This window comes from Podarcis melisellensis (genome assembly GCF_964234715.1).
Source record: "Podarcis melisellensis genome assembly, chromosome: 1".
Classification (NCBI taxonomy): Eukaryota; Metazoa; Chordata; class Lepidosauria; order Squamata; family Lacertidae; genus Podarcis; species Podarcis melisellensis.
The window spans coordinates 83,043,971-83,493,044 of NC_138528.1; the positions used below are offsets into that span (position 1 = coordinate 83,043,971).

Consider the following 449,074-nt stretch of genomic DNA (forward strand, 5'->3'; position numbering starts at 1 on the left):
AAAAATGAAGGTGGTTAACTTTGTGCTCTTCTTCTGAAAACCTACTATCTTATTCCCAGTTTTCCCCACCCCTGCTTTTAATTACCTTTCTCCCACACATTGTTTGAGTGTTAGTTTAAGTGGAGTTTCCTGGAGCAATTGCAGTGCTTCAGCCAGAGCTGTTGCCTGCTGATGAGTTTCACAGAGTTTGGCTAATAGACATTCACTGCCAGATGTTAATTAAGCAAAAACAAGTCAAGCAAATAAAAATGCTGAGATTTTAGGCTTCCAAATGCTTGGGTTTGAGGTTGGTTGGTCACAGTAGTTATTTCTTAGGGGCAATTCTATCCTGTAGCTCACATTAAATTATTTTGATAATTATGTAGTAGCTCATTTGTTTTCCTGAAGGATTTGCTATCTATGAGTGAATAATGCAGAAAGTGACATGATAGAACAGAACAAGGCAGTCTAACATTCCCATCAGCACTGGGGCCCAGTTGTCAGATGTGCAACATATTGTGGACTAATCTGGTGGACATAGGCTCTCTGCACGTCACCTAAATTTTGAGGATTTTATCTTCCATATCCACACCTCTTAAAATGGAAGGATGCACTAATGCTAATCCATTTCAAGTTGTGAACTGGTCCCAAAACTGTGAGGATGGGGGGGGGGGCAGGGAGAGATGGCAAGACACTCTAGATTTCTGCAGTTAGATCTTGAATGCATGGATTCATGTTCTCATTCAAGTTAAATCAAAATATATGGATTTAATGTGATCTTGTTTGATTTAAATTAACACAGATATGGTTAGAATGACATGCCATGACAACAGGCCTGTTTCTTCAAACTCAAAGGTTAATGGTAAGCTATTTATTAATATGACAATAAATAAAAGCATCAGAAATTAAAGAGTAGGATCACAGCTAGAAGTACAAAAAAATTAATTACAGGAAATAAAAATAACTATTTCCCAAGCACATACCCACACTCAGAATCCTGGGAATTGTAGTTTACCCTTCACAGAGCTACACTTCCCAGCAACTACAGGGCCCAAGATTATTTGGAGGTGGGGGAAGAGAAAGTGCTTTAAAGGTATGGTGCATATGTAGCCCTAAAATAAACCAATTTAAGTCAGTGGGACTTGCTGGAGAAAACGTTTGAGGATAGCCTCTTGACTGACTTTAATATTGCCATATAAATCTGTTTAAATCAACATTGTTTCATTTAACTTCACTGTGCATTGAGGGACGCGGGTCGCGTTGTGGGTTAAACCACAGAGCCTAGGGCTTCCCAATCAGAAGGTTGGTGGTTCGAATCCCCGCAACGGGGTGAGCTCCCATTGCTTGGTCCCTGCTCCTGCCAACCTAGCAGTTTGAAAGCATGAAGTACAAGTAGATAAATAGGTACCGCTGCTCTGGTTCGCCAGAAGCGACTTCGTCATGCTGGCCCCATGACCTGGAAGCTGTATGCTGGTTCCCTCGGCCAATAAACCAAGATGAGCGCCACCACCCCAGTCTCGTCGGCGAGTGGACCTAATGGTCAGGGGCCCCTTTATCTTTAAGGTTGCAATCTTAATCCCATTTACCTGGAAGTAAACCCAATTGAATTAAGTCCTACTTACTTCTTCTGAAGAGACATGATTCAGATTGCCATTATTGTTTAATGAGACTTATCTCAAAGTAAGAGTGCACAGAACTGTAGCCCTCTTTTCATTATAAAAGTGAAAGAAGTTTTGACAAAGTATACCCTTCCCATTCTGTCCATTATTTAATTGAAAATGTTTGTGCTTCCTTAGGGCTCGGCAAATTGTTTTTGAGTCATTCTGTGGTGCTGTTCTGAAATATATCTTCAAGAAAAAAAGCTATACTAAATGTCATATTTGAAGCATTTCTGACATTTTGTGCTTTTGACTCCAGGCTATATAGAAGAGGACAGAGACATCAATATTAGTAAATAGCCTGTTTCCACCCCTTGTTACTGTGCAGCAGCAAATCATAAGTCATACAAGTTATATGTTTAAATTGATTAAAAACATCTGGAGCAGCCTCTCAGCTCACTACAGCTCCCATAACTCCTTCAGTTTACAGAGCAGCCAGAAGTACAATATAATCAGCTCCTTTGACAAAGTAAGGACAGAGTACAAATATTATAACTAACTTAAGTAAGTGTTACAAACTATCTCCAGCCTTACCATATTTTGTTACCTTCAACCATCTGCTCTGGCTATTAACAAAAATAAGTTCTACCTGAGAGCAAGTGCAGCTGTGCAACGGTTTGGGTTTTTTTACTCTAAAGGAAAAAATGTGTGAGTCTAATAGTGCAAGCCTATCATGTCTACTCAGAATTAAGCCCCCTACTAAGTTTAGTGGGGTTAACTTCCAGTTAATGGAGTCCAGGATTGCACCCAAAGGGTCAAACCATCTTCCAACAAGTGGATCAACTGCCCTGGGAATTTGCTTGAAGGGGAGGAGGATATGCCTGTAATAACACATAAAACAACCATAGATTTTGCTTCTCCTAATAAATAGGAACACCCCCCCAATTAAACACCAGGTGTAAATGGCTGCCCCATTATGAAGGTCCTTGCTATTGTTATGAGAAAAAACACTGCTCCTTTTCCCTTTCCCAAGAGCCCATATAGAGTCCTTCTGTAGGAGAAAATAACATTGAGACCAACCAGAGAATATTGAGAAGCAAAACAGCTAGTAAGACTGATCTTTATTAACCGTTGCAACAGGGTGCCCCCCAACATGCAGGAGAGAGGAGGAGGATCCTGAGCCATGCGCGCAAGTCCTTATATAGACATTTTAAATTGCTTGCCCTGGAGTCCAGGACCACCCCAGAAACATCTTACATACATCACAGAAGGGGTGTAGCCCAAGACCACCCCACAGGTACATTATACCTACATCACAGAAAAGGCGGTCTACAACAGAAATTTGAATGTTGTTGTTTTTCCTGTCTGCCAGGTTATCTGATAATGCCTTATCTGATTGCCTTTTCTGGTAGTCTGGCCATTCCTTTGAGATGGTAATTACTTAAACATTTGGTCAGTTTGGGAGTTAAAATGGTTTCAGGATTGTCTTCCTGTGCTGCTTCAGACATGTGGTTTATATATTTATGTACGTGTTTGCTTGGTACATTTATGAACATTTATTATACAGTATATCTAAGACCTTAAAATTCTTATAACACTATACTGGAGTGGGTGTCATTCACCAAATAGCTCACACAGTTCTACAGGTCTGAAATAGCTAGCTAGCTAATGAAAGCTCTTGCCACTATTTATCCCAGGGCATACTAAGTGGGCTGCAAGAGTACTTTGATGCGGAACCCACCCACGGGCCACACACTGCCTTGTCACATGGTGAGGCTAAAAATGGACACCCCCACATCAGCCATAGAACTGCCTTCCCAAAGTCAGCTAAGCCAGCCAGGCACCAGGCTTGGGGAAGGAGGCACAAGGCTCTGGCAGGGTTCTAGAGCCCTCATAAAGGTAAAGGGACCCCTGACCATTAGGTCCAGTAGTGACCGACTCTGGGGTTGCGGCGCTCATCTCGCTTTATTGGCTGAGGGAGCTGTCGTACAGCTTCCAGGTCATGACTAAGCCACTTCGGGCGAACCAGAGCAGCGCTTGGAAACGCTGTTTACCTTCCCGCCGGAGCGGTACTTATTTATCTACTTGCATTTTGACGTGCTTTCGAACTGCTAGATTGGCAGGAGCAGGGACCAAGCAATGGGAGCTCACCCCGTCACGGGGATTCGAACCGCCAACCTTCTGATCGACAAGTCCTAGGCTCTGTGGTTTAGGCTTTGGGAAGGAGGAGAGAGGACTCTGGGACCCTGTCAGAGGCCTCATACCTCCTTCCCAAAGCCCAGAGCCTCACTTAACCAGCTTTCGTAACGCAGCCCAAGGGCATCAAGTGTTGACAGAGTACTGCCAAAAAAGGTCTTGGGGGGTGCATGCATTGAACCGCCCTGATTTATCCTATCCACAAGCTTATTTGTCCATGATTTTGTATGTTTTCAATTCTATAATGGTAATAAAGGTAGCACTGGGTTTAGAATCAGTGCCTATAGACCACAACTACAAATATTCTGAAGAGGAGTATCTAATCATAGTTCAAACAAACAAACAAATAAATTGACCAGTAGCACCTTAGAGACCAACTAAGTTTGTTCTGGGTATAAGGTGCTACTTGACAATTTTTTAATTTATTTTGATGGTGTCAGACCAACATGGCTACCTACTTCAATCTATTAATAGTTCCTTATCAATAACTATTGTCTACGTATTGCAAATATATAGTGTATGACTTTTTTGCCTCAATCACACTGTTGTACTAATCTGAAAGAAAATATTTTGGTGTTATGAGATTGCTGGTTGCTAGATAAAGATGTGCCTCCTCTTGATTGATCTTGTGGGGCAAGGTACTCACACAGTCCACAAGCTCATGCCCTGGACACTGGTGTAGATAGGAACACAGATGGGACTACTTTGGCTGCAGGATACTAAGATGCTGCCTATATGATCTTGACCAGTGGTGGCTGACTCTAGTCTTGGGAAGTCTATTTAAGGTCCTATAAAACTAAGAATGGAAGGACGGACAGTCATCTGTGAATGGATGATTCTCTATGATACGAGATAATCCTGCATTAAGATAGAGCAAATAGACAGTGTAACAAACAAAAAATGAGACATTAGTAGAAATGAGACAAGTTTAAATCTGAATTGGGGCAATATGAGCACTGTACACTTTTTTCTTTTTTATGACCTAAATGACTGAAGCAAAGAAAATGCTGCATAGGATTTAATGAGGAAATTATGGAGTGATTACAAATAGTGTTAATGGATTGAAGCTTGAGCTAAATGATCTCCTGGGGTTTCCCTTTCAACTCCATGGTTCTGTCATTGTAAGACTTTTAAACTGATGAAACCAGGCAGACTGCTGGAGATTGTGTTAATGACCCAGGCAAGTAACTCTTTTGTTATAAAGATGGCTGGTCAATAGCCCTAGCCTGTTCTGAGTCTGGAAAGAAGGAAGCCTCTTTTCCACTTCACCCATGGGGATGGGGTGTGATTGAATCATAGAATTATAGAGTTGGAAGAGACCACAAAGGCCATCGAGTCCAACCCCCTGGCAAGCAGGAAACACCATCAGAGCACTCCTGACATATGGTTGTCAAGCCTCTGCTTAAAGACCTCCAAAGAAGGAGACTCCACCACACTCCTTGGCAGCAAATTCCACTGTCGAACAGCTCTTACTGTCAGGAAGTTCTTCCTAATGTTTAGGTGGAATCTTCTTTCTTGTAGTTTGGAACCATTGCTCCGTGTCCGCTTCTCTGGAGCAGCAGAAATTGGTGTAAGCAAGGGGCAGGGTGGACAATAGATTTGGAGAGACAGAGGGCTAAAGAGCTAGATTGGAGCTGCATAAGTTTTTGAAGTGCATGTTGTGTTCTTAAGATGTCAATCTTGACCTATGCTCAGACTATATTGTATATTTGTAAATGCCTGTAAGTTGCCAGTGACCTAATTCCAAAGCCCCCCATAGCAGCTTATCTACAATAAATTAGAAACTGATTCAGATTTTTCTTGCTCCTGGGCAACTATTTCAGTCAGAAATAGAATGTTTCACTAAATGTGATCAGGCTGGGGCATTACTTTTTTGTAATAATTTTAAAATAGCTATTATTATTATACCCTAAAATTGGTTTAATTCACCTACAAAATGCAGAGGGAATGCAGAGAATGTTTTGAGGTCTAAAACAGTGCTTCTGTTGGATTCCCATGCTGCTCAAGACCCAGGAGTATAATAACCTTACATTGGGAGTGACAAAGAGGCAGTGTAGTGACTCCTATGAATTTTTGTCCAGAGAAGGCATCAGGAGGAGACATCACCAACCCCTTCCCTTTAAAAGGAGTTTAGACAAATTAATGGTGGACACGGCCATAAATGATTACTAGGCGTTTTTGTGGGGACACAAGGAAGGGCCTTCTTGGTGGCTGCTCCCAGATTGTGGAACCCCTTCTCTTAAAAAATTTGACTGGCTCCCTCCTTGTTGTCCTTCCACTGGCAGGTGAAGACCTCATTGCTCCAATGAGATTTAGGAAATTGACTGCTTTTAATGAAAGGGCTAGTGTTGTGCTGTTTTTGTCATAATTATTTGTATGTTTTGAACATATTTTATATATGTATATAGTTTTAATTCTGTTAATGTTTAATTGTTTATACTTTTTTTTTTTTAGCAACTCTTGTTTTTTTCTGTAAGACATCTTGAGTTCTGCTCAATAATAAATAATATTATTATTATTTGCTTCCAGAATCTGAGGTTGTATCCTTCCGATTACCAATTGCTGGTAATTGCAAATTGGGGGGGGGGGGTTGCTGTTGTGCTCATGGCCTGTTTCCAGGCTTCCCATAAGCACCAGAAAAGCAGCTGTGGAAAAAAAAATGGGACTTTAGCCTGATCCAGGAGGGCTTTTCTTATGTTCTTAAGAAGATATGTTCTAGACCACCAGCAGGCAGACTTCAGCCTTGACAATATCTTTGCACTGGAGCCAAGTGCAAAATAGTATTGAGTGTGGGACAACATACCCTTAGGATTGAAGAACAGGACACATCTGAGTAAATCCTAAAACCCCTGTAAAAACCTAGTTCTTGTACCCCATCTCCAAGCTTTCTTCATATTAGTAGCCTAATTTAGATGAGAGCAAGGGAGATTTTTTTTGCTTGTGTTATTTATTCTTAAACAACTGGGAGTCAGAATCCTTGCTGATCCTCTACAAATCACTCAGAGTTCTGGTAGATCCCCGTCTATCTTCAGCCCACTCCTTCTAGACTTTTCCTCTGCTTGTTGGTCCTGAATAGGCGTCAAGATGCCCCAGTGGTTTCCATTTAAAATATTCCAGTATTTCTGTTATGCACATAAATTCCTTAATTTTTGTTTATTACTTTTTAAAAACGTCTAAAGCTATCAAGAACGTTAATTCCTGCATGCAAAACCTCCTCTAAGCATGTCTTAGCGACAGGACATTAATGGGAGCAAACCATGTTTGTGTCAATGGTGACCGTCTGCCACACAAGCAACTTTCTTTTGGCGAACGGGATTTGTTGACTTGGGAGAAGCAGGAGTTTGCATTGCAACAATCCTGCTGCAGCCGGGACCTGAAAAGCGGATTCAGCCTTCGTCCGATGCCCGCGAGCGTCTCTGCAGCTCTTACGAGGTGTGAGTCAATCGCCTCCCTCCGCTTGCATAAATTCTTGTCTCGCGTGTTGCGTCTGTAAGGAGCGTTTCAGTCCTCGGCGTGCCTTTCCCCGGTAGTTTCGCCGCGCAGAAAAATGCTGCTGCGGCCGTGGTACAGCAGCAGGGGCCGTTGGGGATCCAGCTCTTGCTTCCTCTATTGCCTGCCGCGCTTTGGTTCTGATGCGGAACAGATTGTTGAGGGCAGCAGAGCTAGCAATCTGAAGCGCAGCTTGATCGATCGCCGTGACTTGGGATTTCTGCTGCAAGTGAAGGAAGGAAGAAGCTCCTCTCGAGAAAACTTGCTTGGTGGGCAGCACGAAAACGCACACAAAAGCCCACGGGGGCGCGCGAGGGGCTTGGAACCTGCAAACTTCCCATTTTCCACTCGCTGAGGGGAAAAAGCGGGAAGCAGAGATAGAGCCGCGCGGGCGGGGCGCGTGTGCGTGAGGAAAACTGCCAATTATTTTTAACCAGTGAGGCTGTTTTTCTGGCATACGGCCACCCAGCAGCCAGCCAGCGCCCTAGCTGGCCTTTTAGCCGCGCGTGGTGGGGCAGGCAAAAGGGGGAGCCAATACACCGCGACGTTTTCCCGTCAGTCGCCTAACGGAGCGGCGCGGGTTTTTGCAAGAGGCGGGAGGAGCCAAGGCCGGCTTCCCTCCCTCCCTTCCAGTCATTTGCCCGGGGTATCCCAGGCGACTCCCGCCTCGACGGAGCAGCACGCTGCCAGCCTGCCTGTGGCAGATCTCTCTCGCAGCTTGGCGTTCATGCTCGCGCCTCGAGAAAGAGAGAGAGAGGAGATTCTGGCGCCTTTTCCCACTTGTGCCCCCCCCAGCCCCTTTCTGCCTTTGCTTGTGGCTCCTGCGGTCTGGAGCGCGCGCGGCGCTTTCCCTGCTCCTCCTTCTCCCTGGAGCGCCTCGTGCAAGGGCTGCTGTGCCTGAGGAGAAAGCGACCTCACACACTCTCGCCTTGCACCGGGCGCCGCCCGCCTTAGGGGAGCGGGTGAGGGTGGGGGGTTGTTTTGGGGAGGAACGGAGAAGGACTCCCTCTCAGCCTCTGGGCAACAGCAGCAAGAGGCAGGTACCAGCGGCGGCGGCGGCGGCTGCTGTGCTGGGCATCGCCAGGTGCCGCTGCTGGCGCTGGCCTGGGGGGGCCGCTGTGCTGCATTGCAGGGCAGGCGCCTCCTCCCCCGCCCGCCCGCCTCCCCCCCCTCTGTTCCCTCCCCGGAGGGAGCAGGGCTATCTGGGCCGGGCAGCAGAGCTGTCCCTGGGCAGGAATGTCCCTGCTCAACCAGATAATGTTATTTATATCGCCGGCTGGCAGGGCGGCTCCGCTCAGCGCTCCCAGGACCACCCGGGCCCCCGCGGGTCTCTGTCTCGCCGCCGCCCCGCGCTCTGTGCTGCTGGTGCCCCAGGCAGGTGAGTCTGACCAGGGAGAGACGCCGCTTGGCACCTGGAGCGCACGGCGAGGGATGGAGTCGGGCAGGTGGTACCAGGCTCGGGCTGCTGGAGAAGGAGGAGGTGGGGAGGGGGAGGTGGCGATGTCGCAGGCATCAGCCACCCCAAGCAGGCGGGGTTCTTATAAGAGCGAACGGATGTTGTGGCGGTGAGGAACACCGAGGGGGGGAATTAAGAGAGGGGAAGGCTTGCAGTTCCTTATTGCCGGCGCCCCCCACCTTCTCCGAGGCTGACAGCCAGGGGGTTGGCGTTGGCCCACTGAGAAGTTAAGATTCTCGGCTGCCCCCTAGATCCGAGCCAAGGTTGCTGACGGGAAAGGCGCGGGAGCGATGGGGCTGAGGAGAAGGCAAAGTTAGGAGTTTGCGTGTGCGTGTGAATCTGCCTCTTACAAGATTTTGGAACTGTCCCATTCCCAGCAGCGCACCTGGAAGTGGAATCTCGAAAGGGAGCCTTTGTGGTGGGTAACCTTTCCCAGACACCTAACCATGTCTCCTTCTCCCACACGCTGTTATGTTAGGGGTGTCGATGTCAGGACTTGCGAGACAGCATGCCTGCTTGAATTCAACTGTGCTCCTACCGTTCCCCCCTGCAAGGTGTCTTGTAGCGCCTTCAAGACAATAAATGTCTTGTGCTACAAGGCTTTGTTGCTTTTGCTGCGTACAGTAGAATAAGAGGTCCGCCCCCTCCCGGATTTGCCTCTTGCACACTTGCCCCCTGGAACCTGTTTGGACGTGTGATTTATAGCTTGCTCGTGCTTCCTTTTGTATAAATGTATGCCCCAAACCTGGAAAAGAGCACTAGGTGATGCAATATTATATTGTCCCACACATTTGTAATACTCAGTTCATGGGATTCAGCATTGGAGCATCTCTGTTTTGGGGAGATCCTATGATAGAGGAGATGTGTGGGTCGCATGGGCTGATGTAAGCAAGTTGTAGTAGCTTTGTATCATTCGTTGGGTGCAGGCAAGACATTGTTTTATGTTGTAAATATGGCTTTTTTCAGTCATTCAATTTTAGAAAAAGTGTGTTTGTGTTTACAGGAGTAAAGACAAGGTAAGGACAGAGCCTTCTGAGCTGATGTTACATAAAACCAGTAACGATTAACCTGTATTTTTTTTTTTGCACAGGGCAGGACTCTCCATTTAACTTCTTACCTAAATAGCGAGCTAGCATTTCATGTGCTGGATTTTTTTAGCCCCATAATTTGTTTGTCCTCACAATAAGCATGTATAAGCAAACTGAAGTTGCAAGTTATCTCCCTCCGCATTCTACAGAAATCATTCTATAGCTCATACATTCTGTCAGAAGGGCATAGCAAAGATGTCACGAACCAAATCTGATTTTAAAGTTTTTGCCATTTTTCTAGATTTTTTAAAAATGCACTTTGTTTATGTCACTGCTTTGTAGAAAAACCTCCATCAAGTGGTATATAAATATTATGAGAGAAATAAATAAAGAGATGCATAATGATGCAAGAGGCTGAAGCCTTAAACGTCATCTTGTGATCTGCATTGTTTATGTGGGTTAATGTGGTTGCTGTACCTACCTATCTATATAGATGTGAGCTTGTTTGTTCTGAACAGCTTTAGGCTTCAGTTTGGCACCTTCGGTGTTCAGAACAGCAGAGGCTTGAAACTGACAAATAATGGACGAAGAGTATTTTACTTGCTTGGCCTGCAGGGGAACCTTGGGCTGCAACTTTTGTCTGCTCATATTTATTGGTGTGACAAATACAGTTAGTGTAGACTATAAGACTGTATCAGTTTAGATGCCAAGCAGTTCTCAGTCTGCAAATGGTATGGTTTTGCAATTCCTATTTCTTAATATAGTCACCTTTCACCCTAGGATTGCCTTCCTTCTTTCTTTTAAGTAAAGGTAATTAGAAAATAATAATAATAACTATTGATATTTATAACCACAGGTATACCATTATTTATAATGTCTGCAAAACTTTGAATATGAGAGAATTGTGTGATACGCTTTGTGGATGTCTCAGGGATTTCACTCTGCACATTTACTTTGAAGTAATTGCAGGGAACAAGTTTAGGATTGCAGCCTTGGACTGTGATGTCATAGGGGAAATCATCAGTGACATTGAGGAGGACTTGTTCCCATCTAAATGTGATTGGGGAGAAGAGTTTGGGCATACACCATTTAATGCATTGTGTTAATTGAGCTTCTGCCTGTTATTTCTGTGGTGTGTGTGTATACAATTCATAACCACATACAAAATAATCTGTAAAAGCAGGGATGAACAAAGTCTTTCTTTCTGGCTGCCTGCCTATTAGCATTAACTCTCAATTTTATGGCTGCATTATATAGGTATCCTTTTCCAACACACACACACATTTTTCATACCTATTCATTATCTGTGGTCAGAGTCATAAATTATTGTTATCACAAAAGTTATAAAATAAATACCTTGTTTGGGACTTAGTCAAATATCTATACTGAAAAGGGCAATGTAAGCGTTTCTCTCCCAGTCTCCAAAAACATGTTTCTTCTATTGAGGGAGGAAAGTTCCAGTAGCAAGGCTGTTGCTATTTTCCCCCTATCTGTATTGATAAAGAAAAAGGTTTGTGTGATATTCCGTGCCTGATTTATGTATAATCTACACTATCCATCTGTAGAAAAGACAACTGTTATTGTTTGGTAATACGTTAAAAACCCCCGATTTGACTCCTTGCTATCTCTGCAAATTGTGCATCTTCTCCGATGTGTTAGAAATATAGAGAAGGGGTAGAAATATAGAGACAAAAGATATGGGACTTACAAAAAAATACCCTTGCTTTTCTTAGCCTAAATATCTGTTAACCATTGCGGGCTGTGCTATTATTAGCTTTCTCTCTCTCTCTCTCTCTTGTACCAACCAATTGTGTATAATGTGCCTAAAAACATCCTATTCTTAGTTCTTATGCTTTGTTCTTCATGCAGTCTCTCTACAAACCATTTGCAGTGCCCAGATCAACCTCCTTCGCCAGCCCATCTTGCGCTCCCTCCACAGTAAGCATCAAATCTGCCTGTGATCCCATCTGTCTTGTGGCACTGCCTAAATAGGCTACCTCAAAATTAGCCTGGGATTTTTTCATCCATATCTTCTGCTTTTCTATTTGTGCCACCATTGTTTGTGTATAATCTAAAGGACCGACACACAACTGCCCTGTGCCAGACATGGTGTTGTGCTGACGCTGTCCATGGCCCTTTGCAAATGGCAGGCGCATCAGGAGTTGAGCAATCACACTGCCTTGCTTCTTCCAGTGGTGCTGCTGGGATGTGGAGCAATTTTGACAAATTCTGTGGCATTCTTTCCCTGACTGGTGGCTGTTGTGATTGGAGGGAGTTATTGGTATTAGAAGATTGAGATGGGACTAAGGTCTATTTCGTATGTGACTTACCTTCTACTCAGGAGAAAATGTTCCATATAAAGTATCCTTAAATAAGAAAGTACTCAGGTATGTAGGTTAGGGTTGGTCAGCAGCATCACATTCTCAAATAAGATAGGGAGCTGTTTTATATCAGGGCAGACTATTTGTCCATCTGGTTCAGCATAGGCTGCAGTGGCTCTCCAGGGCTTCAGGCAGACTCTGCCACCTGAGGTTTCTTAACAGAAAATTTCAGGGATTGTCTGGAGATCATCTGCAGGCAAAGCATGTGTCCTTCCCATTGAGTTGTGGTTCCTCCCCTTCCTTTAGGAAGCTCAGTGCAATGCATATAGTTTACTACCATATCAGTCTAAACCCATATTGGTTAGATACCAACTCATATCAGCTTTTTGAGGGGAGGAGTCAGCTTGCTTTTTTATTTTTTATTTTGTACTGAACATGTTGAAACTCTTGTAAGGCCTGTCTAGTCTAGTCTCATATTTTAGCCTTGAGGTGCATTGCAACCATCTATCAAGGAACTATTTCCCCTAAGTTGGAGATGACTGGCATGCTAATATAATAGTATGTTTCATACAAGTAGATGTGATTTGTGTCTGTTCTGTTTTATGTCATCTTGGCAAATATTTCCTGAACTGGGACATGAAAGGATATACTTATGGCTTTCCTTTGATTTTGTTATGAATTAAGTTTGTATGTAATTGATGGTGGTAGCGGTGGGGAAATCACATTTGCTGCTATAATAGTACTCAATAAATACATTATTTTCCTGAAATATTCTGAATACTGTTTTTCATAAGTTAGTGAACAATCTAGATTAAATAATTAGAAGTTACTATGCAGTTTGATTCCCAGGCTAGCCCTGAAAAGCAATGAAGGAACTGAACTTGAATTTGACAGACTATGTCACAGTTTCCCCAGCTGGATGTTCTTGCTAGTGGGTGTTCTTTTCATATGGAATGCATCAACTTGTGAAATGTTGTTAACGCGGGGGGGGGGGGGACCTGGAGGAAATGCGTTTTCAGACCAAATACAGGTCCTAGCCAAAATGTTTTATACTGAAATTAGAGCTGAGAATATGCCAACTCCGGTTGAAAAGTCTCATCTGGATATGGCTTGGTCTGCTCAGGTTGTCTCCTGATCTTAGGGTTCAGGAGACTGGCCCTAAAACCTTAAGTTTCCATACTGATCCATGTGCTGGAGCCTATTGTCTAAGCTGGAACTCCTTCACAGATGCTACAGTGTGAACTTTAACTGAAACTGTGAAATGGCTGGGCAAATAATATGTTTTACCTTTTCTTCTGCTTTCAACGAAGAATTGTACAAAAGGATTGTGAGGCTATATTGTGTGAAATTTTGAATTCTTAGTGAGTTGATACAGGTGGTCTGAACCCAGTCCAACATATTTAGTGTGATAAAGCAAGAAGCCCTTCATTATTGGCTCACTGTTGTACAGTATTTGGTTCTTAAAGTTGCCCAGTCTGATGCTAGCCAACACATCCATTCCTTTAAGTGCTGTGTGCTTTTTCTTACTGGAGAATCCACACCTGATGCACTCTGTCCATTGTAGAGCTGTTTTGGCATACAGTGGTATGTGAAATAATAATAATCTTAAAAGCAGGGGAGCCCTTTCCAGCATGGGCCAAACTCTATGTAATGAGTTCTCTCCTTTAATAATAATAATAAAAATACAGTTAGATTATTATCAGAGCAATAAACATATTCTACAACAAACTTGGGGTACCCCATCCGAACACAGGAAGCTTCCTTATGCCAAGTCAGACTATTACTCCATATAGCTCATTACTGTCTACACTGATTGGAAGCGGCTGACCAAGATTTCAGACACTCCAAACCTTAACTGGAGATTTAACATGGGACCATCTGTGTGCAAAGTGTTCCCTCTGAGCTGGAGCCTTTCCCTGAGTCATCAACATGGTTGGAACTCTCTCCTTTTTTTTCTTGAAAAGAAAAGGAGTTTTTGTGGTTGTAACAAAAGGGGAGAAGGCTAGGAAGAACTGCTGGCAACCTTCCTTGCGCAACTGCTGCATAACAGCCAATTGTCTCTTAATTTCCCAATAGTTGCTGCCCCCACTGCTCTATTTCAGACTTACAGCTCCACATGGGAAGGGAACCTGGGGTGCTCAAAGAAGTATTGGTGCCTGCTGTCCTGAGACAAGCACCCTGTATTTCCGAGCCAGTTCCCTCTGTTAGCATCCACATCCAACTGCCTCTCCATGAAACCCACTCTTCTTCCCTAGTAGCACATGTGGGAAATTACCAGAATCACTGTGTTTGGCAAAACCACACTTCAAACCCCAGCAGCCAAATTATATTAGACTTTTTATTAAGAATAAACAAGAGAAGGTAAGAAGACAATTGGACAAAACAGAATGAAAACAAATGGAGCTGGGTGACTCAAGCCTGTCTGCTTCTATGTGAATTACTCACAACAAGGTGTTTTCATCTTCTCAAGAGTAAAGCTGTAAGGAAAGTCTGTTGCACGTTTTCCAGGGGTCACTGGGGGATCAAATGTACCCCTGATCTGGAAGGGATGCCTCATGTATTGTATTCAGTGGCACCTGCTCCTTTTGATTAATCAGCACCCATGTGATATTTGGAAGGTATCTAGTGTGACACCTTTGTATGTGTGTGTGTGTGGGGGGGTTGTTGGTAGACATTGGGGCAGGCATAGATGGCTATCTCTTGGTGGAAATCTGTCCTGAGCTTTTCCAAATTTCTTGCCAGACCATGCTTTTCAAGAGGTTGGTGGATTGAGGAGCTAACAGTATACGTGCTGGCCTTACTTGAGGAAAATGGAGGGGAGAATGACCAGTGGCAAGATTAGGACTTCAGTTTGTGTGTGTGCTGCAGCCCCAATCTAAATTTCCCTCTGAAAGTGCTGTTGGGTGCAAAGAGGAAGCCTTAACAAGTACACAGTGTTCATATGTTTCCCTCTTTATAGTCAACAGCATTCTTGGGAAGAGATTAGGATAAATACATGTTCAAATAGTTAGATCCCTTCCCCCCTACCACACCCCAAATCCAAATTGCCCCACACCCTGTGACTACTTTTTAAGAAATTGAGAGGGGGGGGGTGAGGGAAACTCCAGCCACAGAACCCTCATGTATCATAATATACATACCATTTTAACTGCTAGCTTTCATGAGCCTCGTGTAAGATTTCTAAACTGTAAGCACTAGATGTCGCTTCCCTTGGTAGAACTTGAGTACAGAAAACACACATTAACCTCATCAATGGGCTGAGCTTCCTAATGGAGCCCAGCACAACTTGTGTTCCATAAAGTCAAACACAGCCCACCAGCCTTGAATTGTGTCCTGCCAAATGATTGGCAACACTCCTCTTCCACATCCCCAGACAGGCTGCAAAAACAGGTGGTTTACTGCTTCCGGTAGGATGGCATACATAGATATTGAACTGTGTCAGTGTGTGGTTTGATGGGTCATAGATTAATCCAATTTACTATATATATATAAGAGAGAAAAGTGGTTTTGCACTGGACAGGCAAAATAAAGTTGTTGTTTTTTCATTTGCTGTTGTCAGACTTAATTATTGTAGCGCCTCTTCTGTAATCTCTCCAGTTTTCCAGTTTCTTTTAAATGTGGAACACAGAACTCTGTGCAATATTATAGAAGGAATCTTGCCACTGCTGTAAACAATTAAAAGGGGTAAATTGTTTTATGTTCTCATTACTCGATGTTAATACAACCAGAGACCACATTAGTCTCTTTGGCTATACCACAGCATTGGAAACTTGCATTAAATTGCTTGTCCACTGTAAAATCATTTGAAGAATTACCTCTGGTGTTGAAAATTCCCAGATGCTACCCTTCCTTAATTAATCATCTTTGTGGATCTTATTGATGATTTGCTGCAACACAACTATGTCGTTTTGCAGGTTTTTGTTTGTGCGTATGTGTGCACACATGATTCTCTTAACTGTTATGTCTAGCCTAATAAAGAGACAAATGGAAAGGTAAATCTTGAGTTCTTAATCTTCAGTCATGCCTCATAGGGCGAATTTGGTGTAGCATTTTCGATCTTGAAACAGGTTTTGAATTCATGGGAATCAAAATTTATTATTTTTAAATGCAGCTCCTCTGGTTAAGGATTGTTTTGGGCATTACTTAGCAATATCCCCAAAGGGTTCACAATATGGAGCTTCTGTTCTCTTCATGGGTTCCTCTCATAGAGTGATTTTTTAAAGCTGCGTTTCTGTCAGCGTTACCTAGCTGTTCTCATACCACACATGAATGTGAATTTGAAGGTCTTTTCTGAAAGCAGAAGCACACTTTCTAGCCTTAATGAAGAACATGGCATGAGATCAGAAGTCTGTGTGACTTTGCACAAGCTCTTTCTTCAAACATTGTTACGGCTCACTGTAGAGTTTACATCCTGTATTCTTCACCATGTTGTTCATACTGTAACAGAACCCTCAATACATTGCGGCCCTACACCGTGAGGAGTCTGCTAGCACTTGTTAAAGAGCTTTCAGAACACCACTATCAATATTTTCTCCTTCTGCTCATGGTTCTTTGGACCCAAAGTATATGTTTCTTTCAAAGACAAATCCAGGAGCAATTTTTGAAATATTCAGTTTCAAATTAAATTCTGCAGCAGAGTTGCAAGTTAAAAGTTTTATAAGTCATATTAGTTTGCATAATTTATTTTGAACATAGAAGTTTAATTCCTTTACAGAATCGAGATACGTTGTTATGTATGTTGAGTATTCATCCTGAATCATTTATGGGAGGTTAAATTACATTGCATCAAAGCAAGTGTAATACCACATGCTGTGAAGTTAGGGATTTTTAAATAATAAAAATCCTTCTATTAAATTGTAGCTCACCTCATGCCAAAGGTTCACGGCAGGTAGCAATATATAAACGTAAAAATAGGTTTATAAAACCATCCAATTAAATCAAGTAACTACCTTCGCTGACTAGTCTAACCCTTGACTATCTCAAATGAGCTGATACTAAGAACGAAAGAAAAACACTATTCTTGAAAGAACCAGACTTGGATTTTTTTTTTCAGAAGAAGTTGAAGAGCAGCCACCCAAAATGCCTCTTGATGTGCTCTTGCAATTCTAGCTTAGTATACAGGTGGTAAACCTAGGAGGTGTGTTTGACTGAGTTTAAAAATCATAGTGAGACATCGGGGTGGAGTTTTTGAGCATACTGACACTGGCCTAGGTCTCACCAGTTGTTCGTATCATTCTGTGCTATGGAATCTGTTGACCTTGATGCATGTGGACCCTAAATTAAAAGAAGACAGGCACACTTGACTCCAGGAATGGAATTCTACTAGCCTCTCCGAAAGAGATTTGGACATGTAATATAAATTATGAGAGACGGCAGCACTGAAATTTGTGAGACGGTTGTGTGTGTAAGGGGAAATTTCCAAGGCATTTTGTGTATGTGTGTGAGAGATGCTGTTTTGTTTTATGTAACACATCTATTTTTAGTGTAAGATATATGCGGAGCATTTGTGTTTGTTCCACGCTGTTGCAGATTAATTGACACAGGACACTCCAGTCGGTGTGCCTTTTTGGAATGTACTGTATGTAGGTTAGAATTACAATATCCGCTTTGCAGTTTGTTTGCTCCTGAGAAACTGTTTTGTGTATTAACAGGTCTTAGCCCATTGCTTCCTTTGCTCACTACTCCTGCAGCCCAAGAGGGATTATTTGCTAAATTACTGCTCCCCTTGGCTTTACTTTGCAGTAGGGCAGTGTCACTGCCATGATGGATGAGTTAATATAGTCAGGAAAAATTAACTGATTTTTAATAGGACAGGGGAGAGCTTAGTAATTCAGAGGAGTTTTGAGACTACCTTTGTTTCATCCAACCCTTCACCATGGATTAATTGCTTTATCTATGTTCCTGCTTGCCCTGTCTGACCAAGCTGTGTGTCTGTTAATTAATTTGTTTGTTTCATTTGTAACCTTTCCTTCCTCCAAGGAGCTCTGAGTGGCATTTTTAAAACTTTGAACTGCCTGCTGATTTTGGTTGAAAGAGACTTGCCCAAGGCCACCTAGGGAGCTTGATAGCTGAGCAGAGATGAGAATAATACTCTATTCACTTTTCTGCACTTCCTTTTGGCTGAAAGGAGAGGGAGCCCTGTAGTCCAGAGGAGATGATGGTCTAATAGTGCATTTATATTGATGTAGTAAATGTAGCATGTGGCTTTGATATGAAACTACACAAGTGCAAAGAGGGAGAGATGGCAGCACCAAACAGCATGACAACACTTCTAGACCAGCGCCTGCCAAATTTAAAGACACAAGCTCTGCAGGACGACATAGTCTTAATTAATTCCCAGCTTAATTTTGTTCAATAAAACTTTTAATTCCAGATGGGAGTCAAATGTGCCCCTTGGGGTGTAAGTGCCTGTAGTATAGCCTGTGGTGCTATGGAATTCTGTTGCACATGCACACAGAAACTCTGCTACAATGAGCTTTCTGCCCAGCACGATCCCAGAAGCTATAAATCGCTGTGAATGACAATAACGCACAGTGCAATCCTATGCAGAAATCCTATACAGTCAGAAATAAGCTCCATTCAGTGAAGCAGGCCATACTCCCAGGTAAATAGGTATACAGTGCAAATCCTATACTATTCAGAAACTCTGTGGGACTTTCTTCCAGATAATTGTGTAGGATTTCAGGCACACTTCCTTGCTTTGTTCATCTTTAAGTATTTTTCAGTATTCTCACCTAAAAATGGAGTGTCCTTGTTATACAATTCAAAGGCTGCTTCCAAGACTGGTATGATTGGAGTTAGCTAGTAATTCTCTTCCATTTGTGCAAGGAAAGTGCAGAAGCAAGAGCTACATAACATCATTGGACAATTATAAGACAGTCGCAAAGATCGGGAAAAGGGTTGCACTTTACAGCTGAACTGAATCATCTTATCACAGTGAGCACAAAAGGTGCTTGGAATTCAGTTTTTTTTTCTTTTTAATGAGTCCATATACTAAACCCCATAAAATAAAGTCATTGTATACAGGTTGCATTTTCTATCTGAGCCTGTCTGAAGCTGCTTTTTTTAAAAAATTCTTTTGTAGAAAAGGAACGTTTTTCAGACCTTTGAGCTCAAATGTATTAAAAGTGGCACCACTTAAATTTAGCCAGGGTTTCCCTCTCAGAAAGACCAAAACTTTAATGTCTCTTTGGAGAAGCAGGTCCATAAACTGCTTTCATGCAATAGAAAAAGTGTGACACATGTATGAACCAATCTTCCAAACCCCATTTTTCTTTCATTGTGAGAGCTACTCTTTATAGTGGTACAAACAGGCTGTACCAGCACACAATGACAATCAGTTAGTGTGGTTGAGATCCTGTTTAGCCATTTTGTAGCTCTTGAGCCCAATCAGTTATTAAAAGATTTGTCTTAAAAAATAAAAAAGTAAAAAAAACCCCACTCTCCAGCCAAAACTGATTACCAGGGCAGCTTCCAGATCACTATAAACAAGGCTGTTTATACCCTTATGTGTAGAGCCTAAAATGGCACAAAGTGAAAATGGATTGTGTGGGAAGAGGAAATAATCAAACACTGGTGAAAGTTCTTAGTTACAAGTTCTTCTAATGACCCACTGGGTTGGAAAGGTTTCAAATCTTAAAATGCACACAAACAAAAATTGCAAAAACAAAAATAAGGCCTCCATCTGGAAGCCAGGGCCTATGAAGAACCTAAAATCCTTTCTGGCTTAAGCCTCCTTGGACTCATCAGCTGCTCAGATAAGCCCAAATATCAGTGTGGTGTAATGGTTAAGAGCGGTGGACTCGTAATCTGGTGAACCGGGTTCGTGTCTCCGCTCCTCCACATGCAGCTGCTGGGTGACCTTGGGCCAGTCACACTTCTCTGAAGTCTCTCAGCCCCACTCACCTCACAGAGTGTTTGTTATGGGGGAGGAAGGGAAAGGAGAATGTTAGCCGTTTTGAGACTCCTTCGGGTAGTGATAAAACGGAATATCAAATCCAAACTCTTCTCTTCTTCTAAAGCATGAACCAATTTATAAGACAATTCTTAAGAAGGTGGCAGAAATCTATTGAATCCCAACTCTCAATAAAATACATTTTAAAATATACAAGCATTCATTCATTTTAAAGCAAAACAAATGAGTATTTGCACTAAGTGGTAAAGAAAACAAAAGAATGAATGCAATGCACCATCACTAGCCATCCTAGGGCAATTTAACATGCGCAGCTCAAATGATTTACGCTTTCATAATGAAATTAATAATTTTGTATTTCAGTGTTAACAACAAACATATGTTTGAATAATGAGATCCAGCCAAGTGTTGTTGCTCCAGATCTGGAAGTCTGGATCTGCTTTTGCACCAATGAAGTAGCTCGGCCTTGAAATTTATGTAGGAGCTGGAGGCTCACCCTTTCCAGGCTCTTAGGCCATGATCCATGCAGGTGCTTCCATGTAATGTCTCAAGCAATTATATGGGCACTTTGGCAGCAGTATTTCTGAAGTTCCTGCCTAGCTCACCATCTTCTCTGTTCCTGTGGACCTTGGGGGAGATGGCGGGTGAGTCTGAGAGCTGTGTAGTAATCCAGGCAGTGTTGTGGGGAGGACATCCAGTCAGGGATGTCCAGCTTCAGTGGCTCCCCAGAATCATCAGTATTGTAGAGATCTGCTCCCCAGCTGAAGAGACCTTCATATGAGCTCTGGTCAGAGTTGAACCCTGACACTGCATTAAGAAAATCAGGTGCCTGTTGTGATATAAGAAAAGACACAAAGCTTGCGTCTTGCAGATTTTGTTCTATTTTACTCTTTCCTCAGATTTTGACATTCTACTCAGGTTATTGTTCGGAAATGATTTTGAAATAGTTTTGTGATTTGCATAATCACTTAAGTCGACTTCATTATTATTATTTTTACCTAAAAGACTTTAACCCACTTTCTTAGGTTATGATTTCTAAAGAACCTCAAGATTGGCATAATAACTTGTATCTGTTTTTTTATTTTTATTTAATAGATTTTGACTCCACCTGCTACAGTATCTACCCTCATTTAAATCTATTAAATAAATAAAAAGCCTGGGAACGTACAGATACTCTGTCTACTTATGTCTAGCTCCTGTAAACATAATATGATAATGTAAAAATGTGGGGAAGAGAATGCCCTTCATAGAGAGCAATAGACGCTTCATATGTTGCTGGCTATTCAAAGAAACAGCTGTCTTGTATCAGAAAGTTAGTTTCTATACACAAGGCATTTCTCAAGGACAAGAATGTGTGGACTAGAATTGTTGTCATGCCAAACGGTAAAGCCAACACTTCTCTGTGTGTCTGTTTTTTTGCATGGATTCTAGTCCATGGTCTGGACTCTAAACAATGAAAGGATTTGTGAGCTTCGCACACATCAAATTGGCATGCCTGACACCTGCAAGGGTTGTGCCAGTTACCATGCTGTTTACTGCTAGCCCAAATATACTAAAAGAATCTTAAGCAATTATTAAGTAGGGAGGCATTATCAAAAGGTAAACTAGTACAGTGGTACCTTGGGTTAAGAAATTAATTTGTTCCGGAGGTCCGATCTTAACCTGAAACTGTTCTTAACTTGAAGCACCACTTTAGCTAATGGGGGCCTCCCACTGCTGCTGCGCCGCTGGAGCACAATTATTGTTCTCATCCTGAAGCAAAGTTCTTAACCCGAGGTACTATTTCTGGGTTATCGGAGTCTGTAACCTGAAGCGTATGTAACCTGAGGTACCACTGTATCTTGGTTATTGGGCATATTTATTAATTAATTGTAAGGATACCTTCAAGTTGGCATCTGTGATATATAAGAATATATACCATATTTACTCAAATGTAATGCACACTTTTTTTGCTAAATGACATTGTGAAAATTAGGGTGCACGTTAGATTTGATGCCGCATTTGCATTTGCCAGCAAATACTTTATTGGTTTCATGAGGTGTGCATTAGATCCAAGGGCACATTAGATTCGCTTTAAAACGGTATTTCTTAACATACAGGGAAGCACTGGGATATGCATCTTAGCATACTTGGCTATTGAGACTAATTTTCCATGGGCGGAATAAGAAATGGCAGACGGTGGTATGTTCAGGGAGAAGGTTTATGCTGCCTCAGTACTACTAGCTTTGACTGCACTGGGAGGAAACATACATTGTATTATTAAGCTGAAGTTAGCACAGTTTAAATATTTGGAGAAATTATACAATAATTATGTTAACGCAATTCAGGAAACAATAACAACACTCACTGCACCCACAGAAAAATACTGAGTTGTGACCCACTTCTTAGTCATGAAGAAAAAGAATGGGTATCATTCATATTCCTGGCCAGGAGTCAAAAGCAAGGCAAACTGCTGAGGGTTTACTATGACCACATTGTATTTAATCATTATTCAAGGTATTTTTAATCTATTTTTTGAGGTACATGTGTCACAAAACAAATCACAGCATATCTGAAAATGCTAATCCAAATATAACTGCAGCTCCAATCCAAATAGTCATAGCTGGGTAGAGGAATCCCAGGAGCGGCTGAGGGGGGGGGGCACAGCACAGTGGGCATTCTGCTGCAGCTGTACTAGTGGAAGGGAGAGGGTGCATTAGGACAAGGACAATAATGCAAAATAAAAACTATAATATTGCTACAGCATAACACTAACAATTGAACAGTTAACAATTCATTTAAAACACAAGTAAATGAAATTAATTGAGCCTAAAGCACACCAATAGGTCAGTAAATAATATTCCGTATTATCTCCAAAGTTAGTACCTAGCAATTTCCCATTTATACCAAGGCCCCAAAGGCTAGAAACTCCTTCTCTCTGCAGAACCCTAGCTCCAATGGGCAGGAAGGTGGAATAATGGCAGGTGGAAGTTGCCACCCTGCAGTAGTTTGCTTTCCGTTTTCTACTGTGTTTGTGAGAGAGATGATGATGAGACAGAGGGAGCGTAGCAAACACTTTATTCCAGGCAGCTTTCACATCCGCTCATCTTGATTTCTTGCTGCCTTCCTGTGTGCTGCCACATATCTATTGTTGAGGCTTTCTGCCTCTAGAATTATGGAATGTAGAGATTTCTCAGGGAGGTGAAGGGGTGGGGACATCTTGCTGAAGTGGCAATATTAACTTCTTTGTCAGGGGTAATTTGCTGGCTAAGGCTTTCTCAGAGTCTAGGACACAAGCTGAAGCTGCCAACCCAACCTTGTCCCCTCCTCCAAAAATAAAGAGAACCAGCTGTCATTGAGCCAAAATGCATTTATTGTTCCCAAGGCCAAACCTGCTGTTAGTCCTCAGAGAATTGCTGACAAAAGTTAACCTGAATAATGATCTGAAGTATTTCAGAAACTAGATAGGGACATGTTTCTAGATGTTGATTCAAAAGGCCACAAGGGGATATTACAGCAGTTCTCTGCTCCCTGCTCCTGCCTAAAAACAAACCTCTGAGGTTGTATACTGTACATACACCCTTTATAACAGGACTGGCCTTGCATCAAGCATTATTGATGCAATCAAATGATAGCCGTGTAGCATGATGGTAGAGTGGCAAAAGAGAAAGTGGAGCTGTGGTAGAAACCTTGAGATGGTGCAGACACAGTATCCAGGCATGTGTCATAAGTGGGGAAGAGATCAAAGGGAATGTTGCATGTCAGAACTGCTACCTCTTCCAAAAGGAGCAAAGCCTCTATGGTTGCTCATTTGCACAAGCCAATTTAAACATACATTTGAAAACTGCCTGTTATTTTGTAGAGTCTGTCTCTCAGGCTGTAACTCTGAGAATGTCCAAAAAATCGGCACTTTTACGGGCTTTAACTTTCTGGTGCTTTGCCAAGATTGGTGTTTTATATTTGCTCTGGTATTATCAAACCACTTAGTCTATCCCTTGCATGCTGTGGAGGCCTGGGTCAGAGCTGGTTGCTATTTATGGAATTGCATGCTGTCTGAAGATTCTGCATGAGAAACACTTAGGAACTCTGCATCAGAGAATGAGGGAAAGGGAGCCAGATGAAAGTGTTTGCATTTGTGGGCAAAAGGGAGCTGCTTCTCAGTACTTAAAACCAATACAGTATATATTGTGGCCGATTCCAAAGTCTAGTAACTCCTGAATCCAGGTGAGGTTATTTGGAATATTCCCAGTTGGATTGAACTAGAGCAGAGAGAGGCAGCACGATGCCCTCCGGAAGTTGTTGGACTCCAACTCCCATCAGCTACAGCCAGGGATGATGGGAGTTGTAGTTCAGCAACATGTGGAGGGCACCATTTTGGCTGCTCCTGATCTGGAGCTTGCTTGTCACTCTATGATTTTATGCATGTCATAAAAGGGTCACAGTTTGAGGAATTACTTGCACAGCTACCTATTTTCCAGGACATGGGTATAAGAACACTATTCTCCCTCAGTTCCCCTCCCCCATTTAAAAAGAAATATGAATGTTAATTTGAATTCACATTCCAGTATTTTATGAATGGGAGTCTTGCTTCTTATCTGTGAAACAATTAGTTGCAAATGTACAAGAGCCATAAAATATTTTGTACTTCTGTTATATCAAATAAATTTCTTTGCTGCCCTGAAACAGGAGATAAGGCAGCAGGTTTTCAGTGCTTTGCTAATATGATTTTACTGCAATTTATAAATTTTGTAAGAACATATCCATATGAATGCTGTCTTCTTAAAGATGAGGACATACTTATAGTTGGATGAAGCGTCCCTTTGTGCAACATGCATTAGCAAGTAAAGTGCTCTGGGATGAAAGGATGCAGTGGAGATTAAAGCATATTGTCAGGTTACTGCATGATGCCAGGGTTCTAAATCTACACTTTCTTCTGTAAACAAGTGAGAGATGACAGGCTTTGGTACGGGAATTGCTCTGTGAGTTTGCCCTATGAGATTCCTAGGCTATATGTTGTGCATAATACCAGAGTATGGTTATTGTTCTCTTTGTATGCACTACTATAATATTTCACAGGTGAGAATAATTTATCTGGCTTTAAGACTGAGCTGTTTCTGCATGCTTAGGTCCATTACTACTGTGAGAAAGTTTCATATTGTATTTAAGTTTAGAGAAATGTGTGAGATCCTTCTGAAAGCTATTCATTTATGCATATGAAGAACCAAGTGGATTAAAATGGTTCAAATTAGTCCCTGACCTTATCTATATTTCAACTAACAGCTTATGCAACTTTCCATTAACTACCATAAACTACCCTTTAATTTACAGTGTGTGTTTCACATTCTCAACACAGAGCATGCAGTAGCAAATTTTTTTTAAAGCATTCATATTAAAAATCATGTTCAAATTTTAAAAAAACCAAGTAAGATAAATTGCAGTTTATCTTACAGTGTTGTACTGTTCCATAAATTAAAAACTGGGCATTTGAATCTTCATACATAATGAAAGCAACTAGTAAATTACAATATGTGTGTTGTCATAATAATGTTGCATTTAAAATCCCTGTTTTAATTTTATTTTGATCATAAATTAAATCTAATGAGTTGAAGGAGTTGCATGAGAAGAATTTTACTCCATGTCCCAATACTTTTTGTCTATTTTATTGTTTGACCACCCCATTTTTCTTGTGCTAAAGAATGTTTTCCTTTTTTGCTCTGTGGGAAACCCAAGCTATATTAAATGGAAATGCTGCATTGAAGATTCTCAGAGAACTGTCAGGTACAAAGAAACTCACTCCTCTCAGTCCCTGTCAAGCTCTATGAGAAGTATACTAATAATAGGAAAAACATTTTCAAAGAGAATCCTTAATTGAACAGAATTGGTTTGAAAAGCAAAGTGGAGAGAGGAACAGGCCTGTTTGACTTGCATAGTTTTCCAGCAGAGAGCTACTTAAGGGCCAAACTAAATGAGACACCATTCATGCAATTAGCAACTGAGTGAAGGACTTAAAAATAAACAACAAGTGACAGGAAACCCCTGGCATATGGGTAGCTTTAGCTGTTTACTCTTCATAGTCCCTATGTTGCAGTCGTTATCACAGGGGGTGTGCATTGGGTGCATCAGAATAACAGCTATTATGCAAATGGAAGATCCCACCAATGAAAATAGCAGATACAGGGAGCCAGCGCTAGATCAGGATCTCAGCTGGGGATGGGGTGTAGCAAAGCGAGACCCACTATTCCCCGTGCTAGGTGCTCAATCCATATTGTGCCCTCACATCAGCTATTCACTTTAAAACACCATTCACATTATTACTAATTGCATAAACGATGTCTTTCTCTTCTCTACGTAGTTTGGTTCCAATTCTCTCACCAGTATGAGCTATCTAATGATTTCCATCAAAATTGAATGTGCAGTTTTTAAAAAAACACAAACCCTTTGTGGGCCAGTTTGGGATCACCACAAACCATTTTGTATCATGATGGGAATAACCCACAGCAAGCCTTGGTCTTGCACTCTATTGTAGTTTTCCTTCTCTAGCACAGATGTAAGGAGGATTCAGGAAGCTTTTGCTAGCTTTAGATTCACCATAGCTTGTCATTTCATCCAAAACGAAATTGTGTTTAATCTTAACTATCATTTGTTTGTAGCAAGCCTTCAAACTATGAATAATGGAGCTGGTTTGTTGCAACAAACCATAATTAAGATCAGGCATAGGCAAACTCAGCCCTCCAGATGTTTTGGGACCACAATTCCCATCATCCCTGACCACTGGTCCTGTTAGCTAGGGATCATGGGAGTCGTAGGCCAGAAACATCTGGAGGGCCTAGTTTGCCTATGCCTGATTAAGATTAACTGCAGATTACAGTTTGGATGCAATGCTGCACTGCGGTTAACCAAAACTGAAAGCCACAGAGGAGATGGAAGGGGGAAAGTACAAACCTGAGTCTTGCTGCAGCTCATTCCAATTGCAATAAACCATGGTTTATCTTGACCTACGAACCACCTTGGTGTGTTTCAGAAAAAGCTTCATGCAGGTTTATTAAAAAGAGTTAGAGTACAAGTCCCTAGTAAGACTATAAAACACAGGTCTGTAAAAGGCTTTCTCTAACCCAAGGAAGAAAGAGGTAGGCTCTGAAATTGGATTCTATTCAAGGAGATGGTATGCATATATAGCACAGCTGCAACCTATTCTCTTGGCATCTCTTATGCAATCTTATTACTCAAATAAACTAAGGCACAATCCCCTCCCCATTGAAAAACAACTGAGGAGAAGCTGCTCTTGCCTTTTTTTCCTTGGGCAAGGAGAATAGGATGAGTCCTACCCACGTTGAACCAAAAGTAAGACTAACAAAATTTAGACATTAACTTTGCAGATTTTGCCTCTGCTTATATAAAATATAGGGATGCGGGTGGTGCTGTGGGTTAAACCACAGAGCCTAGGACTTGCTGATCAGAAGGTTTGCGGTTCGAATCCCCCAACGGGGTGAGCTCCTGTTGCTTGGTCCCTGCTCCTGCCAATTTAGCTGTTCGAAAGCACGTCAAAGTGCAAGTAGATAAATAGGTACCACTCCGGCAGGAAGGAAAATGGTGTTTCCGTGCACTGCTCTGGTTTGCCAGAAGAGGCTTAGTCATGCTGCCCACATGACCTGGAAGCTGTATGCCGGCTCCCTCGGCCAATAAAGCGAGTTGAGCGCTGCAACCCCAGAGTCGGTCATGACTGGACCTAATGGTCAGCGGTCCCTTTACCTTTTTATATAAAATATAAGTATTTGATAAAATTATTTTAGACAGTTCAGGCTTTTGCAATGGCCAGCCCTACATCAGCAGTCCTACAACAGGTATTGATTCATCCTCAGGAAGCTTACTCTCTATACTCTTTGTCATTTGTGTGTTGCTCTATTACAGGCATAAGCAAACTCAGCACTCCAGATGTTTTGGGACGGACTACAACTCTCATCATCCCTAGCTAACAGGACCAGTGGTCAGGGATGATGGGAGTTGTAGTCCCAAAACATCTGAAGGGCTGAGTTTGCTTATGCCTGCTCTATTACAATACTGACACATTTACTTGCAATCTTGCCTCCCTCTGTGTATCCAGACTGTCACTATTTTGGGTGGAATTCAATTACATACCAACATATTTGGGTTGCATAATTAAAGTTGATTTGGCATCCTTGCACAATAAACCTGTACACACACACACACACACACACACACACACACACACACACACCTCTTTGCAATAAGGAAAGTGATGGGAAACTGCACTGGAAAATATGGAATAACACATGCTAGGTGCGATGTCATTTAACCTCCCTGCAAACAAATCAGAATGAATGCTGGAAAAAAATAACTGTCATAGAAGAATCCCACAAATGCACAAATCAGGACTGATGCTAAATGAACAGGCAGTCTGGAATTAACAATAGTTTGTCACTACTACTAATCTGTGCCATTGACTAAACCCCTTCAAAAATATTTGAGGAAGGAAGAGTTTAGTCCATCTTGAGGTGCCACAGTGTTCTTGTATTGGCCCTGTTAATTTGGGGATCCAACCAAAGCTAGTGCGTACCATGCCAAGTCTTAGCCAAAGTGCCAACAGTACTTGGATCCTGTTAGAATTTGCTTGGCAGCAGCCCAGTAAAACAAAAAAATAAAGCACAACCAATGATAACCACAAACTCAAGATTGTGACAGAAATGAAAAGACTTCATCTGGTCATAAGCATTTAATCTCAGTTTGCAGCATGCCAAGGCTGTGGAATTTTGCTGTGTATAACTTTTTAAAGGAAGGTATCAGTTCATGATTTGCCATGCAATCCTATATGGTGTAGCCATTTACACTTCATGAAAATGACAACTAAAGAAGACAGATTTGCATAAAATGTGCATATGCTGATTCAGGTGCTCACTGTTGATGGGTTACTCCTGCTGCCCCTTCTTATCTTTAAACCCCACTTGGACTGCTCAACCCTTGAAATGGTGGGCTGACCTCTGTAGAATGACTATGGTGAGCATCTCCTTGTTTGAATTAACCTCTATTACTGATAATTAATATTTTATGTTGAAACTAAATTTGTCTAACCTGCTGCCAGCCAGTGGTTCTTAATTCCTGGAATTATACAAATGAAAAATGCAGTCTTCTAAAACTACTCATAGTATTTTCACATTCACATTCTTATTAATTAATATGTAAGTATGCAAAAAGTGCTTTATAGGCTTTTTCTTGTGCTGACTTTCAACAATCCTGTAAGGGAAGGGTTTTGCTGCTCGCATGTTCCAACCTGGCAGAACTGAAGGGGCAAAATAGAGCTTCCTCAAAATGTGCAGGTACCTTCTGAATGATGCTATAATTTCTAAACAATTTTTGTAAAATGAGAGTGGTGTGCTACTTTGTATGTATTTCCTGGAATTGGGAATGCTCCCTGTCATTATTTGATAGCAACAATCTCTCTCTCTCTTTCTCTCTCTGTGTGTGTGTGTGTGTGTGTGTGTGTGGGAGAGAGTGAGAGAGAGTGTCTCCAAAAGACCAGTGGGACATAGCTGACTTCCAATGGTAAGCATATGGTTGTCTCTCTAATTTTGTGTTCTGTCACGCTCCCCTTGGCAGCCATTTTGTGTTATGCTACACACACATACACCCCACATGGAAGCCATCTTGTGAATAGCGCCCGAGCACTCTCTCAAAATTTGAAATGTGCCCACTAGTCCCTAGTCCAAAAAGGTTGCTGACCCCTAATTTATGGCTTATTGAAATTTATTGGAATTGTTTCAAAGCAATATCTGGCTTACAAGCTATAGCTATCTCCAACTTTAAAAATACAATGTTTTTAAACGGCTGGAAGTGGTTGAGAGAGACATCACTTTCCTTGGTACATAGATTCGCAGAACTGTAGAGTTGGAAGAAGCCACAAGGGTCATCTAGTCCAATCCCCCTGCAATGTTCGTCCAATGTGGGGCTCGAAATGCATTTATTTTGTTCCCTGTAACTTCTGGAATGCTTACAAAAACAATGCAAAACCTATTTACTAGAAGCAAAAAGTAGAATTAGCATCTTCACCAGGAGCAATGACCCTTCTTTCAGAATGCCTTCAGCTCTCTGATAAAACTATTCTCTATCTCCAGCCTTTGTTACATTTCATTAACCTCGTAAACAGTTACTGTCCTTGATGATGCTATGGGATTGGCTTAAGATGTAGCTGCATAGCAGCCTTGGTGATTTATGCTGCTGTTACTGCTGGTCTTGTGGCTGAATTATTCCATTAACTTGAGAAATGGCTTTCGTGGATCAAAAAAGTTCACAGGGTGCCATGTAAAGGGACATTATTGTTGCCTTTTCCACTGTTGCACTTCAGCTTTTGAATGCTACACCTGTGCTGCACAGGATCTGGGAAGGAAGTGCTGGTTCTAGGTCTCTCCCACTGGAAGCTATGTACTGTTGCCTTGGCCCACACATGATGTTCTAGCTCTGGTTCATTAAATATATTCATTTTTGAAGGGAGGAAGAGAAAACAACAGATATATTTAAATCAAGGGAGGCTGATCGTACTGTGCAGGTAGTATACTCTGCTGCCTTTTTTTTAAGATTCAAAATTAATACATACCAGTCTTTCTAGGGACTTAAGCATTTTTGGCTGTTTGTTTTGTTTTGCTCAATCTTCATTAAGGGCTGACAATTGTAAAACTGCAATGTGCAGCTTTGCAGAATAATGTTTTTTTTATTGTTATTGAAAGCGGAATAAATTTGAACACGGATTTTAGATGAGCCAGCACAAATTGTAGAGTGCTTAATGGTATCTGTCTGCATTCAGAAAAGCATTGAGCTAGGAGAGAGGATTCACGTGCCAACATGGAAAAGCCTTCATGCTAATGGGATTGTGCTGAGGGTTGTCAGGAGGTGTGGAGGGAGTTTAATGTCCAAGAGTGGCTGACAACTGTTTAAAATATCAACTGTGAGCTCTTATGCTCCAGGGATGTTGAGCCCAAAGCAGTTCACAAGTTTTATTGAATATCTGTCAAAACAGAAATAGGACACAAAAATGTTTGTACTTGCCTGGTGTTTTCCTGGCATTAATGTGATTATATAAAAGCAAAGTAATAATGCTGCTCAACTGATACAAATGCACAAGTTTCATTGGAAATCAGTAGGGTTAGCTTGTTGGTAACTGTGTGCAGGATTGTGGCCGAGAAGAGAAAACAGCCTTCCACATTCTTATGCATAGGATGTAGCGCCTCCCAGTCAGCCTGCGATGGAAAATGATGTGCATTCCCACTTCTTCAAGCAGAGTGAATGCAAACCTTGGCTTTTGTTCTCATTAACTGCTCTGAAATAGCTGACATAGCTACCACTTAAATTTTGTATGAAAATTTGTTCAGTGCAGTTCAGAAAATGATGCCTGCGGTACTTGACATGGAATTAACCCATGAACATGTTGCCATGAATGGAACAATGTGTGAAGGCTGCTGCTATTTGCATGTACATAAGAGGGATTATATTTGCCAGAGTTCTGCAATGTGGTGCTTCGTGCTTTCTACCCATTCAGCAGGCAGATGGAAGTTATTTGGTTTAGGCTCTGTCCCCAAGCAGCCATAACTGGTATAATCCGTTGGAGTGATTTACATCACCTGGCAGGAAATGAGGTCTCTTCTACAGAAAAGGCAATTAATTTCCTGGAAATATGTTTCTTCCACATTTTGTGAAATAGGCATGTTTTCCTCCACCTCACTTAGCTCTAGGAATCTCAGCTAGGGAGATTTGCACATGTAGGGCCCCTATTCTGACTGGGGACATGCTATTCAGATACTACACTTGATCTTAGCCAAAAGGCTATTCAGGATGGGCAAAGTGAGTCACTTCTGTCCACATTTTGGAGTCCCCTGAGAGCCAGTGTGCTGTAGTGGTTAAGAACGGTGGACTCGTAATCTGGGGAACCGGGTTCGCGTCTCCGCTCCTCCACATGCAGCTGCTGGGTGACCTTGGGCCAGTCACACTTCTCTGAAGTCTCTCAGCCTCACTCACCTCACAGAGTGTTTGTTGTGGGGGAGGAAGGGAAAGGAGAATGTTAGCCGCTTTGAGACTCCTTAAAGGGAGTGAAAGGCGGGATATCAAATCCAAACTCTTCTTCTTCTTCTGCCTCGCCCATCTAATTGTGTTGGCATGGTGTGCATTTTCCCAGTTTACAGTCTGGTATTGTGCAGACATTTTGCGTGCTGTAATTATGGCACAGATAACGAAAAAGGTGTTACATTGGCATCTGGGTCCCCGTCCCCCCCGACAGCTGAGAGTGGTGGTGAAAAGCTGGCTTTCTTTAACAAAATTTGCTACAAACATAGCCTTGAACTTTTCTCATACAGCAGTAGTAAAGTGAATACTAGGGTAACAGTAACCACTGGCTGCAAGAACCCTTGGCAGGAGCTACAAACACAACGCAGAAGAGGAACTGCAGAATTTTCCTCTCCCGTGAATTAGAATCTATTTAATAGATACAGTAGTCTGAAGGGAGGGAATAGGCAACTTCTTTGCTGAATAGAAGAAATTAAAATGTTGGACTAACACTCCTGAGACTCCACTGCCCTTTTTCCCAACTTTGGCGTCTATATTTCTGGTTCTTTCTTTCCAAAAGTTGAACCCAGGGGTGAGGAACCTGTAGCCCTCCAGATGTGTTGGACTCCAACTTCCATCAGCTTCATATTAGCATAGTTATGGATGATGGAAGCATTATGTTAGCAATACCCACTCTTTAATGTGTTTCCATTCAGTTTTATTTATCTCAAGCTTTATCTCCAAAATGGCAGATCATCCTTATTATGATGTTTCTGGCAACCTATTCTTCCTGTTGTTGCTACGCTTCTTAACTCAAATTTGGTGAAGTGGGTGGAGAGTTGGAATTTGAGTGTAAGGAGATCAAAGTGCAAATTACCACTGAGTCACTAAGCTTGCCTTGGGCAAGTTGCTGTGTTGCAGTCTAACCCACCTCAATGGATTATTTTCAGGATAGACATGGCAGTTGTACAAGACTTCACATGCTGAAAGATGCTGTATAAACTAACAGTGTCTTTGTTGCTGCTCATACTCCACAGATACATGCTGGGGCTGCAGGAGAAAACCTGATCCTCTTAGAGCTGTTCTGAACTAACAGCTGCTTGCAGACAATTTTAGATATATGTGCACACACTTGCTATCTATATCTTTCAAATGACCTGCACTGGCATGCACATACTTCCCCCACCCTCTCTATCGTGCCAGCCTGGAGAGACAGAGAAAGAGAAAGAGAGGGAGAGAGACTTGACAGTTGTCATTCATTGTTGCTGCCTTTACCCAAGTATACGGAGCTGAGAACTGTTTGCAAGAGGCATACCGCAAACTTCTTTAACTAATTCTGGGCTGAAAGAGAGCTTGAGGTAAGAAGCCTTTCTGTGTAGTTCATTTTGTGTGCTTGTGCGACTGTAGTCCACCAACAGCAGCTGATTGGAGTGATGTAACACTTATCTTCTTCAGTAAATGTTACCGGCCTTGCATGTACCTTGGAATTACCGTACTTCGCTTTAGGCAGCGGTATTTGATGCGTTCAGCGTGGTGTCCAACACTTAAAATCCTGACACGCTTGAAAGGAACAGGAGCATGATAGACTAGGTGATCTTGGCTAGAGTTTTCCTCTTTAAATGCATTGGAAAGTGTGGATATCATTGTTCATTTTTGACAACAAAGCTGCCTTTGAAGGCAAATGGCTGGCATGATTCACCTCTGGTTTGGTAATGAAAATATGGTTCTGAATAAAGAGAAGTTGCAGACAGGCTGCCTTCAAAGGAGACCGGTAGTAAAAAGTAGAGCGTTGTATAGTTGGAATCCGTAGGGTGGGAGTACCGATGCCGGTCTGCCTCACTGTATGCCCAGTGTGTAATGGGAGTGAAACAGCTGCCTTTCACGGATCCTGCATGTCGGTGATGTAGCATAGATGCATTCCACTGAAAGTATGGGTTGGGGCCTGCCAAGAACATGTGCACCACCCAAAAGTACTGAGAAAGATGTCCAAAAGAGAATAGGTGGAGGCTGCTTTTCTCCAAAATATCATTTGATTTGAATTTTCTTAAGGGGAACAATGGATTGTGAGAACCCAGCAGACTGAATTACATATTGGAAATTCATAAATTTAGATGGGAAAATCATTTGCATGCTGTTTCTTTAAACTTAAAGAGCTATGAAACCCTGGTCTGACCTGACAGGGAATAAAGAACTTTGCTGGGTTCCAGGACAGAATGCAATACTCTTCTGAAGATTGTATTTTGATTTTGTGTTCTCAAGTCTCAATTCTAGTAAATCTGGATCAGGAAGAGTTCCTTCTTTGCTAGTCCTGGGCACTCTTGGATTCTTCCCACCACTGGCCCTGTGGTGCCTAGCTCCCCTGCCTTTGTACCCCTCTACCTTCCATGATGATAAACAGTAAAGATTCCACTGCCACCCCTAAAATAAAATAAAGTGAAGTATATGGATGTTGGAGACACCATTGATGCAAGGAGGAAAAGGGGGCAGTTTTGAATACAAAGTTATTCACTTGGGATCTAGTGCCTCTTGGCTCCATTTGCTCACCCAGCAAAAGGAGCCAAGAGACACTGGATCTTGAATGGAGATCTGTGTACTTAGTGGAGCATTTTTTTAAAAAAATACCCCATTTAATTAGCACTAGTTAATTAGTTTAATTTAATGGTGCAGGAAGCATTCCCAGTACACATTACTTATACTTCTGTACATTGCCTGTGACAACAGCAAGTCACAAAGTGCTACTATCAATGCCTGCACATGGATGTACATGGGTGGGGTTAGAGGAGAGGCTAGACCAGGCATAAAAACCCAGATAACACTGCTGGGTTAAGTTGCAGGGAGTTATGCCTTAAGTGGGTGTGGCTCAGTTCTTCAACTGACTTTTTGGATTCTTGAGAAACTTTCCTTTCTACTGGATAGGTTTCTCAAAGAAGCGAAAGTAAGAGAGGGACTAATGTTCAACCCATTTTTACTTCTGGTAAACAGGTTTTGCAGCGTTTTATATTCTTTCAAAAACCTGATTGACCATAGGTAACAATGGGACAAAGTAAATAATGCCTCTCTCAAGGCATCCAGTTTTCTCTAAAACTACTGCCTCAGACCCTCCAAGTGTCCCTATTTTCCAGGGACATCCCTGTCCTGGTTTCTGATTTGATCCCGGAATGTCCTGATTTTTCTTAGGATATCCCTATTTTCATTGGAGAAATGTTTGAGGGTATGGAGATATCCAACCCCCGAGCCATCTGAAGGCAATCCTGTATAGGAAAGATTTTTTAAAAAATGTTTAATGTTTTATTATGTTTTTATATATGTTGGAAGTTGCCCAGAGTGCTGGGGCAAACCAATAAGATGTGTGGGGTATAAATAGTAAAATTATTATGGAATGGGACGTCCCTATTTTCATTGGAGAAATGTTCAAGGTATGTGTGCCTGGCTCCTACTTGAGAATTGGAATATTCATGTATTCATACATAAACATGTTCTATACTTCCTGCAAAAAATTAAAATCTTTTAAAACTAATTCAAAACTTTCTCTACATGGGAAAGTGATTTTTCCACTGTCCAATAGTTTCCCATGATATTCACATAAGCGGGGAGCAACCACTTGGAAGGGGTAGACAAAGAAGGGCCTCCCTGGGATGATGAATACAGGGTCTGGGCTGGTTCATGAGAAGAGATGAAGTTTCCAAGGTTTTGGGACCCTGAGCCACATAAGGCTTTATAGGTTAAGCCAGCACCTTTAATTAAGTCCAGAGATAATTGGAAGCCAGTGCAGTTGTGCCAGAATTGGTGTTATATGTTCAGACCTTCTTGCGTTGGTCAACAATCTAGCTGCCGAATTCTACATCAGGTGCATTTACTGATCCATTTTCTTAGGCGAAATTATATAATTCATTTTTGCTTGGGGGCGGCGGGCATCTTCACATGTCTTCCTTTAGCCATTTGTTCATCCCACACTTTTCAACGCATTTCTCATCACTTTCCAAACTGCAAAAAGTCAGGTTCTTTTTAAAAAAGTGAATTAGTTGCACCAGGATGACAGAGCCCTTTAATCCACTTTAAATGCATTCCCCCCCCAAATAGTGACCATATGGAGGCACCTTTGCTCTACTTCAGGTAGAGGATGCCCATTTGACTCACAAGGTCATTTCTGCTAAACCAAGCCCAGCCCATCTGCCCTACACCTGATGTCATATGTGACAGTAGATGTGGGACTATTAATGATCTAGCTTAGCCAAAAGGGACTTTGTAGGCACTTCAGCTGAATGGCAGTGCCCACAAAGCCCTGTTAACAGTGCTCCACAAGCCCCAACTGTCAACTGATGATTGGGTATTGCACAGAGCATCACAAGGGTCTAGTGAAATTCTTTGCGATGTACTCCACCATACCTGTGTGGGCAAAAAACCAAAGTGGTCCCTTTTGGCTAAGCTAGATCATTAGTTATCAGGTCAAATATGGGTGGGTGACCCTCCCCACCTGTCAGACTTGGCCCACAAGGGATGGGGGAGATAACTATCTGGCTTGCTGGCCAGATCCAGCTCCCCACCCCTACTTTACTTTTATAAGTAGATCTTGTAGCCCAGCCTTCCATCTTAATATGGAATTACGGTATAATGCTGGCCTGAGGATTGTTATTTGGCTCAACATCCCCGGATAGTACTAAGTGCCTAGCAGCTTGCAGCATATTGAATTCCCTCCCCTGGCTTCTTTCTTTCCTTCCTTCCTGAAGTTGAGGCCCTGAAAATCACTCCTCGTAGGGCTCTGATAAATTGCTATGGAGACAGCAAACTTTTCCTCTTCCTTACTGCACAGGTGGCTGTTTTGTCCTACATTCCATCCTAGTTCACTTCCTGTTGAGGGCTGTTCTAGGCTCCTGTTTCAGTGATCATAGAAGCAGTTCCAGTACACAGAAATATCTGAACACTCGGGTATCCTCTGATGACAGGAATGTTGGAGCTGGGATGGTATTATTAGAATAGTGTTTGGCAAGGAAGTCAGAGCAGGGAGCATGTTTACTAGAGAGCTTTGTGCCCAGGCCAAAGGCATTAAAATGCTTGAAGATCTGCAAACAGATAAGAGAGAGTGGAGAGAAAGTACTTAAGATGGCAGAAAAGGTGGCTATAAAAATAATCTCTATCTGGTGGGAATTTTTTGGTTCGTTTCATAAGACAGAAAAATCTCCACTTCAGGGGACATGGCCTAGAAAAGTTTTTACTGGTACAATTGAACAGGAAGACACAGCTCAACAGCAGGGAACAGCTGCCTACACATAACTGCTGACCAGACAGAGAGAATCTTGCAAAAATAACTTACCTATCTGCACAATTTTCCATATTTATACATCTGTCTGTGTGTCCACCTTTTCCTCCTGGACTCACTTTGCTGACGTGGGAAGTGATGGAGAATGTAAAAAGCGGCTTAGTCATCAACTTGAGACAATAGTTTATAAGCTGGCATGAATGCCTTCGTGACAACCTCAGCCATCTCCTCCTCCATTGCACACCTGTTCATATGTTTACAATTCTGCTGCCATCAAGTGACATGGAACTGCTGAGGTATTCCAAACTGCTGTGGCTCTCACCTCAGACTGTGTGTTCAAAGGAGTTCTGGTCAAAAGGAAATGCCTGTCATGCATAACAAAAGCCAAGGAGCAATTATAATTATAAGTGTAATAGGTTCAGGCTATCACAGGTCCAGTCTCTTATTCCTTTCTCCCAAACATAATCACAGGACAAGTTGAAGCAAATTGTATGTGCCACTGTATAGGGTTAGAGCAGCTTACCTGTATGCTTTATTATGCTGCCTTTGAGGTCTGGCTGAGGGAAATACACAGAGTGACTGTCAGACAAATTTTATACCTGCCACTTAAAGTGCTTTTGAGCTTCTTTCCATCTGTTGGTGTGAATGTGTGAAATGCAAAAATGCTGTTTTAAATTGATTGTATCGGGGGGGGGGGGGTTAATTGATTGATGACTAATGAAGGAAGGTGGATTTATAACCTCTGTGTGTTTTTATGTCACCTGTGAAAAGACACATTCTTTCTGCTTTTTAGTACTCCACCCATCATTTTCCTCATCTCACTATATGTATTTGGGATTCCCCCCCCACACACACATTTTAACCTTGGGGAAGGCCTCCTTATGTCATAGTTAACAGGCATAGCTCTCTTGCCCAGTTCCCTCTCCTTCCCCAGGGCTGTCTGCTTCATACCATCCCCTTTGGTATTTCTCCCCTCCGCCTGGTCTGGGTGAAACTTGACAATCTGGGGTCAAACTCTGCCAGTTGTGCTAGCATTTGTTTCCTCCAGGATGCTTTGCAAATGCCCAGAAGGCTTTTTCAGACTGTGTTCATCTCAGGGATGACCAGAGAGTGGTGAGAGTTGTAGGAATTCTCATGGGTGAAATCGGTTGTTTTCCTCTCAGTCTTGTTAGTTACACCGGAGGGGCAGAGAAAAGGTGAAGGAAACTGCATTGTGGAACAGGTAATAATGAAAGAAATGGTGGCAAGACGGGGAGGAGAACGGGGCAGGCAATGAAGAAGGGGCAGTACACAGTGTTCAGCTCTGGCAACTACAATAAGCGATAGGATTATATTGGAGTCTGGTCATAGGGAAGTATGGACCAGCATCTGAGAGAGGCAAGTAAGGTGAACATCTTTTGCTTGAGCAGCTAGACATTTAAAGTAGGAGACCCATGATTTCTAAGTGGTGATAATGTACACTCACTGAAACAAAGGAAGATTCCCAAGTGCACTGTGATATGCCTGTGCTAGATTATGCCAGTGCGATTTCAACCTAAGTATGTGTGTCAGGGGTGAGGAAACTATTGCCTTCAAGCTGTTGTTGAGCCAGCACAGAGATGTTGAGGGCCATATGTCCTCAATCCCTGGAATATGGGCCATGGAGTATGTCTGTGCATGTGCATGTACAGATTAATATGTGCATATATAGACTAGATAAATAGAAGCTGTGGAGAGCAACCATGGGGTGCTCGAACCAGAGTGGGAGAAGAGAGCAGTAGATGTGAGAGAACAAGGTGGTTATCCACAGTGCAGCTGTGAGCAGACTTTGAGAAATATTGTCCCAGAGGAAGAGGTAAATATGAAAATAAAGATAAGCATTATTCGTGGAGTCTCCCACCCTTACATGTTCCCACTGTTTGCTGGGAATCTGGCTAGTAAACAGATAAAATGGGGGAGAACATCCTCTCATAGGCTAGCTGAAAGATAACTTTTCCTTCAGTCTGATACATTGGGAATGTGGGTCTTGTCTGGTAAATATTGAAGAACACTAACACACCAGCAGAATTTTTGAGTCTTTTGGCCATACTCTCAGCAATCATGGATCACATGAGCACTTACTAAATTGTGTGAGACATTAAATCCTTATTAGCAGCTTAAACATAGCCTCTTAGCCATAATTTCACATTTAGGTTTGCTGGGCCAATTTCTCCACTTAAGAAGATCCGATCAATTAAATGTGTGTTACTTGTGTTCTGCAAAGCCCCTGGCTTGAAGCATCATGCAGAAAAAAAGATACAGTTAAGAGAAAGTGAAACACACTTTAAGTCTCACTGAAATAAAAAATAAAATAACACTGTGCTTAGATCATGCTGATTTCAGTGGATTGTATTAGTTGGGATTGTAAAGAACTATGAGTTGAACTTGGATAGAAATTAATTAGCCACATTAGTTTAGTTTTCTTAAATTTTTCCATCACTTACCATGACCAAAGGAAATCCCAAAGAAACTGAGCAGAAAAAGGGGGGAAAATGAATTCTGATAAACTATGCAGTATAACAGTATATAATGCAGTTTCTGTGCCCTATCTTCCCTCAGTTTATCACAGGTGTTACAAGAAACAGTAGTGCCAAGGGAGAGAAGCAAATCTTCAATAACAGGTAGCTGTGCTGTTATTTTAGCATTAGTGGCATGTTTTGGTTTGGTTTTGTTTTGAAATCCTAAAAGAGCATATTTGGTCCAGGACTGCAGTCTTTACAAATGTTTCAGGAAAGAGGAAGTTTGGAGTATGTCCATTCTCTTGTAGAAGGCCTTGTAAAGATTGTAATGCTATAAGGACAGTTTATCTGTAACACTGTAGACAGCTGGGGATGCAGGGATTTCTTGAGCTGCCCTGCTTTCACTATAATGTCAGCAGCTATAAATTAGGGATTTAAAGGCTCAAAAAATTGCATCCCCTCTCCAAAATTTTCAATTTGATTTGGCAATGCATAATCAGAAGCATCTAGTCCACCTTGACGGATTAGAGCTACTAGAGCAGGTGTTTTGGTTTCATTTTTTCAGAAAGTCGGAGGTGGTTTTGTTTTTATTCTTTTGGAGGGGGAATGTAGTGCCAACACCCTGAAAGGAAATGGTGATCTGATTCCTGGAGAAAAGGGGGTAGGAATCCAATTTGGAATTGAGTGAGTGTAACTGTTTCCTGTTATTGAACATGCCTTTTTTATGCAACATATTTTAGCGTATTGTGGCATCTCTACTCCGTGTATTTCTGGATTAAACTGATTTTTAAGATCCTTTCTGGACTGGTTTTATGCCTGCTTTTGGAATCAAAACTTTTGGTTGCATTAGTGCATAAGTAGCCAAGGCAATGCCTTCAAAGTGTTGTTATACTACAACTCCCATTATCCCTGACCATGTTGGCTGGGGCTGATGGGTGTTGCAGCCCAACAACAATTTGAGAACATCAGGATGGCTCCCCCTGTGTTAGTGGGTAACCCATATCAGTAAATGGACATAATAAGTGTGACCTTGTTGATTGTCCTGGGCCTCTCACATAACTTGCAGTGCAATTTACTATGCTATCTTTCTGGGTACCTTGTGGTAGTAGGATTAGGGAACACAGTCTTGCAGTGGTTCTGATCATTGTGGAGGATTGATCCTAGAAGGTGGTGCTGGGAGATTATAGACTTTCTAGCCTTTGGCATTCAGGGTGCCACAAGTTTTCATCTTGTCCCCATTGCTTTTTAATATCTGTATGCAATTACTGAGAATGGTCATCCAGAAGTTTAGGCTGAAGTGTCACCATACACTGATGAAATGCAGCTCTACCTCTCAATATAAGCAACAAACCTGAGGAATTAATGTGGGTGAACAAATTCAGTGCAGATAAGACAGAGGTGCTGTTGACTCAGTGCAGATAAGACAGAGGCTCTGTTCCTCTGCGTGACTATAGTCAAATCTGTTTGGGACGTGGTTATCCTTCCTTGTATCCTTACCCTTTCCTTCCTGGATTTGCTGGTTGTAGCTTTTTTCCTGTTGCTTCATGGTGAATGGAACAAAGTTTTCTCCATTCACTTGTAAGGAGCAGGGAAAGGGGGCTGAAGCAGGAAAATCCCTTTTGCGGGAAAACAATCCCTAGCCTTGCATACAATAAGATATGGCAGATTGTATAGGGTGAAAATCAAGTTTTAAATTTTGCCTAGGATTGCAAAAGAGCTTGCACTTGTGTGCATTATCTGAGCTTTTCTTTCTGCTCTTTTAGAAGGTTGAAGAAGGCATCAGGATTCATGTTACGTCTTTCCTCCCAAAAAAGGACAGAAAATGTGGATTGTGAGAAAGAGAGAGGACCAGTCCTTCTAGCCCCTTCCTGTGTTCTTCCCAGTGTGAATTCATTTCCCCCTTTTGGAGAATATAGTGTCTACAACTCCATTTCTGTGTCATGCCAAGCCCACTAGTAGCCCACCCACCCTGTTCCAGAAACAGGAGTTCCATTTTAGGCATGCACACAGGCATTTGTTTACCTGTCCATTGCCATTTTTTAAATAAAACAACAACAATGAACTATGTTTTCTAGTATAACAGACTTGCACAAAACAGTAGGTTAAAAAATAAGAAAGTGTGTGTGTTGTGCCTAGATGCACAAACAGTCCACCAATGGAAGTAGAGAGAATAGCCCCCACCCACATTGAAAGAACCCACACAATGTGCTTCAGTATGTCCACAGTTGGGTAACATGAAAAACATGTTCGCCCCCCCCCCCGAAAATCTCAGTTAAAGTTGGGAGGATGGAGAACAATGCCAGCACAGGCTGCCACTTGAATGAGGACAGTTTCATGTGGACAACCTGAAAAATATACACACATGGGATGCATCGATTCCACTTCAAAGTAAATCCTGAGACTAGCAGAATGTTTTTCTGAAAGCTCCACACAAAGGCAGGCTGTGCTATGCGAAATGCAATCTTCCTGTAAGTTATATCCCCACCTACTGGGCACAGTTAACTCTGATGCATTCAAATACCCTGCTGGTGGCTGCTGCAATATTTCATAACGTGCAGAAGCCAGGAGTTAGAAAAATATGTAAACGGCAGTTGTGGCTTGCAGCTTCCTTGAATTATCTTGAGGTGTCTTGTTTTGCTTTTAGATATATGTGTGTGTGTGTATGTGTGTGTTTTGGTGGCAGTGGGAGAATAAGAACATGTTTTCCTGGGAGAGGTAACACTTTGCTTTGCTTCCCTTCAGGGGCCTTTTCATGCTAACTAAAACAAGAACAGCAGCCAAACGCCCAGAACTATGACATCGGCCACTGATTTTGATCACTTGGAGATTCAGCAGCAGTACAGTCGGATCAACGCTCGCTGGGACGCATCTGACGATGAGCTGGACAATGACAACAGTTCTGCTAGGCTTTTCGAGAGATCTCGGATCAAAGCTCTGGCAGGTACACACGACATTGCCTCATGGAGACATTTCTTTATATGCTGATCCCTAACTTTTCCTCTCCTCACTGAGTAGTAGCACATGTTGGTAGGATCTGTTTTTGCTGCTATTCCTTCATTTTTCAAAGAGCCCTCTTAAGAGCTCTGCACAACCTGCAGGCCGTCAGCCCAATTACCAAGCACCAGTCTGCCAAGTTCTTGATGGCTTCTCTGTTTTTGTATTCCCAGGCAGGCAGGCAGGAAAAAACAAGAGCTTTCTTAAGACTCTGGCAGCCTAATGTATGTAGCTGGTAGGTTGCATTTGGCTTGGCTTGGTCAGGTTGTCTGGGATTGCCTTAGAGCCTAATATTATGTTAGGTGGTGCTTATATGATTCTTCACCATAGGCTAGTGTCAGAGCATCTTGGAGGCTTTAATGTAGCTTTGCAGATAAATACTGAGGCCATATATCACCTGCTGTGGCCATCTGTCCCTCTCTCATCCATCACTCTCTTTTGCTACCATCATATCAAGGACAGTCTCTCAAAAAGAAGGGGAGAGAGCTCACACACTTAAGTAGCTATATAGCAGGCTGCGGTTTCCCCACAGCTGGGGAAATGCTGTATGGCTACAAGACCCTGCAAGCACATACTCACATACACACATGCACTTGGAAGGAAAACAAGAGACAAGGTGTATGCAGCAAACATATTGCTGTATTGTGTTTCCTTTGTGGCCAATAATGAGGTGCAGAGAGGTCTGAGTAGGCAGGTGGCAGTGGGAAAGGTGGACAGACAAGGGGATTTGTCAAGTCAGGCACCCACTAAAAGCTTTGTCTTCCAACTAGAAAGCCAGTGCTTGCAGAACAAGACTGTTAAGTGTTTTTAACAGGCTTCTTTGCGCTTGGGAGAAAGAGAGATGGCATATACATTACCTACTGAACCGCATAACTTTGGGCACAACACAGCCGTGTGGAATGAATGAAAAGCTGAGTGTAGACAGATGAAAGTGGTAGGAATTTATGTTTAGGCCAAGGAAAGGCCTTCCAGTTCACTGAGAGAGGAGGCAGAAATAGTGGGAGATTCTATTTGTGAATCTACAGGGGTTCTTTGTTTAAAGGGATATTGCTGTATATTACAGGCCAGATTGCAAGGGCAGAAGAGTGGCCACCTAACTTGGTAGCCTTCTGGATGAAAGCAAGAAACTCTCCCCATGTCATTCCTATATCTGGCCTGAAATCTCTAATTTTTAGCAGAAAAAAACACATTTCAGCCTTGATACAAAATGCTAATTTCAAACCAATACAAATCTAAACAAGCTTCAGACTTGTTTAATTATTGCAGCTTCCAGCCTAAGATGTTTAAGGTTTGTAGATCTTGGAAGTGGCAATGAAGCTTTAACAAATGATCCTCAAAACAGCTCACATTTGCAGTGTAGAAACATAGTACAAGAATTCCATATAATGAACCACCTGCTATATCTTCATGTGAATTGTTCAGTTAATAACTGGGGTGCAGGATGATAGTTCTCAGCCGGTGTTTTAATGCTTTATGTGCAGCCTTGGTCCTCTAATGAAGACTTGAATCCGACATGTGCCTCAAGTCACGACTCTTAACAAAATCTGAATTAGCTGAACAATAAACTGAGATCATATTGTCTAAATATTACTCACTCCCCAGTTCACTTTTGTATTTGAACCCATCAGTTTGGCTAAATAGAATTTTAAGCCCTTGGGAGCCTGGAGCTCATCCAATTAAGTCGGGTGGGTGGGAGGAAGAATCTAATGCAATTAGAGGGGTCAAATGCACTTTCTCCCTGCAGGGGAAACGTGCAATAAACAGGCAGTAATGTTTCTTAGCAAAATATATTGGGGAATAGGGGAAGTGAATTCTGCGTTGGAGGATTCTGGGGGAAATGGGAGAATGAAGCAATGATAGTTTACTGCAGGTACGCTCCTCAAGAATTTGGAATTGCCTGCAAGCTTCCTGTTGACAATACACCATGTGGCAAACCCAGTTGCCTGGGTCCTAAGAAACATGTTTTCTTTAAGCATGCCTTCCGTGTGGCTTCACAGCAAGTTCAAATGATGTGGGTTAATTATTTCTGAACCAACATTGGGTGCTTCCGGATGGCCTGTTTTATTGAACATTTATCCTGATTTCTTCTTATGGAGATTAGATAATGTTGGCTATCTGATGAACAGCCATTCCAGTTTGTTTGCAGGGAGGTTAGATGATGTGTCAAACCATTATCCTGCACTTTCCAATATATTTCCTCATCACTTTCCTTAGCACAACCTCCCCACCCTTCTCCCCATCTTTTAGGGAAGTGAGTTTGTTGCACAAGACCTCCCAATCAACTGCAATTTCACAATCTGAATTTGCCAGTATGTGATTGGATCCAACCAGAAGATAGTGACAGCCTGGAAGTCACCATGATGTACCATGACTGTGAGGACAAAAGAGTGGTGAAAGGGATGGATTTTTCTTTGAGTAGCAGGCAGGTGTGCCTTGTGTTTGTCAGAATGCTTGAAGGCCAATGAAGTGCCTGAGGGCTTATCCACACTCACCTTTCCTCCACTGTTTCTAGGCATGGTCCATGATTTAAAACATTGTGTCCAAGCACCCCACCCCCCACTTTTTCTTTTTTTTCCTTTTTTGCTCTGGCGTTTTCTCTGCAAAAACCTGCTCTTTAAAGTTCAAAAAGAGCAGGGCAAAGAGCAGGAAAGAGCAAGGCAAAAGGTACCGGTAAGTGTGGATAAGCCCTGCATATTACTGTGCCCCAAAGCACAGTTTGTCCCTTCTTCAGATTGGTTCAAACAGTACCCTGCTGTTATCAGTGATTCTGGTAACTGCCATAGCTATTTTAGTCACTCTGACACATGACTTGAGAATTATGTTTTGGAAATTCCGGTCTTGGATTCCTGACACATCGCAAGCCCTGTACCCAGTAGCTAGCTTTCTAAAAGCTGCCTGATTTTAAAATGGGAGTGCACCTTAGCTTCTTTCTCTTTCATGGCTGGTTCTTGACTTCCATTCCTCGCTTTACACAAAGGAGGGGGGGGCAGAGTGAGAGGAAAGGCTTAGGATAGTTTAAATTAAATTACAGTGATGATGCAATTAGATGAGCTGTGTATTGTTCATTTCGTTTTCTGGTCCTGGGAAATGTAATTAGCATCAGAGTAAGTGTCAAATTGTGCACATGCTGCACCTAATAAAAAGTTCTCAGAACAAATTCAGACTCTCTCTTTAATTGATCTGTGTAACTGAGCTTCAAGAAGTCTATAAAAGTATAATAGTGAAGAAGCCAAGTTCAGGAACATATCTTAAACAGCTCTTGTTCTTACTGCAATGTCTTTTTAAGCTTCAAAGATCATTAGTGTGAAGGGCAGGAGGCAAAAAATACTGTACTATTGATCAAGCAAGGACCAAAGTTCAGTATCCTAATACTGAAATCCTAATATTCAAATCAGGCCTGGCCAATCCAGAGCTTCATACTGCCTGAAAGTCACATTTGCCAGTTTTTCAGAGCCTTGTTCTCTACTGTGCCTTAAGGTGGTTCTGATTCGTCAGCAGATGTAGTCTTGATTGGCTCAGCCTCAGCCAATGTGATCTCCAGTTCAAGGCTTTATGTCCCTGTGACAGAGTGGGCCCTTGAGGGTCACATGCACCACACAAACTCCCAGGGCAGCCATACTGCTTTGTTTCCAATAAGTGCATGCCCAGTAGCTGCCTGCTGAAATGTTGTAACTCCAGAATGGTATTCTGGAGAGTAGTGGCAGCTGGGCTTTGGAACTTGAGTGCTAGAGAATAATAGTTATAGGGGAGGTACAAGGAACTGTGCAGGGCACTAAATTCTGACCTTTACAAAGCTCCTGTCTGGCTTTGGGGATCTTACCAAATACTGTCCAAACATTTAAACTTTCCTTGGATGCTATAAGCCTAGAAGCTGACTAGTTTTAAAACAAAAACAAATCATTGAGATTTTCAGAATACAAAATTTCCCACCACATACCAGAGTTTGCACCTGTGCAGCAGCTTTACAGAATTTCATGTGGGTGTGCATTTTTATTATGAGTGTTTGAGTTCAGTGACTAAGATAGTCTTCTCTTGTTTTCAGATGAGCGGGAAGCCGTGCAGAAGAAAACCTTCACCAAATGGGTGAATTCCCACCTGGCACGTGTGACCTGTCGCATTTCTGATCTCTACATGGACCTCAGAGATGGAAGGATGTTAATCAAACTGCTGGAGGTTCTTTCTGGAGAGCTGCTGGTAGAATTCCCTCTTACTTTCGCTCTTCTATGGAACTAACAGTGCATAAGATACATGAATTCTTGCCCTAAGGAAAATAATCATGTTCTTCCTAAGTATACTTCTCAGATTACAAAATTCTTCTTCTGCATAGAAAACAAGGTGCAAATTGTGTGTAGAGCATCAGGAGTAATGATTGTGGATACAGATTTTTCACAGCATATATTGGTACCGGAAAGCCATTTTGTGTTTCCGATTTTGGAATTAGTTTAACCTGTAAAGTTACTCTAATGCAGGCTGTTTTTCAACAGCCACCCCTTGCGTGCTGTCCTTCATCTTCTCCTTTCAACACATGGCACATTGTAATCTAGATGAGATAAGATGACCATTGGAGAACAAGATAAATGAAAGATTGTGCTTTGGTGTTGTGGACTGGGTCTCACAAAAGTGAGCTTTGTTCTGGTTCCATGGTTGTATGATATCAGATTTCATATACACATACTATGTTTTGCATTTTTTGCTTTTGAGAACAAAAAGTAGGCTGCACGTTTAAGTAGGTGAGAAGAATTAGTAGGCAATTTTGTAATATGTAGCTGAAATGTATGTATGTTCTACGTATTTGGAAACCTACCATTTGTCATAATTTTAGCAAAGGTTTAGAGTCTGCGCTATTGAGCAGATCCCCTTTTGCTATTGCAAGAATTAGAATTTGTTTCTTAAAAGAGAGTAGATGCAATGTGGGTGTTCTCCCTTCAGGGAATTAGGTGATAGCCGAAAACTCTTAGAAGTCTAAATACCACCTTTTCCTCACTTCATAGCCCAAACCCACCAAGGGGCGCATGCGGATCCACTGCCTGGAGAATGTGGACAAGGCCCTGCAGTTTCTCAAGGAGCAACGGGTACACCTGGAGAACATGGGCTCTCACGACATTGTTGATGGCAATCACCGCCTGGTGCTGGGCCTTATCTGGACAATCATCCTGCGCTTCCAGGTGAGTGCTAGGCCAGATTCCCACAAAAAGACAAAGAGGAGGTTATCAGTAGGATATCATGTTGTGACAGCGGCTATAAACTAGGGTTTATACATGTTGGCAGATTACTATTTGGGGTTTTCATATCCACACTCTTGCTTGTCTAGGGTTGCAATATTTCAGAAAGTGAAAATCTGGACAGAAACGTTTTTTTTAGTTTTGCCCAAAGTTGATGAACTTTTTTTTGCAAAATCAGTAAAAAAATGAAACAAATGATGTTTCTGAGCTATTTTTAAGGGAAATCGGCAAAAACAACACTGCTGACATTGGTTGCCATACGTTCGGATTTCCCCGGACTGTATTCTAGGAATGTCCAGGAAATTCCAGACATATGCCAACCCTATGCTTGTCATATGCTGAGAAGTAATTCTTCCAGGCTGGAGCAAGTTGCCAGCGTAAAGTTTTTATAGAATGGATGAAGCCATGTTTTTTATTGTATGTTAATAAATGTTGCTCCATTGAATTGTAGCCATTAGCACTTGACTTTTCACGCCGCTAAAGGACACAAAGAAAGCAGAGAAAGAAGCAGGGAGATCTTGCCACCCAGGGATGGGAAAGTCTGCTATGAGGCTTGGAGGAAGAAAGAGCAAGCAAGCATACTCCTGAACTCTTGAGCTCCCAAAGCATGAAATTCCTCCCTCTCTCTTTCTTTAAAAGCAGCATCCCCATCACTGTCAAAAGCCCTGTTTATGGTTTCCCCCAGCTCCACTGGAAGGTTTCAGTGACAATTTCTTCAAGGATGAAATGTTGCTTCCATAGTATTGTAACTTCTGCTGCATCGACCATTGTGCCAGAGATAAGGCTGTCCCATAATCTGAGTATGTGTGCTAGAATTGCTCTCAGGTGTCATTTTAGGCTGGATCATGTCTATTTCTTCTGGGGCTTGTGCAAACAAGTTACACATACAACTGCTTCTGTGGGCAGCAGCTAATCCCTTTTTGGTTGTACTAATCTGACCCATTGTGATATGAAAGGATGCTGGTGGTTTTCAAAGCAGTTCAAGTGTAAGCCTTTTTGGAGCAAGACTGCCTTTCTGCACTGTCCAGCACAAAAGCCGACATGCGGCAGTTTATACTTAGCAATGTTAATAATACCCTAGCTGAGAATCCATCTTCTTTTTTAACGCTGCAAATAAGATGTCAGGAGAAGAATGAAATGTTTGGTATGTTTGCAACTCGTTCAGTGCAAACCTATGCATGTTTACTCAGAAGTAAGTCTCACTGTGTTTATTGGGGCTACATAGGATTGCAGCCTGAATCACTGGGAGACCAGTGACTGAGGGTAGGGTGGGTTTTTTCTTCTTACCAGAAATAGGCCCCCTGAAGTGTGTCTGTCTTACAGTTTTACATTGTATTATAACATTTACATTGGATTTTCAACTTTACGTTATAAATAATTTTGAGAATTTAACTTTAGTGTGCGGTGGTGGATAATCTAACCACTCTTATGTGATGCGTCAGATGTGCAGAAACAGCCAGATCCTGAACTTCCCCTTGCCATCCTGTCAGGCATGGTCCCTTGGAGTCTTTTTAGTGGGAGGTGATCTCTAAATGGCCAGCGGTAGACAGCATGGTGGTTAGATCCTTATGAATAAGGGTAGGGTCTAGATCAGTGTCTTAATGACAGAAGGGCCAAAGCTGGGCTTGGATTCAGAGGTTGACTAATAATTTTGGAAATGACATCAGAAATATTTTGTCAAGAAGCTTGTCACACTCCCACCCTAAATGTATAAAGTTCCCTCTCTTGTTGCAGCCCCACCAACATTGGGATGAAGTCGCAAAGGTGATGCGAGAGAGCTTGACCAGAGTCCAGTGCCAGCAGAGCGCTACCTTCAGCATTGCCTCCTGGACTTTGGCCAAAATGGTCTTTATAGGAGGCTTTGCCCATATTTTACTCCGGGGGTCTTCATATAGTGTTGAGCCTGGGTCGTATTCTCATGCCTAGTGCAATCCATCTGCATTTCCCATCTTGCAGTCAATCAGCAGTTTATAAATAAAAGAAACAGAACCCTTTGAGTACGAAGCAGAATGTTCAAAAACCCCGTTGAAGCACAGACTAGTCACTTCCTTGAATAACCTTTTAAGGAACGTCCTAATCTGCAACAACTTAAGCCAGGAGTGTTTAACACCCTGAAACTTGTCATGTAAGACATTCCTTGTATAGGTCTCCCTCTAGTCATTAAATCTCTAATTTTGTACAACCCTTTTTCCTTCCACCCCTGATATGGAGCATATGTATCTTGAAAGTGGAAAGCAGGGTGATTAAGAAAAGGTAATAAGGGGGAGTCCCTGGAACAAATAATAGTGTTCAAGGTGGAGTGGAAATGGTGCTGTGCAAAGTACACTTTGGAATGGCAATATTGTTCAATAGAAGAGGCATCATAATCCATTTACAGTGCAAATTCAGCAGATTCCCCCTTCCCCATGTTGTAATGATGTGAAACGACTGTTACCTTTGCTAAGTTGTGTGTGCCTGAGATGCACATGCTAATACACAAAGCATCTGTAGTGATAGGCCTTTAGAGTGGAATATTTTTTATTTCAATTTAGATCCAGGACATCATTGTTCAGACTCAAGAAGGCCGGGAAACCCGTTCCGCGAAGGATGCATTGTTACTCTGGTGTCAAATGAAAACTGCTGGGTATGATGACTGCTAATATTTCCAACTCAGTGAATGCACGGTAAACCAGTTGGCTTAAGCCTGCAGAACCAGCTAGGGAAACCTGGATGGGACCATGATGTTGGGCCATGTTCCTACTCAGTTCTTACCAGTGATATAACTAAAACTCTCCATCAAAGTATACCACAAAGGACAGAGATCTTTCAGGGCTGTGTCATAAGGTTGTTTTAAAATGGGACATATGACTGTTTTTATAATTGTCCTCATAATATTCTCCTTTGTGCCACAACGGCCCCGTTCTCTGTAAAGAATCCAAGCACAACTTCTCTCCCCTCCACCACCATTACCTTGGTATCTTTCACTTTTCATGAATTGTAATTGTAATTCCCTATATTGTAATTGATTCCCTATATTTTTGAAGGAATCTCTTTTGGATTGTCCTATGTTTGGGACAAGGTGAAAATATTTAAAGTGTCTTCCAACATTGCACTTTGGTGGGTATACAAATGCTCGCAGTGGAGGGGAGCAAGAATCCCAGGCAGGGCATCTCTGGGGGCCTGTTCTTCCAGCTCTATCTGCAATGTAGCCACTGCACATGCTGACGTCTTGTTTCAAGTGCCATGAACTGAGTCATTTGTGGGTAGACTGATAATGCACGGAGAACTCTCTAGAGGGCTTTTTCATTTATCACTTTATATGCTTGAAAATCTACTTCAGGAGGGTGCAAAAAGCCCAAGCATCCCATGATATGTTAACCTTGACATGACTATCTCAGCGCAGATGAAACTAGGAGCCAGAACATTTCCGTTTTCACAGTGAGGAGAATCAATTGCAGGAGTAGCCCCTCTGATCCTCATCATTATTATATTGTTTTAAAATGGGAAATCTGCTTCCAATATGATTAACGGAGCATATATCTTTGTGTATTTTTGGAGTGCATAGAAGGAAGTAGCTAGAAAGGATGGAAACAGCCTGTGGGCCACAGTCAGCATTCCCCCAACCCGGTGCTCTTCAGATATTCTGAGCTACAACTCCTGTTATCCCTAGCTTATGTTGGTTGGGGCTAATGGGAGTTACAGTCCAAAGCAAGTAGAAGGCACCAGGTTAAGGAAGGCTGAGCTTGTCCATCCCATGGAATGCTAATTGGTCTTTGCTGGTCTTAGAGCAGAATTCAGGAGCTACCAACATGGTGCCTTCCAGAAGTTGTTGGACTACAACTCCCATTATACCTGACCATTGGCCATGCTAACTGGTGCTGATGGGAACTGGAGTCCAACAACACCCGAAGGTAACCATGTTGGCTACCCCAAACCTGGATGACCAGAATTGTCCATCCAGACCAAACATCCTTCTTTTTATGGAGCAGCACCTGCACTTTGAAATGCAAACTGTGCCTGCTAGCATTTCCCACATCTGCCTTTTAATTAAAAGTTAATTCTTTTTGTTTTCCAAAGTACAAGATGTGGCTCGAAAATGTAACTTGTGCCAATCGAATTGTGCATCGGTTGTTTTCTCTTTTAGAGAAAAGCTTTTCCTCATATAAAATAAGGTCTGTAATTGGATTACCGTTTTGTAATCTCTTGGACTGAATTATAAATCCTTTTGTCTTCCCTGTTATTTCCCTTTGTAACGCAGCTATCCCCATGTTAACGTCACCAATTTTACATCCAGCTGGAAGGATGGCTTGGCATTCAATGCCCTTATTCACAAGCACAGGTAAGGTCTGGGGACAAGCCCTTCAGAGAACTTAAGTGCAGTGGGTTGATGGACACCTGAATGTTTTGCTGGTGTTCCTGAGCTAGCCTAGTAATGATGAGTGTATGTGCACACATTTGGCCTCATCTTTCCTCCATGAACTCTGCCTCATTCCCTCCACTAGTCTGCTATAAGTCTCAGTTATCATTCTTGCTATTTGGAGGTGAGTGCCATTTCTTATGTGTCCAAAACGTCATGATCCATGAACACAAAAGAACGAGGCCAATGAGGACTGAGCATGCCCAGCAGTCGTGGAATGCTGAAATAGACTTGCATTCAACCAACTTTTTACTCAGAGTACATCCATTGAAATGAAAAGTCCTAGGTTATACATGGCCATGAATTCCCATGGGTCTATTCTGAATAAAAGTTAGTTGAATATAACTCTGAATGTTGGGGAGGAGGGAGATATTGTGTGTGAGGAGGAACAGAATGGAGTATCTCACTGACAGAGACACCGAAGAGGAGAAGACCACACTGCAGCATTTTGTTGCAAGCCTCACTTGTAAACTTAGCTTTCACTTCCTTTTGCATGGTCAAGTTGGCCTACCATACTGCGTGCTTTAACTTTCCCACTGTCCTCTTAATTTTTAGGCCTGACTTGATTGACTTTGAAAAGCTGAAGCACTCGAACGCCAGGCACAACTTGGAGCATGCTTTCATTGTGGCGGAACGGCAACTTGGCATCACCCAGCTTCTTGACCCAGAAGGTGAGTTTGTTTGGCTCTGTGCCTGCCCTTTTTAAATTGAGAATTGAGCTGACGAAGCAGATGAGAATTATACAGAAGAAGTGTCCGTAAGTGCTGAGGAAATGGTGGCTCACCTGAGGAAGCCTCTGAATTGGCTGCAGAATGTCTGACTATAGAATATCATGAAGTTATGTATACATAAAGGTGGATGCAAAGCTCTGAGGTTTTTTTGCAGCTGTAAGCTCTCTCACAGCACAATCCACCAGAAAGCTCTTCTGTTGCTGCATTGCTCTGAAATGAAAGGGAGTTACAGGGAGAGCTCAGTCAGCAGAGCATGGGACTCCTCATCTCAGTGTCGTGGGTTCATGTCCCATGTTGGGCCAAAGATTCCTGCCTTGCAGACAAGTGAACTAAACAACCCTCATGGTCCCTCCCAACTCCACGATTCCTTGATTCTAAATCTTTCTGTATTCTTGTGCGTGCATTTTTTAATCAGAGCCTTTGATGCTGTATTTTTAGTCTGCTGTTCCTGATCATGGGTTTTATTATGATGTGTTATGTGTGTTTTGTTGTTCAGATTGTTGTCTTTCTTTCTATATTTTTATTTATGAGCCACATTCAGTCTGATTTTTTTTTTATAATAGAAAGGAAAGCTATAAAGTCCAAAATTTAAGCACTGCACATAGACACAAATCAGCCATGCTGCATGCAGTATGAAAAAAAGTTCTTTGTGGAAGTCATTCTTCCAGTTGTGCTCCATGAATGTTTTTCTGTAAAGCCAGCATAGCTAATGGTTAGGAGTGATGGGAGTTGTAGTCCCAACAGCAGAGAGGGCCACAGATTCCTCCTGGTTTGACAGCTGTGGAGTGCATTAAAAAAAAACATCCCCTTATCACTAGTCACAACTTTGGCGGTTTAGGCCTTGGGCGGAATCCTATAGTCTTCATCCAGTTGGGTGGTGGTGAAGTAGTTCTCTGCAGCGGCTATAACAGGGTACCCCGTTAGAGGGGTCTAGAAGAAAGTCTCTGTCCAAAGAGCCAGTTGCATAGGGCCAGTGGGCCATAAAGCTTCCCTTGGCATTGGAGGACCATCCACGTAAACCTGCATTTTGCAATGGATCCATCCCCCGAATAGACTCTGTCATGCCTCAGTTTCCCAGCGTGGGAGCTGGGAGGGATACACACCCAATGCCTATGCCAAGGCTTCCTATGTCTGAATTCAACAAAGTTCCATCCATATTAAATCCCAGACCGTTGTTGTGTCCATTCATTTCCCCTCCTTAGCAGTTAGGTGTGTCGGATGGGTGGACTCTGCGCCAGGCACGCAATGCAAAATTCTTCCACAATAAGTTTCTCCTACAAGGATGGGCAGTGTTGTTGTTGTTTTTGTTGTGTGTGTTTTAAAAAAAGAATTACTTTGTAATAAAGAATTGGGGAAAATGCCCCCCCCCCCGTGTAGCCAGGAGATGGGTGTGTGGGTGGGAAGGGGAAGAAGTGAAGATCTTCCTGGGACTGGTCCAGGCGGTCTATCAAGTGACAGAAGTGGAATGGGAGCAATGAAGCTGAGTGTCAGCTCAGTTGCAATCTGAGTAGGCTGTGGAGTTCTCTTGCTGTGAAGAGCGAGGTGTGTGTATCTGAGTGTGCTGTGTTGCTTTCAAGGGGTGGAGGGTGGCAGTGCACACCAGCTCTGCTCTGCTCCGTCCACTTGCTGTGTCCTGGGCTGTAATGACATGGCAGATGCTACAGTGATTCTCAGGTATTGGTCATCACCTGAATGCACAGGAGGCACTGGATCGGGTTGCTCTCACTTCTTTCTAGAGTTCTCCCAATACTGGTGGTGCATGAAATCTTTTCCTCCTCCCCCCCTTTTTTTTACACCAGCAACTTCTTGTGGGTGATAAAAATTGCTTGCAGGGCCTATAGTTCACCATGCCTGGTTAGGTGAGAGGGAGTTTGTGCCCAGCAGTAAGTCAGCTAATTAATTACCAAGCAGGGCTTTCTTGAAGTCAGAATGCAGTGGTGCTGAACCCCATGATCCAGTTTAGATGACACACCTACCCCTAGAAATTGTGGGAAGTGTTCCTGCTCCTCAGTAAGTTGCCGTACTGTTAGAAGGCACATACCTTTTTCCTTTTGACATATCGCATATCCTCCCCATGGAATTCAGTACAGTTGTGGTTGTAATTATTTTGCTTTTGTTTGTTTATTAGAGAGTCAGGGCTGCTACATGCATTATTCCAGTTAGGAAAAGAAGTTCTTATGCCTCTAATCTTTGCTCCCATGCATTCCATTGTTTTTATATCTGAGGCTGGCTGGGCGGTGAGGTGGCTCATTCTGCTACATTGTGGTGTTCTGCTACAAATTGGAAAACAAAGCTCTTGGGCACAGTGCAGAGCTCTCTTGGCATTCTGTTTTCTATTCAGATGTCTTCACGGAGAACCCGGATGAGAAATCCATCATCACCTACGTAGTTGCTTTCTACCACTACTTCTCCAAGATGAAGGTGCTTGCTGTGGAGGGGAAGAGAGTTGGAAAGGTAAGGGCATGGTCACATAATACCACCGTAGAGCAGGCAAGTCCCCTTTCTGCCCACAGAAAACAGTTTCTTTACTAATTCCTTACTAACCCATAATGACCAATATGGCCAGTAATTTGCTGCAATGGCAGCCCTGTCGCCTCTCAACCTCCTCTTCTGCTATGCTGGCTTTCTTCACATATAGGCTAGTCCATTTAATAGCTCTTCTTTGCAGCTATTCTAGTTTGAACTTGTTATTACTGAATACGAACAATATTGTATTATTGTTTATTTGACATAGCCACCCCTTTCCACAAAAAATGCCTCTAAACTACTTAAAAATCCATTAAATACATAAAAACATTACAATAATTTAAAAACAAATGTATAGAGAATACCCCATTCCGCTTTACTCTTTGATTCCCAGAATGCAGCTGATTTACTCAAGCCACTGAGAACTGAGGTAGCCCCTATCATCATATATAGACCCAGCTTGGTTCTGTTAGTATCTTGGTTAGGCCCTAACTGCCAGAGGTTGTGGAAACTTCTGACAGAAAAATAACTGTGAGGGGTGAGAGACTCTCTGTTAACTACCAGGGAGTGGCTTTTCCCATGTGCCTTGCCCCGCCCTCAAACCCTAGGAGTCTTCATAAGGGAGTAGTATAAGATACATAAGTTTGTGTGTGATAACTCAGTTTTAGTTCCTCTGCCTTAACATTTGGTGTCATCTTGCTATTCTCACACTTCCTTTTACAGCTGGACAGGTGGTTCTTGTTAATCTTCCCTGACAGGCCTGAGACTTCCAGCCTGCCATGCAGCCCAGCATTTCTAACGTCAGACTTGTTGACAGTGCAGAAGATTCCCATATGTAGGATCTGTAGGTTGACAACGGGCTTGACATATTTCCTCGAGCAGCAGGTGCCAGGGGAGCAACACTTTGTTTATTCCTTTCCTCAGGTAATGGACCATGCGATGGAGACTGAGAAAATGATCGATAAGTACAGTGGACTGGCTTCAGACCTGCTGACGTGGATAGAACAGACCATTACCATTCTCAACAGCCGCAAGTTTGCTAATTCTCTGGCAGGCGTGCAGCAGCAACTCCAGTCCTTCAGTACATACCGCACAGTGGAAAAACCGCCCAAGTAAGCACCTGTCAACTGGAAGGAGGATGTGCCCCCCCCGCTTTTTGCTGATGTTTACCACCCCCCCACCCCCCCGTAGCTTAAACTGTGCCCATCTGCATTGTGACTCATTTGGTTGTGATCCGAGGCTTTCTGTGCAGATTGGGACATCGTGATGATGATAATGATACTGTAACAAATAACAGCGAGGAGCCAAGCTGAAGGGGAACAAGGCAGTTGATGTACCCTGAATTGCATTTTGTTACAATGCCAAAATAAAATGCAGTTTCAGTGGGTTCTTTTGGTGCAGTTCTGCTGCCTTCCTTCTTCTTTCAAACAGGAGGAATTTGGCAAATGTTGCTTTGTGAGTGCCTAGCGATCCCCTGACCTTGAGTTTCAAAGAGAGGAAAAGGAAAAATGCCTTCCTCTCTATAACTGTTAACCAAGGGTTTCTAAACATAAAGAGGACAACATGATGGTAGCTTGAAAAAGATACCACGTAGTGCTGGTGTTATGTTTTAGAGGCTACAATCCCAAATAAGCTATTGCATATGTGTAGGTTTGAATCAACCCCAAATAGCTATAAGGTGTGTGTGTTCCAGTTTCTTAAAAGAACTTTTGTCACCATCATTCTTTTTAATTTATTTTAATTTATTATTTATCTGCATGCAAATTGCAATAACTGCCCTAAACGCTGATAAGTTAGACTTCTGGATAGATGATTAGTTTATTTCACTGCTTTTTACCATTAAGCTTCTATGGCCTGAGCTCAGAACACACTGTATTTCAGTGACTCTAGTAGACATTGCTTGTGTTGCTCATTGTGTCTTCTTCACCTAAAAGTATGTTTTCTCATTTTTGCTGTGTTCTTTGGCAGGTTTCAGGAGAAGGGGAACCTGGAAGTCCTGCTGTTTACCATCCAGTCAAGAATGCGAGCCAATAATCAGAAAGTGTATACGCCTCACGAAGGAAAATTAGTGTCTGACATCAACAGGGTACCTAATGCAGTCCCTTAAAATGGTTAACAGAAATGTGATAGATTGAGAATTTCAGTGTTAGGACTTTTCTTCTAGAACTTTTTAAAATTCTTGTTTAATTAATTTAGCTGGTTGGGGAAAAGGGCCTTAGGTTAGTAACAGGGCACATAATTTGGACTCATAACATCCATGGTTCAATCCCTACTACTGCATGGCAAAAAAATGATACAGCAAGATTGGAGAGGTGATCAGCAGCTAAAGTGGAAACCAAGGAGGAAGCCACAGGGACAGCTGGATGTGATCCCACACCACAAGCTGAATATGTTTCCCTTCAAGTACCTTAGATCTGCTTTGTACAATACTTTTCCTATTCATTCTAGCAACACTGAATATAAATGCTCACATGGACAATCACATGGACAATTTTCACATATATAGTCTGCAGCACTTTCCATGAGTGTAGTTTTTTTTTGGGGGGGTGTTTGCTGGGACCATACGAGTTGTTACCAACTAGGATGCGTTATTGTTCAGTTTGCCACACTGTGTGTGTGTGTGTGTGTGTGTTCACATGAGCAGGTGCCTGGAAAAAAACAGGGCTACTTGCATATACAAGAAAAGTGTTGTGAGAACAATCCCTTAGAGAAAAATACAAGGAGGAACAATAGCTCTTTATCTGGCCAAGCAACATTTTGCTGATGTGAGGTTGGTTAGCGCAGCCCGTATAAGAATGGAAAGCTTTGTAGAATGTGCCACGCGGCATTACATAGGAATTGCTGCGGCCTCTTGGTTGTATATTCTGTACCTGCATACTGAATTCTCGTTCTCCTGTGTGCACACATTTGCACAGGCCTGGGAGAAGCTGGAGAAGGCGGAGCATGAACGGGAGCTGGCGCTGAGAAACGAGCTTATTAGGCAGGAGAAGCTGGAGCAGCTCGCCCGGCGCTTTGATCGCAAGGCAGCAATGCGGGAGACGTGGCTTAATGAAAACCAGCGCCTTGTTGCACAGGTAATGTGTGGCTTCAGGGATTGTGCTGGCTCCAGTCTCTGATCTACCTGGTGGCATCAGAAACAGCAAGGGATGTTGGGGGGACACAAGCACTCTGTTGGCACCAGCTTAAAATGGTACCCAGATCCCTTCTGGGGAATTTGGCACACCCACCCTCCGTCACCCTCTGTTCTATAGCATGCACAAGAAAAGGCAACGTGTTGCCACACAGTTGCTAACCCAAGGCGAATTTAATTTGGGCAGGATAACTTTGGAAATGACTTGCCAGCTGTGGAGGCAGCAAAGAAGAAGCATGAAGCCATTGAAACCGATACAGCAGCCTACAAGGAACGGGTCCAGGCCATAGAGGAGGTGGCCAAGGAACTGGAGATGGAGAATTACCACGACATCAAGCGCATCAATGCTCGCAAGGACAACATCCTGCGGCTCTGGGAGTACCTGCTGGAGTTGCTGCAGGCCCGGCGGCGGCGGCTGGAGATGAACCTTAAGCTGCAGCAGCTGTTCCAAGACATGCTGCACAGTATTGACTGGATAGATGAGATGAAAGTAAGGAAGGGCTTGGGTGGAATACTGCAGGTTGATAGAAAGAAGCCATCAAATTGAGGTGGAGGCTCATCCTGTGCTCCCATTGCCTGCCATTTTCCCAAGACAGATCATCTTTCCAAGTGACTTCCCCCTGCACGCCCCCCCCCCACCCCGGTTCAAAATGCAGCATTATAAACCCTAGGGAGGCAATTTGGTAATTTGGAATGAAGAACTGGCAGGCAGGAAAAGGATTAAGCTTTATTTCTGCTACTTTTCTGCTCAAAATCAATTCATTCAGAAGCTGCTTTTCTTAAAATAACAATCGCCATCAGGCTTCACTACATGTGGTTGTACATAATGTGTAGCCTGCCCCTGGCAGAGGCAGAGAAAAGGGTACATTCTTCCTTTGTGCTTCTATAGGCTAAGCTCCTGTCTCCTGAATTTGGGAAGCACCTGTTGGAAGTGGAATACCTTCTTCAGAAGCATAAACTGATGGAGGCGGACATGGTCATCCAGGCTGAGAAGGTTCGTGATGTCAGTGCCGCTGCCCTTAGATTTGCCAACGGAGATGGTAGGTGTTTTCCAAGAAGAAATTTATGACTTCCGTGAGTGAGTGAGTGAGTGAATGAATGAGTTGAGAAACCCTAAGTATAAAAGGGGAAGGAGTGAGGGGAGACCAGCTTTATCCTTGCCTCTTCCTTTTAAAAAATGGTTTAAGGAAAATGCCTCTGTCCACTTAGAATCAGAGAGTTGGAAGGGACCCTGAGGGTTGTCTTGTCCAACCCCCTCCAATGCAGGAGTCTTTTGCCCAACATGGGGCTCAAACCTGTGGCCCTGAGATTATGAGTCTCATGTTCTGCCAATGGGGCTATCCAAGTCATCTCCTGTTCCACCTTAAATTGACTGAATTTATAGTAAAACGGGTCCAAGGTGCACTAATTAATTCATAAGTAGGGCCTTTAAGTTCAGCTAGAATCTATAGCACTTGTTGCCTTTAAAACTGCTGGGTCCTGGGGTTTCAGGCGGCTACCTCTTGGGCCTAGCTGGTGCGATAGTAGAAAGAAGGATTGGGAGGTGGAGTCTGGATGATATTGGAGGCTTTTCCAGATAATGATTTTCAGTGCAAGAATTGCACAGTTGTTGCTTATTTGTTGTACTGCTTCCCATTGTCTTCCCTCAAAAGATGTGCTTCTCTTTAGGGAATATTACGTTTACTCAGGATGTGAATGTCAATGCATTGTGTGTGGCAGAAATGCAATTCTCACCTCTACTGGTTGACTAGTGTGGGTGGGAGTGCTGACTGAAATGTGGGTATGTGCCAGTACCCCAGCAGTATTTGATACAAATACAAATAGTATTTGTGACTGGGGATGGGGAAGAAAATGGATTCAGTTCATGTTTAAAGGTGAACCTACAGAATTCATACTATAGGTAAGCTGAAGCGTAGCCATCCTTTAGAATTCTAACTTTTCCCAATTTTGCAAGGCAGTTCTTCAGCCAAGTACCTAGTAAAAAAAAGGGGTTTTGTTTTTTTAAAAAAATGCATGCACTAGGGCAAAACGTGCATGAAAATGCATGTATTGGTGAAAATAACAAACAAAAATGCATTTTATTAGGGAACATGGCTTTGTAAATATGTGCACAATAAGCAAATATGTTATCTGCTAGGAGAAATTCACACTAAAATGCTGATGAGTTTTTCGCAAAGTGTTTGGAAATTTGTAGAACTGAACTTAGAAGGGAGAAAAATGAAAAACTGAGAGAAACCAAAACTGATAAATTCATCTGTCTCTGTTTGTTGAGTGCCACTAAGGAAGAATGACATAGTTCCTACACTCTAGGTCTATGTGCCATTTTTTAAAAGTCCACTTTAAACTATTTAGAGTCTGTCCACTGTGCATCTAAAGCTTGCAAGCACTCATGTAACCTTTTAAAATAAATTTCAGTAGCAAGTTCCATCAGAGCCACTTTCTCCACTCAGACCTGTACTCCACCATTTCAAGCAACAATTCCTTTTTCTGTTTCCTTTTTATTTTTGGGATGGTGTCCATTGTCCTTCTGAAGCTCTGCAAAGCACATATCTCTGCTTTTGCTTTTTTGTCAGAATCAATGAACAAATGGAAAGCACAACTACAGTTATTCCCCCATAGCTGTCTGTCTTCATGTCACAGCTACTTAACCACCTGTTAGGTGGGTTGGTCCCTAGCATTTTTTAAAAACCACCTGAAAGTGCCCTATCGATGTTGTGCCTTTTCCCTTTCTGACTTAAAGGAAAATGCACCGTGCATGTCTGCTGATAGTAGCTTTCTGTCCACACATGCTTGTGCAGGTTATCGGCCTTGTGACCCAAAGGTGATACAGGATCGGGTGAACCACCTGCAGCTGTGTCATCGAGAGCTGATGGCTTTGGCTGCGGAAAGGAAAGCTCGCCTGGAGCAGTCCAAGCGCCTTTGGAAATTCTTTTGGGAACTGGATGAAGCTGAAAGCTGGATCAAAGAGAAAGATCAGATCTATTCCTCCCTGGATTATGGGAAAGACCTGACCAGCGTTCTCATCTTGCAGAGGAAACACAAGGCTTTCGAGGATGAGCTGCGCGTTCAGGAAACCCACCTGCAGCACACCATCAAAGAGGGAGAAGCTATGATTGCTCAAAATCATTTTGGTGCGCTTAAAATCCGCAGAAGGATTGAGGAAGTGAAAGCCCTCTGGGCCCAGCTGCAGGAACTGGCAGCTTTCCACAAGAAAAACTTGCAGGATGCTGAGAGCTTCTTCCAGTTCCAGGTTGATGCGGATGACTTGATGGCCTGGCTGCAAGATGCCCATCGTCTGGTGTCGAGTGAGGATGTGGGGCACGATGAATATTCCACTCTAGCCCTTGTTAAAAAGCACAGGGACCTTTTAGATGATGTAGCAGACAACAAGAGAGTCATGTACAACCTGAACAGGCAAGCACAGAACTTCCCCACGGAGTTCCGGGATGACCCAGGATTTGAGAACAGACTGAAGGCCATCCAGGCAATGTACAATGAAGTTGTGTCCCTAGCAGATCTGCGTAGGCAGAAGCTGCAGGATGCCTTGGATCTCTACAAAGTTTTCAGTGAGACAGATGCATGTGAGCTTTGGATGAGTGAGAAGGAGAAGTGGTTGGAACAAATGGAGATTCCTGATACCTTGGAGGACCTGGATGTTGTGCAACACAGGTAAATGTCTGAGATTGTTCCCTGGGCAGTGTATGTTCCATGTTCGGAACATTTGTCTCAAACTAAACAAGTTAAGGGTGTGGAGGGAGTGCTTCATACATTAACTGGGACAATTAAGGAGCAACTGCAGGATCTACAGTAATTGTGGAACACGTTTTTGTGGGTTACAGTCCACTTTGTAAAGAACTACACATTACCCTGGCAAAAATGATTTCTTATGCATGAAATGACCTCAAAAATATAGCACTAAAGTGCAGATGAAGGGCTTAATTCAAGGTTCAGTGTGTCAGGCCTAGTCCTTAGCAGCCTGAACCTCCTCCATTGTCTTCCTGTATTGCAATACTGTACTATATGAAGATAGACTGGAAGCAAAATTACCATGTATGCAAGACTCAGGGCCACAAGGGCATGGGGAAAGGCTTTTTACTCTGGATTTCCTTTCCCCTGGTGACCTACCAATACCTGAGTTTAGGTGTTTTTTGAATGTGGCATGAGACCTTATAATTCAAATTGGGTTTTGGAGGAATAGGACAAAGACAACACATTCAAAGTAGGACTTTAGAAGTTATCCACTGTGCATCTTGAGTTTTCAATTAATTAACTGATCTTGATTTCAGGTTTGATATTCTGGAGCAAGAAATGAACAACCTGGCTTCTCAGATTGAAGGGGTCAATCAAGCTGCCTTTGGACTAATAGAAAGTGGGCATCCACGCAGTGTGAGTGTGAGGCAGTGTCAGCAGCGTCTGAATGCCAGGTAAGTTCCCCTTAGAAGGACCAAAACAGATGCATGAAAAAGAAGGACCTAAAGAAAAGATCTCTGCTGCATTCAATGCAATGATTCTTTCATTCATTCATTCATTCATTTTGCTCTGCTTCTTTTAGATGGAAAGTCTTCCAGGAGATGGTAGCTCAGAGGCGGAAAGCTGTGGACTTTGCCCTTAGCCTCCACAATTACTGTGTGGATTGCGAGGAGACAAGGAAATGGATCCTGGAAAAAACCAGTGTCATCGAATCTACGCAGGACCTTGGCAAAAACCTGGCAGGCATGATTGCCATGCAGAGGAAGTTATATGGCATTGAGCGTGACCTAGCAGCTATCCAAGCCCGGCTTGCATCCCTGCAGCAGGAAGCACACCGGTTAGCCGAAGAGCACCCTGACCTAGCTGACGACATCTACAGTCGACTGACAGCTGTCACTGGAGTCTGGCTGGACCTGCAGAATACGTTGCAGAGCCAGGAGGCCTCTCTCGGAGAAGCCAGCAAGCTGCACAAATTCTTGCAGGACTTAGATGACTTCCAGGCATGGCTCTTCAAGGCCCAAAAAGCTGTTGCTTCAGAAGAGGTGCCCAACTCACTGGTAGAAGCTGAGCACCTCCTGCAGCAGCATGCTGCCATTAAGGAAGAAATTGATCAACACAAGGATGATTACCACAGTGTCAAGGAGATAGGAGGCAGAGTGACCCAAGGACAGACAGATGTTGAGTATCAGCAGCTAGAGCAGCGGCTTCAGGGCATGGATACAGGCTGGAATGCCTTATGTAAAATGTGGGATAGCAGGGAGAAATTCCTCAACAAGTGTCTTGGCTTCCAGGAATTTCTTAAAGATGCAAAGCAAGTGGAAATCATTCTTACTAATCAGGTATGGCTGCAGGGAACATGCATCTTATAACTTTTATGTATGTTACATCAGTGTCTCAAGATTGCATCCTGGTGCTTGAGTGTCGTAAGTGTTGCGCTCTACAGAGAAGCAGTAGTGGAATTTGCCATCTGAGCACTTGCATGTCTTACGAAGCTTGTCAGCTGGCATGTGGCAGCCACAGAAAAATCCTGCCCATGCTGTGCACCCTCTCCTGTACAGGAGCTGCATTTCAGCACATATTGAAAAATATTGGAGAAACAAGTCTTCCTGATGCATGCTGAAAGCGGAATCCTGTGCTTAGCAGCAAGTTGATAGAAGCAGTTTGCAAAAGCTGGGCTCTATTTTATGCAGGCATTTCAAGTGCTTTCTCTTTAGCTGACATGCATATGATGGCTGCAGTGTGCCATACTAACATGCAGACTGTTGTAGACTAGAATTGGCTTTAGGCTTTGCAGAAGAGAGTTGTTTTTTAACGTCCTGTGCTGTTTCTCTGAGTAATTGACTTGTTTTCTTCCACAATAACTGCTTTAGGAATACACTCTGGCTCACATCGAGCCCCCGGACACCTTGGAAGCATCAGTGGCTGCTATCCGAAAATTTGAAGATTTCCTTGCTACTATGGAAGCAAACGAGGAAAAAATTACAGGGCTGGTGGCCAGTGGGAACCAGCTGGTGGCTGAAGGAAATATTTACTCTGATAAAATCAAGGAGAAAGTGCAGCTGATTCAAGAGAGGTAATTTCCGTGGAAGAGTTTCAATGGGACAGCTCAGTGCTCACATTACAAGATACAAAAAAATAAAAAAATTGTCCAGTAGCACCTTAGAGACCAACACCTTAGAGATGTTCTTGGTATAACCTTTTGTGTGCATGCACACTTCTTTAGATACACTGAAAAGTTGCTGAATTACAACTTATCACTAAACTGAAAGTTATGGAGAAAAATGGTCTTAATAGAGATATTGGATTCCTGTCTCATTACATATGCTAATCATCTGCATACTATCCCTTGCTTTTTCCTGTAGGACCAATTGCAGTCGTTAACAGTCATCAACAGGTTTACCATACCCATTGAGTCAATCACCCATCTCCTACTACCCTCCTGAGAAAAACTCCACCCTCCCACCATATATAAGGGTCTGGTGACTTCTGTTTCAGTGCATCTGAAGAAGTGTGCATGTACACAAAAGCTTATACCAAGAACAAACTTAGTTGGTCCCTAAGGTGCTACTGGACATTTTTTAAATTATTATATATATATGAACAGCACTCTGGAAAAGGTGTGTGGAAGGGGGGTGGGGAGAGAGAAAGGGAGAGATTTGGTTATCTCTTCAAACAGAGGAAAACCATCACCCAGATTTTTGTTCTGAGGCAATAATAGCCCAAAACAAGAGATGCATATGAGGAGATCTGGGGAGGCCTTTTCTGAGCTGCAAACCCATCCCTCCCCTATTAAAAAGGAAAATTCATACATATTTAACCAGGATAATAAAAGACAAGCGTGACAACAGTCTGAGCTTGCAGCTCCAAACTGAAAGCTGCCATTTGAGGAGGAGCAAAAATGTAGTTAAGGCAGGGATGGAGAAGTCAGTTTACTTGCTTTCACTATTGTGCTGTGCCTTGTTTACCTTGCAGTGATTACTGTATAGAATCATAGAATTGAAGAGTTGGAAAGGGACCCCAAGGGTCATCTAGTCCAACCCCTGGGAATGCAGGAATCTTTTGCTCAATGTGGGGCTCAAACCCACGACCCTGAGATTAAGTGTCTCATGCTCTGTCGACCGAGCTGTCCCATTTCTAGCCTACATAGCAGCATTCTGTTTTTGACCACATACAAGGCTTGAGCCCCATTGATGTGTGATTCTTATTTTCTGCCTCTGTGCTTGAGATATGGAATGATTCAGGAGTTTAGGAAGCAGCTCATCTAGCTCAGTTTTGACTATGCTGACTGGCAGTGGCTCTCCAGGGCTGCAGGCAGGGAGTCTCTCCCAGCCCTACCTGGGGAGATGTCAGGGGTTACACCTGAGACCTTTTGCATTCAAAGTAGCTGGTTCTACCACTGAGCTACAGCCCTTCCCTAAAGGGCTGTCATTGGAAATCTACAGTGCGCAGCTGCTTTACACGCATACAGACAAGTGTAGCAGGGTTCTCTGGGTTGCTGGGACCAGTGTGTTATGATACTAGCTAAGCCAGTGGTTTTCACTGTGGCACCCTGGGGTGCCTTGAATGATGGTCAGGGATGCCACGGGCAACATTGGCCTCTGCCCCTCTTTCCTTCCCTCCCTCCTCTGATGCCCTCTTGCGTCTCTGCCTACCAATGGTTGCAACAGCCCTGGGTATAAGCTCCGCAGGTGAATGGCGCCTCTGGGAGGCACCTCCATTTGGGGTGGGGACTCAGAGACCAGGGAAGGCAGCAGCAGCTGCCCAGAGGACTACCAAGGAGATGGAGAGGAGGTTGAGGGAACACTCCACAAGGGAGGGAGTTCGAAAGAGGGAGAGAGGCTGCCAGCTCTGCAGAGAAGGGGTGACATAACTGGGCTCCTGAGCCCCACAAGGTGGCAGCAGAAAGAATGTAGTTGGTTAAGAGAGCCGTGCACTCAAAAAGGTTGAAAACCTCTGAGCTAAGCTATTAGACAATTGGGAGGAAGGGCAGGATATAAATTGAATAAATAATAGCCATTTAAGAATGGCGCTATTGTTGTTTCTAGGTACAATAGAAACATTGCAAAATCTCAAGAGGCCTTGGTGCTGCTGAAGGACAATCATGAGCTGCGGAACTTCCTACAGAATTGCCAGGAGGTAAGGATGCCAGGCCTACTACTCCTGCTACCACCAATCTAAGGTGCATCTGCATTTATCCTTCTTCTCCAAATGGTGGTTATAACTTTGGATTATGCCAGCAGTAAATACTTCTCACTGCACCTTTCAGTTCCTAGAATCATAGAATTGTAGCGTTGGAAGGGACCCTGAGGGACATCTAGTCCAGCCTCCCACAATGCAGGAATCTCAACTAAATCATACATGACAGATGGCCATCCAACCTCTGCTTGAAAACCTCCAGTGAAGGAGAGTCCACCACCTCTCATGGGAGTCCATTCCATTGTCAAACAGCTCTTACTGTCAAAAAGTTATTCCTGATATTTAGTCGGAAACTCTTTTCTTGTAACTTGAATCCATTGGTACGGGTCCTACCCACTGGAGCAGGAAAAATAAATTCCGCATCTCAGCCCTATGATTCCAAGTACTTCAGAGAAGCACAATCAGTCATTAAAAAGTGGCTGAAATAAAGTGGGTGGGTGGGGAGAGAATTAAGTAAGAATATGAACAAAATAGTCTTGAGTTTGTTTAGCTAATTATTTTACCCACATTTATCACTTAGCTTCAAGTACTAGCAAAATGTTAAGGGAGTTTGGCAAAAGTCTATAACCTTCCTTTGCAGTAATTAACTTCCTTTGTTTGCAGCTTACTATCTGGATTGATGAGAAGATGCTCACAGCGCAAGACATATCCTACGATGAAGCCCGGAACCTGCACAGCAAATGGTTGAAGCACCAGTCTTTCATGGCAGAACTTGCTTCTAACCAAGGATGGCTAGAGAATGTAGATGAGGTAAGTTCTTGCAAGACCTGGAGTAGTGTGACATCTCTCCCAGCTCTTTTCTCCCATTGTCTCTATACCTTAGTGACTCCTGATATTTCGGAGCATTATCCTGCCCTCATCCAGCCACCAGCTAATGTTGTGTTGCCTGCAACCACTTGGAGCACTGCATGTAGTTGACTACAAAGACCCATCTCCTGCCAACCCTGTATTTCTTACTCTGTATTTTCTTGATGAGAAATAGATGGCCTTCCTCTTAGCCAGTCCTTTGCTCTGACAAGTGCTTCCATGTCTTCCCCCCATCCCCTCTCTCTTTTCTCCAGGAAGGGCAGAAGCTAGCAAAGCAGAAGCCCCAGTATGAACACATTGTTTGCCAGAGGCTAGAGGAGCTGCACCAGCTTTGGGACAAGCTGCAAGCAACCACAGATGAGAAGGCTCAGCACCTGTTTGATGCCAACCGCTCTGACCTTTATGCACAGAGTTGTGCTGACCTTGATGCATGGATTAGTGAGATGGAGGAGCAGCTGAAATCTGATGCCCAAGGGAAAGATCTCACCAGTGTCAACATCCTACTGAAGAACCTGAAAGTAAGTCACAGGGGGTGGCATTCGCCGATTAACGAACATGACTAAATTAGGTACATTATTTTCAGTGGGTCTAGTCTGATAAAAACTTAGTCAAATACCACTTCCAGGGTGGAGGGAGGAGTCGATGCAGATACCCATTGCCGGGGGGGGGGAGAAATCTGGAAAGTCAGTTCAAAGCCCTGCTGCCAGGCGGCATGGGTGGGGGTGGTTATCTGTTAACAATCCCCCTGCCCGCACTAGGGGGTGTGGCAGGGCTGTGTCCAGCTTTTGAACTGCCCCCTTTTTTTGCTCCAGAACTTTCCTTGTTAAAACACCTCTTTAAAGTTCATTTGGAGCAAACAGCAATCCACGAAAGCCTGACTTGACATTTGTTCCAATTGAGTGCTACAGAGTGGGTTTTTGTGGGGTAAGCTCCAGGGCAAAAAAACACACCAAACCAACCAGCACTCAGACACAGAGCTTAGGTCGTGTGCCTGGAAAGACCTTAGATACTGCAATAATCCATTTTCACCCTGATTCCAGTGTATTCTTTCACCTTTGCCATCAGAACAGGGGCTCTCCATTTTTTGCTGAGACCACCATTTTCTTACCCCTCACAAAGAAAGGCCCAACCCTCCTCAATTACTTTTTCCATGATGGTTCTCTTCAAGTCTCTCCAGTCTCAGGTGTGAATAAAAAGGGTGTCCTTGTTTTTCTAGGAAATGAAATGGGAAAGTCAGGCTGGAAATTTGTAAATATGTCACCAAGCCCAAAGCCTATGCCCCCCAAAATATAAATTTTGACAAGATGGCTGAGTTAATAGAGGCTTTCTAATTTCAGCGACTAGATGAGCAAGTAAGTGTGAGGAAGAAAGAGATGGAAGACTTGCTGTCTCACGCCCCTTCAACCAGAGGAGACCTGCATGAAGCAGATGGCAAGCATGAGATCATTGAGAGAAGGTTCCAGGATCTTCTGCAGCCATTGGATAAGAGGAGGAAGGAGCTGGAGACAACCAAGGCTCGATACCAGTTGGACCGGGATCTGGAAGATGAACTGGTGAGCTATCATCTGAATGTGCCATTAGGAAGGACTTCTAGTCAACCTTATTACTTTAATTTAGAGGGCAGGGGGCGCTGTTACAGTACAGCTGGTCCCCATGAGACACATAGGCAGTCTGTGTTAGATAAACAGAGTAATGCAGTTGTACCTTGGAAGTCGAATGGAATCTGTTCTGGAAGTCCATTCAACTTCCAAAACGTTCAAAAACCAAACTGAGGCTTCTGATTGGCTGCAGGAAGCTCCTGCAGCCAATCAGAAGATGTGAAAGCCCCATTCAGGTTCCAGAAGAAAGCTCACAAACCAGAACCATCACTTCCGGGTTGCGGTGTTCAGGAGCCAAAACGTCTGAGTTCCAGGATGTTCAGGATCCAATATACAAGTGTTACTTCATCCCCCACCCACCCCACTTGTGTACACATATATAGCCTGACTTTTCTGTACCTGCACTTTAGTAATTCTTCTGTATTCCAGCTTTGGGTACAAGAGCGATTGCCCCTTGCTCAGTCCACTGACCATGGCACAAACCTCCTGTCAGTACAGATGCTTACGAAGAAAATGCAGGTGAGTCTGTCCACCATCTCTGAGTTTTGTCGTCCTGTCCCCCCCTGCCAATTTAATTTAATTGCATTTTGGAATGAACACAGGCTGGCTGGGTGGATTTTGGCTGTGGCTGCAAACATTCAAACGTTCAGTGGTGTCTGTATAATAGCTGTTAGCAAATGGAGTGGGAGGATTTCTCAAATATGCATGTACCAGCAGCTCTCCAGCTTTGCCTACTCACCACTCTCTGCCAGATGCCTCATCCCCTTGCCAAGCCTCCTCCCTTTACAGCTTGATTTGAGATTGATGTTGTATGGACGATGCTGCATAAATGGGGACACAGGCAGACCCTAGCCCATGCTGAACTCTGGTGTGTACAAGCCCTGAGTCAAAGGAGTTCCCTGGGGGTGGGTGAGGATGCAGGTAGATGCCAAAGTGCTTCCCTTTGCAGCAGCCTGCAAGACCTGAATATTGCCATCATGTTAGACATTGTTGTCAGTAGCCCCTATTAATGACTACTCAGTAAATGGGAAGAGCTCCCTTCAAAGAGGTGTCTGATCTTAACCAAACCTCCTTAAAAGTGCCTCTGTCCCTTGCTAGACGCTGCAGAAAGAAATTGCTGGCCATGCCCCACGCATTGAGGACGTCCTTTTCAGAGGGGAGGCCATGCTGGCTGGAGCAGAGGGGGATGGAGACTTCCGGGATACCGAAGAGCGCCTGAATCAGCTGAGGGATTCCTGGAGCACTTTGCAAGAGGAAACGTCAAAGAGGTTGCAGCGCCTGGAAGAAGCAAGTGAGGCTCAGCGATATTACTTGGATGCTGGTGAAGCAGAGGCCTGGATAAGTGAGCAGGAGCTCTATATGGGGACTGATGAGAAGCCAAAGGTAAAGGTGCTAATATTGCCGGAAGCTGCTGCCACATCCCCAGGTCGGGGTGGGGTGGCAGTGATGGGGCAGCACAGTGAAATGGGATGCTCCACTCCTGGGTTGGCTCCACTCCGGGGCAGGATAAGATGCCATCAGTAACTGGAGGAGTTTTCTTTTCCTAGGATGAAGAGAGTGGCATTGTGATGCTGAAGAGACTCCTTCGCCAGCAGCGGTCCATAGAAGAGTACGGCAAAAACATCAAGCAGCTGGCTAGCTGGGCTCAGAAGCTGCTCTCTGCTGGACACCCGGAAGGGTAAGTATGTTTGGCTGCTGTTTCCCAGTCTCTCAAAGCTTTGGAAGAGAACAGCAGGGAGATTTTTTTTAAGTTCTGTGGAGCGTGGTATCAACTGACCCATCATAGATCCCATATCTTGTCATTTGGCTCTCCGGAAACGCAGCCCACTGCATATCTGCTGGATTGTGTCTTTCTTCCTTTGGCGGGTGATATGGCTCAAGCACGTCCTCCTTTGGTGTTTTTCAGGGAGGAGATAATCCGGCTGCAGGGGCAAGTAGACAAGCAGTATGCAGGCTTGAAAGACCAGTCTGAGGAGCGCAGGCGTAAGCTGGAGCACATGTGCCACTTCTTCAAGCTGAAGCGAGAAGTTGATGACCTGGAGCAGTGGATCGCAGAGAGAGATGTAGTGGCATCATCCCCAGAGATGGGCCAAGACCTCGACCATGTCACTGTGAGCAAGCACTGTCAGAATGTGCATTAGGCAGCCCATTGTGGCCAGGTGTCTTAGTCCCCCATCTCTCTTGAGATGCCAGTTCCACTTTAGGTGTATAAGTACCATGTGAATGAGGACAATGGGTGGTGAGTGGTGTTATTTGACTGCACACTGTCATGTGGTGGCCAGATGAAACATTGCTGCTAGGTGGTACAGGGTGTGTTAAAATTCAATTGCATTTAACATACAGGGAACCCCCGATGTATAGAGGGTACAACCACTGCACGTTTACAATGGGAAGTTATCATTTATTCTTATGCTGGAAGAGTGGCTTGTTAGGGTATGGGAATCAGCCCACATGGCAAAGTTAACTAATGTTATAAGTTGGCATAAAGGCACAAACAAACAAGTACCGTATTTTTCGCTCTATAACACGCACCCGACCATAACACGCACGTAGGTTTTAGAGGAGGAAAATCTGTAGGCATGGCACCCGTAGGCATTTCCTCCATAACACGCACAGACATTTCCCCTTACTTTCGAGGAGGAAAAAAGTGAGTGTTATGGTGCAAAAAATACGGTAATTGTTTTTTAAGTGGAATAATCTTGCCATGTACTGGTGCAATAAGGCACAAGAAAATAAGTAACCGCATATGCTGTTGCAAACTATTTAGTAATTTAAAGGATAATTTAATTTTCGTATTTTGTCCTCTTGATTACATATATATTTACATATTCACATTTTTTTCTTTTTTCTCTTTTACCTGTTAAAATTATCCTGGGTTTAATATATCTTTTTGTGTTTACATGTTTAGGCACTATCTTTTTTTTATAACAAACGACATGCAGCCTGGAGTGCAGAAATCACTATAGTTTTCTTCAAATATTAGGAAAGTAAAAGTGTGTTGGAGACATGGCGCTGTGTCTGACAACCTTGCCACCTCTACTCCTGACTTTACCCCATTCAGCAGCAAGGTCACAATTGGGCTCCCAAATGTGTTCCCTTGAACATGCTTACCAGCCTCCCTGTCCTTGGGATCATTCAGGCTTCCCAGCCACAGGGGGGACTTGTAAAGCACACTCAAGCAAACTTGCTTAGGAGCCCCCTTCAGACCATGTTGCTGTGTCTAGTCAGGGACAGGCTGGAGCGCATGGTGCTGTCACTCCAATATACCTGCACGTGGCTAATGTCTGAAGAGAGCTTGTGTCATGACAAGAGTGGCTGTTGTAAGCTGTTTTCAGAAAATCAGCCACATTAGTGTGCTGCAGAAAAAACAAGAAAGAACATTGTGGTACCTTAAAGGCTAACAAATGTCTTATGGCATAAGCTTTCATATGTTGGTAGGCTTTTTCAATGTTGGGTGACAGCCTGCAACTGAAAACAACAACACTCTTTTACATCACTATGCAAAATAAAAGAGGCCTACGCTCCTTTGCATATGGTTATCCTAGAGAGAAAAAGGAGAAAATTGGCAGATATTCTCTCTCTCTCTCTCTCTCTCTCTCTCTCTCTCTCTCTCTCTCTGTGTGTGTGTGTGTGTGTGTGTGTGTTTCCAAGTAAGTCTCATGTTGTAATTTGGGACTGAACATGGGTTCTGGATCTACAGAAAGTGACATTGCATCCATTGTTGAATGAGATTAGACCTCTTAGAATGCTCATGTTCTCTCTGGTTTGTTTCTTGGCTAGCTACTGCGAGATAAGTTCCGTGACTTCACCCGGGAAACAGGAAACATCGGGCAGGAGCGGGTGGACGGTGTCAATCTCATAATTGAGCAGCTGATTGATGCTGGCCACCCGGAAGCTGCCACGATTGCGGAGTTGAAAGACAGTCTGAATGAGAGCTGGGCTGACTTGTTAGAGTTGATTGATACCAGGATACAGCTGCTGGCTGCCTCCTATGAACTGCACAAGTTCTTCTATGATGGTGGTGAGATCCTGGTTCTCATTGAGGAGAAGCACAAGGAACTGCCAGAGGAGTTGGGCCGGGACGTCAACACAGCAGAGTCTTTCCACAGGATGCACACAGCGTTTGAGCGAGACATCCACTTGTTGGGACAGCAGGTAACCACATAACTTACAAGTCTATAGCTCACTACTGGACAACATGGGGAACTGTATTGGTATAATCCCTGGTATAGATCAGAAATATATGTGTTTAAGCACTCCAGGGATGCTCGGCCTTGACCGTCCACATTTTTCTGTCATCTGTGTGTCTTGGCTAAAGGGAAATTGAACAGGTTTATGTGGCGTTTTCCAGATCTGATTGAAGTTAGCATCCTCCCTTGAAAGACTTTGGAACATAAGGAAAACAGTCTCTTCTGGCTTAACTGGCATTCTTGATTTATTGCGCTACGGAGCCCAAACCAGATTCTCAATGTTTTCGTTTCCCTATGAAACTGGTCCTTCGTGCTTCCATTTTAAAATTAGGAAACCATGTCTGGAAGAGACTTGCATAGCCAGCATGCTTCCATACTACCCGTATTTTTGAGCAGGCTTCTGTCGCGTCTAACAAATTCAGGCTGCAAAACAGACGTTTGATGTGGACATCCGAAACAAATTTCCCCCAAAACCGAGACTTTTTGCAGTAGGGAAAGTGTTGGATAATGATGCAACATTGTCTAATCTCCCCACAGACAGGCTGAATGCCCATTAAACAGGGTTCCTGGAAGTGACTCTGGTCTTAGGTGCGAAGTGTACGTTCTTGGGTTGCAGTATAAAGTTCCCTCTTCTCTGGCAGGTTCAGCATTTCCAGGAGGTGGCGGTACGCCTGCAGGCAGCCTATGCTGGGGAAAGGGCCGTCGCTATTCAGAAGCAAGAGCAGGAGGTGGTGAAGGCCTGGAAGGCCCTGCTGACTGCCTGTGAGGGGCGGCGGGCTCAGCTGGTTGACACGGCGGAGAAGTTCCGCTTCTTCAGCATGGTCCGGGACCTCATATCTTGGATGGAGAGTGTGATCCGGCAGATTGAAACACAGGAGAAGCCCAGGTAACAAGATGGAATGGGAATGGACTCCCACCCCCCCTTTTTCTTTTCCCACCCAGATGCTAGAGAAACCATTTGTAGTTCCTGGCATGCTGATGCAACCCTCAAGAGCTGCTTACCAAGTTCATAATCCCCCCCCCCTTCTTTTAAATCAGCCCTGTGAGCTGTAACATTCTGGGAAGCAGCCTGGCTGGAAGCCAGTTGCACATCACATTTCCTGATTCAGGCTTTGCATGCCTTTGAGACCGGTTTTCAAGAGATCTCCTACAACTTGAGAAAAAGTCCTTGGGCTGAGGACCGCTTGGGTGTTAGTAACGTTCTGCTGCTTGTTTATTCTTCCATTATTTTCCCCCTTTAAAGGGATGTTTCGTCTGTGGAGCTTCTGATGAAACACCACCAGGGCATAAAGTCCGAGATAGACACCAGGCAGAAAAGCTTCACCACTTGCTTTGATCTTGGCAAAGCCCTGCTGCAGCGCAGGCACCATGCTGCAGACGAGGTGAGGGCTTCCCAGCACAAGCTTTGTTGTGACAGATGACTAATATATAGTAAGCATTAAGCATGGCTGCTCCCCACCTTAGGTTCCTGCGGGTGTAGATGGAGGCACTGGCTTTCTGGAACGAAGGTGCCTCCTCCTTCAGCCATGAGTCCAGGTGGCATTTATGACAGAGCAGCCCCTCTCCCCCTCTGACATTTTCAGCAACCCATTCAGAATTCTATTTAGGGGAAGGAGAGCCTTTTTCACTCTGGGGAATTCTCATGAACACCTGTGACAGATGAGCGGGACAGCCTGCCTGACAATCATTATGTCATCATATGAGTGACCGGTAGTTTGTCCCATCTACCTGTTAAAATCCCTTATGTGAGTTTCCCAAGCGCCTGAGAGCCAGATAGGAACCATAGCACACGGGGCATTGCCAGCCCTATGCTTGGCACTTCGGAAAGGGATGAGCATAGGCTGGCAAAGCACTTCTTTCTCCTGCCCGTCAGCTGACGGGGAGAGTGGAAGGGGGTTCTCCATTGCACAGTGCATGTCTGCAACCTCACGGTGCGGGTGGGGTATGTGCATTGCTCCAAGAGGGGGGAGAGGATCTGTGGAGGTTGCAAAAATTATGAATAGGTAGGACAGTTCAGTGCCTACCACAAACATGGAGCAAACTCTCATTTAAAGACGGGGTCTGCTGCCATGGCATAAAACATGGGCCTGAGCTGCTCCCTATTTTGCCTGTGTTTTTTTGCTCATGCACAATAGTTTTAATTGTCCCAAGAAACTACAGAATGAAAAATCCCCACACTTCATCTATATTATGTGAATATCTAAGAGGTATTCCATGCCTTCTGCCCACAACCCAGCACAGAGGGAAATGTAAGGCACTTAGGTGTGCTTAGCTTTGAGCATCATTGTTGTGTGCGTGCACTGTCTTAGGGTTTTTCTGGTAAGAAAGAAAAGCGGGATTCGTCTAAGCATTATACATAGTTAAAGCAGGAAACTCTGTGCACTTAACCTAACTGCCATGAAACCTGTGGCAGGGAGGGAGAGAGAAAACTTTCCTCCCTCTCCTTTTAGATAAAAGAAAAACTGATGCAGCTGGCAGAGAAGAGGAGGGAGATGGTGGAGAAGTGGGACAGGCGTTGGGACTGGCTTCGCTTGTGTAAGTATCCCGCGAGGTGTTTCCTAGGTGGGCTGACTGGAATGAGGCTTTTCCATGTAGGCCATGTAGGAGTCTTTTCCAAGTGGGCACTTTTCCATGTAGGGCAAGGCCCAGCCATCAATGTGTGTGCATCCTACATCCTGAGTCATGACCCTCTCTCTGGTTTCCCTTCTCCTCTTCACACACCAGTGCTTGAGGTGTGCCAGTTTTCCAGGGATGCCTCAGTGGCCGAGGCGTGGCTCATTGCCCAGGAGCCCTATCTCTCCAGCGGTGATTACGGGCAAACTGTGGATGCTGTGGAGAAGCTACTGAAAAGACACGAAGCCTTTGAGAAATCCACAGCCACGTGGGAAGAACGTTTTGCTGCCTTGGAGCGTCTGACCACAGTAAGTAGACCACAGAAGGAAGAGCCTGCCAGCACTTTGTATGGTTAACAATAATGGAAACCTACTAACCAAGCGGGTTGGGAATATGGGGATCCAACTGTTGCTTCTTATTACTACAGTGGTACCTCGGTTGTTGAACATAATCTGTTCCGGAAGACTGACTTCCGAAATGTTCGACAACCAAGGCGCAAAGGGCGGTTGGCAAAGTCAATGGAGAAAAAAGGGGGGGAAATGCAGGAGAAGCCGTTTGACTTCTGAGGTGCATTCGAAAATGGAAGCAATTAGTTTTCGGTGTTTGGGTTCCAAAATGTTTGGCTTCCGAGATGCTCAAAAATTGAGGTACGACATTAGAAAGCCTAATTTGTGTTTCATTTTATTTTAATGTGAAGCTTTTCAAAAACGCTTTCTTGAATATTCCTGCAGAGAGTATTGGGCTGAAGAAAATAATAATTCGAAGATGAATATACGTATATTTGTCAGGAAAAAAATATTGGCCGAAGCATTGCTTTCAATGCCTGTTATAGCACCCTAATGCATGCTAATACCTTTCTCAGTAAAACCAGTGCTAGACCCTAGAGCAGTGATACGGCAACATAAAAGGCAAATAGCACAGTGAAGTGCAATATGGGGGAAATGTGTAGGTGTAGGAATGGCAAAACTGACCCCTGAAGGGATGGGGTAGATGAAAATGAGGTCACAGGTGCAACAGGGAACGGGGAGTGGCCTCTTTCACATCTGCCTATACAAAAAAACCCCACCCTGTGTGTTCTTTAATATCCCCCCAAAAATATTCTTTTCCAGCTTGAATTACTAAGGAATAGAACGATTCCAGAAGACCTTTCGCAGCACAAAGTGGCTAGGACCACAGACCTGGAGTTTGACTTTGAGACAGAGCCAGAAACTGAGATGGGGTAGGTTACATGTATGTAAGTTGCCCTTTGGGCTGTTTCTTCCCCGAGTGTCAGCAGAACTCCATCAAGAACAGGCCAAATCCTCAATTCCCAGACACAAGAACCACCCACCAACAGTATCTCCATTTTGTTAGGATTCAGTTTCAGTTTGTTGGCTCTCATCCAGTCCATTACTGCCTCCAGACACTGATCCAGAGATCATGTAGCTTGTTGGACCTCTTCAACACTGCCTTATCCACATCTTTGGGTCACAATAAGCGAAACTCCTCTCATAACGCTGAAGAAGATGGTGCTTTCAAGATGAACAGTATCAATTGATGTCCCAGGGGTGTAATTCCACAATTAGGATTAACATTTCTGTCCTCTGCTGGAGTGCAACCTGAGACTATTTTTTGAGTCTGGTGTACAGTGGTACCTCGGGTTACATACGCTTCAGGTTACAGACTCTGCTAACCCAGAAATATTACCTCGGGTTAAGAACTTTGCTTCAGGATGAGAACAGAAATTGTGCAGCAGCGGCAGCAGGATGCCCCATTAGCTAAAGTGGTGCTTCAGGTTAAGAACAGTTTCAGGTTAAGAACAGACCTCCAGAACGAATTAAGTTCTTAACCCGAGTTACCACTGTATTGGCAGAGGCAACAGCTATCTCATGAAGGTAGAGTTGATCTTTGTGGAGTTGGAAAGAAAAAAAAGGACTGAGATGCTGCCCTCTTGTGGTTGTGAAAACTATCCTACTTAACCTAGGGCTGAAATTCCTAGTCTCTGCACCGGTGCAATTATATGGTTTTCTTTGTATAGACACAATAGATAGATAGATAGATGATAGATGATAGATAGATGATAGATAGATGATAGATAGAGATAGATGATAGATAGATAGATAGATAGATAGATAGATAGATAGATAGATAGATGATAGATAGATAGATATAGATGTGTGTGTGTGTGTGTGTGTATAGCTTTTTCTTCTTTAAAAACACACACAAACTTCAGCAGTAGGCTGTATCTAATTGGTGATGTTGCACAGGCAAAGGGGCTTTTGATCCAGCAGGAGGCATTCACTAATGGAAGAGGGTAGGCAATTTTTGCTAATTTCTGGCAGCTCCTCCCTCCCCAATCTGTTCTGGAAGGTCCCTCGTCAGCTATTAGTGGACATCTCTGCTCAAGCAATAGCACAGGGAGGATGACTTATTCTGCTCCATGTTGTTTCCATTTTATATACTGGACTATGTTCTTCTGTGTTTACTGTAGGCCTGAAGAAGAGAGGGAGAAGAAGGAGGAGTTAAGTTTAGAAGATGCCATTTCTCCTGATGCAGAAGACTCATCACTGGTCAGTTATCAGTTTTAGTTCCTCCTGCCTGGAAACCTCCACAGCTTAATTCAGTTATCCAGTTTTGTTGCATCTTTGTAAAAATACACAAAATGTATTTTTCTGGCAAAAGAAAAAAAAAGAATTCTTATGTTCAGTTATTTAGAACTTTAACTTGCAGTACTCTTCACAGTCTTCTACTTTGATAAATATAATAAACACCAGGAAATTTGGAGCCAATATGTATATCTGCAAAATGGATCTGTTAAATATAGATTAATGTTACTATTTTAATATGTAGTTTCTCAACCTGGTGCTCTTGAGATGTTGCTGGACTGCGGCTCCCATCCTCCCTGGTCATTGGCCATGCTGGGTGGAGTTGATAGTTAGTTGGAGTCCAGCAGCATCTGGGAACCAAGGTTGGGAAAGGCTGCTCTGCGGTTCCCTCTAAATTATATTTTTGCTGTAACAGATCCTTCATAGACTCAATTGTGTATATGTTTTGAACTGGAGAGCTGCTGTATTCTCATTGAAGGAGCTACTGTATCTGATGCTGTCTAATGCTTATAGCATGGTGCACAGTTTTGACCGTACATGATTAGTCTGTTAGCTACACACATTTCTCAGTTAGGATCCTGGCAACAGCACACAAGCCTAGCAGTGTGCTTTTTGGAATAGTTTCTGTATCAGAAACCTTAAACCCAGGGTATCGTAAGTAGTGTGACTAAATGGGAAAGAAGACAAGACTTCTGGTCATTTAATAGTGGTCTAGAGTAAGGCATTTGTGCAGAATAATGTTGGGTTTAGAGCTCTAGGTGGAGGTACAGTATCTGATAGTTCTTGTAGAAAAAGTGTGAAGCCAGGTGGAGAGAAGAGTACAAACACTCTTAGCTTAATCGGTGACCCACCTTCTCTGGAGTGATTCCTGAGGCACTTTCCTCTTTACAGGCCTGATCCTGATCTCTTTATAAAGCCAAAGAAGCTCCTGGCTTCCAAGTGATTTTAATTAGTCCAGCCGCATCAAATGAATGAATGTTTCAAAGATACTCACCACCTGATCTCCCTGCTGTTCCTGTGGAGTCTTTCCTGTTCCCTACCCACAGCTTCGAATGCTGTCTGGATCAAGGAGTCAAATGTTTATTCGAAACCCAACTGTACCCAGAAGAGAGGGTTGTTCTATATATATTTTATTTTTCAGGCATTTGGGAAACCCTTTTGAAGAAAAGATCTGATCTGTCTGGCCACTTTGTATCCAACTTGGCCAACATATTTTTTGTACATTGTTTTTAATAAGCATTTGCTTTCTTCTTTATTCCCCTCTACCCTTTTAAGGAATGAAGATAGGCCTTGTTGTACTCATGGTGAAAAGAAAGTGATGAGCAAAATTCCAGCATGGGCTACTCAGGCCCACATCCCAGGTTGCTCTATCGTCTAAGGATCCAAGTTTCATTCTCTTGCAAAGGAAGAATGTGTCAGGTGTATTGATGCATAAGTCAATACATTTTCACGTGGTGCAATGCAGTGGCCTGGTGAGAAGAAGAGTGGAGTGATTGAGCCTACAGAAATGCATAAAATACACCCTATAGTTAGTGAAGAGAAATCACAAGATGGAATTCATGTCTGCATTGCTGTCTTTGTTAGCAATTTATAGAGTGACCTTGCCCTTCCTGGAAAAGTGGGTTGCTTTTTGTGCTTGTAAAACGGAAGATCATGGGCAACGAATGGACGATGATGAAGGTGCTGTGATCATGACCTTTCTTAAAAGCAACTGAGAAAGAACCATACCTAAAAGATTTCTTCCAATGTAGCTGTGATACTATTAATCTTACAGGTGCTTCCAGAAACATCAAAATGAATTGTTAGGACAATCCCTGCTATACCAGAGGCACCCAAACTCATGGAAACTCTTAATTCTTTTTTTTAAAAAAAGTTGGGCTTACTTTATGACGCAGGGTGCTCCCTGACACACAGGTACAAAGGAAGACCTGTGGCACTGCACCTCAGTATAACATGCCAACAAGAAGCAGTTCTGTGGTTGCTTTTCACTTTTGCTGTAAACCAGGTCTAAAGAACCTATGGCACTCAGATGTTGCTAAACCACATCTCCTATCAAACTGACCCATTGGCCAGCGACATCTAGAGTTCCACAGGTTCCCCATCCCTTTTGTAAATGGAGGTTTGTTACTGCAGATAGATGTGGTAGTAGCTCTCCTTCCACATGTACCTCTCGACGTGATTCGGAGGCACCGTGGCTTCACAGAATAAGCCCAAAACATGCAGTTAAAGTTTCCCTAAGCAACAGAAGCACAATGCAGCCAATAAATGTTCTATTTTGTTCTAAAAAGGCTCATTTGTTGGAGTGTGAAGACACAGCATTAAGACACAGTAATCTCAGTCCTGCACACTCACCCACAAGTGTGCATCCACATCCATTTTCATTTTGTATTTATCCAAGGCAGTTGTGTATCTGAACATCTAAAAACTCCACAAGTATTTACACTGGGAAGCACAAGCCATCATTCCAAGAGGATCGGTCTTCGCCACATACACTCATCAGGTCTTTCCTCCTACATGATGATTGATAGGTGCTTCCTCATTAACAGTGCAAGACATGCAGCTCATCAGATAATCTGCAGGCAGGCCCTTCTTGCTGCCAGCTTTTTTCCACTGCTCTTACTCATCCCCGTACTGTCCAGCAAAATATCCACAACTCTGCCAACACTTTTGTTGCTTTCTGTAAGCCTTTGCGCTTCTCTGTGCCATTGTTTCTCTCAGCCTTCTTTCACTTTTCCCCTTCTTCTTAGTCTTACAGCTCTCTCCCCCCCCCCCCTTAAGCAGCTTGCTTACAATATCTTGAAAATTTTCTTTGTGTCCTGTTGCCGCCAGCTTAATATCTGAAGACAGACTTTCAATGTGCCTTTAATGGACAAGTCATCCAAAGTACTCCCTGGGAGTATGGTTATTATTATTATTATTATTATTATTATTATTATTATTATTATTTATTATGACTACTCCCTGGCTCAATCTGTGCCTGTCGTCCCCTCTTGTGTTCTTCCCATGCATCCTTGCCTCTTTCTTCCCAGAATATATGAGCCTCCTTCCATTCTTGCCCCGCAGGCTTTGGGCCATACTTGAGAGTGGGGTGCCAAGCAGCACTGACGTCTTCTCTGAACCTTTGTTCAGATCAGTTGGTGCCAAGGCTCCACCTCTGCAGTAAGTGCCTGTCTGAAACAGCCTCTCCAGTGCTCAAGCCATTTGGCATGACCAGATGAATGATTGGTCACATGTAAGCCTGGCAATAGAATGGGACCTTGGAGCAATCCCTCGCAGGTTCGCTGTTAAGGATAAATCCTGGAGGTCTGGAGTAGTGTTTTGAAGGAGGCCATCCTGCCCAAAAAAAAGAGAAGGGAATCTCTGCTGCTGTTGCTGCTTTTCTCTCATATCTGCTTCCATCCAGCCTTTTCTACTAACTTGGTAACAATTACTGGCCTTGACATTTGTGGCAATTGGGTATGCATGCTACACACTGCAAAGTAAGTTGTGGCTAATCACAAAAGAAGGCAGCAACTTGAAGCCGCTGTTTTCTCAGTACACACGCTTGCAACAAACCCTCACTTGTAAGCATTTTGTTTCGCAGGCAATTCAAAAGCCATTTTTCTTAAGTCCCCTGGGGACTGACTGTTCTGTAATATCAGTTTTCTTCTGGGACTGGTTTATTGTGACCATCTACTCTCTGCAGGTATTTAAGGTCTTGGAGCTTTGCTGCTCTCTGTGGAATAGCTGATCACTGTCACAGTAGCAAAAGCCAAGTGTCTGGATAAGGTGCCCTGCAAAAGAGTCCTTGTGAGAAAACAAGTCTTTGTGGAGCTGTTCACAAAGTTGAGTTTCTATGGATTCCTGCAGGCATTGGGACAGCTCGTTCCATACTTTGTCTTGTTCACTGTGATGCACCAAGAAGGCCTGTTGCAATGAGATAAGGAGGGCAGAGGGCACCAGGAAAAGGAAGCACAGCTGTAGTTTTTATAGTCAAAACGGTTTAGATTTTTCAGGTGTTTCTGGCACAGCACTGAAAAATAACTGCACTCGGGAATCCCAGCCAGCCAGCAGATGCCAGCACGAAAGGACAAGGCATTGGACCTAAGATTGGGGCAGGGACGATTAAGACTGAGGAACACTTTGCTAGGGGCTACCTTTGGCCAAATTATTTATTCCACTAATTTAGATTTTTAACACCCTCCGCCTCTTCCAGAGACTCAGTTGTTGAGCTGTGGTGTCTAGGTGTATTTTGCCATGTGCCTCAAATCAATAAGAGTTGCGCAAGGTTTTTTGGGAATTACATTCAAAACTGTAGAAGCAAGAAGCGCTTTGCTAAAAAGATTCCTCAGAAGTCATACATGGAGTTGCCTCAGGTAGCCTATTTATTTGTCCCTGGAGCTCTTTTCAGGCTAGGAGTTCTGTGGCCATCCAAATGTTGCTGGGCTACAACATCTGAAGGACCACAGGGTCTCCACCACAGCCATAAAGCCATAAAGGCCAGGTCACAGCTGATGAAATGCATGTATCATTCCTATAACTTGCCATGTTATGACAAAGCTGCTTTCGCTGTTGTTGTGCTCATGGCAGGAAGCCTTGATTAGCAGGGGTTTCCTACAGCATGCTTACGTGGTGAAATAGGCACCTGTGCTCTTTTATCACAAAATTTATTCACACAACAAATGGTGAGGAAAATACTCCCCCCCCCCCAAGCAGGCAAGCTTTTGACGTTTTGAAAAGTATACCATGGAGTTATTGAAGATCTCAGCAAAATAAGTTCTGGCCTTAGCACTGCTCCATTAGAAGTCAGCATTGGTAAGAAGACCAGAAGAATAGAATCCTACCTTTGGCATCAGGCCCAGTAATTTCTCTGACCTGGCGCAAGCACAGATCTACTGGTGTGCTTTACATTCAATGTGTGATGCCAATGCAGAATTAGCCAGTATAACCTAAAGAGCCTTTGGCCAAACTGGTACCCGCCAGATGTTTTGGACTACAACTCCCATCAACCCCAGCCAGTGGGCACCAAGTTGGCAAAGGCTGACCTTCACTACTCTGCACAGCTAGTTGGATGCATGCTGGGGTAGTTACATTGTGTGGTCCAGGTACAGGTGTCTTAGGCTGCACTCCTGGCCACACCTGGCAATGTTCTATTGAAGTTAATAGAACTTAGACATGCATAAGATAGAGCTGTTGATATTTTCCTGGCACCTAAGCGTGCTGTTGGCTCTTGAGTCTCGTTTTTAGAGCCATTGCTTACCCTGGGGTTCGTTCCAGCTTTGTGGTTCTATGATTACATTCTGCACTTAGACCCACAATCACACAATGTACAGTACTTGCAGTTCTCAATTTTGCAAACACAAAGTGAATGCAGTTGATATGGAAATTCTTCTACCAGTTATTCAAAGGTAAGTCCACTAGGCCTCAATGGGGCTTATATACTTGCAAACAACAGGAGCATCATAAACATATTCTGTGTTAACAAAAGCAAATCTTAACCAAAAGAGTTTTAATTATCTTTCTGAAGGCTGGGAAGGGAGTCTGTGACCCTGGGCAGCACAACCACGAAGTTATTCATTAAGCAACCTCAAATGATAGTAGGGTGAACAGCAGAGCATCCCAGAGGATCTTAAAAGGAGGACAGAATCAAGAGTGGGGAGCAGATAGCCCTTCAGATTTCCCAGACCTAAACTATATGTGGCTTTAGAGGTTATAGCCAGGGATGAATTGGGTTTGGACACATGCTGCAAGCCAGTGCAAAAAGCAATACAGTCAAATTCTCCAAATAAAGATCTCTAGTAATTGCCTGGTATTCTGAGCCAGCTATAGTTACTGAACAGTTTTCAAAGGCAGCCTCACTCTAGAGTGGTCCAAAGTATGTGTGGTAGTGGCCGGATTCCCCCTTTTCTGGAAGGGACTGCATCTGGCACACTAAGTGAAGCTCCTGGCCATGGCCAAACCATGCCCCTCCAAGCACTAGCAAACTGAATAATCACTCTCAGGTTAGCTTTCCAGCTGACCATATGAACTCTGTCTCACCTGGTTTAATTTTTATGTAAAACTGGGAGCAATGTTGCAGTCAGATATTACAAACCAGTTTACAGGTTGCCTTCATGAGCTCAGATTACGTCCACCATAGATTTGTGATAAATAGTTTCACACAAGTGCAGTTTCCACAGGTATGAAACAACTGCGTAAATTGGTCCTTGGATGTGACCAAGGACCCTTTCCAACATCCTCTATTCAGGCTTTCAACATTGCAGCTATGTTGGTGACTTGTGTGGTGCTGGAAGTGTGTTGGGCAGTAACGACACTGAGACTCACCCTGCATATCTGTGCTACACCTTTGTAGCAGTATTATATCAGTTTAACGGTCATGGCTTCCCCCCAAAGAATCCTGGGAATTGTGGTTGCTGCTGAGAATTAGCTATTAAGAGATCCCTAGCCACTGCCCACCCCCCCAAACAAAACCTCAGTTCAGTGGAGAGGTGGGATGACAACTGAAGCCAGGTGACCAACTATATATTGCAGAGAATACCTGGATGTCAAGGACACCTCCCTGCCAACATACAACTCCCAGTATTGTTTGTTAAAAGAAAAGTGATGTCAGTATTTCTCTGCCCTTACTTAGACTTTCACTTGTAGAGAGCAGGTATACGCAGAAGAACACATTGGCATCATCTCATATGTTCTTTACCAAATATTACCAGGAAGGTGAGGCAAGAATGAGATGGGTCAGCAACATCTACCTGTCCCCTGTAATATTTAGTTGGACCTTAACATTGTGATGTAGGTCTACAATGCCCTGCATGGAATTATCACTTCTAGGCAGTACCAGGCTGAGCAGATTTGCCGTCAACTTGTTTCTAAAGTGACTTTGGGCAGGGTGCTTATCTCTGCATTCCCTGCCAGCTATTGCTCTTCTCTGGGATCACACATGCCTAACAGAGACATTACAATATGCTCTCTCTTCTTAGCTGTGCTGTGGACTATTGACCTCAGTTCCTTTTGCTTCCTCTGACCCACTGAATTGGAGGCAGTATGAGATGCAAATATAAGCCTCAAGAAGTGCCTAATGTTGCTGGCTTTATATGCTCCTACCGACACAAAGCACTTCTCTGTCCCTCTTGCCCTGTAGCAGCTGATCCATTTAGGCAGCTTGGAATCGTAAGAACATAAGTGGAGCCTGCTGAATCAGGTCAAACGCCCATCTGGATGCTCTCACAGTGGCCACCCAGACACCTTTGGGAAGCCCAAAAGCAGGACCTCCCCACTTGTGATGTCCAGCAATTGGTATTCAAGAGACACACTGCCTCTGACAGAGAAGGTAGAACATGGCCATCGATAGCCTGATCCTATAGGAATTTATCCAATCCTCTTAAGGTTATCCAAGTTGGCCACACTACATCTTGTGGAACATCTAAAACGCCAGCTCCAGCCACTGTACAGCCTATGATGGTTCCAAGCTAGGATCATCAGTTGTGTGGACCACTGCAAACCAAAGCATCCTTGTGCATCTGGAATGAGGGGCCTTTCAAGTAAATGCCAATCTACGCATTCAGAAAAATCACATGACACAGTCTGTAAGGCACTATAATACTGGTGTGGAAATTCCACAATGGAGTGTTCCCTTGTGGCAGAAACACTGCTTACACAAAGAGTGCTATTGTGTTAGGAAGACAGGATCTAAACCTGTGTGGCATGCTGGTTAGCTAGACATGCCCCAGAGATTTTGTATGTCAGGGAAATACTTAAAACATGCAAACTCCACTGGTGCCCTGACGTATGATATCAGGGAGGCTGCACTATATTGTTTCCCCAGGCATGTACCAGTAGTTTGGTACTGAAAAACTGGACAATAGGATATGAGGGAGCTGCCCAGAGTGGCTAGGGAAACTCAGCCAAATGGACAGGGTATAAATAATAAACATTATTATTATTATTGGAGAGCTGAGCCCACCGGTTTCTGCAGGATTAATGTTTGAGTTGTGCCCATTCATCCTTTTCATTAGGGATTCCCACTTAGCTCAGGTAAATTACTGAAATGTACTGCTTGTGCATGATGGTTGGAGGATTTGTCTGTGAATTGATAATGTGCCTGGCTGATGTTATTGTTGATGGAAAAGAGAGGGCACTAGGATTTGTCCTAGGCTCAGTCCTTTGGTTTGTGGTTGACTGCTGGTCATGAGTAGGGATTGCATGAGTAGCTGTCCAGCTTCCCAGCAATCTATCACCCAAAGGTTGTCTCCTGCCCTGTATGCTCAGAACTGACTCCCATAACATGGTGACACCTCTCTTATTTGAAATCCCTCACCAGAAGTAATATTTTCTGCCCACAGTCTTTAGCACAAACATATTATTTCCTATGTATTCCACCTAGTGGTGCAGCAATAAAACTGCTAGCACATTTGCAAAGCTCAGCGGGGTCTAGTATGCTTTCAAGTTGGATGGGTGACCGTGTGTTGAGATTCCAGCATTGCAGGGGGATGGACTTAGATGGCCTTTGCGGTCCCTTCCAACTCTACGATTCTATGATTATAAGTCATAATGTAGTCTGTTGGCTAATTAAGCCTAACGGTATGTATTTGAAACAACCATATATTCCTTCTCTGCTAACTTCTGCAGCTTTTCCTTTCATATTCTCTAAAGTACCATGCACACTATTGGGGCTACATAAATCAATGCATGAAATATATTGCTGTCTGTAGACTATTATAAACTTAACCTTCTTTGAAATAATGGTCATTTCCCAGGAGTAGTTGTAGATCCTCTAAGACGGCTTCCCCGAACCTCATACTTTCCAGATGTTTTGGACTAGAGCTCCCATTAGCCCCAGGCAGCACAGTCCAGCTGGCTCAGGCTGATAGGATTTGCGTTGCAAAACATCTGGAGGGCACGAGGTTGGGAAAGGCTGCTTTGGGATGCGTCAGCAGGATTTTAGGGTTCATCCATACTTACCTTTGCTTTGCATTTGTAGGCACAGGTTCAAGCTTTCCAGATCCAGATCTGAACTCTGTTTTTTGCCCCACGCTTTCCCTGCAAAACCCTCTCTTTCCCATTGAACTGGAGCAAACAGCAATCCACTGAAAACCCAAATTGCCATTTGCACCTATTTGTTGTCAAAGAGTGGATTTTCCTGGGTGAAGCACTCAGACATGGACTGGAAAAGTGTGTGGGGGGGGGGAGATGGGATGGGATGGGTGAGTTTCAAACCACTGAATCTCTGTGACTTTAGTGTTGCTATTTAAAGCTCAGTGTTCAGGTTATCCACTGAGATCACTGCATCTACAATCAGATTTTAGGTGTTGGTTTTAAAAATAAAGCAATAATATAGTATTGGCAGTGTTGGCTGCCACCCCCCTACACACACACACACACACACACACACACACACAGGCAGGCTTCTCCATGTACCCAAATAGTACAGGAAGGAACTTGGTTGCAGTGGCATCTCTTTTTTACAAACATAATTTGAGTAAAAGCCTTGAGATGATAAGCGTGGTAGAATTTTGCAAGTGAGGGGTTATATTTTGATTCCTACCCCTCTGAAAAAGCTCCCTGCATGTAGTAAGGGAGAGGGCTATACAAAGCAATCCCCACTGCTGTGCCAGGGGAACCTGTGAAGTGATGGGCATTTCAATATATGCTTCCCTCCAGCCCTCTGAAATGGTATGGTACAGCATTTGTTCACTACAGTCAACTGCCTCAGTCTACATAATATGAAGAAAGACTCTCACTTCCTTCCATGGAATGGAGCAAAAGTCAGAAACACACACACACGCCATCTTGAATGGTTCTGTTTTTGGTTAAACAAGTTGTCCCTCTCGTGCAGATGCAAGAAAATGAGAAACCACATCACGAATTGGTTTCAGAAGAGCTGCCCGAGGAAAAACTGCCTGAGATGGAGATCAGAGTGGTTGGTGAGGAAACTTCCACAAAGGAATCCCTTTTCAAAGTGGTCCAGACCCCTGTGAGCGAGATCGATGAGACAGCCACCCTTCCTGCACAGCTGGATAGATCTCACAGCGTACAACTTGAGGGCTACCTAGGACGGAAGCACGATATAGAGGCACCTAACAAGAGGGCTTCCAACAGGTACAGTTGAATGTTTGCATGGCTTCTGGTCTGGTCTCTTGTATGAAGAATTGGCAACAGCTTCCCTAATTAACATACACAGCAGCCATTGCCTACCTGGTGCCTTCTGGTTGTTTGGAACTACAACTCCCATGATCCATGACCATTGGCTAGGCTGATGGGAATTGTAGTACAAAATTTCTGGAGGGTACCACATCGACAAAGGCTGCTTTACAGAGTTGCTATTGCTGGGGGCCACCGGCAGGTAGGTCTCCACTGCAGGACAAATGAAATGAAGTCAAATCCTATGAGTTCACAACAGTTCGAGGCAAACGATGAAGGTGATATAGGTGGCGGGAACAGTATTGTCGCCCCTGCTTGTGTGAAAGGTTCTTGGCACGTTGGGCTTTATGGAAAGGAGAGGTGAAAAGCTTTCCTGCAGTGTAAGGCCCATGCTGGCAAAGTCTTTGTGCTCGAGAGGGGATTGGGGCCGAAGCAAGTGTGGTTGTTGTGAGACTTTTCTTAGCATGACTGCAGCATTTGTGGCATACAAATGCAGGAGCATAGCACTGCAGTGGCCCAGTGAGGTCAGCTCAAAAAGGCAATATCCTTAATTTAAATTCAAGAACAAGGTGTGGTCCACAGTGTCTGTAAGTCAGGGGTCGGCAAGGTTTACCTCATCTGGGCCGGTTCGCTCCCGCGGAGATCGCTCTGTGGGCTGGATCACATCTGCGCAGACGCGTTTTTTGGCATCTGAGCATGTGCACACACAATTTCTGGTGCCATGGAAGTGAGTCCCCACTCTGCACTGCGCTGGTTTAGCGTAGAGCGCTCGGACTCGCCGAGCAGGCGGCTCGGTTTGGGAATGGCTCATGAGCCATTTAAACGACCCCGTGGGCCTCTTGGGACCCATGGGCCGCAGGCTGCTGAGCCCTGCTGTAAGTCCTTACAAGTATCCTGAACTATTTTAGCCCAAACAGGTGGAATCTGATACTTATTGGCTGGTTGTGCCACTGTCTCATAGTTGGTATATGCTCTGGAGGTTATCACCTTCCTCAAACGCTGAAACCATTGCATACCAAACATTGGATTTTAGGCTTTCAAGAAAAACTCCTAGTCATTCATTTTAAGCACCATAGAGTTTATTTTGTTAAATTCTCTGACCACTTACAGTGATCAAAAAGATGGCCAAACTCACAATCTTCTCTCTAGGATATTTTTATTAGACACAGAAACGTCCATCTGGTCTTGGCATGTTCTGTTTCATTTCATTTTGTTCTCTTAATAGACACTCCTGAACAAAGATCCTTTTAGGAATAAGGCCCTTTTGCTTTTCTTTCTCTGAAAGATCTTTTGTTTTGCCTACTACAAAAAAAAATCATTTAAAAAAAAATATATCTTCAGGTATAGCTTTTGCCCCTCCTGGGGAATACAATAATAATAATGTTTTTCTGACACCAAAAGTTAAATCTGAGATTTAAAAAAAACTAGTGTTACTAAAGACACTAATAGCAAATTCTATTTAAGAGATCAAAATCAAGCCCTGTTTTTCTGATTCTAGAAAGTGAGCTAGGAATGAACAAAACAAATCTTTTGAGTCTGATGGGCGGTGGGGCGGGAGTCACACAACACAATCCTATAAACATTTACTCGGAAGTGAGTCCTGTTGTGTTCAATGGGCTGTGTTTCGGAGTGTGGCATGCAGCCTCAGAAGAGTTTGTGTCCCCTAATGTAAGCCGTGTTTCTTCTTGGCAGGTCCTGGAATACGTTATACTGTGTGCTCAGAAACAGTGAGCTGACTTTCTTTAAGGATGCCAAAAGTTTGGCTTTGGGTGTGCCTTACCATGGAGAGGAGCCTTTCCGGCTGAAGAATGCCTTCTGTGAAGTAGCTGCTGGTTACAAGAAGAAAAAACACGTCTTCAAGTTGAGGTAAGGCCCCCAACAGCTTTCCAAAACTTTGTTCCAGTGTGAGCCAGTTTGGGTCAAACTCTAAGGCAGACAGTCTCTGGCCATACGATTGCTGCAGATCCTTTAGCAAGATAAGCTTTCTGGGTATAGGCAATCTTCCGTCTGAACAACCAAGAGGTTATCTGGGGAAATGGTGCCTTTCAAGGTGTGACTCAGAGTGGAACGCACATTTTCAGTTCATGATTTTTAGAAAATGTTTATGCAGTCCAAAGTGATGAACACATAAGAGAACTCTTCATTGCATCAAACCACAGGCCCATCCAGCCCAACATCCTGTTTCCCATAATGCAACCAAGATGCCTATGGGGAGCCCACAAACAAGGCATGAACACAATAGCTAATCCCTGCCTCTGATCCTGGAGGCAGCATACAGCCAGTGTGCCTTATCCCCTGTGCATTTGTCTAATTCACATCAAAAATTAGGTTGATAGCCACCAACAACTCTTGTAGCTGTGAGTTCCATAGTTTAACTATGCATTGTGTGAAGAAGTGCTTCCTTTTGTCTGTCCTATATCTACCACCATCCAGTTTCACTGAATGATCCTGGGTTTCGAGTATAATGAGGGGGGGACGACACACTTCTCTTTGTCTTTTATACACTATCCCAAATATGGGTGTAGCTAGGATTTTTGTTGGCGGGGCAGAACTGACGTGATTGGTCAGTTAGTTAAGTATTTCTATTGTTTTACTTGATCTAGGGTGGGGCAGCTACCCCACCCTGGCTACGTCCAAGACCCCAAATGTTGTAACCTTTCCTTCTAGGGGAGTCCCTCCAGCCCCCTGATAATTTTGAATCCCCTTTCCTGCAGCTTTCCCAGCTTGAGTTACTGAGATGCTCTTTAGTTACGGTAATCCATCTCAGCCTGTTACACAAGAAAGCCCCCCAGACACCAGCATTTTTCCTTTTTATTAATTGTGTGCTTCTCTTGTTGCCTCAGATCTTTTGAGCGCACTTTGGTACATTAATTAAAACACTTATTTGCCAGAGTCACCTCAAACTGTTTGTTTGCTTATGATGACCTTTATAACCTGCCCTTCCTCCCAAACGAGCCCAGGGCAGAATTAGTTCATTGAGCAGTTTTGTATGCACTGCACTTACTCTTCACAAGTTGCACATACTGTACAGGATTGTGAGGCAGGGCAAGGGAGTTAAACAAGGTGATGTTTTGGTATCTTCCAACTCTGTAATGATTTGGTTCTTAAAGCATGCAGTAGCACATATTTGCACTTCTCACTGTATTCGGAGAAGGATGACAAAGATGTTGAGGGGCCATCTTTGTAGAAAGGTTAAAGGAGTTTAGCCTGGAGAAAAGATGATTGAGAAGTGAAATGATAGCCATCTTCAGATGTTTGAGGGGGCTATCACATAAAGGATAGAGTAGATCCCCCCTCCCCTGTTAACTCCTGTGGAATAGGATCTGAACCAATGATTCATTAAATGAATTTTTGACTAAACCTTAGGAAGAAACTTCCAGACAGTACAAGTTGAAACAATGGCATGGACTAGCTTGGAAGGTGTGGACTCTCCTTCATTAAATGTTTTTAAGCAGAAGCTAGATAGCCACCTGTCAAGGATGCTATAGCAGTGGATTTTCTGCAATGTCAGGTTACACTAGATTACTTTTTGGAGTCCCTTCCAACTCTCTGTGTGGACCTCCTGACAAGAAGTCACCCTTAGAGCCAGGTAACTTTTTTTTAAAGTGTATTATATAATGATTTTTGTACTTTGCAGACTCAGCAATGGGAGTGAATGGCTCTTCCATGGCAAAGATGAGGTAGGTGTTGTCATGAATTCTGGGCTTAAGAAATGAACCGTGTGTCACTGTTTCCATGTACTGAAGTAAATGGTACCACTTTGCATCATACTGTTTTGCTAATCAAAGCTTTGGCATGGCTAGGCCACTAACCATGACTGCTCATTGAATCAGCAGTCAATTACAGCTAGGGTCACACCCACTTGATGGAGTGGGAAGGAGCTGGAATATATTTAGGTTTTCATAGGGTAGGAGAAAAGGTGTTTGTGTTTCATCAAATAACTATTTTAAGTTACTAGAGCTGGCTAGCAAAGTGTCACCTTGGGGCTTGCTGTTGCTTTTTGAGGCCCGAGTGTATTAAGACTAGTAGCACCTGTGTGTCTGCTTGCATCTCAACTGCTCTATGTATATATTTGAATTACCAGATATTAGAGGGGAAACTCCTCAAGTGTCCTGTATTCTCATAAGGGATATTGCCTTTAAATGACTGTTCCTGGAACTTTGGGGAAGTCAGGAAAGCTCAGCATTCTATTCAGAGCCAACTGAATGGCTGCAGCCATATGTAGAAATACTGGCATTAGATTGAAATGCCATGTGGAAAGCAACTAACATTGATTTCTAACAGAAAAGGAAGCAAAATAAAATGGGTCTCTAGGTAGGGTTCCGTGAGTAGAATTAATGTGCAACCTTTTTTTAATAAGAAGATTGAGGCTGCAATCCTATGCCCACTTACTTGGGAGTAAGCACCAGTGAACTTAACAGGGCTCACTTCTAAGTAGACACATATAGGCAGTGCTTTTTTCTGGGGCTACACAGTGGTACACATACCCCTAAACATTTTGTGAATCTAAGTTTGGCCTCATTGAGGGGCAGTATTTCAATATGAGTAGGAAAATGAGAGTACCCCTAAACATTTTTTTTAAAAGAAAAAAAGCACTGCAGCTGAGTATACATGTCTACTCAGACGTATAAATCTCTGTGTGAACTGATCATTCTCTTGGTAATTGAATTTATTGGCTTCTTAATCTATTTTGAATTATTCTGCTTTAACATGTTTTCCTTCCTTAGTTCAATGTGTTCCTGCCCCTCAGCTTTTCTCTGGGGGAGCTAGCCACAATCAGCCAATATTTTGGATGTTTTTGAAGAAACATTTAAAAATGTAGAAAGTACATAGTCAAGACTGCTGAAATGTCTTTTTGTCTTTTCTTTTGGTAACATTGCTTTGGGTAGCAATTGGCAACTGAACTTTGTGTAAACCGGATTTTGTTGTTGGCAGGATGATATGCACACCTGGCTTCAGGGCTTCAGCACAGCAATAATCGAATCCCAAAGCATTAAAACCAAGGCCCAAAGCCTGCCTCTGCCTTCCATCACTACCATGGACGTGAGTCTGACCAAGAAAGACAAAGAGAAGAGATTCAGCTTCTTTCCCAAAAAGAAATAGCTAGACAGGTGGCTTGGTCCAGCCAGATGCCTATGTTCTAATGTGCATAACGGGGGGAAACCTGCATGTCTGAGTGTCCCTGGGCACTCCTGGCACCACTCAAAACACTGTTCTCATCTCCACAACACAGCCCTGCTTCTCATTTCCCACCACATCCCCATCTCTCCCCCCCACACAACCCAGGGCATCAAGCCAGTGTTTCAGAGCTGCGAGGTGTGTGTCCTTGGTTGGTTCATTGGGAATGCAGAGTTCAGCAAGGCTGACCTTGTGCGTGATCATGCTTTGCACACCTCTCTGTGAACAAAGAACTACTTCAGGGAAGAAGACAGTGTGTCGATTTCAGGGGCTTTTTATGGAAGAAAGGAGTGAAGCAGGAACCTAGCCCACCCCAAAAGGGAACTGAATGAAAACCATGATGGCTCTGGAGCAATTCTGCTTATCTCGGAGTTTGGGGAAAATACGCCCTCAGCTCATTGCCAAAAGCCCTGGTTCCCAGAAGCTGCTTTCCCAAATCGTCTGTTGGAATAGAACAGTCATGTGGAATTTCACCATCATCTATAGCACAGGCACACCATGCATCAAGATCCAACCCTCATGCTGGAAGTCAGTTTTCTCTTTTCAGCAGGTCTGATGCTCTTCTTTGCAGGGGCATCTGTGACGTACGCACACACGCATGCACAATACCGTGTCACAAAGCACAGAACTTTCTCACCAAAAGGTTCCACCCAGAGTCCACTGTGTTGGTGGCGGAATCCTTGCTCGATTATAAATGAATCAGGGTTGCAACCAAAGAGGAGAGCATGACCCATGTTCAGACTTCTGCACTAAATTGGTTAGAATGGAGACGTGTTAGAAATGTGTGTGTGTGTTTGTGAAAAAGAGAGGAAGTTTGCTCACCCGCTGCAAGCACTAGAAATACAATGAAGCTGAAGTTAGTTGCAGCTACGCCCCACTGAGAAGCAGCCTGTTGGGTATCAGTGGACTTTAGCCACCATTAACTTTTGCTGAATTGTGCCCCACATTACTTAATGAGGTTTTTATCAGCCCCACTATATTTATGCCGGGGTTAACTTTGTGACTAGGCTGAATCCAGGTGCCCTCCCCTCCCCTGAGCTTTCTGTAAACATCTGTTCTGTGTTGGCTCAGCTCTCCAGAAGCAAATGGCTCCTCTCTTGTCCCTCCGAGGATGCGTTGTGCCCGAGCATGGCCTTTGGTAATCCACTGCACTGCTTACACTTCTGTAGAATGGAGTGTGGCTTTCTCAGTTACTGTAAATGCAGTCTTAATCCCAACTGCTCCCTTCTGCAGAGACCTCTGCCTGTGATGTGTGGGTGTCTGAATGGCTGTTTAAAATATATACAGGCACATCTAGCTCCAACCTTATGATAAAGTTCACACGCCCCTTATCCAAGGAAGGAATTCATCATCCCCCCTCCCAAAGACAGATGGCTGCTCAGCTTATTTGCTCTTTTGGAACATATTGCTGGAGAGCTAATTGCTTTTGACATTGAGTGGAGCCTGGAGATTGCCTTTCCTGCAATGGCCTCTTTGCAGCGATAGTAATACTAAGGATTCTGAAAACAGCAGGCTCCCATTCTTCAGTTGTCTTTTGAGCACCCCACCCCTAGGGCTCATTGCAATTTCTAAACCATGTTTTCTTTGTGGGTGCCATATACCATACAAAAAGTGCCTTAACCTAGGGGCATCTCATTATCATCACTCCAGGAGTGCGCAGGCTCTGTAAACACCATGAACAGATTGGTTTGGATTCTCCTCGCTCGAAAAGGAAGCTATGAAACTGTCTCTTTAAGCAAAAGAGATGGGGATCCGGGGGGGGGCTGTCTTTGCCTCACACCCACAGCTGTGGGAAAAAGCAGGGCTTGGCTTGACACTTACTGTCATGGATCCAGGCACCAACAGCTGAGGCTTGAGGTTTTTCCACATGTTACCTTTTGTCAAGTCTCAAAAGTGTTAAATTTCTCCAGATCTCCTGGGCTGTAATGGGTAGCTGACAATCGGCTGCCTCACTATTGTGATGAGCAGAGCAGATTCTTCCACAATGCTACATTCGAAAAGCCAATACATCTAAATGGTTTTGAATTATAGTGTTCCGGGTTGTGGAGTCTGGTAGCATTAACCCCACTGAACATCACCAGTGCAGTTATACGACGGCTTAGCTGCCAGCCTTCTCCTTTCTGCCATTATAAAACATCACTGCCATAAAAGATGATCTTCCCCCTTTTATGTTCAGAGTAGGATGCACCCCTAGGTGACTGCTGAACAGCAGATTGTACCACAACCCACATCTTGCAAAATTGGGTTTTTAAATATGAAATTAATCAGTAGGTGCAGGGATGGTTGCAAGGGGAGGTGGAGAAGAAAGTTGAAAAGCAGAGCAGGCAGCCTTACTAATTAAGCATCCCTCAATGATGCTGGTAACTGGTGCCAATTGGGGGCTGCTAGGGCAAAAGGCAAGGAGACCTGCAGTAGGCTTAGCTAGAGCCAACTAAATCTGGTTTTGCCACTGTGTTCTACAAGTGCAACACCAAGACTGAGGAGCAGTGCCACACTCTTGACTGGTTCTAAGTGGGAAGGCCATGAGAGCCCCATTAGTTCTAATGGAGAAGCTTCCACTGCTTCCATAAGCCTTTCTTGCTTCCAGAGGAAGAGCAAGCAGCGCCCGTGAAGACCCTCAGTCAGAGCAGTCAACACACTAATACTTCTCTGTTGCTGCACAGTTGGGACACTAGTCAGTGATATAGCATGCTATTACAACAAAGACTTAAATATTGTGGATAATTTGCCACAGTGCTGATATTCAAGGCATGCAGCCCTAGCCTGTGCAGATAAAGGGGCGTCTATGCTCACTGAAAGGAGTTAGCTTAGGCACATGTGAAACAAAGCCTATTTAAGCAGAATGCCTTTATGCTCCATTTCAAGGCTAAAACATGTAAGGAGTCTCTCCACCAGGGTACTGATGGTTATTGCTAGGGAGCGCTCAAAAGTGCAAAAGGGAGGGGGAACTCTTCTCTAGCAAAATCAGTGGGCATTCTTAGGAACAAGAGCCGCCAGCCTGCCTGGAATCGGCATTCTTCTGGTGACCTTGCAAAGCCGTGCTGAAAGCCTGTGGGCTGCTTATCGTCAGCCTGTTCATTGGTGCCCAGACGACAATGCCAGCACTGGGGAAGAGCAGTGCATCTCTGAGCACATGCAGAGAGGTCCCGTCCCCCCTGCCTGCCTCCCTGCTTGCAGCTGAGCAGTACTGGCACCTTTTTTTCTAGAAAAGAAAGCACTGCCTGCCATAATTACAATCTGAATGCCCCCAAAGTGGTATTTTCTCCACTCTTCCAGTCCATGCTTATAGAGGAGAGATAAGCTTTATCAGCCTGCTGAAGAGAGCACAGAATGGCTCAACTAAGAAAAGGGGGGGGGAGGCAGGATGTTTGGACTTCATTGTGGGATTTTTTAAAAATAAAATCTTATGTGAGGCAGCTCTGTCTAGGAGAGGCACCAGGCAAGGAATAGTAGGGATCCTGCAAGTTTAGGGTGACCGTTTTCTTTTAGACAACAAAGCACATGAGAATTAGGAGGAGCCGATTCTCCAGCAAATGCCACCAAGAAGAGAAATATTTACTAAACATGCTACCCGACTGCAATTGTACAACAAATATACCGTTGGGACCTCATAAGCATTCTGGCTTTAGCAAGCTCAGCCATCCCTTCCCTTCCTGGAGGATATTTTCACCTGTCAACTCCTGAGTTTCAGGTATGGTTTCAGGAAGCTGAAAACACACAAAGCTAGGCTGAAATGTTATTTGAGACTATTCCTGCTGTATGACCACTGCCCTATACTAGGCTACGTGCTAAATAAGGAAGTTGCTTCAGACCTTATGCGTACTTGTTCTGCTCCCCCGTTTCTTTAACCTTTTGCTTGTGCACAGCACCATAAGCTGTGCTCCCAGACCTCTGTTTGGTTTCAGCTTGGCGCATTTCGAGTGCAGTCGTTGTCGGTGTGCCATTATGTCTCGCTGCATTGTGCTCCTACCCATTACAGACCCAGGGAGTGTTATCATTTCCCTAGCAGGAACCATTTGCTGTCTGGCAACTTGCAGCCTTCCCGTGCCTGGCTGTGCCTAGCTCTTCCTTCTTAGATCTAAAGCGACTTCACCTCCGTCAAGCGGCTCCTCCATCAGGCTTAGCTCTCCGAGACCCCACTACTAATGCAGAGGTCAGGACCTGTCAGAAGGGAGCTCCACATGCACCAGGCCCAGAACATGTTTGCTTCAGAAGAGCAAGGGCTGTTTCTTGGAGATACGGAGAACAGCTAAAGTAGCCCAGGACCTCTCCTACAGGTTTATAGGGTTTGGGGGTTCATACTCTTAAAAACAGCTAGGCACCAAGTTCCACCTGCTCCAATGTGCTTCCACTGTCCAGAGAAAAGAGCTAAAGCTTCAGAATGTGCTTCAGAAGCAATTTAATAACATTTTTCTAATAAATGAACAAATAAACCCTTCTTGGCTCCTGGATTTTGTGTGCAATTTCTGTTTGTTAAGGGCTCACCCACAGTTATCTGCAGTGTGGTTAAAGACACAGGCCTAGGGGCCTGTGTGTAACACCTCTGCTCAAAACTCTAGATGTCCATTTTCCAACAGGCCAAGTTCAAAGTGTTACTATTGGTACGTAAAGCCTTTACCGGATTGGGACCAGTTTACTTGCAGGATCACCTTACCCCACATGTGCCCTCTTGATGGCTTGGGTCTGCAGAACTGCCGCTGTTACAGGTGCAACATAAGACCTTTTCTGCACTTTTAAGAAATCCACCTTTTCATATTGCAGCACTTGCACTTTGAAACTCCCTTCCTATTGACATCAGGCTATATTATTTTTGGCGCTTGCTTAAAACATTTCTGTTTAGGCAAGCCTATCCAGACATGGAGCAGTTACATGTGTTTTCTCTCTCTTCAGCTACTGTTATATTTAATAATGCTCTGGATGTTTTAAAATGCACATACTGAGAATTAAATGTTTATACTTTTGTAAACCCCTCAGTAAACCCCTTACAATCAAGCGATAGATAAATTTTGTCAAAATTAAGGAAAAACAAAACACCATGCAGTCATTTTGCTGCCTGGAACACCCACACCGTTTCAAGCTTACAAAAGAAAAGGGAGCACCCCCAAAAGTTATCTTGAATAGCTTTTAATGCAAAGTATCCTTGAACATGTCCAGAGATGATGCCTAAGGACCTCTAGGATAGTCTTTGGCAGGCAGAGGGAGGAATGGAGCAGGCCCTTGACATTTTCTGTTGTTTGAAACTCACCCTAAGAAGGTAGGCATTGCTTTTCTGCTGTTTGGTGGAGAAATAACCTCAAATACTTCCCACCCCAGCTGATGAAAACCCACCATTGCACCCTGAATCCTGCCCCCGAAATCCAGAATGTGTTTGTGCCCCCCTTCTCTCAACCATCACTGCCTACTCTTCAACCCAACATTTGATAATTAGACTGGGCAGCTGCAGCACTTTCCTGACTTGTTCCTATTTCTCCATACAGAGCTCTCCTCTAGTGGAGCTGCATTGCTTCCTTTGGCAAAGTGTCCCATCTTAAAGACATCCAGTAGTGGGGGTGGGAACAGTGATCTTTCCAGCCTGACCAGTGAATAGAATAAATCTTCTACCAAGGGATGTGCAGGTCTTTTAAGACCTCCTGGCACTATAGTGGATCAGAACCACACTACGTTAGCCCATGCCACTGGTGAACTTAAGAGAGCTCTGTGATGCTCAAGACTCTTCTCAATCTTACTTCTGCAGTGAAAAATCATAGGCTGCAATCCCCCCCCCCATTCCCACCCACCCTCCAAGTGAAGAAACCACAGCCACATTTTCTGGTCAAAAGTGGTTATTGCACAGTGCGTACAGACTGAAATGTGTACACAACCAATATTATTAAGATTATATACTATCAAACTGGGAGTCTTAGATCAACCCTCTGCCAGCCACAGTAAAATCACGCTCTTAAAAATAAAAAAGTAAAGACAAAAGATAATTTGGAACAATAACTTATGGCTATCCTATGAGACTGAGCAACAGAAGGCTCATTCATTTCTGCTGTGGCTTGGCAAAGCAAGCATTTGGTCCTGAAGGGAAAGGAAACACCTTTTCTTAGTGGACCATATGGGTAGCTGCAAAGGAGTCTCTGAGTTGTGGTATGCCTGTCCTGATGGGAAGCTTCTCAGTGCTTCCCGGAAACGTGTGAAGAGTACTTCCCAACAGCGTGGCCAATGAAGGACAGCAACCACCTGGCTCAGAATGCACAGCCATGAGCTCAGCAACTTCCCAGAGGGTAGAGGCAGCTGGACACGAAGGTTGGAGCACAATGAGCCAGGTGGCAATCCAGGTTGGAGGAGGAGGAAGAGACTGTCACCCGTCCTTTCTCCTCTCAAGGAGCTGGGGGAGAAAATGACGTCAACTCCAGAACCATCCTAGTTCATAAAAGAGGGCTTAGCAGCATGGGAGCAACAGACATAGGAGCTCAACTGTTGGAATTGAGGGTCTGGAATTTCTCCCTCAGGTTCTTTACCAGGCTCTGCTGGCTGCTGTCTGTTTTCTCCCGGCAAACCTGCTGAAGTGCTTTGTGGGGAGCTGCTTCCTGGAGGTCCTCCTCACGCCTGCGGTATTCTTCTGAGTCCTGGTAGGCCTTGCACCTCTCCACCACGGCCTTGAGAGAGATCTTCTCCCGGGAAGTAGGGGAGCGGATCTGCACATAGCTCTCGTCCGGGTCGACAGTCACATCCAGCAGCTTTTCCATGACAACCACTCGCTGACGGTTCTCCAGAGAGGTCTCAGCCGTAACACTCAATTCCTTGTGCGCGTCGCAGGCGTGGCCCTGGAGGATGGAGTCCAGTGGAGCTTCCCTTTTGCAGCCTGGAATGCCCCCTTGCTGGGGTTTGTCCGCTGCCTTCACAATCCTCTTGGAGCACTGGTGCTCCTCCAGAGCTCTACCAGCTGTATCCACCATTTTTTCAGGAGCTGAGCGGCTCCTGTTGACGGGTGGCGGCCTGCACTTCTGATTCCCTGATGGACAGGAATATTTGGACCTGAGCTCCCGCACGTCCGGCCAGTTGAACTTCTCAGCTACGACGGGGCTGAGGGGGCTGCAAGACAGGGTGCTGCTGGTGGGGGAGGCAAGCCGCGGGCTGCTGGAGGAGGGGCTGAAAGAGAAGCGCTTGGGGGACTTCTCCAGGGACGAGGTTGACGATGCGGGGAGAGTCAGTGGGCTGGCCTCCTGCAGCAATACTTGCTCGTAAGTATTGGGGAGGGTCAAGGCTGGCTTCCGTTTGCCTAGAAGAAAAACCAACAAGGAATGAGTGAGGCAGCAATAAGGCAAGGGGTTTGCTGGGTGGGTGGGCTGCAACGGTGGTCCCCCTCACTCCCCAATCTCAGTAGCTCCATTTTTGTCGGCTGAACAGCAGCTATGCTGTTTCCCTTTAAAACAGCAAGGAGGGAAGAGGGCTCCCAGAGGCTGTTCCGCTTGATGAGTCGAGAATTGCCAAGTTCTTGGGCATTTTGGTGAGGACCCTTGTTAAAATATCCTAGAGGTGGAGGTTTGTCCTGGTGGAAATCTTTCGTATTCAGATACATCCAAGCCAGAAAGATCCCTCCCCGTTCACCTCTACAATCCCCTCTGGGGCCTCCATCAATTCCATCTCAGAGATATACAGTAGCTGGGTGCGGCACCCGGGGCTTCTCCAACAGAGGGAGAAGCAATGGAATTAATTGAATTAAGCTAAATCAGGCTGGAAAACTTTTCTCGGCTCAAGGGCCAGAAACAACTCCTACCTTTGCACTGTTAACTACATTTCAGAGGTTGCTATAGTGCCCCCTACCCTCTCTGGCCAGGCATCACACTTCAAGGGCACATTCCGGTCAGGAAAGAGCACCTGAGGAAGGTGTGGATCAGGCCTGGATAAGGGCTGCGGCCAGGGGAAGGAGGAAGGTGTGTGTGGCTAGGACAGAGAGCTCTGAGGGGACTGGATACACTGGGGCAAGAGTTCCCCCAGCACTGAGAAAAAGGCAGAGTTCAGCAGTGAGTGCAGCCCAATGCAGGAACAGGCTGGAGAGACGGAACCCCCTTCCTTCAGTTCAGACCATTTACATTTTCTCCTACATACCAAGAAAGAGAGTTTTCTCCCCAGAACGTCTCTTTCTATCTCTAGCATCTACAGATCTGCAAATCTGTTCTCTTTGCATGATGTTTACAAACTGTGCTTTTTCCCGGTTTGGGGGTTGGACAGTGCTCACCAAACACAACTGCCCCAGGGAAGGAAACAGGAGCATGGAAAGCTGTCTTGAGGATGCTGGGAGGTCTGAAAAACAGGCGACCCACTTGGGCTTTTGCCGTTAAAGTAGCACAGGTTCATGGTTTTGAGCAGCCACAAAAATGTGGCGTGTGCACTGCCTCTTGTGTCCTTCCCTGCCCAGGTGATATTCCTCTGGCCCAGCAAGTGGCACTTGGCTCTGGCTGTCAAAGAGTTCTGCTCTAGAATATAAACTCCTCTGGAAACAGAATCCACTACTACTATTGTAATAAGCACACTTCAGTATATATTTTTTTAAAAAATGTGGCTCTTAAAACATTCAATATATTATAGTTTACAACTGTTTTATATCTATCTGACACTTTGTGAATCTTTATTTTTGGTGGATGTTGCTGGTGGGGTGTTTTTAATGAAGGCTGCTACCTCCCACGAGCCCAAGAGGAAAGGACAAGTCATTAATCTAAAACTTTAAAATATAAGTCACAATGAATCTCCTATATTTATGCTCACAGCTGTGGCTTCTGAAATTCATATAATATGAACAATGAGGTCCTGCCTGTGATAGCACAGTGCCCTCTGGCCAATACATACCCTTGCTTTTCTTATCTGCCTCCGGCTGGACAGTCAAGGTATTGCCTTTCATCTCCTCCTCCAGCTCAGCAAGCCTCCTATGCGCTGCAGGCTTCTGGCCCTTGATTCGGAGGCTGTACTGGCGGGCCAGCTGGTAGACCTTGTTCTTCACCTTCTCCGCCAGCTCTGCCTCCGTCAGGTGGGCCAGCTGCATTATCCGGGGGTGCAAGCGGGGGAGGTACCGATCTTGCTCAGAGCCCCCTAGCTCATGGGCCAGCTTCCAGGGCTTCCTAGAAGGCGCAGCCCGCTCCACGGGAGACTTGCTCTCAGGCGAGGGCACCGCCGACTCCTCTGTGATGGCCCCAAGATCCTCGTCCTCCAGGATGAGAAGCGGCTCGTGGAGGTCAAAGCCGTTCTCCTGGCCACGGAGCCTCTCCGCGTGCCGCAGAGAGGAGCCCCCGGCCACCTGCCCATTCGCCGTGCCTGGCCGAGTGACACCTTCAGGCCTCCTACTCCAGCCCTCTCCGCTCGGCTTCTCCATCTCCTCCCATATTTTAATCATCTCAGCCGGCGGCCTGAACTCCGCTTCCGTGATGGGCAGGGGGCTTCCAGCAGAGGCTGCCTCGGAGCGGGGGGCCTGTAGCCCAGCCCCGGGTCTATTTGACAACACCCAGGCTGCTGTGGGGCCAGCCCCACCACTGGCAGGGCCCCCTGGCCTCTTGTGCTTCAGCCCCTCCTGCTCTGGCTCTGGCTGGGGAAGGCTGTTGATCCTGAAGACGGAATTCCTCACCATCCCTTTGGGAATGTAGGACAGGCTCTCCCGCCGCCTGACGCTGAAGCCGGCATCCTGGTGCTCCGCGTAATCGTAGTAGTTCTTGATCTTGTCTAGCAGCAGCCGGTCCTGATGGGAGAGCATGGACTCCTTCCGCTTGCAGGAGGCATGGTCCGTCTCGAGCAGCCCAGGCGAGGCAGCCCCGCTGCAGGCACTGCTGGGCTCACCCGGGGGCTCTTGCGGCAGGGAGTCTGTGGTGCTGTTCGTGCGACATCCGGCCTTCTCGCTGCCGTCCAGGCTCAAGACGCTGCCACTGCGGCTAGCCTGCTTTGGAGTCAGGTGGCCCTTGCCCTCCTCGAGTGCCAGGCTGCTGCGGCGAGAGAGGCTGCTGGCAAAGCGCTCTGCAATGACGCTGGCCTGATCCAGCACAGAGAAAGGGAGGATGCTTCTGGTCTGGGGTGCACGTCTGTCCTCCTCCTCTTCCTCCTCTTCTTCTTCCTCCTCCTCGCTACTAAGCGGCTTCAGTTCAGTATGTTCAGTGGGCTCCAGGCTATCTGAACGCTGTTGATTCAGGGTCCCCCACTGGCCTGCCAGGACTGGCTCTGGGTTGCCCACCGACTCGGGGTCTGAAGGACCCTCTTCCAGGTACTCTTCCTTAAGGGGAGAAGCTTCTAGGACCATGCTGAGTTCGATGGCTGACCGCACCTAGGAAGAGAAGGAAAGTTGTGCACACTTAACGCACAACCCCAAAAATGGTGGTCTTGCAGATAAACAGTTTAAGGGATAAGTTAATAGTCACTACTCAAATGCAACCAACTCTTGAACCCAGCAAATATGTTGGCTTCTAAGGCAGGGAACCCACCAACCACTAAGTTGACTCAACAGCAGACAGAAATATTGCTCATTTTTATGTCGTATCTTCTGGGGACAATGTGGAGCATCCATTGGAAATGACAATGGCATAGATGGCATAGTATGGGCACTGCGTCTGGGAAGTGGAATGTCCAGGAGCCTTTGGCTTTGAATCCTATTTTTAGTGTTAAGGGCCAAGAGTTTCCCTGTCTCAAAATTGGCATGAGCAGAAATTCCATTCTCCCCAAGGAATGTAAGAAGCTGCCTGACAGAGCAGACAGTCCTAACCTGGATGGACCTGTGATCTCCCTGGTTGAGGCTCTCCAGGGTTTCAGAAGGGACATTCCCAGCCCTCTCTGGAGATGCCAGAGACTGAACCTGGGAGCTCTACCCACTGAGCAATAGCACTTCCCCAAACAGCAACTCTGCCAACCACCAACCACTCACCTTTGGGACAGATGAGACATTATCCCCGACCCTGTTTTTCTCACCACTGCTGCCTGGCGACTGGTATTGCTTGGGCCCTTCCTGTGCCTTGTGGCTCTTGGCCTGAACCAAAACAAAAATATTAGAGAGTTGAGTACATGCTACTGGGAAGAAGCCATTTGACGAGCAGCCAAACATCCCTAGCCATTGTTATTTGTCATTCTGAAACACCATATGACTTTACAGTGTCCCAGATAGCTTAAATGCATCACGAGTGCCCACGCAGGTCCAAGTCCAATATTCTAGCCATTGGACGCAGCAACAAAAACCACCTGATGTCGCATCCATCAGCCTTGCAAGCAGCAGGTGAACGCAAGTGCTGGTGGCTCTGGTTCACTTGCTGCCCTGGCACAGAGGAGCCTTGCAGTTGCTTAAGCCAGCCCCAATTTCATCCAGGAACACAGCTTTCCCAAGCAGACTCTCTACACGTCTTGCAGCACTTTGGTGTGGCCGGTGGAGTGCACTAGCTAAAAACTGCAGGCTGATAAACTATCTGGAAGGTGCACAGTTAGTGCTGGATCCAGGGATGGTCCAATAGCACAGGCAACAGGACTTGGAAGAGGATCCTGCTTAACGTTAGCTTCGTCTCATTATCAAGCTGCTAACGTGGAAGAACCTTCCTGGCAAGAGGACAGGGAATGGCAGGAAAAGGACCTCCCACAGATACAGAGATGGTAAGACCTAAAGAGCCTCTTTTGTTATCAAGCCACAAATCTTGTTAGCCCCCGTGAAGGACTGCACAAAAGCACCAAGTCAGTCAGTAGTATCACCGAAGGGTTAAAACAGCTGCAAAAGAAACCACAAGGGAACCTCTGGGGCTGTCCCACATCTGATTAATGGGAAGATGGCACAGAAGGAACGGAGGGCAGCCACGAGCCATGCAGCAAGCCAGCATGCAGGAGGGAGACGCAGCAGGGGTTGAACAGGCACCTCACCGTGCTGCCCCAGGAGAAAAGCAAAGCGTTGGCCCGATAGTGCCAGCAGTGGAGGACGGCCATCAAGGAGCTTGCAAAGTCTGCCACCTGCTCCGTTCCTACCAGCCTCTCCTCCTCTTCCTCCTCCTCTTCGTCTTCTTCCTCCGGCCCCATATCCTTCTCGCTGCCATCGCTTTCAGCCAACTCTTCCAGAGATTCCTGGGGAAGGGCCTGCCGATCCTGCTGCTGCTGCGGCAAGCTGTTGGTGGGGAGCGAGGGCTCCCCAAACTCCAAAAGGGCTCCATCACTGCCTGCATGCTACGTGAAGTGAGGGCAAGCAGGGGCTTTTAGAAAGGCCCCAGAGCTGGGGCACCAACAGAGACACCGCTTAGGGTGCCTTTTCCTCAACCTGCGCTCGATCGCTGCCTGCTCAACATGTGAGCAGAAGCACACAGCTTAGAGCTGTGAGAAGCTTACTGGCCACCCTATGGGAGATGGCAGTGGTCAGAGGGAAATGTCAATTTGTTATTAAAATGAATAATGGCCCCTGCACCAACATTTACCCCAGAGCCGTTTACCTTTAAGGTGGCGTTTTGGTAAGGGACCCAAAGCCCATCGCATGTCACCCAAGACTTTAATTTCCTTAGAAAGGGAAGACCCTTCTTTTCCCTCATTTATTTTGTCTTCTAGAATTTCTGTCTCTTACCTTTAGTCCTATTGCCAGATTTGCAGCACAGGAAGAAGGAGGGGGAAAAAAGAAGCCATTAGGGGAAAGGTGAGATCTTGTTTCCCTGCCCAGGTAGTCTTCCTCCCTATTTCCCAATCTCCATTTCAGGCACACTCTTATTCTATATAAGCAGCAGACACAGCAAACATGCTGGCAGAGAGCCATTTTTACATCACTTATATCTTATTACAGTCCCTTCCAGTGGCTGTGGGTCCCCTGAGAAGGCAGTGGGTCAGCCACAAGGCAACAGGAAGAAGTCACTGCTGAAGGAGTGACTGAGTAAAGAAACAATTCAGGCTCATACACTTTGAGCAGGGGTGGGGAAACGTCAACCCTTCGCCAGCCTTGCTCTCTGGGGCTGGTGGGAGTCCAGTCCAACAACATCTGGAGGGCTCCAGGTTCCCCCATCCCTGCCTTTCAGCATCTAAGGTGCCTTGTTTAGCAATATAGAATTGCCCTGTGCTCAAAACTGCTAGCTGTAATAAATCTGAGATAGGAGTGACCATTGGCATAAGGACGGGCACCTGTCAAATCCCACCCACACTGGTCAAGTAAACCTGGGACTGAGAAATCTACTCAGTACAGAGCTTCTTCCTCCTAGGCTGGGGGGATGTGGGAAAGGGGGACATCCACTCACCTCTGTTGCTCAGTTGCTTGAGAATCTGTTTTGTTGGTTCTGCAATGAAAGGAAAGTTTGCGAGTTGAGTTCTTGAAATGCTGGTTCAGAGCCCAGAAATACCAGAAAGAGGTGGGGAGAACCCCGGCACCAGCCTCAGCCCGCCACCTCTGCCCCTCCAGAAGGAAACACCTTGAAGCATCTGAGTGAAGTGCAGAACAGCACTAGCCTCCTCTGTGCAGTGCAGAACAAGCCTCTCAGAGAACAGCATCACCAGTCTTTCACCTGTCAAGGACCACACCTAATCCCTCCATCCCTGTCCAATCACAGGCCTTCAGGGGAGTCCCGGTTCTCCATGGCTCAGACATATGGCTCTTATCCACAAAGAGCAGTGTGTTCAGTATTGTGGACCCGATTTTATAGAATGCCCTTCCAGTTGAGGTCAGACTGGACCCCTCTCTGTTGGACTTCCAGTGCCTAAAGATGACTTTTTAAATTATTATTCCAACAGGAGCTTTTGGTAGTTTGATTTTCTAGTTTTAACCAGGTTTTACCTTTTCTGTATCCTGTTCCTTGCACACTGCTTAAAGACTATTGTAGTTAAGCGGTATATAAATTGTTTAAATTTAAATAAATAAATCTGTGCTTGCAAGCCACCAAGACTAAATGAACTAGGAGGCCAAATAAACCAGCAGATTTTTAAAAAGTGAGCCCTGTCTCTCACCCACTCTTCTACAGAAGGGGCTGTGTATACTCCAGCAGCAAATAAAAATAAAAATCCAGATTCTGCTGCCCAGAATCAGACACCTCCCCCCTGCAAACTCAGCAGTTTCTTTTTATGCAGGATTTATTCCACTTTGACAATCCAAGCTGGACTGCAAATAAGATGAAAGGAGGCCAAAAGCCCAGGCAGGAAACAGGGTGTCCCATTTTCCAGGTGCCTGAAGCCCTGTTCGCCCTTCTTAGGCTTCTATGATTTCAAGAGACATTTCCCACATCTTTTCAGAAGCCACAAGAACTTCACATTTACTGTGTCTGGTGCTATTGCATTTCAAATGGGGAACTTCAGGGTCAGGGGCCCAAATGCAGCCCTCTAGGTCTATCTGAACCTCCAGTCTCTCTCCAGGCCTCATCTTTCAACAGTCTTGCTTTGACCCTCCCTTGAGTGTTTTTGCCTGGCTGGAATGTGTCCTTGAACCATGCTAATGCCCCTTACTTGCCTGGAGTGTGTGTCAAAACTGGCCTACTCTAAAAAGGTAACCTTCAGCCATTGCTCCACCCACTTTTGCCTCTGGCCCTGCCCACCAATGACATGCGGCCCCTGGAAGATTGTCCAAAAGTGAATGCAGCCCCTGAGCTAAAAGGGTTTCCCACCCCTGATTTAACATGCACTAATGTAGAATTAATCTAAATAAGCAACTACGAAGAGGGAATGATGTTGGGTAACATATGGGTGTGATCAGATTTTTGAATATTGAGTTGACTGTATACTGTAATTAGTATTCTTTTGACACATGTGCAAATTAATTGAATTATTGTTCTCCTTGTAGAACATGGTTTATTTTCTATGCTGGCTTCGCTAAATGAAATTAACTATGTAGGTTCTATAATTAGTAGTATAGTTGATAAAAGAAAAAGAGAGGAGCAAAAAATGGGATTCTCGCAATTCTGTGTCAGATACCAATTTGTGAACTCATGGAATAAACACAGCCCTGCCTATAGAGCTTAAAAGCCAGAGCATCATCTATAACGTTCGCTGGAGACTGAGAGGCATGTTCAGCCATCATCGTGCCCAGGAGGCAAAGCCCATAAGCTACTCCGCAGTAAGGTTTGACCCAAAGAGCTCCACTTGCTTGCTCCCAGCCCCACAACACCAGATGGCAGAGCCCCTTCGTGCCACATGCTAAATGAGTGGAGCCCGCACCAGATTTCCTGCGGCCTTTACGCTCGAGTCCATCTAGGAGCCTCTCAGCAGTGTTTTTGCCACGGAAAGGCTCTAAGGATAGGATATAAGATACCTGTTAGAGTCAATACCATTCTGCTGGGGACGTTACTAAAGCCCTGCCTTGCTGGGGCCTGCACCACACTAGGGATGCAGTGACTCAGTGCAGCGGTGCACCTGGACCAGCGTCAGCCGTCGGCATCCTTGGGCACCTGCTGAGGATCCATCGCTGCCACCTCTGCTGCCCCAGATTCCCTTGTTTGCCACTTTGATGAACACAATGCTGAATTGCCCACAATGCCCCCGAACAATGTACTGGGGGCAAGTACAATGGCAATGGCTTGGTACCCAGAGAGGTGCTGCTACCACTGCCCTTGCCTTCCTCCTTTGGTAAGCGTACTTGCCCACCTCATGTCCATTGGAAAGGGAGGAGGTGGAAGTGGTGATGCTAGGGGAGAAGAACTGCCTGCTGCTGGGGGGTGGGGGGAGCATAAGAGGAACCTATGCTGTATGGTCCTATACTGCTGCCAGTTGCAGTCTGTACTAGATTATTTGTAGGGTCTCCTTCCAACTCTCTGGGCCATTCTAGATTATTTTCAGGGAACAAAGAGCATGTTGTTTTGACACTCTTGTTGCAGGCATAAATATTACGTTGTGTTTTACTCAGAGCAGACCTGTTGAAATTAATGAACACAACTACATTAGGTCCATAATACCACCCAATAGCTATTTAAGAGGCCCATTTTCTCAACACTCCTGGAAAAACCTTTTAACGATCTGCTTTTAACAAGCAGGTGCCCTTCAGAAGATCCTCTAGCGAGCTCTCTTTTTAGAAGCTGTCTAGGCTTGCAGCACCCAAGACTTGAGCTCAGCAGTTCTCTCTTGACACAGCAATCAAACAATGCACACAGGACCTCAGCACACTTTTACACGCCACAAACTCAGCCCAGCACACAGAGACCCACAGGCATCTACTAGAATTGCAAGTTGCAAAAGCAGGCCATGATGTGTGTGGTTGCTCCCCATCCCAAAAAAACCTATGCTGTGTAAGGAGTTGTTGACAGCAAGAGCACCCTTTATTAGGATAAGAAGCCAAGTAGGAATAAAAGGAATTTGGAACGGCTTCCATGTTTTGGTATGAAAGTACAACACCCAGGAGAGTCAACGAAATGGAACCAGCCTGCCCTGACTTGCACAAGCTTGCCTGACACATTGGTGAAAGGTGGTTGTTCTACACAACATTCTGAAGAGCAGTCAGAGGGAGCAGTGGGAGAGGGGTCACTAGTTCAGTGGAAGACTTCCCAGTTCAGCTCCCAGCCTGGATTTCAGGTAGAAGGAATGGGAAAGGCCTCTCTACCTGACACCCTGGGATACTGACTCAGATCAAGGCTGCGGATGGAGGACTAGCCCGGTTGAAGTCTGTAAGCTATGTGTCTTCAAGTCCACCTATCCTAGCCTTCTGAATTTGGAAGCAGATTGGCCTGAATGTTGTGAAAGAATGGTAAATACTTCTTGAATGTGGAAATTGCATAGGATAGCATTTGCCAAACATTTGCCTCCAGATGTTTTTGACTACAATTCCCAGCGAAGACTGCCCTAACAGCAGCACTGATGGATCAGACCAAAAGGCTGAACCAATTCATCACCTTGCTGCCAAGAAATAGTCAGGTTGCCATTGCCACAGTTTTTCCACAGTTTAGGCTACTGATGGCAGATGCAAGAGGGACTAGGTGAGGGGAGAGTATAAAGTTGTTTACTGGCATGATCCAACTCTGAATTACCTGTTTCTGAAGCAGAGGTTCAAAACAGGAAGGAGAACAGGCTCTAGTACTTACTTGAAACAAGACCTCTTTTTAGCTCTATGTGTGTTGTTGAATAGTGTGTTTTTTAAAACAAAAGTTCAATATGGTCTATGACAACCAAAGTTTTGATTTTGCATTTATGTATGTAAAAATGTATATGGTATAAATGAGTATTATCCTATGCTTAAGAATCAGTATTTCAATGTCCATTAACTCCATTTATAGCAGGTATGGGGAATCTTCAGTCCAACAGATGTTGCTGAACTATAAGTCTCAACATCCCTTGCCATCGGCCACGCTTTCTGAGGCTGATGGAAGTTGTAATGCAGCGACATCTGGAGGGCCAAAGCTTCCCTATACCTGGTCTACAGCTCCTGAAGGGGGAGTATTTCATTCCAAAATGCAGGGAACGAAAATGAAAAAGTATTCTACCAGTAAGCACTGGACCCGTTCTCCTTTCTGTTTTGATTCTTCATGGTGCTTCCTGTATTGCTGAAGTGAAGGTGACAAGTTCACAGTGACACTGGGAGAAAAATTCCCATAGAACTGTCCAGAACAAACAAAGGTATGTTCTCTGAACATTGTCTGTGTGTGTTTGTGGTGTGCCAGAGGTCATTAGGCCTTGGCAGAGTAAATGCTCCAGCACCTGTCAGCTGCACTAAGCTCCAATATTAATTTCTATCAACAGACTACTGGCAAGCCACTACAGAAAACAAAAACTTCTGCCCTATAGTCAATAGCAACAGCAGCAGTACACACAAGGTATGCCATCAGGATACAGTAACAACAGCTACACCTACACCTACACACACACACACACACACACACACACCACTGCTTGGATAGGTACATCCCTGCCCTGTTTACCTGATTGCCGGCGCCCCTGCCGGCCATACTGAGGAATGTCTTCTGTAGGTTGGTATGACAGGGACTTCTTCAGCCTCTCTGGACTGTATTTGTAGCGAGAAGGATCTAAAGGAAGCGGCAGGAGTGTTTGAGAACCTGTTAACTGCCCCCACTTGGTTTGACCAACCCCCTCATGCATGAACCAAGCTAACACCACCTTACCATTCTAATCCCCTGAATATTACATTTAGCAGCATAGGCTCCAGCAAGCAAACTCAGGCTCGGTTCGCAATCCAAGGAGGTGACAATTATATTAATTACAAGAGACAGAGAATTGGATCATCAATACAGCATCACATCTCAGAATCACATTCCACTTATTGTTGATTTCTGTGTTGTGTAATCTTCCTGCAACCAGGTGAAATAACCTAACCCCACGAGGCAGAGTACATTCTTAGACTTGTGTTGGAAAATTCTGACATGTCTGCTGCCTTGCCCTGCTGAGAACACAGTAAGCAGGAGGAGGATTTCTAAAAACAAACTACTGGGACATTATTATTTTTTAGAAAATAATGGAAACTTACAGTATGAGTCCATTTCCAAGATAGCTTCCTTGGCCTGAAGAAAAGAAGGTATTGGCTTAGCACTAAACTGAAAAGGAAATGGAAATCCAGGATCCTGAAACCTGAGGCAATGGGGAGTTCCCACCTCTCTTCCCTCCCCCAAAGAATAGCAGAGAGATAGGAAAGGAGAAAGGAGCTTCCCCTCAGCCCCATCATCCCTGGACACTAGGAACAAATTCCACCACAACTGTTGCCCCTTTCTCAGTTGGACAAAGGAGCAGACAAAATTCCAAACACCAAACCTCTCATACCCACATTATGGAAGCACCTAGGCCTAGGTCTAGCTTGATATGGCTGGGCTTTGTATGATTCAGTAAAGAGAACCAATCAAGCATACTCAAGAGTAAAGAAAAGGCAAAGATGTATAGAAGAAAGAACACCTCCAATAGCACCCCTCTGATTCAAAGAAGAAAAAGAGCATTTCTTGAGCCATGGCTCAGACTAAGTTTTAAAGAAAGGCAGAGAACTCCATGGGGTCTCCAGCATCCATTCTACAGACATACGAAGGAGAAGGAAGGAGAGCCTCCACTTACTTTCTGAGGGATGATGGCGTGGTGGTTTTCCAGAATCAGGCGCTTGATGTGGTGAGTCCAAACCCGCTTCTCCTCCCCCGATTTGGCCTGGGAACAAAAGTACACCTTATGCATCTCGGAAGCCAGGATTACTCACCTGACTCAGCTACACCTCAGCCCTTTTTGAGTGTTGCCACTCTTTCCGCTGTTATCAGGCAAACGCACACACCAGGCCCACCTGCTGTGGACACCTAACAACTCACACTCTTATGATATTCTCCAATGAGCATTCTTATCACCAGTATCTCCACACCGCTGACAAACGCTGGCATTGCAATGCACCAACAAACTGCCCTAACCCCTCATTCACATCCTCTTCCTTCCAAAACACACACCTTGCATTCTCTGCCCCAAAACCAATCGACCCATTTTCTCAGGTCCTGTTACTGCCCCTCTTATTTTCACTCGGTGCCTGCCCTTATTCAGGCTGCCAGTTTTGCATCAGGCACCCCATCAACACACGTTTCCAACTATCTCCGTACCTTGCCCCCAAATCACTTTCAAACCCCCTTATAAAGGACAGTGGCTTATCTCACCTGGATGTTGTACTGCTGTTTGCTGTGTTTGTAATGGGTGACGGTGAAGCACAGTGAGTCTCGTGTACTCTCAATCAGCATCAGGGAGGAGCACTGAAGGAGCAGAGGGAGAGATGTCAAACCAAGGTATCCATTATAACGTCAACAACAAAAGTTCGCCAAATCTGCCACCTCTCTGAATCATCCGAGGGCTGCCAGTATAAACAGAGAGGCACCCTCAAAAGGACAACAAAGACCTTTTAACTTGACCAACTTTGGGTGGCCAAGGTTTGGGGACGACGACCATAAGGTTTGTTATAATATCTATAAGTGTGCGTTTGTCAATTCCTGTGTTGTTGTCAGTTCCTTTTTAAAAACAATGTAGAGTACTAAATTTTAGAACAGACATAAATAATATAAAGAAGAAAAACATGCTGTATTCAGAACTAAAGAACACCAGTCCCCCTCCCACCCCATCATCCACTGACCCTCTCTCCCCACCCCTTCCACAGAGAATTTGATGCCATCAGCACATCCAAAACATATTCATACTTGGTTATGGTAGGGACACAGATTCAGGTAAAGAAAAAGTATCCAGTGCCTACACCTCTCAGGCTTAAAACAGCCAAACAGATTTGTATTGGGTTGGAACAGATCTATTATCACCTTGCATATGCACATGTTGTTGTTTTCGGTTCCTGTGCCTTTGAGATGGGCGAGAGTGGCACATATAAATGTTTGATGTATAGAAAGATTAAGGGTAGCTTTTCTTGGCAACAGCAAAACAAAGAGAAAGGAGATGGGGGTGAAATTTGGGGCAGTCACTTCACACCATCACATTGTGGGGTCAGCAGGTGCCACTGCAATTTATATACAACCCAGTAGCAAGAAAAATGGATTCCGCTCCCTTTTGGCTGTGTGGAAATAGCAGCACACCCATTGATACCCTTTTCCTCTTAATTAGTCTGGAAAAGCCACCACTCCTTTGATTTTGCATTCGAAGTCACTAATGCAAATGTGTCTGTGGAGCAAACCTCCCCGTTTTTCTGCAACTGGGCATTTGAAGGGTAACAAATTCACACTGTTGCTCTCATGTATGTGTGAGAAATGCCCTCGCCATCCTTCTTCCCTCCTGAGTCATGCCTAGGATTGTGCTGGGAGACGGAAGGCAGCAGCAGTGGGAGAGTCAGGTCAGGTAGAGAAAAGTTTGCCTTGGGGCCTTCTATACTGGATCATAAATTCACATCTGCTTCAGCTGTCAGGTATGAGTTCCAAAGTGACAAAGAATGATTCATGCTCACACCCCTCCTACCCTGATACCCAAGATGCCCTCCTGACCGCTCAAAAACAGGGAGGAAGAATTAATCACACTGCCTACTCATAGGGAGGAGGGGGAGATGAACTTCTTTTCAGTTCATGTTTAATAGTGAATCTACTTATTTTGCACTTGCTAAAACAATACATGAAACGAAACTCCGTCAGCCTTTGGAATTCGCATTTCTCTGAATTTTGCAGTGCAGTCCTCCAGCCAAGTAATGTGTACAAAAATGCAAATATTAGGGCAAAGTGTGCATAAAAGTACATGGATCAGGGTAAATAGCATAAAAATAGGTTAGGGGAAATTGCTTTGCATGTGTATATATATCAGGAGAAATTAACACTAAAATGCTGGTGAATTTTCATGGACTGTAAAAAAACAAACCAACTGATGTGGAAATGTGGATAACTGGACTTCAAGATTGGAAAATTGACAGAAACCAAAACTGAAAAGATTCACTCATCCCCATGAATGAACAGAATTGCAAGGTTGGGACTACTTACTGGAATGTGGCTTTTGTATATATAATGATCGCCCCGTTTCTTTGTTATCAGCAAGATCTTGTCAAACAAGAAGAAAGTTCTCTCATTCCTGACCCGATGGACACGGAAAGTACCCTCCAGCACAAGCTCTCCATAAGTGGTCAGGTCAGGACCCTTCCAGTTTATAAGCAATGACTGAATCTCCTGTAAAACAGCAAAAGGCGGGGGGGGGGGTGTTAGAAAAAAGATGAAATATTTCCATCCCTATTAGGAGCCATTTCAAGGCAACCCCAAACAGAGTTACGAAGATGCCAGCATTGCTTGTAGCCTGTGCTGTGACAGAATTACAGCCACTTGAGAATTTTGAAAAAAATAAATAAATAATGGTATGTAGATAGTACCCAATGCCACACAAATAGTGTTCCACTAATGCAACAGGGCTTCCTCTCCCCACATGTCCCCAAAAGTTGCTCCAGGAGGTCTCCCTACCCTCTGGAGCAGATTTTGAGTATGTGAGGGGAGATAAGAGCAGCGAGGGGGGAAGTCCCATTGTACAAGAGGAACGACAGCATTGGATACAATGCTATACATTTAGCCTGCAGAATACATTCATTTCAACACAACTCAGAATATAAGCTTCCCCCCAACACTTCCATTGTTTAACCTTCACAAACATTCAAAGTATTTTTGAAATCTGTCAGCAGTCTTGAAAATAAATGCCTAGCATTACCAACAACAAAACGATCTGAATGGTTTCGTACCCAGAGGGTCTCTTTCATCAGCAAAAGTTAAAGAAGGGAATCTTAAGTATTCTAAATATTTGTCCCTTTCTTCTACTTAGTTTGAAAGGTTCTAAGAATCTTCCAAATGAGACACTGGAAAGGTAGATTTGTCCAGTGTAAAGTCACTCTGTGAGGCTGAACCAAAGCAGCTGGTGGAACACAAGCCCCTATTTTTATATATTTCTGTCATTTATAGCCAGTCTTCTAATGAACTATTCAAGGCTGCTTCTCTCTCTGCCTCAATGTTCCCTCTGCTATGAGAACACGTACACCTCCAAACCGGACTCCAATTCCCTCCAGCCCCAAGTCAGCACGGCCAATGTTCAGGGATGATGGGAGTTACAGTCCAGAAACATCTAAGCATGGGCACAGGTTCCCCATTCCTGAGTCAGAGGGTTCTAGTGTTACAGGTTGAAGCCAGAAGGGGCATCGTGACAAATCATTCAGCCGGAACTCTGGTATTATTACAGCACATTCCATCAGCAATTCCTGCTTCTTGCCTGAAGCCCAGTAAAGAAGCATTTGCTACACAGCCCCCACAGATCATAATATGATCCACAGCTTGTGTAATATAAACCACCAACCCATAAAAAGAGTCATTTAGAAAGAATTTTGCTCCTACCATCTTCCTTTGCTCTGGACAGATCGCTACCCTTCATTTTAAGTAACTTGCTCTTTCTAATCCTTATGTAGTTTCCAATTTGTGGGTGCCATTACAGTGGTACCTCGGTTTACAAACTTAATCCGTTCCTGAAGTCCGTTCTTAAACCGAATCTGTTCTTAAACAGAGGCACGCTTTCCCTAATGAGGCCTCCTGCTGCCGGTGCCCTTCCACCATTCGGTTTCCATTTGTAGACCGAGGTAAAGTTTGCAAACTGGAACACTACTTCCGGTTTTGCGGAGTTCGTAAACTGAATTGTTCGTAAACAGGACTGTTCTTAAACCCAGGTACCACTGTATATTGCAGATGACTAAAGAATTGATTGCCCCAGTTCAAATTACTTTTGTAGTTATCTTAAAGCTTGCCTACTGTTTTCATAGGGTGCCGTCATCACCTTGCTCAAATTCCCTGCAGAAATGAATTAATTGGCTGAAAACACAGATGAAAACTAAGGTAAGGCCTTACACCACCTACAGCAAGCATGACCACTGGTCCTGTTAACTAGGGATGATGGGAGTTGTAGTCCCAAAACAGCTGGAGGGCAAAGTTTGGCCATGCCTGACCTACAGCAACCTACGTGCACTTCTAAAACCTCAAGAAGAGAAAAATTTAAATTCAATGTTTGGAAACATGTCATTAAATTTCCATGACACTAATGCTGATACGGGTGGAGTCCTCACAAGGGCGTTTTAAAGACTGAATAATGTAAATGAAATCTGGAATGATGAGAGGCTAAGGAAGTGCAAGCAAACTGGGAATGCACTTAAAATCTGCTGGGGTGATATTGTGAGGCTATTTGCAGGACTCTAATTGTGTTAAGGCTCAAACCAAAAATTGATATTCAGTACTAGGGGTCAGTCCCTGAGCTTGACAGTGTATGTATGTACGTACTGAGGTCTGGAAAAAAAGGGGAAATTAGACATTGCAAACTGGAATGAGGAAAAGGGAATACTGGACCAAAAATGCCTTTTATCTATCGCTCTATCTTTAAAAATCCCTTTAGCTAGCAACACTTCATGGTAAGGAATGTTGCAGTGCTAGGAAGCAGCAGGAAAGAGAGCAAACCACTAAAGATAGTAATAACACACATGGTTGCCATCGTGTTTTGCGAGTCAGTTTCATTTTGCATATACGTACTTAAGGGAATTTCCCTTTATGGGTTATGAAAGGTGGCATTGCCTGATGCATCAGCCAGGGTGAATATACAACACTTACTTGTGAATTGCCACAGCTCTCCAAGGATAATGCCACACCTGGGACAACTTTCCCCTTTCAAATTACCTGCAGGCGCACAGCATGCTCGTGCTTCCGTTTCATGTCATTGATATACCAAGCCACACAGGTCATGGTGTCAATCGCCTCTTCCACCACTTCATAGCCATCCTCTTCTATGTCGAAGTGCTTTGCTATCTCCTAGGACAAAACCACACAGCCAAGAGTTGTAAGGCTCTCTAACACAAATTCATTTCACCAGTTTGTTGTCTCTTGACCACTGCCCAGTTTACTAAGCTCTGGGGCCCAGGTAAGTATACAAGGGTCAAGCCAAGTAATAACTTAAAGTCATTTTAAAAACCCCATTATGCTGAGTGAGTCAGATCATTGGTCAACCTAGTTCAGAACTGTCCATAGTGATTGACAGCAGGTCTTTCGAGTTAGGTAGGACATTCCCACCCTACCTGGAAATGCCAGGGATTGGACCTGAGACCTTCTGCTTTTGAAGTTGATACTCTTATCACTGAACTATGGCCCTTCTCCAAAGCCTTAAGAAGCATAAATCATGACATAAATACTGGTTGTCTCCATTGGAGCCCTTTCCATTCATGAAAAAGGCTTCCTGATCCCAGGGGAAGCTTCTTTGAACAGTTGGGATGTATGAGACAATGTCCGTTGATTCTTCTTCCCTATGTAACACCGTGATTCCTCAAAAATCTGCTCCAGAGGGTTGGGAAACCCTCTGGAGCAGGTTAGGAAGATGGCACGGAAGCTGTAGGTAGAAGTGGCTCACTTCACCCTTTCATGGAAACGTCTGCTGGATCAGTGAAATTTCCATAGGTTTTTGGGGAGAATCTTTGAAACCAAAGTCCCATGCTTTCTTTAAAAATAACAATGCAAAAAAACTTTTTCAACATGGTGGCATGTTGATTGCAGCAGCGGCAACAACAAAAGTCACTCACCTATGGAAGTACAAAAAGGTGACTATTATCATCTATGGTGGGATTGCTTGGTAGAGTCTAGGCTAGCAAATTCAATTAGACCTTGTCTTTTTCCTTTGAACCATATTGAAGGATCAGTCCATTGGATAAATATGAGCAAGAAATCGTAACTTACTGCAAGAAGTTTAATTTACACAAAATATTGTGTGGGATTTGGCCATTATGGCCATATTAATTGGAGAAAAGATCAGGGGTGGAATCATTTCAGTGGTTATATTAAAAAAGCACACCCATTATGTTACTCAAATGTTATGTCTATTGTTGTTAAACTTAAAATATGACAGTATCAAGAACGTTTTATGAAAATCAGCGTAGGAAGATGTAGGCTTTAGTGGTATGATGAATTGCCTGCAGGCTTCTGACAGGCTAATCACCAATTACAGGGTGCTGGGACAGATGGGCCTTTGGCCTCATCCACCAGGGCTCTTCTTACATTACTTTTTTGTTATTTATTTGAATTATGAAAAACATAATGTAGAGCAATTGGGGAAAGTATCCTATCTCTGCATAAATGGATAAACACTGGTAACATACAAATCTGATCCCTTCACAGAAATAGGGCTGGTTTTGAAATACATACAGAGATGTCTGAGAAACCATTTCCTTGTATAGCTAATTCCTACAATCTATATTTCCTCATGTGTGACCCACAGAGACTATTTGTATAATTGCAAATACTCAAACTCTGTATTAGTTCTCAACTGTTCCCACTTGACTAGTGGCCAATACATTTTCTAAGAGAGAGGTGACATTTGCTTGAACACAGATCTGCACATTTTATGGTTGAATTTTAGGCAAAACGGGTAGAGGGTGAAGCACACAGGTCCCAAAGCTGCAAAGTTAGACAACACAACTAGGCTACTGCTATATTACCTGAAGGAGCAGGTGATATTTGAGAATGCGCTGGACAGGCTTGAGAAGGTAGGAGCCAAGGGGCAATGAGTGACGGATTTGCTCTTGCCGCTCGCGAAAGAACTTGGCCAGCTGTTTGTTCCTCATGCATTCGGTCAGAGCTGCCACAGAGCTAGAGGGTCAAACCCATCACGGTATAATGAATAGCACTGAAGATCAAAGCAGAGAACCTCCCACCTTCCCTTGAAGATGAGTTGACGGACAGGCATGCTCAAACACCCCGACAAAGGACAGCAATGCAAGGGTTTAAAAACAAGATCCGGAAGCCAGTGACAGCCAGACTAGCTAACAGAGAGAAGCAATCAGACTTTGGCAATATAGCACATCCTGTACCTCCTACAGGGAATTTCCTTTGATGAGTGTGGGGGAAACCTGGAAAGTCAGCCTGTTAGAGGGAAAGAAGAAGAAGACCCCTGGAGCAGGACTTTTGAGAACAGCTGTGGGGCTTCATTACCTTGCCTTGTTCTTTGCCTCTTGCTACGATTTGCAGAAACTTTCATGAAAGATAAACAGATTTATATAAATCATGCAAATCTGCTTAGCTTTCATAAAATGTTCTGTTTCTGCTAGACTATATAAATCAAGGGCAGCCAACATTAGGTGCTTTGTGGTTTTATTCTGTATTTTTATGCTGTGAAATGCCCTGAGATCTTAGGATGAAGGGAGTATACGAATTTTATTAATACAAACAACAACATGTTGCCCTTCAGATGTTGCTGGACTACAGCTCCCATCAGCCCGGACCATAGGCTAGGCTGGGTGAGGCTGAAGGGACTTGTAATCCCACAACATGTGGAGGGTACCACAGTGGCTATTCCCAATATAAGATGTACAGTCTGAAGAATTCAGCTGGTTTTACTGCAAGATTTGGGTTATCTTGTCACTGAACGCTGACTTTAAAAAAAAGCACCTACAAACTATTCTGTGTCCCGCAGAGACAGAGGCTGATCAAAGGTTTCTTCTGTGTAAAAAGATTAAGTTATTAGAGGGGAAAGGGTCACCCAAGGCCCCATGAAACCAGTTCTTCCTTCACTGCAAATGATACTCACTTAGGGTAGTTGTTACAGTATTGAGTGTAGATATCAAAATCCTGACTCTGTTGCAGGGAGAGGGAGAGGGAGAGAGAGAGAGAGAGCGCAATCAGTAAAAGATGGCTGGATATTCACTTAGCAATAATCTCAGCTTGCCTCTCAAAACATGCCCAGTACAGCTGTATAAAAGGAATGCCAACCTCACCCTACGTACTGTTTGTTTAAGCCCTCATACCTAATGGAAGCACCCAATAAGGGTGTCGAAAGGGCTTGTGCAGCAGAATTCTGTGACACTCCATGATACAGTCAGAGATTACCACAACACAGTATCTGCTCATCTCCTTACCCTGTCCACAAAACATCTTGCCACGGCAACAGGATCATTGTGGCAGCTGTCCAGATCCTGCAGAAGCTCACTGAGCAGAAATTGAGAAAAGGAAGAATCAGTGAGTCAGACAGACACACACATGGTGAAGCCTCTTGTGTCACATATTCTAAGCACAGCATCTCAGTAGCATAGGCACTCAAGGGACAGGATGGGTACATGCGGGAGGCAAAATGCAAACAACATTTCCCTTCCCTCCAAGTCCCAAACATAGAAGCAAAACTCAAGGCATGCAAAGATTTGGGAACAGTACTCACAGCACCCACCTGCACAGGGGAAGCCCTTCCACTGTTGCCAGGGAGCCAAAAACACAAGGCAGCCATTACACAGAAAGAGGGGCACTCATTGGTTAAAATGGCCAACTAGCTGCTCCAGCAACTATTCATGTAGCCTATTTGTTACAAACAGCATTTCCCCACTGCCCAAAGTGTCTTGCAGTGACAAGCTATGAGCTCATGTCTGCCCCAAGGAACTTTTTAATTTCGGGAGGGGAAGCTAGTTCACAGAACAGGCAAGCGACAAAACCAAGAACGCCCAGTAAGCCGGGAGCAATTTGAACTCAGTCTGCCCCTCTGACCTCCCCTCTCCTCAGTGCTTCATCATACAGGGAAGGATGTTGCTTCCCTGCTCTGAGACCAACACCGCCTCTCCACTTTCCTTTCCGCAGCCATGTCTGCCCAGGACTGTTCAAATAAACCCCAAGGGTCAAACATCCATGTTGTTATTTTGCAGACTTTCAGAATGAGACAAACCTTCTGGCTAAATGTGAAAGAATGTTGGCTCCCGCTTTCCAGCAATAGGGGAGCTGGACCAAGGGAGGAACAGAACTTATCAGAAGCTTGCCGCCCACACAATCCAACCCTCCAGTCAGCTTCAGCTTGATAACACAATCAGTAGGCATTAATCTGCATCTATCAGCTTCCATAAGATGCGTAGAGTGTTTCAAGTTCATGGCAAAGAGGTGACAGGAAAATGCCTGTCCCAAGGCGGACTTCAGTAATGTGCAAAACACAGGGCTGGCTTCTCATTAATAACAATGCAATCTTAAATGGCTTCTACTTAGAAGTTCTACTGATTATCCCAGGTAAGTGGGATAATGGGATAAGGGGTCCAGTATAGTTTCAAATTCGATGGAGGAATGTTGAGATTGGACTATAAGGTCCCTTCCAACTCTTCTACAATTCTATGACTGCAGCCTAAGACGTGTCAGCGGCGCTTATGCAGACAGGGAGGAAGGCAAGGGAGAGCAAAGCAAGTGAGTCTCCTGCCATCCACCAACCTGTCCCACTGTCATGATAGGACTGTGACCATTTAGGGAGAGGGTACCTTCTGCTGTGCTTAGAGATTTTCAGTCCTCTCTGGCAAATAAGGGGTGGGGCAGGGATAGTTGCCAGTGAAGCCATGGGGATCAAACATCACTCTCACCTGTTCAGTTCATAGATATCCTCGATGTTCCCAAACAGTGCACTAACTTGTTCTGGCCGTAGAAGCAGCTCTTGTGTGTCTATGATCTTCGCCAAGTAATTCTGCCAAGTCACATTGTGTCATAAGTATTGCCATGTAGCAAAATAAGCAAGCAAATATGACAGACTGCCCCAAACTCCAGCCACCTAAACATGTGGTGGTGATGGAGATGGCAACCTAATGAATGCTCTAGGGAATTCCCATATTGTCCAGGGGTGGGGAACCTGAGGCCCTCCAGAGCTTGTTGGACTGCAACTCCCATCATTCTTGACAGCTGACTCTGTTGGTTGGGGCTAATTGGAGGCCACCAACATCAGGAGGGCCTCAGACCTGCCCCCCAGCCCCAATATAATCCATTATTATTATTATTATTTAATAATAATAATAATAATAATAATAATAATAATAATACCCCGTCCATCTGGCTGGGCTTCCCCAGCCACTCTGGGCGGCTTCTAACAAAATATTAAAATACAATAATCTATTAAACATTAAAAGCTTCCCTAAACAGGGCTACCTTCAGATGTCTTCTAAAAGTCTGGTCGTTGTTTTTCTCTTTGACATCTGGTGGGAGGGTGTTCCACAGGGTGGGTGCCACTACCGAGAACGCCCTCTGCCTGGTTCCCTGTAACTTGGCTTCTTGCAGCGAGGGAACTGCCAGAAGGCCCTCGGCACTGGACCTCAGTGTCCGGGCAGAACGATGTGGGTGGAGACGCTCCTTCAGGTATACTGGACCGAGGCCATTTAGGGCTTTAAAGGTCAGCACCAACACTTCGAATTGTGCTCGGAAACGTACTGGGAGCCAGTGTAGGTCTTTCAAGCCCACAGCTCCCACCATACACTCTCTGTTTCCTACACTCAGCCTAAACAGTGTCCCAACAGGGCAGAAAGCCCCTTTCTATACTCTGAACCAGGAAATAATTAGCATCAGAACTACCTGGCCCTTCAGCCATAGCATGCAAATAAACAAGGTCCATAGCAGTGCACACAATGCGCTGCATTCGCACACTGCAACATGGCAAGTAGGAAGTGTTTTGTGCCTCTTGAAAATAATGATCAGTGCATCCCTGTTTGGGAAACAGTGTGTGAAGTTTGCCGCTGAGGGCAAAGCACAAGGACTCTGGCACAGTAAAATACTGAGGGGTTTTCTTGGCCTGAAGGCTGATGGAAGGCCTGCAGGCACCTGCTCCTAACCTTCTGTCCAGGCCAGGTTTTCCTACAGCTAGATAGAAGACATCTTTAATGCCCAGATCAGAAGATGGGAGGCCCTTATATGACATAACACACTGTGACAGTGAACTGAAGAACTCCATCCTCACAGGCAGGCAAGCATTATGGGCGCGCTCACCTCTATGATACTTCGCAAATCCCGCACGTACATGCGTTCCGACTCCACAATCTCCAAGACCACACGCTCCAGGTAGCTTAGTTTGGAATGGGAGACAGCAGAAGAAAGGGAAGGGCTCTTCAGGCCTCGCCAAGGCCCTGAGGAGGCATTGTTGTTGGCATTGTGCAGCAGTCCGGCCCTCAGTGAGGTAGCATCAGAAGGTGTTTGGGCCACATCACTCCAGTCCTCCATAATGTGGCTAGCATTGGTCAGGGCTGCAGGCGGGTGGTTCAGAGGGTGCTCTGAAGAGCTCATGCCTGAGGCAGCAGAGGTTGGAACCACATCATCTCTGCCAGGAGACGGGGCAAGCAGGAACCGAGGGAAGTCTGCATGGAGAGAAAGTTTTGTCAGGGAATCCTGAAATGTTAAGGTTCATCTTGCACAAATTATATCTGACACATAAATTAGAGGGAGTTGCTGGGAACAGCAATTTTAATCAAAGTGAAAACCACCAAGATGAAAGGGCTGCTGTACATAATTGATTTAAACATTTTCCAGCTTTCTAATTCAGCTATTTCCTAAATAAAGCATATCTATTAACTAGTGCAAAAACATATTCGTTTGCAACTCAGCAGAGTTTTTGTACTAACTAGGAGTATGTTCCAAGGAGACATATAGTTCATGCATCTTATGCTCTATAAATTTTATGTACATTTATGGAAGCAATCGTGAAATTAAGGATTTCTACTAGGTTTTCACCATACATATGAAAGGATGATAAACAAGTTATTGAAGACTAAGTGCCCAGAACACTCCACAAGTGAGGTGTTCTCAAGGCGGACCAAGAGCAGGTCAGCAATAACTCACAAAGCGTCTGTGAGGTTAACTCTTTATTCAAAGAAACAAAACATCTCAGGCCTAGTGGTCACAGCAACTGTTCCCAGCATGTCTTGCCCCAATGAGGCAGCTGCAAGGACTGAAGGGTCTCTGCTTCTCCACCGCTCTCTAAGGCTCCTCCTATCCTGAGGGTCCTTTGTCTTGTCTCTCTTTGATCTGCCCTCTTCATTCCTCTGCATGTTCTGGAAGACCAGGAGGGAGGAAAGCTGATCACAGCAGGAAGGGGAGACCTCCTGGCATCTTCAGCAGCCTGCCTCCACTCTGCCTCTGGGCCTCCCTCCTTTCCAGCCTCCACTTCTGACTCTGACCTGCTCTCTGCCACAGCCTCTTCCTACACATTATACCTTTAAAGCTTATGTGAAACATATTCATTCCCCCAAAGAATTCTGGGCACTGTCATTTACCCTTCACAGAGTTATCATTCCCAGCAACTCTGAACAAACTACATTGCCCAGAATTCATTGGAGGGGGGCAGGAATGCACTTTGAGTGTCCTTCAAGGGTATAGCGTAACTCTGCCTGGCTTTCTCCACTAGCTCCAAGCAGGTAGACAAGCGAGTGGCAACAAGCCCATGTTCTGTCAGCTACTGTAACTTCCATCTCTATCCAGATTCCTTCTGGCTGCCAGGAGGAAACTTTCCCTGCTCCTAGACCCATTTCACAAAGTCCTAGTACCTGAACGAGGGGGCGGGGATCACTTTTTCATCAAGAAAAACCCAACTCCTCACCAAACAGCTTAACAATCTGCGACGGAAGCCATTCCAGGGTGCTCTTCTCCTCCCAGATCAACATCCCTCACTCGTTTGTCTGCCAGGCTGTCTGCGCTGCTGCGCAGGTGACAAATCTGCCAAGTGAAGCCGGGAACGGCCTCTGAACCCTGAAGGTGTGGAGGCTGCTGACGTCTTTCTCCCCCCGCCCCCCCAAACACTCCTACATGTGAGCACCACGCCCAGAACAAAATCTGGCTCCTCATTTCCCACTGAGGACTTCGGCTGAGACACACACACTTCCTCCCACACAAACAAGAGAGGGAGTAAAGAGGACACAGCTGGTCTGGCTTGGAAGTGTCCGGAAACACTTTCGTGTGCTGGCAAGCCGCTAAAATAGCCGCTAAAGTCATGGATTTCCCCATCCCTCAAAGTGTCCTAGGAGCATGGGTTATTATGGTGTTATAAAGCCATTCATCCCAAGGGATTTCACCAAATTTGACACTGAGTGACTCTGAAATCAGGAACCTCATAGGGACTTTCTGAAGACTGACAACAATAAAAAATGCCTCTAAAAGGTAACTGCATACTTCTGTATTGTGTACTACTCAAACTTATTTACTCAAATATATGGCACACATAGTATGCTTGTTATGTTTGCCACTAAATGTCACACACACACAAGAATGGGGTGATCTTTTAAATCTCAGTTTCTAATTCTTTTGAAAAGGCTTCTCTTTTGGATTTTTAAAAAATAAAACCAAAATTAAAAGCAGTTTTAAAAAAACATACTGGGGGTCCAACTACAAAAAAGTGGGTTCATTGCAAAAACCATGAGAGCTGGATGTCCACACTGCTATTAGACACCACGACAACAATGCCATGAACACTTTCAACAATTCCTTAACTCTTAACACACCCTTGAGTTCCCATGATTTCACGGTGGACCTATTTGCCTCTGACACTGGGCACCCATTGTATGCACCAACATATTACCCATCATCTCCCAAGCTCATCACTGACAGGCAACACACCTTCTACCTTCAATTAAGGGTTCCTTGTGTAGAGGAACCCACTGGAATGTGGTGACATAAGACCAACATGCTCATTTGATTCTGCACTAGAGGCAACAAGCTTTCCTCAACAAAAAAATCCAAGGCCTCTCCTTTTATGACTTGGAAGACATGAGCCTTTGCTCATATCATAGGGTAAGGCTGGGCCCTGTGGTTAACAGCTGCAGAGATTCTATCCCAGAAGGGTAGGCAGAAGCCCTGAGACTGGATGCAAAAGGGATGGATGCTGCCGTGAAAGGCAGACCAGGGAGAAACAAAGAAAAGGAAGTGTTTCTGGCCAAGTGTCTGGGAACCTGCTTGGCCTGAGTCTCCCTGCTAAAGTGCTGTTTATTTAAGAACCACTTAACCTGACAGCAGTTTGCAAACTAGCTGGAGGAGCTCATATGACTGACTAAACAGAAAATGTGCACAACGTTATAGGAAAGCCCACGTTCTGAAGGACCAATGCCTATAGTGTCTATTACTTTTCAGAGCAGGGCAATCCAAAAGTGGGAGCCTCAAGAGAAGTGTTAGCCTTTCTCCAGGACACATATGGGGACTGGAGCACATGGCTGTTTGCACAATGTGCCCTTTCCCCATAATTCCGCTCCCTAAGGTTCCCCTTTATGAGCTCTAAGTGTACACAACCAGGCAAATATAGCCCCACCTTGCATGGTCTATCACCAGAATCATGGTCTCCCTGTGTGGAATTTATACATCTGCGGTGGTGTGCTAAGACTGAGAGCTGAGATACCACGAATAAGCGTAGAACATGGTATTTTGTGGTGGGAGGAGTCAATATGGGGAAAGCCATTTCCCCTCCTCCCACTGAACTCAATGAGAAGGGAATTTCTTGAGCTAGGTCTGGAGCCAGTGTAAAGTTACACCATTAATGGGAGTGTGGGTGTGGCCTGTAGGACTGCATAATATGGCATAATTGTGCTCCTTTGCTGCTCCTCTGTCCTGCCCATGGCTTCACCCAATTTTGGCCATTCTGAGAGCATGTTCATGGGCAGAATACTTCAGATAGGCCAGTGAAATGGTCTGCCAGTATATATTGAGTTCCACTAGCATAGTGGGGCTTCTGCCAATGCTAAAGCCCCATAGCCAGCATTACTCAACAATAGGATTGCTCAGTTAGTCCCAATTTCTGCTAGGGTATTTACTTCCAATGAAGTATGCACTGGATTGTGGGCTAAAATCAAAGGCATCAAAAACCTTCCTATAAGGAATGTATGGTTTTCTAAACTAACAAACTCAAGGGGGAGTGGGAAAGGGTGGGATAATAAGAGTTCCATAAAATATGAGTGGGAACGCAACACAAAGACAAATGTTTCTCACACTCTTGTAATGCCAGAACTTGGAACACCCCTGAAGATGATTGACAGTAGGTTCAAGACTGTATGTACTGTCTGAAGAAGTAACTTATGGAACCCTGAGGTACGAACTTTTACCTCAGGTGACTTTTTTGAAGGACCGGAGAAATTCAGAAAGAATAAATCAGAAGCCATTAGCTAAGGCAGTAACTCTCCCAAAGCCAGATGCTGCAGACAAACTTCCCCCTTATTAATTTTCAGAGGCATTTGATGAAGAGAGCTGATAGAAACAGAAAGCTGAACTTGCAAGACCTTGACTTTTATCTAGCAAAAACATTTGCATCTTTATTTTCAATTTTGCTGAGATAAAGCTTACAGATTTTTTAAAAAAGAAAGTCCAGGTAAGGAAAGAAGTTTGTAAACATTGCTTTGACCAAAGGTCTTGTTTCCAGGAATTCTGTAGATACTTTGCAGAGTAACTCAATAACATTTACTGAATAGGTTGGACACTGCTGACTGGAAAAGTAAAATCATACCTCATTCCTCATTTGAAATATGTCTAAAGAAATCTCAGGTTAGTCTTACTTAACTACACCTAAGCAGAGCAAAATTCTCATCTTTAAAGTCAAATTGTATCTGATTGTTCAAAGAACAATCTTAGAACATAGAATACATCCAACTGATTTATACTCCTAGCTAAAATTGTATGATAGTAGCAGTTTTATCTTGAAACCCTTTCCTCACAGTCCTCAACAGTGAATCCACCTTTTTCACTCCCGCCACATACTGAGAACATTTTTGTTGAGCTGTGCTCCACGACTCCAAAATCTCTTTTCGGGTCAGGAACCATAAGCTCATAGCCCATATGTGAAGTTAGGATTCCCCCCCCCCCCCAATTCAAATCACTTTACACTTGCTTAAACTGAATCGCAGTTGTAATTTTAATGCCCATTCAGCTAGTTTGGATATACCCTTTTGGATCTCACAATCCCTTGTTATACCACACTGAACAATTTGGTTTCCTCAGCAAATTTGGCCACCACACTGCTCACTCCAAACTCCAAGTCACTTATGAGCAAGTTGCAAAGCACAGGAGCCAATATCAATCCCATTGTTTTATCATTGTTATTGATATGTATACACACACACACACACACACACACACCATACAGTACAACCTAACCAGGGATGGCAGGGACTATAAACAAATTTTCTCAGTTGATACAAAATCACAATAGAGAGACACAATAATATATCAATCAATCAATCAATCAATCAAACCTTTATTGCATTAGCATACAGCCATAGCAAGATAAGACAAAAATGCTAGAGACAAGCAACCAAACAAAATTCAAAGCGATATTACTGGCATACATTACTGTATGTAGGAATATGTGAATGTTTTAATAATATATAAAACATTCACATATTCCTACATACAGTATGCCATATTTTAGGTGTTGGTATAGATACAATGTCCTGAAGGCTACAGTATTTGTAGCAGTGTAAGAAATGAACTCTCCTCACCCAGGATGGAAATGTTCTGACATTTTTGATCCCTTGGAAACATTCCAATTATGCACTATTTCTCCCACTATCTCAAGGTTCCATACATTTTTATGCCACAGGGAAATATGTAATCCTTGCAATGTCTTCTACTTTTGTGCAAATAGATATCCTGGCTGCTGCCAACAACCACAGTTTTGTTCTTGTTGTGTCTGATTATCCCATACATTGAAAAGTGAAAGTTGCGGAGTTATTTGAACAGGAGTCCTACAAACAGAAGAAATTCCCAGATGCACCTCAGACCAAATGTTCTGTACAAGAGGACACTCCCACCATAAACACAAAAACAACAACCCTTGTGCCTCCACAGCCACACCAACAACATGATGTAATTTGTGAAGTTATATATGAAAGATGAAACAACATGCGACAACATCTTTAGATGTTCAACAAACATTCCTGCGTATAAGCCAATATAGTTCATAGGTCCATAATTTCTTCCACTTAGTTTCTGATATAACCATCCCCATATCCATGTCCCATAGTGTCTTAGTCCTATAAGGGATCTAGTAGACAGATCTAACAATTTCCTGTATATTGCAAATACAAGCCCTTTCCCTAAAACACCCTCAGTTTTCACCCCAAGGTTTCAAATTTACCGTAGTAAGATTACTATTAGGTGTTGCTAGTAGGTGCTTAAGTTGAAGTGTTTAAAAACATTGTGAGAACTTCTTTTTTTCCTACTCTCTGCTTCCGTTTCCTTAGCCAATTACTGATCCATAAGAGGACCTTATCCTTTTATTCCCATGACAGCCAATCATGCTCAGGAATCCTTGGTGAGGGAATTTATCAAACCTTGTTGAAAGTCTAAGTACATAGTTCACTCCTCACGATAAGCTACTGAACACCATTCAAATCTAACTTACAAGTTCTCACGAACTGGAGATGCACTAGTCTAAATCATCTATCCTTTATCCACATGCATTTTAAGCAAGAACGTGCCCATGACCTTAAATTTACCAGTCTCATTTTCATCTAATTCTGTTGCCTTTTGCTTAGGAGGTTCAGAGCCAGACAAAAGCCACAGTGCCACCCAGTGGATAGGACACTATGTGAGATTAAGCAGTCACCCCCACCAAGCCACACTCAAAACTTCCGATTAGTGAATCGAGAAGTCCAACCCACTATTTTGTTTTCAAGTGGCTAGGAATTATGCAAGAAGCAATTCTTCCTGTTGATTGACTATATCGTTTTTTGTAGTTACTGATCATACAACCAACCTGTTGAGCCCAAAGATCATGACGTCTGACACAGTATTGCTAGGAGCAGAGTGTGCAGACAATCTCACAGTGAGTACATGTTCTCATATCAGTTGTGGCCACAGTGAAGGCTGCAGCATTGTCATCTATTTAGAAGAAGCAGGATATGCTCCTTTACTCACTGTGGTATCAAAGTCCAATATATCAATAACAAATCTAACAGCACTTTTTATGCCTCTCAGTTCAAAGGTCTACCTCATTATAACAGCCAGCATTATAGCAGATAGCAAGCCAGGTCACACCTCAGATTGGGTACACAGGGTGTGAAACTTCCCTTTCTTACACTTCCAACAATCCTCATTTGGAGTAAAGAGGGATTTTCAGAAACAACCAGGAATATCTCTTCTTCTTCAGTATCTAGATAAATACTTAATCCAGGAAGTTGCATAGGGTTGTAAAACTGTGTTATCTAGTTTTCATTGCTACTGATGTCACCTACATTATCAGAATGTGAAACTTAAATTAAGTCGGATCTAGGATGTAAGGACTTCTGCAAGAATGTGTAAGACTCCACTGTAATACTACACCTATCCATGGATGTTAGGCAGAAAAGTTTCCATTGTGGCAAATGTCCCACTCTATTTTTTTTTCAGTGAAACATTTTCCATTTCTAAAACTGCATTGTTTCATAACATTACTAATATAGTTAATGGATATAGTACCAGTCAAATGAGGCACATTCAAAGGGGTAATTAACTTTCTTTTCCAAGTGACGACCCCTAGGAAAAATGTGTGTGTGTTTTGTTTCCAGACTTCCTGCCAGCAGAGTTCAGCTCACAAGATGTTTCTGCTGAAGGGTGGGGAGAGAATTTTGCTAATTCCCCCTTCCCCAAGCCAGGACCCTCCAGACCAGTTTGGGAGATGACACTGGGGGTTGTGCAGGGAAGGGAGTGAATTGGGGGGGGGGGAACCCTTCCCCCACCCTGCCACCCCACAGGATCCCAGCCTCTGTAGGATCCCAGAAGGGCAACCCAGCAAATAAAGATGCACAGCTCTTTGAATGTGCTAAGATTAGTATGTTAGCAGCTCTCAGTGCTTAAACTTTTTCCTTAAAGCTTAAACCATGTAAGTATATACACTATTGAGTTGCTGTATCTTAAACATATGTGTTTAGTAAAAAAAATTAAATATTCTAATAAAAATAATTTCCAAGTACATCCTTGCATTAGTTTTAATTCATCTGAACCTCATTTCTGGCAGCAATCCTATGCACACTTAGCCTGGCAGTGTGCCCCCTTGAATACTAGGGGACCTATTTCTGAGCAAACATACACAAGATTCCACTGCTAAGTGTCCTTCAGTTATATTTTTCCTAATCAAAACATTACAGTTCAAATACTTTTAGCTACTGGTAAAATCTGCTGAGATGTTTGTAGGCATGTAAATAAACATAGCACACATTTAGTAAACCAAACTTTAAAAAGAAGCCAAATACACTTTCTAAATCAATCAATTTAGCGCATCTGAAAATTATCCAGAAAACTGCCTACTTTTTTAAAAAAAAACCCACATCACTGTGCATGACTTTCATTTTGTCAATCAGGCAGGAATCTGAATTTATGGAGTCAGATGGGATTTCTAATCTACCCTTATTTCATATACTGAAGCTAGAACTTCTGTGCCCAAAGATTCCTAATAAGCTAGCCAATACAATAGGATAAAAGTAAGGTTTAGGATCATCGCAAGGATAACAGTAACGTAAAATCCAAATAATATCAAGTACCTATTGTAAAGCACTGCAATGGCTAACTGTGCATTTTAACTTAAGCAGGAAATGGGAAGGTAGGTTTCAGGAAAACAGTATGAAAGAAAGGGACTAACCACAATATTGTGGATGGGGGGCAGGATGTGTACAGAGCTCAGCTGTCCAGGGTTCAGTATTGACTCACAGGAAGAACAGCTAATAATGACTGAAACAATATGGAATGTACCTGGAGGCCTCTCTTCTGAGAACTGCACCTGCCGCACCTTATTTTACATGTGGACATGGAACTCTTCCCCTGAATTCCAGTCAGCAGTGAAGCCATAATTTTCGTTAGCATGAAAGCGGCCATAGACTTGGAAGATAAAGGGCAGCAGACACTGGGGGGGGGGGGAGTGTTTCATAAGAAACTTTTGAAACCGGTTCTGCCAGCATGTCAGATTCTCCACATTTCTCCAGCGCTAAGAAGATGGGATCAGGATCAAAGACCAAAATTTGCCAGTGAGCCAAAGGATTCTATGTTGCTTAGTTATTTGCTTCAGTTGGATATCTATTGTGATGAAGAGTGGAATCCTTTGGCTTCAACGTTCCCCAGAATATTTGCAAATGGAGGCAAAGATTTTCGAAAAGAAAAACTTTGGGACTCTCATTCAAAGAGAGCCCTGTCTGTAATGGGACCAGAAGTGTTCAGTCACTGCCTGCCAGCCACCTGAGGACTGTTTCATGCATGTAACAAGGGGCAAATCCAGGCTGACACCCAACAGGTAACTGCAGCCCATCCCCAGCACGTGCACCTCTTTCTTAAAATATATTTATAAGTTGTTTATAAGCTTTGCATTGTAGACAATTTTTTAAAAAAGAATGAATTACTATACATAAAAAGGTAAAGGTACCCCTGACCATTAGATCCAGTCGCGGACGACTCTGGGGTTGCGGCGCCATAATAAAAAAAAAAGTTAGGTTAATGTTACATGAATAAAATGGTACCATCGTGTAACATTAACCTAACATTTTTTAAATTTATTCTTGTATTAATTTCATTATATTAGCATGTGGTCTATTCCATTTTATCTCAGGTTCTCTTTTCATATACCTCTTTGAAACACTTGTTACATTCACAGTTTACATTCCTAGATGCATATCCTAACCCTAACCCAAACTACCGGTAGATGAGATGGGAAGAGATCCATGATTAGATCTCCAAGGTGGGTTTTTTCCTAATTCTTTTTTAAAACGTTATAAACAGCCATGGGATGTATTAAGTGTAACTACATCCCCACTGCTCCATATCACCATTTGGTTGCAGGGAGGCAACACTTGCCATGCTACTTTCCTGCCTTCCACCCTATGAAGTTACCCTATGCTAATTTTATAATAACCACTCTGCAAGTCCCTGCCTGAATTGTGAATACCATAAGGCAGTTAAGACATATTAAGAAACAATTCATCTACTGATCCTTCCAATTATATACTCTTAATACCTTCCTGTTCAAATGTAGCTTCAAAAGTCTATGCAATCAGTGGCCACAACTAATACTTCCCCCCTCCTAACCCTTAAAACTCACACCGTTTCAGAAGCCTTCAGAGAGGACAAATAAACAACATAGACGTATTTGCTTTTCCAACCTAGATTACCCTAGCCTCTTTGGGCTACAGGGTTTCAGTTCCCAGCTTGACCTTTATTGCAATGAGGCGGACAAATTGAAAAGCCATCAAGGACTTTACTTGTTGTTTTTTGCTAAAAACTAAGTGTTTCCAGAGCCAGTCTAGCAGCTTTCACCAGTTCTGAAATTCACCACAAACATCAAGCTAATGTTTATCAAATCCCTGCCAGAACTGGATGGAACCAACACCACAGATGAAGGGCATGAGAAGCTGGTTTGCTGTGGACCTTCAGTCCGGCCTTTGCTGCTGCTTCTTAGAGGCACAGCAGGGCTCACACATCTCTTACTTTACATTTTCTATGGGGCACAATCTGAACTCAGTTTATAAAACAGCCACCACAGTCCTCTTAATGGAAATGGTGTAGTCTCCAGACAGGAAGAACCAAGGGCCCCCAAGCCCCTCACTGAACAACAACAAAAAAGCCAACTGTCTTTTCTGCCTGCAGCTCGCAATTCCAGACTCCATTCTGGCTGGCAGGAAACGTTCCCAAGTCTTTTGGCTGGCCTACTAGGAGAAACGGGGCACTGCCCCACCAGCCTTCCAACTTCCAGACATGCAGAAGCAACATGTGCTTTATTTAGTTTTAGCTACTGGTGATGTCAATCATCTTATGAGTATCTTAAATACCTATTTTTACCTGTTTATCAATAATTTTCATGTTTTGTTTTATACTTTTGTAATTTGCTTTGAGGTTCTCTTACATTCATGGGATACATAAATTTTGTGAAATAAAGAAACTGCTCTCGGCCAGATCCCACCAGCCTGCCCTGCCTGCCTTCATACTTACAACCAGCCCAGGGGGTGGCACAATGCTTGCCAGCTCCCTCCTGCTTAATCTCAGCATTACCTTTGAGGAACTCAACTGGAAAGAGTGGGGGGGGGGGGGAATCAGAACTAGCTGTTTCTGCCTGTCCACTGACTCTGCCTTCACCTTTTGTTGGCCCCTCTGCCTCCTCCCTGCCAGTCCCAAGAGGCACCAGCCAACACTGCTTTTGAAGACATGTTTGGAATGACTGGGGATGAGAACCTCACTATAGCCATTTAGCTAAACCTCCCCTTTAGCAGGCAAGGGCCAGGGCCCTGCTACAATCACCCCCTCCATCAGCCAGACATCCACCTTCTGCACTCTAAATCCATCCTGAATTCATACTTTATTAACTTGTGTTACGATGTAAATTACTACAGTGTGCATGTAACCAGGAAGGAAGATGGTTGTATACCACACTGCCAAAGGAAGCTGAGAATTGCATCACTGCCTGGCTTCCCCAGCTCTCTGACACGAGAGAGAATGTGCAGTAACTTTCTCATCCATGTCCCCATGTGGCAGCCAGGCAGATATTGGCATGTTGCCGCTTTGTAAAATGGTTGCCATGTTCGACTGCAGGGCCCTTTCATCTTAAGCATTTAAAGAAATTCCTTTTTCTTTGATGATTATGGCCAGTTTTACTTTTCTATGCTTGCACAGTAGCAGCAGACAGACCTTTCCAGAGGCTTGTTTAGAGTCTCAAACAAATATTTGCACTGGAATTCAAACCAAAAATTTCACTGATCCTTCACTGGGCCAGTGTGAGGGAGCAGGAGGGGAGAGGAGAGGAGAAAGGCTGATAAATGGTGTGGGTTCATGGACTTATTGTAAGCGCGGGGGGACCCTTTGCTGGTACAAGGTTTTTTGAAGCAGATGCTTTTATCAGTGGGTTGTGATCTGTGACCATGGGGGCTTAAACCTTGATTATGTTCCTAAGACACTGCTGCCCAACCAAGAATAAATGCCTTTGTGGAATTTTTAGAATCCTTTTCATGTCACCTTTAAGCGCCACCCATGACACTACATCCACTGAGCTCTTCCTGACCTTTTGAGATACACTGAGCAGATTAGCAACCCACCCAGGATTACACCCCCGCAGAGACCGCTTGATTGCTGGAAAGTTACGCAGCATACCGGTTCTGCTTATCCATCTGTATACTTATCCATCTGTATACGATGCCTCATGCACATTCCTTCCTTTTAGTTAGCTCTGATCCCTTGCATCTAAATCCATCCCGTGAGAAGAGAATGCCATTGCTCCTTTCCCAGCAGGCTGTCAAAATCTGCAGATTTCAATCTCTCTGCTACTTCGGAAGCAGCCAGCCAGATTAGATCTAACTTTACCCTTAAGAGCAGTGTGCAAGCTTTCCAGGACACAACCAGCTTGATCAGAGTTATTGGCAAGGAGCAGCGGAAACTCCAGTCCAGCCCCACCCCTTACTATTCCCACCTCAGCCAAGGATGACAGATGGCATCACTGTTCTCCTTTGCTATGGTACACCAAGTCAAACCAGCACCACAATGAAAATCTTTTTTCTTTTTGTCAAATGCTACTGGCACCACTGAAGAGATCTTTGTGCAGAAATGATAACTGCATTTCCAAAGATCCCTTAAGAACCTTTTTTAAAAAAAGAAAGAAGTCTGATGGGGTTGTTGCTTCTGTTGCTGATTTCACTGGAAGATTTGAATGGTCATTGCCTTCAATTTTATACTCCCTACTTCTCAGGGGGATGCCAAATAGTCTGGCTTTGGAGCTAGATTTCTCCATTTCCCTGTGGAATGAGCTTCACATGGGACAATTTCAGCTTTTGCTATGCATCGCTAAACGATATCAGCAGAATGGAGAAGCCCCGGATTACATTTTTCTCTTTAGCAACCAAAATACTGAGGAAACTTACAGAAATGTACAACCTACTGAAACACTAAAGAACATCTTATCCTTTTATTTGGAAGGAATTTTAGTCCACATCACATTTAACTAAAAGGCCTTGCAATATGTGCTTTGGCTCACTAAGCTGAAGCATCTGGATAATTTTACACCGTCTACATAAGACGCCTCAGTCACCCTGGCACTAAGCTTGTGGCACACTATGGTCTGGATTATGCAAGAAGTGGTGGGTGAGCATTCCTGCCTTAAGGCAGGAAGGTGAACTGCAAGATGCTCTGGTACCTGTTAACCATAAGATCCTGTCTCAAACAAGTGATCCATAATAATTATTTTGCAGAGGCTGAGAGCTGCAACTACCCTTAAATTAGAAAGCAGAAAAATTCTTAGTGGAGGTGAAAGTTGCATCTGTCAGACCAGTCTATGAACATTACCCCATAACAACATGAGTTCAAAGGCACAACAGACATGGAATGTGACATTTTCCAGGGGACTTCCCTAGATCCAGTATATTCAAAGGGATCTCTCTTTTTAAAAACCAACTCACTTTGGTTAGCACATTCACAAAATCTCACTTTGGTACTTTGCCCATTTAGCTCTGTTAGCAAATTGCAGCTTTTACTGCTGTGTGCACTGTGATCTACTATGACCTACAAGAAGCAAGTTCCATGTATATGTGACACATGTACAAAATCAAGGATGGCGCTTTTTGAATGCATCATCTCCAATCTACCTCTTCAGTTACATAACAATGGAGAAAATTATGAATGGCACAAAGGTGTTCTCAAGAAGCAGGTCAACAGAACTCTGATGCTACCCCTTTGGGCCCTTGGACAAGTCTAGCTTATTTTTAATAATCACTGAACTTCATTGCAACAACTTCTAAAAGGCTTTGTTAGAATGTTCTAAACTATTTGTATATTGTTCAACACTATACTTGCAGTCAGCAGTTTTATACAATCTGTGCCCAGTGCAAGTCTGCACATCCTCATTTTTGACATAGCGGGGGCACTTCTGGGCCTAGGATCCCCAGTTTGGGTTGGGGAGTGCAATGGCCCTGAACAATTCTATCAATAAACAAGTATATTCAAAATACTGAATTAGGATTAAGCAGTGCTAAATCCAAGTCCACCAGCTTAACTTGTTTGCGATCTGGTTGTCAGTCTGTTTAACACATGCATCATCCCATACCTGCCAGGGAAAGATAATAACATTAGATCTCACTATCAAGATCACCCATTTTATCATGAAATAATTTGGCTCTTAAGTTCTCATGCACAGCAAATGCCTCCCTAATTAAAAGCAAACACAACACACCTTCCGCTTTACCTATTACTGTTGGAGACAAGCTGTGCAATTGTCAGGTCTCCACAGTGCGTTGTGAACAACCTACATCTCTGTGTGTATGAGTGTGTGTATGTTGGGGATTGTGGATGTTTCTGTGCAAAGCAGCGTAGTAATGGGAGCATGCTCACACTTGCAGACTGGTAATGCACTGGGTGTGACTGTTGATTCAATGAGGCTTGTCTGCTAGGCTCTTTTAATGGCACAGCTGGTATTTTTGTGAGGCAGCTGCTTGCAAAAGCCAAATGAGCTCATCAGGAGTCACCCAAAGACTCTGTGTGAAGAACGGATCCCCAGAGCGGTCTCACAGTGGAGGCCCATTCCCATCTGCAGAGGACGAACACTAGGAATAAAGGAAGGGAAGCATCCAATTCATAACTGCGCAGCTGGGCAAGAAAGGCAAATTGTATGATCAATACAATACTAAGAGACTAAGGATCTGCCCCACCTTCCACATCCTACACTTGAGGGCAGGATTACAACAGTCACACCAGGGATTACCTCCAACCCCAGAGATTGTCTTTATTATCCATCATATTATTATTGGCCATTAATCATCTTTTCCTCCTTGCACTGTTCTGGCTCATCTCTGAGCTAAACATATACTATATGCTTGTGTGTTGCAACAGAGAGAGAGAGAGAGAGAGAGAGAGAGAGAGAGAGAGAGAGAAAGAGAGAGAGAGAGAGAGAGAGAATATCACAGGTTTCAGGATCTCTCTTTTCAGATGTATGTTCATTTCTAGAGCTTATGACGACAACTGATTTTCACTGTACAGGGCATGGATGAAAGTCCAGATAGCTCAGTGCCCTTTACTGTAACTTCCAGCACTGCCTACAACCACTCTTCAGCAGACACCTTTCACTTCTTGCCTGTTACTTCTTTGTGTCTTTGCAAAGAACCAAGGAATTAAAATAAAATGAAGGCTCGTGTTTTGCATTCCCCCCCACCCGTGACCTGTTCTTGTTAGTCTTGTCATGTTTTATTATTTATGTTTGTATGCAGAAATTATAATAATTGCTTTGTGAAGGTTTTTCACCGATTCTGTAACAGATAATTAATAAAAATCTAAAATAAAATAATGGTCAATAATAGGATGGCCCACTATTTCTCAGTTGACCACGGCATAAGCAACAGTGCACAGCTCAGGCCGTGCTGTACCAAATGAGAGTTATGGGAGAAGAGCCCCCCCCCAAGTATCAAATCACATTATCGCATAAGAAGTTCTGAAACACAGCACTGCCTAGGGTGGTTTCATAGAGCTCATTATTCCATTCTGAGTCCTCGGTACCCATGAGTGAGGGAGGGAAGGGAATGGGGTGAGGAGGGGATAAGGAGCTGAATAGAAAAGTATGATGGAGCAGAGAGTTTGAAATTAAAGGGCAGCAGAGGCCAAAATGTCATTCCTGCAGCTGTAGCAGCCGCCGCCACCAGCCTGTCTGGAATTCCAGTGCCAGCTCCCCTACACACACACTTACATATGCACAAGCACACACACATACACACTCCTCCTACTAGCTAGCTGCATTGGGAGTTATTGTTTTTGCCAAGTTAACATTTCTGAATCCAGTTCCTTCTTGGAGATTTGGTGCTCGTACTGTGTTTGCCTATGCAAATCACACTGTGGAAGAGGAAAAGGGTTTATAAACCATATAATGGAAGGGGTTCCGTACTGCATTTGTACACAAAAGCCAATTGCATGGCACTGAGAGCTGAATCTACATCCTGGGAAGGAGAAAGAAGATCTGTGTCTCTTGAGAAGTCCAGGGACTTTCATGGGCTGCTCACTGAGAGAGAAAAAAGACATTTAACTAGGAGATTCTATGTTGTCAAACACACCTTTGTTAACCTAGGCGTTCTCCTTTGTACGCAAGAAGGACCTTGCAAGGAAATGCAACACAGCTATTAATGTAAGAGCACAAGGGTCTGCTAGATCAGGGCAAAGGCCAATCTGGTTCAGCATCACAGTGGCCAACCAGATGCCTAGGGGAAGCCTGAAAGCACAACCTGATCCTCATGAATTCAAGCAACTGGAATTCAGGGGCATGCTGCCTCCAACAGTGGACAATGTGGCTAGTAGCCACTGGTAGCCTTATCCTTCATGGATTTCTCTCTCTCCTAAAGCCATCCAAGTTGGTAGCCATCATTGCTTCCTGTGAGAACGAATTTCATAGTTATCTATGAGTGTGGGAAGAAGTACTTTTGGGGGTCTGTCCCGAATCTTCCAACATACGGCTTCACCGGATGTCCAAGAGTATTATGAGAGAGCAAGAAGAGTTTCCTCTGGCTACGCTCTCCACAAGATGCGTAATTTTACCTGCCTTTTCTCAAAACTGAAAAGCTCCTTATGTTGTAGCCTTTCCTCATGGGGGAGTTACTCTGTTTCCTTTATCATTTTGGTTGCCCCTTTTGGAATGCTTTTCCAGCTCTACAATATCCTTTCCGAGGTGAGGCAAAGACACAGTATCCCAAAGGCAGACGCACCATAGATTTGTATAATGGCATTAGGATGTTGGAAGTTTTATTTTCAGTTCCTTTCCTAATGATCCCCACCATGGGATTTATACTTTCCACAACTGCCACACATGGGATCGACATCTTCACTGAGAAGTCCACTACCTGCCTAAGTTCTCATTCCTGATCAGTCAACTCCAGTTCAGACCCCATGAGCATATATGTAAAATTATTATTATTATTATTATTATATTATTATTATTATTATATTATTATTATTATTATTATTATTATTGCCCCCTTGTGCATCCTTCCGCACTTGTTTACAGTGAATTCCACTGGCCATTTTACTGCCCCTTCCACCAAGGGTTCATCCACACTTCCGCTTGCCCCATGCTTTCTAGGCATGGGTCCAAACAGCCTTTCATTTATCCCATTGCTTTCCCCAGAAAAACCCACTACTATCACAAACATTAAGCTGCCAACATCAATCAATGGGCATTTCCTCCGATTCAGTGGTAAACAGCAGGTTTTCCCAGGGGAAAACAGCGGGATAAGCGGGAAAGTGTGGACAACCCCTAATTTAGGAGACATCCCTTTGGAGCTCTTCACAGTAACTTTTTACTTTAACCATCCTCAACTATTTGGAATAAGCAACATCTCTTATTGTTTATTGGCTGCTATATGTATTAATAGCATATCACTTGCTCTTCAACTGGTGGGTCGGGACCCACTAGTGCGTTGCTACCTGAACCTAGGTGGGTTGCAACAGGAACACGACCACTATGCAAATATATGGTAAAAGATCAAGAAATAGGTCCCCAAATGAAAATTTGGGTTAAAAGTGGATCCTGGGTCTGAAAAGATTGAATATAAATAGATTATATTCTAGTCATTTGGGAAGGAATCCCATAGCAAGATGAGGTGGTGAGGATCCAGTGGATATCCGGCTGTGCAAGGAAGCAAGGAAGTTCCAAACACAGCTAGGCTACTCCAGCTTAACTTCTTCATCCTCAGCTATATTTCCCCCATCTCATCTCAGCCAGGGCCCAGTGGAGTTTAATCTGGCATATGCTCTGAAAAAGGGGTGCTCTGGGGACAGGACATGGGCAGAACCATAAAGGGGAAAGTTAGGCTGGATCCTAAGCCTGTTCAGATCGGTCACATGACCTGGTAATGTGATGTACCTGGTAAAGCTAAAAAGGGTGCTGTAATTCAAGCACTACAGTGGTGCCCTGCAAGACGAACACCTCGCAAGACGGAAAACCCGCTAGACGAAAGGGTTTTCTGTTTTGGAGGCGCTTCGCAAAACGAATTTCCCTATGGGGTTGCTTCGCAAGACGAAAAAATCTTGCGAGTTCCCGCGGTTTTTTCCGCTCCCCCCTTTTCCTAAACCGCTAAGCCGCTTAACAGCTGATTGCTAAAAGCCGCTAGACCGCTGTAGTGCTAATCCGCTAAGCTGTCAATGGGCTTGCTTCGCAAGACAAAAAAACCGCTAGACGAAGAGAATCGCGGAATGGATTCTTTTCGTCTTGTGAGGCACCACTGTATTTTAACGGCTCATTTCACCTCTGCCAGCCTTAGGCCACCTCATTCAGCAGTAGCCCCACTGCTGAACCGTTTCAATCTGATGTAACTGTACTCTGTCTTCACTTACACCAGCATGCTTTTTAGCAGCTTCTTGTGTATTGGATTGCTCTCTTATGGGTATGTGACTTGGTTAGTTCACTCGGTATCTGAATATTATGTTTTCTATTCACATCCGAACCCAATACCCTTGCTGCTGCACCATGTTACATCAAAATAGCCTACTGCCATTTACCACCATTGCAAATGTAGCCATTGCGAAACAAAGGCAAATTATGGTTTATCTGTCAACATGGCCAAGCACATAATGACATTCTCTGTCATTACCCTTCTCAGGCTGGGTTATCAGGGACAAGTTCTGCCCTGTTTCAACAAGAAAACCCAATGATGTGTGCAGAAGTTTTTTAACATTATTGTGAACAACCAAGGCAACCACATCTCTCCAGGAATGTGCAAAAGGAGCCTGGGATACTTTGAATTTTCAGTGCTTGACATAAACCTGATTGAAGCTGTACCGTGTGGCAGAATGCCTCTGTGGCTGTGTGACAGTTTGCACAGTGCATGTCAACACCACAAGCTGGGAAAGGCTTTCCCTGCTGGAGACACATCCACTAAACATGAATTCACTGGCTCCTTATCTGTTACAACAGCATATCTGTGAAAAGGCAAGTACAGTGGTGCCCCGCAAGACGAATGCCTCGCAAGACGAAAAACCCGCAAGACGAAAGGGTTTTTCGGTTTTTGCGACGCTTCGCTAGACGATTTTCCCTATGGGCTTGCATCGCAAGACGAAAGCCCATAGGGAAATCTCGGGGACCTTTTTTTAAATGCTGGCGGTGGGGAGCAAAGCCTTTCCCCCCCCCCCTCCGGACTTCAGAAGAGGTCCAGGAAGGCCGGCGGGGGCGAAAGGCTTTGCTCCCCACCGCCAGCATTTTAAAAGCGGTCTGGGATAGCAGGGAAGCGCTTCCCGCTATCCCGGACGGCTTTTGAAGGCAGGCAGGGGGGGCAAAGACTTTTGCCCCCCGCCCGCCTTCGGAAGAGGTCCAGGACCTCTTCCCAAGGCGGGCGGGGGGCAAAAGTCTTTGCCCCCCCTGCCTGCCTAACCGGGGGCTTTTAAATCGCCCCGGGACTGTCCGGGGCGATTTAAAAGCCCCCGGACGGCTTTTGAAGCCTCCCCCTGCCGCCCGGCATCGGGGCATCGTCCCGATGCCAGGCGGCGGGGCGAGAAAGCCTCCCCCGCCGCCCGGCATCGGAACGATGTCCCGAAGCTGGGCGGCGGGGCGGGAACGCCTCCCCCCGCCGCCCGGCATCGGAACGATGTCCCGAAGCTGGGCGGCGGGGCGAGAAAGCCTCCCCCCGCCGCCCGGCATCAGAACGATGTCCCGAAGCTGGGCGGCGGGGCGGGAACGCCTCCCCCCGCCGCCCGGCTTCGGGGCATCGTCCCGATGCCGGGCGGCGGGGCGAGAAAGCCTCCCCCCGCCGCCCGGCATCGGAACGATGTCCCGAAGCCGGGCGGCGGGGCCGCGAAGCCTGGGCGCGCTGGCAACTCTCCGCAAGGAGCGCTCCCGCTGCTTGCGGAGAGGTCCGCGAAGCCTGTCCTGGACCTCTTCTGAAGGCAGGCGGGGGGCAAAAGTCTTTGTCCCCCCTGCTTGCCTTCCCAGGGGCTTTTAAATCACCCCGGACAGCGGAGAAGTCCTCCGCTGTCCCGGGCGATTTTAAAATGCCGCCCGCCAGAAGAGGTCGGGGGAAGGCGGTTTCCATAGGAACGCATTAATTGATTTTCAATGCATTCCTATGGAAAACCGTGCATCGCAAGACGAAAAATTCGCAAGACGAAGAGACTTGCGGAACGAATTAATTTCGTCTTGCGAGGCACCACTGTATAAAGTAGGCCTGGGCCACAGGTTGCAATAATACCGGTGAAACAAGAATTCTGGGTTGCCTCTTTCTCTTCGGATAATAATAACCAATTCCTATGACTAAACATGCTGGATGGAAGCTTGAAGTTAAGAGCCAAGCTATAAATGTCCAAGAATGCCCTGCCAGTTGAGAATTCACATTATGTTAGCTGTAGGCACACAGGAAGGTGCTTTAAATGGGAGAGCATTTAAACAAATTATCTCCTTATCTGCAGCCTGAAATGACATGGCCCAAATAATGATGTTACCATGTGATATTTCAGAATGCATAGTTTTCCTTTGAGCCTTTGAAGTAGGACTTAATTCCACATGCATGTGTTTACATTCATTGCATTACTTCCCGCCAAGTTTTAGCATTCTCAGTGCATTTATGCAGCTCAAAACCCTCCAAGGCTGAAATTCACACATTGAGGTAGTACATGATGTTAGTGGGTTGGTTGACAATCAACACATTTTAAAACAACTGCACCTAAAAGCAGGACCTCTCTGTCCCGTAGACCACAAGTGGTTAAAAAAAAAAACATGGCGGGTTTTCTGGCTACTTTCTCACATTTTGAAATAAAGTTTTGTTGCAACCCTGAGATAACCGATTGAGATAATATTTTAAACTATTTTTAGAATTTTTTTTATCATTGCTGCCTCAGCCAAACATGGTTGCTTCAGGAGGAAGGGCAAGGTATAAAAGGAGCAATAACGATTATGATAACAAGGGCAAAGCAGGAAGAGAAGCCCACAGGAACAGAACCTAAAGGAAAAATCTGCATACTACTACCCACAAGGGCACAATCAGGCATCATATTGAGGGGTGTCCCAAATTATTTCAATGAAATGCTGTAAAAAAAAACAACCACAGTATTTGAGATTTCAGTCTCAGGGAATAAAGGCAAAAAAGGACTTCTCTTATTAGACTAATGATATGTGTAAGAAAGAACTCAAAAACCACACAGACCTCTATTGGTTCAGTGATAGATATTGCTTTCCCTATGTATAGGTCCTCAAAAATCTCCCAATACTGAGAGGTCGTCCCCCCACTTTTACTATGCAACAGGGGTTGGGAACCTGAAGCCCTCCATATCCTGCTGGACTCCAGCTCCGATCATCCCTCATGCTGGTGACAACTGGTGGGAGTTGTGGCCCTATATATGCTGCTGGGCTACAGGTTCCCCACCTGCTACTACACAATCATGTTTTAAAATTTCTGAAAAGCCAGATTTAAATAATTTACAATGGGAGTTGCCCAACCTAAGCAGGCAGACACACACCCCACAGAGGGAGGAGGGGCAGGAGGGAAGCAAGGCAGGAGTCAGGTGAGGGGTGAGACTACAGGCCAGTGTGTTTTAGGGAAAGGATTATATGCACATGTCTGCACTGATCTCCTGACATAACAACATTCCTGAACAGCAGGAGATGGAGAGCTACAGTTTTCGCTCTAATAGCCCCCTGGGGTCACTGGCCAGCCTCGAATTCCCTCCTATTCCAAAGCCATTCACATTATCTTCAGGTTCATACACGGCCATCAGGTTTCCCCTGGAGTGGGGGAACGAACAGTTTAAGCCTCAAACCCAATTATTTCCCATTTGCGGTTAAAAACTCACCACTCCCGGTGGCTGAGGGCGCATACACACCATTAGGCCACATTATTTCTGGCGAATTGCTCCAAAATTCCTCAGATTCTCCAGTCCCGCCTTTCCAGTCCACTATTCCACCCATGAGAATTCGCTTGGAGGGGTCGGAAAATTCACCTCAGCTGTGCAACCGAAGAGTAACTAAAAGCGATTTAAACGGCAACCTTTCCCTATCTACTTTCCTGGAAGTAAACCGTCGGAGCTCAACGGGTCATACTTCTGAGCCAGGCACTTATGGGATGGGAAACTATAGTGCCTCAAGGGACCTTAAGGAAAGGGGAAAAGCAAACATCCGCGATTTCCTTCTGTGGTACTTTAGGGAGGAGGATGCATACGGACTTGCCTAATTCAAAAGGCGCATCAAGGAAGGCGCAACTGCGCCCGCGCGCGCGTTTCCCGAGCTCAGCAGGATCCCAAGAGCCGTCTACAGAACTCCCGGGTGTGGGTGAGAGAGAAATAACTCTTATTTACAGACGGCGGTGCGAGAGCAGCAAAAGTAGGTCCACGCCTCCCTTAACAACTCGGGAAGCGCGCGATTATATGTAGCAGCACAAACCAATTTCCGCGTGGGCGGGCAAAGCTTTTTAGAGGATAAGCGATTCCGAATAATCCCTGGGGAGGTGGGAACCCCGACGGCAGGGAGGCACCTGCGCCCGGATGAGCACACCCGTCCGGGGACGGGGCCGTGTCCAGGAAAACAGCGAGCCGAGCGAGAGACAAGGGACTGAAGGAGAGTCGCCAAATCCCAGTCCGGAGAATGCACACGATCCTTAATCCTGTCTCCGGTGCAAAAGAGAGACTCGAGAACCCCCGTCCCATAGGGGTTTGGATCCAGAGCCACTTAATGCAGGCAGCGATTCCCGGCCCCCCTCCCAAGAAAAAAAAATCCTCCAAGAGTTTAGTCACCCGATATTTTTTTAAAAACACAAAAAAACTGACCCGGGTTCCGTAAAGCCGTGCAAGCCGCTCCGGCGCTCAGCAGTTCGAGATCCACGCGACGAAAGACTCCGCTGAGATTAGAGCTGGCTAGGCAGGAAGCTCCCCGCCGAAGGAGGCTTTTAGGGAAAGAAGGGGGAAAGAAAGAGCGGGCGGGTCACCAACGCTCCGGGTAGGTGGAGACTCCGGAGCCGCAAGGAGGGGCCGCGGTCGGAGGAAGCGAAGCGGCTCTTCCCTCTTCCTAGTAATTATTAACCCAGAGCTACCTGGGCCGCCGCCGCCGCCACGCGCAGTTTCTCCTCTCCCGGGGAGGGCGCGCCACTAGGCCGGGCGGAGCGAGTCGGAGTTGCTGAGCTATAGCTCGGGGCAATGGCACCGCCCCGAAACTCCCGCTTGCCTTGCCCTCCCCGTGCCAGATTTAGGACAAGGTGGTGGAGGGGGGGAGACGCTCCCTTGGCCTGACCCTGTCGGTATCGGACTCGGAGGCACCTGCTAACGATCGCCTCCATATGGAACGCCACACCAAAAAAGGGGAACAAAGGTGATGTTTTTATATTGGGCCAAGCTTCCGTTAGTATAACAGTAGTACAGAAACTGCCGGGGTGTAGTAAACTAGCCGTAACGAACCATATATCAAACGTTATAATTTGTGGGTTGAATCCAGACTACGAATTTTTAACCATTATATGGGTTAATTGGCTTACCAATTACAGGACGCCTGTGTTGTCAACAACTGTTTTGCGAGTTACCACAGCTAATTGCATGATTGCACTCTTCTGCATTTGCATTTGCTTTCACTCTAAACTCAGGGTGTATAATTACCCCCCTTCAAACCATGTTGTACATATGTAACATTTCATGTATCTGGTTCAATGGATGGGGAGTCTTTGAAAACATATGCTGTAATAAATTTCTTAGCCTTTTAGGTGGCTAGAAAAAATCCTTGTTTTTGCTGCAAGAGACTTCGTCCGACGAACAATTGTCGATAAAAACTGGTTCTAGAAGAAATTTGTCAGACTTCACCTGTGCTGTCAATAATGGCAACACTGTAGATGGGCAGGGCTTTGAGTGAGGATAATAATGTGCTTGACCTTATGTCTGATCTGTATGTTATGGCTCTAGGTCTGTGGCTGGATATAGACTCTGTACAGTACATTCACTTGAATAAAGTATGTTTTTAAATAATTCTTCATTTAAAAATAAAAAGGAAACAGGATTTTAAAGTAAATCACATTAGAATCAGTGGGACTTTTTCCAGCCAAGCATTCTTAGGATTGGGCTGGATAATGTTATGTTTCAACAAGCATTTCCAAACTACAGTAATGTCACATAGACAAAGCAAACTGCTTTGGAAAACCTGTCACTTTTTATTTGACCATTTATACAATTTCAGCTAAGAGTGCTGAGTTAACTACTTCAATAGAAGACCAGACTATTGATCTTGTAGTATTTATTTTAATTACAGCTGCCAGTTGCCACTTCACTCATTCACATCCATCTTTTGTTGTGTTTGGCACAAAACTCAGAGATGCCATGCCTGTCAAACAACGGATTCCACAGCTATGGAAGAAACAGAAAACTAAACCTATAACCAATGCTTATAAATGCTTAATGGATTTTGGTAAGGCAGAAATTCAGGAACTTAGAGAAGTGTGGGACAGTGAATTAGAAGATATTACACAGCCTAAACAATAGAATATTGCTTTAGAGTCTATACAGAGTATTTCCTTGGATCTGAGATTGATTCAGGAAAAATTAATATTTTGAGTATATTGGACTCCACAACTTCTGTATAAGATTGTACTGTCTAGTCCAGAACGTTGTTGTAATGCTGAAAATTCCTCTTTAAGGCATATGATGTGAGCTTATCCAGTGGTCTGAAGTTGTTAAAAGGTAAAAGTAAAGGACCCCTGACAGTTATGTCCAGTCGCAAACGACTCTGGGGTTGCGATGCTCATCACGCTTTACTGGCCGAGGGAGCCGACGTTTGTCTGCAGACAGTTTTTCCGGGTCATGTGGCCAGCATGACTAAGCCGCTTCTCCAGAGCAGCACACGGAAACGCCATTTACCTTCCCGCCAGAGTGGTACATATTTACCTACTTGCACTTTGACGTGCTTTCGAACTGCTAGGTTGGCAGGAGCTGGGACTGAGTGATGGGAGCTCACCCCATCACGGGGGTTCGAACTGCCAACCTTTCAATTGGAAAGTTGTTACTCGCCTCAATTTTGTATTTGCAAAATCATTTATATTTGCTGACATTTATATACTTTTTAATTATGTCCCTATAATATGAGGTTTAATGGATGGACAAAAGTAGGTTTTGCAAGCCTTTATGGTGGTTAAGAGATTTATATTTCAAGCCTGGAAGGATAAACACCTACTGCCAAATACACAATGGTCTGAGGACGTCACTGCCCAGCTACATGAACATATTTCATATAGGCATCAGTTTCAGTTTTGGACATCTGGAGGGCTTATATTGATGTATACGTTTAATTTAAGATTTATTTATTGATGGTCACTGTATCCATAATGTGAACTGATGGTGGTTTCTGTTACTGTTACTACTACTAATAACAATAATAATAACAATAATTTGTTATCATGTTGGTGTTTTGTGTTCTCTTTCCTCTTTCATTTTATTTCCTCTTTTTCCATTTCCTTTTCCTTGTAAAATCTGCAAATTAAAATAAAGAAAGAAATGCCATGAGATAAACAGGTAAACATTTTATGACTGAATACTTAGCTTTCCCTGTCAGTGGTAGCAATTTGCAGTCATCTTAAATAAAGCACATAACATGTATAGGTAGGCAGGCCTGATTCTAAGTTGGTGTTACTCAAACATTTCAGCTGCCCTCAGAGATCAAATATGGGTTGCAGATTTTTTTTTAATGAACATCGGTCACTGTTTACACAACAGAAAGGGAGGAGCTAGAGGGGGGTTCATTCCTGAGGACATCTGTGATTGGCACGAGATTTGTCTGAATCTATCAAGTAAGGCTTATTGTAAGTAGCAAAGCAATTTCATCCAATGCAACTATCTAAGAAATCTTTATGCACAATAAGACCTCTCCTTTGTGATTATGGTTATACACTGAAAATTAATAAAACTTCTTATTAACAAATAAATTAAAAACACCTCTCCTATGAAGTGCTTCTGTGGTAACATACATTGAAATAAATTATTCCCAGAGACTCATGTGCAACCCTGCATTGAACCTAAGGGAGGCTGATGCTGGCCCTGTCTAGTGTTTTACCCTGGATGCACAGCTATTAGCCATTATAGCTAAATAGAACCTCCATGCACTGAGACAGTATATCTTTTCATACTGCATGGGGATGGCCATCAATTTTATGCTCTGCTGGTAGACTTCCAGAGGCATTTGGCTGGCTGCTGTTGGACGAATAATGCTTATTTAGATGTGCAGTGATCTGATCAGGCATGCTAGGATGTGTAGACAAAAGTATGAGAATAAAAATGTGAAAATAATTCATGCAGTACAATATATACGTGCAATATTTTAGGAAATAACAAGAGGCCAGGGTATGCACCATGACACTATATGATTGCATGTGGAATTATTTGAGCCAAAGTAGGATGCTTGATGCCTTTTTTAAAGCTTGACTGAGTTTTCATGCGCATGTAACAAGCTGCAATCTACAGAGCTGCAAACTACTAAATGTAATGGCAAATATGCCAGGAAGGCAAATATATCTTCCAGATACCCAAAACATGACCCAAAATACAACCAACCAGACGCAAGTTGCAGCATTGTAGGTGTCAGGCACCCATAATTTCTGGATTTAGTAAGTGTTAGAATGCAATCAGTGTTTGGAGAGTTAAACTGGTAGATACACTCTTAATAGCTGGATTCATCTTCCCTTGATCAGGCCAGCCTGATAATGGCTGAGTCATTAAACAAACAAAGACAGGGTGATGACCCATCAAGAATGCCATAAGCAAAGCTCTGGGTTAACTAGAAGAACAAAGGCTAGTAGCATAGTTCAGGTTAGCAGTTTTTGCTTGATGTGAGTTGGAGGGAAATCGTTCCAATCTGTAAGCAGCAATGCAACAGAGAAGCAATATTAGTGGGGTGGGAGAGGTGAGAATAATGTCAATATATTTTTATGGTAAGCGTTGCAGGAGGTAGCCTAGATGATCCTTGGGGTCCCTTCTAGCTCTACCATTCTATGATATGGAGGGGGGCTCTCCCACCTCACTATATAGATGGCTGCCTAGTACAGGGTTAGGAGTGATACAATGTAGGAGTAAAGCAACAGATTAGAGACAGAGAACCCGATGGCTGGCATCCTTTAGAATCCAGGGCTGCACCTAGGATAGAAACAAAAACCTCTGGGGGTGTAACGTTGTGCACCCTTCCATCATAGGCTCAGGTTGTATATGTGTGTAAATAAACCATATATCATAAAGACACCACAGTCTCTTCTGTGTCTCATTGTCCAAAAAGGAAACACAAACACAGGATAAAACATGCCTGGAACTCCCTGGAATCTCACACGGCTGTGAAGTTTGTGGGTGGTGTTTAACAATGCGTTAACAGGCATGCCCCTTGGGGGAAATAGTATATCTGCCCCACCCACCCCACCAGCTTGTTCACTTCTACAGCTTCTTTTCAAGAATGTGGAGTTGTGAACCAAGATGGAAGGATATTAGGTAGGACCTGAGAGACAAAGATTAAAATCCTCCTCAGCCATGAAGATCCCTGGGCCAGTCACTGTTGCTCAGCCTAGCCTCCCTCACAGAGTTGTTGTAAGGATAAATTGGGGAGTGGAAGAACCCTGAGCTCCTTAGAGGAAAGCTAAAAGCTCACATAAATAGGTATATAACAAGCAAAAAGTTAGTAGGTGAGGGGCCCCCATTACCTGAGTATAAGCCTCCTTGAATACACATGCATAGGATTGGGCAGTGACAGGGAGGTTTCAAGAGTGGGAACCCTGATTCATAAGTGAGCATCCCTTCTCACTAGGTAGGGGGCAGGGCAGCAGGAGACAGCCCCAGACACACCATAATTGCTTCCCCCATCTACCCAATACTACCCAGGAAGAAACAGTGGCGGGGGGGGGGAGAGGACTTGAGGTTAAAGAGGCAATGCAAACCCCGCTGTTTCAGATTCTGCATCTCTGAAGGTGACTCAGTTGGAAGGTATCTCCTGCAGCCATCAGATAACTTTATGCATGCATGCAGTGTCCAAAATTCCCATTGTTCTAGGTGCATTTTGCAACAGGGAATTTCTTAGTACTGTGTCTAAGATTTCAGATTAAAACTGCAGAGTAGAAGGAAACAAGGACCTTCCAGCTACAAGGACTTCCAGCTACTCTGAAGATTGGAGAAGAGACCCTCTTAAGAACATTAAGGGGGTGGACAGGGGAAGGACTAGGCCATACGAAAAATGAACAAGCTGCAGTTCATTCATTTCCAGATTTGTATTCTTGTTATAAAAAAGTGAGCCTAGACATTCCATTGTTGCCCCCATAACCTTGGTTTAAGGTGCCATTTACCTCCTAGCTTCCATATCTCAGTTTCTAACGCTATCTGCTTGTGCCCATTCATCAGGACCAGCAGAATGGTTGTCAGAGAGAAAAAGCTGAAATGCTGTAGGGCAAACTATGTGTGCCATTGGCACCTCAGCTTCCTTTGTAGACCTGATTTCCTAAATTTCCCATTAGTCCAATGGATAGTCGGGCCTTGAGAAGCATGGAACTAGAAAGGGTTGGTCAGGTACAGAGATAGGCAGTGGGAAGGTTGCCTTTGCCTCTCCCTGAGGATATGTGAAATACAGGTGGGTCCGCTTAGAAGATGTCCTGGTCCACCATTGTGTCTCTGTTCCAGCCCAGGGCCTGTTCTAGCTAGTGCCTACGTTCCCAGAAGCAGGCCTTCGTCAGCCACCTGACTGGCACAATAATGCTGCCATTCTGCATAGGAAGACAGGATGCATTGTACAGCCACAGCCGCCTAAGAGCTGTTCATGCAGCTCTTCTGCCTGAAAGGAAGTATTGTTTGAGATGACCCAGCCCTTCAACCTCTTCCCAACACCAGGGAGGCAGAGCTGCTCCCAGCAGACAGAACAGCGCCATTCAGAGTCCTCCACATCTCCATCCCACAGCTGCTGGTGGCCCTGCCCTCTCTTGGTGCTGTGAGGCCCTAGAACAACAAGGACTTAGGGAGGCAGGGCAGGCTGGACCTTGCCACTGAAAGCTGCACCTTCAGCCATGGAACACACAGCAGAAGGAAGGGGGATGAAATAATCTAAGTGCCAGCTGCTGGTTCTGTTCCCAGTTCCAGCGAGAGATTATTATTGTCAGGACTGAGGGATTGCACTGGTTCATGGTAGTGCTGTATGGAAAGTTTAGGGACCACCCAGAACCAAAACCTTGTTCTGAGAAACAACTCCCAAAATAGCAGAAGATAAGCATTGGGTAAGGTGGGGAAACTGCTTTTAATTGAATTTTATAGTTATTTAATAACAAACAAGGCAACCAAAAACAAACAACACTTGTTTGCTAATTACAGGGGGTTTTATCAGCACAATATATTTCCACATGTATCATGTTGAAAAATGGAGATAACCTTGTCACAAAGTTGGATTAGTCACCAGAGGGCAAGGAGGATGTCCATTTATTAATACAGCTAATAAATGGAAACCATATAAAATAGTATCAAAATGTTCCCTTTTTTGCTTTACCTTGAATAACCCCTCTATCCTGTGTGAAGCACTCAAGCAGTGCTACATGATCCCATATTTTAACATACGAACCGTGTTTTGTAGGTGTATTCCCTTTCCAACAGCCTGTTAATTCTACTTGAGCCACTGCCAATAACACTGCTAGTAATTTGTTATGCTTAATTTCCTCATTAAGCTCACTTTTGATTGACTAGAGTGCCAACACTGGTCTAACTGAAGCTTTTTGCTAGTAATCTTAACCAGCTCTAAGAACGCATCCTCTGAAAACTTGTTTGCAAAAGGACAGCTCCACCACATGTAGAATAGTGATTCTCTCTCAGCACATCCCCAACTGCATGATGGAAACACTTATTTGCCATGTAGGGCAGTTTTAGAGGAATCCTAAAAGGTGGCTTCCTGGATTCTCACAAAGATAGTGTATAAACTGGGAGGGGGAGTTAGTCCACACACTATCTGATTCACTATCTTCAAACTCTCTAAAATCATTCTTCCACACCTTCTTAATGTCATCTGTCATGCCCATTACATGCTGTTAGGGAGGATAACTTTTGGCAATAACCATGCCAATGGGAGCTATGTTGCAGGTGAACATATCCCAGGCTGGCTGCTTGTTCCTTTGAACAGAGCAAACAGCAGGTTGACAGAAACACTGGCAGAAAACAATATTGGAAGAAGTGCTCTAGAACACTAATAGAACAGTAGAATGAATGGGAATCTAAATTTCTGCCTTTCTATCACCAACTGGCTGATTTACAGCACTTCCTGATTTACACTGCTATCATGTAGATTTCTCAGAAATGTTCCTAAAAACATAGGATTACCAAGGATACAGAGGTCACACCTAAGATGTATTAGAAAGCCAATATGTCCTGCTGAACATATTTAGCAACAGGCATTGTCCTTAATGCTCAGTCACAGCAAACATGGGGAGAAGGTTGGATGGTTGTGGAGGTGGATCGGGGCAACTGTTCAGGCCCTCAGCTTTGTTGCCCCATGCCTGGCACAGACGGCCATGGCAGGCAGCACCACTGCGGGTCCAGCCCTACTGCTTATTACCCACCCTGCAAAAATACCCTTCCTCCATCAAAACTCTCTCTTTGAATTCTAAAATATATTTGAATATTTTTAATAAAAAAATAACTGCTTAACTTTGGCTGGATTGTGCCCTACCATTTTGTGACCTAAATAAACTATAGCAAACTTTAGAGAGGAAATGAATGTTCCTCTTCTCTGCCGTCATAGGTAACTCAAGGGCCTCTTTTTTGCAAATGTCCTAAATTACCTGAGTTGCTCCTTTTCCCATGTAGTTTTTTTTTAAAAATTACAGTATAACAATAAAACAACATTGAAACGCTTATTACAGTGAGAAACTGTGATACTTCTAACAACAATGCTTCTATGCAGACTTGCATTGGTTACATTAAGGTGGAATACAAAAAATGCCATAATCAGGTGTCTCGCCACACCTTGCAAATTAACATAGGGAAGGAACGGGACCCGCGTCTCCGTGAAGCCATCTGCTTGCATTTCCCCCTTCGCTAGCTTACACCACTGAATTCATTTTTCATCCAAGTCTGCCTGGCTGCCACTCTTTGCCAACCTGGTTCTTCCCAGAGGTCTTGGACTACAACTCCCATCAGGCCCAGCCAGCAGATGTTTCGACAGGAAATGCAGTCCAAAACATCTGGAGGGGCGCCAGGTTGGGCAAACCTGCTCCATAAAATGCCCCTTCCCTGTTGCGCCTGGTCTAACTGAAGCGCGGGCCGGGTCTAACTGGACGGGCGTCTGGCTGCGCTCCTTGCCCAGCAGTCGCTCCATCTAGCCCTTCGCAGGACAGAGACCCCTCAGGCCACCTCTGCTTCCCATGATTCACCGCGAAAGCAGGCTCGGTTCGGCCGCGCCCCCTTCCCACTATCCCGTGATCCACTGCGGCTCCGCGCGCGGGAAGGGAAGATGGCGGCGGCTGTCGGGCTCCCGGAGCGCGGATATTTGGAGCTGGTGGGCGCTGAGCGGGGAGCGCGGCGCCGGGTTCGCGAGCTCGTGTTCAGCCTCCCAGGTAGAGGCGCCCGGCCAGGGAGCGGGCGGCGGACGTGGGTTGCTGGGCGGGTGTCATTGCTGTTGCACGCATGGTAAAAGTCACGCTGCTGCTGCTGCCTGCCTGGCTGACGTGCCTCCTTTGCCTTGTCCCTTGCAGGCGGCGGCTCGTCCCTCACGCCCGTTCGCTACGCCGACAGCGCCGGAGGATTCTGGTACCAAGAAAACGCGCAGCTGGGGTCTGTGACCAGGAACCGCTTCATCCACTGGTGAGTGGTCCGAGGACGTGGCCTTGCTTCTGCAGCCCACCCGCCAGTCAGTGCAACGGATCGGATCCTGCCCTCTCACTCCAATGGGAGAGGTTGGGAAGAGTGAAGAGGAGCTGCCCTCCGCTTCCCCTTCAGGCATCTTCTTCTGACGCCTGATCCCGTTTAGCATGTGACTAGGGTAATATACCCAAATAAACCAGATGATCTTTTTCTTTTGGTTTTGATCTGTTATTCACTAGTGAAGTGTTTTGAGCCGTTGGCTCTTCCAGAGCAGAACTAAAGCAAGCTAACAGTTTAAAATGCCTTTTTTAACCTAGTGCAGTTATGAACAGAATGGTAGGACAGCACCAGTTGTAGCTCTGTGGGAAGAGAATTCTAAAGCTGGGGTGTATCCTAAGGAAAGCATGCAGAGGAAAGGTCCACAGCCAAAAATGTTAAGGCATTAAAATGAATGACAGGTGACTTGAGCAGTAATTGACAGTAATCTTCGATAATAACTGTATGTGACAGCAAAATGGCCATTGAATTTGAAATTGGAGAGTTCTGTGAATGGGTACCTCAGTAGGGCATGGAAGATTGTGTGAATTACAGTTAGGGCATGGGGATGCAGTTTGAAGAAACAGCTGCATGATTATGTAGGAAGTGAGAAGGACGAATTAGCAAATGAAGCTGTATTGAGGAGCAAAGGCCCACAAAATTCCTTGAACCACACTATAGAACTATTGTGTTGTACTGCTGTCTTGGTGAAATACAGGGCTAGGTCAACAGGAAGCTATGCATCTAACCATGGAGCTCAATAGCCTCACACAATTACGTTCCCAATGTGTCTATCTCTGCCTCCTGGCAACTCCTCCAGCTGTTTGTGCCTTTTGGCACTAGGTTCATTCCCAGTCTTGTATAGTTATTCTAATATTCCCCGTTCTGGCTTTGTGAAGGGGGAGAAGATTAAAGTGATGTTGAATCTCATAGTTGTATTTTGTGTTTGTCTGCTGCAGTATTAAAATAGCTTGATTGAGATGTTTTACTTCGATTGTGCTGTATACCTTCCTGGACTTCCAGAAGAGGAAGGGCAACCTACAGCTTTTCCTCCTTGTGTACCACTGCATACTGGTGTGCACTGCATGCTCTTTGTATGTTTTCAAAATCTAAGGCATATAGAAATACAGGTAGCACATATATCTGACTCTTGAGATTTGCTTCTTGGTGCCATTGTCTTTCCACCATGCAAATACTGGGTTGAATTGTACTCTGTAAACCTATAATTCCTATATATGTATTTACTTGTTTTCTTTTGCAGGGCTACGTCAGGTGCAACCTTGGAACTGGTAGAGGAATCCCTTGATATAAACCTTTTGAACAATGCTGTTCAGCTCAAATTTCAGAATTGTAGCCTCTTACCTGGAGGAGTACATATATTTGAGACCCAGAATAATGTTGTTATCTTGATTTCAACCAATCAGACAGTACATAGGTTGATTTTACCACACCCCACTCGGATGTATAGGAGTGTAAGTAACATTTTTTTCAAAAATTCTAAGAGCGTGAATTAACACACAAGCAAATTTACAATACACAGACAACGCTATCATTTTGGATTGTGATCGCATATACTGTATAACATATTCAGTTCAAGTAATACACCATACTATGATTTGGAGTGTCAGAAGCAAGCCCCAGGCTTGTCTCTCACCTTGTGTTTAGATTCTTTCTTATTTAGTATTAATCATAGATGATTGTGATGTCTGAACTGGAAAACTATGGCTAACCCTTGAACCCAACTCATTCATGGTGTAAGGGTTGATTCTGGTTTGAAGGGCAATCACTAACTGCAGGTTGCTGATTTGTACATATGGTTTTATAGATTCTGAACTGACCCTTTCTGGGAATGGGCTGTGAAATATTCTGTAATTTATTTATTTTTTAATGTATTTTTTTGGCCACATGTTTGGTTGCATTTTTTATATAGAAAATTAAAGAAAATCTAATTTTCAAATGTTTTTATTGTTGCAAATTTATGTTGAACAATTTGCTGGGTATAATTTTGGTATGGAGCAAAACATATAGATAGTGCACAGTAATCTTGTCTAAGATAAAATGCACTGAGAAGGGTGATAGGTCATTGACAGAGCCCTTGTTGGCATGCCTCAGGTCTTGGCTCAAATCCCTGGTGTCTCCCATTAAAAGAATTACAGGAGCAGATCATGTAAAAGTCCTGTTCCTGAGATCTTAGAGAGCCACCAAAATACCCAATACTGGATTAGCTGAACAATCTGACATGGTATAAGGCAGCTTCCTAAGTTCCTTTGATTGCTCTAAAGAAACTGTTTTTGTCTAATGTTTCCTTTGATACCATTTTTCAGACACTTCTAGGTCATATGTTACAAGACGAATTTGAATAGAAAAGGCATTTCCTATTTGACTTTTCCATGTTCATACTTCAAATTTATATTTCTTATTGATAACTCAGCTTATTGGGGATTTTCTTAATAGGAGCTGATCACAGAAAGTCATGTACAGTCAGTTTTCACAGATGTTGGAAAAGTTCATTTAAGAGATCCTTTTAACTATTGCGTGATTCCTGCAATCCCTGGTCTGTCAACTCATTCCACTGCTTCAGCAGCTTGGCTTACCAGTGATGGAGGAGCACTTTTTGCTTTGCCATCTGCATCTGGTGGGATTTTTGTCCTTAATCTGCCACCTCACAATACTCATGGTAAGTACAGAAGCTGATCTAGATAATTTATTTAAAGTTGCTTTGCATTTCAGTTATAAATCTCAGAAATTGCACATCGAATAAGAATTTAAAGGAGGTTTAAAATATTTTCTAATGTGCATAAGGCAATTGACTCCCCATATCCGCAAAACTGTTCTAATTGAGAAGTGTGTGCTGTACTAATTGATTAAACTAAGGGAACAAGGACAGCAGCAGAACCTGCTTTTGCAATTTTGGACACCGTCAATTAATGTCTCAAATCAGTAGTCCTTTTGTCTTGAATGTTTCCACATGGGACTTCTGAAAGATTATTCATCTGATTTAGTTACTGTTGTGCACCATATATGCATGCATTATTAATAAATCATTTTTGTTTTGTTTTTAGGAATGGTTTCAACTCTAGTCGTGGAGTTGAAACAGAGTTCAGTCATGCAGCGCTTGCTTACAGGTTGGATGCCAACAGCTATCAGGCTAGTATTTTGATGGCAAACAGAGTTCTTGAAGTCTCTACAGTAGCCAGTGGCATAGTTGGAACAGGCTTGAATGAGCACTCTGCCTGTTATTCATTGGAGGATATTTCTTTTCAGCAACCAAATGAGCTAACTAAATCTATTGTACTTAGATTTTCAGCCAGGTCTAGAAGTGTAATTAATTCTTGGAAGTGTAATGTGCTTTTTCTTAGGTGGCTCTTTTTTCTAAACAAGCATCTTAAGTTAATCTTGAAATTGTTCCTGTCGTCTCAGATCTGGACAAAGCAAAAGGAATGAACATGTTTTGAGGGAATAAGAACCTGCAGAAGACAGTCAGCTTTTTCTTTTCCATATGAAGGCCAGGGATGCTGTTGGATTCAGTACTTCAGCTACAATTGCATGTAGCAGAGGTGTTCCAAATCTGCCCATAGTCCAGTGGTTAGAAAGTGTGTACGTTTGACTGTTTTTCACGGTTCCCTACTTTTTAGTAAGAAGGTTGCATCATTTTTATTTCCAGACATGATGGCTATTGTTCAGAGAGCCTGGGTGGCTAGTGTTAGGTTTGGAAGTAAGAAATTCTCTACTCAGCCAGGTGACTCAGCAGGTGGTCATCATTATCTCTTTGCCTAACCTATCATAGAGAAGAGTTGTGAAGAGATAATTCTGATACACTGAGGAAGTGTGGAACGGAAAGAAATCTGACAAATTCATGCCCTCAAACTTTGGAGGCTAAATGGCTGCATTGTGATTGATGGTTGCTTGGAATATTGAGAAGAGCAAATGTTGTAACTTTTATCTTGAAAGGGGTATGGTTTTATATGAAAAGGTAGTGCTTCACTATAAACCAGGAATGGGGAACCTAATCTGACTGGTGGGCCAGATTCTTATCTCCCCTATACCTCATGGCACATGTTTGACAAGGTGGGTGGTGGTATCCACCTCTCAATCATATGATGTCACCATGACATCAGGTGAAGATTTGGCACTTCTAACTTTTAAATTCTTGTAAATTGTCCTTTTTTGTTTGTTTATTATATATAAAATTTAGTTTAAATCTTTTCCAGAGGAGACCAAGGTCCTTCAGAGCTTCCTGTTAGCTTGTCTGTCCACTGTCGTGAGCATGATGCCCTCCTCTTTGCACTCTACCAGGATCATAAACTTCGAATGTGGTCTTACAAAGTGAGTGTGAAATGCTAATTTCTGATAGAATACTGTTGTCATTGCTGATGGTTGATTATTCATATGACTAATGATACTTTCCAAATGTTGGTTTTTGGCAACATGTCCCTTTGAATATGCAAGCTATATTAATTACCTTTTCTGTGGTCTGCTGTGAACATGCACAACCTTCAGATCTGTATCCTTTACTGTAAAGGAACACATGGTAAAGTATCTGTCTAGTATATCAAGCTGCTGTTTTGGCAGGTGTGTTTAAAGCATTTGTCCCATTTGCAGATTGTGTTACTTATCTGGCTTCTTATCTTGGCAGGATCAAATGTGCCTGATGGTGGCTGATATGTTGGAATTTGTGCCTGTAAGTAAGGACCTAAGACTTGCTGCTGGGACTGGACACAGATTACAGCTGTCTTATTCTGAGACCCTGGGGCTTTACATTGGTGTATACTTGCATGCACCCAAACAAGGACAGGTACTTGAATTGTCTTATATTCGTAGAATTTTAATTTGCTGTTAAGTTGAGAGTCAGGGAACTACTAGTATGACCCATCAGTTTCAGAGTTTATGTGGATAAGAAAAGTTTTCTTCAATAATTTTAAACATGTTTTGTCCAGTCCTGGAAGTTTACAAAATGGCATAGCTTTTGATTCTGGATTAAAAGATCTTGCTGACAATTTCAAATGTATTTTGCTTTAAAAACTGGGAAATAATAGCTCCTTGATACTTGATAAGATGTATTTTGATGAAGTGCTTTCAGAAGGACTTATCAAATGTATTATTCCAGGGAAAAACAATTTCTCATTTCCTTCTGTGGCAGATAAATTCATTGATGTAGTTTTTTTTTGGGGGGGGGAAACGTGGAGACTATTTTCTGGAGATGCAGCATACAGGATTGGTGCATTTCCTGTCTTGAGTCCCAAACCCAATTTTCTGTATCACTTTTTTTAGATCTCCAAGCTTTGCAAACAAGAAAGTAAGGTGAAGAAGGCTAGAGAAAAAAGGAAATGGAAAGCACTATGTAGGTGTCTGCAGAGGGCAAAATTACACTTTACATAAAGGAGTAGTACTATGTCTCCTATGCTTTGGGCATGGAGGCATTCCATTTCAAATGCACCTGTGGTATCTCCATAGGCAACCTATTGCTCCTCCTCAGAAAGAGAAAGTCTGAAAAGTGAATTAATTGCTAAGGATGTCCTCTTCTCTACAAGTGCTAAAACAACCAACTTAAATAGCATCTGTTCAACTTGATTTTCACAGTCTAGTGCCATTACTACATCCTGAATGGTTACTGGGTATTATAATTAGAGAACTGTAATATAAGGATTGTCTAAAATAGTTTACAGTTTTATTTTCACTAATGGCGGAATCATTTTTTATTTTTTTTGCAGTTCTGTGTCTTCCAGTTGGTCAGCACAGAGAGTCAGCGCTATAGTCTTGATCACATATCATCACTGTTTACTTCTCAGGTGGGAATGAATAAGATTTACATTAAAATGAATGTGTCTGTCAAAAAAAATATCCACTCTGCACTGATAGGGGTCAGTAGAGTACTGTCTTCCATTCCATCTTCCATTCTATATTAGATCAAACAACATGATGCGATGTTGGAGAGAAAGGGATGTGTGTACCTGCCTCCTGTATATCACTTACTTCTGATCCATGGGATCTTCTGTGTGTAACCCCAGTATTTGTCTGCTAGTAATAAATTTAAAAAAATATTAGTTTTTATAGATTCAACAAAATATAAGTTCTCTCCCTTGTACTGTTGTTATTTAGTTTCATTCTCTTGAGTATATTTAGGTCTGAAAATCATATTCATTGTTCTAAGCCACTTGTTGTGTATGTTTTTAACTTAGGAGACCCTTGTTGACTTTTCCTTAACTACTGCTGAGATCTGGGCACTCTGGCATGATGATGAAAATAGAACCACTGTGAAATACATCAATTTTGAGCAGTAAGTTTTTGTCCACCCCTGGTGTAACCATGAGCAGTAAATTGGGTGAGGAAAAAGTTACTTTAAGCCCTGAATCCAAATTAAAAAGGAGATTCTCTCAACATTAAGAGATAGCAGATACTTCAAAGAAATTAACTATAACCTATGCTGGCACTTCTAAGAAGGATTTGATACCTATTGATGAAGCATGGAGTTACCATATAGTTCTGCGTAAGGCGTTTCTGGATGGCTAAGGAGGTTGACAAAAGATCAGGGGAGCCATGTTTATAATACTTAGGATGGGCTGTGAGCAGCATGCAGGCTTGCTCAAGCAGTTAGTTTCATGCTTCACACCTGTTTAAGCTAAGAGGTGGCGACACAAGGTGAAAATTGGAAAGGAGATTTCTTTGTCTCCTGGTAGACTTGGCATGTCATAGGAGTTCTTAGACTATTTGTTGAAACAGCCAGCAATTATATGTGTCAGCCATCTTGGAGAAATGGACAGAAGCTACATTGTCTGGGGATGTTGTGGTTTTGAAGGGTCATACACTGGACTGGCAGGGCCAGCATCACAGAAACAGGAAGACTTCCCTCCATTTTGTAGGTGGGAGGAAAATGACTGGTTTTGGAAAGCTGCAGAGCTGCTGAAATATAGTTCCTTAGATATCCCACTTGGCATTGAGGGGAGGGGACGATGATAGTCTCTGTGTGCATACACACATGTCCATGTAGGGGAAACCCGCATCAACAAACTTTCATTCATCTGTTTTTAGTTTATAATTGTAGGTTTGTGGTGTCATGGGTCAAAAATATGGAAGATGTTGGTTATGTTTAATTGTTCATAGTTATATTTATTTATTCTACTTGGAAGTAATCTTCTTTGAACTATAAATGTAAAGTTGGCTAAAATGGTCCATACTTGTTTTAGCAATGTTGCAGGTCAGTGGAACCAAGTCTCTGTGCAGCCCCTGCCACCTGAAGAAGTGGATATTAGAGATGACCAGGACCCAAGGGTGAGTTCTTCAAATTAATTAATTATGAATTTGAATGGCAAAACACAGATGAGTAGCACTTGTATGAATCCCTAAAAGTATGAACATTGCATATATATGGAAAAAAACAAATCTGTGTGCTCAGTTGCTAAGAAGGAAGACCAGTGAAATGTTGGATCTTTGAAAGAAGGAATTATTTTTTTAAAAAAATTGTTAGATTAGTAGTGTCAAACATGCATTTTGTTTGGTCTGAAGTGCAAGACTTTTGGCTTTGACTAATTGTGTAAATTTTGTTCTCTCTCTCTCTCTCTCTCTCTCTCTCTCTCTCTCTCTGTGTGTGTGTGTGTGTGTGTGTGTGTGTGTGTGTTTGATATTACTCTTGGTCTTCTTGTGTCCCAAAGTGTCTGAAAGCAAGATTCCTTTGGCCACCAGAAGCATGCCTTGTTCATTTTTTTTTTGTTCAAAACTTTGTGTTTCAGAAATGAACAGTGCATCAATTTCTACACTTCATTTTACTCTTAGTTTCAAGGTTGATTTATTTTTTTCAAGGTTTAGGCAGCATGTGTGGACCTCTAATGTATTAACAATTTCACACAGTTAATATATAGTGCACATTGGAAATTGTCATTTAAACTGAAGTTGAGCAGTTGCCGGAACATAGTCATGGGACAATATTTGGACATAGCCGTTAGCGGAAGGGAATAAAATGAATCACATGATCTGCTTGGGAAATAATTAATCATGCTGACTCTTACAGGAAACATTTACAGAGGCCATCTTCATGCCTGGACAGTTCACAAATGCGGCTTTGCTTAAAGCTTTACAGGTGAGGAAGAACATCATCATTTGTTGGGGAGTTTCTGGAAAACCATTACAACTTAGACTAACTCGTCAATTGCACAAAATGGCAAGATTGGCATTTGAGGCAGAAGGGCAGAGCACTCCTCTCCTCTGCTCTGCCAGTTCACAGCTACAGTGGTCTACTGTCAGCAGTCATCTACTTAGAACATTCTTTTTGACACTGCTTGGCATGCTGTTAGAATTCAAGTGTGAGATCTGGTAAGCCCTGGCACTATGTGCTTTTAGGTTTAATGGTGAGAAACATCTTTTAATTTTCCCTTAGATATTTTCTCAAAGAGCTGAGCACCTCACAGACCTGTCCTGGGATGAGCTGAAAAAAGAAATTACTATAGCTCTGGAAAATGAGGTAAGAGTTCTGTTTAGCCTTTGCCCCTCTTGTTGCTTCAACAAGATTACCTTCATTCTTAGATTCTTATTTCATTGGTTCTTTGTAATAATTGTGCTTATATTTATGTGTTCGTTTTAAGATAGGTCAAAAAATGCTCTACTGTTGTAATGCTAGTTTTTAGGGTGGAATCCAATCCAATGAAGTACTTCTGCTAGGGTTAGGTTTTCCATGTGTGTCTCCCTAGAACAAATTATGGGGGCACATGGGGAGAGGAAAAGGAGGAAATTACCTTTAGCAGCCAACATCCTTGATTTAGCAGAACTGTTCATTTGGATAGTTCATTTGGATAACCTTCGGTCTGTGTTTTTGTTCTTGTTTTCCAGTTCCAAGGAAATGTGACTGAGTATGAATTCTCACAAGAAGTATTTAGACAGCTGCAAATAGAATTTTGGTCAAAATTCTATGCTTACTGTGTTCAGTACCAAGAAGAACTCTCACGCCCACTTGCACTTCTCTTGAATCAATGCACTAGCATGGTGTGCCTGCTTAAAAAGGTGAGAATCAGGTTAGAAAGAGGCAAATTTCAGATATTTCTTTCATAGAGCAAAATGGGCCTGTCCAACTCTGGCAGGCAATGACCCTAATTATTATGGTCTTAAGTTTCAAGAGCTCTCAGTAGTGTGTAATTATAATTTTATGCAATAAATGTGGCAGATATAAATTTATGTTTTACTTGTTTTACATGGGACTTTTTCCTGAGCAAATGTTGCTTAGAAATTCAGGTGGTCCGTAGTTTCAATAAGGATCTGAAAATCACAGAAGCTGCTAAAAGATAGCTAGTTTGAGCTTTTCTTAAATTACAGTATACTATTTTGCCATTGTATCTTTGAATATTTATGATGCTGAGAATGTGGACTACTCTGACTATGGGCATTTTCCCCCTTCAGAATGTTGCTTTGAGCTTTCCATGTAAGTAAATCATCTTTTTGTAGTGTTTGAAAACTAAATGATGAGTGTTTCTTCTGCCCACACAGGGATACCTGTCTTTTCTTGTGCCCTGCTCCCTAATGGATCACCTTTACCTTTCACTTGATGAACAACTGGTGAATGAAGTTGAGAGCACTGGCTTAGATGGTAAGAGAGAGTGAGTGCACGAACCCACTATAAGATGTTGTTGGCAGAGTAGAATTCAGAACATAGTCTATACATTTTTTAAAAAAGTGTTTTATTTTTCTGATAAATAGCCAGGGTCCAGAAAGCCACTCACATCAGGCTTGCACTACTGCAGTGGAACTTCCAAGTTCTCAAAACAAAACTTTACTTACATGGAAAATAAACTGCTTTGGTAATCCTCCTCTGTTTTAAAAACAATTTACCATGTTAGCATGTGGAGCTTTTGCTCAAGAAGTGTAAGCATAAAGGGTCTCTGGGCTCATAGATCTAATTTCTCACCTCTTTGGATTCCTGCCCATGTTTGTTATTTTCAGTTAGTTATATCCTAGCAGGTAACAATAGCCTTGGTGCGTCTCTCTCCATGAACTTTTAAGGAATCAGTTCATGATCACTTTCCTGGAAGCACTTGCCTCATGTCAGCGGGCAAATGGATAAATTGAAAGGCTGGACTGAGAGTTTTAAATCTATTGATGTTTCAAAATCATGCACTGTGGGAGAGTAACATAACTAGAGAGCAACATAACTAGGGAAGTTCATTCTTGGTGCTTCCTAGGTGTCCTGTTGACTTTAGTAAGCACTAATGAAGTGATTTTTTTGGTGTGTTTTGCCCCTGGATAGAATGTGCAAGCAATTATAAAGTACCGGTATATTCTTAACTGGGTTTCTCCCTGCTTTTCCAGCATAGTTGGCTTTTTTATTGTGAGATATTATATATATTATATAATATATATATTTATTTTATATATATATTTATATATATATGTATGTGTGTGTGTGTGTGTGTGTACACACACACACACACACACACACACACACTCTGAAATAAGTTCTAAATACCACCTTTTTATTGTAGAATCTGAATTTTCTCATGATCTTGTGAGTCTCGTTCAGTGCCTTCGGTTAATTGGTGAATCAATTTCTGTGGAGATGGCACTAACAATGGAAATGGCTTGCTGCCGTTCCCAGCCGCCAGAGAGAGCTGCAGGACAGATCCTTCATGACTTGATTGCTAATGACACGTAAGCATGCGCTATGAGCAAAGTAGGCCATTTATAAAAAATGATTTTCTCACTCCCTCTATAGCATTTAGCTGATTGGATAAGTAAGAGAGAGAGAGTTTTATTTTCTAGCCACAAAGTTCTAGTAGCCGTAGTTCTCAGAAAATTGGGCTCACTATTCCTTCCCCTCAGAGGGCAGAGGCAGCAGAGTTGATAACCCTCCCTGTGAAGAAATGTCCTTCCAGATTATAGGCCCTGCCTTCTTCAAGAGAGCAGTCTTACACACCAACCCCCTAAGTTATTTTTCTGTCAGAGCTGAGAGATTCGGCCTTCAATTTCTTTTTTGATTAAAAATGTCCTTAAACACACTATATCTCCAGCTGAGGCCCAAGACAGTTTGAACCAAGGTCACACTACAAGCAAAATCCCTAGGGTCCCTGTGCTAAAAAGCAGCCATATAAATTCAAAAGTTGTACAGTGTTTTTGTTACTTCATTTTTCTATGAAGAGTTTTTATATACTGCCTATTACAATCTGCCTCAAGGTAGTGTACAAATTCAGTCAGCTGATTGCAATAGAGGGTGTCATAGCCCATGAGACAGTGCGTGGAAAAATTAGTTGTAGGGTGCCACATATAATTCTTAATAAGGGTGGATAGTGTGTCTTCTGTATCATGTTTACTCCCTCATAACTGAATAAATTTTCAGTATATTTTTATGAAGCCTAACACATTTTGCTGGTTTCCTTGAAGAGAGAATCTAATAGAGGATATTCACAGTAAATTGCAAGAGATCAAAAACCCAATTGATGCTATTGGGGTGCTTATCCGGGAAATGGACTATGAGACAGATGCGGAAATGGAAAGAGGACTCAATATTGGTGAGAGAACAGTGGCTCTCCTCTCCCTCCCCCTAACATTTTGATTAAGTGAAAGCTGCTTATGTCGGTAGATGCATATATTTTGCCTTTTCTCACCTTTCTTTCTACAGTTCAGCCCCTAAATGTGCGCATGCATCTCTCACAGCTCTATGGTAGTAGCACAACAGTAAACATGGTGTGTCGGTGTGTGTACAAGATGTCCATGACTCGCTTTTTGCTTTGTCGGGACTTGTTGATTTTACAGCAGCTCTTGCTACGGCTTGGAGATACTGTGAGTATATTGGAACAAAGTTGACTGTATGACCTCAAGGAGTACAATCCTTACATCATTAACTGAACAGCATACATTGAATAATAATGGAATGTTTATTATTATTCAGTGGTGTTGAATAATAATGGAATGGTTACAATGGCTGCTGAATGGACATTACCGCTTAGCTGTCAGGGTGCACTGTGTTGCTGGAGCTACTTTCTTGGCAGCCAGGAAAGAACTTGGGGGCCAAAACCTATCTTGTCACAGAGCAGCACATCTGAATCCAAGCCATTATCCTTATTAACAAGAAGGAGCTTAAGTTGATTCAGATCAGATAGTAATGTCATGTTTCCAACATCAGCTGCTTACTTCAGTTAGATAGGCTCTGGGTTGATTTTCCTTCAGTCCCATTCAACCCACTTAAAATAGCACTTCTGTCTTTAGCTGTCTTGCTTTCAATATTCGTTGGCTTCATTCTTCTCCTTTCTAGCAACTGCTTCGGGACAGCCCTGAAGATATTGCTATAGAAAAGTCAAAATGGGGTATAAATGTCTATATGGAGAAGGGGAGGATAATACCACAAGGATTTTTGCATCTTTTCTGAATAATGTGAAAATACTTCGCCATTGACAACTATTGAACAACAACTAATACTTAGGTTGTGTTTTTAGGTATTGGGTGGAGGCCAGCTATACCACACTCAACAGAACTTGCTGCATCGCACATCTCATTTGATATTATCATATTACGTGATCAGGTGGGCCAGTCAACGCTTGGCATCAGATGTTCCAGTTGATGAACTGTAAGTTCTTTACCTATAGTTTGTAATTAATATGATGGATGAAGTAGGCGTGGCCATTCTCTTTTCCTTTAGCGAAAAATAGGCATTATGTTTGATAATAGCAAGCAGCTAATTTAGGCAGGTTCTGCTCAGGACTTTTCTGTCTGATAAGCATTTTTTCTTGGTTTCTTCAGGGAATGTAACCTACAGCATCTTTCTGTATTAAAACTGACAGATTCCACAACTATAACACCACTTAAGCTAGGTAAGAAATGTATGTTCAGTTACTGTTTTTTAAAAGTGACAATACAAGGCTTTGCTAAAAGATTAATCATGTTTATAGACATCAGTTCTCCAGTGCTCAGATTAAAATACTTTAAAGCAAGATAGTGCTGAAATCGTTGCTCAGAGAACCAAAACTATTATAGCTCAGGGGCTGTTTTTAACATTAACCCAGCCACCTTTACCTGCAGTCATCAGGCTAGATTTTTATTTTAAAATTGTTGGGATTTTCCAAATGTTAAGTATCCTACGTGCCATATTTCCTATGCCTAGATTTTTCAAACTTGAAAGTTATATAGATAGCTAGAAAATCTGGTCTTTACCTGTCAAAACAGTTGGTGTTGTGTCTAAAAATGCAAAGTACATTTTAAGTAAGCAAAATCTAAAAATTGGCATTTAAGTTTACAGCCTTTCTTCCCTGCATCCCACCTGGATTTATTAGAAGTGGAATACAGAAGTTAGTATTAGGGAAACCATTAAATTGAAGAGTCATGTACGAAACATGTTTATGGCATTTTCTCATTGTTTAGAGATACTGATGCAGACAACATCTTTTAATCTGTTTTAGTGTCCAGCCCTCAAACTATCGTGGAGCTGTTCTTTCAGGAGGTAGCCCGAAAACACATAATATCTCAACTGTTCCCACCTAACACAGCCTTGGATGAATCAAGTTTGAGTTGGCCTCAAATGTTTTCTGCAATTTCAAGTTATCTCCTGCAGTTCTTGTATCCTTCAGTTGCAGCTTCTGCTTGAAATGTTGGACAGGAGCTATGCTTTCTTCTGTCCCTCTAGTGCAGGGATTCTTAAACTTTCTACCCCGGGATAAAAATTAACTGGGGCCCTCCAAACACAATGTGCAGGGGCGGAATCAGCAGACAGAGGCACAGTTTGGCATAACCAGCTGACAATTATTGACATTTTGCGAATTTCTGAAATTCTTTGCTCCAGTGATTCCTCTATAGCAGGGAGTTACAGTTCAGTTTTATTCAAGTAAAATACAGACATTGGGTGAAATTCATCATTGTGCTCATTCAGTTCTTCCTGTGCAAGCATTCCAGCTTGCCAAATATGTCCTCCCTCCCTTCATGCTCTTCTGGGGGTTCTCTAGGACCCCCCAAACCAATTGTGAGGGTGCCTGTGGGGGGAGCCCGTTGGCAAGGCGTGAAGTCTTTGTGCAGGGCTTCCACTCATGGGGCTGGTTAGCCAAATCCTGCCCATAGCTGCAGAGGCATGACTTGGCTTCTTCACTTTAGGCACACTTTTATCAGTCAACCTTTTTATACCTACCGCCCACTAATGCATCTTTCTTGATGGTAAAATTTTCTTACCGCCCACCAGTGCTCGATGGAAGGAGGATTCAGCTTGTGCCGTACAACCCCCTACCGCCCACCTAGAATCCTGAAATGCCCACTAGTGGGTGGTAGGGACCAGGTTGACAACCCCTGATCTAGAGGCTCCTCCTTGCTCTTTTTACATACACTTTTCACTCCTCTGTGAGTTTCCCTCTTTTTCCCCATTCCTTTCTTCCCAGTTTATTGGGTGTGTGTTTTTTTTTAAAATGGTTCATCTTACTTGCTAATCCCCCCTCCCTCCCTTTCCTTTCAGAGGGTTGGCAGCAAGGAAAGAGGACTGAGGTATGAGACTGTGTGAGAGAAGTGGAGGGACCAGAAGGCACAAAAGAAGCCCCAAGCACTTCTTCTGTCTGTCCTTTTGCCTCCCGTCTTCCTGCTCTTCCTCTTCCTTCCCTCACACTAAGCCTGCTGCACTGCCCATCTCTTCTCTATTTCCTCTTCTCCCTTTCTGTTCCTGCCCTCCGACTTTGCATGCTACAGCCTCGCTCTCCAACCAGCTCCTGCTCCCATGCATCCCTATGATTGTACATGTGAGGAGCTGCTGTATTGATTCATTCAAAAGACTACAGCACAGTCAAGGGACAACCAAAATGATCAAGGGGGTGGAGTGACTCCCCTAGGAAGAAAGATTGCGGTGTTTGGGACTTTTTCGTTAGAAGAGAAAAGGCGAGGAAGACGTGATATGATAGAAGTTCGTAAAATTAAGCCATGGTCTTGTCATCCATTCAAGAACCTATATTCCTTATGCAGTCTTCAGGTGGCCAAGCAATCCTAACTTCCTCTTTCCAGAATGTTTGATGGGGGCTTGTCAGTATGCTCAATTGCAGGTGAGATCTTTATTTGTGAAATCCTTTACATCAATATTTAAAGGATAGAAGGAAAATACTTAAGTAGAAAGCTAGCCCTGGTTTTGTATGCAGGGATGTAAAGGGGCAGCTGATGGATCATTGGTACATGTGGTGGGATCAAGAGATTAACTGAGAATATGAGCAGCAACTGGGGTTCATCTTGGGCATGTCTTATAAGGAGAGTGGGAAGCCGGTTTTGGAAAATTGTATTAAATTGAACTAATTTGGCAAGATTTATAATAATTTTGAAAATCTATAAAAAGAATTGGCAAAAAGAAAGCTAGCACTGGTTCAAAGCATGCTGGCCCCTAAAATAATAATAATAATAATAATAATAATAATAATAATAATAATAATCACTCAAAGGCAGCCCAGGTAAATCAGGCAAATGGATCAAAACTGGATATAACGGAAGGGATTCTCAATCCAGTAGAGGCTCCCACTGGCTGAATTGGGGAGGCCATTTTTACCGACCCCCCTCACCTACAGTTACAGCCCAAACTCCCATGTTTTTCCATAGGGTCCCCCAAAGGTATGGAGCAGAGGTGTTTTGGGGGGCAGGGGTGTTTGAAAATGCCTCTCTTCTCTCCTCACTATACCACTGTGAGTATCCTGTGAACAGAGTTAATCTCACAGGAACAGAGGCTCCAAGCCTAAATGTGTAGATCGGAATCCAGCCTAGCTGCTTGCCTGTTCATGTTTTTTAATTGGTGTGCGTTAAACAATGTCTGTCTGAGTACAGTGGGAAGTAAGACATAACACTGATTTGTCTGATTAGTGGATGTTTGTATATTAGGAATATATTCGTTTTCTGGGACCTTGGTGCCATGTGAATATGGGGTCGTGCTGTTTTATGATGGGACGCTGCTACCTTGTTATGGGAGAAGGGCACAAGGTAAATTCTTATTTCTCTAAAAATGTTTATTGTTTGAGTTGAGAAACAAAAGGAGAGAAGTTGGTTAGACAGTAGTCATAGCTAGGAGTGAGAGATTCTCAGCTACTTTTGAGGATCTTGATGTCTGCAGAGTGCTGTAGATTTGACAGCTTTGTTCTAAAAAGGAGCAAAATATAAAATAAGTGTTAATTGTGTTACCAATCTAGGCTTTATTCAGATGAATCTGTCTACTGCTTTCCTAGAGTCAGATTTTTCGCTGTTCATTTCCGGCCTTCAGTGGCAGCTTTGGGTGGGGTGTGTGTGTGTGCATGGACTGTTCCTAGTAATAGTTTTTAGTAGTATCCATGCTGAATTATAATGTGTAGTGATTTGATAACCTGCGTGCCAATTTGGGACTGACGCTATTGACAGTTCCTCAGAATTCCAGATGTAACCACTGGCCTAAAAAGTTTGGCAACCTCTGACATACAGTATGGAATTGATAACTGTAGCAAAACAATATGGAAGTGATCCCAGTTTATTCTGTGCTTTGGACTAACTTTGTCCCAAGCCTTGGTTTAAGTTCTTTCTTTCTTTCAGGCTCTGGACTGTTTCTGTGAAGCAGCCTCAGAAGTTGGAAAAGAGGAGTTTTTGGATAGACTAATTAGATCGGAGGATGTTGAAATGGCTTCAACCCCACGGCTACAGTACTATGACAAGGTATTTTTGTTTCCAAGCTTTTAACCTTTCTTGTAGAAGGGGTGGCATAACATGTACTTAACATTTTCATAAATAGTTCAGGTAAAACATTCTTGGCTGTATATTCCCCTCCCTAGGTTCTGCGTCTTCTGGATACCATGGGTCTACCTGAACTGATCATTCAGTTGGCTACCTTAGCAATCACAGAAGCAGCTGATGATTGGAGAAGCCAAGTAAGTAATCAAGTTTTGCTGTTATGGGATGCGTGTCCTTCTTATCCAGCATATGTTTGTGCCCCCACACTAATTTTCCAGCTGGTTATAGATGACTTAACATATTTGTATTGCAGGCTACCCTGAGGACATGCATTTTCAAACACCATTTGGATTTAGGACATAACAGTCAAGCATATGAAGCCATGACCCATAACCCAGATTCTAGCAGGTAATACTTCATATATTTTAGGCATTGATATACCTTATTTTTATGAATCAAGGGCCAACCACAGGTGGTTGGGGTTGTTTTTGTTTTGTTTTTGGCTCTTTAAAAAACCCTGAAAATATTGCCTAGGTTCTAAAGAGCTGTGCTTTTCTAATTTAAGACATTTATATACTGTTTAAATGTGTACACTGCTTTAAAATGTGAAAAACCAGTCCACAGAATTCACAGTGCATGGTAGCAAAGAGTTACCTCTTTCTTTCTCCCTTCTAGGCAGCTGGATTGTTTACGGCAGTTGGTGGTTGTTCTCTGTGAACGCTCCCAGCTCCAGGATCTTGTGGAGTTCCCCTATGTGAATCTCCACAATGAGGTAAATGGTCTGCTCTTGTTAGCAGTAAGGTAGTGGTATAAGGAAATCTTCAGCTATGTCTAACTGTTGTTTGTATTATAGGTTGTGGGAATAATTGAATACCGTGCTCGGGCAGTAGATCTGATGACACATAATTACTATGAGCTGCTATATGCTTTCCATGTTTATCGCCATAATTACCGGAAAGGTATGACAGATTATATAAAAGAGAAAATTGCCCCACCTGTTAAAATGTCAATTCTTGTGCCATTGAATCAGATGATGATTTGTTTCCCATTAATGAGCAGTCTGTGCATGTGGTGAAAGAGTGCAGCCATGATAGCTAATCTGTGCTAGAGCAGGGGTTGGCAACCTAAGGCCCATGGGCCACAAGCGGCCCACGGGGGTTGTTTAACTGGCCCACAAGCCGCCCCCGAACCGAGCTGCCTGCACTAAACCAGCGTGGCGCGGGGACTCACTTCTGTGATGCTGGAAATTGTGTCTGCGCATGCACAGATACCAGAAATTGTGGACACGCACACACAATCCGGCCCACAGTGAGATCTCCACTGGAGTGAACTGGCCCAGGCGAGATAAACCTTGCAAACCCCTGTGCTAGAGGATTAGAAAAGCCAAGTCCTAAATCCCATGTTTCTGTGATAAACACTAATGAGCGGGCCATGAAGGGGGGAGTATTTGCAGGGGAGAATGGTATGTGAGAGGATGCTCAGCCCTTCTGCTGCCCACTAATTCTCTATTGCATATATGCTCCAGGTGTATGATTGGAACTATATATTTACTGAATATGTTCTTAGTTGAATGGAAAAAGTATATAATAGAAAAGTATTGGGTGTTTTTGAAAGCTGAACACCACGGTGTAGGCTATATACGCATCCACGCTAAACTGCAAAACCCAGATTACTTTGAGAGAAGGCAGGGCAGTTAAACTAATATAAAGCTGCTGTACCCTGACTTCATTTATTTCCTCAATACTGACAACCTTTAAAATTAAGAATATCTCCTGTTCTAGTGTCCAGCTCTGAAGCTTTACAAATTTTAATTTCTCTTTGGGTTAGTTTCTCCTCCTCTCCACTAGATCATACGTGATTTTCAAGTTGTTTCTACTTTAAGTTCCTACTACAGCCTGTTCTGACCTGATGCTGTTATATTTCAGTTGGGGAACAGGTGACTGTTGTATTGTCTTATTTCTTTCCTCAGCCGGAACAGTGATGTTTGAATATGGAATGCGCCTTGGCAGAGAAGTCCGTACCCGCTCTGGACTGCAGAAGCAAGCAAACTGTTACCTTGCAGCTCTTAATTGTTTGCGGCTCATTCGCCCTGAATATGCATGGATAGTTCAGCCAGCTTCTGGTGCAGTGGTATGAAACATCTCCTTTTTCAAGATTTGATCTCACTTTGATTATTAGCAGTCTCTTTTTCATGAAGACCTTGGCTGCTGTTTGCAAGTATGTTTAAGATAGCAGCAACCTCTGTCACACTGTCTGGTTCACAGATCACATTAAATCATGTTTAACTCTAGTTTGACACAGATTTGCAGTGTCCTCATACAGAAGTGCTCAGAAATTCCTGCTTTGCTTCTCCCACACTCCTAGTCATTGTGCCCTGGGAGCAACAAAGCGAAAACTTTGACTTGTCATGTCATCCAAACCCCGGCTCATGATGTGATTCTCCCAAAACCAGCCTTTCTCAGCCTTGGGTCCCCAGATGATGTTGAACTACAACTCCTGTCATCTCTGACGAGCTAGCTAGGGATGTGAGTTGTGGACCCACAATTGAGAAAGGCTGCTCTAAACAAACCACAAGCAGTAGCAAAAGAAAAAAAATTCTTTGCTTACTGCTCATGGTTTATTTGGTTGAAACAAACCATGTGCCCAGCTTCAGATAAGATGACAAGCCAGTCTTTGTGGTTTGTTGCTCCCACCTAGTATGGTGGGGGAGGAACGGTGGCACTTTTAAAGCAGTGTTCACTACAATGCAGCTTGTTCACTTTAAACAGTTATTAAACATGAATTGGATTAACATAATGTGTAAACACAGCCAGTATGTCCACAGCTAATTCTTGTGCTGACGTCCCAATAACAAATAATTAGAATAATGTAGCTTGTCTGGTACAGTGGAAGCTTGGAAGCCGAACGCCTGTAAACTCGTACGTTTTGGCTCCTGAATGATCGAAAACCAGAAGTGATTGTTCTGGTTTTCGAATGATTTTGGAAGCTGAATGTACGGCACGGCTTCTGCAGCTTCCGATTGGAAGTCGCACCTTAGAAGTTGAATGTTTTGGAAGTTGAACAGCCTTCCAGAACGGATTCCATTTGACTTCCAAGGTACGTCTGCAGCATTTCATTGGATGCATCAGCATTTCATTGGATGCAGGCAAATGGTTACACAGCTATTATAAATATTCATTGGGTTATATTCAATGTAGCATGCAGCAAAATGTTCCATCAGCTCAAGGATTTCTCCTTGTGCATCTGAACTTGATCCCGCCATCGCCCCCATGCCCCCTAGATCTGTTCTGAGGTTTCCCCAAACCTAGAGCAGATTTGGGGACAGGAAGAGAGGGGAATCGCATTGCACTAGCACAACTATTTAGTTGAATTCTGCCCATAGTAATGTTCACTGAATAAAAATATGCAGAATAAGCAGATATGCAAGTTTGATTCCTTTGCTTAATTGATTCTTGCTACAGAATCTGCCATTTTCTTGCAATGTCACTTTGTTTCTTGGATGTCACTTTGCATGTTTCTGCACTGCACTGAAATCTTGGGGAAAATAGACAGAATCCTGGTGGTGCTTAAACACTAGTGAAGATGTTGTTGTAGAGACTGAAGATTTGTATATCCAGTTGTTTAGAGTGCTTATCCTGTCTCCCACTAGTATGAACGTCCAGGAGCATCCCCCAAGAGAAGTCATGATGGAGAGTGTGCTGCTGCCCCAAGTGAGTCTTCTGCTGTTCCACTTTCTCAAATGCAGATAATTCCAAATGTCTACTCTTAAATTCCAATTAACCAGCTTAATTTTTCTGACTTACTCGCTTTCCAGCTTATGTTTGGGTAGTTTTGATTCATGTTTGCAGGGCATTTGCCTTTAGTCTTGTTCCTTCCTGTCCTCCCATATCTCTCATACCCTCCCATATCTTGTCTACATATTTTTATCTGTGTTATGCTAGTTATCTGGGATGTCTCCTTGAGATGTGAGAGTCTGGTGCACTGGTTTCTTACCCACATAGCTCAGTATTTTGAGTTGATCGCAATAATTGTGCAGTGGACAGTGTTGTCTGAGCTGTTGTTGGGGGCAGAGTAGGTATGAGCTATGAATATACAACAACTATTCTGGAGGGCCAAAAGGGCACAGGATTGCCAAGCTAAGAAGACTTCTGTATTTTCATTAGTGCTGAGGGGAACATTTTGCCTGTTGCCATTGTTCTCATCACTGCAGCACTACAGGAAGAAAGGATATGGGAACTTTACAGGTTATGATCTTAAAGGCATTTCTTAACACAGGAAGGCAGGGAAACATATGATAGTCTTTTGGGCCAGCCATGTGACCCTAGATTCCTCCTCCAGTTCGTTCCCTGTTTTCACCCTGGACTTTTTCTTCCAGCTCCCTTCAGCCTCCTCTGGGTGTAACTCTTAACTTTGGATCTGTGTTCATTATTCTTCTATTTCACAGCTGCCATTGGTGTTAGTTTTGGAATGCCTTCAGCATCTGTCTTATACTTTCAACTAACATAATTAAAGGAAGAGCCTTGGGTCACATGGCTGGCCCAAAAGACTATCATATTTTTCATTGCTTACTAGGGTTATTGGTGGATATACCGTATTTTTCGCACCGTAGGACGCACTTTTTCCCCTCCAAAAATGAAGGGGAAATGTGTGTGCGTCCTATGGTGCGAATGCAGGCTTTCGCTGAAGCTGGAGAGCGAGAGGGGTCCCTCCCACCGACCCTCTCGCTCTCCAGGCTTCAGGAGAGCCCCACCACCAGCCCCACAAGCTCGGGGGACAGCGGGGAGGCGGAATGCCGCCATCCCGCTGTCCCCCGACTTGGTTAGAAGGCTGGCGGGGGGAGAAGCCTGCTCCTCCCCGTCGCCAGCCCCGCAAACTCGGGGGACAGCGGGAGAGGCGCAGAGCGCCCTTCCCGCTGTCCCCTGACTTGGCTAGAAGGCTGGCGGGGGGGAGAAGCCTGCTCCTCCCCGTCGCCAGCCCCGCAAACTCGGGAGACAGCGGGAGAGGCGCAGCGCGCCCTCCCGCTGTCTCCCGACATGGTTTGGAGGCTGGCGGAGGGCTTCCTCCTCCCCCAGCCCCGAAAGCTCCCAGAGCGATGCCAAAGCTGCGCGCAGCTTCGGCATGGCTCTGGGTCCCGTTCTGGGGGAGGGGGAAGCTCGGGCTTCCCCCGCCCCAGCCCCGCGTCTCCAGCCGGGAGACGGTTGCGGGGGGCTGCTTTAGTCCCGTGCGTGCTCTCCCGGCTGGAGAGGTGACGCGCGCCTATGGCAGGAGCCTCCATAGGCGCGCGTCACCTCTCCAGCCGGGAGAGCACGCACGGGGCTAAAGCAGCCCCCCGCGACCCTCTCCCGGCTGGAGAGGTGACGCGCGCCTATGGCAGGAGCCTCCATAGGCGCGCGTCACCTCTCCAGCCGGGAGAGCACGCACGGGACTAAAGCAGCCCCCCGCGACCCTCTCCCGGCTGGAGAGGTGACGCGCGCCTATGGAGGCTCCTGCCATAGGCGCGCGTCACCTCTCCAGCCGGGAGAGCACGCACGGGACTAAAGCAGCCCCCCGCGACCCTCTCCCGGCTGGAGAGGTGACGCGCGCCTATGGCCGCTGCTCCCTGACCTGCTCTTTGGGGCTGGTGGTGGGCTTCCCCCGCCAGCCCCAAAGAGCAGATCGAAAGGAACCTGAAGCCTGGAGAGCGAGAGGGGTCGGTGCGCACCGATCCCTCTCGCTCTCCAGGCTTCCAAGGTAGCCGCCTGAACGCACCTTAAACGGCACCTTGTTTTAGAACGGGAAAACAAAAGGGGGAAAATTCTCCCACTCTCTGCGCAGAGCCTCCTGCCGCTTCGCTGAAGGGGCGCTGGGCAGAGAGCAGAAGAATTTTTTCCCCTTGTTCTCCCCCCTCTAAAACAAGGTGCGTCCTATTGTCCGGTGCGTCCTATGGTGCGAAAAATACGGTAATCCAGCATATTTGATGTCTTGCCCGAGTTAGAGCATTCATGGTAAGGGCCCAACATTTCTATTTATGATAATACCAAAGAAAATTCTGATGTCCTTGTTCAAATCAGGATAAATATAAATATTAATTTGCAGATGACTTTAATACATCCAGCTAATCAGCTGCCCCTTATAAAGTTGATGATTATTGGGAAACCTTTTATGTGTAAAATGTTGGGGTTGACTAAAATAAAGCTAGTATAGTAGCTGTTCATCACTCAAGAGCAGAATTTTGCCTTTATATTGCCTGATTTAACTTTAAATTCTCAATAGTAGGCTCTTGAAGTTGCCACATTGTAAATAAATGATTATTTTGGTACAGCGGGAAGTCGGATTGAAATCTTGGAGCTGCAGGATTTAGAAAAAGAATGTGTGCTGGCTCGCATACGGCTAACTTTAGCTCAACATGATTCAACAACAACTGCTATTACAGGTAAGCTAAGAATTTACGTTCATACTACTTGGCTTAATAACTCTACAGAGGGTGAGCAATTTAATCTCTGTGTGGGAGATCAGTAACCCACAAGAAATGTATTTCCACATCCTCCTGTTGCTGTTTGTGCGATGTGGAATCCAATCTTAATTTGTGAAACACTCACTACCGTTATTATGCTGCTGCTACAGTTGCAGCAAGAGGAGGCTCTGCTAAATAGTGTTCTGTGATCTCACATCCACAGTAGGCATGGTCTACTCAATTATGAGAGACAGGGCGTGTGGCTTTGCATCTATAAGAACTGAATGCTGCAATTACTCTGTATACAATCGTGGCAAATAGAGTTGTATTAAATAGAGCACTAATGTTAAAGTTCCATAAGTGCCCCTTAATCTGTTCTGTGGGTTCACTCAGCACCCCAGAGCGGATTTGGGGGTGGCAGCACACACGTGGGGGAGGAGAAGGGGAAATCCTCTTATGCTAATCCTTGTGCTAGTACAAAAAGTTATTTGAATATCGCCCACTTATATACATATGTGTGCGGTTGAGATGATGTTATTCTGTTATGTTATCTACCCAGGAAACTCATCCCCCAAGGAGCTGGTAACCCTGTTGGTGCAGGCTGGTCGTTTTGACACTGCCATTTCTCTCTGCCAGACCTACAACTTTCCCTTAACACCTGTGTTTGAGGGACTTACTTTCAAGTATGTAACATATTATTGGACTTAAGTACATAATGTGAGTAGTGAAATATCTATTGATGTTTTGGAAAAAGTATATTCGGATTTGAAAGTACGTACTTTTTAAGTGAAATCATACACTCTTGCTTTAAAACTATGTCTACGCTCCGGTAATATGAGAATGTGATTATGACAGCATTGAGGCTAGAGCATTTGATGTATTCTTGCTCATAATCTTACATTTTGCCTTGGCCAACTCTCATTTGAGAGTCTCAAATATCCTTGGAACAAATTGCTGGGTAATCAAGCCCTGAAACTATTACCAATACACGTTTTCACTTTCACTTAAGCTTCTGTGGTTGGTTTGTACAACCTCTCAATCGTTTCCTGTTGTGTTGATGTTACCATTTTCATAGGTATCAGTTTGATTTCAACTACCTTGGTAGCAACTAAACCAGTGACACGTGTGCTGGCGGCTAAAGTTGTGGCAGGATGTTTTAAAGATGGGTGACAGTCACTGATACAGTCCTGAATAAGCAAAGATGTTCCATGAATAGTAGAAGCATTCAGTGAGCTCACTGATCTCCTTATCAAGCTCAGCCAGGTGCATATGTAGGGTTCTAGAGCACAGCCATTACTTCAGCATCTGTAACTGAAGCAAAAAGCAATTATAAGATGGAATGTTTGGAAAAGTAAGCCGAGGGTTCAGTTTCCTGCTCAGGTGAACTTGATTGTTTCTCAGCCAGAGAATCTAATGAAGTTGTTATAACAAAGCAGGGATAACTCCATATGGGGTGGGTGGGAAGAATTCAATCAGTTTCTTTAAAATAAATAAATAAAAAGGATTAGAATTATTATTGTTCATACAGTATCTGAAGTGTACTTGGTTATTTGTATTCCAGATGTATTAAACTCCAGTTTGGAGGGGAAGCAGCATTAACAGAAGCATGGGATTGGCTAGCTGCAAATCAGTTGTCATCAGTCATCACAACCAAGGAGACCAGGTACTGTGATATATTTTGCAGGAAAAGAAAGCAAGTACTTTGTGGTCCAAGAAATCTGCATGGAAATAAATATTTCTTGCTAATAAAATACCAGAAATTGCACTTCAGGATTGTGGTTGTCCTGCTTCATTTAGTCCTCAACAAACCATCTTGAGGTAGCAGTCGTAAAGTGTTCATTCATGCTTTCTTTTTTGCTTTGTATATTTTGAAGGATGGTTTAAGTGCAAATGTTAAGGACATCCTGTAGTGGCTCTTGTACTTCAGATAAAACCACATGGCAACACTTTCTAGGGGTCCAGAAACTTTGGCTTAACTGAATTAAGAACAAAAGAAAACAAGTTCACATATAAAAAGTTGAGCAAGAGATTGTGGAAAGGGGATGTGTAGACTCCCCTGTGAACCATCAAAAGATTCAGGAATGGAGATTTTCACTGGTAGCCAGAAACATGCATGTATCCATCCGTCTGTTAATGGTATTCCAATTGTGTTGCAGTGCAACAGATGAAGCATGGCGTCTTTTGTCCTCCTACCTGGACAGATATAAGTCTCAGAACTGTTCATACCATCGCTGTGTAATCAACAAGTTGCTGTCTCATGGAGTGCCCTTGCCTAACTGGCTTATCAACAGTTACAAAGTAAATACCTGATCTGTGCACAATTAAGCTGGTGTTCAGTGGAGGATAAATGTACAATGCTGGCTCATTACCTCCTTGTTGACTGCTTTAAAAGTGTGATAAATGAGTTTCAGTGACACTTGTTTGTAACTTGAGTAATTGTCAAATAATAGGAATTCAGGAGCTAAAATCTGCACTGTGGTGAGTAAATTGCATGTTCTTAATGTTGTAAATGGACGCGGGTGGCACTGTGGTCTAAACCACTGAGCCTGGGCTTGCCGATCAGAACGTTGGCGGTTCAAACCCCGCGACAGGGTGAGCTCCTGTTGCTAAGTCCCAGCTCCTGCCAACCTAGCAGTTCAAAAGCATGCCCAAAAGTGCAAGTAGATAAATAGGTACCGCTCCAGCGGGAAGATAAACAGCATTTCCGTGCTCTGGCTCTGGTTTTGGTGTTCCGTTGCGCCAGAAGTGGCTTAGTCATGCTGGCCACATGACCTGGAAAAACTCTGCAGACAAATGCTGGCTCCCTTGGCCTGTAAAGCGAGATGAGCGCTGCAACCCTAGAGTCGTCTGCGACTGGACTTAACTGTCAGGGGTCCTTTACCTTTACTTTTTTAATGTTGTAAATGAAATGGGAACTTTGATGTTACAACTTGTGACTTTTGCATTTTACCTTATTTTTATTTTATAGCATTTTACTTTATTGTACACTGCTTTGATGCCCACAGGCTGTGGTTTATGAATTTGTATAATAACATAAATATCAACCAAACATTTCAGATGATAACAAAAGCCTCTGAGAGATCTGGCAGAACCAACAGCAACACACCCTGTCTGGTGTAGGTCATCCACCATGGTACCCAAAGTCATTTCAACCCCAGTAAACAATTTGGATTTTTCATTTTAAGCCTTTGTTAAATAAAGGAAATAATTTGCAAATGTTTAAGGGGGTAGAAATTGGAAGCAACACAGGAATCTGAAAGACAGGGAAGCAAGCTAGCCATGGCCTTGAGTGCAAGAAATAAAAGAGTTGTGCTTCACCAGAACAAATCAGTCCAGAATTTTACAAGAGTCTCTGCAATGGGTTATTTTTCAGGATGCTTTGTGTGTCTTGTGTTGGGTTCTTATAAATCTCACCAGTAATGAGGGCTACCTGTCATCCACTAAGCTTCTTAAATATAAAAAGACTTTCCAGTAAGTGTCTGCTCAGTTTCATTTGTTTCTCTACAGATGGTAGATGCTGCTGAACTTCTCCGCCTCTATTTGAACTATGACCTCTTGGAAGAAGCTGTGGATTTGGTGCTGGAATATGTGGATGCCTTACTTGGGAAAGGGCCTCATTACTTTGGCATTGAGGTACAATTGGGTGTTCAGTTCATTCCACTATATATATTTTTGTACAAATGAGAAAAAGTGATGGAATGCACCTAGCTTGAAGAATTATGGGAAAACTAAGAAAAAAACAGGTTCACAGACAAGGAGTACTCCTGGATGACCATGTTGCAGCCTAGAGACCTGGCCAAAGTGACTCACGCCCTAGTTACTCCAGACTGGAGTACCACTGCATGCTGTATCCAGCTTCCCCACCTCTGCCATGTACAATGGTTTTACATTCTTTGCACATGGGATGTTTCTCATTCAGCTAATGTCTCATTCAGCTATATTAAAGGTTTTATTTTCTTTTTAGTTCCCATTATCAGCTACAACTCCAATGGTTTGGCTTCCATATTCTGCAATTGACCAGCTTCTTCAAGTGCTAGGAGAAAATGCAACCAATCACCATAACACAGTGGTAAGTATGTCTGAAGGAAAATAGAAATCAATGTGTCCAGTGCTGTGGATTATCATATCTTACTGTATCACTTTGAATGTATGTAACCTGGTGATGTTCACAAGGTGCTTTCAGCTCTGTTCTTGACCATATGCCTTTTGATCCTTGGCTTATTAAATATAACCTAGGGGGGTTGGGCTGACAGATTAGGTCCAGGGTGTGACTTCATGGTGTAGTGGATGGTCCCTGCCATCATGAAAGTGCTGTGATGTGGATACTCCTCAAGAAACCAGGCCTGGACCCATTGCTTTGACTAGCTACCAAGCAGCTGCAAAGGTTCTTAGAAAAAGTGGTGGATAAGTTACAGATAGGTAGCCGTGTTGGTCTGCCATAGTCAAAACAAAAAAAATTCCTTCCAGTAGCACCTTAAAGACCAACTAAGTTAGTTCTTGGTATGAGCTTTCGTGTGCATGCACACTTCTTCAGATACACTGAAACAGAAGTTTCCAGACCCTTCTATATAGTGAGAAGGTGGGGAGGGGTATTACTCAGAAGGGTGGTGGGAATGGGTGATTGGCAGATAGCTGTGATGAGCCTGTTGACGACTCTTAACGACTGCAATAGGTCTTACAGGAAAAAGCAAGGGGTGAGAAGTTGAAAAATGGCTTTGTCATGTATAATGAGATAAGAATCCAAGGTCTTTGTTCAGACCAGGTGTCTCCATGGTTTTAAGTTTGGTGATAAGTTGCAATTCAGCAGCTTCTCTTTCCAGTCTATTTCTGAAATTCCTTTGTAGTAAAACAGCTACTTTGAGATCTTGTATAGAATGTCCTGGGAGATTGAAGTGTTCTCCTACTGGTTTCTCTGTCTTGTGATTCCTGATGTCCGATTTATGTCCGTTTATTCTTTGGCGTAAGGTCTGGCCTGTTTGTCCAATATAGAGAGCTGAAGGACACTGTTGGCATTTGATGGCATACACAATGTTAGACGATGAGCAATTACATAGTCCCGAGATGGTATGTGTGATGTTGTTGGGGCCAGTAATGGTGTTGTCCGGGTGTATGTGGCAGCAAAGTTGGCATCTGGGTTTATTGCAGGCTCTGGTGCCGGTGTCCGTGTTAGGTCTGGTTGTAGTATTATAACCCACAATAATACTTCTGTTTCAGTGTATCTGAAGAAGTGTGCATGCACATGAAAGCTCATACCAAGAACTAACTTAGTTGGTCTTTAAGGTGCTACTGGAAGGAATTTTTTTTGTGGTGGATAAGGTTAAAGTGGGGCAACTACAAGCTTTCTTGATACTGAATGTGTTTGATATTAATATATAGGATATGATTACAAATATTGTGCTTTGGTTAAGAGGCATACAAAGATTTTTGTTGAACCCGAATGTGGTAAAATGTTTTCATATATAAATTAATTATATCTGTCTCCATGCCGTTTTGGTTACTGATTATTAATTATTACAACAGTTTGTGCGCTCAGTCTCCTGAAAAAGGTATAAGAACCAGCACAGAGAAATGTCTGTCCTCCAGCAAATTTTTACTACAAATTAAGTTTCACTTGGGAAGATGCAAAATACTATAATAAAACTTACCTGCTTCAGGTCCTTCCCCCCCCCCCCCGCCGCCCATTTCATGACTAAGGGAGTTTATAAAGCTTATGTGTTTATCATGAGCTAGACCTCAGTTCCATCTGCTCCCCTAATGCTTTCTGAAGGGAAGTGGTTGAAACCTGAACTATGTAATCAACTGCTGGGGGTCAGAAAATACTGCAGGAATCTTTAGCATTTTCTGTTGAAATTAAATTGCTTTGGGAGTCAGTACAGGCTGCAAAATTTGGTATAAGGCAATAAAGGGCAGTTGTATCTCTTGCATCCTCAATCCCTCAACTATACCTATTAACGGAAAATGATTGTACTTCTGTTCCTTTCCAGCTCTATCAGAAGGTGCATGACAAATTAGAGGTCTACCAAAACCAGGTTGATAAGGCAACTCGGGATCTTCTGTATCGTCGGAACTAGCAGATGGACCTGGATTGTGTGACTTTACTTAATCACCTTGTGCCTGGTGGCCCTTCAGACAAAGCTACAAAGAAAGACTGTGCTCATGTGCATAACTGGCATGAAGTATGTGTGAAGCATTTGCTTTGCATGGATTGACTGGAGTCATAGGGAACCCTGTGCGCTGCTGGTGGTGCTATTATTACAAATTCTATTTTTTCACAATGAACCAAACATTCCCTACCAGGGAATGATAGACTTTTTAAAATAAGTATGTTGGGGATGCTGAATTAAATTTAAGCTTTTAAGCCTGTGCCGAACTGGGTGCTAAATCATTTCCAGCAATGAAACCCTGGTTGTACATTGCATGTTCCTACCATCTTTCTACTGAATTATTCCTTATACTGTACTATATATGGGAGCTAATGTTGGTCTTATTTATTGTGACAGTTTTTTGAATTATCTTTAATAAAATGAAAACTTTGTTTAAAAATCCAGAGTCATTTTTCACAATAGCTTATTGCAGTGCATCTTTCCATAGGGAAAGATGTATTTTGAAGGAGACAAATAGAAAGTGTGATCTGATATTTCCATTGAAGGAGGAAATGGGAATAGATAATGATCAGTTATTTACTAGTTCTCATTGGAAGTTTCTATTCCTGACTGTACTGACAATTTTGTTCCAGTGGAAAATTTACTGAAGTAATGTCAATGCTTCATAATTGTGCAATATTTCTTTTGCAACTTTGAGTGTAAATGACATCATCAGCAACACAAAAACTAGGTGCTAGCATTATCTGAGTTTCAAATGGTAAGATGCCATTTTATTGATGGTTGGTATGGGTTATGACCACATTCTCTCAAGTGACATTGAGGCCAGTGTCCTGATCTGCAGGCCCAAAGGAGTGTCTGTGCGAGTGGCTTGATGCAGGGATACCAAAGGAGGATGTAAAAAATGTGAAAATTGCAACTTCCAGTGCTTTATTAAAGAAAAGTGATCTTGCATCACAGCCAGCAGAGCCCTGCTGCTTTTACAGACTCTGAATGGGCGCCAAGCAGTTGTAATGACTTGTTTGCAAGGCACTAATATGTTAAGAATTACATATACACATACTTTTTGGAGAGGCAAACCATTGCTGGAGCTGCCTTTTCAATATGCTTGTCCACCTCAGAAAACCAAGCAGTTAGACGCCTGCGCAACTGAGATAGTGTTTGAGCATAGATGTGGGCCTAGTTTTCTAGCTGGTTTCTTACCAGTAAAAACTAGAATGGAATACAAAGTGTATAACATGAAGAACTGTTTTCAGACCAAGGGCTACATTACCCTGGGGCAAAGCTGTAGAGCAGGGGTGGATTACCTGTGTTCAGCTACACCTCCCATCAGCCCTAGCCAGTATACCTGATGGACAGAGATGATGAGCTCAGCAACATCTGGAGGGCACAGTAGTGGGCGAGGCTTGACACAATAATACATCCTTATCACAGAGCTATTTTCCATGGAAATAAAATATGTGTATTTAGGTCAGTCTCTCAGAAGTATCACCTTCCATTTTCTCCAAATGCTTTTTTTAAAAAGTTTGTTACTTAAATAAAGTTTTTCCTTTATCTGTTCTGTTAATTGTGTAGCAATCCCAGCAAAAGAATGCATATGTCAATGCATAGTCTCAAACATCTAAATGCAATTGTATTTTTATCCTGAAAAGTAGCCAATTTTTACAAATGCAAACAGACAATGGCAATATCGCTGAGCGCTGTAGAGGCTTAAGAGTTGGGCTGTGTTGCCTAGGTTCAACCCTCACCTCTCTCAAAAAAACAATGAGGCTCATTGTGTGACCTGGGGCAGTCACTACTTCAATGAGAGGACAAAATGAGAGTGGTGGCATCCTCTATGCCGTCCTATGCTACTTGGAGAAAAGGAAGAATATAAATCGGAGTGGGAAGGAACCTCTAGGCATCCAAACGTTGGGCTCCACCTCCCATCAGTCCCACCCTGTGTAAGTGACAGCCTCGGTAATAATATCCCAACATCTCCAGGTCCCATTGCTGACACTCAAGTATATATTTCAAAGGGGTGATTCCTGCCCTGTTTTGAATCGCCATTGCCCATACCCTCTTGTTGTGCACTCACTTTCGCTCAATCTTGCATGTGTCGAATCCTGAAAATGAAGTTCTAACTCTTTTTGACTGTTAATCAACGTCCGGGGCTGTCACATGTTTTGTTGTTGTTTTTTGCTTTATTAACAATCTCTTATATGACACATTTCATATAGCATATCTTGTATAACATATACATATACATATGTATTGTACATCTTCTTGATATATATAATCTGTGTAAGAAAAAACCATATACAAGTATTTTGTTTACTTACATAAATTGATTTGTATTTTTACTATCTTTTGTTGTCATATTTATTTATTAACATGAATTAAAGAAAGAAAAAACCAGAAAAAAGAAAAAGGTGTAGTTGGACCTCCTATCCTAGCCGTATTCTATAATGAATATATCTATCATTATTGAGTTATTCTTTATATTCCTTCTACATTCTTACAACAGTTAGTACCTTTTGTCGCTAAGTCACATTATGCGTCCCATGAGGAGTGGGTGCATCCGGGGCTGCCTTGCAAGTTGCTGCTTTGGCGATCACTCGTAGCCAAGTAAGGTTGTCTTCCATAAACACAGTTTCAACAATGATTCCGTAAGTGACTGTGGAGGCCAATTCTGGACCCACACATCCTTCCACAGTGGGGACATTGGTTTTTCGGGCGGGAGTTGATCACGGTGTGGATTTGCCAAGCCTGTCTTCCTCTTAGCACGTTTCTCCCTTGCGTCCTGAGTCTGAGTGTCTTCAAAGCCCTTGACACCTTTGGTAAAGGCTGTTCTCCAATTGGAGCGCTCGCAGGCAAGTGTTTCCCAATTGTTGGTGTTTATACTACATTTTAAAATATTTATCTTGAGACAGCCTTTAAACCTCTTTTGTTGACCACCAGCATTCCGCTTTCCATTTTTAAGTTCGGATTAGAGTAATAGCTGTCAACCTTTCCTTTTTTTTGCGGGAAATTCCCTTATTCCAGAGCCGTTTCCCGCTGCTATCCCGGATTATTAGATAACCCGTAGACTGTCCCCAGGACAGGTGAGGCTGCTGATCCCTTATTTTCGAGGCTGCTGATCCCTTATTTTCGAGGCTGCTGATCCCTTATTTTCGAGGCTGCTGATCCCTTATTTTCGAGGCTGCTGATCCCTTATTTTCGAGGCTGCTGATCCCTTATTTTCGAGGCTGCTGATCCCTTATTTTCAAATCTGAACGTTGACAGCTATGATTAGAGTAGTTGCTTTGGAAGAAGGATGCGCTAAGAAATGTCTCAGCTGCGAGCGCCGTCCGCGCGTTCGCGCGCCTGCCCTCGCTCGGGGCCCTTGTCAGGGAAACCGGCGCCGCGCCTGGCAGGCGGGGCGGGGCTAGTCGCAGGCCCCGCCCCGGCATCCCGACACCCTTTGCGCCCCCGCCCCACCCTCGGCGGACAGGCAGGCCCAGGCGCCGCTCGCTTCTCTCCGCCTCGTCCGGCCTCTTCCCTCTGCCTTCTCCGGCGGCGTCTCCTTCGCGCGGGCGGAGTGAGGCTCGGAGCAGCTCCCATGGGGAAGAAGTCGCGGGCGGCGCCAGCGGGGCGCAGGCCTATCCTCCAGCTGTCGCCGCCTGGGCCTCGCGGAGGCCGGGAAGAAGCGGCACCGGGCGAGGGGGACTCGGCGTCGGAAGCGGGTGAGGGCGCAGGCAGGCAGGCCGCGCGGCCTAGGCGCTTGGCGGGGGGCTTCGTGTCCCTTCGGGGCTTCCGCTGAAAGAGTACCTGGTCTTGGGACGCTCAATGGGGCGCTTCCCCACCGCGAGAGCGCGGAGTTTTTTTTGGGGGGCGTTTAAGGGTTTGTTTATAAGGCCGCCTCTCAGCCCCCCTCCCGCCCCCGGCGCCTTCGCCGCAGTAGTTTGGTCCCTGTGGTTGATCGTGTCACCCGGGTGTGTCCGTCTTCTGGCCCCGTTCCTTGCACTGGCGCATCGTTTCCACTATGTCAACACCATTATCCTAGTCCTCGTTGTTTATCTTACGAGGTTCCCAAGGGCTCTTTCAAATTCATAATCTCGGTCGCCCTTCCCACTACTGGATGACCTGGGCCGTTGCTTTTGCCCATTTTGCAGACGGGAAGCCTGAGGCTGGGAGATCCTAACTTCCAGGCCTCCTAGTCAGTTTGCCTGGGTTTGTTGGTACTCGCTGTGCTTCCTCAGAGCCCCCCCCCCTTTCCCGGGCTATTGTTCTTCGATATGTTTAGCTTAATTCTATTGTCCCTTTAATCTAGTTAGCAAAAGCAGTGTAAAGAAATAAAGCTGAAATCCTGTGCGGGCTTACTTGGGAGTTAGCATCATTGAGCACAATGGAATTAAATTTCCAGGTAAATTCCCATAGGATTGTGCTGTCTTTCTAGTCATGACCCTCTCGTTCTCCAAGGTGGTGATTGCTCTATCCTGTACACAAAATACACATACAGATGCTTCCTTTTTTTCTCTTGATCCGACCTGTCCCTGTGAGATTAGCCTACCGAACAGGAGACACAATGTTTCTGAGTTCCTGTTCAGTCTCCTGTTCTACCTAGACTACTTGGTTCCTGTGCAACTTTAGCTTGGGCTGATGCTGCCATTTCAATAGGGATTAGTGTAGTGCTCTTGTGCATATTCGTATAGCAGGTATATTGTGAGGAGTATTGGTGTATGATGGAGGAGGATGCTGACTCCATGTTACTCTACGACATTAGTGGGGAATCTTTGTTCCACAGGCTCAGTTAGGCCCACCAGATCCTTTCAGCCAAGCCACCCACCTGCCCTACATCTGCTGTCTATTACAGACAAGAGCTTGGATTAAAGGAGCTTTTTCTATGATATTCCTTGCACAGGGCTGCCCAAGCACTGGCTATCAATGGATTGTCAGAGCTTGGGAAATTCTGTGCACAGGTTGTACACAATCAGCTGTGAGCCTGCCAAGCGTCATGCATAGTGCTCCACAAGACTCAGTGATCAGCTAATCATCACTAAACCATGTAGGCAAAAATGGGTCATCTCATGTAATTGTGATGCCTGGTGATTGATAGGTAGACAGCCCCACCCACCTGTCAAACTTGGCCTGTGGGGTGGGTAGGAGAGAGAATGATCTGGACAGGCGACTGGATGCATTTTCTATTTGTGCTCTCCAGCAATCCTAGTACCAGTACTGTGTAGTATAGTATAGTTCATATTATGTACATCCCCTTATTCTTGGGTGTTCTCATTTTTATTTATGTAATATATATTGTATTTATATCTTGCCAGCTTCCCAGGTGGCATTCCAGCCAAGCACTAACCAGACCCAGATGTGCTTTAGTATGTTCCCTGTAGCTTCACAATATGGATGTTGTAGGCATGTATAGAAACATCAGTGTATAATTAAATCTGCATCTTTTAGCTTATTTATTTATTTGTTAAAATTTCCATTGTTATGCACCCCATTGTTATTTAGACTGCAAGCTCTATTTGTTTCTGTTGGGAGTGTTGTTTTGTAAAGCACAATGTACACTGATTTGTGCGTGCATGTACACATTTATAAGTTTTCTTACCAACCCGTCACCAGAAACACCCATGGGTAGTTACAACAATATAATCATATAGTTATTAAAACCAAGTAAAATGTTTATGGTTATAAAATGTAGAACAGGAAACCCAACCAAAACAGTTTAGATTCACCATAAGAGGAGAGTGCCGCAAAACAATATACCTTTACTGTCAAAGCCTAGGTCTTTTCAGCATATGGCAGAAACTACAGTGAGGGGGAAATATGTTTGATCCCCCGCTAAATTTGCCCGTTTGCCCTCTGATAAAGAAATGACCAGTCCATAATTTTAATGGTAGGTTTATTGTAGCTGTGAGAGACAGAATAACAACAGGAAAATCCCCAGAAACCCAGAAGACAAAAGTCAGAGATTGATGTGCATTATAATGAGTGAAATAAGTAAAAGATGACTTAGTACTTGGTGGCAAAACCCTTGTTGGCAATTACAGAGGTCAGACGTTTCTTGTAGGTGGCAACCAGGTTTGCACACATCCCACTCCTCTTTTCAGGTCCTCTCCAAGTCAGTAAGATTTCGAGGCTTCTTTGTCAGAGGGCAAGTGGGCAAATTTAGCAGGGGATCAAATACTTTCCCCCCTCACTGTATATGACAAAAACACCTGGGAAGCAAGTTCCACAATTAGAGGCTGCCTCAGGGAAAGCCCTCTCCTGGGCTGTCATTCCCCACACTTCTGAGGGTAGCAGAACTTCCAAGAGAGCCCCCTTTGCTGATCCTAGTACTGAGTATAGTCTGTTGGGAAGCTGTCTTTCAGGTATTTGGGGCCTAAGTCACTTAGGGCTTTAAACAGCAATGTGAGAAGAATGTTTTGCAGCGGCAGTCCACAGACAGTAGCTGCTATGCAAACAATGCTGGGAGGAACTGATAATATATTTTCTCAAGTGCGAAAGCCTATTTGAAAACTGTTTTAGGATTTTCCCAGGTGCATGTAAGAATGGTTTTTATTATTTATTTACTCTGTTTCATACCCTTCAATTTTTAGCCCTGAAGGCTTTTCAGGCAGCTTATACATAAAAGCAGCAAAGAATAAAGCAGTGGACAACTGAAAAATTCCATAAAACACTTAGCAGAAAAATACATTACACTATAAAAACAGTATAGCATCACTATCTAAAAAGCTTAATAAAGAACCAGGTTTTCACTGCCTCTCTCAATGGTTTTCCTGAGGTGGGAATTCCAAATGATTGTGTTGAGCTGAAAAGGCATTGTAAATTCTTGCTGATTTATTTGCGGTAGTCTTTCTCTGATACTGATTTATTTATCTATCTGTAAGGTATTGCCAGCCTAGCAGTTCGAAAGCATGTCAAAGTGCAAGTAGATAAATAGGTACTGCTCCGGTGGGAAGGTAAACGGCGTTTCCGTGTGCTGCCCTGGTTCGCCAGAAGTGGCTTGGTCATACTGGCCACATGACCCGGAAGCTGTACGCTGGCTCCCTCAGCCAATAAAGCGAGATGAGCACCGCAACCCCAGAGTCGGTCACGACTGGACCTAATGGTCAGGGGTCCCTTTACTTTACCTTTTTTAAAGGGTATTTATAAACTAGTAACTCATAAGAAAAACGTCAAGTTGATTGTGTTACAGGCTATTTCCAGCTAATGGGGTCCAGGAGGAAGGACGTGCTGTTTTGTAGGGTGATGGTAAAGAGATGGATTAGAGATGAATAGAATCAGATGAGTGATTTTGTGCTGTACTAGCACATTTAAGGTCAGGCACAATAATTAAAACACTGTGTGGAATTTGTCTCTTCTCACTTGCAACAGCACAGGAATTATCCAGGTGGAATGTCTTAACACTCAGGCAACCACATTCTACATAGCGTTCAGTAACAATGATTACTCTAACTGAGGGCAAAGATTGTGCTTTCCCACAACAAAGTGTTATGACGCAAGTGCTATGAAAATCAGAGAAGGTGACTAGATGTCATGCAGCTGTTTATATATTGCACAGTAAAATGAATCTTCTGGCAAGATGCTAAGAAATTATTAGAATGGTGTAAAGAGGCCTTTACCAAAAATGATGTTATGATTGTAATTGGCCAAAACTGAAGATATAGTTAGTTTTGCTCTTTCTAGCAGCACGCTGCTGTCTCTAAAACTGATTAAAAACAATAAAAAGCTAATTAGCATAGGGGCTTGTGTCCTAAATAAAGAGTTTCCCTATATCTATAGCTCATTCCAGTGTGTCTTAAGTATTTTTCCCCTATCCCCTGGGATTGCTAGTTAAATATGTATGCTAATTAAATTATATTACGTTTTACTCTCTTTAAATGTTGCTTTTGTTCTTGTTATGGTAGAATTTTTGCTATTTCCTCAAATTATGGCAAATTCTAATGATGTATTTACTGTCATATGTTTCTGCTGTAGAACTGAATTTCTGAACTTGTGTTACCTTTGTTTTAGTTTATGTAATTTTGTATTTAATGCTTATTTTATCAATTTAATGCTGTTAGCCACTTTTAGGGGTTTGTTTTGAATTGAAAAATACAAGTGGAGACCCACAGCAATTAGTGTAATGCTTTATTCAGTTCAATAAACAAATTGCTGGTTTAAAGCTTTGTTGGGGGGAACTTTAATTGCTGGACCTGTGAGTTAAAAGTAGGTGTTCATTTTTGGAGCTTTTTTAATTCACAAATGTTATAGTAATAGAAAATTAAAAATAAAGTGTTAAGGATGGCCTTTCTAAGAATGGTTGTATTCAGATGATCATATCTTAATTTAGTGAGCTGAGATATGAAGAGAGCTTTTGCCTACTCATGTGACCCTTTTTCTCCTCTCTTCATGGTATGAGCAAACCAAGAAGGCATCAACTATAGTTTCCAGTTTCATCTGTTTCTTTGCATTTGATTTTTCCAGACGAATTTGAAGTGACTGAAGAGGCTCCAAGGACAGCCCCAAACCCGCCTCAAGCTAGCATGCCTCTTGGGCCTGTAGCTGTCAAACCAACAGGTAGCACCTTTGTCAATTTCCCTTTTAGTACTAACTTAATCTGCAGTTGCAAACGTCAAGTTATTGGTATACAGTGGATGTGTACCAATCTTAAGAACAATGTGAAAGCAACAAACAAATCCTTGTGAGAGAAGGATGCTGTCATGGACTGGCTGGATGCAGAGGAGTAGTCAGAGGCACCAGCTGGGCAACCCCCAAGGGAAGAAGGCCCAGAGCCTTCTTGGTGGTGGGACGATGATGAGTGGTCCGAGTGAGAAGAGGGAGCAGACTGAGAGGAGGAGGTGTCAGAAGATGAAGAGGCAGCAGGGTTTAGTGAGCAAGAAGAGGCTGTGGCAGAGCGCAGTTCAGACTCAGATAGGAGAGGAGGGGGACCAGGAGATAGAGATGAGGCAGGCTGCTGAAGAATGCAGGCAGTTTCCCCTGCCTGCTGCAAGTAGCTCCCTTCCCCCTTGGTCTCCCAGAACATGCAGAGAAATTAAGAGAGGAGAGCAACGAGAGACAAGATGATGAAGCTTTAGGCTGCTGGGGAAGGAAGGGTGGGGGAAACCTTAGAGAGCGGTGGGAAGACAGATCCTCAATCCTTGGAACTGCTTCATTGGGGCAAGACCTACTGGGAAGGGTAGCTGTGGCCACCAGGACTGAACTGTTTTGTTTCTTTGAATAGAGTTGACTTCACTGACAACATTTGCTATATTCACTCACATCATTTGCTATATTGTTTTGTTGTTGACCTCTGCCTGACTCCAGCTCCTGACAGATGCCTTTAGTGTTTTTTATTAACAGACGTTTTGTCTTGTGTTTTACCTTAGAAAATATCAGGGGTACTTTACTGTGGCTTGTTGCTCATTTTTAGAGGGGGCTGATTGGATTTAGAGATTATAGAAGGTTGTGAACATTAAGAATTTTGGCCTCAATGCCATCTTTAATATGAAAAAAAAACCCTCAGTCTATTTATGTTTGACTGAACTTGTCTTTTCAGGACTATGGGACTATTGCCTGCTTTTTCAGATTTTTCCATGCAACCATTCCTTGAAAATTAGGGCAGATGAGCTGTTTATTCTTACAGGGTAAACTTGGAAAGCATCTTTCCAGTGTTTATTTCACATACTAGTGATAAAGCAAAGACAACAGGACTGTCTTTTGTGGATAAAAAAAGAATTTTGACATTAGTGCAAGGCACTCTGATGTCACTGACATAATTTATTCTGTGCTGTGAGGTTAGGCTTGGGAAAGCAACACTAGTGCCAGTGTCTGCAAGACTGGTTGTATCCAACGTTGCTGTTTCAGTAGCACAGCTGACTTCCACTTGTACAATGAAACTTTCTCCTATCCCCTGGAGCCCCCAGCACATCCTCAAAAGCTGGAGGACTCTCTGGAGCAAATTTTCAGGGCTTCTTGGCCTTTCGGCTAAAATCAAGTGTAGGTTATTTTAATACATTATCTCAGTTATGGTCACATTGACTTTCTGTTCTAGGTGGCTTATGTTTACTTGGCGCTTATGAAGACAGCGATGAAGAAGACAGTGAGATGTCTGAGAAACCAGCACAGCCTACAGATGCAAATGGCAATAATTCAACAGACATTGACAGTACCCTTGCCAACTTCCTAGCGGTTAGTAGGAATTGTGTTTTGATTCATTAAATAATTAATCCTGTTGTTTCAACTTGGGTAGAACATACAGATATTCACAGCAGTACATTACAGTTTCTATGAAAAGGTGTACAACCTTAGACTGATGGATAGATGTTTTAAATCTTTGATGTATGGGTTGAGCAATTTCTCTTTCTTCGTTATTACCAAATATTTAAATGCTCTTAATTTTTTGAGTCAAATGATGTCCTGTTTTATCTTACTTGTATTTTTAAAGGAAATAGATGCAATTACAGCACCTTCACAGCCTGCTGAGAACACTGTTCCCTCCACTGCTCCACCTCCAACTCCTCCACGCCCAGAACCCAAGGAGTCTGCTTCCAGTCTAGTTTTGGCAACTGCAAATGGAACAGACCAGGTGGCTGAGTGGCAATATGACACTCAGTGCTCCCTGTCAGGAGGTGAGCTCCATGTAATAGCTTGTGCTACTACACAAGCTTGTATACTAGAGGCATTGCAAGGGTTGATAGCCCATGAATTACCATGTCTTTTCTAACTGAAAGCAATTTGGTTGTGGTGTGAAGATGAAAGTTGGGAGCCTTTTTTGGCTAATCTGCCCAGGTCTATGACTTCAAAGGATTATTAAAGGCAGCTGATGAATGTTGGGTGGGATAACAATTGAGAGTGATGAGAGAGGATATAATTGCAATCTTCTCTAGGTATATAGAGCAAAGCTGAGGATACTCAAATTGGAGAGGATGCTCACTGAAGTCTTGCTTTCTTCCTATAGTTGGAGTGGAGATGGGAGACTGGCAAGAAGTTTGGGACGAAAACACAGGCTGCTATTATTACTGGAATACTCAGACTAATGAGGTTACCTGGGAGCTGCCCCAGTACCTTGCAACACAAGTTCAGGGGATCCAGCATTACCAGCCCAGGTAAGAATGGCACAGAAGAGGAGAATGAATTGGTGCTTCTTGAGTTTCCCTTGCTGAATTTGCTTTTCTCTTAGTTCTGTGACAGATGCTGAAGAAAACTGCCAAGTGGTTGCAGACCTAAGCTCCCAGGGAAAAGGTGGTGGTGCTACAGCTGCCAGCAGTGCTGGACGTAGGACAACTCTTGTGAAGCGTGAATTGAAGAAGGTTAGTATTTGCCTGACTGGCTTAAAATAGTTGTTTTTTAATGGAAATTTAAGAGAAGAAAAAACAGCAACCCCACTTTTCTCTATTATATTTGTTTTGCACTGTGTAGGCATCTGATTTATTTTTCCAGATGGCAAGAATGAACTGCATGCACTTTAGAGCAAGAACTCCCGTGCAGAGCATGTTCACAGCATAAGTCATATTATCAGGGTTTTATAAATAAATTATAGACAGATCTGTCTTGCTGCATATGGATAATTCAAGAGAGTCATAAAATGATGGGAGGGATTGGATAGCTCAGTGGAAGAGCACAGCGTTTGTATATATAAGTTTCTCAATTTGTTTCTGGCATTTCTGTTTAAAAGGATATCAATTACTAAGTCTGGAAAATAGGACTTTTATGCTCTGAGCAATTCTCATCATCCCATTGGAAGCTCTGATTCCAGGACCTTTGTTAAATGCTGGGCACACACACTAGCAAACTTTGCAGAATGAGAACTAGAAACTTCTTTTTCTTTAAGGAGGTTATTCATGTTCTCTGTGACTGATTGCAGGAAGCTAATGATTTGGTGCAAAATCATATTGCTTTCACAGGAATTGAATGAAGGTATTCAGGCCCTTTCAAATAATGAAGAAGAGAAAAAGGGAGTGGCTGCATCACTGCTGGCTCCACTACTTCCTGAGGTGGTGAAGGAGGAAGAGGAGCGCTGGAGGCGGAAGGTTATCTGTAAGGAGGTGGATCCATTGGTGGAAGATGATGTGGCACCAGAGCAAGTAGCAACTGTTGTTGATCAGCAGCTGGAAGGCAACCGAGATATTGGGGAAGACCCTTCTCAGGAGGACCTGTGTAGTGTGGTGCAATCAGGGGAGAGTGCAGAGGAGGAAGAGGAGCAGGATACTCTTGAGCTAGAGATGGTATTGGAGAGGAAGAAGGTAAGTCATTTGCAGTGAAGTTGTGGGAACTTTTCTATGAGCCATTTGCCTCTCTCTGCTGTCTATTTGATAAATGGTCCACCACTGAAACTTCACTGAGGGCTATGCATGATTTTTTTAAACAAAACACTGAATTGATGCAGAAATTTTGAGAACAGCAGAGGGCAAGTCAAGTTGTTTCCTTCATTCCTCGTTATGTTGCAAACAACAGTCATTAGCTGTCTCAAGGAGGTGTTGCTTTTTCTAGTCACAAAGTACTGTACTGTGGTTTGAGTAGTGCAACTCTTTGAGAAGACTTTTTTTAATATTGTGTCCCCTCCCCCCTTTCGAAAGTTGTGGCTGGCCTGCCATTGGTCTTTAATTTTGATTGATCAATTTCAGTTATATACCACCTTTCTGCCAAAGTATTCAAAAAAGTTTATAGCTTTAAAATACTTAAACAAATGAATTATATAAAATGTAAAGTTGGTCCTGTTGTGGGGAGTGCACAGCTCGACTTGAGTAGGCCCTGATCCTATCTTTGCTTGCCTGCCTCCTCAACTTGATTCTTCCTTTTCAATATATGACGGTTTAAGAAGGGTGCACAAGTAGCAATCCTGCATCTGAAACCTCTTAAAACTATACAAGCAGCCTGAGTTTCTAATCAGGTGCAGGCGGAACCTTTGCATTTAATAGGATAACCTCATGAAAAAGATAAATGTCTTATTTTTCTGCAATGTTGAAGCCTACTGCCTCTGAAGTAATCTCTGTCCAGAGAAGCTGTACTAGGGGAGAATAATAATAATAATAATAATAATTTATTATTTATACCCCGCCCATCTGGCTGGGCCCCCCCAGCCACTCTGGGCGGCTTCCATAGAAACCAGGAAACACTAAAATATCATACATTAAAAACTTCCCTGAACAGGGCTGCCTTAAGATGTTTTCTGAATGTCAAGTAGTTGTTTATCGTTTTGACATCTGCTGGGAGGGCGTTCCACAGGGCGGGCGCCACTACCGAAAAGGCCCTCTGCCTGGTTCCCTGTAGCTTTGCTTCTCGCAATGAGGGAACCGCCAGAAGGCCCTCGGCACTGGACCTCAGCGTCCGGGCAGAACGATGGGGGTGGAGACGCTCCTTCAGGTATACTGGGCCGAGGCCGTTTAGGGCTTTAAAGGTCAACACCAACACTTTGAATTGTGCTCGGAAACGTACTGGGAGCCAATGTAGGTCTTTCAAGACCGGTGTTATGTGGTCTCGGCGGCCGCCCCCAGTCACCAGTCTAGCTGCCGCATTCTGGATTAGCTGTAGTTTCCGAGTCACCTTCAAAGGTAGCCCCACGTAGAGCGCATTGCAGTAGTCCAAGCGGGAGATAACTAGAGCCTGCACTACTCTGGCGAGACAGTCTGCGGGCAGGTAGGGTCTCAGCCTGCGTACCAGGTGGAGTTGGTAGACAGCTGCCCTGGATACAGAATTGACCTGTGCCTCCATGGACAGCTGTGAGTCCAAAATGACTCCCAGGCTACGCACCTGGTCCTTCAGGGGCACAGTTACCCTATTCAGGACCAGGGAGTCCTCCACACCAGCCCGCCCCCTGTCCCCCAAAAACAGTACTTCTGTCTTGTCAGGATTCAGCCTCAATCCATTAGCCGCCATCCATCCTCCAACCGCCTCCAGGCACTCACACAGGACCTTCACCGCCTTCACTGGTTCTGATTTGAAAGAATGGACATGTAAACAAATGTAGAGGAATAGGAAGAGAAACAAATAAGTTGTTCCCCAGCACTGAAGTAATGTTTTGCCTTACAGGCAGAGCTACGTGCTTTAGAAGAAGGTGATGGGAGTATTTCGGGTTCCAGTCCACTTTCTGATGGAAGTCAGTCAGAGTTAGCACGACGGTTGCTACCCAAGCAAGGAAAATGGAAGCTCTTTGGGGTTGCCAGCCCAGAATCCACCAGCCGAGGGTCTAGCAAGACAGGTCAAGAGAGTCCTGAACCTGGACAAGCGGGTAAGAGTCTCCTGCTTAGGATCCTTTTTGGTTCTTCAGTTATATCTAGTGCTACTAAGGAGGGAAACTATTGGTGGAATTTAGCATTGCACTATTATGAACATTCTGTCTATGCAACCATTTCAGCATGTCAGATGGAACAATCCCTCCTCTCCTCCCCCTGTGTGCTGTTTGGCACGTTCTCCAGACCTCCACCCCTGAGCCAATTTGAAAAGACAGGGGACAGGGGGAAACCTTGTTGCATAAGCAGAAACCCTTGCCCAGAGCTTCTGCTGATGGGCTCCTTAGGTGAATCTCACCCTTCAGTTTTTTAAGTGGGTATTAGGTGTGTCTCCCCAAGATTGAGGTAGGAAGATACTGGTCACGCCAATAATTCCAATCCAGTGTCTGAAATGGTCTCTTGTGTTAAAGAAAAACATAATCCAACATAGTAGGTTGAAAAGGCAGGATTCTCCTCCCCACCCTTCCCCTAGTAAGTTGCCTATCATTCTTCTTACCTATGCCAGTCCATTGTAAAAGGGAAGATATACTGGGCACTAAATGGAGAATGACTTACAAACACTCCCCACCCCCTCTTGTTTTCTGTTCAGCGGTGAAAGAAGAACCAGAAGTGGCTGAGCAGAACTCGGACAATGAGCCAGACACAGAGGAATTGCAAGACAAAGTGAAAACACAAGGGACTTTCAAAGCAGAAGATGAGGAGCAGGACTTAAAGGTATGTGGGTTTATGGTTCTGCTGCGAAACCTAAGCAATATTACTTGAGGCAGTTCACACATTTCCAAATGTCTTCAAATTGAGTTGGCTTTTTTTTTCTTTCTACTTGCTTTTCTTCAGTCAGTTGAAATTGTCACACAGGTATCGGTCCTTTTCATGGCATGATTGGGTGCTGCTATACTGATTGGAGATACCTAAAGTATGCAATTGATTATTGACTGAATCTGAGCACACAATGAATGTGTACACATGAAGTTTGTAGTTCAACTCAGTTTGAAACTGCCACCCTTCTTGTGGGTTATATTGGCCTTTAGATCCCTATCAGTACTTAACCTTGGCTAGGAGACTTCAAAGCTGTGTAGCTTTATTGTGCAGAGTAGTTTTGAAATTCTTCTAGGTTATTACCCTGTAGGGGTGCTTCTGATACTGCTTTTTAGTGACGTGTGTCAGGTATTAGTAGCAAATAATGTATTTCTTGATGGGAATTAGGAAGGTGTGGCACTTAAATGCAGTTGTTAATGTCTGTCAGAAATACTTAGTTGGAAATAACATTCAGCCATTATGTTCTTTGTGTGTTCCCTGTACCTATTATCCCTGTATTAAGTGTTGCTGTTTAGAAGATGTTGGCACTGGGAAATGGGACAGTCTCTTCTCGTGTGAGAATAAATTGAAAATAGTTGCATTAGCCATATGGATTATCCATGTGTAACACTTGAGTTAAAAGTAGAGAAAATATTAGATAGCCTCAACGTATTCCTGCGAAATGGCTGCTAATGCTGTGGGCAGAGCATACTTTCAGAATTTGGCACAATTTTTTGCCAATTGTAAGTTACTGGTCAGATCACACCTCTTTTTGTTAAAACAGATGGTGTCTTGTACACTTCAGCATTGCAATTGCCTTGTGCATTGTGACTAGCACAAAATTATTGACCCCTTGCTTGCTTTACTTCTGGCAGTTTCAGATTGGAGAGCTGGCCAACATGTTGATAAGCAAGCTGGAGTTCTTGGGCATCAGTAGACAATCCATCTCTAACTTCCACATGCTACTGTTGCAGACTGAGGTAACGAAAGTTTACCTTTTATTGAAAATTAATCATAGGGAGCCAAACAACTGGCAGCATTGCAGTGTGATAGGAATCTAGGAAGTTTTAAGTATTATGGCATGGATAACAGGCTTCCTCTCCCTCGTTCCTTCCCGCTCCCTCCCACTTGGCCCTCAAGCAGAATGCTTTAGTCCAGTAACGTATCTGAGGTTTTCTTGATCTATATGTAGTTCTCATCATGTTCTCTGTCATTAGTGCTGACTCTTGTATTAGTGCTACTAACATTGGGTGAGATTCATCTAACCAGTCTGGATTTTTCCTTGTGCAACTGGGCTTCCCAGCCCTCTCCCTTGCATGCCCCCTGTGCCCTCCAAAATTGGCACAGGGGGGGGGTCAGTAGAACCCACAGAACAGCATACATTGGGATAGGAGAGGAAGAGATGGTTCTGTCTGGCAAGCTGTCATGTGTGTGCAAACACAACAACTGACATTGAATTCCACCCACTGTGTAGAACTGCAAAGTTAAGTGGAAAGTGATGTGCATGAGACCAATTGTCTCTACAGGTTTTTCATGATTTTTCCTTGCCTGCTTGGTATAGACCCGTATTGCAGACTGGCGGGAAGGAGCTCTCCAAGGAAACTACCTCAAACGCAAATTGCAAGATGCAGCTGAACAGCTAAAACAGTATGAAATAAACGCCGCCCCTAAAGGCTGGTCCTGCCACTGGGACAGGTACGCACTCTTCTCCCCTTTTCACCTTTCACCTTTGACATCTCAGACATGATTTGTGACCATCACCACCTGCCGACGTGCCGTCATCTGTCTGGAGACTGAGAGCAGCTGCACTTAGCGGTGCTGAGCGGGCAGAGAGCCTCTGGCACATACAGAGTTTCAGCCAGCCACAAAAATTGGAGAAATATAAAGTCTGTGTTAAGTGTGTTGAAATGGATTTGATTCCGCGATTGGACAGAGCTGGTGTTTACTCTTGAGTGTAAATGCGCTAAGGAGGGCGGGCTTGGGGGGTCGCGCATGCGAGAGCTCTGTGCACATTGCAGGATCTCAGGAACTCCGCTCCCAAGTAACGCCTGTGTCCTTATGGAAAGCTCCCTCACTGAGGATCTCAACGAAGAACAAGATAACTGTCTCCTGCCAGCAGGTCAGACCAAACTATTTCTTCTTATATTTGCCTTTCTTGATTCTTTTTGTTTATTTGAAATCTTTGCTCTTTTGTTTTTCAGCTCCCAGATCCTCTCCCTCTCAGTAGCAATTCACTATGTCTGACACCAAGAGTATCATAAATGTGACTGCAGCAGTCCATGGGGGAGCAGCCATCTTTCATAAATTGGGCTGTTTCTCTTTTTGCTATTCTGGAAGGAAATGAATCCTGAGACTACCTAAAAAGTCTATTTCCTAATGCATCCTTGAACCTTTAATTGCACACCAGCCACAAGCTGCTTCTATAACCCTCTACTTTTAGAGTGGAGGGTCAGGGCTGTGATCACAGAGCCAGCAGCGCAAACAGTTTGGAGTAAGCCCATCTTGCAAATCCTTCCTCAAAGCTGTTTGTTGCCTTTGTGAACAGCAGTCCTACTGTAAGAGGTTCTTCCTGTGAGAGCACTCCGCTGTCGCGGGAGAGGACTATATCATTGTGTCAGTGCAGGGGCGAGAGCATAAAACCTTGTTTTCTTTCTTGTGATTTAGGGATCATAGACGCTATTTCTATGTTAACGAACAATCAGGCGAATCCCAATGGGAGTTCCCAGATGGGGAGGAGGAAGAGGAGGGGCAAATCCTAGAGAATAAAATGGAAGCTCTTCCTAAACAAGGACTAAAGGAGAAAATGGAGTCTGGTGCAGAATCGTCTGATAATACTACAGGTACTGGACCTTGAGGGTTTGCTAAAAGAAAGTTAACCCAGTTTGGAATAATGTTTTTAAGTAGGTAGGCTCCTTGTTATTACTTCTTGTAAGTATATTCAATGACCAAAGGCAGTTGCTCAGAAATCCTTCTTTGTATTGCAGTATTCAGCCAGGTGGAGATGAATTGAAATTAGTGCATTACTTGCAAAACAGTTTTCTGTACTAGGATGGGGAACCTGCTGGCCTCCAGGTGTTGAGTGCCCATCAGCCACAGCTAACAAGCCCTGTGGTCCTGTGTTAGGGCCTGTGGTCCTGTGTTTAGCAATATCCATAGTGCCACAGTTTCCTCACTCTAGAGATATCACTGCCGATTGTTATGCATGTGGTTCATATAGCATACCCGCTATGCCATATTGACATGGGAAGTATAATTCCTTTCTGCTTGTATTGTTTTTCCCATTTGGTTTTTAAAATTGGGGGCTGGTTAGTAGGATCATTATAATACTTTCCCAATGAAGTTTTTCTTCTCTGAAAAGAAGCAGCATAACAGTGGAAGGAAAGTTATAAGATGGGTGGATAGTTCTTGCAGGTATGGGGTAATTAAAAAAACCTACATGATGTTCTTTCTTTTTTTTTCATTTTTAGGGTCTCTTCTTAAAGAGCCTCTTTCTAGTCAAACTGCAGCTACCTCTCTTGTGCCTCTCAGTCCATTTTGGACTGTGCTCCAGCCCTCTGTCCCTGTACTTCAGCCCCCTTTACCTTTGGAAATGCCACCACCGCCACCACCCCCTCCAGAGTCACCCCCTCCCCCACCCCCACCGCCACCCCCTCCCCCACCAGGGGAAGATGGGGAAATACAGGAAGTAGAGATGGAGGATGATGGAGATGAGGAACCACCAGCACCAGGAACAGAGGAAGATGCTGTACTGAAACCTCTTCTCCGACCAGCAGTTGCCAACAGTCAAGTAAGTTAGTGCATATAGACCCTCTAGCAGTTCTATAAAAGCTAGTATCACACATGGATTGACCTGTGAATGTGACCACAGCTTTGACCTGTGAATCTTCTGCATTCTTGCATTTTATATTGTAAAACCGTCTTGCCCTCTTTGCCGCCTGTAGCATAAACTTTCTACTACAATCTTCTATAGCAGTCAGTTAAATGAAAAGTAGTTTGTTTCTGCCATTCAAGTTTTGTGCCTTGTAAAACGGATTTGTGTGACCCGTATACAATATGGAAATACATGCTGTGATAGTGATGTTGCAAAGTGAGAAGCCAACAGAATGGTTTCAGATAGAGGAAATGAATGTTGCTTTTTTACAAGAACTAAAATTGCCCATCAGATAATCTGCAGTGATTTGATTTGTTAGTGTAAAAACTCCTACACATCCAAGACAATTTCCCTGAAACTACATGGAATTTTATAAGACATGCATGTTCCAAAAATGTACAGAGACTATTTAAAAGAACCAAACTAATTGACATCTGTCTGCTTCCAGGCCAACTCTGAGGCCAACGTATCTGCACCTCTCTCCACTAAATCTCTTAAGAGGAAAGCTTCTGAAATCAGTGCTGGACTGGTGCAACGAGCAGCAACCATTGGAAGCTGTCCAGTGCTTTACGGGCAGTCAGTCATAGGTGTTGGTGAGTAACATCCACATCCTTCTGCTTAGCTGCTTGATATCCCTGGAAAAGTGTTTTGGAAATAATTCCCACCCCCACCCCCTTTTGTGTATACAGGCCCTCAGACCCCAGGGGTGAGTTTGCAACAGAGTTTCCTTGGAGTAACGCAGCCGGCACTCATGAACTATTCTGAGTGCAGTGTGCCTGTTGGTCTTTCTGCCAGCACCACACAGCCAGTTCCTACACAAGGAGCCGCTCCTGCCGCTAGCACTACAGAACAGCTGTCGCCACCTCCACCACCTCCTCCACTGTCCCCACCGCCACCCAAAACACTACCTCCAGAGAAGTCAAAGAAGCTTAGGAGAGCTGGCAAGGTGAGTACTTAAATTTGTACTTCCTGTCGTTGTACATGCCAGAAATTGGACAAGCTTCATATAGGTTGAAATGTGTATTATTTTACTCTGCTAGACTTTAGAACTGATACATCTTGTATGACAGTAGGTACGGAATGAGCCACTTGGCAGCTTCAAAACTGGAAGCTGTTGGGATTTTAGAAACACATTACAGAAGGAGGTGCTCTTTTTAGATCTTTGAGTCCACCAACTCCCCTGAGGCCTAATCACCTTAGAGATACCAAGCTGGTTCTGTTTGTTTTCTTGTTTGGGGGCCATTGTGGCTTTTGTGCTGGGATGTGTGCTCTGCTAGCCAGAACACTTTTTATGATCTACTCTAATGTGAGATTAAGCAAAAAGAATGGGTAAAATCATTGTTTTCCTTCCTATCTTGCCTACCTTATCCCTAACAAGAGTGAGAATGAAGAGTTCATGGAGGCCTAATTCTAGTCATCAGGGTAACATGCTAAATATTTCCCCGCAGAGAAAAAAAACCAAGACGAAGATGCCCTCTCTTGTAAAGAAGTGGCAGAGCATTCAGCGGGAACTGGATGAGGAAGAAAACTCCAGCTCAAGTGATGAGGATCGGGACGTGATCTCACAGAAGAGAATTGAGGAATGGAAACAGCAGCAGTTAATCAGGTATGAGAGAGACAGCAAGATACGGTCTGATAGCACCCCACTCCTTGCATCGCCCAGTGTGATTTGCTTTAGGTAAATTAGTGCAGTGTGAACTGTCAGCCCATGGTTGCTGGTTTAAGTGACTTGTGCCACTGCAGGGTTTGGGTTGGTCTAATTGTAGCTGTTCTTTTTTAAAGGAAGATTGGAGAGTCTTGTCATGTTTTCAGGGGCATTGGGAAAAATTGAAGATGGGGAATGTAACACATGCAGAACAGAAATGGATATGGGGGTTTCAGTAGACAAGCTTGTAGGCCTAATTTCCAGAAGTCACAGCACAACCTTGGGGGAAACCGTGTATGTGAGGCAGAAGAGAAAGAAATGTTATGTACTTGCAGCATTCCTTTAAAGAGTTAGTTTCCTCTTGCATATGAAGTGATTTATTAATTCTGTGACATTCCTTATATACAGAATGGATTTAATGTGCTATATCATACTATGTATTGATATAATAGTGAATGTGGGTGGTACGTAACACATCCCATCATTGCAAAGATTTATGTTTGCACAACAGAACTCCCCTCTTCCTCCCCCCATGTGCCTGCTAAATCTGTTCTAGGGTTCACTTAACCCTCCAGAAAGATTTGGGGAGGACAGGAACAGGGGAGGAGAGTAGGAAACATTTCCATTGTACAAGCATAAATCTTTGCACTGGCAGGACATGCTAGTTGGATACATGCTTTGTAAGTAGGTATTGCGTAAACATGAAAGCAGGTTCTTTGGGGGATTGGTTGCCTTCACAAATGGGCACAGTCTGGAAAATATCAGAAATCTTGATTTCTTTAGTTCTCCCATTGCTGACTGGCAATCCTAATGTTTTGTTCTTCACAGTGGTATGGCAGAGAGAAATGCAAATTTTGAGGCTTTGCCTGATGACTGGCGATCTCGACTCAAGAGGCGGAAAGCTACTTCAAGCACATGAGTCAACTTTGTTGTTATTTTGTTTTTTAACCACACATGTACAGTTCAGAAACTTTTACTGTTGGATAAATGTAACTTTTTGAGGATACATATTTTTCAGTTGAACGACCTGACAGAGAAATTGCGTGGACTTGTGAATCCTTTTAGAGGTGTATTTGGCAAATAGGCTTATGAAATAATGAATAGGCTTGACCACTCCTGTCTTAAACTCCTCCTAATCCCAGTTCACACAAAGGTGGAATACCATTATGTCCAGTTCCTGGGTAGAGCTGGTACCAGAATTTATTAATGCACTTTGTGGAGTTGGAAATGGAACCTGCCGTTTTGACTCTTCCTTGCTAAGCCCAAAAGTGTTCTTCCACTTCCTGGAAATATTTCTACAAGATGATGACCATTTGCAATTGGGTGTTACAGAACATGCAAATTAAAGATGCACATTCTTTTCACAACAGACACAGTTCTGCATGATTTGAACCCCTTGTTCCATTCCTAATGTTTGCCAGCACCTTGGTTTTGGTAGCATTGCTCTTCTTGCTAGATTTCATAGAATCAGTTCTTGTTTCTGTCCTAGAACCTGTATCAGACTAGCTATTTTTCCTGTAATGTTACCCTAGAATATACTTTTGGTGCTGTAACATGCTAATAGTTTCATTGGTGTGGCTATAGTGAGGTGGGACAGAAAGCAATTTTCAGCCTCCTCCACTGAGCACTTGAGCACTGACTGGTGGGTTGTTCTTAATGCCTTCATTGGTGGGCAAAGAGAGGTAGGGGTAGCTGGCTCAGCACTTAAGTCAGCACGAGCCAGTCAGCAGCTGTGTGCCTGCACATTGCTGTATCAGCTGCTCCTGTCTCTGAATGCTCACTGGTGAAAGCATGGGGTGGATATGTTCTCCCTTGCTCACTATCCAGCACTGTTCCCCATCTCAGTAGCTGCTGCTTGGTGGATGTGTACTAGAAGCCATTAGCAGTGAGGAGAGGGAAAATTAGCATTTCTCTGTTACTCAGTTCTGAGCCCCTCTTGTCAGGTTCCAGCAAAAGTAGGGTTTTTGTCTACATTTAAAGCCAGGCTGAATATTTACCCAACCTGTCAATGTATTGCGTCTTTTCCCTTGTTTACTTTTTTTAAAATGGAATCAAGTGGTATTGATTTTCTGTAAATGAAAGAAAAGGCAGTTTATGGTTGAACGCTGTTTGTATTTCTCCAGTTTCTGGCTTTGTAAATTTGTACATATACATTAATAAAATCACTTTTTATACTTCAGAAACTTCCTTATTTTTCTTTGACTCTATTGGCAGTATTAATTGTAAAGTTCAATGACTTATGCTTGGGAATGTGATGTTTTATACCACAGTGGTTGGGGAGTAGTTGATACCAAAAACATGCTACTGCTCTGCTCAGTAAAACCATAGAATTATAGAAATTATATTCCCTGCTTCCAATAATATTTTTGAAAGGGAGGGCAGTAGTAAACAGAAGCTATACAGAGGGATTTAAAGTTATCTGATGGAAGACTCTTTGAAGGCTTGCTTGTTTTGGTTATTTTTATCCTTGAACAGTGTCTCTCATCACTGACTGAAGAAAAGGAAATCTGATCTTATTGGTTTCCTAGAAAAACAGATGCTTCCTGAAAATCTAGCTAAACAATACTTAGTTTTTATATATGCCTAAACTTAGCACAGTCTAAACTTACAGACAGTCCTGTAACGTACATTAATGTTAACCCCATTTTTTAGATTGAGAGCTGAGGCTGAAAGAGCATGGCTTGTCTAAGGTCCATCGTTTCTAGAGCTTCCACTGGCTTTTGTTGGCAGGAAAGTAGGAACTGGAGGACAGTGGCATACCAAGTAACTGACTCCCCACTCCCTGCATCCCATCTCTTCCTATTTTTCCACTTAAAACTGTAGTTATGATAGCATGTTGTGATTTTAATCACTTAAAGCATTTTCCTCTTTTATCGAAAAGCATAGTGTACAAGTATACAAAGAAATTGATTTAAAATTCCTACTACTATTGTCATCTAACAACTAATTTCTTACAAGTTCATTTTTTAAAGGAAGGAAATAAACTTTTCCCTAGATGCTAACCCATAGGAAGAAAGAACTGCCAAGGTTTTGTAAAAAGTCCTGACTTTTTTGTTTATGCTGTCCGAATGCTCTTTTCTGTAATACAGCAGTTCAAACCTGGATGATTCTGTCTCATGGGAAGGTAGTCTTTTTACAATTAGAAATACAGTCTAACCATAATTGCTGCTCCTCACATTAATCTACACTCTGCTGGAAGTTTCCATAATTGCAGGGTAATTACAAGTGAAATGTAAATAAACAGCACTCAGAATAAAATTACAGTGTTTAAATATTTCCTGCATCTATTTTTAAATGTTTCTCTGCAAATTTCCTTTTTCTGTAGCTCAGTAATTTCCTTTATTTTGCTCAGTGCATGGGTGTATCCAAGTGTGGGCAGGGAAGCAGTCCCCCCCCCCCCATGCAATCAGTAAAAAACCCAGCTGCTCTCCCGTGGGTGTTTTTGTTGAGATTCCTGCATTGCAGGGGGTTGGACTAGATGACCGTCTAGGTCCCTTCCAAATCTGCAATTCTAGTGTTTCTATCCGGAGTGGAGTCTTCAAGGCAGTAGAATGGTGCCTTGTACACCTTGCAACCAAACATATTGATCTACTTTCCATTGGACTACAGCAGCGAAGTCTTGTCGTCTGGGCAGACCAGGACCTCCATACACACTGCCCAGGCTTCCTCCCCCCCCCCCCCCGCCCGGGGGAAAGTCACTTCGGTGCTGCTAAGGCTTTGATTCTCTAACGGTATGACTTCATCCCCAGCAATGCACGCCATTGCATTGGAGCCAGCTCCTAGGGGCTGAGGGTCCCTTCAGGCCCCGCAATAAAATATTTGAGGGGGCCAGCTCCCCCCACAAAAAAGTTGATGGGCATTGCCATTCAAATGGTGTGTGTGCGCTATTGTGATTATGTGGAGCGGGGCTTAACTATCCCCCCATGTATTATTATTATAATTAAATAAATTAAATTAAATTAATATACTGCTCTATATCCGGAGGTCTCAGGTATTCAAGTTGACACACCTGCTCCATTGTGTCTCGAGACAAACAGATGCCCCCCCACCCCCCAAAATGGCCCCAGCCTACCCCGGACTGAGACATAAGACTGTGAAACGACAATGATCGGACAGAAGCAAGAGGTCCCTCCCCACCTGCACGAAAAAAGCCCCAAACCCCACCAGGCGAGAAGCTATCCTAGTTCAAGCAGTGGCTTGTACCGCTGCCACTCCGCACTGACGGACCAATGAACGGCTAGTCCCACCCCCAACCTGTCTGGTTCTGGCGTGGCTGGTAGCTAGGATACCCTGCCTCCCCCTCTGAGTAGTGGTAGCTAAGACTGAAAAGGGGAAGAAGGCGGCCGGGGCGGGGGGAGCGCTCCTGAGAGCACTGAGGGGCGGGCAGGGGGCGGGCGTGAGAGTCACATATCTGGTAGGCAGCAAGTCCTGCCACTCCCTGCCCCCCGTCCCGAGATTGGGCGAATGTTATTGGCTAAGCCCGCGTGCGAGCGAGCGGCCTCCCGTCGACGGTTATGAAAAGCAGGCGCGCGCGCCGGTCCCGTGTGCGTCTGCGGGCGTTTTGTTGTGAGTGACCAAAGCAGTGTCGCCATAGAAGCCTTTCAGCTTCGTATGGGTCGGCGGAAAGGGTTGCCAGGCGCTTGAGGTAGAATAACTTTCTTTTGGCCTTAGTCAGAGGAAGCGCAGGTCACCTTTTTAAAAGCCTGCTTTGAAGCCTCTTCTTCCGTATCTATCATTTATCCATAATATCCCCGTCCCTTTGTCACAATTAACCTTCTCTCTCTCACACACACACAACGCCAGACCGACTTCGCGGGGAATCTCATGGGTGGAGACTGGCAGAATAATCAGCCTTTGTTGTTCTTGCCAAGTGGCAGACGAGGCTACTTCATATAGGCTTTCTTTTCTTATTAACGCCTTTTCTCCGCTTCTCTGCAGGAGGCATCATCAGATAGTTGTGCTTGTTGTGCTGAATGACATGTGTCCGGCAGATCCAGCATCTGAGGTCAGTACAAAAGTCAGTCCAAAAATGTACGGGGCTGGATGGGGGTCAATCACCTCCTGGTTCTCAACTGGTTTTAAGTATTGGTGGGATGCTAGAAAACCTTTCAGATCTCTTCAGCGGAGATTAGAATGATACGCTTTGATTGTGTCTGGTTCGTTTTGAGATACTGCGCACTCAGAGAATTTATTCTTTATCTCAGCATTGTAACTTACAGGGTAGCTTAGTAGTTAGAGAGTGTCGGACTAGGACCTGTGAGATCCGGGTTCAAATCCCAACTCAGCCATGCAACTTGCTGAGTGATCTTGGGCCAGTCACTTTCTCAGCCTAAACCTCACAGGTTGTTGTGAGGATAAAATGGGAGAGGTGAGAACCATGTGTGCTGCCTCGAGTTCCTTGGAGGAAAGGTGGGATGTAAATGTAGTAAATAAATAGCAATGGATGCTGTGGTTTTGGTAAATGAGGCTCATTGTGTTCATTGCTCATTTCCCCTTCCTTAGCAGTTTAAAGAGCCATATGAAAGGTTCATACATCAGCATCTTCAATACTATGGCTATTTCAAAGGTAAGAATCTGATCCCAATCTGGGATTGGGTCCCATACAGATCGGTTTGTTTTATTTTTTCTACCATTATCAGGCTCTGTAACTGATTGTTATAAAACATTTTCAGACATTTCTAAATGTTTTTAATTGTTTTGCTGTTTGCTGCCCTGGACTCCTTTGAGAGGAAGTGTAGCATAGAAATGTAATAAATGAATAGTCCTTAAGGTGCCAAAAGACCCCTCATTGTAATTTCCCCCTTATACCCAAGTTATAACTAGCAACACTTGTTGACTTTAGTGGAATTTACTTCAGAATATGTGTATGCAATATCTTACTTTATTTGTCTGACTAATATCTGTTATGTTAGATCTCTGTAAGGCTTCAGTGAATTCAGTGAGACCTATTTCTGAGTAGACATATATAGGATTGCACTGTAGATTGACATAGTCCCTCCTTATTATTTGGATGACACTGATAGCTATGTATACAAGCTATGCTACTGGCATATAAAAAGTAGCCCTAGTACTATAATGTTAGTTTTAAATTTTTAATCAGTGGGTTTTTCATGCCAGTATAGTAGCTCACTACAATAACGATAAGCTCAGAAATAAATTGATTTTGCCTATATTAGTTTGGGCTAGTTTTTCACATTAATAGTAGCATTCTCTCCCCCCCCCAGATGAAAATGTTCCTCAGAGCCCCAGTTTGCCTCTTGAAAGTTGGAAGAGTTCTTGCCCTGTGTCGAAGCCGGGTAACTTCCACAAGAAAAGTAGAGCAGAAAATAATTCAAGCAAGAACGCATTCTGTAAGTAAGATGTAAGCCTGATATGAGAAATATATTGATTGATTTGCTGTGAATGAACTGTATGATTGTGGCCTCATAGCTGCAAGGCTCCTGGGTATCTGTAAATAATTTTCTTTTGTATTATTTCTTTTCCCTTTTCAGGTTCACTTATGATGGAGACTGCACTTCTTAAAAGCAACCAACTTACGTTTGACCATCCAGAGGGGCCTGGTATTCCACGCTTGAGAGAACCTCGGAATCTTTTTTCTGTTCCCAATGATTCACTGTTGGCTCCACTCTGGCCAGTAGAATGTGAAGTGATCAAGGATTATATCCACCACATTGGTAATTTTTTGGATTGAAATCAATGTTTTACATGGTTGATAATGTTTTGCTTTAAAGCTTTATGGCTATACAAGGACTGTGACTGAATGCTTTTTCATTTGCACAAATCCAGATAAACAACTCAAAAATGAACAATGTAAGTTTAAGATTCTCTTGGGCCGTTTTAAAATATGTGAATATATAATACCCAATCACTTTTCATAGTGCTTCCATACTAAAAGAAACAAACCATTATTTAAGTTGGCTCTATGGAGATGAGATTCCCAATTTTGTTATAAATGTATTGTGGATTAAATAACCATTATGGTGGCAGGATTTAATTAAGACCATTTCTCACATTCCCTTGTTATAGCAAAGAAATCAATACTTTTGTTAGGAAAATATGTAAAATATAATGTGTGAATAGTGGTATCAGTGTATTTGAGAAGCCAAATGCATTGCCATTTCAGTGTTTGTCACCAGATGGCCAAGTGTAAGTTTAATATTGACTGTCACTCACTTTTTATTTAATAAGATCAGTTAATGAGGTCATAAAATTAATATTGTGGGGGGAAATCTATGTGTTAGCTGTGACTCATAACTTGGCATTATCAGGAAATTTATCATTACTATGGTCTCTAATGAAAATGTTTATAAAATAAGCCCCAAGAGTCCGATCTCTTAGAACCTTCATTGATTTGGCTTTTATTTTGTGTGCTTTCCTTTCACCGGAGTTCCAGGGCTGGATAACTTGATCCAGCTGGTGGGCCAAATCCTGACATCTCCCATGGCTACTTTAATAGGTGGGCAGGGCCACCCATCTGTTAACCCCATGACTTACCATGGCATCAGGTGACAGACCACACAGACCAAATTAGGACCACTGCTGGACCTAATTTGGCTTGTAGGCCAAAGTTTTCCTATCACTACTCTAATTCATGTTACAGCACATATCATTTTCAGTTTAAGTAATTTTATTTGTATTCCATTCTTCCTACTTATTTGTTTTCCTTGTCATACAACTAGAGATTGAGGGGAAATTCTTATTTAATGTCTTATTTTTTTCCTTCTAAAAGTACAAATAAGGCCACAATAGAAATAAATGTCTTTGTGTATTTTGTTAGAGTGGGTTCCTCCTGAACCTGAACCTTTCTATCAGCCAACAGAAAATGAAATGGCTCCAGAAGTAATGGGAGAGGATCATGGAACTGTTGTCTATGTCATAGATCCAGGTATTTGCGTACATACACTGACAATAAACTGTAATAAAAGATATAGTACATATAGTGACCATTCCAGTAAACAAGATTGTAGGCATGAAAAATGTAAACTCGGAAGTCTGATTTTTTAAACAGCCTGAAATTATTATAAATATTGAACAATTTAATCCTAAAAATAGTAGCTGCCTCAAATTTGTAAAGTTTCTAACAGCTCCACTGGTAGCCATTATGGGGGAAAGCACCTGTGAAACTACAGCATCTTTAGTTCTTTGCCCTGTTCTTAGAAAATAGTAATAGAAGCCAAATTGAAGTCATATTTTTATTTGCAGCCAGTTTTCAGTGCTATTTGTTCATGGTTGCTCAGGACTGAGTAATTGGTTTTGCAGAATTGGCACACATAGCTGCTAATTAAGACAAAACTGCAATGCTAAGTCAGTGATAGCCATGCTTCCTCTTCTGCAGCAACCAAGGGTACCTGTTTCACTGGTTCCCGAGTTGGAGGGTCGAAAGAGCCCATCAAATCAGCTGCAGTCAGCTTAAAAGATCCAGAAGACACCACGCTGTTGTTTGAATCACGCTTTGAGAGTGGGAACCTCCAGAAAGCCGTCAGGGTGTGAGTAAGAGGAACTATCTGGAACTAAAAGAGGGGAAAACTTTTTAATATTATGGTTATAATGGGTGTGGAACCTCAAACCTGGAGCCACATACAGCCCTCCATACCTCTAACTGGCCCTGGCACTCTTCCTCGGCTCGGCCCCACCCCTCACTGGTCCTGCACTGCTTCCTCCTCAAGTGCTTTTGTTTGAACTGTGTCCTTGGACTTTGATTATTTGTCTTGCTTGCTTGGCTGGAGAGAGATGGGGAGGGGGTGTAGAAACGTTTCTTCAGGTGGAATGTAGCATACAGAGATACCTTGGTTCTCGAATGGTTTAGTTGCCGAACAAATCGGCTCCCAAACCCCGCAAACCCAGAAGTAAGTGTTCCGGTTTGAGAACGTTTTGTGGAAGCTGAACATCCTATGCAGCTTCCACTTGAGTGCAGGAAGCTCCTGCAGCCAATCAGAAGCCGTGCCTTAGTTTTTGAACTGTTTCAGGAGTTGAACGGACTTCCGGAATGGATTAAGTTTGAGAACCAAGGTATCACTGTATTGTACAAAGGTAAGAGTCACATTTTTTGTTTTGCCTATTTTTGCCTCTAGACTTGCCTACTCTTAGGCTGAAAAGATTCCCCACCCTGGGTCTGGGTCATCACTTTTTGAGACTTTCTTTAAGTACTAGCATGCCCATCATACATGCCTAGATCTTCAAGTGCTGCTTATCCATCTGATGCAATCCTAAACAGGTCAAACAGTTTTTGATATTGAGTATCTTATGACCAGAAATTTATTGAATATATTATAGGTAAAAATAAAGGGACCCCTGACCATTAGGTCCAGTTGTGACCGACTCTGGGGTTGTGGCGCTCATCTAGCTTTATTGGCCGAGGGAGCTGGCGTACAGCTTCTGGGTCATGTGGCCAGCATGACTAAGCCACTTCTGGCGAATCAGAGCAGCGCACGGAAATGCCGTTTACCTTCCCGCCGGAGCGGTACCTATTTATCTACTTGTACGTGCTTTTGAACTGCTAGGTTGGCAGATATTATGGGTAAAGGTAAAGGTAAAGGTACCCCTGCCCGTATGGGCCAGTCTTGACAGACTCTGGGGTTGTGCGCCCATCTCACTTAAGAGGCCAGGGGCCAGCGCTGTCCGGAGACACTTCCGGGTCACGTGGCCAGTGTGACAAAGCTGCATCTGGCGAGCCAGCGCAGCACACGGAACGCCGTTTACCTTCCCGCTGGTAAGCGGTCCCTATTTATCTACTTGCACCTGGGGGTGCTTTCGAACTGCTAGGTTGGCAGGCACTGGGACCAAGCAGCGGGAGCGCACCCCGCCGCGGGGATTCGAACCACCGACCTTTTGATCGGCAAGCCCTAGGCGCTGAGGCTTTTACCCACAGCGCCACCCGCGTCCCCAAAAGATATTATGGGTAGCTTGCATTTATTATGTTAAATTATTCCAAATACCTTTAATTATTGCAATTCTGTGGACATATGTGGGCAACTTGACCAGCTCCCTCAATACTCCCTAAAAAGTCTTATGGTACCTTAAAGACTAACAGATTTTTTGTGGCATAAAATTTCTGGTAGTCTTTAAGTTGCCACAATAAATTCTTGTATAATTCTGTTACAGCAAAGTCTCCTCTGAAATGGCCTTTGTGAATTTGGCATTTTATCTTATGCTCAACATCACTAAAGTATGAATACTAGTTTGCTGAGGTTTCCATTGCTTTGAAAAATGTGTGTGTATGAAAATGTCTACATGAAACCCTAGAACAGAGATTTTCAAACTGTGTGTCCTGACACATTAGTGTGTCGGCTGCTGTGTGTAGATGTCTTGCACTCCTCCCAGGGCTGGGAAGGGGTTAGTTTAACCTCTGGTTTGCTAGTAAAACTGTGTCATGAATTGATGCCTGTCTAAAAAGTGTGGCACCAACATGGAAAGCTTGGGAAGCTCTGCCCTAGAGAGCCACTTCAAGCAAATAAAGACATTGCTGAACAAGATGGACCAATGGTGTGACTCAGTATAAGGCAGCATCTTATGTTCCAAATAATCAATAAAATAAATGTTGAAGCTGAATAAGAAACATATTGCGCATGCTGTGTTCTGAGGATATTTAATATTAACTGAATTTGCTAAACAGCACCAAATTATTAGGTAAGCATTTCCTCACCAGTGAGCTTGTGTGAGTGCATTGAAATAATATTTAAAATATATACTGCACTTAGCTTATCAGTTCTTTGTAGTTTTGGTAGAGCAGCCACTTTCCCAACTGCATGCAATTTTTCTGTTGAGCTTTCAGTTCAGCAGTTTTTACACCAACTCTAAACCGATTTAAGCTCAAAGTGTGGGGTTCTATTCCAATCTTGTCCATTAATGGTTATTAGCTAATGCCCAATTCATTGTCAAAGCAATCAGCTCATGAAGTTAAGGCAATTACTAATATGTGTACACACAATGGCTTGGGCTTAAACCCATGCCTTAGTCCCTACCTGACCCTTGAACACTAGTAACTACTTAATTTTTTTTTAAAAACTATATGCCAAAATTCATGTCTAATTTAGATCTGAATGCAGACATTGGGGCTTCAACATCAAGCCAAGTGTTTTTCTTCTCTCTCTCTCTCTACTTCCATTTTGCTTAACTTCCATTAAGCCTGATGAAGCTTCTGTAGAACTCAAAAGTTCCTCATTATTTTGTTGGTTCTAAGGAAGCTAATGTGCATTTTGGAATTCTTCTCATAGATCAACAGGGCTTCTTTGCTTTCTGTATCTCCTATCAACCAACTATTCAGGGTTATTAGCAAGCAATCATCACTTCATTTCCCTAAGGAATTGTTGGCCAATAGCTATAACCACACCAACCCAGTTGATTCGATTCAATTCAATTAAGTGAAGTAAGGGGACTTTCAGATGCTCTATTTATTGAGCAGTCATCCCAATCTGTTTGCAGGGAGGCTAGATGCTGTTGGCTACTTAGTGAGCATTCATCCTGATTTGATTGTTATACAATTTTTGATTGAGGTTATATAATATTGCATCAAGGAAGTGTTATCTCATGTTTTCCAGTGTGATTTCCTGTCACTTTCCTTATTACAAAAAGTCCAGTCATGAGGAAGTGGGTTTGTTGCTCAAGACCACCCAATCAATTGTAATTGTGCAACCTGAATTTTTTTTGTATGTTATTGAATCCCACCTGAAAATAGTGATAGTCTGGAATCACCCTTAGTCTGTAGAATTTTGATGATATGTAACATTTCCCTCCATGGACTGGAAAGTTTCTGATGGCTTCTTATGCATTTTTTCTTGATTACTGCATTTCAGAGGCAAGTATGAATATGAACTCACATTGCGGACAGATCTTTATACCAGCAAGTACACGCAATGGTACTATTTCAGAGTACAAAATACTAGAAAGGATGTCACCTATCGCTTCACTATTGTTAATCTGATGAAAGCCAAGAGTCTCTACAGTGTAGGGATGAAGCCTCTCCTGTACTCTGAAAAGGATGCCGAGTCTCATGGTATTGGCTGGAGGAGAGAGGGCAGTAACATTAAATATTATAAATACAACACAGAAGATGGTCAGACCCTATATTGCCTCACCTGGACATTTCGTTTTCCACATAGCCATGATACATGTTATTTTGCTCACTTCTATCCTTACACCTATACAGATCTGCAGCACTACCTCATGACTTTAGTAAATAATCCACTCTGTTCTCAGTATTGCAAACTTCGCCCTCTATGCCGCAGTCTAGCTGGGAACACAGTCTACCTCCTCACTATTACCAATCCATCCAAAAGTGCCATTGCTGCTGCTGCAAAGAAAGCTATTGTACTAAGTGCCAGAGTTCATCCTGGGGAAACAAACAGTTCGTGGGTGATGAGAGGCTTCCTTGATTTCATCTTAAGTGATTCCCCTGATGCTCGACTCCTTCGAGATCTCTTCATATTCAAGGTTGTGCCCATGCTAAACCCAGATGGAGTAATTGTTGGAAATTACCGCTGCTCACTGGCAGGAAGAGACTTGAACAGGAACTACAGAACAGTACTGAAGGAATCCTTTCCTTGCATTTGGCACACTCGAGCCATGATCAAAAGGTGCGTGACAAACCATTTTATAAACTGGATCTGAATACCTGGGAGCAGAGTGGGTGAAATTCAGAACCACACAAAGGAAACCATTATAGAGCCTTTGTGACTGTGCATTTTTAGTAATCTATATATATTTTTCAAATTGAAAAGATTATGTACATTGGTTTAAGAGTCTGCACTGGAATTGTGTTTTAATCTGTTTTTATTGTTTTATCATGGTTTGTTGCACTTGATTTGGGAATGTTTGCAAATGCAGATCAGGAAGGAAAAGAAATAGTTCTTGAGACAACTTTAAAAATTGAATACTTGTCTTTCCTGGGAAACATAAAAAGATAGTTATTGTGAACATGAGGGGGAATGCTGTGCATGAACAGAGATCTGCCCATAGACAATTTCCATGGCAGTTTTGTGTAGTGTATGCAACTATAGTCGCAACAGAGCATTCCTATACTTCCATTATAACTAAGAAGAGCAATAATCAGATTGAAGCACATGGTCTCTAAACCTGCGCAGTAGTGTTCATGCTTCAGTCCCTTCTCCCTGAACATGGGAGAGAGGCGGAGACTGCAGTAACTGTGATTATATTTACCCCTTTTCTCTTGGGGGGTCCCATGGGAGCTCTGTGGATGCAGTGGCTGATCTTCCTTGTATATCTGTGATCCTCATGAGCGTTTGGCCAACAGTGGCAATGGCTGCAGTGCAGTGCCTGGCCTTTGCCAAAAGAGAGTTTACCTGTGTATGGGGCTGAGTACCTCCTGTGTGTAGGACACAGCTTTCTGCTGTTGGAGGAGGAAAGAATGTCATAGCACATACAGTTTGCACAAGAGGATATAATATTCACATATGGAAAGATGGGTGGGGAAATGATGTTATTTTGCCATTTGTGCCAGTACCACATGCTGTTTGGTGCTTTTCATGCATGGCTAATGTGTGAATGGCACTGGTGGGCAACATTGTGACTGATGAATGGTGACAGAGTTACCCAGAAAGCTGTGGGAATGTCTGCCAGTGTTGCTGTGGTTTCTTTTGTTCCTACAGCTGTTACTGTGCTTTCTGCTTAGTTGTTGCAACTCCATGGTATTGCAACTACATTAATACAGCAATAACTGGGAACATAGGATCAGGTTGCCTTTTTACCTTAAATAATGAAGCATCAAATAGAGGCCTAGCTTAAGGGATTTCATTCATTCAGGAATGCTTCTAGAACTTGTTCCAACTACTTAATTCTTCCACATCGGTGGGAAAGAAATAGAACAGTATGGTTATTAGTGTGAAGCCAGCTAGCCATTTATATGTTTAATTGGGTTTGATTTCTTTGCAAGGGTCCTTGAGGATCGTGAAGTTCTGTTGTACTGTGACTTCCACGGACACAGCCGGAAGAATAATATATTCATGTATGGCTGTAACAACAAATATGCACAAGAGCGATTATTCCATGAACGAATCTTTCCTCTTATGTTAAGCAAGAATATTCCTGACAAGGTGGGGTATAGTTTATAGGAAGATCTTAGTTCATTATGAATTATGTATTGGAAATTACCTTTTGTTGCAATGTGTTTTCCTGTTTCAGTTTCTTCACTCAGTTCTGAGTAAAGCATGTCTCCACTTTTCCTTATCTCCTGGGTTTTTTAATGCGAGTGTCTATAAATTACCTTAAAGCTGGCTCTTATATCTGACCTACTACTCTTATCATGATAGGAAGATACTTTTATCTTCCTAACAATTTACATTATAATGCCCAGATTTTTCATCACTTAGCTGAAGTAAACATTCTGGCTTATATTTTTTAGATTCAGTCATTCCACACTTGAAGTGATATGACAGCAGATGATGCATATTGAATCTAGGTTGTTTTTTCCTGCTTTGAGCTAAAATATAATTTCAAACAAACTCTTCTTTTGGTTCCAATATGAGATTAGTAAAACATTGGGTGATATCCAGCTAAGTCATACTCGGAATAGACTCACTAAAATCAATGGGCTAAAGTCCATTGATGTTAGTTTGTCTGTTCAATGACTAACATTAGATATCCAGATTAGTTAATGTATACATAAAATGGGCTTGGGTGATGATAATTTAGGAATTGACTGGGAAATAATATATGTTGAATATACAGGAATTTTTAAAATACTAAGAACGGTCCTATATAGTAATGTAAATAGAGAAGATGTTCTAGTATTTAAAGAGGTGTCTGCTTGGCCACTGCGGGTTAGATGGACCCTTGGTTGATCCACCAGGGCTTGTCTTATGTTCTAAAGAGAGATAAGAAATTAGTTCTAAAAATACAATTTAATTTTACCAATCTGGATGTTTAGTTTTCTTTCAACAGCTGTAAGTTTCAAGTCCAAAAGTGCAAAGAAGGAACAGGACGGGTTGTGATGTGGCGAATGGGGATAGTGAATAGCTATACTATGGAATCTACATTCAGTGGGACAACTCTGGGTAAGTGTACATTTTTGTCCAAGACCAAAGCAGACATTATCTGTCAATGAAAAGCTGGTGGTATACCGCAGTACAGTAGTGGGATGTAGCAAAGGAGTGACTGACTTGGGGGGGGGGGCGGGTCAACATTCACTTTTGGCCAGCCTTCCAGGGATCACATAGCAGCTGTGAGTGTAGCTGCCCCACATTATTGCAACCACAGGACACATACATGCACATGCATGCAGAATACACACAGAGGCATGCAGAGCCTTTCCCCTCAGCTGATCCATTATCACCTCCATCACATCTATTTTTCCATTATCATGCTCTGTAATTTCTGGCTTGTCATAACACTGGATAGAAAGGTAGGAAGAAAGAAAAGAAAGAGGTTAAGTTATAACCTCTGTTTCAATCATCAATGTATTTAACACTTTTAAAAGACATTCAGCATATAATTTTTCCATGCTGGATGTTGTGTACTGGAGTGTAATTTGCTAAAGACTGAAGAACTACTTGTCTGTTTGTCTTTCTCAGGCAATAATAATAACTCTCATTTTACCTATGAGGATCTCAAATCTCTGGGCTACCATGTCTGTGACACCTTATTGGACTTTTGTGACCCTGACCGTTCTAAGGTAAGAGTTTCCTGTTACTGCTAAGCAGGGTCAAAGGACAATGATGGACCAGCCAGTGTCTTTAACTATTTCCTGTTTTTCTGAGACCAGCCTCTGATACTGCCTTTTTTACTTTTCACATTTTGAAAAGGTGTCTATCGAAAGCCAGAGATATTTTGATTTGTAATGGAAGCATGGTCGGATACAAATCTGAGACATGCATTTAGCAAAGCTCCTAGTTTCCTCTCAGCTGTTCATATATCTTCATATATCTTCAAGTAGTTATTATTTATTTCATAAATTTATATACTGCTTGATTGTAAGAAAACCCCCTGAAAGTGGTTTAAAAAAACCTTGAAATGGTTAGCAAATCTATTCTACCCTGAGTGCTTCAATTCTGCTCAGATGAGATATTTGCTGACAAAAAAACTGCATTATGTAAGTTTTTAATCGGCAGTTCGTCCATGCTTTCTACCCTTTCTCTTAGTTTCAGCAATGCCTATCTGAACTTAAGGAACTATTGAAGCAAAAAATCCAGAGAAAGCTCTCAGAGCTGGGCCATGTACAAAACATAGATGGTACTTGGAGTGACATCTCTCTATCAGATGTTGAATCCAGGTAACTCAAGTCTGCAAGCTTTTACTGACTCAAACCTTAGAGAAATGACAAGGAAATAGTGCTTACAACAGGTGACGTTCCAGGCTTTATTGACAAATTAAAACCTGACATATCACTCAGTCCAAAAGACATCTACTAAACAGTTCTTAAAGAACTTAAATGTGAAATTGCTAATCTTCTTTAAAAATATGTAATTTGTCCCTAATATCAGTCCCCATACCCAAGGATCAGATGTAATACCAGTTTTTTTAAAAAGGATCAGAGATGATTTGGGATATTACAGGCCAGTTAGCTTACCATCTGTAATTGATTCCTACTCTCTGCTTCCTGTTTCTTAACTAATTACTGACTCATAAGAGGATCTCTCCTCTTATTCCATGCCTGCTAAGTTTACCCAGGAAACATTGGTCTAGGATTTTATGAAAAGCTTTTTCAAATTCTAAGTACACAGTGTCAACTGGATCATCTCTATTTCACATATATTGCACAGGAGGCAGAATAGCAGTTGCTGGAAACCACAGGAGAAAAAAGTGCTCTTGTGCTTGAATCCTGCTTGCATGTTTTCCAGCCACTGTTCAGCCACTGTGAAAACAAGATATTGGACTAGATGAGCCATTGGCCTAATCCTGGGGGTCCTTCTTATGTTCTTATGTTGCCCTGCATCACACCAATGGTTTCCTTTTCCTTTAATTAGCACAAGTGGCTCAGACAGTTCCCAGTCAGATGGCCCCCCTGCACATTTGCTCAACATGGATGAGAAGGTGAGAGTTATTCATTTTTTGGTGAACAAATCTACCTGGAAAAATATAAAAACTTCAATATCCTGGTCCCTTGTAATGGAATGGGGACACTAACCTTACTACAGATTGGGTTGCTATTGATGTTAGTGGCTCAGAAAGAGACCATTACAGGAGATGTGCATTTTGTTACTGGAAAGAAAAAATGCACATATTTCAAAGGATTTAATGAAAAATGGAAAAAAAATTGATTGATGAGGCTTTTTTATTTTGTTGCTGTATCTGTTTTCTATAGTTTATTTTCCTCATGCTTTTTGAACTAATTTATTGTCAATGAAAAGTATGCTAGTGGTATTGTAATCTATGCAAAGATGGTTTTTTTCAATACTAAGCTTGTTTTGATACTAGCAATTGAAATTCTACATTGTATACTCACACTGCCTGTTTTTGGAAAACACATTTCAGCAAGTTCTTTTAAACATGCCTTAAAAGGCTAGGCATTTCTGCAAGAGAAGGAGGTGCTTTCCATTTGTCTTTTTCTGTTTAAAGGACACAATTAATATCCTAGTTCTTCAGTGAAATAGCAAGGAGTGCTCAGTCTCTAAATATTTTTAAAATCTACACACACCCCATAGTTGAGTTGATTTTGTCAGTTGTTTTCTGTGAGATGCCTTTGAGACCTGTTTCCACATAGCAGTTGCTAGAGTAAAACATGCATGAACTGGAAGGAGAATTGCATTTTCCTGCCAATAATATAGTGTGGTTTTAGTGCTGGGAAAATGCAGCCACAAAATTTATATTTTGAATGAAGATAACTGGACTGCCTGCAACAAATAAGTAAAGCAGGCACTTCTGTCTTTCGGAAGATGACAATTTGTACAAGCCCTAAGAAAACTATGCTACTGGTTGCTATTGGAGCCTGGATAGGTAACTTATTAGGACTATGCTGTGAAAAAGAACAAGAATTATACTGTGGGTGGGACTTAAGAACTGAGCAGAAAAATACAACAAACACTGGGAGATAAGCTGTATTTCCTATGCTTGTTGACTCAGAAGTAAATACAACTGTGTTCAACAGAACTTACTCAAATGTAAGTGTGCACAAGATTACAGCCTAAATGCCACAGAGCAATCTCAATAATTTCTAAATTATTATTTATTTGGAATCTAGGAATACTTTGGTCGCTGAAGGAAATAGAAATGGACTTTAAGGCCTGGTTTGCATGTCACACTAAACCATACCATAGTTTAGCATGAACATGCAGGTGTACAAGCTGTTTGAGGGGAAACCATGGCTACTTTGCTGCTCCCTAGTCATTCTGCTGCTGTGCAAAGCTACGGTTTGGTTTAGCATGCTGTCTGAACCCAGGCTCATGCCTTAGCTCTCTCAGACAAGCCATAAGACAATCAGTTGCAGCTTGTGATTAGCAGACTCTCCAAGTGTCCCTATTTTCCAGGGACGTCCCTGATTTAGAGAAACCATCCTGGGTTCTGATTTGATCCCGGAATGTCCCACTTTTCCTTAGGATGTCCCTATTTTCAGTGGAGAAATGTTGGAGGGTATGGAGTTATCTGATCCCCCAGCCATCTGAAGGCAATCCTGTATAGGGAAGGTTGTTTAATGTTTAATGTTTACTATGTTTTTATATATGTTGGAAGCAGCCCAGAGAGGCTGGGGCAACCCAGTAAGATGTGTGAGGTATAAATAGTAAAATTATCATTATGGAATGGGATGCCCTTATTTTCACTGGAGAGAACTAAACCACAAGCCTGGATTTGGCAAAATGTTATGCCAAGCCACGGCTTAGCTCAGGATTGCAGATCAGCAGAATGACTAGGGAGAAGCAAAGTTGCTGAAATCTCCTCTCGGAATCTTTATGCTTGTTTAGTTTAGTTTAGCATGCAAACAAAACCATTGTTTGACTGCATTTAGGTGGTACCGTATTTTTTGCCCTATAGGACGCACCGTCCCGGGGGAATTATTTTTTTTCCCCAGGCGCGGGGCTGGGGCGGGGGAGGCCCGAGCTTCCCCCGACCCCAGCCCCCAAACAGGCAGCTCTCTGCAAGCCGTGGGAGCCCAGCACTGGCTCCCGCTGCTTGCGGAGAGGTCCGCGAAGCCTGGACGCGCTGATCTCAGCGCGCGCAGGCTTCGGCATGCAGGCAACTCCCCGCAACCAGGCTTCAGTGAAAGCCTGCATTCGCCCCATAGGACGTACAAACATTTCCCCTTCATTTTTGGAGGGGGAAAAGTGCGTCCTATAGGGCGAAAAATACGGTAATTGGGAACACTTTCACAATTGTGTTGTTATGTTTTTATTCTCTGAAGGATTTTAATGAGAAGAAGAAAAAGAAGAAAAAGAAACAACTCAGAACAAGGAAGGAAAGGAATGAGTTGCATCAGAAACTTACTCTGAGTCAAACACCAAAACATAAGAAAGATATGCTGGTAAGAGGCAAATTAAAACAGACCAGATAAGTGCCTTTGCTGGAGGAGGACAGCCAGCTAGAAATGTTTCCCAATGGAATGCAGTTCAACTGTTTGGATATTTCACTAGTTTTCTGTCTAGTGAGTGTTGCTTTTTTATTATTCCTGTATTGTTGAAGTGGTCTAGGTTATTCTCATGACTGACACTTTTATGGGGCTGAATGAGACCCTTGCCTGAAGCCTCAGGCCATGGGTGACAGATCAGTCCCTTTTCTCCCCCCTCACAGTCCCACCCCATCCCCACAAGTGATTACTCTTACCTCCCCAGTTTTGCTCACATCATCCTCATTTTTTGTTTATTGTCCTACACAGTAAATTGATGGTGCGCTGCCTCCATACGTCTTTTAAGTTTGGTGCCACTCCTCCTACTCCTCTGTTACTGGCCATAGCCAGCCTCTACTGACTGACTGGTCACTTACCACACTACTGTCCTGCAGCAAGCCTGGTCAGTGCTGCTATTTCTTGAGAAATCTAGGTGGGTCACTCATTGTCTCATGGAAAGGTCTGGCTTTCTTGGGCTGCCAGGTGGCAACAGGGGTTGCCAGTGCTTGTTGGGTTGGCTGTCTGATACTGTCTCCTGACATAACTTAGTAGAGCTTCGTTGTTAGAAAGATAAGCAGAAGCTTCTCATCTTCCTCAGTCCTTCATCATTGACATGACTGCACTAACTAGCCTGGGCAAGACATGTAGTGGTTTGGGAGGTGCACTTTTTAGAGTGGAAGATTTTTGAGGTCCTACATGCCCCCAAATCTGGCTGTTCAGCCAGCTACCTCACTCTGTCACTTTTTGGCTCTACAGCCAGCTTGTTTCCTGCTTTGAACATTAAGTCTCCACACTCCTTTCCCACTTTCTGCTGGCTGGGAGGGAGTGCCAGTGAGAAAAAAAGTGGAGGTGCTGGCAGCATCCTGCCTCTTTCTGTGCCTTTGGTTTTCCTGGATTCACTCCTCCAGGTAGAGCGTGCTAGTTCAACTGAGCAGCAGAAGGGAGAGTGAATGAGCAGGTTTATTGCTGTGTTTTGTGCAAGTCCATAGCAGCAGTGGAGGGAAGTGTGTGTTCCCATGCCTATACACCTACCTACCCCAGTCTGACTTAATGGCAGAAGGAGACTAAGAGAGAATGCTTCTTTCTTATTCCTTACACCTCTTCTTCTTTCCTACCTGTACTCCTTCTCTTCTTGAAGCCATTGACCTTGCAACATTGTCCAAATAAGAAAACTTCTGACATGTGAAAGGGAAGAAGGGAAAGAGAGAGGACAAGTGTGTGCCAGAATCCAGACAATGATGTTTCATAGCTGTGCTATCCCAATAGCAGACTATATATAATCACACACTCAGCCAGTTCCTACAGACCAGCTTCAGTCTTGTTCTGCACCAGAGTAGAGCTTTCATAGATCATAGTCAGCTTCATCAGATGCAGTCTTGAAGGTGCCACAAGACTCCCCCTCTGGAAAATTTAGTGTATGAGGAATAATAGAGAGCAAGAGTGAGAGAGCTGCTGTTGTCAAACAATACCATGAAGAACTTTGGCAGTGGTAAACATAAGTCAGTGAGTGTGGGTATGGCAATGAATATGCCATGCTCTATGTCTTTCACATTGTATCTGTCAACAATGGGGCATGCATAACCCAGCTGTAGAGGGGTACCACTGAGCCTCTTGGGCTTGTTGATTAGGAGGTCAGCTGTTTGAATCCTCATCACAGGGTGAACTCCTGTTGCTCAGTTCCAGCTCCTGCCAACCTAGCAGTTTGAAAGCATGCCAGTGCAAGTAGATAAATAAGTACCGCTGTGGCAGAAAGGAAAACGGTGTTTCCGTGCACTCTGGTTTCCATCATGGTGTTCCATTGTGCCAGAAGCAGTTTAGTCATGCTGGCCACATGACCTGGAAAGCTGTCTGTGGACAAATGCTAGCTCCCTCGACTTGAAAGCGAGATGAGCACCGCAACCCCATAGTTGCCTTTGACTGGACTTAACCGTCCAGGGATCCTTTATCTTTTTTTGTTAACCTTCTAGTGTTTGTGAGAGAATATGGGGGCAGGACAATAGATTATGTTGGAAATTAAGCAGTGTGTAGGAGTGATGGCTAATCTCTCTCTGTTTATGAATGAGAGGTGTGTGAGAGCACCCTGAATATGGCAGAGGCACCATTTACTGCTCTGCCTCAGGTAGCAAAATGTATTGGGCAGCGCCTCAGTATTCTGCAGAAACAATCACTGTTTTGTTATAATTTGTTCGTGACTTCTAAGGCAGCCCACCTATTAGCCACACTGAGCCCTTTATCTCAGGAGGTGGATTGGGAGTAGAGAATCTACATGCTCCTTCTGGCCTGGCCACCCACCCACCACCATTTTGCCTGCTGCCACCAGCCTGCCCAGCTTCCAGCTACCCTCCTGCTGTCTACTGTGCAGCAGCCAGTGGCACCCACTACCTAGCATTTTAGGAACACCACTGCTTTTCCACTGCAGTGCTGAGTTATTCTGGAATGTCCTTCCTTAGTGTAAAGCACCTCGGGGAAGGTGACCCCAGAGAGCATCTGTGCCTCCCCCATTTTTGAACAGCAAATACTGTTTAAAGTTCAACTGTACGAAATAGAAAAGTTTATTAATGGCACAGGATTGCTGTGAGGAAGCAGGTAGCCTTTTTAGTGTCAAACACATTTTTTTTAAGGGGTCATATGAATGATCTGTACCTAAAGGGTACAGTAGGAGACCTTACACCTAATTTTTTTAAAAACTCCACGATTATAAATGTGACATTTTTAAAGATTACAAAGCAGAGTGGGGATGAAGGTAGTTGTTCCTTGTCATCATTATGGGCACTATCCACTATACCCTTGCAGGTTAATTATAGTTCCTTAACATCCATCTGTCCAGCACACAGCTGTTAACATTTCTTATATGCTGTGGTCTAATTAACTAGATTGTGATTCATTAGTAGTGGTAGTAATGATAATAGTAGCAAGGGTTGCCATATTTCAAAATATGGCAGTGGGTATGCTGTTTTTCTTCAACTGTCAATAAGTGGCTGCCTACTCTTTTCCTAGACAGGAGATAGTTTAGTTGCACATATAGCAACGCCATCCAATGCATACCTAAAGGTTGCATTCAATGGTATATTTTATAATAACAGAAGATTATTTAATCCATTGGAGGCTTGCCTTAGCCAAGTTAGGGGGAGATTTTTGTCAATTCCATCACTACAGTACCCATGCCACCTGCACATAGTGTTTGAAAGGGTCATCCAATCCACTGGAACAGATTTTGGAGGCATGTAGGGGTCTGCAGGAAGAAGGTGGAATCAGCACAAATTGGTTCTATCCTCATTCCATTGACAGAAGTAGCCACTGAATCAAAGAGCTTTCCACCAGCAGGAGTGACACAGTTGGATATGACCCTAAGATTCTGTCATAATCCCCCCTCTTTACAGAAAAGCATGGGGGGTAATTGCATTTTGTAGACTGAAATTCACTACGATCTACTTTGGATGTGAAGAGTTCCATATTTAATCCCTGATTATTTTCAGAAAAATAATCTCATAGCAAGGCTGAAAAAAAGATCTGCCTGAGACCAGGAAATGTTGCTGCCAGAGTAAACAGGCCTGACTCAGTTTAAGAAGGTTCATATGTTCAACTAGATACACCAAATAAAATAAATACATAAGTCAAACAAAAAACAGGAGTATTCTTTCACAAAGTGTTCCATTTATAGTTGTGTCTACACTAGGGTGTCAATATATATATGGGGCACTGTTCCCATGTTTGTGTTGTGTGTGCCTTCACACGCTTTCATACTGTTCATAAGTATGACATGCACTGATACTACTATCATTTTGGCACCAAGCCAAGATATATTTGTTTACTCAGGCATTTTAATTTTTTGTTTTGTTTTAATTTCTTTCTCTGCTTTGTTTGTTTGTTTGGCTACCTCTGTGCATTTTTTATGAGTTTGTTCATTGTTTTATTGATATGGTTATTATAGTTTATTTTCTGTTGCAGCCTGTCCTTTTATAAGAATTGGAAGGGCAGGCAGTAAATATTTTAAATTAAGAATATATCATACACAAATGATAAACTCAAAGACATACATTTTCTTAAAAGACAATACAGAAAGAACGCAAAACAAGGCAGTGGTGTAGCTAGGGCTTTTGCAGTCACTGAGTTTGCTGCCTCTCTCACTGTTCATCATCTGTGAGCCCCACCTCCATCAGCTACAGAGCCTGGCAGCCTGTGGGGCAGTCCCTTATGATGCAGGGATGGTGGGTTAAGATGAAGTGCTGACTCCTCTCCACCATCAGCTTCAGTGCAGCTGAAGCCCGACTTCCACTTAAGACCATCAGCAGACCACATTAAGAGTCCCAGAATGGGGCCCAGTGGAGGCTGAACTGGGCAACCAAAGGATCCATTGGATCCTACACAAGCATACTAAGATTAGAGATCTAATTTGTGTTTCTCTACTGTTCCAGCTTGGTGCAGCAAAACCTCAAGAAAATAGCCCTTCCCACCATCCACCCTTCACTGCAGGAACCAGAAGAAATTCAAACTGACAGTGGATCTCCCACTCTCATCACCCTTCAGGGCACAGTTAGCATTGTTCTGTAGGACTGGAGAGATGTAATTTCAGATATTCAATCAGCCACAAATTGACCATCTGACCTTGGGCCTGTCACTATTTCTCAGCTTATCCAATGGTCAATGGTATTTTATTTTCAGTGTAAATGAGACTCTGCTTTTGTAGTTGGCTGTATACACATGGCATAAACATGTAAGTTGCCCTCTAGATCCAAACACACACACACACACATTATAAGCAAGCAATACTCCAAAGTGCTTATCTTCTAAACTTGCCATTTAAATGGTTTAATCCTGATAAAAGATCCTGTTTCCAAAAAGGACAGGAGATGGTAGTCTGATCTCTTCACCACTTTTAATTGATCTCTGAGACGTTGAGGGGAGGAAAATAATAAGGGGGTTGGCTGGGCTGTGTGCACATTATTGCTTACTTCAGCTTTGCTTGGAGGGAAGCCTTCCCCCAACCCTTCCTCTCTCCAGGTTTTCTCTCTCACACAGTTGCAAAACCAGACTGGGCAGCAGCCCATCTTCTGCTTCACGGGGAAAGGGGAAGGAGGATCTGCAAAGGAAAGGGGAAGCAGAATCGCTACGGGGCACCAGGCACCATCCTGCCAGCAAAGTGCGGCTAGAGTTAGTTGCCAGGTGAGAGGAGGCGCAGCGAGGGAGGATGACGGAAGGAGCACACATCCACCCCACCAGCCAAGCACCGCCTGGGGTGGCCTGCCCCCTGTACCCCTCCCTAAATATGCTACTGAAACAAGACAACTAAATGGCACATTGTAGGTCATCAAAAAGAGGCATCTACTTTCTTATTTCCTGAAAATTGTGGGAGGGTGTAATTAGATAGGAAGGCAATCTGCCTGTTCTGTAGCCAGCTCAGCTTGACATGCCAAAGATTCATCACATATACAGAGACAATTTGATCATTAGCATTTGCCAATGGCACAGGGAGATGGGACCAGAGGTGTAAATCAATTTCTTTGGCTTTCTTGTCAGATGGTGGGAAGGGGCAAACCTTCGCTGCAGATGTGAAAGAGTTGTTTTGAGTGGATGTGACCTACAAGTAGTTTCTGGATTCAAATAAGTTCCACTGAGGGGGCAAAAAGTGGAGGGTACTAGCTTCTTGCTGCAATAGCATCAATGGCATTAGATAACTGACTTCTTTTATTGTATCTGCTTGTGAAAGAGGAAGCCAATGAACTTTCACCATTGTGTCACCCTGTCCAGTACTCCAAATCTGTTAGTATTAGTAGCAGGTTGTGAGGCCCAGACAAAACCATGCCGATGTTCTTTACCAACTGCTGGTTGGTCATCCTGATCTGGTTAATGGATCTGTAATCAATGAAATGACTTTATAAAAAAGATATTGGTGAAAGGACATTTTCATTATTTTGCATTTTAAGACCATTAGCAAGGATTGTGTTTGAAGAACTCTAATTGTCAAGGCACATTATATCAATAGACCACCCATATCCAACTATTTGAATTGATTTAGAATGCATGATGTTCCAGAACTCATGTTTATTATATTGATCAGATGGCAGGTATACATATTTGCCTATATGTACAATATTAAATTGATAAATGTTCACTTCTGTAACTGCAGAGACTATTCAACCTTCAACCATGTGTGAAGTATCTTGTGCTGAATGGGACTCTCTCTGTGTGACCGTTTCCTCCTCTGAATTTCTCGACTTTCCTCTGCTTTTCCTGTTTGAGTGGAATAAGGAGTCTCTGTTAAGAGACCTTGGACAGCATCCCATTGAATCCTTTCACTGTGATTTCAGAGTGAGCCAAGATACCATCTCTCTATTAAATTCCTTTAGGAAAGCACAATTTCTCCAAGTGTTGAAAAAAATCATAGCCTTTCCAAGAGATCATGGAGAGACAACAGTTCAGAACAGAAGAACAAGCAAATGAATCAAGTACTCTGTGTGTGTCAGGTTGGTTTGTGGAATCTAATTTTCTGTTACAATTCGCCGTATGCTCAGTGCCTTTCAGATGAAATTTCTAAGTGTATTAGTACACTAAAGAACTGCATTACACAATTCATCTTGGAGACTGACCCATGATATGAATAATAAAGGAATGTGCTTGAAATAAATATTTGAAAAATACTTTAAGGAAATGTTAGATTGGATATAGTGTTGAAGCATAAACTTGTTCCCTTTTGAGTGCATATGTTGTAGGTGGCTGCACAAAACATATTGCCACACTACGCATAACGTTTTATCTTAATTACTAAAATAACATGTGAGCGGTGGACCATTTCAGTGGTTATTTGGCGACCATACATTTAGAGAGCTATAACAAGAATTTAATATAGGGCTTTGGTTTTCAACCAGTGTGCCGTGGCACTCTGGAGTGACTTGAGAAACGTTCAGGAGAGACGGGGGAGCTGTCCTTTCATTAACTTATAGCTCATATCTTCCTTCATTATCTCTCTCTTTCCGTCTTAGGAACATTCAGGGGAGCTGGCAGCTTTAACTTGCAGCCCATTATCTTCCCGAAATAAAACAACAGCAAAACTGTTTATCTTCTTAAAATCTTCCCCCCCAACAAAAATCCTCCTCTCAGCTTCACTAAGTAACAGTTCCTTAGTTTTACACAGAGGGCTTGAGAAATGCAAGAAAATAGCAAAGTAGCTTTATGGTGTGTGTGCCAAGATGTGTGTGTGCTCTATAAGAAGGGATTTAAAATAACCTTGAAAGTGTCTGTGTTTCCCTCTCCTACCTCCAACATCCCTCCCTCCCTCTTCTTCTCTACATCTCGCCACAGGCATTCCCCCTCTTCCTTAACAGTCACCAAACTTTATCAGGACAGGGAGAATGTTGCAGAAAAGGACAGTGTCAACTTACACAACACTGTCAAACTGATAGTTATGTAAATTCAACTAACAAATATACTCACAACGTAACTAGCTGTGTTTAACTATATAAATTCCTTATACATCATATAAACATAACTCTTTTCACATTATCTAATTGAGTAGAAGAAATTAAGGACCAACATTTAGAACAGGAAATAAAAATAGATCAGTTCTTATATACATAATGTCCAAATAAAAGGTTTTGTGTTCCACGTACAGTGGTGCCCCGCAAGACAAACACCTCGCAAGACGAAAAACCCGCTAGACGAAAGGGTTTTCTGTTTTGGAGGCGCTTCGCAAAACGAATTTCCCTATGGGGTTGCTTCACAAGATGAAAAAAATCTTGCGTCCCCCCGTGGGTTTTTTTCGCCCTTTTCTTAAGCCGCTAAGCCGCTTATCAGCTGTTCCGCTGATAAGCCGCTTAACAGCTGATCGCTGGAAGCCGCTTGACAGCTGTAGCGCTAATCCGCTAAGCTGTCAATGGGCTTGCTTCGCAAGACGAAAAAACCGCTAGACGAAGAGAATCGCGGAAAGAATTCTTTTCGTCTAGCGAGGCACCACTGTATGTACAAAGGAATCAATTTTTTTAAGCATAATGTCCAAATAAAAGCTTTTTGTGTTCCACGTATGTCTTAGTGAATACAAGTGTCAAATGCAACAACTTTAAGGAGCAGGCTTGCAAAAGATGAACTTTTCTTTGTAATGTTCCACATCTGCCTTTGCAAAGTAGGGTTGCTGTATGCAGGTATCAGACAAAGGATACGAAATATCTTAACATGTGCCTTTGCAAAATACAGTTGTATGCCGGTGTCAGACGAAAGAACTTAAAGCGTGACAAGGATTCCCGGAATAATAACAAAATATTTCTCCTTCTGATGTTAATCTTGTTTCGCCCTCCCTCCTCCCATTTGCACATTACCGGTAATTTAGGAAAAGGCATGCTGGGGATGGCTTGCGGGATGCATCAGCTCGGTCCTGCAGAGCAGTGGCATTACTTGGGTTCCCGCCGACACATGCGCTCCCACTTACACGTGCCCCAAAAAGGGCACTGAAAAGGGGCATGGCGGAATGGAGTGGGGGCGGAACGGGGAAACCCCCACTTATGCATGTCCTTTAATGGAACCCCAGTGTAAGTGACTTCCACGGAGGAGCAGCAAAAAGAACATGGTTGGTCAAGGGAGCCGTGGACTCAAGTTGAAAACCACAGATATAGGGTATCACAAAGATGACTGACATCACAGCATATAAGAAACTACAAAGAGAGATGCTTGAACCAAGAGCTCTTTTAATATTGCCAAGGAAATTTAACAAGATTAGAGGGCTGATAAAATGCTTTGGAGAAATCCTACAGTACACTTTGGACACACCAAAGGGAGATGAGAAGATATAAAAATAACCAAACTTTACTGTCAACAGTACTAGAAACCTTAGCACCTAATATAGCTAGTGGGCATTTACTGGAAAATATGTGTGGAGGGAAATAATGGGGTAGGAACACTTACAAAGGAAGTCCCTTGGGTTTGAGTGCATACTTCTGATATGAAAACACTGAGAAAAGGATAAAGAAGGGATCACTGCTTCCCAACATGCAGCAAAACAGGCATATGTGTGATCTTCACATGATAGATGTCCACAAGTGTACTATACTCTTTCCTATACTTATGCAAACCAATGTAAGAAAAATGCTGCCTATGAGGTACATCAAAATAAAGTGGTGTTGGAGGCTTTGAGGTAAGTATCAGTCCATACTGAAAGGTAGCCTTTTCAGCATTGCTTAGCTTAGTTTTTGAATTGAATAAAACAAATACGTGATCAAAAGCAGAAAACAGACCCTTGCAAAAGGACAAAGGCAATCTTCCTGGTTGACTGAAGAGAAGAAAGTCTGTTTATCTATGGGAAAGGTAAAATAGGGTACGGAAATGTTTTGGTGAGCAACACCTGGACACACATGGGCAATGAATGTGCCTACATGGTGAAAAAAAAAAGACATAGGGTGCACTTTAATACTCATTATGAGGCATACATAAAAATAAGAAAGTCAGATACTGATTTATTCTCTACATTTCTTTTATACAGAACCGAAATCTAGAAAATTCACTCTCTACATTTGTGCAAGAAGAAAATGTAGATAAGAAGTATCAAGGTGAGGAATCTATCCTTACACACATTGCAGAAAATGGCTTTTTTGGGGGGTGTATACATGTCTGTGTTATGGTGAAAAGAAAGTTGTGGCAGACAGGAGCCACTACCATGCCACCATGATTAACTATTATTGCTTTATAAATACACAGACATGATGGGGACAGAAGGCAAAAGTTTACTCCTTTTCCCTAATTTCCAAATTGCACCTGTAGCTAGGCCCATGTAAATGAAGTGATAAATTTCTCTGGATTACATTATAATCAAAGCCTAGTCCAATTCTCATCTAAGGGAAACTAAGTGTCCACTGCCCTTTTTTTACAGTGGTGTACATGAGCAAATATATGGATATGCACCTGCTTTTTCATGTACAGTGGTACCTCTGGTTAATTCGTTCCAGAGGTCCATTCTTAACCTGAAACTGTTCTTAACCTGAAGCACCACTTTAGCTAATGGGGCCTCCCGCTACTGCCATGCTGCCCCTGCGCGATTTCTGTTCTCATCCTGAAGCAAAGTTCTTAACCCGAGGTACTATTTCTGGGTTAGCGGAGTCTGTAACCTGAAGCATATGTAACTTGAAGCATATGTAACCTGAAGTGTATGTAACCCGAGATACCACTGTACAGGCAACGGCCAACTGACGTGTGATTGCACACGCGCACAGTTCCAAACCCAAAAGTGACCCAAAAATGCCACTAAAATATCACTAACATAGTGGAATAGGGGTGGGGTGAAAAACTTTATGCAGGCCCCACTAACATGCAGGGGATCCTGAATAACCTCTGTGCAAAATGAGGATTGCCTGTACTGTACTGTATATATAAACAGGAATTTTAAAACAGTTTTTGTATACTCCTAAGTACAAGGCAGAGGATGGCATATATTTCTGACAGGGGAGTGGCATCTGTAGTTCGTTAAGGGTACTGGGATTTGTAGCTCTTTGAGGGGTCAACTACAGTTTCCAGAATTCTTTGGAGGATGTTATGTGCCTTAAATGTGTGTTGAATGTGCCTTGAAATGTATAGTGTGGATGTGACCATGTTGCTGCTTTTCAGTTAATAATTTCAAGGTTAGCAAAAAGTGTCTTTCAGCCATCAAATACCTGGATATACAGAAACTTTTTAAAGTTCCATCTGAAAGTTAATAATTAATTAATTAATAATACCCCACCTGTCTAACTGGTTTTCCCCAGCAACTCTGTGCGGCTCCCAACTGAATATTAAAAACACAATCAAACATTAAAAACTTCCCTAAACAGGGCTGCCTTCAGATGTCTTCTAAAAGTTGTGTAGTTTTTTTATTTCCTTGACATCTGATGGGAGGGCGTTCCACAGGAAGGGCGCCACTGCCTGGTTCCCTGTAACTTCTCGCAGTGAATGAACCGCCAGAAGGGCCTTAGACCTCACTGTCCGGGCTGAATGATGGGGGTGGAGACGCTCCTTCAGGTATACTGGGCTGAGGCTGTTTAGGGCTTTAAATGTCAGTAACATCACTTTGAATTGTGCTTGGAAATGTACAGTACTGGGAGGGAGACAGATGCACCCCACTCAGAAGGGCATTTCACAAATACTGAACTGCCACCAAGGCTCTAACATGGGTCAACACCAACTGGGCACTAGCCAGAGGTGTAACCACCAACAGAGTTTTTACTACTGGTTGTAGGGACTAAGATGGTTGATAGTAGGAGAGGTGCTCTTTTAGGTACATGGGTCTCAAGGTGCCATCATTCACTTATAACCAGTACAGCACTTTCAGGACCCATTTACCAATTTTGCAAGATAGTGGTATTTTAAAAATTCAAAAAAGAAATTGGGAATTGGCATCCACTTGATAAATAAGGCTGGCAATATTCGCTGTTGTGCTTTTGCACACTTTCTGGTTTTTTTTCCTTTTTTAAGGTAAGCAGACCACCACCACCCCATGCCCGGAAAAGAAAAAGATAGTGGAATGTATGGGAGGAGTGAGTATAGGGAGGGGCATAAAACTCAGGCAGCCCAGATGCATTCTACCAAGCTCTACCCGTTGGTATGGAATCGCAATTAAAATTGTGACTGAAAAAACAGGGCTATTCAGCTCCACTTGGCAGTTGTGGAAGCAGGATGCCACAATTGGATTTTGCCCACATCTTTCTTTGCAGACACTCTAGGGGGCAATATTGAGCTATATCAGAGTATTTGTCACAGACATTTATCTTGCAATGTACTGAATTCATAGCAGAATATAGGCTTTCTGGTTGCAGAGGATATTTTGAAGACATTTTACGTTCCTTCATCTTACCTCTGTCTTTTCACTGTGTAGAACTCACTTTGGGTAAGCAGAACATCCCAATAATTGAACCTGAGATCAAGATCAAGGGTCCCCAGCCGCTCCTCGTAGCTATGATTCCATCAATAGAACAGCGACGGAGCCTCACAAAGTCACCCATCAAACAACACCCATTTTCCTTCCATTTACAGCCTGATGAAGAACTTCATGAGAAACAGAATGCAGGTACAGGACTGGGGTAGTTAAGCAGACAAATTTACCTGTGAGGTTAAGGGACAGAATGAGCATTTAGGAGTGAATGATCCTAATAAGAAAATTCTGCCAGATGAAGAAGACAAATTTAGGTGTGAATCTGGACAAGATGGGTACTTGTTCTCTTTAATTGGAATGTCTGTCAGACACCAAATCTAAACCATTGTATTAAGTGAAACAAGACATTGAGGAAAATTCACATCGTTGCTGACTTTAGTCCAGCCAGAAATGCACTACTGCTGTTTCGTTTTGATTTGGCATTTGTGTTTCCTTTTACTTCTTTACAGGCACTTGTGTTTCATCCGAATGTCCTCGTGGTCTTGGAGTCAAACGACACAGGTACTACCGGGTCAGAACTCCTCCTGGGCACCATGACAGCCTCCTGAAATGGCATTGATTTAATTGTCTAACTTTAGGCCTTTTCACTTACAATTTACTTATATGATGATACATGTGCAGGAAAACATTACATGTACCTCCAGGAAGCAAGGTGGATTAGTCTTTTGCATCAAAAACAACAAGTGTCTTGTGGCACCTTAAAGGCAAATACATTTATTGTGGCATAAGCTTTTGTGGAATACAGTATACTGAAAATATACTGTGTTTTTCATCTGTGTTTTTGGACCTCATTTACAGCCACCCTCATCATGTATACAAGCCCCCTCCCACCCCAAGAAAACCATGTGTATGCATTGTTCCCATAAAGAATTGTTTAGTGTTTAAGAGGCCACAAGACGCTTATGGTGTTAGGTTTACAGTTATGTGTGTAGTGTGATGTGAATGCTCTTTACATGCTGAGGCTGTGTAAAGGGCATGTTCTGTACTCACTGACTGTTGCCTGGTGTGTTGTGTATTATAATCAGGTTAAACTAGGTGAATTGAGGCTGGGTGGCTAATGCGTGGTGTGATGTAGTTTCTATTTCATGCAAGGTGAAACTTGGAAAGTAGCCTTGGCTAGTTGCTCTTCATTTATCTTTGAGCTATATGATAATTCAACAAATAAAAGGCTACTTGGTTGAGACACACAAAAGTACCGGTAATCTTTGTCAGCATTCCAGCGATTGCTAATCCTGCTTGGTAAAAGAACCACCACTGTATTGTATTCTCTCACCTTTTAGAACATGAATGAAAATCAGAAATCAAGGCCAAACTACATGCTTTATTATGCTTTATTGCATATGTCTCAGGATTTTTGTTAAATGGCCGCTGGAAACTTGTTGGGATTAGGACCATGGTAGGGCTCATTTTCTACTGTGTTGCAGTCTAAATGAAATTTGCTCCTGGAAACTGCTTCTGTTGTTAGGGAGAAGCTCCTCCCCTCCCCTCCCTGTATACTGTGGTCCTGTATTCAGGGGTCCTTGCAACTGTTATTTAACAAACAATGCCCCCCAGACATGTTAAATACAATTGCTCAAGTTAAGAGTCTAACCCTGATAACTGACATTTTCCTGCTTTGAACTGCATGAAATGCTAATACATTTAGGTTGTGGTTAAGTCTTGGTCCCTACTATGTCTTTGTGAAATGAATTTCTTTCACTCTCAATTTATTAATTAATTACAAGTGCTTGTATACCACTTTTTTCTACAATACAGTATTTGAAATTTAATTATTTAAAAGAACTATTTTTCTCCCCCAACCCTTTTTTTAGGTCCATGTGGTGGAATCCTGAAGTGCCTTCTGTGACTTTAATGCTGCGTCGAAGTCTTTCTTTGAAATCTCATAGCATTATTGACAACAAAAACCTGTGGAATCTGAACCAAAGCAGGTCACAGATTATTCCCTACCGAGAATACAAATGGAAACCACTCAAAATTGACTACATGGTTCTGAAGTCTGAAAATGAACATCATGCCAAAGTCAGGGGAACTCCAAACATGATTGGACAAAAATATGCATTACTGAAGAACAGAGAGGCTAATCCAAAGGCAAAGTTTGTGCACAAGGAACATCTTGTGCCCTCCTATGAAGCCATAGACGTTTAATAACTCACAAAGAGTTAACTTGTTAGAAGGAAAGCTGGCACTCTCCTGTTGCAGGCCTATTACAAATGTTTAGCACAAAGTCTACTGCATTTTGATGATGAGAGAGAATTTGGAGTGTTGATAAAGAGGATGGGAGATTTCAATTGTCTTATTTTTATAGGTTTGTAGCTGAGATTAACTAATATGAAAGGGCAAAGCTTTCCCCCCTGTTAAGACCTTTGGTTAGTACAATGCATTTCAGGAAGAACACATAATTTCCACCTCTATATTTTATTCATAAGGTGAATATGTAGGAAGTACTTGCAAGGAAGTATTGGCAGGTAGGAGGTGCTGAACCTCCTTGCCCGCAGTTTCTGCAGATGCCTCACATGGCTATTTTTAATTATTCCCCACCAAGTCAGGGTTGAAAATCAGAAGAGGGGAAAGATTCAGTGGGCATAGGATGACTCAGTGAGTGTGAAGGGTTAAACAGCCTTTCCCTCATGCTAATTCTCTATAAATTCCACTTCCACCATCAGACACGCATTCCCCAACCCTCCACCATTACTTCCCAAATTCACATTTACTGAGGTTGCATGTCATTCCACCATTTTTTTTCTTTTTGTAACCCCCCCCCCAAAGTTTCCTATCAAATGTGTGCATGAATTATTATTATTTTAATGATGAAGGGTGAATATTTGAAAACTATTACGTTGAATTAATAATAGATGATTGTGTAGCAGTGGGCACAATAATAACAGAAACAATTCTGTTGCTGTAATGTTGGAACCACACAAGGAAAAAATGCAATACTCAGGTACAAGTTTTGTTGCGTTTTTACCTCTAAAGTGGTACTGTTACTCTTTGTGAGTGAAAAGTATGTATTGTTGAACATTAAACGGCATAGTAAAGGTACTGAAGGTGCAATTCTATTTTTTTAAGTTTTCAGTTGTCATAAAATAATTGTTAGTGTTCTAAAACACCCCCAAACAGAACATATTTATGTAGAAATCTATTGAATGATATTTCATTTTGCATAATATAGCTAAAAACTATTTCTGTGAAGAATCCATCCACTCGGGTGTAAATTTTGATGATCTGTTATAAACAAGTCAGTTGTGTCACCATTAAGCTATAATTTATTCTCACTATGAAGATTTTGGATTATAATCCAGGAAGGAACGAAGAAATCTCACATTAAATATGTGTCTGAACTGCAAATGAGAAACAGACTGGCAAATCTACATGCATTTTCCTCTTCCTCTCTTTAGTATTAAACTAGCATCTACTAGTTTAGCATCTGCTACAATTTGTTTCTGTCAAGTAACTCTTTCACTACCTATTTTTGTCCCAAAATACACAAAAAATCTAGGAAAAGTACAATCAGTTATTCTGGTAGGAAAGCGTATTTGAGCTAAAATGCACCTTATATGCAGCTATAATTTTACCTTGTTCACTGTCACCTCCTGCCTTTCTTCCCTATGTGTAAGTGCCTTGGAAATTTCCTTCAGTGTCCAAATAATGGGAGAGATGTGTTGGTTTCAAAACATTGGGAATACTTCACCTGTCCACTCCATTTTCCTTGTTGCTATTGCTGCTGCTGTTCTGAGAATGAGAGGGAACTAGTTTTTTCTGTAAAAGGGCAGGCATGTGCACCAGCAACATTTTAAAAATTAAACAGTCAATGCTTGGTTTTCTCTGGAAAGTGGGAAAGGGAGAGACGATGAAGGGAAAATTACAGTGGGGCAGCAGCGCTTGCTTTGTTAGTTAGTTTGACTTTCTGCTAGGAAAGTGATACTGCAAATTCTTACTGAAGAAGTCCTTTGTAGTCAATGTCAACTGTACTACAGTTCTGCCAGGAAAGCAGAAGAAAAACAACAACCCTGAGTTTTCATTATCCATGAACATTTTAACTAGTAAGCCTCTAATGATACACAGAGCGAAGAAAACCTAACAATAGCTGAAAACCTTGACGTATTGTCGAATAAACTATATTAAAACAAAAAAATTCTTTCCAGTAGCACTCGTTGACTGTCCCGACTTCAATGCCCTCTACTACACATCCGGCGCCTTCCAATGACTTACTTATGTAGCTAAAAGTGGGCGCGGATCGTGTACTCTTCTCGCGACAGCTTCTTCCTTGCCTCTTTCTGTAGTGGCTACTCCGATTCAAAATCTACAATTTCCTACCTCTGGGTCAGAAGATTCTTAGCCCACCTACCGTGTGACGCAAAAGCCTATTTTTTTTCCTTATTGGCTGTCAGAAACATATCTAAGAAGCACGACGAGAAATGCCAAGAGAAATTCAATGGGGCGGGGGGGATGTAGAATTGTGTACAACCGTAGTCCTCGCTGACACTTCAGTTCTAGACCCTTTTTACCACCGAGCTGCAAAGCTATAGAGCGGCGACCATAGAGAATCATAGCTTTCGCGTTGGTTGGTTTTTACCGGAAGTTTAGGCTGCAGGTCACTGTCAATATTGCTTCCCCCCCCAATAGGCTAGGCCTATCGCGCTCTAGAAGTGGCGGAAACGGACTAGCTGGAACCGGAAGTAGTTGGAGTGGGAGGGGAGGGAAAGGACGTGGAGGCAGCGGCTCGAGCCGTATCTTCCTCTACCGCAGGTCACGTGGAGGTGGCGCGCTAGCCTCTGCTTCCACCTCCCCACCCCCACCCCCTCGGCGGAGCCCGGCGCGGCTGCAGCATGGCGGACACGGCCTCTCAGATGCTGCTGGGCTCCGGCCTCACGGTGCTCTCGCAGCCGCTCATGTACGTGAAGGTGCTCGTGCAGGTGAGGCCTTCAGTCCTGGCAGGTTTTCAGTGCTCGTGAGGGCGACGAAGGGGGCGGCACTGAGTGGGTGGGAGGAGGTCAAAGCAGCCCCAGGTCGCCTCCCGCCCTCGCTCACTGGGGAAGAAGTTGCCTCCTCGCTCCCAAACGCGTTTCCATAGCAGCGGCCCCCCCCCTCCTGCGTAGCCAGAGCAGCCCCTCAAAGTAGCGGAGTCGCCCTTCGCCTTTGGTCGTATCCGGGCCTTGCTTTGCTTCAGACTTCCTTTTCACAGGGCGGCGGCTGCTCGCCTCCCTACCCCGAGGCGTAGCAGCAGCAGCAGCGCCGCCGCCCCGGCGGAGGAAAAAGAAAGCCGCTCGTAGGGCCGCGGGAAGCGCTTCCTCACTTTCGCATCATCCTGACAGCAGGCGCCGTCATTTGCAGTCCAACTTCGCTTTTGAGTCTTTCTTTATTGCGCTGCCTAGAACCGCAGGTGTTGAGGTGGGTCCGGCGAGGGGAGCCCTTGGGAATCCGCAGCCTCAGCCTGTTCTCTTCCAGAGTTGCTTGGTTACTTACGAGCCCTCCCTCGAGACTGGTCGAGGGGAAAGACTTCCCCAGGGTAGAATTTCAGTCCAGTTGCGGTGAACGGCTGGGCAAGGGTCCCTGGGTCCTTTGCAGAGAGCCTCCCTGTTGTAGAAAGAATGCTTCCTGCGGGGTTTTGCTGCTGTCAAGCACTCCGCCAGCTGCTTGTCACACTCGCATGCCATCCTGCCGCAGATACTCGTGGACTGGCATTCCGTCTCTGATCCGTTGCACGAGAGTTTGTAACGCTGCCACTTTACCCTGCGGTGACACTTTAAGGAGACCCTGGCGTGGCGGTAACAGCAGTCATGAATGAAACAGCACTGATCCACTGCATCCACAGGGCTTCCAGAACCACCAGTTCCACAGTAGCAGCCATATAGATTGAGTCCTAGCAGTGGGATTTGCAACCGGTGCCGGTAACACCAGAGGGTCAAAATCAGATCCAAGACACTGCGTTTCTCTCGCTTGCTGCCTTTGCTGTGTCCGCATTCCTGAGAGAACAAAATTGCCAGTGCTAGCCACAAAACAATCCTCATTGCAGAAGCCAATGTTTATTTTTAGCCAGTTTCAGACTGGCATACCTCACTCAGATGTTTTTGTGAGCCTGGCTGATTTCTGAATCTGGATCAGTTTTCTGCACTGGTTTTATGTGTGCCTCGTATTCAAATTTGTCCTCTTCTCATTTTTATTGGTAGCGTTTCGGACACTCCCAGTAGTTCCAGCCTCAAGAACTTCTTTATTTAGTATATTTGGCTGCATGTTGCTTTTGGCCAGCTGTGGCTTTTTACTTGTATCATCATTGGCTGAAAAGCATAGCTGCCCCAGGTACAACAGCCCTGTCTGTTAAAATATTTAACAGCTTGCATATCCACCTTCTAATAAAAAATGCAGGAACGGGAAGCACATTAGCATTTCTGAGTTTGGATACACAAATTCCTATACAGTAATATAAGGTTCAGAATTTAAGGACAAAAGACAATTGTGAGGCTTCCTGTTATTAACCTCACAGTGGTTCTCATATGATTCACTACACAGAGGATATGTGGAGCTATGTAGTGGGATATCTATCTCAAAAATAAATACCGCCTACCTCTGCCAAGAAAGCACATTGTCTTCTTTGGTAAATTGGACTTGTGAAACACAGTATCCAATTTGTCCGTAAAACGTTTTGCTAAATTGCAGACCTTGATAATGTGAGTTATAAACTATGGAAAACATGTTGCCTAGTATGATATATTGTGACAAATCAAGTGGCTATTCACAGCATAAAAAGCAAAATATCTCCATGTTCTCAACTAGTTGTTTAACATTTAATCACAGCAAACTTATCTTCAGAGTCACCTAGATCACATCAAGGACAAACATTTTAAAATACCTTTACCTGGTTGGAAAAAATGCAAGGGGGGATCACTTTGGAGCAAAGAAGTGGGGGAATATAGTGTGTCTGTGGAGATACATGTTTGGTCTGTAGCTCCAAATTTTATTTAAAGTATTTATTTCCTGTTCTTTAGCCAAAAAGATTCCCAGAACATCTTACGACAATCACTAGTAAGACATATATATGTATAGCACTAAGAGATGGCACCTGGTATCCAGTGACTCTGCCAGACTTTCTGCTGAGCTGCAGACCACCCAGACATTTAATGTGAGCTACAAACTATTACCATCTTCTGAATATAGTGGTTTTAGAACTTTAAACTTACAGTTAGCAGCACAGCCATAGAATTCTAAGAACAAAAAATCGATCATATTTTCTCTTATGGTTCAGTTTTCAAATGTCCAGTGAGTGGAACAGCCATAGTTGTTCACTGCTAGGGAATGTTGGGGTTATTCCTTGGGGTGCTGTTCACACTGTAGAGGTTGCTGCAGGCTGTCTCTTTATTTTGAAGGTGGGATATGAACCCCTCCCTCCAACTCTGGGAAGAAATATCTTTGGGCGACAGGTCTACCAGCTGCCTGGTCTCTTTGCTTATGGTGAGTGCATAATGTATAAGATTTGTGAATCAGCCTTAAAGACTTAAAGCAGGATTGGATTGCTGTAATTGCTGCACTGCACTTGGCGGTGCCTACGCCTTTGAAGCAGAGCTTCTCATGTGTACAAGAATTAGCTAGAGATCCTGCAACTGTTGGAATAGTGGTAGTTTATATAGGTAAAGTGGTGAGTCTCAACTCTCAAGAAGCTTCAGTGCTACAGCCATGATCATTGGCTTTTGAATTCATGCAGTGAGACAAGAGTTAGAATAACAGGAAAGTACAATGTTTGGGCATCTGAGCCTCTCTCTTCCTGTAGCGTATTGCCCTTCAAGTATCCTTCATATGATTTAGCCTGTGCATGCATGTGCATGTCCCAGCAATGCCACACTTCATGCTCCGACTTGTATATTATTGGCTCTGAGCTTGCTTGCTTTCTTGCACACTGTTACTCAAACTTAGGATCATTAACAAGTAACTTGTTACTGCAACCCAGAGATGGGGGAGCTGTGACCCTCTAGATGTTGTTCAACTTCCTAACCAGTTGGCAGTATCTGGGAAACCTGTGACTTTCCCTCCTTGTTGTAGAGGATGGCAGAGTTTGGGAAGGGCAAGCCTGGTTCTGGTGCATGCTGACATTATTTTAAGTGTAGTCCAATGTTCAGTTAAGCATGCTGAAATAAATAGGACATGAGCATACTTTGCTGTGCAGGAGATTATGCCTGCAGCTGTGTATCGTGACCTTTGTACTGAAGTTTCTAACTTGGCATCAGGCCCTGTCTTTTCTAGCATAGGATAGGCCGAATTTTAAATAGTTTTGCATCCCTAGCTTCTTTTTTTAAAACACATTTTTGAGTGCTGGAATCTCCTCTAGGCAGGTGGGTGAATGGGGTGAGCAGTCGATGTTGAGTATTATCTTTTAATCTGTATTGACTTCTGTTTTTAGCTAAACACATTATGAAGATTGATGGAAGGGCTGGACTCTTCAAAGGTTTGACTCCTAGACTCTGCTCAGGAGCTATCGGCACTATAGTGCACAGTAAGGTTTTACAGGTACTATATAATTTTATTCTATAGCAACATTAGTATGCTAAACATTTCACAATCTGATAAAGTCAGCCATGCCCTGCTAAGCCCTGCCAATAAGGTTTTAGTTGCCTTTTTAAGGCAGTGAAAGTCGTTATTTGGAACACCTGTAGAACAGTGTGCAACTTCAGGTATTATTCCCACCTTCCCTAGACTCAAGTTGCGTTCTGTGGCTTGTCAGAGATTGGAAGGAATGCTTGCTATGGCAAATATGAGGAGGGTGTTTGTAGTTGTCTAGGATTAAGCCTTAGTAAACACAGTGGGCTGTTTCCACATGGAATGTATCACTTGAATGAGTTTTATCTGCTCCCCTCCTTCTCTTGTGTGCTCCCATTCATTAAATTGCATCCTCTTCAGTGTAAGGCCAAATTTCCAGTTTTCTTCAAATAGTCAGGGTATGGTATGTACTCAGCATTCACACAGGGGTTGTAAACCAGCTTAAAGCCTTGGCAGACAAAATTTGCTCTTAGATCACCAAAGCATAGCTTGGCATTTTATGGCCCAAGCCAACAACAGTTCCAAATAAAGGTATTTGCAAGTTATACTTTTTGGTTGCTGCCAATAATTATTGTGATTGATGCTGAGAGTGAATGGGAAGATACTTGACAGTTTCATGGGGTGGTTTCCAGCAAAGTATTTTATTAGTGCAAGGTCTTCTGGCTGTGCAGCAGAACTTCCCTTCCATCTCCTCTCCCCATGCATCCTCTAAATGTGTTCCAGGGGTTACCCCAATCCTCTGAAGCAGATTTTGGGAGGGTGCACGGGTGAGGAGAGTGAGATGAAGTTCTATTGCACTAACAGAACTACTGTTTTGGATACGACACATGGTTTTGACCATACAATCAGGTCTCTGAGCATCAAAACTGTTTATTTATAGGATGCACCATTTTGATCTAAATTTAGTTTAGCCTTGTTTTCTGTGGACTGCCTGGATTGCTACTGTGGCCACTTGGTTGTGTCAACCTGTAAGTAGCAGTTTCAGTTTTTTAAGGCTGTTTCTCTGCTTTTAGTTACACAGAAGAACTAGATTGGCAGATGACTCAAATGCACATTGCTTTCAATAATTAATCTGTGAAGAATCCTATATAACTCATAGATATATATGTAGTGTTGTTGACTTAGAATACATCTTGGAGAAATCACTGAACATATTATGGAATAATAGTTGCAGAGTAACATGCAGGTTTTTATAGGTATATGAAAATCCTTCAGAAGTATCGTATTTTTCCATCTATAAGATGCCCACATGTATAAGAGGACCCCTATTTTTTCAGCCCAAAATTAAGAAATAAATATTTTAAACTTTCTGTGTATAAGACGACCCCCAATTTTAAACTTTAAAAATTTGGGGGAAAATATAGTCTTATACATGGAAAAATATAGTATGTATTACTTTTTCCCAAAAACTCAGCTGGCTTGCAATAAGAGTACAAGAAGTAACATGTACTTTCTTTTCCTTGGGAATAATTCAAGTAACAATCTTGAGGACATTTTTGAAACAGACGGCATGGAATATTGAAATATATTTAAAAAATTAAAAAATTGTCCAGTAGCACCTTAGAGACCAACTAAGTTTGTTCTTAGTACTGTATAAGCTTTCATGTGCATGCACACTTCTTGAGATACACTGTATCTGAAGAAGTGTGCATGCACACAATGCTTATACCAGGAACAAACTTAGCGTATTTTTCACCCTATAGGACGCACCGTCCCATAAGGCGCACCTAGTTTTTTGGGGGGGAAATAAAGGAAAAAAATTATTTCCCCCCCAGGCGCGGGGGAGGCCCAAGCTTCCCCCGACCCCAGCCCCCAAACAGGCAGCTCTCTGCAAGCCGTGGGAGCCCAGCGCTGGCTCCCGCTGCTTGCGGAGAGGTCCGCGAAGCCTGGAGAGCGAGAGGGGTCGGTGCGCACCGACCCCTCTCGCTCTCCAGGCTTCAGCGAAAGCCTGGATTCGCCCCATAGGACGCACACACATTTCCCCTCCATTGCGCACCGACCCCTCTCGCTCTCCAGGCTTCAGCGAAAGCCTGGATTCGCCCCATAGGACGCACACACATTTCCCCTTCATTTTTGGAGGGGGAAAAGTGCGTCCTATAGGGCGAAAAATACGGTAGTTGGTCTCTAAGGTGCTGCTGGACATTTATTATTTTTTATATATATATTTTGACAGCGTCAGACCAACACAGCTACCTACCTGAATCTAGAAGCATGGAATATTCTTATTCTTATTAATTAAATTTATTAGACACCTTTTCTTGCAATCCAATCGTGGGAATGGGAAAGTGAATGCAAAGACAATTAGGTATGCTTAAAATGCTGAGAATGAGAAGATAAGCCATGGGCTCATTTTTCTCTGTTTTCCTACTTCTAGCGCTGCCAGGAAGCTGATCAAGTTGAGGTAAGTAGGTTCTTAGCTTTTATTTGTTTGCATGAGTTGCTTCTCCCTTTCCCACCCAAGTGATTGCTCCTCTATTTCCCTTCCCTGAGCTCATGGGTATTGGGAGGTGGCTGCTGCCTGTATCAGATGGTATGTAGAGTAGTGCATTCTCTGGGAGTTCTGGGGTTCTCCAGAATATCTTCCATCCAGAATTAGACAGCACAACAAGATGCCTTCTACAGACAGCACTGGAAATGCCGTCACCCCGTGACTTCTGATGCTCATTTTTCTCTCCAGGACCCAGGGATCAGCCCCAAGGAATCCTCGTCCTCCTTAGAGCAAGTTGTTAAGGAGGTAAGAGATGGATTCATTTGTCATGGGCTAAGCTGGGATGTATTAGGATTTCACATGCACAGGTGCCAGGCTTGAATGGTGACAATCTGTTCACTGACAGAACTGATCAAGCATTGCGTTTTGGTTAAATTAACATGGGCAGCCTCCAGGAATAGGAGCCAAGTTGGGCTCCCCTTCAAAAGAGGCACTGCCACCTACCCACTTCTAAAAGATGCTGGGGGAGCAGCAGGGTGTGTGAGGTGAATGACTGGGTGGCAAAGACAAGTCAGGCAGTGGGGAACCCTTTAGAGCAGTGGTTCTCAAGCTGTGGGTCCCCAGATGTTGAACTACAACTCCCATCATCCCTGAGCTCTGGCCTTGCTAGCTAGGGGTGATGGGTGTTGTAGTTCAACAACATCTGGGGACCCACAGGTTGAGAAAGGCTGCTTTAGAGCCTATGGGGCCCTTGGTTGGTGCCTGGCAATGGTGCAGAAGTGTCCCACATTGCAGCCTGCCAGTTTTGTTCCATATCAGTGAACAGAGGCCAGGAGAACTGACTTTAAGCATGCAATATTAGGTTGTAATTAGCCCAGGGTTCTCCTTGCCCGAAGGAGCAATTTATTCTCTCCTCCCATTGTGCACTGTCCTGGGGGTTCTCTCAATCCTCCAGAGCAGATTTTAGGAGGATGTGGCAGGAGGAGAGGGAGGGCAAGTCCTGTTACGTGAGTGGAAATCCTTGCATTGGCTTTTATGGGGGGGACGGGGGGGGGGAGCACATTGTACCTTGGGCAGGGCTTCTGCTGATGAGTTTGTTAGGTGAATCCCACCCAGTATGACAGGATGTCTACAAGCTGTTTAAAGGGGAGTGTACATCCAGGCACAGAAGTCCTAAAACTAGAGAGATGAGGCACCTAGAAAGAGCCCTTCCAGTGTGCTATAGTGGGCAATAGGATGCACTTGGAAAGTCTGTGCCTAGCATGATAATAGAGCAAAGCACGGTCTCTAAAAGAGCTGAAACCTGTGGCTCGGCTGAAATTGGCTTTGATTGGTAGAGGAATTATAAACTCAGTTTTAACCTCAAAGTGCAGCTCCTTAACACAAATGCTTCGAGTTGTAACTCACACTAAGTGACAACCATTAGGTGCTTTAGTGGAACCTTGTCAGATGGGGAGCATTCTGTCACCTTAAATCTTGCCATTTCCTTGGCTGGCTTTTTGCTGATGTTTTTGCCATTCCTTTTGGTCATAGACTTCTCAAGAGATGATTGCACGTTCTGCTGCTACGCTAGTCACCCACCCTTTTCATGGTAAGTAGGGGCCAGTAGCCCTTTGGTCACTGCCAGCACACATTTACCTCCCTGGCAACAAGAAAGAGGAAAGTCATTCACCAGCCTTTCCTTGTTACATTCAGGTCCCTTCATGGTCATTGTTTTTTGTGCTTCGGGTATCCATCTTGCACAGTGCTGGCGTTGATCAATCATCTGATATGTAATTATTTCCTGATGACATTTATACTCCGTTTTTCCTAATCAGCTGAAGGTGCCTAACAAAATGAGTCAAAACACACTGGAAGCCAGTGCAGCTGTTTCAGTAAGGGGGTCACATGGTCCCTGTACGCAGCCCCTGTTAACAGGCTGGCTGCAGCATTCTGCCAATTGTAGCTTTCAAAAGCAGCCCAATGCAGAGAGCATTGCAGTAATCCAAACGTGATGTGTATGAGGCAAGTGTTGTCGTGACCAAGAATGGGCATAGTGGGCACACTGGTGTCAGCTAGGCAAAGGCATTCTGGCCACAGCTGTCACTTGGGCATCCAAGGTCATAGCTCCTTACCATGAGCCTGAATTTTCAAGGGGCATTCTATTCCATTTTAACTGTGGTTGAACCCCTGTTCCCGAACCAGGGGCATATCTGTCCTGTCTGAGTTAAGCTTCAATTAGGAGAGTGGCGAAGTAGTGTGTTCCTGTGTTGGCCTGAGTAGGGGAAAGAGAGTGGGGAGGATCCTTGCTGATGTCATTTCCCTTTTCCCTCCGTCCTTGTCCTTCAGTGATCACGTTGAGGTGTATGGTGCAGTTCATTGGCAGAGAGACCAAGTACAGGTATGTGCATATTTGTGACCAGGCGGCTTCCTTTGGACTTTAGCCCACAAGGCCAATGCCTTTTTTGTAGGAGAAGTTAAAAAGAGGCCAGGGAGTAATTAGTGTGTGAGCACAGAGGTTTCCTGTCATTGTTGAAGTTGAAAACGGGGAGGGGGTCAGGGAGAGCCACTTGTTTCTTGATTTCTGAGAGTAAATGAATTTCTTTCTTAATTTTCAGTGGGGTATTGAGCTCCTTTGTCACCATTTACCGGGAAGAGGGCATCTTGGGATTTTTTGCGTGAGTACTTCCTTGTGTGAGTGGGGGGGGTGAACTTCCTTTTGTACCTGCGATGGTTGTTGGTTCATGGGGGACATGGGGAACAGGGAGGGACAGAGGACGAGTCCAATTATGGCAAGAGCTCGTGGGAGGCAGAATGTTTGACTAGTTGAAACTTTGGTCTAATTCATTTTTTTATAATATTTTTTATTGGTTTTCCAACACAGATAAAAAACAAAACAACACACTCACATAAACAAACGAAAACATACAAACATGTATAATTTCAAAAACGTTTTTTTCATAACCTTACTTCTCGGACTTCCCCTTACCTCCCCTTTTCTGCATCCTTGTTTTAAAAATTTTTCAGCAACTATTCAGACCAATTAATTAATTACTTATTTTCTTTTTAAACTTCTTCTAACACTTAATCAGTTACATATTTACACACTTAATCAGTTCTATATTTTCCTTTCCCCTGACATTTTAGCATTCTTCAATTTTACAACAATTTTTAAGATATACTTTAAATTTCTTCCAATCTTCTTCCACCGTCTCTTTTTCTTGGTTACGGATTCTGCCGGTCATCTCCGCTAGTCCCATGTAGTCGATCACCTTTGTCTGCCATTCTTCCAGTGTGGGTAGTTCTTGTGTCTTCCAATACTTTGCTAAGAGGATCCTTGCTGCTGTGGTAGCATACATAAAAAACGTCCTATCCTTCTTTGATACCAATTGGCCGACCATGCCCAGGAGAAATGCCTCTGGTTTCTTATGAAAAGTACATTTAAGTACCTTCTTAATTTCATTATAAATCATTTCCCAGAAGGCTTTAATCTTCGGGCAAGTCCACCAAAGGTGGTAAAAGGTTCCTTCAGTTTCATTACATTTCCAGCATTTATTATTGGGCAAATGATAGATTTTTGCGAGCTTGGTTGGGGTCATGTACCACCTGTAAATCATTTTCATAATATTTTCTCTTAAGGCATTACATGCCGTAAATTTTGGTCTAATTCAGCCGAGATTTTCTTAAGCAGATTGTGATATTTCTTGGGATAATGTGTAACATTGTTCTTAGCACTAAAGTTGATCAGCCTCCCATCATGGAAATTCAGCCAGACTTTCTGCCTCACACACTGGAGGGAAGCGTGCATATGTATATAAGATGTTTTTTCCAGGCAGTATGTGGCCTCACTTATCAGTTTTTTCCCTTTTCCAGGGGCCTTATTCCCCGCCTGCTTGGGGACATCCTGTCCTTGTGGCTCTGTAACATGCTGGCCTACCTCATCAATACCTATGCACTGGAGAATGGGGTAAGTAGACTACAAGTAGTGTGGTGTATGGGGTGTGGACAATGGAGTGCTGGGCTCAGGTAGGCAGGTATGAAAGGTTTCCTCCCCTAGCCTTGGTCAGCTTGAAAGGTCCCTATCATGGTCCTGCTGCACATCCTCCTGAGCAATACAGTGGAACCTCGGGTTACGTTACCCTCAGGTAATGTAAAATTCGGGTTGCAAAAGCGGCAAACCTGGAAGTGTTTCGCTGCGCGCACATGTGCAGAAGTGGTCTCTCCGTTTGCGATAACTTTGGGATATGGCTGGACCTCCTGAACGGATCCCGTTCACAACCAGAGGTACCACTGTATATCCTTTTTGTCCTCAACCTCTGAATGTGGTTGTATGTTGCTACCTCCATTACATCTAGTAATTTCAGGCAGCTCCTTCAGATTTTGCTCCATTGCAGGGATTATGATGGACTTGGGAGTGACTACTCTTAATTGAGGAACAGGGGTCAGTTACTTTATTTCTCTTCTTTCTAGGTCTCCACCATGACTGAGATGAAAAGCTATTCTCAGGCTGTCACTGGAGTGAGTGTACAGTTCATTTCTCTTTCCTGTGGGAAGAGGGGGTGGGTTGTGTCCTGAGGATGTGAGCGTAGGCTTGAGCACTTCATCCTGAAGCTGGGGGTGATGCTGGTGATGTCCTGTGCAAGAAGCCTTGCAAGCTGTACACCTCAAGATCTCTGTTCAATACCTTTGAGATCCGTCTGATCTCTGGTGCTGAGCTCTTAAGTAGGTGCTGTTGCTTGGCTCAAACTACTGTTCGGCTTAAGCTGAACAATTACCAGCCGTTTCATTTTATCTGCTTCGTGATTGCTGTGAACTCCTGTCCTGAAACAGAATTGCGACTACTGCAATAACGCATCACTGCCCTGTGGAGCTCCTTCTCTCTAGCCTAAGGCATACTCCCTGCAACTACAGGGTGACTGTTCGATTTGCTGTAGCTCTAAGAAGCTTCTGCCATTAACAGGCCATCAGCTGGGTGGGGCTTGTGAAGGAAAACAGGGCTGTTTTCACTGGTGTATTTTGCTGTATTGTATCTACAGTTCTTCGCCAGTATGCTGACTTACCCCTTTGTACTCGTCTCAAACCTGATGGCCATTAATAGTTGTGGGTGAGTGCAGAGTCTGATTTCTTTAACTTGGCTTTTGATTGTGTGTTTTCAAATGTATAATACAAGCAGTTCAGTCTCATTTAGTCTTGGTTTGTCAGGTCCCTTTCCTTCAAGAAGCAATGAGAGTTTTAGCAATGTGCTGCATCTCGCATCTGTTCTCTTCATATTTTCAGCAGCTGCTTTTCAGTGTTTAGGTACCACAACCCACAGAGCTTGAAAATAAAGCATCTGACATGGAAAGTCTCCTAGAATAGCTTTTAAGGGTTTAATTTAAAAGTTCAGTGGTCAAAGAGCCATCTCCTTCACTGCGCCCTGCCTATGTTCAAAATAGTTGTGGCTGGAGATGCAGCTAAGGACTTCTAAAAATTTGAACCTGGCTTTCAATCTTGTGGTCATCTGCAAATCCAGTAAATATTTTTAAATTCATGTGGACACTACAGGTCTATTCAATAGATTTCCAATCTCAAGAGAAAATAAGGGATCTGTCCTGTTTCTGCCCGTTGTTGTCAAGCTTTTTTATTATTCATTTTTATCTTACTACAGTACATGGTTTATTGGTGTTGATTCTAAGAGAAGGGGGGAAATGTTTGTATTTTTCTTCACTTATCTCTACATTATTCAAGATTTTATAAACCTCTTGCATTCTCCTCCGAACTCGTGTTTTTGTTTTTGTTTTACACTCTCTGGACAAATAATTTTGCTTTGCTTTACACCAGAGCTGACTCATCATGGTAGTAAAGATGGGGTTTGGTTTTCTGGGTGCCTTGCCTTGTACACCACAGCAAAAAGCTGGCTGCAAGCCTGAACTGCTGGTGTACAAATGCATTTTTATCTAGAAGGAACAGACCTTTTACTTCGCTCATTGATTCAGACCTGTGTCACTCTCTTTTTTTAATATAAAAGCTCAGCCTGAATGTTCTTCGAAGTAATTGCTCTAGTCTAGAAGTTGCATCTGGGCTACTGTTTCCCAAGTGACTATGAAACTAGAAATGGATGCTCTGCACATGGGATATTGTTGGTGAGCCATTTTGGTAACTTACCCTGGTCTCTTGCTGTTTTTCAGGCTCGCTGGTGGCCTCCCTCCTTATGCCCCAGCCTACTCATCCTGGTTACACTGCTGGAGCCAGCTACAGGGGGAGGTATGTCTGTCTTGTCTGCCCTTTCATTAGAGGACCATAGCATATTGCCCTTGATGTGGGTGGGAGAGGAATAATTGGCAATACAGAGTCCCCCTCTCCAATTCTTCCAGGGGTTTTGGCCGTTGGGTACACCAGCCTCCCAAGCAAGGATGCTAGACCAAGATGTCACTGTGTGGCTTGGGGTGCCCTCACCTCTTCTGGGTGCATTCCAGCTGCCACACCGTGTTGATGTTCCAGGGTGGGCAAGCGTCATAATCTTGGGGCTTAGTTTTATGGTTGGGAGAGCCTTGAAATAGGGAACCCTCTCCAAGCTCTTTCTTTCTTCAGGAAAGAAGAGAGAGAGAGAGAGAGAGACTCTGCCCCCACTCCAGTTAAAACAGATTATCCTTGACAGAATTTGACCCTCAATAGGGGGGGAAAACCCCTCTGTATTTGTTGCTGGAAAGATGCTGGACCTCTGTCCCCAAAGTCTCAGTCTCTATTCACATTCTCTCTCATGCCTCCTTTTTCCTCGTGTTTTCAGGGTAACATGAGCAGAGGGAACAGCCTGTTTTTCCGGAAGGTGCCTGCAGGGAAGCGGTATGTGTGGGAAGAGAAGAGATTTCACTGAGCCCGGGGCCTCTTGCAGCCGCTCCAGATGCACAGAATGATGGCAGTGTGTTGATTTCTATACAGTTTTTTAAAAAAGAAAAATAATCAAATTAATCTTGGGCAATGGACCTGGCTGTGAGCATGACTTAATGACAAGTGTGATGTGGGGAGTTTCATTTCTGTCTCTCAGATCGGTGAAAGGCAGCAGGGGCAAGGATGACAGGAAAGCTACCCCTGTCAGAGGAAGAGAAAAAAAGACGGCTTACACTGTTGGGATTGTGGAAAGTTCTTTTCCTTTTCCCGAGAGCACTGATGTCTTGTGTTGATGGGAATGCTATCTTTCTCCCCAGCTCCTGCCTTCTGATGGTACCATCCCAGGACTACTGTGGGTTGCTGGGGGAAAGTGGACCAATATTTTTTTCCTCCTGTCCCCAGACTCTTAGCCTTCTCCCCTTCAAACATTTTGTTATATTCAGGCATGAAAAGATTGCTGGCAAATTGCTAGCCCTGCTTGGCTGTGCAAGGAGTTAAGCATTATGGAAGCTGTGGTGGGCAAATCAAGCATGTATGCTGTCACCAAGCAGATCTGGAGTGTGCCTCTAAATTTCCTTGGCAACACTCTTGTAATAGCCACCATGGAGAATGTTGCTTGAAATGGTTCCACACTGCCATTGCATTTGGGGGGGGGGCGTGTTTCAGGGCAGATGCTCACTGTGTGGATTAGGCAGGCTTCCTCCCCTTACCCAATCAAGCCACTGCAAGCAGTCAGATTTGTGGTGGATATGACCCAGTCTGGCCATTAAGAGGTGGTGTGCACAAGGCTCCCACACAGTGACAGCTGCCATATCGTGATCCAAATTGGCCTCTCTCTGGTCACAGTAATTTGTGAATTGGGCCTCCACAGCCGAAGTGTTGGGGCACTCTGAGGAACAAGTCCCTGCATCTCATCTGCTACTGTTTCAGGGGTTCTGAACAAACTGGGGGTGGGAATAGAAAGCTACTGTCTTCTGAAAGTGTTTTTCCAAGAGGATTGAAATGTGTCAAATGCAGTCTATTGGCCATAAGAGGTTCTAGAAGAGGTGAGTTCTTATGTGTCTGTGCCTAGCAAAATTGCTCTTTAAAAGCATGACCGTGAAACCACTGGCAGTGCGGAATGTGACGTGTTAACTCAGTATGCTACTAGGAAAGTCTCTATTAGCATTCTTTGTTAATAAAGTTGTAGACAGTGTAACCAGAAGGCATAATTCCTGTAGGCTTTTGTTCTCGTACAAACCAGCCAGCTAAGGTGAGGTTAGCCCCCTGTCCTCATTCCTGTACGATCTGTGCTACTCGCTCTTGGACCTTCTATGATTTCACAAAAAAAGCACGGTTGCTGCTACTCACGTCACATGACCATCTCCAAAAAGAAATGCTAGGTTTGTGAGGGACGGAGGTGGCGGTTTGCCATATTTGTCTACTGCCTAAAGATAAGCTTTTAGATGGGGGTATTTTGTACACTCATTTGCAAATTATAAAAGGCAGTTACATTTCCAGTCACATTTTTCTTCTTGGCTCTCATCTTACACTCACTCTAGATGGCATTTAGGGGCTGGTTGGTTTGTGGATTGGAGCAAGGCCGCCATTTCTTGGAGGATGAATGGATCAAACTGCACTAGTATGTGACCAAATGGATAATAATGAATATGAATTAGGGTGATGAACATAGGTGAGCATAATGTCATGAAATGCAAAAGCAGCTGCATATCTACTATGCTGGTGGGGCCAGCAGTACAGGTAAGATACTTACATTTCTAAGAGCCTAAATTGGCCTTCATCAATATGGTACCCACCAGATATTTTGGACTACAACTCACATCATCACTGATTATTAATCATGCTAGCTGGGATGGATGGGAGTTATGCCCTTCAGATGTTTTTGGATCTAGAATAAGAAACATCTTGTCTAAATGGATAAAGAGGATAGGAGTGAAGATGATGCAGAGAGTTGCCCACAAGTACTAAGGGTATGCACACACACCTGTGCAATTTTCCAGTAAACTATTAACATTGTACCAGACAATGTGTGTGTTCCCCCAAGCTTAGGTAGGACCTCTTGTTCTTGGCTCCTAGAACAGCTAAATTCATTATTACAGGGTTGTTGGGTGGGTTTGTGGGGGTTTTTTTTAATGCCCCAGATAATACTTTGTACTTGCTCAAATGTAGCTATTTTATTCCTTGGTATCAGTAAAGTTTGAGTTGTTATTTGAAGCTGTCGTTCAGCAATGATGAACAGGCATGAGAAATGGGCTCCCAACAGTAGCCCTTGTGGTATACTGCTGGAAGTGCCCTCTTGTGTTGAATACTAGAAACTATGGGAAGAACTGAGCTTCACACTCTTCTGTCACTCTTCTGCTTGCCATACAGACCAATCTCTCCTCTCCTCCCACCACATTCTGTTCTTAGGGTTCTCTCAACACCTCCCACCCTGTGAGCCAGTTTCAGGGGACACATGGCATAAGGAGAAAGCCCTATTGTGCTAGCAGAACTCCTGTGTGGGCTTCTGATGGGGGACCAGTTCGTTGACTCTGGCCCTATGTATCATCTACTGGTCCTCAGGCCAAACAGTGTGCATTTTACAAATGTGATATACTTTAATTGGAATTTTCTGGTGTTAAAGTAAAATATTGTATAGCACATGCCTTAACAGTTATCCGCAGCGATTGCACATAGCTTCTCCCAATACTTCATTTAAGGTTCTGTTTACAGACGTTATCATTTCGATTACTGAGCCTCTACAAGAGGTCTACAGTAATGTTTTGTCAGGGCATAAACAGGGAGCAGTACTATTAGGTTAGCCAACTGGAGGCTTCAAACCTGTCAAAAATTCTCAGTAGACTTCCTTCAGTCATTTTGATTCATCATGATACAGTTCTGAAGCCTGGGAGTTTGTATGCTTCTGGGTGGCCCAGCAACCGTCAGATAAAACTCTTCCGGGAGCACAGATGGAATCGGTGAAAATCAAATCTATCCTTCATCTGCTGGCTATTTGTTTGAGGTCTGGATCAAATCGGTTTTAGCTGGAAAGGTATTGATTCAGCTTAGATGTTAACTGTAGGGCCAATGTGCTTGTGTCCAGATTATTAAATGTGAACCTAGTTCTTGAAACTTCATACAACTTAAAATATATATATATAGGAATTTTCTCATTTAAACCATCTGTTTTTGCTACCACTGGTTTATTTTTTACTGTCAGAGCTTTTGAATAGCCTGTCACAGCAGAGAAATGGGTGTATGCAGGTCATAGGACAGAAAGCAACTAGTAAAGTTGACTTCAAGGCATTGTAGGGCTCTCTGCATTGATGTGTTGTTTTCCAGGACATCACCATAGACTGGGTAATTGAGGCTTTGTAGCTTCCTGCCTAGTGCTGCTATCACCAGCTGAATGTAGCCTTTGCCACGGTGCGCTGGCATGGTGTAAGCATGGGTCAGGCACCCAAATTGATCCAGCAGGACCCAAGAGATAGGACATCCTCCAGCATCCAGAAGGCAACTACTAGGGAAGCAGTCGATTAGCCGAGTCAGATAGCAGAGACTCTGCTCATTGCCACCTACACTCCAGGTCTCATTCAGCAGGGCAGCATGAGTGGTGTTGAGAGATGAGAGTTTCAGCTCTGATCCTGACCTGAAGAATGAAAGAAAGGTTAAGGCCTACCTTCAGAAGTAAGACTTAAGGCACAATGAACCAGCCAGCTACAGCACCCAAGTGTCAAGCTTGAAGTCTGCAGATGGAGCTGGGGTGCCCTGCAACCACCTGAAGGTTAACATGACAAAAGGTGTAACTGAGCTCTCTGTGGGTTTTCTAGATCTACGAGCACATGGTGGTGCTTGTTTGATCTCTAGTCATGGAGAATGGGAGGCCCTAGCTAGTTTATTATTTATTAAATTTATTCCCTACCGCTATTAGTGAGGGACCCAGTTTTTATGCTGACTTCCTTACTTGGGCTACATTTTTCCATAATTAATTAAGAGGGAATGATGAGTGGCATTGTTATGAGACTTATTAAATGCCACTAATGTTGTTTGTTCCTGTACTTGCTGCAACAGAGTTAAATCTTGAATATTTAATACAGGCTTCCTCAAACTTGGCCCTCCAGATGGTTTGAGACTACAATTCCCATCATCCCTGACCACTGGTCCTGCTAGCTAGGGATCATGGGAGTTGTAGGCAAAAAGCATCTGGAGGGCCGAGTTTGAGGAAGCCTGATTTAGTACCAGCAAAGATTTAGTACAGAGGAGCTCATTACCTTGTGTAGATGCTATTAGCCCAGTGGACTCATAGTAGTATAAACTACAGCTATGCTTTAGGTACCGTAAGTTGATCCCACTCTACAGATGAAATGTTTCAGGAATATTAATCCTATGAAAGCACAATCCTTTATTGTAATATTTATCAACAGTACTGCCTGCCCAGTTGAATGTCCTCCCCTCCCCTTCCCATTTTACAGAGAACTTATCCGGTGGCCCTGATGAACATTACTAAGTATCTGCCTTTTGTAAAGCCTACAAATATGATTTACAGAGATACACAAACATTGGCTTACTAGCCAGCCATTGTTTGTGCTTGCTCCTAATCACCTTGCTTGTGTTCTTGGGCATGTGCAGAGTACCTGGGTAAGAAACGGATCATCTCTCATTTGAATTATGGGGAAAAATCAGAAACATTGAGGAGTCTTTCTGCAGTTACAACTGCCAAGGTCCTTGTCCTTTCTTTCTGAAAAGATAACTCTGCCTAGCATAAGAGTCACCTCTTGGCTTTGAGTTTATTTCCTCTTGCACATATTTCCCCCTGTTACAGGCCTCCAGTGAGTGGGCACCATGCTCTAAATTACTAGTGCACTGGCAAATGTCTCCTGCCTTCCTTGTATTGCTTGCTACCTGCAACCCCTGAGTCATAGTGTGTGACATACGTGGGTGTGGAAGAAGACAAATTCAAGGGTTCCTGCAGAACAAAAACCTGGGTCCGAGTCACCAGCTTTGCGGAGAAATGCTTGGCAGCTGCTAGGTTTTGAGATGTCTGATACACACCATCCTGCAGACCTGGGTGTAGAAAATGGTGAGGGGATTATTGAGGTGCTCAGAGGAGAGGGGCAGAAGTCGCAGAAGCATAGACCACAACTCTATTATGGGAAAAGTAAAATGGTGATCACCTTAAGGAAGCCTTGCTCTGACTAGTGAAGAGGATTTCAGCAGCACCAAAACTAAGATTTTCTTCCACAGATGCAGAACAAGTGACAATAACGCTTCTCTAAATGCATATGCTAATGTTGAAACAGTTTAGAAAAGTACACACACACTCTTAAAACTTGTGCATACAATATTCCTTTTTTAAGAATTCTAAATTAGTAACACTGGCACATGCACAGAACTTTGGGTGTTGAGGTGTCTTACCCTGAAGTAAGAATTCTTGTTTCCAATCAATGGCATCAGAATCTTTCACCAATTTCTCATAGGCATCTAGGTCCTTATAGAAAACTGCACAAGATTGGGTAAAATAGTTCCTTTCTGAAGGCACTTTCTAGGCAAATACAAGCAGGAAAGATGGGAAGAGGTCATTCCTTTGCACACACTAGCCCACCTACGAGTCTTCATCTAAAGAGCAGGCATAAAAAGCTTTAAAACAGGTGGATAAGATTTTTATCATGGCAAACCCTCTGCAAGACATAGGCAACCACAGAAAGCACACATCAGATTGCTCATCTGATCAGCGACAAATGCCCCTCTTCAGATGATGGAGGTGCAATTTGCATCCAGCCTCAGATGATCAATCTCATCATTTTTAAAATTTCTCCCCTCTTTTTGCTCCTGCTCCCAATATCAGGGAGGTCTTTGATCTGATCAGGCCTCTGGGTTGGGGGTTTGCCACCCTCGTTTTAAACTAATTAAGTGTTACTATGCAAAATATGTGCAGTTTTTCTGTTTTAGGGGGCTCAAATGACTCCCCCCACTAGCATATCTGATGTAGAGAACAGCATTTCCCTAGCATTCAGCTGACAATATTTCATTGCCAGGAAAATATGCCCCAGCTTGTACCTCATTTATGAGTGTGCTGTGGAAAGTACTTGTGCAAAGGAGTTAGGCACCTGTTGTGGTGTTGTTGGCACCCTGGCAAGAGATAATTTCCTGCACCAGGAATGCTCCACCTCCCACTCCTATCTTCCCCACTATGACTCTTTGTATGTGGCTGTACTCTCCCTTGGGTAAAAGTGTGCATCATCCCCCTTTAAAAATAATGGGCAGACATGTTGCTGCCCCAGCAACAATGCACCACACCCCTACACTATGAGAGCATAAGTACAAGTTACCAAGCTATCGGCACTAAATTGAGGTTAAGGCTAACATGCAAAATGATTGTTCCCACTGGTAGTGCTTTCTTCGTCCTCACAATTCAAGCCCTTTGCTGATGCTACTCACAGAACCAAGACAAACATCCCTCTCTTAGGTGTCCCATCTCAGCAATACCTCTCTCTGGAGCCGTGCAATGACCACTTGGAAGCTGGGCCAGGAATCTACCAGTATCTCCTGATGGAAAGCGTTTCCCTGGCACACGTTCAGCACAGCCCCATGGACCTGGTGGGACAAGAGGGAGGAGGCACGGCAGGGCCATTTCAGCTATCTTGATGTAACAGAAACAGCATTAAAAGAATTCAGATGTGTTCCTGGTTTCTTTCAAATGTCGCCTGTCAGTTTTGTGGCCAGCCTTGCCATTAACCTTGTCGGTGGTCAGTTGATCCATGAAGCCAACAGTGAGTCATGACATTGCCAGCCCAACCTTATCTGCCATTTTCTGGAAAGCCCTTGTGCCCAGAGTACAGTTCCTTGATCCCCTGACATTTCCAGCTCTAAAGTATAAGAAAGAAACCACTACTCCCTTCCCTCAGATTCTTGAAGAGGTATCTGTCAAAGACTGGGCTCCTGGTGGTGTTCACATTAAGCTTTGGGTTGGAATCATTGCCCAAGCAGAGGTTCTGCAACTGCCTGGCAAAGAACAGAGGATGATGCCATCTCACCTTTAGAGATTCGGGGAAGCAGCTCCTCAGCTCTTTCTTCAGCACTCGAAGCTCATCCTTGTTGACTAACACCAGCATCCTCAGAGTAGGCTGGGCCTGCAGATGCTCCAGAAATGAAGACAAAGACCAATGGTGCTTGGGGTGAAAGGATCTAACCTTCCCTTATACTTCCCTTTCAGCAATAATCTCCCATGGCAGAAAAAGCAACACACATTTTAATGATGCTGGGATGTAGAAGTTTGCCAGTCTCAGATTTACTTGGGTCATATGACTGGGTAAATGCCACAGAACACAGACAATGAGCTGTACAAAATGGCACTGCTGTGCCTCCTTTCACACCTGGGCACTTGGAAATTGGAGTAAGTGCATTCAAGGTTAGTAACAGCTTGATCAGTAACAGGGTTCTGTCTCAACAGAGTCAGGAGTTTCTGATGAATTCAAAGTCCAAGGCAAAATAACTTTTGACTAAGTCATCTTGGGACATCATCTAGCAAGCTAGCTTGTTCCTGAGGCCTTCCCCTTCATTTGTTTGAGAGAATCACCTGGAGCTACTTCAACGCAGGGGCGTAGCTAGCTGCTCTGGCACCCGGAGGGACAGGGGCGCCACAGCAATCTACCCAGGGGGGTGGCTGGCAAGCTGCCCACGGAGTCCGCCTGGCAGACACAAGCCCCATGCCGCTGTTTCAGGCAGTGCGGGCTCCCAAGCCACTGCGTCACTCCCAGGAGAGACGTGTGGCTCAGGCGCACTGCAGGCTAGGCCCCGCAGTAAGTGATGCCCCCCACGGTGTGCCATTTTGTCACCCCCTCAGGGATGACACACGGGGCGGATCGCACCCCCTTCCTATGCCCCTGTTTCTATATTAACCCAACTTTCTGCAACACACCTATGCTCTGCTGGTAGCAGCCTGCATCCAACTTTCCTGGATTTTGGAATAGAGAGTAAATCAAATGGCATCTTATTTTTCTAAACTCTCCCAAGTGCTCTCAAACAGAAGAAAGGAGCACAATGTATTAAGTGGAGGAAGGAAGCACCAGATCACTCTGGAGAAATTTCAGAATTCAAGTCTTTCATTGATTGCCTTTCATGTTAATTTACACTGGCATCTGTCACACAACATTCATGCAGGAATAACTTTTCTGCAGGTGCGCTAGCATTGACGGCAGTGTTCAGTGTTTCCCAAATGCCAAGCACAGGACTTGGAATGCCCTTAGAGCTAGGGTCCTGGGCCTTTACTATTTGCACATGGTTGGGGCATGTGTGCATCAGCCAATGCGTCTTCTGCTTATCTCTCCATAATGAACGGCATCTGTCCCAATTCTCTCTTACTCAGCTGTTAAAGGTACAAGGAGCTTGTCCTGTGTGTCTGACAACCCTACACCAGTCAATAAAAGATTCTAGCTCCAGTGTGGACCCTTGGCACAATCTGATTTCTTTGTAATGGCAAAGCAAGACCCAGATATGTAGAAATCAACCTTGTTGAATATATCAAAAAGCAAAAGTATAACTTATCATATTAAAACCTAGCAGGAGAAGCAGCAGCTGTCAGTGCTAGAAAGGCAGCTTAGATCTGAACTAAAAACACCAAAATACCTAATTGTGGTGTGTGGAGCTCTGTAGTGCTCCCATCTCTTCCTTAATTGGGCACTTACCGTCTGCAAAATGATATGAGGATGTTTCTGGATTCCGTTCTGGGGACCTTGCAAAAGGGAAAGGAAATATTCTCTTCAGCAGGGTCTCTTACCTGCCAGGTACAATGTAAAGGGCTAGAGTCCTCTTGTCAGTCTACTACACATTCATCAGAGGCAGTTAGGGGCGAAGCGAGAAGGCGGAGAGTCCTCTGCCAGATTGTTCTCATGCAGCAGACAAATGATTCATTCCCACATTTTCTGAGCCCACAGGGGAAATGGTTCAACCTAGCTTGGAAACAGTTATCCTGTCCCTGTCAAACATGTATTTTTATTTATTTATTGGTTAATTATTAAACACATTAAAACACATCCCTAACATCCTAGTTAAGAAGGTGAAGAAGAATGTAAATGACAAAGCAGAAAAAAACTGAAGCTGGAGAAATTTGTGGCCAGCAGCCAGCTAGCACAAATGAGGACTAGGACGAAATCAAGATGAGAACAAAGCCTGCAAATGATGCAATGTAGGTGGGGGGTGTTCTCCACAGGTCGCACATGTTTAGCAAGGCCTCAGAAGGACCCTTATTTACTTTAAAAAGTGCACAACAATATATTTGAATTATATCTATTTATCTAGTGAAAATATCAGCCGTGTGTGGATATATAAAACTAAAACGATAAATTTTATACACAATCCTACTATAGTATGTAAAATGTAAATATGCAAAATTCTTACATAATTACATTTTGTCTTTAGTTCACTCACTTCCCATGTTTTTGTAATCACTCAGACACTCATAATTTAATCACACCCTTTTATTTGCAATCTAGCTATCATGAGGAAATTGACAAAGCCTCGGCACACGTACCTGGGAGTCATTTCCATTGAACTCAATGGAGCATATAGGATTGCATTGTAAAGATGCAATACGAAGTGCAATTACTAGGGCAGAGCTTTCCAAACTTTTCATGTTGGTGACATGATTAGCAGTATGCAATAACTACTACGTTATCTGCAGACTCAGTAGCTCCTGTACGAAGGCAAGGAGCTCCCCCGCAGACTAGGGAGACGCAACAGGCGCGCAAAGAAAAACGCGCAGGCGCAGACTGGGCTCAGGACGCTACTTGGGACAGGAGTTGAGAGCCCAGATCCGCGCAAGGCAGCAGCGCCGCCCGCCCCTTTGTTTACAATAAGTATAGCCGGCCGAGGCTGAGCCCGAGTCCTTCCGAAAGACTTCGGCTGCCGCCAGCCGCGTCCGAAGCCGGATACGGAAATAACCGACGACATCCGGCATCCGCCGAAGGGATCTTCGGCGGCTCATCCGTAGGCTACGGAGACGCACGAAGGTTGCCTCGAAGCAAAACTCGGGCGAGGAGCCATCATGGCGGACCAGGTCGAGCAGCTCCGGGCGGATGGCATCCAGAAGCGGTTGGTGCAGGAAGGCCGAGGGCCCCAACCAGATTACCAAGATGGTACCAAGGTGAGAGAGGACGGTTTCTCAGGGCTGAGGCAAATAACGGAACGAGGCCGGAGGAACGCGCATGCGCAAGCGAGCGGCGATGACGCACGACGAGGCTAAAATACGCGTGCGCGGTGAAGATAGTGGGGTGCGGGGTTTGCGAGTTGAGTTTGTTACCCACGCTTTATACATCTAGAATTTTGCTAACTCGAGGCTGATTCGTGCCTGCCTTCGAGATGGAGGGATTCTTCCCCCACCTCGCCCATAAATGTGCATTTTGCAAGCTGTGCTTCCAAGTCCACTTCGAATATGTGACGGGAAGGAAGTATGTGTGTGTATGTGGGGGGGGTGTCTTATTTATTTAATAAAATGTATACACTGCTTGGGGGACGCGGGTGGCGCTGTGGTCTAAACCGCAGAGCCTAGGGCTTGCCGATCAGAGGACCCTGCCTCAACCTTCAAAACAGGATCATATTTGCAATGAGAACAGATTTGGTGCTTGTAAACTGAATATGCGCATTAAAATAGGATAAAGCCACACCTGTGCTATCGGTAAACAGTTTACAGATTAATCTGCGTAATTGGATAGTGAAGACACTTGACATGTGTTGCTTCTCCCAGTCCTAGTATGTGTGAGAGAAACCTTTATTCCTTTAAGAAGGGCCATAGGTGAGTAGCAGATCAGGTGCTTTGTATACAGGTTCTGCACCAGGCATCTCCAATTAAAAGGAACAGATAGGAAGGGAGAGGAAAGGGCCTCCTCTTCCCGAGACCCTGTTGAGCAGCTGCTGCTAGTCAGAGCACGCAACCCTAAACTAGGGGGCAAATAGTCTGATCTGCTATAAAGTAGCTTCCTGGGATAAAAGTCACCTAAGCCATCTTCAGCTAGTAGCAGATCTGTGTTTATAAGACGCTGAAGCCCCTTCCTGCATTTACACTTCCTAATGCAGTAAACTCCTCCCCCCTTTATTCTCTGCCTGAGAATTTGGGGGACAGAGACATTTATTATCATTTCCTACAGCTTCATGAATAACAGTTTCTTCTGGCCCAGTAGCTTGTGAGACCTGCTGCTCAATCCACCTGCATAGCAGTATGGTTTGGTTAGTGGGCTGGTACAGGCTTGCGTTTAAGTCGTAGCCATGGGTGGCCAGGACTTGCATGTAGGTGAGTGAATGGGCTAGCAGAGGAGGGAATGGAGTGCTCTGTTCGTCTGCATCCGGCTTGGTACTACAACTCTACAGTCTTTCTTTGCCAGCTCCCAGCTGGCTACTAAACATTTTTGTAGGCTAGGTCACTTTTCTGGGCTTATTTAAAACCCTGGGCTAGGACTTTCTATATCTATTTGCTGGTTGATTTGACCAGTTATTTAAATGGATGTTGAGAATCAAATTTGTATTTATTTAATGCTTCCCATATAAAATCCCAAAGTGATTTAGCAACATCCATTTGTTTGTGTGTGTGTGTGTGTGTGTACATGTCAAGGACAGATACAGACGGGGTGTGTGTGGTGGAATGCCACTTGAAAAGCTTATTGTAGAAAATGAAGGTTATTTGATAGGCACCGAAAAGATGAAAGAGTTGGTGTCTGCTTGATGCCATGAAATGGAGCTTCATAGGGTAGGTACCACCATGTTAAAGGTCCAGTTCCTACAGTGCATGGGATGGATCAGCTAATAAGCTGAAATTTCTACAAACTCTGTTCTGAGCTTGATTACACTAACTCTTTCACTTGTATACAGTGAGGGCAATGTACTGTGTTATTAGCTTTATTCGTCATATTAGAAGTTGGTGTGATACCACGCCAGTCCCTTGATCCAACCACTCTGCTTCCCCTTCTCTTCAGGTGACCTTCCACTACCGCACACTGCTTTGCAGTCCGGACCAGCGAGTCTTGGATGACAGCCGTACCCGAGGGAAGCCCATGGAGCTCATCATTGGCAAGAAATTCAAGCTGCCCGTTTGGGAGACTATCCTGCACACCATGAGAGAGGGAGAGATGGCTGAGTTCTTGTGTGACACAAAGGTAATCCTTGTGGGATGATCAGCCTCATAGAATTGTTGAGTTGGAAGGGACCATGAGGGTCATCTAGTCCAATGCCCTGCAATGCAGGAAGTGGGGCTCAAACCCATGACCGTGAGATTAAGAGTCTCCTCCTCTACCAACTGAGCTATCATAGAACCAACATTCTTAAGTCTTAATTAATGCATGAAGGGGTTAATGCCACAGAATAAGCTGTCCTGCCAGGCTTAGTTAGGTCACTTCCCCTGAAGGCATCAATCCTATTGTACTAACCTCCAGGCACATCTACCTGAGAAGCTCAGCATGGCTCTCACAAACCACTCTTTTGAGTTCCTAGACCAATCATTTAGAAACTTTAACCACTTTGTAACTTAGCCAACTTTTAGTGTCTGTGCAACTTTATGAAGCCATTCGAAGTCAGTAAACCATTTTTAACTTACCCAATGTGTGGTCTTTTTCTGTGTTAGGGGAGGAAGAAAACTTTGGAAGGAGCTTGGAAGGGTGTATTATGAAGGTCTAACAACTTATATTTCCACACTTTATTTTGCTGTATATTTTGCTATTTTAAATCTGCTGGGGTTCTCTCACTAAACAGTACTTCCCTCAGACTTGGATCTTGGCATCCAGGTACTCTTCTTTCTATATACCTGTTTTTAAGTTGAACCCAGAGCCCCCACTTCTGCAGCAAGCTAGCTTGGTCTAGTGTGGGAAGTGGCTTAGACATACCAGGCAAGGAGAGGTCTCTTCCCTAGCCCTGGCATCTGTAGTTTCCCTAACACATCCTTATGCTTTCTTGGTGCAGAATTGGAGTTTCCTTGGCTGCAGCTTTCAGGATTCTCCTTCCACAACTCACAACTAAGTATTTGGATCTGGCACAGGTGATGGAATGCCAGATTTGTTCTTTTTGGAGAGACAATACACCATTTCAGCATGTGCACAAAATTTTATCTCATATCTTTGGGGCTGATGGTATTCCCTGGGAGAGGTTCTACTCTCCTAGCAAGAAGGACTATGCCTGATCTTTTCTTTCTTTCTCTCCAGCATGTGGTCTTGTACCCAATGGTGTCAAAGAGCTTGAGGAACATTGCGGCTGGGAAGGATCCACTGGAGGGACAACGGCATTGCTGTGGCATTGCTCAGATGCATGAGCATCACTCCCTGGGTTACCCAGACCTCGATGAGCTGCAGCAGAACCCCCAGCCCCTCATCTTTGCCATTGAGATGCTCAAGGTGAGGGGAAGGAAAGGTGAGGTCCTCTGGGACAGTCAGAATCAGGAGAGTGATGGCTCTCTTGTGTATTTGGGAGTTTCTCCTGTATGTGGGTGTATGGATGTGCAAGAAGGGAGGAGAAAGCTGATTCCCAACAGATCTGTCTTGGTCTCTGCTTTTATTTTCTTGGCTAAGTCCATGAGATAATTTTGCTAGCTTTTTAAAGGTACCACACAGGGATGAAGCAGCAGCTGCCTACTGAGAACCCTCCTATTATTTCACTTCCCCCCAGTTTCATAAATCTCATCAAAGACGTGTTTTTTTCTTACCTGTGCCCTGGGATGCAGAAGGCACACAGTCAGATGGGCTCTTACAGTGCTCACATTGCCCCCGCTATCTAACCCAGCCTGCTGCCTTTGTGCCTTGCTTAGGTGGAAGTTCCTGGCACATACCGGCAAGATCCTTGGGCCATGTCAGATGACGAGAAAGTGAAGGCCGTGCCCCTGATCCACCAGGAAGGCAATGAGCTCTACAAGGAAGGCAAAGTGCAGGAGGCAGCTGCCAAGTACTATGATGCCATCGCTTGCCTCAAGAACCTGCAGATGAAGGTGACTGAAGGCGCGTCTTCCTCACACCCTAGTGCAGCTTCACTTTTGTCTACACATTTGTGTTAAGAGGGTGGGTGTGTCAGCTCCGAATGTAGCAGGGATCCAACCTCCCTTGCATCATGCTGCAGAGGCAGATGTGAGTTGTGGATTGATAAGCAGGATTGGCACCGCATAAAGGGCAGCCCTGCTTCCTGCGCAGTTCCTCCCGTCTTTCACTCCATAAGGTCTGCTCTAATGGCAGAGCTTCCAGGAGGCCACTCCTTTTCAGTCAACAGGGCCCTTGGTTGTGCTGCCCAGCCATCATAGCACCTCTGTTCTCATATGTAGGGGAACCTTTGAAATCCTCCAGCTGTGCCTCACACTCCTTTCCTTGTCCTGTACCCCAGGAGCAGCCCGGATCCCCAGACTGGATCCAGCTGGACCAACAAATCACCCCTTTGCTGCTGAATTACTGCCAGTGTAAGCTGTTGAACGAGGAGTATTACGAGGTGCTGGATCACTGCTCCTCTATTCTCAACAAGTATGAAGGTAAGGCATTTGGCTGGCCACACCATGCCCTAGTGGGGACTGGGAAGCAGCTCTGAAAATAGGGAGTTGTGGGATTTGATTAATCTAACTTTGTGTTGTGAGGGACTGCATGTGGGGGCAGAGGCGACCTACTGTGGTTTTAGAGAGCCTGCCTGGTATAGTGGTTAACGTGTTGGACTAGGACCTGGGAGACCAGGGTGCAAATCTCTCAGACATGAAGCTCACTGGGTGACCTTGTGCTATGCTAGTCACTGTCTCCTAGCCTATCCAACCTCACAGGGTTGTGAAGATAAAATGAGAAGGGGAGAACCCTGGTGCACCACCTAGGGGAAAAGGTGTGATATGTGTCATTTTAAATAAATAAGAGAGTCCTTGCATGTAACTGGGGTTGAGGGGGGAGCTTCGTATTGTGCCCTGGTTGAAAGTGGAATAGACCACTGGGTGGGCCTGGTCAGAGTGTACGGAGCCTGCCTGCATTACTCAGGTGCTGGCTCTCCCCGCAGATAACGTCAAAGCCTACTTCAAGCGAGCCAAGGCCCATGCTGCTGTTTGGAATGCAACCGAAGCGCAGGCTGACTTTGCCAAGGTCTTGCAGCTGGATCCGTCGTTGGGCCCTGTGGTTGCCCGGGAGCTGCGTAGCCTGGAGACCCGCTTACGTCAGAAAGAAGACGAGGACAAGATCCGTTTCAAAGGCATATTCTCCCAGTAGCCACCATGCCGCCTGCTGCTGTCCCACTCGGGACAGCTGAGGCTTTGCTGTCGGCGCTCTAGGGCCAGGCAGCGCCAATGGACCATGAGACTCCTTGGCTCAGGGCTAGTGCGGCCCTCCCCTTTGCACACATATTGGGGAAGCCGCCCTTTCTTGTCAGCAAAGTATGTTGCCTCTGTGCAAATAGCAGTATTTGCCAAAGGGAAGAGGGAGAGAGAAGGGAAGGCTTTCTGATTTCCCAGGCCAAAGAGGAATGTGTCTGCCAGATTAGGTGTGAGCCTCTTATGTTATCCCTCCAAGTGACCCTTTACCCTGTTCCATTGCACACAGTGCCTTTTCCTGTGTTGCTCATGAAGAGAGAAACTTAGCTTGTGTGAGAGCTGCCAGGAGATACTGTGAGGTATGCTTTGTGTTGTGGGCCAAGGCTGAATGGGCCATTTATGATGAGAGTTGCATGAAGGTGATCAGTTCTCCCTTTGAGTGCCATTCCTCCTTGCCATGCCCTCTGTGTGCAGTAGTGCATGTGTTTGCGCTTGTACTCAGTCCATCCTGGCTAGTGTGCAGGTGAGGTTGCCCTTTTCTGGCTGTGTGGGATGATGCCCCAGGATCCAAATACATCTCCCTTTGCAAGGGAACCTTAAGTGGTGTACTGCTGAGTAAGAAGGAACCAAACCATTGGATGCTCCATACAGCAGGTCTTTTTAAAGGAAAAAGAGAGACTGCACCTACTGCATTGTGGTTGTTGTGTTGGAAACCCTTGGCTTCTTTAGTTAAAGTGTGTTGTGGTGTGATAGGTCAACCATAGACATGTGGTGCCCTGTGCTGCTTTGCAATCTAGGAGGCTCTGCCGAATGCCAGCTTCCCTGTTACTTGATGTAATGGCTGCTGTCAACATTCCTTGTTGTTCCTGGTGCTTTGTAGCTGGTTGGAGGAAGAGGCACTTTCAAAAACAAATCTGCTAAAATGAAGAACTCTTCATTTCTTTGGGCCTTTAGTACATGACTGAGAGAGAGGAGTCTTGTGCATGTTGTTTCTTGATGCCTCCAATAGCAAATATTCCAAACTGATGCAGCACAGCAACAGGCCTCAGTCCTTCCTCCCTTCTCTGAGAGGTAGGGCTTGGGAGCAATAGCAAAAGGTGAGGCCAGCCAACCAGCCCCTGCTAGAATGTATAGATTCGAGCAATATACTGTGCAGCATATTCTGAAACTCCAAGGGTGACTTTGATTAAGGGTGACTGTTGCCACCTTCTGAAACGGCTAAGCCACATCAAGTAGCACAGGTAATTGTTGGCGCCAGTGACTTACCTAAGGCCAAGGGCACACCAGGAGGGCAGTGCCTCATAAGCACCAACTTTCCCTGTGAGTATAGCAGCAGCCAACAGTAAGGGATCATGTCAAAGGCTCAGAGTGTTTTCCCCTTCCTTCTGTGTGGGAAAAGATGATGGGTGGACATGCCGTCATAAGCAGCTATTTCCCTTTAATTATTTCAGAAACTGAATCAAAGACAGTCAGATTCACTGAAAGACTTAGGATGCAAAGAACACTTGTTCAGGGCGTTCTTCCGTGAGGAAGGATCTTTGCCCCAACCCACCAAGGTTATTTGCTTGTTAGAATGGGTTTTGTGCTTGGATTGCCAATCTTGGGTACAGAATCAGTGGAGTTCATACCTGAGCAATGTCAGGACAATGGGCTCTTGTAATGCCTTGAATCCCTGTTGTATGGCGAGTGTGATTGCAGTCTTTGCCTGGACTGTGAAACTGGCCCTAAAAGTGGGAGATACCATTCACCTACCCAGTTCAAATTGGATTACTTGTGTTCCTACCAAATACATCTACAGAGCCAATAAGAATGTATGATTTAATTTTTTTTACATCTTCCCAGTTACCTTTCCTTTCAAATCAGTTTATTCTGTTTTGTTGGTCTGTGCTGTCTCTCTTTAGTATACATCTGTACACAGTGCAGACCCCCCTCCAGACTGTTTTCAGCACCAGTGTGCATAGCACGGTCTGTATAGCTGGATTAAAACCTGTAGCTGTCAAGGTGTCCCATAGGGAAAAGGCACCTTGCTTTTTCAAAGTACTGTGTGCCTGTACACTCCAACTTCTACTCCAGAGGGCAGCCCATTGTTCTGATATTACATGCACTTTCAGAGAAAATGGGATATCATCCAAACACCATACCAAATCAAAATTGAAATGTCATGAACCAAGCAGAAAGGAACACTTTGTTCATCCTTCTGTGGCTTTAAAATTTGCTACCCAGTGTATATTTAGCCTAGCACATGCCCTAGGGATAAAGTGGGTGAACAGAGAATGTGGGATCGAACGCCACAGTTGGCACAATCTATTATTTCTGTGCAGCTCCCATTCAGTTCAGCGGCTCTTACACTGGGGAACTTGGCAGTAGATTGTGCTCAGTAATGGTCATCTAAATAACCACCAGTAGAATTCAGAGTTGTACAATAAAGTTTCCTCTCTACCACAAAGTACTGCAAGAAAACGTTTTTGCTTATGTTTTTTAATGGTTAGATTATGTATGTTGCCTGTCTTTGAGCTACTGCTTTTTTCTGGACCATATCTATATTTGGAGGAGGTAGGGCTTTGTTGGTCAGCTTTGAGTCTTATGCTACACCTATCAAAGTCTCTGTACTGCTAGTGCAAATCAGTCGCAGAAGACAAGCCTGGCTAACACAGAATCTTTGGGAAATAAATTTTAAAAATCATTGTGTTTCTATATTGCAGGTTCAAGTGTATGGTATTTGTTTATATAAAAAACATATTCAAAAGCAATTTGGTGACAGTTCTGGCATCTTTGGGTCCTGGTGGAAACTAGAAAAGAAGCCAGAGGATTGAAAACGGGTGTGCTTAGTCTAGACCCCCGTTTACCTCTGAATTGCCGTCAGTAAGGAAAATTGCAACTTTTTCTTCCAAGAATGAAAACAAGTAATTTGGTATAAAGGAAAGTTGAAACATCTGCATACCTACTCTCCTGTTCAGTGGCTTGAACAAGGAGTTGGCGCAGGAAATCAACCCAGGCACAGCCTTGTAAGTAAAATTATTGTACCCTGTTCAGTTGACTTTTTGTAGCCTAATCCCTCCCCTCAGTGATGGGATAGAAATTTTATAAAGCAGCCCAGGAAGGAATAGGACACTTCTGAAATATGAAAAGCTTTAGCCCATGGGCTGGATACCCATAAGCAAGTTTTTCTGCTCAATTATTATTATTTTTTAGTCGTCTGTTACTAATAATTGACAGAACTCACTGTTGTGAAAGTTTACATCTGCTTGCACAACAGGACTTCCACCTTGTTTTCCTCACCTCTGCAGCCCCTATGGTTCCTAAAACTGTGGGAAGACTGCAGGGGGAAGGAGATGAAGATGGAGTTCTGCTATGCAAGTTCATTCCACCCGTGCATGGACTGTTACAAACAATCCAAGGAATTTGAAAAAAATAAAAAATGGGAAAGAATTCTACAAAAAAATGTCTTGTGAGCCTGTGAGTGAGGTACTGAAACAAAGAAAAACAATTCCAATCCAATAATTTATTAAACTTCCATCTTGTAAAGCCAGTTACAAATTAAACAAAACAAAAAGAGCAGAAGGAAATCTGCAATAGAATTAATGGAAGTTATACTTCTAATTGGGTTTAAGCTGCCTGCAGCAACCCATGAACCAGGACAGAGCAGTAGTTCAGGGCTAAGGACTGGGGAGCAGGAAGGTGTACTAAGAAGGTTCTAGTATGTATCAGACCAAACAGGGAATATCAAGTTCACTAGTCGTCTTTGTTCCACTCTGCAACCTGGTGAGGGCCAAAACAAAGAGGTAAGAACTCTTAATGTGACTCAGTCTGGTGTCTTAAGGCAATGTTTCTCTTTCAAAACTACAGAATGGTGAGACAGTCTGTCCAGCCTTGCTGATGTAACTATATAACATGCACAGGATATTTGGGTGGGCACCTTACAGGAAAAAAGAGGTGGCTGCTAAACCCTGAACTGTGGCTTTTGTGTTTTCGCTTCAATAAAAAAGAAAGCAATTATAATTACATCACTGGATGGCTTCTTCAGACAGGTGTGACTTACTTTATTTGCATTCCCCGGGACAAAGGGATGGGAGTGTGGAAACGAGATCCCTGATTGGACAATCCTTTGTAGAGGAAAAGTTCCAGATTCTTTGGGTTTTACTGAGTGGACTGGACAAGAGATTTGAAATTCAACCTTGGTAGGTCAGAGCAGATTGGCAGCTTGATTTACCTAGCTGAAAAAGAAAGTGGAAAACCCCAAAATAGCCTGGAATAGGGAAAAATGCTGCCTTTGTGCTTAGAGAGGAAGGCATAGTTGAATATAATTCCCCTCATATTACACAAACGTAGAAATGGATAGTAGACAAAGAATTCAGGATCCTGAGAATCTTGGCTGTATTTTTCTTTTTAAAAAATTAAGTCCCTAGCCCCATAGGCTATGAAAAGATGCTTACAAATACCTGGGTAATGGCCAAAGATGTCTCAGAAGGCAGGAGGTGGGCAGAGTAAGATTTGAACCCTTTGGGGACTGGATTGCAATACTTTATCCACCTCTTTACCCCTTTCCTACTGCTAGCAGAAGCAGGATAAAGAGACATATTTTGCATTAACTGCCTTTCATTTGTCATCTGCCAACCCACGGCAAGCTATTAACTTTGGAGGGCTTATGTACATGGCCTTTCTAAGCAACCACAATGGACCAATGTGGCACTTAGCCTAGTGGAACTTGTTGGTCTCCATAACCCCTCCATAAGCTCCCGCTAGAACAGCCCATGGACAGGGATGAAGGAAAGTGTAGCCCACGAATATCTGGAGGGTCACAGATTCCCCATCCCTGCCCTAGGGCTTCAGCAGCTTACAGGATAAACCCATTCTTCCCAGGCTGGCATGCTGGAGGGTTTCAGGAGAGAATGGAGCAAGTCCTCCGACAGGTGGGGATTCAGAGATGTACAGCCACCTCATCTGACTCCTCCCTGTGCCCCGTTCCTTCCCTACCTCATCAAGCACAGATGATTCCTTCAGCCTTCTGTGTTCTCAGTTACCTTGACTCTAGCTGGTTTTTCTCTCTGCCGCCTTCGCAGCCAGCTCCCTCCTCTTACCTTCTCAAAATCCATTCATTTAGTCTGTTTTACTATCTGTAGCCTCCCAAGGCTTTGTGTGGCATAAAAACTAGCCTATGGAAAAGGATAAGGAATAAAAGCAGCCCAAACTCCAGGAAGGAAGGGAAAGCAGCATCAAAGTGATTAGGGAAAAGGGACTGTTCTCCTTGCAACTGGATACACGTAGATCTATCCACAAATCTCACCCCCTGGACTCATCAGAGAAATGGGTTTTTTTATACTACCAAGTGGCAAACTCTCCAAACATGCACCATGAGAAATAACTCCTCTCCAAAGGGCTTGGAAGAACAGCACCAAAAGAAATATGTGTTGTTTTACACACAGCTGGTGGTTTCCATAAGGATCCTGCTTCGAGAGTCACAAGCCTCTGTGAAGATCTCCGCTAACATCAAACAGAGTGGTGGCCTTTTAATAAATTGTAGCTTTGAAAACTCTGTGATTTGGAAGTAATTAAACCTTAAACCTCTGGGGATGGTAATACTGATAACACAACACAACCCGCCCCTCCACGCAGCAGAGAGGCTCCCAATACTATATTCAGTAGTAGCAGCTCATCCCTGAGCGAACATCAGCCCCCCAAAGGGTTAGTTTAGTCTTTACCATTGGAGAGCTTGGCTGCCAAATTAACTGGAGCCTCTATCTCTTGCGCATGCGGGAATCTTGCTTGGTGCATCACACCACAACATTGAGACTCCCCACCCACCCACCTGCTGCTTTTATTGCACAAAATATTTCCGCGCCTCAATCTCTTCAAGAAAGGTAGCCACATTTGCTTCTGGTGGTCTCACTTTGCATCTGCAGTAAGGTCTTTGCTCCAAGAGTGAGGCCAGCGGGAGCCTGGCCTCCAGCTGCCTTGAGTAGCTAGCCAGAGTAGTCGGGGTTGTGGTTTTGGTTAAAGAGCAAGCCCTGCAGCTGTGGGTGCTCAGCATCAGTCCCTTTTTCCTTCTCTCAAAGCAAAGGAAAAAAGGGAGATGTTTTCTCCTTCTTACAAAAAAGGATTTTTGCTACAAATCTGGCTGGAACACAGTGTGTATCTTTCCTCAAGGGCTCAGTGCAGTGCCACAGGCCTCATCACCTCGTCCAGATACTCGCACGACTGTCCAGGCTGGTGGCCGATTTGATGCTACAACATTTCTTCACAATCATGTTGATGTAGGCTTTCATGATTTTAATGATCTCTCCCACCTAATAAGATAAGAGGGGACGGTCAGGATCACTGAGCAGTTATATAGCAGCAATTTCTGATGGTGGCCAGAAGCCAATGGAATATAACTGGAATGGGGACTTGCGAAGGGTCTTCTGTATCCCTGTGCTTTCTCCCAACCCCTCCTGCTACTATCACTTTGGGAAACGCAAGAAAGAAGCCTGCATTTCTTTGGCTGTGCATACCTGTTCCCTGAGCAGAATTCAACCCCCGCTTGCACGTGGGGGGTTTAAATTCCGCTCAAGGAACAGGCACAGGCAGCCCAAAAAATCTGTCAAATGCAGGCTTCTTCCTTGCTCCCCCCACCCTCCTTTGCTCAGGGAACAGGAGGGAGAAATTCTTTGCCAGCTTTGTGACTGGTGATTCCTAAGCCCCACCCACCTCTCAAATCTGACCCATGTGGCCAATCTGGGGAGCTAAAATTGTTCCCCACCCTTGCAACATACTTTAAAAAGGAAGCCTTTCGGCTTATGCTTTTTGCCCACCCAGTCCTGCCTCAGCACAAAATGCTTGTGGTCACTCACAAAACAGGCTAACTTAGTGTTCCATGAAGCATACCTGGGGGGTTTCAAAGTACATCTCTCTCTCATCCACTGTCAGCTTGAAGGTATTGGGCTGGGGAGCCCCAAAGAAGACAATGTGCTCATATTGGAACGTTTCTAGGGGTTTGGGGTCTCCCCGTTTGTACACCGACACATTCTCTGTGCTGACACTTAACCAGAGGTCGTTGGGAAAGCCACCTTCCTTACACTGCAGGAAAGAAACAAGAAGAGTTAGCAAAGGGAAGGTGTTGCTTGGGGGGAAAAGCATGCAGTGAACGACTGAACCGAAGACTGAAAGCCCCTGGTCAAAAACCAGTCCTCTCCCTGCCCCCCCCCCCATCCAATGAACCCCCCGAGTAATTAGTAAAGATTCCCACCTCAAAAGCAAATAATTAAAAAATGGTGTCAAAGTAAGACCCAAAATATTTTATTTATTTATTTTGATTTCCACTTCATTCTTTAATGGGATCTGCCAAATCTTAGCTCAACCGTGAACAGGCTTGGTAGCTAATATTTATTTATTGTGTTTACATCCTGCCTTTCCAGACAGTTCAGGTCTGACTACTCTGTTCTCCTGCTTTCCTGTTTTATTCTCCAAACAATGCTGAGAGGTAATTTAGCTGTGACTGAGCCAGGATTTGAACCTGGGTGTCCTCCCTCCTAGCCCAATGCTCTTAGCTACACCCACATTGGCTCTTCAGCAATTCATCGATTAGCTTGCACCTCAATTCCCGCCCCCACAATCCTCAATCTGTAATAGTGGGGGTAATAAAATGGAACCATCTTTGCAGGTTCTTATTAAGTGCAACTGAGATAATAAACATAATCCTCCTGTAGCATCTTTCAAAGAAGGAGGATTAATACTGAAGCTTCTTGTGTGTCTCTCACCTCCACATCAAAGACAGTGGAGCCGTAGCCCGACCATTCCTTCATGATGTTCATGTAGGCCACCATGGCTTGCTGCTGGAGCAGCCCCTGCAGTTTGCACCACTTTTCTGTTATGCTGGCCCGAGCTGCCGACAGCTCCTCTTTCACCCACATCTCCATCATCTGCTCCTCTTCCACCTTTTGCTTCTTCACTGAGCCTGCCTTAAAGCTACGCTTCAGAGTGCCCTCCAGGAAGCTGGTCCGCCTTTTCTCCAGAGCATGGCTGCTAGGACCGCTACTCTTCATGGACTGCAGGATTTTGGACTTCAGCCTCTTCACTGGATAGATGTTGTCCAGGGACCAGGAGATTTTGGAAATATCCCCATAGAGGTACTGCAGCCTCAGAGCAGCCAAGTGCTGCAGTGTCTCCTCTGGACCAGGGAAATGGCCATCAATGAGACTTTCATGAGCCTGTGAATAGCAGAAGGAGCAATTTTATTCGTGGGTCTATAAATGTTGTTACTTGCTATTTTATTGTTCTCTGAAACTTTGGAATTTTAATACTGTACGGTGTATGGTGTAACCAACCTTGGGAGGTAGATACACTAATAAGCAGGCAAATAACTAGCTAACTAAAATATGTTTTTCCCCAAAGGCTGTTTGCTTCAAGAGACCATCCCAATGCCTATGCTTACCCCTTTGGAATTATAATTAAGTTATGTATATTGCCTTATAAGTCAAGATGAACAACTCAGTGTCCTAATAGCAATGGGCTGTTGCAGGCAAATTCTCCACAACCCTGGCTTGAGCCAGCCACCCACTCAGCCACTCACCTGCTTATTGTCTCCCATGCGAAGACTTACCTGCTCAAACATGAAAGCAAATTCCACCCCTTCCTTAGGAACGTTTTCAACATCCAAGAAACAATACAGTTTAAAGTACAGCTGCCAGTGCCCATCCTCATCCTCCTCTTCTACGGACCCAGCAAGTCTGAAAGATGAGGAAGAAGCTGGTTACCTTCTGGTTCGTTGGTTAAGAAGAGCTGGTCTACACGTAGCATCTGTCTCTGAAACAGCATCTCCATAGCACCCTGCCATAAGGTCTCAGAGTACTAGCAACATGGCAGAAGGCCTTCTTGTTTAGAAAGTATCAGATCCCCCAATGCTAAACAGGAGGATTATTCCTGTGAGACACCTACCTCTCAAACTTGGCCAGAACATCGGCTACAATCACCCGACTCTCAATGGCCTTGTCCACATGCTTGTTGCGTTCAAAGAGGGCAAACATGTTCCGACTATCTTCCATGGCCAACCCCCGGATCAGCTTCTCTACCACCTACAAAGGGAGGAGGGAGACCACGTTACTCTACAAAGGATTTGGTTGCACAAGGAACCTCTCAGACAGATGCAAACAGGCTGGACTAAGAGAGAGAGACATATATTCCCTCCACTTCCGCTAGTAGAGGCCATCTGAAGCAAGCTGAATGCCCCTTCTTCCCTGGACATCTTTGCCTTGAAAATTCTGCCTTCGTTCCTACCTCTCCGGCACTGGTATGAGAATTGATGGTAATTTGACAGGAACCTCCTCCGTGGCAGTAGACGGTGGTGGTCATTTCCTCCCGGGTGATGAGGGCCTGTATTTCCTCCTGGGAGGGGACAAACTCCCTGCTCTTGGTTCTTTTCAGTGAATCAGTGATGAACTGAGAATAGCGATCTATTTCAGTGCCTGGGAAGAGATCTTTTACTCTGGTTGAGGGAGGGTGAGGAGAGAGAAGAGATAAATAACATATTGCCATTCTCTCATGAAACAAACTTTGACCTAGAACCGTGTCATTTGTATAGCGAGGCCAAGCCAACTCAAGAGGCTGTGCGCTACCTACAGCCTATGAAGATGTTGTATCACTCAATATAAGCAAATTTCATTCATTTGGACAGAGGTTATTTACTGTTTTCTGCCTCTGAGACCAATATTTACACCTTTGTCTAAAAATATCAGGACCAGCTTGGCACTGCTGCTGAGTAGAAAGCAGGTATGAGGGACAGTAGTACAGGAAGCACTGGAGTTTTCACAAAGCAAGGTGGAGGTAAATTGGGGGTGGGTGGCCTCTGCAATGATCTCTAAGGATGCAAGTATTAGGCAAAGGGCCTCCTGTTTTGCATGCAGAAGGTTCCTGGTTCTACTCTGGCTAGGACTGAATCCTGGAGAGCTGTTGCCCTTCAGTGGAGATAATACTGAGATGGTCGGACTGATGGGCTGACTCAATATGAAGCAGCCTTCCTATGTTTCTGTATGTCTGCAGCGACTGGTGCTATGTAATGCATTCCTCAGTTCTCTGGAGTCAGGGAGCTAGCTACAATTGCAGAGAAATTCCTCCAGGATGGTTCTTACCTTCTGAGGTGGAACTTGAGGTAACGGAGGATTCCTCTGCTGGGCAGGAAGGTGCAGCTCATGCAGGTCATCAGCTGCCAGTGGTGAAGGTTCCCCGGTCTGTTGGGCTGTGGCACGTGGTTTGTCTGCTTGATCAGCTGACAGTACACCTCGTCCCGGAGGGGCCTGAGATCATGGCAGGTCTGCAGAATGCCCTGGATAATGGGGATGGGGTCCGAGACTGTCTCGATCTCCTGAAGGGAGTTAAAGATCTTCATTGCTTCGTCCTGGAGGCTGCTGTAGCCTTTCTCTTGCTGCACTGCAGTGGGAGGAGGCGGCACAAACAACAAGGCAGGGAGAAGGCAGTCAGTATGTCCTCCAACTACGGACTGGCCAGCTGGTAGTTCATCACTCCAGGAAACACATTTGCTCATGCCCACAACCCAGTGGAGAAAGGAAACTCCTCTGACAATTATCACTACCCAAAGGTCACTTGAGAGACAATCCAGTTCCCCGCATTAGAAATGGTTACATGATAGGGCTATGATTCTGCTCTTTTCTTAATGCACAATTCTTTGTATATCAGCTAGTTAATTCCATTTCACTGGTAAGTTCACTGCATCTTCCCACTTCTACAGTGTTTTTTTAAACATCAGAGTTCAGCAGGAGTCAACACAATAACTCTGATTTACAGTGCAATTCTATGCATGTTTATTAGGATGTAGGACCCACTGAGACTTACTTCTGAGTCAGTGTACACAGAATTCTTGTGCACACTCAGCTAAGAAGTAAGTTGCACTGAAGTTGAACCTACTTTTGAGGAAACGTGTATACTGGGTTGCACTGTAAAGCTGGATGACCTTCACCCTGGCAAGATTCTGCCACAGTCCCCTCCCAGCCTCTAAAAAATATTCCTTTTGAACCCTTGACATAGCATCCTCAAAAGCCACCAAGTCACTCACAGTTGACCCCAACGTCCCCATATGGCAGTGGTAGAAGCGGTGAGTGCAAGGGGTGCTGGGTGTATCTCAGGATAGGATTCCTCCGGTAGATCTGTTCTACCACTTCAGGGTTCATGCTGTTCTCCTGAAAGGAAGGGGTGGGCAAATAGAGGTTACCTTTACAGGGCTTCTCTCTTTCCCTCCAACTATCTAATTGCACTATTAAATGGAAGTGCTCCCAGTCCATTACAGAAGAGATAAAACAACAGTTAAAGGCCTTGCACTGCAAAAATGGCAAAGTGGTCAGAAACAGGGGAAACTGCCAAACCAAGTCCATAGAAGGATTTGGAGATCACTTTATATCACAAAATATCCAGAGTATGTCAGGCCAACAACAGCCCTCTCATCAAAAGGAATTCTGAATATTTAGAAACACACCATGTTCTGACAGATCATAATATTGCTTTTAGTTGTTGTTGAATAAAATGTGCATCTACACCTTTCTGCCGATTTTAATCGTGTGTGTGTGTGTGTGTGTGTGTGTGTGTGTGTAGGGGAACTAACCAAGTGTATATGTATTTCCATCTGTCTACCTGAAAAGGGGGGGCCAAACGGCAAACTTCAGAGAGGAAATTACAAGAGGTGCTTCCTTGTAGCTCAGTGGAGGGATTCCTATGATACAAACACATGAAGCTGCCTGCATTCTGTACAGTCAAACTACTGGTTCAGCCAGTGTTCTTTATTCTGACCGGCAGCTGCCCTCCAAGGTCTGAGAGGTTTTCCTCAACCCTGATACTGGATATCCTTCTTTCATGGGAGATGTCGGGTATTGTACCAGGGACCTTCTGTATGCAAACAATGTGATCCACCACTGAGCTATGACTCTCCCATAAAAATGTGCAGCCTTTGGATTATCCTGCACATATGAATGTGCCTTAACACACTATTCCCGCTGAGAGAGGGATTCTACCAGAATCCTTTGCAGAATCCAGACCTACTACTTAATAATTAATAGACCCTGTCCTTTGTGTATGTTCCATTCTTGCTTTTGATTATTCCAACGTGTGTGCAGAGAGAAATTGTATACCTAGAAGAGGGGCAGGAAGAAAGGGAAAGTGCTTAGGGGCATCTCCACTTCTGAACTGAGCAGAATGATGCAAATAATGGGAGGGAAGCTCAAATACCTGGGTATTTACACAGACACGAGCAAATCCTAAAAGGTTGTATATGAAGAGAGCAAGGAAAGCTCATTTGCCTTAATATCTTAAACCTGTGCATATAAAGAGATCCTAGTAATCTGGATATAAAACTTATAAAAAGGTAAAGGACCCCTTTACTCTGGGGTTGCGGCGTACAGCTTCCGGGTCATGTGGCCAGCATGACTAAGCTGCTTCTGGCAAAACCAGAGCTGCGCACGGAAATGCTGTTTACCTTCCCACCGGAGTGGTACCTATTTATCTACTTGCACTTTGATGTGCTTTCGAACTGCTAGGTGGGCAGGAGCAGGGACTGAGCAACAGGAGCTGGCCCCGTCATGGGGATTTGAACCGCCGACCTTCCGATAGGCAAGCCCAAGAGGCTCAGTGGTTTAGACCACAGCCCTCATACTCATGTGCAATTAAGAATTAGAGGCACTTACTCTAATGTCCCGAATCAGCTGCTGTGTGGGTGTTTCAATGGGAACCTTGCTGTCAATGACTCCTTGGATGGCAGAGACCCAGCGCATGGCTTCATTCAACAGCTTTGTATAGAGCCGGTACGAGTGCTTTCTGCCATGCACAGTGATATTCCAGTAGCCTGAAGGCACAAACAGAAACAGGCAACTGCTGCCCAATCTTGGAGTAATTGAGATGGCAAATGATACAGCGAGAGAGAAAAGTGTGAGCTGGCAGAGGCCAGATCCTGGTGGCAATGTTGACTGCGCTCTATCAGCTGCTCATGACATGATGCAGTTGCCGTGCGATCTAAACTGGCCAATGGCACCCAGAGGGGTCTACAGAAAGCCCGATATTCCTTTGTGCACTTGATTGGCTTGGCCCATGGAGACCAACTTAACCCCACAGGACTCACTCTGTGCCATCATTCCCATGACACAAATGCTATTTCACTCCAAAGAAACCAGCAAATTAAATGTTATGGTTTATAGGATGAACAGAGTCAGTCCAGAAATTCTCTTCGGGCCTTACCAATAATGAATGCAGAACAGACACAGGCATATGAACATGTGATCTGCATCATACAAAGTCCAACCATGGTCCCATCTATCCCAATACTAGCAGCTGGTCTCTCAGGCAGATTCTCCCAAGCGCTGATCCTGGATCCTTTGAAATGAGGATTGAAGCTGGGACCCTCTACATGCAAAATACAGACCCTCCCTATAGTCTGCCAGGACTGTGTCCTATTACAAATGACCAAAATGATATTCCACACATTCATAGCCGTGCACAAAATGGTAAAGAATGGCAACGAACACTCAGAGAAGGACACAGTGGCACACAAAGAACACCTTTCCCCCTTCCTTACCTGTTTCTTTGAAGACCCTTTCATCAGGCTGGACCACTGAGCAGAGGCTGTTCAGCACCAGTGTCCCGAGCTTGGTGGCTGTGCGCTCGGACGATTTGTAGTAATCAAGGGCAGTGTTGGTCAGCACAAACCAGCGTTTCTTCACCTTCAGGGAAGAGGTCTTGCTACTGCTCTGGACCTCCTTATGAAGCCAGCCTGATGGGACAGAGGGACAACAGGGCCCAATGGAACTGAAATTCAAGAAATCGAGTTTGCTCCCCTGCTAACGGGAAGCTGCTGGAGACTTTCAAATTCCTGTTCCTTTCTTTTAAAGAGCAGAGGAAGGAGGAGGCACAATTCAGTCTAAACCTTCATCTCCCCCAGCTGACTTCCTGACTTCACTATCAGAGCATGCATTGCAAAGAAAGAAAGAAAGAAAGAAAGAAAGAAAGAAAGAAAGAAAGAAAGAAAGAAAGAAAGAAAGAAAGAAAGAAAGAAAGAAAGAAAGAAAGAAAGAAAGAAAGAAAGAAAGAAAGAAAGAAAGAAAGAAAGAAAGAAAGAAAGAGTTTAGGTAACACTTCAACCACCCAAAGAGCTTTTAATGAACCATGTTTGGCGTTTGTGTTTGGAGGGAAGTGAGGGGGCGGGAGGAGACTGCTTGGGGTACAGAATGTTAAGGCAAGTGGGAGAGGGCAGCTGAAGCGTGTGCTGAATGACGGTTGGGGTGGTGGGTGGGAATTTTGACAGTTGAGAGAGCGATGATGGGATCAGCATTTAATTACTGGGATGAATCACAGTCACCTCAAACTTCACTCTGTTTACATCGTTCCTCAGATTACTGTATTTTCCGCCCCATAGGACGCACCTGGTTTTTTTGGGGGGAAATAAAAAAAAATTATTTCTCCCCCAGGTGCGGGGCTGGGGCGGGGGAAGCCCGAGGTTCCCCCCGCCCCCAGAACAAGCTGCTATCCGCTAGCCGTGGGAGAGCCGCACGACTTCACGTGGCTCTCCCACGGCTAGCGGAGCGCTGCGCAAAGCCCGAAGCTTGGGGCGAGCTGAGCTCAGCGCGCCCCAAGCTTCTGGGTGCAGGCAAGCTCTCCGCTAGCCGTGGGAGAGCTGCGTCTCCCACGGCTAGCGGATAGCTTCCTGAAGCCTGGAGAGCGAGGGGGGTCGGTGCGCACATAGGATGCACACATATTTCCCCTTCATTTTTGGAGGGGGAAAAGTGCGTACCATAGGGCGAAAAATACGGTATATACTCTGCTGCTAACCCTGGGTATCTTGTCAGTGAAACCCACACTTAAAGGGTGTGAATACATACCTCAGTTCTTAACACTTATACACTGCTGTTAAAACATGAAGACTATAGTGGCTTCATCTTAGTAAATCCTTACAAGCATCCTGCAATGCCAATATGAACAGGTGGGGTCGAGGCAAAGAAAGCAGCAAACTTGCCCATGGCCACCTAGAGAATTCCTGGATGAGGGGAGATTTGAACTGGAGGCTTTCTCACCACTCCATGTTATGAGCCACTCTGTTGCATCAGTTCTCATGGTCATCATCAGCTTCATATCCCATTTATAAAGTGGAAAATCCCATTATCACTTTGGAAGAGTGAGCTGTGCCATGACTGTAGCAACTAGTGCTATGGTGAGATAGGCTGCCTCAAAGGCCAGCAAATGGCTTATTTGTATTATTAACACCACTGGGGAAGGAGGGTACTGTTTAGGTGTTCTGCCTCAGGCACAGTATATTTAGCCAGCTCTTTCATCTTGCCTTCATACCTCTCACAAGAAATTCCTGCCCATCGACCCGGGATTCGCCTTTGGGCTTCTGCAACAGGGAGATCCAGTGGTGCATCTCTTCAGGGATGTCACTGTTGCAGTGAATGACTCTATTTGCTGTGATGATCACAAAGGAGTTTGGCCTGAAAAATCACCATCATCAAAATTAGTATCTCGTCGTCAGCATTATCATCATCAATATTAATATTTTTTCCAAAGCCACAACACAAATCTGTTTGTTTTTGCCCAGACTCAAGCTGTGCAAGAAAACATGTGAAGATTAGGCCACACAGAAACACATTGATTTTGCTCTCCTTTTCAAGGATGCAAGTCAGATTACTGATTCAGATGCAACTTTAAAACCGTGGAAGTGCTTAGTGTTTGCCAATTCCAGAAAAACTACTATTCTGGAAGAAATGGGCATGTGTCATGGGGAAGAGGGGGAAGTGTATGAGATGTCTGATTTGCCCACAGTGACAGATGTATTAGTTACATCCAGTTTGGATTACTCTAACACACTCTACATGGGGCTGCCTTTGAACAGTACTCTGAAACTTCAACTGGCTCCAAAAGCTGCAGCCAGATAGTTGACAGGGGCTGGTTATATGTAGCAGATGACTCCCTTGCTAGAACAGCTCCACTGGCTACAGGTCTGTTTCCGGGCGTAATTCAAAGTGCGGGTTATTACCTATATAGCACCACATGGCTTATGCCCAGGCTGTCTGAAGGACCTTATTGACCAATACAAACCTGCCTGGGTCTTGAGGTGAGGTCCTTCTCCTGGGCCCGCCACACTCACAGGCATGCTTGGTGGGGACATGGGAGAGGGCCTTCTTGGTGGCTGCTCCCAGTCTCTGGAACTCCCTCCCTAGAGAAGCTAGACTGGCTCCTCGTTGCCTTTGCACAGGCAGGTAAAGGCTTTCTTGTCCCAACAGGCTTTTGGGAACTGACTGCTTTTAATTAAATTAAAGGGCTGGTGCCATGCTGTTTTTGAGTCTAATTATTGGTATGCCTTAAACAGATTTTATATACGTATATAGTTTTCATTATTGATTTTTAAAAAAAATGTTTTTAGTGGTTCTTGTTTCTATCTGAAAGCTGCCTTGAGTCCCAGCAGGGAGAAAAGCGGGGTATAAATAAATAATAATAACAACAAAAACGATGGTAATATAAAAGGGAAAGCACCCCACAGGATGGTACTGTGCCATAAAAGCAGCCATCTCTCTGCGGAGCATACACAACTTTAGCTCATAGGGCAGGTGGTGTGTACTTGCACACACTTTCCTGAAGTATGAAACACCCAGAGCTCAAGAACCCGAACCCACAGCAACTAGACTTTATTAAGAGGAAAGCAAATGCTTCAAGGAGCTTCTGGAGCCAATGGCCAGTCACTAAAAATAAACACAGCCATTTGGGAGATATTTATACTGGCTGGAGGCATTTTAAGTAGCTCCTTATCTGTTGCATTTATATTTACTCAAATATGCAGTAGATGGATTTAAATATTTTCCCGTTACACAATTGTTGCTGCACCAAAAATATTTGAAAATCACAAAACAAAAAAGCACACACAAATAGGAACTCAGCTGTAGCTTACCTGTCAGGATTGTCAGAAGCACAGACTGAGTCTATGAGCCCCACGTCCAGGGTTCCCTTTAAAACAACAAAAAATGGAACAAACTTCTAGATATATGCAAGATCCAGTTCCTACCATTCTGTTCCATTCCAGTGTGATCCACACATAGGCATCCACTTTTTATTGCTTTTAAATTCATCTTGCTTTTCCCCCTGCTGTTTTAAACTGATTTTTAGCTGTTTTTATTATCTTTTGTACATCACATTGGGATGTTTGTGGAAGACAGCAGCAACAACAATACACAATGTGGCTCCGCAATTATAAGTAGGCCGCATTTGTAATTGTTGGTGTCACCAGGAGGCAGTGAACATGTTGAGTCCCTAAGTGCACCCCTTTACTTTCTCCTAGAGGGCAACTTTCCTCAACCTGTTGCCCTCCAGATGCTTTGGACTACAACTCCCGCTAGCCTGAAACAGCATGGTCAATGATGAGAGATGATGGAACTGTAATCCCAACATCTGGAGCTCCTGTAGGAATGAATGACTGAGTGGATCAAAAACCTCTGACCTCCATGGATGACCAGGTTCCAATGTGTGCCAGGGGTGAGACATGGCACTACCCCTCCCCATAAGTCCTTATGTGTGTGAATGAGCTATGTATGTATGTATGTATGTATGTGTGCATACATTTATCTTATCTAGACATACACACACCCTGTAAAATCGAAGAAGCATTGGGAAGATACCTCCAAGGGGAAAAGTACCAGCTAGCATGGGGTTAGTTTCCCGTTGCAGATTTAGACTGCGTCTCCCACACATGTCTTGCTAGATCCCAATCTGCTGTTCTGATCAGTACAGCCCCAATACGGCATGCAAGGGTCAGATATGCTGATTCAGTTATCTGTAATGTAACACCTTCTGTCTGGGAGCACCCTGAAATGCACCCTAACAACTTCAAGTATTCTGCTATCAAGAGTGGAATTTCAAAAGCCCACCTTCCCCTTCCATTTGCAAGCTACAGTTCCTGGGCACAGTCCACCTTTGACGGTATTCTTGGTTTGGTGTCAGGCCCTAAATGAAGACATATTTGCTCTCGCTTTATTAACAAAATGGGGCTTCCATATCCCTTCCCCCTGAACAATTCTTTGAGGATGACAGTCCTGGAGGGTTGGTCACCTCTCCAAATGACACTTGGTGTACACACTGCTCCCCACAAAGATCTTCCTGGCATTGATCATGATCCCTTTGCCCAAATCCTGCTTCAGATATGTCCTTTGCCCACCATACCTGCCATCAAACTAGCTGAGGGTGTTAAATCCTTCAGACAGCCTCCCTTTTATTTCAAACTCAGTCCTGTTAAAGGGTGCCCATGAAGAACTCTCCTGCCGTTTACTGATGAACATAAGAAGAGCCCAGCTGCTGGATCAGGCCAACGGCCCATCTAGTCCTGCATCTCGTTCTCAGTGGACAACCAAATGCCTAGGAACATCCTTCATCAGCCAGAAGAGTGACAGTTTCAGGGGTCCACTTGACCCCCCACTCACCACAGCATTCTTTGGGTTGGCTTGTTCATCCTGCATCTCTCTCAGCTGTTGCTCTGTAGCACTGTGCACACGGCTCAGAACATTAAACCAGTCACTGTAAGAAAGACAGAAGCAGAAGACACTTAAAAAAACACACCCGTATATATTTATCACTGAAATGGTTAATTTTTAATAGTCTAGAATACTATAATTAATATGCAGTTGTATACAAAGCATCATAGAAGTAATTAAATATATTTACTAATACCGATAACATCATACAAAGACAATGATTTGATAACACGTATATCATGAGTCATCTTCCACTCTCCTGCCTTTCCCTATTTTTATAACTGCTTCTCTATTTAGAGCACAACATCATGGGAGGGGTGTTGCTTCCAGCTCTCCCACCCCTCGCCTTGGGAAAAAGCAGAAACTTTTTAAGAAAAACACACAGATATCCCTGCATCCCCTACCTGGCATCCTCTGGTGATTCTGCCACTATGTGGTAAACTCGATCACTTGTCACAATATCAAGGGCATTCTCTTTCTCGTGAATATCCACAATCTCCCTGAAAAACAACAAGTGTGAAGAGCCAGGATGAAAAAGCAGTTTGTCTGTGTTTGGCATCCATCTCCATTGGACTGCCTGGTCTCAAGGAGGCTCAGCGCTTCCCTGATCTCTTGAAAATACTTGAGAACAAGGAAGCAACAGCAACCAAAGATGAAGTAAGGTGACAGGCTGGTGTGGGAATGAGGGTACTGCCTACTGCACCTAGAGAGACACCTTTGGGGGCTGTGTTGATAAGGAACCACTGCAAGGGCAACATCACTGAAAAGACTTTTAATGTGGGCAAAGAGACAGCTAAACCAATTCAGGTTGAAGGGTACTGACAAGAGAGGCCAGGGGGAGTGCACAAGAATGTGGGGCAAAATTTGCTACAAGAAAATTCTCAAATCAGTCCTAAATAGGCCCATGCATGTGGGGGGGGGGGAGCAGTCAGTTGAACTTTTCACAGGCCGCAGAGGGATAAACAGGCTGGGGGATACCACCAGGGGCCTGCCAGACTTAAGCTATCATGCCAAGAACAAGACTCCCGCCCCAGGCCTCAAACAAGCTCTGCATGGGCCTGGTCCTAGAGCACCATTATGCATGCAGGACTGACACTGAAGCTTTAAAAATAGCCCTTACACTCAGGTAAGGGGGTCTAAGGCCCCACCCTCTCTAACAGCCTCAGGCCTAAACATGTCCCACAGGACTTAAGGAGTCAAACAATTTCCCCTCAGGCCCAGGTTGTTAAGGATTCCCCAAACATCTCCTGTTACCAATCAATATTGATACTGATTTATCCCTAGGGCTTAGACATAATAGTGTCCCATACTTGGCTTTCCTGATGTCAATCGTCCCTTTCAGCTTCTCTTCACTGTCGTTCTCAAAGTACATCAGCTTGGCCTCTCTCAGCACAAACCAGCGCCGTTTCCAATTCCGGCGAGACAGCGTGGACATGCCTCCTCCCTTCTTGTAAAGCCAGCCTGACTTCAAGGCCTCTTGCTTGGCTCGAAACCACATGAAGGCCTCGTTCTTCAGGACACACCAGCGCCGTCTCCAGGGGTTCATCAGGCCCCCTTGCAAGGAAGAGAAAAGAGACACAGTCAAAGTTACTGCACCACCAGAATGTCCCCATCCTGCACTCCACAAACACCTGACAAAGACAGTGGCATGTGTATCTTCCTGCCCTTGGCCATAACAGTTCCCTGAAAAATGTGGGGCCTCCTGTAGAGACAGAATGCTAACATGCAAAAGCATGCACAAGTTTATCACAGTGGCATTAGCTGCAACGTACAGCGAGGCAGCGGTTGACTTTTTGTATTACTATCTCCCCCTACAACCCTAAAAAAACAACACCCTGGTCTGCCAGTTACCAAAGTAAAATTGGGAGTGGGGAGGTAAATGTGTGTACTTGCACAAGCCCACACAAAGCTGGCATGAGATATTTTGTTACCTGAAGTGAGGCCCAAATGGTTCCTCCTCCCTCCCCACTAAGATCATTTTTTTAGAAATGCAAATTTTGTAGCATCAAGCGTTAATTTCATTTATCCACCCCCTTACTACCACCCCAAATACTGCTTCACAGTGCTGCCAGATCACTTCAAGCATGTTCCACAACAGGGCCTCTGCCATCTCTAAAAACTGTTATCATCTGTACATGCCCATTAAGACCCAACACTTGGGACTGCATATCACAGCCTTTATGTGGATGCCAGTGCAAAGCAACCAAGGTCCCTTCTAATCCCTCCTTGACAAAAAGCCTTACTGGAAATGAAGAAGAACAAAACAGCAAAACAGGGAGCAAATACTGAGGGGAGATGAGGGGGGATTAGGGAGCAGGGGAAAACGGCTCAGCTTAGGGGACTGACCAAGCTGCTTACCTTTCATGTAGAGATAGCTGTGAAAATAGGCTGGCCCCGATCCATTGAGCACAGTGACCCGGCTGCTGCAGAATTCTTCATCCGTGTCCATATAAGCATCCCCTTCATCCTCACTGTCTAGAAACTGGAGGCAAAAAGAATGGTTACGCTCCAGAAACAAAGCGGCACAACCTGCCAAGTCCTATCGCACTTCCACTACAGATCTGAGTGCTGAGCTGGCCAGGCAGTATGATAACCATACAGAAGCAGGAATGATCTAAAGTGGGTGAGTGATTTCAAGGCAAAGGCCAAAACCTGCCATACTCAGTTGCCAACATGTAGACTTTGGCCTCTATTTCCATTTTGGAACTATCTGCTTTAAGAACCTCCAATTTTCTATTGCAATAGTTCTCTGATGTTCAGCCAAATGCATTCTGGCCATCTCTCATTATCCCCCTTCTGGGGGGGGGCAGTCTAACCCCCTTCTGCAGCAGATCCTGTGAAAAGCTACAACTTTACACACAACCTAACACACACACACACACACACAATATATATATGTCCGTATGGGCAACACAAAGGCGTTAAATAGATTAAACGGGTGAACTGCCATTCTACATGGGATAGCTTCTAAAGCATATGAGCTCCCTTTTTAAGCTCACCCCCAAAAGGTTCATACAATGAGTGTGTTCTCGGGGACAGTGGCTGTTGTGTGCATGATTAATCGGGTCAAACAAAATCCAGTAAGTGCCCTTGTAAATCTGGCAGACACAAATACCCATACAGCAATTGTAGCTGCAAGTAATGCACCAATACCAGGCACAAAATCCACATTCCAACATATATAAAAAACATACAAATGTGCATGAAGATGTGAATAATAAATGGGAAATGTGCATATGCAAACATGTGCGCACAGACACACCAGTTGTGCAAGTAAGCTTTCAGTATCACACAGAAAAATACAAACATGGCAGAAAATGGGTAAAGTAACCAATAGGTTAAGGCAGTCAATGTGATTTCCTCCGAATGTTGTTGTACTACAACTTCCAGCATCCCTGACCATTGAGCCACGCTGGCTGAGGCTAATGGGAGCTGGAGGCCAAAGGCTACCCCTGGGTTAAAGGAAACACAACACAATGGATTTTAACACTTAAGAACAAAACAAAATCCTGTGCCTATATTTTATTATTTATATCCTGCCTTTCTTCTATTATATTTATATCCTGCCTTTCTTCTATGATGGAACTCAAGGCAACACACAGTTCCCTGGAAGTCTCCCATCCAGGCATTGCCCAAGCCCAGAACTTCTTGGCTTCATCCAAGCTATTGCATCCTGTACCTTCAAGACCACATCCTGAGACAGGGGAAGACTGAAAAAGTTCCAAGGTCAGCTTGCAAGAAGAAGTGGAGTTCTTTAGGAATCAGTCTTGGGACTTACTTTATTCACTACATTTCCCCCTTTCTTTTTTGTTTGCAACTTTGATTGCAAACAGGAAAAGTGTGGATTGAATTTTCCAATGAAACCAAGCTGGGAGATGCCTATGAGAGACCACAAGGACTGGACAGTTATGCAAGATGAAACTAGGCAATCCAATGGATGGGAGGGAGTAGAAATGTGTTCACAAGCATCATGATGAAATGCAATGGCTGTGAATGTAGACTGAAGAAAACAAAGTGCCTTTTAACCCCAAGGAGCACATAATTAATTAACACAAAAGAGCACTGAGGTGCCAAACGTGCACAGGAAAGATAAAAAGAAAGCAGGATCTGTTTTTTGCTTCAAGGCAACGGCCCTTACCGAGTCTAAGCTGCCGCGGTTGGAGTCCATGCCGTTGCTGTGGGAATTGTGCGAGGCCTCCTCCCCATTCAGGGGCTCAGCGGACGTGCTGCCAGCCTCTCCGCTGCCATCAAACTCCTCGTGGTCATAGTCAGACTCCACATCTGGAGGCAAGCTGTAAATTGGCTCTTCCGAGTCCCCATTGTCACTCTGCAGGATTTCCGAGGCTGATTGGTAGATGCTTTCCATAGGCTGCTCCTTCTGGGGGCTTGCAGATCTCTCTGTGGAAAGACACAGAGAGTTGCTTTCCTCGTTCTCTCCCTTCCTAGGCACTGGCATATTTGGAGAAGCATCTTCCTCGGAATAATAGTTGTCACTGGTTCTGGTGCTGCTGTCCTGGTTCAGGAGACTTGGGCTGGGAACTGGTGGTCCCTCTTCATCTGCAGGAAAGCCCTCGTCTTCTTCTTCCTCAGCCAGGGGAGCTACAAGGCTGCATTCAATGTTGAGGGTCCCTTCGTTGGACAGAGAGTGCTCGAAGCCTTGCACGCTCTCATCCAAATTCCCAAAATCCAGTAGCTCCAGGAACTCCTGTGCGACCCTGGACGCCTCCTTCTCTAGCCTCTGGATCTCCTCTTCCCTCTGCCGCTTTATCTCGTTTTTGGTGTTCTCACAGGTGATGTGGTCAGTCTTCTGCTGCCACTGCAGCTTCTCAATTTCCCTCTCCAGTCGCAGGATCTCTTCCATCTGACGCTGCTCCTCTTCCTGCAAAGGCTGGTCTTCCTCTTGGGTCCTTAGCGCCTCCATCTGAAAGAAAGATCAGCCTTAATGAAGTCACAGTAACAGATCTGAGAAAGCAGGAGTTTGCATGGCGGCCAAGTGGCACTTCCCTCTGCTCCCTGCATGTGCAACATTTCTTCTAATTGTTCTAAGGCATGAGAACCTAAGAAGAGCCCTGTATCAGGGCTGCATCAGGCCAATGGCCCATCTAATCCAGCATCTTGTTCTCTCAAAAGTGACCAACCAAATGCCCATGTCAAGCCTCCAAGCAGGACCTGAGTGCAACAGCACTCTCTCACTCCTTGTGAGCCTAGCAACTGGTATTCAGAAGCATACAGCCTCTAACAGTGGCTGGAGATGGGTCTTACTTAAAATTTTATGTCCTCCCCGTAAAGTTTAAGGTGGTTTGAGAGAGGGTTACTGTTTTGTGATGGGAATGTTCACACCACTTTTGCCACTGGTCTTTGGCTGTTTTGTATTGCTTTAAAAAAACACTGGCCTGTTTAACGAGGTACTCATGGGACAAAAGAACTAAACATCTGTACTGTACACCATGGGAAGCAAAGGTTCTCACAGGCACTTCCAACTCTCTTAAAAGGCTATGGTCTATCGCCAAGCCAAGTGACAATAGGCTGGATTCAAATGTGCCTTGGATGGAAGTGTCTTTGATCCACCAGAAGATCTCATTAATGAACAGGGGTCAGTAGGGAATTTTTTTTGCAGATTCCACCTCTCAGCTGCAATCCCCTCACCATTTTTTAAAAAATGTGCCCCTTGAGCCTCTATCTGGTTCAAGGGAGAAATTTCCATTGGCACCAATGCACGCTTTCATTCAGAGCTGAATAGCAGCTGCCCCCCCCCCAAGTATTTTTCAATAGGACTGTGGCACAAAAGAGGTAACCCACCGTCCCACATGCCACATTGCTAACCCTCATCAGGATTCCACAACAGCTGACATTTACACATTCCACTATAATTGTACAACTATGGGTTGTATCCGGTGTTTGCAGAATGCAGTTCTGTTTATTACAGTACTTTGAAACTGTCCTCAAGCTAGATGACACTGTACCGCCATTCCTAGGATCAAGCTACATGTAACACTCAACATCTAGGGACATATCCAACACTTTTCTTCTGCTCATGCAACAAACCTTCGCTTGTGCAATTGGACTTCCCCATCTGCTCCTTGCACACCCCTAAATCTGCTCCAGAGGGTCCCCCAACCTTCTGGAGAAGATTTTGAGGATGTGCTGTGAGCTTCAAGAAAGAGGAGAGGAGAGGGAAGTTCTGTTGTGCAAGTTGATGCCTGCTGGCATGCAATCCTAGGCGTTTATATTACTTTATAGGGGTTGAATCGTCATCTAGACTGAGGACGGAGTCACCCTAACAGCATAGCACTGCATTCTGCAAACAGTACCTTGGATTAGCTTGTAAAGAGGGAAAGGTCAAGCAACAAACATCACCAGCATGTCTTCGTATTCTGCTTAGTATTCTGAAATGAGAGGCATATGATGGGAGTCATAATGGAACACACCTGAGCCATCTGCAGTGCTGCTTCAAGCTGCTCTTTTTCTCTGTTCAAAAACAAAGAACAAACTCATCAATAAAATCTACAGTCCAGCTTGCCATGAAAATTTGCTGAAATCAATGACGTTTTAAATAACACTGCTGCCTCAGTCATTTGCATTCGGATCAAAAATTTTGTGAGCTGTTAAAGTTAAACCAAGGGAAATTATTATATTAATAAAAGGCTTGGGTTTTCAGAAGGCTGGTTGGGGTTTTGTTTTGTTTTTTGTAAGGCTTTGGTAAGGCTTCAGAACAGATGCTGACTGCTATTGAACACACATGGAACAACAAGTCACACTGCAGAATGCATGTGGAGGGAAATGGAGGCTGCCTCACAGTGGATAAAAAATGTCATATGAACATACTCTTTAGTCAGAAGGTCGGCGGTTTGAATCCCTGTGATGGGGTGAGCTCCCATTGCTCGGTCCCTGCTCCTGCCAACCTAGCAGTTCAAAAGCACATCAAAGTGCAAGTACATAAATAGGTACCGCTCCGGCGGGAAGGTCAACGGCATTTCCGTGCGCTGCTCTGGTTTGCCAGAAGCAGCTTAGTCATGCTGGCTACATGACCCGGAAGCTGTACGCCGGCTCTCTCAGCCAGTAAAGCGAGATGAGAGTCGCAACCCCAGAGTCGTCCGTGACTGGACCTAACAGTCAGGGATCCCTTTACCTTTAAGGTAGCTGAAGGCACCCTCTTCCCATAGGACAGCCAGATTATCTCAGGCTTGGTTTAATTTGAGGTGTGCAGCTGTGTCAATACTTCCCCGGCTCTCCCCTCTTGTGACTGAGGAACAAGCTAAGAAACTGGACAGAGTGGAATAGAGGCAAGGTCACACTGAAGACTCCTGATTGACCACAAAGCCAAGAAAAGGGAATTGGAGGCTGGACTTCTAGAATAAATAAATAATGTGGGCTCCAAAACTGTGTTTTTAAAGAAAAATATTATGCAGTAGTTTCCCTCAAGAAGAAGCCTTCTAAAAATACACAACTTCCTAAAGTCACATATCATTTTCCAAGGGTAAAAGTAATAACTTGGTTGGTAATCATCACTTCATTATTATTAGAGCTGTTGACTGTGGTAACATATATGGAACAGTGTTAGGCGCATACACAATTAAAAAAACCCAATACCTATATATTTTTTTAAAAAGCTCACTGCAAATGGGTGTATGTCAAGGACAGAGAAACTGTACACATTATTATTAATAAAAAATTAAATTTCTGTAGCAATTGATCAATCAATATTCCCTGGGTGACCTACAAACAAGAAAATATTAAAAACATGGTACTGATGTTTTAATGAGGTGATTTTTCCCAGAAGGTTATATTGACATGCTACTGCTGCTGTGTTATTTTATTGTTGTGCTACTTGGAGGTTTTGTCTTCAAATAAAAGGTAGTTTAGAAACCATACACCCTTATTTGTTTATTTCATAAAATTTATGTTTATAGAAAGCAGGATCATAGTGTTAGAAGGGAGCAGTTGCTACCACTGCATTGCAACCTGTGGTGCTCACCCTTGTAGTCCTGAACCAGCCACCTGCAATGATGTCCTGCGACAACCTCAGAGCCTAGCGCTTAGTCGTCCTTTCAGCCCAGAGACTAAAAGACATGCCCAGGTGCGCTGCTTTGGGGCTTCCAAATTCTGCAGAGTCCAGATATTCAGGAAGCTTCAGACCACCTTGGCCTACCTGGGTCACAGGGACCAGCACTTGACCAGAGCAAGTTGTGCAACCTCCATAGCTAGTCTCTTGTGCTGAGTATAAGACTGCCCAAAAGGAAAAAGTCCCAGCTTAGTGGTATCATCCAGATGAGCCCTATCATTAGCACTGTGTGTTCTGCAATTCTCACTAAGCATGGAATTTAGTATCAGCTTGCAGCTATAAAGGAGTGAGGTTGGGCTCAAAAAAGAATGCAGGAAGTAACTGGTGAAATCTGCAAAGGCAGAGAGGATGTTGGGTAATGTTTCCAATGGTCAGGAGGCGGGGCTTCAGGGCCATGCATGGCTCCTCCCCTACTAGAAACATATATATACAGACTTACTTCCCATAATTCATTTTTTAAAAGGTCAAGTCCGTCTGAGCACAATTTGGCTCGCCTGGATACAGAAGTTTGGTACTGTGTTGCTGCTCTTTTAAAGTGATGAATATACAAAACTCTGCCTACCATGAGCAACACATCAAAGGCAGAGTCCTGTTTGGACTGTTCCACTTCAGGCTACAGGGGGCTGATCAAATGGCAAGAGGGATAAAAAACACCCCACAGTCCTCCACATAGAAAACTAAAACACCAGAGGTAGTTATCCCTGACACCTGATTTTCTATACGCAGGGAATCCTTTACATGGAGGAACATTAAATCATGTACATCCCTCTCACTCCTGCAGTCTGAAGTGGTACAGTCCTGGCACAGGTCTGCCTCTTCAGTTGCAGTTTTGTGAAAGCGGGGCCAGGGAGACAGAACCAAGACTGCCTTGTACCTTTTCTTCTCCTCTTCCTCCTCCTGCTTCCTCCTACGCTCCCTCTCTTCTTGCCATTGTCTTTCCTCTTCCTCCTTTCTAATCCGCTCTTCCTCTCGACGCCTCTGCTCCTCAGCTTCCCGTTTCCGCTGCTGTTCCTCCTCTAGCAGGTGCCGGTAGAGGCTGCGAGCCAGCTGCCCACGCCAGTACTTCTGCAGGACAATGGCAGAGGCCTTCAGGCGCAGGAGGGACTTCTTCCAGAAGTGAGCACGGTAGTTCTTTTGGATAGTCACGACACTGGCTAGCACCATTCGATACCTCTTCCTGAGTCAACAAAAGCAAGGTGGGGGTTACTGTCAATCAACGGCCATTGCTCACTAGGTTCTCCTCAGCATCTGCCTCAGAAACCATCTGACCCAGGGGTACCAAGATGCCAGATTCAATGAATCAGCACAACCACAGCCGCTTTCTCCAAAAAACATTTCCCCAGGAAGCCACTCCTTCCATGCTTTCCTTTCTCCTCCATCTGTCATCCACCTGGTTTCTGGAGAATGCTTTAAGCATCTCCCTCTTGGGGCCACTCATTTCCTGTTTCTACACCAGCTCTGTCTTTGCTAAGCACTTTGAGTGGTGTAATAGCAAGGAACCTCCCAACCCAAGGCAAAATGGCAGACTCCCCCATCCCTCCAAACAATAAAGGGATGGTTCATGTTATGACCTCCTGCCAGCATATCAGTCTTTTTTCCAGATGATCCCACATAGACATGCACTGCTCTCCTAAAACAGAGGAATGGGTAGTTTTTACACCCACCCACCCCACATATGAAAGCTAAGGTCCCCGTACGAGAGAGAGAGAGAGAGAGAGAGAGAGAGAGAGAGAGAGTGTGTGTTGGGGAATGCCTTTTATTTAGTAATGAGACTATGCACTCTGTACATGTTCAGAATCTTCCTTCTCTGTAGTTAATCTGCAGGCGTAGAAAAAACTCAAATTCTAAGTCCTAACATTCCTGGCCTGAATTGAGGGTCTGGTTCTTTTATTAGTGCAATTAAGGCCAGTCCACTTGAATCCAATATGGATTATATGCTTTTCTTTTTCTTTTTGAGGACCAATATGAAGAACTAGTAGATTATTTCTGTGGAATAGAAGCATTATCTAGGAAATATACTTACAAGAGTCAGGCAGTTGCTATGTTTGACACTCCATGTGGCACTATGAGGTGTCTCCTGCTAAAGAACAGGGAATGTGTGTGCTCTGCAAGCCTGTGGCTACATTGCACAAGAATTGAAATGGATATTGACACTGAGTTCAGCACCCTGAGAATCAAAGCTTAAGTTAAAACTTATTTTTTTAAATACCCAAACAAGTTTCTCACATGCTTAAAGCTGATAAGATCCATAATCTGTGTGCAAACCCTGGTGAAACCTCAAGGTCTAACAAGAACACACCAGGAGACTCATCCAGAATCTGTGGGGAATGGAAGGGGACAATTGCATGCAAAGGAATGTAAAGTGGAAGGAGCCTCCCTGCTCATGCTGTTCCCCAGTATTCCACCCACCCACCCCTGTCCTTTTCTCCCACCTGAGCTCTGATACAGAAGCCCTGCCAGGAGAAAAGTGGTCGAGAGGCATTTTCAGCAGGGAAAGCATGTTCATCACCCCTTCCAGCGCACTGCGTGTTTGCTTCAAAACTGTACTGCTGGTTCTGTAGAACCAATCGTCTAGCACACAGTTTGTGCTGCCATCATATCCTCTTAGGCTTCAGAAGCCGGCATAGTGACAGAACAAGGTTTCCAGTGGTTAGGGGGCGTTAGGAATCCAGTAAGATTCCTATGGCCTAAGACAGGAGATCCAAATAGCACCCACTCCCCAATGGCAAGCTAAATTATAATAATTATAATAAACAAAACAACTGCCAATTTGCTGCATGCCAATGACGCACCTTGCCTGATGGTAGGGCTAGTCCTGTTCCAGTGTCCTGCATGGCTTTTGCTCTTTTATAAAACTAACAGAAGCAGAATAGGTTGTGCAAAATAAAACAATCTGTACGCAAAGGTTCTTAGTTTGCAGAATTCCAGAGGGTTATTTTGGTGCAGAATTCTGGTGATAGCAGCACTGGCAGTGGCAACAATGCCATTAGCAACAATATCCCATGAGCCTGGCTCATGATTATACCCTCCAAATGCAGATGGTTTTCACAGCCTGGGAAATCCATGTTTGCAGCTGGAGCCCAGCCAAGTCTTGCTGTAGACAGCAGATGCAGCTTTGACTTCCTTGCCTGAACAACAGGAGCCTGCCTCCCCCTTGGATAGTATGGGGGGGGGGACTAGACAGATTGCCGTTATTCTGTTCACCAATCAACATTCTAGTTTGGTAGGCCCAAATTTAAACTACAGCATTTTTTTCTAAACTACTTTGCATTTTTTTTATTTTAAGGAAAGGTAGATGCCCGCTTTATTTGCATATTTTACTATGTAAGTTTGCATAGACAGTATTTCCTATGCAATATTTAGTCTTATTCAGATAGTTACAGGAAAGAGAAAAAAGCACATGGAACCCCTCCCCCCCACCTCCTAGCAGTTCAGCTCAGCTCCCATCCTCCACTTTCCCTAGCCAATGGCGTTTGAGATGTCACCAGGGGCTGCTCACACATTTTCAGGCCTCTTTGCAACCTTAAAGGCTAGAATTTTTTTTAAAAAATGAAGCTGAATTGCCAGGGTGCTGAGTTCCTTGTCTAGTAGCAACCCCTGCACTGCTAATGGCACGATCCTGGAATACAGGCAGCCCATGCAATAATTCCTCAAAGCAACACCAGTGTCCTTGCAGAGCACAGGTGACCCTCCGAATGGGCACACATAGCAATTTGCCAGAACAAGACAACAACAATTAACAGCAAGATGAAAGGCAGAGACAGATAGATGGTGGGGATGCAGAGCCAGCCAGCTTACAGCTACCCCCACCCTCTTCCCTGCACCCAGAAGAGCCCACCAGGGAAGCAGAATCTGGAGAGAGGGGCTATAAGTGAGGGAGACTGGCCTGGGTCTGGCAAATAAAGACAGAGATTGGGCTGAGGGTCTTCAGTGCAGAGCAAAAGAGGGAGAGCTGGGGAGTTTCTCTGCAGGGCAGCTTCATAGGAGGATTACAGATGCAACAGGAAAGAGGCAGGGGACAGAGACCCAGGCAAGTAAGCAACTTCGCAGTCAGTGGCCTGCATTGGGAATGCATGGGGATTTCAAGAGGGAGCAGAGAAGGGGGAAAGCAGTGGAAGCCCAGCCAGAAGCAGCAAGCTGGAAAGGAGAGAGACCTGGCAGCAAGGAGCATTCCAGCAGCTGGGCAAAGAAGGCGATTCAAGCACTGACCTTGCCATGTAGCCCAGGACGTGGGCTCGGATGATGGTTGCCGCCTCCCTCAGCTCCTCTTCCCGGGCCTTCTCCAGTTTTTGCTCCAGAGCCTCCTTCAGGAAAACCTGGTACCCCGGGGAGGAGTTTCATCAAACACAAAGAGAGGAAACAGCAAGTCCCAGGCAGCACCAGCAGGTCCCATGCCTGCCTGCCTGCCTGCCTGCCTGCCTGCCTGCCTGCCTGCCTGCCTGCCGTAACAAGGCACACAGGGCTCCTTTTATGCTCCTGCGCCAGAGCCAGTCCCTGCTCTGCCAGCCCTTCCCCTTTGGGTGCTGTCGCTGATGGACAAGGGAGAAAGTTGTGCAGGGAGAGGAGCCAAACTCAGCCCAGCCCCCGCACTCTCTCTCTCTCTCTTCCACACTGCAGGCTCAAGGATTAAGGGGGAGAGAAAAAGGGGGGAGGAGGCTGCACTGCTTTTAACTATTAACCCTTTCTTTGGCTCAGTGACATCTTTTAAGGCTCTCTGGGCCTGCTAATGAGGCTCTGGGTATGTGTGTCAACATTCCAGGCACTGCATGCAAAATGCAGAAGAAAAACTGGCCAAACTATGACAAGATACCCATTCCAAGAAAAGAAGCGGGGGGGGGGGGGAGGGAGAGGAAGAATCTTTCCAAATATCATTTCCTGCACTGCAGATAATCCACACATATTTTCCCCCTGGCTGCTTCTTTGCATCACTGCCTCAGTGCCAGCCTGTCTCCAAGCTGTCTTGCTGGCTGGAAGATTCCTTCTCACTTTCATTGCCTTCTCTGCAATCAAACCTTCCCAAGAGGTGTGGCTCACCCTGAATGCACACAAGAACAAGTGGTCATTCTGCTTTTGCTGTTTTATTAAAAGACACACCTGGGTGCTATTCCTGAAACCAGGAGGCATGAAGCCTGCTTTCAGAACAGGCTACACTTGTGGCTCTGGTGGGCCAGGGAAACTGCATCAATCCCATTAGATATTTCAGCGGCCCCATGATGAGGTCTTGGAATTCCAACAGTGGGGTCTGGAAAACGTCCATGGGCTTGGTCTGTTACTCATTCCTGTCTGGGAGGTTCCAGAAGGATGGAAGGTCAGGCCTGGTCCACCCGTGTGGCTGTCGGTGGACCAAAATCATTGGTACTCCAATAAAGTGACACACAATCCAAAAGGTGACTCCGAGGATGCATTGGAATGCTGCAAAGACTCTGGGGCACAATCCCTGGATTATGTGGCACAGATATTTGGGATAGCAAATGCCTTTGGTATTTTGAATGCAGCATTCTTCTGGAGAATTCGAGTGGTTGAAGATTGCATTAACATCCCCAAGAAAATCTGTTTTCATCACCTGCATTCATGGCTAGCCTCCCACATTTGCCTGAGGTGAAGGCAATGCAACCAAAGGCTTAGGCTGCCAATGCATTAAAGTCTCCTTTCTGCACTGAGGTTCTAAAGCAGGAGTACAAAAAGCTCTTGATCACATGAATATTTGCAGAGAAAGCTATATGGAGGGCAAGGGTATCATCAGCATGTGGGTGCTGTGTGGCTTAGGGGATGTGAATGAGCAGCCCGCAAGGGGGGGGGGCAGGGGAGACCATTTGGACGCAACCTGTGCAGACATGCACACTTCTAAAGCCCCAAGTGTTGGACACATGGCCTTGCTCAAAATTGGTAGAGCAGCATTTGCAGAAATCAAATAGAAATCACAGATGCCTTTCAGAACTCCCTAGCTTGAGGCAGGAAGCTGGAGCCTTGCGGAAACTGGTGTGAAGGGCAAAGCTGGCAAGGAAAAAGTATAGCACAGTGCCTCTCTGCCTAGTTGTTCCCTGCCCAAACTTGTGCTACTAGAATCCAAACAAAGTCCAGACTGCCACAGTGGACAATCAGCAGCTGCTCCCCTCTGTCCCTAATGAGAAACACAAAGACCATCCTGCTTTCCCCTTCCTTTCCTGTGCTCTACAATTCCTTATACTAGCCCTTTTCCTTCCTCCACCAAACAATTGCTCAGTATAGAAATCCCCCCCCCCTTGAAATATACTGCACAGGAAGCACTTCCCACTCCTTCCCCCATCCTGCCCAGCACATGTGCAAGCCCACGCAGGGACTCCTGCCCAGCCTCGTCTGCCCAGGTTGCTCATAAAGCCCTCAGCAGCACCCTGGAGGAGCAGAACAGGCCAAAGAGGCTCACTGGGCAGGGACATGTCGCTAACCCTCAACCTCGGCCTCACCTCCAGAGACAAAGAGGGGCCCTATGCTTCAACGCAGAGGCAGGGCCTCTTGACAGGCACAAAGGGACTGGGCTCACAAGGCAAACTCATGACTCTTTTAAGACCTATTTGTTTTCTAGGCAGCAAAGGAAAAGGAGAGCTGTGGCTGTGCGGTGGGGCGCATGCTTTGCATGCAAGAAGGTTCCAGATCCAGTCCCTGGCATCTCCAGACAGGGCTGGAAAACACTGGAGAAGTCACTGTAGGTCAGCGTGAACAGTACAAAGCTAGGTGGACCAAGGTGCTTGACTCAACAGAAACACAACTTCCCACGCTCCTAATTGCCAGCAATAGCTACAGATGCTGCACCACTATAGAGCAAGAGTTTTAAGTGATCAGAACTGGAAAGTCTGCTCTGCCTAGGGCTAGGATTGCCAACATTTTTGCTCACTCTGCTCCTGTGCTTGTAACAGCAGACTGAGACACTACTTAGCCAGGAAAAGCTGACTTTCAGAAGACATCTAAAGGCAGCCCTTTTTAGGGAAGTTTTTAATGTTTGATGTTTTATCGTGTTTTTAATATTCCATTGGAAGCCACCAAGAGTGGCTGGGGAAACCCAGCCAGATGGGCAGGGTATAAATAAATTATTATTATTATTAATTATTATTATTATTATTATTATTATTATTATTATTATTATTATTATTATTATTACCACCAGCTTAATTTGTGGGTGAGGCCACTGTTAAAAGAACAGAGGCAAGGCCACTGAAATAAGGCAGCTCTATCCTTGGTGCAAGAATATCATATTACGGCATTCTAGGTGAAGGCTAGAAAATTTATCATTCTTTAACACCTTTGTGGTGCTCCTACAAAAGTATAGATTCCTCCTACCACTTCAACATTTATTTTTTTAAAGGTATGTACCTAAAAATGAAAGAATGATGGAAACATGCATTTGGACACATGTATACATGCACACTTCTTAGGGAGCCAGAATAGTCTGCAGCAACATGTTGTCTTTACACTTGGTGACAAATCTTAGCTCACTGTCGTGCAATGTGTGGAATGGTTCTAATAACTTTTTTGTATGACTCCGAATCTTGCATTGCCTTGCCTTGACTGGGAACTTGCCATTATGGCTAGTAGCCCTCTCCTCCATGAACTGTACCTCTTCACTAAACCCCCAACTTTAGCTTCTGCAAGCTGATATGCAATGAAACCCCCAATAGAGAACCCTGTGCAAATGTTGCTCCTGCCCTTCCACAGAATGCGCCCACTGCTCAAACCCGGCAACTGACTTCTCCATCTGCAATGCAGAGGACATTACCAGAGAGTCGTTATTGTAATCCTTCCATATAAACAGGGCTCCATCCTCTGCCTCAGCTTTAATCCAGGCTGGGTCTCCACATTGGAGCAGACCCTAGGGTTTCCTTGGCCATTATAGCAGCATTTTAACAATGCACCATCCGTCACACCCAGTGATGCTGGCTAACAATGTATTAAGCTTTGGCCAGTTTCTAGAGGGCTTTTGAACATTTGACAAAGCACCGCTGACACTGAACATACTGATCTCTGTAAATGCCAGGCATCCCCCTATTGCTACCCAAATGGCCCCAAACTACTACATTAATAACCAAGGTAAAAAACCCACCATTTTATTTGGATGCAGAAAACCAATTTTGTAGCTTAAATTTGACCCACCTCCTACTTCCAACGGTTTCTCTCCTTCCTTGTCATTTCCACCTTGTGGCTCACAGTAATTTTTAAAAGTGGTCTGTGTGCCCCAACAATTTTCATCTGCTTTGCCACTTATCAGGGATGTAACTCTCTTTCCTTGCTCCTCCAATGTCTTTCATAAAGTTGGCCATCCTCCCTATCTCCTGCCACTGAAATCAATCCCATCTGGATAGGCGTCAGAGCCTCTTCAACCCACCCTGTTGCCCCTCTTCCTTGCTCATCCTGAGAAGCGAAGACTTCAAAGAGCTCGGCCCTGCCCCAAGTGGCCCTGCTTCCCTGCAAAGGGCAGCCAGGCAGCCGGTCCCTTCTCAGATGGACCAGCAACTCTGAGAGTGAGCCAGAGAGGGAAAGTTCTATTGTTCTTGGTGGGGTCAAAGGTCAGTTGTCTGCCGCACCAGTCACTTGGAGCCTGTTCTCTTTAATGGCTCCAAGGTTGATTTATTAACTCCAAGTGCTTGGTATGCAGAGAGACAGCAGTTTCCTTTCTCCTCTCTTGCTAGTGGCAAGCCGCCTTTGGTCTCCCTTGCTCGAGGACTGATGCCTGAGCTTTCCTCCCTCCCCAGTTCCGTTTAAGGCAGCACAAGCTGCAGAACATTAATATAATACATAGACTGTACATCGTGTCACTGGGAAATGAAAGATAAGCTGCAGAAAAGAATCACACAGCAGCCTAAAACGTCCTGGCTGGGCCCAGTTACTTCACCCTGAATTTGGCATGCTCTAAATGCAGCTGGCAATTGCGACTGGTTGCCCTTGCCTAATCAGTAAGAGTCTATGGCTCCCCCTATCCCCCCCACATGCCTTTTAAGGAAGGCACATTTGTGACCTGCCGGACTACTTCTTGAATTGCTGTCCCAAGCAACTGTGCTCCCTAGCGGCCTTATTAACTCAGAACATCTAATTTATTCCTAACAAAGACACAAAGCAAATCTGGTGCAGACCCCTTGGGTGAAGAAGAGACAGCAATGCTGGTGGCTACACCTTAATGGCAGGGTGCTCTCTCACTGTATTGCTTTAGATGCTTGCTGGAAACTTTTTTTATTTCAGGAAGCCTACCCAGATATGTAACCTAGTCACCTGTATATCTGTTTTAAAAACATTGGTTTTATCTTAAATTTCTAATTATTATGGTTTTACATACTTTTTTATATGTATATGTATTTGTTTTTACATATTTTTGTTTTTGTGGATTTCTGCTGCGTTTAACCTTCAATTTTATTTGTACATCACTTGAGTAGTTTTTGGTTTTCTTGATTAAAAGGTCTATATATTTTCTAAATAAAATAAATTTAATAGGTCCCTTCTCCAAATCTACATAGACAGTGTTCTTGTTCTCCTGCATTATAGAAGCAGAAAAGCATACAGAGAAGCACCACTACTGTGAATTTGCAAAGAGCATGTATTTGTTTCCATTCAGTCCCAATTTACTATGGCAGATGGCAACAAACATGGGAATTCACCAAGCACCACTCATTTGCTTTAAAGCCTATCTGTCCAGCCTTAAGAGTTAAAACTTCCTTTGAAATAAATAAGTAACAGATTTGAATTTTTGGACTAGATTCTAAACATGACACGTCCAATGCCAAATTTCATGTTTGCTCAGTTTGCAGAATTACAATCACCCCAAATGTAGCACCCAAATTTCTTATCAGTGAAACAGATTTTACCCATTTGATATGCACTATAGTGATGTTAATATCCATTATCTTCTACACATTGCTATAGATACATACAGGCATGCTCATTGTCAAAGTTCCTTGTTGGCTGCGTGCCTAGCAATGAAATTACATCAGGCCTGTAATTACAGTCTGTTGATTTGGACATTTGGAAAGGGGCCGGGGTGGAGGAATCGTGGGTCCTTTTTCTTTTAAGAACAAAACAAAAACAAACCCCCAAGCTGCTTCTGTTTCATTCAGCTGGGTTTGCATAAGCACATATTTGCAAGCTAGTTATGCATCTGAAGCTACCCTGCGCCCATCTGTACCCCAGATGACTGCAACACTAATATCTGCCTTGTTGCTTAAGAAACGCTGGCATGAGACCAGCACACACAAGGAGCCGCTTTGTAGCGAACCAGATCCTAGAAACATCCACTCCAGCTCTGTGCTGTGGCACCAGTTCCTCAAGGTCTCAAGGAAGGGTCTTTCCCCAATTTCTTTATCTGTAGATTCTTTTAACTGCAGATGCCATATATTAAACTGGGCATTCAGATCCCTTCCAATTCTGTGGAGCTGGGACCTTTTAAATGCAAAGCATGCAAGCTTCCACTGAGATTTTATAGCGTAGCCCTCACTGGGGATTCAATCATTCCCAACGGCACACAGCATGCACCCCAAACTCTTCTTCCAATCTTGGGAGAACAAATCAGCATGGACCTTTGGGGGGTGGAGTGTTTGATGCACACCTGACCCCACTCAGTTCAACTGTGTCTACATCTAACCCGTGAGTCCCTTCCTCATTTGCACTGCAGGATGGGGTGGGAGGAGAGGGCTGCAGAGATAGTAGGAAGATACAGTATGCAAGAATAAAGGAGCGGCGTATCAACACAGATTCCCTCCTCCCCCCAAAAAAACCAGGTAACATTTTCACAGCATCTTCTTAGACATTTTCTTGGGTTCTCTTTTCAGTGTCAAAATGCCTAAGCAGCGACACAGGAACCTCCTGAGAAGACAAGGCCTGTGGCTTAGCAATGAGGGGTGTACTATACTTCTGAATGGAGTTGCTGGGAGTAGGATGGGGTGGGTGTGTTTCAGTAAGTCTAGTCATAGGGCAGCAGAGGTCAATGATCTATGCAGACGTGGGCATAGAAACCACATCAATCTTGTACCTAGGCTACCTCTGGAAAGATTCCTTAGCACAGAGCGTTGCTCCACATGCTCTTTTGCACACAAAGGGCATACCTTGGTTTTCCCCAGCTTCCATTCTCTCTGGGTGCTGTCATATGTCTGCAGAAAGGAGGCACAAGTGGCTTTTGCACCGTCAGGATTGCCCCAGTTCTTCAAGAGCATCTTGTACCTGAGAGAACCAAATGAATGCTCTTGACCAGGAGTTAAGGTACAAAGCAATTTCTTTCCCTCAGCAAAGCTTCCTGCCCCTGTGAGGGGCTATTCCACTCTCTCCTTTTGCTTCTGAGTGCTGACAGGTTATAAGCTCTTAACAGCTGGTAACTGGCTGCCCTTCACTGTCTTTTCCAGTCAGTCTGAAAGCACAAGCAACTGGCATCCAACTACAGAAGTGCAATAACTCTAAAGAGTAATCAAATGCCCCAAGCATTAAAACTTAGAAAATGTAGTTTAACCCAGGTCCTGAACTGCAGCTTAACAAGTGAAATATACTTCGCTTGGGAAATGTTTATTTTTTGTCCTTTCCCTTCCAACCAGCCATCTCAAATGGTTATGGACGTGCAAGTCTCTTTGTTCAGACAACAAAAATGAAAGCAGTAGCCTGCAATCATTGTCAAATTTTATAGGAGACAAAGAGACAACCTGCCCAGACTCACCTTGCGCTTTTGGCTCAAAAGCAGGTCTTCTAGCTTTCCTCTTATCCACAAGCAAAACATCCACATTGAGTCATTTATTTCACTCACACACACCCCTCCACAAAATCCCAAAGCATTGAAGGCCACATTTGACAGCAAAATTCCACCCTCTTGCTTGCACTGCCACTTTTACCTGAGGAGGAAATCTTGAAAGATCCACCGTACAGGAAAGCCAGCTCTTCGGACCTTCACTGTCTCCAGCATGCCTGAGTATCGCAGTTGTTTCAGTACCACCTCTGGATTGAAGAGATTTGGAGACTATGCAAAGCAAGGAGTGCAGGCAAGCCAAGGATAGGAGACAAGAAAGAAATGATTTCCTTGTATAAAAAGTATTATATTGGCCTGAGCATTGTGAAGGGCAACCTCAGAATCTCGTATAACGAGCCCCACTTACATGAGTGTGCAGACACCTGTGAATACACACACACACAGAAAAAAAATTCTCTAGGACTGAGAGAATTGTTGCTATGTAGGATGCATCTTCAGATCTGTTAGGGAAGGGGTAGGGAACCTGTGGCCTTCCTAATGTTGCTGGACTACAACGCACATCACTCCTGAGCATTAATCATGTTGCCTGGGGTGGATGGGAGACGTAGGCAAAGAACATAGGGAGTACCACAAGTTCCCTAATCCTGTGTTAAGAGGAAAGGCACTCTGTGCACTTATATGGCACAGACAGCACCACCCCTTGCATTAAGAATCCACTGGAAGAGATCCAATCCTCGCTCAGACATCAGCATGCTTTGTTCCACTCCTTTCTGTGCTAGCTGTGGTCAAAAGAGGAGAGGACCCTGTAAGTGGCCAGACCAGAGTCACAAAACATTCCCCTATTACCAGCTTTGGTGGTGGGCTTTGGTGGGTTATAAGCTCATCATCTTTTGAAGAAAAGGGTAGAAAGTCCCCCAAACACCAACACCACTTTCCAGTCTAGCCTAAATATCACCACCCGCCTTGTCCAACTGTCTGTTGCAGCTCTAGAAAGTCACCTTTTCCTGGTTGGGCTTAATGCAGCGAATGAATAGAGGGTTGCAAGTGCTGAGCGTGGCCATCAAAGAGTGTAGGGAGTCCTAAAAAGAAGAAGAAAAGAACACTGAAAATGAGTCACTTTTTTTGGAAGATTAAGATTCTGACCTCTCTCTTGCCCCACCCCGCCACCAGCCAGTCATACAAAAACTTTGTGGATAGGATGGGGAAACAGGAACCTCTGAACAGTGGATTTTGTGTGGCCCAACATTTCTTAAAGGTTGTGTACATGCGCACAGAACCTGTGGTGAAGGCAAACAATCACCACATTCTCATCACAGACACAACTTTCTGACCAGGTTGGGCTTAGTGGAATGCAGTTTTGCTAGTTTACAGTGGCTGGTGGCAATGCACAGCACTGACTGGTTAATGCTCCCTGCAATCCCTGGAGTTGTTTTATAACCTTAAAACCCGCCCCCCACTAATGGCTTTTTGAAAAAGAAAAAGAGACTGGGGAAAATGCATGTTTTGATGAATAAATGTACACAGGGCACTTTAAAAACTAAAGAAAAGGCAGAGAGTCTGTGTGAAGCATAGAGAGTAGCAAGCCTAAGGTCTAAACAACACTTCGTAGCACAATTCAGTGTGGAAGCTGAGCTCATCCCAGGCAAGAAAAACCCTATTGGGGCTTCTGCTGTTATGTCTGAATGTCTGCCTGCCCTTTCATTGGGCCTGCTGCTCCTACCCTGAACTGTGAGCTGACAGTCGGCCTGCGCCTCTGAGTTCCCATCTTCAGTGTGTCTTCACTGCTGCAGCCAGCAACTCTTTCAAAGAGATCATAGATGAAATCCAGCCTGCAGACAAAGAGGAGCATACAGCAGAGAAAACATTTATTTGATCACATCTTGCGTGGGGGTTATGTTCTGGGGGTGCTGCATATACGCAAAATCACATATACCCAGATCACCACCTTGGAAGTGGGCCCACATGACCATCTTTACCTTCCAAGCAAGGCAGAGAGCTTTTAAGTTTTCAGACTGGGATGCTCTCGCAAGATCTTGCAGGGCTGCCCAAGTGCAAGAGCATTCCAGAGTCCGGTAAGCAATTCTAAGAACTTAAAAGCTCTTTCCACGCTAGAAAAACCCATCACAAAAGGAGCTTTTGAGCTCTCTGCCTTATGTGCAATTAGCTTGTAAGATTTCAGCTGGCTGACTTTCAACCATGTAAAGCTGAAATCACGCAAGTTAACTGCACGCAAGATGCAATCATGCTGTACTGCCAAATTCCAAAGGCAGAAACGCACAGGCTGGTGATGCCTCTTTCTGAAACTGCATGCTGCATTCATTCTTCCTTTTGATGAACTACAGTAGTCCAGAGCAATCTTGGAAAGTGCTGCATTATGCTTGATCTTATGGAAAGGTTGGGTACCTGAAGTCCCATGGCAAAGAGCTGATTGACAGCTAAAGCTCCAACAGCCATGAATTGCCTCTGGGGGCTTGCAAAATGGTCCAAAGCATGTGCTAGGACTCCATACAAGTTCCCCATCCTTCTGTCTACAGTACTGAATGTCCAAGAAACAGCTTCCCTGCCCCAAATCAAAGTGTTCAGATGTTATGTACGCTCTGCAATTCTGCTCCATGCCCACCTGTAGCTCCCAACTAGTTTGGGCTTCATTCGAATACAGTTGCTTACCTGCTGTCTTTCAGCATGTTTAAAATATCATCTCTAAAGGTGTCTCTGTTTTTCTCCAGAAAGCCCCTCACATCATAGAAGACCTGCAGGTGACAGGTTGCAACACAAGCATTAAAATGCGCCATCATGATAATGCACAACACAGATGCATTGAACAAGGAGGAAAAGCTCTTGAACTCACACACCCCAAACTGCCAAATACCTTATGCATCTCTCAAGCCCTTTATTGATTAAGGGCAGGGGGAACTAGCCCAGAGGCGATATGTAGAGCCCTGTTCTGCTATGTTACAGGAACAATGTACTGTAGTAGCCGCCAGAGTCTTGGACAACAACTAGGAAGACAAGTCCAAACATCCCCTCTCGGCCATTAATCTCACCAGGTGATCTTTGACCAATCAATACCTTTCAGCCTAGACTACCTCAAGGGGTTGTTATGATAATGCAAAGCAAGTGGGATCAGACATGCCACCATGAGCTCCTTGGAAGAAGGGTAGATAAAAGTGTCAAAGATAAATAAATCTGAAGCCCACTGTCTCTCAACAAGAGAGTTTAATTCAACCTCCCTTCAACAGCAACCCAGTAGCCAGAGCAAGGATTAAATCCTGCTGCCTTGGCTAAGCCATCCTGTTCCCTCCTGGGAACAGGGCATGCAGTTAATGCAGGATTAAGCCCTGCCCTCCTGCCCATCAGCTGGTTTCAGCAGTGTTATCATCTGATGGTGGGGGGTGTGATTTGAGGGGAAATGGCCTCGCAGACCAGATCTGAAACTCTGGTGGGCCAAGACTGATAGGCTGTTCTAAACCACAGCAACTGTAATGTGTGTTCTGGTCCCAAACAAGTCTATCATCTGTGAGGGTTCAACAAAATAATATTAGATAGGCCTAAACCTCAAATTGGCAGCTTAAAAGAGTTTTAAAACTTGGTAGAGGCTGTTGGTCAATCCCATGCCCATTCCAGAAATAAAATTCTGCACTTTAGGCCTTTTTTGTCAGCCTCCAGCTGTGGCCTAACTGCTCACTGGCTTGTAGGCCCCAAACTCAGCCAGCTGCTCAGCTATCAGGCTAAAATGCACTTACCTCTCCGGCATAGTGCTGGATTCCAAACTGAAAATCTGTTACTCGAGGCTTCATATAGTACTGGTTGTTCTGAAACAGAAGTGAGCGAAGCACTGTTTATACTACACTAGCACCTGAAGCAACACATCAGCAGCTGTTTTCAAATATCATGAGTGGTAGTAATTTTTTGCACATAACCAAGCAAACAGTGAGGGCCAGGACCGCACTCTGGTGCAGTACTATTGTACTTCATAAACTGTCGGTCCCAAAATGGCCGCACAGTAACCACAACAGTCAGTTAAGAGTATTTTGGTGGAGCCAAAAACAGGGAACTATCCTGGCAAACTTCTAGGTCAGTGCTACAACTCAGACATTATGATGAGCCAGAAATTATCCTTCTGGAAGATTCCCTGCCTCGGACTGAAGCATCCCAGCTATGTCACAAGCCACTAGGATCAGTCTGCCTACTGGAATTCCCAGAACTGCTAAAATACAATGTTCTTCACAGAGTACTGATTGTGTCTGTTAGCTTTTAGCCATTATCCAGTAAACTGAACAAGGAAAGCTATTCTACCCTGAATTGTTAACCTAATTTTAAACCTCCACCCGCTGAATCTTAGCAGCTATTCATTTGGTAAGAGACTTAGGGTCATCTGCTTAAGAGACACATTATGCAATTCTGTTTGCTTTGCTTTGAAGAGGGTTAATTTGGCCTCACAGTTTGATTGCCTTTTCTATCAGAAGACACCAAGGGAGCCTTCCAAGGCTGAAGCAGAGGCTCAGCCAAAGAGGTTCCAATAGATGAAGTGCCGATAACTGGTTCTTTGTGGACTGTGTTCCTCTTGCTCACTTTGTGGCCTTCTTTTAAAAATCCACAGTGGAAGTAGTTCCCATTTCATACAACGAACAGAGCACCACCTACTTTGTTCATAGATGAGAGGAAATTTAAAATATCAAGATTATGTAAAGTGTAGTTTGTGGGAACACATCCTGTGTGTTAATGTGGGCTGGTGGGGCGGGGAGAAAAGAGCATGGAACAAATTCCTGAGGGGCATCAAACTATGGTTCCATACAGGTTTCTTTTCTCTTTTTTTTTTGGTTTCTATATTATTATTAGCCTATGATATACATTTTAGAAATGCATAGATAAATCCATGCAAGTGTTGTGTATATATGCATCTTCACTTACCCCATGCTGGTTGTGCAGCTTTTCCAAAAGGGTACTGTCTGTGCCTTTGGGGAATCTACTCTCTTCATTAACCAAGGCCAGCAAACCAAGTTTCTGTAGCCAAAGAAGAAAAAGACTTCATTTAATGTAATGTTAACTTGCTCAGCCTAAAGTAAGGTTGGAGGGGGTGTAAAAATTGTATGTATATAAGGACAGCAAACACATACATCCACACCCACCCACCCACACCTTGAGCTAGCCACGATTTCCACTCATACCTCCCCCCCCCCTCTTTTTCCTTACACTCTTTTTCTTTTTCTTCACAATGAACTCTTCTAACTTCTGAATGAAGCCTGCCCATTTCCGCAAAAGTAACAGAGGCCAAGGTGGGGAGAGGCAAAATACCAGCTATAAATTAAGGCACAGAAACAAGGCTTGCTACTTGGGATCAAGGTCAGAGAGAAAAGCCCAGTCTACAGAGAAAGCATACTCTTGACTGCATGCTAACCCATCACACAGGAGAGAGGCCTACCTTCTCAATAAGATCCAAGCATTCTGCATTGTCCATCCAATCAATGGCTTCCCAGCTTATCCCCTCTCTGCCAAAAAGAGAGGGGAAACACAAGTCAGGCACTCAGATTTGCAGAGAGCAGGAGTTAAGAAACAGCAAGATGGTTTGGACAGGACAGAAGTACATGAAAAGGAGAATAACATCCCTGGGAGGGGAAAAGCAGGGAATAACATCCCTGGGAAGGTAAAACTGCTCCCAGGCAGCAAAGTAGTGGGCGACTCTTGCTTTTATCAAGCTTTCCAAGGATTTCCTTGACCCCCCACATGGATTGTCAGTGATGAAATCCAAAGCGGCTTTTCTGCTAGCAGTTTTTCCTCCTCCACCTGAGAGCAGTGGGCTCTCTTGGTTGCCAGAGGCCACTACCAATAAGCAATAGCCACTGCCTCCTGAAAAGGCCACTTTTAACTACCTGTTGTACTCAAGCTGCTCCAGGGAGAATATGTGCTTGTTGAAGTACTCCTGGAGCTTCTCATTTGCATAGTTAATGTTAAACTGCTCAAAACGATTCACCTGTGCGTGTGACAAGAGAAACCAATATTAGCACCCATGTTCTTGGTCGGGGGGGGGGAATCTTTTTTCCCTTGAGGGCTGCAAGGAAGAGGAAGTGCATGCGGGAAGCAGGGGAAGATCAGCGGAAGTGCAGGTGGTCAGCTTGTTATTGCCTCTCCTGCCGGCTGCTGCCAGTCTGGGCATGCAGTGGCACAGAAACCACAGAGACTGCAAATGACAAGACTGCCCATTCAAGGTGAAAACAGGGCACATCAAGAAAAGGATTAGTGAATGAAGCTCACTGGGTGACCTTGGGTCAGTCGCAGTCTCTCAACCTAATCTACCTCACAGGGTTGTGGCATGAATAAGTTTTTGTGTGGTTGAGACCCTTCAGGGAAGGAAGCTGGGTATATAAATAATAATAATAATAATAATAATATGCAGTGCCACCTTAAGCTCTTTGGAGAAAAGGTGGGATATAAATGTAATAATGAAAGTGGGGCAAACACAAGGGAGTGCATGCCCATGTAACATAGGTGCCAAGAGAGTTTGACTAAATGCCTTACCAAAGTAATTTTCACAGGACATTGTCAGAGTTTGGGAAAGGGTTGTAGCTCAGTGGTAGAGCATATGCTTTGCATGCAGAAGGTCCCAGGTTCAATCCCTGGGTTCTCCAGGTATGACTGGGAATGCCCACTGTCTGGAGCCCTGGAAAGTCACTGGCAGTCTGTGTAGACAATACTGAAGTAGATGCCTGACTTGGTGTATTTCAACAAACAATATACAGGGTGTAGTGATATACAAGCAATTTTTTGTGTGTGACTTTGACTTGGTGTATGGCAGCTGCCTTTGTTTCCAATTTGAAGAATGAGGTTCAAGGGGCAATGACCATACCATCCCCTGCCCAACTGGCTTGGTATTGAGCAATTTATGTTTCAATGTACTGAAATTACCCTGGAAGGCCTCTGCCTTGCCTCCAGGTAATCAGCTCAGCCTGTTTTCTGCATGCACAGGAACTTTCTTTGGTCCACGCAACAATCCCCAATAGTTTAATTTCTAACCTGGAAATTCTCAAACCCGAAGATATCCAGGATTCCAACAGACTTAAAGTTTTCCTTCCCTTTTATCTTTGAGTTAATCTTGCCAATGATCCATGAGAAGCACTGTGAATAAAGGGCCATGGCGAGAGAGTCTCTAGAGTCAGCAGCCTAGGGGCAAACAGGGAGGAAGACAATGCTTGTCAGTAAGCAATGAAGTGGCGGGGGGGGGGGGGAGAGATACCAAACATCACTCTATATGCCAGAGAGCAACACAGCAAACTATGGGGAGTTTGAGGCAGCAAAGGCCTGGCAAATGAACATTATCCCTGGGAAACTAATTTTAAGTATAGAACAGCAGAGAAACTGCAGCTGAAACTCAGATGCCTGAATTGCCAAGGATGGGATGACTGCTATCAAACATGCCTCCCAACTCCATCTGTGCCAAACTAGGCCTTGTTCTCACCATGAGAAAATGAGGTATAAACCTGGGTCTGGACTGCAAGTGGGGGATTTACCCGGGGATGCAACGGGTGCGGGGCACCTGGGTGCTGAATTTGGGGGGGGTGCCCAGCACCCACTGCTGAAGCTCTTAACTATCTACCTGTTATGAAATAATAAAGAATTCTGATCAAGCTAGAAAAACAAAATACATACAGTGGTACCTCGGGTTACATATGCTTCAGGTTACATACGCTTCAGGTTACAGACTCCACTAACCCAGAGATAGTGCTTCAGGATGAGAACATAAATCATGCTCCGGCAGCATGGCAGCAGCAGGAGGCCCCATTAGCTAAAGTGGTGCTTCAGGTTAAGAACAGTTTCAGGTTCAGTACAGACCTCCGGAACGAATTAAGTACTTAACCCGAGGTACCACTGTATATACCTAGGTATTACCGAAATGTATACCTACTGTTTCACTAAAGGACTTTCGACTTTGTGTGGTCATTTACCAAAGACACACCGCACCAGCGGCGCTTGTCAGATTCAATGACAGCGCTTGTAATTCACAACGGTGCCGTGCACGCGAAATTAACTCTTACATCAAAATATAATGTTACGTATTGTACTGAGCTACTATGCAGCAGCGGGGTCAGCGGCACCTTTGACACGACTGATGTTTCTCCTAAGTATGTGCCTAAACAATACTTACAAGTTTAAGTGTGGTGGTGTTGTATACTTAAATATATTGTAAATAAATGAGCAAATAAAAAAGTTTGTTTCTTTTTCCTCCCTTCTTTCGTAAACAAGAGATAAGGCATAAGCGTGGTGTCTGACATAAGCATAATAAAAGTTAATTTGGGGGCTAAACTAAATTTGGGGGCGCTGGGTGGATCTTTGCACCCCAGCTAAGATTGTGCTGCTCACAGAAAATCATAGATCAGAAGGCAGGAGAGCCATAAGGTCTCTCCTTTGGCTCAGTGACCACCACTGTCCTTTAGGAAGCCTGAGGCCTAAACCACATGTTACGAGGAATACTTGGTGGCTGCCTCGTTGCATCTCCTCGGTAATGTTTAGTCAAGATGCCAGCACATTAAGACTTTCCCTGCCCCTGCTCTGCATCACTAGCTGCTGCTTGCAGGGGGGAAGGAAACTCTGGGCACAATGATGCCCTCTCAAATGGTCTTTAACTAAACAGGGCCAAAAAGACATGGTGGAAAGATGCAGGTGGGCAACAGCTACACATTCCCTGTATTGTATAGTTTGGGCCGGAGCCAACTGCGCTTAGCGAAGCACAGACAGGGAGGAGCAGAACTCAAGTGGCCAGACTGCCTGGTAATTCAACATCTCTGCAACATCTTCTAGGAACGGGTGCTTGACTCAACACACCCGGGACTAGGACAAAAGCAGGAGTGGGCGGCACACAGACACGTGTGTTCTGTCAAAGGCCCCATTGACTGGCCTCAGCTCCTTCTGTCTAACACACTGGAAAATGCCAATGCTTGGCATTCTAATTAGCTCTGCGTACACTGCAAACTGACTGGCATCACATTCTCTCATGCATCTGGCAATAGTTGGCTGGCATTCCTGGAAGGCTGGGATGGGGAAAGTGGGCATTTGGCAGCAGGAAGTCTAACTAGTGAGGAAGGGCTATTGAGGAGTGTGCTACAGTGCCCTCATGTTCTGCTTGCGGGTTTCCAATAGGCATCTGATTTGCCACTGTGGGAAGAGAGTGCTGGACTGAGTGGGCCTTTGGCCTGATGCAATAGGGCTGTATCCTCTGCTGAGTGCTTGTTGCACTTATCTACAGGAGAATCCATTTATTTTCTTGTTGCTTCTCCAGAGACACCCAGCTCACATTATGCAACATCTGCAACAGAGATATTGGGGGGGGGGGAGGGGAGGACTAAGGCCTGGGGGCCAAATGCAGCCCTCTAACTCACTCTACGTTACCCACAGGTTTCTACCTAGACCACACACCTTACTGGCCCCCGGTCTGCACCCTCCTTGAGAGTTTTGCCTGGCTGGAATGTGTCCCTGAACTCTGAGAATGCCTCTTGCTCATCTGGGTGGAAGATACAGAAAAGTTTGAGGCTCCATGCAGAAGCTACGCTACTGTACAAGAGTCACATTCATCACTCTGCCCCCATTTACTTTTGGTCCCACTTGGCGCCAGCGTGTGGCCCTCAGAAGGCAGATGAAAAAGATTCCCCAACCCAGCTCTACAGCGGTAAAGTTGTTAACAAGGCTGATTCACCCTCTCTTCCTGCCTTGCCAATGGCTTCCCTATATCCCAGCTTACTCAAATTCCTGAGCCACAGTGCACATTCTGGGAAGCCCTCCTCAAGGGTTGGAGGGCGGGGGGAGTATGTCATGTTCAAATCCGAAGCATCCCTCAACTGCCATTTCCCCTTTGACAACTATGTGAGTGCTGCCACCTAGAGGCAAGTGCCCATCATAGCCAGGCATCACCACCATGCTTAGTGCAAAGCCCATTGGCTACTCACTCACCTGCTCCACAGTGAGGGGAGAGCTGATCTCCTCTCCCCGTAGGAACATGGATCTCTGGGTGAGCACCTCAGACAACTGGAAGGCATCCAAGCCAAGCAGCTCGCTGACATTATTCAGCACTAGAAGAGAGGATGATAAAAGAGAGATGGCAGTAATGCTTGCGATAATGTGTTCTTATTATGTGGAAGTGATTGATGAGGGAGGGGGCCTCTCCTCAAAAAGCGACAGGAAGCCAATACAATCAAGAGGCAGGATAGACGTTTGGAGAGACCTTGCTGGCAACTCTTGATACCCCAAGACTCCACTGATAGGCCCAGGGGGGAGACGGGAAAATAACAGAAACACAGTAACCGTGACATTCCAAAACGTGGCAAAGCTATCTCTGGCAAGCCAGCATGACAACTAGGGTAGAGGATTTGTAAGCCATCGTTTCACAACATGGTGAAGTTCGAGCCCATTTGCACACTCAAAACCTAACTTGAATTGGGGGTTAAAAATGTGCTGTGAATTTAACAGTGTCTTATATTGGGAAGAACTAGACTTGGAATTGTCCCCCAACTCCTACAGTTCCTAGGCGTCCATTTTGTCCTGTGAACAGTAGCAGAAAGGCAGCAAGGCCTGCCCAGAGGATCAGCATGATCACCAAAACGATGAGGGAGCAGATTCCAGGTGGGGATGCCCTTCACAGAAGGGTGTCGCTTACCAGTTTTGGTTGTAATCTGAGCTCCTCCGGCCGTCATAAATTCAATGTTTCCAAGTTGCAGGATGCCAGACAGGAGTTTGAAAATGTCTCTGATCTCTTCAGAACCGAATCCCATCACTTCGAGGGCAGTCTGCTCAAAACACATTGGGCCAATCTTAGACTTGCTATAAAGCAATCCTTACACATCAGCGCACACAAACCAGTTAACACATACCTCTGTGAGATTTTGCTTTTTAAGGCTAGCACCCTGAACGCACTCACTATGAAGCAGCTGTACTGATGTCCATGGAACTTACTTCTGAGTAAACCTGCTGGGATCATCCTAGTTCAGTCCTTTAGAGAGACTGTTTCATAGACTTACCCGTTTCCTTGATTCCATATTGCAGCTGTGATTTTTGCCACAATGAACACAGAGCCAAGAATGTTGAGCCTGGTTTCAGTTAGCCTTGCGCCTTATATGCAAGAGGATCCACAACAGGGGCAGAGATCCTGTGACCTTCCAGCTGTTGCTGGACTACAGCTCCCATGATCCCTCAGCAGTGTCCGCATTGGCTGACACTGTCCAGAAAAATCTGGAGGGCCATAGGCTCTCTATCCCTGAGCTACAAGAAGACCCTCTTGTACTTCCAGGCTTTTTCTTAAGCGAATCCTCTTCTGCTCTCTCTTCCTAGCATGCCCTTTCCTTGCCGTTATTCTACCGTCTGCCTTTCGATTTTATCTCCTATACAGCACTCTGCTTCAAAAGTGCTTTATAAATAATAAATATGATTCCTATAGCACCCTCACATCTTTTCCCTCCTTCTACATTACAAATCAGTGCCCATATTTTTGCAGGCTAAATCCTTCCCCCAGCTCCTTTTTTTTTTAAAGTGATGGGAACAAATATAGTAGTGCAGAACTGCAAGAAACAATGGGGGGAAATACGCTAGTGAGCAGACAATGAGAAGTGTCGTCAAGCTACCATTACTTTAGCCTAAGCAGCCTCTCTAAATTGCTATCAAACAAAGCACCCAATTAGCAGGCACCACGTACAGACAGGCCATCAAGAGTGAAAAATGATCCTCTTGCATTCAGTTATTTTGCAATTTAGTCTTCATCGAAGGAACAGGCACACTTTTCCCTTTAAACACACATGGAGAGAGAGAGAGAGAGAGAGAGAGAGAGAGAGAGAGAGAGAGAGAGAGAACCCCCTGCCCTCACAGCATTGCCTAATGCAGGTGTGTGAAACCTTTGTATCCCCCAGTTGTTGCTGAACTACAACATGCATCATCCCTGGCCATTGGCCATGCTTGCTAGGGCTGATGGGAGTTGTAGTTCCGCAACATCTGGAGGACCACAGCTTACCCACACCTAGCCTAAAGTCTTGCCTGGAGTCAAAAGGAAAACTCACCATGACCTTGCTGAACATCTCTTTGTCGTCCAAGTTCTCATTGGTTACACAGCCAGACTGGTTTAAGTAACGATAGCTCTTGGGCTCCAGCAGGACCAGGGCTTCTGTAGGGAGACAGCTCCCCAAAGGAGAAGCAAACATATTGGAGGTTGGGGTAGGAGGGTGGGGGGAGAGAAGAGGCAAACAAACAGGGAGAGATGAGCCAGGGACATCCAGAAAGCAACCAACTCTTCTTCCACTTGCTCTTTTCTCTGGAGTTCTCTATACAGCAGTCCCAGTTCAACATCATAGGACCAAACCACAGCATGGCAAAGTCTCCCCCCAAAACAACAACAACTCAAGGATAATATATTGTGGAATAAATTGTGGGGAGCCAACACTAGCCTGTAACTGCCTTGTCCACAGCGGAAATACGGCATTTTTAAATTGTAAGCAGCCTTGGCAACTTGCAGTTTTGAATGGCAAGTGAGAGGGGTACTTAATTCATGAGGTAAAAACATAAGAAGGATCCTGCTGGATCAGATTAAAGGCCTATCTAGTCCAGCATTCTGCTTCCCACAGTGGCCGACCTGTGGTGAAAGCAGCCTGGATGGGTGGTTTAGAGTTGGAAAAGAGCAAGCGGTTTAAGTATACCCTCCTTTTGCTGCTCCTCTGCTCAAAATTAGAGACACCCAATGCTGTTTTACTCTTCTTTTCTTTTCAAATAAACTTGCTAGGAAGTAAATTGTAATGTCTAGTTTGCCCCAATGCTCAAAATACTGAGAACTAAACAACCAATTCCCAGGCATCTAAACCCAATTATTGCTGCATCAGTAAGTACAGCAGCAATTCTGCCAAACAGATATACCTTCCTGTGGTTGCTGGCAGAAATTCCCCCTTCTCCAGCCCAGGGACTGCTAAAGTGTGTGAACATACCATATTACTCTGCTAGGGGCATTCCTGGATGCCACTGCAAATTCCCTCTCTGCCAATCTGAGATCTAGGGTTGCCATATTTCAAAAAGTAAAAACCAGGACACCCCGAAAGTTGTTGAACTTTTTTTAGGAAGCAGAGTTTGGCCCAGTTGCAGACACACCACAGAGGAAATGCCACAAATTCCACTCATTGGAATCTGAGGTCAGGGGTTTTCAGCTCCATTCCCAGGCTCACTAGGATCCTGATAAAAGTATTATTTAAGTGGGTACCAAAGCTTTGTCTCGGTATCAGAAGCTACACCCTTTCCCTCTTAAACTAGGCCGACTGCATCAGAAATAAAGGCTACTCCCTCCAAAACAACCCAAACAGAGAATGGCCCGAGGAAGTCTGAGATGCGTCTCCAATGCAAATTTTTCATGGCTAATTCCAATTTCAGCCTTGCTTTTTGTAGTGCCCCACATTCATCGTGGGATTTCTGGGACATAAACCCCTGAGGCATTCTCCTCAAACAATTCAACCAAAGTTTTCTTGCTTGTAGTGTAAGATTCCCCACCCCCAGCTTTGAATTTGTGGCTACGGTTAACGTGGTGGTATGTAACATGGAAAACTAGCCATTGCTAATTCAACTGATTTAGGTCACGGACAATCCCTCAAAGGAAGAAGGGGGTTCTGGGGAAAATATGCAAGTCTTCCTGTGGCAGGAGGGAGGGGAAGTTGAATCTGATCAGCGGCAAGGCACAGGGAGCAGCAAAAAGCATGGTGGGCTGGGAGATTTAGAAAGGGCTGGTGGAAGGAAGAGAGCAATGCTCTGACCAGCCCTCGTGGAAAACATGCCTCTGCTAACTGTCCAAGGACATGGTTAAGTACAGAAATTGGGCTATTGATTCTGTGGGCAACGCAGGTGTCTCCCTGCTCCCTTCTGCACTCCTCTCCTACAAGAGGGACGAGTAGGCCCTAAACAGGAAATACAAGCCATCATTGAAATACATAGTCTCAGAGTGGACTTGAGATACGATATCCCTTCTTGAAGTTGTAGGAGAAATGCCATTCACAAACTAGAATTCTGAGTTCAGGACTCCACCATTAATTTGTACAGAGCAAGGGTGTGTCAGGGGCCAAATCCAGCCCTCTAGGCCTCTCTGTCTACTCTTTCGCACTCTCCCCAGACCATACGCCGCCCCTCACTGGTCCCTCAAGTGTTTCTCTCTAGAATGAGTCCTGACAGCGCCTCTCACTTGCCTGGATGGAAGACAGAAGTGTCTTTGTGTGAAAACTGGCCTGCTGTATAAAGGTATAATTTAGACCTGCTGTTCGACTTGCTTTCGCCTCTGGCTCCACCCACCACTGGCATGTGGCCCTCAGAGCATTGACTGGAAAGGAATGTGGCCCTCGGGCTGACAAAGTTTCCCACCCTGGTGTAGATTTTATCTTGGCCCTCCAGGGGCTTCAGTTTGGTCTGCAAGGCCAAACCACACCCACTCATCCATCAGCTGACATCAGTGGTGACATGAGCAGATGAGGGGGAGGACAAGGTTTAATCCTGCACTGCCTGCCCACATGTCCCCTTTCCAGCAGGGAACACTATCACACAGCAAAAGGCAGCAAGATTTAATCTCCACTTATCAGCTGATGGGTGGAAATTAAAGCCTTCTCAAAATTGCAGCTCCTGTGCTTCTCCAGTTAGCAGCAGAAGCGAGAGGAGGGGGAGAAGAATCTACCCTGCCCTCCCCTCTGCCACCAAGCCCAGGCTCACAGGAGAAGCAGCACTTCTGAGAAGCGCATTAAGAGAAACCCCTGGTCCAGTTTCAGCTGAAATGAGACTATGGGAGCTGCTTCTCCCATGCGCAGGAGGGTGGCAACAAGGGGGAGGCGGGGAGGTGTCCTTTGCTTGGCTGCTGCCACTGCCCCCCGGAGAAGTGCACAGAGTTCCCATCCTTTGCAAGCCTCCCTCCCTTGGTGGAAGTTCAGTGCCGAAAAGGATTTTGACTGGTGAATGGCCCCGCCCACCTGTCAAGTTTGGCTCGTCAGGAACCCTAATAAGGATCTGGCCCAAAAAGGTTCCCCATCCCAGCCTGACTGCAGGAGATTACTCTTCTCATTGAATGAGAGAATGCAACTTTGTGAATCCTCATTACCTTTGTGTTCCTCGCTGACGCCCGCTAACAAGGCATAGAAGATATGATAATTACGTTCCTCCGGGTTCTGGTGAACAACTCTGTTCTGAAACAAGAAGAATGAAGGGTGTGTGTGACCCCAAAGGCACACACAAACTAGCAGAGCTCCTGGCAATGAAATGTGTGCTCGACATAGGAGGGACAGCCACTGTGCTTAGCCCTGTTTCTGCTACATCAACAGCATGAAATGAATCCAGGTAGGTGTGCATCACCGCATACAGTTTTACATACAATATGTCCTGGGGTCTATGCAAGAATGAGGGAAGTCCACACCAAAACCCATAACCAGTCACCGTTTAATGTTTCCATGCGCCAAATTATATCCCTCCTTGAGTGGGAGGAGTGAGGTCTAGTGCTGTCTTCCTTCACTGCCATTTTCTTGTTGCTGCTCCTTCACCACTACTGGAGCCTCTCTCCCTTTTTTCTTTTTGATTAATTTAGCACCATTTCATCCATGCACTTTCCCCCGGGATACGTTGCTCACTTGCCTACTTCACAGTCTCAGAATCTGACTACTCCCTTTTCCCTGGCAAAGCAAATCAGCCTCACTCCTCCCTTTTCAGTACTGTCTTGTGTGTGGCTCCATTAGTGCAAGTGCACAGATGCAATTGCGCAAAACAGGACATTTATTAATAACATAGATGTTCAAGGATGAGGAAGCATATGTATCATGGGAAACTCATGGTTCTTTCTGAGACGGTGAAGGTTTATAGTGAAACGAAACAACAACAAAAAAGGGAATATAGCTTAATGTAGTGTGGACACACCAGAGTTTCTACTGTGCAGAACTTTTAGGGGTGTCGAGACAGTACCCTACCCAGGAGTAGCCATCATAGCATCTCCATATCATCTGGACATTGTGAAGGGGCAAAGAAGAGGGGCACGATCAAAATAAACTTTACTCACCTTCTCCAATAAATCTGAGCAATGAGTTAAGGAGGAAGTAATGGTACGATGGCTCCTAGAAAGACGTCCCAGTGTCTGCCAAAGAATCTTTCAACGACATAGGAATCTGGCTGCAAAGAACTCTGTCCCCAACTTATATAGGCCAGGATTGTTTCACTCCTGGATTCTAAATGGTTAGAGAGCTACCCTCTTTTGCAAAGGAAAACTCAACAACACAGAATCGGAAATGAGCTGGAAAATGGGGAGGAAGGTCCCCTTGCCTGACATGATTATACCCTGCTAAGTCAGCAGTGGAGACACAACCAGCTCACCAGCTCCGCTTGGCCTTGGGTGTGAGCTAAGGTAATCAGGGATAAAACCACCAAAAAGAAGGATACAGTCAGTGACTCTCCCACCCTGGATATGCCCATGCTGGGAAAAGTGCAGCTGGATGAACTTGCCAAAGCGACTAGAATTGTTGTTGTAGACTGTCTTGGCATTTCCAAAAGCCTCCAGTACTGGGCTAGAAGGAAGGAAGGAAGGAAGGAAGATTAGTAGTGATGTTTGGGGTGTATAATAAGGGTAGATTGCACTTTCTTTAACTCTAGGCATGTTTACTGTGGAGACCTTTCAAATTTTGAGGAACTGAGCTCTCTCTTAACAAAAACAACAACTCCCTTCAAAAAAACACAACCTTCCAAGTTTCTAGCCCTCATGTCTGCAATGACAGACTTGATATCTCCAAAGTCTGTGTTTACCGCAACTTCCTCCTCCCCCTTGACCAGCAGAAGCAGAATCAACCAAATATATGTGAACATTTTCAATTAATGTAGCTTATACATGCTGCACAGCCCCGCTTTTCTTAGTGCACCAAGCAGTCCCACTTAAACATGTCGGACACCTGAGAAAATGGACGTGGAAACAGCCACCAGGAATGAGCATGGCAGGCTTTGCTCCCCTGGTTCAAAACAGCACAGACCGCTGACCTCTGAAGGGCACCTGGAAAAAATCAGGCAGATGGATTCTCCATATCAAGTACAGAAATATTCCAAGGAATAAGGACTTTTGCTGGACACTCTCTATGCATTTACAGCCCTCTAGCTGAAAAAGGAAGTTTGCGGGCCATAACTAGAAGGCAGATAGTTGGGAAGCTCCAGTGCCAGTCCTACCCCTTGTCCATGACGTGGCTCCCCTGAGAGGAGACACCGCCAAATCACACACTCACACCAACCCTGTGCTGCGTGGGCTTGTACCTGCTCTCCATGATGGCCTCCTCCACATGTGTGCTCTTCTCTGACGCAGGGCCGCCCAGTGAGGTCTGGCTCATGGCTGATAGAAACTTCAGCAGCAACTTGGTGCTCTCTGTCTTTCCAGCTCCACTTTCACCACTGTTAAATGGACAGCCAAAACAACCTGCTCAGGACAGCACCAACCAAAGGGAATGCCAAGTCAATGGCAAGTCAGAAAGAATGGCTCCAGAATGTACGTGCAGCACTCCCCCAAAAATCCCAACTAATGGTTGGGGAGATGTTTGCTGCAATGAGCATAAAAAGATAAGGGGAGCCCTGGTGCAGCAGACCAGCTGTCCACCCTGGTTCAACAACTGGTATTCAGAGGCATACGGCCTTCAAGAATGGAGGTACGACACTAAAGAGCCTTATCCTCTGTGAATCTGCCCGATCCCTTTTAAAGATGGCGGCCATCACTACATCCTCTATTGTTTAACTATATGCTATGGGGGGGGGTGCTTTGATTCATCTGCCCTCCTGATCCAAAATGCCTCCCTCACCTGATGAGGACGCATTGGCTGTCATGGCGCCTCCACAGGCAGCTGTAGCACTCGCTGGCTGTGGCAAAGATGTGGGGTGGCAGCTCACCCAGACAGTGCTGGCGGTACAGGTCAATGGCATCGGCATCATACAATCCAGCGATGGGCTTGTAGGGATTCACAGAGACCAAGATGGAGCCGATGTTTGTCTGGAGGAGAAAGCGGAAAGAACAGCAAAATAAACAAGCGGTTTTAGTGAGCTGCTGGGGACCAACTCCATACATTTGTACACATGCGCTTCTGTAAGAGCCGCCACTCACTGTTTGCCACAAGAGGGCAATATTCTACCTCCCTCCGGGCACTTTGATCCCATAAAATCTGACAGTGCTCAAATGCTAATAAGCTCCATACAGGGTGATTTGTTTCAGTCACCTTCTTGCAAATATCGCCATATTATTACAGATAGTTCTGTTTGTGTTCAGGCCAGCCAGAGGGCTTCCAAAAAGAGACGCAAGCACAGATATTGTAAGATCAACAATCACAAATCTCCCACCTATCGCACAGTTTGGCCCTCAGACCTACTTTGGGCTCACTGATATCCTTCTGGAGAGGATAAGGAACATCAAAGGCTATTATATACCTGAGGGTGGAAAGGATCCATCATTCTCAGGACAGAAATCAATGGTTTTAAGTGGAGGCCAGGTCTTGACAGAAGGTTTAAAAGGACTGAACTTCTTCAGCCCAGCCGAAAAAAGAAAAGAAAAAAAGGGAAGCTAAGAGGGTACATTACAGCTCTCTAAAAATAATTGGAGGGAGGTAGCTATTAATGTAGAGGGAGACATGCTAATTTAGGGTACAGGACATTACTGAGAACAAGAAGAAACTATTATATAAGCTGCCCATTCAACAAAATGCAGGATGCATTCTAATGGTCAGAAGAATTCATATTTGGGAAGAATCTCCCTAGGGGACCTTCAGCGATGAAGATTATTTTTTTATTAGGTTTTTTTTAATGGAGCTAAGTACATTTCAGGGATACTAAATGATGTACCTGAAGTTTCACTGGAGCCTACCCAGGGTGGAGCAAGAATGTTCCCACCTATTTATTGTCCCCCTTCAAATCCTTCCTCAGAGGTAGAGATGACCACAACTGGAGATGGGACATTAGATGGACAGTACTATCGTGCTCAAGTGGCAAGGAAGCCTCTATGGGATACTTAGGGTTTCTTGACAAGTCATGGCCTTGGGCTGAGGGGAAGCCGCATCTCTGTAAGGACTGGGCAGGGAATCATCCCTGCCTGGCCTCTCTCCCGTTCCTTTCTTTCCATGTATTACTCCTTGGCCATGCTTAGAAGAAGCAGGACACCACTGTGTAGGCTTGGCTGAATGGGAGTAGGCCGGGATGTTTCTGGGAGTGGGGTGGACAAAGAAAAACACTGAAAGGGGGAAGCAGGATAGTTTCTCAGAAAACAAGAACGGTGCCTGTACATGTTGCCTCATGTGTCAGGTTCTACAAGATGCTAGAGATGTACTCTTCTTGAAAAAAGCAAGCAAGCTGGGGAGCTGGTGGTTATGTTTCATGGTGGTGGTGGGGACTGCTCAGTAGTCTTTAAGTCACTTGGCCTGGTTCACTGAACAAGCAACCACGCTGGAGCACAATGAGAAAATCTACTTCATCTCCTCCTGCTGCAATGGTGCTCAGAGCTAAGCCAATGTTACATCCAAATCCACGCTTGTGATTTGCCTCACTCCAAATAAACCATGAACTGTAACCAAGGTTTGTTCTTGGCTCGTGGTTTGTTTGAGGGAGGCAAACCATGACATAACACTAAAGGCATATGGTGTCTTGTTTTTCGGTAGCACGGCAGGAGCAGGCTTGGTTCTGATGTCAAAAATATACTTTAGCATTGTGGAAACAAGGCTAGTTTCCTTCTTGTGCACCCCTCTCTTCCTCCTCTGGCACAGTCACAAGAGGCCATCAAGAGAAGCTTTCAATTCTTGATTAAACTGCATCTTGCTATGACATCTGAACCTAGCAAAGTGTGCTTAATTTTAAATATGCTTTGTTTGAAACCCAATTTCAAACCATAGTTTACAAAGCTGGCTTGTTTCAACAAACCATAGTTAACCATGGGATTTAGATGTCACACTAAAACTGTGGCTAACTGAAAACAGAAGCTAAAGCTAAACTAATTCCCTCCTCCTGGCTATGCTAGAGGGGGGGGGGAGTGAACATACTGAAAGCTCACTGCAACTTGCCACACTAAACTCTGGTTTACTCTGGCAACCAGTAAGTCTTTCGCATTTCAGAGTGTAGTAGACCCATCTCTGAGGGAAAATGAATTATAGCAGAATGAAGTTTTTTTATTGTTGTTGTTGGGTTTTTTTTAAAATAAAAGATCAGTTAAATTTTCTATAATCTCTTTTGCCCCAAGGTAGAGCTATGGGTCTGAAATGTGTCAGGACTTACTGTCTCTCACAATAAATCTTTAAGCGCCTCCTGGGATTTTTAAAAAATATCCACAGGCATACATCCTCCTGCCTAAATCTTCTCTCAGCCCAGCATCTACAAAATGGGGATAATAACACTGAATGTACAGGGATGTCACTGGATTACTGAAACCAGATTTTACAAGAGACTCTGAGCTACTGCTTCTGAGTGTCTTCACACTCTCCCCTCCTTGGAAAAATCCAACGTAAACCACGTATGGTGGGGGTATCATTGCACTCTGTGTGTGTGTGTGTGTGTGTGTGTGTTGCCTGTACCTTGCATCGCTGCTTGGCAGGGATGGGGGAATGTACAGTGCAATGACATCGTGTCACATACTATCTGTATTAGATATTACAAGAAACAGAGAACAGGAGCAGCCATGGTGCCGTGTCTCATATAAGTTCTAGGATGGCCCCAATACAGTGTCTACAAAATACTCTCTGATCATTTAAACATATACTGGTATGCAAATGCTAATTATTATTCTATTTCCCTACAGCAAAAAGAGAGATGTGGGAGGGAAGAAGTAGCAAACTGAGGAAATTAGGGTAGGCAGTTGTCAAAGGGATGTTCAAGAGGGTAAGATCCGATTGTAAAGGTCTGGGCAGTAAAGAGCTGCTTGCACAGGGAACACTTGAGAGGTTGCAGGATGGAGACAGACCTGGGTCAAGAGAGCAAAAAGAGAAGGCGTGTCCATCACAAGACAGCAAAGATTCATTACCATGCAATACAGACTTTGCAACTTCCTTGTCTGCCCAAAATGGAGAAGATGCTTCCCAGAAATCGGGTCACTTAATTGATCATTTACTGGAATACAAGATGCATACAGTCCTGTTGCCTTAGTAACTGTTGCTAGGCAACACAGCCTAAGATCCACATTTCAATATCAGAATTTGAACGGACTTGCACACAGGTAAGAAAGGAGGAGGAGCATGCCTCATGGCCCTTCTCGCAGTCCCAGGTAATCTTGCAAACACCATAAATGGCACCGAACCCCCTGCATCTCTCTGCCTCCCGTACACAGCTCCTGAAGCGGGATGAAAGAGGATGTTTACTGCCTCTGGTGCACATGTCTGTCATTCAACCTAGGAAACCTGCTCCAGGAAGAAACACCTGGAGCATCTTCAATGCCAGCTGCTGAGAATCCTCTTGCAAAGAGAACCAACCACTGATGGCATGGCAAACATTACTGCATTTCTCATCTGCAGCAACCCAGTAGCTACTCCTGGACACTCAAGCCTAGACTAGGCATTCAGGAGAACGAGGTAGTTTCCAAAATGGCAAAATAGAGTATATCGCTATGGAATGCAGATGATGGGATAGCATTTTTGAATTCTCCCTTTTGTAAAAATGCCCCTTGCAAGTAGAAAACTAGTGCCTACAGAACAGGCTAGGGCAAAAACTCTTTCTCTGGTGTGCTAATTTTGGGTGGGTCTTTCCCCCAACTTACAGGCTTTTCCTTTTACTATAGGGAAGCATTAAAAACAGCACTTCCATATTTATATACGTGTGTGTGTGTGTGTGTGTGTGTGTATCATTCCCCATCTGCAATCTGAAATGGTATGTCTATTACAGTTACACACACACACACACACACACACACACACACGGCCTTAGCTGTGCCTTATACTCAGCATAAAATCCACTAGTGATGCTGTGTTCCAAATGTGTGCAGAGTGACCCAAGAATACTAACTTGATTCAGCCAAAGCACAACCAGGAGGAGACACAGACTTCTGTCCAAGCCATGATTAAGAGGTCTCCAAATCGGGTGAGATGGGGTAAAGGACAGCCGTGCAGCTAAGCTTTCTTTTCAGGCCACTTCTGCTCTGGCAGCCTGTTGGTGGGCTAGCAAAGAATCTGTCTGCTTTGGTCACTCACATAGATGTGGTCCTGCTGGTAGCGCTGGTGCAGATTGAGCAAAATGGCCGCCTCGTGCAGGTCCCCCAGCATGGACATGTCCTCCACCCCCTCCATACTCGACCGATGCATCGGCAGGACTTTCTCTCTGGGCACAGAGGCCCACGGGTAGCAGAACACCTGGAGGGAAGGAAAAAGATGGTACATGTAGAGATGCAGGATTCTGTGGGGGGCTGTAACTCCTGGCAGTTGATCAGTTGACTCTCTTCTAACAAAATACCATGATGGTTGGCAGGTTTCTTGCCCTGTTTATTTATGAAGTGGGTGGGCTCAACAGTAAAAGGAGTGCAAGGGTGTAGAGATGTAAGTAACAGGAAATGGGAGGGGTCAACCCACCTTCTGTATTTACCTTGTCCTTTCGCAGCTATTTTAAACTTTTATTTCTACAGTAAGAAATAAATTAAAACCATGGGTGGTATTCAACCAAGTTTTACTCAAGAGTAGTGCCACTGAAATTACTAGGCATGACTAAGTTTGGTCCTTTCATTTCAACAAGTCTACTCTTGAGTAAAAGCTGAATGACATCTCACATGACTTATACACATTGAGCAGGCTTCGATGAACGAGTCCTCTCAGTGAACACATCTGGACTCACCACTGGGTGAGTTCACCCAATAGTGAACTGAAGTGACTCATTGTGTTTTACAAGCAGAGACATCTTTATACAGATGAGCTTACCTCCACACTTTGCACTTTTAGGCGTATTCCAATTATCTATATCGATAGTTACCTATATCAGAAGAGGAATCAGAATACAAATTTTCTGCGCCTGGAAAGTTTGATAGCTAATGGCTTGGAAGAAACCCTACCCTTCTGCCACTCTGTTAACAGGCCCCAATAGTTGGAAGTAACACTATAAAAATAACTGATCTTCATGAAGTCATTTTGTCTTATATGCTATGGGAGGGTCTGAGAAAGATGCCAGTCTCCGTTCCTTACATAAACCAAAGAAACTATAGGAGAAAGGGAGGTGGAAGTGGACTGACTCCCGCATCCCTACAGGGATTATCACCAATTTCAGAGGCAGCCACTTTTAGAAATGCTAAGAGGTGTGAATTGCTTGCATACAGCTGCTTCCAAAGCCTTCAGTCTGTCTGGCTTTTCAGACGCCTCTCCTGAGCATCTAAGTGCTTTGTGGCAATGTCAACAAGCAGCGGTAATTCAAGGAAAAACCAATTTGCAAGCCTTAAGAAAAGGAGGACAAAGCCTTAAGAAAACCCGTACCTGCCAAAGCCACCTAGGGAAGAATGCAAAGAAGGTTTTTTCTTTGTAACTTGGCAACCTTAAAGATGCTGCATATTATGGCCACAGGAGAGGGGGGAAAGAGTCTCCTGAGCTATCAGCTTTTATTTAGTCCAGATGTGCAAGGGAATGACCTGGAAGGGTGTCCTTTGGCGGCTCATGAAAATGCTGTGTTTCCATTTCACTTACCTCGCCATAGTCTGAAGTGAAGAGCACGGATCCATCAACACAAGAGCCAACCGTGCAGGGCTGCAGCCGGTCCTGCTCCTGCAGCCACACACGTGTTCCCTGCAACCAATCATAGCAGGATTCAAACCATACGCTCCACACCTGACCACACTTATCTGTGCACTCGTGAGCATATCTACCCCTAATGATGCTTCCTGCAATTGCCCTCAACCATCAGCGGAAGCAACCTCACTTCCATAAATGAAGCCTGTGGGCTGGTTCACACATGGGCATCTCTGAATGACTGCAGCAGTTAGCCATGACTGGTGTGGAGGAGCCACCAGAGAGGGACTGTCCATAGCCCAGGTGTCACCTTTAGAACAAAGCTGTTCAACGGCGTCTGTTCACATATTCTGTCATCAGATGGTACCAAGTCCTGAAATGGTGAGAAATCAGGAAACATGCATGCCTACACAGGCTCCAACTGCATCATCACAGGGAACATGGGGTCTTGTGGTGGGTTTTTGTTTTGTTTTGTTTACATTTTTGTAGCAAGCTGTGAAAATGTAGAGTGTGAGACTTTACTGGCTGACTGTAATGGCCAGAAGTGTAGCTCCCGTGTTCAATTAATGCAAGAAGCGTGCACAATGGGGGCGGGATTTGGGGGCCAGGCCCTGTACCCCACCCATTACACATGCCTTCAATGCACCTTCAATCATACACCTGCAGGCACACTGCAGACAGGCCCACACATGCCATGAATGCTGAGATCTAGTCAGTAAACAGGGCTTAAGTTCCTCCCATTGCTGCAGTCTACATATACCAGGTCTTCCCAGGGCCCACCAACCTCCCACACCACCAATGAAATGATAGGAGAACCTACCCACATACACATTCCCTTCATACCTGCATTTTTGTAAACATTGCTCAGTTGGGAAACTGCATATCAACATTTGGATAAGTGTGAATTTCAAAGGCTAGCTGTGCTTCAGTTTGCGTATCGTTCCATAAAGTGCAGATTTGACAGATTTGGCTTTAAATGAGACCTACATGAGACCTCTCGCATCCCCAGATGCAGCCCTTCCTCTCTCCCTATCACATCTCTTACACAACTGCCCCTACATTGTTTCCCTCCCAATGTACCTCACAGGGTCTCATGTGAAGCTAAAAATGCCACTACAGTGGTACCTCGGGTTACATACGCTTCAGGTTACATACACTTCAGGTTACAGACTCCGCTAACCCAGAAATAGTACCTCAGGTTAAGAACTTTGCTTCAGGATGAGAACAGAAATCGTGCTCCGGCGGCGGAAGGCCCAATTAGCTAAAGTGGTGCTTCAGGTTAAGAACAGTTTCAGGTTAAGTACGGACCTCTGGAATGAATTAAGTACTTAACCCGAGGTACCACTGTACTATGTCCTTGGCAGGAGGTGGGATGCAACTGCAATATTTAAAAAACACTTCTCTCACCACCATCTTCCTACATGCAGCTTTGATGATCCTCAGGCAGACATTTGTGTGGAGAAACAGATAACATAAACTGGCAGTGTGTAGGTAGTCAGCAATGATTCTTACGGTCACACAGTGACTGGAGAAGGTGCTGTGACAATTGTAGAAATGGCTGCTGGTTGCAGCTGAGCACCACCAGTTCAATACACCTTCCCACAGGAAACACAGGACCCTGCTTGGCCAAGGACAGGTGAGGATTGACCAGGTTTAGGAGGGAAGAGCTCTGTGAAAAGGTCCTCACACAGATGGTCTCTTCTAAATACTTGTTCCAGTTTCTCCTTTTAAATGGCATATATTTTACCATCTTCTCAAAATGAGGAAATTGAGCAGAAATGGGAAACAAGGCCAAACCGGGGTGGGTGGGGGATGAAACCAAATTGGGGGCTTCCCCTGACCTCCAAAAGATACCACTCAATATACACACTCAGAAACGTGTTTCCTAATTTGCTGCTAATAAAAGCAGCAAATGTGCCTCTCTGCAAACAGGTCACGCATTGGAGATGGGACTTTTGCTCTTCCCTCAGAGGTCAGACATGACTAGAGTTACAGTAGCAGGAAATATTGATTTAAACCCAGTGTGCAAAACCAGAACAAGCAAATTCTTACTTCTAAACGGTATTCAATGAGTTTTAACAGCTTTGCAATAATACAATGCAGCAATATCAGTGTTTTTTCGGGGGGGGGCGCAAGGGTACGCATACCCCTAAACATTTTGTGAATCTAAGTTTGGCCTCATTGAGGGGCAGTATTTCAATATGAGTAGGGAAATGAGAGTACCCATAAACATTTTTTTTAAAAGAAAAAAAGTACTGAGCAATATGTTCTGCAACCCTGCGGGAGAAAATGCAACTCACGAGGGCAGCTTGGAGCACAGATGCAGCAAATCAGTGAAGAGGTTAGGCAACCCCTCCATTTTTCCACTCCACGTCACTACCAAATTGTGTGGCTTCACAGAAATGTTATAGGGAGAGAGTATGACCTACATATGAATATCTTTACAGCATTTTGCTCTTTTAAAAAAAGTCTAGCAAAAGAGATTTAATATCCAGCTTGATGAATATCAACATTCAAATCATGTCTAGCTCTGCACCACCTCAAAAGAGATTTCAACATGAGGCAAGAAGAGCCAGCCTAGTTTATGGGAAATCTACAGAGGAAGGATTGATTGCAAGGCACTGCGGTTATCAGCAGAAGGGCAGCCTGGGTGGGGGGCTGGTCGAGAGCCAGGATGCTACAATGCAAGCGATGGCAATGAATGCAGGGAGCCTGCTTCCTTTATGCCTCTCCATGGTGATTGAGCTCATGTTTGTTCTTGGTTGCAGATGAGCTGCATGACTAGATGTACCAGAGGAACCTTTCTCCTGAGGACACCTCAGGGTCTTGCAAAATTCCAGAGTTTCATGGGATCCTGACTCAAGAGCTAAAAATGTGTCAGCTTATGCCCGTGATGCACAGTGTACTTGAAAAGCTCAAACACCAGAAGATGAAAAGGGTGGGGAATGTTGGGATTTTTCATTTAAAAAAACACACACTTTCAAATTGGTGTCTGGCCTGTGACTTGAGAGGTGATGGGAAAGGCTACTCTCTGCGTGCTTTTCTGTATCACATTTCAATAGTAAGCACTGTACTTTTTTATTTGTTGAGATGTGTTAAGTCACAACAATACGAATCAGGATACAGTGTGAAGTCACTCATTCTTGGCTAACATGGCTAGCAGAGGCTCTCCAGAGCTCAGGCAGAACCCATTATCTGCTGCTTAATTCTTTTAACCAGAAACACCAAGAATTAAATGTGGGACCTTCTGTGTGCTTTACAAGTGAATGATGGTCCTTCTCTCGACTCTGGTTCACCTATGTACAGAGTCTACCCATGTAGAAGATGTACAGTGAAAGACTCACCTGGGGGTACACTATCTAAAGCAGGAGATACCGTATTTTTCGCTCTATAACACACACCCGACCATAACACGCAGGTAGTTTTTAGAGGAGGAAAATCTGTAGGCATGCCACACGTAGGCATTCCCTCCATAACACACACAGACATTTCCCATTACTTTCTAGGAGGAAAAAAGTGAGTGTTATGGTGCAAAAAATACGGTAGATCCCTGTCCTGCTGTATTTGGTAGCAGAAGTCCAACACCCTGGGCATTATGGTGCATCTCTTGGGGAGAAAGAGTTTTTTGAACCACTACAGTTGGCATGTGCCAACAAAGAGCCGAGAACCAAGTTCCTGCCCTGTGGTTTGATGGCCACGTTACAAGACTTTTATCAAAATTGCTAACCTATCCTCCTGGCCTCAGCATTGGGGGAGGCCTACAGTCTCCACATAAGGCTTGAATCAGGTTTCAACAAATGCATCTTCTGATTGATCCAATGGATCATGAATAAGTGATGGATACATATAAACAGAAATTAGCTAATGGAAGCAGGAGTAAGAGCACTGCCAGTGGGAAGAGCATCCACTATACCCACAAGAGGAAAAAAGGTTATCTGATCAGTCCCCAAGGAAGGTTTGGAGAGGAGGGAATCAATAATGGCTTTCAGAAAGGGAGGCCACACCACATGGACTTTCATTTATACATCTCGAACAGCATTGCGCTTCCACAGCCTGATCTCATACCCATCATCATCATCATCATCATTACCACCATCATCATCTTGCCTTCTGGTCTTCCCCTAAACCTCAACAAGCATGCCTTCCCTCTTAGGCTGGATACCTATTGACTCTCTCCACACCAAACAGAGCCTGTCTTCAGCCTTTACATGCTCCCTACTGTCCCGCCTCGGAACTGGCTCAGCCGCACCATTCAAAACAGTTAATAGTGTGACAAGAGAGCATGAACTACCAATCAGGAGTTGACCAGAGGAAGTAGCTTGGTGAATGGGCCAGGATGATGAGCTTTTGCAAAGTGGGAAGAGGCAGAGGTAGGAGGCAAATCAGCAGGAGATTAAGCGCTCCAAAAGTAAGGGCTAACTAGAAATTTCATATAAGCTTCAAGGCAATAACACTTAGGAGACTTCTTAGGTGGTCAGTTTTGCAATAATGGGGTGCCCTTGCAAACACGTTTAGAACCCTGCAGAAGGAAAAGCAGTAATGAATACAGTATACAGGTTTTATCCATTTGTTTGGCACTTCTTTTCTATTGCATGAATACTGCATTTCATAACCACTGCAATGTTTTATTGTGTGGAAAAATCTTCTGCTATGGCTCTCTAGAGTTGCTTTGAGAGAGGGGGATACAAGAGTGTATAATAGTTAGAACTGACTCATGGTCAATGACAGCACTATTTTGTGTGTGTGGGTGACATCTACTTGTTTTTAGCTTAGGAATAAGATTTGTGCTGAAACAGGTACTAAGTTGGCATTCATAAGAGAGACTGAATTCATGATGATGCCAGAGCAATAGTCACTACCTCCATGCTTATTCATGATTATCTTCAGTTTCACATTCATTTTTATTTTCTGTATTTTTAAAAAAGTTAGCACCATCTGTTAGCTTGACATGCTCAGATACTCTTTTTCCAGCATTTTCCAGCTAGACTTTATCCCTTTACATCTTTTAAGTGGAACCTACTAGTTCTGCTCACATTATATACACCCAATTGTAATTATATATGTGATACTGCCATGCATAAACTAGGTTTATGGGACAGCAGGGAAACCAAGTACAAATTATCCTGCTCCTCTCTGTGTCAGTGTCATTTTTTTCATGGTAGAGAAAGGTGGGTTGCAGGGGACTGCAGCAATTCCCAGTTTGCAAGACTAACAAATCATGAGATGATATACCTTCTTCACTTTCAAGAATGAGACAACATACCTGCCTAAAAGAGCAATTGATATGAAAAAAGGGAGGCTGCCCTGTCAGCAAGCAGCAAGGAAATAACAAGGGAGATGAGAAACTCAGGCTGCGCCATCAGTGGCTGCAGGTCAGGGCGAACCAGCTGACACCGCCCTTCCTTTCTTGGAGGTCTTCCCTGCAGCAGAGACCCACCCACCCTCCTCAGCTGCGCTTAGCTTGCAAATCCGAGCAAGGTCACAGGCAGGGAGATCTGGCTGGAGACTCACTGCCCCAGGGAACAGAAATCAAGCAATGCCTTTAGACTAATCTAATTTCCAGCTCCCTAATCTACTGGTTCAAAAGTGTCCTCAGCTGTAGTAGCAGCTGCATCTACTCTTCCCACAAATGGCAATACGGGGGATTGCTTAGTATTCCCCTTACTGGGATCTTAAAGCGCTGCGGGTGAGCTCCCGTGTCACCCTTCTGCCCAGATCCACCAGGTGTCTGCACCTTGCTGAGCAACACTGCATGTCCATTGTGTATCAAGGCAACACAGTTTGCTGGAGCAACGAAACTGGGGAGTTTTTTGCTGAAGAGTGGGCATTCAAGGTTCCCTTTGACATTCAATTCCACTCTGCTTCCACACAAACTCTGCAATTGCTTTGCTCTCTGTCTCTCAAAAAAAGAAAACACAGAGGAACATCTATTCAGTCACCTCACGGCAATTAACGTGCAAATGCACTCCTCACTGTTATCTACAGCGACATGCTGTCGCATGGGGTCAGCATCAACAAAATCAAAGTAAAACTATTGCCATCTTCTTACATACGCACAAATTCTGATGAGTGGATTGCAAGAGGTAGTCTGTTTGGAAAGGAGCTCTCGTCTCCACACTGATGACTCCCCCTGAACTTTTCTTCCACATTACCTCTCCACAATCTAGAAGAGGTGAGAATTCAGCTTACTGTATTGTACTCAAAGGTCTGGTAAAGCAGGTTAAAAGTCCTTCCACAATCCAGACTTCCTTGATGACCATGACAGTGGAGACTACTCAATAGCATGGTATTAAGATGCCTGGTGCTTGATGCTACTTTCAAAGGCCCTTTGGTAGAATTCTAATATATATAATTTATTCTAATTCGTACACTGAGCTACACCAAGCAGTTGTTCCATCACTGAAAATGAGGAGAATGTACAGATATTTGCTTCCATCTACATAGACACAAATGACAGCTCTCTCCTGGCCCACCAGACGCTCTCCCAACTGTTGATGGTGCCTTTGGATACTGAACTGTGTCAATATAGAACCATGTCTGTTTTAAGGATAGTTGACACATGAATATTCGTTGTGTGGTTAGCTCTACATCAGCTGGTGGCCTGCATGCATGAATACCGTATTTTCTGCCCTATAGGACACACTTTTCCCCCTCCAAAAATGAAGGGGAAATCTGGGTGTGTCCTATGGGGCGAATGCAGGCTTTCTCTGAAGCTTGGAGAGCGAGAGGGGTCGGTGCGCACCGACCCCTCTCGCTCTCCAGGCTTCAGGAAGAAATCTGCAGCCGAGGCAGCCCTGCGGGAGCCCTGAAAGCATAGCGCCCGGCGCTTCGGGAACACACCCGCAGCCTAGGCAGCCCTCCGGAAGTTCCCCGCAGGGCTCCCCACACTGCGGATAGCAGCCTGCCGCCCAGCGGGCAGGGCGCGCTGAAGCAGAGCGCCCAGCGCGCCGGGCAGACATTGGCCAGCCCCACAAACTTGGGGGACAGCAGGGAGGCGCAGCGCCGCCATCCCGCTGTTCCTCGACCTGGTTCGGTTTCTCCGACCTGGTTTTTGGGGGGAAATAAAGGGGGGAATTTCCTTTATCCCCCCCCCAAAATCTAGGTGCGTCCTATGGGACGGAGCGTCCTATGGGACGAAAAATACGGTAAGTTGTTACAGGCATCAAATAGTACAGGCAGAATGTATATACCACTTGAAGCACAAACCAGTTTAAACCAATAGGACTATCCATGTGACCAATCAGGATAGAATAAATTGGGGAGAATGGGGAGAGAGAATAGGATTGGGGGGGGGGAATCCCTCCCTCACCTGAATGCATTTGATTGGTTGCTTTTTATGGGATCCCTCATCATGCACATAAACCCTACATGTGTACAAATAATGTAGTCATGCAACCAACTGAATGGGAGGGGTTTGCAGTTACAAATGCCCTAACACACAAACTCAAACTTCACAGGCTGGTCAAATGAACGGTACTACAAGCATTAAATAATCAAGTGACTAGAATGGCATGCATGTGTGAACTTGGGTCATTATATAGACACCCGTTAAATTTGTATTTTGTGACCCAAACTCCTTCCATTTTGTTCATACACCTCATCCTGCAAGCTCTAGCAGAAATGTCATTCAATATAGGGAGTCGTCTGAAACTGGATATTTGATGGATGTCCTGTTCAGTAGAACAACATTGCCTGGAAGAGACAATCCAGGATGAAGGCAAAGACATACTGCCCAGCATCCTCCTGGTGGAAAGGTTTGGGTCACTCCCACCAACTCCCCAATAGGTATTCAAAGGAAAGGTTGATGTCTAACACCTTGACAGCCCTCCTGTAGCCACCTTGCTTGCTTCATCCTCTAGACCCCTGGCCATTTTCCTGGCTGTGCCCCACTCCTCCTGTTGGCTGGACAAAGGCATCTTGTCAGTCAGAACTCACTGGGGTCCAGAGTTCGAATCCCCACTCAGCCATGAAGCTTATTGGGTGACCTTGGGCCAGTCACCATCTCTTAGCCTAACCCCCCTCACAGGGTGGTTACGAGGGTGAAATGGGGGAGGAGGAGAACCATGTACACCACCTTCAGCTCCTTGGAAGATAAAAGTGGTATATAAATGTAATCAATAAAATAAAATAAATGGTGCATATGTGGGTGGTGGCCAACAGAGAGAGAAATGGGATGTGACACTCTGTTGCTTCCAGGCTACCCGACAGGTTTGGTGCTGGAGTCAATGGCACCATCTGCCACAGCCTTTCCTAGAACTATGCATAGCAAGTCACCATAAGGCACTGCCTGAGTTGGGGAAGGCTGCTGCATCTGCTGATCTGCGGCAGGTGCATTCATGTCTTTGGGCAATCCATTGAACACATCGCCAACATCAGAGTTTTGCGCTAACCAGCTCACCTGGCCATGTCTGAAGGATGAGGGTTAAAATAAAAAATATTTAAAAATTCTAAACGCTGGAAATGTTTAACAGCTGCTTTTTTGCTTCAAAGCCAATAGAGTATTAGAACTACATGGCTTCCTAGCTTTATATTTCTTAAAACATCTATTCACTACTGATTTCCTTTGTTAACACACAAGTGAAAGGAGGCCAGCAGTTTAATCAATAGTCTGTTCAGTGCCCCCCCCTCCTTTCCCCCTTTTTTAAATGAATGTTTCTCAGATTTGGGTCATACTCAGATCCCATTGCAGATGTGACAGAATTATTTTTGTCCACTTCAGACTTATAGGTCTTTTATTCCAATTTCGTTCAGCTTAAGCTGCTGCTGCTTCTTTTTTCCACGCTTGCCAAAAAGAATTGTATCTGAACCTTTCTCGGCCATACAAACAGCTAGTAGAATAGAAGAGTGGGGCAAAATAGGAAAAAGCAGAACAGTGTGTGCCACTGGCATTGCACTGGCTGAAGTGCAACCAGATATCTGGATCCAAAAATGACATGTGTTTCTATGGAAAACTATCAAACTCTCAAAATACAGCTCTCTGGACTTTTATTAATTAATGTTATATTGTTTGTGTTTCTAGAGCCTTCGCCTTCTGATGAAGAGGCTGAACACCTACTTTACAACACTGGCATGTCAAAGGAGCTTTCGATGAATCCACATGTCTGGTTAAAAATGGCGAGGGCTCCGTTCCACTCTCTTTCTTTGTGACTATGAACCAGTCATGCACTACACACTCTCCTCCATTTCTGTTACAATCAAAGAGTAGCATTTTGACTTTGATCTTATGGGACGTTCATCATTCCAAGAGTCCTGTCTCTTTCTCTCTCTTGTGCCATACTAGGAAGATCTGAGCAGAGACACATCTGCATTCAGCATCTGAGCTGAGCACCATCACAAGCTTGGATGCTCTGGGCACAACAAAGGAAGATCTCGGTGAATGTTCCAGCTGTTATTTTCATAGGAAGCTATTAGAATGCTAAGCATTAGCAGGGAGCTCGTTTATAGGTAAACGTGGGCTTGGTGGAGCTGCTGCGAGGCAGCCACACACTTCTGAGCTTCTGCATGAGCACATTGTATGGAGCTGTGCCAAAGTGCTTTACTGAAAGACAAGGTGCATTTGCAAACTGCATCCCTCCCCCATCTCCTCGCATAGATCAGGCCAGACACATTTTCGAAAGAGGAGGGAGCGCACGCCCGTTGGCCGGTTGGCACGAAGCATCCTCGTCAGAGCTGTGCTGGCTGCTGTTGTTTTAAACACCACAACGCTACCCCTCCAGGGTGACATCAGCTCCGTCCTCAAGACGGATGGTTTTACGATTCGTTCTAGCAAAAAGGCCGGAACCAAAGTCAAGCTAACAGGTTCATGATTTGTTGGATCCTCCTTTCTCCCTTGCCTAAGAATAGATGCAAGGTTCATTCCCCCTCTTGTCCCCCAGGGAATCGCAAACGCTGGAAGAGGACACAAATGAAATTCAAGAATGACCTTGGCAAAATTCAAGCACTGGAGCTCTCTATAATGGGGAAAGAGAAATCCAAAGGAAATGAAAGCAGTAGATGTTGGACACAAACCCACCCATTCCAGCCTCCAAGGTTTTAAAAAATCCAGATGTACATCGGTGTGTGGGTGATTAGGTAGGGGATAGGAACAAACCAAGGGACCTAGATTCATGATCAGCTATTGCTTTTTTAAACAGGGGTCCACTTACATGTCAAAACACAGACAAAGGTTTATTAACCCTCTCCTTGCCAGGGTGAGCAGGCTCTGGTAAAGCTCTCAGGCAGCCTGGTTAGCCACTGTGAGATGGGTCATTGGCCTGATCCAGCAAGCAAGCTTTACTTATGATCTTTTTGTTTCTCCTACTGATGAATTTTAGCATCTTGGTCCAAGTCACTAGCAAAGGGCTCATTATTTATATCCCTCTTTGTCATGAACAACCACAGAAACTCTACTCAAGTTCTCTTGCAACTCAGCATCTCAGTTGTGTTTGCACAAACTCTGGAAGAGCCTCTGAAGGTGAGAAGACGCAACTTTTGGACAAGACTCCACTTGGTTTGCCTCAGAAAGAGGAGCTCAGAAAGTGCATCATAATGGGAGCACATCCCAGGGATCAAAGGCCATGGGGGATGCTGCCAGTTGTTTCTTCCTAACAAAAACTGTGGTCCACTATATTTGCTAATTGTTTATTGCTAATGTGACGCTGTTGAATTCACAGTGTAATAACTAACCGTACTACCCCACCTTGCAATTAACCCAAGTGTTAATAGACAGAGGTGGCACAGAAAGAAATGCAATGCAACAACACCTTACTTCAATAATAATAATAATAATAAAGCATTCCCAAACACCTACCCTGTGTTCTTGAAGTGATATTTCTTATATAATTAGAAACTTAATTTTTCAGAATGGTTAAGTAGCCTTACAATGAATGACGCATTGGTATCTTTAAAAGGGGGTGGGGAAGGAGTTAGAAATTCTTAGGAGCTGATTCACTTCTCGGTCCTCTCCTCAGCCAAGTACTCAACACTCATTAACTTGCCACCAAATTTGTGTATTGAGCTGGTGTCTGGCAATATGAACCACAATGGGTGTTTTACACAGGAAAATCTTGATGTTGCACACAAGTGAAAAACACACACATGTGAAATAAGAACACAAGAAGATCCTTGCAGGATTAGGCGACTGGCCTATCTACTCCATATATCCTGCATATACAGCGGCCAGCTAGATGCCCATGGGAAGCCTGAAAGCAGGACCTGAGAGAAATAGCACTCAGCCTTAGATTGTTCCTTAGATCACCAACTTCTGAATGCAAGTGCAACTGCTCAGCCAATCACACTGTATGCCTCCATATCACATTTAGTATCCTTCAAGTGCCCATAAGGAACATCTTTGATCACCACTCCCGAGGCTTTGTTTCTGGCTCATGTTATCTTCCCTGCCATATATCCAAAAAGGTCTGTGTCTGAACATAACAATTCAATTCTAGTGAGATATACTGGTTAGTGCTGGCTAAGACCAAGGAGGTTCTCAGCCATGAATTGCACTGGGTGACCTTGGACTTATTTCTCTCTCTCTCAGTCTAGTTCACCTTCCATGGTTGTTTTTAGTATAAAATGGAAAACCCTATACTCTCTGGAGGAAAGGACTGGGTTGTAATAAGCGAACAAATAATAAGTAGTCTTGTGAGATCAAACCAACATCTGGTTCAGAACTCTTACATCAAAAAATGGGCAGTCAGATAAAGATGGTCAGTGCCACACTCGCCTCCTGATTTCAGCGGGGTTGTGTGGTGCCCTCAAAATGTTGCTAGACTAAAACTCCCATCATCCTTGACCATGCTGGCTGAAGCTGATGAGAGTCATAGACCAAAACATCTGGAGGGCACTACATCTCCTACCCCTAACACACCCCATCAATCACCCCCGTCTCTCAGGAAGAGAGCAGTGAGGCAACCATCTCCCTGGCCAAACGTATCCCATGTACAATAACCCAACCTTCACTTATGCTGAACATGCTTTATTCCCTTCTATGGTGACAAGCTACTTGTTCGGGAGCCAAAAGAGTCAACAAAGGGGTTTTAGACACAGGTTGTTCCATGCTCTGTGGCTCCACCATCTTCTCAACCAAAGAAAAGATGGTAGCGTAAGGAAAAACGCAGCCACCTAACTCCTCAGAGAGCTAAGCGAAGCACAAAGTTTTGGAACATGCAGACAAACCATCCAGACCAGAAATGGATGACGAGAGCAGAGGAGCAACTTCTCAGAGCTTGACCCAGGCCTCCCCGCCATTCATCCCAAAAAAGCCCTGGCACAAAAAAGGCAGAGAGCAAGAGGGAGACAAACACAAGGACCACATCCTCTGTGGTCGTCCACTTCCTGCCCACAGATATACAGGGAAAACACTGTCATAGTCACAACTCCCTTTGGACACCCCTTGCCACTATTTTCTCTCCCTGACCACCCGGTTCTCTCTCTCACACACACATCCAGCTGTGCAGGAGTTTTCATTGTGATTGCAAGCCACTTTCCTCCTGGCACAGAGCTGCAGTCATCTTCCTCCCCCCATTCCACCTCTCCCTCTCCCTTGCTGAGCTGCTTCTGGTTATATGTCCAGGGAAGAAGCAGGCCAGGGTGACTAGGCCACTGTAGAAGATTTGGCTTCTCTGAGATCGGAGGGGGAAGGGAGAGCAAGGCAACCATTCAACCGTTTGCTCTGGTTTTCAGCCTGCAAAGGGAAGTGCCCGCGCCTGCTGGCAGGCTTCCCCAGAGAGCAGGGCAGCCTGCCCACCGTACATGCAGAGGCACTAAAAGGCACAATGGGCTCTGTGCCACCCAGGACTTCCACAACACCACAGGGGATGCCCTTCAAGCCATTGAGCCCATTCTGAGTGTTGCTGTGTGGTTTGGTTTTGCTTCCTATACTCAAGACACAGCACGGAGCTACCGCTTGAAGCCAAGTTATCCAGCCAGCAAATCATGCCAAGAACAGAAGTGGCAGCCAGCTGGGCAAGAGGGCAAGCAAATATAAGCAGTCCCGTGCCCACACGTCCCCCTCAGTTCACACTCTGTTTCTCCTGCCACAGTCGGCTTCCTCATCTCAGCCTCTATCCATCCACCCATATGCTTTTCTCAGTCTTGACTTTGTACATGCTCTCCTCCTCCCACTCCCCCACCAAATAAAACATTTGCTTTGGGATTTGTATCCCTCTCTAATCTTCCTCAATATAAGACTATCTGCTCTCACTGCTGAGGGGCACCTTTGAAGGTTAGGTAGATAACATGACACCTTTTCAGCCACTGCACACCCAGTAGGCCTTGGGAGCCCTCTTCCCCAGTGGAGGTGGGGAGGGGGAGATGCCCACCTCCTTCCTGACCTTCCATCACTGTGGGAGGAGAAAACTCTTATGTTTTAGAAGACTTCAGAAGAGGGTTAGTTGTTGTTGTTTGGTCTGCTATGCCTCATTTCTGTTTCTGCTCTTCTCCCCCCTCCCTTCTGTTTAGTTATATTTTAAAAATTGCAGATGGCTGTATTTAGGTTTGATTTTACTCACTGCTTTAGATGAGCCGCTCAAACCAGAAATGGATGTGGAAAGAGAAGCAGCTTCTCAGAGCTTGACCCAGACCTCCCTGCTCATCCCAAAGAGCCACAGTCCCCAAAGGCAGACATGACAGAGAATCACATCCTCTGTGTTGTCACCCACTTCCTGCCCACAGACATGCAGGGAAAGTTGTTCAACAGAAAAGTATTTAAAAGCAAAGGAGCAAACCTAGCCTCTTGGTTGTAGTGTCTTGCATTTGTGCTGGGCTGCCAGAATCTGTTCCAGTAACAAGCGTAGCTCTTGGATAATGTAAAAATAGATGCATAAATAAATAATATGGAAAGTGCCTCTAACCAGGTCTAGAGTGCCCTTCAGTATTTTTTTTTTTAAAGAATCACAACCTTAGGCATTCCAGCCAAGGGCAGCTACATGCTGCTTTGCATGTAGAAGATCCCAGTTCACCAGGGAGGACTGGCAATGTCCTCCCATCTGAAATCCTGGAGACCCATTGCTAGTCATTGGAGACATTGCTGAGCTAGATGGACCAATGGTCTGACTCAGAATAAGACAGATTTCTATCTTCTTTTGCAGATCCTTTTTGGCTACTTGACTATCCACTGGAGGTACCTGCAACTATGCTTGAAGACTACTGAGAAAGGCCCTGGTCCCTGCAGTGTCTGCCCTATAGAGCAGTGTGTGTGTGTGTGTGTGTGTGTGTGTGTGTGTGCGTGCGAAGGGCTGCAAAGAACTGTCATGGATGTAAAAGGAGGGCTGATACTTTGTTCTGCCTGCATTTCAAGTCCTTTCCATACTGGCTGGGGAGCAAAGGGTTGAAGGGGCAAGATGCTCCTTTGCGAGCTAATGGGGCTCCCTACAATTACAGCCAGGCACCAGACGCTCTGCCAGCATTAGGTTAATCAGTTAAAGTGTGCAACAGCAGCTCCCGGCCACATTCTGTGCAAGGAGAATTGGGGGAGGGAACAGCAGACACGGCCTGCTGTGTGAAGAGGGGAGAGGAGGGTGGAATCCATAAAAACATCTGTTCAGATAAAGAACACAAAGAGAGGGTGGGGGCAAGATGGAGCCCCTTAAACCCATTATCTGCTCCTGCTCCCTTAGTGCCTGGACAGCTCAGACACTGAGCTTAATGGCCCAGAAACTAACAGAGGGTGGGAAAACCTCAAGCATCAGTCAAGGGGAAAGCCAAAGGCCAAAGTGGCCCAAAGACCTTCAACCCCCCAGTCCAAGTCACAGCTTAGCTGTGCTCCCACACAACTCTTCCGCACTATGGGCCCGGAAAACAGACTTAGGACTGCCATGGCTAGCCATTTACTGCTCAGTCATCTGGTGCTGCTTCAGAAAAGGGCAGCGACAAGCAGACCATGCAGCTCGCAGCATCACTGCTCACATCAAGGCCACTGTCAGCCCTTAGTTTTCTTCGGCACTGCTAAACCAGAGTAAGAAGGCATTCTTGCTTGCACAGCAGTAGCCCATTGCTGCATTAATAAGACACCTGCCAGATGTCTGTACAGCTGTAGCTCTTGGGAAGAGAGGGGTATACAGGTTACAATGGTCAGGGGGAAACTAGGGCTTTGGGCTCCATCTCCTGAAGGCAGGCTGCAACAGGCCAAGTTGCCCCTGGTATGAAGGGGACTTAGCAGCAGCCACCTATGGCGCTTGGAGTAAGTGTTCTGGGTTACAAAGACCAAACCCAAACACACATAGGCAATAGTAGAGGCCAAGTGAGGCAGCAAGTGTTTTCCAGGCAAATTGCTTCACCCCCCTCATCTATAACACACAAACTGTTGCTGGACCCCTGGTGGTTACTTAAAGAAAAGGTCCTTTCACCTGCAGTACTGTATAAATTATAATTGAATAACAAACTGGCACATGAAATAAGTATGGATTCCTACAACTTGAAAGTTTACTCCATCAAAGTCAACAAGACTGACTTCGGAGGAAATATTGGAGACGGTTAATGTGAAATGTACAGTTATTTCTCTTTCAGGAATCAACAGGCAAGACTATTCATGACTTTTTTTTCTGCTTTGCCCTCCCTTTCCCCCTCCTCTCCCCAGTATTCTTTTCTTCTGCTGCCTGTGTCCAGCATCCTGAATAAGGATATGTGGAAATATGCATGTGCACATGCGCATGCGCACACACACATCAGCCCTCTTCAACTGTATTGACGGGAATTCCTTGGGCACAGAGCCCGAATTTGCTCATTTGGAGGAGGGTAAGGTGACTGTTTTCACTTTTAAAAAAAACCCAAAAAACCACACACAGCAGCAGCTGAGTGCCACTTTCAATCAAGGGAGCACCCTGTCATCTCCTCTCCCCAGAGAAACAGAGGAGTAGATGCTACATGAGCGTAGCAAAAATCCAGTGTGTGAATTAGTAACACAGACAGACATAAAATCCCCAAATGGCTCATCCATTTCAAAACGGGTTCTGGGTTTAACGCGTCTGTTGGGGTATATTACTCATTCACACAGGAGAATGCACCCATCCTCGCAGAAGCCAAGGAGGAAATCAGACGTGCCAATCTGCCCCCTGCATCCCAACAAGTCAAGGTTCAAAGCCTCCCTTGTCATCACTGGAGATAGGCTTGGACACCAATAGACTGTACAGACCGGCTGAAGGGTGGGAGATTCTCGGGGCCAGTTTTAAGGGTCACCCACAGCAACCAGACTGTCTCACGCCCGCCTTCCCCTCCCAGAAGGAAACTCCTGCTCCAGCGAAGCTTGACAAGCATAGCCCCGGTCTAGCAAACAGATCATCACCCCTTGCTCCCAAAAGGTCCCCACCGGACCCGGTTCTGTTTTCCGCTGGAGACCCTGCAGCTTTCCCCCTCCCTCTTCTTCCCAATGCCAGGGTTAAGTGTGAGGATGGTGCCCCTCCTTCACCTTTCATGGGCAGAGAAGCCCCCCTCTGCTCCTTGGATCTAAAGGGGGAGAAGCCCTTGGCCTCAGCCTCGACCCTCCGCCAGAGACCCTTGGATCAAAACGAGACCCGACCCCCGACACGCCCACCCCCCGCCCGGGCAGTCTCGCCCAGCCGAGGAGCCTGGGGACCTGGGGGCGACCCCTCTTCTTTGGCCGGCCGGCTCCTGGCCGGGTGGAAAGGGATTCCGCGCGCCCTCCGCCGCGCTTGAAGGCAAGGGAAGAAGAGGAGTCCTAGTGTCGAGGGACTAGCAGCTTGGAGGGGGCGGGACTGTGCCCTCGGGCTCGTCCACGCCGCGCTCTCACCTCCTGCAGCTGGGGGTCCATCTGCTCCGAAGGCAACACCGATTCCAGAGGCGGGGGCGCTTCTCCCTCATAGGCGTCCACCTGGCCTGGTGAGGAGGAGGCGGCGGCGGCGGCGGCGCCCTTGCTCCAAATCTTCAGCGCCTCCCCGGCGCGCTCGGTAGCAAGAGCCGCAGCACGAGCATCCCGCAGGCAGAGCGAGCCCAGTGGCCGGCTCCAGCCTCGGCTCCGCCCCGACGCCTGATTGGAGCCCGAGAGCGCCTTGGGTGGCGCCTGCTTCGCGCCAGCGCCGGCCTGTTGCCCCACCTTCGCCTCCGCCCGCCTCGAGGCGCGGAGGGATCAGGGAGGTCACTCCCAGGAACGCTGGACTGGAAGTCCTGCCCCCTGTGATCCCGTTTGTGGGTAGCGGGAAAGCACTCTGCACTTGCTCAGAAGCTCTCTTGTTCGTGCTTAGCGCCGAGTATATGTTCCATGGCTTGAGACCTGGAGATTCTGAAGTGCTAAATTGGACATAGCGACGCCCAGGCTGGTAATTTTCTTTATTTTCACATTTGTCAGCCTAGCCAAAGATCAGGGATTATGGGAGTTGTAGTCTCCAAAAATACCTGGAAGGCCACAGGTTCTCTGTACCTGTTACACACTGTCGTGGGATCTGCAGACCCTCCAAGTGCCCCTATTTTCAAGGAACATCCCTGATTTAGAGAAGCTGTCCCGGTTCCTGATTTGATCTTGCAATGTACCACTTTTCCTTAGGGTGCCCCTATTTTCACTGGAGAAATGTTGGAGGGTATGTGCCTGTTGTATTTCTTTATTCTGCAACAGCTTGTCTCTCCACTGATTTCAATACAAGAGGATTCTAATATTTTGGTTAAATATATGGGGGGTATGTGTGTTAATTGCCCTTCAGTATGTTTTCAGCATTTAAAATATCCACCAGCAGATGTAGTGTGTGAAATGACAGGCTGTGCACCGCATGGCGCCATAGTGTTCAAGTGCATGCATGTGCTCTTAGAAAACAAGAAACAGTCACCCACCCACCCAGAAATGGAATAGAGGCCTTGGGACACTCTTCCCCACCTGCCTAATTTTTTTTTGGGGGGGGGGGGTTGGACTACAACTCCAATTAGTTCCTGCCAGCGTGGCCAGTGATCAGGGATGCTGGGAGTTGTAGTCCAAAATATCTGGAAGTCAGCAAGGGAAGAAGTGGAACCATTAAAAATGGGCAAGGCCCAGAGTTACAGGGGAGGCCTGGCCAGATGGGCGGGGTATAAGTAATAACTAATTATTGTTGTTGTTGTTATTGTGGTTATTACTTATTATAAGGCAGTTAGGTCACACTAGTGTGTGTGCATTAGTATGTATTTATTAAAATATGTTTTTATACCACTTTTTATTTAAAAATCATAATGCAGTGTACAGCAGAATATAAAAACTACCACAAAACCACAACCTGTATTGTAATAACAACAACAATAGTTAATCCAATGCAAAAAGATTAAAAACAGATGAATAATAATTGCCAACAAAGGTTTGGGGGAATAAAAGAGTTTTCGGTAGGCATTGAAACACCAACAATATGCCATAACTCAGAGAGAAGTTTGCATCTATATTGCAGCTGTTGCATGTTAAAGGAGACTGATTTGATTAATCATTTTGAGTTTTGTTTAGTTAAGCAATACATTCATCAATTTAAACTGAATATGTTTGCCTATAAGAAGAAAAACATTCTGATTTTTGCAAGGCACCCATTGTTTGTAGTTGCTACCTTCGTGGGACATCCTCTTCAAAAATGCAGCCTCCCTACTCTGAGGAGGGGACATCTATTCTTAGCAGGCATGTACACCACAATCCTTTTTAAAATACTGGCTGTTTGAAAACATTTACAAATCTCCTGCCCAATTCATTGATTGAAATATTTTAAACCAATTAATCTATTAATCGACTCAGTGTTGCAACTCATGTTTGCGTGGTTATGCTGAGCAAGATGGGTGCTTTGTGTACCTGATGAGTGGGTTGCAAGTCCATGAAAAGCGCCTGCCAAAATGTGTCTGCCACAAGAACTCCTTTTTGTTCTGGTGAAAGAAAGGATGAAATGAGGTGCAAAGCTTGCTGCTCGGTGTCTGTATCAGAGCCAGGAAGTGATTGTCCGTAGCCACTAGTCATGTGGCAAACCCATTAATGGGGCTTTAGGGTCTCTGCGGGAAAATTGCGGCAGGAGTCCTCCAGTTCAAGGCGGTCTAGTGACCTAAAAGGAGACATTCACAATACCCAGTTGGAAATGGTAACGCTTTCCCTTTCTGTAACCTCTGTCTTACTATTTCATCCCTTATATGTCTCAGTTGTTCTTTGGACAGTGGTACCTTGGGTTACATACGCTTCAGGTTACATACACTTCAGGTTACGGACTCCGCTAACCCAGAAATAGTGCTTCAGGTTAAGAACTTTGCTTCAGGATGAGAACAGAAATCGGGCTCCGGCGGCACGGCAGCAGCAGGAGGCCTCATTAGCTATAGTGGTGCTTCAGGTTAAGAACAGTTTCAGGTTAAGTACGGACCTCTGGAATGAATTAAGTACTTAACCTGAGGTACCACTGTATATGAGATGAAGATGGATGGATGCTTCCTCAAGGTAATGTTTGTGAGCAACAAGTACAACTCAACACTATACCTGACACCCACACGCCACATGAAAAGCAGCATGAGAGAAGTGTATAGAATTATGCCTAGTGTGGAGAAAGTTTTTCTCCATCTCATAACAATAGAATCATAGATTTGTCGAGTTGGAAGGGACCTTAAGGATCATCTAGTCCAACCCCCTACATTGCAGGAATGAATATGCACTGACCCATACGGGGATTGAACCTGCAACCTTGGCATTATCAGCACCATGCTCTCACCAACTGGTGTTTGGGGGCTTCCAGTGAAGCTGAATGTTGGAAGATTCCGGACATCCAAAATAAAGTACTTCTCCAAACAGCGTATAGTTAAATGATGGAATTTGCTCCAATAAGAGTCAGTGATCACCACAGACTTGGATGGGTATAAATGAGGGTTAGATGAATTCTTAAGAAGATAAAGCTGTCAATGGCTACTAAGTCTGATTCCTCATTCCACCTCCACGGTCAGAGGTACTATGCTTCTGAATACCAATTGCACGGGCAGTGGCAGAGGTGATGAAAGTTGCTGTCCAACAACATCTGGAGAGCCACATGTTTCCCATCCCTAGAATACAACAAAATAGGAGAACAAATGGTAATTAGAGCAACACAGACTCCAGGCTATATATATATATTTTTGTGTAGATGAGAACAGAGTAGCTTTGTGCAATCAGATGAGAGTGTCTTTCCAAAAAGGTGCATGAGATATTGGAGATCCCACCAGTTAACACTCATGGTGATGCATAATTGTCACGGCCACCCAGGACGGGTCCCAGCTCACAAGAGACCTCACTCCGTTGCAGTTTATTTACAGGAAAAGTTTATTGAAGATTTCTGCTTCTCGTACAGTTCAGCATCGTGGCCGTACGTCTGTCACGTTAGACCGCTGAAGTCCCCTCTGACTCCTCCCCTCTTCCACACCAACTTAATAGCCTGGCTCTAGACCACCTCTTCCTCTCCTTTCTTTTCCGCAGGGTCTTCCTGCCCCCCTGGGTTCCCTCTCTCCGTGACTCGCCTGAGGCTGAATCCTCTGCCGCCTCTTCCCCCCTCCTTCTGGCTTTAGGGCCGGGCTCCTCCCCTGAGCTCTCTCCACTTCCGCGCGCCTCTACGTTTGAACTTGGCGCGCGTACGTTGCTGCTGACCTTTCTTTCGACCGCTACACCACCCCTTGTTCTGCTCTCCACCCTTTCCGGCTGAACACCTTGCTCCAACCCCCTTTCTCTGTTCTCTCCTAATCCTGCTCCCTCCGAGAGGCTGACGACTCCACCCCCTTTACTCCGTTCCGGCTGAGACGCCTCTTGCTGCGTCTGTCTTCCACTGGGCTCCTCTCCGCTTCTCCCTTCTCCTCCCTTTTGCTTGATTAAGGTAACCCCCTTTTGAGAATCCTCTGACTCGCTGCTCAGACTCGTGGATTCCCTCAGAATTCCGTCATCTTCTTCCTCATCCTTCTGCCCCTCCTCCCACTCGCTCTCCGTCTCCTCTGTCATCTCCTCCTCTCTCCCAGAAACCCTGACATCCATCCCCCCCTCGAAGCCCCCCCTTCCCCCCTCCCGCTCGCCGGGTGCAGGTTGAGGAAAACGTGGTTCTTCCGGGGTCGGTTCAGGATATAAGTTGTCCACTTCAACGTTCTCCTCTGTCATCTCCGTATATGTGTGTTCGAACTCGGGTTCCCCACCCACAGACCTCACAGTCTCTTCCTCCATCACTGCTTCTCCTGGCGCTGCCTGCCAAGGACCTACCATCCATCTCTGACTCCATGCCTCCCTTGGCTGATCCACCCACCAACAAGGGCCTGTCTCCTCCCCCCCCAGTCTCGGATCCCTGGTCGGGCTTGTTTCGGGCGTATGGCCCTCGGGTGAGGAGAAACCCTCGAACGTGCTGTCTGACAAAGTGGGCGTGAAAAGCCAATCATCAAAATACTCCTCGGGCATGGGCTTGTGCGGAAAAAGTGCATGGAACTCCTCCTTCAACAGGGGTTCGTCCAACGCGTAACCCGGCACCCAGCTATTGGCAGAGGCCGGAGTGCCTTCCCTGGCTAGAAAATATTCAACTCCCTCCTCCCCCCATCTCGAGTCCAGTATCTCTGTGACCTCGTTAAGAGGTTCTGGTCTTGGCGATTCCCCCCCCTCAGGCGCCCTCCTACGTGGCTCTGGGAGTGCTCCTGACTCTTGAAACCTGTGTGGGGTTTTGTAGGGAGTGAGCACCGACCTATGAAAGACCGGGTGCACCCTGGAACCCTCCGGAAGGGCTAGACGAAAAGCCACCGGATTGATCTTAGCCTCAACTTGATATGGCCCTAGCTGCCTGTGTCCTAACTTCTTCTTGGCCAATGACCTGGCCGGCATCGCGTGGGCTGCTAACCACACCCAGTCCCCAATCTGGATGTCCTCTCCCGCCCTCCTGTGCTTATCGGCCTGCACCTTATACGCCTGTTTTGCCAGCTCCAAATGTCTCCGCAGCTCCTCGTGCACCTCTTGCAACTCCGCTGCAAACTGGTCGGCATCTTGAGGCCCCCCCCCTCCTGGTGCCGCAAATCTCGGGAAGGTTCTGGGATGACGGCCATTGTTCGCGAAGAAAGGCGTCACCCCGGTGGATGCGTGTTTCGTGTTGTTGTAGGCGAATTCAGCCATCGGCAGATAGTCCACCCACGCCGCAGGTCGCTGGTTGGCGTAGCACCGCAGGTACTGCTGCATGATCGCGTTGACCCTCTCCGCTTGACCGTTGGTTTGTGGATGTCTCGCCGATGTCAGGTTGATTTTGACGTGCAAGATGCCCAGAAGCTTTCGCCAGAAAGTGGAAACAAACTGGCGCCCCCTGTCGGACAAGACGGACTGCGGAAGTCCATGCACTCTGAAGACGTGATCGATGAAGAGCTTTGCGGTCTGTTCTGCCGTCGCCACCTTGGCACAAGGGATGAAATGCGCCATCTTGGTGAACAAGTCCACCACCACTAACACCGCCGTCTTACCTCTGGAGCTGGGCAGGTCCGTAACAAAGTCCAACGCTACCCTCTCCCACGGTTGCTGCGGTGTCTCCAGCGGTTCTAGCAATCCCGCCTGCTTCTGGTGCACTGGTTTGGACCTCTGGCAGATATCACACCTGGCGACGTAGTCCGCCACCTCTCCTCTCATCTGGGGCCACCAAAAGTCTCTAGCCACCAACTCCATCGTCTTCTCTTTGCCGAAATGGCCTGCACTAGGGGCGTCATGCAATTGTTGCAGAACCTTGGCTCGAAGATCGTCGGTGGGCACGTAAAGGGCACCCTTACGAGTCAAAAGTCCATCTTGCAATTGGAACTCATCGTTGTCTCGCGACCCTCCGCGTAGCTCCTCCATCTTGGACTGTGCAAACTGATCCCTTTGCAACGCGCGTCGCACCGCGTCCAGGTCGACTGCGATGGTAGCGCACGTCCACGCCTGCGGTGCGAAAATGTGCTTTGCTGCGATTGGAGCTGCTTCCTCCAAGTATTGCGGCTTTCGGGACAGCGCGTCTGCAATAACATTGGAGTCTCCTGGGATGTATTCTATTTTGAAGTCGAAATCCGCAAAGAACTCCGCCCAGCGCATGTGTCGCTGGGTCTGTAACTTAGCCGTCCGCCAATACTCTAAGTTCTTGTGATCCGTGCGGACTTGCACCGTGTGCTTGGCTCCTATTAAGAAGTGTCGCCACGCTTTGAAAGCTGCATGAATGGCCAACAACTCCCTGTCCCATATGGTATAATTGCGCTCCGTCTTGCTGAGCTTCCGGGAGTAGAACGCACCCGGTCTCCAGTTGCCTTGTGAATCCTCTTGCAAAAGAACGGCCCCAACCGCTCTGTCTGACGCATCGGTCTCTACCCGCATGGGTCTGCCGGGATTCACGTGGAGCAGCTGCTCTTCGGAGGCGAAAAGACCTTTAAGCGTCCGGAAGGACCGCTCCGCTTGTTCGGTCCAGACGAACTTCTTCTTCTTGGAACTGAGGGTGTCAGTGATAGCCGCCGTCGCGTTCGCAAAACCTTTAATAAACTTGCGGTAAAAATTGGCAAAGCCGATGAACCTCTGGACCTCTTTCCGATTTCGAGGGCTTTTCCAGTCCAACAGCGCTTGAACCTTAGCCCTGTCCATGGCCAGTCCCTCGTCGGACAACTTGTAGCCAAGGAAATCAACCTCTCTGACATCAAACTGGCATTTTTCCAACTTGGCGTACAGCCTGTGGTCCTTCAGCCTCTGCAGGACCTCCCTCACGTCCTTATCGTGATCCTCCGGCGATTCCGAGAAAATCAGGATATCGTCGAGAAAGCAGACACACTTCTTGTAGAGGAGACCTGCTAGCACGTGGTGCATAAATGCTTGAAAAACGTGGCTGCCATTTTGGAGACCGAAAGGCATGACTCTGTATTCGTATGTGCCCAGAGGGGTGAACATGGCGGTCTTCCACTCATCTCCTTTCCGGATGCGGATGAGATTGTAAGCTCCACGTAGGTCCAGCTTGGTGAAAATCTTGCCCCTCCTGACGGTCGCTAAAAGGTCGTCAATCTTGGGCATGGGGAAAGCTTTGGGCTTAGTCAAGCTGTTTATGAACCTGTAATCCACTATAAGCCTTTTTTGGGGCGTGTTTTTCTTCTTCACAAAGAACACAGGGCTGCCACCCGCTGCTTTAGATTCCTGGATGAAACCTCGCTTGAGGTTATGGTCTATGAACTCCCGAAGCTCTTGCATCTCGTCTTCCGACATGGAGTACAGCTTGGCAGCAGGCAGTTGCGCCCCTGGCACTAAATCAATCGCGCAGTCGTAAGGTCTGTGAGGCGGCAACTTGTCAGCTTCCTTCTCACAGAAAACCTCCAAGAAGTCCTGGTACTTGTGAGGCACTGTTTGCACCATACCCAGATGCAACTGCTGCTCGGCTTCTCCTCCCTGATCGGTCTGAAAGCAATGCTGAGCACAATACGATGAACAAAAGGTGATCTGCCGCTGGTACCACGCAACCGCGGGACTGTGCCTCTCCAGCCAACTCATGCCTAACACGATGGGTGTGTCCGATAAGTGGGTGACATTGAAACTAATAAGTTCTCGATGGTTGCCAATCTGCATCATCATGGGAGGGGTTTGCTGCACCACTTGCCCCCCCAGCAACTTCCTGCCGTCTACCGTGACCACGTTTAGAGGCGTCGTTGCAGGCAGGAGCGCCATGTTGTGCTGCTTAACGAACTGCAGTCCCACGAAGTCGGCGTTGCTTCCCGAATCGATCGTTATTGGAACCTCGAGGAGTCTCCCATCAGGCAACTGGAGTGTTGCTGTGAGCAGAACTGCCGGTCTGGGAGGCAAAGGGTCCACGCTCTGCAGTGATGCTGGGGGCTTGTCTACAGATCCGCCTGGCTGAGCCCCAGTAGCTCTGCTTCCAGCCAGGCACTGTCGTTTCCCTGAAACTGCTCCCCTGGTTGCACCTCTGCTGTTACAGTTGCCAGTGCTGCAGTGTGCTTCTGGAGCCTCTGGGGGCACTCTTTCGCCATATGGTGCGCACTGTCACAGATGTAACACTTCCTGGTTCCTCTAGGAGGCTTCGCTTTGGCTGCACCAGGGACAGGGCTCTGGGATGGCTTCTGAGCCCTAGCACCACCAATCTCCATTGGCTCCTCGCTGTCCTTCCCCATTGGCGAGGGGTGCGCACGGCTGAAATCCCTGTGCACAAAAGGGAGAGTCCTCGCTTGCGCACGCGCTTGGGGCCCGTCCTCCTCGTGCCACGGACGTCCCTCATGTCGAATTCCAATAGCTAAAGCCCGTTGCACCACGTCTTCTAGGGTCTGGGGTCTGTCCCCCCTAGCGATCTCATCCTTGATGGGGGGGCTCAATCCCTCCCAAAAAAGATCTCTGACCGGCTTACTGTCCTTTGGCCAATCTAAGGCGGTGAGCAATGCAAAAAATTTAGAGTGGTATTGGCGCACAGTCGCTTTCCCCTGCCTCAGCCCGTGCATTTGACGGCGCGCAATGTCCACATCCACAGAGGATTGAAAACAAGAATCCATCGCTTTGATGAACGCAGTTGAATTGCGACGGGCCGGTCCATCTTCGCGCCACAGATTGCGTAGCCAAGCCCTGGCCTCCCCATGCAGGTGCGAAACAATGAACCCCACTTTCTCCTCCTCATCTTTAAAATCGTGACGGAGTAAATGCAGTGCATATACGACGTCCGCTCTGAAATTGGGATAGTCTTGCAAGTTGCCATTAAAATGCGGAACCAGGGCACCCCCCCTCCGTCCAAGCGCAATGCCCTCCGCTCTGGAACCTGGGGCCCCCGCCCTGTCCGCGTGTTCCCACCTTGCCTGCAAATCCTGGCACGTCTTCTCCAAGTCGTCATTCTTCTTCTGCGAAGCAATGACTGCCGATGTGAGAGCGGTAACCTGATCCCGCAGTGCAACCAGCTGCTCCTCAGCGCTCATGGCTGCTCCCGTTCGTGAGCTTCGCAAAAAAAATTTTTTGCTTTCGGAGAGGGGACTTACTGTCACGGCCACCCAGGACGGGTCCCAGCTCACAAGAGACCTCACTCCGTTGCAGTTTATTTACAGGAAAAGTTTATTGAAGATTTCTGCTTCTCGTACAGTTCAGCATCGTGGCCGTACGTCTGTCACGTTAGACCGCTGAAGTCCCCTCTGACTCCTCCCCTCTTCCACACCAACTTAATAGCCTGGCTCTAGACCACCTCTTCCTCTCCTTTCTTTTCCGCAGGGTCTTCCTGCCCCCCTGGGTTCCCTCTCTCCGTGACTCGCCTGAGGCTGAATCCTCTGCCGCCTCTTCCCCCCTCCTTCTGGCTTTAGGGCCGGGCTCCTCCCCTGAGCTCTCTCCACTTCCGCGCGCCTCTACGTTTGAACTTGGCGCGCGTACGTTGCTGCTGACCTTTCTTTCGACCGCTACACCACCCCTTGTTCTGCTCTCCACCCTTTCCGGCTGAACACCTTGCTCCAACCCCCTTTCTCTGTTCTCTCCTAATCCTGCTCCCTCCGAGAGGCTGACGACTCCACCCCCTTTACTCCGTTCCGGCTGAGACGCCTCTTGCTGCGTCTGTCTTCCACTGGGCTCCTCTCCGCTTCTCCCTTCTCCTCCCTTTTGCTTGATTAAGGTAACCCCCTTTTGAGAATCCTCTGACTCGCTGCTCAGACTCGTGGATTCCCTCAGAATTCCGTCATCTTCTTCCTCATCCTTCTGCCCCTCCTCCCACTCGCTCTCCGTCTCCTCTGTCATCTCCTCCTCTCTCCCAGAAACCCTGACAATAATGAATGCTAGGAAGTCTCATGGAATTAGTCTTGTCTGGCAGCACCCCTGAGCACTCTGAGCCTAGTGGGTCAGTTCTTCAGAAAGAGCTACATAAGTGCCACACCCTTTTGAACACCAGTTCTTCAAATATCTCTCTATGTCTGCAGTGATAAGAAAGGCATTAAGGTCTTTGAGAGGTGTAAATTTATATTGGGTCCCATAGATTGAGAGCATAGCTAGTTTAGGACCTGGCTGCAAAATTTAGCACATGATTCTAGTTATATCTCAGGAGTTTTGCTTCCAGAAAAACCCTCCAGACTGTGGTGCAGTTCCTCAGAATGCCAGGAATGAGGCTCTGGCACAGATGTCTTTCAGCAGGTATGGAGATGTTTGTGTGCCAAAGGAGTGAACAGAAAACACTGCTGCTGGGATTCCTGTCACTTGCTTTGCCAGCTCTGGAAAAGAACGGAAACATTCTGTTCCCTTTGTCCCACATTCCCCAGAGCTGAGACTTCTATCTGGAATCTGCTAGGTGCAGAGGCTAGTCGTATGTCAGATTGCGGCTTTAGATGGATAACGACATAAGCTACAAAACCCAAAAAGGGAAACATGATTCCCCCCTCTCTCTTTATCTCTCTTCTGGTCTGTAAAGAGAAAAATGCCCCCCCCCTGCCAAATGTCCATGAATGAGAGGGTGCGGCACACCATAGTGAAAGAACTGGAATGTTACAGTCATTGATCAGGCCATTCCCATTTCCTCCACAAAGCCACAACTGGAGGTAGCCAAGAGGACCTCAGTCTAAGTGCCTGGTGGCAAAATAGTGGCTCCTATCCAAGGCCATTTCCACTGTAACCTGAAACACTGAAACTCATTCTGTTTCTCTTGACTCTTTTCCTGTGACTGGGACTTTCATCACTGAATCATTGTGGAAATCAGACACGCAGCACACCAGGGTGTGTGATGCCTTACTGAGCATAAGAGGGAAGGTCCCTGCTTTCAGGGACTTACAGTCTAAAAATTAAGGGTACTGGGAATTGTGCAGAGGAAACTACAGCTCCCAAGATTCTTTGCAGGACCTCATGTGTATTGAATGTGCTTTGAATGTGTGCTGTGGATCTGCTAGGAAGCAAGGAAATGACCAAGGAAGGGAAAGCTGGGAAGGGGGCACAGTGATTAGGAAAGCAATAAGTGATTGTTTCAGTTAGATGTGTTTAGGCTTAAATTACAGAGTTATAGAGATAGGGTATGCCAGCGAAGGAGTTGCGCCTTGTGGTGGCACCAGAAAAAAGGGTGGGTGGGTATAGAAGGGGCAAAATATATTTCTATGTGTATGAGTTGTGTTCCACATATTAAGAACTCTGAAAGAAAAATAACAGTCTACAATTGGGGGGGAGCTCCTTTGGGGGGGGGTGCTCCCCCCCCCCGTACTGCCCATGGTTCTGCCAGAGTTCTAATAAATAGGTGGGTTTTGAGGAGAGATTTGAAGCGCTTAAATTGGAGGGATGAAGATGGGGGAAAGTGCTCAGGGATGGCATGGCGGGGAGGGGAGCGGCTAAATGCACCATCAAGAGCCAGGGATGGGAAACCTAAGCCTCAGAGAGTAGAAATCGGATGCGGAGGAGACTGAAGAACCGACAAAGCAGGGAGAGCTTTGGGCAAGAGCAGGATCATCCAGGACTCTGGATCCTGAGTCATTATTTCCCAATTTCTGCCTAGGTTAGCTTTTTCTTCCTTCTGGGAGCCCCCCTCCTTATCAAGCATTTTGAACGACAAGTAGGTGATCCCTATCTAGGATGCTCTCCTGTTGCGTGGAGGGAGCCATCCTGTCTGCCTGGGATTGGCAAGGGCCTGGAGATGCGCCTGGTCACTGACACAGACCGATCAGCACATCAAAGGAGGGTCTGGTGAGCACCCATTTCCTGCCTTCCTCCTGCAGCTCCTTGGATGAGGTCATTCAAGAAGGGGAGGGGGAGGCAAGGGAGAGGAGAGGAGAGAAGGGGGATTCGCCTGAACTGGAGAGGCACTCATGGACTTCTTGCATCTCAGTCCAAATGCATCCCCCCCCCCCCGCAATCCCCCACCATAGGACAGCACCTATGCTCCCCCCCCCCCTTAGCAGGAAGCAGCCGAGAGGGGATTTCCCATTCTGCTGGGGGCTGCAGGAAGCGCAGCAGGAAATGTGTGCTATGTCTGTGCATAACCCACCCATATCTCAAGGTGTGTAAGCTTGCCAGTAGATGAGACATGCCCTGCATGAACAACGTCGATTCAATGATGTCACTAGCTCCATATGAGTCAGACCTGCTTTATCAAAATATAAATAGACAGGAGCTTCTGCCTGAGGGCAACACCTACCTTACTCATGATGGCTTCATGCGCCATATTTGGGGTGGGATCTCCTCAGATGCACAATTCTACGATTCTATGATTGCCTCTAGGTTGATTGCTCATCCTTTTCCCAGTCTGGGATCATTTTGCATGAAGCGCTCTCTCCGATTTTTGCTAACTCTCCCATATCTCCTTTCGATCAGAGCATAGGGAATGGTTTTGTAGCGAGTCGTGCCATTATTCCATCTACCTCAATGTTGTCTGCACCAACAAGCAGCAGCTTTCCCTGATTTCAGCCAAGCTGTCCCCAGGCCTATCTGGAGGTGCTGGTGACTGAACCTGGGACCTTTTGCATCCATGGGAGGTGCTTTGCCCTTTGAACTGCAGACCTCCTTTTCTGGTCCTTGGGAGATGTTGTCCAATCTTGAAATTCCTAATTTTGGAGATCTTAGAACAAAAGATTGATCCCTCTGCCTATTTCTTTCTTTCTTTTTGGCACACTAACCAAGCCATACACTTTCTCCTGTGGTTTGTTTTGTTGATTTCTTGCATATATTTCCCAGATTTCTTCCAAGGAATTCCAAGTGGCTTACATAGTTTCCCCTGTTTCCATTTTATCCTCACAAGAACCCTAACAGGTAGGTTTGGCATAAGGCCATCCAGTAAGCTTCATGGTTGAGTGGGGTTTTGAACCCAAGACCTCTGCAGTCTGACATCCTGAGCATAGTGATAATATTTTTATGTTACTAAGTACAGTACTGTTTCACTCAGACTTTGCAAAATGTATATGAAGTCTGAGATAAATGAAAAATACCAACTCTTTCCACGCCCATAGCCATATTTCCAAATCCGTTTCCGACCACAATTCTTCCAGTTTTTCTAATGATTTCCAATAGTAACTCCTACAGTCCAAATCTGTACTGTTATGAAAGAACAACCAAGAGACTTGTGGCATCTAGAAGATTGTAGATTTATCATGGCATAAGCTTTTTTTTGGACTGAAGCCCACAACATCAGATGTGAACTCTCTAACCCATGAAATCTTATGCCACGATAAGGCTTTAAGGTGACACAAAACTCTTGGCTGTTTTTGCTGCCATAAGACTTAACAGAGATACCCCTCTGGAATGTATGCTTTGATGAATCTGCCTTAGTTAGCTGTGGTGGGGAACTCATTTTTGTGTGTGTGATGGTTTCTCGCCTGTCTCAGCAAATCAGGAGGCTGTCTAGCTTTCATGGTAATGATGCATAAGAGTGGATTGCATTTCCTTTGGGTTTAGGTTTTGATCTTTTAGCGCTTAGCAATGCATGGAATTGTGGTTGCATTAGTTGAGGTGACTCCTCAAAACTGAGAATTGTCCTCTGGATGGTTAACATCTGCGGCGTATAGTTTTGCTTTGCAGCTGTTGCTCTAGAGCTCTGCATGCAAATATCTATCTTATTTGTGTAGAGCTGTAGGCAAAGGAATCCAACTTATCTGAGTCATCTCACAATCCAGAGACAAGGAACTTGCAACACTGCAGATGCTGCTAGGCCACATTTCTCATCATTTCTGGCGTTCGGCAATGCTAGCTGAGGACATGAGAGTTGAAATCCACCAACATCTAGTTCCCCACCCCTGCCATAATCTCAGACATATTCCATGGCAGTCATGTTACTTTGAGTAAGATTTGCTTCAATGTTTTATTAACCGGCTGCAGTTGTTAGGCCTGTTCATCGCCCAACATATTTCTTGTGATGAGAAATGGGTTGATATGAACCCAACCCTCTCCGTTGTTTCCCTCAAGATCCGTGTGTGGAAACTAATGCAGGGAAAGGAAGTTTTTGGAGGTTAATATCTTACGATAGGCCCACAACTTACACAGGTGTTACATTCTGGGGATCAGGCCTAAAGCCAGAATCATGTATAGTCAAAACCCATTGGGTTCAATGATGGGTGGGATTGCCAAATACATTTTTTCCAGAGCGCCTCCCTTTTCTGTTCCCCTATCTTATTTATTTAACTTTCCCTCCATGCATGTAAAGCTGAATGCACACAAGTTACTGGTAAATTCATGCAAGTTGCAGGCTTACTGTATTCACGTTGATCAGCTTACATGGCTATTAAAATGTGTCAGATCATGAATCTCCAATGTGAGGATGGGTTCTGGTTTCTTCCAGACCAAGAGTACATTGGGCAATCTGCCTGATTTGTTTCCGTAAGAGTTGTGTGAAGGTTATACGATGTTGCCGTCAAAGTGCTGCTATCTTTTGCTTTTCCACTGTAGTTTTCTGTCACCCCTCAACAGTTTGACTTTTTTCTTTGCCAGGGCAGGCAGGAGGGAGTGGATTTGTTGTGCAAGAGAGGTTTTATTTAGCTGTTGCTACTTGTTGCAATGTGTCCACTCTCTTCATGGTGGGTTGTGAATGTGCATCTACCTGCACATTCAGGTAGATGCAAGGACATCTACCTGAACGTGTGTCATGAGATAGGCTCCAGCCAATCTTCAGATTTGGACCTCAGGATAAACAGATCCTGAAAATCTTTCTTATCTTCCCCAGGAGCATGTGTTTATGGTAGAAATGAATTTGAAGGAATGCCTGTTCAGGAAAGAAATAATTTCACAACTTGGACAGTTTCAGTCCTCTACTGATGTTCCTGTAACAACTGTTACTTTATGCTAGAGGCTTCTGTGATTTGCTGGTTTACTTTTGTAGTGCTCTTCATATGAATAAAAGCAATAAAAATGTGTTGGGTTCTTATTTAAACAAAAAGCAAAAATCAGTTTGCAACTATTATCTTTTTATTTCACAGGATTTCTATACCGCTTCATTGCAATATAACCTCAAAGAGATTTCCAAAAATAAAAATAAAATAATAAAATAATCAGGTTGTGTGTGGTTGTTTTTGGTTGTTGTTTTTTTAAAAACCCAGTTAGATACAACTACTTTAAAAACATTCAAAAATAATAAACTTAAAAGTCTGCTAAAAACCAGATTAAAACACATGTCAACATTACTGGACGCATCGTCTGGCTACAAACATGTGCTGCGTTGCTCTGACAGTGCTGGAAGAGAGAGGGGCTTGGGCATTGCTCGGCTCTGGTCTTCTGCATTTTCAATCAGTGACCTTTTCTGGACTTGTTTCCACCCCCCTCTCCGTGTTGCTTTTGTAGGAATTAGGCCTGGCTCCCTTGAGATAGGATCGTGTTCACACCAGCTGTGCCCTTGCTCCAGTGGAATGAGATTAAGGGGGTGTGAGAGGCTTTCACAGGATCACACTGGGGACCTGTGACACCTGCTCCCACCAGAAGAGAAGGGGATTGCCTAAAGGGCATTGCTATCCCAGTCAAAGCTGCCCACTGGCTGGCATTCCTAATATAAAATGTTTCTGACTGCAAGCCGAGAACAGGCAAGGACAATGCAATGCAATAGCTGCCTCTCCCAATAGCTTAGGCAGTGGCTGCTGACTTTGTAGTAGATGTGGTCTGCTCTAAGTGGATATCATTTAGACCCTGGTATCTCTAGGATCCTCCTAACTCTTAAGGAGCTCTAACTTCAACCACAACAATAAAAACAGCAGTAGCAGCAGCAGCAGCAATATTAATGATGACGTTAGACCATGGTTTGCTTGTTTATTATTAAATGTTAACTTTATTGGGAAGACAAACTGCATAATGCCATCACCTGTCTCCATAGTTATAAGCTTGTCCCATCCAAAATGGTCCAAACAAAATGGGGATTTGATCCCCTATTCCAGACCATCTTTGGTTCACAAGCATTTCACTTAGCAATGTACGAGCTGCAAACGTGCTTCATTCGCCCAGGATTATTAATTACTTCTCCACACCCCATTTTTATGAGAAGTTTTGCTAACCATAAGACTGTTTGAGGAAATATCTTGTATACACTTCCCCTTATTGGAGGAGGGGTGTGGAAGAAAGTGTGGTCTCCTTGGTTTTGTTGAATGCTAAGCCTTTGCTCTCTTGGTTTGGGTGTAGGACGGTGTGATGGGATTTTGTGTCTTCCAATTTCCATTTGTCATGGCTGATGAGCTTTGGTGAGAACCTGCTTCAGTTGCACACCCTTCATTATGAGGTGATATACTTCAGCTCGTTCCTAATATTATTTTAAATATACAGTTGTACCTTGAAAGCCGAACGGAATGTGTTCCCGAAGTCCGTTCTACTTCCAAAATGTTCAGACACCAACATCCTGCAGCCGATTGGAAGCCGCGCTGGACGTTTGGCTTCTGAAAATCGTTCAAAAACCAGAACACTCACTTCTGTGTTTTGATTGTTCGGGAGCCAAGGCATTTGAGAGCCAAGGTACGACTGTATCTCACTAATGAGCTAATACCCTTACTTTTACCTAGCAGGGCTGAACATATGTTTGTGTCCCTGTAAACTCAGTGTGCAGAAGGTCTATTGGAAAAGATTCTCCAGCTTCACCATACGCTGATATTTGACTTAGGGTGCATAGGGAGGAACCAGGTTTACAAGTGGCAAAAAAATAAAATAATAAAAATGCACTGCTGAAATTGTATTCTTTATGAAGCAATGTATCTCCCAAAGTCTGGCATATTTTCTACCTCTTCAAGCCAGCTCGGATGAAATGTGTCTGTCTCTGGTACAGTTAGAAGCTTTGATATTACCTCTTCCTGGCTTGGCATTGTTGTTTGGCTGCGTAAGTTCATACTCAGAAATGCAAGCAGAAATGAGCTGGTGATGTAATGGCTGGTTTGGGTCATGCATAGTGTGTGTGTTTGTGCATGGAGTAGATACCACATTCTTGTTGCAATTGCTGTTCCAGAATAGAGTAGTTTGGGTTGATCTAGGAAACATTTCTGTCCTTCCTACAACTAGTGGTGGCTTTGTGCTAGCACAGAGATGAGGAACCTGTGGCCCTACAAATGTTGTTGAACAACGGTCAGTGGCCAGGAATGATGGGAGTTGTAGTCCAGCGGTATCTCGCAGGCCTCAGGTTCCCTACCCCTGGACTATTGCAGAGCTGAAGTGAGTTGAGAGTCCAACAACATCTGGAGGGCCACATGTTTTCCATTCCTGGGCTGTCAGAACGCACTTTCACTGCAGAAGGTTAGGCAGGACACCCAGTTAAAATCACCGCCACCCTATCAGTAATCTGTAGTGCCTTTCTTGGCCAGGGCTAGACATCATTTGTGCTTCTGCAACATCATTTCATGGCTTGCCTGCTGTTCCCCTTCCAGCAGCATGCTCAGCTTTTTCTAGCAACTGGAGTCTTGTCTAGCAGGAAGTGTCCATCTGCACGGAGAGGTTGGTGACCCTGAGTCAAAGCCAACAAGATGCCACCACCTTTGACCACTGGTCAAGCTGCGTGGGACTGTTGGGAGTTGTTGTACAGCAACTTCAGGAAGTCATCACATTGGCTTTCCCTGCCCACTGACTAGTTCAGGTTTTTTTATGCCAAGGAGCTACTGCCAGGGCTTCTGTGCATGTCCAACAGATTCATCAGATCAAGCCTTTCTGAGCATGGAGGAGGCAATGATGGAAGAGCCTTCCTCTACTGTAGCCTTTGCCTTCCAGATTGTTTGATCAACAACTGATAGCATCCTGGCCATTGACCACACAGATTGGGTCTGATGCGGGTTGTATTTCAAAACATGGAAGGCACCAGGTCGAGTCTACTGCCCCTCTCACTGTAATGCAGTTGGTAAAAGTACACCCCCTCCCCCCAAAAAAGCGTGAGGGAAGAAAATGTCTCAAACCTTTTGATACCTGGGACTGGCTCACTCACAACCACCTCCTTCATTGTCCTCCCTGCATTGTAGTTGTTGTTTACCACTCCCCCCACTAACAGCAGCTCTGAAGCACAGTAAGCCCTAGGATGGATCAATAGGCCTCCCTTCCAATGGGCAAACCTGCTTTTGAAGACTTATACTGCCTGTGTGGAGATTGCCCATTATTTATACCAGATAGTAAAGTGCCCATTCCCCTTCGTGAAATCATGGTGTGGAATTAACTAGTTATTGCCTGGCCCTGCACCATGCTTTATAAATTGGCAGGATTTTACAGTCACTAAAGAGATAATATTGTGACACTTAAGAACCACCAAAGTGAAATAAGCATCATATTCCTCAGTGCATGTGTAGGGTAATTGCAAGTTACCTAAACACTCCCCCTGCCCCTTGCCCAGGCCTGCATCTTTTCCCATGACTGTGCTACTAGAGCCAGCTCTGGCACTCTGCTGCCTCCTAGGGAAATTCACAAGAAGTACGGTACATAAAAATAAAGGTCCATAAGCACAATCCAAAATCCACAGCTGGACAGTTCCTTTTGGGGGGAACCAACCCAAAGGTCACAAAATCATGGCAAGTTTTGAGGTCTCTAGAACTCTTAATCTGGAAAGATGTTACACAAATCAGGGTGGGATTGGGGCGGGGAGATGGATGTTGTAGCCTATAGCCATGAGGTCAGCTCTGTACATTCATTTCTAAGATTAGGATTGCAGGCTGAATACAATTCTGTAACTGACATAGACTTTCATAGCAGAGTAAGGCAAGAAATTGTTGCAGGCCATAGTGTGAGGCAAATCTTCATGGCCTGTTCTGCCTTTAAAGCCAGCTGTTGGAGAGAGCTGTTTCCTATTCATGCTGCATCCCACAGATGTAAGAGCAGACACCTGGATATCAGAGCACCTTTGCTACTGTCAGTTTTCTGCCTTCTTCTCCTGATATGAGAAGAATACATGCGTAGTCAGCAAGCCTTGTAGCTGTATCAGACAAAGTGCGCTCTGGTTCTCAAAAGCACGTGCCATAATAAATTTGCCAGCCTTTAAGATGTGGGGTAGGCACAAAGCTCTTTGCTGTTTATGCTGCAACAGACAGTGACCCCTTTGGAAACCATACTTAAGGTTACCCAAGAATGGGGCAAAGAAGCAAAATGTTTTTTAAAAAATAAAAATGAAGGGCTGAAAAGGGATCCTGGTTCTCAAGCAGGGATCCAGTGTTTATGCTAGAGAAACAGGGATCCTTACCACAACTTTTATGAGGCCCACCTAAAAAGAGTAAGAGTGAAGAAACTCAGGCCCAGGAGTCTAACGCATACCTTCGAGCTCTTGGAACTTTCCCCAGGCCACCCTGCTCACCCCTCCCCTATACCATGCCGCCCCCCCCATATGCTTTTGCCAGGCTGGCATGTGGCAAAACCTCCTGCTAGCATGGATGCAGGATGGGGAGCTGTGCCTGGGGGGGGGGTGTTGAGCCCTCTAACATTTGTGCAGCTGGAATAAAGCCTACTGTAGAAAGATGAGCCACATCCCTTACTTTGCCCATGTTTGCTTCTTGTCCAAGCCTACTGCTGGCACATGCACACACACACACACACACACACCACCAGATGGTTGTGTGTGAAGTAATGTGTCCCTTGGGTTGGAAAGGTTTTCCCACCCCTGCTATAAGCACTAATCACCGCAAGACCCTTCACTGTCCCTGGACAGTGTCTCTCTGTGCATATTTTGCCAGAGAGCCTGCTCTGGTGGTTCTTCCTGGCTAAGGCCCCTGCCTTCCCCCTTGTTTCTCCAAGAAGGTAACAAATCCTCATTCCACAATGCCTTTGCTGTGCTAGGATGTTGATTCTCACACACAGAGAGACAAGTTCCTCTTTTTTTCAGAACTCCAGGCATCTGATCACTTCCCTGTTACTAACCGCCAGGGGAACATTTATTCATTTGCATGTCTGTTTTCTAAACCTGAACATTTACCCCTCCCCAGGTGACTCTTTGTTAAGCACTAGGCAAAAGGAAGATGATGTGTGGTCCAAGGCAGGAGGTGGGAGGTCAGTGGAAGTGAAATGAGAAAAGGACCAGGTGCGTGTTGTGAAGAAAAGATCCCAGTTTAGGAAATTTCCGTAAGATTTTGAAGATATCTTCTTCAGCCAAGAAGATAGGCGATCCCCGCAGATTTCTCAATTTTGGGGGCTACAGACTGAGAAGCTCCATACAATTACAGTATATTATCATCCATTCTCCCTCCCAGTGGGTGGCGCTGTGATCTAAACCTCTGAGCCTCTTGGGCTTGCCAGTCTGAAGGTCGGCGGTGAGCTCCTGTTGCTCTGTCCCAGCTCCTGTCAACCTAGCAGTTTGAAAGCACACCAGTGCAAGTAATTAAATAAGTACCGCTGCAGCGGGAAGGTAAATGGCGTTTCCATGTGCTCTGGTATTTGTCACGATGTCCCATTGTGCCAGAAGTGGTTTAGTCATGCTGGCCACATGACCCGGAAAGCTGTCTGTGGACAAAGGCCAGCTCCCTCAGCCTGAAGCGAGATGAACGCTACACCCCATAGTCGCCTTTGACTGCACTTAACTGTCCAGGGCTTCTTTGCCTTTTTTATTTTTACATCCATTCTGACCAGGGAAAGCAGACCTTGGCAACAAGGTCACAAGGTAAAGAAAAGAAGTTTCTGTGTGACACTGCTGCCTTAGGAGTACATTTTTGCAAGTTCGGCTTGTTCCACGGGGATGAGGAAAAGCTCACTTTTAATACTAAAGGAGCATTGTCTTCCTTGGCATCCGGTCCTTTGACCCTGTTAGTTCTGGCACAGGAATCTCCCTTTTTACGAGTACTCCCTTGCTAGCGTGGCTGGCTTATGCCAACTGCAAGCTTTGCCCCACTGATTACAGCTAAAGTTGTAAGGACTGAGTTCCCCTGTTTCAGTGCTGAAAGCATGTCCCAACATGCTGTGTCCATGGCAAAGGGTGTTTATTTGTCCCTCTGTGCAGTGAGACATAACCTGGTTCTTCTCTTCAGGTGACTGCTGTTCCTGGAGGTGGTAAGTTCCCAACTGCAGAGAGTGTTGGGGGCCATGGAGGAAGTTTGAGATAAGGGGGAACTGGGTGCACTTTTCATACAGAGGGGGAGGGGTGGGGAAATGGCACCTCTTTGGACCACAGACACCTTTGTGTCTCAATACTTACTCTGGTTGCATTATCACTGACATGAGGGTTATAGCTTCCAGTGGAGAACAAGAGCAACAGAAGTACTGAATTTTGATGCTTGAGGTGTTATCCTCAGTTGGTATTAAGTGGGTCTACACAAAGGTATAAAGAGCTTTTGTAAATAGTGAATTGTCACAGGCTGCTATTTTTTGCATTTCATTGCCGTTTGACTCCACTGTGTACACACCTCTTTATTTTGAGGGTTGCCTTGTTCTGCTCACAATCCTGTGTATGTATTTAACAACTGCAGTGACAGGGAAAGCTTTGCCTGCTGAGTTGCTTTTCACAACTTACCTAACCTTTCCCCATTCTACTTTCTCAGGCTGCTGATGGCATCGATGGAAGCTTTGTATACTGCTCTGCAAGATCAGATCCAGTCCTTTGAGGGACACATAAGAAGCTGCCAGCAAGCTTTTGACATTGACACCCTTTACAATGTGTTGCTGCTGCTGTCCCCTGCTGCAGATATCCAGAGCCTCCAGCAGCTGGAAAAGCTTGTTGAGTCCAGAGAGCAGGATGGACAGGATAGAGTGAGGATCACAGCTGGCTGTGATAAGTGTGACATTGCCAGCTACATCTCCTGGTTTGTCACCTATGTGCGGTACCTGGGCTCCTTGAAAGGCTCATTTGACACCAAGGTTGTGTTTCCATTGTGTGAAAACCTGTACGTTAATGATGACTCGCTTGATGCATTGACCTTTGGACACAGGAGAGGACATGGCCTTTGTGCCCCAGCATCCGTTGCACGCACAGCCAAGCAGTTGTTCTCTGTCAGGAGGAAATGGGCTTTGCTCCTGAAAGGGGACACAATTGATGCACAGTTTTTCAGCCCCCAAAGCTGGCTTGATGTGCAGGGCTTTGGCAGTGCCTGTCCCTTTGGGAAGGTCTTGAGGTTGGTTCCTGACCTCTTTCACAAGGGCTTGGCTACTGCCCAGCTTGCCAGGCTGTGGGTGGAGCGCCATGCCAGCAACCATGGCACCCACCCAGTGCCCTCAGATCTAGGCTCAACCAAGAGACGCAAAGGACTGGCTGCGGGCAGCTTGGAACACCATGGATACAACAGTTCCCTTTGCCAGCCTGGACTACCGCAAGCCCAACATGATTGCTTGGAGGTTTGGCCGCCGCCGCAAGCCACCAGCAGCAGGTGCAGCAATGAGAGGGGCACCTGCATGAGAAGTGCCAGCCAAGGAAGGAACGAGCTGCACGAGATCCATGGGGAACTCATGTCCCTGCTGTGGCGGGAGGAACGTTCTCTGAGCTTGGAAGCAGAGATTCAGGAGGTAAACCAGAACATTTCCAACCTGCGGCATCACCGGGTGGCTAAGGAAAGGGAACTGGAAGCCCTTGAGCAGCAACTGGAGAAAGACCATTTGAGTGTGCCCTGCCCACAGCGCCAGGCTGTTCTCTGTGAGCTGGATGCCTTGGGGAGGCAGCTGAGGCTGGAAGAATACCGCAAGAACATCCTGCAAGGTGACTGGCTGCTAGAGTTGGAGGTCAGGCCAGTCCTTATGCGACCAATAAATACAGTAAGAAGCTAGGAAGTTAACCGACTGTGGGACCCAAGGTGGGCAGTATGCTGCCAGCCCAGAAACAGAGCGGGCTAGATCCCTTGCAGCTGGAAGGTGGTGGGCCTATGGCTGCATGGAACTGGGTCTCGGGTGGAACCAAAAAGCGATGAACGCAGGGATTCAAAAGGGAGAATAGCAATCTTGAGACAAAGGATGGAAAAATTCAGTCCCCTTTGAAAGATGAAATGTGTGTCTTTTTATCTTTCTTCCAGCTGCAGGAACGCTTCCAGGGGCTTGCACAGCTATTGCAGGGTAGGGAAGAGGTTCCCCTGGATCTTCAGCTCGCCAGTGAAACATAGACTCTCCCTTCTGCTTGGTTGCCTGCCTCTCAAATGAAGGTCGACTTGCTTCTGGGTGCATCACTTAATATATACCACCTCAAGCCTAGCTTCCGTTAGGTTGATCGCTGCAATGTATTTTACTTTGGGCTGCCATTCATGACTATCCAGAAGCTCCATTCAGTGTGAGACACAGTGATCCATCTCTTGTCACAGGGAGCATTTTAAACCACTGCTCCAGCATTGACAATGGCTTCCTGTGATCCTCTGGGCACAATCTGGGGTGTTAGTTTTAACCTGTAAAGTTCTAAATGACTTGGGGCTAACATACCTAAAGGTTGCACAACATTTATGGAACTCTTATTGTAAAGTCAGTGAAACCAAAGCTTGAACAGTTGTTTGGAAGCATTGTAAAGCCTTTTTGAATGAGGTAGCTTGGGGAGGCATGATTTAAGCTGGTAAAGCAAGGATGGGAAATCTGCAGCCCTCCAGAAGACTCCAACACCCATCATTACTAACCATTGGGTATGGGAGTCAGAGTTGGGAATCCAACAACATGTGGTAGAGAGTTTGGATTTTTAACATTTTTTTTTACACTTCAGTTGGTGTTCTAGTTTGGGATGGGGTAGGTTATATATATTGATTGCTAAATAAAACAATTTGGCATGATGTCTCTCTTGTTGGTGAAAACTGTTCAGGTAGATCCGTTGTTGTCCCTGGAATGTCCACAGCCTGCAAAGAACACCCTTCCCAAACCCATCCCCTAGTCTAGCATCTAGTAGCAGCGGCTTTAATTCCAGTTCTAGTAATAGCTACAGTTGTGCAAGGTAGGATGCAAGTGAGAATTGCTAGCTTCTGTAGGGGTTTGGATAGCTCTTGCTTGCACAGCACAGGACCTTGTTCCACTATAGTGTAGTAGGGGAGCTGTGGTTCATTCAGTTGTGGTCACCAACCTTTTTTTTTGCTGAGATGCTGCTTTTAACACACACACACACACGTGCACACACTGTTAGTAGCTAGACATGGAGTATTCCTTGTTCACTTGTTCCGGTTTCCATATGCTCGGCGCATGCAGCTGTTTTTAAAGCAGAACTGGAACTTGGTGACAAGTCAGTATTTCCCCAGGGACAGAGTATCAGCCACCAAGAAGTTTTCCGATAAAGTAAAGGGAAGCAAAACAGGAACCAGAATCTGGATGGGGAAGCTGACCAAATTCCAAATGAGAACCAGTTTGTGGTGGTGATGAAATCAATCATGACTTGAAGTCATGATAGTCAGTGGACTGCATGATGGGGGGAAACAGGGATACATGTTGCTGATGAGTTCAGCTACTCAAGTTTATGACCTGGGGTGCTCCTGCAGCTACTGCTGCATCTTGAACTCTAAGAGTGTGGTGGAGGCCAGAAGTACTTTTTACTATCCTGAGAAGGCTACCGCCCTTTCTGTTGCAATTAGACCTTGTCATTACTGTTCAATCAATGAAAGTTCTGATGCGCAGTAGCTGAGAATTTGACCAGAGAAAACCCTGGTTCAAATCCCATCCAAGTAACAGTATGTAGCTTCAGGCAAGTCCAGGGATGGGGAACAAGTGGGTGGCTCTCCAGATGTTGTTGGACTCCAAATCTCATTAACCCCAGCCAGCGTGGCCAGTGGTTAAGTATAGTGGAAGTTGCAGTTGTAGAAGGCCACAGGTTCCTCATTAGTACTCTGGAGAGCCACAGCTTCCCTATAGCTTCCAGTCTATACTATGGAGGTGGTATTATTGACATCTTAAGGTACCCTTGACCAAAAGTACCCTTGACCATTAGGTCCAGTCGCAGATGACTCTGGAGTTGCGCGCTCATCTTGCTCTATAGGCCGAGGGAGCCGGCGTTTGTACGCAGACAGCTTCTGCATCATGTGGCCAGCATGACTAAGCCACTTCTGACGAACCAGAGCAGCGCATGGAAACGCTGTTTACCTTCCCGCTGGAGTGGTACCTATTTATCTACTTGCATTTGATGTGCTTTCGAACTGCTAGGTGGGCAGGAGCTGGGACCGAACAATGGGAGCTCATCCCCTCACAGGGAATCAGCAAGCCCTAGGCTCTGTGGTTTAGACCACAGCGCCACCCTATTGACATCTTACAAGGCTGTTAAAAGGCATAACAATGTAATGTATGGGAAAGGCTTTGATCACTTGAAAAGCACTATATACATGCAAAGTGGTGTTATAACTTCAAAACAAATACAGTCGTACCTCAGAAGTCGAACAGAATCCATTCCAGAAGTCCATTTGACTTCTGAAACGTTTGACTTCCAAAGCATGGCTTCTGATTGGCTGCAGGAAGCTCCTGCAGCCAATCGGAAGCCCCGTCAGACTTTCAGCTTCCCAAAGAATGCTCGAAAACTGGGACACTCACTTCCAATTTTCGATTGTTTGGGAGCCGGAACGTTCGACTCCCAAGGCGTTCGGGAGCCGAGGTAAAACTGTATGTTATTAAATTTGCCCTTGATGATAGCCTGAGAGCTGTTTGACCAGTCTCTGCCACCAAGGGCGTCTGAGAAAGCCCTGATTTTCACCAGAATTTATTCCTTCTGAGAAGGGATCAGAGAAGGGCCATTCCTAGCACAGCCCAGGTGTTTGGAGGGAAATTGCCTACAGAATGTTATTCCTGCAGGCATTCATGAAGGCTGTGAAAAGCTACTTGTTTAGAGTGGAACTGCACTTGACAACTATATTTAACAAAGCTAGGGTGGCTACTTCTGTTAGGGAAAAGCAGCTTTGAGAAAGGATGATTTGGAGTGGAGAGGAGGGGCTCCTTACCCTTCCCTTGCCCACTTCTTTTCTGCTGGACCTCCTGCCTTCACGTTACTCCACAAACACACTTGCAGGGTTCCAGATGTGTGCTTCCCCTCTCTTTCCTTACAAGCAGCCTGTTCTGCTTTGTTACATGCATCTCTATGCAATGTAAAGGGGGGAAATCCAGCTTTAAATGTGCAATTTAAGTGGAGGGATGATTTGATGTTAGTTTTTGCCTCAATAGTGAGACCTTTTTGCCTTGATAGTGAGACCCTGAAGAGACACTGTCAGCCAGACATCAATTTGTTAATATGCTGGACTGAGGCTTCAGAAACATGAGAGATTCCAGCAACAGGGATGTGTGCTCAGGGATGTGCATTTTCTAGAAACAGACCTAGTTAGCAAGCTATGCCTCCACACGGCCTTATTGCTGGAATCTCTCATGTTGCCTTACATTAAGAATACATGTATCCATGTCATGCTAGGAAGGGCCTACCATACTCCAGTTTGTTCCTATGATCCTACTTGAGTGGCTATTCCTTCCTGAGTTGTCTGTTTCTGGTGCGCAGAACAAGAACCCAGGCGCAATGCTCCAGTGAAGGGTTTATTGGTGCATATCCATTTCTATTACATTCAGAGGAGTCGTAATGCACAGGCAGAGTACCAGGGACTTTGCCCCCAACAGTTCAAGTTTCCTAATCCTGGCTATGCAGGGCACAATGGAGGTCACTGTCTATGGGTGGGGCAGGCTGGCAGCCAGCTGGGAATGAGTAGAGGAAAACATTTGGCCTCATAACTACCCAGCCATCAGCAGGCAGCCCCTGAGGTAGGTGGGGAGGGACAGCCTCCATTTTATAGACAGGGAACAAGCAATGGCCCGGAGTAGTTCCATGAGCCATACTCTTAAGCCACATGGTTTTATGCCTGGCTACGGCAGGAGTCACAGCTGGCACATTTGCACACCCCATTATTCTATATACGTAATCTAACAGAACAGATTTAGCTACAGGACATCACAGTGTAGAGTCCCCATGTGATGGCCCAGTGGGAGAGCAGCTCTTCGAAACCTTGCACTGATGGTGTTTGTGCATGTGCTCAACCGCATGGAACACACCACCTGTGCAGTGCCCAGGACTAGATACATGACATTCACCAATGAAGTACAAGGGAGCACAGTATTCTGTTTCTAAAAATCAGATTCAGTGACTGAAACAAATGTATATTTCTGTGAAATTTAGTCCTATCACAAAAATCTGAATTTTCTTTATATGGCAGTTGAAGGGAAATATGAAAATAGCAGGGTTTAAGAGTACAAGAAGGCAGCTGATGGTGGTGTTGGGTGAGTGGTTGTGAAGGACTGAGGAGGAGCTAGGAATGGGAGGCCACCAACTTGGAAATGTCAAGGGATGAATGAAGAGAAGCCCCAAGTGCTACAGAGGGCTCATCCAGTGCAATGGCTCAATGCCACAGTGGCAGAGAACTTCAGCCCTCCTCAGAGCCATCCCCATTCCAGTCGCCAAGGCCAGGCTAGGGGGTGGCCTCCTGGAGACTTGGATCTGGTAGTGAATCTTGCTCAAGCTGGGGCCACTACAAGGCAAGAACAAGGTGAGAAATGCAATAGCCGCACGGAGGATGGAGAATAGAGCAGGAGCTGTGAGGAAGAGGCTACAGCAAGAAACAAGATGAAGCTGGAAATACTGAAGGAGGAGTTGTAGTCTGAAGCACAAAGTCTAGTACAATAGGTAAGAGGTTCTGTTATGTGATCAGGCAAATACCAAAGGCCAAGGTGCCAGTGTTTGTACCTGGTGTGGCTTTTTGCAGCTTGCCTACTACACTGATGTTGGGAGTTCCTGTTTTCCACTGGGCCTGAAGAGGGCAGTGAGCCACAAGAGTGGTGTCAAATCTGTGTGATGATTTCCTGACCGTGAGATGATCATAGTCTTCATTCAATCATTAGGTTAGCTGTTTCCTGGTCTCCAGGTTTTGTTGGCAAGTTTTACCTGCACTTCCTTTTCCTGTCTGAGGGGCGGAGATCTACTTCACAAATCACTGTCTACTCTTTGGGCAACCTTTACAGCTGTCCTGAGAGATGGTGAGAACAGGCACAGCACTGTGCACAAGCAGACGAATGTGCACATGGATATTGCACAAGTACCTGCATTATACTTGAGAGCAAATCGGTGCATAAGGCCCTTGCTAACTCACCCAGCAGTTTACTGGCTTTAGCAATCATCACTGCCATTCCTCAAATGGAAGAGGTTCAGAGTCTTCTGTGGGCAGGAAACCTTAGCTAAGGACATCATTCAGAATGGCAGGTGGACCACAGGCTGTTGAATGTTCATGGGCACAGTCATGGGACTGAATGGCAATGGTTCAGCATGGAGAGACCAGTTGGTGCATGTGAAATCTCCCACCCCAGGAATCTGTTGGCTCTGCCTGAATGCTATCAGGCTTGGCATTTCTGGCAGGACCTAGCTGCTCTTTTCCTTTGCTGGCCTGCTGCTTTTCTCCCCTTAGCAGTGCAGTCTACTTCTCTTCTTAGGGGAGGAGGCTAATGAGAGCTGGCTAAGGTACCTACTCTAGCCTACGCATGGCACAGCACCAACACCAGCAAGCTCTGCTTGGGGGAAATGGGGGTGGTGGTGCTGGCCCCATACTCTCTGTCTGTCCAGAAGGCAGCATCTCTTGCGCTGCTTGGCCCAAGCTTCCTTTGTGGCCTGGAGCTTGCTTGAAGGGCTATGACACAGCTGCCAGTTGGTCCAGGCCCACAATCATTTCAAAGCCACTTCAGGTTGGTGGTTGTTCAAGGAAAGCACAAGGAAAGAAGGCTTATCCCATGAAGCCAAGGGAGTACCAGGGCCAGTAGACACATGCCAACTTCTCACACAGGCATGTGAAGCTCATTGTACTCATCCTGCCCATCTTCATCAAAGTTTGGTTCTGCATCCTCGGAATCCAGCTGCAAGTGGGAGGAAAGGACAGAAGAAAAGAGTTAAGCAGCCATTCAAATACAAGGTGGTCCAAGGCCATCTCTTTTTCAGAGCAGAGACCTCAGAGCACAATGAGTCTACAGGCAGGTTTGGGTGGTCTCTGGGAAAATTCACAATGTGCGCCCCCCAAACTGGTTCTTCAATACAGTACTGCAGGACAGTAAAGAAGGTGACAACAGAGTCTCTTGCTCTCCAGCTTCAAACATTATATCACGATGCCAAGTTTTTTACTTATGATATTGACCATTTAACCAAATCTGATGCATACCACTTTAGACCAATGGCTGAATAAGGACTGGGACTCCCATAACAGTTTAAGACATCAGGCAATGGCGTTTGCTTACCGCTTTGAGTTCTCTCTCATGGAAGAATCGTGGCAGCAGGAATCGTCGCAGGGGGACTGTCATGATCAGGACAAATGGGAAAGCCAGCGATGCCACAGTGGATTTCACCACCCACAGCAGCACAATGCAGGCTAGTTGGATGCATGTGAACAGGTTCATTCTCCAGGTCTTCACCTAAAGGTAAGCCAGCCAGATGATGCACCCTTCCTTGGGCAGCTTTATTTTTTAGCACTTGACAAAGTACCAGACCTTCAGTGTAATACTCCATTCCCTTCTATGGAAGGGTTATCTCTCATAAAGCTGTGCTGGTACCACTCAGTGAGTGGTTTCCTCCCCATGCCAGTCAAGCCCACCACTGCATGCCTTTCCCCTGTCCTTCCCCATCTTTATTTTCAGGCCCATCTCAACTTGCCACCCACTGAACTTGCCACCCCTTGCATCACTCCCCACTCCCCCAGTGCACCTACCTTGACAACATAGACATGATCAGGGTGGTGCTTGGATGGCATGAAGATAAGGAGGAGCCGCTCATAGAGCTGAATGCCAGTCAGTGACGTCACACCCATATATAGAAAAATCCCAAACAGCACAGCCAATGGGATCTGGCGTAGTACATTCCCCATCACGATGGACAGGCCTGAAGAGCAGGATACAGTGTTGAATTCTCTTTCTACACACAGGTACACCCATACTTCACGATCAGAACATGGGACAATGCCTGACATTGACACACATGTACACCCCTGGATATATACTGAATAGGCCCGATGCTTTAATATAGAGACACAGAACTATGGTTAGAAAGAACAAGGAGATTTGCAGGCTCACTGTTTTACTGTATGTGTCCACTAGTTTCATGGAGCCATGTTCCCATAAGCTCCACCCCCCCCCCCACCACAGTGTGCCACAAGTAAAGAGTGTCACTACACCACAGGGGAATGAATGCCAAACAAATTCAGGTTGCTCAAATGAGCTAAGATGCACACAACCACCTCAGAGAACAAGCTCCTCTGTGTGGACCTCACCAACAAGGCCAGCGATGAGCACTCCTGTCACACGCTGCTCCTTCACTTCCTCAATCTTTGGCTTCTCACCAGGTGCAATGGCCTTGCTCATGACTGTGAGGGCGTTGACGTGGGTGACTGAGCGGACCGTGGCAGCCGTGAGCCAAGGCAGCCCAAAAAGGGCACAGAGCCCTCCCATTGTACCAATGAGCAGCAAATCAAGGTGAAAGCCCGATCCCTTTATCAACTTCCGCTCCTTCTTGCTGACAATCAGGCTGCAAAGGAGATAGGAAGGGAGGGGAGCAGAACAAACGTGAGTTTCAGTGACCAACGTAACAGATTTTAGCTGTAGCAAGGGGAGCAGTGGCACACAGTATTTTGAATTTAATGTTATTATTTTTTACAGCAGCTCTTTCTAATTGGGAGACCTGGAAGAATCAAGGCATGTGGTCAGCGAAGGGAGCATACAAGACAAATAATATGCATCCCACTATAGAAAAGACCTCCTGGGAGCTATGGGAACAGTAGTCCCTTATTGTTCAATGTAGACAGCAAGGACAAATGAAGTTAGGAGCCTGCTGTCACATCCCCTCAGAAGGGGTCACTCTGTCTATCCCCTTGATTCTGACTTCTCTTCCCACCCAACACCAATTCCAATTATAGCTGCTGCAATTATTTAATTTTACTTAGCATTTCTACAGGGTGATAGGTACAGAATGAGCTGGCTCCCAGTGTGGAGGCCTGGCACTTACGTGGTGATCTGGGTTTCCATAAAGATGAGGATGAAGACCAGAAGTGCAGGGATGGCAGAAGCAAACATCATCCACATGGGAAACACCTGGTTGCTTCCTAAGGGATGGATGAACCAGCCACGCTTGTTGGGGGTTGTGACTGACAGTACTGAGGGAACATTCAGCTTCTGTGGTGACAACATGGAGGAAAAGACATCAGTCTTGTTTTCTGCATGGAATAGATATCATAATCAACAAGAACTTTATTACCCACCCTTCACCAGTAGGTCCCAGTTCCATTAGGAATGCCACAGAAAGCTTGGAATGTGCTGTTCTATTTTGGCATCTATGTCAAAGTCATGTTAATTGGACATGCCTGTACTGGCGTATGGGTGTATGCCTTAATGGGTCTCAGATGCATTCACTGAGCTTGCTCAATTCCCATAGCTGCTGTAGTACACCTGTGCACTGTCTGCAGTGGGCTCTGCTTCTCTATATGTATATAATGATGGGTTGTGCAGTCACACAGGGGAAATGTGGCTGGGATGCAGAACATCCACATTGCTTTGTAATACAGTGGTACCTCGGGTTAAGAACTTACATTCGTTCTGGAGGTCTGTTCTTAACCCGAATCTGTTCTTAACCTGAGGCACCACTTTAGCTAATGGGGCCTCCCACTGCCGCCGTGCCGCCACCGCATGATTTCTGTTCTCATCCTGAAGCAAAGTTCTTAACCCGAGGTACTATTTCTGGGTTAGCAGAGTCTGTAACCTGAAGCATCTGTAACCCGAGGTACCACTGTATCCCACTTCCCTTGCTCCACTTCTAGTTTAGAACACTGATCAGGGATCACAGAAGTTTTCACATGGCAGATTTTGCATCTTTTCTTGGTGGTCCTCAACAAAGACTGATGGTCCTAAATACAGCCCCATTTTGAAGTTACTGCAGATTAGAAGGAATCCCAGCCTAACATGATAAAACTACCAGTTGTAGATAGCAATTCCAAACTACAGCTTGTATGCACACTAAAGGCATGTATGCCTCTCTCAGCACAGCCACCACAGCCAACCTGAACACCCTAGGCCAATATAGCATCTGACACTATTTGGAAGCCCAGCCAGACATGCATTCTGTCCTTAGGTGACTATACATTCCACAGACAATCCAGCTAGAGGTAACAGGGACACATTCAACAATGTAACTCACGGAACGGCCTGAACTGGATTTGTTTCCTGTTTAGAAGTTTTGCTTTAATGTGAAATTTACACTGATCGAGAAGACACAGATGCTGGCACCCACATACGACAATGGAAGTCTCAAGATTAAAGTCCAAACTCCTTGAAAAACACATGTCCTCATACCCACTGGGTGGTGAAGAGTTGGAACAGGCAGTACCTACCTGGGTATATGTATCAGTGATAGTATAGTCCACCAGAACCATGACAAGGATAGAGATAGGGATTCCAAAATCTCCAATGATTCGTCGGGCCTACAGACCAAGCACAGGAGATGAAAGTAAGCACAGGGCATGCTGGAGATGTTGCTGGGCGCTGAGCCCAAAAACCCTATCTGGTCTTTCATCCACTGAAGAATTTCTCACCATATGACTCTGCCTGCAAATGCTTTGTGATGAGGTTTGATATAGTAGAATAAAGTTCCTAAAGGTGATGCTAAGATGTCTGACCTTTCTCTCCACCACTACACTGCCAGTCCCTGGCCACCTTATATGTCAATCATATGGGGATGCCAGCCAGATTCAAAATGGTATCTTGATAACATTTGGGCATGCCCCAGAGCAGCCTTCCCCAACTTGGTGCCCTCCATATGTTTTGGGCTAGAACTACCAACATCATTTACTATTTGCCATGGAGCCCAAGGCTGGTAAGAGTTGGAGTCCAAAACATCTGAAGAGCACTTTGTTGAGGAAAGGTACCCTGTGGAGTACCCGGCTGAGCCTCTGCATTTCTGTGGTTGAACTTCAGCATCCTGGGGGAAGTAATGTACCTTTGGCCTCCGTGGTATTGACTAGAGCCAGGCTCTCTTCATAAAAAGCTATGCATGGAAGGGGATCAGAACAATATCTCCACCTATTATTGCTCTTAGTACAGGGGGAAAAACCCTGCTTCAGTGAACATGTAGAATGGAAAGGCTAGATGTTTGTATGGGGAAATGCCACCACACTTCTTGCTATTTAGGCCTTAGCTTCACCTTTCCTCCTAGGAAACGGCTGTTCTTAAACTTGCGCATGAAGAAGGCAATGAAGAAGGTTCCCAACATGAGGATGAGGGACAGCAGGGCAGTGTTTGGCTGCATCTGAGCGTCAAGAGCCATGGAATCAGGAGGCAATGTGCTGTCATTTAGATCTCTTGGAAGATTTGGCGGGTAGAACCTCAGTAGTGGGTGCTCTGTAAATACCTGGGAATATAGTGTCAGAAAAGAGGACACTTACAGACAGCCATGAAAGACGGAAGAGTTGTTAATCTTCCTACTTAAGGGTGGTGTGCGAGAAGTCATCAATAACCCACAGTTTGTCTCATAGTGCTGGCACATCCAGATCCAGATCCAAAGCTCACCTTGTAAAGTTTGTAGAATGTTTCATAAATAAAGATGAGGGAGATAAGGAAGGCAAAGATCTCCTGGGTAAAGGGGGAGATGTATCGCACCAGGAAGCTGCCCTCAGCGGCCACAATGATGAAAATGAAGACAATAAGCCAGAGGCCAATCCATACCCGGCCTGTCAGATACTCGATGCCCTGGCTCTGGCAGAACTGCCAAAAAAAGAAACAGAGGTGACAGAAATAAGGGAACTGGCTTGAGCATGTTTCCCTTCCATTTTTTGCACCTTGGCTCATTTTGAAGAGCAAGTCTGCACAACATGTGGCCTGCTAAACTTTGCAGACTGTTATGTATTGGACAAGCTCACTGTGTTTGCAGCCCCAGGAGGGCAACACAAATAGAGTTTTAGCGCAACCCCTCTGGGAAGTATGCAAGCCTGCAGTTGAGGCATTATAAACCCCTCCTGGTTTGATGGAGGGGAGGTGCCAAACAACCCAGCAAGAAAAGGAAATCATCAGGCTCCATCCTCTGTTCAGTTACATAGTCATCAGCATCCAGTGTCTTGCGCTACCAAATCGTTAGCAGGCTATTTTGAGACACATTTGAGTATTATTCACCATAAACACTGTACTGCATACCCATCACCAAACACTTTTGAAATTTGTGCTCGAGTCTTGCCCCACCATAATTGCCAAACCCCCTTGAGGTAACTCAGGGACACTCTGTGGGCAAATTCCCATGCAAGCAAAGATCAGAAATGCCCAAAGCAACAGAAATAGCAGCAGTGTTGGCCAATAACTACTCTTTCAGCCCACCATGACAGATTGAGGCAGTTGGGCCTCCTTGGTTAAAGCAATGCATGCATCCTGTATCATTAAACTGAGAGCACATGCTCCTACCCTGTGCAGTGGCGTTCTCTGGTATGGGCATAGCATTTCCTCAACAAGGATAATGTAGGCACATTGTTTAATAAACCAAATAGCCCTATTCACAGGCTGCAGAAGATTATTGTGATGATTTGAGAGGGTGCAGAAGATGATGGGGATTATTTGAGAGGAGTCACCTCTCAGCATGGAGTCAATTCCAGCCTTGAAGTCGCTAAATTATGTTATTACCTAAGCAGTGTGGGATCAGCATGTAAGCAGGAAATAAATCCATTTGTGTACAGTGACTCCCATGTACATGGGAACACAAACCTCTCATTTTCAGGTGATTCCACTGCAGTTGTTAAAATCCCATCCATATAGGTGAAAATAAGTTAACAAAAACAGTTTCCCACACAGTTCTGCCCCCGTGTCATTTGGAATTTTGGTGACACCCTCACCACTCAAGTAATGTGTGAATTAGGCCAGATTTAAGCCTTATAGTGTCCTATATGGGCATTTCATAAGCAGTGCACAGCAGCTTGCAGTATGTGGGACATCTGCATGTGAAAGTGGCAATGTAGAACCAAGGAAGACACCAGTTTACAGATACCTTGTAAAAAGCTTCTTCAAAGACCAGCAGAGGCCCTGAGAAGCCAATGACAAGGAGAGGCTGGGCACTCAGCAGAGAAAAGAGCATGCCCAGCACTGAGGTGGAGATGATCAACTCCGAAACGCCCATGAGACCGTCTGTCTTCTCACCTGTAGAGAAAGAGCAATGTCTCTGGGACAAACTGCAGAGTGGCAGACAGAAGCATGTGCCCAGATCCCCCTGGTGGGTGGGGCTCACCACAGGAGAAAACTCATAGCCTTTTCTCTCAATTGCCACTGCCAGCGAGTCCCTCAATGCACAGATACGCTACTGTTGGATAATTTTGTGGAACAGTTAGGCATGAGCAAATTCCCTCATATTAAATTCTGACAGATAATTTCCATCACAGAATGCATTCCTGTACAGAAATACACCCTTGTTAGAGAGTCCAGCAAGTGATGGGAGATATATTCTAGCTGCAGAGATTTTGAATCCTCTGCTTATTTCAGTTACCTTCTTGGAAATGTTTGCACTGGTCCCTACCCATAAACATGGGGGGAAAGGAACTGAGTTTTCTGAAGAGTAAGTGTCCTAGGGAGAATGGTACCCACCCTGTTGGAGCAGGGTAAACTGATGTCTGGATCTACCGCTAATATGAGAGAAAAGTGCAGAATGTAAGTCAATGGATATATGACGCTGTTACAGTTATTATTATTTTTATATTATATAACATCTTTAAAAATCATTTATTTCTTTACATTTATATCCCACCTTTCTTCCATAATGGAACTTAAGGCAAGATACAGAGGATTTGCAAGCAGAGTCCCCCATCCAGGAACTGATCAAAATCAGACCTACTTTGCTTTAGCAATATTGTTGCATCAAGTGCTTAAGAAGTAATAAATACATTGGTGCCCATGAACACGTATAGAAGAATGAATTGTGGGTAATTGGGCTTAAAATACCCCCAATCTGTTCAATAACAAAGGGACAATTCTTCTCACCATTAAACAAATTCTTTCTCCTAACCCCAGATGGTTAAGGGCTAGTGCCTGTGCACTGTTTTTTGCTTTCAGGGATATGAGCACAATGTCCACATGCAAGCCTTGGCCCCCAGCATTTTGCTGGGTTACATGAGGCCATTTTGATCCTTACTGATGTTTCTCTGCAGAGATTTGTTGAGACCCTCTCCTGTCCTACACTGGCCTCTGCCCATCCAATTTAGGACTCTGGGTTGCGTGCAAATTAGCAATATTGGGGAGTGACTATTAAGAGTAGTAAAATGCTTTTATTGTTACCATAGAGAACAGGAAAGGAACATGCATAGACTGGAAAGCCCCAGAGCCAGGCAAGAGTGCAATGGGACAGAGCCAAACCCATCTGAACATAGCAAGAGCCAACTGAGCCCACCCACTTGCCCAGCAAGGGCACAGGCACAGATGAACCAATCCCAGCCACTTAGCCAGTATAAGCACAGGCAAAAATTAAACTAATGTGCTCAATCTCTTGGGCAGCCTAGCTGAACAGGAACCAGCTTGAGCAAGGAACTAGGGTGGGGCAGGGGAGGTGAGGAAGGAAGAGGAGGGTGGACTCATTACCTAGCAGTCCCCCAAAGGTGATGGCGGGGGAGAGAGCAGCGAAGTAGATGAATAGCACAGCTGCGAGGCACTGGCTGTGCAGGGCATCTTTGAGGTCACTCAGATACTTGGGGTACCTGCGCTTTATGTCCCGCACCAAACCACCAAAGACAATGCCAGTGCGCTTCAGAGGGTCATCCTCCTCCTCGCCTTCTTCCTCCTCCTCAGCTTTTACCTCACAGATCTCTGGAAAGACATGAACAGCATGGTGGGGGTGAGGGGAAGGGAGAGGGAAGTAGACGCAAGATACCTTCACACCCAGTGCCAGCCTCCAGCATCCCTACACAGGGCGGATGCAGGTTCCTCATCCCTGCCTACTCCAAATTTCAGAAAGTGCCCCCTCCCTCAGCATCAACGAAATTGTGGTGGGTCTCTTTAGAGCTGATGCAGAGGCAAGACATGGACTGTGCTAATCCTTCCTCACCAACCCTACCCAGGCCATGAAGCAGAATGGCAAGGTACAAAAGGCAAGGAGAGAAGAGACCTTTGGCTTCCTGAACGTTCCCTTCTTTGATGGACTTCTTCTGGTCCCGCTCTTTCCTCTTCCTCAGCAGCTCTTTCTGGAAGGTGGCAATTGACTTGAGCAAATCCTTCCCCTCCACTTCTGATGGAGGGATGACAATGCTACAGTCAAGGAACTCATTGATGGCATTGAGCAGGTCCTGGCGGTCATCTGCCATGTAAGCAGCTTCATGGAAATGCTGTCAGCCAACAAGGGAAGATGGTCAGTTAGGCAGAGAGCAGCACATCACTTATTCTCTGTCCTCCAGTATAACATTGCCTGGTGATGCTGTCTCAGACCCAAGACGAGCTCATCAATCTACTTTCAAAGCCAATATTATCTCAGTGTCATCAAAGGACCCTGTAACTCGCTTCTCAGTTCAGATTGACAGCTGTATTAATTCAGTGTCATGGCAACAGCATATGCTCCACCTATCCCTGTTCATTTGATTCCTGTCCTGGCATATCACCACCACTATTTTGCCTTTTGGGGGAGATTGTTGGGGCGCCATATATATATATATATATTTATATATAGTAAAGGGACCCCTGACCGTTGGGTCCAGTCATGGGTGACTCTGGGGTTGCAGCGCTCATCTCATTTTACAGGCCGAGGAAGCCGGCATACAGCTCATGTGGCCAGCATAACCAAGCTGCTTCTGGCGAACCAGAGCGGTGCACGGAAACGCCGTTTACCTTCCCGCCAGAGCTGTACCTATTTATCTACTTGTACTTCATGCTTTTAAGCTGCTAGGTTGGCAGGAGCAGGGACTGAGCAATGGGAGCTCACCCCGTCACGGGGATTCGAACTGCGAACCTTCTGATCGGCAAGCCCTAGGCTCTGTGGTTTAACCCACAGAGCCACCCACATCCCATATATATATGGCATTGTTACTGTGAGCATGAGCTCACTAAATCTAATGAAATTTTTATTCAGTGGATATCCATGTATTTTTTTCTTGGTTGTCTATGCACAAAAGTATATAATTTCCCTTCTATTCTCTCACTAACAATTTATCCAAGTGTGAAATATTGTTAAATGTGTTTGACTTGCACCTATTCTATCCTATGAACAGTGGGATACACTGTAAGATTAAAAATTGCAATAACGTGTTTTTTTAAGGAAGTTGCTATGGTCAGTTTGCTAGCATACCTTCTTCAGAAGCCAATTCAGGACAGAGTATTTCAAAGCAAATAAAAACAACTTCTAGCAAGTGGAGAAGAGCCTTCAGAAAAATGTTTGATATTTAGAGGAGTGTGTTTGGACAGCATGGTAAAGGAATGCACCAGTTGAGCTATTTGGGGCATCTGAAAGGGCATGTCCACCCAACACATTCCTCTTCCCTGGGTTCTATGCTTTAATGTGCATCAGAAGTCCTTCCAAGGGAGCATTTCTTCCTCTGTGCAGACTGCACAGCCCATGCATATTTACAGTTCCCCACATCCCCCATGCTGGCAAGTCAGGGGGCGTGTGGGCATGCATAAATCATTAGCAGAGTATTCAACCAAAGGAGGAAAATGGCTGGAGGCAAAGGGAAGAGGGTTCATACACAGAGCAGTCTGTGGTGCAGAAATACTGGATCAATTGGCTGACAAAGGTGATGCCAGAGGGGAGCAAACATCCCCTGCCTCCCAGCCTGCCCCCACCATGCTTATCCATGCTTCCTTTTGTCCTGCTGCTTCCCCGCCCTCCCTGTCCTCCAGAAAACTACTCAATCAGAGCAAATAGCAATTCGGGTGTTTTCCTGATTGACATTTGCTCCAGTTTAGCACTAAAGAGTGGGCTTTCCCTGGGAAAGGAGCGTAACAAGCAGAAAACCACTCAGACCTGTACTTAATAGGCATGGAACAACTCTACAAACCCTTCCTGACTTGTGCTCCCTTGGCATCGTGCTGCGTCTTCATGCTGTTCCCTTTCTAATGCATTTTTCAGCACCTTTGCTGCTACCCTTCTCGTGTCTTCTCCAGCCTGAACCAACACTCAGCTCCTCCTCACCTTGTCTGACATGAGAGTGGAGATGGAACGTCCGATCTCATGGTAGTCCATGTTGGACTGGCTTGGCCCCAGCAAGACAAAGATGAAGCGAACAGGGATTGGGACTTCCAGGACTGACTCCAAGAACACAGCCTCATTCAGACGGACAAAAGCCATTGTTGGTTGCTCAAGGAACTGAACACAACCTATCAGGAAGGGAAGCATAAGACCATGATGATCAGTGTGGAAGCAACAAGCTACTGAGATCAGGAAGCATGCTCCAGGTTTAGGGAGACTTGGCAAAATGACACACATGAACACACTTAGGGCATATCCACACTTCCTCTTGTCCCGTGCTTTCTAAGCATGGTTGCAAGTGGTTTTGCATTTGCCCCACAGCTTTCCCCTGGAAAATATGCTTTTTACGGCTGAACTGGAACAAACAGCAGTCTGCAGAAAACCCGATTTCCTTTTGGTCCAATTCGGAGGTAAGCTGTGGGTTTCCCCAGGAGAAAGTGGTGGGGCAAACAGAGATGTGGATGAGCCCTTAGCTGCAAGTACCGCCTGGCAGTGCCCTCTCTACAACACCTGCTAACAGTGGGCAGTGTGAGTAACACAGGATGCAACATCTGAGTATGCAGAGTTTGAGGTTACTGCCCCATTCTCTATTTTTGCAGAAGTGGGGAGGACTGCAGCTGAAAAATGACATCTCCATTATTGAGGTGATCTTGATCTAATTCTGAAGCCACCTCAACAAAGCCAAGGGCCAAATTCAGAAGCTTCTCTGGAGTTCCCTCCATCCACACCACAGCTAAGCAGAACCTACTAGAGAATTGTCTTCTCACTATCAAGAACCTCTGACTGACCTAGAAATTCTGAGCAGGTTTACAAGCAATCCTATACTTGAGTTGCTGTAACTGAGGGGCTATAGTACCTGACAGAAGCTCGATTATACTGGCAAAATGCAAAAGATGCTGCTGTCACGACAAGCACAGCAGCAGAAAACGTCAAATATGCTGGCCAATACATTTTTTTGCCTTTGCCAAGACAGTTTTCAGCCAGGCATATGAAAGGTGAGTGGAGCCATATTACCGGTACTTCTCCTACCCCATGGTGGGGTTTGAACCCCTCCCCACCTGGGCTGAGAGAGTACAGGTTAAGATGGCTGCTCCGCCAGTGTAGCAGCAGCACCGAACCCCTGAACTCCCCATGAGATCATGCCAGCAAAAGGAAGAATGTTACTGTTGTTAAAACCACAGGTCTCCTGATGAAAGCCTGCTCAAGGCCTCAGTACTAGATTTTGGCTCAGGGCTCCTTACCAACAAGCACTACAGTAGCCTCTGCATCATCGGGAATCTTCTCCATCAGCTTGAGATATTTGTGACGATGTCCCTCAGAGCTGTGAAGGTGCATGTTTTTCTGTCTCAACAACAAAGGTTCTCATTAGCCAGGGCTGCCTATGAAAACATTTACCCCCCACACTGTTGGAGTGCCACTTGGCTCTCTAAATGAAAGGGCCATAAAAAGACAGGCTGCATTCTGGTTACTGAAGTCCAATAGTTTTCCTGCTGCTCTCTGTGATTCTAAATGTTCATTTAAGGCAAATTTAGAAATTGATTGTTTTGGCATACGTATTCACTCGCTTGCTTGCTTTGAAGTTGTTGTTTTTTTACAATCAAGTGATATATATGCATCGTAATAAAAATGAAGAAAATTCAGAGAGTTCCTAAGCCTTTAGGCCAATGACTCCCACAAGTATTTCCCCCTACCTCTTGACCAATGCCACTTCTCTTACTTTTCCTTGTTCCTTCCCTGTGACCAGCAGAAATAAAGTAAGCTGTGGAAAACACTGAAATCTCTGCACCTTGCTTTGAATTCATTATTTCTTAGCAAGGCCCAGTTAGTAATGAAGGTCTCAGTGTTTTCTTTAGCTCACAAAGAGATTTCACTCTACTTATTGTACTTTTCTGTGTATAAGACTAGGGCTTTTTTTTTTTACTAAAAAAATGTTTACAAGGGGGTAGTCTTATACACGGGGGCAATCTCTCCCCCATTTTCTTAATTTTAAGTCCCCCAAAATAGGGAGCGTCTTATACATGGGGGTGTGTTATACACGGAAAAATATGGTACTCTTCAGAACAATTCAGCTCTCCACGCCTGTTCCTCACTCACCTCTCTATAATCAGGGTCATGGATTCTGGGCTCTGTCATCTCAATGCGCTCTTCCCCCATCAATGGCATGCATGTGTCAACTGCATGGTTGTGGTGGTGATGGTGGTTTCCTACCATAGAGTTCATGCTGGAGTTGGATTGGTTCCGGGGAAAGAATACCTCCTTTTCATCATTAGGGTGGCTGAAGAAATAATGTGGATGTTAAAGGAACTACAGGACAGTGGCCAGCTTTCTTTGGCTAAAGTTTATTGCAGCTCAGAGCTTGACCAAAATGAAAATATGCCTTTCACAGCATTTATTCCTGTTGTGATCACAGCAACAAATCCCTGCTCATCTATTTCCCTGCTTCCGTACCCCCATTTTCCTGACCTTTATATACCCCAAAGTCCTGGTCTCCCTGCCCATATATATCTTAAGCTATGAGCTTCTTTCATCACCACAACTTCACTTAGTGATATCCATTTCACTACCCTAAGACAGCCAACATCTTTATGTATCTCTAGTTCCTAAGAGGACTTCAGGAACCTCATCAGCTCCACACCAAAAAATTATCTTGTTCTCACCCACCTCCCTCTTGCCATTCCTGGTCTTTTTGTGCAGTCTTTTATGTATTTATACCACTGTTCACTCTTCCTTAACATTCAGCAGCCCTTCCACATGTGACCCTGCCACTCAAAGCCCAACCTGCTGTTTTTCTAATGCCAGCACATTACCGTACTTACCTGTGCTTGAGCAGCAGGGCCCTGAGCACATTGGCTCTGTCTTCGGCCTTGATCTGGTCTGATATTATCATGGTTTCTACCACCAGGTGAGCAATGCCAGGTAATGTTGTTTGCTCCAGGTCCAACAGAACAGCTCCTGGGATCAGGAAGACCAATAGGTTTAGGTCATGTAAGATCATTGAAGAGATTTCTCAGGCACAAAGTATATCAGACTGTTGTCTCCTATCATTTTTCCTGTGCAAAGGAAATTTTAGCTCATACCACTTTGCTTCTGACAGCAATAACAGTACTTTATCTCAATGACTCAGGGCATTATGTTGCTCACTCACAAAAATGTATCTGTACCCCACTGCATGAGATTTCACACATCACTTAATCTCCCCAGAATCTCCCATGGAGTATTTCTCCCTCAACAGGACTTACCCCCTCACCTTCCCACCCCCCATCCTAAACCTGTTCTAGGGGCTCCCTCAACCATCCAGAGCAGATTTAGGGGGGCATAGGGAGTGCACAGGAGGAGGGAAGTCCCATTGTGCGGGTGGACCTCATTCTTTGCACGCAATAACTTAGTTGAATCCTGCCCTAAATCTTCAATTGGATCTGAACCTCTTGTGAGAAAAAGCAAACCTTTTTGGTGGCCTCCTTCTTAGCCCAAGACTTCAGTGTTGCACATTCAGCTGCAGGACCAGGCTGCCATGAATGATGGAAAAGATATCCTGGCAATCAGAAGACAACCCACAATTGTCTACCATTCTCTCTCTTTCCCTTGAGAGAGTCTGAATCATGAGAGATCTTGTTGATTTGTGTCTTTTGTTTGCAGGTTGGGATATGGCTTTTATCAAGGTCTTGTCAGCATACATCTCAGGACAAAAGCCCAGCCCCACCTTGGTTACTCACCATGGGCAATAGTCTTCCTGAGCTCCAGAAGGCTGCGAAAGGACAGTGAAGCCACATGAGGCTTCCCCCATCGTGCTGTGTCCTCCTCCACATCCTCCTCAAATTTGATCCAGCGCGCTGTCTCCTTCCAGTGCATGTCCTGGTTCTTCTCCACCACTAATTCATTCAACTCCACAAATACCTGTCAGAGGAAAGAAAGGGAACTGAACTGCAGCTGCTTCCTCTGTCCAAGTTCTTTCATGAGAATAGCCTACCTAGCACCTATTGCTGTCATGGGGTGGTGCTCTTTAGCTCTGTCCTCTTAGCTCCAGAAATCCCTGCTGATGACAGAATGCTTAAGACCTGCTATGAGAGAATAGAGATAACTTCAGAGGAAATATGTGCCTGCCTTCATCCTGTGGATCTGATACAGCCTATGGGCCAAGAGAACACAAAGAATATAACTGGAGGTCTAGATTCATATGATCTCAACTGTCTCTAAAGATTTAGGGCTCATCCACACTTCTGCTTTCCCTCAGGGAAAATTACTTGGACCTGAGCTTTCTAGGCATGGCACAAGCAGAAAATGTGAATGAACCCTTAGTTTCCCCTTCCAGGCCAGCCATTTCTCCTCTTGAAATAGGGCATCTTGTATCAAGGGAGACCCAAAGAACACAGATTAGGATAAGACTACTTACCTATACTTACCTACTTGCCATGAACTCTGTAGACACTGCTTCAGCCTCACTTTTGGGTCACACAGTCTTATAATGACTATAATTACTGCCTCTGTGGGAAGCAATTCACCAACAGGCAACATGGCCAGCACCTGATTGAAACTACCAATTTTGCCTGTAGATTGTGAGGTCTCCACAAGGCAGGGCCATTACCTCATGGGGTTTCCTGTCAAGCTTCTTCTTCTTCTTCTTTTTCTTGACAGACTGTGAAGTCAAAGACTTTTTGCTGCTTCTGGTAGTCTGGCTCCGGGAGGGTTTCTTAACCAGATGTCTTCTTACTCCTGGATTATCTTCAAAACGGTGGCCTAGAAAAAAGGCAGGGCAGGAGCAAGGGCAAGCAAAAGAATGAAGGGGAAAGCAACTTGTCCTTCTGTAGCCAAGGTTGTCTGTATGCCATGACTACAGCCATGGGAGCATAGTCAGAAATCTGAGCAGCTCAGCTTTCAGCCCCATCTTTTTAGCCCTAAGAGATAGGTAAGCAATACTAGGTGAAAACTTAGCAGTCAGAAGAGGGATGAGCAAAATTTCTGCTAGCTCAAGCTGGGGCATGGAGGCAGCATTCTGCATAGCTCCTTCCTTCCTCAGCATGTCTATAAGAAACAGAATGAAAAATGAGCCTATTCATTTTAATTTGCTTAACACAAAACATAGAATTAAGCTTTTCTCAGTACACAGCTTGGATAACCTGGGTATGGACTAGGGGTGTTATGTTTCCTTTTTAAAGTAGAGCATACACAGCCCCTCTCTTTTCAGGATTCTGTGGTCTCAAGGTAGCTATGAAAATGTCCCACAAGGAGCCAGGCCACTGATCTATCTTGATCAGTACTGTTTACTCCAAAAGGCAGCAGCTCTCCAGCCCTTCTACCTAAGATGCTTCTAACAGGAGATGCTGGATGCTGAACCTGGGGTTTTCTGCATGCAAAACAAATGCTCTACCACTGAGCAATGGCCCCTCTCTGTCCTTGTCTTACTCTACATTCTGACTGTGAAGCAGTTTGCAACACAGCCAGGAAACAGAGGTTTTATTCCCACACATTTGTCCCTGAACACTCTTCTTGAGCAGGTGCAGGTGCTTATGCAATAGATCTCTATCTCAAGAGAGGCACAGATGACTACTGTGATATACTCCATGAAGCATGGCAAAACCTCTGCTCAGCTACAATTTGCTGTTGCTGTTTGTTTTCTGGAAGCTGCAGGAACAATGCCAAAGCAGTGGGGGCACATAATGTGCTTATCTGTGGCTGCCAGGGAGTGGGGAGAAGGGTTTTCAGGGCTTTGTAAGTGACAGTATAGGAAGGGAATTTTATTGTATCACAGGTATACAGGCACACCCTTTATTATTTTATCTATTACATTTTTTATCAACATCTTCTCCAAGAAGCTCTGGCAGTACACAGTATTCTCCTGCTCCCATTTTATCCTCACCACAACCTTGTGAGGCAGATTAGGCAGTGAGTGACTGCCCCGTGGTCGCCTTGTGAGCTTTGTAGCTGAGTTGGCATTTGAACCTGGATCGTCCTAGTCCTAGCCCAACACTGTATCAGGCTGACTCTCCCCACAGCAAACATCTTGACATCTGATTGTCATGCTTTTGAATATTATAATTTGCCCCCTCTGATCAGCATGTTTTTGGAAAACAGTCCACATTTTAGAAGAACTAAATATTCATATACATATGTGTGCTGTTTGCATATTATCACATAGTGACAAGATCATTCATATAACTGCATAGTTTAGAATACACAAGGCTGAACTTGGTTTCACAAGATGAGATGTTACAGAGCAAACTTTATTCTGTTTTGCTTTGTGGTTCCCTCACATAAATAAATAAAATACCTAGGGCGTAATCTATCAAAGGTTAAGAATGCAAAAGCCCTGCAGGATGAGACGAAAGGCCCACCTAATCCAGCATCCTGCTCTCAGGGGCCTGCCAGATACCTATGGGAAACCCACAAGTACAACATGGGCTCTCTCACCATACATGTCCCCCAGCAAATGGTACTAAAAGGCGTGCCGATACTGAAGACAGCACACAGTGATCATAACTAGTAGCCACTGATAACCTCATCATTAATTTGCCTAAACCCCTGTCCAAGTTGGTGGCTGACTTTATATTGGATGGCAGCAAATTCCGCAGGATAGCTAAGTGAAGAACCTCCCCATATTTAGCCTCATTTGCAGTACTTTGAGATGGAGAGAAAAAAAATTCTGCATCCACCTTCTCCTCACCATGACTATACCTCTATCATATTCCCTATTACTTACCTTTTCCCCAGCTAAAAAGCCTCAAATGTAACCTCTCCTCCAAAGGGAGTTCTTCATCACCACTCCCCCCTCCTTGATCATTTGGTTATCTTTTTCTGCTCTTTTTGCAGCTCTATAACAACCTTTTTTGAGGTGAGGTGACTAGAGTATACAGTACTCCAGGTGCAGTTGCACCACAGAGTATTGTAACAGCATTATCAAACTGGCAGTTTCGTTTTCAATCTCTTTCCTAATGATCTCAAACATGGAATTGCCTTTTTTCCAGCTGCTGCACATTGGGTTGCCATTTTAATTGAGCTCTGCACCGTGACCTCATGATCTCTTTTCTGGTTAGTCACTGTCAGTTCAGACCCTAGAACTTAGGGTGGAGGAAATAGTCTAATGTGCATCACTTGATGCTTGCTGAAATTAAGCCTCATTTGCTATTTTTCTCATGTCCAGTGTGGAGCTTTTGGAGCTCCTCACAACTCCTTTTTGCTTTTACCACCCTGGACAATTTGATGTCACCACACTCTTCATTCCAGATCATTCATGAAGAAGTTTAAAAGCAACTTTTTTCTGTCTTTCTGTTCTCCCACATCAAAAAGCAGGCAGTGTTTAAGGTAGTGTCTGCCAATGTCTAGAAAGGCCTTGGGAGCCAACGCTAGAGCAGACATTCTCATGCCATCAGTTCAAATGCTATAGTTGAGGGCTTCTCTGACCTAAAATGGGAGGTGTGGTGTGGTCTATCTCAGAAAACAGCTGAGAGGGGTTGATTAAGCTAATGGTTCATGCCAAGGGCAACTGTTCAGGGGTTCTCATTCTTCCCCAACAGCAGAGGAATTACTGAAAGGTAGCATAAATTATGAGCAATACAGCACTTCTGGACAGTATTGCCCAAGTGTTCTCAAGATAGTTCAGCTATCCGTGCCCTCTTTCTATTCTTCATCTACTTTTAATAAATCTTGGGAGTATGAAATGCAGTAGAATCATAGAATCATAGAGTTGGAAGGGACCCCAAGGGTCATGCAGTCCCAACAGCTTGCAATACAGGAATCTCAGCTAAAGCATCCATGACAGATGGTCATCCAACCTCTGTATAAAAACTTCCAAGGAAGACGAGTCCTCAACCTCTCATGAGAGTCTGTTCCACTGTCAGACAGCTTACTATCAGAAAGCTCTTCCTGATGTTGTGTCTCCTTTCTTGTAATTTGAATTGATTGGTTCAGGTCCCAGCCTCTGGACCAGGAGAAAGCAAGCTTGTTCCACGTGACAGTCCTTTAGATTTTTGAAGATGGTCATCATATCTCCTCTCAGTCTCCTCTGCAATGCTAGGATTCACTCCCCTGTTCCACATTCTCATGGGAAGGACCATTTTACAGCCTGACACCTTGGGAATCTGGGTCACTAACACTGCAATTCTATGCATGCTTACCTCAGTGTAAGTTCCATTGAACTCAATGAAGCTTGCTTCTGAGTAGACATATACAAATTGCACTGTAAATTAAATATAAACAAAATCTATACATTGCCGGAGGGATTTTCCTCCCACTGGCTGTGCGCCTGATTTGAGGCCTGTTGACAGCTGGATACCACACCATCCCATTTACAGCTACATAAGAGTGACAAAAACCAATAAGTGCTCATCAATACTAATGCACTCTAGCTGCTTGGAGCTGCTATTCTGGGGTCATATTATATGTAGTGCTCATAATTTCTATAGGCAAGTTGTACAGTTCATCTGGAGACAGAAATAACATCTGAGGGCAAATATATGTGTGATACAGGTGTATAACTCGTGTACTTGTGTAAAATGTATAAAGCATGTCAGGTGGAATTGTTTGACTATTATAAACATAGAGAATAATATTAGCCTACTCACATGTCAGTCACATACATCTGTGTCCCCCTCCCATGCCTGACATCCCCTTGGAGAGGGATTGAGCAGTGCAGACAGAAGTTGAGTTTGGTGCTTCAAGAACAAACAGATCTGATGTGGGAGGTCCATAATAAGATCTCCTGCCTTCTTAAAAAAAATATTAAATGGTAACTGGTAGCTGCAATTCTGATTGCAGCAGTTTTTGGGGAAAGGAGATTTAACTCTCTTCCCCCAGTGCTGTTTTATTGATGTAAAACCCTTCTGCCCTTAGCACCAAACAGGGAAAGTACATGTATCTGTATGGTGCCCATATTCCACCCCCTCAAAAGGGCCGATACTAGCTTTAAATTGTAGGATTTAGACATGCTCTAAATCAGCTAGAACTCCAATGAGCAGCATAGAAAACATTCCTTCTATACGTCCCAAGATCAGAGCTGCTCACTTATTTCTCTCACTATGTATTCATGATGGAAATTGACCTGGGAGGCTGTGGGCCCCAAAGGAAAGTCTTTGGATAAATAAACACTGCAAGCCCCTACTCTGCTTCTCAGCCTAGCAAGTACACTATGTGGTTCTGTCCAGCACTGATAATAGGAACTCCTGGGTGATAAATTAAGACCCAGGGTTTTCTGTGCCACAATATGGTTTTAGTGCATATGAGTAAGATTACAAGATGTGTGTTTCACTGTGAGTGTGTCTTCAGTAGAATCAGCATATGTTGTACTTTATAACATATATTATAACATTATGCTCATATATCAGGATAAACAGCTTTATGATTTCTTCTTGTGAATGTAACATCCCATGCCAACCCTGATTTGGTTTGGTTTAGTTTTTATGTGCTTGTCTCGTGACAGTTTATTTTGTTACTTGGGTTATATGGATAAAAATCAACGAAAATAGTTTCAAAAAAAAGAACAACATGACGCTCGTGTAACTGTAACCAAAAGCCGCATTTCTAGAAAATACAAATTACAACCTAGAACCAAACTGCAACTATTTGTGTATGAATGAGGAAGTATACACTGCCATTGAGTGTCTTCAGCCTCCCATCCTTTGTAGATTTGTACAGATAGACTCCATGCCAAAATAACACAAATGCCTGAAAGTATGTTTATGGGATAGAGCAAGGTATAACTTCCCTGTGCTCTGTATCTACCCAGGGGTAGACAGGATGACCAGATGCAAAGAAGGACAACAGTCCTGTACCTTCTGGAGAAGGATTTATTTTATTTTTTGCTAATTGTCACACAGGGATGAGATTGTCTGCACAACTATTAAAGGTCCTGACCTCTTTTGAACCTGGTCACCCAATCAAGACTAGACTCTAAGCAAAGTTGAGATCAGGTTGTGTGAGGGAATGTGCATATGTGCGCGTATAAGTCTCAGCAGGTACTTACGGGTGGGGTCCAAGTTAGGATAGCCCAAGTGGTTCTGGATGGCCTCCCATAGGTCATAGTCTTCAAAGTTGAGCGCAAACTCCTCAAAGTCCTCATAGCCAAAAGAGTTACCGACACAGATGGCTATCCCTACTTCTGAGCTGTCTCCTACTCCTGTCTCCTTCACTGCATCCTCTCTGTCTGGAACAGCCATTGCTATGTCCTTAAGAAGATGGGAGTCGAGGGGCATGTGACAATCACAACATTGGCAAGGAACAGGATTTAGCAGGTGGACCCTTTTTCTGAATGAAGCTCTTCAGGCAGCACACAATCCAGGAAGCTGCTAGGTTCAGTATTCAGGATTTCTTCTGACAGGATTTGAGAGGAAATGCCAGCATACGTCATCTAGGCAAGTGAAAAGTGTAAAGACTTCCCCTGCTTGCTTGGAGTCCAAGGGAGCATATATGTATCCTTGCTCGCTGCCACAGCTCAGTAAGAAGTTTGCTGTAGGAGATCCAATACATGTGCTGCTGGAAGAGGTTTCTTGGCTTGTGGCACTGCCTGTTGTGTCCCCCCACACTCTTTGGGTGTCTCCTCCCACTGAAGCCTGGAAAGCAGCCTATTGGCTTTTCTGTGTCCTGGGGCTCAGAGCTGGCATTTCCATGACGTCTCTTCTGTGAACCAGCATATGGGGAGGGACATGGCATAGAGCACAGCCCATACATGCACATGTACATAAACTGAATCCTAATGCCTTTGAAACTTTCCAGCAATTGCAACAACACTAGACCCTCTGAGCAGGAAACTGGATCTAATGTGGCCACTCCCTTCAGGAGATAAAATACATAGATCTCTCAGAAGACAAAAGGTTGCTGATAACTCTGAGCCAAGAAAGTCAGTAGGGAAAATAAAACTCCTGGGAAGATACAGGGCCTGCCTGACCATCTCAGAATTCCATCCAGTCAATTATGGATGGACAGCATCTTAAGACATAAACTCATAAATCAAAACTGAGCCCTTGGCAACAGAAGACCACATCTAGACTGTGGGTCACTGGCCAGAGCTAGAAAGGAAGTTAAGTATTTCAAGACTTTTTCTCTAGTGCACTAAGGCCTAGAGAATCCTCACCAGTGGATTCTGAATACAGTGTTGGGAGTGTAGGTGTGAACTAAGCTGAAGAATGAATGGCAAAGTTCCATGTAGACACTGAACATGCATTTTTCTGGCCCTAGTGATTACAGTGGTGTTTCCTTAAAGTATTGCTGAAAGAAACAACTCAGAAATTATTTGCCCTGGTAGTTTTGGGCTGGCAAGAGGATACAGCAGATATTACAGAACTATTGCCATTGACCATTGACCCACCTCACCCTGGTATGAACAGGATATTACGCAGGAATCAAACCCTGAAAAGGAAGTGGATTTGTAAACTAGAGTTATAAGGGAACCTTGTTTGATTTAACTATGATTTGTGTCAGCACACAATAATGCAAAACCATGTTTAATATAGGGACAGGAGAGGAGGGGGAAGGGAGGGGGAAATATTCCCAGAGTGGAGAGGAAATGTGGAAGGGGTTCTAAACACTTGATTTTGGGGGGATAAAGTTGGGAGCCTGACACACTGCACTATCTGTGTAAGGGCCAAACTACACATAATGCTAAATGTGTCTTTGCATTTAACATGTAATGATTATCCCATCCAGCCCTGGGAGGAAATTTAACCATTTTCTTCCCTGCTGTGGTCCTGAGAAAAAGCCCTTTTCTAAAAATGCTATTTGCATCATTTACGAGCAGTCACAGATAGATGCCTAGTTGGCTTAATTCAGATGATTCATATCCATCAGTCTCCCCACACAACCTATTTCAGTCTGCTTCCTTCCTGGCTTTGGGCCACACTTGTCAAAAGCAAGCACCCAACTTCACCTTTGGAGAGGTAATGGCAGTGCTTGGCACTCACAGAGAAGGATCTGTGGGTGGAAGAAAGCAGTGTTCAAACCATCCCTTGCCTGCTGAAAATGCCCCTAGGTAGCTACCCCCACCCCCCAATTAGACTAGTTTCCAGTTTTTAGCTCCAGGGAAGGGAATTAATCAGTCCAAGGGAAGGACACTTCCAGGGGAGACTCAGCAGGTGGAAGGCTACACACTCCCATCCTGCCTGCTGATTCTCCCCCCGCAAATGCCCCCCCCACTCCCCACATTAGTGTTACTTTGAGAATTCTGTGTTTCCCTTGCAAGTTCTAGTTTGACCCCTCCATGCCTGAATAATTTGACAGGAGTCTTTACCAGATCTTGCTCTCCTGCTTCCCTGCCATTTACTCATTCCTTGTGGCATTTGTGTTACATATGAATGTTGTTAACATGAGATACATCACTGAAGAAAAACTAGGTTTTACATTCATACCATACATTTTCAGCACAAATTTATTTAAGCCTCACAAGTAAGGGTATCCTACGAGTTAATTTCAAAATATAAGCTAAGTTCCCATTATTTTATTTCAGTGCAGTTCTTTTTCTTAACTCTATTCCAGACTCGCACACCTTATGTTACTTTCAGTAAAGTCATTGCACATTTTAAATAAACCTTTAAGGCAGTGTTTATGCACTGAGACTATCTAATGACTTACAGCAACATTTAGGATATTTTTGACATATTCAGGAGGGCCTGAATAGAGAGGCTTTTTCTTCCTTTCCTATAATACTTGAGCTTGGGGGCAGTAGCGGAAGGCATGGCAGGGTGGCAGCACTCGCCAATAGCTGAGTCCCTACTGCTTACCAGCAAGGAGAGGGGGAGAAGCAGTGGGAAGTCCAGCAAAGCACAAATCTACTGATGGAGCTAATCTGCCACTCCTGCCGGTATGTTTGCACTGTGCTGAATTTCCTACTGCTCCCCTCCTTTCCCATTTAGCAGCAGCAACTCAGCTGTTTGGAGGTCAGGTGAGCATCACTGCCCAACCACACTGACTGCTATTGCCTAGAAATCGTCCAAGGAAACTGAATAGTGGAGGATTCCAGACAGACAAAATGAATTACTTATTCACACATCACATATGGAATTTGCTACCACAAGATGTGGGAATGGCCACCAATTTGGACAAGCTTTAAAAATTATTTAGACAAATTCATGGAGGGCAAGGCTATCAGAGGCTGCTAGTCATGATGGCTACACATACTACCTTCTGAAGCAAAGGCAGCATGCCTCTGAATATCAGTTACTGGAGAACAGTGGGAAAGGGCTTTTGTGGGTTTTCCATAGACATCTCATTCATCCCTGTGAAAAACAGGATGCTAGACAACCTAGGCCTTTCCAACAGGGCTGCTATTTTGTTCTTAGGACCTGGGCTTAAAGCAGGCATAGGCAACCTTGGCCCTCCAGATGTTTTGGGACTACAACTCCCATGATCCCTAGCTAACAGGACCAGTGGTGAGGGATGATGGGAATTGTAGTCCCAAAAACATCTAGAGGGCCAAGGTTACCTATGCCTGGCTTAAAGTGTGTCTATTTCTGCCTGGAAGATGGAGGCAGTTCTGACGACAGCTCAAGAGGAATTATGTTTGTGTGGCTTGGGTAAACAATTTGACACTAGAGTAGGTGCAAGTAGGACTTATTTGTGCTCAGAGAGTAGAGGGATCATTGGGGTCTAGGGAACCAGTTAGGTTTTTAGCTCTTCATAAAAAAAGTGGTCAGAGGAGGTACAAACCGTGGTTGGCAGAATCATGACTGGGGTGGACAGAGAAAACAGGAACAATTATTCTCTGCTTACAAACCTATGCATATTTACTTAAGTGTTGCTTAAGTCCCATTGAACTCAGAGGCTTTATTTCTGAGTAAATATGTGGAGGATTGGATCATAAATCTTCGCAAATACAAAAGCTTGTGGTTACTGATCAATACAGAGAAACAGTAGGCTTAAAGACAAACAAAGAACCAGTTCTTCACACAATGCATAATAAACCTATGGAAGCCGTTGCTAGAAGATATTATAATAGCTATTAATATAAATGAGCATGCAGTGATAGCCAAAAACACAACCTCTTTTAGAGGTGGTATCCATCTAAGTACTTAATATATGAGGGATAAACAAAAGGTTCATATACCTTCATTGTGTCTTTCTTGTGAAAGCTACTGCGCAATCTACTTGCCTACTTTTAGTACAAAGGGCTATTGTTCTATGCAGCATAGCAATATTTATGCATTTATAAGCCTCCCATATTGATTCAGTGCTGCACTAGGAGAGAATCTTGGCAGATAGACACCATCACTATCACCCCCACCCCCATCACCAGGGACCCAATTGGAACCTCACTTTTCATATCATCCAGGTCAGCAGAAGCCAGCATCTGAGCCTCAGCTTCATCTGTGGGAATTCGCTGGTAGGTGGCACTCTCCATGGCGGTCATGCTGCCGATACACACCCTCTCCTTCAGGTCGTAGCTTGCCCGTTGCCCACTTGGCACCTGACTCCAAAGTTTTCGCTTGTCCCAAACTCTGTTATCTTTATATCCAGGGAAACTGTGGAGACCAGCAACAGAGGGTGTGATGTTGGCACAGGCAGTGCAATAGGAAAAGTTGTTCCTATAAAAGGAGACAAGCCAGGGAACGAGACTGGCTACGTACTTTTGATCTCTCCTAAACAATCTTGGAAGCAAGGGAGAATGTTGCCTCAGCAGAAACAAGCTATTTCCTAGTGGGAAGGATGAACCCTGCAAACGAACCCAGTCCATCCAATTGATGGAGTATCTTGTTACTTCAGAGCTGGTAGCTCTGATGTTCCTTTTTTAGAATTGCACTTCTAAAAACCAAAGCTGCTCAAAGCTTGCTTGGAAAGCAGGTCTTCTGTCTGAGAAAACTGACCCCTAATCTCAGGTGCATGAGGGCCTGTTGTGTTTATTGTTAACAATCACATTTGTATCATGTTCTTCAAAGAGCTCAGGGCACTGCACATGGGGGTTATTCCATAATATCCTCACAACATACCCTCAGTGATAGGACAATCTGAGATAGTGACTGGGCCAAGGTCACCCAGAGGGCTTCAAGGCAAAGCAGAGATTTGAGCTTATATCTCCCTAATTCAAACCCAAAAGCATATAGCACACTGATGGCATCACACATGTTTCTCAGTTATGAAAGGAAAGATCCACACTCCCTAGCTATTTACAAATTCCAGGACTGAACTTGGAAATTGGAAATAGGTTCTAGAACTAAACTTGGATTACATGTGACTCAAATTAAGCCCAGTCCCACCTGCGTTTGGGTCTTCAGAATAATATTTTGGTCATGAATTGGGTACATAAAAGCACCTTTCTTTCACTACCCACAACATCTGCATCCCATCTGAAGCCCAAACCATGTAAAGAGCTGAGCCCTCTTACCTTTTGGAAGAAATAGGTCCCTTCTCTGGCAGCAGATCGGAGAGATAAGGGAGTGGAGAGAGGTGACTGCATTCCTCTGCCACATGAAATGGCAAAGGGCATGGGCTGCCACAGGCTTTCTCCTCCACCTCCTCCTCCTCTTCCTCCTCATCACTCCCAATGATAAACTGTAATGAAGCAAAGGAAAGAGCATATCTGGCACAGCAGTCAGGAAGCCTGGGAAATGCCACTCCTATTGCCCTGGCTAAGACTGACGAAAAGAAGGAAGGCTGTGAGTCTTTATCATTTGGAAAACTGCCATCCACCCATTTCCCCCCCCCCCCATAAGCTTCATACTATCCAGCTGTTTCATACTACAGTGGTACCTTGGTATATGAACTTAATCCGTTCCGGAAGTCTGTTCTTAAACCAAAGCGTTCTTAAACCAAGGCGTGCTTTCCCATAGCAGCAGGGGACTCAATTTACAAATAGAACACACTCAACGGGAAGCGAAACATGTTCTTATTCCAAGGCAAAGTTCACAAACCAAAACAACTACTTCCAGGTTTGCAGCGTTCTTGATCCAAGTTGTTCATAAACTAAGCTGTTCTTAAACCAAGGTACCACTGTATGTGATTATTCCACCAGTCTTCAACAGATAATGCACATGCACACAATCACATATAATCAGGTCTGGCCCAAAAATTTTTGCTGCCTATGGCAGAACAACAAATGGCACACACACATACCCAAGTCGAGGCTGGCCAAGTTCTTTTGGCGTCTGAAACAGAAAAGGTCAAAAGCACCTCACTCTAGAAATAAATACACAATAATACATGAAATAACTAATACTTTGCTATATTTTCATGACGCTAAAAATCTGCCTGAGGTAACACCCACACTCTGACTAATGGTCAGGTCAGCTAGCACTACAAAATATCTGCACTGCCTCATCGTAACACAGGGGGTACTGGAAATCTTTCAACCTTGTTTCCACCGTACCTAATTCTTGTATATGCATCTCCAAGCCCATGGCCCTTGTTGCTGTGTGAGCAGGAAATCTCTCACCTCAATGCTTCCTTCTGCCAGCCCTGCTTTTGGTTTGCCATGAGACTCTCCTTTGGGAGAGGCTTCAAGGTCAGACTCTGCCGAGGCATCCTTCTCTAGAACCTCCTCCCCTTCAGATTCTGCTTCCTCTTCTTCCTCCTCCTCTTCTTCCTCTTCCTCCACCTCCTGGATGGTGGGGGTGACATCAGAGGGAGGTACAGAGGTCTTTCTTGGTTTTTTCTTTTTCTTCTTCTTTCTGTCAGAGTGGGGAAGTCTCTTCTTGTAGGGGAGAGGCAGGTGGGTGGAGAGGGGGTGATGGATGTGGTGGGATGTCTGGCGATGGACTGTGGAAAAGAAACAGAGGGAGGGATTGCATCATGGAGAGAGGGCAGGAAAGCATCCTGCAGGGAATGGCAAACAGGGGTTGGGGAAGAAAAGGCAGAAAACACCTACACTCTATTTTGGCAAGCTTTTCTTGTCCTTGCTACGATTCCCACTGCAACACACCCAAAGAACTCAGGAAGCTGAGTCAGACCACTGGTCCATCTAGCTCAGTACTGTCTACATTGACTGGCAGTGACTCTGCAGATCTAGCTGGAGATGCTGAGGATTGAATATGGGACCTAGTGTATGCAAAGCACGTGCTTTACCACTGAGCAATGCCCCCCTCCAGCAACACAGCCATTTCTTTCTCAGTCACTGTAAGAAAGAAGCTACAGCATCTGCTTCATATGGCTTTAAACTTTCTAAGAGGTAAAGGACCCCTGGATGGTTAAGTCCAGTCAAAGGTGACTATGGGGTGCGGCACTAATCTCACTTTTCAGGCTGAAGAGAACTGGCAATGATGGGCGTAGAGAGGATTTTTGTTAGGGAGGACAGGACTTTGTTAGGGGTGCAGGATTTTGTTAGTGGGGGCAGAACCAATGTGATTGGTCAGTTAGCTAAATATTTTGATTGTTTTACTTGATCTAGGGGAGACAGCTGCCCCCCTTGGCATTTGTCCACAGAAAGCTTTCCGGGTCATGTGGCCAGCATGACTAAACCACTGCTAGTGCACAGGACACCGTGATGAGTGCCAGAGCACACAGAAACCGCTGTTTACCACCACAGCAGTACCTATTTATCTACTTACACTGGTGTGCTTTCGAACTGCAAGGTTGGCAGAAGCTGGGACAGAGCAATGGGAGCTCACCACCGTCACACAGATTCAAACCGCTGACCTTCCAATTGGCAAGCCCAAGAGGCTCAGTGGTTTAGACCACAGCACTCCCGTGTCCCCTTCTAAGAGAAGTCTAACAACCCCTAAGGCACCAAAAATATCTCAGAATTGCATATTTTATCTGTCCTGAGGCCAATACTCAGTTCCTGTTGCCTCCATGATACAGCATTTCCACAGTTCGTTCTCTCTCTCTCTCTCTCTCTCTCTCTCTCTCTCTCTCTCTCTCTCTCTCTCTGTGTGTGTGTGTGTCTTCCCAGCAAATATAATATCCTCTCTAAGCAGTGGACCTCACAGATTAGCCATTCTCGGTTTTTAACATGGAAAGTGATTTGAAAATGAAATCAGCCATAAATCAGTAAACTGCAGTTATCAGAAAGCCACTCCATCCTGCTTGGATTCAGTGTTTCCCCTCAATCTAACTTTGCAAAACTCTGTAACTCTATCTCAACCATTAAGCATTACCAGGATCTATTTTAAGAAAAAGAACAAAACTGAGTCAGGATCAGCTTTACCACAACATGGCTGTAGGTGGCAGCCTAGGGCAAGACTTTTGCTAAAGCAACAGATGAATGCTATATAAAGGGGCAAAAACAACGAATTTCACTTCACTGAGTAACATCAGCAGCCCAATGGAATCTAGAAACTACAGCTTACTAGCACAGTGAAGAGGCAGGGAATCCAACTAGTCCTGGATGTGAGGATTTCACTGCTTCATCTAGGGTAGCCACTTACACATTGTCAAAAAAGAGGAAACATATCACCCAAAAAGAGAAGAGGGCAGAGATTTATACGTAGAGATAAATTATTTGTGGGTGGGCATAGAACGACTATCATTTAAACAGAAGTACAATGGATTTCACCATAGTGGGAAGACGTGGGCAAGGTGAACTGCATGCTTGCAGTCTACTGAGCAGGTGTTAACTGGTGATGGGCAACTTCAAGGCCCCTGCTCTCCATTCCTATAGTTCTTTATCCTTAAACTGGAGTTTGACTGGATAGCCCTTCAAATAGAGAACTCTTCTCTGTAAAGTAGGGCTTGTGGCCACAGTAGTCCTATCAAACCAAAGCAAAATGCATGAGAAATGGCTGCAAGGCTCAGAAGAGTTCCAAAATATCTTTTAAGGAACCAATAGGAGATAGCTTTAATATTTTGTCTAGGGTGCTCAACCTTCTACCAGGCAAACTACACTTTACACACAAATACAAATCACAAAGTCATAATCATTTTATTATTAATGTAAAACCATTCCCAGGAAGCCACAAATTTGACTGGAGGAGTGATGAGAAAGAGGTGCTTAATCTTTCCCACTACCCATTTTCCAATCAAACTGCTCCCTCCCCCATGGGGAAAAAAGATAAATGAATCAGGGAAAAACAGCAGGAGGGGAAAAGTTAAAAAAATACCCTCTCCTCCTCACCACTTCTATCAAATCTACAGCCTCTTTTTAATTTTTAAAAAACTTGTTTTTCATTTTTTTTAAAAATGACTCCATTGTGTCATTGCCCACATTTGTGTGTAATATGTTGTTTTCCCCTTAGACGTGGTCTGATGAGGATGAGGGGGCTGCTTCAGAGTGAAGCTATGCTTATAAAGAAGAGATGCTTTGTGAAAGAAGAATCTTGATTGTTCTTGTTCCTGGGCTCAGCTGTGGCTTTGCCTGTGCATTACTCTCTGGAGTACTACTCTCCCTGATGTAGTTAGTTGTCCAAAGTCAGACCTGCCTTGTAAGATATTCCAGTAGAGTTCATGACTGTGATAGTGGAAGCATCCACATGAATGAGCACTGCTGAGTAGCCCCAAATACAAAGAAATCATCAGATGTCAGTAAAACAATCCAAGAAACAATATTGATGTTTCCCTAAAAACTGCAGTGCACCATACAACTCTGTTCACCATCCAAAGCTGCCATCTTGCTTCCATCAGTCTAATCCTGTAAGAAACAACCCTGAATTTTAGCAGTCCTTTTTAGCATTCACTTTGCCTCCCTTTTGTCAGTAAGCCATAGTCTCTGGATCTGAATCAGTAGTGGTTATTACTCAGGCTATGTGGTCTAAACAATGGTGTGTCCACAAGTAGAAAGCTTGAACTTCTTACAGCCAAACAACAACAACAACTTCTCAAAGGCTATGAAAAAAGGCATACTTGTAATTTTCATCAATATAATCTACATGCAGATATCATATAAAAATTATATTATGTGTCATATCTATACTCCTGACTAATATCCTCCATCAAAAAGTGACAAGACAACATGAAGGATCCAGCATGTATAAAACATATTAAACTACCATCATCATACTTCAGTTACAGATAGGTAGCCGTGTTGGTCTGCCATAGTCAAAACAAAAAATTTTCTTCCAGTAGCACCTTAAAGACCAACTAAGTTAGTTCTTGGTATGAGCTTTCGTGTGCATGCACACTAAGTGTGCATGCACACGAAAGCTCATACCAATAACTAACTTAGTTGGTCTTTAAGGTGCTACTGGAAGAAATTTTTTTTGTTTCATCATCATACTGTACATGGAAAAGAAGTGCCATAACATTTACAAGTTTCTACATGTTGCCAAGCAAAGCCCCCAAATAAGTTGATGGATCATAACTTGATGGATCAGATTCCATCAATATTCCTGTGGTTTTTTCATTGTGTTTTTGCTTTCAATGTTTTACTTATTTGCTAGTTTATTATAGCTTTGATGTTGAAGGAAATTAGCTCAAGCACTGTCTCCATGGGAACTGCAATACAATTGGCCTAGAATGACATGGATTTGATTATGACAATCATACCAAATTATACCATGGCTTATACAAAAGGCGTGTCCTAAGCTATATTCTTTTAGCTTTAGCATTAACCTGCACCATTGTTACTACAACTAGATACTGCCTACTAAACATAGGCTCAGACTTGTGTTTTACTGTCTAGGCCAAGAGAGTAAGTCATCCTGGAAATGGATCTAGAAGTGTGGCAATTATTATGACATAGGGCAATTTAAAAAACAACAACAACAAGTATTTGACCATTGTGTTCTTCTAAAATAAATATTCCTTTTGGGTGAGGCCAATCAAAGCTTTGCTCAGGGTTTATTCTAAAATAGGTTTGTCTACACCACATTCCTATCTACTTAATATAGCATATTATAGTCGTTTGTGGAGGGTAGGGACACTGGTGTTAAAATAGAAATGAAGTGCTTTGAGTTCACAACTCAGAGCACTCTGGTTTGGGGGATGTTACCAGGCATCCCTGCATGTCTGAGGTCAAAGATCTGATGGAGTTTGACATCATTTTAATTTGGAATTTAGCAATGAAGCTGAAGAATGCTCTGTGCAGCTTAGCAACGTAACATAGAATTAGTCCCCATCAGCACCAAAACTGCACATGCAGTTAAACATGTTAGCATGTGCAAGGGCTGTCATTTGCTTGTAAACAAACCAGAGCATGTCTCTGGAAACAGAAAACCATGAACTGCAACAGCCAGTGTTTGGGGGCAAGCAGAATAAATGTTGGTCAGAAATGTTTAATTGGTGGGAAATGAGGAAGGAATGATATGTACTGTAAAAATCACTGGCTTATCTTCCACACACAGGAGGAACCACCCACCCACATAGCCTCTAACTTCCCAGGATTCAAACGCATTTCACTGACCATCATCCAGTCTACCAGGGCTTGCACGCCCTCTCCTGTTTCAGATACGATGGAGAAAGAGCTGTGTCATCAGGGTACTGGTGGCAACATGCTCCAAAACTCCTAATGACTGCTCCCAACAGCTTCATATAAATTTCACAAACTTTTATTGCACTAGCCAAAGGCCATGGCATTATCCAAAAACATCAACAGTCACTATATATACCAGGGATCGGCAAGGTTTACCTCGCCTGGGCCAGTTCACTCCAGTGGAGAGCCCTCCATGGGCTGGATTGTGAGTGCGTGTGCACCTGCGATTTCTGATGTCTGCCTCTCTACAGAAGCGATTTGCGGCATCTGCATCTGCGCAGACGTGATTTCCGGTGCCACGGAAGTGAGTCCCTGCATTGTGCTGCGCCAGTTTAGCGCAGCGTGCAGGGACTCACCAAGTGAGCGGCTTGGTTTGGGGGCGGCTTGTGGGCCGGTTAAATGACCCCGGTGGGCTGCTTGTGGCCCATGGGCCTTAGTTTGCCTACCCTGATATATACAGTAAAACCATAGTCAAATCAACTAAAATTCTTTGTTATATAAATAAAAGGTAGTTCTCATACAAAATGTACAAATCTCCAAGTCCCCTTTGCAGTTGATTTTTTTGCCCTAAGCTTCCTAGCGGCTTCAGGTAGATGTTAAATAACATTGGAGACAAAATAGTGTCCTGTGGAACACCGCAGCACAAGTGTCAGGAGCTTGAAGTGCACACCCCAGTGTTACTCTTTGGACTCAACCACACAGGTAGGAACAGCACAACTGTAGTACAGTGCCTCCAGTGTCCACCCCACTCAGTCAATCCAGGAGGATACCATGGTCAATGGTATCAAAGGCCACTGAGAGAACAAGTAAGAGTAACAAGATCACAATCCCTCTGCCCCTCTCCTGATAAGGTCATCCATCAAGACAATCAAAGCTGGTTTAGTCCCCAAAGCAGGCCTAAATCTAGATGGAAGTGGATCCAAGTGCCCATGTTCACAATCAATTCTTGGTAGGGGAGCAGTTGCTTAACACAATAGTGGATTCTTCACGCACCAAATTTTAGCTTGTCACTGCCAGCAAGACATTTGGGCTGTGTGCCTAGACCCCAGAGTCCTGCATGCACCACCAGCCACACATGCTGTCTTTGCTTGTTACTGGTGGCTATCATGCAGCAGTTGAAAATGGGCCTTGTATTTTAAATCAGTGGCTTGCTAGAATCCAAGCATGTTCACTAACAGTGATTCATTTCATACTTAATTATTTAAATATTACAATCAGGGTGAAAACAGAAATAATATAAAAACAGAACTCACTGTCTATTTTTCAGGGATTTCTCTAAGCTTCACAACAGAAATGACAGTTTTCCCCAACTTGGTGCCCTCCAGTAGTTTTGAACTACATTTCTCATCAACCTCAACCAGCAGCCAGATTGGGGGGAAATCTAGATAGAAAAAAAGTTAACTGTCCTGTCACTTGTTCCTCCCCTATAGTTCATGAAAACTGTCCACCTTTTTCTTAATTTTTCAAAAGTACCACATGAGCATTTATCAATTCACTGTTTGCCTTATTACCGGTACTTATATTTTTAAGTACAAAACTACTTTGGGGGTGGGGGTTCTTGATGATATTGCATGTATCTAGTAGCAAATCAGCACTGACAAACTTCTACCTGAAACTTGCAAAAAAAAATAAAAATTAAGAAGTCAGCCATGGAATGGAAAGTTACATTCAGAATGAAACCAGTGAGAGTGCTTCCAGGTCAGCCTGCTTGCTCTAAAAATATTATATGTGTATTCACTGTACACTCTACACAAGAAGAAACAGCTGCCGCTGCTTTCTTTCTCTCTCAGGATAGATGAACAAGGAAAATATGCCTCACCTGCAAGCACAAAGAAACTCTTGGCACCTCCCACTGCCCTCCCTCTATTTTTCCTAACAGTACAGAAATAAACAAAGTTAATAATTTGGTTGAAGCCTGATATCTGGGACTCCAGCTGGACGAATATGTGAAACTAATTTCTTTAATAAATCCTAGGCAGCAACAGAAAAACCTGCCTGTCTATCCATCAAGCAACTTCCAATAAGGTTTCATAGTGGAACAGCTTTACAATAAACTTTAAGGGGAGAATGAAATCAGATATTAGCTACTCAAAATCAATTGCCACCAGTCAGAGAGACAAATGGATAATTTGTACAGTAACTGATCAATATTATATATTGTCTATATTTGGAATTAATGACAATATTTGAAGTCAAATAATTGAAACTTGTATTTGTGAATCCTTTTCCCCCTAGATATCAAATTTCAGTTTGAAAATGTTGAGTTATGCCACTGAAATGTTGCTACTGACATATACACACCCGTTTCACCAAATTCTCCAAACAGTGTTGCAAAAGTTGAGTACGTACTGTATAAGTTTTTGAAACGCAGAATCTAAAGTTCGCTTCTTAAAATATCATTTTCATTTGTTTCAGATCTAGTTGGATTGGGTAAACTCTAGTACTTTCCAGCTTGATGGTGTGGAAAGACTATAAATGTTTTACACACACTGGGCTTAATTTGTTCCGCTGGAGATATATAAATAGGGCTGGCATACATCCGGAATTTCCCAAACATACCCAGGTTTCATCTGCCGAAAATAGCATCCAGGCGGAATTTTCAGAAATCGGTCAAAATTCCTGGGAAAATCCAGATTTTTTCCCACTAAAAATATCAACAACTTGTGTCCAGATTTTCACTTTTTGAAATACGGCAACCCAAAAATAGGCTATTGTAAGCAGGCCTTCCATACCAATTAAATATGGTTCCTACCTGAAGGCTGTGCTTGGTCTGTGCTCTGATTATAAGCTGGGTTCAGTTTGTTTATAAGACATACGTACATTCAAAGTCGCTCTCGCTGTAGCTGCGACCTAGCTTCTCCTGGTCTCTTAGCACAGACTTGCTGATCAAGTCTCCGAACCGTTCGATAGCCAAGGTCTTGTCCAAATCCTCCTCATCCTCTGTGCCAGGAAAGGCCGTCTCAGCATCCTCACCATCCTGCACACCAATCCGCAGAACTGATAAATCACACAGTGCCTGAAAACAGTCCCTTAATACAGAGAGGCATAGAAAAACACTAACCCCTTTTCCCTGTTCCCAGTCTCCTTCCCCAATAGTACCCACATTCACATTTCACAATGATGGGGTCACAACAGCCCTCAAAACAATAGAGAGTAAAATGCTTGGCAGGGTTGTCCACCCTGATATTCATTTAAATCGAACTTGCCTTCCTAATCTTGTCTGCCTTCTTCCCCAGATTGGGACTGTGAAGTTTACTGTCGTGTGCACTGTACAATTTTAGATATCCAGAAGGTGAACAACAGACTGTGTCCAAATCCATCCGTTCAAGACCCTCCTTTACCCTCTCTCCTCTTGTTCTCTCTCCACTCCTCTATGATCAGTGTCTCTCACAATCTGATATTTTAACTGTCAAGTTCTTTCTCATCCCTTCCTGCATTCCAGAAAGGAGAAGATCCCTTGGTCTCCAGCTTATTTGAGGGGCGGGAGGAGCAAAGCCAAAAAGAGATTGGATAAATGGCGATTCAACTCAGGAGACAGGTAGAACAGGAAATATAGGACATAGGCTTGAATCGCGAGATCCAATGTTGGCTAGCCCATGTCACAGTTGTCTGATGTTTCCTATTGGTTGCCTGCAGAGCACACCTGTGTAATCCCAGTCTCCCCCCCCCCCCGCATCTGATCCTCTAGTCTTTTTCTTCCATCTTGCCTTCTTCTATCCTGAGTCTTTACCACAGGCTCTGACCCCATCCCATGCTCTCCATTACAATCTCCCACTTTGGAATATCTGTTAAGGCCACTTTACTGTACAGCTCTGGATACAGCCCTTTCTTTCTGGATCCATTTCAGTCCTCCCTGTGCCTTTTCCAAGCACCACAGTTCAATCCTGTAGCTATGAGCTCTGTCAGTTTTACCCCTTACCAATCCTCAGCTGCAGACACTGGTTAAAAGAAGAAGAATTCCTGTCAATTTAGCCTGAAATGCTGGTGCCAAGCTGTTGTGGACTCCTCGGTTACCATGGCAACACAGTAGGCCCAGCAGTGACAGGTCCTTGCTGAACCAGAATAGGAAGTAAAACCGCTGAACGGCTCCCAACACCCACCCCTAGATAAACAGTCAAGAAAAGCTACAATATCTGTGCTACTGTGCATCTGTACATACACATACAGGTGTGTAGGTACAGTGTTGCCATTGCTCCTGGAAAGGCAAGGCCCCCCTGCACAAGGGCTTAATTTGAGACAGGGCTCAGCCCTGGAATTTGCTTTCAGCTACAGGACTACTTCCTGATGCATTTAAAGAGTACCTGCAAGGTTGTGAAGGAAGCACATTTCACTCAACATGGAATGATCACAGCTGAACTTACACAGCAGATAAAGGATTTTTAAGGCCTGAAGCCCTGCACCTATCATTTTAGACATCAAGGATTACTTTGAAGCAGCATTTCTGATGAATATTGAAGGAGCCTGGTCTAAGGGCAGAGAATATATTACTAGATTCCCTCCATATAGGGAATCAAAGTTGCAGACATATTGTGATATAGACACTCCAAATGTAAAAAAATAAAATTAAATTAAAATGGCTTTATTCAGAGGACTTCACATAGAGAATGAAAACAAAGTAAAGATTGGTCATTTCTTACAGACATGAATATTTCATAATATCACAAAATCACACAAGTCAGTTGCTCAAATCCACAATTATTTGCTTCATGTGCTAAAAATTTATAGCAACTATCTTTTGATCCACAGGTGATAGAGTGAATACCATTGGTATAGAGAGTACTTGATCACCTGGGGCAACCTTGAAACAATAGTTGCAGAATGAGTGACTCCGCCTCCAAAATCTTACATTCAGTATTTCTAGATTCCTATCAGATAACTCCAGCTTTCACTAGCCTGATAAAGGCTATAGGTTATTATGTCATATCAGCAAGAAATGTATGTCACATTGCCCTCTCATTCTTTGTAAATATTCTTTTGTAATTTATGCATAACTAGTGCTATATTGATATATAATATTGGAAAATGACTGGCTGATTAGTATCACTGATCCATATAGAAAAAGTTGATCCTATGCAACCATCTGTAAACAGAGGCTTTCTGTTCTCTTGAACATAACTACCAAAAGCCCAGTCCACAAATAGAGATTAAAAACAGTAGAGCTTGGATCCCAAGAGAAGTTAAGTTTTTAAAAGCTATGGAATTAAAGTTTCCTGTTGTTGCCCCTGCAACTCCCCCCACCCACTGAGAAACATATTGGGGAATTTCCCAAAATTAGGTGGAGGCCTGCCCACTTTTGGTCAGTTCTTCCCTTTCCCAGAAACCCCGTGTGCCCCATTGCACATTATTCATATGGGCCTTCACCCTCTGAAGAGGCTTTTGTGACATGAAGTTGTGTTCGGGAAGAAGTAAGGGAACTGGGCACTTTTATTCCATGACCTTCCTTGAGTTAACTTATCCTAGGATCAAAGCCAATGTCTTTTAAAACTCATTTCTGGGTATTAAAGAGGGGAAATGCTTTGAGCTATCACTTCTTGAATACCAAACTTCAAAGAATAAACACTGCTGCAGTGTCTTCAGAAGAGTAGTCATGTTAGCCTGCTGCAGAAAAAGTCTTGTGACACCTTAAAGATTTAAAGAGCTCTAGTTTATGTCACAATTTATCCCAATCTGTATAGGATCTGAGATGTTTTTTTATGCAGAATTGTTTTTGTTTTTAGAGACAGAATTGTTTAAAGTTGTTTTTATTGTCTTTGTTTTTGTGGTAAAGTTGCTTGGAGATATATATGGGTAGCCATTCATAAATGGAATCAAATAAATAAATTTGGTTAGTCTTAAGTGCTGTAAGACTTGTTTTTACTGGTTGTGCAAATCTGTTATGCTTTTTTCCTCTTGAGAGCAGTGAACTAGTTAGGGTATAGATTTTCCCACATAACGTGTGAACTGAGAAGACTCTGAGCAGGGCTCATAGTCAAAGAACTTCAGTCAAAAGAACTGAAGTAATTTGTACACAAATCTCATTTTCCACAGCAAAAACGTTTTACCAGTGCTTGATAAGCAAATATATATTATATATATATATATTTAAATCACCTGCTGCACTGTAGTGAAGATGCCTCCCAAAGGAGCATTTTTTCCATCTGCCATCTTGGTTTAAGATCTATGGACCGTCATGCAACGTTTGGGCAAATATCAACCCTTCTCTTTCATTAGCAGGCAACCAGTAAGTCTGAGGCGTGGCATAACCTGTGGAGAAAGGATAGAACACATGGACATCTGGACCAGAGAAATGGCAAGGGTGTGTAGCTATATTTGTGATGAATAAGAACTAATGGAAAGTTAAGAGCCACAGCTCAGAATCATGCGACAACCTTACACAAGACACTGAGTTCTAAATTAATTATAAGCACTCAGAAAAGTGACCTGGATATTGCTATGGACAGCTCAACAACTTGCTTGGCTCAGATTGCATGCCGCTAAGTGTCAGGATGTAAAAGGAATGGCGTGTGGCATAATAATAATGATAGTCTAATGATGTCCTCCTCTGGAGAGTCATGTGCCATTCCAGTCACCAATCTAATAAAGAAATGGGGTAGGTGGGGGTGCTGTGTACAGGGTTATGTGGAGGAAACGCCTCTTTATGGGGATAGGAAGAGGACTTTGAGAGCACAGGCAAACAGCTTGAGATGATTGCAAGGGTTAAAAGGCAGTAATTTATAGCTAATCAAGGAAGCATAGCTGAGTAATCCCTCTGTTTGCGTAAGCCCTACGTAGCTACTGGGTTTCACTGAGCAGAGACTTGGTCTCTTAATAGCCCTCTGGGGATTTTCTGTCTTCTCTTCAAAATAGTTGGACAAAGTAGACTGTGGATAGCATTGCTTCCTTGCTGGATTTAAATAGGACTCATGAGAGGGTCCCCCCTCCCACCTGGCTAGGTTTTTTAAAAAGAGCTCCATTTCAGTTTTAGGTGCTGGTCAGCTTTCAATATGTGTATGTCTCCATACATTAAAGCATACAAATGGTTGTTTTGTCTGCGAGAGGAAGTAAACCCTCCTCTGGGACAGGAATTGCAAAAGTCTCTAAGCAAAAGGATTGTAGGTAACATGAAACTGCTTTTGTGGATCTAGGCTGCAATCCTATACACATTTACCTGGGAGTAAGTCCCATTGAGCTTAATAGGACTTACTTCTGAGCAGACATGCATAGGATTGCTCTTAGTGTACAAATTGAGGAAATAATGACATGAAATAAATAAACCTCACTCATACATTGTTAGAGCTCCTGGAAAAACATTGCAAACAGCTTTCTTGAAAACAACATTTCAGCACGGAAGGGTGTCAGAAACATACTGGTGCAGGCTTGCAGAAATTCTAGTAAATGTTGGGCTAAGAATTTGACTAAACCCAACCATAATTAAGACAGCAATAGATTTCTGAGACAAGGAATGCCCCTGCAATCACTAAGCTGCCTGCTGTTGCTTCAACATCTAATTATCCCTGAATGTCAAAATACTGCTCCTTGAGCGATAATAGCTATTGTATAGCTTAGATGACCAACACCCTGCCCTGTAATAGTGCATCTACCGCTTTTGCTAATTGCAATTATAAACATGCACTTTATTTCTTGTTTTAATTTGCCTCTGTAACCTTCAACTCATTGTTTTTGTGTTGGCTTGGGCTGATCTTGACAAACCATTTCCTCCTGAATATTCCCAAAAGAAGTTTTGTAAACTTAAATGCAGTGCCTCCAGAGCAAGCAGCTTGTTAAGACTGCTGCTGGTATTGTCTAAAAATGAATTAGGGTCTCCTATGCATGGATTGTAGATGATTCTAGCTACAGTTACCTGTATATCTGTCTATAACACCCGCATACCATCTTATTTTTGTTTTGCTTTGCTTTTAACCAGAGTTGCCAGAAATTGAACTGGGGACTTTCTGCATATGAAACATCTTCCTTCTCTTATCTAACACTGAGCTTGGGTTGGTCCATTCATTAATGTATGTGTCTATGATGCCATGAATAAGGGATGCTTGGGGGGACCTCTGGGTTGGAGAGTATTACTTTCCATGCAGTCTCAATACTCATTTATTTAGAATGTAAAAATGAAAGAATTCCGCCTTTCAAAATGTTTAGAACACCATGAGAAGGGACTGAGAAAGTGGGCCGACTCCAAAATACAGTGGTACCTCAGGTTACATATGCTTCAGGTTACATACGTTTCAGGTTACAGACTCCGCTAACCCAGAAATAGTACCTCGGGTTAAGAATTTTGCTTCAGGATGAGAACAGAAATTGGGCTCTGCCGGCGCCACAGCAGGAGGAGGCCCCATTAGCTAAAGTGGTGCTTCAGGTTAAGAACAGTTTCAGGTTAAGAACAGACCTCCAGAACGAATTAAGTACTTCACCTGAGGTACCACTGTAGAAACATAGTTTGTGGGGTTGAGTTTTCAACAATAACCTGTGGCATCTGAGTTTGACTTTCCATCCAGCCATGAAGCTCATTGGGTGACTGAATCACTTTCCCTCTCTCTCAGCCCAACCTGCTTCAAATGGTTGTTGTGAGGATAAAAGGGGACACACACCATGTAATTAGGTACGGTATACATTTCTGTTATCACAGATGGACATATGAAGTTGCCTTATACTTGACAGATCATCGGTCCCATTCAGCCCAGTATTTTTTATGCTGACTGGCAAGTAGTTCTCCATGGGTTTACAGCAGAGGACTTTCTCATTATCTGCTACCTGATTCTTCTAACTGGAAATGCCAGGGATTGAGCCTGAGCATGCACTCCCTTTCCATTATGGTCAGTGTGTTATACATCCTCTTCACAAGGGTTTCCCCCGCCGAGACCATACTCAGACAAAAGGGTGGCAGTTCAAGACTGCAGCAATGCAAGAATGGGATCATTTGCATTTGACATTTGCCCTCGCCCACTCCATTCTGTTGGTTACATACTAGGACTGGGAGTGCTCGAGAGGGTAAGGCGGAGGAGGGAACTTGAGAAAAGTAGATGTCAGTAACAGTAGCAGCACATGGCTCTGTGGAAAGCCCAAAACAGACATTCCGTGGGACTGCGGCCCAGAGCGGAGGAGGCAGGGAAGGGGCAGCTGCATGGCTAGGAACAGCTGGAAGAAGGAGAGAAGTGGGGGAGGAAGGAAAGCAGTGACAGAGGCTACCATGTCGATGTCACAGATTTTTGTATGATGCTCTCTGTTGGCAAGGAAACTTTTGTCTGCTCTTTACCAGAAGCTGGAAGAAAGTGGAGCTCCTCCCACCACTGTACCTGCACGCTAGTCCTGCTCCTACTGCATTTCTGCTGCTCAAACAGCTGTTAAAGAGTCAGCAAGTCTTACTGGGAGTGATTGACAAGGACATTAATCTATTAAAGCCATGTGCTGTGGACACTTCCTTTAAAGGCTGCTGTTAATAAGGCCAGATGGGCCACTGGTGCTGACGATTAAAGCAGCTCTTAATTCTTACGACCTTTTATAGCCTTGCCAATAATGTATCTTTCTCTCATACAAGCCAGTATCATTTTACTTGGACTCCCTTGTCTATCTGCCTAGCTGTCCCCACTTTTACATTCAAACTATGGGGGCTTTGAGGCCATGTATTTATACACTGCTGAGCGTGGTCAGGGCACGGCTCATACCTGAAGCTTGTTAGATCCATGGCAATAAACAAGAGAAGCAAGAGGAGGAAGAAAAGGACAGATTTGATTAGGGAGACGCACGTCACTCCCAAATGATAGGCTGTTGGCGCCAAAGGAAGACCAAGAGAGGGACAAGATGCAGTGTCCTGTGCAACAGAGCAGGAGATAAGGGCTCAAAATCTCACTTAGCACATGCCCAAAGTTCAAACCCCTGCCTGAAGAGGAAGGGACCCTTGAATATGATGAGAAACTGGAGGCATGGAGCACACACTGAGATAATAATGTGCAGTAGATGGGACTGAACTGAAGGCATGACATGTACAAAAGCACACACACACAAATGAGGGTGTCTATGCCAGGAGTACTGTGGCATATGCATATTTTGGGGAGATCGCAGTGGTGGTTAATTTCTGTGTGTGAACAGTGCTGGAGCTTGCACCTGACAGCCACACCCTTTGACCTGAAAGCCCTGGTCACTGATCCCACAAGTACAGAGTCTGGTGAGGAAAAGTACTCTACACATGCTCAGAGGCATTCTCATCTGCATTGCTTCAAATTTTCCCAAACTGAGACCTGTTCCCTAAAGCTGAGTCTCAGCGCATATTACTACTCTCTCTCTCTCTCATCAAAGGATTGCTGATTTATTGCACTTGATTTTGCATTGGGGGAGGGGGTTTGCATTGTCACTTATCATGTTCAGGAGGCTCCAGATTTCCCAAGCAGGACACATCACTGGCATCTTTTGTGGGCATGCCCAAATGTGGGCATGCTGGGCGGTGAGAATGCAGACACATACACGGCCTGTTCTGAAATGTCCCCCCTCCCCCTTTTCCTTCTTCTGCTCTCTGAACAACTCACAAAGCATGCACATACCTTGCAGTCTCCTCTGCTGCCCTGGCAGATGCTTAGGGGGCCCTCACACCCTTTTATTTCCTTTTATTTAATTTTTTTGCAGCAAGGACTTGACACTCCGGAGAAAGAAAGCCCCAAATCTGTGTGCCAAGCACAAGAGATGTGAAGGCAAGCCCATCTAAAAGGGTCCTGCTATGAGATCCACAGCTTTGCTCCCTGCGTCTCTCTCTCTCTCTCTCTCTCTCTCTCTCTCTCTCTCTCTCTCTCTCTCTCTCTCTCTCTGCCCTGCACCTGGCAATGTCAGGGACATGAGGATGCTGGACCAGGATGGGATGAAGGCAGGAGTGGGGGTGGGGAAAGAGGCTATACTGTACCTCGCTGCTGATGAGAAGGAGAGCTGCCTGCCTCCAGCCAGGGGTCCACCGAATTCACGCTGCTGTGACTGGCCTCTTCTTGCCCTCCCTCCTGCTGCTGCTGCTGGAGATCACTCAACATGTGTCCATTTCCCCGCTAGTGGCTCAGGTAGGGCGGCTGTTTGAGACACCTCCTCTTCTCCTCCGCCACCTCTGCCTCCTCCTTTTCAGTGCAGCAGCAGCAGCAGCTTCCTGCTCCTCCTGCAGGCAGCCATCCGCTGTTACTGGCTCTGCTTGGAGACGAGCTGCACATTGGCTGCTCTGGCTCCCTTATTTAAAATTCTGTGTGGCGAGCCGCTCAGGCTATGAGTCACTCGCTGCTTTTCACCGAAGCAGGCAGCAGCTGAGCCGAGCGGCTATTCTGGAGAGTCAGAGGATGGTGGGAGGGAAGGAGGGACGCCAAGTCACCTCCCTTGCTAAGACAGCCTCACTGGCATCTCCACACCCAAGGAGCATGGCACTGGGGCAAAGCCGCATGGTCAGGCAACGCAGTGGTGCAGGCACCACTCGATGCCTGCACACCATCTTCCATCTCTCAGAGGTGCCAACAAATAAAATATTGGGGTGGAGAGAGGTAAGCCCTGCCCAACATAATCAATCACAAGACGCAGAGGGCAGCACACACCATTTGAACGGGAATGCCCTTCAACTTTGGGGGCCCCAGCTCCCTCAAATATTTTATTGGGGAAACCGAAGGGACATCAGCCCCAAGGAGTTGGCTCCTATGCCATCTCTACATACCAACTTGCATGATGCATTGTTATTCCAAAGTGTTGCACATACCAAATTGAGAATGATACCAGTGGCTAAGAGACTCAGCCCTCCTGGGGATTCTTAATAAGTTTTGAGGTTTTGGCTTTTTAAACTTTAAAGACTGAATTCTTAATCCATGTTTTATATTGCAGCTGTATTTTTAAAAATTGTTTATCATGAATTTTAACCTTTTTTTAAAAAAATGCACGCTGCCCAGAGAATTTCAGTTAAGGGGCAGCTTAGTAATACCGTTCAATAATAAAAAATAAATCATCAAAGAGCTCCCACTTTGAATCTCAACACTGTTATGAACTCACTTAGGCAAGCCATTCTTTCTCAGATGTACCTTACAGGGTTGTTGTGAGATTACAGCTAGTTAATGTGCTGCAGAGCAGACTCAAGACTTCGTAGTGCCTCTCACCTCCCAAGTCAAGGTGCATAGGGTCTAAAACAAAAAATCCCACAAGCACCACTCTCTGAAAATTAAATAACACATTAACAACAAATTAAAAAATATTTCCTGCCATTATACCCAGACTGCCTCATTCTCCTTAATGATGGGGCCAACTTTGACAATGCAAGCAAAGTGCTTTGAATACTTGCAAATGCTATACAAATTTCAACTATTATAATTCCTGTGCAAATTTTTGTGCCAGTTTCAAGTCACCTCGCATGCTTTAGCTGAGAGGTGCCCTATGAATAACCAAGCAAACAAATAAATTATGACACATGTGTGAACAAAACAAAAATATAAAATTAACAGGAAACTCTCTTTCTCTCTCTCTGTGTGGGTGGGTGTGTAAATTTAAAGCAGCCTTACATCTGAAACTGAAGCCATGTTAAAAGTGTATTTTTTATAGAGAGACACTACACAGATCACATATTCACAGGTGCATGCTAGGATTTTTTATTTGTTTGTTTAAAATCTATGCACAATCAGCTGCTTGCTAATCTTGTCAACTCAATAAACCATACATCAAAAGTATTCCTTGTCCCTGCGCTATAATATAGGACACAAAAAGTAGTTCTGCTCCCACCCATATTAGGCCTGATTATTTGACCTTCAACTATTTTCTCAAAAGTGTGTTAACATGAATGACAGGAGCAACTGTTGGTGCCCTATTATAATTATTTCATAAGGGAAGGCTTTGACATGAAATCTGAGAATTTATTTCCCAGAGAGGAGAGAGCAGATCTGTTCAAGTAATAATTTTTGCTTGTGTGTTAAATATTCTGATTGTTCTATGGACCAAGAAGGAGTTCCCACACCCAAAGCTAGTCATTTATTTATACATACATACATATATACATACATGCATACACACTTATTGGAACAATTCACAAACTACTGTATGCAGTAGTTTGATGGGTGTTTACTTAGAATGCAGTAGTATACAGTATACTACTGTATACTTAGAAAGCAGTAGGAGCAGTTAAGTCTGACCTCAGTGGGTTAACTGATTTTAAGTGACTAGCAATTGACTACAGTACCTAAAACTCTTAGTTCCACCAAACATTTGTACTTTGCAGTGAGTTATTCCCAAATGAGCAATGGAAGGATTTTATCAAGAAATATATCTAAGGGCTCATCCACACTTCTGCTTGTGCTGTGCCTAAAAAACATGGGTCTGAGCAGTTAGTGTGGACGAGCCCTTAGTCACAGCTAAGTTTCTGGATGGGATGTTTTTGTATTATCTCCCACATCTATTGTGCTGGCGCACATGCAGATTTGAATTCCATACCTTGCAGGTGTGGAGAACCTGTGGCCTTCCTCATGTTGTTGGATTCCAACTCCCATCAGCCCCAACCAGTATGGCCAGTGGTCAGTCTGACAACTTCTGGGTGGGGGCACACAGGTTCCCCACCCCTGCTTTAAATAATGTGTAGACAAGAGGTAATGGCAATGGATTAAAGAATTGGGCTCACAAATAACTGATTAATGTAAGCATAGGGTTTTTTTAGAATTATGACTGGCTGTAATCGTTATGAATATAAACAAAATCAAAATAGAAGCAGAAAAGCAGAAGGAACATGGCTTGGACTTCCTATAAATTCTAACTAAAGCTTTGGGCATGCACATCTGATGAGGGGCCTTTCTTGTACAAAAATAGGAAGGCTCTGTCCTGATGTGATATGAAACTGGGTTCTTTGAAAAGCAATAACAAACCTGAGAACTCCTGTCCTCCCTTTGACCTGCATTCACTAATGGCTCTGCAAATAAGGAATCCGTAAACACCCATCAAACATTTGGTTAATACTAAGAACTCCCATACAATTGGAGGACCATGCTGTGCGCAGCATGGCTTGTTTTGTTTTAAGGTGTATGTGTGCATGTGCAGCATGCTGAGCGAGAAATGCCAGGGCTCGACAGAGAACCAGACTTCTACGAAGGCACACTAAATGGAGCTATCCTGGCTACTCCGCACAGATTGTCAGAAACAAAAGACAGAACAAGTTTTCAGTAAAACTTCTCTGGAAACTGGCAAAAGATCCAAGAAACATGGCTGTGCATTTATTTCTGTCCTAATCCAAAACCCCCAGGGTTCAGGCCCTTCTGAAAACCGAAGGAGGTACTGAGTACCAACAAGCCCTGCCTCAAATAAATTATTACACGGTACTCATTATTAAGACCTAAAGCACAGTGATCCACAGAAGAATGGGGAATCCTGGCCCTCTGGATGTTCCCATCAACCAGCATAGTCAATGGTCAGAAATGATGGGAGTTGTTGTCCAACGACTTCTGGAGAGCCAGTTTCCCCACCCCAAGTCACTAGAGCCTCAAGCTTGACCATCAAAACATTGTAAAGTACGATATTCTCCAGCTTCTCATCGACTCCTGCAAATAATCATTTCCCACCATTATGTTGGGTCTGTAGGAAAAGTGCAACAGCAGGTCCCCAGTTCAATCTGTGGACACTGCAGCTGGAGGTCTGATTCAATATGAAACTGTATGGAAAGACAGGCGTGACCAGAAAGCGTAGTGCAGGGGGAGGAGAACTTGCGGCTCTCCAAATGATGTTGGTTATAATTCCCACCACTCCTGGCCATTGCCTATGCTGGCTGAGGCTGATGGGAGCTGGAGTCCAAGGATACCTGCAGCTACAGGTTTCCTCAACTCCGAAGCGTAGGATAGTAGACAAAAACTCCCCGCTTTCGGGAGCCCTGCTTGCTAACAGTTCATGAGATCTGCCACAATGCACTCCCTAAAAGGAAGGGCTTTCTGCAACCCAGTGAAGGAGATGGCGAAGCGCGACGCCGTAGAAAGAGAGGGCGGAGCTTTGAAGGCGCGGCACCGGCTCGCTTATTAAGCCAGCCGAGGACGCTCTAGCTCGCATGTCTTTAAATACTCTATGGTAACGCGGAAGTGAGTAAAAGATTCGGGAGCTTGTCTTGCGTCTATGGTCGGGACGCTGTGTAAGAAACCGGCCGTCGGCATTCCAGGTAAGGGAGGGTGTGTGTGCGCGGGGGTGAGGTGGGGGTTGTCTGGTACGAGAGGCTGCGTGGGCGTTGCTATGGTTACTGCCTTCCTTCCAGGCAGCCGCTCCCCTGTATCATGTGCCTGCTGCTTGCTTTTTCCTGCCCCATAGGGTAGTTTCTGGGGTTTGGAGACCAGCTTGGGGTAGGTCATCTCTCCCCTCTCTCCCGCCTCTCCTCTCTCCAGTGGGCTTCCGAGAAGGCCCCTGAGACCGTCTGAGGCGGGGCGGCGTCGGCGGCGTCGTGTGGAATAAGGGCAGCCTCTTTCTGAAATAAGGGTAATTCCTGTCACTGTCACGTGCCTGTGTGCGAGCACCGTAGCTGCTGACTTTGGTGTCCGCACTAGGTTGGCCCGAGAACTTGTGGCTCTAAAAAAAAATCACAGCCCTGAGAGGTTAGTGTAAAAATCTCTATGCCCAGTGGGCTCAGACGCTTTCTTGAGCAGGAATTCTGGTTGGCTGGTGAACTAGTGAGTTATTTACAGCACCTTGTTTTGAGATACTTGTAACTGTGATATGGGCTCTTGGGTTCCCAAGTGATGATTCTCATCTTTTTGTTTGCAGATGGCTCCTGGGACACCAAAGGAAATAATGCTCCAGAGCTTAGCCCATTTACTGCAAGAGTCTGGTGAGGTTCTGGTGGTTTGAAGCACCTCCACATTAAAGTGTGCTCTTTGCTTTGTTTTAGGTGGTAATATAATGGCCATACATTGGGGTCACAGCTACACCATAAAGCACATGACTTTCCTGCAAAGAATCCTTGGAACTGTAGTTTACACCTCACAGAGCTACAATTTCCAGCTATGGTTCCCAGGATTCTTTGGAGAAAGCCATATGGTTTAAATGTATGGTGTGGGTGTGACTTTGGCTTTGGGGCCAGAGTTGGTGGTAATAACTGAATATAGGAACTACATGGGATGAACTGCAGTAGACATTGTTATCTTTTTTAAGGAGTAAAAAACAATATGCCACAGTTTTATTAACAGACATTATTCAGTAATGCCTTAGAGCCATTTCACATCTTGTTTGTCTGCATCAATTTACTCCCAGCGCATGCTTATGGTGGGTAATGCAGCTAATCCAACTTCCTGTTGCATATATCAGGTTAAATTCATTCATTGGCATGTGCTAATATCTTTAACATAGTAAAGCGCCATGTTAATATCTTAAACATGTGTGCATAAAACACAGCATGTGTATACAGTGAAAATGTAACATGCAAAATGGTGATTGATGTTGCCACTTTTATTTGGATAAATGCTGGATGTTCTTCAACCTGTATTCACTGAGGGAAGTTCTTCAGAGAAATCGTGCTTCCATTCTTGTGGTTGGTTATAAGGTTATTACTCTAGTAGGGCAGGGTTCCAGCCTGTCCTAAGACTCTTGTCCAAGTAAAGGAAGATGGTTGTAATTCCAATCTAGGAACCAGCTCTTTATTGATGTCCTTTCTTTTTATTGTAAACTGTATTGAGAGATTTGCAAGTCATTGGGGTGTGGGTGGAGTAGCCTAGGAGAGTAGGAAGCCCTTCATATTGTTCCACTGAACTGGAATTTTCTGTCTGTGTGAGAGGTAGTGATGGTTCAGGAAAGTCAAGAATGTCCAGTACTTAAAGATTATGCGATGAGCACAGAACTAAGACTGCTGCATCAGAAATAACTATACTGTAACATGTAGTACTTCATTCACATTCAGTAGGTGTGACAAGACTGTGGAGTTATGGTGGCAGACGTACAATAAGGGGGCTGAAGTAAATTGCCTATGAGGAAAAGTTATAACATTTGGGGCTTTTTAGTTTAGAAAAAAGGCAAGTTGGGGAGGACACAATAGAGATGTATAAAATTATTCTTTGCCTCTCTTGTAATACTGGAACTCAGGGTCATCCAGGTAAACTGAACAGTGGAAGACTCAGGGCTGCATCAACAAGGTATTGCTTCACATGATTAAACTACAGAATTTGCTGCCACATACAGGCAGACCTCTAAATTCCAGTCCTTGTAGTCTTCCTGTAGGTGTCTCATTGATCAGTATAGAAAATAGGACTCTGGATTACATCGGTCTTTGGTCTGATTCAGCAGGGCTCTTATGTTTTTATGAACCTTTCTTTCTGTGGTTTGTGATGGTAGGGAGTACGTATGGATTTATTATGGATTTATTAATGCTACTTATTCTTTTTCTTCAGGAGACTTGATTCTGGATGGTACTAGCACCTTGACCTTATTCACCTCCACACTGCAGATTCTCACTCAGATCTTTGAGCAGCACCTATTACCACGAAACCAGAACCATGGCTTCATTGCACTCTCATCACACCCTGCTGAAACATCTGCCATCCTTCAAGCCCAGTTTCTCTTTGATGTCTTGCAAAAGACACTCTCTCTGAAGGTACGTGCCAAAGTAGGAGTCTGTGAGCGGCGGGTCTATGCTTCTTGCCTTATCTTGCAGTGAGGATACTGGTGTTGATGTAGCTATATTTCTCACTTTTTTATACAGATGATAGTTTTGAAAATTATTTTAGTTGTATTTTATTTCATCAGTCACATTGGGAGGACTTACTCTGAAAGGTAGCAGAAAAGTATTAGAAATAAAAATAAATTAATTAAATATGATTATAAGGCATTATTTTTTAAAATGCACTGTCCTTGGCCTGAGTTGGCCCATTGGTCCATGTAGCCCAGTACTGACTGGCACCAGCTCCCCAAGAGCTCCAGAAAGCATGGTGTCTCAGATGCTTTTAAGCGGAGATGCCCAGGATCACACCTGCACCTTAGTACAGTGGTACCTCAGGTTACAGATGCTTCAGGTTACAGACACTTCAGGTTACAGACTCTGCTAACCCAGAAATAGTACCTCGGGTTAAGAACTTTGCTTCAGGATGAGAACAGAAATCATGCGGTGGCGGCATGGCAGCAGCGGGAGGCCCCATTAGCTAAAGTGGTACCTCAGGTTAAGAACAGTTTCAGGTTAAGAACGGACCTCCGGAACGAATTAAGTTCTTAACCTGAGGTACCACTGTACATGCAACACATTAGTTTGACGGCTGACCTATGGCCCCTCCCTACTACTCTGCTGAACCCCCAATGCTGTTAATGTTTTACATGATTCCTTGGTCAGAGTCTGTCTTAATTGGGAAACTTGGTTTTTCTCAATCGATGCCAAACCCAGTTGAGTTATGGCTTAGTTCCTTACTAAATTGGCATTCTTACCTCTTTACGAATACAGGCAGCCATGTGACTTGGTACAGAAGCAGCACATACTTTCAGTATCCTCCAGCATTTTGTGTCTGATGGTGTGCTTAATAAGTTTTGCATGATTCAGGACAGATCTGATAAGAAAAATATTATATATTGCCTCCAGATGAGTTTGTTTAACCAACCAGAACAAAAAGTATGTAAGATGCTGATATTCCCATTTTTTAAAAATCACATAATGTCTTCGAGTGTTCTCTACTCTTTGTCTGGAGATTAGGGTGTAGGCAACAGCAGAATGAGCCAGGACTGACTGGCATAAGGCTGAGGGGGTGGTGGAAGATTGGAAAAGGAACTAGCTTCCTCTTGGCTGTAAACGTATATTTGTGCCGTCTGTTCAAGCAGACAAAAAGCAGATTGAGGGAGTTGGGATGAACTGTGGTTGCTGTTCAAGAATGCTCAGTAATTTAGTCTTAAAATAACTGAGGAGATACGTAGTGGTAGAGGTAAGGCAATATGAAAAGTAATCTAGCTGATAAACTGAAGTTAAAGCGTGGAGACAGGAAGGCTTCAGCTGATCTGCATTACAAATTTCAGGTCTGTTTGCATCAGTTATTAAAGTAGGAATATTTGTATCCATTTCCTGACTTGCAGATTTATTCTGATGGTGCAGTCTAGGATATTCCTGTTCCCCTCCTTTCTCCTTATTCACAGGGGTTAGTGGCAGAGCAGAGGGAAGGGGCAAAATCTTTGTATACTCCTTGTTCACTGATAGAATATGTGGCATTCTGAAGGGCAAAGACTTGGAAGGAGGCAGGAAGTCTGAAAACAGTTCAACCAAACTTGGTACCACCTACATCCCTTCAGTGTAGCGCTCTGTGTGTGTGTGTGTGTGTGTGTGTGTGTGATAGTACTAACTTTTCTATATAATCACTCAGTATGCACACCAGTTTATATATATTTATTTTATTCAGTTAATTTACATACTGTTTCAAATGCCCACAGAATTTTCTAAGCAGTTTATAAATCCCTACAGAAAGGAATCTATGTAAGAAATACAATACAAATTGCATATATTCTTCCTCCTAATCATCAATTTCACATCGTAAGTAACATCAAATTAAATCTCTCTCTAAACAATATATATAAGGTATACCATCTAAGAATCACAAAAACCAATTGTGTACAAAACATCAAAATATATAAATATACATCAAAATGAAACATAATTACAATATATCATTGAAATGTCATAAATATTATTTAAAAAATGCATAATGTAATAGTTAACAAGTGATATCTGCGGCAGGAAAGAAGGGCAAAGGATGTGGTAGAGTCGGATTTGTGTCAATGATAGATGCTAATAAGAATCTCTTTGGTGCTGTGTAGAATCTTCCTTCTGTGAAATAAGATTTGTATCACTCAATAACCAACTTCATTAGTTTGTGACTTTTACCCTTCAAGGTGAGTTGTGTATATTGGGTTTTATCTCTAGGGTCATTGTTCAGGTTGTTTCCATTGGGTATGTTTGCTCTGCTGGTCATGAGGTTTTTAGCCAGAGCAGCAATGACACACAGATACGGATTGAAATATGCTTGCCACTTTCGTTATCTATGCTGTGAGCCTCTGGTGTTTGCATGAGTTAGTGCAATAAATTAAATCTCTTCACCCGGATGGATATTTTGTCTTGAAGTTTGGAAAATCCGAGTTCCAGATTAACCTTTTAAATGAAAAGGGATACGAGAATTCTTTAAAGCATCTACATGGAAGCTGCTGATGCAGTCTCATTCCTAATGGATGCTCTGTGAGGACACATGGAGCCTGTATATATTGAACAGGGTCTTAGATTTGTGCTTGTTGGTAGCCAACAAGAAGGGTCAATGATATCTGTCAGATACAGAATTCCCATTGGGGGCCATGGGCAGTATCCAATGAACACATCCTGTCAGTGTCAGGATTTCCACTCGCACAACAGGACTCTTCCCCCCTCACCACATCTGATCCAGAGGGTAGGGGAAAGCCTCAGAACAGAGGTATGTGGTGCATATTGGGAAAGGAGAGGTCCTCTTGTGCAAGTGAAAATTCTTGCAGTGATGGGAGACTTACATAGCCCTACGCACTGGATACAACCACAGATCTGTTATTTGTATCTGAAGCCCTCGTGACAGCCTATCATCACTACAGTATCTGATCTGCATGCCTTTTCCTCCTCCCTAATCTAGTGTAAACTCTGAAGTTTGTAATTGCCCAACACTGCCAGATAACATATTTTGATTATTATATTGTATAGGTCCATCCTTATGTGTGACCCATAGGGCCCTTTGTGTTGAGAAACTTTAAATCAACTTAGTATTTAAAGGTGGTTTTCTGCTTCACTTTGTTCCTTGCACAGCATGCACTGTCATTTGTTTGACTTCAGAGTGACTTTGAACCTCTCTAGCTTCTGCCTTGTGGCTGTTGTTACTGGTTAGATTCTCACTATCTTCGCACATGCTACTATGATGTGATCTACTAGTGCAATAGCCTGCTTTGTTCTATTTTTAATGTGGGCTTTGGTTAGCAATCTGGGCAAAGGGCCCACATCCTTAGCTGATACCAATTCTTGAATTTCACTGTTATATTGGATTAGATGCAGTTGCATTTGGTTTAATAATAGTACTTCTACAGTGAAGGGAACAGTAGCGAGTTACTTTGTGGGGGGATGAGGAACAGGGAGGTTGCTATTGGTGAGACCATGTGGGAGAATCAGTTGTCATTTACTCTGACCATGCTGATAAGAGTGTGTGTTTTATTTTTTCAATCCTTTTCCTTCAGGTTGCTCAGAGCGCAACATATGGTTCCTTACCCCCCATTTTATTGTTACATCCACTCTGGGGGATAGTTAAGCAGAGACATTAGAGATCCATGATCAAATCTGTTGTCTTGATTTTTTTTTCTTTTTGTACAAAGCAGCTGCTGGGAGATACCCACCCACCTTGCTTCTGTTTGATTCTAATAGGCAAATAATGACTTTTGGAGGCAATTTTAATTGGGAATTAATTTAATTCAATTCCCTCAGCACTGAGATCCCAATCTTCTACAGTTGCTTTTAACAAAAAGTTTTAAGAGATGTACCATCTGATTGCAGCTCTCTGGCATATAATCCAGTTTGGCCCTTAGTGAGCCACATAGCTCAGCAGGGACTCAAAACTAGTCTTCCCTGTTGCAAGTCAGACACTTCATCTATTATATTGCACTGTTGCCAGGATGATTCTGGTCCTCCTGTTAAATTCGGTTAACTGAATTGTGGGTGGGGGTGGGAAGAGACAGGTGCATCCATCAAGCTTCTGGGACAACACTCCTGGAACTCCTTCTGAAGCAGCAACTGCTAGCAAGCAAAGCCCCTGCAACAAGGAGTGGGGAGGGCATGGCGAGGGCTTTGTGCTGGTGTGTGTTGGGGAATAGTTGTTAGCGCACATCTTCTGCTAGGTGCACTTTTCTGTTTGGAGAATCCAGGAGGAAATGTAGATGAATGCTAACTTTCCATTTCTTTCTTGTCTTCCTGATATATAAAGGAAAAAAAGAAATAATTAATAAAAGACGGGGTATAAATCTAAACATAAAACACAATGCTCCTTAAAACCATTGTTCCTGAGCTTCAGATATCCAAGGCTTGTTGTTTGAGAATTGGTGTCTATGGTCTGAATAGGTGTGAATCTAGAGCACCAGCAGCCAATATAGTGTCCTGCAGATGCTGTGGATAACAGCCCCCATTAGCTCCAGCCAGCATGGTCTGTGGTTGTCAAGGGTGACAGGAGTTGTACTCTTATCATATCTGGAGGGTATCACGATTGGTTATGCTACAACATCTGATGGGCACCACATTTAGCTATCACCGATCTAGAGTGTCACGAAAGTATAGAACGAGTCTGGTTTATGTTCTATAGCTTACCTAAGCACTGTTCTCTGTGAGATAGCCTAATCTCTATGAGAAAAGCAATCTCCTTACAAGACTTGCTTTCTCATGCCCTTAAATGGCATGTGGCATGCTGTCAGGCTGTGGCCACTCAGTATCTGAACTTTGGTAGTTTTTTGTTTTGGAGTGCAAAGTTATATATATAATAGAACATGTTACCCTGGTGCCTGTTCACTGCTTCATTTGCCACTTTTGTAGAGCATGGGGATTAACTTTTGTATAGCATGGGGATTAACATGGGGAGATGTTATATTCTGAAGTTGTGGATTGGGAATCATGAATCTTGGGGTGTGGGTTGGGCACTCCATACTGCAGGGACACAGGTGGTGCTGTGGTCTAAGCCACTGAGCCTCTTGGGCTTGTTGATTGGAATGTCGGCGGTTCCAATCTGCAGGATGGGGTGAGCTCCCATTGCTCTATCCCAGCTTCTGCCAATCTAGCAGTTTGAAAGCATACCAGCGCAAGTAGATAAACAGGTACTGCTGCAACAGGAAGGTAAACAGTGTTTCTGTGCGCTCTGGTTTCCGTCACGGTGTTCCATTGCACCAGAAGCGGTTTAGTCATGCTGGCCACATGACCCGGAAAGCTGTCTGTGGACAAATGCTGGCTCCCTTGGCCTGAAAAGCGAGATGAGCGCCGCACCCAATAGTCTCCTTTGATTGGACTTACCGTCCAGGGGTCCTTTACCTTTTACCATACTGCAGGGTGGGGCAATGGACTTGTAGAGGTGACTCCTGTTGCTAGTTCCTTTCTTCATTATCACTCTCCCCTACTCCTTCTGCTTTAGCTTGTTCATGTTCCTGATTATGCCCTGCCAATTGATGTGAAGATTTTCCCCTTCAAGTCTTTGCGACGTTTAGAGGTGAGTCCCAGATACTGGGGTGAGGAGCCTCTGGAACAGGGGCTAGATGGTGGCTTGGCCTATTTCTGGTGGCTGCTGTGGGGTGAGAATCTGTGCTGTCCATAGCATGCACAGAATGGTGGGTGGGACTAGAGTGGGAGTTCCATAGTTTCTCACAGTAGCCGAGCAATTCCCCGCCCCCCCCCCCGCACTTTGGACTAAAGTAAGACTTTCTAAATCTAGAATCAAAATATTTGATTTGGAGAACTGGCCTTTATAGGAATCAAGACTGAATTTAGCCATGCTGTTACATGGAGGCGAGGGAAGTCTTTGGTTAAGGAAAGGAATGCACGGAATAATTTCTCAAGGGGAAAATAATGAGGGCCTAAAAGTATGTGTGCCCTTTTCTGTAGAAGAGCCCTTAGGCCTATGTGACTTTTTATGTGTTTTGCCCTCTTCTTTCTCCCGGCTTTCTCCTTACCTTAGCTGAAGTGTGTTCCTTTGCACTATCTGCGGGGCCTGCGGTGTGTCTATTCTCAGTTGGAGGCTTTAACCTGTTCCAAATGTGTGAACTCTCTGAAGGTGAGTGAAGATGCCTAACTTGATTGCTTTCTACCTTAGGAAGGAAGGTGCTAGAGCTGTTTTCAAGGGAGACTGTCACAGACTCACACTGTGCATGCTGCTCAGTTGCATGAATGTGCTCCCAAAGATTTTTATGTCCCCTTTACCCCTGAAAACTATCTCAGGTCAGGAGTGATTTAACTAAAACTAGCACCTCAAAATTTCTTGTGGAGTATGCTAGCCAGGTAGAGTTGCCAGCTGGCTTTCTCTTGAGCCTTTGTTTGATGTGCAGGAATTAGCTTGTGAAGCTGTTCACAGCATTGAGGGGGGCTTACACATCTGTTAGTTGCTGTAGCTCAAACTGCTATTCTAGACCTTGCTCCAGGGGCTAGTTCATAAGATGGTAGGCAAGATGCAAAGGAGCTCCTTCTTCATTGTCAACTTGTGTTTTATCCTGCAGGAGATCATCTCTGCATGTGGAGGGGACCTCAGTTCTGCCCTTCCATGGCTGGAACTACAGACTGTCAACTTCAGCTATAACTCCATTGTAGCCTTGGATGATTCACTGGTATGCTGGAGAACTGAGAATTGGGGGAGATGTAGTAGGTGATGAGAATGGCATTTTCCTTAATGGAATACTGAGACAGAGGGCAATTGTACAATTGTTTTCTGGCAGCTTGGGTTTCTCATTCTGACAGTCCTCTTGTTAGTGTTAGTCCTTCTGAGTAGGTCAAGTACGACTTGGGCTTCTGGATGGCTGTGCCATAACTGGCCACCTAGTCTTGAGGCTGCTTGCTCTATGGGGTTGACTCAGTTGCCATCACTAACCTCTTATCCCTTCTTTCTTGTTTCTGATAAGCAATTGTTGAATGCCCTGAAAGCTCTGGATCTCAGTCATAATCTCATCCAGGACTGTGAGCGCTACCTGACAGTAAGTATCTGGCAGAGGGCTCAGTACCACTCTTTTGAAATCCATTATGAGCAGTTAGCAACTACATCCTTTCTTCTTCCTTTATTGCTGGGTTGACTCTTTTCAAGTCTTGGTAACATATATTGGAGAACTGTGGATGTGGTAGAAAGGGGATGGGTGATTTCCTACTTTGTGTTTAACAAAACCACATACTTGAGTAGAATTCCCCCCCAATCTTGAAGTAAAACATTCTTGTGAGCCTGAGAGGAGACTTCACCTTCTGGTGTACTGTATAGTTAAATGTGAGGCTGCTTTATTTATACTATATAATTCTTCTTACAGTAGGAATCTTAGACCCTGGGCACTCATTCCACCACCCCCTGGCTTTTTGCTTTTTTCATACTATTAGTCTTTCAGGGGCTGTTTATGTGGCAGAGCCTTCCCCTCTGCCAGGGATGGAATAGATGCCTTCTAGTTCCCAAGTGTTCCTTCCATGATTGATTTTGTTTCTGCGTGAAGTCTGGATCCTGCCTTCCTACTAGAAACTGAAGGCGGCTTCAGCATAAAAATGCAAATGGTATACAAACTAAATTAGCAATTAACAGCAAGTGCTTCTCAAATGGGTAGCTGTGTCTGTGTTGGGAGAACTGCCAGTCCTCCTTGGGTGCTGGCTTCCTCCTCCTACTGTGATGCTGATGCCTCTCCTACCCCCCCCCCCAAGTGCCACATGTGGCTGTCTGAGCAAGAGCAGAGATCATGTGCAGCCATGGCAGATTTCCTGAACAGTTTTAAGCGAAAGAAGCCCTCTGCCAAGAACTCTCTTATCTTTCTGCTGTCATGAGCCTGAGTGTGTTGGGTTCTGCTCTTTTGATCTGCCATGTGTACCTTACGTTAACAATATGTTCTCGGGGCTGGGGGTTCACTTTGAAGGTTGTTCAGTGTGGCAGGGAGGCGGTGAACATGGATGAGCAATGTGGAGAACTGCCTTATTTTCTTTGCAGGTGCTGACAGAGCTGGAATATTTAAATGTGGCTTATAACCTCTTGCCCAAGATGCCTGAACTTGGGCTACACAGCCAGGCTAAACTGGTGACCTTGATCCTGCGGTACAACCAGCTTGATAGCATTAATGGTAAGACTGTTGTAGAGCTGCTGATATGAGGGGTAGCCTGGAAACTAGGTCATGCCGCATTGTACCAGACTGAAGAAAGGAGGCCCACAGGGTGGCACAGTATTGGGGAGAAGGGTTCTCTTCCGACATTACTCTACCTCCTTTTCCATAGGTGTGGAAAAGCTTCCCAGCCTTCAGCATTTGGACATTGCCTATAACCTGCTGCTGGAACATACTGCGTTGGCACCACTGTCATCGCTGCACAACCTGAGAAGAGTGAGCAACCAACCTGATTGGTTATTTATTGCATTTATACCCTAACTTTCCACCAAGGAACTCAAGGCAATGCACGTGTTTCTCCCCTTCCCCATTCCATCCTCAGAGCCTTGTGAGGTAGGCTAGGCTGACTGTGGGTGACTAGCCCAAGGTCATTCAGTGAGCTTCATGGCTGAGGGGAGATTTGGACCCTGGTCTCAGGCCTCCCCCGACACTATAACCACTGCACTTCACTGGTTCTGATTGTTGGTCAGTTTATTAGTGTCTGTTTAGTGGTTTGGGCATTTGAGTAAGACAACATATTATAGGACTGTATTTTGTTTGAGGAAGGACGCCTTGTTATTTAAGGATAGTAGACAGTAGATGCCTTTGACACTCCTAACATATAGCTCTCCAACTTACAATGGATTCCCTGTCTTGTAGGAAGGGAATTGTTCTGAATACCCGTGTGGTATAATGGTTAGGGTACAGGACTAAGAAAACTTGAGTACAAATTCTAGTGAACTCTTCCGGGCTAAGCAATCTCAGCCCATTTCCCACCTCTTGGCTTCACCTACCTCCATAGGGTTGTTTTATAAGATAAAAGAGGTCAAGGAACTCCTTGAAGGAAGCTGGAAAGTAGAATTCAAATTTTCCTAGCAAGAGTGCAGGGGAAAGGCAGTGAGGTACATGGGCATATCCTGGGGGCAGCTGCCCCCCCCCATCAAGTAAATCAATAATAAATACTTAACTAACTGAGGTTCTGCCCCCATAAATCCTGGCTACATCCATAGTGAAGTAGACAAAGTTCTGGCAATTAGCAGTGTTGTTTTGTTAAATAAAACATAACTGTTCTTTTTCTCCCCACCCCACCCCTCACAGCTGCACCTGGAGGGGAATCCTTTAGGGTTCCATCAGCACCATCGGCCTGCGACCATAAGTCACTTGTCTCCTAGAGCTATCTCCAGCAATGTGAGTATATTTGGTCATCCCAACTCAGATGCAAAGATGGCATAGCATTGTAGACACTTTCCTCTGGTCTACTCCTATTTAAATACTTTCGTATGGGAAGCAAACCCTGTGTGTGTTTACACACTAGTGTGTAAAATGTGTACCAAAAAAGATTGCTCCCCACTTTTTGCCGAAATGTTCTTCTCCATCTGTGAACTGAAGTTGGGGTCTGTAGCTCCAGAACTCCTTGTTGGCTACTCTGGCTACTCAGTCCCATATAAAAGGATGCAGGACTTGCATTTCCACCACAGGGAGGCAGCATAAGAGGTGTCAATCACTTGGGCCTGTTGTACAAAGAGAAACCATCTCTCGCTCTCCAACTAGGGGTAATGTTGATTTAGCCATTTGCTGAGCCCAGAAGCTCAGTTTCCTGTTCCTGACTTCACACGCTCTATAGGTAAAGATACCTGGAATGAGCCTGAGAATTCCATGTCCATCTGCAGCAAACACGGCAAAATTTTTAGCTGGGGCAATTAGAATAAGATCTACCATCTGACTAACCTGTTTAATGCCTGGTAAAGAAAGCCCATTCGTTCATATGTTTTATTTGTGTTCAAGGACAGTTTTTAACTCTTTCCTTTGTTTAATTGTAATTCTTAGAAGGCATTTTGTATAGCCAACCATCTAGCTATATCTGTATTTTATGTGGCTCCTTTGCTATGGCATGGGGCTTTTCTGATTTCTTGGTTATGTGAGTGACTAGGAAATAGGGTTATTGGTGTCTTAACTGTCATGTTTTGTTCTAATACCAGTTCCTTCTTGATGAAGAGCCATTGTCTGCTTTTGACCTGAGGGTGAGTAGGGTATACAAGTATTACTTTTCTAGGTGTTGCAGTGGAAAGAAGAGGGGGTGGGGTGCAGAACTTCTTGCTGCTGGAAACTGTCTCATCCTCTGTGTGATCTAGAATATATTGATCCTTCAGAATAATGGGAAGCCAATAATGGTATTGTTGGCTCAGATGCTATTGCTTATACAGAAGCCTCTCCTGAAGGATGTATCGTCATGTAAGGCTACTAAAACAGCACAGGCTAGCCACTTCTCAAAGAGGAGGGTAGAGGGTGAAAGAAGAGAGAGGTCTTCAAACCTGCCATTCTTACTTCTCTTGGGTTCATTCTGTCTCTTTCAGCACCTCTCAAAGCTGGATCAGGCTGCTGTCCAATCACTCTGCACCTCAGTCTCAGAGAGGGCCCCGACAGACCGCAGTGCCCTGGAAAGTTCATGTGCTGCAGACCAAAGTGACAGCCAGTCCCCTGCAGAGAGCAGACCACCCCTATTACCTCCTCGGAAGAGAAATAAGGTGTTCTTGCTGCTTGGAGTGTTCAGGAATTGTGGGAGGAGAGGAGAGAGGAGACTGTTCATCTACTGGTGGTTTGTGTACCATGTGATCATTCACATTAACTTGTTCAGGAGGAGTTGCAGGAACATAAACAATAGCAATGCTTTGGATGTGGTTTACCATTATGAGAATGAGGCTAGCCTCCCTAGGGTTTGAATGCCCTCCCACTCCTCTTCCAGTGCAGCCACACAAAGGTAATAAGCTTCTGCTTCCATTCTTAGATTAACTGCAGTTCAGTGTGTCATTAATTCCCTAAACTATGGATAACCTTAACTATGACTATTGAAAACAAGCCAGCTTCATTAACCATGGTTTGTGGTTGGCTTGTTTCCACTGGCTATAGTTCAGATTAAACATGGATTGTCCAGGTTTAGATGATGCAGCATTATTGATCCAAAATGGAACTCATGACCATGCCAGAGGAGGAGGTAGTGCAGCAGCTTGCAGGGGGAGGCTAGGTTCATCCTTGTAACAATAAACTATATTTTAGCACAGGGATGAGGGAATCTTTAGCCCTATACATGCTGTTGGACTCCTACAGCTATCCTCACGAACCATTGGCCATGCAGACAGGGCCTGATGGAGCTCTATTCCAACATTTGGAGAACTGCAGGCTCCCCATCCTTCAGCCTTGTCTGAACCAGTCCAGTATGGAAGAAGATCTCAAATACCCATCTACAGTGCTCCTCAAACTTCGGTTTCCATCTGTTCTTAAACTACAACTCCCATCATCGCAAGCTAGCAGGACCAGTGGTCAGAGATGATGGGAGTTGTAGTCCAACAATAGCTGAACTCAAGTTTGAGAAACACTGATCTAGTAACTTTGTGCAGCATCCCAAGCTCTCTCTTTTTTGGCGTTGATTGAAAGGTGGTGGAAATTGGGGGATAATTGCCAAGAAAACACTTTAAGGTTTTCAGCAAAAACACATTTAATTAGACACTTCTAAAAAAGCCTTCTTTCCAAAGGCGTGAAGCAATTAATGATAATATTAAGGTATTGTAATGCTACCATTAAGGAATGTGAGAGAGCCATTTCCAGCCTAAACTTAACAGCTTATCTCTCCTTCAGGGGCAAGTGAAAGTGCGCAGGGCCAGCATTTCAGAGCCCAGTGATACTGAACATGAGTACAGAAGCCTGCCCGTCTCGGCAGGTGAGGCACATGGCAACGGGGCTATGACCAGGGGCTGGGTGTGTGCAAGACACCGTTGCAAACCTGGGAGGCTGTCTGTCATCCCACAGGTATAGTTCGGCAGCACCAGGCAGAGATGGAGCGCATGGACAGTTTTCGGGATCGCTTTGGTACCCGCTGGCTCCAGTATAGGCGACACCTGGAAGCGGATGGACAGGCAGCAACCATCACCCCTTCTGGCAGCCCCACAGTAGAATATCTGGGCAGCTCAGGCGAGGCTTCCCAACAAAGCAAGAACACCGTGGAGGAGCAAAAAGTTCCTGAGGCCACAGAAGAAAAGGAACCGGAGCTGCCTATGCCTGAAATCCTGGCAGAAGGCCCCCAGGCAGCAGTGGAAACTGAGAAGATGCCAGTTAAAGAAGATAAACGCCAGGAGGAAAAACCAGAAGGTAAATGCTTCTGCTCTTAGCTCACTGTCCACTTCCATAGGAAGGTGAGAGGCAATGGGCATTTGGGCTGGCATACGGTTAGTGTTGAAATCTCAAAAGATGCCACCACGGTGAAAGACATCTATAGTATTTATATTTTCTTTTTCCCCTCCTGTCTGACTTCTGTCATGTCTTATACCCTTTGCCTGTGTCTTTGCCTGCATTCTATCCCTGGCTAAAGCATTTTGTTCTGCAAGGCCTTAAGCTGCGAATATGCCCATGTGTAGTCCTTTTCCTGTTGGAACAGGGGACTCACTGAACCCTCCAGTACAGGGAAGGAGAATCAGAGCTGGTCAATGTGAGCCAGATCTTGATGTCCCCCACTGCCTGTGGGCCAAATTGGATAGGTAGGAGGAGCCATTCACCTGTCCATTGCCTACAAGCCCCTTTTGTGTCTTTACCTGCCCCATATCTGACATAATATAGGACAGTGGCTTCGATAAAACTGCCTTATGGGGAGACCTGCTGGGTCTAATTAGGCCTATGGGACGGAAGTTGGCTGCCCCTATTCTAGAACATGTTCATATGCAGCTTACTGAATGGCCTTGGACTCTGCATAGGTGTGAGTAGAGCACAGTGTCTGATAATGTTTCATGCAAAGTCCATCCACCCATCAATCCATCAATCAAAAAAAAATCAAGTCTGTCTCAAAGTGCAGAGGCCCTGCCTGGGCCCCCTTAATCAATACTAAATGTGCTCAGTCCTAGCTTCTGTTACATCCCTAATATGTGGTGGTAGAATTTGTAATGTTGCCAAAAAAAAATTAAATTAAAAACCAATTAAATGACCAGAAAACATGCAAGTTCGTCTTGCCTTAAAATCTGGGTATTTTGATACCATATTTGTGGTGTGGATACACATTGACAAGTACACTTTGTTCATATCAACAGTGGGGAACGTGTGACCTTGCAGATGCTGTTGGCCTCCAACTCCCATCAGCCCTCACTGTTGACCATCCTGGCTGGGGCTGATGGGTGCTAGAGGCCAACAATAGCTGGAGGGCCACAAGTTTCCCCACCCCCAATTTAAGTAAAGGATTCTTCTTCCTAGAAAGTGCAAAAAGGTAATGCCATTCTAAGCTAGCAAGCCCTTGGCATGTTACTGATGGAAAAAGGAGATCCCAAATTGCTTGGGCTTGACCTTTATTTACCTTCTGGGTAGCTTTTATGGAGGAAACCCTTTGTTTCTCTGTGAGGCGGATTTTCCCTACCCACCCACCCGCTGCTGCCAAGAAATAACACCTTGAATTGGGGTGCTGAAAACTATTTGCTTGTTAATAGTTAACAATTCACAACTCTGTGTTTACTTTCTACCACTGAATACCAACCAGATGCCATATCTGTGATCTTTCATAAGGGGAATACTTCCTGTTCAGTGTTGACAAATCTCGTCATACCATACAGAAATTGGGAATCCGGGCTCTCTCTGTGCCTGACAGTAAGACACATAGCATTTCTTTTTCAAAAGGAGTTCAGAGTGACATTAAGTCCTCCTGGACTGAGAGGTATCATTGGCTGAGAATGATGGGCATGCGAAAGCCCATAGAGCCAGGATTTGAAGCTAGGTACATGATGTCCCAGTTCCAGCCCTAGGGCAGGCTACATTATGTGACAAGATTCTTCCAAGAAAATTACTTTGCTTGCATCACGCGGTGCCCTTAATTTCATATCTGCTTTAGTTAAAGCATTGCCATAACTTGTCCCTTGCTTTCTGTGGGCTTTGCAACCCTGCAGTTTCCATAGGCAGTCTTTGACTATGTGGGAATTTGCAGACTTTCATTGTTGCTGGAACTCTGGATGCTGAAATAGGTAGGGACTAATGTTCTCATTTATCTTGGCAGTGGAGCTCTATCAGCCTGTGCTGGTAAGCCAGATAGAAGATGGTTGTGACCCAGAACCAGACTGGATCTTTTTGCGGATCACTTCCCGACACATAATGGAGGTGGAGCTGAGAAAAGGCAAGGTTTTGCGCAAGCTGGAGCTGAAAAGCCTTCGGAAAATAGAAACCTCAGAGATGCAGTGGAGAAGGATGGTGAGTTCCAGTTGCTTTTGTGGGAGGCAGGGTTTCCAGTAAACTGACCACCATGAACTCCAGTATAGCATTGTCTAATGACTGTGTGCAAGTATTGGCTGGCTCTTTCCAATGAGCTTTCCTTCAGGCAGTACACAGGTATATTAGATTATTTCGGGTGTGACATACCGTGTAGATCAGGCTGGGCAGATCTACCAAGCAAGTGAGAATTCTTGTCAATAGGAAACTTAGTACAGTACATTATTTTCTTTTCCTGAAACAGAGTTGCTTACTCTAGTCCATACTTTCTGCTTCAAATCCACTTCTTTTTTTCCACTACTACTGCTACTATAAAGCACATGATCACATTACAGCTGGGTGAGTGGTAGCTGGTGCTGGCACCATTTTGCACAGTTTCTGCATTTATGGTTGCAGGAATTTGAAAGCCCCAGACAAAACCAGTCCTTCCTCTCACTTGCTGCTGGCCTTGGGTTCAGCTTTCTTCTTATTTCCCAACAACTTATTATTTCCCAACAATGACAGTGTCAGCCTTGTTTTTAAGCATCTAAGGTTTTGTGGTAGCTTGAGCCTGCTTGGTTGCCTTCAGATGATACAGAAATCGGAGCACCAGTACCTGGTAGTGCATGTAGAGAGGGCACCTCAACAGTACGTGGAGGATAAAGTTCTCTTTTGCCCAATATTTAGCTAATCTCACTGAGAGGAGAAAACCACCCTATTCACAGCAGCATTGCACTGGGATATAAATATCCAGGAGAGCCTTGTGGTGGGCTCTATCCATGACTCCCGCCCCACTGTGTATTTGGGGTCTGCTCTATCATTTTCTTCAAAGGAGGCATTCTGGGGTGTGGTGGGTTCCCTATATTCACTTCACTACAGCTGTTTTACATTCCATAATTGGTTTCAGCCATGCAAGCATAGTCTGACATTGGTTGCAGAATTCAGTGTCATGATAAACCTTCCACCTCCCCATCTGGAGCAAACAAGTTGCTAGTCATTATAGGTGTGAAGATGAGCTTGGAAATATGTGGGCGATGTTTGCTGAAATCTCAGAACATAAGAACAGCCTGCTGGATCAGGCCCATGGCCCATGTAGTTCAGCGTCCTGTTCTCACAGTGACCAACCAGAGGCCTGTGGGAAACTAGTGAGCAGAACAGGAGCATAAGATCTCTCTCCTCTCCTGTGGTTTCCAGCAACTGGTATTCAGAAGCATTTCTGCCTCCCAACTGTGGAGGTACATCATAGTCATGACTAGTAGCAGCAGGTGAGCAGTTCAGTGTCCTCTGTAGCTCTTCCTTGTCTCTCTCCCCCCACCCCAATGGCTAACAGAACGGGGGGATGCACATTATTGGGTTACCTTGCCAGAGAGGTTTTCAAGGAACTCCTAATGCAGAGACACACAACCTGTGCTAAGATCAGCAAGTGGCTGCAGTTGCCGGTTGGTCCAAGTTAAAGGGGCTGGGCAAAGCGGTCTGCATTGCAATGTGCCTGTGTAGAGAGTGCGAGCAGGGCAGGTTTCTTTTCATTTGGGAAGCTTGTTCTGACCAGAAACCTATCTCTTCCTGGCAGGACCTGGAGCGGGTGTTTCCTGTTCTCACACTGCACTTCAGCTACATCCGCAAGGACCGCCGGAAGCGCCGATACGTAGTGTTGGATGACCACCCTGAGCAGTGTGTGCAGGTAGGTGAGGAGGTGCTTGGTACACAGCTCAGGTTGGAGTGGAAAGGGAGGGTGCCCCTGCAGAACCTTAGCTTCCCAAATTTAGAGAGGGGATGTTGTCTCTGAGGTGGGGCCAGCTTGACTCCTGAGGACACAAGAGCAGCCCTGTCTGAACAGGTCAGTGGTCCCATCTAGTCTACCATTCTGTTTCCCTCAGTTGCCACCAGATGGGTGTGGAAAACCCAAATGCAGGGCATGGAAGTTGATGATCATTTCCTGCTCCCCAGGTACTGGCATTCCATGACATACGGCTTCAAACCTTGAGTTTCAAAATGCTGCCAAGATTAATATGCACTTGAGTTGGACAAATTCAGGGACGAAAGGTCTAATCCCCTTTTAAAGTCATCTGAGCCACCGCATCTTGTGGCAACAAATTCTATAAATTTTGCATTTCACCTTATCTGTCCTAAATCAGCTGCTAGTCAGCTTGGAGAGAAGTGCAGTGCTTCCTCCGGTGTTCCTGGTCTCCCGCCCTCTCTGCCCAAGGCTAAGAAAGGTGCTAGTTGTGATATTCACTCTGGTGTAAAGGGAGGCAGTGGTATCTCAGCTGCCCTCGCATTCTTCTGCAGCTGTTCTGCCCACTTATTGCTTTTTTCTTTTTTTAAAGGACTTGCTCCGGCTGCTGGGACCCACCCTGGAGGAAAACCAGAAGAAGGCCGAGGGAAGTTCAAAGCTCCAGTGTCTAAAATGCAAACAGGAATTTGTTGGATTCTTGTCACTTGGACAGCAGAATCCAGGCTTCACTATAGACGCTTCAGCTTTCTCTGAACAAGGTATGGGATGAACAGGGTATATTTTTGCAAAATGGGGGTCATACCTACTGGGTTGTGCTAAAGCCCTATAAGTTCAAAGCACTCATTGGAATGTGGAAACACTGTGGTTGACCACTTATAATCTGATTTTTTCTCCCTTGAAGAGGAGAGATCTAAAATGGTTAGTAGGCTGGGCTCTCTTTGGGACATCACTTTGGGTCATCACATCACTTTCTGAACCTGTGTCTAGGGGATTTGGAGCCTTTGAATGAGTAAATTGGCTACTGCAGCTACTTTGCCGTCTTCCTAGATGTGTTTAGTCCTCTGCTACATCTGCATGTTTCTATGGTAGGACTTTTGCTGCCCAGCTGTTAAATTTCTCTATAATGCTATGAATTATATTGATATTTTTTTTCTAGTTAGCTTTCCATCTTTGTGAGAGTGTTGTGTTATTTAACCATAAGTCATTGTCTTGGCTATTTGGTTGAATTCCTTTGGGGTGGGGGAATGCATTGACATAGTATTCAACTTTTGCTTTTCTTAATATTTTCAAGGTTGATTATGAGAGATGAATACAGTGCTTTGCTGCATAATTAGCCAGCGAGACCAGAGCATCAAGGGGTGCACATGGAAACTCCCTTAAGGAGAAGGCAGGGCGGCAAGGGACTAACATGTTAGACTTTGGGTCCCTGAGAGTAGAGCCTGGTGTTTGATTAGTTTGCAACTAGGACTGCGGCTGCCAGACCAGGTTCTGCTATGTTCCTCTTCTTCCTTTTCAGGTGCCACTGCTCTCAGTGAGCCCACCATCTGCCCCAGCTGCTCCAGCGACCATGTGGTCATCTTGCCCTGCGAGGGGCGTTCCAGCACTCCATTGCTTCCTGGGGAAAGCCAGCAGGAGGCCGAGTCGGGAAAGTTCTACACTGGCGAAGAGACTACCTCTGAAACGGGAACCGGCTCCAGTCCCCGGATCCAAGAGCTGAGCAGTGACCAAGGCAGCGCTGCCCATTCTAGCTCCCGCAGTTCGGAAGGGGCGGACGGCAGTGGCAGCAAGAGTGGCTTGAGCTCCAGGGGCCGCTACTCCTTCCTCAGCCAAACGGATACCAATGGCGGGGGCCTGTTGGGGAGCTATCAGTATGGCCCTTCCCGTGGGCCCACCCCTCCCCAGCTCTCCCTGAGCATGGAGCAGGAGGAACACTGGAATCTGAGTCCCCGTGAGTGCTGGCAACCTGGTAGGGGTGGGTCTGCAAAGTCAAGGGGAGCACTGAATTCTGCACAGTTAGAGGGGGTAGAGGTATACTAAAAGAAATGCCATCCTCTACCCCAAGACTCAGTATTAACCTTAGTTAATATCTTTGAAACTGCCTTAACTCCTGCCACTGCCCAGGCTGGTATTCCTATAAATAGAATTGTTGTTTTTTTCCTGCAGAAATGAAGCAGGAGCTCCATCTGCTGATTGTTAAGAGCACTATGTGGCTATTTATTTGAATTGTTTCGTTTTCAGCTGCAATTTTGAATGCAGCCAAGAGGAGGTGACTTGCTAATGTCTGTGTAAATGTCTGCTGAAGGTTTGGTGGTGGCTGCATTTGGATTGGTAGTGCCAAAGTAAGGGGACAGCAGGCAGATTGCTTTAATTCAGGCTGGGGATGGAGCTCTTTGTGGGGGGGAGGGTTGCCAACAACCTCCATTGTTGCCAGCTTACTCCCATCTCTGTGTAGGAGCATCTGTGATCCTGAAGTTACCTATCATAGAGTTGGAAAGGGTCCCTAGTCCAACCCTCTGCAATGCAGGAATATCAACTAAAGCATCCTTGATAGAGGGCTATCCAACCTCTGCTTATAAACCTCCAAGGAAGGAGAGTCGACCACCTCTCATAGCAGATATCATATCTCAGTATGGCTAATGGTCAGAGGTTGTGCTCCCAACAGCACAGGTTTCCCACCCTGGTTCTAATCTGTGCCTTTTCCCTACTTCAGCTGTAGAAGAGCCATGAGAGGCTTTCTATTAGAGCTGGGTTTCATAGACCATAATATTATCTGGGTGAGTGGACATGTATTCTGGGAAAGCTACATGGCACAGAAGGGGAATTCTGCATAGATCTGGTATTGGGAAGCCCATTAGCAACTTTCAGAATGTAGTCCACATTTCCATTGATCTATCTAGCTTGGAACCTAGTCAGATGATAAGCATACTCTAGCAGAGGGAGGCTTGCCTTCAAAAGAGATGGGCCTAACAATCTCTATTTTGATGGATTCTAAACTCTGTGACCAATTCAGGTATGACCTTGTAGCTGAAATAAACCCAGTCTGGATGCAGTAATAGCTCTAGTTTGATACGGGCACCAATGACTACCAGGTTGCAAAGTTAAAATACTGCCGTTGACTGCTCAACCCCACTTTTTTTTTCTTTTTAAAAACTCTGTTTCCCCCTCAGCCACCCACAGTACTATGGACATGCAGGACTTCTCCTCTGTGGATCATCGACTCAAGCTTTATTTGGACATGGAGGTCTTTGACAGGACAGAGGAGTTCAAGTGCTTTCTGAAGGTAAGAAAGGCAGCTCTCCACAATACTGACCATTTAAGGTGGGTGGGAACACATCTGGATTTAACTTAGACATTGACAGTCATGTAGGTTGGTGTTTTTTCCTGAGGCTCATAAGACTCTGCCTTCTGCCATGTTTGGTTCTAGGTGGCTGTTGTGAAGAATGGCCGACTTGGGGAATTCTTGGCCCTCCTGGTGGCTTCAGACACCCACTTCCATGTGCTGGAGATTACAGGGCGGATTAGGTGAGAAGGGCTATTATTGGAGCAGTTCTCATTTGTGTTCTGTTTCCTGTTTTGACATCCACTTGATATGGCTAGAGCAAAGAGAACCTTCCCGAATAAAGAAAGACCTCTATTAAAATCATATAACGCCTTCAACCCATGTTACCCAGCATTGTCTACTACCCTAACTAGTAAATAGGTGTTTGAGGTCCCCGGCAGAGGACTTCCCCCATCACCTGCTTCCTGAAAACCTTTAGCCAGAGATTCCTGGGATTTAACCTGGGATATTCGTTCACACAAAACACGTGCTCCTCTCCTGAGCTCTGTGCTCCTGACTGAGAAAACTCTTATCCCTTCTTGGTGTTAGTCTCTGCCAAAAAAACAACCCTTCTTGAGCTTGCTGGGTAAGGTGGGTCCTACCTTGCATTGACTTGACACATTTGGTTCTTCTGCACCAGGGGACAGCCGTCTGCTTGGCTGAAGAAGGGGGACAGTCACTGCCTGTCTGACCTCTCTTGCCTGGAGGTGGGACTGTGCCATCAAAGCTTGCATATGGAGTTTGCGAATCCCTGCACCTCCTATAACCTGCTGCTTCGCAACCAGAGTCACTGCAGAAGATTTCTCCAGTGCCTGACATGTAAGAGGGTGTATGGGGCTGTGTGTGCATTTGTACAAGCTTCCCTGATCTTGTCTCTGTGCTGACAGGGAAGAAAAGTAACCAGAATAATGGTGGCTTGTGTGACAATCCCAAACAAGTGCTGTGGTCAGTGCAGTTCCGCTAAGCCTGTTGACTAGAGGCTAATGCAGTGTGATACAATAGAATTCCTCTTTATTTTTGGTTTGGCTTAACTGCCTTGTAGCCTTTGCTCAGATGGTCTTAGAGAGCCAACTCTAGCTACTTGAGTCCTCCCTGCTTGCTGCTGTGTGATTTCCCTGCTGCTGTTTGGTTTCCCACCCACCCATCCAAGCCCTATGTGAAGGAGGGCTCTCTTCACTGACACAGCAAAATTTAGTCTTGAGAATTGGCCCTTCCTGGCTTAGACCTTTCCCCTGGAAATTTACCTTGAAACCTCCCAAGTATCACAGTTGCATCATAACTTCCCTCAATATCCTCTCCAGATCTCAAAGAGGAATTGCCGGCCAAAATCAGGAGGAAAATCCCAGATGTTACTGTGGAGGAAATGAATCCGCAGCATCCATTGTGGTAAGATGCCTATTCCCATTGTACAGTGTAAATGAGGTTTTAGCCTACAGGTGGTGCTGTCGTGACAAGGACACAAAGTGGGAAGTTGTAAGTTATGCAGGCGAGGAATAGTGGTTGGCTAGGATAGGAGCAACAACGGAAAGTGAATTTGGTGGAGGACTTGCCTCAGTCTTGTTGTGTCTGTGTTGTAGGCCATTGATTGAAAAGGACCTAGCAAAAGAAGCTGCACGTGGCTTGGCCAGACCCTTCTTCTACCTGTTGGCATACCTCATTCAAGGTATGGATGTGCTGTTCCTGGAGTCATTTTCAGCCTCAACAAGACCCTTGTGTGGCTTGATATAACTCTGTTGCATAAGCCGACTGTCCAACCTCTTTTTCCCCAGGGGCTTCTGCCTTTCCTGTGACTGTGCTCAGCACCCATAAAAATATCTTCCTGGTGGAAGAAGATCACCAGTGGCAAAACATCCCACCCTCTGCTGCCTCAGACACTGGCGCTGAGAAGCAGGCAAAGAAGTGCTCCCGGCTGAAAGGGAGTGAACCAATCAGCAGCATCTGTGGTGTTATACTTTACCGTTTCTCCCCTTGTGACATGAAGCTGCAACTTTACGATGAGGTACAAGTCACAGCATCAGCACTTCTTTCCGGGATACTAAAATGCTTGTATGGAAGGGGGTAAATGCTTCCTTGGGAAAGGTGAGCATTATTGCAGGACTGCTCTCTTACTCGTAGCTAAATCTACTGGTTCCTTGCAAAAGCAGGTGACCATCTCTGGTCTGAGTAAGGAAGGGCAGTTCTGCTTGGTCAGGAGGTAGAACTCAGACCTAGCAATACTTAGTACTGCAAGCTGAATTCAGTCCAGGGGCTTACTGCTGGGTATGGCCATTCCCTGATCATCTGAACTGCGCCTTCTTCTTCTGCAGGTCCTGAAGGTGGAGAGCACTTGGCATTTGCGAACAGAATGTCCAGACCTGCTGGCTGATCTGGTAGAATGGCTGCGTGTGCCCTGGGAAGAGATGTTCTCCATTGCTCTCCAGAAGACCGTTCTTGAGGTGTTGGACTGAACCAAAGAAGCTCTGACTGATATGTTTCTGTCCCTGTCGGATTGGAAGGACAAGTTCTTTTTTGAGCCACTTCCTAGAATGTGGTGCATGACACCATTTTGAACTTCGCGGCTGTTGCAAATCGCAGCAGCATCTGGGAACTGTAACTGGAAAGCTTGTATCTGTCTTCTGTTTTGACAGTACAGAATCCTGGCCATTTGCAAGACCTCTTGGTGGCTGTGTAGGTCACTTCCTACAGGGCCAAGAGGTGAGCCAGCCGCAGTCTGACCACATATTACTTCCTGTTAGACTGGAAGAAGCTTCAGGGTGGCCCCAAAGCCAGGACTAAGCTTTCCACAGCAGTTCCATGTGCACTCGTCACTTTCTCTTGGGTAGCAGCTACTGGAGATCCTAACTCTCCTGGATTCTACACAAAACTGGACAGTTCTGATCCAGGTAGCGGCCTGGCACTTGGGAAATTGTCTGACCTTCTTTGCTTAGCTGTGTAGGCCTCACTTTCCAGACTGGCCAGGTGCATATGCTGCGAATCTGTCCCTGTGCTGGTCGAACATTCCTAAGGGTTGCCTTAGCTATGGGCACAAGGATATGCGAACTCTCTCCTACACTTTGTGGATGTGGAGATATTTGGGCACTCAGGGTATGACACACTGGAAGCTACTGTCTTCCCTGGGACAATTTTAACTGTGAAACTTTTATTTTTTGGTGTTTAATAATAAAATGATTTTTAACTTCTTTTGGTTCCCCCTTGTTGAGATGATGCAAATTCCTAACTGGCTTCGATTCTGCAAGTAACTGATGCTGCTGTTCTTCTGAGAATTGCCCTGCATAGGAAAATACTGATTTTTAAGATGGGCTGTGGCTTCACAGTCTAACAGGGGTTCTCAAACTTGGCTCTCCACTTTTGCTGGAATAAAAATCCCATCATCCCTGACC

General features: G+C 44.6%; 13 protein-coding genes and 4 long non-coding RNA genes across 51 annotated transcripts; 8 read left to right on the forward strand and 9 right to left on the reverse strand.

Moving 5' to 3' along the window:
- Positions 1-8,474: 8,474 nt before the first annotated feature.
- Positions 8,475-93,979, forward strand: SPTB (spectrin beta, erythrocytic). Of its 9 annotated transcripts, XM_081907504.1 has the most exons (38): positions 8,475-8,640; positions 11,616-11,684; positions 39,838-39,899; positions 42,480-42,678; positions 46,774-46,925; positions 47,723-47,896; positions 50,485-50,576; positions 52,191-52,271; positions 52,905-53,020; positions 55,422-55,534; positions 56,471-56,658; positions 57,515-57,632; positions 58,462-58,620; positions 58,864-59,166; positions 59,566-59,716; positions 61,475-62,345; positions 62,963-63,100; positions 63,229-63,985; positions 64,517-64,719; positions 66,692-66,782; positions 67,446-67,592; positions 67,904-68,167; positions 68,987-69,202; positions 69,677-69,766; positions 70,346-70,630; positions 70,795-70,925; positions 71,154-71,358; positions 73,028-73,402; positions 74,079-74,323; positions 74,681-74,819; positions 75,888-75,972; positions 76,162-76,358; positions 77,160-77,269; positions 78,521-78,599; positions 88,447-88,709; positions 90,444-90,617; positions 92,389-92,431; positions 93,687-93,979. In XM_081907504.1, exons 4-38 carry the CDS (start codon positions 42,531-42,533, stop codon positions 93,852-93,854), a joined length of 7,071 nt encoding a protein of 2,356 aa, XP_081763630.1. In that variant the 5' UTR covers positions 8,475-8,640; positions 11,616-11,684; positions 39,838-39,899; positions 42,480-42,530; the 3' UTR covers positions 93,855-93,979. The 9 variants fall into 9 exon arrangements, with proteins under 9 accessions (XP_081763630.1, XP_081763628.1, XP_081763633.1 ...); XM_081907502.1 differs by lacking the exon at positions 39,838-39,899; XM_081907507.1 differs by lacking the exon at positions 11,616-11,684.
- A 5,058-nt stretch (positions 93,980-99,037) lies between these two features.
- Positions 99,038-145,903, reverse strand: PLEKHG3 (pleckstrin homology and RhoGEF domain containing G3). Its single transcript, XM_081888534.1, has 19 exons — positions 145,733-145,903; positions 124,004-124,368; positions 122,617-122,717; positions 121,153-121,222; positions 120,825-120,871; positions 119,737-119,887; positions 117,932-118,063; positions 115,229-115,411; positions 113,429-113,521; positions 112,854-112,940; positions 112,282-112,315; positions 111,719-111,823; positions 109,032-109,103; positions 107,129-107,167; positions 106,444-106,478; positions 105,786-106,082; positions 104,812-104,913; positions 102,762-104,217; positions 99,038-101,193 (listed from the first exon to the last, which is right to left on the reverse strand). The coding sequence occupies exons 1-19, from the start codon at positions 145,845-145,847 to the stop codon at positions 100,385-100,387; spliced, it is 4,293 nt and encodes a 1,430-aa protein (XP_081744660.1). The 5' UTR covers positions 145,848-145,903; the 3' UTR covers positions 99,038-100,384.
- A 9,430-nt stretch (positions 145,904-155,333) lies between these two features.
- On the forward strand, positions 155,334-185,330 carry NUP160 (nucleoporin 160). The gene is made up of 36 exons (XM_081907576.1): positions 155,334-155,460; positions 155,599-155,707; positions 157,005-157,215; positions 158,198-158,420; positions 158,806-158,890; positions 159,955-160,069; positions 160,380-160,538; positions 161,455-161,532; positions 161,923-162,020; positions 162,928-163,012; positions 163,749-163,817; positions 164,115-164,198; positions 164,564-164,734; positions 165,215-165,314; positions 166,207-166,372; positions 167,102-167,229; positions 167,340-167,500; positions 168,154-168,284; positions 168,458-168,528; positions 169,114-169,270; positions 170,655-170,724; positions 171,542-171,640; positions 172,220-172,339; positions 172,456-172,551; positions 172,668-172,762; positions 173,030-173,126; positions 173,208-173,313; positions 174,324-174,484; positions 176,004-176,064; positions 178,656-178,766; positions 179,347-179,470; positions 180,349-180,450; positions 180,944-181,085; positions 182,295-182,420; positions 182,752-182,856; positions 184,772-185,330. The coding sequence occupies exons 1-36, from the start codon at positions 155,358-155,360 to the stop codon at positions 184,856-184,858; spliced, it is 4,206 nt and encodes a 1,401-aa protein (XP_081763702.1). The 5' UTR covers positions 155,334-155,357; the 3' UTR covers positions 184,859-185,330.
- Positions 179,645-188,198, reverse strand: LOC309368021. The gene is made up of 2 exons (XR_014167487.1): positions 187,402-188,198; positions 179,645-180,098 (listed from the first exon to the last, which is right to left on the reverse strand). It is a non-coding gene; the product is annotated as an uncharacterized lncRNA (long non-coding RNA).
- A 142-nt stretch (positions 188,199-188,340) lies between these two features.
- Positions 188,341-207,565, forward strand: FNBP4 (formin binding protein 4). 2 transcript variants are annotated; one of them, XM_081907684.1, is made up of 17 exons: positions 188,341-188,592; positions 193,328-193,420; positions 194,895-195,031; positions 195,288-195,471; positions 195,801-195,948; positions 196,023-196,152; positions 196,747-197,085; positions 198,872-199,070; positions 199,661-199,785; positions 200,742-200,846; positions 201,428-201,561; positions 202,531-202,706; positions 203,334-203,653; positions 204,186-204,330; positions 204,427-204,683; positions 205,186-205,343; positions 206,211-207,565. In XM_081907684.1, exons 1-17 carry the CDS (start codon positions 188,469-188,471, stop codon positions 206,299-206,301), a joined length of 2,865 nt encoding a protein of 954 aa, XP_081763810.1. In that variant the 5' UTR covers positions 188,341-188,468; the 3' UTR covers positions 206,302-207,565. The 2 variants fall into 2 exon arrangements, with proteins under 2 accessions (XP_081763810.1, XP_081763811.1); XM_081907685.1 differs by lacking the exon at positions 200,742-200,846.
- LOC309368025 lies at positions 206,738-208,933 on the reverse strand. The gene is made up of 2 exons (XR_014167489.1): positions 208,235-208,933; positions 206,738-207,823 (listed from the first exon to the last, which is right to left on the reverse strand). It is a non-coding gene; the product is annotated as an uncharacterized lncRNA (long non-coding RNA).
- Positions 208,934-209,789: 856 nt separating this feature from the next.
- AGBL2 (AGBL carboxypeptidase 2) lies at positions 209,790-239,791 on the forward strand. 10 transcript variants are annotated; one of them, XM_081907589.1, is made up of 20 exons: positions 209,790-210,027; positions 210,321-210,387; positions 210,885-210,948; positions 211,607-211,732; positions 211,874-212,056; positions 213,160-213,267; positions 213,718-213,868; positions 217,175-217,954; positions 219,271-219,430; positions 220,264-220,390; positions 220,907-221,007; positions 221,474-221,604; positions 222,299-222,365; positions 224,668-224,787; positions 229,843-230,031; positions 231,216-231,332; positions 234,335-234,401; positions 236,696-236,887; positions 237,202-237,253; positions 238,564-239,791. In XM_081907589.1, exons 2-20 carry the CDS (start codon positions 210,361-210,363, stop codon positions 238,895-238,897), a joined length of 3,096 nt encoding a protein of 1,031 aa, XP_081763715.1. In that variant the 5' UTR covers positions 209,790-210,027; positions 210,321-210,360; the 3' UTR covers positions 238,898-239,791. The 10 variants fall into 10 exon arrangements, with proteins under 10 accessions (XP_081763715.1, XP_081763721.1, XP_081763722.1 ...); XM_081907595.1 differs by having other exon boundaries at positions 229,870-230,031; XM_081907596.1 differs by having other exon boundaries at positions 229,888-230,031.
- Positions 233,527-236,786, reverse strand: LOC309368018. The gene is made up of 2 exons (XR_014167486.1): positions 236,675-236,786; positions 233,527-234,223 (listed from the first exon to the last, which is right to left on the reverse strand). It is a non-coding gene; the product is annotated as an uncharacterized lncRNA (long non-coding RNA).
- On the reverse strand, positions 236,826-241,321 carry LOC309368005. Of its 3 annotated transcripts, none has more exons than XR_014167475.1 (3): positions 241,098-241,321; positions 240,325-240,481; positions 236,826-236,922 (listed from the first exon to the last, which is right to left on the reverse strand). It is a non-coding gene; the product is annotated as an uncharacterized lncRNA (long non-coding RNA). The 3 variants fall into 3 exon arrangements; XR_014167476.1 differs by lacking the exon at positions 236,826-236,922 and adding an exon at positions 237,171-237,296 and having other exon boundaries at positions 240,325-240,476; XR_014167477.1 differs by lacking the exon at positions 236,826-236,922 and adding an exon at positions 237,171-237,296.
- A 121-nt stretch (positions 241,322-241,442) lies between these two features.
- Positions 241,443-254,647, forward strand: MTCH2 (mitochondrial carrier 2). Its single transcript, XM_081907709.1, has 13 exons — positions 241,443-241,665; positions 244,114-244,198; positions 245,142-245,248; positions 247,653-247,679; positions 247,956-248,012; positions 249,240-249,297; positions 250,035-250,086; positions 250,304-250,363; positions 251,559-251,652; positions 252,156-252,203; positions 252,722-252,789; positions 253,853-253,928; positions 254,452-254,647. Exons 1-13 carry the CDS (start codon positions 241,579-241,581, stop codon positions 254,536-254,538), a joined length of 906 nt encoding a protein of 301 aa, XP_081763835.1. The 5' UTR covers positions 241,443-241,578; the 3' UTR covers positions 254,539-254,647.
- LOC309367991 (phospholipase A2 crotoxin basic subunit CBb-like) lies at positions 241,672-242,775 on the reverse strand (the record flags this gene model as incomplete). The annotated part of the gene is made up of 1 exon (XM_081907752.1): positions 241,672-242,775. A coding segment is annotated over one exon (564 nt), but the record flags the coding sequence as incomplete, so codon positions are not given.
- Positions 254,648-256,063: 1,416 nt separating the features above from the next.
- On the reverse strand, positions 256,064-263,601 carry LOC309367953 (glycine N-acyltransferase-like protein 3). Of its 6 annotated transcripts, none has more exons than XM_081907726.1 (6): positions 263,308-263,601; positions 261,566-261,670; positions 261,018-261,125; positions 259,947-260,073; positions 259,466-259,595; positions 256,064-258,180 (listed from the first exon to the last, which is right to left on the reverse strand). In XM_081907726.1, the coding sequence occupies exons 2-6, from the start codon at positions 261,641-261,643 to the stop codon at positions 257,769-257,771; spliced, it is 855 nt and encodes a 284-aa protein (XP_081763852.1). In that variant the 5' UTR covers positions 261,644-261,670; positions 263,308-263,601; the 3' UTR covers positions 256,064-257,768. The 6 variants fall into 6 exon arrangements, with proteins under 6 accessions (XP_081763852.1, XP_081763850.1, XP_081763851.1 ...); XM_081907724.1 differs by having other exon boundaries at positions 261,566-261,751; XM_081907725.1 differs by having other exon boundaries at positions 263,216-263,601.
- Positions 263,602-264,394: 793 nt separating this feature from the next.
- On the forward strand, positions 264,395-273,768 carry AIP (AHR interacting HSP90 co-chaperone). The gene is made up of 6 exons (XM_081907798.1): positions 264,395-264,672; positions 266,495-266,674; positions 267,713-267,901; positions 268,312-268,488; positions 268,875-269,016; positions 269,520-273,768. Exons 1-6 carry the CDS (start codon positions 264,574-264,576, stop codon positions 269,723-269,725), a joined length of 993 nt encoding a protein of 330 aa, XP_081763924.1. The 5' UTR covers positions 264,395-264,573; the 3' UTR covers positions 269,726-273,768.
- Positions 273,254-348,561, reverse strand: LOC309368030 (unconventional myosin-X-like). The gene is made up of 41 exons (XM_081907789.1): positions 348,374-348,561; positions 331,606-331,704; positions 330,136-330,294; positions 325,786-325,973; positions 325,250-325,384; positions 324,395-324,519; positions 324,018-324,031; positions 323,073-323,157; positions 320,023-320,126; positions 318,633-318,762; positions 317,930-318,048; positions 315,002-315,148; positions 313,861-313,961; positions 313,413-313,479; positions 312,902-312,994; positions 311,734-311,802; positions 310,658-310,740; positions 309,711-309,819; positions 308,989-309,069; positions 308,136-308,260; positions 307,365-307,479; positions 300,514-300,620; positions 297,179-297,481; positions 294,671-294,710; positions 292,381-293,163; positions 290,601-290,724; positions 289,553-289,796; positions 288,647-288,742; positions 288,192-288,285; positions 286,670-286,725; positions 285,073-285,215; positions 283,310-283,504; positions 282,426-282,583; positions 280,808-280,931; positions 279,867-280,164; positions 279,016-279,223; positions 278,677-278,813; positions 278,342-278,468; positions 277,500-277,949; positions 276,628-276,819; positions 273,254-276,050 (listed from the first exon to the last, which is right to left on the reverse strand). The coding sequence occupies exons 1-41, from the start codon at positions 348,392-348,394 to the stop codon at positions 275,937-275,939; spliced, it is 6,162 nt and encodes a 2,053-aa protein (XP_081763915.1). The 5' UTR covers positions 348,395-348,561; the 3' UTR covers positions 273,254-275,936.
- Positions 348,562-348,705: 144 nt separating this feature from the next.
- On the forward strand, positions 348,706-371,997 carry LOC309354203 (uncharacterized protein). 4 transcript variants are annotated; one of them, XM_081884244.1, is made up of 3 exons: positions 348,706-348,899; positions 369,856-371,059; positions 371,314-371,997. In XM_081884244.1, the coding sequence occupies exons 2-3, from the start codon at positions 369,863-369,865 to the stop codon at positions 371,398-371,400; spliced, it is 1,284 nt and encodes a 427-aa protein (XP_081740370.1). In that variant the 5' UTR covers positions 348,706-348,899; positions 369,856-369,862; the 3' UTR covers positions 371,401-371,997. The 4 variants fall into 4 exon arrangements, with proteins under 4 accessions (XP_081740370.1, XP_081740371.1, XP_081740369.1 ...); XM_081884245.1 differs by lacking the exon at positions 348,706-348,899 and adding an exon at positions 368,755-369,367 and having other exon boundaries at positions 369,856-371,026; XM_081884243.1 differs by lacking the exon at positions 348,706-348,899 and adding an exon at positions 368,756-369,367.
- Positions 371,998-374,751: 2,754 nt separating this feature from the next.
- SLC4A3 (solute carrier family 4 member 3) lies at positions 374,752-419,904 on the reverse strand. 5 transcript variants are annotated; one of them, XR_014162167.1, is made up of 23 exons: positions 411,891-412,021; positions 411,505-411,661; positions 403,777-404,099; positions 402,730-402,896; positions 401,664-401,869; positions 392,014-392,165; positions 391,145-391,325; positions 390,248-390,383; positions 389,526-389,706; positions 388,673-388,772; positions 387,375-387,559; positions 385,362-385,578; positions 384,839-385,063; positions 383,262-383,410; positions 381,803-381,997; positions 381,438-381,644; positions 380,629-380,718; positions 379,251-379,417; positions 378,520-378,773; positions 377,962-378,131; positions 377,495-377,668; positions 375,093-377,119; positions 374,752-375,060 (listed from the first exon to the last, which is right to left on the reverse strand). XR_014162167.1 is itself a non-coding variant. In XM_081883903.1 (23 exons), exons 2-23 carry the CDS (start codon positions 414,826-414,828, stop codon positions 377,042-377,044), a joined length of 3,768 nt encoding a protein of 1,255 aa, XP_081740029.1. In that variant the 5' UTR covers positions 414,829-414,927; positions 419,564-419,904; the 3' UTR covers positions 374,752-377,041. The 5 variants fall into 5 exon arrangements, 4 of the variants coding, with proteins under 4 accessions (XP_081740029.1, XP_081740030.1, XP_081740028.1 ...); XM_081883903.1 differs by lacking the exon at positions 411,891-412,021 and adding exons at positions 414,775-414,927; positions 419,564-419,904 and having other exon boundaries at positions 374,752-377,119; XM_081883904.1 differs by having other exon boundaries at positions 374,752-377,119; positions 378,589-378,773.
- A 3,776-nt stretch (positions 419,905-423,680) lies between these two features.
- On the forward strand, positions 423,681-448,873 carry STK11IP (serine/threonine kinase 11 interacting protein). Of its 3 annotated transcripts, none has more exons than XM_081883948.1 (25): positions 423,681-423,796; positions 424,393-424,456; positions 426,009-426,211; positions 431,757-431,831; positions 432,297-432,392; positions 432,832-432,939; positions 433,231-433,302; positions 434,283-434,412; positions 434,564-434,667; positions 435,529-435,618; positions 436,410-436,451; positions 436,785-436,955; positions 438,064-438,145; positions 438,235-438,573; positions 440,453-440,643; positions 442,211-442,321; positions 442,968-443,133; positions 443,892-444,323; positions 445,543-445,655; positions 445,800-445,897; positions 446,335-446,513; positions 446,996-447,080; positions 447,272-447,357; positions 447,464-447,693; positions 448,001-448,873. In XM_081883948.1, the coding sequence occupies exons 2-25, from the start codon at positions 424,393-424,395 to the stop codon at positions 448,139-448,141; spliced, it is 3,408 nt and encodes a 1,135-aa protein (XP_081740074.1). In that variant the 5' UTR covers positions 423,681-423,796; the 3' UTR covers positions 448,142-448,873. The 3 variants fall into 3 exon arrangements, with proteins under 3 accessions (XP_081740074.1, XP_081740075.1, XP_081740076.1); XM_081883949.1 differs by lacking the exon at positions 423,681-423,796 and adding an exon at positions 423,873-423,974; XM_081883950.1 differs by lacking the exon at positions 423,681-423,796 and adding an exon at positions 424,057-424,107.
- The last annotated feature ends 201 nt before the right edge of the window (positions 448,874-449,074 follow it).

Bases quoted from the DNA above. Each gene is read 5' to 3' on its own strand.
- SPTB (XM_081907504.1), top strand. From the start codon at position 42,531: ATGACATCGGCCACTGATTTTGATCACTTGGAGATTCAGCAGCAGTAC. The intron at 76,359-77,159 runs GTAAGTAGACCA...ATTCTTTTCCAG, and splicing joins CCTTGGAGCGTCTGACCACA to CTTGAATTACTAAGGAATAG. The intron at 77,270-78,520 runs GTAGGTTACATG...TGTTTACTGTAG, and splicing joins GAGCCAGAAACTGAGATGGG to GCCTGAAGAAGAGAGGGAGA.
- PLEKHG3 (XM_081888534.1), bottom strand. From the start codon at position 145,847: ATGGGTGGAATAGTGGACTGGAAAGGCGGGACTGGAGAATCTGAGGAA. The intron at 122,718-124,003 runs GTGAGCGCGCCC...GTGACTTGGCAG, and splicing joins ATTTGCGAAGTATCATAGAG to AATTACTTGGCGAAGATCAT. The intron at 113,522-115,228 runs GTAAGTAGTCCC...CTGCTCCTTCAG, and splicing joins TATACAAAAGCCACATTCCA to TGCTCCTCCCTGATGCTGAT.
- NUP160 (XM_081907576.1), top strand. From the start codon at position 155,358: ATGGCGGCGGCTGTCGGGCTCCCGGAGCGCGGATATTTGGAGCTGGTG. The intron at 173,314-174,323 runs GTATGACAGATT...TTCTTTCCTCAG, and splicing joins TCGCCATAATTACCGGAAAG to CCGGAACAGTGATGTTTGAA. The intron at 176,065-178,655 runs GTGAGTCTTCTG...ATTTTGGTACAG, and splicing joins AGAGTGTGCTGCTGCCCCAA to CGGGAAGTCGGATTGAAATC.
- FNBP4 (XM_081907684.1), top strand. From the start codon at position 188,469: ATGGGGAAGAAGTCGCGGGCGGCGCCAGCGGGGCGCAGGCCTATCCTC. The intron at 188,593-193,327 runs GTGAGGGCGCAG...TGATTTTTCCAG, and splicing joins GGACTCGGCGTCGGAAGCGG to ACGAATTTGAAGTGACTGAA. The intron at 193,421-194,894 runs GTAGCACCTTTG...TTTCTGTTCTAG, and splicing joins TGTAGCTGTCAAACCAACAG to GTGGCTTATGTTTACTTGGC.
- AGBL2 (XM_081907589.1), top strand. From the start codon at position 210,361: ATGTGTCCGGCAGATCCAGCATCTGAG. The intron at 221,008-221,473 runs GTAAGAGTTTCC...CCTTTCTCTTAG, and splicing joins GTGACCCTGACCGTTCTAAG to TTTCAGCAATGCCTATCTGA. The intron at 221,605-222,298 runs GTAACTCAAGTC...TCCTTTAATTAG, and splicing joins CTATCAGATGTTGAATCCAG to CACAAGTGGCTCAGACAGTT.
- MTCH2 (XM_081907709.1), top strand. From the start codon at position 241,579: ATGGCGGACACGGCCTCTCAGATGCTGCTGGGCTCCGGCCTCACGGTG. The intron at 248,013-249,239 runs GTAAGAGATGGA...TTTTGGTCATAG, and splicing joins TAGAGCAAGTTGTTAAGGAG to ACTTCTCAAGAGATGATTGC. The intron at 251,653-252,155 runs GTAAGTAGACTA...TCTTCTTTCTAG, and splicing joins CCTATGCACTGGAGAATGGG to GTCTCCACCATGACTGAGAT.
- LOC309367953 (XM_081907726.1), bottom strand. From the start codon at position 261,643: ATGCTGGTGTTAGTCAACAAGGATGAGCTTCGAGTGCTGAAGAAAGAG. The intron at 260,074-261,017 runs GTATTGCTGAGA...GTATTTGCCTAG, and splicing joins TTGCACGGCTCCAGAGAGAG to AAAGTGCCTTCAGAAAGGAA. The intron at 259,596-259,946 runs GTAAGACACCTC...TTCTACACCCAG, and splicing joins ACAAGAATTCTTACTTCAGG to GTCTGCAGGATGGTGTGTAT.
- AIP (XM_081907798.1), top strand. From the start codon at position 264,574: ATGGCGGACCAGGTCGAGCAGCTCCGGGCGGATGGCATCCAGAAGCGG. The intron at 266,675-267,712 runs GTAATCCTTGTG...CTTTCTCTCCAG, and splicing joins AGTTCTTGTGTGACACAAAG to CATGTGGTCTTGTACCCAAT. The intron at 267,902-268,311 runs GTGAGGGGAAGG...TGCCTTGCTTAG, and splicing joins TTGCCATTGAGATGCTCAAG to GTGGAAGTTCCTGGCACATA.
- LOC309368030 (XM_081907789.1), bottom strand. From the start codon at position 348,394: ATGGACCCCCAGCTGCAGGAG. The intron at 286,726-288,191 runs GTGAGTGGGGGG...GTTGTTTTAAAG, and splicing joins CCAACCCAAAGAATGCTGTG to GGAACCCTGGACGTGGGGCT. The intron at 279,224-279,866 runs GTAAGAACCATC...TCCCTCAACCAG, and splicing joins CTCAAGTTCCACCTCAGAAG to AGTAAAAGATCTCTTCCCAG.
- LOC309354203 (XM_081884244.1), top strand. From the start codon at position 369,863: ATGGCATCGATGGAAGCTTTGTATACTGCTCTGCAAGATCAGATCCAG. The intron at 371,060-371,313 runs GTAAGAAGCTAG...TCTTTCTTCCAG, and splicing joins TTATGCGACCAATAAATACA to CTGCAGGAACGCTTCCAGGG.
- SLC4A3 (XM_081883902.1), bottom strand. From the start codon at position 412,004: ATGGATTTGGACACAGTCTGTTGTTCACCTTCTGGATATCTAAAATTG. The intron at 392,166-401,663 runs GTGAGGTTCCAA...CCTTTTTTCTAG, and splicing joins TGACCTGGATGATATGAAAA to GCCACCGTTTTGAAGATAAT. The intron at 390,384-391,144 runs GTGAGTAACCAA...TCCTGATCCCAG, and splicing joins CAGGAAGACTATTGCCCATG to GAGCTGTTCTGTTGGACCTG.
- STK11IP (XM_081883948.1), top strand. From the start codon at position 424,393: ATGGCTCCTGGGACACCAAAGGAAATAATGCTCCAGAGCTTAGCCCAT. The intron at 434,668-435,528 runs GTGAGCAACCAA...CACCCCTCACAG, and splicing joins CGCTGCACAACCTGAGAAGA to CTGCACCTGGAGGGGAATCC. The intron at 444,324-445,542 runs GTGAGTGCTGGC...TTTCCCCCTCAG, and splicing joins ACACTGGAATCTGAGTCCCC to CCACCCACAGTACTATGGAC.